Source organism: Acinonyx jubatus, chromosome B3 (genome assembly GCF_027475565.1).
Source record: "Acinonyx jubatus isolate Ajub_Pintada_27869175 chromosome B3, VMU_Ajub_asm_v1.0, whole genome shotgun sequence".
In the NCBI taxonomy this organism is placed as follows: Eukaryota; Metazoa; Chordata; class Mammalia; order Carnivora; family Felidae; genus Acinonyx; species Acinonyx jubatus.
The window spans coordinates 56,425,972-57,002,687 of record NC_069386.1 but is presented as its reverse complement, the minus strand read 5'-3'; the positions used below and the strand labels follow the sequence as shown (position 1 = coordinate 57,002,687).

At 38.8% G+C, this 576,716-nt stretch overlaps 2 long non-coding RNA genes across 3 annotated transcripts; one reads left to right on the top strand and one right to left on the bottom strand.

The window, feature by feature from the left end:
* Positions 1–110,363: 110,363 nt before the first annotated feature.
* On the top strand, positions 110,364–469,073 carry LOC128315953 (uncharacterized). The gene is made up of 8 exons (XR_008299197.1): positions 110,364–110,930; positions 230,629–230,833; positions 231,410–231,799; positions 236,570–236,720; positions 242,758–242,820; positions 244,474–244,571; positions 463,713–463,880; positions 468,951–469,073. It is a non-coding gene; the product is annotated as an uncharacterized LOC128315953 (long non-coding RNA).
* Positions 469,074–471,472: 2,399 nt separating this feature from the next.
* On the bottom strand, positions 471,473–482,765 carry LOC128315952 (uncharacterized). 2 transcript variants are annotated; one of them, XR_008299196.1, is made up of 5 exons: positions 480,369–482,765; positions 479,564–479,640; positions 473,914–474,068; positions 473,706–473,758; positions 471,473–471,623 (listed from the first exon to the last, which is right to left on the bottom strand). It is a non-coding gene; the product is annotated as an uncharacterized LOC128315952 (long non-coding RNA). The 2 variants fall into 2 exon arrangements; XR_008299195.1 differs by having other exon boundaries at positions 479,564–482,765.
* Positions 482,766–576,716: the final 93,951 nt, after the last annotated feature.

Here is a 576,716-nt window from a genome sequence, read left to right as displayed (position 1 = left end):
GAGGGTTCCTCTTAGTGTTCAAGCTGTACCCTCCAGGGTTCAGAGATTTGCTAAGATGCTTTTGGTGGCCGTCACAGGCAAGGTGAGCCTCTGGCTTTTTTTCTTTAATTAGAGCAATGCTACTTTTATCTGTTCTCGGTTCTGTGTGAGACTTAATTTAAATGAAGAGTTCTGTTGCTAAAGAAATTTAAAAAATCACTGTGGTAGTTCCAAACAGTTAAATAATTACAGATTTTATGAGTATATGCAGTCTTTGTAGCTTGAAGTTTTGTTTGATTCAGGCAGAACACTATATGGATGGGTTCAAGGTCATGGTTCTCGGTTTAGCTAACTTACTCCATCCTCTGGGTGTCAAAAAAAAAAAATCTCTGACTCACGGAAACAGATTTGTACAAAGGAGAAGATTTACTTATTGTGGGCCCTCATGTATTATTTTATGTTTAAAAAAGGTATTTATGGGGGGCACCTGGGTGGCTCAGTTGGTTGATTGCCCGACTTCAGCTCAGGTCATGATCTCACTGTCATGAGTTCAAGCCCTGCATTGGGCTTGTTGCTGTCAGCTCGGAGCCTGGAGCCTGCTTTGGATCCTCTGTTCCCCTCTCTCTCTGCATCTCCCCCACTCTCACTCTCTCTCAAAAATAAATAAGCATTAAAAAAAAGATATTTATGGAAGACACCAATGGCACATAGTGCTGCAGCAGTGATACTAAAGCCTGGAATATATGGATTACACATGCTGTTGTCACTCCCCATCCTGTGCTTACAGCAGACATTGCTAATTGATCACAGAGCTAATTGCTGAGAGCCTAGATTTAGTCCTGCAGTTCTTCTCAACACAGTGCTCCAGGCAGCCTCTTCCAACTAACTGGTGTTAGCACATGAAATCAGACCTCTTTTACCATCTTTATGCATATTCAGTAATGATTGGGATTCATTATCTATGTCTTTGAATGCTGGGTTTTAGAGTTGTAATAAGGTTGGTACCTGAGCGGTCAGTACTTCTGGAAGCCCACAGTGGCCATGCTGATTTAAATTTAAATTTGAGGGGCGCCTGGGTGGCTCAGTCGGTTAAGCGTCCGACTTCGGCTCAGGTCATGATCTCACGGTCCGTGAGTTCGAGCCCCGCGTCGGGCTCTGTGCTGACAGCTCAGAGCCTGGAGCCTGTTTCTGATTCTGTGTCTCCCTCTCTCTCTGACCCTCCCCCGTTCATGCTCTGTCTCTCTCTGTCTCAAAAATAAATAAACATTAAAAAAAAATTTTTTTTTAATTTAAATTTGAAATGTGTTCTAGGTAAAGGTCCTGTTGGGTTTAAGTATGTGAAATGAGAATGTATGGGTCAAGATCCTGGCTGGTAACAGGCACATACGCAAAGTGATGACGCTGCAGAGAATTTACTGAAGGGGCTATGACAGACTTCAGGGTGGCATCAAGGAACCTGAGAGGGATGGTGAAGCATCCAGGTACATTCCCAGGTACGAGGGAAAATAAATTCTCGTCTGGCCTGAATGCAAACAGAAGGGACGCTGTTCAAAGATCCTGGGAGGAACTGGAGACCTGGAAGAGGGCCAGGCCTTAAGCTGAGGGGCACAAGTGGGGGAGATGGAGCAGAGAGGCAGCTGGGGGAGCAGACATCCTGACCCTTCTCTCTTTCTGCCATTAAAAAAAAGTTTATTTATTTATTTTGAGAGACAGAGAGAGAGAATGAGCAGGGGAGGGTCAGAGAGGGAGGGAGAGACACAGAATCCTAAGCAGGCTCCAGGCTGTTAGTGCAGAGCCCGATGCGGGGCCTGATCTCACAGACTATGAGATCATGATCTGACCCTAGATCAAGAGTTGGGCGGTTAATTGACTGAGCCACTTATGCGCCCCTCCTTCTGCCATATGATCTTTCAGTGCCTTCTAGTGTGCGAGCCCAATTTACTGAACAGACCCTTTCCATAAATTCTTTGCAGTTTAATGAGAAAGCCAGAGATTGAGGAGCTCAGGTGATGGAGGTCAGGCCCCAGGGTACAGAGAAAGGAGGAGAATGCTTCTGGTGGGTGGGCTGAAGAGTAGTCAGCATGGGGAAGTATCTGCAAGAGTTCCACGAGAGCAGGGACTCGATCTGACATGTTCATTGCTGTATCTCTAACACCTGGAATGGCGGGAATGTGCTGGACACATAGTAAGTACTCAACACTTATCTGTTGAGTGAATGAATAAATATCCTGAATACTGGACATATGGCCTTTTTACCAAAATGCCCAACTCAGAATTTAGGAATTATTGAGGAGTTCTCTGGAAGTGTGAGACATGGTCTTTGTTCACCGGCAAATTGACTTTTAACATATGACTAAAACAATGTGTTTAATTTGATTCTACTCACCTATAAAGAGTTGGTTTGAGGATCCATTGAGGTTGTATATGTTTTACAAAGAACTTCCATTTCTGTTTCAGTTATCTATTACCATATAACAAATCACCTCAGAACTTAGCGACTTAAAACAACTATTTTATTTTGCTCACAATTTTTCAGGTCAGGAATTCCAGAAGGACCGGCTGAGTGCCAGCTGGGTTGCTGGGGGCTAGGAGGATCCATTTCCAAAATGGCTTTACACTCTCATATCTGGTATCCTAGGGGCACTCTTCTTTTTCCATGTGGCTTAATCCTCCAGGGCCTGTCTACAGGTCTTGGGATTCGTAGAGTATGTTGATCTCAGGGTAATAGCACTTTTTAATGGTGGCTGGTCCCCTGAAGGGAAGAAGCAGAAGCTTCTGGAAAAGCTAAGGGCTGTGCCTAGAATGGACACAATCACTTCTGCTATATTTTATTGGTCACAGCAATCACAGGGCCCAGATTCAAGATGTGGGGGACACAGGCTTCCCCTCATGATGGGGGAGTTGCAAGTTCACACAGCAGAAGAGCAGGAGGAATGGAAAATGTTGCCAATTTTAGAAAATACACTCAGTTTATTCAGTTTATTGTTCCAGTTCTTTCTCAGGCCTCTCTCTGGATTTTAGCTACAATTTGCTAAGCACTAAGTGTGTGCTAGGGGCTGTACTCCATACTCCTATGCATTATCTCCATTTGATTCTCAGAGTGACCCATGAGTCGTTTCCGTTTCACAGATGAGGAAGATGAGGTACGGAGAGAACAATGATCTTGCCTAAGATCACTCTGGTATTGCTCAAACTGGCTTTGTTTTAGAAAGGATTTATGATGCTTTAAAATACATATAACACCACAAAATAGAGTAAAATAAGTAGGTTAGAACATTGTGGGTGAGAGAAAGGTAGAATGAAACAAGTGGGAGGTTAGTGTGCACTGGGCCGCCCTCAGAGTCTGGGAACTTGCCTAAGTTAGGCCACACATTTAGCACTGAGACTCCTGGGGGCCGCTGGGGGCTCAGTCAGTTGAGTGTCCAACTCTTGATTTCTGCTCTGGACATGATCTCACGGTTTGTGACTTCCAGCCCTGCATCTGGCTCTGCGCTGACAATGGGAGCCTGCTTGGGATTCTGTCTCTCTCTCTCTCTTCTCTCTGCACCTCGCCCACTCTTGCATACATGCGCTCTCCCTCTCTCCCTCTCTCTCTCTGTCTCTCAATTTAAATAAATAAGCTAAAAAAAAGAGACTTCTAGTAGCCAACACAATGAGGGGAACATGAGCAGTTCATACAAAGAGAGAGGAGCTGGTGTTACTATTTGTATTCTTTTTCTTTTCTTTTCTTTTTTTTAGAGAGAGAGAGAAAGGGAGTGCCTGAGGGAGGTAGGGTTTCTCTCTCACTACTACTCCTGCTGGTGATTCTAAACCAAGTCATAAAATAAATAAAAACATAGGAAAAGAAAGAAAGGAGAGAAAACTTCAGTAAAATAATAAAAGCAGAGTAGAAAGCTAAGAGAACATTAAAATAAGAACATTGAGACTTGGTAAGATAAAGTTGAAAGAAAAAGAGTAAAATAAATATTTCAATAGGAGAATAAGAGCCCAATACAGTAAAAGCTTAAGACTTAAAAATAGTCATGAGAGATAGATTAAATAATGTTTAAGATAAAGTAAATAGAGGAACAGAATCATTGAAAGAAAGTGAGAGGAGAAAAAAAAAAGCCAAAATCAGATTGAATTAAAAAAAAATTAGCAAGCTATGAATAAAAATTAAAAACAAGTAATGATGAGATAAATCCGATGTAAGATAAAAGATACAATAACATAAATCAACAAGGTCAATAAGTGAGAGGGTAAAAACATCAAAGTAAAAGAGATAAAATATTGAGACAATAACAGACTAACAATGGAAAAACATGCTATGAACACAATGTTAAAAAGAAAATTAGATGGGTTTGAAGCTTACCTACAAAATAAGGAATTAAGAATTCTCTCTTGAATATTAATACTTTAACAAAGAGGATTAAGAGAAAAATTTTTAAAAAGGAAATAAAGGATGCTTGAACTGAAAGAGATAGATAATAAAGTAAGACTAAAGGCAAAGAAAATTTAAATTAGCACAAATCAAGACGACAAAATTCTTAGCAGTAATAACAAAGAAAAAAAAAGCTAAAAAGCTATGTAATAAACCCAGAATTTTTGCCTTATAGGCAAATAACTAACAAAAACAGCATCTATCTATTACTAATTCCCATGCTAGGGCTGGGTATCTGTACTGGAGTATCAGCTGTTTTGATAGCTGGGACATTTATGAAGATGAAAAAGGCAGAATAGGTATGAGATGCCCTTTACTTTTTGTCTAGATGTTGCACTCTTGGCCTTCAACCCTTTCTTTTGCAGTCACAACATGGCAGTTGCTCTGTAACTCAGCCAGCTGGGGCTGTGGTGGGGCACAAGCAGTGGCCAGTCCAAACTGTGCAAATATCTTGAGCAGAAACTATATGGGAAAGGAATTCCACAGTGGGTTGGGTGGAGAGAGATGAGGGTACATAGGAGGAGGAATTAAATTAGCTCTACTTAGACATACACATGGCCAACATGTACATGAAAAGGTGTTCAGCATTACTAATCATCAGGGAAATGCAAGTAAAACCACAATGAGATATCACCTCACACCTGTTAGAATGGCTTTTATTAAAAAGACAAGAAACAACAAGTGTTGATGTGGAGAAAAAGGAATGCTCATGCACTGGTGGGAATGCAGACTGGTGCAGCCACTATGGAAAATAGTATGGCAATTCCTCAAAAAGTAAAAAATAGATATACTATATGATCCATCAATTCTACTTCTGACTATATATCTGAAGGAAACAAAATCACTATCTTTTTTAATTTTTTAATTTTTTATCTTAGAGAAAGAGAGCAGGTGAGGGGCAGAGAAAGAGGGAGAGAGAGAATCTTAAGCAGGCTCCTCAGAACCCCACATGGGGCTCAATCTCAGGACTCTGAGATCATGACCCAAGCCGAAATCAAGAGTTGGATGCTTAACCAACTGAGCACTCAGGTGCCCTGAACTCACTATCTTGAAAGGATATATACATCCCGATGTTTATTGTAGCATTATTCACATTAACCAAGATATGAAAGTGGTCTATTGATGGATTAATGGCTAAAGAAGATGTGATATATATGTGTCACATAAAAAAGAATGAGCTCTTTCATACCATAAAAAAAGAATGATTCTTGCCATTTGGGATAATGTGGATGGACCTTGAGGGCATTATGCTAAGTGAAATAATTCAGATAGTGAAAGACAAATACTGTATGAACTAACTTTTTATGTCAAATGTAAAATACCAGACTTGGAGAAACAGAGAGCAGATTGAAAGGGTGAAATGGGTGAAGGTTGTCAAAAAGTACAAACTTCCAGTTATGAGATAAATATGTTCTGGGGATGTAAAATACAGAATGGTGACTATAGTTAATAAGACTGTATTGTATATTTAAGAGTCACCAAGAGAGTAGATTTTAAAAGTTCTCCTCCCAAGAAAAAAATGTTTTAACTGTGTGAGTTGATGGATGTTTACTAAGCTTATTGTGGTGATCATTTTGCAATATATACATATATCAAATAATAATGTTGTACACCTAAAATTAGTACAATGTCAGCTGTTAATTATATCACACTAAAACTGGAACTAACTTTCTTAAAAGTAGCTCTATTCAATGAGATAAGAATTGAGATTATCTTCTAAACGTTAGAGGGTGGGACCAAGGATGAGTAGGGTGAAAATGATTGGGTGCAGCTGGAGGGTGGGGAATAGCCCAGTAACTCAATACTTCACCCCTAGTCAGGGGCCAGCTATGGTTGAACTGTCTGACTCTGCATAACGTTGCTGTGACATTACACTTCCATGCTGATTCTCTTACAGTGTGAGGTCATCCAGGTGTGTGAATAGGCAGGTGGGTGGAAGGCGAAGAGCAGCCAAATCCTGGGGTATTGGTAGAACCCAGGTGAAGTGCTTGAGCCTGGGGACTAAGTAGTCCAGATTGGGTTGGTTGAGAGGAAAACGGGACTGAAATGTTTTCATGAGGGCAGAGAGCAGCCTAATGAGAAAGGGGACTGGGGGTCTTAGGGGAGAGATAGCAGTCAGATGGGACTTTCACACCAACAGCACTTACCTTGATGTTTTGTAGATAAAAGGGGTCCTTGCTCACACAGTGCATGAGGGTGTTTGTTTGAAGGAAAGGGGGAAGAGCACTGGGTGTTTAAAGAGCATGGATGATGTTCACATCTCTGAGGATGATGGAAGGAGATATTGACTACAAAGATGGAAACAAGGTTGGAAAGTCCCTGAGGAAAATTGTTTGGAGAGGATGTGAGTGGAGCTGGTGATGTAGAGTATGGAAGGAGGAATATGTGGATCCTTCCTTCTGGGTCTGAGTTGGAGTAAGTAGGGGAAGCAGTGGTCTTCCTTGGAGTATTGCAAGGGAGGCAAGTGTGCATCAGTTAAAGAGATGAAGTGGCATAGAAGAAAAAGTGGAGGATGAGTGGCAGATGGACTCAAAGAGCCTCTCTTCTGATTGGAACATGGTGGAAGAGAAGAAAAGCCTTGATTCAGTCTAGGAGAGGGAGAGTAGAGTTGCATGGAGCTCAAAGAAGTGTGAAAGAAAAATGTGCAGTTACTTGAGCCTAGGATAGTAATTGTGGGTCACTGGGGCAAAGAGGAGGGCCCTGCTAATGTTGTGGGGAGGAATGCAAATGTGGGAAATGTTGAGAGGAATTTGTTTGTTTGCCATTGGATGAGTTAGTATAGTTTGTCCCATTCCAAGGTTTTAATATGAAGGATTCTACATGCACAGGTAACATAAGCACAGGGCTTTCATTGGTATTTTTAAGGGGGAGGTGTGTTACTAATAGAGTCAGGAAGGTGGTCTATTTAATATCCACTCCCAAGTTTTGATGGGTCAGAAATACGGTTGCAACCAACTATGAAGAGTGAAATGTTAGGACTTGAGAGTAATTGGGAAAGGTACTGATTTGAGACTCAAGGCACCAAAGAGGTTATTATAGATCGTTGCATTGCTAATACTGCTGCTAAAGTACCTTTGATTCCTGGCATATTAGACAATAGATATAAAATACTCCTGTGTGCTTGAAAAAATTTTCTGGGGCAATTGCTGCTGGCTTCTCTTCCGTAGGTAATTACAACACAAATTCTCACACATCTGCTTAGTGGATGGCCTATCAGTGATGCTTAATGATGATGATTTGTTTCTGGTTGGATGTGTTAAATTGTCAGCTATCAAAAATTTTATGTGTGAGACTGCTGGGAATAATGAGATTGCAAGAGCTTTTCTAAAGCATACCCTCCACAGGAACATCTCTGCATCCTGTGCACCTTCCAGCACCTGTTTTTGTGAGGAAGAAAGAATCTGGACCATCAATTTGAATACCAATTAAATGGGTTAAAAATATCTTGGTAAATACATTGATCCTGGGTAATCTGGCCCAACAAAAAGCCTTTGGCTAACAGTACCTGGCGCAGAATTAGTTCTCAATAAATATTAGCTAGCTATTGTTGGTCCAGCCACAGTGATACCAACATTCATTGAAAATGTGCCAGGCACTGCTATAAGCACAGTTCATACATTCATTATCAGAAGGTTCCTTGCTATAAAAGAAAGATAATATGGAAGACTTGGAAATATATTCTAAGCATTACATATAAAGATTAAGGGTAAAAATTAATTATTAAGTGAAATTATATTAGCTTGCCCAAGAAAACATAAAATATGCATCTGGGAGTTAGGTGACAAAAAAAAAAAAAAAAGAGGATGTACAGAATTTAGAGAAATACAAAGGTTATCAAGTTTACCTATACTGAGGGAGGGGAATTCTAGTTTCTAAAAAAAAGTCCTATATGGTATCCCCCACGTTTTGAAAGCTCAGCATCTCAGTGTCAAGCCATCATAGCTTTGAATTGTGTCCGTGAGGATCCATACTTTATCTCAATTTATTTTGTGGCATCCATTAGCAAGATGTGTCCTAAGGTATCAGAAAAGTCTATGAGAGGTTATTTTTGAATAGCAGGGGAAACCTTTAATGGGGTCCTAGTCTCCTTAGCCCTTGGAAGCTCCTGGAAACCGATCCCAAATGTTTCCAGATTAAATGTTTGGTCCTTGAAAGAAGAACAGATGCTCATCTAAGTAGAGAAATTATTGTCTGTCCATTATGGCCTCAAAGTTTAATTCCATAACTTAAACAGACTGCATGGAGTTTTCTTTCCAAGCCACTCAAGAGAACTTAGTAATTAAAAAAGATTTTTTTAATGTTTATTTATTTTTGGGAGAGAGACAGAGCATGTATGGGGGAGGGGCAGAGAGAGAGGGAGACACAGAATCTGAAGCAGGCTCAAGCTCTGAGCTGTTAGCACAGAGCCTGACTTGGGGCTTGAACTTGTGAACCATGACATCATGACCTGAGCTGAAATTACTGCTTAACCGACTGAGCCACGCAGGTGCCCCAAACTTAGTAATTATAACAACAACCATAAATATATTATAATTATAGATACGGTGTTTTAGCATGTATCATGACAGGTACCTTAGATATTCAATCTAATTTAATACTCAAACAACAAATTGCCAGTCATTTCTTTACCACATTTTATCATGAACAAACTGAAACCCAGAAAGTTATTTATCCAAAGGTATACCTGTTAAAAATAAAACTTCTGGTTATTTTATCAGCAAAAGAGGGTCTTATTTGGGAATAGTAGAGAGTTTCAATCTGGGACAAGCAAGGTAGTGACAAAACCATAGGCAAATGCAGAGAACAAAGGAGAGGAACCCTCTATAAAGAAAGTGGGAAACTGGGAAGGGCTATAGTAAATAGAAAGTCCATTGGAGTAAACTGGGGGTTGGAAGTATAGTGGCTTTTTGTTGGCTAAGTTGTGACTGTCTCTCATTGGCTGAGGTATTGGAGTGGTGTGAGAATATCCTTTCTTCCTCTTGCTGAGATCGTAAAGCAGCATCCATGTGCAAAGTCTGTGTCTTCCTGTTGGATTTGTAATTGAGAACAAGTGGGAGAGCATGAGAGCCCCCTCTACCAAACTTCCTGACTCCTAAGGTTGCCCTTTATTAATTTTTGCATTTCTCCCTTTTGATCAAAATCTTCCTTTGAATATTTTTTTTGATGTTTATTTCTTTTTGAGATAGAGAGAAACAGAGTGTGAGCTGGGGAAAGGGCAGAGAGAAAGGGAGACACAGAATCCAAAGGAGGCTCTAGTCTCTGAGCTGTCAGCACAGAGCACGACACGGGGCTCGAACCCACAAACTGCAAGATCATGACCTGAGCCGAAGTCAGACACTTAACCGACTGAGCCAGCCAGGCACTCCCAAAATCTTCCTTTGAAAGCATCACTGATCAATAGTCAGGTTCTTTACATTTAGTGGTTTAGTGGCAGGAAGGACCTTTTCTGGTTGTCATGTTCTATGTCAGAGGGAAAATGCATAGCAGTTGGAAACTACTTCAGGGCACTTTGGAGTAACAAGGAAGGCTAGGAGGGAAAACTCTGAGGCACTTGTCATCTACATCTTCTGGAGGTTGTGAGCATCTACCCAACATCACCCTATTGGGTACATCCTTTTTACAAGAGAATGATAGGCAACAAGTACAGAGACAAAAACATAATAATTCTAAACTGTATGTTGGTTCTAAACCGAGACCCTATGTCTGAAAATAGCCAGCTGAAAATATTTACTGGCACTTATTTGGACTTAGGGAAGAAAGGTTTCTCCCTGTGAAGGCAAACCAGGAGTCATGTATGGAAGTCCTCTCTTAAACTCGGCTATAAAGTGAAATAGTGAAATACTGTAAGAGTGCACTGAATGAAATAACCAAACACATTTGGGAAGATACAGAACAAGGATAAACATGAAGCAATAGTTATTGAATTTTTGCAAGAATAGCAAAACTTCAAAGATGTAGTAAAGAAAAATATTGTTATCTCAAAAGAAATGTTTTTAAAACAAATATTATCAAATAACATAGTCTGTAATGTTGTAAATTCAGAGACCATGAGTTTGGATAAAAGTCCAACATCCGTTAATAGTTTAAATTTTTGAAAAAAATGACTCTTTATGAATATTGAACCTTCTAACTCTTTAGAAAAAGTAAGTGAAAATTGACTTGTTCCAGGATCATAATGACACCTATTCCTGAAAGGTCAAAATCAAAAGAAGAGTTTTCCGCCTTTTGCGAGGGCTTGGGAAATACAGACAGGGGCATTGTTTTCCTACAAAAGAGAGAAGTAGCAACAGTAAGAAAATGGTATACAGGCCTGGTCCAGACATCTTGGGAAAGCTGTCTCATCAGATGTCTTCTGCTTCAATTCCAGGAAATCTTTACTTTCAGAGCACCAGATTGTGTACAGGTCCACTCAGGGTATGGTGCCTTCTTTAGATGTGTCACGTGAATCCAAGAGTCTATTCCATGGAGTTTGATGGCATTTACAGTTCTTGATAAGGGCCTTTCCAGTGAGGTTGAAGAGTCTTGGAGGTGTCTTTTCCAACAGATGAAATCTCCAGGTTGCAAGGTGTGATACTTAAGGTAATTGTCTCCTGGGAATGCACTGTAAAAAGATTGCTCTACCAGAGCATTTATTTTTAATAGAAGCAATTAGGCCTTTATGTTATAGTAGTAAGTCTCCTTTTATTACCTGGAGGTGAGAGGAGGCAGTTTCCAAGTGCACTGGACATTCTATGACTGTCTCAAAGGGTGAGAGCCTGTGAATTCCCAATGGGGTGGAGCTGAGATTTGGAAGGACCAATAGCAATGCTTGAAGCCAAAGTATTTAGAGAGTCTCACAGATTTTTCCAGTTGAGTCTCAATAGTGCCATTACTGCATTTTACTCACCTTGAAGATTGAGGATGATATGCACGATGAAAGTGTTATAAAACTGGCCAAACAGCATAGAGTTTTCAAAGCACCTGACTAGTACAATGGGTTCCCCAATTGCTATGAGGCTCAAAAGGGGTTCCCCAGGTAGGGATAATCTTTTCTAACAGAAGTAGCAGTGCTGGTCTACAAGAGAAAGCTTTGGTCCAGTGAGAAAACATACAGGTCATGACTAAAACAAATTTGTCCATGAGAGGGTGAAGCTGTATGAAATCCATTTGTACAAACTGGTTAACAGGTTTCTCTCAATTATACTTTGGACAGGTGGGACAAGTGAGGTAGGCACCTTTTGCAGCCTTACATACCTTTCCCCACCAATACTGGTTCATGAAGACTATCATTTTGTCAGTAGACCAATGGTTTAATGCATTTATAGTTGTAAGTAGTGGGGATTTTAGAATTTTTGATAGCACTGGCTTGTTATTTGGTCCAAACCAAAGTTCTCTTTCTATCAAACCAAATATTACTAGATTTCCAATAGTGCTTCTCCTTTTCTGGGGCCCATTGTTGGGAATCTCTGGTCAAACTGTCCAAATTGTTATTTGGGAGATCATCCCTTTGGAACCCGACAGAGGATGCCAACAGAGGTTTGTCCATCAGTCTTCTGAGAGCACCAATTTGGCAGAAATATCAGTAAGGTGGTTTCCTATGGCTTCCAGGTAGTCAAGTCTGGAATGTCCAGGAATCTTAATACTAGCTAGAGCTACTGGCAAAAGTATGGCACTTAATAAATTTTGAGCATAGGCGTTTTAAATTTTATCCCCATTGGAGATAAGTAAACCTTGTTGTTTCCATAACATTCCCAAATCATGAGCTACTCCAAAGGCATATACAGACTATCCATATAGATGTTTGGTACAAGCCTGAGTAAGGGCATAGAACTCAGCCTGTTGGGCTGAAGTAGCCAGAGGTAAAGGTACTGTTTCAATAACTTCAGAGGGGGCTGCACTAGCATACCCAGCATGATATTTACTATTTTTATCCTTTAAATAAGAACCATGAGTAAACCATGAGAAATGTGGATTGGTTAGAAGAGTTTCCTGTAAATTGTCACAAGGAGTCAAAATGTGATCTGTCAATCTTAAGCAGTTATGAGGGGTCTCATCTATGAAGAGGGGAAGAATGGTGGGAGGGTTAAGGTTATTGCAGTGAGAAGGAGTTAGGTGAGGAGTGAGCAGAAGATTTCATAGACTGTGAGATAACTGACTATAAAGTATTGAGTGTGATGAGAATTTAGGAGGGCTTTCATTGCATGGAGTACAAGGATGGTTAAAGGGGACCCCATGATTATTTCTTCAGTGGCCTTAAGTAAAAGGATAGTGGCAGGAAGGGCTCTGAGGCAAGGGGGGTATTGCCATACTGGTTGTTGGCTATAATACTCTATGGCTAGATGATGGCTTCCATGTTTTTGGGTGAGCACTCCAAGGGCATTTTCTTCCCTCTCACATACAAAAAGGTGGGGGTGGGTGGGAAGGAAAGTTAATAATTAGAATGTCTAAGGGCAAGGGGCTTTTAGCTTTTCTTAAAAGTCTCAAAGGCTATATCATCCCCCTCTTTCCAAATAATAGGGTTAAGATTTTGTTTTTTAGTAAGCATATAAAGGTTGAGTCATAAGAGAGAAGTTTGGAATCCAATTTTGACAGTAGCCAGTGAGTCCAAGAAAGCCTTGTAACTGGCACTTAGTTCCAGGTTTTGGGAAATTCAGGATGCCGCAAAGCCTACCTGGTTCCAAATCTAGTCTTTGTTCAGAGATCAGGTGCCCTAAATATTGAACCTGAGTGTGAGAAAATTGCAATTTTTCTCTGGAGATTTTATGTCAAGATCAAAAGTTTTAACAGGTGGATGCTATCTTTCTGTGGAGAGGTTTGAGAAGGGGAACAGGGAAGGAAATCATGTACATATTATAACAAAGGAGAGCCTGCAGAAAACTTTGCCATCCAAATCTGCCTTAAGGTTTGTGAAAAGTAAGAAGGACTCTGTATAGCCCTGGGGCATTGCTGTCCAGGTGTATTGCTATTCTTCCCAAGTGAGAGCAAATAGATATTGGCTATCCTTATTAACTAGAGTACTAAAAATTTCCTGCATAAATTAATTACAGTGAAAACTTTGCCTTCAATGGGAATGGATATCAGTAGCATATGGGAGTTAGAAACAACAGAGTGCTAAGGGATAAAAATGGTATTTATTGCTAAGAGGTCCTGGACAAACCTCCATTCATGGCCACTGGGTTTTCTCACAGGTAAAATAGGGGTATATGTTACAGGCATTAGTGTAGGAAATAACAAGGCCCTTCTAGTATGGGCTTGGTGCCCTAAAAGGCTTCTTTATTTATAGGGCATTGATTAATTGGGAAGAGGTTTTGAGAGATCTAGTTGAATCTTGATGGTAGGTATACTGTGAATTCTGCCAACATCATGTGAGGATTTTGCCCATAAAGAGGATGGTAGATGAACCAACAGGAATAAATGATCAGTACCCCCAGACTCAGCTATAATGCCATCAGAATCAGCATAGAAAAGATGCTGAAGGGTCATTTATTTACCCTTGTTGGCGATTTTGGTTACTATTGTCAAATTCTAGAATTGCTTTGCCCTTTTGGGAGCAATTCTGGTATGATATTTTTTTTTCTAAGAAATCTTGGCCCAATAAATGAATAGGGGTAGAGGAACTAAGGAGAATGAGTGTGTATTTCTCAAAGGATGCAGACAAAATAAAATAGGCTTCGGGATAGGAATCTATTGAGGTTTCTTAGAGACTCCCACTCTTTGAACTGTTTTAGTACTCTGACATGGGGGCTGCTTTACAGCATGGGGTTAAACACAGACAGTGTAACTCCAATGTCAGTTAGGACAGAGAGATTCATTCTCAATCTGGAGAGTAGTTTCTCTGAGCCAGTGAAGAGGGAGGATTGGGAAGAGCCTCTGAATTTCCTTGAAGCCCTGTCATTGGCAATTAGGAGGACATTGGAAAGTTGGCTAGAGGTCTGAAAGCATCTGGGGTGCTTAAATTTCTAACAATATTTTTTCCCAAAGTCCTGGTTCATTGTAATAATAGCAGAAACTAAGTATCTGATTTTGTTTGGGGCCCTTCATTTGTTGGAATTGAACACAACATTTTAGCGGTCTTTCCTCTAGGTGACTCATCTAGGGTGCGAGTGAACTGGTTTTAATTAATTAAATTTGGAATAGACATAATTGCCATTTGATCTTGGTCCTTTAAAAAAAATTTAAATCCAAGTTAGTTAACATATAGTGTAATAATAATTTCAGGAATAGAATTTAGTGATTCATCACTTACATATAATATCCAGTGCTCATCCCAACAAGTGTCCTCCTTAATGCCCCTCACCCCTTCAGCCCTTCCCTCAACCCAAAACCCCACCAGCAACCCTCAGTTTGTTCTCTGTATTTAAGAGTCTCTTATGGTTTGTCCCCCTCCCTGTTTTTATATTAGTTTTGCTTCCCTTCCCTTATGTTCATCTGTTTCGTATCTTAAATTCCAACTATGAGTGAAATCATATGATATTTGTTTTTCCCTGACTGACTTATTTTACTTACCATTATACACTCTAGTTCCATCCATGTTGTTGCAAATGGCAAGATTTCATTCGTTGTGATTGTTGAGTAATAATCCATTGTATGCATATACCACATCTTCTTTATCCATTCATCAGTTGGTGGACATTTGGGCTCTTTCCATACTTTGGCTATTGTTGATAGTGCTGCTGTAAACATTGGGGTACAAGTGCCCCTTCAAATCAGCACTCCTGTATCCTTTGGATAGATACCTAGTAGTGCAATTGCTGGGTTGTAGGGTAGTTCTATTTTTACTTTTAACTAAAAGAGAAAGATCCAGGTTCAGCTTATTAATAAACATAGAGTTATTATATGCTACCAGATGGATTCAACATTCAAGGAAGACTAGAATCTTCTTAAAAGACAATTTGGAGTTGATTGTAATAATCATGAACAGATTCATCAGACTCTTGTGTACAAGCCTGAATTTTGTTCCATTCAACAAGCTTAGGAAAAGCTATTATTATTGCTCAGTTGAGATTTCCAGTGAGTTTTCCAGCGTATTGTCAAAAGTTAGGGGTCTGTTTCTCTAAATTACTTTTGGGATGTTCCCTTCTGGCTAGTTTCACCCAGTGTTTGGCCTGGTCCTCACCAGCAAGCATGTGGATTTATTGATATAAACTTGAGAAATCAAGATGGTAAGTTTGAATAACTATGTGAAATTCTTCAGCAAACTTATGGGGGTTCTCAGTCACTTTAAGAAACTCTTTAACTATGCCTCATAATTTAAAAAATGTTTATATGTTTATTTTGAGAGAGAGTGTGCACATGAATTGGGGAGGGGCAGAGAGAAAAGAGAGAGAATCCCAAGCAGGCTCCATGCTCAGAGAGGAGCCCTATGTGGGGTTCAATCCTATGACCCTGGGGTCATGAACCCTTAACTGACTGAGCCACCCAGGCATCCAGGGCTCATAATTTGACCTTAGTCTGAGGAATATAGGAAATTTGAGGTTTATTTAGATCCTCAGAAGATTTGTTTAAAATGTTTATGTTTGAGAGAGAGAGAGAGAGAGTGAGAGGCAGGCAGAGAGAGGAGGACAGAGGATCAGAAGTAGGCTCTGTGCTTACAGAAGTGAGCCCAATGAAGGGCCGGAACTCATGAAGAAAGATATTGACCTGGGTCAAAGTCAGACGCTTAACCGACTGAGCTACCCAGGTGCCCCTAGATCCTCAGAAGATTTAACTTTAAACAAGAAAGTTTATTTTTTTTAATGTTTACTTATTTATTTTGAGAGAGAGTGAGAGAGAGAGAGAGAGAGAGGATGTGTGAATGTGCAAGCATGAGTGAGGAAGGGGCAGAGAAAGAGGGAGAGAGAGAGAGAGAGAGTCCCAATCAGGCTCTGCTATGTCAGTGCAGAGCCCAATGAGGGCTTGATCTCACAAACTGTGAGATCATGACCTGAGCTGAAATCAAGAGTCAGACGCTTAATTGACTGAGCCACCCAGGCACCCCTAAAAAGTCAGGTTTTAATAGATTCGGGAGAGGAAGGAGTAGGGGGAGATTTGGGGGAAAAGGGAAAGCCAGCAAAGAGAATAGAGGAAAATGGTGCCAGAGACGGCCCTGAGCCCAAGGTGGCCACCACATGTCTGAAGATAGAGAAGATGGGGGAGGGGAAAAAGAAGCTTCAGAAGCCATTTTGACTTCTTTCAGTTATTTGCCTCAGCTAATTTAGACATAGTACTTTGCAAAGAGACAAACCTAGAATCCTGAAAACATCTGGAAGTCTCAAGGTACCATTTAAAATAGGCATCCCATTCAGTTTTTTTTTTCCTTTTTTTGTTTCTTTTCAGGGCCATGGATTTCTTTTAATTTTAAGTAAAACAAGTTTGGGGAGATTGAAAGTTCCCCATACTGGCCATTGAAGTTTTGAATTACTTTTGGCTAAGGCAGTCCACTTATTTATAAATGTGTATGCTGAGGGCCCATAGATTTTAAATATAAAACCAGCCAGAGTCCCAGTAGGGAGGTGCACCCTCAAAGCATTTTGATAACCGGGATCCCATTTCTTAGAGATTTTTCAGGAACAGCCTGGTTCCAGAAGCAATCAGACCAAAGGCTAGCACAGTTCTACTACGAATAGCCTGGTTGCCAAGGAATTGGACTGAAGGCAGGCCCAGTTCCAGTAAGAATAGTCCAGTCCACAAAGAAGTCAGACCAAATCAACTGGCATGTTTGCAACGAGAACAGTCCCATCCCAAAAGGGAGCCGGACCAAAGGCCAACACAGTTCAGACTGGCCCAGTTCCAACAAGAACAGTCTGGTTCCAAAAAGGAGTCAGACGGAAGGCTAGCTCAGTTCAATAGAAACAGTCCAGTTCCACACAGGACTCAGACTTGAAGGCCTGCACGTTTCTATCAGCAGCAGTCGGATTCCAAAAAGGTGTTGCACTGAAGGCCAAATGAGTACTCTCACAGAGAAGAACAAAAACCAAGGCCTTGAGACAGATCCTGAAAAAAGCCTGAAGAGCTCAAACACAAAGTGTGGAACTCCAAATCCAGGAGAAAATTCACCCTCAAACCCTAGGGTTGGTGAGAAAGCAGTGAGCCCAACGGGCTCTGTAGGTGCTGGCACCTATTTGCTCACCCGTCTGCATCGTTGGTGGTCTTCCCTGCATCCCTCATACAAGCCACTGAGTGATGTTAACCTTAAAAATAAGACTTCCAGTTATTTTACCAACAAAAATGGGTTTATCTGGGAATAGCAGAGAATTGTAATCCAGGACATGCAAGCTATGACAAAACTGTAGGCAAGTCCATAGAACAAAGGAGAGGGATGCTTTTTTTAAAATGACAGTGGAAACTTGGGAAGGCTGTTAAAAACAAAAAGTCTTGGGGCGCCTGGGTGGCTCAGTTGGTTGAGTGGCCGACTTCGGCTCAGGTCACGATCTCGCAGTCCGTGAGTTCGAGCCCCGCATCAGGCTCTGTGCTGACAGCTCGGAGCCTGGAGCCTGTTTCGGATTCTGTGTCTCCCTCTCTCTGACCCTCCCCCGTTCATGCTCTGTCTCCCTCTGTCTCAAAAATAAATAAACGTTAAAAAAAAAAATTAAAAAAAAAAAGTCTTAGAGCACTTGGGTGGCTCAGTCAGTTAAGCCTATGACTTTGGCTCAGGTCATGATCTCACGGTTCATGAGTTTGAGCTCCGTGTCTGGCTCTGTGCTGACAGCTCAGAGCCTGGAGCCTGCTTTGGAGTCTGTGTCTCCCTCTCTTTCTGCTCCTCCCCTGCTCATGCTCTCTCTCTCTGTCTCTCTGTCTCTGTCTCTGTCTCTCTCTCAAAAATAAATAAACATTAAAAAACATTAAAAAGCCCAAAAAACAAAAAGTCCTTTGGAGTAAAATGGGAGCTGGACGTATAGTGGCGTTTCACTGGTTGAGGTGGCTGAGTTGCTCCATGCAGGGTGAGGGGGCGGGGCATGAAAAAAGGCTTTCTCCTTCCTGCTGGGATAGTAAAGCAGTATCCATGTGCAAAGTCTGTGTTTTCCTGTTGGATTTGCAATTGAGGACAAATGGTACAGCATGAACGCTCCCTCTCTGACTCCACTGTAGTGGGGTTTCCCTTTGTTAATTTTACACATACAAGCTAAATTGTATGGTGTTGATTATATACGATGTATTGGTTTTAAAATATGTGAGAGGTAAGGGAGATTCATTTTCAGAAATATCAAATAAAAGCTGTGCTGTCTAGTTAATAGTAGGTTTACAACCTATTGGAAATATGTATGAACTGCCCCCCTACCCCCAAATGGAGTCTCCAAACCTTTAGACACTTCACTTCCTTGTTCTTCTTCCCCTTTCTGTTTCACTGGCTTATTTGTGTGGCCTTTGCAATGAGCATGCACCAAAGAACAAAGGGAGGAGGGACTAAAAGTCTCTGAATCACCTCATGGAATGTACATTTGTTCCAATCAGACTACTTTTTGCCTTACATGGGCATAGGTGATGTTAGGCTGTAACCTCTGTAGTTCTTAGCCAATGAGGAACCAGGGGAGGGACTTCCATGCTAGGAGATAAATTGTTTGCTGTACCTGCCTTGAGTGTGCCTGTTCATCAGATACCCGCTCTTGCAAGAATGTTGACTAAAGCCTCACTTCACTGTGCTCTGAGTCTTTGTGTCCCTCCTTTGATTGGGTCAATGGCTTATTTATAACAAATAGAACCAATTTCTTTAGAAATCAGCTTTCATTTCAGAATATTCATTAATAATGAGATTGTTCTATACCTACATTTGGAATTGTCCCTAACTGTCATTTGATAAGAGGCCTGATACTTCACAGCACAATTCTTGGGGTTATTGGTAGCCTGGCTCCTGCTACTGTGTGGTCCTACAAGGTATTGAATCACTTAGTGCTTCAGTTTAATGAACAAATTAAAATCATATCCATGCAACAAAACAAAACAAACAAAACAAAACAAACAAAAACCTTCGGCTACTGTGGGAATTTGAATGCACCGACAGCAGTGACCCATTGACCAGGGTGCCAGGGTGCCCTGGGGTGTGTGAAAATAGGACAAATGACTTCTTTTGATCTTGGGTCCTCATTTGGTGTTCGGAGACTGATTTTCAATGGGTAGAGGGAGAGATTTCCTACACAACACCAAGTGATTCTCCAACACTAGCTGGGTGTCCTCTAATTCAATTCAGTTCTGACAGTATTTATCTGGAGATAGCATCAGAATCTCAATCAGAATACAAGACTGCTCCCCCCACCCCCATTTCGGATGCCAGTCACAAGCCCAGGTTGTTACCTGGGCTTCCAACCGGCTGGTTATAAATCAAAGGATCCCAAGACTCTTTCCTCGAGGTTTTATTAATTTGCTAGAGTAGCTCACAGAGCTTAGAGAAACATTTTACTTTCCAGATTACTAGTTTATTACAAAAGGATATATATACTCAGGGATGGCCAGGTGGAAGGGATGCATAAGGCAAGGTATGGGGAAAGGGTGTGGAGACTCCATGCCCTCTCCAGGGCTGCCACTCTCCCAGCATCTCCATGTGTTCACCAACCCAGATGCTCTCCAAACTCTCTTCTTGGGTTTTTATTGAGGCTTGATTACATAGCCATGATTGATTAATTCATTGGCCATCAGCAATTGAGTCAACTTCTAGACCCCCTCCCCTCGGAGTTGGGGAAGGGGGTGGGGTGGAAGGAAGGGGACACTGAAAGTTCAGACCTTCTGTTCCTTAAGTGGAGTCCAAAAGTCACCTCACTGACATAACAAGTGACTGTTGTCACTCTTTTTTTTTTTAATATTTTTTTAATGTTTATTTTTGAGAGAGACAGCACAAGTGGGAGAGGGGCAGAGAGAGAGGGAGACACAGAATTTGAAGCAAGCTCTAGGCTCTGAGCTGTCAGCACAGAGTCCGACGTGGGGCTAGAACCCATGAACTCTGAGATCATGACCCGATCTGAAGTTGGATGCTTAACCAACTGAGCCACCCAAGCTCCCCTATCGCTCTTAATATCTAGGAAATTCCGAGAGTTCTGGAAGCTATGAGCAGGAAACTAGATGAAGAACAAATATATATGAGAGCTATATTTGGGTCATCTGAATGCCCAAATATATATTTCCTTCTTTCTTTAAAAAAAATTTTTTTTCAACGTTTATTTATTTTTCGGACAGAGAGAGACAGAGCATGAACGGGGGAGGGACAGAGAGAAAGGGAGACACAGAATCGGAAACAGGCTCCAGGCTCTGAGCCATCGGCCCAGAGCCTGACGTGGGGCTCGAACTCCCGGACCGCGAGATTGTGACCTGGCTGAAGTCGGACGCTTAACCGACTGTGCCACCCAGGCGCCCCTCCTTCTTTCTTTTAAAAAAAAAAAAAATTATTTTTTTCAAAGTTTATTTATTTATTTATTTAGAGAGAGAGACAGAGTGAGCACACAAGTGGAGGAGGGGCAGAGAGAGAGAGAGAATTCGAGGCAGGCTCTACACTGTCAGCACGGAGCACGGGGCTGGAACTCACAAAACATCAGGTCATGACCTGAGCTGAAATCAAGAGTTGGATGTTCAACCAACTGAGCCACTCAGACACCCCCCAAATATATATTTCTTATAAATTACAATATGGTGCAGGCCCCTAAGGGAGGGGTAGTGAGAATACTCTTAGGAATGGAGTGGACAGAGGCCTTTTTCTTTCTCTTTTTATCTTTTGGTAGGTGAAGAAAGGTTAACTAATGTGCCAGAGGTCATGCAGTTAAGCCATGTCAAAGGCAACACTTGAACTCAGATCTCTTGTCTGACATTTAAAGGGCCTTTTCTTTTCACCACTTTTATGAGGTTAATTCTTTAAGGATGTTACTCAGTCTACACTGAAAAAAAAGAAAATTTTGTCTTTTTTGTGTGTGTGTCTGCTCACTCTACATGTGTCTGTGTATTTTCCCATCACTCTATTATGATGAAGCAGAAATGATCATGGAATATTACAGGGTGAAACAACAGTGTTGTTTCAACAAAAGCAAAAGCCCACCTCCTGTGGAATTGGTCCTGCTAGTGTTCCTGTGCACTATCCAGGGCTGAGTGGGGGCTGCTGTTCATAGAGTGAGGGTGGGAAAGAGTCATCCTAAAGCCTGACCTGAAGACTTCTGTTATACCAAGTCCAATGACACTGGGTTAGGCAGCTTCTGAGCTGGCTTCCAGTGAGCCTCAAGTCCTGGCATTCAGGCCCTTGGGTGATCCCTCCCCTTGAGTGTGGGCTGGACATAACGATTCACTTCTGATGGAATGATGATAGATGAAGAAGGATGATGGTGCAGCACATTTCAGATCAGGTTACAGAAAGTCTCTCTGGCTTCCCTCTTGCTCCCCCTTTTGGCTCTCTCTTGCCTGCTCATTCTGAGGGAAGCCAGATGCCATGCTCTAAGCTGCCCTGTGGAGAGGCCCACTTAGCTAGTAACTAAGGGAGGGAGGCCTCCAGTCAACAGCCAGTGGGGAACTGAGGCCCTCAGTCCAACACCCCTCAGGGAACCGAATCCTGCCATCACCTGTGTGAGTGAGGCTGGAAGTGGTCATCTTCCCATTGTGATTGCAGCCTGTGAGAGACCCTGAGCCAGGGAACCTAAGATTCCTTGACCCCAGAAACCAGGAAATAATAATGTGCATTTTTAAAGAACTGCTAAATATTGGGTGATTTGTTACACAGCAATAGATAATGAATGCACACACACTTGTTCACCTTCACTGAAGTGTAGTTGTTAGAAGGCTGTAGTGGAGTATTCTGTCTTGCCATCCCGTGTTAGTGTTTTTAGAATGTAATGCCTGAAGTTCCGAAACCTCCCACAAAAGTCCACCAGAGTCCTAAGTCAAAGCCAAGCGGCAAGGGTTGTTTATTGCAGGTTCGAACCTGGACCTCTGCGCACTCGTTGCCGGTGATGCTAAGAGGTCCCGATCAGGGTTGGTACAGCGTTTTTATAGACAGAGACAAATAGCACAGGGAAGGTTTCAAATTATGAGGGGCCTGATTAGTTGATTTTAAAGTAAGGACATTTGTTGTTCTCTGATTGGGCGTCCTTTGTCCTTTGGCGGGAAGGCTTTGTCCGTTACTTGTGGAGGGAGGAAAAAGGGGGAAGGGGGAAGGGGGTAGGTGAGGAATGTGCTAAGCAAGCAGGTTTACAGAAGCGAGAAATGCCGGTTAGTTTATGTACAATCACTCATTCCATTACATATCAGACTACATTTAGGAAGTTTTACAACCCATTCTACTACACAGCGGGTTACATTCAGGAAAGGTCTCACAATGCTCGTAGCAAACAGCAAGCAAAACAGACTTCTCAGCAATTGTATTTCTTATCAAAGATCCATAATAAGCAGAAAAGAGAACCTAGCTTTAAACTAAGGCAGGGCTGTCATTTGGATTGTTCCTTTCAAGAACTGTTTGGGGCACCTGGGTGGCTCAGTCGGTTAAGCATCTGACTTCAGCTCAGGTCATGATCTCATGGTACGTGAGTTCGAGCCCCACATTGGGCTCTGTGCTGACAGCTTAGAGCCTGGAGCCTGTTTCAGATTCTGTGTCTTCCTCTCTCTCTGCCCCTGCCCCACTCACACTCTGTCTCTCAAAAATGAATAAATGTTAAAAAAAAAATTTAGCACTGCAAGCTACTGCCTGGTACAAGAATATTCTTTGCCACAGGTGTGAATTAATCTTTGGACAGCTTTACTGCTTCACATTTAGCACTCATGAGATTCTGATAGTCCACAACCTTCACAGCATCAGCCATAGCCTTGTATCACTAGCATTCTGAGGTGATAAAATGTTTACAGACAAGCATCTGAAGCACGTTGAGAATAATGATTTTTTTCCCCAAAGCTTCCAACATTAATAGGTTTCCTTCACCATCAAGCATGGCCTACTTATTTTGCAACCCACAATAAGACTTGGAGCACATGTAAGTTCTATGTGAGATCCCATGAATTTCCACATGGTTTTGGGCTTTTAGGATACTCAGCATCTTCTTCCATTTGAGATCCATTCACTAAGACATTTGGAAGCAATCTGTCCCACACTCTCTCTTCTGCTCTGTTATGTGAAGTGCAGGTTTAGGCAGGGATTATGCACTGTGGCCGGGGGTGGGGGGAGGCTCAGCCTTGGTGACCAGGACTATCTGTAATAGTATTCACATCCAAAGATTGTTTCTAAGGTTAGTGCTAAGGAAATATATGAGCTGTCACCAGAACTTGTTAATTGCTTGTAAGAGTTGGGAATTATGTAACAAAAGGGATATCAAAGCTATTGTCTTTGAGTATATCTGCTAACCAAACATGAGACATCATGGGAAGGGTGAGTAGAAATAGCAAAGACTTGGGAATTAGATGGATTTGAGCTCAAATTTTAGCATCACTGCTTACTAGCATGTGCCCTAGGGCATATATCACTTATTCTTCTGAACCTCAGTTTCATTGTTTATAAAGTGGGAATAATAATACCTGATTTGAAGGATTGTTATGATTTGTTTAATAAGGTAAAACATAAACTGCCTAGTGTATATATGGTACTCAAAAAAAGAATAACTCTTCATGTTACCTGTTGAGGTCCTGCTATGAGTCTCCTAGGGTCAGACAGACAGTATAGAACTCTGGTTCTGCACATGCTGATAGACCAAAGGGAAATAAATAAAACCACCATTACTCATGGGTGCTTGCTGTGGAGGAGTTTGCATCTCTATGTTGTTTTCCTTGTATTTATAGGAAGCAGTTGGGTGTATAGATGTGGAGCGGGGGACCCGCTTTGGACATACTGATTCCAAATCTGGTTTGGGGGTGTGTTTCCAGCTCCCCAGGTGTGTGTGTACCTGGAGGGCCTCTGGCCTCAGAGAAGTGTTTCAACAGCACAAATCTCAGAGCACTGCTTTGGGTTGGATTGCTCAGATACTGTTTCTGTGAGTAAGAGTACACTGAGGTTAGAAAGCCCTTACCAAAGGCTTTCCTCTTTTTTGAGAGAGTGGTAGTATACTTGATTTATTTTTCCAACTACCAATTAAAAGTAATCTTCCTTGCCATTTAAAACCTTTTTATTTTGAAATAGTTTCAAACATACAGAAAAGTTGTAACCCACAGAACAGAAAGTTGCACGAAGAATTCGTGTATATCCTTTGCCCAGATTCTCCCATTGTTAGTATTTTGCCACACTGGCTTTCTCTCTCTCTCTCTTCTCTCTCAAGTCTACTTACCTATATAAAATAATTGTTTTTCTGAACCATTTGATAGTAAGCTGCAGACATGATGCCACTTTACCTCTAAATATTTCAGTGCAGATTTCCTAAGAACAAGGGTACTGTTACATAACTCAGCACAATGATCAAATTTAGAAAATTTAACATTGCAATAATACTGTGGTCTAATACACATCCCATATTCAAACTTCACCAACTGTCCTAGTAACGTCTTTCATGACTATTATTTTCTCTGGTCCAGGCTTTAATACAGGATCACGTATTGCATTTCATTGTCATGTCTTTTTAGTCCTTTAATCTGGGACAGTCCTTCAGCCTTTCTTTGCCTTTTATGACACTGAAATTTTTGAAGAGTACAGGCCAGTTACTTTGTAAAATGTCCTTCAATTTGGATTTGTCTGATGTTTCTTCATAATTAGATTCAGTTATGCATTTTTGGCAGGAATATAATAGAAACCCATCACATCAGGAGGTACTTGATGTCAGATTGTCTCATTATTGGTGATATTAACATTGATCACTTGGTAAGGTGGTGTCTCTCAGAGTTTTCTCCTGTGAAGTTACTCTTTTCCTGTTTGTAATTAATGAATATTTTAAGGAGATACTTCCTTGCCATTTTCTGAGCACTTACTAAATCCAGGCTGTATTAGGTACTTCACATACTATACCTTATCTATTTATTAATTTAATTTAATTTAATTTTTTTCTATACCTCATTTAATCCTTATAAAAAACTATGAAGAATTTTTTTTTAATTTATTGCTTTATCCCCTTCCCCTCCTCTCACGTTTTACAGATGACAAAACTGAGGGCTGTCTAAGGTCATACAACATGGTTGTCTGTGACTCCAAAGTCCATATTTGCACAGACGTATAGTGTGTTCCAGGAATAGTCAAGCAACCAGAAGTCTCATTGCCCAGATGGAGCACAGCGTTCACCCCAGGTAAGCGTGTCTTTAGTAGGAGCTAAAGGTCTGTACCATAGGGGATTGGTTGAAGGAACACAAAATACTTGCTCTAGCTAGCCATTTAGATAAGAATAGACTGGGTTGGTCAGTGGACTCAGGTCTGTCCATACATATTTATAATGCAGAACACTCTATGATTTACAAAATGAAACTGATTCTTTGTGCTGTGCTATGAGGATGTACATATGTCCTGGCCATTCTCCATGATTAGAGGACTTAACAAATCACGACTCAAGTGACAATACCAAGAAGAGGTCTCGCCTGTCATGCTATTATACTTTTTCTTTTTAAAGAGTGGATCTATGACACAGTAGAGTTCAGAACAAAGGAAGTTATCAGGGATAGAAGGGCATTATATAATGATAAAGGGATCAATTCTTTAAGAAGATGTAACAGTCCTTAATGTGTGTGCACCTAACAACAGAGAGTCAAAATATCTGAGGCAAAAACTGATAGAACTATAAGGAAAAATACATAAATCCACTATTATATTTGGAGACTTCAATGCATCTCTATCAGAAATGGACAGATCCAGGGGGCAGGAATCACTAAGGACATAGCTGAACAGTGGCACATCTGTGGAATGGTTCATTAAATAACAGCAGAATACATACTCCTCAAGTTCACCTGGAACATCCATCAAAGTGGACCACATTCTGGGTTATAAGATACAACTTAACAAATATAAATGAGTAGAAATCATACAATATCTGCTGTCAGACACAGTGGCATTAAAATAGTAATAAACAGAAAGATAGCTGAAAAATACTCAAAGATTAAATAACATACTTCTAAAGAACATATGAGTCAAAGAGTAAATCTCAAGAAAATTTAAAAAAATGTTTTGAACTAATCAAAATGAAAACACAACTTATCAGAATTTGTGGGATTAAGTGAAAGCAGTGCTTAGAGAGAAATTTTTAGAATTGAATGCATATTTAGAAAAGAAGAAAAATCTAAAATTAATCATCTAAGCTTTCATCTTAAGAAACTAGGAAAATAAGACTAAATTAAATCCAAATTAAGAAGGGAAGGGAAATAATAAAAAATTAGAGTAGAAATCAAGAAAATTGAAGATAGGAAATCAATAGAGAAAATTAATGAAACCAAAAAGTGGTTCTTTGAAAAGGTCAATAAAATTGATAAGCCCATAGCCAGGCTAACTAAGAAAAAGAGAAAGGATACAAATTACTAATATCAGAAATGAAACAAGGGACATCACTACAGATTCTGTGGATATTAAAAGGATAATAAAGGAATATTATGAACAACTTTATGCTGACAAATTTGATAACCTAGATGAAACAGACCCAATTCCTTGAAAGGCACCCTCTACTAAAACTCACACAAGAAATAGACAATCCAAAAAGGCCTAGATATATTAAGTAAATTGAATCAATGATTAATAAACTTCTAAAACAAAAAACATCAGACCCAGATGGTTCACCGATGAATTCTACCAAACATTTAAGGACAAAATTATAACCAATTCTCTCTAATCTCTTTCAAAATATACAAGCATAGGAAATACTTCCTAAATTATTCTGAGGCCAGCATTACCCTAAAACCAAAACCAGACAAAGACATTACAAGAAAAGGAAACTGTACACCAGTATCTCTCAAGAACATAGGTGCAAATATCCTCAACAAAATACCAAAAAATCAAATTAAACAATGTATAAAAAGAATTGCATACCACAATCAAGTGAGATTTATCCCAGGTATGCAAGGATTGTTCAAAATTTGAAAATCAATTAATGTAATCCATTACATCAACAGGCTAAAGAAGAAAAATCACATAATCACATTGATAGGTGCAGAAAAAGTATTTGACAAAATTTGACACCCATTCATGGTAAGAACTCTTAGTATATGAGGAATAGAGGGGGAACTTCCTCAACTTGATAAAGAAAATCTGCAACAATCTACACTTAACACCATATACTTAGTGAAGAGAAATTCAAAGCTCTCCCTCTAAATTAGGAACAAGGCAAAGATGTTCCCTCTCACCACTCCTTTTTAACATTGTATTGGGAGTCCTAGCTAATGCAGTAAGACCAGGAAAAAAAAAGTATATTGTTGAAAAGAAAGAAATAAAACTGTCTTTGTTTTAAAGTGATATGATTGTTTATATAGAAAATCTAAAAGAATTGACAAGTTGTTGTTGTTTTAATTGTAATGCAAGTGCCTGACTTAAGCTTTTCATGGTTAAGGCATCCACTTCAAAGATGGCTGGCTGCCTTGAATAAACACATTTTGAGCCACAGGACAAAGAGTCAGGCCAACCCCCCCCACTCCCAATTTCACCCTGTATTAGAGACTGTCAGTTGACTTAAATAATTCACCATATGGCCTCCTGTTTTTCCCTTCTCACATATTGGTTCCCACTCCTATGTTTTAAATTCATCGATAAGAAATGAACTTGTAAAACCCTAGGCCCTCACTCTCCACCCTGATAAAAGGACCACCCTAAGTCCACACTCTCTTTCTCTACCCATGATCTCACTGCATGGCCCCAGGTGTGCTGCTTGCTATCCAAGACTTGTGAGTAATAACCTTGTCTTTCAAATTTCCAGATTATTATTGTTGAGTGTCTTGGAATCATAATAAAAACCACAAGGGCCAGTCCAGCCACTACCTTGGTTCTAAAAGGAGGCCTAGGGCTCAGGTGAGTGCCCCCAGACATTTCTAACCAATAGCATTACTAACCATAGGCTGAGACCCACACCAAACCAAACAAAAAAACCTGGGACTAATAAGTGATCCTAGGAAGGTTATCAGATACAAAATTAATATACAAAAGTCAATTGCTTTCCTATATACCAACAATGAATAAGAAGAATTTGAAATTAAACACACAATACCATTTATATTAGCATCTCAAAAATGAAATACTTAGATATAAATCTAACAAAATATGTATGAGATCTATATGAGGAAAATAACCAGACTGATGAAAGATGTCAAAGAAGAATGAAATAATGGAGAGGTAGATAGTTTATGTTGATGGGCAGGAAGACTCAATATTGTGAGAAATCAGTTCTTCCCAACTTGATCTGCAGATTCAATGGAGCCACAATCAAAATCCCAGCAAGTTATTTTGTGAATATTGACAATCTGATTCTAAAGTTTATATAGAGAAGAAAAAGACCCAGGATAGCCAACTCAATATTGAAAGAAAAGAGCAAAGTCCGAGGTTGGCTTCAAGATTTATTATAAAGCTACATTAATCAAGATAGTGGGGTACTGATAAAAGAGTAGACAAATAGATCAATGGAACGAACGGAACAGAGAACCCAGAAATACACTCACATAGATATCATTAACTGATATTTGAAAAAGGAGCAAAGACAATAAAATGGGGCAAAAACTGTCTTCTGAACAAGTGATTCTGGAACAACTGGACATCCACATGCAAAAAAAAATTACTGTAGACACAGACCTTACACTCTTTACCAAAATTAACTCAAAATGAATCATAGACCTACATGTAAACCACAGAATTATTCCTACAAGATAACATAAGAGAAAATATAGATGACCTTGGGTTTGGTAATGACTTTTAGATACAACACCAAGGCATGATCATTGAAAAAATTGATAAGATGGACTTCATTAAAATAAAAAATCTCTCTCTCTGAAAGGCACCATCAGAATGAAAAGCCAAGCCACAGAGTGGTAGAAAACATTTGCAAAAGACTGATCTGATAAAGGATTACTAACCAAAATATACAAAGAACTCTTAACAGTCAACAATAAGAAAATGAACAACCCAGTTAGGAAAAAAACCTGCACAGATACCTCACCAAAGAAGATATGTAGATGGTAAATAAGCATATGAAAAGATGCTCCATATCATATGCCATTAGGGAAATGCAAATTGAAACAATAATGACATGATACCACAAGCCTATTAGAATGGCCAAAATTCAGAACACTGTCAACACCAAATGCTGGCAAAGATGTCAAGCAACAGGTATTCTCATTCATTACTGGTGGGTACGCAGTATGGTATAGTCATTTTGGAAGACAGTTTGGGAGTTTTGTAGAAAACTAAATGTGCTCTTAGTGGATGATCCAGCAATTCTGCTCCTTGGTATTTACCCAAAGGATTTGAAAACTTATGTCCACACAAAACCTGCACATGGATGTGTATAGCAGCTTTATTAACTTGGAAGCAACCAATTTATCCTCAAGTAGGTAAGTGGATAAATTAACTCTGATACATCTAGATGATGGAAAATTATTTAGTTCAAAAAAGCAGTGAGCTAGCAAGGCATGGAAAGACATGGAGGAAACATAACTGAAAGAAGCCAATCTGAAAAGTCTACATACTATACGATTCCAACTATGTGACATTCTTTTTTATTTTTTTTTTCTTTTAGAGACAGAACACGAATGGGGGAGAGGGCAGAGGTGGAAAGAGAGAGAGAGAGAGAGAGAGAGAGAGAGAGAGAGAGAGAATTCCAAGCAGGCTCCACACTCAGAGCAGAGCCTGAGGCAGAACTTGATCCCATGACCCAGGGATCATGATCTGAGCCAAAATCAAGAGTTGGATGCTAAACTGAGTCACCTAGGTGCCCCATGACATTCTAAAAAAGGCAAAACTTGAGTCAGTGAAGAGATCAATGGTTGCTGGGGGTTGTTGAGGAGGATGGGATGAAGAGGTGGAGCACAAAGGATTTTTAGGTCAGGGAAGCTATTCTGTATGATACTATAATGGTGGATACAGGTCATTATACATTTGTCCGAGCCCACAGAATATATAACTCCAAGAATGAATCCTAAGGTAAACTATGCGCTTTGGGTGATGGTAATGTGTCAGTGTAGGTTCATCAACTGTTAAAATGTACCACTCTGGTAGGGGATGTTGATAATGGAGGCATCTCTTGCATTTGTGGGGGTAGAGCTATATGGGAATCTCTACCTGTCATCCATTTTTTCCTTGAACCTAAAACTGCTCTAAAAAATAGTCTATTAAAAAAAGTGGATCCTGATACAGGTCAGTGTTTTTATTTTCCTTAATGACTGTAATTAATTATCTTAAGGTGTCTCACATTAATGACGATGTATATACTTTGGTTTTATTAAATTCAGTGATTATTGTTAAAGGAAGGAGAGAGATGGGAAGGAAAAGGAATAGAGGAAACTGAGAAGGAAAAATTATAAGATACAGAGAGTGTGGGTCTGGAATATGCATGTGTGTGTGTGTGTGTGTGTGTGTGTGTGTGTGTGTGTGTGAATTAGGAGAGTGGCACAGCAAGAAAAACACATATGCTTCTGTGGCTTTTTCTGATAACAACATTTTGCATTTTCAACTACAGGCATAAAAGGGAATGACTCACTCTTTGATTCTTGCCCCAGGGCAGTCTGGGCTGACGAAGGATGCACTGCCTTTGAGAGTAAAAGGTTCTTCCTGATCCCATAAACTGCTTGTCAAGGCCCACATGGGCCCTGAGGTCTGCTCCTTGCCATTGTTTTCAGTTCAGTTTTCAGCCTCAACCATCTGACTCCACCTGCAACCAGCTTCAAGAAGAAGCTGGGAATCAGGCCAGCTGCAGAGAGTGACCCTTAGCCCTCCATGTGACACCCGTATGAAAATGACAGATGAGGACATTGAGGAAAACCACCTTCCTTTTGAAGTCACAACATTTAGTAAGGAAGGGATGAAAAGAAATGGTAATAGTTTCTCTAGGTATCAAATGGTATTCTATAAGTAGGCTGGAAACAAGTTATCCTCATGGAAGAAAGAGGCCGGTGCTGATGTTTAAGTTGTACAGTTTGAGGCTCCTTGTGACACTAGAGAAGGCTGAGTGACAGGATTGCCTTGGGGGATGGCCAGCTTGTCACTTTCTGCAGAGACACGCAATAGTGGAATCAGCCAAAGAATTGGACTAGACACCTTGAGAAAAGTCTCTTCTAACCTGAGCTTCTCGGACAAGATGAAAGAGGAGGGAAAGAAAGCTGAAGCAAGAGAAAAGTAGGGGATGGAGGAAGAGGAAAATGAAAAAGAAAAAGAGAACCCAGTAACAAGGAAGAAGGCTTTACACTCTCAAAACCAGTCTCCTTAAAGTTCTTGACCAAGACATTTATTTTTTTAAAGTTTATTTATTTATTTTGAGAGAGAGAGAGTGGGTGGGGAGGGGCAGGGAGAGGGAGAGAGAGAGGGAGAATCCCATGCAGGCTTCACACAGTCAGCTCAGAGCCCCATGTGGGGCTCACACTCATGAACCACAAGATTTTACTAACATCCCTGATCTGAGCTGAAATCAAGAGTCAGATGCTTAACCGATTGAGTCACCCAGGTGTCCCTTGACCAAGATATTTTACATTAAAGGACAGGATCAGGCAGTTCACCCACTTAAGGAATCATTAAGCTTTGATAGAAAAATCTATGTATAGGTGGATAAATTTAAAAATAGGTAACAGGAACAATTGAGAATGTTGCTGATAAGTTTGGGTTTGTGTCTTAGTAACATATTCATTTATCAAAGTATCTGTCACCCTGAAGAAGTTTTTAGAGATGGGGTAAATTACACCAGCCCGTGTCTTCATCATACCAACCAGGGCATGAGGGGCTGTGCTTGTTTACATGCTTTCCCATGTCCCTACCTGTCTTACTTTGTTCAGGCTGCTAAGAAAGAATACCATAGACTGGGTGGCCATAAATTGGGTAGGAAGTCCAAGATCAAGGCACCAGCAGATTTGGTGTCTGGTGAGGCCTGATTCCTATTTCATAGATGGTGGTGCTATAACCTCACAATGAAGAAGGGGCAAGAAAGCTCTCTGGAGTCTCTTTTAGAAGGGTGGAGCTGTTGTGGCCTAATCACTTCCCAAAGGTTCCATATCCAAATACCATCACATTGGGGATGACATTTCAGCATATGCGTTTTGGTGGGGGACACAAACATTCAGTCCTTGGCATCACCCAGTGTCTCCCAGGTATTCCCTGACTATCTTAGGTTTGGATAACTATGAAAGAGTGCTAGAAATGGTAAATTACTAGGTACATGTGAGGAATGTATTATTGTTCTATCTAATCTTGTTTTATAGCATCAATGACAGGATTATATAAAATCATTTCTGTTCTGCACAGGAAGAAAATGATGTTCAATGACATAAGTGATTCACCTGGAGCCAGGTGAGAGGTGGAAGCAGGTGGTGATCCTAGGTAACCATGGTGGTCCTGTCTATCATTCTTAGTTCTGCTCCATAGGCCCAGTTCAGCGATTTATGTTATGGCTAGATCTCCCTACTGTCTACCACCTTTGAGGGAGGTGTTAAAAAAATACCAGATTGGGCCTGACCCTAGACTAATTCACCTAGAACCCAGGATGGGCACTCAGCCTTGGTTTTTATTAAAAGCTCCTCAGGTGGTTCTTTTTTTTTCAAGTTTATTTATTTTGAGAGAGAGCATGTGCACCAGTGAGCACTTAAGGAGAGGGAGGGGCACAGAGGGAGAGAGAGAGAGAGATTGAGAGAGAGAGAGAGAGAGAATTTCAAGCAGTCTCTGCAGTGAGAGTGTGGAGCCTGACAGGGGGCTTGATCTCACCAATGTGAGATCATGACCTGAGCTGATATCAAGTCAGATGTTTATGTGGCTGAGCCACTCAGGTGCCTCATAAAATCTCCTCAGGTGGTTCGAATGAGTGAGGGTGGAGAGCCTCTGATGTGAACTGTCTTAAATGATTGGACTTTGGTTTTGTCAGGGACAACCATGTAACATTTGAGGGAGCTATGAGGCTGGAGTAGGGGTGCCCTCCTCCTGTGATAGTAATTGGCCCCAGCCAGCTCTGTTCCCCTGTCCCCTACACTGATCACCTTCAGGGGTCAGCAGTTTGATAGAGAGCCAGGCAGTCCCAAGGGGTACATCCCTGGTGACAAGAAACCTGAGAGGGGAGCTGAACCAGTAAAGAGGCTTCATATGGCCATGAACTGGCCGTGCTGCTTGGACAGAGGGCCCTGGTGAGAAAACAGGACTGCTGGGGGAGGCAGAGCTCCAGAGGGAGGCCGGAAAATGGAGGGTATGGAAGAACAGATTTAAGTGGGTAAGCAGGAATAGCCTGGTGGGTAGAGATGGAGAGGTGGTATGGGGCTCAGGGCCCTGGTATTGGTGGCCTGGACTTGTAGTAGTCAAAATTGTGCCACACCCAAGCCAGCCATATAGAACTCAAGGTGAGTCCATTAGGTCAGAGTTAGGAACTCACCCTTGGGGAGGAAGAGCCCCAGCAGTGGGGTCCCAGGAGGAAGATGCAGACAAAGGGATGAATATGCAGGCTTGGAGAAATGGGGGCCCCTGAACTGCCCTCCTGCCAGTGTAGGCTGCATAAAGAGGGTCCTCCCTGCATGCCCAGTTAACCTGCTCCCAGCCATATAGTTACTGGGACCTGGTGCAGAATGAAAATGTGAGGCCTCTTGTTCAAAAAGCAGGAAATAATTATGTTAAAGTACTAAAATACAAAGCTTTTTCTTTTCTCTGATGTCTCTCTCTCACTTGTCATGGTGATTTAATTTAGATTTTAGATATTTTCTGATGATTTTTTTTTTGCCATTTGATGTTTTTTTTTTTAAGTCATGTCAAGTTGAAATTTGAGATTATTAGCACAGATTTTACTGTTCAACTTCATGTTATGCAACGCCAGTTTTAAATGCAAATATAAGAGCATTCAGCTCATGTGTAGAACCACCAAAATTCCACAATTTGTATTTCATGCAAAATACATGCATATGTATTTTGTTCTGTCTGGAACAGTGGGATCACTACACAGAACTAACTCAACTGTTTCTATTTCACTTTTTGGTATGTGCACATTCTACCAACATGCTCTCCCTCTTCCTTACTAAGTAGGAAGAGGAAGGGAACTATGGATTGCCCTATCTTTTCTTTTTCTTTTCTGTCACCATTTTCTCTTTTTCTTTTATGTATCATTTTCAGTGGGAGTTGGACGTTACTGGCAGGAATGCAAGTAACACAAATAAGAAAAGATGTGATAGGGTTCCTTGGTGGTTCCTCTTTCCCGGAGCATCCTTGTCTTCTTTCTGGGTTCAAAGCAAGTTCTGGTGTGAATGAAACATGCGGCCTGTCTGGGCTGTGGGTGGATGCCCCCACATACTCAGTTGTAGACGTAACATGTACCTTGTAGTCACTTTGAGTCTCGCTGGTGCATCATGGGTCCACACAAATTCCGCGTTCACGGAGCATCAGGAATGCTCTGTGCTGATGGGGTGGCAAAGACCCATAGAGGATATGCAGATCAAGCCCAGTGCCTCTGCTCAGGTGCATGCCCCATTGTCCCATTAGGCTTCACTTTCAAAACACAAGTTCAAAGGTAAAACTAAGAATTTCTAGGCAGGGACAGCAGAACATTAAACCAAGTGCAGTGTCTTTCTGTGGGTGGGGCCCTGAGTGACTGCTCAGGTTGTATGTCCAAGCTGGCCCTGCTGGAAAGGACAAGTTGTCCTGTCAGAAGTGCTCCCAAGAGCTGGGAACTGGGGCTGTGGTTTGTAATGAAAAATGATTTCCTTCTGGTTTTATTTTAACTTGGATTTTTAAAATTGAGTAGCTCATTTTTGTTTAGAAACGTTATCACTTCTGTAATTAACCTCACATTACAAGCCAAATCAGCTCCTGCCTAGATTAATTTGAGCAGGGGAGTACAGAGCTGGGTGAGGAGCAGGATTAGCAGCTGGGGAAGTCAGAAATCCCTGAAAAGCTGTCAATCAGGCTTGTTGGATGGAGCAGAGGGAAAAGCTAAATGCCTAGTTATCAGATCTGAGAAGCCTTTGTAAGAATGGACCAGCCCTGGAGGCTGGGAGGCACAGCTGGGTGGGGCAGGTGAGGAGGAGACCAGTCAAAACAGCCCTTGGGGGGGTTTCAGCAGAGGATATCAGGTACCTTGGTGGGTGGCATGGGGGGCCTCAGGAGGGCCATGGCAGGTATTCAGGCTGGTGCATTACAGAGTCTGACCTCACTATTGGCAGTAGGTTTAAAGGATGAGACACTAGTTTCTGGGGAACAAGCAAGGCTGATTCTAGCTCCTGGAGAAGTAGAGAAGAAAGGCAAGGATTCAGGAGTTCTGGGGACAACATGGACATTGATAGATGTAAGGCAGGTTTTTGTTGTAAGAAGTAAGGCAAGAAGAAGGTTGGGGCAGGAGCAGGGGTATATGTGAGTCCCTGAGCTCCAGCGGTCCTTTTATTTCTGTGACTTCAGGGTCGATTCCGGTGCCTGAGGAAGGGCCAAGTGGTCCCAGTTGGGGGTTTGGAAACTGGCAGGACTGAGGAGCCAGAGGAGTTGTTACCTCTGTGTACCATATCAGCTGGAAAGCGCTGGTTTGCTCCCTGATTTATATTTTGTATATTGGATAAAACAACACTTTAATCCGCCTTTCTCCAAAGAGAATGTGGTTGCAAATCATCCTGAAACCATACACCTGTGTTAGTCTGTTAAGCAATTCCGGGCACTCAGAGTTCACCTGATCCTGTGCTGGTCTTTTCCAACCAGGACTCCTAGTGCTTTGAGCATTACACATATGAAACACAAACACATAGACAGAAATTCAGAAGGCAAATTGCTTAAAATCGACAAACTGCGAATCGGTCAATCAGTCTATGGATTGGAATCAGTTAGCTAACATTAAATATTAATTTCCAACCTGCAGCCTGTGACCAATGCTTAGTGTGCTCAATGAAATGCCACACTCCTTAGCTGGCCTGTTACACTTCCAGCAGCTCTGACAGAGGCCAAGGTGTTGTGATTCCCATCACTGGAGGCCAGGGTCACTTCAGGATTCACTGCAGTTTTGGAATGCTCCAAGCTGCAGAAAATTGCACTTCCTCTGAGCCAGGAATCCAAGGGTATCTTGTCACAGGGCACATGGCTGCTGTGTGTGGGTTTGTGGGGATGTGTGATTAGGGAGCCTACATTTCCAGAAACGATTTCATCATTTTCTGACTATAGTTAGTGACTGCATTGCATCTTAATTATTAACATATTGTCCCTTGGCTTCCAAATCACGACTCCTGCATCTGTTTCTAGCTTCTTCCTTTCCATAATCCATGAGTTTTGCAGATCTTTGGGAAACCCAAATAACATCTCTAGTATAGGAAAAGACAAAGGCAGGTGGTTTGAATTCTTTGGCATTTCCCTGAGGTGGACTGTAGATCTGATCTAGTGACTTAGTTCCCCATGTATAATTAATTGGGAGCATGTTCACAGCTCCTACTAAGCTGCCTGATTTACATTGTGTAGCTAGCAGATGCCAGGCTGGCCTGTTAGCCAATCAGAATTCCCGAGGACAGACAAGACAAGGTCACGAATGAAGATTGTGTCTTGACAAGCCTTGAAGGGAAGTGAAAATAACCAGGCTTTGATCTGCACCCATGGTCACTGCCGACTCCAAAAGATGTCATTTTTAGATATTTCCTGTGTTTTCTTTCAGAGTCACAATACGTCAGGCTCAGCTAAATGAAGAACTAAATTAAAACTGTCATTTCAGCTCATAAATAACAGATGTCTAATGCATTTAATTATTTATAGCCTTGAATCTTTCAAAAATGAAAATGACTATACACATTTTTAATGCAGTTCCTGGTAATTTGCCGCCTGACTGATAAGATTTGCCAACAATCCTGGCTTGCAAACATGAAAAATAAAACTGAGACTGACTCGTTTATTTTACAAGACTGCTTCTGTGCTCCCTTGTGGCTTTAACAAAATCTAAATTAAAGTGAAATCTAATCAAAACAAAATGATGTTCATATACTCATATTAATAATTGGGTTTTCTGAGATCATGCGGTAGGTACCTGGTTGCCAGAGACTTTAGCATTGCCTAGAAAATCAGTGCTTTATCCTTTTCCGTAGTCTTTGCCAGAAGGTTGTGACTGCCCTGATCAGGGATTAAGAGAGAAAACTTCACATAGCCCCTAAGCATGCCTCCCAGATCATATTTGCAAACTTGGCAAAGACTTAAGTATGGTTAAAAATGGCTAATGTGGCTTTAGTGACACCAGGAAGTGCCTTTCTTCCCTATTAATCTCCTTTCGTTTGGGTGAAAAATCTTTCCCCATTTTTCCATCAGAACTGGAGTCCATTGAGACTCCAGAATGACTTAAAATGATATGAAGGTATAACTGGCCTATATCAGCTCCTGAGAGTAATTTTTATTAAGAGGAGAGAGGAAACTGTTGAAATATCTCAATTGAGGATTACTTTCTGGGTGGGCAAAGGTAAACATTTGCTTTTGGTCTAGTGCTATAATGAAAAGTGAATTAATTTGGGGGTCCTAAAAGACTAAGTTTTTTTTAAGCTTATTTATCTTGAGAGAGAGAGAGAGCGCGTGCGTGTGCACGCGCATGAGCAAGTGGGGGAAGGGCAGAGAGAGAGAAAGAGAGAGAGAGAGAGAGAGAGAGAGAGAGAGAGAGAGAGAGGGAGGGAGAGACAGAATCTCAAGAAGGCTCCACACTGTCAGCAGAGAACCTGAGGCAGGGCTCCAATTCATGAACAGAGAGATCATGACCTGAGCCGAAATCAAGAGTCAGATGCTTAACTGACTGAGCCATCCAAGTGCCCCCATAAAAGCCTAAGTTTGAATCTCATGTATAATAATTGTAAGCTAATATCCTTGAGTAAGTTATTTAAAATCTCTAGGGCTCAGTTTCTTCATTTCTAAAATCGACATAATAATACCTGCCTCCCAGAGATGTTGTAAATAGTAAATGAGGCGACATATGTGAAATACCTGTACTTAGTAGGTATACTATAAATTTTAGGGATGTTTGTGTCTGGCTGGGAGAAGAGCAGCAGACTTCTCATTAGTGAAAATAATTACATTAGTAGTTCCCAGAGGTTGTTTTCAGCTAGGAGTACCTGCATCCATTGCTCCCCAACATCGTTATTTCACTCATGCAAAACCCCTCACTGACTTCTCAGTTCTGCTCAGTGCTTGCCTTTGTGATTTCCCTGGGTCATTTTACTAGTCATTATTGCTCAGACATGTGCTTTGGAGCAAGGTTGTCAACTCTTCCTGCACAGAAAGACTAACTTGTCCCTACTGTGTCACCGTCATGTGTAACCCCAGTGTGTCACTGGTACATCTCAGAATTCCTGGCAGGTACCCCAGAGGTGGTAGCCATAGCCTGTGTCTCACTTCCAAATGCTGGCAGGGACCATGTGGAGGTCCCAGGAGAATATGGGGATTGGTGAGATGGAGAGATCATGTCTGCCTAAAAATGGGGCAATGGCTTGTCTTTAGCTCAAGACAATTTTCACCATGCATGAATGTGGCCCAGTGTTTCCAGGTCTTTAGACTGGTCAAAGGAAGACAGATACAAGGGTATTTACCTGAAAACTTCCAAGTTTTAATGGTTGCAAGCTACTCATATTAAGCACAAGAAAATAAAGCCTATGAAGATCAATGCTGTGCCATCTAAACAAAGCAGGCCTGTGGCTCTCCAGGTCTGACCTATGGACTTACCGTGTCTCATCGGCCAGCCTCCTTGGTGCCATTTATCTCTCTGAGGTCTTAGACCTCCTGGGAGCAGCCACAATTTCTCCTTTAGTAGCTATAAAGATCTCCTTCTTTCTTTCATGGGGTTCGTGACATTTTGAAATAGCCATTTGGTTGCTGTAGTGATATTCATATCTATTTGTGGCCATAAAAAAATAGCTATTGAACTTAAAAAAATGAAGTGATGTCTTTAACCCTCACTCCATCTGTGACTTTTACACCTCCATCCTCCTCCTGTCCCTGAATCTTACCCCAAGAGCCTCTAGAGGTTAGAGGAGATTAGACATGAGAGAATAATGTTTATAGTGCATGAATCTTGGTGATAAAAAGGCTTGCATTTTAATGGTTTAAATTTTAGCCCTTTTGAGATGACCTAATGTTAAAACAATATGCTGCTTAAGATCTTAAAGAAATGAGGATTGTAGCCCAAATTCCTCCTGGCAGAGATTGTTTCTCAAAGACTGATATTAAAGTTTATTTATTTTGTATTTATTTTGAGAAAGTGAGAGAGAGAGAAAGAGAAAGAATCCCAAGCAGGCTCTACTCTGTAAGCGCAGAGCCTTAAGTGGGGCTCAGACTCATGAATTGTAAGATCATGACCTGAGCTGAAATCAAGGGTCAGATGCTTAACTGCCTGAGCCAGCCAGGGGCCTCAGAAACTGGGATATTATAGGCTTACATCTCTTTCCCCAAAACTTGGGGCAGATAGATTTCAGAATTCAGATTTGTTTGACTTTTGGAAATATATATTATGGAATACTTTCAGTTCCATTTGGGAAAGCACCTAATAATCTCAAACATACCCATATTCTATAGCAAAATATGAATAGTCACACTAAGCAAGGTAAACAAAGACTGCAAATAGCCCCATGTCAGTCAGGTCAGGATATGATGCCAAATGAATTGCAGAAAAGGTCCTGGTTTTGGATGTCAGAATTATGGGTGCGGGACTATACACCTATACAGGAATCATAGTAGACCTGTTGCTGTCCGGTGGCAATCTCCTTAGCATGGCCTCAAGAGAAACCCCGTTTTGATCATTATACTAGTCTATGCCTCCTTATCTTATTGAATCTATAGACTTATATACGGCTATTTTCATTTTCTCTATTTTCTGAATTCCTACAGAGAATATATACTTGTAATTGAAAAATGTATTAATAATTTCGCTTGAAATTTTATAAAGTTGAGGCAGTAGGATGTCCATACCCACTGTGTGTATGTGTGTGTGTGTGTGTGTGTGTGTGTGTGTGTGTGTTGCTGAAAACAATTTCGGTTTTGCTTTTCACCGCTGTAGCATGAAGCTCTGCCGTCTGTGGTTATTTCATTAGGAAGAAGTGGAAGGAAATCCCTCCTTGCTCACCAGCCTTCTCTTCCTCTCTTCACCCCACACTCCCACAGGGATAAACAGGCCTCTGAGCTTCTACAATCTTATTAAGGTAATGGCAGGACACTGGTTTGAAGGGGATGAAAATGTGCCCTCGGGAGAGGAGGAGCAAGTCCTACAAAGATGGATGGGTGTGTGGGTGCTGGACTCGGGCTGACATTATCACTTCTTCTGAGGCAGTGGGATCTCAGAGAAGGACCACTTGGGCTCTAAATGGGTTGATAACTGATCGTGGTGGTGTTTGGAGTCCAGCTTGCTCATTGTGGAGGAAATGGAGGTGGCATCTGCTTAAGCAAAGCTGTACAGACCTGCAGTGTCTGAAGAAGGCTCTACAGCACCACTGAGAGGCAGAGAAAAGCAAGGGCAGGTAAGGCAACTAGAACAGACACCAGGGTCCTCCCTGCCCAGAAAGGAAGTGGGAGGGGCTTGCTTTCTGAGCTGTGTAAGCTCCTGGGGGCCTTGAACCAACCACAGGAGAATGGGGAGCTCTGGAAGGTAATGCTGGACTTGGACTGATCTTGAGAAAAACTAAAATGTGACATTCCTTGTACCTGAATACTGAGACACTGTCTGTAATTATTGTAAGTGAAAAAAACAGGATTATGATATAGAAAACAATCATATCCAGGTTTTAAGAATTTGAGTGTCTCTTGTATTATTCTATAGTGTTATTTGACCTATGTAATAGTGTTATCCAAAAGGAAAAAGAATGAACTGATCAAGGTTCTGACACGGTAGGGAGATACTAGATAACTGTAGGATTGTTGGGAGGCAGATGACAGAAAGGGAAAAAGCCATAGAAACTGGGGATTGCAGGTAACCCCTCTGTAGGTTTACCAGGGGTCAGGCTGTTTCTAGACGAAATCAGAGTTAATCAGTGGTTTCCACCCTAGGACCTTTTGACCTAGAGGTCAGTGCTATTGTACTGTGACTCTATGAACTTTTTTTTTTTTTTTTAATCTCTGAAAGTCAGAGAGAAATCATGCATTGCTCTCTGAAATGGCTGTATATGGGCTGGCAAGAACACATGCCTCTTTGCTTTTGCTTAGAATTCTATTGCTTGAGTGTGGGCCCAGTGAATATCTAACATTGATCAGAAGCCATGTATGGTCCTAAGGTATATCAATAATTAACAGAAAAATGGGAGAAACAAATAGTCATGTTTAGTTTGTTTGGTGATTAAAGCTATTGCCAAAATACATGATTGGGTAGGGGGATTTATAAAAGAAGTCCTTAGGGAAAGGTCGGTATCCCTGTGGACACAGTGTCTCCCATATTCTCTGAGACCAGGTAGCCGATCATTGCGGGTGCCTCACTGTCCTGCTAAATGGCATCTATCCCTATGGGCTATGCTGATGAGTGGCAGCTGACTACCTCCCACTGGAGCTGTTCTTTACATCATTAAATCAAGAGGGAGACTTGTTTTTAGAGGGAGTAGAAGATTTTAATTTTCCTTGTTGATGAACATTTAATCATTCAGGTTCTCATTAAGTGAACTTGGACCAGTCTCCTTGCAGCTTTGTTGACACAGGACTCTTTGAGTCTCTTGACTTTTTTCTTCATCATCTTCATTTACCATCTGCTTCATTATCCTGCTGTCTGTGGGTACTCTGCTCTTCTCCCTCCACGTACGACTTCCGTGGCTCCTGCTCCTGCCACTGTGCCTTCCCACCACCCCCTCCAGCTCTGGTCTGTTGGTGTTTCTCCTTTATGTGGTTGTATTATCACAGACCTTCTGCTACATTTTAGGTACTATGCTGGTACCTGTGCAAAGTTCCCTGCAGAGACTGGTTGCTAAGTAAACGTTTACCTCTTTTTACCTTTCGCACTGACTTCTCATGCAGAATAAATCTTATTTCACCCTTTCTGTGTGAGGCCATGTTATTAGGGCACAGGAAAATCTCATAGCTACCAGTAATGGTGGAGTTGTGTGGGGAAGAACACGCACATATACCCTTGTAGATCTGTTCTAAGAATTCCAAAAGGTACCTGTTCACAGGGGAGTGTGTGGCAGTGTATGGTTGGGATTCTGCGGGGAGTCTAGCTCTCCTGTGGGGATCGTGGAGTCTCCCCCTGGATCCCTTGGTCCAGTGCGTGTAGGGGAGGACTCCCACATGCTGGTGATCTAGAAGTTAGAAAGAGGAAAGGGAAACCCTTCCTCCAAACCTGGGTTTGCACTGCAACCTGTATCATTCTCAGACTACTGCTGTGGCTGTTTAATTGCAGTCCTCACTTGGCTGAAAGAGCCGGCCTTCTTCACTTGTGCCTGACCCTGATTGTAGGGACTGTAGGGTTTGTTAGTGGCTACCCTCAGGACATGTAATGAGGCTAGGGATAGTCTGGCCCAATCCTCCCAAATTGGAGGGGACATAAAAGTACAAGTCCCTTAGATACAAAGGGAGCTGTATTATTTCCTAAGGGCTTCCATTCACATGCCCATGGACCAAGTAGCTTAAAACAGTAGAATGGGTTCTCTCACAGTTGAGGAGGGCGGAAGTCAGAAATCAGGTTGTTGGCAGGGCTGATTCCTTCTGGAGGCTGTGATGGACAAACAGCTCCAGGCTCCCTCCTTGCTTCCGGTGCTTACCCCAATCTTTGGTGTTCTCTGGCTTGTAGATACATCACTTCAATCCCTGCTTCCCTGTTCACACCACCTTCTTCTCTGTGTCTCTGTGTCCTTTCTGGTTCTCATTAGGACATACTCATGTCTCATGGATTCAGGGTGAACTCTAATCCAGTGTGATCCCATCTCCATCCTGACCGTAATTACATCTGCAAAGAGCTTATTTCCATTCTGAGGTCCTTGGTGCTCATAGATTTGGGGGACACTGTTCAACCCACTGTAGTGGTCAACATAGCATCACCCTCCTTTCCTCTGAAAGTCAGTTCCTCATTCACTTGGCAATAATCGCCGTGCTTTATAAGATACCTTACTGTTTGCAAGTGCCTTTACATCTGACATTAATTTATGCCCCTATCTGTGAGACAACTGGAGTGGGCATTACCTTGTCTTTATCTCATCTATAGAGTGTATGCAAGACATGATTTGATCAAGGTCAGTTGCAAAGGCTGGACTGGAACCTATGTGCTGATTCTCAGAAAGCAATACATGATAGTGGAATAATTTGAAAATGGTATTCTTGACCACCTCTCTTCCCTTTTGGGATGTGTTGAAGGGAGGGAGTCTGTGCCTTTTTTTTTTTTTTTAATTTTAATTTTGCCCCTGAAAATCACATTTAGTTGTGGAGTGAGCTCACTGAAGCTTTGACAAAACAGCTGCTATAGAACCTTCTCTTCTCTTGCACTGGTTCATACGCCCCAGGCCTACTCCTACAAAGTGTTGTCATTTGGAGATCCAGGTGTGGCTCAGGGTCCTAATACCACTCATCACCACATCTCTCCAGACCTCCCCTCTCTTGCAAGTCTGCCCATTGGAAGGCAGCAGGCTTTCTAGCATATTGTCCCAGTGAAGGAGTTTACTAATGGGTAAACTGAGGCTGCTAAGACGGAATCTTCTCTCCTTATGGAGATGAGAACTTTTTCAGCTCATTAGATATACTTATTTAATATATATTATAAACAGACCACTTATAAAAGCACAAAAAAGATATCACAAGCTCAGGGAATGTTTGGCTCCTGTGTGCCAAAAAACATTTAGCTCCCAGTTGGTGTTTTAAGCAGGCTTGGAAATGGGACTCAAGGGTGCTGAAGTTTATGTACAGTGTGTTCTTGGACTTTTTTGGGCCTCAGTTTTCTGATCAGTAAAATGGGGATTACAATATCTCTTTTTTCTACTCCATCTGAGACAACATTATCCAAAGATACTTTGCATAAATTAAATTCCATCCAAATAAAACTGTAATAATTATAAAATCCATAACCCATGTGGTTCAGTTCTAGAGAAGCTAGTTTTTTTTTTTTTTCAGGGGGAAAAACATGGTTCACACAACTAAGAGGCTATCCCAGGTCCTTTGCTTGTATGTCTTGAACACCATGAAGAGGACATAAATTGTCATCCCCAGTTTCCTTGTTCTTGCCTCTCCCACCATACCACTTATGCATGATTAGGCAGAAGAGCCTTACAATGGACAGGGTGGTGTTTTCTGTAGAGGACTGGGGCAGTGGAAGGGCAGGGTCACACAAATGGATTAAAATAATAGCCTCTTATACGATAGGATACATGTTACTAGGTTGGAGACCAGAAAATTGCTTTTGGCCGAAAGAGTGGGGGTCACAGCCATAACCTCAGGCCATGTGTACCTGGCCGAATCTCCAGGTGGTAAACAGAAAACCGCTGCTTCTCAGGGTATCAGAGAGGCTGCACATTTTAGTTCTGGTGCAGTTTGCTGGAGCTCCTGGGGCACCTGCTTTCTGTAATGCTGAGAGGAGAAAAAAATCATTTATAGTTACACTTGTAGATTAGTGGTTTCCAGTGGGTGTGAGGAACTTGCCTCCCCACCTGCAGCCCCACTCCCAGACACTTTTGGCATGTCCGGTGACATTTTTGGTTGTCGCAACTGAAAGTGGGTGTGTGTTACTGGTGTCTGGTGAGGAGAGGCCAGGGGTGCTGCTAAACATCTTCTGATGCACAGGACAGCCCCCCAGCAAAGAATTATCTGGCCCCAATGTCAGTAGTGCTGAGGTCGAGACACTTTACTATAGACCTTCCTGGCCACTTCTTGCCACCACGAGCTCTCATTTCCTTACCTCATCTCAGCCGCGTTCTGACCTTGACTTATGCCAATCTCCAGGGAACAATTTCTAGGGAAAGAAATAGGCTATTTCTGGGAGAAATAGATGGGAGCTCGAAATTAAGAAATTCTGATTAAGGGTTGGAGAGAAAAGGGAGGTCAGAGCCGTTTGATTTCCCTGCCATTAAAAACGGGAAGTAGTGTTCATAGAATGGAGAGGGACGCCCAGCACATATGCCACGCGGAACATCACGCACAAATAAAATGCAGGTCGAGCCAAAAAGCAGGGAATTGAACAGGCTGTAAACAAACGGCGTCCGTTTTCAGATGAAAAGAGGATAGTGGGTCCCATCAGCCCCCGAAGCATATCGACTCGGCAAACAGATTTCATGTTGACATTTCCCAGGAATGACAAAGGCAGTAAAATACCAAAAAACAATCTGATTCCAGGGGCAGTGGTACCGCTTCAACAATGCTTTCGCACCAGTGCTGGGTTTCACAAGGCACTGCTGGTGCGCCGCTGCCCTTTCCAAACTTCCATGGAAATGGTTTCCATCATTTTGACATTTCATTTAAAATGAAATATAGGAGATATTAAAAATTCATGTTCATGACAGGTATTATTTGTTTGACTTTGAAATATACAGTGAACACACTGTTAATGAACAGTGAGGGAAGCGTCAGGATTGTGTGCGCGTGCATATTCATGCACCGCTTCCTGACTTCAGAGGAAAACAATTGCAGAATCAAAGAGGGCTGACCTTTTATGGTTCTAAAATCCATGAGCGTGTGGTTATGAATAATTGAATACAGAATAATAAAAATGACCCTTTTTGGGGGTAGTTCAGGTAAAAGCAAAATGCCATGACTTTATCCTAGAAACATGAACCTCAATTATTTCTGAATTTGCATGAATTACATGAATATCTCACTTGAAACGTTACCGGGATGCAATCACATTAATTCATCGACCTGCCAGCATGCCATCTGTGTTTCTCTGTAGTCTTTCCTCCACCCGGAGGACTGTGCAGACCTTGGCCTTGGAGGGAAAATGCTCCCTCCTTTTGAATCCTCTATTCTTCTCCCTTTTAGATTTGCTGAGGAAATTGCTTTTTCCGAAGCTGGGAGACACATTTTCTGCACTGTTCTGGATGAAGGGAAGGAAAGGGACTGTTTTGTGTTAATTGCTATTGGCACAGAGAGGGGAGTGATGGCGGGCTGGGCTGCTGTGAGGGAATTGGAGAAAAGAGTGGGAAGGAGAACCTGGTTCCTCACACAGTAAGAGCAAAGCGGGTAGCCTTCTGTTTTCTTTTATTCAAAAACATGATCACATTTATTATTACTTAAAACGTTAAGGTGTAGAACTGCTACATTCTTAAGAGTTTTCTTTCATGTAAATTTCTGTGAACACATTCCAGTTTTCTCACTGATTTCCTTTATAAATTAAATCAAAGTTTCATTTATTCACAGATTCTTTTAGCAGGACTGCCATCTGCTGGGCACAGAGGAGAGACGGGTTCCGGGCATAAAGACCTTAGAGTCTAGTGGGGTAGAACAATCAGGAAGTAGTAATTGTGAGTGATGGGCAATGCCAATGGGGGTGGGGGAGAATGGCTTACTGCAGATTCACCTGATGGGGGCGGGGTGACCAGCTTGGTCTTGAAGTTCTGAGAGGCTTCCCTGGGGAGCCTTGAGGAGGAGAGGGAGATGGCTAACTAGGGAAAACAACAGGTAGGAAGGCTCTGACGTTGACTAAAGATGCCTTTCTAAGATGATAAGATGATCTCCCAGCTGCCACAGGGTGACAGGAGCAGGGAAACACCGGGAGAAATCAGCTCTTAGGGATTAAACAGATGGTGGGATTCAGGAGGCCTGGAATCTAGGGCTGGTTCTGTCATTTATTAAGAAACAGAGAGGTTGTGATATTTGTCAAAGGTCACACAGTTTTTTAATTTGTAATTTCTCTGTGTGGGGAGTGGGGTGGGGTGGGAGCATGACGCCTTTGGGGTTAGATTTAGGATCTGAAATTATATATATATATATATATATATATATATATATATATATATATTTACATTTATTTATATTTGAAGGACAGAGAGAGACAGAGTGTGAGTGGAGAAGGGGCAGAGAGAGAAGGAGACGTAGAATCTGAAGCAGGCTCCAGGCTCTGAGTTGTCAGCACCGAGCCCCATGCGGGGCTCGAACCCATGAACCGTGACATCGTGACCTGCGCCGAAGTCAGATACTTAACCGACTGAGCCACCCAGGTGCTCCTGAAATTCTATTTTTGAATAATCATTAGTCTTTTATTTTGTGCATGTATGGAAAGGATACCATAAATCAATATTTAATAGCTTTCATGTTAACCTCGCTAAGACTTTCTTTTAAAATTGTACACATCCCATTGGACTATGGCACTAGAATATAAGCTCTAAGAGAAAAAGAACGTTGTCTTTCTTGTCCACCATTGCCTAGGAGAGTTCCTGGCACACAGTGGGTATCTAATGAATAAGGCTGAATGAATAAATAAATGTTATTAAGAATGGACAGCCTAGAGTCAGTTAACGTAATGTGAAAGGCCCAGTTGGGCACAATTTTAGGGACACAGACCAGGCCCTTGGGTCAGATGAGAGAGCTGGGGGAGCTGTGGGACATCGTGTCATGAAGTGTTGATCCCAGCAAAGCTTTCACTTTTTATTCAGATTTTTTAGCAGCAAACATATCCATCTTTTATGTCAGCAAGTTTAACATAATTTAATTGTCAACAAAGTAAAGACTTTCCTGAGTAGGCTCCAAGTGGGAGATGATAAAGAGAAGGAGCAAAAAGCAGGAAGGTGGGTACGACATCTGATTCACTATCAGTATCAATCCTACCAAGGCTCATAGTTCAAAAGAAGTCTAATATCTGTTCCTCTCATCCTGCCCTTGTTTTTTTGCACATTGGACCCTATAGGTTTAGTTAAATACTTCATACACTTTTATCTCTTCTCATACAATTCTTTTCTGTAAATCCAATGAGACTTTAAGACATCAACTTGACTTGACATAATAATATCTTTAAATTCTATAGCATTTAACTCTTTCAAGGATGTTGGCATTAAAATCTTCAAAAAAGAAAATCTGCGCATCTTCTGTAAAAGGAGAGATTTTCTTCATCTTAGAGATCAGGGAGATGACACCAGTGAGAGGAGATCCGTGGGGTCACAAAGTGGTTCAGTCCCAGCTCACTCAAAGCAGGATATTTCAAGGTAGGCTTAATGAAGAGATTACTTTAAAAAGTTTTCACATGGCATAGGGGAAAATTATAAGAGGTAATGCAGAATTGTAGAGCTACAAGCAGTGGGCTGTTAGTCCTTCTAGGTCTAAACAGACCTAGTGATTAGCAGAACCCTGAGGGAGGGATGTGTGGAAGGGGCCATCTGAAAGGAGCTGAGAACTTTGTACAGTCACCCCTTCGTGCCATGGCAGGTGGAAAGCCAGGGGGAACAAACACTTACGTTTCCCTCTCCTCCATCCCACTGATTTGTTGCCAGAGCCCTCTCTGCAGCAAACCCAAGTGGAAGCCAGAGGCAAGGAAGTCCATACTTGTCAACCTCCTGGCACCAGGTAAGTTGGGGGAGGGTGGAGAGTGGTCTGGGAAGCAGAGGATGATGCCTGCCACACCCATCAGTCTCAGGTGGGGTTGGGACTGTACCCCTCTTGTTACTTGTCCACATGCTATGCTTTCCTCTGGAGGGGAGAATCTAAGTTCCTGGCACCTGGCCCCAAACCACCTGTGAGCCCTCTGCTCTTTGATCCCTATATCTTGAGGATTTCTGGTGAGAAAGCAAAACTTTGGGTGGATATATCATTTATCCACGTATTATCCCTGTATATCCTTAACACAGATGATTGAAAGTTGGATGTTTATCTAATACCTGTTTCTTCTGACCATATAATATGAAAATTTGTTTCCTTTCCCCAACTGCAAGGTGATTTTTGATACAGAACAACTGATTATGTACTCTAGCTGCACACATCAGCATGTTGATTATGTGAAATCTCATAAGGAATTATAGTCAATGCCAATCATTGTGTAAGTGAAGGTCAGATTTTACATCTTCTATTGGTGTCATCAGCATTTTTAGGATAAATCTTTGAAGCACACAAATTAATATTGGGATACATGTCAGCACTGAAGGCATCTGTGTGAAATTAAATGCCTGTGGACTATGGAAGAGAGAGTATAGGAGAGAGAGAGAGAGAGAGAGAGAGAGAGAAAAAGAAGAGTCCCCACGCACAGAAATGTTGGTTTAAACTACAAGGATTATGATCAGTCAGCTTTTTAAAAGTGCTAAATGTGGCTCAGATATTCGAGTTAGTCAGAAGTACTGCTTCCAAATCTTAAATTTTTGGTCAGTGAGCAGCTGTGGAGAAAGACTTGTGTGCACATTTGTATGCATGCACACACATGCACACACACATTACTGGAGCTCCATTTAAAATTGTGCCTGGGAGTTCATTTATACAGGCTATATATATAGTCTATAAAAGCGATTCCTCTGGGTTAAGACAGACCTGGGTTCAAATCCTGGCTCCACCACTTACTAGCTATGTAACTTTTCTGAGCCTCAGTTTCCTCCCATATAAAATAGGAATAATAATAATACTATTTACCTCCCAGGGGTTTTCTCAGTTAGCTTTTACCATAATAATGCTGCATAACAAATAAGCACAAAACCTCAGTAGCCTGGAGTATTTATTGCTCATGTGTCTGGAATCATATGGATGTTCCTGAGGCAGTTCTACTGATCTTGGGCTTGATCACTTGTCTGGGTATTGACTGGCCAATTTCAGATGACCTCATCTGGGATGACTGGGGCGATTAGCTGTGCTCCATGTGTCTTTCATCCACCAGCAGGCCAGCTTTGCATAGTGTGCCAGTGATGACAGAGGGCAAGAACAGCAAGCAGAAACACAGAAGGGCTTTTCGAGCCTCTGATTGCTTTATGGTTGCTAATACTCTAGCAGCCAAGGCAAATCACAAGGTTGAGCCTGAAGTCAGAATGAGAGGACACTACAAAGTTACCTGCAAAGAATGTGGAGAGAGAAGAGTTGGGGTCATTAATACAACCAACCTACTGCAGGATAATGAAGTTAAAATGAGATAATACTTGCAAGTACTTAGCTTGTGGTGATCATTTAATAAATGGTAGTAGCCATTATTGTTCCTTCACATTCCCTTATATCACATTTAGCATCTAGTAAGGTGTTATCTTTTAGTTGGCTTTTGTGTGAAATTCTGGCTTTGAAACAGAATGAAGAGATTCAGGTTCAAATTCTGACTACGGAACTTAGTCTTTTATTATTTTTTTACTATATATATATGTATATATATGTGGCATATATATATATATACACACACATATATATATAGTGGCATATATATACATATATATGTGGCATATATATATATGGCATATATATATACATATATATGTGGCATATATATATATGGCATATATATATGGCATATATATATGCTATATATATGCCATATATATATATATATATATATAGAGAGAGAGAGAGAGAGAGAGAGATTGAGAGAGTAGGGGAGAGGGGCAGAGAGGGGAGAGAGACTCCCAAGCAGGCTCCACTCTTAGCACAGAGCCTGATGTGGGGCTTGATTGCCTGACCGTGGGATCATGACCTGAGCCGAAATTAAGAGTTGGTTGCTTAACTGACTGAGCCACCCAGGTGCCCCCAAACTTACTCTTACTACAATCTTGCTGGGTGATGTGGTGGAATGGAGCCTTTGCTGGGAGCCAGGCAGACCCTGGTTAAATACTTTGGCCACTTTTTGTTATTCGATCTTGTATATTTACTTCTACTCAGTCTCCTTAGCTGCAAAATGCAGATAATTTTACTTACCCTGTTGGGTTTTTGTGAAGATTAAATAAGAAAAATATGTTTTATATCTTTCTCAATATTTGTCACACAGTTAGTGTTCAATATGTGGTAGCTATTATTATTTATAAACTTAATAATCTATATTTGCAGAACAATTGGGAAGTGGTGTCCAAAATTCTCTATAGGGATACTAACTGTTAACATACAGGTTATTTTACCATAGTTTTCTATGCATGTATTTCCAAAATTAGAGTTCAATTGCTTGTACTATTTTATAAACCATTTTTTTCACTTAATATAACATGACATCTTTAAACATGAACAAATACAATTTTAATAGATATGTTATATCCACTAGGGAGATATAGTCTAACTTATTGATCCAATACTGTATTGTTGAATCTTTATATTGTTTCCAATTTTTCACCATATCAATAACATTGCAACAAATATCTTTTCATACCATATATCAACTTTAGGTTACACTTTTCGTTAAATTTTTGGAAATAAAATTGCTGGGTTAAAGGATATTCACTTAAACATTTTTTTTATTGTTAAGTATGATAAACATATAGAAATGTATTCAAAATCTAAGTGGACAGCTTAGCTAAGTGGACATCAAAAACATTCGTGGGGGAGTCTGGGTGGCTTACCTGGCTAAACGTCTTGACTTTGGCTCAGGTCATAATCTCATGATTCGTGGGTTCAGGCCCCATGTCAGGCTCTGTGCTGACAGCCTGGAGCCTGCTTCAGAATCTGTGTCTCCGTCTCTCTCTGCCCCTCCCCTGCTTGTGCACTCTCTTTCTCTCTCTCTCTCTTTTTCTCTCTCTGTCTCTCTCAAAAATAAATAAATGAACTTGTAAAAAACAAAAAAATCACTGCTGTAATCACCAGCCAGCTTAAAACACAGAACAGTTCCAGCCCCCAGAAGGCTTCCTCTTATATCCCTTCAATCGTCAACCTTACCTAATCCGCAAAGACAAACACCATCCAGACTTTCAGTAGCATACCTTAGATTTGCCTGTTTTTGAATTTTATATAAATGGATCCATAGGTATGTAGTCTTCTGTCTCAGTGTTTTACAGATTGATATTGTTTGTGAGATTCAACCATATTGTTTAACATAGAGGTAGCTCACTCATTGTCATTGTTGTATGTTATTTCATTGTATAAATACTTAATTTTACTGTTGTTGGACAATTTGGGTCATTATCATTTGGAATCTTAAGAATAATGTTGAAGCTGGGGGCCAAGACAGCAGAGCAGCATGGAAGTTCTCAGCTTCTCTCATCCCTGAAATGCAGCTAGGTCAGCACAAAACCATCTTGCACACCTAGGAAATTGATCTGAGGATTAACACAACAATCTGCATAACTTGAGCCACAGAACTCAGCAGGTAAATGGTGCGGAGAGGTGAACTGGGGGAGAGAGAGAAGCCGTAGAGGGTAGGGAGCTGTTTTTGCAGAGAGAGGAAAGAGAAAGGGGGGGAGAGTGAGGCACATTGGAAGAGTGCTGGAAAAGCACTCCACCTGAAAGTAGCTGGAAAGAAAGAGAAAGAGTAGAAACACTCACAAGGGACTGAATGAAAAATCTGTTCCCCAACACCATTTATGGTTCCCAAACACCATTTAATGCCATTAGGACTCTATAAACAGGGGAGCACAGAGTCAGAAATTCCAGAGCTCAGTGCCTGGTGGTGCTCTAGTGGGGAAGAAGGAGCAGGCAGCGAGGTCCAAGGGGTCTGTGGGCCACATGGGGAGAAGTAGTTCCCCTGCTTGGAGGGCATTTGGTAGAGGCCATATGGCCTCTCCATAGGCAAAGGTCCCAGCAGATGTTGGAGAACAGCCACATTTGCTGGTATTGGAATAAAGATGCCAGATGTGGTGAAACCTGGCACCAACTGTGTGTTGTGATTTCCCATAATCTCTAAACCTTTGCCACTCTGTGATTGCATGAACTTTTTTTGTGGCAAGCCATCACCTAGCTGTAATCTCTGAACCTCTGCTGCACTATGATCACACAAACGTTCTCTGGGGACTTCCCCAGAGTTTCAGAGAGGGTAGAAGCCAGAGGGTTCTCAGAAGTGAGGGGTTTGGAAACACAGCCCCATCTGGGGTAAAATTTGGGAGAGAGGTACTGCCTGGCAGGCTGAAAGCTTGGACATGGGTAGTGTAGAAGTGGGGAATGGACGGAAGCCTGAGACAAAGGAGGGTGCTTGATTGCAGACCGGTGAGAGCACCAAGTTCCTGTGCCAGAAACTAGGAAGCTGGTGATGCCATTTCCACCTCTCCCATGCATGTGCATACACATGCATGTGCATGACACCTATCCACCCCAGTAAGGTAAGTAGGGCCACCTAGTGGAGAATGGAGCCATTACACCAAGCCCTGCCCAACTGCACCCTCCAAGCACATGCCCTAGAGGACCACCACAAGCTTCTGTGCCTACTTAGTGTACGGACTATAGAGTGTTTCATAGTTTGAGCTCTAGGGGAAACTGGATGTAACTTCAACTGGGTTTATTTCTGTTTGGTGGTTCATTTATTCATTTTCTCTTTCTTCCTTTTTTTTTTGCTTTTGTTTAAAAATTTTTTCTCCTTTTATTTTTCTTGGATACAGAAAGAGAAAAATTTCTTTTTATTTCCTTTAAAATTTTTAAAGTTTTTTTCTACTGTTTTTGTAAAATTTTTAATTCTATTTCACTTTCTTTATTTCATTTTATTCTATTTTATTATATACATTTTTAACTTTTAAACTTTTCTTACTTTTGTTTTCTTTTTTTCTTCTCCTTCCCTTTTTTTCTCTATTCTTTCAAGCTTCTTTGAAAAGCCAGACCAAAACACACCTAGGATCTAGCTACTTTATTTCAATTTTTTTGTTGTTTTTAATTTTTTAATTTTAATTTTTAATTTTATTTTATTATTTTTCTTCCCTGAAAATGACAAAATGAGGGAATTCACTCCAAAAGAAAGAACAGGAAGAAATGATAGAGCTTAAACACAGATATAAGCAAGATGTCTGAACTAGAATTTAGAATCACAATAATAAGAATACTAGCTGGAGTTGTAAAAAGCATAGAATCCCTTTCTGTAGAGATAAAAGTAGTAAAATCAAGTCAGGATGAAATAAAAAATGCTATAACTGAGATCCAATCTTGAATGGATTCTATGGTGGCAAGAATGGATGAAGCAGAGCAGCAAATCAGCAATATAGAAGAAAAAATTATGGAGAATAATGAAGTAGGAAAAAAGAGGGAAACTAAGACAAAAGGTCATTATATAAGAATTAGAGAGTTCAGTGACTTATTAAAAAGAATAACATCCAAATCATAGGAGTCCCAGAAGATGAAGAGAGAGAAAAAGGGGTAGAAATTTTATGTGAGCAAATTGTAGCAAAAAACTTTCCCAATCTGGGGAAAGACATACACATCAAAATCCAAGAAGCACAGAGAACTCCCATTAGATTCAACAAAAACTGATCATCACCAAGGCATATCTTAGTCAAATTCACAAAACACTCAGGCAAGGAAAGAAGTATGGAAGCGGTATGGAGAAAAAAAAGTCCTTAACCTCTAAGGGAAGACAGCAGCAGACCTATCTACAGAAACTTGGCAGGCCGGAAAGGAATGGCAGGATATAGTCAACGTGCTGAATTGGAAAAATATGAAGCCAAGAATTCTTTATCCAGCAAGGCTGTCATTCAAAATAGAAGGAGAGAGAGTTTCCTAGACAAAGAAAAACTAAAGGAGTTCATGACCACTAAACGAGTCCTGCAAGAAATTTTAAGGGGGACTCTCTGAGGAGAAAAGATGAAACAAAACAAAAAGACCCAAGGCAACAAAGACTAGAAAGGACCAGAGAACACCACCAGAAACTCCACTCTATAGGCAACACAATGGCATTAAATTCATATCTTTCAGTACTCACCCTAAATGTCAATGGACTAAAAGCTCCATTCAAAAGCCATAGGGTATCAGAATGGATAAGAAACCAAGATCCATCTATATGCTGTTTACAAGAGACCCATTTTAGATCTAAAGACACCTGCAGGTTGAAAGTAAGGGGATGGAGAGCCATCTATCATGCTAATGGTTGTGAAAAGAAAGCTGGAGTAGCCATAGTTATACCAGACAAACTAGATTTTAAAATAAAGACTGTAACAAGAGATGAAGAAGGGCATTATATCATAATTAAGGGGTCTATCCACCAAGAAGACCTAACAATTGTAAACACTTATGCTACAAATGTGGCAGCACCCAAATATATAAATCAATTAATCACAAACATAAAGAAACCCATTGATAATAATACCATAATAGTGGCGGACTTCAACACTCCACTTACAACAATGGGCAGATCATGTAAGTAGAAAATCAGCAAGGAAACAATGGCTTTGAATGACACACTCGACTGGATGGACTTAACAGATATATTCAGAACATTTCATCCTAAAGCAGCAGAATACACATTCTTCTCAAGTGCACATGGAACTTTCTCCAGAATAGATCACATAGTAGGACACAAATCAGCCCTCAACAAGTACAAAAAGATCGAGATCATACCTTGCATATTTTCAGATCACAACGCTATGCAACTTGAAATCAACCACAAGAAAAAATTTGGAAAGACCATGAATACTTGAAGATTAAAGAACATCCTACTAAAGAATGAATGGTTAACTGAAAATTAAAGAGGAAATTAAAAAGTAATGAAAATGATAACACTACAGCCCAAAACCTCTGGGATGCAGCAAAGGCAGTCGGTCATAAGAGGGAAGTATATAGCAATCCAGGCCTTCCTAAAGAAGGAAGAAAGGTATCAGATATTCAACCTAACCTTACACTTTAAAGAGGTCGAAAAAGAACAGCAAATAAAACCCCAAACCAGCAGAAGGCAGAAAATAACAAAGATTAGAGTAGAAGTCAATGATACAGAGATTTAAAAAAAACTGGTAGAACAGATCAATGAAATCATGAGCTGGTTGTTTGAAAGAATTAACAAAATTGGTAAACTCCTAGGCAGAGTGATCAAAAAGAAAAGGGAAAGGGCCCAAACAAATAAAATCATGAATGAAAGAGGAGAGATGACAATCAACACTGCAGAAATACAAACAATAAGAAGAGAATATTATGAGCAATTATATGCCAATAAATTGGGCAATCTGGAAGGAATGGAAAACTTCCGAGAAACATATAAACTACCAAAACTGAAACAGGAAGATATAGAAAATTTGAACAGATCTATAACCAGTAAGAAATTGAAAGAGTAATAAAAAATCTCCCCAAAACAAGAGTCCAGGGCTGGATGGCTTTCCAGGGGAATTCTACCAAAAATTTAAAGAAGAGTTAACACCTGTTCTTTTGAAGTGTTCCAAAAAATAGAAATGGAAGGAAAGCTTCCAAACTCATTCTATGAGACCAGCATTACCTTGATCCCAAAACCAGACCAAGACCCCACTTAAAAGGAGAACTACAGACCAATTTCCCTGATGAACATGGATGCAAAAATTCTGAACAAGATACTAGGCAACCAGATCCAACAATACATTGAAAGAATTATTTACCATGATCAAGTGGAATTTATACCTGGGATGCAAGGCTAGTTAAAGATCTGAAAATCAATGTGATATATCACATGACATGTTAGAATGACTAAAATCAGCAACACAAGAAACACCACGTGTTGGTGAGAATATGGAAGACGAGGAACCCTCTTGTATTGGTGGGAATGCAAACTGGTGCCATACCTTGGAAAACAGTATGGAGGTTACTGTATGGTATTGGCAGAAAAACCGACACATCACATCAATAAAAGAAAGTATAAGAATCATATGATCCTCTCAATAGATTCAGAGAAAACATTTGACAAAATATAGCATCCTTTCTTAATTAAAAGCCCTCAAGAAAGTAGGGATAGAAGATCATAAAAGCAGTATATGAAAGACCCACCACTAATATCATCCTCAAAGGGAAAACTGAGAGCTTTCCTCCTAAGGTTTTCCTTCACATAACAAGGATATCCATTCTCACCATTGTCATTCAACGTAGAGTTGGAAGTCCTGGCCTTAGCAATTAGACAACACAAAGAAATAAAAGACAGCCAAACTGGTGAGGAGGAAGTCAAACTTTCACTCTGTGCAGATGACATGATACTCTATGTGGAAAACCCAAAAGATTCCACCAAAAAACTGCCAGAGCTGATCCATGAATTCAGCAAAGTTTCAGGATATAAAATCAATGGACAAAAATTGGTTGCATTTCTATATACCAATAATGAAGCAGCAGAAAGAGAAATAAAGGAATTGACCTCATTTACAATTGCACTAACAACCATAAAATACCTAGGAATAAACCTAACTAAAGAGGTGAAAAATCTATACATTGAAATGAAAGAAATTGAAGAAGACACAAAAAAATGGAAAATCATTCCATGCTCATAGATTGGAGGAACAAATATTGTTAAAATGTTGATACTACCCAAAGCAATCTACATATTCAATGGAATCACTATCAAAATAACACCAGCATTCTTCACAGTGCTAGAACAAACAATTCTAAAATTTGTATGGAATCAGAAAAACCCTGAATAGCCAAAATAATCCTGAAAAAGAAAACCAAGGATTTCTTGGTTTGAGCTTATGATGAGCTGTGATCGTCAAGACAGTATGGTATTGGCAGAAAAACAGACATATAGATCAATGGAACAGAATAAAGAACCCAGAAATGGACCCATAAACATATGGCCAATTAATCTATGACAAAGCAGGAAAGAATATCCAATGGAATAAAGAGAATCTCTTCAGCAAATGGTGTTGGGAAAATTTGACAGTGATATGCAGAAAAATGAACCTAGACCACTTTCTTACACTGTACACAAAATAAACTCAAAATGGATGAAAGACCTAAACGTGAGACAGGAAGCCATCAAAATCCTAGAGAAGGCAAGCAACAACCTCTTTGTCCTTGGCCTCAGCGACTTCTTACTCAACATGTGTCCAGAGGCAAGGGAAACAAAAGCAAAAATGAACTATTGGGACCTCATCAAGATAAAAATCTGCTGCACGGCTTTGCTTTGCATGGCAAAGGAAACAATCAGCGAAACTAAAAGGCAGCCAACAGAATGGGAGAAGATATTTGCAAATGGCATATTGGATAAAGGGTTGGTATCCCAAATCTATAAAGAACTTATCATACTCAAACACCCAAAATGCAAATAATCCAGTGAAGAAATGGGCAAAAGACATGAATAGACACTTCTCCAAAGAAGACATCCAGATGGCTAACAGACACATGAAAAAATGCTCAACATCACTCATCATCAGGGAAATACAAATCAAAACCACAATGAGATACCACCTCACACCAGTCAAAATGCAAGCAACTACAGATGTTGGCAAGGATGCGGAGAAAGAGGATTTCTTTTGGACTGCTGGTGGGAATGCAAACTGATGCAGCCACTCTGGAAAACAGTATGGAGGTTCCTCAAAAAATCAAAAATAGAACTACCTTATGACCCTACAATTGCACTAATAGGTATTTATCCAAAGGATACAGGTGTGCTGTTTCGAAGGGGCACATGTACCCCAATGTTAATAGCAGTGTTATCGACAATAGCCAAAGTATGGAAAGAGTCCAATGTTCATCAACAGATGAATGGATAAAGAAGATGTGGTGTATATATATACAATGGAGTATTACTCAGCAACCAAAAAGAATGAAATCTTGCCATTTGCAGCTACGTGGATGGAACTAGAGGGTATTATGCTAAGCGAAATTAGTCAGTCAGAGAAAGACAAATCTCATACGACTTCAGTCATGTGAGGACTTCAAGACACAGAACAGATGAACATAAGGGAAGAGAAACAAAAATAATATAAACACAGGGAAGGGGACAAAACATAAGAGACTCTTCAATTTAGAGAACAAACAGGGTTGCTGGAGGGGTTTGGGTGGGGGGATGGGCTAAAAGGAGTAGGGGCATTAAGCAGGATACTTGTTGGGATGAGTACAGGGTGTTATATATACGGGATGAATCACTGGAGTCTACTCCTGAAATTATTATTGTAGTATGTGTTAACTAACTTGGAGATAAATTAAAAAACAGCCTTTGATGAACTAAAAAAAATGAAATAAAAGTGTAATGCAAAAGCCAAAAAAAAAAAAAAAAAGAATAATGTCGCTATTGTCATTAAGTGTATGTGCTCTCTTGGTGTATGTGTGCACGTTTCTGCCAGGTATACACCCAGGAGTAGACTTGCTGGTTTAGAAGGTATGTCTTTAGTAGATAGCACCACACTCTTTGTAGATGGTTATTGTAATTGACATTCTCACTTGCAGTACAGGAGAGTTCCTGTTTGTTCCCCATTCTCTTTAATTTAGTTAATTTTGGGAGGTACATTGGTATTTTATTATGGTTTGATTTTGTATTTCTCCAATAGTAATGAAGTTGACATTGAACACTATTTCTTGTGTTTATTTGAGCTGTCTGGATATTCTCTCTTCAGATGTGCTTGTTCAAATCTCTTGCCCAGTTTTCTTCTGGCTATCTGGATTTAAAAAAATCTGATTTGTAGGAGTTTCTTTTGTATTCTGGAGAGGACCCTTTGTTGAAATGTGTTGCAACATATTTTCCCACACTTTGGTTTGTTTTATATTCTCACAGAGTGTCGTTTCTTGTCTTCAAGTTCTTAATTCAAAGATAGTCAACTGTATCATTCCCATCATCCCTTCTTTTATAATTTGTGTTTTTTGTGTTGTATTTAAGAAAACTTTTACTGGGACACCTGGGCGGCTCAGTCAGTTAAGTATCCAACTTTGGTTCAGGTCATGATCTCATGGTTTGTGGGTTCGAGCCCTGCATTGGGCTCTGTGCTGAAGGCTCAGAGCCTGGAGCCTACTTCAGAATCTGTGTCTCCCTCTCTCTGCCCCTCTCCCTCTCATGCTCTGTCTATGTCTCTCTCAAAAGTAAACAAACATCAAAAAAAATTAAAAAAAAGAAAACTCTTCTTGACTTGGATAACAGAAATCTCTTAGGTTCTCTTTTAAAAGTTTTTCTGTTGCTGCTTGTTTTGTCTTTCACATTTGTGCTTACAGTCTATCTGGGCCTAAATTTTACATAGAATGAGATAGGAGTCGAATGTTATTGTTTTCTTATGGATATCCCATTGTCATCCTTTGGTGACAATATTGTTCCATCCCCATTGCGAGGCAGTGCCAAATTTATTATTTTTTTTTCAAACTTTTTTTTTTTAAGGTAAACTCCATGTCCAACCACAAGGCTTAAGCTCAAGATCAAGATTTGCATATTCTACTGAATGAGCTGGCCAGGTGCCCCAGTACCGTGTTTGTTTTAAATCTGTGTCCCTTTATGTATGTATCTGTTTCTGGGGTTTCTATTCTGTCCCACTGATCTATTTGTCTATAAACTTTAATCTCTAGAGGGTATTAAATTTTTGAAAAGACCTTTGCCACAAGTTGAAGGAGGTTATTTGCTACCTTAAAAAAAGTAATAGTTTCCTTGAAAATATTTTCCTTAGAGAAAAGGAAATTCCGAGAAGTTCCCTAGTTGTCCTGGCTATAAGTGAAATTGCAGAAACAAAGGCAGTCATTTGCCATTCATGTTCTCTTTTTTGTCAGTATCTCTTCCTCCACCCCTGGTCCTCTCAAACATCTCTCTTGTCCACAGGAATCTACCTTCCTTCTTTCTTCTATCACTTCTCCCTCTCTACTGGATCCAGTAGATACTGGATTTTTCCTTCTTTCTTCCTTCTTTCCTTCTTTCTCCCTCTCTACTGGATCCAGAAAACTTTGCAGAGTCAAACAGAAACAATGATAACACAACTCTTTTCAGGCACATTGGCATTTTGAAATGGTCTCCTTTTAACAAGGTGCCTCCAGAACCGATAGGAATGGATCTCTAATGGTAGGATGTTGGAATTCTAAGACAGCCACAGATGGTTGATTTGTTCATCTGTAATGGGGTGAAGCAGGACTGGGAGACATCTTGCTCTACAGTCCAGAGAAGTCACCTAATTAATGTGTGGGATATAGGAACAATTAGTATCAGAAGATATATTTCTCAGGTTTTTTTGAGGGGGGAGCCTTCTTAGTGACCTTTAAATTTTACCAAAAGAGTAATGGTTTATTCAGCTTCCTGAAAAGATTAGCTCTTCTCTTAATTAATTGTTACGCAATTGCAAAATTAGACTGCAGTCTTTCATTTAAAACTCTTTTAAGCAAAAGTGAAAAGACAGAAGGGCCTCAAGGTGGACCTTCCTTCAGCAAAACATTACACATCTCCATCTTGTTTCTTTAATGAAATATTACCTTACGTGCTTCCTCCCTGCCAGTTGTGGCCCCAAGGCAATGCTTCAGTTTTCTATTAAGGAATCTTTCTTATGAAGACCATGTCCTCTTCCTTTATTTTGGTCCTCCCTCCTGACAGGAGTCACCTGACTGAGAGGTAGTGCAAGGCATGTACCATGTTGCCTACCACCCTCCTCCCTCTAGATTCCATGCAGCTGGATCAGACTAGATAAGATTCAGTTCAGTTTGACTCAGCTCTCTTTTTTGAGCACCTACTATATCCTGAGCACTGAGGTACTTACTAGGAATAACAGAGAAGAATCAGATAAAAGCAGGATTCCTGCCCTCCTGATGTTGATATTCCAGTGGAAGCCTGGACATAAAACAAGTAATGACCATTATGAAGGAAGTGTTGGGTGACACCAAAGCCATCCACATATGCACTACATCCAGAAGGGAAGGCAGATGCCAGTCCAGGGCTCTTACTTCACTCTGGCTCAAGTTACCATAAAATTCAGACAACCATGGATCATTTTCTCTGCCTAACCCACAAAATTTAATTATATTTAACAAACATTTTTTGAGCAACTTATTGATAGGAGGCATTGTGATGCATGCTAGGGAAACAGGGCTTGGGGGAGAGGAGGAGGAGTAGACCATGATTCCTGATCTCAAAGGGCTTGGATTTGGGGGTGGGGATGGGTAATAGGACATAAGCACAAAACAATGCAAAATGTACTCTAAGAAAGACAAATGTGACACATTAATGACTGAACTCAGGGGAAGGAGATACAATTTGGGAGGTGGGTAGCATTGTGAAAGGCTCAATAAGGAAGAGATATTTATGGTGATTTTTTATGGGATGTTCTTTTAAGGTTCCCAGACCAGTGCCAACATGGGCAGGGGAGAGGCAGGGGAGGGGCAGGGGAGTTCCCTCACATACAACACCAAGCAATTCTCAGAAGCCGGTAGGGTATCTGAGAATTCAGTTCAATTTTGACACTATCTATTCCAAGATAGCATCAGATTCTACTGGTTAAGGGCTCAGTCATACAAGACTGTCCCCCATCCCCTACCTCAGACACCAACTGCAAGCCTCTGGCTATTACCTGGGCTTCTGACCAACTGGCGATAGATTGGAGGTTACAGTGACCCCCTCCTTAGGTTTGATTAATATGCTAGAGCATCTCACGGGACTCAGTGAAGCACTTAACATTTACCAGTTAAAGGCTACAGTGAGGGATACGAATCAACAGCCACATGAAGAGAAATATAAGGCCAGATTCAGAGAAAGGGTGTGGAGCTTCCAGGTGCACCACTCCCCTCACACCTTCAAGAGTTCACCAACCCTGAAGCTCTCTGAACCCAGTCCTTTTGGTTTTTTATGGAGGCTTCATTACACAGTCATGACTGACTAAGTCAGCCATTGGCTGATTCATCCTCTAGTCCCTGTCTTCAAAGGTAGGAAGTAGGACTGAAAGTTCAGAACCTTGAATCACCTGGTCATTTCTCCCAGCAAGCAGCCCCCATTCTTAAGGTTACTTAAGGGTTTTCCAAAAGTCATGTCATTAACACAACAAAAGACATCTTTTTCACCCTTGTCACAGGAAATTCCAAGGGTTTTTAGGAGCCATGAGCCAGAAACTGTGGAAGAAGATCAAATATGCATGAGAAATATAAATTTTGGTCATTCAGATATCTTATAAATCACAGTATCACAGATGGGAAGGATTTTAACCAGAAGTTACGGGGAAAGGCTTCTGGGTAGAAGGTGTAGCCTGAGAAAAGATGCAGAAGCAGGGGCTGTAGCTATGGGGAATGGGAGGAAAGAAGGGACTGGAAAGGTAGGTGGGAAGGCCACAATATGGAAGGCTTTCTGAGAAAAAGAAGAAAAGAATACACATCTCATTTATTATTATTTTAAAAAATTTTTAATGTTTATTTATTTTTGAGAGAGAGAGACAGAGCAAGAGTAGGGGAAGGGCAGAGAGAGAGGGAGACATAGAATCCGAAGCAGGCTTTAGGCTCTGAGCTGTCAGCACAGAGCCCGACGCAGGGCTGGAACCCGCGAACTGTGAGATCATGACCTGAGCCGAAATCAGATGCTTAACCCACTGAGCCACCCAGGTGCCCCAGAATGCACATCTAATTTGATTGGCAATTGTTATGGAGGGAGAAGGGGCATCGCCAGAGCTCTGTGCCTTTGACACATTTTTCTGGCCATGGCAGGTCAGACAGGTGATGGAAGGGGGGGTGGGGGGGGTGTTGAGATAATCAATTGGAGGTGATTAAAATAGGCTTTACACAAAGGCCTATGAATGTGAGAAGTGAGACAGGGAAACTTAAAGGACCCTGTAAAAAAAAAAGGTGTTTTTGTTTTTGTTTTTTTCCTTTGCTCCTTTTCCAGCTTCTATTCTTGCTAGGACCTGCACCCTCATCCCACTCTACACATGCCTTGTAATGCAAACAGCATATGTCCTCCTTGTAAGGGACAAAGAGGTAATGATGTCTTTGGAGTATTCCAGCACAATAGATAACATCTAAGGGGTGATCAGGCAAGGTGGTCATAAGGTTCTCCAAGACCAGTCACTTCAAGCACCTTGACGCCAGGACCCCTGGTTTTAGGAAGTAAGTGACTTATGAAGGACACTTGGACCCTGTCCTTGTTCTGACCAGTTTCTGGATGCCTAAGAGGACATGTGCACCAGAACACAATTGCTAATAAAAACTTCAGGCCCCAAGCAAAGATGAGACTCATGCTCTTTGTCTTTCAGAGTCTCCTGGATGCTCCATCTGTCTATCTCTGTATATCTTCAATCCCTCTGCCTTCAGTTCCTGCTGGCTCACATTTGATTTTCATCCTGTGTGAAGTTGAGGACCCTCTTCGCTAGTCCTGTGGGACCCCTTCGGGGTCCTCAGTCTGGCCTACCTGCACTGGAAGGAGTCTCAGGGGAGGAACATAAGTGGACAAAGGGGTACAGAATTGAGCTACACTTCTCATATTCTGAGATGATTCTAAGATTTTGAGCCTTGATAGCTGGGAGAAAGATGGTGTCTATATAGTGGGCAGTTATCATTTGTGTGTTTGTTTTTCCTGTATCCACTCCAAGAAGATATATAGGAAGTAGTTTCCTACCTTCCAAAGAGGAAAAGAGGAGGCTAGAAGGGACCAGGCCTCTCATTAGCTCCAGATACCTAGGGGTAGGCACTTGACACAGGTTTAGCCAATTCATCTGTTGGGACGCTGAATCTGGGGAGGTGACATGAGGACCCAGGAGCACACCTCCTATAAAAATAAAAGCACATGGAAATAAAAGCAAAGCCATTAGATGCTCCGGCATCCCCATTGCCCAGTCACGCCGAGGCTCCTCCCCATCTTGACTGTCACCACATGCTTAGGATATGTCCTTGTCTGCCCTCACCTGTTTTCCCTGAGCCAACATTATGTCTTGTATGATCTTACTGTGGGATGCTAAACAATCCTGCCCCATGGCCACCAGCAGCCCAGAGCCAGGGCTGGTCTCTCCCAACTTGAGATGAGTTCAAAGCCTAGGGATGGTGACTATTTTCAGTGTGTGTTCCTTAGCCATGAACACATTTTTAGGGGGAAACGGAACCACTGAATGTGAACTTTAGCTTTCTGGTTGCTGAATAAGTAAGTAAGCAGCCTTGAGAGACAGGATATCTTAAGTACACAGTGCCGATGCATTAAATGTATAGTCATCCATTTCCTACATAAATAAGTGTCCTGGCAGGAGAGCGGGACCATGTGTGCCTGACTCCCATTACTGCCAGGTGGCAGCCAGGAGGGGGGATGGGGAAGGCCTTCTGGAGAGAGCTTGCCGGGTTTCCGGGGTCTAGGTTTTAGTCCCGTCGTTATCACCACATAGAGGTGGAGTCATTATGGTGAGCTCTTTCACTTGCCTCATTTATAGTCGGATCTTTTTGGCAGGCTTTAAAAGTCACATTAGTTGCTTTTACTTCCCAAACATTTCCAGCTGTCCTTAGATCCAATCTAAATGCATTTCCACGGTGCAGCCTGCTGAGCTTCCCTCATCGCACACGAGTATCTGCAAAAGTTGAGAATTCGACACATCCTCCTTCCTTCCTGTCCCTGACTGTATTGAAGAACACCACAGGAAGAGCAGAAGCTTGGGATGCGGTGGACTGGGATAAAAGTACTCTGAGTTCTGGATTTAACTGAGGAGGTTCTTCCATTTCTCTGCCAGGAGGATTAATGAAGGTGATTTCTTTCTTTCTTTAGAACTGGGAAAATTTTGATAATTGCTGCATTGGTTTCAAAATTTGAACCTTTTCTGGTGTGTCAGGGTGACTGGATAAAAATGCCTTAGGAAGCTGATTAAAAATATAGCTTCTGAAGTTTGGATTGGAATCCAGGCCTCTGAAGTTTCAAAAAAGGTTTGTGCTCTAATTCTCATGCACAGTCAGGCTTGGACACCTCCAAGTTCTGAAGTTTACTTCCTGAATCTTGCAAAATTATTGAACCTTATTTGAATGAGCAGTAATTAACCACATCATTTGTTCGCTAATAAGGTTCTTTGCCTATGTCTTTTTTGTATGAGCTTTGTAACTTTGAGGGCAGTGGCTATTCTTAGTTATCTTCATAACCTCAACAACATCCGGTAGGTATTAGTAAGTTATCATTAAATTAAACCAGAAACATTGTGCACATTTATTCTGTTCAAGTGAAGGCGATGGTATGTTAGATTTTACGCTGACAAGAGCTTCATGGGTTACTTACTCTCTTGTTTGTTCTTATTTTCACGGTAGGGCTACTTTTCTCTCTTGCTTTTATCTTGTTTTTTTTTTTTTTTTTTTTTTTTTTTTGCCACTCCACGTTGTAGCTCTTACTGTAGAGAATTGCAGGACAGTGCAAGATTCCAGAAGAAACTCGTCTTGGTGTGATTGGCTCGTTGGTTATCTCAGCCAAGGAGGATTAGGAAACTGTCTCTGGACTCTCGGGCCTAAGTCCTTTTCACTAAGCCAACAATTCCACCTCTCTTCCGTCCTGTGAGTAAGAGAAAGTTTTCTTCTGTTTCCTTCTCAAAACCACAGCCATTCTTCAGGGCCCTCACTTCCCATGGAGATAGTCCTGTGAGCCCTTAGGGTCTTGCATCACAGAATGACAGTAGTTGCAGAGACACAAGCAACAGAAACAAATGCTTTCTCTAAGCTCCTGGTAAACGGATTTACATGCAGCAGCTATGGAACAAACTGAAACAGTAATTGACCCTGCCGACCGCCTGTGATTATTCAAGGTGCAGTAATCTCAAGGGGCCTCATTCATCTCTTTGCTGGAGTCTTAGCTGACTGCAGAATGATTACAGGGAATTCCAGCTAAGACTTAGAAAGATTTGTCACTGGCCGGTGGGTACCACTGGCTTAGGAAAACTCAACATACTTATAATTAGTATAAGCCAGCTACAAGTAACCTCTTGTTAAATGCAAATTATTAGAACATCTATTACCAAATAAAAGTGTTTTTTTTTAATATTAGGGATTCCAGGCACACGAATGTGTGGTGAACTTGAAAAGCTTGATGCCAATTATGTGCTTCACTGAATTAAAATGAATTGATGTTATTAATAAAGACTCAAATGATCTACCCTGCCAGCCCAACCTTTTACCACCTTGCATTTTATTAGAAATGAACTTTTCAATTAAGATCTGTCTTCCCACACTTACCAAATTGAGTTTTCCAGACTTATGATTCAGTCACAGAAGCTTAAGGAACATGGCAGGGGCTCAGGTGGGAGGAGGGGTGGTGGGTCATGCCCAATTTGCATGACAGCTTGCCCGTCTCTAATACTATATTTCAGCTTCTTTCAGAGTAATGTGGTCCCTCGTCTAGGTCCCTGACACTGAATAATTTATTCAATAAAAGAGTGCAATTTAAAGGAAAGTGAATGAAGATGTTTACACTTGGTGGCAGCTCTCTAAAATAATATTTGCAGCGAAAATTGAGATGAACCCGTCTTTATTTTGGTAAGAAGATAGGGATAGATAGGAATAAAAGTGCTTAAAAACCTATTATTATTCTCAACTTAGTTTGTCCTAGGAAGAGTTTTTCCATGCAAATGAGAAAACATTCAATTTGAATTTCTTCCTAGAAGCTAGATTGATTTGCAAATGTTTGGCACATTAATTATTTTATAAGTAAATAGAGATATAATTTAAGGCATGGGTCAGCACTTCTTAAGAGAAAGAATCAGTAGTCTATTTATTTTGATTTGGTGGTCTCTTAAAAAAATTTTTTTAAATATTTATTTACTTTTGAAAGACAGAGAAATGGAGCACGAGTAGGGGAGGGGCAGAGAGAGAGGGAGACACAGAATCTGAAGCAGGCTCCAGGCTCTGAGCTGTCAGCACAGAGCCCGACGCAGGGCTCAAACTCATGGACAGTGTGATCATGACCTAAGCTGAAGTCAGACGCTTAACTGACTGAGCCATCCAGGCACCCCTGATTTGGTGGTCTCTTTAAAGTGACATAATTATTTTGGAGGCTCTTTTCTACCTTCACCTCCTCTTTTCTTTCTTTCTTTTTCTTTTTCTTTCTTTTTTTAGAGAGAGAGACAGAGAGCATCCAGGAAATCTGAATGCTGTCTGGACAATTTTTGGTATATTTTTTTACATGTGATAGACATTGTGGTTATGTTGTTGTTGTTGTTTTTTAATGCTTATTTATTTTTGAGAGAGAAAAACGGAGCATGAGCAGGGGAGGGGCAGAGAGAGAGGGAGACACAGAATCCCAAGCAGGCTCCAGGCTCTGAGCTGTCAGCGCAGAGCCTTGACGCCGGGCTCAAACTCACGAACCATGAGATTGTGAACAGAGCTGAAGTCAGATGCTTAACCAACGGGGCCACCCAGGCTCCCCAACCTCCTCTTTCCTATATTCATGATTCACCTATCTTGCTAGGTTACTCAGAGTTGTAAAGAAGTGCAATGGCGGAGCTGGTTGTTTTCACCAATTTATGTAACCACCTCCCTCTCCCTGGCCAGTATCAACTGGATGAAACTTGTGGTTTTTTTGGGGGGTTGAGATGGATTTCTTTGTTGCCTCTCCTCTTTTTATTATGTGTGCTTTTCATCTCACTACCAGTTTTTCATAAGATCTCTGTTTCTACTCAATGGTGGCTGTGTGGTGCCTGAGTTCTTACTTTGTCTTGTTCACTGCCTTATGCCTGGTGCTGGGAGGGGAGCAGTGCCTGGTACACAGGAGCTGCATATTGGTCCCCTCCTGCTTCAGTTGGTCAGTTTTCTGACCCTCCACTTTCCCGCATGGAGCCTACACCATCCCCTCAGCTGTCGTCCCCCACACAGTCCACACACCCCTCCTCGCTTTTGGGTTCTGCTCACACTGTTCTCCCCACTGAACCTGCTTCCCTCCTTTTCTCTTTCTAACCAAATTCTACCTATCCTTCCCCAGGGAAGATCCATGTCCTCCATGAAGGTTTCCACTGGTCCACAGAGTCCTGGTTTCTGTAGTCTGACTGTGTCTCGCTGTCATGTCTTGTTATAGGGTCTGCCTTAGTTCTTTCAGGGTTTCACGAGAGATGGTATTTGTCCTCATGGATTGAGGTCTAGGTGAGCAGCCTGGGTCCTATGCCTCAAGCTTGTATGACATGTTTGGTCCTTTAAGAACTGGGCATGGCACAGAGGCCTGCACTACGTGTCTAGTACATGCTCACTGCTCACTGTCAGACTTCTTTCCTCACCACTGTGGTGCGTGATGCCTGCCTCACGTGGAATGTGACCTCTGCTTGGTCATGACTTCAGGTCCGTTCAAAACATGGGCGACGTTTCCTACCCCACACTTCCCAAGCTTCCTCTCATCTTTCTGGATAGTTCAGCAAACAGCATCTACAGAGAGGTTGCATTCTTTTTTAAAAAAAAATTTTTTTTTAACGTTTATTTATTTTTGAGACAGAGAGAGACAGAGCATGAACGGGGGAGGGTCAGAGAGAGAGGGAGACACAGAATCCGAAGCAGGCTCCAGGCTCTGAGCCATCAGCCCAGAGCCGGACACGGGGCTCGAACTCACAGACCGCGAGATCGTGACCTGAATCGAAGTCGGACGCTTAACCGACTGAGCCACCCCGGTACCCCCAGAGAGGTTGCATTCTTAATGGTTGGCTTCTTCCTGGTGGCCTGTGTCCTAGTCTCAGCCCAGTTACTTCTTTCTGCATCTGGTTGCTTTTGCTTTTTCCCCTCTCCTTCCAGCCATAATATACCATTAATTTTTTTTAAAGGTACATTTTGAATTTGGTCATAGCCCTTCTGTACATGAGACCAGTCACTCTTTATTAAAAAAAAAAAAGCTTTTATAATTTGTACTTTTCACTGTCAGTCTGACCTTCCCTGCACTTAGTTCAAATTACTGGGCTTTTATTGTATTGAGCTACTCTTTCACCCTTAAATCTCAAAAATGCCTTTTTCTGTCAAATCTTATTTAGGAGGGTTAACTAGGGAATATGACTATATGTAGAATGTTGACACCCAACAGGGTCCTTGAAATAGGTGACCTTGGATATGGGCACTGAGATAATTAGCAAAAGAAAATTGACAGAAACCAACTGCTTCCAAGATAGCACAGGGTCACAATCAAAAGAAGGGCAGTGGAAATTGAACAGAGGATCTGATCAAAGACAAAAGCTTACCAAGGGACTGGATTTTTAAAGAAAGTTTTTAGGGCACCTCTTATTCATTCAATAGTAATTCCACAGCACGTATTGAGCAGCTACTATATTATCTACCCTGTTCCAGGCACTGGTATTATAGAGAAATGAGACAGGGTCAGTGACCTGTTCACAGTTTAGTAGGGTGGGGGTCAGGGCAGTGGCAACAGTAGAACACATAAAAATGCACTGTTTTGGGGAGAAAAGTTGGTAAATTTAGTTTTGGGTTCAAGGCACCTATAGTATATCGAAGTGGGACTGCCAGTAGGAGGTGATTTCTCATAGAGATGTATGTCCAAGCTGACATTGCATGGACAGCTCTTAGTGATCTTGCAGAAGGGATGGCTCTTTGGACCAGCTGAGCTCACAGAGCATAGGAATGACACTGTATTTGTTCTCACAATTGCTCAGCGTGCTATCTTCTCTTTAATAACACTCATGGAAGGGGATGAGGGATTCTGTGAGCTGCTCAGCCCTTGCCCATAACACCTTTCTCTCAGAAGCAGAAATCACAAAGGAGATGCCTTCTTTCTGTAATCAAGGTTATGAAAGCAATTAAAATGTTCCAAGGCTTATTTCTTGCCTTTATAGACTACTTGGTAGGTTGACATCTGAAATGGCCTCCAACCTGATAGCCCTGTTGTACTTGAAAGAAAGGGGAATGTTTGTATTTCTTAGGAAAAGGATGCACACCATTTTTTTTTTTAATTAAAGCTGTTGAGGGGAAAACAGGTTCACCACTTCAGTAAATTTAAAACAATAACTTTTTTCCTCGTTACCAAAATACAAACTCATCACAGAAAGTTCAGACAATACAGATAAGGGAAATGATGCAATGAAAATCCACCATCCTGACATAACCACTGTTGACAACATCTTGGCTTTCTGATGTTTTTTTCTTTTAAATGAACATATTGATATATATCATAAATAGTTGTTCACACTGTGCATACTATTCTGTAATCTGCTTTTTTCATTTAATAATTGTGGTCAGTATGTTTTGTTTTCAGTGTAGAGGTACAAAATAAGTTCACGTTAGTTCTAATATTCTAGTCAAATTAACTGGTGGCTCCAATACACAAGATATCTTACATGTTTCTCTCTTTTCTCACTTTCTTTCTCATCTCAGAGTTTGAGCTCACACGGTAAGTTTCAAAAACCCAAGGGTATTTACTTAACCCTAGGACTCAGTCCTGGTCACTGTCCTGCCACAGAAAAAGACTAGAAAATCTGTCTAGTCAGCTGAATAGTCCCATTCTCTTGGCTGTTGCTGTTCTTTTATTTTTAATTCCAGTAGAGTTAATGTACAGTGTTATATTAGTTTCAGGTGTACAATATAGCGATTCAATAATTCTATGCATTACTCAGTGCTCCTCATGGTAAGCATATTGTTAATCCCCTTCTCCTATTTCACTTATTCCCCTTTCTCCCTCCCCTCTGGTAGCCACCAGTTTGTTCTCTATAATTAAGAATCTGTGTTTTTTTCATTTCTTTTTTTCTTTCCTTGTTTGTTTTGTTTCCTAAATGCCACATATGAGTAAAATCATATGGTGTTTGTCTTTCTCTGACTAATTTATTGTCTATTGCTGCCTTGATGCTGCATGATGTTGCTTCGATGTTGCACTTGACCACTACCAAAGGTCTGTTGGTGATGTGGACATACTTGCCATTGACACTGGTGGTTTGGAAGTCTGGGATAGCTGTTGACCACTGAAGAAAGTGACTTTTGTAATGACGTACATGTTAGCTCAGGAACAATTTTTCAGGCTGTTATTGGAGGGGAAAGGGGAAACTATTTTTTCTACACTATTACATATTACATTCTGCTGGGCTATACTATCTGCCTGGGCTCCTACAAACAATCACACGGTTTCACATTGGGTTCTTTAGAAACAGACACTTAAGGTTGAGTTTGAGATGTAAGATGTTTATTGGGCATCAAGACCTGAGCAAGGGAAGGGGAAGAAGCAGGACTGGGCAGAGGGAGAAACTGAATTGTGGTGTAGGTCTGACAAAGCTTCAGCCAGCCCACTGGGGAGCTCTGGAGTGAGTATTGCCCATCAAAGTTGTCCCGTGTTGGGCTGAAATGGCTGCGCCTTTGTACCCCTGTCTTACTCAGCCACTGGATGTGGGTTGTCTCAGAGAAGGACATGCGGCTCTATATAGCTGAGGCACACCCGAAAGACTCCCTATCCCTGAAATGGGCAGCAAGTCATTCCCTGAAGAGGGATCTGCATGGTGCATCTCTGGTCTACCACAGTCTACAGTCTCCATGGCTCCGCTTCTTCATATATTTTGGGGGAGCAGCTCTGAGGATACCAGTGGGACTCTCTTCATGATTTAAAACTTAGAAGAGGGAGGTTTGTGGGATGAACTACAGTTTCTGTTGCCATAGTTGGTCTTGAGGTTGCAACTGATAATTGTCTCCTTCTTCTACTGTCCATTGTAGATTTCTCTCACCTTCACTGACCAGGTATGCTAGCCTCAGGGGCTTAAGTAGTGGCTTGAACCTGACGCTGAGGGGTCTGGGACCTTGGGCAAAGGTTGTTGTATCTGTTCATTTACAGTCATAATTGGGCAAGGAAGGGCCAAGAGTTACCCAAATGAATTACCTGAATGCCATCCATATTCCTCATTGCCCCTAATTTGTAACAACAGTCTACTTTATTCTCATGATCAGGGATAATTACTCTGATAAGATGGATACTCCTCTTTTTGCCTGCTGGCCCTAAGAAACAAGTAGCCCAAAGAGACCAGGCAGCAGGTTACAGTTCAGTGGGGATTCTGCTAGTTCTCTGGTAGAAGTTTCTTCTCTGGGGACAAGATCTTAATCCTTTTAGAACACAAAGTTGTGGGGACAGGAAACACAAATTTTTAAATTTGGTCATTGGGAGTGATGGTAAATGGAGTTATTTTTATTTTAGTCTCCTGGTTCCCAGACCCACATATTCTTTCTATAGAGTCAGTGTTGTGTAATGATATTTAGTCCAACATCTATACCATGTCCTGGAGGATGGCATCACATTTTGTTAGAGTGTTGCTTCTGAGATCATACTTTCTCTGTGAGTTTCATAGGCTTATCAAACACTCTATCACACCTGGAGCTCTGGGTATTGTGCAATAGGATATGATCAGTGGATTTTGTGATCATGGACCTACTTCAAATCCTAGCACAGAAGAAATATCTTATCATGAAATACCAAGTGACTATGCATCTGGATTTGCCAATCATGACTGGGGTTCTGTCAGACCTACTGAAACATGAGACCAAGTGGGTCTAGCTATCTATTGTAACATGAAAGTGGTACATATGGGAATGAGCATGAGCAAGATCAAGGGATATTTCGGTTCTGCCATGGCCATGTAGCATACCAGGAATTGTTTATCCAATAGCATCTAACTCTCTAGGGCAGGCAGCATGGCCTTGCTGTAGAACCCCAGACCATGGCACCCACCACTGTTTGTTGTTTTTAAAATTTTTTATTGTTTATTATTTTTGAGAGAGAGAGACAGAGAGAGAGACACACACAGAGAGAGAGAGAGAGAGAGAGACAGAGAGCAAGCAGGGAAGGGGAAGAGAGAGAGGGAGACACAGAATCGGAAGCAGGCTCCAGACTCTGAGCACTCAGGACAGAGCCTAATATGAGGCTTGAACTCACAGACTGCGAGATCGTGACCTGAGCTGTAGTCGGCCGGCTGCCCAACTGACTGAGTCACCTGGGCGCCCCCCCCCCCCTGTTTTAACAACACCCCTTCCCGGTTCATATCCCAAGTCTAATCTTACCACTAATCTCTAGTTCAGATGGCATAACCTTGCTTTAGAATCCCAGGGACCTACACTGTTATTCTCTTACTGGAGCATGACACAAACTCCAATAAGAATTTTTTGCCCACAATTTATACCTGTGTTATCATAGGGTCTGCTGGATCATATGGCTTAAGTGGCAGGGCTATTTTACGGCAGCTTAGATCTGCTGAACTCTTTCCTGCTCTGGGCTTCACCCAAACCTGGATACTCTTTGGTCACCAGGTGTATGGATCAGAACAATTGTCCTTATTTCCAATAGAACTTTATGCACTGGTGGAAATATTTGTTATCTGTGTTATCAGTATGGTAGCCACCGGATACATGTGGCTATTGAGCATTCACATATTTGAAATGTGGCTACTATGACTGAGGAATTGAAATTCTAATTTAATTATTTAATTAAATTTAAGCTTAAGTAGCCTTCTGTGGCTAATGGCCACTGTACTGAATATTACAGGTGCAGAATATATTGCTTCCAGAATCCAAAAGGGCTCAGCATGTGTTTTCCTTCCTTCCTTTTGTTTTTTTCTTTTTTCTTTTTCTTTCTTTCTTTCTTTCTTTCTTTCTTTCTTTCTTTCTTTCTTTCTTTCTTGTAAGAAGTAAAAGAAGCAATACTTTATTTTTAAATGAATTATTGAAATGGATGTCTGGTATGGTCCAGGTAGGCCGACCCTAAGATTTTTACTAAAGTGGTGGCCCCAGTTTTTGAGTCACTTTATGAATTTTCATTAGGTCCTTCCACCCTTTGGAATGTATGTATCTTACAAAGTCTAAGTGATGGCTACCTTTTGTGTATCTACTACAATCAGCATGATATTATCAATGTGATGGATCAATATTGTATGGGCTGTTCAGATGAATCAGATATTTTTAGATTATAGTATGACAAAGTACAGACATTTGACATAGTCCTGAGGGAAAACTATAAATAAACAATGTCTATCTCACACAAAGCAAAATGTTTCTGATTCTCTTTTCTTATCCATTCATCAAATCTAATCAATAGCCACATACCATGTACCTGATGGTCTGCTAATTTGCTCTAGCAGATATTGCATCTGACACAGTGGCTCCAGCTGGGCTATTGTTTGGTAGAGCTTGTGGTAGTCTATATCAAGGATTAGCAAACTACAGCCTATGGGCCAAATCTGACCTGCTGCCTATTTTTATAAATAAAGTTTTATTGGAACACATAGCCACACCCACTCACATGTTATTTGTAATTACTTTCACACCACAATGGGAGAGTTGAATTGCTGTAACAGAGACTGTATGGTGCACAAGGCCTAAAATATTTATTATCTGGCCCTTTATAGAAAATGTTTGCTGAGTACTGGTTTACATTCATTCTCCAGGATCCATCTAGTTTCTGTAGGGGCTGGAGAGGTGAATTAAATGGAGATATTATGAGAGCAACTACCACTTGATGCTTTAGATCTTTAAGAATAACACTAATTTCTACCTCCCCTGCCCAGCCCCCCCCCCCCCCCGCCTCTGTATTGGGTAATGCCAATTGCTAACTATAAATTTAGCACTGGGAAAATAACCACCAGGTTTATCTGTGGGTCCAAAGAACCTATTGTAAGCCAGACCCTGGCTATGTTTCAATTTATTACCTGTCTCCCATTTATCCCTACTCTAAAAGGGTCTTTGATAATATTTCAGGTCTTTAGGTATCAGCTTAGGTCCTCAAACACTATATTTCATAGTCCTGCCTGTTTCCCTTTCCCAAGGGTACATTTACCCAAATAAATGGTCATAGGTCCCTTTGGAGGAAGAATCAGAGTAATTATTATAGTGTATACTGCTATGATATTACAGAGTCCTTCCTCCTAGGTATCAGGCAACCTCTTCAGTCAGTGGGTTCTTGACTTGAAAATTGGGTTCAAATCTGGAAACTCCATAAGGGATCATGCTTTTTGTTTAGGAGAAATGTACTCAGTCTCCCAGTCAACTATCCTTGATTTCTTCTGCTGGTGTAAACTTAGTAGGACCCACCTATTTTGCCTGTAGGGATTTGGTGTTCTATTAACCATCTGTATAACTGTCTACAGTTCAGGCTTCTCGACTGCTATGCCAGTCATGTCATTCATTACTATTACTGTAATCATCTGGCTTTAAGCTGCTTATGTCTACCAATTATTCTATGTTGTTTTGGGGCCCCATAATCCCTATTGCTATTAAAGAGCCAAGTCCCATAACAGCCTTGCCTACCATTACCTCTGGTCTACAGAGGAGTGACATAACTGAACATTTCTGTGCTTGGGCCCCTCTCCACCACATTCTTTATATTTTTGGCAGATGGTAAGTCCTCTGGGCCTTTCTATGGAACATAATCATTGAGCAGGCCTTCTGGCCACACATAGTATTTCCATTTCAGCTTGGCCACTTTAATGAGTCTTTTTTTTTAAATATGAAATTTATTGTCAAATTGGTTTCCATACAACACCCAGTGCTCATCCCAATAGGTGCCCTCCTCAATGCCCAGCACCCACCCTCCCCCTCCCATTCCCCCCCCCCCCCCCCCCCCGCCATCAGCCCTCAATTTATTCCTTTTTAAAGAGTTTTTAAGAGTCTCTTATGGTTTGGCTCTTTCCCTCTCTATCTTTTTTTTTCCTTCCCCTACCCCATGGTCTTCTGTTACATTTCTCAGGATCCACATAAGAGTGAAAGCATATGGTATCTGTCTTTCTCTGTATGACTTATTTCACTTAGCATAACACTCTCCAGTTCCATCCACGTTGCTACAAAAGGCCATATTTCATTTTTTCTCATTGCCAAGTAGTACTCCATTGTGTATATAACCCACAATTTCTTTATCCATTCATCAGTTGATGGACATTTAGGGTCTTTCCAAAATTTGGCTATTGTTGAAAGTGCTGCTATAAACATTGGGGTACAAATGCCCCTATGAATCAGCACTCCTGTATCCCTTGGGTAAATTCCTAGCAGTGCTATTGCTGGGTCATAGGGTAGGTCTATTTTTAATTTTTTGAGGAACTTCCCCACTGTTTTCCAGAGTGGCTGCACCAGTTTGCATTCCCACCAACAGTGCAAGAGGGTTCCCATTTCTCCACATCCTCTCCAGCATCTATAGTCTCCTGATTTGTTCATTTTAGCCACTCTGACTGGTGTGAGGTGGTATCTCAGTGTGGTTTTGATTTGTATTTCCCTGATGAGGAGTGACGTTGAGCATCTTTTCATATGCCTGTTGGCCATCTGGATGTCTTCTTTAGAGAAGTGTCTATTCATGTTTTCTGCCCATTTCTTCACTGGATTATTTGTTTTTTGAGTGTGGAGTTTTAGAATAGAATAGAGACTCCAGAATTGGACTCACAAAAGTATGGCCAACTAATCTTTGACAAAGCAAGAAAGAATAATGGAAAAAAGACAGTCTCTTTAACAAATGGTGCTGGGAGAACTGGACAGCAACACGCAGAAGAACGAAACTAGACCACTTTCTTACGCCAAATAAACCTAAAATGGATAAAGGACCTGAATGTGAAACAGGAAACCATCAAAACCCTAGAGGAGAAAGCAGGAAAAAACCTCTCTGACCTCAACCGCAGCAATTTCTTACTTGACACATCTCCAAAGGCAAGGGGATTAAAAGCAAAAATGAACTATTGGGACTTCATGAAGATAAAAAGCTTCTGCACTGCAAAGGAAACAATCAACAAAACAAAAAGGCAACCAACGGAATGGGAAAAGATACTTGCAAATGATATATCACACAAAGGGCTAGTATCCAAAATCTTTAAAGAACTCACCAAACTCCACACCCGAAATTCAATGAGTCTTTAAATCCATTCCTGTACCATTTGCCATGATAATACTGGCATTGCAATTTTGTTCAGGGAGCACTGTCATTTTTCTTTTTTAATGTTCCAGGAGCCATTTTCATGGCAAGCTCACACTGTCTCTTGGGGTCCTGGCCAAGGGTTAAATTCTGTATCTTTGGAGATGACCTTCAAGCTGATGAACACTTTCCTATTTTAAGTTTATGTTCCAGTCATCTTGATTAAACACCCTTAGAATCCAGCCCCATATATACATATATTATCCTGCTGTATGTTGGTACATGGTGTTATATTTGGACTGGGTCTAGAGTCGTTTTGAAGGTATAGTCCGTTTCTTTCCTTATCAGGTCTAGCATATTCCCAGCTGGGTTATGCTGTGATTTAACCTTAGTTATAGGCCTAGTGGAGGGGAGGGTGGGTGAGGCAGATCTTATTGCCTTCTTGGGAAGAGGTCTTTGCATTGTCTTCCAGGATGAGGTAGAAGGGGTAATACTTGGTCTTAATAGGTGATGGGCCACATACGTTGGCTCAGAAAATTCGGAGGAGTCTAAGGAGTCTTCAGGGGCATCCTGCTAGATGACTTCATTGCATGTCATTTCCTAGCTTTTCCCAAGTAGGTAGACCTTACCCTGACCCTGGTATATCAGACCCACCATTGTTGGGTGTTTCACAATTTTTGAAGTTCAGTCACTTGGACCATTAAATTCCAGCCTTGAACATTGGTTTTCTCTTTCATTGCTCTGCAAGAGATAGGGACTTCTTTGTGTTACCAAAGTGGCCCTCTGGCTTTCACACTTGGTTTCCTATTGTTTGTAAATTTTCCTTAGCATCTAGTTTATTTCTGAGAAGCCTCAATGCACCTTGACAATAACTACCAATCTCATTGTTCTTGTAGTTTTTCTTATCTTCCCTAAGTTTCAAATGCCTGATATATTGCACCAATGGATGATAAGAGACAATTTGTATATTCTCTTTCCTTTTGTTAATAAACATATTCTATTAATATCCTAGGTAGTTTTGTAGGTTGGTTTCTCAAGGGTAAGGCCATATCATATTCAGTTTTGTGTAAATATTTTTGAATAAATGCATATTTTGAGTACAGTGCTTTATAAATATCTCTTAAATTTTATCATAGATTACTATCTCTATTACCTATGAGTAGAAGTAGCATAAAATCTATTTTAAAATCCTGTAATACCTTAATTATAAGAATTCTAGCTAATACTAAGAAAGTGCCTACTATGTGCCAGGAACTTGAAGTGTAGTCATTCATTTGGTCCTCATAACAACCCCATGAGGTGGTTACTATTACTCTTCTCATTTTTTTAGATGAGGAATCTGAGTAACAGAGTGGTCATAGTTTCCCCAAACTTGCACCTACTTTTTTTTTTTCTTTTGAGCATGCAAGTTTTATCTATTTATTTATTTATTAGATACATTACTGTACATATATACATGATAGAGTGTATATTAGATATATATAACATTACATATTATATACATTACAAAAATTCACAGAAAAGGAAGGAACTAGAAAGAGAAATAAGAAATTACTAACTTAAAATAATTTTTTTACTGATATATTATTTAAAAAATTTATTTTATTTTATTTTTTAAATTTATATCCAAGTTAGTTAGCATATAGTGCAACAATGATTTCAGGAGTAAAACCCCTTACTAATTTAGCCCATCCCTCCTCCCACAACCCCTCCAGTAGCCCTCTGCTTGTTCTCCATATTTAAGAGTCTCTTATGTTTTGTCCCCCTTCCTGTTTTTATATTATTTTTGCTTCCCTTCCCTTGTGTTCATCTGTTCTGTGTCTTAAAGTCCTCATACGAATGAAGTCATATGATTTTTGTCTTTCTCTGACTAATTTTGCTTAGCATAATACCCTCTAGTTCCATCCACAGAGTTGCAAATGGCAACATTTCATTCTTTTTGATTGCCAAGTAAGATATACCACATCTTCTTTACCCATTCACCCATTGATGGACATTTGGGCACTTTCCATACTTTTGCTGTTGCTTATACTTATAGCGTTGCTATAAACATTGGGGTGCATGTGCCCCTTTGAAACAGCATACCTGTATCCCTTAGATAAATATCTAGTAGTGCAATTGCTGTGTCATAGGGTAGTTCTATTTTTAATTTTTGAGGAACCTCCATAAGTGTTTTCCAGAGTGGCTGCACCAGTTTGCATTCCCACCAACAATGCAAAAGAGATCCTCTTTCTCCACATCCTCACCAACCTCTGTTGTTGTCTGAGTTGTTAATGTCAGCCGTTCTGTCAGATGTGAGGTGGTATCTCGTTGTGGTTTTGATTTGTATTTCCCTGATGATGAGTGATGTTAAGCATTTTTTCCTGTGTCAGTTGGCCATCTGGATGTCTTCTTTGGAGAAGTGTCTATTCGTATCTTTTGCCCATTTCTTCACTGGATGATTTGTTTTTTGGGTGTTGAGTTTGATAAGTTCTTTATAGATTTTGGATACTAACCCTTTATCTGATATGTCATTTGCAAATATCTTCTCCCATTCCGTCAGTTGCCTTTTAGTTTTACTGATTGTTTCCTTTGCTGTGCAGAAGTTTTTATTTTGATGAAGTCCCAATAGTTCATTTTTGCTTTTGTTTCCCTTGCCTCTGGAGATGTGTTGAGTAAGAAGTTGCTGCAGCCAAGATCAAAGAAGTTTTTTTGCCTGCTTTCTCCTAGAAGATTTTGATGGCTTCCTGTCTTACATTTAGGTCTTTCATCCATTTTTAATTTATTTTTGTGTATGGTGTAACAAAGTGGTCTGCATATAGCTGTCCAGTTTTCCCAGCACCACTTGCTGAAGAGACTGTCTTTATTCCATTGGATATTCTTTCCTGCTTTGTCAAAGATTAGTTGGCCATACGTTTGTGGGTCCATTTCTGGGTTCTCTGTTTTGTTCCATTGATCTGAGTGTCTGTTCTTGTGCCAGTACCATACTGTCTTGATGATTACAGCTTTGTAATACAGCTTGGAGTCCGTTGCACCTACTTTTAATTCGACTTTAAACTCAGTTGGTTTGACTCCAGATATATAACACATCTATGCTATATTTTAACTAAAATTGCCCAAGGTTAAAAAAATCTTATTTAGAAAATATGGAGTCTACTGAGAATATTTTCAACTGACATTGTTTTCAAAAAGTCTATATTGTTTGTGAGATTTTTTTGTTAACATCATAAAAGGCAGATTGAAAACAGACTTCACACAATATAGAAAATATACCTGTGAACTTTTGTGTTCAGTGTGGTTATAGATCTATTTAAGCATCCTTTTAGTTGAAGGCACCTCTCTTGTGTCATCGGTTGCTTGACTTAGAGACAGAACGTGATGTTCAGCACCCAAGAGGGATGACAGCCACATCCCTTTCCTTTCATTAAAGCCCAAACCTGCCCTCATTACTTCAGGCCTTCTCTGTGCCAGCTCTTTAACATAATCACAGTATCACTTGATGCCAAGCTGATCTGGGTCCTGCTAACAGGCATTGGGGAATGGTGATTAGGACTTAGTGCATGGCCCTTATTCAAAGAGGACTGACCTAGCTATCACATGCCATAAATACCACCCTGACAGAAGCTTGAAAATTGGTTCTGGTTGATTGTTTTTACATGGTTCTGTGACTCATTGCTTAATTTCTTCCTGATGCTTTTGCCATAAAGGTTCTGTAGCCTATAATTTTTGTAAAAAATACATCTAATTCATGGTGTTAAAAAAGGCTTCAGGTAACTAATCACATTTGTAGGACATCTCAATCCTAGGACAACGTTTGTACTTACTATCCTTTTTTAAAAAACAAGTCTAATAGGTTGGTTTATTTGCTGCTTTTAATCAATATCAAATATATTGAACACCTATCGTGTGAGAGGTACATAAATTTAATCCTATCTCCCTCTCTTCCCCATCTTCCCCTCTACCTCCTGCCAGCTACTATGTACCGTACTCATTTTGTGAGAATCTCTATTAGATTGGTCTCCTGTTTACCATACTGTGGGCAGATATAACACTTCTGGTTTAGATCCCAGAACAGCAATAGTGCTGAAAACATTTCCAATGCTTATGTTTTTTCAACCTGAGGCAGAGTCTCAGCACATGCTCCATCCAGTCCACTGCTTTCAGCTCTTATGTACACCACAAACACTGATAACTTGCATTGAATGCCATTGTGGACAGCCATGTTCCAGCCACTGTCCTTGCCCTCCCAATTCTACCCTCTAAAATTTCACTATCTTAACAAAGATAAGCTCTCTGAAGATAGATTCTCCTTTCACTCTGTCCCCAAGATCCAGAAGACTGCCTGGCATATGTCAAAGGGTCAGTAACTGCTTGTTGATTCAAATATGGTACATCCATGAAAACACACTATTTACTTTTTTCACTCCCTTTCTATGAGGGTCTTGGTTCTTACCATTGTAGATTTATTAGTTGAAACATTGTTTAAGTTAACCACATTTTGTCTGATTACAAAAATAACATGGATTACTTCCAGATATTTTTGGAAAACACAGAAAAAATTAAAAAGAAGTAAATAAGAAAACCTTATAACTTAACACTCTCTCCCTCTTTTTTAAAAATTTGGTATCATAATTTCCAGATGGTTTGGATCCTGTTTTCTGCTTGTCATTATATTGGGAATCTTCCCCCTTACCATGATTTTATATATATAGTCTTGCTTTTTTTGTGGGGGTGGGGGATAAGAGAAATATGTGTCAACTTTATTGTGGTGATGGTTTCTTAGGTGGATGTATATATTGAAAATTGCCAAGTTTTATACTTAAAATATTGTGCAGTTTAGTTGACTTCAACTATGCCTCATTAACATTATAAAAAATGGTATGAGTTGGTCTTTTGAAGCATTCTTTTTTCTTTTGTTTTGTTTTCAATTTATTTTATTTATTTATTTTTTTAAATATGAAATTTATTGTCAGATTGGTTTCCATACAACACCCAGTGCTCATCACAATAGGTGCCCTCCTCAATACTGATCACCCACCCTCCCTCCCCCATCCCACCCCCCATCAATCCTCAGTTTGTTCTCATTTTTTAAGAGTCTCTTATGTTTTGGCTCCCTCCCTCTCTAACCTTTTTTTTTTCCCCTTCCCCTCCCCCATGGTCTTCTGTTAAGTTTGAAACTTAACTGAAGCATTCTTAAATACATAGAGAGGAATAACATCAGAAGTGCTATAGAGGTAACACAATGACTATTATAATAAAAGCCCCCAAGTTATATGTGCAGGACTTTCCTTGTGCAAAATGGCTTTTATGATTTATAAGTAGCCTTCATGGACATGTACCTTCCATGGGTATGCCCCTTCGTAGACATGCTTTGTGGGTGTGTGACCTGTGTCATCACAGAGGATTCTGTGCTTGGTTTAATGCTCTCCTGTCACCATCTTAAAATTCTTTTCCCTCACAGTTTGGGGGCTAGAAGTTACAATCAAGGTGTCAGCAGGTTTGGCTTGAGGCCTCCCTCTGGGCTTGCAGACAGCTGCCTCCTTGCTATATGGCCACGTGATCACTGTGGCTTTTTTATGCTTAGTGTTTGCATAGTATTTTTCCATCTTCTTATTTTAACCTCAGTATCTTTACATTTAAACTTATTCTACCATGGCTGGAAGCAGAAGTTACCTCCCTCTTTCTTTTCTGAACTACTTTGTTCTTTTCTATACATTTCTTTTCTGTTTAATCAGCTAGAGGTCGATTCTGTGGTTTGCTATCAAGAAACTTGGTGGTAAATGGGTGCCTGGGTGGCTCAGTTGGTTAAGCAGCAGGCTTCGGCTCAGGTCATGATCTCACGGTCCATGAGTTTGAGCCCCGCATCGGGCTCTGTGCTGACAGCTCAGAAACTGGAGCCTGTTTCAGATTCTGTGTCTCCCTCTCTCTGACCCTCGCCTGTTCATGCTCTGTCTCTCCCTGTCTCAAAAATAAATAAAACGTTAAAAAAAATTAAAAAAAAAAAAAGAAACTTGGTGGTACAATACTGCCACTGGGAACAGAGTGGAAGCAACCAATCCTCAAAGGAAGTTGAGAGATCCAGGCTTGCTATTTGGGGCAAAAGTTGGTAAAAATCCCTTCATTTTAGATGATGGTCTTGTGGGTTCTCAGGGCATGCAGTGGTGAAAAGAATCCTTTACCTTATTGTCACCTGGAATGAATAGCTGACTGAATACAAAATTTAGAGAAATAAAATGGCTCTTGGGATTGAGGGGAATGAGGGAGTGAAATTAAAAACATTATGGGTGGTCTGACATAGCCAGATCTCACAGGAGGGGAGATAAGGGAGTAAATATCATAGCCTTCCTCTCCAACCTCACTCTGTTGTGTTGAGGCTCTCCGTTTTCCTGATTTGTCACATTTTGAGTAATTTTGGATTGTATCATGCACTTTATGAATGTCATGTTGTAGAGACATGTTGATGTTTTTCATTCCCTCTAATAAGTCATGTTTTTTTCATTCTAGGAAACTTGATTTGATATGAGCTCCAAACTGTTTTCCTGTAGTTCCCAAACTCAGTTCAGTTCTGATCTTTTACTTTTAGGTGAGGTGCTTTGAGCCTGCTCCTTGCTTACATGGTTCAGGAGTAGGCCAGACATGTGGGGAGGCAGAATCTGAGCATTCCCTTTCTGGCTCTTTTCCTTCCAAAATTTTTCCTTTATCCAGTGACTATAGTTACCCTGAACTCAGTACTTTGATTCCCTAGGCCAGAGAATTGCAATTTTCCACCCATGCTTGAAGTGCTGCGTATGTTAATGGAGCCTGCCTTTAGGCTATAAGAGAAGCAGCAAAATGGAGTACTTGTTCCATGTGATGCCCTCTCTCATGCATGACTCCTCGCTGGAATCTACTTTTCTTCACCCTCGTGTGCCTCCATGTAGTTGCTTCTTGTATTTGTGCATTTTTCATAGTATCTATCTGTGGAGAGTTTATTCTATGTGGATTATGTAGAGGGTTTATCCTACATGGAGCAGGATGTTTACTTGGCTATTACTAGAAGCTCAATCCTTGTTTTATTTAAAAAAAAATTTTTTTTAACGTTCATTCATTTTTTGAGGGATGGAGAGAGACAGAACATGAGTGGGGGAGGGACAGAGAGAGAAAGAGAGAGAGAGAGAGAGAGGGAGACACAGAATCTGAAGCAGGCTCCAGTCTCTGAGCTGTCCGCACAGAGCCCCATGCTGGGCTTAAACCCATGGACTGCGAGATCATGACCTGAGCCGAAGTTGGACACTTAACTGACTGAGCTGCCCAGCCGCCCCTCAATCCTTGTTTTAAAGCATCTCTCTGTTTTTTCTCTTCATGTTTCTAGAATGTCCCTCTCCCCACTATTATGGATGCAACAAACCCTTCAAATGTTGTCAGGTTTGCTTGTAAAATCAAGTTCCCTGAATGTTATATGTAGAAAGGGCATTAAAGATTATTTAACGGAACATCTTCATTGCACAGATGAGAAAACTGAGTCTTGAGGAAGCAAGTAATTTACCTACAATGCTGGGGAAGATGAGTGAGGGTGAAGTGCAAGAGATACCTGAGTTTTCTGAGGAGAGACACATCTTCTGAAAACTGAAATGTAAGTCGTGAAACCTGGGGGAAGAAACTTTCTTTGGTGCCTTTCTGCAGCAGTGATAAGGGTATTATAGATTCAGAGGCTTGAAATGAGTAAGAGAAAGAACTTCTTTGGAAATCTTGTCTGAAACTGCCATAAATTTTAGAAACATCCAGTTGGAAAACACATCAAACATGTCTTTTCTTAAGCAAGTTGTCACATTTCATCACCAAGGCTGGTTTTCTATTTCAGTCTCTGTCTCCTGAAGCAGCTGTATTCATCCTGAAGAGAGGCTCAGAGCTTGAGACAGACGATGACATGTGTTGCCTCAAGTGGGAAGCCTTTACCAAAAGGTTTAAAGGTCCTCCTCAGTCTTTGTTGGCTTGTCTGTTTAAATAAGAATATACGGACTTCACCCCCATGTCGTCCTCCTTCCCTCATCTCTGCTTTCTCTCCTACTCCATCACAACTGACCACATTTGGAAAAGATGACCCCAGTCGAATCTTTTACCAGTAGTAGCACTTTATGTCAAAATTGAATCTAGATGCCTTATTTCTCCGGTCACCTTAGTGGATGGGATGGTTAAAATTTCTTAAATTTATGCTTTCTGGGTTTTCATTGTTGCTGTTGTTTAGTTGCCAGAATCATAGAAGTAAGTTAAGGGATTAGGGAAAAAAACTAAAGTCAACTCAAGCAAAAAACTTGGTGGGGGGTGGGGAAAGGTTTGAATATAGTATTAAACACAAGTGCCTAAAAGTAGATTAAGGCATAAAATACTTAGCCCATAAATTACACAAATTTGATGTAATTTGTGGGAGATTGTTTCTTGAGATAGAAAGAAATGTGGATTTTTAAAAAGAGACTTCATTTAAGTGTGGCAACTTTGCATTCGGAGTTATACTTCCCTAGTGGCCTAGGCTAACTCGTGAGGGGTAAGATGCTGTCCCGCTAATGTTCCTGGGACCTGAGAGCCATTTGTTCATCCACAGCTTGCAAGACAAGTAACCCAACAAAAGCACTCAATTCTTTATTAAATGAGTAAAGAGCGGTGGATCTGTAGATCTGGAAGGATACATTTCCTCATATGTAAGCACCACAACACGAGACACTAAGAAGTCTCTTCCTGCTCTGAGGATGAAGGCCCTCTTAGCAACGTGGTGGGATTTTTCAGATTCAGCATTTCAGTTGAATGCGGCATGTTTGGGAGGAATTTACTGTAGGGGCTAGCACCTGGTGGGTGCACCTATGTGTTTGTAGGATGGGTGGGCAGTGGAGCGAATACGTAAGTTACTGTCAAGCTGTAATAGCATCTTGTGATTGCTCTCCAGGGTTGGGGCTGATGCCAGTAGCCCCCCAGGTACAAGTCTTTTATTTGGAGATCAGGAGGTGAGGAAGTAACAATTGGACATAAAATGTTTTTTTTTTTTTTTCTGAAATCAGTTATTAAAAATAAGCTGTTGTCATCCCTGTCTTTCTCACTTTAAATGGAACTGACACTATGACCAAATAATTGGTGGTAATTGTAGGCCTGGTGTCAGACTTAATAAACCACTCAAACCACAAATCCTCTAAAGATATGGTTAGTTCTCTATCACAAGATAGTACTTTCATATCCTTTAACACCTGATTATTGTTGCTTGCATTTTTTCAATATAATATTTCCTGATTTTTTAATAAAAGAGCTGTCATTTCTAATAAAAATTGAAAAAAAAATCATCCAGGGAAATAACACAATTGATGGGTATCCCAGGCTGAAATACACTGAATGTAAGTCCACATCTTCAAAAACTTGCAATATAATGTTGACCCTAAGCTGGACCTTGTGTTGAGATTATAACTTATTGTGTGAAGTAGGATTTCTCATTTCTGAGGTTTCTTACTCCAAAAGGCCTCTTCCCTGGAATGAGTAGTGGATTTGCTTGATCTTGGCGGAGTAGAAGGGGAACACCCTTTCTACTTCTTGGGGAACAGAAACACATTCCTTCTTTTTGGCCCGTGTGATAGAGTGAATTCACAATACACTACACTTTTCTGTGTTAGAACTTTGTACATCCATGACCTTTATCATGTGAGTTTGTAGTCTCCTCCATTAAAGTGGGGAGAGTGTATTTTCCTATTGATGTTGGGACTGGTCACAAAACTTGTGACTTTGCTTTGGCTAATGGAATATCAGTAGAATGGGGCAGTATGTTAGTTTGAAGCCAAGGCCTCAAGAGGCATCATGAACTTCAGCTTATGCTTTTGCACTGATGGTATTGTACCTGAGAAAAACATGCTTCATATAGCCTTTGATCCGAAGAGGATGAGAGACTCATGGAGCAGACCTGACCCTGACTGATCTGCAGTCTGAAGCAGAGCTACTCCAGCTGACCTGTAGTGATCCAGGAAAGTAAATGCTTATTGTTGTAAGGTCTTGGGTTTTGGGGTGGTTTGTTATATAGCATTATTGTGGCAATAGCTGACGGCTACAGATCTCTAGCAAGATATGGAGCGAACCTGTGACCTAAGCGTGGCCAATCATCTGCTTTTGAATGATCCCTTAGAACCTGAAGGAGAGGCGAAAGGTGGGAAGTAGGTTATGTCGTCAGACAGACATTATTACTGGTGGCTGTGACTGAGTTAGGCATCAGACAGGGAATGTCTAGTGTGGTGAACAAAGCTCAACAAGCCATGGTCAGTGTGCTGATGGTGGGTCCTGAGTGAATTACTTTTATGGCAGGGTCCTCACTATAGATCACTACCCTTAGTGTCCAATCTAGTCTTGTTTGCCAGGTTTTCTATGACTCTCACTCAAAATCCTTTGGGTAAATTCCCTTTCTGCTTGGGTTTACAGGGATATGTTGCATATTTTGCAACCAAGAACCCTGACCAGTCTTTCATGGATTGGGAAGGAACTTGTTTTTTCCCATGATTGTATCCCCTTTGCATGGCTTTATACTAGATGTAACACAGTTCTGGATTGTCTCCTATAATCCTCTGCTGCACAGTATAGCAGTGTGGTTCAGAGTTCTCACTTCATACTACGGGGTTTGCTCTCTGTATCTGCAACTGACTGTCTTTAAAAAAAGGTTTTTTTAACGTTTATTCATTTTTGAGAGAGGCAGAGACAGAGCATGAGTGGGGGAGGGGCAGAGAGAGAGGGAGACACAGAATCTGAAGCAGGCTCCAGGCTCTGAGCTGTCAGCACAAAGCCTGACAGGGAGCTCAAACCCACAGAAGTGTGAGATCATGACTGGAGCCGAAGTTGAACGCTTAACCAACTGAGCCACTCAGGCACCCTTGCAATGACTATCTTGTTGGGCAAGCCATTGAACCTTTCTGTGCCTTAAATCCTCATATGAAACTAGTGATAAAGATAATACGACAAACAGTTTGTGTGCAGCTTAAAGGCACTTAAAACAATATCTGCTCCATGAGAAATTGTCAGCAAATGTTAGCTGTAAGTAGTAGTAGGGGAGATGATGATGATGAGATGGTACTGCTGATCATATTAGTATTACTGTGTGACAGAACAATTATCTGTGACACTCATCCTAAGTCACACAGATGTATACGGTAGAGTCGGGATCTACTCTGTTCTCCTCCTGGCTTTCCATAGTTCCAAGGCTTTATGACTTAACATAATACAGTGGTTCTGAACCTTTTGTCCCACAGGGCTCATATGTCTACAGCACTCCAGTGGCCATGTCTAGAGTTTGAAGATGCTCTTCCTGTACTGGGGTGGTGGTATTCAAACCCATGTCCATTTTGGTGACCACTAGTAGTTCCTATCTCACCTCTGTCCCTCTCTATTTAGATCCCTGCATTACCCCGCTCCTACATCCTCATCTGAGAATTTCTGCACAGTGATCTACTGCTTCTGATGGAAGTCATGCTGATGGAAATTTGTGTATTCTATACCCTAGAGGTTGGGTGGGGAGATGACTGACAATGATTATTAGATAATCTAGTTGGTACTACAAGGTGGTGTTTTGATGGTGGTAGTAGAAGGTGTGTCTTGAGCAAGCATCCAGGCAGATGCAGCCATGGAACCAGGAGGGAGCAGAGGAAAGACCTGGAGGGGGCACCAGCATTTTGGGGTGGAAGAATCAGAGAAATCTTCACTTCTTTTCCCTAAGACTTTCCCTGGTTCAAGAACGTTGCCGGTACTAAAGCAATAACAGATATGTAACAGATTTGAAGCTAGCCCCAAACTCCAAGTGTGTGAAATAGCACTTTATATCCTATAATTCACTCTTACTCTGATAGACAATTGATACTCAGCATTCTGAGGGTTCCCCTTTTACACTGCCTCCCATTCCTGGCCTCTGCCTCATGGATTTGCTTCAGTGTTGCAGGTGTTATTCGGTGCCAGGTTTGGGACATAAGGAGATTGGGGAACCTCTAGAGACTGGTCATCTGTCTCTAAGCTGAGACATCCTATGTCTTTGTCCTCAAGATCCTTTCAAGTGTTGGGAAACTGTTGCTTCCTGAATATGCTGAGACTCTGAAAAATCTATGCGAGTCCAGGGTCTGTACGTAGGGTGTCCTGCACCCACAGCACTTTCTTCTCAGGGTGTTGCTTCCTCCTTGGCTGCAATGCCAGGAAGAAGGAGTCTGGATCCCTGCTGATTTAGGACACAGCTCCCTCTTTCCACTCTTCCTGAGTTTCACAGAGTCTTATTCTAGTCTGGGGAAGTCTTTTCCTTCCATGTTTCTCCATTCTTTTATGCTTCTGCTACACCTTTTCGACACCCCGTCTCTGTTCTTCTACTTTCCTTCCTACTTCCTCTAGAAACTCGTGGAATTCTCCAGGGGTAATTTTAGTTTTTGAACCACATATCTTATGTGGGGCATTGAGCAGAGCTCTGCTCCTAGCTTGATTAAAGGGAAGAGGAACTGTGAGGAACTCTCTATACTCATTGATTAATATGTGCAAAGATTTTCTAACAGCATGAGCAAAATTGAATGCAACACTCAGCAGTTTTGCATGAATCAGGTCTATCAGTGCCAGTTAGCTTCTGGGCAAGTCAGTTTGCTATTGTGTGCCTCAGTTTCCTCTTTTGCAAATAGTTCTGCGACTCCCCAAGCTCAAGGCACTGTTATGAGGATGAATAGATTAAGAGATATGAAGTGTTTTGAGGAAAGAAAAAATGCTAGTACAGATATCTGAAATTAGTAAATGAAACTCTCAGGACTCAGATGAATGCTGGAATATTTTGTATGGGCTGTAGTATTTTGATGTTGAATTTGTGGGAAAATGTAATCACTGAGGAGAGGGCGAGGGAAGTGAAGAATGAAACCAGAATCTCATACGAAAAGATAATAATGATGTTTCTCATCTTAGAATCATCTCCAAATTGCCTGTTTTCCTTCCATCAAACAATTGATGGGCAATGAGACTGTGCTTATTTGCAGTTAAAGCTATTGCAATGTTGACAATTAAATGTACATGCGGAACAGAATAATGGAGCAGTCCCATTTTATCACCAGTGTTAGCCATTTTCTCCACAGGGCACAAAGAGCATGTGGGGGAGCTCTGAGCTCTGCGTGATTTGCATGTAAAATGTATACTCTTTGCAGCCTGCAAGTTCCTCAGTGGGGTCAGAAGTTTGCATTGGGTTACAGTGGGTCTGCTGGTCATTGCAATCACTCACTGATAATTACTCAGGAATTGGCTTCACTTCTCTCCTCCTCATTTCTTTGATTCGATGAATGAATTACTGACCTGGAAGAGTCCTTCATGGCTGCTATCAGCCTCAGGGTGAGGGTGTTTTCTGCCTTTATAACCAATGGGTTCAGAGATTTCTCCACCAATGACCTTGAGACGATAGCCTTTCAGTCTAAAGACTAATAATGACCACAAATGCAGCAACAATAATGAAGAGAAAGTATAGCAGGTATTATTGATGCCCTGCCTCTTCCCCTCAGCTTACCTGGGTTCATCAACTGCTGTGGGAGATAGTTGCTTCCTACTTGTAACATCTGTTTCTCTCTTGCTGTGCCTGAAAACTTGATTTGGTGCTGCTCAAACTTGCTTCACCACTGTAGGTCAACCCAGAAATATGTGTGTGTTAGTTTTATTCTCGAACAGTGGGGCATCTCAGTCAGTCGGTCAGTGGCTTGATGCCCCAGTCTCCCATCTTTTTAAACAGTGGTTCTCAAATTGTGGCCCCTGGAGCAGCAAGCAATATCAGCATCATCTGGGAACTTGTTAGAAATGCAAATTCTTGTGCCCCATCCCAGACCTACTGAATGGGAAACTCTGAGAATGGAACCCATCAATCTGTGTTAACAAGCTCTCCAGGAGATTCCTGTGTCCTCAAGTTTGAGAACCACTGCTTTAGTGGGATGATTCTGAGCTGGCTTTCACATTTTCTCAGATGGTGTAGATGGGCTTGAGCCACTAATAAATACGTTACTGACTCTTCTCTCTTCCTTGTCCTACTTTCCCCAACCACTATTTGTACTTCTGAGGATCACCTCCCAAATAAACTACTGCATCCAAACCCTTTTCTCAGGGTCTGTTTTAAGGACTTACAATCTCAGGATGAAAACTGCCATCTGTTGAAGGTCTACCATGTGTTAGGTGCTTTCTATATATAATCTCCTTTAATCCTCATGGATGAGGATGCCAAAGCCCAGAAAAACGAGTTATAGTCTAGAATCATTGCTTGTGTGTGGTAGTCATTATTTGTTTACATCTCTGTCTGTCTGACTACAAAGCCTACAAGTTGAGGATTGCAAAGCCAAACAACTCATACATACACTGGGTTAAGATATTGAGTTGTGGAATCAAATATTTGTGTGTTTAAAAACCAGTCCACCATGTCATAATTATGTAGCCTTGAGGAATCTTCTTCACCTCTCTAAACCTTAGTTTTTTCTTCTGTGCAAAGATAATTATGGTCACTTCATGGTAATGCTCACCATAGCATTCATAGCATTGTTTACACAAGACACCATGGTGACTAAGTATGAATTCATATGATCTTTACAACACCTTGAGACAGGTGTCCTTTTCATCTTCATTTTGAAGAGAAGGAAGGTGAGTAGCCTGCATTTGCTTTCCCAACTCTTTCATGGTATGTCCCTAAAAACATGCAAACAATTCTTGCTAAATACAAATGTTAGTGTATAGAAACCTGTTTTTACATTTCATCAAGAGTATTCTGGGGGTGGGGGTGCCTGGGTGGCTCAATAGTTTGAGTGTCTGACTCTTGATTTCAGCTCAGGTCATGATCTCTCATGGGATCAGGCCCCACGTTGGTCTCCATGCTGAGCATGGAATCTGCTTGAGATTCTCTCTCTCCCTCTGCCCTTCTTTCTCACTCATGATTTCTCTCTCTCTCTCTCTCTCTCTCTCAAATTAAAAAAAAAAGAAAATTCTGGTAAAATGAGCATGACTTTATTGCTACCAGGAGAAAAATCAGTACTTAGGAGCATCATGCAAGTTTAACAGGTAGTAGGCAGGAGCACCCTTAGCACTTTTTTATACCAGCAGAACCATGAGCCCAGGCCAGAGAGATGGGAACTTGGAGCTGGAAGAATCCTTCAAGATAACTTAGTCTAATTGCCTGATTTTATGCATGAGGAAGATGTAGAGGAGGTAAGGAATTTGTCTGAGGTGATATTCCAATTTAATCAGGCTCAGAGCAAGCCCCAGCAAGACTCATGGGAAGGTATACCAGGATAGTACCAGCTTCTTTTTCTGGTTTGTATTTGATCATGAGACCTGCCTCTGCTGTGTTAGTTAACAGCTACAAAAAATCCCAACACATAAAAAAGTAGATCTTTAATTGCTGCAAAACTATGTTTATGACACTCATTCCCACCTCCAAAATCATCCCATTTAGAAGTGCCAAAGAATCCCATCAATGTGAACCTCGGTGCCTCCTGGTACAAACAAGATACCTTGATATCGATACCTTCCCTGGGTGCCCAGAAGTTCTTTCCCTAAAACACAAGTGAGGCTTGTGGCTTCTGGTTACCTTTTCCCAGCCACTCAAGGACTTCATTAGTGCTCCACAATTTCCCCAGATTGAAGAGAAGAAAGTGACCTGAAGCCCAGCAGAACCTGTCTCTCATCATTAACGCTCAGAGACTTTTGAAAGGGTATACAATGCCCAGGTCTGGCTGAGCAGTGTCTGGTTCCCAGAACTGCCACATTGCATATTTATGGGTGATCCCTAGAGTGGTGACGGCAGAGATGTGCTGGTTTCCTTTAGAGACTCACCATGTATCTCCCTTCTTCCAGGAAGGCAGAATCATGGAATAGAGTGGAGCTTGCTGCTACGGGACACAGCAGAGACATAACTTGCCCTTGCCCATCCAAAGTGTCAGTCAAGCTTAATCCAACCCTAATTACCTTCTTCACTCCCTTTTGGGCCTTGAGCAATAAGAAAGTTTCCCAAATCTTCCCAGAGCCAGGTTTAGTAAAGTCGGTTGTCAAAACATAATTAATTTGTTTTAATTATTATATAATAAAACAAGTATTAATTTGTTCTAATAATTACATAATTAAAGGGTATTAGTTGGGACTACACCATTGTAATTACTAATTTAATTATGTGTTGTGAAGTGTTATAAAATAGGCTGATAATGTGAAGACTGCTAAAACATCTATATTTGAACAGTTACTGAAATTTGAAGTATATTTCTACTAAACAAAGAATAAAAAATACAGTATTTCTGTATATTAATCAATATATTAATCAAGTATTATATGTAACATCAGAAGTCTTACTGGAAAGGTAAGGAGCTGTAAGGATGCACTTAGGATAGTAGGTAAGAGGGATGGGCTGATCACAGTATAAAATATTATTAAATGCAAACAAAATAAGAGCCATTTATGGATTTACCTCTTATAAATTTGACCAATCCTTTTTGAATCCATTTCTATTTCCTGCCTGCACCTCCTCCCGGGGGTAATGAATTCCACAAATTTATTACCTGCTGTGTGAAGCAATACTCCCATTAAGCACACTGGGAAACCAGCTCATCCAGCCAGGGAAGGTGAGTGAACTCTCTGCCAGTTATTTCTGCTTATTAAGTGCGGCAGGGCCATTTCTGAGGTGGAGGGATTTTCTGATAAATTGTGCCATTGTGATGCATCATTTTCATAAATTATGTTACTATGCAGATTTAGGAAGCTTGAGCAATTGGTATAATTTTATCTTATGAACACCAATTGTATTTCCATCTTCGAAATGACTGCTAGACAGTGCGGATAAAATTGATGGCATCCATGGCTTATGAGTACGGCTTCATAGTATTCATTTTTTTAACTAAATATATATTTTTTTATTATACCACGCAGTATAATCTCCACTGTTTTTGAGAACTCCTTTAGGCTTGATCTCCACATTCTGTTGCAAAGGAAGTCATTTCCTTTGGCAAGAGATTTATTTTTATTTAATTTTATTATTTAAAAAAAATTTAGTTAATATACAGTGCAATATTGATTTCAGGAGTAGAACTCAGTGATTCATCATTTACATACAATACCCAATGCTCATCCTAAGTACCTTCCTTTGGTACCCATCACCCATCTAATCCATCTCCCAAATCCTTCCCTCCATCAACCCACAGTTTGTTCTCTATCATTAAGAGTCTCTTGTAGTTTGTTTCCCTCTCTTCTCTCTCCCTCCTCTTCCCATATGTTCATCTGTTTTGTTTCTTAAATTCCATATATGAGTGAAATCATACAATATTTGTCTTACCTGATTGATTTCTTTTGCTTAACTTAATACGTTGTCGCTCCATCTACGTTGTTTCAAGTGGCAAGATTTTATTCTTTTCAATGGCTGAGTAACACACACACATCTTCTTTATCCATTCATCAGTGAGCTCTCTCCATAGTTTGATTATTGTTACTAATGCTGCTATAAACATTGGGGTAAGTAACCCCTTCAAATCTGTATTTTTGTATCCTTTGGGTAAATAACTAATAGTGCAGTTGTTGGATCATAGGGTAGTTCTATTTTTAGTTTTTTTGAGGAACCTCCATAGTGTTCTCCAGAAGGCTGTACCAGTTTGCATTCCCACCAACAGTGCAAGATGGTTCCCCTTTCTCTGCATCCTCACCAACACCTGTTGTTTCTTGTGTTGTTAATTTTAGCCATTCTGACAAGTGTGAAGTGGTATCTCATCATGGTTTTCATTTGTATTTCCCCGATGATGAGTGATGTTGAGCATCATTTCAAGTTCTGTTAGCCAACTGGATGTCTTCTTTGAAAAGTGTCAATTCATGTCTTCTGCCCATTTCTTCACTGGATTATTTGTTTTTTGGTGTGTTGAGTTTGATAAGTTGTTTATAGATTTTGGATATTAGCCCTTGATCAGATATGCCATTTGCAAATACGTATTATGTATTTTTGTATTAGTTTCTTTCTGACCCTAGCCTGTATCTTTCTTTTCTTTTTCTTTTCCTTTCTTATCCACTTTGAATCTATGTTACCTTGCTATTTATGAGATGCAATAAACCCTTTTTGAACATGAGGTGAGGATTGACAAAGCAGAAACAGGCAGACATACACAGATGGAGGGAGACAGGGACGTGGAGAAGAGACTAGGAAAAGATGCTGAGGGCCAGAGACAGGGCCAGAGAGGGATGCGGGACGTGAGACTTGAGTAATACAGGGACTTCCCTGTGGTATTTGCACAGTTCCCAACAGTACTCACCTCGTAAATGTAGCATTCTTTGTTGACTATTCCAGTGTTTCATGTTTCAGTAAATCGATCTCTGAGTAATGGCCAACAAGCAATAAAATACATTGATTACTCAACCAAATGACAAAGACTATCGATAGTCCTGTAGAAACAGAATGCATGCCCCATATTCCACAGCATTTTGTTTTCAGGTCAGATTTACTTAGGTCTTGATTTAAAAAAATATTTTATTTTATTCAGCTGTAGCAAATGACATCTCACCTGAAGCTTTGGAACTGCTAACTTTCACAGAGTAGTTATAGTAAGAAAAGGAACTACGGGCAGATAAGATGCAGGCAGGAGGGGGGGTTCTAAAAGGTACGGCCATTTAGATTAAGCTTTTACAATTTCACTTCCCTTTGCCTTTCCTCTTGCTGCTCATTGGAATTTTTTTCCCTGATCCCTTTCTTTCATGGGTTACTCAGCCCTACTACTCAGACTCTTCTCTCTCCTTTAAGATTGCATTGTAAGCCACCCCTCCTTGGGTGCTACAAGAAACTTAGTTCTGTCTATTTTATTCAGAGCCAGCTGGCTCTCTGCACACACTACTAGACTCCAGTTTTGCCCTCTTATACTCAAGGATTCATTAATGTGCAACAAAGCTTATTTTACTGGTCATGAGTCTTGGTTTTAAACAACAGAAAATGACTCTGGCTAATCTAAGCAGAGAAGAGATTTATTGGAAGATCATAGCAACTCTCAGAATCAAAGGAGAGGTTATAGAACCAGCCTCAGAAAATGAGCAGGAGCCAAAGAAAGCTCAAAAGGCAAGGGTCATGCACAGGAACAGTCTGGTTAGGATGCTACTGTGGTACCACTGAAGACGGACAGCCTACTGCTGGTGCCACCTATACAGCATGACAGCCACTCTACCCTTGATTCTATCATTGCAAATAGTGTCCATCTTTGAATCTTGAGGAAGTATTACAAAAATGCAGACCAGACTGGCCTAACCTGGGTCATGAGATTGCTCCACTGGTTAGAGAGTAGGGACAGGGAACAGTCCCTCTTTCCATTGCTGTAGGCCCTGCCTCCTACTAAGGACCGTACCATGCAGATAATTTATCCTATATGGGAAAGATGCACAGATACTGGGGAGCCAAAAAAGGGGTAAATGTCCTTTGGAGCTTTCTATTCTGGTCCTCACCATTTAACATCATTTGGGGGCCCTACAGGATTTGGCAATTACTCTGAAAGATATCAGAAGTCATTGGAAGGTTTAGAAGAAATGAGGGGCATGATATGGTGTGTGTTTAATATAATTATTTGGATTCTGTGTTGAGAATAGATTATAGGGGCACGGGGCAAAAGCAGGGAGACCAGTTGGGTCTTTCCTCAAAATTTGTTTTGGGGGGATGGGCATCCTGTTATTCTGTTGGGATTTCTAATAGCAGCATATTCATCTCTACTCCTACTTTCCTTCCCTAAACTGATTTTTTTCTTAGCATTCAAAAATGATGTGCCACATATAAAAATAGCCATTTTAAACCTGCTTTCATTTAAATTTGATAATTTCCCTGCACTTTGGCTAGCTTTCAGTCTGGCCCTGGGAGCTATTGTCTTAGACAATCAGTTAGGCCTGCCATCTTGGATATTGACCAAATGGGTGAAATAGATCCTTAACATCAAGCTAGCCAAGAAGCAGATCATCCTCTACATGTAAACATGAAAGATGACCATTTTGGAGACATGCAGTCTCCTCCAACCCCATCCTCTCTCTTATATGTTTATGAACTTAGTGTATAGAATTCCTAGCTCAGCAATGGATTTGAGAAACTTCTAGTTCAGACACTTTGAAACAGCCAAAAACTTGTGAATTATTGTCTGCATAATGTTTAACTCAAGGTATACATTTTAACCTTGAGTCCCTTGGCTGGCTTCCCGTCTGCTAGTCTTCATCCATGCATTGACTGAATAAATGGAAATTGACTTGACTTCTCATGCACTCTGTCCTAATCTCCCAGTGCTGGCTCTGCTTCTTCTTCTTATTGTGTTATTCCACTCACTTGCTGAATTTGCCTGGTCTATGGATGGTAAGAAACGTGACCCTCCTAAAAAGATCATTTGCTTTCACATTAGCTTCACCTTCCCTGAGTGCATACATGCAACAAATGTTAATTCTCTTGACTTTTTATCTTGAAAACCATCCTGAGAGAAGTGGACAGGGCGCCGGTAGCTCCTGCTCTGGTTTGACTGGTTTTCTTTTCTTTTCCTTTATTTTTCTGTGACTCTACCTCTCCCCTCCTCTATTTAAGTAAGTATTCTCTTACTTAGGTGGCCCAATCCACGTGTACTTTATTTTTGGTTGGTGTGAACTAAAGAAGTTTGGAAGTGAAACATACAGAGAAGGGAGTTTGGGTATTAGTTATTCGATAAATGTATGCTGGTTTGATTAGATTATTTTTCTTGCACTCGCAATGTTTTTGTAATACTATTCTTAGATGGACCCTACTTTTTTAGTGACAAGAGATTATGAGAGAGAAAACTTTCTGGGAGCAGAGAAATGAAGACATTCAACAATGACTTTAAAACTTCTGTCATGTGTCACTCTGAGCCAGGGAAAGGTAAATGGAGATCATCGACGGGTCCCGCTTTTGCCAGAGTGGGTTTCTAAACGTTCTCACAAAGGGAATTTCATTTACCTTTTTGGGGATACAATTCTTGAGTAAGAGTGTAACATAAAAAGCAGTCATGTCTATGGTCGTCAATATTTACAAAGGAAAATACGGTAAAATTAATCTAATCATTTCAAACAAAATGATATGATTTCTATAAAATATTCATAAATATACTGTATATATTTACAAGAGAAGGGCCCACAAAGAACTACAGAACACATATGACCTATAAAATATGAGTCTATTGTTCTGTAATTGACCTAAAACATATCAGTTAATTCTTTTATGATTATTACAGCTAATACCTATTTTGTTTGCCTTTTTATTATTTAGAAGATTTATAAATATAATTCTGATGACTTACAAATAGTGTTTTCAGGCACATGTATCAAAGGAAAAAAGAAGTTATCTGTGCATCTATCCTGGAGCAAAGTCATTTCTACCAACCCCAGAGCTCTATCCTATGTAGGCTCTCAGTAAATCATTGGTCTGTGTTATGGACAGTAGTGACTGTATGTCTCCCATGGAAAACCATGTTTACAAATAAAGGCCTCTCTCTCTTTCAGGTTACAGTAGGGAGACGATTCGCCTTCTCTTAACCTTTAATGCTTCAGCCAGCTCTGTCCTGTTGCAGAGTCCACTGCATTTTCTCTGCAGATAACACTCTAGACCATTGAATTTTGTATCTCCACTGCCACCCCCTAGTGCCAGCCACTGCCATCTCTATTCGGGACGACTGTAATAACCTCCTAATTATCTTCCTGTTTCTACTCTTGCTTACCCTTCAGTCCATTAGTCAGAGCAATCTTAAAACATGTAGATCAGATAACGTTTAAAACCCTCCAATGGCTTTCCATTTGACATAGAACGAAATTGAAATTTTCTGCTGCAGCCCATCAGCCTCACACAATCTGATCTTCCCTCTCCTCTTCCTGCGCTGTTCTGCGCCTGGCTTACTCTGCTCTGCTCACCAACTCTCATTCAGTGTTAGGATTCACCAAACTCCTTTCCCTTTCAGGGACTCTGTACCCGCTGTTCCTTCTGTCTCCCTGCCAGGAATTTTGTACTCCCAGCTATTTGTGCGGCTGGCTCCTTCCCTTCTTAGCACTTATTACAGCTAGTAATTACTTGGCTTAGTTGTCTGTTTATTTTATATTGTTTGTCTTTGGCTAGACTATAACAATAGTGGATAACTTTTATAGAGTACTTGGTGTGTGACAGACAATGCTGTTTAACATAAATTAACTCGTTCGTTGTAACAACCCTATAAAGTAGGTGCTATATTAGCACCTGTTACAGATGGAGAGACTGAGGCACTGAGAGGTAAAGTATTTTGTTCAAGGTCACACAAGCTAGAAGGTGGTAGGGCCATGATGTAAACTCAGGCGGCACAGCTCCAGCACCCTACCCTTCACCTCTATGTTGCCTCCGTGATGGCATGTCTGTCTTATTGACCATTTGTGCCCCATGAGAGCACAGTGTCTGAGGCATGGTGTAGTGAAGATAGGTGTCATGTTTGGTGTAGGTGAGAATCAGCCATATCTCAGAACCATTGGGGCAGGACAGAGGGAGAGAGGAACCAGACAGATGAGATTCCTCTGTAAAGAGTGCCATAATGTTTGGAAAGGACAAGTGACTAAGTCAGCCTATTGTCCAATACTCAGATTTCTCTCAGATAACAACCCTCATTGATCCTACCTGGGGCCCCATGCAGAGCAGCGGTGGACAAACTAGTGGTAAAAAGATGTTTTACTCACAGGTGTGTAATAAAATTATAGCACAAATTGCATTGTTTTGGGGCATCTTTAATAGAGGAGATAGGCTTTCTCTGCTTACTTCCTTCTCTCCTCCTTTGCCGAGAACCACCATCATGAAGGCTTGAGGGCACCAGTGGTGGTGCCAGAAACGGGTATCTGTGACTGATGGAGACGCTGGTGAGGTCAGGTGGAACAGGGAGCTCTTACAAGCAGAATGAATCATGTGTCAGCAGTTTCTGGGCACTTTTCGCTGTGTGTGCACGATGTGCATATGCACGTGTATTTGCAGAGTCTGAAATCTAACATGAAAAGATGGGGCCTAAATTCACTGGACTTTGATTTAATATTGTTACTATGAATTCATTGGTGCCATGGCTAGTGAGCCCAGGGAAAGCTTGGTAATGTTTTCACTCTACAAAAATTTATTCAACGTCTATTTATTGATTTACCTACTATGTTTTAGGCACCGTGATAGGTACTATTGATACCAAATATCAATGACCCCTTGCCTCAGGGAAACTACAGTGTAGCCTAAAACACAGGGGATATGGATATGTAAATGTAAATAGGGTAGAGGGAAATACAGAGCACGTTGGGATTCCCTAGAAAGCAGCACCTATTTCAGACTGAGGATATTAGGGGAAGGACAGAGAAAATATTCTGAAGGGAGTGACAACTGATCTGAGTCTGGAGATGAGCACAAACCTGAACAAAAAGGAGGAGGGGAAGAGGATCAGAGTAGAGGTGCCGGTGTGTCGAGTCACGGAGGAATGAAAGAGCATGGGAAACCACAGGCACCGAATAGAAGCAGGAGAGTGGGTGCCAAGATGAGAGTGGACAGGGAGGTGGGAGCCAGACCACTGGCACTTTGACGGGTTTGGATTTTGTACTGGGGCAGGGAGATCCACCAGATTATTTTTAGACAGAGAAGTGCTGTTATTAGATCATGGTTTAGAAAGGCCAGTGTGGAGAATGGCTTGGCGGCAACTAAGATGAACATGAGAAGCCAGTGAAGAGGCTGCTGCAGGAACTCAGACGAGAAAGGATGAAGTGTGAACTGAAGCCAACCAGTGGACTAGAGAGGAGGGGAGGGACTCTAGGGAGGTGAGGAGGTAGAATCCACAGGACCCAGTGACTCTTTGGATGTGGGGAAGGTGAAAGGCAATTTTAACACTATTGCTAAGTTTCTCACTTGATTTACTTGGTTGATGGGTGGCTTCATTTACTTAAACCAGAAGTAGAGAATGAGGAATAATTTGTGTGTGTGTGTGTGTGTGTGTGTGTGTGTGTGTGTGTGTGTGTATGTGTGTATCATTCCAATGGAGATATCCAGTGAGGAGGAATATAGAACTGGCAAGTAGTAGGAACTCATTACATATTTGTCAAATGAAATGAAAATGGTAAAGCTTTTGTGGGAGTTGATCGAGTCACCCAACAAGAGTATTCAGCCAAGAGATGAAGACTAAAAGGGGTCCTATTTTAAGGCATAGAGGGGGTAGGATACTGAAAAGGAGACATAAGGAGTGGTCAGAAGGAGGAGAAGCTCCAGGAGAGAGAAGAAAGCTGGAAGCAAATAGAGGAGATCTCAGAGAAGGAGGCATCACTGATGGAGAAAAGTCCAGTAAAGGAAGAACTGGAGAGCTCCTATCTAGTTGACAAATTAGGGGCAGGTTGGCCAGAGAAGTTTCTTACTGAGCTTTAACCCTATGCCAGGCACTGCCTCATGCACCACCCATACAGTCCCACAAAAGTACTTCAGTTAGGGCTCAGTGAGGTGGTGGAGACTGAATCTAGACTGCACTGTGTTCACGAGAGACCAGAGACATGGGTAGAGAGCACACTCTTATGGGTAGTTGGTCTGTGTGGGAAGGAAAGAGATTGAGTGAAAATCAGAGGGATGTCTTAAGGGAGTTTTTCCTGCCTTTCCCTTCCCTCCCCTCTCCCTCCCCTCCCCTTCCTCTCTCCTTCCCTTCCCTTTGCATTCCGGTTCTTTTCATTTCCTTCCCTTGCTTCTTTCTCCCTCTTTCCCTTTCTCCATTTCTCCCTCTCTCCCTCCTTCCTCCCTCCCTCACTTCCTTCATTCCTTCATTCTCAGGGTAAGGTCTCTGAGGAAGTGGGAAAGGCTGGAATGGAAGCTCAGGTGGAAAGACTAGTCCTGAATAAGAGGAGGAACATCTGACAGAGCCAGAGGTGTGGTCAGGAGTGGAGGCAAAGAGGTGGAGATGGGAGAGCAGGAAATGAAAGGAGTTCATTCCTCATATCCCCATTTTTCTCTCTGTGCAGAAGGAGGGGAGATGGTGAGACAAGAGGACTTAGGAAGGGCAATAAAGATTAGAAATCGTGAGTGTGAGAAATGAGAGTGGAACACATAGAGGGATTGCAAAGCACCACGGAGAGTGGAAGGCTTTTGATTTCCTGCTTCCCCACCACACAACAGTGTGCCTGCGTGATTCTCTCTGGTCCTGACGTGCAATGGAAAGGTGGTCAGCAGCACCGAGCCAAACTGGGGGTTCGCTGAATATGTGTTACAGACTCTTCACAGTCTAATCTTGGGTGAAAGTCCCAAAGATGAGTTAACAAAAGTTGCAAGTATACTGCCGGTTCATAGTACTAAAACTTTGCTGGAATAATAGAGAGCACTTCACTCGGTTGGAAATCCATAAAACCCAGCTTCTATGCCATTGCACTCTAAGACAGCCAGATGGTAGGATCCAACACAGATGGCTGGAAATCCAACAAATGAATGAGTGAAAGTATGAGTGGTGAGCTGACTCTTAACTGGGCAGGAAGAATGAAATACAAAGCAATTAAAGGTGTGGAATGTGGGATTTTTATAATTACTTACTATGTATATAAGCTTTCTTTGTGGAGGCACCGGGATTTTTGTTTCCTAAACCCTGAGGTTTCAGTTCTGTAATAAAAAGGATACAATGAGAGAACTAACACAACCAGGGAAATGTTATAGACCCAAGGGCACAGCTGTTGAAGAAGAAAATCCTCCAGCCTTTTGGGTGATAGGGTAGGAATTCATGAAGTAGTAGTAAAGGCTGAGTGCACTCTGTGTTTTTACCCTCCAGCTTGTTGGGGTATCATTGACAAATAAAATTGTAATATGTTTGAAGTGTACAACATGACGATTTGGTATATGTATATGTTGCAAAAAGATTCCCATTACCAGTTAACACATCCATCATCTCATATTATTATCTTTTCTTCCCCTTTGGTGAAAATGCTTAAGATCTACTCTCTAGGGGAAAGTGGGTGATGGGCATTGAGGAGGGCACCTGTTGGGATGAGCACTGGGTGTTGTATGGAAACCAGTTTGATAGTAAATTACATTTAATAATAAGTAAAAAAAGATCTGCTCTCTCAGCAAATTTCAAGTATACAACACCATATTATTGGCTATAGTCACCATGCTGCACATTAGATCTTCAGGGTTTATTTATCTTGTAACTGAAAGTTTGTACCCTTTGACCAACTTCTCCCATCCCCTTACCCCTCAGCTAACAATTCTGCTCCCTATTTCTAGGAGTTTGAGTTTTGTTTTTGTTGTTGTTGTTTTTTTTTAAACAGTCCACACATAAGTGGTACCATACAATATTTGTCTTTTTCTGTCTGACTTACTTTCCTGGCCTAATGCCCTCCAGGTTCATCCATGTTGACAGAAACGGCAGAATTTCTCTCTTTTTTAAAGACTGAGTAATATTCCATTGTGTATATATACCACATTTTAATTCCATTCATCTGTCAATAGACACTTAGGTTGTTTCTATTGGCTATTGTGATTAATGCTGCAATGAAGATAGAAGTGCAGATATCTCTTTGAAATAGTGATTTCACTTCCTTTGGATGTATATTCACAAGTAAGATTGCTGGATCATAGGCTAGTTCTATTTTTAATTTTTTGAGGAACCTCCGAACTGTTTTCCATAGTGGCTGTGCCAATTTACATTCCCACCCACGGTGCACAAGGGTTTCCCTTTCTGTATATCCTTGCCAGAATTTGTTATCTTTTGTCTTCTTGATAATAGACACCCTAGCAGGTGTGAGGTGATATCTCATTGTGGTTTTGATTTGCATTTCAGGGAACTCTGGTTTTGATGCTGCTCTGAGCTGTGTTTTATCACATAGTTTAATGTGGGTGTAAGTTGCCATAGAATTTTAGAGCTGGAAGGAATATATGTGCATTTGCATGCCATTCAGGGTTTGACTCATAGCCCAAAGACAGCTGCATTTGCATTTCATCTCATAAGAGACTGACTGCTAGTCCCTTGTGAAGTTTTCTGTCAATGATTGGTGGAATCTTCTGTGAGCCTGTCTGACCCACCAAGACCCATTGCTTGCTTCGCTGTAAGCGAAAGCCCATTATTCTGCCCTGCCTGAGATGTACAAAAGTCTACTTTCTGTGGAATATAGGCTCACCACAGGTGATTGCACTGCCTCCTCCTCTCTACCTGCACCGAGATTTCTATCTCAGATAAAGGACAAAAGCAGGATTTAGGTATTCTCTCCAGGGGTGTGGATGGGGTGTCAGGAAGTAGTGGCTCCTGTTAAGGACCAAAGGATTCTAGCTGGCTCTACTCCTTCTGCACTCCTCACCAGAGAATTGTACTGAGGATGTCATTTCTCATATAAACTCCAAGAAACTGACACTTGTATCTGACTGCCTAGTAAAATGACTTCTATCAATCATTATCCTTGCCTAATAGCATTACGATGTTAAGAACAAATGGTTCTCGCCAAAGACTTGGGATTTTTAATATAGTTAAGTGTTGGTCTGTGGCCATAGATTCCCTTTCCTCCAGCCGTTCCTCCCACCCCCACCCCCGCTGAAATCTTTAATCTCAGGAGCTAGTCTGAGCTGGAACAATCAACTGCAAGGCGGGGGTGAGGGGGAGGGAAGCACACAATGAACCGCTAGACTGAGTGGCGCTGCACTAGATGGCGCTCTTTCCTCTGAATCCAGGTCGGTTTATTGCATTTGGACAAGGGATGTGTCACTTTCCGGGTAGCAACGTTCAGACGCAAGAGATGAAATGAGGACCTCCCTGCTAATCCATCAAAAGCCAGATGTCACCCCAAGCCTCAGCATATGGGTATTTGAGTTTCAAGCAATGATTAGCTATGTGGGTTGATTAATAAACAAAAGAAAACAAAACAAAACAAAAAAACCAAAAACCTAGCAAGCATTATACATTTTAACGTCAAGCTTCAATTTTAGCCACAGTGAAGGTGCACCTATTTCTTGAAGCATTCTAGATAAAGATGAGATTTCATTGTTGTCTTTTTAAATACAAAATTGTCTTTTAGGTTTCACAGGACTTCTTACTGACTTTCACAGGCCTGGATGTTAGCTCCACAACCTGGCCATGCCCCAGTTGGGAGATTACATTTTACTGAGTTTAAGCAAGTCTCCATATAACCCTGTCTATAAAAATTTTGCTATTTACAAAACCATTTTTCAATACTTGGTTTGAATCTTGCTTCTTCTTCTTCTTCTTTTTTTCAGCTACATCATTTGTTTGTGTCTCTAGCTCTGCTATCAGGCAGGGAGTCTGGGTTAGGGATGATGTCAATCTGGTGGGGAATGAATTGATTAAGAATCCATATTTTCTGTAGACTTTTAGCATTATTAAAAGATTGATGTTTTGCAACATTGTACTCCATGTTCCCTGTAGAAAAATTAGAAAATTTAGTAACTAAAAAGAAAAAGAATCCAAATCACTAAAATGGTAGCACTTTAGTATGTTTACTAATAGACTTTCTCTGTATTTTCTCCCCTTTCTCTTCTTTCCACTTATAATGCATGCACGGCACACGCCTACCAGTGAAGGATGTCAGAATTCTGGCAAGAAGCAGTAGCACGCTGCCTATGTACACTGCCTAGGGGCTATTTACAAGTGGGGCAGGGTTTAGGAAAACATAAAGCACCCTGGGGCTACAGTGAGGACCTCTAGCAAGCCTTTACTTGAAGACCCTGAACTGGGAAGGTTAGTGGGTGGATTGCATCTCTTCTTGCCTTTTGCTTCCAATAGAGTTCCATTAGTGTGAGTCACCAGCAGAGGCTCCAAGGGCTAAGGAGAGTGAAGTTGGTGTGTTTATTCTGGGCATCATCCATGCTAATTTACCAGGGGTTGGCTGCAACCCTTCACTGAAGGCACAGCTACTGTCCTGGACGACCTTGTTCATGCAGCTATTTCTTTTGAGCTCTGGTCACCTCTCCCTCACCTTGCCCTTTCAGACTCCTTCCTCTTCCTAGCAGGTGGGTGTTTCTCTACCCCTTGTTAATTTCCTGAACCTCTTGTTAATTTCCTAAACCCAAGCAGCTCACCTTTGTAAACAGTTGCTTTATTAAACTTTTCTCAATTACCTAGTTTGAGGAAGCTATTTTCTGCCTAGATCCTGATACTTCTATCTTTCATCAATTCTCACAATTTCTCAGCTGCTATATTTTGGTTATGACTTCTACATTATTCTTTAATTTCTCTCCTGGGATTCTAATGAGATGTATTTTTAATCTTCTCATCTCTCTTAACTGCTCTCTCCTATCTTCCATCTCTTTATCTCTTATTGCTGTATTTTGGATGATTTCCGTACATCTGTGTTCTGGTCAGCCTTCTCCAATCTGCTCTTTTACCTGATGAATGTTAGATTTTCACTTCTAGAAGTTCTGTTTGGTCATTTTCAGATCTACTAGTTCTTCTTACACAATGCCTATTCTTTCCTTAAGGTTTCAAGTCTTCTTATTTTATCAGTGGAAACATAATTATTTAACAGTCGCTTACAGGTTGTCATTTTATTGACCACTGAAATCTTCCTGTTTGCAGCGACTGCCGACTCTTCTTCATGGTGACTGCTTTGTAATTTTCCATTTTGAGCTCATTTTCAGTCACAATGTACTTATTTGTGTGTGTGTTTGTGTGCCTTAGAATGTTCTGTATGTTTTAGGGTTTAGAAAGTTTATTTTTAAAGGGCTTTGTGTTTGTTTTTGCTGGAAGGCCTGGGGGTTTCACTTCCATGAGGCCCATTTTTACATTAACTTCTTGGCTGGAGATTCCCATACTGCAGGGGAATTCAGACCCCTACATACACGTGTGGAACAGGCCTGGGGCTGCTGTTTGTAATGGGGGATCTTTCCCCTTATACAGTGTGCAGACCAGCTTTCTTCAACCTTTCCTGAGCCCCTTCCCTGAGCCAGTAAGTGGAGCTTGTATCTCATCCCCCCTCACTGAGGGATAGCTTTTCATGAGTCCTGGCTTCGTGGGAGGTTTGAATTCCTACTCCCTGTGTTGTATATTCTGAGACTAAGCTTCTTTTTTTTTTTTTTGTATGAATATAATTTATTGTTGAATTGGCTCACATACAACATCCAGTGCTCATCCCAACAAGTGCCCTCCTCAATGCCCCTCACCCCCGCATCCACCCTCTGTTTGTTCTCTGTATTTAAGAGTCTCTTGTGGTTTGCCTCCCTCCCTCTCTGTTTGTAACTATTTTTCCCCTTCCCCTCCCCCATAGTCTTCTGTTAAGTTTCTCAAGATCCACATATGAGTGAAAACATATGATATCTGTCCTTCTCTGACTGACTTATTTCACTCAGCATCATTCCTTCCAGTTCCATCCACGTTGCTGCAAATGACATGATTTCATTTTTTCTCGTTGCCAAGTAGTATTATATTGTATATATGAACCACATCTTCTTTATCCAGTCATCAGTTGATGGACATTTAGACTCTTCCCATAATTTGACTATGGTTGAAAGTGCTGCTATAAACATTGGGGTCTACATGCCACTATGCATCAGCACTCCTGTATCCCTTGGGTAAATTCCTAGCAGTGCTATCACTGGGTTATAGGGTAGCTCTATTTTTAGTTTTTTGAGAAACCTCCACACTGTTTTCCAGAGCAGCTGCACCAGTTTGCATTCCCACCAACAGGGCAAGAGGGTTCCTGTTTCTCCACATCCTCACCAGCATTTGTAGTTTCCTGATTTGTTCATTTTAGCCGCTCTGACCGCCACTGAGGTGGTAGCTCAGTGTGGCTTTGATTCGTATTTCCCTGATGATGAGTGATGTTGAGCATCTTTTCATGTGTCTGTTGGCCATCTGGATGTCTTCTTTAGAAAAGTGAGACTAAGCTTCTTGCTTCTTCATGGATATTAACCCCCGGCCCTTACTCACGTGCTTATCACTTGGGTTTTATATTCCTTCTTCGTTTCTGGCTACGGGGGATTTTCCTTTCTTTTGATATCGGGTTGATATTTATTGCTTTTAGTTCTTTACTCGGTCTCTCTATGAACTTTTCATAAGGTAAGGTTCCATGTGTGCTTACCAAAATATCCCTATATATTGTTCTGTGACTTGCTTTTCTACATAATCACATTTTGATGTGGAAAGATGGCTACTCTATGACACTGTTATCTTTAGTGACTGTATGGCAGAAAGAGTCTGCAATGGAGGTTATAAAGGACTGTCTTTAGAATCACATTTCCTGGGTTAATTTATTGTTAAATTATTTACTAGTTCTGGAACTTGAGCAAGTTTTTTGAGCTCTTATACCTCTATTGTCCTATCTAGAAAGTAGAGATAATAATACATCTACTTTGCAGGTTTCTTAGGGAGGTTGTAATGGATTATCACACATTTGGAAGTGTTTCTCTTACAGATCCAGAGGCTGGAAGTCTGAGGTCAAGGTGTAGGCAGGGCCATGGTCCCTCTGGAGGTTCTAGGGGAGAATTTGTTCCTTGTCTCTTCTAGCTTGTGGTGGCTGCAGACATTTCTTGGCCTGTGGCTACATTACTCCAATCTCTGCCTTCATCTTCACTTTGCCTTCTCCATGTGTCCCTCTGGAATTCCCGCTTGTGTCTTATTGTGTAACTTGGTTCCATGTAAATCATACCGGATGCCAGGCTCAGGGGAACAGCTCTTTCCTGCAGCCATTGGTGTGTGTCTCAAGCAGGCACCGGTCCTTGATTCTCTACAACATCATACATTCACTCATTTGTTAATTCCTGTAATACATTTAAAACAGGTTCAGGATTGCTGTGCCAATACCTATGCAAGAAACAAAGGTATTAAAAGAGTTCAGGATCTGTTTGTAGCTCTCATCATCACTCAGTCTTACCCAAGAGCTTACAAATCTTCCTTGACTTATGATGGGACGATGTCCCGACAAACCCGTTGTAAGTTGAAAATATTGTAAGTTGAAAATTCATGGAATGCACCTAACCTGCCAAACATTATAGCTTAGCCTACCTTAAACGTGCTCAAAACACTTATATTAGACTACAGTTGGGCACAATCATCCAGTACAAAGCCTATTCTATAATGAAATGCTGAATCTCATGTAATTGATTGAATACCGTACTGAAAGTGAAAAGCAGACTGGTTGCATGTGTACAGAATGGTTGTACATTTACCCTCGTGATCACGCGGCTGACTGGGAGCTGTGGTTTGTTGGCCCTTCCGTTAAAAAATCGCAGGTGGAAGGATCATTAAGTTTTGGACTGTCTATACAGTCAAATACTATGCTCATAAGTTACTTAGATTAGGTCTTTGTTTTGTTTTTATCTCCTTCACTGTGGTTATAGAATTCACTTGAAATGCAGTTAGTTTATTTGTCTTAGTTTGGTTTTAGGTTGTTCTTTCCTCTTTCCATCCTTGTTGGTTTCTTTTTATTTTTTGAATATGCAGAATATTAACATGCTTCCATAGATAAGAACTATATGGAAAGGTATACTTGGAGAGGTGTCACTTCCTCTTGTATCCCTTCTAAACCCAGTTCTCTTACGTCACAGCTTATGAGTAACCGTTGTTTTTTGTTTTATCTGTCCTATCTTTCTTCTTTGTTTTAAATATACATATAAGTATATACATATGTATTTTCTTATTTCTCTTTCCTACACAAAATATGCTCTTCTGCACTTTGGGATGCTTTTCTCAATGGGAGAGGCAAGGAAGAAAGAATGTGACACCGCCTTCACTATTTTCAGGGGTTTAAAAAAAATTTTTTTTTTTTAATTTAACTTCTGCTTTTTGGCTTCTTCCAATACACTTAAAGGGTGAAGACTGATAATCTGAGCTGGGGTGAATTTTAATGTGCATGAGAATCACCTGGGTGGACGTAGTAGGTCTTGGGTGGGGCTAAGAGTCTGCATTTCTGACAGGCTCCCAGGTGAGACCAAGGCTAGAGGCCACATGGATAATATGTGGGTGTGACTGCATCATGGCAGTTTCCCTTGGCACTCAGTGAACTTCAGACCATAGTTCTTGAAGTGTCTTTCTAGACCCAATACATATACTCGTCTGAACTGCTCTGTTTATTCAGAAAAGGAACTTGTTTCCACACGACTCATGCTTCATTTTGGGGTAGTGGTGACAGTATGCTGGAGGAGATACACCTGAAATGCAATTTCGTATTTTGATGAAGCGTAAAACATCTTTCTTATTTTATCCTCCTGGCCCCCCTTTTCCTTTTATTCTCCTCTATCCAGTGGCTTAATAAACTGCTTATTTTTGGTTTGTTTGTTTTTTACAGAGATTCAAGTCCTTTGGGTAGGGATGCTATCTCCTGAGCAATACACCAACCGTGCTCTCAAAGGATAAAGGTCGGGCATGACCTGTGTCATGGTGGACTAAGACAAAGGGAATGTCGTTTAAACCCATGCATTTAAGGTAGTCTGTATCCTCTAGCCCCCAGTCTTTGGGAATAAATATGGTAGTGTTTTAAAATGGACATTTTTCAGGCATTACACTTCTACCTTCTCATATAGGCACTTGGTTCCTCCTCATTTTGGGGAGTCCTTGGGACCCGTCTCAGTTGTACTCAGGTTCAAGTCTGTTCTTGCTCATCTGTTCCATTTCCTTGCGGTTTGACATCCGCATCCTGTCCCTTGCTTTCCTTTCTCCTGGCCATTCTCATACAAGCCCCACTCTCCTACTTTCTACAAGGAAAACAAAACAGAAAATCATGCATATCAATAAAGACATATCAGGATAAGGTCAGCAGCCCACTAATTCTGCAAAGAGTCAAACTCCAAATGCCAATTTGGCTAATTATACTGTAATTGGCTATCATGACATTGAAGACTTGAGCTTTCGTTTATGCCTAGCTTTAAATTGGGGTAGAGTTGTGTCCAGAAATGTACTGAGCGTGATTATATTTCATTCTAGGAATGAGTGACAACGGTTATTCTGGGCTTATAGCTTCTAATTAGTGAAACTACTTTGGTACTTACCACCTCCCCACAACAAAGAAAAAGCCCAATTTATAAGAGCCAATGCCTTTTTAGTCTGGAATGAGCTTAAGAAGATAACCACCCTGAGTCCCCTGTCACTGCAGGGACTCTTCAGTCCTTACTGGACAATAGTCATAATCTAAAATCTATTACATGTAATTTCAACATCATTTAGCACAGCTGTCAATCTGTCAAAGCAGAGCCCACACACTGAGCTTCCATGGAGACCAAATCGTCTTCCTTCTAAACAGGTCATCTGCACAGTCGGCTGGAGGTCACTCAGACGAGAGCACAGGGGAACTTCAGTCTGCGTTCCTTTGTTCCTGGCTACTTACCTCCTTATAAAAATTTGTAATCAATTTACAGACATATCAGCATAAGCTCCTCCGGCAAGTGCAAATATTTACTTGGGAGAGGAAAGCAAAATAATGTCTGAATCAGGGCTTTCATTTTCTGCTCGACTTTGATGTTACTTTTTTATTGGAAGTCCACAGAGAGTGATAAATTGAATTCCTTTTGTAAAAGTGAGGCATGCTAAAGGTTGGATTAAAATTCAACTCGGTTTGTAAATTAGTTGAGGAGAAAAATGCACCTGTTCACTAATAGAATGTGTATCATCTATACATTGTCTTTTAGGCATCATCTTTAAGAATTTTTTTTTTTTCTTTTTGAGCAGGGTATAGGGGAAAGAATTTTATGTATGTATGTATGACTGAGTTGCTGATTGACAGAGTTCATGGGTGGCTTTTTTGAAGTGAGAGCAATCTAATCCTGGAGCCACAGAACCCCGCATAGATATTATACTAGATCTCAGCTGCCAGTGTGCCACCTTATTTTATTGCCATTTTCTTTTGCTCCTGGCTTTCATTAGCCATTGTTCTTCAAAGAGCTGGACCAAGCTGTAGCATGTTGTGAACACATTTGTTTTCTATCGGCATAACTGAGGACTGATGTTGCAGGTCTGTTAAAGGTTACTTTCAGAGAACTTTGTCATTTAGAAATATATCTGGTGCAACTTTGTGTGCGCTGGAGTTAACTCATACCGCATGGATCTTGGAGGGTAGGTCACCGGGAGGTTAAGTACCTTTGTCAACCCCAAAACCATTTTTCTTTAAGGTGAAGTGATGTGGGAGAATGCCAGGATAAAAAGCTATTTGGGACATCTGGTGAGATTTCATTTTATAACTGTAGGGGGAAAAAAAAAACCCACACAAACGCGTGGGAGTTTTTGGTGCCAAACTGCATCCTTGATTTTAAGCCTCAATGCACGTAATCACTGGTGTACAGAAGATATCAAACAGTTGCCATGGGGCGCCTGGGTGGCTCAAGCAGTTAAACATCTGACTCTTGGTTTTGGCTCAAGTCACGATCTCACGGTTCGTGGGATTGAGCCCCACGTTGGGCTCTGTGCTGACAGTGTGGAGTCCTCTTGGGATTCTCTCTCTCCCTCTCTCTCTCCGCCCCTCCCCTGTTCGTGCTCTCTCTGTCTTTCAAAATAAATAAGTAAACTTGAAAATAATAGTTTCCATGATAGGGAGATATGACCTGTGCTGAGGCTGCGAGCACGGCTGGTGTTGCAGTCTGCCTGGGCATGTCCAGAGCACTGCTGTGATGGGCTGGAAGCTGCTGGCTTTCTTGAGTTTATTTGCATGAGGATATGTATTTTTGTCTGAAGGAGGAAGGAGGGCATTTCGCGTGAGCTGTATTGGTGGTGGTGGTGGAGAGTGGGAAGAGAGAGGACAAGGGAGAGGGGAGAATCAACTCTTGGACTAGAACTGAAGCCAAGGGAGCTACTACCCTCAGGGATTGAGCCTCTGGGTCTGAAGCATCACTTCTGGCAGACTCCTGGCTCAAAGTATGACATGGTGGGGAGAGGCGGAAGGAGCATCTTCACAGGGGCGCCTGGGAGACTCAGTCAGGTAAGCGGCTGACTTTGGCTCAGGCCGTGATCTTGCAGTTTGTGAGTTCAAGCCCTACGTGGGACTCCGTGGGAACATCTCAGAGCCTGGAGCCTGCTTCAGATTCTGTGTCTCCCTCTCTCTCTCTGTCCCTTTCCTGCTCATGCTTTGTCTCTCTCAAAAATAAATAAACATTTTTTAAAAAAGCATCTTCCCATTCTTTTGTTTTAATGTTTATTTATTTTTGAAAGAGAGGCACAATGTGAGTCCAGGAGGGGCAGAGAGGGAAGGAGACACAGAAACCAAAGCAGGCTCCAAACTCTGAGCTGTCAGCACAGAGCCGGACACAGGACTCAAACTCGCGCTGTGAGATCACGGCCTGAGCTGAAGTCGGGCACTTAACCAGTTGAGCCACCCAGGCACTCCTGCATCTTCCCATTTCTGTATGAGCCATGACATGGCTCTGGCACAAGGAAAATGGAAAGAAATGTGTCATTTTGGCACCTGGAGGGTTTGGCAACTTCAGGAACAAGGGAAGTTCCGCTCTCAGTGGGGTCTCATTGTGGCCGTGGGCAGCAGAGGTGGCAGGGAGGAGCTGCTTGGGACAGGATATACGAGAGGGGATCTCAAGCAGGAGGGGAAAACATGGCTGATGCCACATGGTGATGACAGCCGACAGTTGTCTAAGCATGTGTGAAGCACTCTCAGCAGGCCTAGAGAAATAGCTGGGAGAAGCTTGCAAACAGCTGGAGGACTAGAGCTTTCAGAAGCTAGAGCTAGTTAGAAGCTAGAGGGTTAGAGCCATGGAAATTTGGGTGTCTATCGTGACTCTGCACCCACAGCCTGGTGAAGCTTGGGAAAATTCTAGCTATATCAACTGACACTTTCTGTTTGCTAACAACTTGACAATGACTAATGCTAGGATTGGTAAGACTTAGTCTCTACGTGGATAGAAATCACAAAGGGCCACTAAAAATCATCACAACGTGTGTGTCAGATACTTTGTGTGGACCCCGTCATATCCTCTTAGCTCACCTTTCTACTCGAGTTGTTGCTGCTCAGGTGTAACTTGGCTGCACCTCACCTCAGCTGCACCATTTATAGCTTGCTTTCTGGCCTGGGGCACCTCTGCTAACCTCACCTTGGACTCCTGCAAATTTGCTCAGTCGTTCTGACATAGCCACACACCCCAAAGTATGAGGAAGCTAAGATCGCATAGGTAGCCCTTGATCAATGGCTGCGTATGCATATCTTCTCCCATTTCTTGGCCATGGAGGAGACAATTGTGGGGTACTTTCTACATGGCTCTTCAGAGTAGCCCCAGTGGAAGGGGACCCCAGTTGCCCAAGAAGGGACTAGATTGATAATATCCCTTATTTTGACTTTTCCTCCTTCCCTGTTTCATTCTTCTCAGCCCCTCCATACCCACTTCTCTTCCCAGAAGTCCTTGTCTCAGGTTCCACTTTTTGTGGGAACTGAGGCTAAGCCAGGGTGAAAGTCAACTCTCCCTGCACTGGGGATTCCCTTACTTTCCCACCAATGACATATCTGGAAAAAGAGGAGAGTGAAGTGGGGAAGGGAGGCTGTCCAATTTCCAGTCGATAGCAAAAGTCTGTCATTGTCAAACTCACTGAGCATTTAATATTCTTCCACTACAGTCTAGGGACTGTTTTTGTTCAAAAGTCACCAAGACAGGTCCTGCCATTAGCAAGCTTACAGATCATTTGGGGACAGCAAACATGTTCATATCTTACAAAGTAAAAGATGCTAAAGAAAGGATTAGCATGCAGTGAGAGTGTAGAGAAAGGAGCAGTTAATTTTGGTTGGGAGTGGGATGGGCTGGGGTCAGGGAGGCCTCCGCAAAAGAGAAGGCATTTGATCTGGATCTTGAGAGATGAAAAGACTATTGAAGATAGTGAATTGAAGGGTTGGAGGAGCTTAAAAAGAGTCTTACTAAAATGGAATTGGGGTGAGCTTTACTGTCCTCCTGGCTTAAGGGGCAGAGGCCCACAGCCCTCCTTGGCCCTAATTCCTCTCCTTTTTGTTCCCCTAAATAGTGTTTTGATTGCTCTCTCACAACCTGCCTTCTCGGAGGAATCCTGCATTAACTTTTCTCTTTGTGTGTTTTATCATCTTTTCTGTAGGAGAGAGTCGGAGTTCTAGTTGTCTACCTTGCCTGTGCTTGCTATGGAGGCCATATCTCTGGATACTCAGCACTGGAAGGAGGCGTAATGGTTCTGAGGAGTCTGTCTCCTACCAAGAACCAGGATCTGCTTATTCCCATGGGGGTTCTTAGGTGTGACTGCCCATTAGTGCAGGTGAATCAGTGTGTGATTCACAAGATCACTGGATGCAGATGCCATATTCAAGGACAAGCACCTTTACCCTGAGGATGCTGAGGTCACATTTGCAAGTTCACCTTTCCTGTCCTGATTCTGTCTGCATTGCTAATCATGAAATGTTGCTTCTTAGATCATTGAAGGGTGGCGAACAGGGATCTATTAAATATTTCTTTTCTTTTTCCTCTTCCTTATCCTCTTCCTTTTCCTTTCCTTTCCTTTCCTTTCCTTTCCTTTCCTTTCCTTTCCTTTCCTTTCCTTTCCTTTCCTTTCCTTTCTTTTCTTTTCTTTTCTTTTCTTTTCTTTTCTTTTCTTTTCTTTTCTTTTCTTTTCTTTTCTTTGAATGAGGTTCAAAGATGGATTTACATCCTAAAATGTAGAGACCCAGACAGAATTATACAACTTGGCCTCAGAAAGGGCAGGCTGGTGGGAAAGGCAGGTGACTAGCTGGGCAGGACCACAATTTTCTCCTCAGTCAAGATTCTTTGCCAGTAACCTGACTTAGTCACCCCTTGTATGTCTGTACCTCCCCACCTCACTGGAAAACAGGTGACAAAGTTTTGAGTTTTGATTTTCCATCTAGGGAAACTGAATAGTCTTGGACATCTTATCCCATCAAGTTAAATTAGAGATTGTTAATGGTAGGACCTAATTCTGCTCAGCCAGTTGACACTGCTGTGCAGAGAAAGTTCCAGATCATTGGTGGGCAGTTTAAGATAGATGAAGAAGTGGGTATGGCAGGGTATTGTTATCTCCAGTCCATCTCTAGCCACCAGACACATACCCTTTTTCTTAGATGTACAAAGATCCCCTATCTGGCATATTCTACCATATACGTCTACAGATACTCACTTCACTTTCAATATCGAGGCAACCCAAAGACATAGTGTTTAAGAGTTCCAAGGGAAATGGATCTTTTCAAGGTAATACAGTTTGATAGTGTTTATTTATTAAGGGACTATTTATAATAGTATAGGTGAGGAGAACCACCATGGATAGAGCAGGACCCTAGAGCTTATAGCATTGAAGCTGTTATCACCTTTTGTTTTACAGGGAAGGGAAGAGGGAATGGTTTTTGAGACCTAAAAGAAATAAGAATCATGCAGTCAGCTGCCTGAGAGGATCAGTGACTTCAGATTGAAGGACCATAGCTAGCCTGAAGCAACCCTGCAGAGAGACCCAGGGAAATAATGACCTAGCTCTCACTGTTTCCTCATATGTATCTCCTACTGGGGCTCTCCACTGGCCAGACCAGTCAGCGCCAGGGGGCACACAACCCTGTGTATATACTGCATATTGGTCAGCCTCTATACAGTGAGCCAGGTAGAGGAGGGTGAAGAGCAGGTGTGGAGGAGAATTTAGCACAGACACACAACAACTATACCAAAAGATGTCTCAAGAGCAGTGTAAGAGTGTGCACCGATCTCTCCCCCTATAATCTACCATTGCTGTCCATTCCCTCTGGTTTCATTGTGACCCTACCTAGCTGTTATTATTCACTATTCTGCCACCTCTGAATTAAAGTGAGGTGTGACAAGCCCTCATTCATAGCACTCAGAACTAATCAATCACAGCTCTCTTTTTCACTAAGCTTGGGTTTAGCATCAACATCCCTCTTAATATAGTGGTCCTGGAAGCCAACCCCAGTTAAGTGGCATTGATTTGAGAGAAAAAAAATTTGCCATTCCTTGCCTATTCACTATATCTATCACCTATCTATTTAGTAGACAGTAGTAGAGGAAAAAACAAAATATGATTGAGACAATTAAAATGAAATAATATATTTCATTTTCTAAAAAGGGAAAAAGAAAATATAAGAGTAAAAAGACACTTTTGCAGTCCTTTCATACTCTGGCAAGAAATACAAATGGTGACCACAACTCTTGCTTCTAGAATTAGTCATGCAGCCACAATTGGCACTGAAGCTTTTCTTCATTGGTACCGTTGCTAAACTATTATCATTTAACATCTATAGTGTCCTAGACACTGCATTAAAGGCACAATTATCTCACTTAATCCTTATAGCAGTGTTTGTGGGAAGTTACTTGTTTTCTCCACTTTATAGATAAGGAAGCTGAGGCTTAGTAAGGTTAAGGAACTTGTGCCAAATGATGAGTGATCGGTAGAAATGACATTCATACTCAGATTTCTCTGCCCCTAAAGCCCATGCTTTTCACCTTTAGGTAACATGATTTATCCTTCAATGGTTCTCTTGTCTTTGGCAAACCATCTGCTGCCTGGAAAACCAGTGACGTCACCACCCCTCCACCCGTGTCTCCACAGCGTAATAAAAGCTGTTCACTTCTGCCTGCTTCTCCAATAAGAATCAACACTACTGTGTTTATGCCTATAATCCTTGTATCTTTGATGTACTTGAGTGAAGAGCCCAGGGAATCTCATACTGTATCACACTTCTACCAGATCCTGCTCCCACCCAGAAACTTGAGGAATTCTCTAAAGGTGGAAGTGAGGCAGAAGGCTTGTATCATCTCACCCTATAGGATGAAGACTGGCCACAACATAGATCGATATAGTATTACATAAAGAAAACCAAGACTTTCTCTGGTTAGGCTTTATTCAAAAGATATTCAGTGAATTCCATGTGTCAAACACTGTGCTTGATGCTGGGAATATTAAAATGAATAAGGCATTCCTACTGCCTTCAAGGTACTTAAAGACATTGGAATAGTCTGTAGTTCCACAATGCACATTTTCCAATGTCGTTTGCCATTGGACAAGGTTAAGCTCATTCAGGAACACATTCAATACCTTTGGACTCAAGAGACCGGTTTCCCCATTGCCCTTCTCATTGGCATCTTTTGGCTGGCTCTTTTGAACCAGCTGCTCCAGCCACTTCTGTATCAAAGTGTTTAGCTGGATCCTGCTAATGCTGGTCGTGTCCTGCTTGATTGCTATTTTCCTAGTGTGATGGAGTCTTCAACATCTCTTCTGGGCACTTAATACATTGAACGGTATACAGACTGGGGAATCAAGTGTTCTGAGTTTAGATGTCTTTTCTGCTATTTACACTCTGATATTCTGGGCAAGTCATTTCATTCTCTGGGCTTTACACCTTTAGGTCACAATAGCTTCTACAACCTTGCAGTTATCGTAGATACTCATAAATTCTTCTGGAACCATGCTATGTCAGGTGTCTTAGCAACATCTGTTTTCCTTGACAGGAAAGTGTTTTTGTAGTTGCTTTGGCTATTTACAGCTTTATTGCCTCTGGATGGGCCAGCCAATGACAGAGTTTATTGAGACCCTTGTTTCCCCAAGTGTAGTCCATGGAGCAGTGGCATTGACATCACCTGAGAACTTATTAACAATGTAGAAGCTCAGACCCTACCTAGGCCTGCTGAATCAGTCTTCATTTTTAAAAGCTCCCCAGGTGATTGTTCCTTACATTAAAGTTTGAGAAGCACGAAGCCCAGCACACATGGGAATCATATTGATTCCAAGAACAATTAAATCAGAATGGCAGCAGCTGAGTTCTGGGCATTCAGGTGCTCAGGTGAATTTTAGCGTGCTGCTAGAGTTGAGAATCTCTTGAATTGCTTCACACAGAGTGGAAGCCTTTGTGTGTGAAACCAAAGATGGCCTCTGATTCAGCTCGGGAAGGATGAAGACCCAGAAAGCTCTCTGAAGGCAATGCTTGAACTGCATGGAGAACACGTAAGGTCAGCTGGCAGAGAGGAGCTGAGGGGCACTCCTGGTGCACTGATCACAGGGGAGGGAGCTGCAACTTGGAGTGGCTGGAGCATGGGGCTGGGGCTCCTTTGCCATGTTCGGGAGTTTGTACTTCTTCTCAGGACCAGTGGGTAGGGTGGGGTGGGGTGATGGCTGAAAAGATTGTTGTAAGCAAAGAATGATGTAATTAGATTTGCATTTTAGGACGTTTTCTTTCAGCAGATGTGGCAGATTGTTTGAAGGTGGAGGAAAATGAAATCAGAGAGAACACTCTGGGGATTATTTCAAATGAGAAGCAACGTGAGTGTTAGGAAGAATGGAAAGGAAGAAAGAAATTGAGAAATATTTGGTTGGTGGCTAATTTTATGAAAGAATATAATGAGGGAGTGGTTTAGAATGATCCCAAGACTTCTGGTGTGGCGTGGGGGATGGTGGAGAGTTCACCAGGAAAAAATATAGAAAACCAGGAGACAGTACAGTCTTGGGGTGGGAGTAGAGAAAAGTTGAAAGGAAGAGGAGATGACCAAGGCTTTTACAGGTATAAGTTGCCTGTAAGAGGAACTAATGTTCATGTCCAGGAAGTAGTTGGATATCTAGGCTCAGAAGAATGGTGTAGCCTAGTAATGTAGATTTTAGAATTATTAGTAAATAAAACATTAATCAAATATAGCATTTTGTCTATTAGTGATCAGAACTGCCCTCTATTTGTTTCTGACATGCTTATTTACCACTCCAGGGACTCAGCTATTTGTTCTCTTAACCCATTCTTGGTTCTGCTCTGTTTTTCTTAAGGACGCTCCTTAGAATGCTAATAATGTAGTGTTGAAGCCAAAGGCTACCAGGGACGTACCTGGAGTAAAACCAAAAAGTTAAGTTTATTGAGCCTGTGACAGCAAGGGAAAAGGCATTGGCGATGAATTCTTTTATAGGATTTGGGTTTATGTTGGATGATTCAAGGGAGGAATCAAGGGAGCAGGGACGAGTTCTAGAATGGGTGATATCAAGAAGCAGGGGCAATTCATGGCTGAGCATCTTAATACATTTTATCAAAGAGGCTGGTGGATTAAAGGTGGGCTAGGAGTTCTTATTGGAAGAGAAACTGCAGCCTCTCATGTTAATCAGAAGAGAGGATGTTTTGTCATTGTTGAGATTGTGGAGTGGCCTTGTCTCTGTCTTGTTCCAAACACAGCAGCGGTATGGCCTTGTCTGGGTACTGTTTATATTCATTGTTTATGTTCAGTTAAGAACAGCACTGTCTGGCTTCTGGCAGGGCCATTTTTCATGTTTTCCGTAGCTTCCTTGTTTGTAAAATGAGAGAATTGCGTAAGATCAGGGTTTCTAGCTGTGCTTGCCAGTAATCTAGGGTTCTGTGGAAGACCCTTCGTGGCCAACATAGGTGCCTTGGGAAGGCAGAGTGGGCTGGGCTTCTGGCGCTCTGACTTCTCTTTAACAAAACAGTTGTACTTTTTCACCTTTATTTTTGAGGCTTATGTGTTAAACCACATTTTAAACAAAGATTCCTTTGCTAAAGAAGAGCTTGAAAACTGCTAGTCTGAATAAGCTCTAAGGTCTCTCTATATTGCTTCATGGCACAGAGACTAAAACAAATTGTCCCAAATTTATATAGCTAATTAGATTCAGTAACCTAGGTTTAAACCTCAGCTCTGCCACCAATTTCAGGATTTTGCTTATTTGATGTATTTTCTTCCCTACTTTGTTAGGACTCCAGTAGTCCATTCCTAAATATCTAGTTGGACAGACACACTGGACATTTATTTGCATGAGAATCCTAAAAACCTTATGAAAAAGACTGCATTAAAAAAATGAGACCCTTATAAGTTTGGCTCAACAGTGTAGGAGGACAAGAATGAGATTAAGTTAGTAATGGAACTCATTTTTACCATCTAGTGAGGACTGGGGACTCATGGGCTTCATATTATTCCATGATTGATCAAGTGTGTAATAGGACAAATTTGGCACACATTAAACTAGGTTCTTCTTTATTATACGATTCTTTTGGGATAAGTATGCTTCCATTAATTTTATTAGCCTCATATATTTATATTATTAGCTACTTGCTTATTAGATGTTTATTTTCCATTTTATCTCTACTGTGGCAGTGTGGCAGTTGGAGTTTTCCCTTTATCCTATAGGTGCAGTCATAGCACACTTTGTGTGCATATTAGATGTTTGGGATCCTAAAGTTTTATGCTTATAATTCATGTCTTTATATTCATCACCAATTAGACTAGCAATTGATTCAACTCCTAACTTGTCTCAATTTGGACTCCCTTTGAGTTGACAGTGATTTATTAGAATTTACAGTAAGAATGTTGAGTAATTCTGCCTTGTCTAGGGATTTAATAGCTGCTGTTTACTTTCATATTACACTCTTTGCTTCTTTAAATATGAGATCTGGAACTTTGAATGGTTATGTAAATGTAGGGGAACAAGGGACAACTTATAAGGCTAACTCGAATCTGGGGAGCCAACTTATTAATGCTCTGCTCCTAGAATGCCTTCTTTGGTTCTCTGATTGAACCAATTCACCAGAAGGAAGTACCACATGCAGACTGATGAGATTACAAATCAGGAGAAGGTTGCTCAGTCAACAGAGCAAGGAGAGTTGGACATTATTAAGCTATGTTTCTCACTGAGACAGCTTGAGAATCACTTCAATTATAAGAGATGTAAGTTTGTTTTAGGGGTCAGCAAACTATGGCACACGGGCCAAATCTAGCCTGTTGCTTGTTTTGTATGTCATCTGAGCTAAGAATAGTTTTTAGATTTTTAAATAATTGACCTCATTGATAAAAATCAAAAGAAGAATAGCATATCATGAGATATTAAAATTATATAAAACTTAAATTCCAACGTCTGTGAATAAAGTGTTATTAGAACACAGCCACACTCATTCTTTTTCATATCATCTATGGCTTTTTTGTGTTACAGTGACAAAGTTGAGTAGTTGGAAAAGAAACCTTGTGACCTACAAAGCCTAAAGTATCTTCTATCTGGCCCATTGTATACTGGGTCTATAAAAGACCCTTTGCTGACTCTTGGTCTACATGATAGTGTTACACAAAGAAAAGGTTAAGAACTGCTCTTAATAACCTCATTGAATTATGACTGCTGGTGAATACTTACTTATTCTAATTTTTTTGAAGGGGTATTTTTTTTTGGAATCAGCATATTTTGTCTTATAGATAGGCCTTGAGAAGTCTTTAAATCTCCTTCTCCCCACATCTTTTTTGTTTAGAGGCACATTTTCCAATCATGGCATTGATCTTTAGTGTTTTTATGGAGAAGTCATATTCTGTATCCCAGTTATTATTTTTTCTCCATGTTTCTCTTTGTGGATGTTTGCACATTGCCAGATATGTGTATATTAACTTAGCTCATAAGTACAGGGTAGGTAAGTGTGCTTCGGTTTAAAGGTATTGGTGTCCAACTAAGGAATGCATGGAAGACAGATCCCACACAAGAATTCCAGTTCTAAGGGGCAGGAGAGAGAAGATAGAAGTTCTTCATGGAGTCATGGTGACAACTTGTGAGCAAGTGTGAACCAGCAAAACGCTGCTACTTGAAGTTTCAGGGAACTGCTTGGGTTGCAGTTTATATTACACTGGGGATAGAACCTGGAGTAACTGGGTAGAAAATGCCTGTTTTTTCCCACTTCTCAGGTCACTGAAGGATAGAATGAATTAGTCTTTGGTTCAGGGTACATGGGAGAATATCATCTGAGTTCTTGAGGAACAAGTCTAAAGTGTGAATGCTGTTTGTTAGGAGCTACCAAGAGTTCACAAGAAGACAACTAAATTTCCAGATGAGAACCCCTCCCCAGGGACAAAGAATTCTAAATTGAGGGGCCTATTTTGCATTTGCAGGCTCATTCCATCTGTCTTTCCTAATCATGCTTGTTACTTACTGTGAAATATGGGTTGTTATGGTGATGTGCGGACAGAAACCATCTGCCTCGCAGAATCTTAGAAAACTTTATGGCCCCTGTAATGTTGGCAAAAAGAAGGGAGGACAGGATGTGACGTCTGAAAACCGGCTTAGGCCTGTAAACTTTCACTAAAGTTTACGTAAGTCACATTGCACTCTTTATGGCATAACTTTTCACGGTAGTAATCTAGTTCCACCCTCTCATGTCACCTTTAAAAACCCCTAAAGACTCCACCTTATAAGTGAGGGACTTCCATTCCGTATGCCCAATGACTGGTATACTGACACAATTTCATGAGTACCACCTTCTTAAGCCTTCCCCAATCTGGTAATTTTGAACATCTGGTGGTCAAGTGAATGTAGCATCCTGTGTATCATCAGCCTTGTGGTAAATAGACTCTATATTTTCAGTACAGTTGCTGAGGGAATTTATTAGCATTTGCCTCTGCCTTGAGAGGAATACAGATATTCACATTAAATGGTTCACCTTCTCAGAAGAGGAGACCTAAATCAAGAAAGTTGTGGGTGTCTTTGCCTGTTCTCTTCTAGTGGTGTGTGGTAACCACAGGCATGGAGACATTGTGATCCACTGTATGTGGAGTCTGTTTCTTAATTTCCTGGCCATTAACATGGCCCTCTGGTTACTAGAAATTTCTAAGAAAAAAAAAAACAACTATAAAATGAGTTCCTAGAAATAGAATAAGCAGTAGGGCAATGTTTGTTTTCTTGCAGAGATAAAAAAGGACTTACTAAACACAAATACAAAGGGGCGATCATGAAAAATCTGACTTGTTCTAGAATCATGTTTCTCAGCTTCAGCACTATTCACATTTTAGCTCAGATAACTCTTTGTTATGGGGGGCTGAGCATTGTAGGGTGGTGAGCAGCATCCTTGGCCTGTACTCATTAGATGTTGGTAGTACCCCTCCAGTAATGATAATAAAAAGCAGTACCCTTCCAGTCATGATAATAAAAATGTCTCCAGATGTTGTCAAATGTTTCCTATGGGGTAAAAATCACCACTGGTTGGGAACCACTTATTTCTTTGCATGCAAAAGGAAAAAAAAATGCCCTTGCAAAGTCTAATCATGGGGGGCTTATCATATGCCTACATGATGCCTTGTCTTGGAAATGTCAAATTTCAAGGAAACAAAGCAGATAAAGGGACTGGATCTGGTCTATCTCTCTAGTAGGATTCATGGAATTTCTTTCAGAGCAGCACTGCCTCTGCTCCCCTACCTGTCCTTTGTCCCCTCTCTCTTCACTGGCTTCTTCTGTTTATTCTGTTTCTGATCCTGTCTCCCTTCTGTTTGCATGTTCCTTTAGCTTTCCAACTCTTCTTCTGGAATCTATTCTTTTCAGATCCTGCCCCAATTGCTTTCCTTGACAGGTAACAATTTAGCTCCACTAATAACCACATTTCTGCCTTTATGTCAGGCTGCATTATAGGCAGAGGTTGCAGGTCAACTTAGAGAGAAGCTATTCTTAGGTCAGATGCCTACTTCTCATCCACCATCTGTGACCGGGAAGGAAGGGGTCATTTGAAATAAAGCATTTGTGCTAATAAGAGCCATGGTCTGTTGACTCACTCAGAAGAGGGTGTGGGGGCGCCTGGATGGCTGCATCGGTTGAGCTTCCAACTCTTGATTTTGGCTCAGGTCATGATTCCAGGGTCATGGGATTGAGCCCTACATCGTGCTCTGTGCTGAGCATGGAACCTGTTTGGGATTCTTTATCTTTCCCCCCCTGCCCCTCCCCCTCCTCAAAAAAAAAAAAACAACAACAAACAAACATTTTTGAAAAAGGACAGTTAGGTGCTGATGGAGATCTCTAAAGAGAAACTCTAAAAAATTCCATCTATCAGAAAAAGGAAAAAAGACAATCCATAAATATAACTAATCTATATGAGATAAACTGGATAGAAAGTTTAATATTTAACATGGCACTGCTATAAAAACGATTTTACAAATCATTGTGTAAAGAAGGTGATGCACAAAGGGCAAGAACAAAAAGAAAGTCACGAAACAAAAACGATAATGGCCATGGATCTTTGAAAAAATATTCACACAAAGAATAAAAATGAAGGTTATTACAAAGCAAATATAAAGTTAGCCTTTCAAATTAATCAGAAATTGAAAATGATAATCTTTCATCCAACGTTGGTGAAAGATTGACAAAATTGTCTTTCCGGCGCCAAAAGGAAAATGGCTGTTAGTGAAAATCAGTTCAGCAAGTTGTTGGGTATAATCTAGCAATGGAGATCGAAGCACCAAAATTGCTCCCACCTTCTGAGTCAGTATTTTCCTTTTAGGCATTTACCCTAAGTAAATATTCAGAGATATGAAGATGAAATGATCGTCAGAGCATGTTTTATTTTAACAAAATACTGGAATTACCTTAAATATCCAAAAGGGATTGATTAAAGGTATTTTCAGAACGTATGTAATGATATGAGAAATGCTTAAAATATCATGGTTAGTGAAACTAATGGGTTACAAATCCATTTCTTGTAGCAGTTAAGTTTTGCATGCATGTTTAGAGATGCAGACACAGAACCGAAGGTAGGAGGAAAGATTTTAAAAAGTATTTAACGGTGGCTAGCTACGGTTGTTGAGATGAGTGCTTTTTTTTTAATCTTCTTTCAACTTCTCTATGTCTGTTAAACCTTATACAACAGGGGCCCGTTACGTATGTAGTCAAACAAATCTGATGGTAAAAAAATTGCACCCCTTGCAAATGGTAACTTTAAGATGGCTTATAGGCTGTCTTCCAAGAGGCCATCCAAAGTGAGAATTCACTGTAGGCCAGGATGCAGCCTTTCAAAGTTGAGAAATCTATTTTTTTCAACTCACTAAATATAGTAAAATTTCTCAGGGTCAGACTCACATTAACTAAGCTTATAGAAACTGATACCTAAAACCAGTATGCCGGTGAATTAAGTTGGAATAAGAACGAACTGTGGAGAAAACTAGACACCTGTGTTCTCTGGCTAACTAATTTTCTCTCTGTAACTCATTGTGTGGGGAACCAAATTATAAACATTCTATTATCTTGTGTGCATGAGATCAGGGCTAGGGGTGCTATAACATTTGCCTCAAGTGTTCATGGTATGAGGCACCCTGGTACACAGTAGGGGTAGGTATGCCACTAAGACCAGATAAGTTGAGCCCTGCTATGTACATGGAGATTGAACAGGCACTGCTGATTTTTGCCTTGACCTTTTAAAAATCATGGTCACCTTCTTTCTTTAATTTATATGCAGTGATTCAGGCGGGCTTCATATTGACATACACACACACCTGTATACATTTTAAAAATTCAGGTCTCAATTTATTTAATAAAGATACAGAACTTAGCTGAAGGGAGGGGTAACACAGAACCAAGAGCATACACTGTGAATTGACCCAACTGCTCAAGACCTTAGAGCCCCCAGTGAAAGGGTACAAAGTTATCAGTGATGTTGTCCATGTAACGTGGGTCTTGCCAAATCTTAGAGGTTTCTTTTTTTTTTCTTTTTAATGTTATTAAAAAATTGTTTTTTTAACATTTGTTCATTTTTGAGAGGCACAGAGAGAGTGTGTGAGCAGGGAGAGGGACAGAGAGAGAGGGAGACACAGAATCTGAAGCAGGCTCCAGGCTCTGAACTGTCAGCACAGAGCCTGACACAGGGCTCAAACCCACAAACTGTGAGATCATGACCTGAGCTGAAGTCAGATGCTTCACCGACTGAACCACCCAATCACCCCAGACGCTTTGTTTTGTGTCGCAACAGCGTCCCCTTTATACTTGAGGCTTATATAGCACCAATCTGTGTGTGTGTGTGTGTGTGTGTGTGTGTGTGTGTGTGTGTGTACATACAAGCATATTATGTTTAGGTCTCACTATTTATGATATATAACATTTAGAACATGTTCTTAAACAGAAGGCTTTCCTGGCTCATTCACTACTGGCCAAGCCAATCCCTGTGGGAAGTTGAAGCAGGTCTTGCTTAAGTGTCTTCAACTTTCCAGGGCACCAGACCTAATAGGTCAATAAATGTTATGGAATGGAATGAAAACTAGCAACTCAGTTGTGTCTTAGCCTTCTGCTTCCCTGCCCTGCTAAAAATGTTTCTAGGTTGGTCCAATGAGTCTGTTTCCCTCCCTGCCCTGTGAGTGTGGTCCTGTGTGAAGCTCTTAGGTGCCTTATTAGGCAAAAGTTTGGAGAAAAGAGAAAGGGGTAAAAGAAGATGTAGGAGGCTTGGGTTGGAGGGGGAGTTTTGTAAGGAGTTTGGACAGAAAGGGGGAGAGATGTTTTGAAACAGCGATGGTTGAAGGGAAGTGGAACAGGGAAACAGAGGCTTCCTTCATGGTATTCAAGAGATGTAGATAAAACACTTGACTTTTTGTGAAATAACTTTATTGCCTGTTGACTGCATTTGTTTGGAGATGATGCTGTTCTAACAACTAGACCACATGAATCATTGTTTTGTCTTTATTTACATTTTGTTAATTTCTGATTAATATATGTGGACATAGTAAGATTCATACAAAGCAAAATGAAAACTTCTCTCTGACCATGAGTTTGCCAGGTCCCTTTCCTTGATGCAACCATGTTATCAGTCTATTGCTATACTTTCAGAGATATCTAAACATAATGATGCATATGTGTTTAACCCCTTATCTTAAAAAAAAGGTAAAATACTCATTGTTCAGAACCTTACTTTTTAATTTAGAAATACATCTAAAAGTGTTCCATATTAATATATAAGCGTGCCTGCACATATATCTACCTCATTTAAAAATAGTAATCATACCTTTATAAGCATCACAGTCAAATGAATGAAAAGAGCTGTACCATTATTGTAAGCAGTGGCTATGTTTGGATGTGGTTTCTTACTAGAGATTTCTACCAGGTGAATCCTACCTGCTCACCTGCTGTTCTGGGGTCCTCACCATTTCTGCTCATTGTAGGTGAATGCAGTCTGGGCAGGCAGATGTAGTGAGAGAGGCAAGTTATGCTCTGGTTGGTGGAATGACCAGAGAAATGATCAGAGAAATGAAATATGAGAAAGAAAGAGGGGAGGCCTGCCACTGTCCAAGAAGTCTTCACTAGTTTCAAGTTCAGGGGATTTTTACCCAAATCTCATATTGGGTTTCTCCCAGACCACACAACCCGGAGAGTCTCTGGATTATATACAACGCTTCCCTGTCAAGAAGCTCATGGCACATCACACAGTACAAGTTTTGTCTATTCCCTCAGTAACCCTCAGAATTGCTATTTTACTTTCAAGTACCCTACCTTGGACTTGTTCATACACTCTACACATAATAGAGGGCTGAGAAAGCTGTTTTTCATATTCCCCCAAGCAAAGTGAAAATAGTTTTCTCAAGTGTGTCTAAATAACATGGAGATGAAACTCAGTTATCACTGTTCCCAGTCTCCTCACTGGACACTGCCCATTATACAGCTGCTGTTGGAACTTCAAGACTATGACAGTCACATAACAAAACCCAGCAATGTTTCTTTTAATATCCGTGGTTGGACTTGGGCATTCTTTTCAATTATGGTTGGGTGGGGGGAACCAAACTTATAAGACCAGAGAGATGAAACGGATTCCCCATAAGAGACTTTTATTTATTTATTCAGGCTTTTTTCATCTCTTTTCTCAGTCTGGATCTCCCTCCTTCCCACCGCTTCAGCTGAGAAAGTAATTATAGACAACACCAAAGAGCATACAGACTCTTCCAAAGCCAATTCCTGTTACAAATGAGTCTTTAGGAAGTAAAGAGTTTTGCCACAGTTTTAAAAATCTCTGAACCTGGTTGGGATGTCAGGACTAAGTATTTGATCCATAAAAATTTCCTAAACAGCTCCACAGAAATTGTAACCATATGTTTACAACTTTAAAATGCATGTCTGAATTGAGACAAACCTGGCATCTGATGCATATGCCATTGATGCAAATAAAGCATTTTCTCACAAATACAATTTACTTAAATGAGGAAGCGAGTTAGATATGGTGGGGTCTCAATGTTTCATTTTAGCAAATTGCCTCGAAGTGATGCTATGATTTTAAAACACGCTTGCAACTCATTCTGCACCAGGTTTCCACGCGTCGGCTGTCTCCGTGACTGTCACCACTAGGATGACTTTCCCTCCTTGGGCTTGACTGTACTGATTCTGCTGATTTCAAGGAGATGGATATTTTAGGACACACAGAGTCAGACAGTAGCCAGTGGGTTTATTCACCTTTGGTTTCCTATCAAATAACATGTCACATTATCTTTGGATATTATCTGTTCGGTCAGATAATGCCTTGTACACTAGTTCCTCTGAACTCAACGTGGTGTAAGTACTTCTGGAATTTTGATCTGACTTGTATATTGGTGTTCACACTTGGTGTTTTGTCTGTAGCCTATTGCGAGGACCTAAACCCTTGTGGGGTTGGTGACACAGCTATTCCGGCAAAAAGTAGAGGAACATTCTGACCCCACTTATAACCTTCCTTAGGCCTGTCATACATCCTATTGTAATTATCCTTTGCCTTATGCAGGATACCAAGGATTATGTTTTACACTTATTTTTTTTAAGACCTTTCTACCTGTCCATGTAAATTTGAAGCAAGCAGAATTTCTAGTTAAAATACATCCAGAAGAATATTTGCAGGTTTTAGTATTTTCCTTGCTTAGAGTATATAGGTATAATATATATCGTTGCATATTTTGTTATCTCTCTAGATTTTAAATATGTACAGCAACCTGCAGTGCTGTGCTTCAGGACAGGAGCCCCACCTAGTCCTGTGAGAAGGAAACATCATTCCAAGATAGGGCCAAAGATCAGCGAGACCTCAGTCAGGGCTCTCCTCATACACAGGTGAATGCTTTGAAATTCCACCCAGTAATGGTAGGAAGCAAGAAAGCCTTCGGAGATGAATTGAACTGAGTACATAGCAAACATTTCTGGTCTGATTCACATGGAGGTATTTGCTGGGTATAGCATAGTGGTATATATTAGACTATAGTGTATTAATAGAAAATTTGAGGTATAGTAAGGCCACCAGATCAAGAGATGATTGCCATTGAAAATATAATTTAATATGTATTCTAAGAGGAAGGGGCACACCATGTCCCAGGAAGCCACATGGGGAAGCACAGGGGTTGGTCAGGAGGTAGAGGAAGAAAGGAAAATTGTGGGCAAGAGCTTTCATTGTGGTTTCCATGGAAGGACTAGTTGAAGCAGGGTATTGGCTAGTTTGAATACTTTGAGTGGCTCTGGGGCATGGTGGCTGTCCCTAGTGGTCTGGCATTTGTCCATAAGGCAAGTAGGGAAGGTGGATTAGTGGCAGGTAATTAGAGTATGAGAGCCTAATAGAGGAGGCGGTTGTGGGTCTGAGCTCTGTATTGGTTGGTCTGTATTTGAAAAGCATGCTTCTGGGAGGAGGTCTCCTCCTGAGCAAGAGTGGAGGGAGACAGGAAGAAGGCAAGGTGACTCCAACATGTTGTTGTGTTGCCCAGAACAAGACTTGTGTGACGTATGCGTGTAGGGTTAAAGCATGTTAATGCATCAAGTTTACAGAAGCTACAAACATGGTTAATACAAATGTTTAAAATCATGGATTACAGAATCAGACTTGCCTAAGTTTGAATCTTTGCCATTCAACACTGAGAATATTTCATAACTCATTTAACCCTTATAAGTCAAGGGTATGGGTACTGTTATCGGCCCCATTTTATGTATGGAATAACTGAGGGTCAGAGAGAGAAATAGACGAAAATGCTTAGAACAGTTGTTGGTACCTAGTAAGTACCAAACAAGCATTTGCTACTATTATTAGTACCATTGTCATTATTGGTATTTTCTGAGGAACTAAGCCTGTTGTGGTCAACCTGCTCACACATATTCGATGGCTAAAGTTGGTGCTACTGCAATCTGGAAGATTGGGATCACTGAGTCAAGTTAACAATTTATTTTTGGAATGGGATGTCCTACTGTACAACAAAGAACCACCCAACCTTTCTCTGGAGCAAATAAATGGCATGGTGGACAGACCTATTTGGAGCCACCCACATGCAGAGGATGACTGGCTCGCTGGTCCTGGCTTCCTCAGCCCATGATACTAATTCACTGTATGAGGCTCTTCTGAGAGGCTCTTCTCTGTGGCCTTGGCCTGGGGACTGAACGTACTTCCCTTTACCTTGCCCATCCTCCAAAGGCAGGTCTTAACTAAAGGAACAGCAGAGTTTCAAGTCAGGTTTCTAGAGCACAACACAATCTGTTAAACTGTGGACATGAGATGTAATGAATGGAGCTTATGGGCATCCTCAGGGATGTGGTGGGAGGCTAGCTGTGCACTGGGACCAGAATGCTTCAAGCAGGTACAGAATCTAAGTGTAGGGTTTAGGATGTGGATCTTAATTCTGAAGGCTGGACCTAGCCTGTCCTTGGCCTTCATCCTTATCTGGCTCCCCAGGAAGTCTTGAAAGCATTTTTACTCAAGTTCCAAGTTCTAAGGTTCTTTTCCTTGTTTCTGCTGAGACTCACATAGAGAATCTGGGACTACTCAGGAAACGACCTTTCTGAACAACAACTCATGTCTTAACCTTTTTTCCTTCTCCAACCAACCTCTTTGTTACCATTTTTTTTGGTGAGGGGAGGGTGAAGGAAACTTCTGTGTTTCCTGGACATACTGTTTGCTCATCTAACCAAACAAGTATATATCAGCCTGACTGCATGGCCTGTGATACTGCAATTAACTATTGTTCATGTGCACTGTTGGGTTTGATGGAAGGAGAAAGTGGGTGTGGGGGTGGCATTCTCAGCAGAAACAGCTGAAGCCGTTTGGAAAACTTGCATCCCTGTGTTCAAACAGTACAGGCGAAATCCTCCTCTGTGCAAGTGCACAGATAGTGTGAGTGCCCCTGTAGGGACTGCTCTGGGATAACAGTGTTTCAATGTTCTGATTACAAGAAATTCTTGACAATGAATAATCAGGACAATAGATACTGTTTCCAGCAACCTCTGATGTAGTAATCACTCTTCTTGATGAAAATCCCAGATTGTTCTGCAAACCAGTGAGCTGGGTCTGTGGAAGTAGAACATACATTTATTTTGGAGAAACAAAAGCTTAGTGCAGCCAGTAAAACCCCCAGTTTCATTTCTTCCATAGCAGTTGTTTTAAATAAGAGTCCCCCCCCCCCCCCCCCCGCTCCTTGTTCCCTGGGAGTTCTTCAGAAGGCATAAGAAGAAGCATTGAGCCACAAACAGACCCACCACCCTCTCTTTAAGGACAGCAGAAATTGGTCTTTGTACCTACTGTATTAATTTATTCTTGACTTACTGAGGCCATTAGTTTTGGGACTTAATGTATAAAGATTCCTTAGGGCATAGTAAGGATGCTTTCCTGTTTTGCTGAAATAGAAACATTTGAAACCCTTCCCAAGACTTCAGACCAAATCTCTTTTTAGATTTACAAGCCTGGGTTGAAAGTCCAAGTTCTACTTTAGCTAGACTGGATGAATTTCAGTAAATCAGCAAATTTCTCTTGAAGTCCAAATCCTTCAGCATTATTTAACATAAAAAAATTTTTCTAAAGTCGTCATGTTGATTGTAGAAGAATCAGAAATGTCAAGGAACAAAAGAAGGAACTGAAAAGTTATCATAGTTCCACTACTCAGAAAAACCTCTCTTAGAAACTGGAGAGTATGTTTTCATTCTTTTCTTCCTCCTTCCTTTGTTTCCTTTTTCCCTTCCTTCCTTTTGTTTCTCTATCTGTCCATCTATCCATCCACCCACCCACACACCTGCTCACACATTCAGTGGAATTATACTATGCATAGGGTTGTATAATCTGCTTTCTCAACAGTGTTCCTAAATGTCTGTCTTTGTCACCACTGTTGGTTTCCTTTTTGTTGTCTTTAGAAAGGAAGACCTGGACAATCTAGTGTCACTTATCAACCAAGTTTTACATTAGTTTGTAGATGCTTCAGTAATCCTACAGGCCAAACCCAGTGCTTTTTATTTTATCAAAATGAGGTTTAAAGAGATTATTGTGATATATTTTAATAATTTATACATATTCTACCTTTTTGTAAAGTGATACATGTGTTTTGAGGAATATTTGGGAAATACGAAAAAGAAGAAAATACAGAGATAAGCCCGTTTCTTGGTACAATTATACTTCATGTACAGCTGCTTTTTTAATGAACATGTTATAATAAAATAATCAGATAGGGGCACCTGGGTGACTCGGTTGAGCTTCAGACTCTCGGTTTGGGTTCAGGTCATGATCTTGGGGTTTGTGAGTTTGAGCCCTGCGTCAGGCTCTGTGACGACAGTGCAGAGCCTGCTTGGGATTCTCTCTCTCTTTCCCTGCCCCTCCCCTGCTCATGTTCTCTCTCTCTCAAAATAAATAACCTCAAAAAAAATTTCAGATAGTATGATAATGAGAAGTAAGGTTTTCCTACCCTCTCAGGGTAGGAAGACTTTCAGACTTCCTCCATAGGGCAACCACTGGCAAGATGTTTATGGCTACTTCCATATATTTTCCTATTAATTACACATTTTTCAAAGATAATGTTGATGACCTCATGTTACTCCTATGTAGATGATGACAACTTACTTCTAATACTATCTTACTGGTGGACACTTCAGTTGTTTCTAAAGTTTATTGTAGTATATGCTTAAAAATATATGAAGGCTAAATCCTAAGGTCTTTGCAAATCCCAATTCTGCAGGTACCTCCAAGTTGAGAATCAAAGCACAAAAAAGGCTTTGCATTTTTTTTTTTGGTAATCTTATTATGATGGCTTTAACTTGAAAAGGAAAAAGCTTATGAATATATTGGCCTGATAGTGTGTGGTCATTGAACATAATCCAGAGTTGGCAATCAACCTGTCTTTCCTTTTATGTTCAAAAGAAAATAGTTCACTGTGCTTTTTATTCAAATTTCAAAAACAGTGCACTCTATAAATTTTCTCAGGAACCAGGCTACCCTCTGTAGCCTTCAATTCAATATTTGAAATTAGGGCTGAAATGGAAAATTACAGCAATTGCTCCAAAAGTTTCAGGTTACTGTTATTATTTCTGTAAACTGTCCTCAGTTCAGCCAACGTTGGGTCTTGTCTCTATCTTTATTTGAGCTCATAAAATGTGAGATTATAACTTCAGAAATTAAATAGCATTGCTAATACAAAACTACTTTTGGAGGTGGTACACCAATGCTAATTATCATCCTTAAGATAATCCCTCAGACACCAAACATTTTCTGAAATAGCTCTGTTATAATAAGTACATCTGCAAATCATCCTTTTGTGGGCCTGTTTCATGTGTGCACGCATTTCCAGCTGTGTGATAAGATGTAGGGAGTAAGAACAATCATTTCCATTCTTCCTTAAACCTTTCTGGTCACCAGAGAGGATGCAGGTAGTCCTGGTGAATGTAGAATACCTTGTATCTTTGGTATTTTATTGTAGATAAGAGGTGGATTTGTGATTTAGTAACTATTCCTCTAAGATATACAAGGTCATAGTCTGAACCAACATTTTTATTTATATGCTGGCCTTGTCTTAGGTACAGGTGGAACTAAGGGCTCCCACCTAACTCCATTGGAAGCTGCAGGAGCTCTATTACCCATCTCCTCAAACTCCTGAAATTCTACAGTTAGGGATATACTCCTTGGATAAAGGAACTAATCACACAAGTGTCTTTGTTTTTTTTTTAATGGATTTACCGGTCAGGGTGAGACTTAAAATACAGGTCTCAGGGGCACCCGGGTGGCTCAGTCGGTTAAGCGTCTGACTTCAGCTCAGGTCATGATCTCACACTTCATGGGTTCGAGTCCCACGTCGGGCTCTGTGCCGACAGCTCATGGAGCCTGCTTCAGATTCTGTGTCTCCTTCTCTCTCTGCCCCTCCCCACTCTCATGCTCTCTGTCTCTCTCTCAAACAATGAATAAACATTAAAAAAAAAATAAAAAAAAATACAGGTCTCAGAGTGCCCGGGTGACTTAGTTGGTTAAGCGTCTGGCTGCAGCTCAGGTCATGATCTTGCAGTTTATGAGTTCAAGCCCCACATCAGGATCTGTGCTCACAGCTCAGAGCCTGGAGCCTGCTTCAGATTCTGTGTCTCCCTCTCTGTCTGCCCCTCCCCTGCTCATGCTCTCTCTTTGTCTCTCAAAATAATAAATAAACATTAAAAAATTTTAAAAAAATCCCATCTCTTGGGATACAGTTATCTAGATAAGAGAAAACTGCATGGGGTACTACATTAACCTATCGGGCAGTGAAATCTTAGTATAGATAAATTTACAAAGCTTATAACAAATGAGTAATTGATTGGCAGTGACTCAGCCTTGTTTGTGTTGCCTTGAGGATTCTGGGGTGGGAAAGATATCTCAGTGGCGAGGAGCTCTGCACTCCTCTAACAACTTCTGCCATTGGTTTGGAGAGAGGAAGCTGGAGAATTCAGGCTGATGTGGGGCCCTGCAAGGCCCAGATCCTTTGGCAATAGATGAATGGTCTATTTTCTTTTTAGACGTTTATTTATTTTTGAGAGAGAGCACCAACGGGGGAGCGGCAGGAAGAGAGAAGGAGACAGAGGACACTGATAGCAGCGAGCCAACCTGGGGCTCAAACTCACGAACAATGAGATCATGACCTGAGCCGAAGTTGGACACTCAACCGACTAAGGCACCCAGGCACCCAGAGTAGTCTATGTTTTAATAAAAATTGGGATAAAAAGCATGACAAGAAGAATTTCATGCTATTTTTTGGGTACAAGGGGGCATAATTTAGATGTGGACATAATGGAATTTTTAGTATACTTTTATGATCTATGGGATCTACCAAATATTTAAAATGAGGGCTGTCCTAGAAAGGTTATTGATAACCTTGGATGTTGCTTGGTCAGCCATTGGCCCCAGAATTCTTCAAGAACTCTCTGCTTGACCTCTTGCCATCCTGGAATTGGCACCTTCCTTTGTCAGATGGTTTCTAGCTCTGGGTAGAATGGTGAACTAACCTCAAACTTTTATATTTACCCCTTGGGATTATACCTTAAGGAACTTAGTGTGGTGATGGTAGATGCTGATCAGTGACCATCTCCTTTTCCACTTCTCCCGGGTAGAAGACGTTAGACATCTGATCCTCTTTAAAGGAGGGTGGCTGGGGAAAACTAACACAGCCTTCTGCATAGGTATGTAATTGAGTGGTGGTGCTGGCTTTTGATTGTTTTTAGAATGCCTCTAATTTCTAAAAAAATCTTCTGCCCTCTATTAAAAATTCCATCTCTTATGTTATTGAAATTAGCTCCCTCTTCTCATTTATGATGCTCTAGTTTTCCAGATCCTCATGTTACACTCCCCAACTTTTTTGTTTTGGTTTGGCTTATTTTTCAGACCTGAACTTTTTTTTTATTGTCATGGACCTATAGATAGCTTTTACATCTGAGCTGTGTTTTTTGTTATTGCAGTAGAGACCATCTACCCTCCTGGTACTTTATGGCAGTTCAGACTCTGTGCTGCAGGATCAGGAATGGGGAGGCACAGTCTGGTCTGAGAAGATTCTGTTCAACACAGATGATATGTCACTATGTCACTAGGTTTTAACTCTCTTTCTTCAGACGGGAAGGAAGGTCAGTTGAGTTCATTTCACAGCTGTGGTAAGAGGTGGTAAGTTAGTCATTCAGCAAAGGCACAGCTGAAACTATGCCTCATGTGCTTGAACGTGACCCTCTAGGAGCTCAGAGGACTTGGGCTGCCAGAGCCATGTTCTCTAAGGGGCAGGTGTTGTTTAGCGGCGGGGGGGGGGGGGGGGGGGGGGGGGGAGGGTGGTTCCTTGGACTACTAGAGGGTCCATGGAAAGATATCAGGAAGTCCATGAAACACTGAAACAGGAAGGTGGCTGTGTCTTTTTTGGTGGTGGAGCAAGAAATAGAGAGGGTCTTAGGATCAGTTTCACACCTGAGTTTTTTCTGAAGGGCCCTGCTTTACACTTCCTTGATAAAAACACCATGGGAAATCAAGGGGATGGAAGCGTTTTGAGGTCAGGAACATGAATCCCTACATGTCTGTAATTCCACAGTTTCTTCATGCTGGCAGCATGCTGGGGAATGTGTTTTCAGTTCTCCAGGTTGGGAGCTGCAGGTATTCCTGACTGCTTTGTGTGGTCCGTCATGGGTCTCCGCAGAGCTGGCTGTTCCTCTGCTTCCCACAGATCCGGGGGGTGGGGTGGTGGGGAGAAGAGGTCCTGTCTTTTCCTCTGAGGCTGATAACTTCACCTCCTTCCCCTTCCTCTTCCTCAGGTTAGGATCTTTATCCTTTCCCCATCTGCTCCCTGGGTCTGAAATCTCCATCCCTCTCTTACTTCCCAACTTCTTATGTCTTTTTTCCTAGGTCACTGCTGGAGGTATTAGCAGGTGTCAGAATAGTTTGTGTGAACCTCAGGTCTGCCCTCATTGCCAAGTCAATGCCTCCTCTTTCCAGGATCCAAGTTGCAGATATGCCTTAACTCAAGTATAATGTGAAGACAGTATTTCCATAAAGCAAAAAATCACTTGAGAAAGAAGGAATGGAAGGTGAAAAGATACCTCTGCTGGAGTGAGGAAAAGAGGAAGAACAGTGATGAAATATACATGGAAGATGAGGAATTTGCCTGTTTTACTACATTTTTTTAGAGTTGACTTTTCTTAGTAAGTAGTTTCATGCAACAAGTTCATTTGAAATCACACTGCCTTGGTTCAAATTTCAAATTATTACTTACTACTGTATGATTGTGGACGAGTCACGTAACTTCTCTGGCTTTTGGTTTTTCATTGTAAAATGAAGATAGTGATGATATATACTTTCTGGGTGGTCATGAGCATGAGCTGATTCAACAGGACAGTATCTCCAGGTTCCCCAGGCTCTCCAGTACAGGGGGAAATCTGGGGAACAGGAGCATTGGATTGGATCAAGAGGTCTGGGGCTCAGAGAACTGAAGTTTTTTCCAAGGTTATGTGGTGATATAATGGGAATGAAAACTACAAAGTACTGTTCAGGGGCACCTGGGTGGCTCAGTCAGTTAAGCGTCCAACTCAGTCTCAGCTCAGGTCATGATTTCATGGTGTGTGAGTTCGAGCCCTGTATTGGGCTCTGTGCTGACAGTGTGGAGCCTGCTTGGGATTCTCTCTCTCCCTCTCTCTCTGTCCCTCCCCCTCTCATGCTCTCTCTGTCTCTCTCTCTCTCAAAATAAATAAATAAACTTAAAAGAATAAAAGAAAAGAGAACTACAAATTACTGTTCAAGTATTAGAAGGAGTCATTATGTGCTCTGCTGATGGAGGGACCAGAGGACCTGTACATGTCTGTGCATGTGTTCCCGCGTGCTCGTGCAGAAAAGGCATTCACTTTAAGCACACGGGTATTGTTGCTACTACTTTATTTTTGAATCTTGAAGAAAAAGAGTTTGCAAAATAATATTGTTTACAGCAAATATCTACATACATTTTTGTTTCCCGGAGGCAACCACTGTCTGCTTGGTGTTAGTCTGTGTACTTCAAAAAACAGATGCCAACCTGGAATTAGATGTATGGAAGATTTGCTGGGGAAGACACCTATGAGGGACATTGAGGAGGGAGTCAGAGGAGATGAAGAGAGCCCATCAGGTGGCAATGCAGGAAGGAAAGAAGGTCTTAGCTTGTAATATAGTTGCAAAAAAGTTTAGTCCTGGATGATGGGGAGCCTGGATGGTGGGGAGTCTTTGAGACAGTCTTCTGTCAGGAACCATGCATCTCCCAGAAATGCACCTGCCTTCGTATCTCTGCCACATTTAGTCATTGGCTGGGGGTGGGGGTGGGGGATGTGGCCTTGGTGTTAAACAGCAATGGATTTCAGAGCACAGCAGCTGGGATCCATTGGTCAACTGTGCTCCCTGCAGTAGACAATCTCACTGTTATGGCCTCTGCAGGGCTTTGCCTTGTAGTCTTTTTTCCTATGTCTGTGTCACCTCATATATTATTACACACGCGTATTTATGCATGAATATGTATACATATCTATACAGATGTTTGTAGTTATGTGAATGGGATCATACATTTTGTTTTACAACTTGCATTTTTCATTGAATAACAATTTCATATGAATATGATATTAGTGCAAATAGGTCATCTTCATTCTTATTTTCAAAGTTTATTTATTTTGAGAGAGAGAGAGAAGGAGGGGCGGAGACAGGGAGAGAGAATTCTAAGCAGGCTCTGTACTGTCAGCACAGACCCTGATGTAGGACTCAGTCTCACAAACCATGAGGTCATGACCTGAGCTGAAATCAAGAGTTGGGACACTTAACTGACTGAGCTGCCCAGGCACCCCTCTTCATTCTTTTTAATGACTGAGTGGAATTTCATTGTTTGGCTATCCTTAATTTTATTCAGCCAGTCTTCAATTGATTAGCATTTAAGTTCTTTGTAGTTTTTCACTATTGCAAATAAAGCCATAAAACCTACTATCACATGTATATATAGCTTTTTAATGGGATTATTTATTTATTTATTTATTTATTTATTTATTTATTTACAGAGAGTGGGAAGGACAGAGAGAAGGAGGGAGAGAATCCCAAGCAGGGTCCATGCTGTCCGTGAAGAGCCCCATGTGGGGCTCAAACCCACGAACTGTGAGATTATGACTTGAGCTGAAATCCAGAGTTGGACGCTTAACTGACTGAGCCACCCAGGAGCCCCTGGGATAAATTCGTATAATTGAAATTGCTGAGGCAAAGGATATGAAATGTAAACTTTGGTAGCTACTACCAAATTGACATTCAGGACATTACCACTTTGTTCTTCCATGAACAGTATATTATGGTACACCTTCATCCACTGCTATACCAACCCTCCGTATTGTCATTCTTTTAAATTTTGCTGATTTGGTGAGTGAAAAATGAGCATGTAGCCTTTAAATAAGTCAGTTTAAAGGCTCCCTGCCCCCTCCACCCATATCCATGATTCCCATTGGTGGATCTATGTTAGGACCGTCCTCTGTTAGGAGCCTGGGGTTTGACTTAGCTGGGCTTGGAACTCTAAACTCAGAAGCAGAGAAGCAAAGTACATATGGTCTCTTGTACCAGATCTCAATCACAAACCCTGGAAAGTTGTCCAAAATGACACCATTAGAGAATTTTCCGTTTGAAATCTGAGAAACCTGCGAAACTCTGAGCCCTCTATTTAAGTGAAAATACTCTATTTGACCCTCAGATATAATCCGATATCTATGTTTTACAGATGGGAAAACTAAATTCTTTCCTAGAGGGTCCTTCGACCAGGGTCACAGAACTAGTTAATGACAGAGTTCAAGCTAAATCCAAATTTTCTGACTTCAGTCTATCACTCTACACTGTGAGAATACAAATAGCAGTTATTGTATCATAATTACAGCAAGAAATGCTGGTGTTAGCAAACTTCATGAAAATCATCAAGGTACTTAAGTAAAACAGAATAAAAGCTAGAAACACTAAATGTTCAGTACTTGAAGATTCACAATTTATTCATGTTGCCGTGTAGCATGTATTGAATCAAATACTGTGGCTGCAGTAATTTTAAAAATAAAACCGTTGCTATCATGTTTTAGGGAAAATGGCTATGAAGCTTTAGCACTCTGACAAGCAATCTTTATATGTAGTCACTATGTATATATAAATACGTATTAAAAGGAAGGTTGGTGGCATAGTTTAAGTAGTTGTCAGAAGACCTTCATAATTTCCAATTTAACCACATTATGTGGAGTCTAAACAAGTTACTCCAAACTTCTCTCCATGATTCCTCAGAGCTGACTGAGAGCATTCCTTTGATCACATAATTCTTGAATCCTGGGATATAATTTATTTTAATCTGGAAATCTGAATTCTTAGGGAGTAATCAGGGCTCTGAGTACTTTTCTTTTCTTTCTTTCTTTTTTTTTTTTTTTTTTTACCAATCTTGGACTTGGAACCAAAAGGACGAGTACAGTTCTGGTTAAGAAGTACTGAAGATCCCATCCTTTCTTTTGGAGATGCAAGTTCTGGCCTCTCATTTCTGCCATCATAAGAACCTATTAACATTAATCCTTTGCCATGAGTAGGGAGTCTACTTTTTCTTGTGTACATTTTTGCTTTGGATTCATTCTGCACTATCCTGAGGGATTTTAGTCCTTCTTTAGGATCTGTCTTTTGTCAAGCCCTCACTTTTCAACTTTTATATAACTTCTTTTTGGTTCTGAGGTCTGAGAGCCCACTGCTTTTTTTCTTAACCTTTTATTGTAGAAAACACAGATAATAAAAGACACATAAAGCAAATGTATGGCTTCATGAGTTATTATGAGGCAAGCACTCTTACAATATCACCCAGGCTAAGAAACAGAACTTTACCACCCTGCCTGACACTCTCCACAAGCCCTGTTAAAATTTCCATTCTCTCCCTCCCTCCAAAGTGCCATTGACCAGGCTTTTATAGCAATCCCTTCTAACAGGATACTTTAATCTTGCCCATTTTTATTTGCTTAATTTTTAAAAAAATTATAGTGTTTCTCCATCCTTTTATTTTCCTTATAATATATCTGTTGAAGAACCTGGGGGCATTTGACCTGTAGCATTACCCACAGTCTGGATGTCATTGATTCCATGTTTATGGTCCAGTTCCCTGAGCTCCTTCCTCCTGTGAATTTCCTACAAGTTAGTAGCCAATGCAAAGTATCAGATTTATGATCAATGCCTTTGGCAAGACTATGCCTTTAGTCCAGCACAGGCCTCAGATTCCTTCAGCATCTGGCTACAGATACACTGTGCTGTGTGCGCGCCCTGAGGTTGCTGCAGGATTTTTCTCAGAATTCTAGTCTGTTCTCAGCCTCCCCTGGGTCTTGCAGGCCTGTGCGTCTGAGGGGTTTCTCTCTGTGCTCTGGTCCCTTCTTAGAAGGCAGACTGTTAGTGGTTTCTTGAGACGGGGCAGGGCTCAGGGTTTTTTATTTGTTTGCTTGCTTTTGTTTTGTGTGAAAATATTTTACTGTTTTAGAACTCTCCATGGAAATTTGGAAGGGTAAAATGTTCTTTTTGGGAGTCTCTAATCCTGGAAAAGTATCTTTCCTTTTAAATGGTCCTACCCTGGAATTTCACTTATATTCAGGAAGCGTCTGGGTTACATGCCAAGTGATAGACAATATTCTCATCATTTGTTATGGCACATAAAATGGTTTCTTCTATGACCACCGTTTCATGGACTGCTACTTTCTTATTGGGTAAAATATGGAGTATCTGTTTCCTTAACTTTTTGAAAGATGAAATCAATAGTGAGATAACTCACATACTAGATTCTCACAATTCTTTTTGAAAATGCATTTTCAGGGTGCCTGGGTGGCTCAGTTGGTTAAGCCTCTGACTCTTGATTGCAGCTCAGGTCATGATCTCATGGTTCATGAGTTCAAGCTCCTCCCCCCACCCTTGCCCTCCCTCTGCCAAAACATCCAGCTCTGTGCTGACAGCAGGGAGCCTGTTTGGGTTTCTCTCTCTCTGCCCTTCCTCTGCTCCTTCTGTCTCTCAAAATAAATAAACTTTAAAAAAAAAAGTGCATTTTCGATAGTAAATGGAGTCAATTTTTTTGGAAGTTCTGCTTTTAGTAGAAAATGACTTCCAAGGGAGGTGGGCTTTGATGATGTCAGACAGATTGGGCTTAAAATCTTGTCTTACTTTCAGCAATTTAATTACTTTATCTGAATCTCAGTTTTACCATTTGAGAGATGCAGACAATTATATTTATTCAGTTTTTGCAAATATTTATTGAGTGCTTCTTAAGTTGTAGGAATTGTTTTTGGTTCTGGGGATATAGCAATGAGCAAACAAAAACTCAGCCCTCAAGGAGTTTATAGTCTACACTCCCATGGACGGTTTATGAAGATTAAATGAGACCTAATGTCAATTTCCTGGTTCAGAGCATCACATGGTCGATGCTCTATAAATGTCGGCTTCCTTATGCCTCCTTTTAATAGATGCTTCCTATCGCTTCTAAAATTGATACTTTTAATTTGTTTAGCTCTTTGGCATTATTAGTTCAGTAGTCAGTGGTTTCCAAAGCAACAACAGCCGAGGCAGTATAATTAAGACATAAATCAATGTTACATTTTTGTCTGACATGCAGCAGTACTAGCAAGGTCTCTGCTGTGTTTGTTCCCAAATACCTCCCAAATCATCCGGAGAATCCCTGTGAGTGCCCCTACCTGCCTGTCTCCCCTTCATGGCATTCCTGCCACGTGTGGCTCCCGTTCCATGGCTGGGTGTCATGCTTCCCTCCCCTAAGTGCTTCTTACTTGATAGTACCCATACTGGGATGGCAGTAGCATTGCTCTACTTGTGGTCAAACTCAGAGGGTGTGTATAGAATCCCTGCACCTTTCTTAGTTTTTTGGAACTAGGGCATGGGATGGACTGGCTTTATATTCTCAGTTCCCTTCAGTGACCTCAGCTTTTTACTTTGATCGAAATTTCTTTTCTTTTTCCTGAAAGGTACGATGATTGTTTTTTGTTTTGTTTTGTTTTGTTTTTCTTTTTTTGCCCAGAATTCCTTCCCTCTTCTCAGATACATGGCTCCCTTCCTTTGCAAATGCCCATTTCTCTATTCCCGTGATTCTAATCTACATGTGAAGGGGCTACCATGGTTTTACATGTCACAGTTTCCTGAGCCCCAAATGATCTAGGGTGGCTACTGATGTGGGAAACAAAAGCAGAAGGAAATGACAGATAGAACTAAATTTCCTTATAACCTGCAGCCCATTGGCAAATACTAGAGGCAGGCAGAGTAAAAGTTTCTCCAGGAACTCCCTACTGTCTTAATGCTAATGCTTTGCTAGAGGGAAAAACAACCTTAGCTTGACGACAGCTAGGCCTCCACTATCCTAGGAGTCTTCTTTAGCATTTTTCATGTAAGATTTTCATTCTTACTGAAACTTCCCCTGGACTTTTTCTCCCCCAACTCCATAGTATATAACCAGTATCTCCTTATGGTCGTAGGCAGCTCTTCCTGCCCATGGGTCCTGTCCCTGTGCTTTAATAAAATCACCTTTTGGCACCAAAGACGTCTTGAAAAATTCTTTCTTGGCTGTCGGCTCTGGACCTTGCGAACCCCACTGTCACCCCAGTACCTCATCAGCTACCTTTTAAATCACAGCACTGTGTCTACCTGGCCACAGTTACTAGGTCCAAGTGTGGCTATAAAATTCAAGAGTCCAAGATTTTAAATCCTAGGTTTTACCCCAGGAGTTTTTTGAGGTGAAACTGACAAAGAAGATTAAGCCTCCTAACAATAGTGAAGCTGTGGGATTGTTTGGAAGCCTTGCCTTCTCTCATTCAATGCACTGCTTGAAGAGTTAATTGATAGGTATTTCCACCCCCACCATTGCTTGGGTGGCCTTAACCTTTGTCTTAGTCAGTTTGGGCCGCTAACGAATTACCATAGACTGGTTTTTAAAAACAACAGACATTTATTTCCCACAATTCTGGAGACTGGAAGTCCGAGATCAGGGTGCCAACCCGGTCAGGTTTTGGTGAAAGCTCTCTTTGGGGTTGCAGACTATAATTTTCTCATTATTCCCTCACATGGCAGAGAGGGCTAGCTAGCTCTCTGGCCTCTTCCTCTTTTTTATTTTTTAATGCTTATTTATTTATTTTGAGAGAGAGAGAGATGTGTGTACGCATGTTATGGAAGGGCAGAGAGAGAGAGAGAGAGAGGGAGAGAGAGAATCCCAAACAGGTCCCATGCTGTCAGTACAGAGCCCAATGCGGGGCTTGAACTCACGAACGATGAGATTATGGCCTGAGCAGAAATGAAGAGTCAGACGCTTAACTGACCGAGCCACCCAGGTGCCCCTCTCTGGGCTCTTCTTATGGGGGCACTAATTCCATTCATGAGCGTCCACCCTCATGACCCAGTTGTCTTCCCAAGGCCCTACCTCCAAATACCATCACATGGAGATTCAGGCTTTGATTTATGAATTTGGGGGGACACAAATATTCAGTCTATCACAACCCCTGAGGTACAGGTTTTTTTCCAACATGCCTAGGAAGACATTTCTGGATTTATGATTCATTGTAGATATGCAGCCCAGTTTCTTACCACATAGTATTTACTTTTTAGAACATCCTGTGAGAAAATTAGGGGAGATACAATTTCATGCAGTCTCAGTCTCTCTCTCTCTTTCTCTCACTCTCTCTCAGACAATGAGATTAAAAGTGGCAACATGTTTTGTCCAACATCAACTGAAACGGCGGGCCTACTCCGGCCAACTCCATCTTGTTCTGTGTCCTTCACCTTGACCACGCCTCCTCCCCTTGAGTAACCTCCTGCTCACCTGCCTAACAGGACTCGGACCCTTCCCCAACCAATCGGCTGAGGCCACAGCCATTACCTCACCAATTGCCCCTAGGCCCCAATAAAACCTTTGTCCTTTTGAAACTCGCTCTCTCTCCCCGGTATCTCACCGCTGCGTCGGTGCAGGTAGGGGATTGAGTTCGAGCTAGCTCGAATAAAGGCTCTTTTGCTTTTACATCGGACTCGGCTCCCTAGTGGTCTTTGGGGATCACGAATTCTGGGCATAACATCGACATTTGTTGCAAAGCCAAAATTCCTGATGTTCAATGTAATGCCCCCAATTTCGAACCCTAGAGACCACCAAGGAGCCGATACCGATGCAAACGCACGAGGGTTTATTTGCAAGCTCGAGCTTGGGCCCAAGCATACCCGACACAGTGCAGCAGGGACTTGGACCCCTAGGTTAAAAGGTGTAGCAGTTTTATAGGGGCCAGTGGCCAATGAGATTGTAACACACACAGAAACTTGCATAGTCATGCAAGTCCACACGCAGGTGGCCAATTGAATTACAATGTACCCTATAGTAACTGTTTGAACTAGCTTATCACTCTGGTCAGATTTGGCGTGCAAGTTTGGCCGGCAAAAGGCGGGGTTTACATTCTTTGGCGGTTAGGGGTTCCGCATTCCTATATGAGCTGGTTTCCAGTAAAGGTGTGCTCAGAGGCTTGACTAGGGTGGGGGAGTGTCTTAAGCAATAAGTAGGTCATGTGGGGGTTATACATGAGATGGTGGGTGTAGCACAAAATGGAGTTAGTCTTGCTCTGCTTGTCCAGGGGTAGGGGATTTTTGTTAAATTCCTTGGGTCCTACATTCAATGTCCTTTCCCCTATTGTATAAAGACTCTACCACTTTTATAATTTTTGTTAGCAAAATATTCTCCAAATCTGTTGCTTGATATTGACACGAAATTGTATGAAAATGAAAAAAAATCATTCTTTAATATTTTATAATTTATTTATTTACTTACATACTTATTCAATTTAAAACTAAGTTAGTTAACATGTAGTGTAATAATAAATTCAGGAATAGAACTTAGTGATTTATCACTTACATATAACACCCAGTGCTCATCCCAACAAGTGTCCTCCTTAATGCCCCTTACCCCTTTAGCCCTTACACCCACCAAAAACCCTGCCAGCAACCCTTAGTTTGTTCTCTGTATTTAAGAGTCTCTTAATGTTTGTCTCCCTCTCTGTTTTTATATTAGTTTTCTTCCCTTCCGTTATGTTTATCTGTTTTGTATCTTAAATTCCACATGAGTGAAATCTCATGATATTTGTCTTTCTCTGATTGACTTCTTTCACTTAGCATAATACACTCTAGTTCCATCCATGTTGTTGCAAATGGCAAGATTTCATTCTTTTTGATTGGCAAGTAATATTCCATTGCATATATATATACGTATACGTATATATATACACATATATATACGTATATATACATATACGTGTATATATATACATATATATATACACACATATACATATACCACATATTTATTTATTAACAGTCAATGGACATTTGGGCTCTTTCCATATTTTGGCTATTGTCAAAAGCACTGCTATAAACACTGGGGTTCATGTGCCCCTTCAAATCGGCACTCTTGGGGCTTTGGATAAATACCTAGTAGTGCCATTGCTGGGTCATAGGGTAGTTCTATATTCTTATATTTTTGAGGAACCTCCACATTTTTTTCCAGAGTGGCTGCATCAGTTTGCATTCCCACCAGCAGTGCAAAAGAGATCCTCTTTCTCTACATCCTCGCCAACATCTGTCATTGCCTGAGCTGTTGATTTTAGCCATTCTGACAGGTGTGAGGTGGTATCTCATTGTGGTTTAATTTGTATTTCCCTGATGATAAGTGAGCATTTTTCCATGTGTCTGTTAGCCATCTGGATGTCTTCTTTGGAGAAGTGTCTGTTCTTGTCTTTTGCTTATTTCTTCACTGGATTATTTGATTTTGGATGTTGAGTTTGATAAGTTCTTTATTGATTTTGGATACTAACTCTTTATCTGATATGTCATTTGCAAATATCTTCTCCCATTCTGTTGGTTGCCTTTTAGTTTTGCTGATTTTCTCCTTTGCTGTGCAGAAGATTTTTATTTTGATGAGGTCCCAATAGTTCATTTTTGCTTTTGTTTCCCTTACTTCTGGAGACATGTCAAATAAGAAGTTGCTGTGACCGAGGTCAAAGAGGTTGTTGCCTGTTTTCTCCTCGAGGATTTTGATGGCTTCCTGTCTTACATTTACATCTTTCATCCATTTTGAGTTTATTTTTGTGTATGGTGTAATAAAGTGGTCCAGGTTCATTCTTCTGCATGTCACTGTCCAGTTTTTCCAGCACCATTTGCTAAAGAGACTGTCTTTTTTCCATTGGATATTCTTTCCTGTTTTGTCGAAGGTTACTTGGGCAAACGTTTGTGGGCCTATTTCTGGATTCTTTATTCTGTTCTATTGATCTATGTGTCTGTTTTTGTGCCAATACCATACTGTCTTGATGATTACAGCTTTGTAATACATCTCAAAGTCTGGAATTGTGATGCCTCCAATTTTGATTTGCTTTTTCAGGACTGCTTTGGCTATTTGGCATCTTTTCTGGTTCCATACAAATTTTAGGATCATTTGTTCTAGCTCTGTGAAGAACGCTGGTGTTATTTTCACAGGCATTGCATTCAGTATGTAGATTGATTTAGGTAGTATTAACATTTTAACCATATTTGTTCTTCTAATCCATAAGCATGGAATGTTTTTCCATTTTTTGTGTCTTCTTCAATTTCTTTTGTAAGCTTTCTATAGTTTTCAGTGTATAGATTTTTCACCTCTTTGGTTAGGCTTATTACTAGGTATTTTATGGGTTTTGGTGCAGTTGTAAATGGGATCGATTCCTTGAGTTCTCTTTCTGTTGCTTCATTATGGTGTATAGAAATGGAACTGATTTCTCTACATTGATTTTATATCCTGTGACTTTGCTAAATTCATGTTCAACTCAAGCAGTTTTGTGGTGGAGTCTTTTGGGTTTTCCACATACAATATCAGTGAAAGTTTGACTTCCTCCTTGCCTATTTGGATGCCTTTTATTTCTTTGTGTTGTCTGATTGCTGAGGCTAGGCCTTCCAACACTATGTTGAATAACAATGGTGAGAATGGACATCCTTGTTGTGTTCCTCACCTTAGGGGGAAAGCTCTCAGTTTTTCCCCATTGAGGATGATATTAGCGTTGGGTCTTTCATATATGGCTTTTAACATCTTGAAGTATGATCATTCTACCCCTACTTTCTTGAAGGTTTTTATCAAGAAAGGATGCTGTATTTTGTCAAATGTCTCTGTATTTATTGGGAGAATCATGTGGTTCTTGTCCTTTCTTTTATTGATGTGATGTATCACATTGAGTGTTTTGTGGATATTGAACCAGCCCTGCATCCCAGGTATAAATCCCACTTGGTCGTGGTGAACAATTCTTTAATGTATTGTTGCATCTGGTTGACTACTATCTTGTTGAGAATTTTTGCATCCATGTTCATCAGGGAAATTGGTCTGTAGTTCTCCTTTTTAGTGGGGTCTTTGGTTTTGGAATCAAGGTAATCTGGCCTCATAGAATGAGTTTGGAAGTTTTCCTTCCATTTCTACTTTTTGGAACAGCTTCAAAAGAATAGGTGTTAACTCTTCTTTAAATGGTAGAATTAAAACTTGGTAGCATTCCCCTGGAAAGCCATCCAGCCCTGGACTCTTGTTTGTTGGGAGATTTTGGATTACTGCTTCAATTTCTTTACTGGTTATGGATCTTTTCAAATTTTCTGTATCTTTCTGTTTCAGTTTTGGTAGTTTATATGTTTCTAGGAATTTGTCCATTTCTTCCAGATTGCCCAATTTGTTGGCATATAATTGCTCATTATTATTATTATTTGTATTTCTTCTTCTTATTGTTTGTATTTCTGTGGTGTTGGTTGTGATCTCTCCTCTTTCATTTGTGATTGTATTTACTTGGGTCCTTTCCTTTTTCTTTGTGATCAAACTGGCTAGGGGTTTATCAATTTTGTTAATTCTTTTAAGAAACCAGCTCCTGGTATCATTGATCTGATTTACTGGTTTTTTTTTAATTTCTATATCATTGATTTCTACTCTAATCTTTATTATTTCCCTTCTTCTGCTGTTTTTGAGCTGTTTTTGCTATTCTTTTTCCAGTTCTTTTAGGTGTAAGGTTAGGTTGTGTATTTGAGGCCTTTCTTCCTTCTTTAGGAAGGCCTGGATTGCTGTGTACTTACCTCTTATGACCGCCTTTGCTGCACCCTAGAGCTTTTGAGCTATTGTGTTTTTATTTTCATTGGCTTCCATGTACTTTTAAATTTCCTCTTTAATTTCTTGGTTAACCCATTCATTCTTTAGTAGGATGTTCTTTAATTTCCAAGTATTCATGGTCTTTCCAAATTTTTAAAGTGGTTGATTTTGAGTTTCATAGCATTGTGGTCTGAAAATATGCAAGGTATGATCTCAATTTTTGTAGTTGTTGAGGGTTGATTTGTGACCCAGTGTGTGATCTATTCTGGAAAATGTTCCCTGTGCATTTGAGATGAATGTGTATTCTGTTGCTTTAGGATGAAATATTCTGAATATATCTGTTAAGTCTGTCCAGTCCAGTGTGTCATTCAAAGCCATTGTTTCCTTGTTGATTTTCTGCTTACATGATCTGTCCATTGTTGTAAGTGGGGTGTTGAAGTTCCTTACTATTATGGTATCATTATCAATGAGTTTCTTCATGTTTGTGATACTTGATTTATATATTTGGGTATTCTTGTATTGGGGACATAAATGTTTATAATTGTTAGATCTTCTTGGTGGATAGACCCCTTAATTATGTTGTAATATCCTTCTTCATCATCTCTTGTTATAGTCCTTATTTTAAAATCTAGTTTGACTTTTACAAGTATGGCTACTCCAGCTTTCTTTCGATGACCATTAGCATGATAGATGGTTCTCCATCCCCTTACTTTCAATCTGCAGGTGTCTTTAGGTCCAAAATGAGTCTCTTATAAGCAGCATATAGATGGGTCTTGTTTTCTTATAACCATTCTTATAACCTATGTCTTTTGTTTGGAGCGTTTAGTCCATTGATATTTAGAGTGAGTACTGAAAGATATGAATGTAACACCATTGTGTTGCCTGTTGAGTTGATGTTTCTGGTGGTGTTCTCTTGTCCTTTCTAGTCTTTGTTGCTTTTGGTCTTTTTTGCTTTGTTTTGTTTTGTTTTTTCTTTTCTCAACCCAAAGGGTCCCCCTTAAAATTTTTTGCAGGGCTAGTTTAGTGGTCACAAACTCCTTTATTTTTTGTTTGTCTAGGAAACTCTTCCTCTCTCATTCTATTTTGAATGACAGCCTTGCTGGGTAAAGAATTCTTGGCTGCATATTTTTCTGATTCAGCACCTTGAATATATTCTGCCACTCCTTTCTGGCCTGCCGCGTTTCTGTGACTGGTTCTGCTGTGAACTTGATCTGTCTTCCTTATTGATTAAGGACTTTTTTCCCTTGTTGCTTTCATCATTCTTTCCTTGTCTGTGTATTTTATTAATTTGATTATATGCCTTGTTGATGGTTGGTTTTGTTGAAAATAGTGGGGGTTCTCTTAAATCTTGGATTTTGATGTCTGTGTCCTTCCCCAGGTTCGGAAAGTTTTTTTACTATGATTGGCTCACATCAACTGTCTGCCCCTTTCTCTCTGTCTTCATCTTCTGGGACTCCTCTGATTCGGATGTTATTCCTTTTTAATAAGTCACTGAGTTATCTAATTCTTATATCTTGGTCTTTTGCCTTAGTTTTCCTTTTTTTTCCTGCCTCATTATTCTACATAATTTTATCTTCTAAGTCACTAATTCCCTACACTACTTCATTAATCCTTGCCGTCATTGCATTCATTCAAGATTGCATCTTGGTTATAGCATTTTAAATTTTGTTTTACCTACATTTAATTTCTTTTATTTCCACAGAAAGAGATCCCTTGCTTTTTTTCAACCCCAGCTGGTATTCTTATTATCGTGATTCTAAATTCTAGTTTTGACATCTTGCTTATGTCTGTGTTGATTAAGCCTCTGGCTATCATTTCTTCCTGTTATTTTTTTAGGGGTGAATTCCTTCATTAAGTCATTTTGGGGGAAGAAAAAAATAAAAAATACAAAAACTAAAAACAAAACAAAAAGTCAAACAAAGGAAACTAGATCCTAGGTTGTTTTGGTCTGCTTGTTAAAAGAAGGTTGATAGAATAGAGGAAACAGGGAAATAAAAGAAAACAAATGGTAAGGAAAAATTTTAAAATTAAAAAAATTATATAATAAATAGAGTAAATGAAATAAAGATAATAAAATAGAGTTAAAATTAAAAAAACAAAAAATAAAGTAAAAAAAGAAAAATAAAATTTTCTTTCTGTATCCAAGAATGAGGAAGAAATGGAAGAAAGAAAAAAAAAAAGAAAAAAAAAAACAATTTAAGCAAAAACAGAACAATGAACAAATAAGGGAACCAGAAAACATAATGAAACCCAAACAAAGTTACATCCAGATTCCCCTCGAGCTGAAACTATGAAGTCCTCTGTAGTCCATACAGTGAGCAGGTGGTGTGATTTGTGCTCGTCTTCTAGGTGATGTGCTTGGAGAGTTCAGCTCATTGGGGCTTGGTGTAATGGCTCTGTTCTCCACTAGGTGGTGCTGGTTAGCTTCGTGGGGTGGATCGGTGTGGTGTGCACACAGGAGAGGTGGAAATGGCTTCACTCAGCTCCCTAGTCTCTGGCACAGGAACTTCCGGCTCTCATTGACCTGGGATCAAGCACCCTACCTTTGTCTCAAGTCTCCATTCACTCCCTGCTTCTAGTTTGTCCATGTCTAAGCTGTCTGCCTGCCAGGTGGCACCTCGCTCCAAAGTTTTATCTCAAATGGGGTTGTGTTCTCTACACTTCAGAGACCCCTGTGGCTTGGACCTGCACTGACTCTGGGGAGGGTCTCATTGAGCAATGGCTGGTTGCAGGCTTGCTCCAGAAAATGTTCATGTAATCATATAGTGGCAGAGGTTCAGAGATTATGGAAAATCATAACACAGAGCTGGTGCCAGATTTCACCTCACTCTGGCACCTTTGTCCCAATACAAGCAGACATGGCTGCTCTCCAGGGTCTTCTGGGACCTTTGCCTGTGAGAAGGCCATATTGCCTCTACCAAATGCACTCCAAGCAGTGGAACCACTTTTCCCCATGTGGTACATGGGCCCCTCAGACCCTGCTGCCTGCTTTTGGGGATTCTACCTGCTTCCTCACCAGAGCACTGCCAGGCACTGAGCTCTGGAACTTCAGACTCTACACTCCACTGTTCGTAGACTCCTGGTGGTATTGAAACTTTCTCTTTTCTCTCCGTCAGTGGTTTTGGGGAACAGATTTCTTGCTCAGTCTTTTGTGAGGGTTTTTACTCTTTCTTTCTCTCCAGCTACTTTTGGGGGAGTGCTTTTCTTGCACAATCCCAATTTGCCTCCCCCTCCCCCTCTTCTTTTCTTTCTCCTCTCTCCACAAAAATAGCTCCCTACCCTCTGCGGTGTTTCTCTCCCCCAGTTCACCTCTCTGCACTGTGTACCGGCTGAGTTCTGTGGCTCAAGTTATGCAGATTGTTGCATTAATCCTCAGATCAATTTCCTAGGTGTTCAAAATAGTTTGGTGCTGATCTAGCTGTGTTTCAGGGACAAGACAAGCTCAGGGTCTCCATGCTGCATCACCATCTTAACTCTGTCTCCTGTAGCTCATCATTTTTTAAAACATCATCTAAGTACTTCCTTAACGTTTTCTTCCCTTGGCTTGTAGGTTTCCCAACATATATCTTGATTCACTATGCTGCTCCTCATCTGTCTCTCACCAATACCTGGTGATCTCTTGGAGGTTCTGTCTCCTATTTGTGTTTATGTTACTGGTTATTAGTGACTGCATACCTGGGTATATAGGTGCCTGAGGTCTTGAGGTTATTTTTGGATTGCTTTAAGCTTGTGCTTCCTCACATCAGAGGATAATATTTGGGGGGAAAATCCAGGCCTTCCAAATGGTGGAAGAGAGAAAGTATAGAAAGAGGAGTAGGAAGGATGACAAAGAAAACTCCCCTTACCACAGGTATGCTTTTCTTTGCAGAAGGCTGGCTTTGTGTGGTCCTCAGCAGCAGTCACTCCCTTTTCTTACTCTTCTCATTGGCCTATTCTGCTAGGTCTGAAGGTGTTTGTGAAGTCAGATTGCAGATATTGTACCCACATAACCACCTTCCCTTTGTTTCAGGGTCACAGGCACTTACCCCAACCCAAGACAGACTCAGGCTAGTTTAAGCAGACAGAATAGGTCAATAGTGAAGGGGGATATGGTTTTTTAAACTTACAGAATGTCAGGGAGCTCTTCCTTGTCATATTTGAGGGCTTTAGGATCCCTCTTGGGTTCACCGATTTCTACTCTTGCTTTTTTTTGATGTTTATTTATTTTTGAGACAGAGAGAGAGAGAGAGAGAGAGACAGCAAGTGAGCGCACAAGCAGGGGAGGGGCAGAGAGAGAGAGAGGGAGACACAAAATCTGAAGCACGTTCCAGTTCTCTGAGCTGTCAGCATGACGTGTCAGCATGAACCGTGAGATCATGACCTGAACTGAAATTGGACGCTTAACTGACTGAGCCACCCAGGCGCCCCTCTACTATTGCTTTTTTCTGCAACTGTGAACAATATTCTTATACAAGAGTATTTCTGAGTGAAAGAACACTCTGTATAAGAATTGAATTAGTCAGTTTGGGGTTTTAGAATAGGTCCTAAAATCCCTAACTCCCTCATTTCCATATTTCCATGTATGAACTTTTTAAAAAAGTTTATTTATTTAGGTAATCTCTACACTCAATGTGGGGCTAGAACTTACAACCTCAAGGTGAAGAGTTGCATGCTCCTCCAACTGAGCCAGCCAAGTACTCTCTCCATATGTGAACTTAATTATCCTTCCTTTGAATGATAACAGGAGTTAGTGGCTTACTTCTTACAAATAGAAGATGACAGAAATGATGATGTATGATGTATAAAATTGGGACACAAAAGGCATTGTGATTCCCCTTTGTTTTCTTTTTGGATAATCTACTTTGAGGAAAGCCTGTTTGCCTACTCAAGCAGCCCTATGGAAGGAATCATGGCTAAAAACTGAAGCCTCCTGCCAATAGTCATGTGAGTCATCTTGAAGTGGACCGACCAGCCACAGTCAGGCCTTCAGATGGTTGCAGCCCTCACTGACATCTTGGCTGCAATCTCATGAGAGTTCCTGAGCCACACCACCCAGTTAAGCCACCCCTGAATGCCTGACCATACAAATGGCAATCACTACAATAGGAAATGTTTGTTGCTTCAATTCATTTGGGGGAAATTTGTTATGTAGCGATAGATAAACAGATTTTTGGTCATACTTGTTTGGGCTTGATTAGATGCCAATATCCTGGATTTTGAGTTGATGACATAAAAGGATGAGGCTTTTGAGGGATCTTGGGAGGTGAGTCCATTTTGCATATGGGAGGAATGTAAATAATTTCTGACCTGAAGACCACTGTGGAAGTTTTAAATATGTCCATAGTTTTTTTTGAGGCTCCTTTCTTTAAAGGTAGGGCCAAATTCTCCTTCCCCAGCAATAAATAACTAATAACAGTTAAGTGCTTCAGGGGTGGATTTATGGATTTGCAACGTGTGCAGTTGTAGGAGCCCCTTGCTCAGAGGTGCCCTGAACTTGGCTTAATACTCAGTGGTTGCATTTGAAATCCTCAATAATTTTTGAGCAAGGGGACCCACATTCTAATTTTAATTCTAATTGGGACCCATGGATTATGTGGCTATTCCTGAGCTGCTGCTTCTCCTCTGACCTTGAGGTCACTGGTCTTTCTTGATAGTTGGCCTTATTTCTATCCTTGTGAGCTCACTTTTCACAGTCTTGGGAGTATGGGAAATGGATATTCATTTCACTTCACTTCTAGGAAAAACCTGATTTTCTCCTGGTCCCTTGAGCCATCAGCCCAAGTGATTCCACAGTGATTCTATACAGTTCTGAGGTGAAGAAAGTTAGTGAATGTCCATGGTCAGTGTCCTCTGGTCTCAAGTGGTCCTTCCTGAGCTCAGGTGGCACTTCACTTAGCCATTCCTGATTCTCCCCATCTCTTCTCAGCTTGTTCCTTTATGAGGCCACAGAGCATCTGAACACCTGTTGTTTCTTTTTTTTTTTTCTCCAGTTCTTTTACCTCCCTCTTCTCCAGGGATGACACCTTTCTTCACTTTCTTGGAAGAACCGTTCCAAGTTTCTGAACCATATCATTCTTTGATAACATTAAAATTTTGCTTAATTACAGGTAGGTATTATTTGTATTCAGATTGGACACATTCATACATCCATGATATTTTTGGGAGGGCGGGGAAGAAGAAGAGACTTGAGTTCTAGTGGGCTAGCAATTCACTCTTTTTGAGAATGCTCAGAGCTTCCCCACAATGTCAAGAAATGGGGCAGCTCCTGAATTGATATTGTTTTTGGCTCCTGAATAGCTGCTCCATTGACTAATAGCACTCAGGCAGGGATTTGTAGTGTGAATGTTTCCCTCACTCTGGTCTCAGTGTTGTAGAATTTCCTACACATGCTCAGAAATACTGCAAATATCATAAAGCCAGAGCTTAGGCTGTTATTTTATCCTCAGCACTTTTTACTATGACCAATGCAGTTTTACCTGCAAAATGTTAACTTGGGAGCTGTTTGCTACTCAGAGTCTGTTTGGAATACTTGCAGTCATGACTTACTTTTTTGGTTGATCCAACTATAAGCCATCTGATTTCCTCTTTAGAGCAAGGTAGCTAGAAAATAGGACATAACTGCAGAGGTGAGGGTATTGTTTAAACTTGCCTCTCTCTCTTAGGGTTATTCCTAATCTCCTTTGACATGGAGGTGTCAGGACGATATTTGGGTACACGCTAGGAAAAGACTCAGAGGAACTTAGCAGCTTTTGGAGATGAGAGAGAATTGAGGGACCCATTAAACCGTGTAGAATTCATCCAAATTTCCACTAGGGGAAGTCTGGCCTTAATTAGGTCAATATATATTTAGGCCCACATGTAGGATAGAACCTTATTATTTTAGCTAGCATAGTGGCAGACAGAGAGATGCATTTCTCAGATCCCCCTTCAAAACAGGACTTGTTGCTCAGTAGTAAGAAGTGTGGCTCACTGGTATTCTCCTGCTGTTTACCTCTTCAGGTCCACCTCAGCCTGTGAGCAGGGACTCCCCTAATGGACAATCTTGCTTCAAAGGTTCTTACTGGACAAACAAAGAGTTTGTCCAAAATGCATTATGGTCTCCTATCTCCCCTTGCCCAATCCTACTTTTTCCCTTTTCTTTTCATGGGTATTACTCCTCAATCTGCATTCTTAACTCTTGTCTCAGCACCTGCTTCCCAGAGGACCCCACTGACACAGGGGTTCCAGGAGTGCTAGAAGGAAACAGGTGGTAAGATGAGGTTTGGGGCTTGGATCATTGATTGCCTGATTGGCAATGAGAATCCTATCCTAGGTGGTATGTGGGGGGCACAGATTAGTGTCTGGTATAAGATGCTGGCCCAACTGCAAAATCTTTCTCTGGTGAATTGAAAGAATGTTCTAGTGCAATGGTTTAGGAAGTTGAAAAGTACAAGAGAAAACAATTCAGGAAAGTGGAAAATGGAATTGGCTTGTTATTAAGTAGCACTGATGCTTGTTAGAGGGATAATGAGAAGCTGAAGGCAGTTAAAAATTGATAACTAAGGAGATAAGAAGTCCTTTTTGGTAGCTTAAAAAGATGCCATACTCTTCAGCATGGGGAGAGAAGACACATACCAAACTCAGGGTTAAATAGAGTCCAGAGCTTCACACATAACTGGTTATGCAGCTGAAGCAGGTCTGTTATGCCAAAGTCAGGATCCCGGTTGAGAAAACTGTCCTTATCCTAACATATGGCATGGGGGGGGGGGTGGGTAATCTGTTACCTGTATCCCAGATGTTGGCTCTCCAAACTCCTCTGAATTCTTAGAGCTTTCAGAGGTGGTTCCTTTCTCTGTGAAGAGCTAATACCCACTCCTTTCATGTGAGAAGCCATTGCTGGTCATTCTTCTGTCAGGTAAGAGGCTTCTCCCCAGCATCACCAAGATATAGCCCCACCTCTTTTCTTGGATGTTTGGCCTATAACTAGGGTTAAATCACAGCATGTCCCAATTGGGGATGTCCTGGGTCTGATAAGAAAGGAGTGGTATTATACTCTAAAGGGGTTACAAGATCTAGTCAGCATGTGTTGACAGGAGCTAGGGGAGTACCCATGGTACTGCATTTTGAGGGTTCTTGAGGGACCAAACATAACATTGGGTAAGAAGAGTTTATTGGCTTGGAGGCACTTTTTAAAAATGTTTATTGGTTTTAGAGAGAGAGAGGACACATGATCAGAGGAAGGGCCAAGAGAGAGGGGGAGAGAGAGAATCCCAAGCAGTCTCTGTGCTGCCAGCACAGAGCCAGATGTGGGGTTCGATCTCACAAACCATGAGATCATGACTTGAGATGAAATCAAGAGTCAGACACTTAGCTGACTGAGCCACCCAGGTGCCTCTTGGAGGCACTTTCTTGTGACAGATGATATGCCACCTTGGTAAAGACTCCAGGGCAGAGACTCACTGCTAGGATGTCTCCCAGAAGCAAGAGAAAAGGATGGCCCATGCCGAGTAAAGTACAAATGCCAGAATTGATTTTGCAAAAAGCAGAAGAAGGAAACAAAAGTCTCAGGGAAGTGGACTTGCTGGAGTGGAGATGTTATGTGAAGCCAGAGGATCCACCAGAGGATTATGTTCTATGGGAAGGGGCAGAGGACACGCATTGTTTTCTAAGGCTATCAGGAAGGCACTTGTAAAAGGTATACCAGCACCATTAAGTATTTCACTATTTGCAGATCAGACCTGATAGTGAGAGCAGCTTTCACAGAACTTAACTCATTGATAGCAATGAGATTTTGAAGGTGCCATGTTACACATTCAGGAATGGTGCTTAGGCCCATATACTTGGTGACATGAAGGGCTGCCATCTTTGAATGGAGTCCAAAACAAGAAAGACATTGCAACACGTTCAGGTTGCAGCACAAGCAGCCCTGTTTCTTGGGCTATTTGATCTGACAAACTCTTTTAGAGGAAGAATAAAAATGCAGACCCCTGTTTCTGGAGCAAAGCCACAGCACCTTTGGCAAAACAGCTCTTGACATCCCAGTAGTGCCTTCTAAACACGGAAAACTTGGTCACGGGACCGCTAAGTAACTGTAAGTTCACAACTTCCCATCATCTGTAAGGTCTTATTGAGTTACCAAGTCATAAAATCAGGCGTACCCAGCAGCATTCCACTGTAAGTTGGAAGCAGTATGTCTGTGACCTACAACAAGGAAGACCAGAGGGCACAAGCAACCTACATGAGTTAGGTAGCCCAAAGCCCAGTGGTACTCACCAGAGTTGCATCAGCAGCCCTTTCTTGACCACAAATTTGTGGTGTTGAACATATCACATCACCCAGAAGCAGTGGCTTAGTAGAATGTGGGAACAACCTGCTGAAGGTGCAGCTGATGCACAGGTCAGAGGCAACACTCTGGGGCCATGGTGCCATCCTCCAGGGTGGAGCACACACACAATTATTAGAGCCGTCTATGTGGGGCTTGTCTCCCAAAGAAAGAATACATAGATCCAGGAACCAATTAAAGAAGATGGATTGAAATATGTTTTTATAATGATTTATTTAAAAGAAGGAGGCTTATTAAGCAAATCATTGGTTAAAAGGGAAATGTTTATCCAACGACAATGAGGAATATTTCCCTGGTGTCACTAGAGTGTTAAATATATACATGCCTTTTGTTCCCGGATTATTTACATTTTGCATTCAGTTAAGAGAGTGTCTAATGTACCAGAAGTAATGCAAAAGGATTTAAAGTATAGTTTCTGAAAGAAATAAAATTTTATTTCTCAAACTATGTTGTAAAAGTGAGATTTCACTGATACAAGACTACAGCCCTGAGAATTTCTGAATTAGATGGAAAATGAAGACTCTGGGACTCCCTCCCTGGTAACTAACTGCAATCCTGCTCGTGCTTTCTCTCTTCTTCTTCCCTCCACTGCTCACTCAGAAACCCCATCTAAAGACCTGTTCTTATCAAGAAGCTTTCTCTGATTGCTCAGACATGGAAGTGACATGTCTCATGTCTTCATTCTTGGCAAACCTGTTCCACATATCTGGCATTGAGTTAGAAAACATTTTATTTATAAGTTGGAGTATCTCTCTTCTCTTCCAATCAATTTAATTTTTTTTAGTGTTTTTATTTTATTTTTGAGAGAGAGAGAGAAACAGAGCATGAGCGGGGAAGGGGCAGAGAGAAAAGGACACATTGAATCTGAAGCAGGGTCCAGGCTCAGAGCTGTCAGCATGTTATGCCCAGAATTCGTGATCTCCAAAGACCACTAGGGAGCCGAGTCCGAAGCAAAAGCATAAGAGCCTTTATTTGAGCTAGCTCGAGCTCAATCCCCTACCTGCACCGACACAGCGGTGAGATACCGGGGAGAGAGAGCAAGTTTCAAAAGCACAAAGGTTTTGTAGGGGTCTAGGGGCAGTTGGTGAGGTAATGGCTGTGGCCTCAGCTGATTGGCTGGGGAAGGGTCGGAGTCCTGTTACGCAGGTCGCTGGGCATGTTTTGATCAGGAAGTTTGAACCGGTGAGCAGGAGGTTACTCAAGGGGAGGAGGCGTGGTCTGAGGTTTCTGCGATTTTCCCGGAAAAGGGGCCATGTTGGGGACATAGTCACTCAAGGTGGAGGACACAGAACAAGATGGAGTCGGCCAGCGTAGGCCCGCCCTTTCAAGCACAGAGCCTGACGCGGGGTTCAAACTCAAGAACTGTGAGATCATGACCTGAGCTGAAGTTGGATGCTTAACCTACAGAGCCACCCAGGCACCCCCTCAAATCAGTTTTAAGTGCTTCAAAGCCAGGACTGTGTTTCATTTACATATCTATCTATCTATCTATCTATCTATATATCTATCTATCTATCTAGATGCACACACACACACACACGCACACACACACACACACATATATATATATATACATAAATTTTTTAAATGTTTACTTATTTTGAAAAGAGAGAGACAGAGTGTGAGTGGGGGAGTAGTAGGGAGCGAGGGAGTCACAGAATCTGAAGCAGGCTCCAGGCTCTGAGTTGACAGCAGCAAGCCGGACAAAGGGCTTGAACTCAACAAGCCCTGAGATCATGACCTGAGCCGAAATTGGACATTTTACTGACTGAGCCATCCAGGCGCCTCTCATTTATATTTTTGCCACTTTGTATCTGGTCAGTGTCTGAGAGAGAGAAAACACTCAATACACGTAATTTACTTTTCTTGTTTGTAGCACCCATTCATTTGCCTATAACATGGGCCAGAAAGGAGCTTTGTTTTTTAAAGGAAAGATTTCACTTAATCATTATTCAATTGTTTCAAGCCAAGCCTACCTTTGTTAGTATGCAGATGTACAACCTTAGCTAGCTCACTTTACCTCTCTGGCCTTTCGTTCCTCATTTGTAAATTAAGGAAAGTAGGTTATATAATTAAAATCAACTAACATTTACTGAATACTTCCCATGACCCAGGCTCCTGATTAAGTAATTTATATGTACTATTTTATTCACTTCTCATTTTCTAGAAGAGAATTCCCTAGTTAAAAACTTTTTAATTGATTGTCCACAACCATCAGCTAATAAGTAGTAGTGTTGGGCTCAAATCCAGTCCTGAATGACTTCTAAACCCATGCTCCTAACTGCTACACTATGTTGCCTCGGTTTTAAAAGCTGGTAAACTGCTAGAGCTTTTTCCAACTCTAGAATTTCATGAGTCTAGGAGCTCCGAGGTGGACCAAGTGAACATCATCTTTCTGTATGTAGTGGCTTCCTGAACACAGAAAGAAGAGAGCTCTAGAGTTTTATGAACACATCACTTTTGGGTCTTTTTTTTTTTTTTTTTTTGGCCTTTAGGAAACATTAGACAATTGCTACACATAGAAAGGCTAAGTGTTAGCAGAACCGTAAAGAACTAGAATGCCTAAATGTATTATTAGTTTGACTCAGGGTCACACATGGACTCTTTTTTTTTTTTTTTTTTTTTTTGTCAGAGAGAGAGAGAATCCTTTTAAAAAAATATTTATTTTTTTGAGAGAGTGCAAATGGGGAGGGGCAGAGAGGACAGAGGATCCAAAGCAGGCTCTGGGCTGACAGGCTGATAGCAGCCAGCTGATACGAGCTCGAACTCATAAACTGTGAGATTATGAGCTGAGCTGAAGTTGGAGGGACATTCAATTGACTGAGCCACCCAGGTGCCCCCCATTTTTTTTTATTTATTTTGAGAGAGAGAATGAGCAGGGGAAGGGCATAAGGAGAGAGAGAGAGAGAGAGAGAGAGAGAGAGAGAGAGAGAGAGATCGAATCTCCGCATTGTCAGTGCAGGTGAGACATGGGGCTTGAACCCACAAATTGTGAGATTATGACCTGAGCTGAAACCAGGAGCCAGATGTTTAACTGACTGAGCCACCCAGGTGCCCCAAGACAGATAACCTTTTTTTTTTAAATGAATTTTTTAATGTAAAAAAAATTTTTTTAATGTATTTATTTTTGAGACAGAGAGAGAGAGAGAGAGAGGGAGAGAGAATGCAAGCAGGGGAGGGACACAGAGAGAGAGAGAGAGAGAGAGAGAGGGAGACACAGAATGCAAAGCAAGATCCAGGTTCTGACAGCACAGCCTGATGTGGGGCTTGAGCTCACAAACTGGGAGATCATGACCTGAACTGAAGTCAGACGCTTAACCAACTGAGCCACCCAGGTGCTCCAAGAGAGATAGAATCTTAACCAGACTCTGTCTCAGTGCAGAGCCCAAAGTGGGGCTTGATCCCATGACACTAAGCTGAAATTAAGAGCTGGAAGCTCAACTGACTGAGCCATCCAGGCACCTCACACGTGGACTCTTATTTCATTCTATACTGAATTTTCTTTTCTCGTGTAGTAAAAGATTAACCTATGAGTTCTTTCCAGAAACTTCTAGGGCCTTAGCATTATTATTGGGAAATGAATGATCACACACCCTCAAATCTCAGTGGGACAAGTTGGTGTATAAGTAGATACAATAAGTAGTAAAATTATGATATAGAATTAGAGGATAGAAAAGTCATATGGAGATTTGGCCAAGTGGACAAACAATTTTTGTTAGTTCCTTGTTTTACCTAGGTTCCTGAGGAAGCCAATAATCTAATATTACTGGGTAAGTTCATCCCTGTGCCAGGTGCTATGGAGAACACAGAACTCTAAAAAATGGCCTCTGCCTTCAAGTAGCTTATATACTAGCTCAGAGTAAGCGATACCACCTAACAACAGAATGGCTAAAATTAAAAACTCAGGAAACAACAGATGTTGGTAAGGATGCTGAGAAGGGGAACCCTTTGGCACTGTTGGTGGGAATGCAAACTAGTGCAGCCACTCTGGAAAACAATATGGAGGTTGCTCCAAAAGTTAAAAATAGAACTTTCCTATGACTCAGCAATTGTGCTACTAGGTATTTATCCAAAGCATATAAAAATGCTGATTTGAAGGGGCACATGCACCCCAATGTTTATAGCAGTGTTATCAACAATAGCCTAATTATGGAAAGAGCCCAAACGTTCATTGCCTGAAGAATGGATAAAGAAGATGTGATATGTACATACAATGGAATATTACTCAACGTTTAAAAAGAATGAAAACTTGCCATTTGTAACAAACATGGATAGTTTTACTATTTACAAACTATTTACTGTTTACTATTTACATATTTACAAACATGGATGGAGTGTATTATGCTAAGTGAAATAAGTCAGTCAGAGAAAGACAAATATCCTATGATTTCACTCATATGTGGAATTTAAAAAACAAACAGATGAACATAGGCAAAGGGGGGAAAAAAAGAGAGGGAGGTAAACCATAAGAGACTCTTAACTATAGAGAGCAAATTTAGGGTTGATGGGGAGAGGTGGGAGGAATGGGCCAAATGGGTTATGGGCATTAAGGAGGGCACTTTGATAAGCATTGGGTGTTATATGTAAATGATGAATCACTAAATTCTATTCCTGAAACCTACACTACATTTTCTGTTAATTAATATGAATTTTAAAAAATGAATTATATAAATATGCCAGTGAGTAACAGTTTATACTTTTACATGTAATTGTTGAACCACACCTGGGGTACCATATTCAATTATTATCACCACATATGTAGAAATTTAAAAAGACTATCAAATTTCAGTAAAACAGTGAAAATAAGTAAATTATATACTCGACAGCGAGAGTGAGTCCTTCAAACATAGGGTTGAGCAAAGTAAGCAAGACAAAAAATTGTCCATATTATGTGATTGCTTTTATTTAATGTTTATAAGCAGTCCAACTCTCCTATGTTTTTAGAAGTCAGAATAGCTGTTACCTTTGGAGGCATAGTGGATGGGAGATAGTGTATTTGCTACTCATGTTTGTAAAATTTCATAGAGCTGAATTCTTCTGTCTGGTGTACTTTTCTGTATGAATAAATGTTTTGATTAAAAATATTTTCAAAAAAGGGGAAAAGATATGAATACATGAAAAAATTAGTGAACAACATAGCATTATGAATGATTAAGTGCTAAGTTCTATCTAAGGGAATGTGAGGGCTTGAGGCACCCAAGTTAGACATTGGGGCTGCCACACTGGATTCCCTCCTAGGTTCAACAGTCTGCTTAGGGCCATATGATGGTCTTTGTGTGGTGTGACTATAGACTGGAGCAGAGGTGTCACATGACCTCGAAGCAGCCAGTCTACAGGCTAGCCAGCTACCTGTAACATGGCCTAGTACAAACAACAAAGCAACAATAAATCAGTGATGCTGAATCAGACTCTTCTGAGAGCTTGCACCAGGAAATGGCTAGTGGCTGAACTCTTGCAAGCTGAGAGGAGAGTCTTGTGTTCTTTCCTTCTTTCTCCCCTTAGGAGGGATCAAATGAGGGAAGAAATTCTAAGTCAGCAGAGGCTTTGACACTGGAGAGAGAGAGAGACAGAAAGCAGAGGGTGAGGAAGCCAATTGGGAGAGAGACATGGACACGTGGAAAGCTGCTAAGTGATGTTGCTGACAGATCACCTTATATGTACTAATGAAGATCCATGAAATTCTTCTCCCTAGAGTTACCATGGATGCATAATCACCTGCACTAAGATCTGGATTTTGCTTGTTCTCAGACTCCCATGATTGCACATCTTTTCAATGAGCCCAAAATTATTTGAAGTAATTGGAGTGAGTTTCTATTTCTTGGAACCAGATAAACCTAACTAGAACAGTGTAATGGGAGATTGGGGGGTGGGTGGGTAGTGAAAGCTGTACATAGAGAAAGAGATGTTTGATTTATGTAGAAAGGGTCTACAGAGAAGACATGTCTGTTTTGTGATTTTCTTTTTTCTTCTCAAGAAGTTTATGAGCTCCAAAAATTCTGGTGCATTTAGAGTTCCAGTGAATCCAGAATTGCTGCCATTCATTCACACCTGACAATGCAGTGATTGTCCTCTTGTGCAAAAAAGTAGGCTTTTTAGGTTTGAGCTAAAAGTCAGAACTTCCTTCACTTAGATATGGAACATTTTTGTACATTGTGCCTTTAACCCTTAATAGTATGGCTCCAGTTACATCTATTACCAAAGCATCAAAACAATATTTCTGAAAATTGCCATTTTTTAGAGTATCTGAGCTGAAGGACTTTAAAAGTTTTCTACAAGGATTAAAATTTCTGATGTTCAAAGAAACCCATGAGAATGATTATCTTTTTGCAGACGCTCAAGGATAAGTCCCTCCTTAGGTGGGGAATCTCTCATCTAGGTGTAAATAAGCCACAAAGGTAACAAATTTGGCAAGGAATTCTGTAGCACATGCTGAGCCCTGTAGGTCTCATGTTGTCTTGAGTTAAAGGAAGCCCTGTTAACAATTGCTGTCCCCTCTGGTTGACAAAGATGAAAAGCTTAATGATACTGAGGGTGGAGATAGCAGGTTTTATTCCCTCTTGACAGATTATATTCCAAGCAATTTGGGGAAAGGGGGAGGAAGGGAGGTCTGAAATAAAAACAGAGCCCCTTTAATTTTGAAAATGGTGAAAGAAAATGAAAATAGCAAGAGCAAGATCCAATCCCAGTGGCAGAGTTTGTGACGCAAACACTGATGAAATAGACAAGAAATAATGATCACAGGAAAATGTAGGGGTAATGTGGAAGGACCTTTTCTGCTACTACACATCATTTACTTGTAAACCCCCTGCACTCAGCCCAGGTGCTAAGTGTGAACCATACAAAGTCTGGGATTGGAGATGCATGAGGAAATATTTGCCAGCTTTGTTCCTTTTGAACGATTCTCTCCCCTGATCCCACCTGGATGTGGCAGTATCCTCTTTCTTCACAGGGTTTTATCTTGAACCTTCCAGTACCATGTATCTTTCTAGGCCAACCATAGTGTTTGCCATGTTAGTGCAATTAGTATGATGTCATCAATTTAGAAGAGTGCTAATGTTTTATGTGTAATATCAAGATGATGAAGGGCTTGTGGAATATACTCTGACAGAGAATAGGAGAGTTAGTTTGGACAGAACAGTTAAAGTATAATTCTGTCCTTGACTCTCTTTTGGTCTTTTTTATCCTCTGTATTGATGGAGATAGAGAATACATTGCTAGATTCATAGCAGCAGAACAGGTATCTGAGATCATTTTGCTTTGTTCCAATAGAGATGCCATATCTGGAAATAGCATCTTCAGTTGGGGGCCTTCCTATTTAGGCTTATGGTAGGTCCAATGTTGTCTGGTTTTCTCAGGTGCCAAAACCCTTATGGGGGACATGATGGAGAGTACCACCCTTGTTTTCCTTAAGCCTTGGAGGGTGGTACTAAGCTCTGAAATTCCCTTTGGGATACAATATTGTTTGTGAGTTACTATTTCAGCCAAAGCTGGGGCAGTGTTAGAGGCTTCCACTTAGCCTTTCCTAACATGATGGCTCTTATTCCATAAGTTGCACGACAAATGTAAGGATTCTTCTAGGAACTAAGTATATCTATCCAATTATACACTTGGGAACTGAGGAATAACTATAGGACAGATCAGAAGTCCTTTTGAAGCCTCTTTAAAATGGTCTTGGTATAATACTCAATTTATCACCTGGCCTCCATAGGTATTCACTTTACCCAAAGAGTTATTGTGACATTTTGGGTTTCTTAATATTAGTGGCAGCTCAGATCCTGTATCTCACAATCTTCAAAAAAATTGTATATTCTGGACATTCTTTTTCCTGGTGTGTACAGTTACCCTGGTAAATGGCTTTAGATCTTTTGGGGGAAGAATTGGGAAAGCGTTCATTGTATAAACTTATGGTGGGGTACATGGAGACATACAGATTCTCAAGAGGATCTGGCTTCCTCTTCAATCAATGGTTTCTGAATCTAAGAACAAGAAAATAAAAATGTCATGGACCCAAGGAACTAGAACATTTCAGGGAGACTGCTATATATTTACCCACACCAAATTCCTTTACCTCCTGGGCACATAGCTAAATGACTTTTCTCTAGCAGTTTCTTGGGCCATGTGACTGAGTTCTGACCAACAGAATACAGGCAGTGTAATGTATATCACATGTACCTGGAAAGTTTATTCCATAGAAATCTCCCACACGAGTCTCTGTCTTCTCATTTCACTCATCACAGGGAACAGAACAGAGAGATGGGGGGGGGGAACCAAAGACACATTTTGTCTGTTTGATCTTTTCCCCTTTGTGTTTTCTCAAGTATCCAGTGATTCATGCTCTTTAGGTGAGAGATGATTGAAGTTGGAGTAGGAGTCCCGGGTCTGCCTCCTGGTTCTATCTTCTGTCATCCCAGACAAGGCATGCAACCTTGACCATCTTAGTTACTTCATCTGTGAAATGAAGCGCTGGATGAGGTGGTCTCTAAGCCTCTTCTAGTCCTTAGAATTATACGAATGCTGAATATAATCTGAAATCAATTCACAGTAAGGAGCCAATGATGGATTTTGGGGGTTGCCCATCCGAGGAGTCTTTCATTTTAGTAGGTGTGAGAGCCACTTCCTGGCTTGTATTGTCTTGCTGGGGAGGTAGAGCAGTCTTGGTCCTGACCCTAATAAATCCCCTTCCTTTTTCACTTTAAACTCTACTGCCAGATTGATGCTGGCCCTGAAGATTAGTTTGGGGCCTTGATATCCCAGGAAGATTGCAGCAAGGAAACATGCTAAAATGTTCTTAATCTGTATGAGACAGCACAGCAGGCCCTGGAGCTTATGTCCTCCAGAGACTATGATTGAACATTCAAGTAAAGTTGCCATGAATGGAACTTTTATGCTTAACATCTACCGAAATAACATTCTCTTTTCTGATCTTAAAGAAATCCTCTGAAGAACAAATAAAATGTTCACACCAAGGAAGAACACTTTATAATCATAATTATGTTACTCCAAAAGGCTATAATAAACTTTCAGCAAGTGCTTCCTATTTTATTTTCACCGCAAACAATTTATAAGCTGAACTGTCCTCTTGACATGATAATGAAAGAGCAGTCACACATGTCAGCTGGGGCAATTATGTTCTTCAAATGTCTGCTATAAGTATTGTATGATTCCTTCCTGCTGACACCTTATCAACTGTGATGTGCATATTAAAAAGAACACCCAAGAGAGCTAACTTTAAAATTTTGAGTACTTTCAAGAAGTTCCATCTGTATCAAAAAGCTTTGTATCTCACCTTCCAAGCTAGTCTTCTCTTCGTTACCAGATTTTTCTTGGGCCTCACATGGAAAAAGAAAAGAACAAAATCCACACAGGAGAAATGTATTTTGATAATAATCATTAGGCTAGTGATTCAGGGCTTAAAAAATATTCCTGGTTTATTGTCTCAGTGAACAAAAAAATCTGGAGTGAGACAGATATGGGTTCAAGTTTCAGCTCTGTCATTTCCAAGCTTTTTGACTTTGGTCAATAGACAGATTCTTGGAGGTTCACATATAAAAAAGGGAAAGATAAAGACTGTATTGTTCAGATTGCAGGGAGAACTGAGTGAGAGAACAAGTACTAGGGCACTAAGCTTAGGGTCTGTCACATGATCACTGAAATGTTAGCTCCTCTCCTTCTTGTGCTGTGCTTGTGCTTTGGATGTTCCCTAGAGAGGCCCTAATCCCCATGGCATTTCTGTTGAGGAGGAGGAATGGGGGCTCAGAGGGGCTAGAAAGCATTCTGCACCTCAGTCCAGATCCAAAACTCTCAGTCTGCAGGTTGCACACTTTTTCTCTGCTCTTCCTTTCCCATCTCAAGGCCCAAGCCATCCAGCCCAGTTCCTCAGAGCTTTCACTAGCCATCATCAGTGTCGACTGCCCTGAGGTCTCCCCTCCGTCGCTGTCCTCCTCCCAGGGAGCTCCTCTGACTCTTTATGGTACTCTTGTGTCGGTCACCTCCTCAGGTGCCCATGACACTACGTGGTCCAGTACCTCTCTGCTCCTGTCCTCACCCCACTCAGCTTTCTTGTGTCTCTTTTAAGCAGCTACTAGTGCTTCCAGGTTGAAGATGATTCTAGGAATCCTGCATAGGCCTTTCCAGAGCATCAGTATCTGAATGGTCAGGACACTTTATATGTTATGAACAACCTAAATCTCTTTTTTACATCTCAAATCTCATCCCTCTTGTTCAGTTCACTTTTGGCCCCAAATTACATCAGGTACTCAAGCCATCCCCTTTTTACCCTTGATTTATTTAATAGGAAGGAAAGTAAATCCTACACAAAAAGGTTAATCATCTGTCCCTTTGTTCTGAATTCTCTCCAGCCCAGCCACCTCTTTTTTAAAGTTTGGGGAAGAAACTTCACCATCTTCTAAGGCTTTTATTGTATAAAGGAAAATTTGTATCTGGGTTCTTGGTCATCATGCTACTTTTGTTATACCCTGGAATCTATGGAACCTATTACCTTATTTTTCTTTCAAAGTACAGGATTTCTGACAGATATTGAAAATCTTTTCCTATAGTTGGTTAATATCTACTAATGTTACTAGTAACTGTTCATTTTTCGGTACTATTCATTACTAGTAACTATTCATTTTTATTTATGGTGTGTGTGTGTGTGTGTGTGTGTGTGTGTGTGTGTGTGTGTGAAAGAAAAAGAGAAATTTTGAATCGTGTTCATTCACTCATTCATTCATTCATTCATTCACTCTAGAGTCACTTTCTTGTTTCTTAGCTGTGGTAGAAAAGCACCGAGATAACAGATTAGGGGTACTATGTTCTTGTCCTGAACTAAAATCAACTAACTGTGTGATATTGGGTAAGTAGTAACTTAACCTCTTTGAATCTTAGACCCTCCACCTATAAAATGAGAAGGTGGGATTAGATCTATAAAACATTTTCTAACGTTAGTATTTCAAGAGCCTATGCTGCTTTACATTTTATGCCAATATTTCTTTAAATTAACTGACAGGACCATGCATAGGGTACGGAAAATAGGGATAATTGTCTTAGATTTCAAAGTGTGTGTATTCGTGTCCTGCAGTTGTGGGAGATGAGGCAACCAAGTGGACAGTCAGTGGAGGACCAGGAAGTGATACTATAATTGACATACGTTTATCCACAAAATAGGATGTAAGCTTTCCTGCACCCCACCCTTCCCTCCTCCCACCGTCATCTGGAAGTTGGGGCTGAGTGCCTGATAATTTCCTCCTTTCTGCATGGACTGCACATTCCTTCTTTAAATGTTTCCCTTCTTTAAGTTTGTTGTTGACTATGATCTTAACCAGATTTCCGTAGCCTGAGTTATGAAAGAAATAAGTGGAGTTTTTAATTTCACCTTTCCAGGGAAGGAGCTATGATTACTTGTTATAAATTGTGGACTTGACCTTTCGTATTGGCCCAGATTCTGGAGACCAAGACTTGAGTGTGAGCCTTAGCTCTACCAGTTACCAGCCATCTGATTATGGACAACTCATATTTGTCCCTTTCAGGTTTGTACTTTTCCATTTCCCAGTGAAGAAAAGAACGACTTTGCAGTGTCATTGGGGAAGTGCGGAAGGAGGAAGATTATAGATAATTTATGCGTAACTCCTACCAATAGTAGCTGGTCCGTCACTGTGGTGTTCAACTGTGTCAGGAAAGGATGGAAACAGGCGCTAGGCCTTTTTTTCCGCAAACAGTAACTCAGCCAAGTCATACTGGGTTAAGGGCAAGCAAACTCCCTGAGAGTTCTGTGATCCAGACCATGTTCTCCTATTTTGCCTCTGAAAAATCTCCTGAGGCGGAGACTCTGAAGTCTCACTGAGCTCAGGAGAGACTTATCTCTGGCTCTCCCATCCCTGGTGCCCTTGTTTAGATAAACTGCCCTTGTGTTAAATTAATGTGGTATAATTTGTAGCTCCCAAAGCTATTTGATTGCACTTGTTAGCTCTTAATTTTCTGAGTGATTATAAATCGATCATTTGATGATCTGTTCCAGCGTCACCCAGGGTTTGTGACATTAAGCTGACTTATCTATCATTTTCAGGGTCATTCTTCTTTTCTCCTTTCTAATTTGGTAGAAAGCACTGACATTTGCTCTTTTCCAAAACGTGGAGACTTCTCTAATGGAATTTATTTAAAAATACCAAGTAGCAGCTTGACAGTGATGTCACCCATTGATTTAAATTTCCCATCACCACCAGCCCTTGTCCTGTAGTGACCCGGCACATTAGAGGAGCCCCTGTTCTTGCAGATTTGGAGGTCTGTGGCAGGAGATCTTTAACTCTTATTCTCACTGTTTTCTGCCTTTGCTTTCAGAATGTTGGAGCACACGTACAAGACAGTGTAAATACTTTTCCTAAGTGAAAAGACTCAATTAACTTCCTCTGGGTGGGGCCTACAATTTTAAGGTGCATTCTGTATCCCTGCCACCTAAAAGGAAGAGCTGTTGTTGCTCTAATAATTTGATGTGGCGGCTACTTTGATGTGTGCAGTTGTTGCAGTGAATAGTCATTGAGATCAAGCTGGGGAGAAACTCAACCAGCTCTCGTTAATGAAATAATGGCTAGCATTTATCCAATGCTCCCTATAAGCCCGGCACTGTGCTAAGCACTTGAGATCAATTATCTCATTGGCACTGAGAGCATCCTTATGAATTAGATTCTATTATTATTCTTATTTTATGGTGATGAGCCTCAGTTTAGTTCCAGCCCCCACGTCACAGCAGGGTAAACTTGGCCAAGTGCAGAGCAGAGCTCCCAAACTTCACCTAGACGATATGGTCTTTCTGTAATACCAGTGGGTGATAAAAACTTCACAAATGGTCTGAAAAAACATAGATAGAGAATCTGAGTCTTAGCAATTGTAGTCACTTCTAAAGATCACTTATCTAGCCCCTGTTTTAAGGCAAGTTTTGACATCAATGATCTGTTCTAAGCATCCAGATCTTTATTTGTAGAAGCCCTATTGTTAGTTATTGATAAAGGCTTGACCTACAAGGCAGCAAGAGAGAAAAGGTGGGGATAGTTGCAGGTCTTGCATGGGCTTTTTTTTTTCCAATATAAAATTTATTGTCAAACTGGTTTCCATACAACACCCAGTGCTCATCCCAAAAGGTGCCCTCCTCAATACCCATCACCCACCCTCCCCTCCCTCCCACCCCCCATCAACCCTCAGTTTGTTCTCAGTTTTTTTTTTATTTTTAAAAAAAATTTTTTTTCAACGTTTATTTATTTTGGGGACAGAGAGAGACAGAGCATGAACGGGGGAGGGGCAGAGAGAGAGGGAGACACAGAATCGGAAACAGGCTCCAGGCTCCGAGCCATCAGCCCAGAGCCTGACGCGGGGCTCGAAATCACAGACCGTGAGATCGTGACCTGGCTGAAGTTGGACGCTTAACCGACTGCGCCACCCAGGCGCCCCATGTTCTCAGTTTTTAAGAGTCTCTTATGCTTTGGCTCTCTCCCACTCTAACCTCTTTTTTTTTTCCCCTTCCCCTCCCGCATGAGTTTCTGTTAAGTTTCTCAGGATCCACATGAGAGTGAAAACATATGGTATCTGTCTTTCTCTGTATGGCTTATTTCACTTAGCATCACACTCTCCAGTTCCTTGCATGGGCTTTTTTAACTGACAGAAAGCATCTATTAGATATTACTCTGTTCCCATCTTGTGCTGACTCATCATAAAGTCTGTGGTGTATAATGAACACATGGGTTGGCACGTATATAAACATAACAAGTGTCTGAGCAGGGTGTAGAGTAGGGTGAATGGTGTATGGAGGCTGAGTTAACATTTAAATCTGAAATATGAATGTAAGTGTAGAGAAATGGAAGAACGCATAGGGTTAATTTGGTGGGAACAATTCTTTCTCAGCATTTTCAAGTTGGAACAGGAGTTCAGAATGCTTTTTTTGTTTTTAAACACATGTCAGTCACTAGTATAAAACATCTGCAATATACAGATAACACGTAAAACTAAAATAGAACAGATGTATAAAATATAAATATTTTTAATCCCCCCACGTTTTAAGAGAAAGGTTTTTTTTTTTTAATTTTTTTTTAACGTTTATTTATTATTGAGAGACCAAGAGAGGCCGAGCATGAGCATGGAGGGGGCGGGGGGCGAGAGACGGGGAGACACAGAATCCCAAGCAGGCTCCAGGCTCTGAGCTGTCAGCACAGAGCCCCACGCGGGGCTCAAACTCACAAACCGTGAGATCATGACCTGAGCCAAAGTCGGTTGCTCAACCAACTGAGCCACCCAGGCGCCCTGAGAGAGATGGTATTCTTATTAGATGCTTTTCCTAAGTCAACACACAACCTCTTCCTTTGTCCCCTGGAACTGCTGTGAGGCCATTCTTTTCTAACTGATGTCGCTAAGTAGTAAACCCAGTGGTTACTTTTCTCTTGGAATTTCTCCCGCTGTATAATATAACCAACTAATAAATACCAACTCTACCTCCTTTCCCCTAATGCCATTTTGGCGTTTAGGTGTGAAGGGTAGAAAAGGTTTGGCATTGCAGAAGTCGGATATAGTTAATTTATCAGGAATTTCAATGTTTAGGCTGCATAACCTTAACAATTATCAGTAAGAGAAATGAGGGTATGGGTAATAAGGAGACACAGGTCAGTTGTGAAAGTTTTTATAGGTAATCCTTTCGTTTTATGAGGAACTATAGGTAATATATTAATAAATTAGTTTAAATCATTTAAACCCTAATTCCCACAGATTAAGCTGAAAATTAAATTATTTAGTTAATGAATGATGATGAGGTTTTAGAACTCAGAATCCATTACGTTTAGAACCTGGAACTCTTACATTTTAAACAAAAGAGTGCCAGAAAAAATATCAAATTTGGGTTTATAAGTTCAGTATTTTTCCCCCTGGCTCAGGAAAGACTTTAGAATCTGAGAACAGCTAGCAGAAGTTAGCAGGGGACTTGAGACAATCCTGGAGTTTGTATAAGAGACAAGAGTTTAGGGATACAGTCTGTATAGATATAGCTCTTTCTCTAAAGTATCTAAAATTAATGAGACTATTCAGACTTATTGACAGAAATTGAATTCATTCCCTGTCTACCAAACAAGTTTGGTTGTTGTTGTTGTTTTTTTTTTTCTTTTCATGACTTTCTGCTGTCACCTACGCTTGGAACCAAACTCATGTTGTTGACCAGCAATGGGAGGCAAGAGAAAGGCGAGTTGAGGAGGGTGAGAAATATCATTGGCAACAAATCTCAAATATACCCCCTCCTCTCTAATTCCCTTTACCATAACTCCAGTTCAAGATCTTAGGCTACACTTAGTGTTGCCTAATAATGATGATAAATATGATAATAATACAGGCTTCCATTTTTAAGTATTTACTGTGTATCCCATATTAAGTGCTTTCCACATATTCACTAATTTAATGCTCACAACCAATCTCTGCAGTAGGTGATATTTCTATGCCTACTTTACAGATGTGGAAATGGGCTTGGGCTGGTTGAGTAACTTGCTTCTATTCACACAGAAAATGCCAGAGCAGGAACTCCATATCAGGCAGCTGGGCTCCAGAGCCCAAGTCTGTAATCACTAATACTGTGTTGTGTTCCAACTAAATGTCTTGCCTCTTGGCTAGCCTTATGCTGCTGTCAGATTTAATGTTCTTAAAATACTACTTCGAACATTTTATTCCTGTGCTCGAAAGCTTTCTTGGCTTCTTCCCAAACACAGAATAAAGTCCAAACTCTTCAGCCAGGCAGTACACCGTCTGGCTCCAGGCTAACTTGCCGGGACCATCTCCTCTGCTGCTCTCAGTGACCTTGCACTCCTGGCAGGTCTGCCTGCTCGCTGCCTCTCTCAGCCCTGAACTTACTAGGTGCTTCTCTTCTTTTTGGATCTTTGGTTATGCCACTTTCTCTGCCAAGTATTTTCTCCCCTCTCTTCTGTTTTCCAGCTATTCAAAGTCAGTACGAGACTTGCATTCAGCAGAGAGTGACCAAGATGTGATGAGATCCTAAGCCATGCCCAAAGGAGGGAAGACTCAGGGACAAAACCACCGTCTTTAATTAAAAGGCTGCCATGTGGAAGAGGTTTAGAGTAGTTTTGCTCAGCCTGAGGCAGTGACAGCTAAGACTTGTGAATCGAAAGAACTAAATGGTAGACAGCATGTCCTTTCATCTAGGGAGAGTTCTGAGTTTTAAGTTTAAGATCACTAGGGAATAGATTGCTTTCCAACAGTGATCAAATTACATTCTGTGGCCCACTGCTGGTCCACAAAGGTCTTCTTGATGGGTCAAAACAGATCCAAAATTCAAGTCCTTTCTTTACATGGCATGTACTCAGAGGGCACAATTCCATTGGATTTTAGTTTTGTGAGGCACAGAAGGTGTCTGAATTAAGGCTTATATAATTTTGGTGTTCATAAACTAAAATATGTGCACTTAGCAGCTTACTGAGGAGTAGTAATTTAACAAATGGTGTTCAGCAATTGACAGCCTGGCAAAACTATTTTGCATACTTAGAGATTAGGAACTCTCAGGAAAGTCCCAGACATATTTCTTCAAGAATAATTACTGCCTTTCTTTTTCTTTCTTTCTTTCTTTCTTTCTTTCTTTCTTTCTTTCTTTCTTTCTTTCTTTCTTTCTCTTTCTTTCCTTCTTTCTTTCTTTCTTTTCCTTCCTTCCTTCCTTCCTTCCTTCCTTCCTTCCTTCCTTCCTCCCTTCCTCCCTTCCTTCCTCCCTCCCTCCCTCCCTCCCTCCCCCTCTCCCTCCTTCCCTCTCTCTTTTTCTTATTTTCTTTCTTTCTTTCTTTCTTTCTTTCTTTCTTTCTTTCTTTCTTTCTTTCTTTCTCCTTCTTTCCATTTATTTATTCATTTTGAGAGAGAGAAAGAGAGAGAGAAGGGGAGGGGCAGAGAGAGAGGGAGAGAGAATCCCAAGCAGGCTCCATGCTGTCAGCATAGAGCTTAATGTGGGGCTTGATCCCACAAATTGTGAGATCATGACCTGAGTCAAAATCAAAAGTTGAACACTCAACCGAGCCACCCAGGTGCCCCATCCTTGTTTTTTTTTTATGGCTGAATAATATTCCATTGCATATAAGTGTATGTGCATATGCATGTTATAGACATACATATATGCATGTCTATATATCTGTGTCTTTTTATATCTCACAGTTTCTTTATCCATTTATCCATTGATAGATACTGGTTGTTTCCATGCCTTGTCTATTGTAGATAATGCTGTTATGGACATCAGGGTGCAGATATCTTTTTGAGTTAGTGTTTCCATTTACTTTGGATATCATCCAAGAAGTAGAACTGCTTGGAACATGGAAGTCCTATTTTTAATTTTTTGAGGGTCCTCCATAGCTTTCCATAGTGGCTCTACCAATTTATAATCCCACCAACAACACACAAGGGCTCCCTTTTCTCCATATCTATGCCAACATTTGTTATTTCTTCTTTTTGATGATGGTCATTTTAATAGGCATAAGTGATACTATCTTGTTGTTTTCATTTGCATTTACCTAATGACTAGTGATGTTGAACACCTTTTCAAGTGCCTGTTGATCTTTTATATATTTTATGTGAAGATATGTGTATTTAGGTCCTTTGCCCATTTTTAAATTGGGTTGTTTTGTTTTTGTTTTGTTTTTGCTTTTGAATTGTATGAGTTCTTTATATATTTTGGATATTATTAGCCCCTTATCAGATGTATGGTTTGCAAATATTTTTTTCATTCAATAGGTTTTCTTTTTACTTTGTTGTTGGTTTCTTTGGCTATGCAGAAGCTTTTCAGTTTGATGTAGTCTCATTGTTTATTATGTATTTTGTTGCCTGTGCTTTAGGTGTCATATCCAAAAAATTATTACCATATTTATTATTATCATGTTAAGGAGCTTTGTTCCTATGTTTTATTCTAGGTGTTTCATGGTTTCAGGTTTTACATTTAAGTCTTTAATCCATTTTTTAATTAATTTTTGTGAGTGGTATGATATATGGGTCCAGTTTTATTCTTTTACAGGTGAATATTCAATGATCCTAGCACCATTTATTGAAAAGACTGTTTTTTCTCCACCAAGTACTCTTGGTCCCTTTGTCAAATATTAGTTGACCTTATATGTTTGGCTTTATTTCTGGGCTCTTGATTCTGTTCCATTGGTCTCTATGTATGTTTTATGCCACTACCATACTATTTTGATGACTGTAGCTTTATAGTATAGCTTGAAATGAGGAAGTCTGATGTCTCATGCTTTGTACTTTGTCAGGATTACTTTGGATATTCAGGGTCTTTTGTGGTTCCATATGTATTTTAGGAGTCCTTTTATATTTCTGTAAAAAATTCCATTGGAAACTTGATAGGGATTGTATTGAATCTACAGATGGCTTTTGGTAGTATTGATATTCGAACAATATTAATTCTGTCAATCCTTTGGATGCCTTTCCATTTACTTGTGTCTTCTTCATTGATGTCTTGTAAGTTTTCAGAGTAAAGATCTTTTACTTCCTTAGTTGAATTTATTCCTAACTATTTTATTGTTTTTGGTGCCATTGTAAATAGGATCCATTTCTTTATTTCTTTTTCAGAAAATTCATAGTTAGTGTATGGAAGCACTACTGATTTTTGTATGTTAATTTTGTGTCCTGCAACTATACTAAATTCATTGACTGACCTAACAGTTTTTTGATGGAGTCTTTAAAGTTTTTTTATATATAAAATCATATTATCTGCAAATAGAGACAACTTTACTTCTTCCTTTCCAATTCTGATACTTTTTATTTCTTTTACTTAAAGTTAGGAGTTTTAGTATGGTGTTGACTAGGAGTGGTGAGAGTAGGCATCCTTGTCTTGTTCCTGATCTTAGAGGAAAAGCTTTCAACCTTTCACAATTGAGTATGATGTTACCTGTGGGCTTGTCATATATGGTCTTTATTATATTGAGATATGTTCCTTCTATGCCTAATTTGTTAAGAGTTTTTTTTAGTCATGAATGGATGTTGAATTTTGTCAAATACTGTTTCTGCGTCTATTTAGAATATTACGTGATTTTTTTCTTTCATTCTATTAATGTGATGAGTCACATTGATTGATTTGTATATGTTAAACCATCCTGGCCAGGGATAAATCCCACTTGATCATGGTGAATAATCATTTTAATGTGCTGCTGACTTTGTTTGCTAGTATTTTATTCAGAATTTTTGCATTTATATTGGCTGGTATTTTTCTTTTCTAGTAATGTCCTTTTCTGGTTTTAGTATCAAGATATTGCTGGCCTTGTAAAATGAGTTTGGGAAAGTTCCCTCCTCTTCAATCTTTGAAAGAGTTTGATAAAGATTGCTGTTAATTCTTTAAATATTTGGTAAAGTTCACCAGTGAAACCATCTGTTCCTGGACTTTTCATTGGGAGATTTTTGATTACTGATTCAATCTCTTTACTTGTAATTGGTCTATTCAGATTTTTGTTTTTTTCTGATTCAGTCCTGGTAAATTGTAAGTTTCTAAGAAATTTTCCATTTCTTCTAGATTGTCCAGTTTGTGGGCATATAGTTGCCTTTTATGATCCTTTGAATTTCTGTGATATCCATTGTAATATCTCCTTTTTAAATTTATAATCATGTTGAGTTTGTTCCTTCTTCTTTTTTCCTTGGTTAGTCGTGCTAAGGGTTTGTTAATTTTGTTTGCCTTTTTATTTGTTTTTTTTATTTTTAATTAAAAAAAATTTTTAATGTTTATTTACCTTTGAGAGAGAGAGAGAGACAGCATGAGTAGGGGAGGGGCAGAGAGAAAAGGAGACACAGAATCTGAAACAAGCTCCAGGCTCTGAGCTGTCAGCAGAGAGCCCAATGTAGGTCTCGAACCCATGAACCATGAGATCATGACCTGAGCCAAAGTCAGACACTTAACCCACTCAGCTACCCAAACACCCCTTATTTACCTTTTTAAAGAACAAACTCTTTGTTTGGTTAATCTTTTCTACTATTTTCTGTTATTTGTTTTATTTGCTTTGGCTCTAATCTTTATTATTTCCTTTCTTCTGCTGACCTTGGACTCAGTTTGTTCTTCCTTTTCTTGTTCCTTAAAGCTTGGAGTTAGGTTATTTATTTGACATCTTTTTTTGCTTCTTAATGTAGACTTTCATTGTTATGAATTCCCTCGTAGGTCTGCTTTTGCTGCATCCCACAAGTTCTGGTATGTTGTGTTCCCATTTTCATTTATCTGAAGAAACTTACTTCTCCTTTAATTTCTTTTTTGATCCATTGGTTTTTCAGGATGGTGTTAATTTACATGTGTTCAGGAATTTGCCAATTTTCTTCTTGATATTGATTTCTAGTTTCATGCCATTGTGGTCAGAGTAGATACTTGGTATGATTTCAGTCTTCTTGAATTTGCTAAGAGCTGTTTTTGTGGCATAACATATAGTCAATCCTAGAAAATGTTCCATGTGCACTTGAGATGAATGTTGTTTTGGGTAGATTGTTCTGTATATGCCTGTTAGGTCCATTTGGTCTATTGCATTGTTCAAATCCAAATCTACTGTTTCATTATTGATTCTCTAGATTTTAACAATACTATAGACCAAATAATAAATGGGTCAGTACATCAAGAGACATAGCAAACATTTATTCAAACATTGTTGAGTGGAATATTAAAGTCCCCAACTATTATTATATTACCGTTTATTTTTCCTTTTAGCTCTGTTAGTTTTTGCTATATATATTTGGGTGTCCTAATGTTGGGCTTATAAATATTTGTTATATCTTATTAGTGTATTTATCCATTTATTATTATATAATGACCTTTGTCTCCTTTTACCTTTTTAGTTTAAAATCTATTTTATTTTACTTATTTAAAAAAATTTTTTTATGTTTATTTTTGAGAGAGACAGAGAGAGACAGAGCATGAATGGGGGAGGGGCAGAGAGAGAGAGAGGGACACAGAATCTGAAGCAGGCTCCAGGCTCTGAGCTCTCAGCACAGAGCCTAACGCGGGGCTTGAACTCATGAACCACAAGATCATGACCTGAGCCAAAGTTGGACATTTAACCAACTGAGCCACCCAGGTGCTCCCCAAATCTATTTTATTGATATAAGTATAGCTACCTCTGCTTTTGGGGGTTACTATGAACTTGAAATGTCTTTTTCCATTCCTCCACTCTGTCTTTGTGTGTTTTTAAGGCCAAAGGGAGTCTCTTGTAAGCAGCATATTGTTGGATCTTGTTTTTTATCCATTCATCCATTCTATGTCTTAATTGGAGAATGTAATCTGTTTACATCAAAGTAACTATTGATAGGCAAGGACTTACTATTGCCATTTTGTTAATTATTTGCTGATTGTTTCTTAAACTCGTTGTTTCTTGTTTCTTATTCTGATGCCTTTTTTGTGTTTGATGTACTTTGGCAGCATGTTTTCACTTTTTATCATGTTCCTTTGGGTAATTGCCACAGGATTTTTCCTTGTGATTACCATCAGGCTTATATAAAATATCTTACCTAATAAAAATAATACCCTATTTAAAATAGATGACAACTTAATTTCAATAGAATTTGTAAACTTTACACTTTTACTCCCACTCCTACCCACCATTTAGGTTGTTGATGTTAAACTTTATGGTTTTTTTTCTATTGTGTAACTAATAACAGATTGTTGTGATTATGGTTGTTTTTACAGCATTTATTTTTTTAACCTTTAAACTATAATTGTAAGTGAATCATACACCATTATTACCATATTGCAGAATCTAGCTATGAGTATATGTTTACCATTTCCAGTGAGATCTACACTACCTTTTCATGTTTTTATGATGTTACTGTTCTTTTACTTCTGTTTAAAAAATTCCTTTAGCATTTCTTATAAGGTAAGTCTGGTGTTAAATGAAATCCCTCAGCTTTTGATTGTTTAGGAAAGTCTTTATCCCTCCTTTGTACTTAAAGGACAGCATTACTGAGTGTCTGATTCTTGGTTAATAGTTACTTACTTTCAATATTTTGAATATGTCATTCCATTCTTTCCTTGTCTGAAAAGTTTATGTTGAGAAATTCACTGTTAGGCTTATGGGGGTTCCATCGTATGTAACTTTTCTCTTTTCCTTTGCTGCTCTTAAAATTCTTTCTTTGTCTTTGATTTTTGACAATTTAATTATAATGTGTACTGTTGTAGGCTTTTACAGGTTCAGCCTCTTTGAAGGGCTTTGGGCCTCATGGATGGATCTCCATTTCTCTCCCAAGGTTTGGGAAGCTTTCAGCAAATATTGCTCTAAATATTCTTTCTGTCCCTTTCCCTATCTCTTCTCCTTCTGGAATTCCCAGAATTCTAGAATTCCAGGAATAATGCAAAGAATATTTCTTTTCATTTTGTCCCATATTTCCCATAATTGTTTACCGTTTTTCATTCTTTTTCTTTTTGCTCCTCTGACTGGGTTATTTTCAATGTCCTATCCTGTAGGTTGCTGATTCTTCCTCCTGGTCAAGGCTACTTTTGAAACTCTCTATTAAAATTTTAATTTCAGTTCATTGTATTTTCAACTCTAGGATTTCTGGTGTTTTATTTTAAAGGTTGCTATTTCCTTGCCAAACTTCTTTTTTGTCTAATTTTTAAAAACATTATTCATTTTTGAGAGACATAGAGAGACACAGTGTGCATGGGGGAGGGGCAGAGAGAGAGGGAGACACAGAATCTGAAGCAGGCTCCAGGCTCTGAGCTGTCAGCACAGAGCTCGACACAGGGCTTGAACTCATGAGCTGTGAGATCATGATCTGAGCCAAAGTTGGATGTTTAACGGACTGAGCCACCCAGGTGCCCCTCCTTGCCAAACTTCTCATTTTGTTCACACATTGTTTTCCTAATTTCACTTTGTTGTCTGTTTGTTGTAGTTCACAAAACTTCCATAAGAGAATTTTTCTAAATTCTTTGTCTGATAGTTCATAGGAGCGTTATTGGTTTCCTTTGGTGGTACCATATTTACCTGACTTTTTTTGTCATCCTTGATTCTTTATGTTGGTTTCTGTGCATTTGAGTAATTGGACTCCTTTTTCTGACTTTGCAGGCTTGCTTTGGCAGGGACATTCTTCATCAGTCGGCTCAGTTTGGGTTTCTCTGTGTGCTTGCTGGTAATGTTTTGGGCAGGTAAAACCTACTATTATGGTCTATTTTGGGGTGAGGTAACTGTTTGAGCTCTGAGGACAGGAATGGGGGGGGGTGTGCCACTGGCTGAGAACAGTTGGATAGGACCACTGGCTTGGTTCCCTACCCAAGCAAGCCTGTAGGATAGGCTGGCATTTGTCTGGATTATCTAATCAGGCTTATTAAGGAGTCAGGACTATACTATATTTTGTAGTAGATGGGAATATGAATTAGCTTCCTTGCTCTGGCAGGGCAGCGGGACAGACCCAGGACCTGTATAGCTCATTGTTTGGGGATATCAATCAAGCCAAGTGTGCGCTGAATTACCTGATCAAGTGAGGCCACCGGTTTTGCTCTGCAGAGAGGGGAAGCCATGAGCTGTGCTCTCTGTTCAAATGCTACCGTATGTGCGGATGTTGAATGGGCGCTTTAACAACTTCCTGCGTGCTCTGGTTAGGTTCACTGGTCAGAATGGCTAGAGGTTATATTCAGTGATGAGTGGGGCTAGGAAGTAGGTTCCCTACCTGGGTGCAGTGGGAGAAGTCGCTCTAATGCCAGTAAAGCTCTTTGGTCTCTTAACCGAAGCAGACTTACACTCCAAGTTCCCTGACTGAACAGGGCTGCTGGCTTTGTTATGAAAGGTATTGGCTCTGCCTGCCCACCTGCTGGCTCAGGCACCACTGAGCCACACAGCTTCCAGGAGTTGTCACCAGCCCTTCAAGGCAGATGTGGCCAGAAGACACTCTCCACAGCAGGTGGGGCTGTGATTCAGCTCGGTGCCTACATGAGACTGGGAAGGACTGTTCTGGGCTACTCTCAGTTTCCCGAACTGATTCCCTGACTGGAAGGGCTGGGCGCTACCTTCAGTCTTAGCTATGAATTAATCCCCCTGCCTGTGCATAGCATGGGAATGCTCCATGCCCAGTATTGGCTTTGCTTTGGAGGCCATCATCTCTGCCTGCCCACTTTGTGGCTTAAGTACTATTGGGATGCACAGTTTCCAGGAGTTGTTGCCAGTCCTTCTGGTCAGAAGGGGCCAGAAGGCTCTTGCCACAGCAGGTGGGGCTGTGATTCAGCTCCTTCCCTGGGCCTGGTCAAGCCAGGCTTTAGGGCCAGCAAATCAGATTCAAATCAGACAGATCTGTACCTTACTGATTCCCTGGTTAGAGTGCTCCTCTGACTTCGTTCTGCAGATGAGGAAATCTGCTGGTTGGGACAGCTACTTGAACAGCGCAGGTATAAACTTGGTCTGTCATGATCCATGGGCTGGCTGTTACAAGCCCCTCCCTCCTTCTCTATCATGTCAGATTCCCCTGCAATCCCCACCGTGTAGGATCCGAACAGGGGCTTGCACAAAGTGATGCAAGGTCTCCCACAGAGTGACTCACAATGCTGGGGCTAGGGAGAGCTTGTTGTCCTTCTGGGCTTTTTTTCCAATGGAGGAACCAGAGGATGTGGGGAGACTCTCCACCAGTTGCTGCACTGGCCTGGGGGAGGGACATGTGGTCAATATGTAAGTTGCTTCTGTCACCCTTCTAATGAAGTCTGTCTTGGCCTCTGTGGTTCAGGGGAGTGCTTTAGTCCAATATCCGTGTTTTAGAATTCTCTCAGTGGTCTCTTGTTCTCAGATAGTTGTCAGTGCTTCCTGTGAAGGGCTGGGGGTGGGGGAGAAAGGGTGGGGGCAGAGTCAGGAGCAACCTATGTCCCCATCTTGGCGATGTCACTCTCAGGCCTTTAATTTTTAAGAACAGCTAGTGCTTTGACAGTGTAGTTTAAAAAAGGAATGATTATTCAAGCAGATAGCAGCAAGGTATTCCAATAGGACTTCATTTTATACGATTATAGGCTTTCCCTAAAAGAAACAGTAATCTTTGTGATGAACATGGGGAACTATTTCTTCAATACAAATCCAATTTATTTTGGCCAGCTGATTGGTGCTTGCAGCCAGATCATTGAACATGATATTAATTATTCATTAAGCTACTTGAAGGACAGAATTTGCATTCTCATGCAATCAAAATTGATGAGGTTTTGCATTTGTACTATAGGAATATCTTCCAACTCAATGCTAAAATTCAATATAATCTTAATAAAATTTTTTGAAAGAGGCACCAGTAATTTGAACTTTCTCATATCCATAGAACATTTGTTTTATTGGACCCTTATGTCCTATTAAAAGTGTGTTGAAAATATTCTTTTTATATCTAATCATATGGATATGGCTTTAAAAAATCTCAAGAATGGTTCAAATGAAAGGTTATAATCACCGTAATAGAGCTTAAAAATTGTGATATGAAGAACAAAATTGCAACTCATATCTTTATAAAAGACATTTCCTGTAACACATGTTCAGCACTTTGGTTCTCAGATAAGAAAATATTGAGACTGTAACCATTTTTAGTAGAGACACAAGTAGTGTTCCCACAGATTAGAAACACCAAGCACAAAAGAGACTTGTTTTAAATCAGGAATATGTTTGGAGATATTACATGAAACTGTGCTCTTTTTGTTGCATGTAATTGACTTGGTCTGAGATTCTGACTTGTCTGTAGCCTCAGATAGATTCACAGAGGGCAGGCCACTGCCACTCCATTTATCCCACACTCTCAGGGTTGTGTGGAATGCTGTTCTGGCATCTGGCGGGAAGAAAGCACGGGCAGATGTGTTTGGCATTTTTGTGCTTTCCTTGGGAGGCAAGAGTGGCTATTGATACTGACTGATATTTTTCTCTCTCATGTCCTGAAATCTGTAAAGAAGTTTTTGTTTTTGTTTTTTTTTGTTTAATATTTACTTATTTTGGGCAGAACACAAGTGGGGGAGGGGTAGAGAGAGGGGGACAGAGGATCTGAAGTAGGCTCTGCTCTGACAGGCTGACAGCAGTGAGCCTGATTGGGGTTCAGATTCACAAATTAGAGGATCATGACCTGAACTGAAGTTGGACGCTCAACGAACTGAGCCACCAAGGTGCCCCTGTAAAGTAGTTTTAGTTCCAAAGTCTGCACATGCTTTGGAAGGAAATATTCTTAGGAACAGGTGTGTGTGGGGGACTGTGTGTTGGGATGTGTATTAGGGTGTCTCTGTCTACAAGTAACAGAAAGCCTAGACTTCTTCAGACTTAAACAGTAAGGAGAAATATCTCACATAACAAAATCCCAGAGGCAAAGCAGACTTCAGGCATGGTGATCAAGGACTATAGTTCCTTCCATTTTTCTGCTCTGCTACGTTCTAGGTTTGGTTCTCTTGTGGTTGCAAAATGATCACCAGTGGCAATCAGGGTACCTGCTTCCATATTTACAACCAGCAAGGGACTGAGGAAAGTCTTTTCCCCAAGCATGGAATGCATATTCTTCCCTTTGGTATGATTGGCCCATCATAGGCCATATGCCCCATCAGGACCAATAATCATTGTCCAGAAAATGCTGTGTGCAGATTGGATTACATTTATCAGGATTTCAGGAAATGGGGTGGATACATGGAAAACACTGGGGTTCTGTTAGGAAGGATTAAAAAAAAGAGATGGATCTGGGGCACCTGGGTGGCTCAGTCAGTTGAGCATCCAACTTCGGCTTAGGTCATGATCTTGCAGTTTGTGAGTTCGAGCCCCACATCAGGCTCACTGTCAGTGCAGAGCCCCCTTTGGATCCTCTGTCCCTCTCTCTCTGACCCTCCCCAGCTTGTACTCTCTCTCAAAAATAAGTGAAACATTAAAAAAAAAGAAGAGAGAGAGGTGGATCTGGGTACAAAACCAAAGCGTGTTGTACCAAAGAAGAAAAATATTCTTTACTTAAGGAAAGACACTATCTGGAGCACCATTCCTTCAGATTCTTACTTTAGTAGTCTGCCGTCCTATCTCCAGTCCTCATTTCCCCCTCTCAAACTCTAATAAATGCCTATGGTATTTATTACAATACACTGGTATTGCTATTATGGCTTGGTAATGATCTACTTCTGTGTGTTCTATATTTTACAACCCTCTTCAGGTGTATTTACTTCCTCTAAGTTAGAGATAATGGAGAAAAGACTTTTAATACATATTGCCCAGGATTCCTCTAAAAACGTTGTACTAATATGTGTTTGCACCGGCTCCATGTGAGTGTCCATCTTTCCATTCCTTGGATAGCATCAAATTAGAAAATAGATTAAGAAATAATAGTATGTTGTTTTCAATTATATTTTTGAAACTTATCAAATTAGAATTTAAAACACTGCATTTTTACATATTCTCTTAAAAGTTACATTTCATTTATTCTAATGGATTGAGATTTCATATTTTTTGTTTACCATTTGTATATCTCCTTTTTGTGATTGCCTGAGCCTTTTTCCACTTATCAGTTGGGATGAGATTATGTTCTTGACCTATTAATGACGCTATGGGAGATTGATTGCATCAATGGTCCCAAAATTTCACCTTGCCCTATTATCCATTATGCCCTTTGTCCTGTGACTTTGAAGTTCCTCCCGTAAAATTAGAGTCTATTTCCCACCCTATAGAACTTGCTTTGATCAATAAAATGAGGGAGAAATGTGCCCCTTCTGAGCCTAGGCCCCAAATGTCTTTGTATATTTCCACTTTTCCTCCTGTGTGTCTGCCATTATCCTGGGTATATGCCAGGGTTGGCTTGCTGGAGGATGAGAGACATGTGGAAAGGAGAAGAGGCCATTGCAGATCAGCTGACAGTAGCTTATTCCTAGACATGAGCGTGAACTCAGTCAAGATGAGCAGAGCCACCTCACTGATTCCCAGATAACCCCAGACTGTGAGTAATAAATGAATATTACTGTATTCCTCTGAGGCTTTGATTGTTAGGCAGCATTGTTACAATAACAGATAATTATCCTCTTTCACCCATTAAATTACAAATATGTCCTAGATCTTGCTTTTTAATTTTGCTTATGATGTTTTGACTTCTAGAGGTTTATTTATTTAGTTAGTTTTGAGAGAGAGAGAGAGAGAGAGAGAGAGAGAGCGAGCGAGAGCACTAGCATGAGTGGGGAAGGGGCAGAGGAAGATGGAGAGGGAGAATCTTAAGCAGCCTCCAGGCCCAGCGCCCAGAACCCACCAACCATGAGATCACGACCTGCGCTGAAATCAAGAGTTGGGCGCTCAACTGACTGAGACACCCAGACGCCCCCCCCACCCCCCACCCATAGCATTTTCTAAGAACCATAGTACTGGTATGTATGGTGATGTAATTCCTACTTTGCTCAGGATCATTCTGTTTTGTGCTTACTGTCCTTGTGTAACTCGTAATAGTTCCCTCTTTCACTTTTAGAAGTGATCTGGTCTGGATAGTTAATTACACAGTTCCCCTCCTCAAGCTGCACCACAAAGTGGGGACCGCAGTTCCACTGACTGTTGTACCCTTCGATTGCGAACTGAGACAAGGAGAACAGGTGCTTAATACTTAATGGAGCTTTGTTGCCACAGGTGCAGGACTCAGACTGTTCATCAGGAGTGGCAAGATTACCTCTGTGAGCACAAATACCTCACTCCTGTTTACAGAGCTGAGTATGTGGACGGGGAGAGACGTAGTAGAGGAGCACACTTTAATAAGCTTTTGGACCGATCCCTGTGCCGAGTAGCAAAGCCTTCTTTGCTGGGCCATTTGCTTAACTGGAACAGAACAATGTTTGGTCCATCCAGGAGAAGCAACTCAGTGGGTCACTTCAAACCCAAGCAACAAGCAGGTTCATGCTGACCAGGCAGCGAGAAAGAGGATTATACAGAGTGACTCTGAGGGAATATTCCACGCCCTCCCTGTGTTGCTGAAAGGGCTTGAACAGCAACATCAGATAAGGGATGTCATTGCTGTGCATGCCGTGATGACCTCATACTGTATATGTCATCGTCTTTCCCAAAGCCTTCTCCTTAGAGATCACTGGCAGAAGTAAGACTCCTGGAAATTGGCTCATGAAGGGGGCCTTGAATTAGGCTCGGCTGTCCTCCCTTTCTTAAGCTGCTGGCATTTTGTTCTTTAGGGCATGGGGACATTGCGAAAGAGCATATGAGGCTCCTGTGATTTGGTCCTATCATTTCCCCCTAACCATTTCCCAAATTGTGTTCTGCAGACTTCCAGGTCTAAGGGGTGATAAGAGCTGCACGAAGAAAAGGGGAGTAAATTTGGGAAACAGCCTCTGTGTTCTTCCATTTCAACTGGAGGTTCTTTGTGACGTTCTCACAAAGAGAATTTAGTTGTTGTTTTTGTTTGTGTTCTTTCTCTTGCTGGAGAGGAGAGGGAGGCAGCCAAGACAGCAAAAGAGGGCTACTCTGGACACTTACAGTGTTAGTACAGGTAGGATATGGTAAAGGGCTGAAGTAGCAATGGGAAAGAGAAACTAGATGTAAGGAAAACATAGAATTATGCAAGACATGCCCATGGGATGATCACTGTGATGGTGGCAACAGTCAGGAGCAGCAATGTTGTATGAATAGTAGCTAAAATCTGAGACCTCACCATGTGCCATGCACCGTGCTGAGTGAACACAATCTATGCATTATTTCATTTAATCCTCTAAAAGATACTAAGAGGTAATGTATGCATTTTACTGATTAAGACATGGAAGTTTGTAGAGGTGAAGTTTAAATAAGTTAGAGTTAGTAAGTGGTCCATCTTGCTTTGAATCTCTGCAGAGCCCCAGAAATGCTATGGGATTAAGGGGTGAGACTCCAGCCCAGGCAGATTGCCCCAAGGGAGCAGGTGGCTACCTCCTTATAAATCTTATAGGCTCTGATGATGCTAATTTCACTACAGGAGAGGTGGGTTTAGTTCTCCTGTAACTTTGGGGGCACCTGGGGGATAGAACATATAAAATGGGTGGTCTGGACTTGGTTTGTAAACTACCCTTCATACATAGAAGGCAAGAGGAGACTGAAGAAAGAGGCAGACCACTCTAGATTGGTAGGTAGCAGGTTTAATAAGCAAGAGAACTTACCTCGAGTCTTGTCTTGGGTGGCTGCCAGACAAGTAGATCTCTGTACCCACCTGCCAAATATTAAAAGTTTATATAGAGGCCCTAACTGGGTTTGGTCATATACACTGTCCAGATGGTCTCAACACCACATTACTCTTTCAAGGCTAAGTACTTGAGGCAGCTTCTAGTATGGAGGAGGCAAGAGGAATGTACATTCCAAGGACAGGGAAGGACCAGCCTCAGACTGGTTGGGTCCAGCTTGCAGGTTGACCAGTGGGCATGTCCTCTCAATGACCTTCTCTGACACTACACCCCTCATGACCAGCTCTTACAATCTCAGGTCCCCTCCTCCTGTTCTGCAGTGTGTCCTGAGTGGTCAGCCAGGGGTTTTGCTAGCATGGTTGAGGCTCATTTGGCAGCTCTCTGGCTGCATTGAAGGTGGATGCCACAGCAACAATACAGGAACATGCAAGAGAGAATAAATTAAGACAATAATTCCCCAAATCAGTGACAACGTTTTCCACCAAGAGCCCCATGATCTGAATCACTGAGTTATTAAATCTTCTAGGCACTCAGAGCATTCACTTATGTCCTCATGTAATTTAATAAAGATGACACATAGGCAGACTCATCAGGTATGAACACAAAACATTCTGTTTGGATAATGGCAAAGTTGGCTTTTGGGGAGGCAGTAATAATGTCCAAGCCCATCCTGTTTGGTGGACAGCTTTTCTCACTAGAGACATTTCAGTGTTCGGTAAGGACAGGCTATTATTTAGGACTTGCTGGGTGAATTCAGTAGAGGCTTCTTTGTGTGCTATAACATCCTACAGGCCAAAGGAGGGAATTAAGATGGTGGCCAAATGATCATACCAGTGGAAAACAAAATGTGTTCACCTGGCCTTGAGGAGAGGGAGGTTGGCAGATTTAGGGGCTTGGCCTAGTAGTGTATACCATACACGTCGGCTGGGGGAGGCAGCACTGTCAGGCATGAGAAGATGGAGTGGGGATGAGATAAGCCAGACAAGGACCCCTGCCATCTTCCCTCTTTCAATAGTGCATGTTCTGTTCCAGTTATAGTGCACTTTAACCGGTCCAGCCTATAGCAGTACAATGGAATCCCAGTGGAGATGGAGTTGCTCCTCTTACCCAGGGGTGTGGAGTAACCCACCCATTCTGGTCGGATAGCTCATTGTAAATTCCAATGGATGACACCGTTTCCAGGTGCGATGGGGTTTGGTGTTCTCAGCAGCATAGCACATTGATCGATGGTGAGAGTCAGGGCAATGGCTTTTTCCCTTGACTTCCATACCTTTATGGCACTGGGTGTCTCCGCAGGGGTTCTCAGTCTGGCATTTGGGGCAACAGGCCTTACTTGTTGATCATTCAAATGTATTAAAAAGCCTGGGACTCTACTTTAGTCCACCCAGTCGAGGTGTTTTTACTTATCAGTAATATGTTCTGCGGCTTTAATATCTTATTTTTTCTTTCTACCACTGTGTGCAGGCTATAGGAGAGATGGGCCTTCTGTTCAATGGCATGTTCTTTTGCCCAGTCTTGCACATCATGACCTTTGAAATGTGACCCCCAATTACTGTCTAGTTGATAAGGATATCTATACATGGTACTCAGCTCTCTAAACCCTTCGTGGTGGCAGCCTGGTTTGTATGGTGGCAGGGAAAAGTTTAGGTGAAGCCAGAAATAGTGTTTACACAAACCAAGGCATATATAAAACCCTCAGTCAGAGGGAGGGGGATAATATAATCAATTTCCAATCCCTTACCAATTGGGCCACTTTGTACTCAGGTGTGATGGCATATTGCCAAGGATGCTAGGTTGCTTTTGAATTACAGTGACTTGGCTAATGCAGTACCAGCATGTTCTAAGCAATCCAGGTGCAATGGTGGCCATTCTTGCTATGTACCCAGTCTGCTGTATCTACAGAAGGGTCAGTTGTTAGGGCTTATACCTGGGCTAGGGCATCAGCTTCCTGATTGCCAGGGTGTGTCAATGCATTATGAGCAAGGACACAGAAGACAATGAAGACTGTTTCAGCCTCCTGCAGGTGTACCCATAGGTCCCTCCACACATTCTGACTCCACAAGGACCCACTCATGATTATCCACCTCTTGTATTCCTAGTAGATAAGCCATAGGGTTAATCCCCTTAGAATAGCCCAACAGTTAGTACAAAAGGTAAATGGCCTGGGATCATGAGTGATCACCAGCCAAACTGCTCTGAGTTCAGCCTAATGGATGCTGCACTGGCTTCTGTATGACAGGATCGACCTGGAGGAGCACTGTATACGTAGCTAAGAGCTGTTGCTCTAAGGGATGTTTTGGGTTTATGCCCCCTTTTAGAGCTCAGATCTGAATCCTAGGGGTACTTTCTTCTTCTGTTGTTTATGCCGCAGCACCTGACCCATATCTTCCCAAGTCACAAACACATCTAACTCAAATGATAGTCCTTCTTGGGAGATGCCAAGAACTTTAACTTGCCTCACTAGTATTTTTGTCATTCCAAAGGCAGCTTGCTGCTCTAATCCCCATTCCTACACATGCTGTCTTTACCAGGTGGTATAATGGGTGGAGGCACTTGGCTAGGTGAGTCCTCCAATCCCAAATCCCTACAAAGGCTTGCATGTCTCTCACATTCTTAGGGGTTGGATAGGCTCACATCTTGTCAATAACAGTTTCTGGAACAATGTATGTCTTACCCGACCAAATGATCCTCAAAACTTTATGGGGGTGCCTTGGTCCTTTTCCTGTGTGTTTTGTGTGGGAATTTTCTGTGGGTTTACCACCCAACTTCTCCCTCACAGATGTTTCAGCAAAGCCTGCAGAGTGTTTGACAGCTGAGGCAAGTCTTCACATGTTAATGTTATATTATCAGTATAATGGCTCATTTTACTGATGTGGGGGAGAAGAACAGGGACAGGTCTCAGGCTACCATCCCATGACATGTTGTAGGGCCACTCAGGTAGCCTTGGGTAAGCATATGAGAGGTCCATTGTTGCCCCTCCCACGTGAAAGCCAATTGATCTTAGTTATCAGAAACCTGTACTTGTCAGAGTCATTTCCATGAATCTCCTTGAAGATGAAGCACTTTTGCAGGAACCCTTTTGCAAATATCAGAGTAAAACAGTTACTGTCTGTAAATGACAAAAGTCTTAAAAACACCCATAGTTAAAGATCTGATAAAAGTCTATTATAATGCAATTGACAAGGGAATTTGGTTATTTCAGTGACACACATTTAAAATTATAACTGATAACATTATACCAGGACATATCAGATTTTTAGGAATTTCATGCAGATATATCCCAAAGAAAGTTTAGCATTATTTCTTCTTTGACAGTGCTTCCCATGAAATTTATTATGCAAGTAAGCATAACTAGTTCGACATCTTGCTTTCGTAAGGAGAGAGAACACATCTTTTGAGACGTTCCAGGGACACTCTGGAAAAAAAGTTAGTTCAGGGTCAATAAGACTTCATTTAGGATTTGATATATGGAAGTTTCTTAAAAATATCAAAATGTTTAAAACATTTGATTAAATAGGATCATAGGTCAATGTGAAACAATACTTAGTCATCCATTTAATGAAAGTGACAAAGATTTTAAAGGCAAATACAGAAAGTTACATTGTTGTAAAAATCTTACTTCTTTGAATAGAGAAGACTTAGTTTTCTCTAGTAATCAAAGACCTGGTAAGTACAACATGAAGCACAGGAAATTATTTTGATAAAATATAGAACCTTTGTTTTCTAGGCAGATTACTTAACAAGTAAAGAAAAGCCTTTTACAATCCCAAGAACAGGCCAAGAGCTTTTAGTGGATGAAAGTTAAGTTTCAGTTTTATATAAGTACACCTTGATCTTAAAGCTTATTTTTCTTTAGGTCAATTAAATAGAGCCTTTTTGCAAATAAATGTTATAAATAACCTCTAGAGGTAGAAAAATCACATATACATAACACACATCCATAGACATACACAAAATATAGACAGACACAAACAGAGAGCCTACTGCTTTTATTCCAAAACCTTTGCCCTTGATGGGTAATCTTATGGAGGCTGTGAACTAGATTTGGGGCAATGGAGTTTCTGGAGCAGTCCTTATTTTAAAAAGCCTCTTTCCCCCTTTTTTTTCTTATCAGTCTTTGTGGGTAGTGTTTTAGTTATCTCCTGGGGTGTTTATATTTCAAAGACATGATACGATTTACAACTTCAAGGGACAGAGAAAGAATGCAAGTTTTCTCTTAGGAGTTTTAGGGTATATTTCTTTATTATCAGATGTCCAGGATAATTGCTGTTTAAAATTTTCCTTTGCGTTAGGGGTCAGACAGCATGGGGCACTCATGTTTCACAGTCAATCACAACATTCTTGCCTTTGCCTTCCTTACTTTTCTGGGGATTCTGCCTCTTAGCGTCCTAATCAGGCTTTGTCACAAGCCCTCCTAGCTTTACAAAATGGCACACTAGGGTCTCCAAGTTACTATTCTGCTCTTCCACCTGTCTGCCAGCCCTGAAGCAAGTTAGTAAATAATTGCACATCCTTCTCTAACTTCAGCTCTTCTCCCAACTTTCTAACTCAAGCTTTAGCCTCTAGTTGGGTATCAGTGTCTAGCTAAACTGCCCATAGTAGAGGACAACCCACTGTGGCAGCCATTAATTTCACTTCTTTGCCACAGTGTCCTATCTGTAGTTTCTTTTTTTTTTTTAACGTTTATTTATTTTTGAGACAGAGAGAGACACAGCATGAACGGGGGAGGGGCAGAGAGAGAGGGAGACACAGAATCGGAAGCAGGCTCCAGGCTCTGAGCCATCAGCCCAGAGCCCGACGCGGGGCTTGAACTCGTGGACCGCGAGATCGTGACCTGAGCTGAAGTCGGACGCTTAACCGACTGAGCCACCCAGGCGCCCCTATGTGTAGTTTCTTAAGTGCGTTCAAGCAGCCAGTGTTTTCAGGGCATCCTTGTACTCACGTTGCAGTCCACAAGCATCTAACATATGGGCCACTCCCACCCCTGTGTAGAGGTCAAAGGCCAATTTGAGGTGCCTCTTTCCCACCCATTTCTTCGGTCTCTGGGCTGGCCCACCAATTGTTGGTTAGCTAACCGGCCCCTACACACAAAGGGTAAAGAGAGACTGAAGAAAGAGGCAAGCCACTCCAGATTAGAAGGTGGCAGATTTAGTAAGGAAGAACTTATTTACAAGGCTTGTCTGGGGCAGCCGCAAGATTAGCAGATCTCTGTACAAATCTCAAAAGTTCATATAGAGGTCCTAACTGGGTTCGGCCACGTATACTATCCAGACGATCTCAACACCACATAACTATCTCAAGATTCTGTCCTTCGGGGCAGCTTCTAGTACAGGGAAGGCAAGCAGAACACACATTCCAAGAATAGGGAAGGGAGTGAGGAGACTCAGAAGCTTGGGTTCGCCTCACGGGTCAACCAGTGGTCATGTCCTCTCAGTGACCTCCTCCAACACTGGCTGATCTGGAAGCAGCCTGCATGTGACAAGTCTGACAAAGGAGGGTCACCAACTGGGTGCCCTAGGGGCTTTGAATAGCCCTAGTGCCTATAATATTAATTTCCATCCAACATTGACTCAAAGAAAACAGGTGATAAAATCGCTTTCCCCTATCATTTGAAATGGACATCAAAACCCTATTAAAAATCGGAGGATGACTGAAGTCTCTGCACTCGGGAGGAAAAACAGTTTCTTGCTTTTGTAAAATGACTATCAAATATGTCAAGTATTTACTTCCCATTGCAGTTATAATGGTATTCAATATCTCCTGTGGTTGGTTTGGCGGGGGGAGGAATTGAGGCATTTGTATAATTTAAAAAAATAAATTATGATGCCAAATATTCTTCACAACAATTTTTAGTCAGTTTCTGAGCAGGTCTATAGAGGCTGTTAAAATGTGAGATTACAGCAGAAAACCAATTTCAATGTAAGCCTATGGAGATCCCATTACAATATAAAAATGAAATGTTGCCAGTCTGTGTTATACACTACACCCAGAAATAGATAGAAAGCAATACAAAAACCCTCATGCCTATATAATATTTTGGTTCAGACATTCATCCATTGATTGAGCAGATTTCTCCAAAAGGAAGCTGACACAGCGTCCTTACCTCAAATTGTGGTTGTTATCATACCACAGATGATGTTTTATTTAAATGGATTATGCTTTCAGTCACCTGGGAAAATTGCAAAGAAACTGAATTCAAAGTCTTCGGCCATAACTAGACAACTCAAGGATATTAACTGAGAAATTCAGGCGATCAGCATGTTTAGTACACTAGTGATTCTCACCTCCGGCTGTATATGAGAATCACCTGGGAATGTTTAAAAAAAATACCCATGCCTGGGTTCTACCCCAAGAAAGTCTAATTTAATTAGTTTCCTGGTACCATGCAGGCATCAGTATTCTAATGTGCAACACTGATTTACATAAACCCAAAAAGCTGGATTCAGCTATGTTTTACCCACCCAAAAAATTGAAGAAGGAGTCCTGCCAATCAAGAGCAAAAATTGCATGCAAATGGATACAATAGTTTATGCCAACCTCTCTCTCACCCAAGCTGCTATATCACTTTGAAAGTTTGATGGAGGCAATATTGAGGAACGGAGTGGGTTAGAAGTGGGAGGGGAGTATGTAAGGTGTACCTAGGACAGCTTGGGTTTTTGGCTACTTGCATACTGATTTGAACTACTAGTGGGGTAGACATGTAGTAGTCAAGCTAAATTCATTGCCTAACTCTAAATTTTTGGTGGATAACAGCACTCTGGATCTATTTAAATATCCATCCCATCTCCAGCTTTCAAGGAGCAGTAGTGAGCATAAGATCTAACTTTGCCAAATTGGGAGAGACTTATATTCCTTCCCTATCTCCCATAACTGATATTGACAAGCAAACACACAACCTCCAGTAGCAATGGATGCTATATTGAAACAATGAAGGGAAGCAGACTTAGGAGGAAGTTATGACTAGGGGGGCAGAGTGGAACAGGTAAAAAGAACCAGGGCCTTTGATGACATCACTGAGTTGCTGTCCATGGGTACCTGGAACCTGTTTCTGGCCCTGTTAAATCCTACAATTCCTCGCTGTTTAAGCAAGTTTTGTGTATATGATGCATAATTAGGAATGATTTCAGACGGACAGAAAGAAGAGAGTATTCTAGTCAGAACTAGAAATCTCATTCTGACGCTAACTCAAAGATCATAGACCAAAGGAAATATCTCTGAACCTCAGGTTCCCTCTTTGTTAGTGTTAGGGATGTGAACATGATCTATGGTTCTTTCATCATGGTAAGATCTGAGTGTATGCTTATGAATTTTACCCATTAAGTTATATTTGTTACTCAGTGCTTTCTGACGAAACAGTATTATTTTCAAAATACTTAATATATCTCTTCTTTGTAATCTAGCACTTTCAAACTTTCATAGATAGTTCACAAGTGAACTTTCATAGATAGTTCCCAAGTGAACTTTCAAGACATCTTCATTGATATTTCAGTTTCGAATTGTTAGTTTCGGGGGATCAAGGACAATCCAGTCTTTGGTTTCTATTCCATCTTTACATTCTGTCTGGGACTTGGTTCTTTCTCCACAGTAGCCTACTGTCTGGCTGTTGCCTCTTGAAGTGGCATTAGATGGGTAGCCATGATTGTACACGCTCACATCAGGCTCTGGGCTCAGGGTCACGAAATGGATAACATGAGCAGAAAAAAAATTACCTAACAGGGAATGGTGGAGGTGAAGGAAGAATGCTTGGAGTTCTGCTCACTTTCAGCTGTAGAATCTGGAGTCTAATAGAAACGCAATGTCTATCCAGGTATATAACAGTACGCAAGAGGTTTATTAATGTGGGCTTTATAAAGACTTTTGTCACTTTCAGCAAATCCTTGTGAGCTTACATTCTGAAATGAAAATGGTGTATAATACATACCTAGAACAGAATTTGAAGGTGTACTGTGTGTCTTGATGTCCGTCTTCAATTTTCTCTCGTAAAGATCGAAGTTCCACAGCCCATCTGCCGATGGCAAAGATGTTACAACTCATCTCGCCTATACCTTTTTTGGGTATGCAAAATTGCCCCTGTCTGGGGAGGGGGAAACAGACAAACAAAACAAATGACTAAAAAGACCACATAAAAGGAGGGGAAAATAACTGCCTCTTTGGTAAGATATGATCTGGCAAGAGATGACACTGTAATGACTTTTCAAAAGAGTAGTGTAGAAAAAATTTTACCATGCTTTCTTGGCACACAAAATGCATGCTCTCGTGTGTGTGCAGTAAAAACTGAAATAGTGTATTCAGTATACTTCCTCTAGTGCCATCTCACACTTCATTCATAGCTCTGTAAAACTTGGCAGAGGGGAGTGGCTCTGTGAGGTCTGAAGGCATAACTGATACCTCTACCAAGGCAAGTGCAAAGGCGGCTTGGTTTGTGGTCACGTATAATTGTGCTATAGCCCCAATGTAGTTCTAGTTGATAAGGTCTTTAGAAACAAGACCCTTGCCAACACTTCAGTCTGCCTCTCTACAAACATCTGAACCACTGAGAAAACGATCAATCAAAGTCTACAATCTTAAACTTCAGGTTGAAAGAAAAACAAAACTTTTTAAAGAAGATTTCTCTCCGAGCGGATTCTTCTGCAGAGGAGTTGACGGCTCTTGTATTGACAACTTTTCTTCCCCTGTAGGCATATGGTCTTTATGGTAGGGCTGCCCAGTTATTTAAAAACTGCCCAACACAGAGTCTAATCATGTAACAGATGCACAGATGGTGCTGGACTGAACACAGTGGTGGACCCTGAAGTTAACTCCTCTTGTCCTCTGCTGCATTTTAATTTGTTTTGTGACTTATTGACAATGGATTTGATTAGAGTAGAAATCTGCTAGCCAGTTTCCAGGTGTCATGAGCTAGGTGTCTGGTAACCTCATGGGAGTGTGTGTGTGTTGTCAGGTTAGTTTTAGGTTTTAAAAATCTGGTCTTTAATACTTTAGAAAATATGACCCCCCTATGCCAGATAATTGAATAAAATAGTAGCTGATTCTGTGTCAAGAGACTTAGACAATGAGCTTAGACATAGACCTTTGTGCTATAAGAGACCATTAGAAGTAGAAGTAAGTACAAGTATTATTCTCCCCAAGGAACATTGTATCTAGGATTTGAGTATTTCTTATGGGTCTGGATTTTAATAACTGGCTGTGTGGGCAAAGTCAACCAATCTACCTGGCCTCACATTCTTCATCTGTGAAATAAGAAGAGTTGTGCTAAATCAGAGTGCTTTCCTGCCAAAAAGTTTGAAAGCAGTCTTTAGCTGAAATTACCGGGGGAAATAAATTATATGAAAAATATACAACTGGAGCTGTGGTTGAAGTAGAAATGTTTAAGAATCTAGGACCCAGAAATGCAAATGAAACCTTGCTGAGGAGCACTGTAGCTGCTCCTAGTGACTGATAGGGCTAAGGACCATGGTTTCTTCCTGGTCCTGATGATACAGTCTGTAATATAAAATAATGTGATGTGTGGGTGTGCGGACCTCCTCTTCTACAGTGGCAAACCCAGGACATTTGTGAATAAGTGTGCTGCCTATGTAGCGATGGCAAAATAAACCCGGGCTTGCTCCAAACTACATTTTTAGATGGGTCATTTAGTCCTTGGTATTCTGGCACCTTCAAACTATGGAATTCTGATTCTAATCCTCTCAAGTATAGGAGGACACATGAAAAAGATAATCATCTATTCCTCAAGTGGCGACACTCCTGGGGAAAAAAAAATCTCTTATGGTCAGAAGCTGGCATATAGTAGTTTTAAGCAGGGCCCTGAAAGTAATCCTATTTCTGGGTGATTTCATTAACGACTTGCAGTGACTTTGTCGATCCGGAGATGATTTTCTACCAGACTGGGAAGTACTCATCCCTTCAGCATTTATTTAATGTCTGCCATATGCCAGGCATATGCTCAGTGCAAGAGACAAAAACAAACTCTTCGTGTTCAAGGAGGTTAAGGTGTAAAGTGGGAGAGTGCCACCCAAACCAAAAATTCTGACGCAATGTGGTGAGTCCCACTGAGATCTGAATAAGGTGCTGTAGTGAGCAGAGAAGTAAATCAACTAGGCCTCATGGGGGAGGCTTCCTGGAGGAGACGATGCCAGAATAAGCTGAGAAGGAAGCTAAGCGGAGGAAGAGAAGTGTTCTAGGCAGAGGAAACAGCATGTGGGCACAGAGGCAAGAGAGTAAAAAGAGCTGAGGCTCTCCAAGTACTTGGCAGTGGCTAGAGAATCAACCTTGTGTGTGTGTGGGCTGGAAACAAAGTGAGACGGGTGGGCAGCACCTTCCTCACATGCCTCAGTCAGGGGATTAAACTTTATTCCAAAGGTGGGGAATCTCTGATGGGGTGTAAGTAGGAAACAACAACGATTTGTGTATTAGGAGGCTCTTTCTGTCAATACTATAGAAGATCTACTGTGGTGGAATGGTGGGGAGGGAGTGAGGAGGAATGAACCCAGAGGCCAGGGGACCAGTTAGGACACTGGCCCAGGAAAGAAGTGATCAATAGCAAACTGAAGGTTGTGACCTCTAATTATTCTTGAGCCCCCTTTTCATTACTCAGTAAACTTCATTTGGTCAATGGTACATTTATTTTTAAATGTCTGTTGGATTCTATTTGCTAATATTACATCAGAGATTTTTTTGCATTGACACTAATTAGCAAAATTAATTGGGGAGCGGGGCAGTGGGGAAGAGTTGTTCTTTGACCCCAGAAGAGGAAGAAGTTAAACAAATCTATAGTCATGAAAGAAACTAAGAAGGCTCTCAATTTTGATACTTTGCAACTTCTTAGAAACTCTCCATTTCACCTAGGGATTCAACATTATTTTTATAGAATTTTTATAAAGTACTCATAATTCTCTTTAAAGTCTTAAGCATTATGATGTTTCTTCCCCCCTCCCCCCATTCTCATTGTTAATTATCTGTGTTTGCACTTTCTCCTCTTCATTTCGTGTTTAGACTAACTGCTGTTTTATCTCTATTTGTTTTCCACCTAAGAACCACCTTTTGGTTTTATTGTTATTGGTTTATTTAGGTTTACGTTCTCTTTTATCTTACAGTATATCAATTTCCTCTTTTTATCTTAAATAATTTGTTCTTTCTGCTTGCCTTAGGTTTTATTCTTTTTAAGTTACTGAGTTGAATTCTTATTTACGAATGTGTTTAGAACTTCATATTTTCCACAGTGCATAGCTTTAGCTATTGACATGGGTTTTATTAATGTAGTGTTTTCAATATTATTATTTGCTAGATATTCCGCAACTTTGGAGCCAATAAAGAAATCATGACCAGAATTGTGAAAGAATGAGTTATAACATTTCAGGTAGTGAGTTTTATTGGTTACTAATTTCTACTTTAGTTGCATTATAACCTAAGAACATGGCCATTGCTATTATTAGTATTTGTTTTTTAATGCTTTTTTTGTCCCTAATATATGGTCACGTTTTGTAAATGTTTTTAGAAGTACTTGAAAACAAGTATATTCTCATTTTCAGGGTTGGAGTTATAAAAATGTTGATCTGAGGGATTAGACTCCAGATTCTTTATATCATCACACATTTTGAGAATTTGACTTGTTTGCAGCTGCAAGAAATAAATTAAAATCCTTCTCCATTTGGAGCAATCTCCTTAAATTTCCTGTGTTTTACACTTTATGTGTATATGTACACTTATGTTACAATAATTGGAATGTAAAATATAACAGTAGTTATATCTTCATTTGAGATTGAATGTTTTTGTAATGATAAACTGCTCTTTTGTTTTGTTTAATGCTTTTTGCCTTGGAAGTCTGTCTGGCAGACATGATAAATTAATGCAACAAACAAAGAAATGCCAGAATTACTTGTAATATCAATCATTTTACTTTTAACATTCCTGAATGACTAAGATATATAGTCAGTTTTTGTTTATTAAAAACAATTTGAGAATCTTTGAGGAATTTATTATATTTCATATACATATACAACATATTTATTACATATGTAACACATGTTTCAATTCTGTCATCTTGTATTTTCTCTTTCTAATGAGTCTGTTGCTTTTCACCTTTTGCTTTATGGTATGTCTTCTTTATTTTGGTTCTGTTGCTCTCCTACTATTGGTATTTTGAGAGCTTTATAATCAGGTTTTTAGTTCCTCTCGTGGCTACCTTTATGATTGTTAATATTTTTTAAAGTTAGGTCTATTGACTCCTGGCTATGAAATATGGGGAAATCCTTACACAACCCCTACATCACTACCTTGCTTTTTAGTTCCTTTATTTTCACAATGTTAAAGTTTACAACACTTATAGTGAATGTAATAAACTTCTAATGCCTTCAGTGTTCACCACCAGTCCTTAAATACCACAGCTCTCCCATTTCTGGTTCTTTATTTCAGTTCCTCCTTTGGCTGGCTGGAGTTCATTCTCTATCAGTTTTTCCCATTAGGGCCTGTGATTGTTTTATTCTGACTCTGCATAGTTGCAAATGCATGGCTAATGACTGTATTCATGATTGATAATTGGTTAGCTTGAAATTATTGGGGGCATGCTTATTTCTCCCCTGGAAGACATATAGGTATATGTCTAAAGTAGTGTTTCTATTTTCATTATTATTGTATTTACATATACATATAACACACACACACCCACGCCCCCACACCCCCCATATATATATATATATATATATATATATATATATATATATATCCTATGTTCTATTTTCCTTATTGCTCTCTTTCCCAAAGAGCCTTTGATACCACAGATATACTCTATATTTGTTTATGCTTATGGCCTCTGGAGGGCCACAAACTATTATAATATCTAATATTCTTCTCAGTCTCCCTTACCCCCAAGAACCAATTTTTCTCCCCTTGGAGGTGATGTCATCCCTGTTGAGAATACATGTGTCAACCTGATTCCCTGTATGCTCTTGTAGGTGACTTTTTCAATTGAGGAGAGTGGTTTTTTGCACATTTTCTTGGGACACAGTGTGATCTTTGCTACTGGAGATTTAGGGATTGCTCAGTTCTCTGTCAGCTTTTATTATATCTTTGAAAAAATTTGGAGTCTGTTTGTTCCATTCCATTATTAATAACTATCAATTATGTACGTATTAGTTATCTGCTTTCGTCTTCCACACTTCTGATCTTCTCTTTAGCCTCTTCTTTTGTCCCTTTTTCCCCATTTTATTGCCTACTTGTTTCAAAAAGTCCATGTCCTTGTATCAGATGTCTCTACTTTCTTTTTTTGCTGCTTTTAATATTTTACATTTCTGTAGTGGTTTTATGATATCCTCTTTCTGACTTTACCACTGTGCTTTTCCCCAATATGTGTGTTCTTTATTTTTCTTTTGCCTTTTTGATTTCTTTTCTCCTTTTCATATTTCATAACATCTATGCTACTGTCATCCCTCAGACTTTGCGATAATCTGCCGCTTTCCCCCCTCCCTGGGTATGCAGATCACCAGCCAGGAGATCATGTGAATTAGCAGCACAGCTCCATGGCTTATAGGTCTTTTCTGTGGTGATTTTGTATTTATTTATCTTGTTTAGTTAGGTGTAGGAAGCAGGTGCCAATCTGGCTGCTGTTTCTGACGTCTCGTCAACCTTCTCACCGCTGGCTGTTTTCAGTCCAGGAGTCATATCTGGAGAACGTGAACATGGAAACAATACTTCTTCAACCCTGTTCTGTTTCCCAGTGTGTTAACAGCCTCCACGATGGTCTGTGCATGAATTAGCCATGTCCCCATACTCAACCTCCCAGGTAAAGCTTGGCCCCTTGGTCTCTCCGTGGTTTTCTGAAAAATCTGTATTCTGATCAAGACCCAAAGAGGTATAAATGTCTATATACAGCATAATGTATTTATATGAAATTTTTAGAAAAGGCAAACCTATACTCACAGAAAGCCAATCAGTGATTTCCAGAGCCAAAGAAGGGATTAACTGCAAAGAGACACAAAAGAACTTTGGGGGATAATGGAAATATTACATATCACCATGTGGTGATGGTTACACAATTATATACATTTGCCTACACTCACCAAATTGTATCCAGTAATTGTGAAGTTTTTATAAAGCTGATTTTCAAAAATTGAATAAAGATAATAACAAACGTGCAGTATTTATATATTGCTGACACAGTTCCATTTGTTTCACTATATACACTAGATTCTTGACTCTAAGAAAGTTTAACAGCATATGTGAGTATGACGAGATGAAAAAATATAATAAGAGATGTTTTCCTTACTACCTACTGCAGTAGTTCCAAAACAGATATGTGCCAGAATTCCTTGGGGATATTGTCTAATGCAGCTCTTCAGGTCCCACCCCCAGAGGTTCTGATTTAAGGCCAGATATGGGCATAGACGCCTGTGATCTAATGGTATCTCCAGGTGATTATGATGCATGGCAGAGTTTGAAAACCATCAGCCTAGTATATAGACTGACCTTGGAATAAACCGAATTGATATTATGCTCTGGTCTCTTTCAGACACTTCTGAGAATAATATCAGAAACATCATAAACACTTTGAAGCAATAAATTGCCAATTGCATTGGCTAAGTAGCTCTAAAAGGAGGCTCAAGGCTTGGCAAAGTTGCCTCCCAAAAGTGTGAGTCTCCTGATATGCCATTGATCCCCTTCTTGACCTTGGCCAGGCTAAAAGCATCCTGAATCTTCTCATTGGTTATTTGGTAGGATCAACAGTACCTACCTACCTCCTAGAGTTGTTTGTCATCATTGAGCAAGATAATTCATATATACTGCTTAGGACAATGCCTGGTATATAGTATGTACAATGAAACCTGAAAAATTCAGACAACTTTAGTAATTGATGCCCATCCTCCACAGCAAGCTTGCCCAAGTCATTTCATTAACTTTATATGAGACCTCAGATTTCATGCTTTAAAAAAATTTTTTTAAATGTTTATTTACTTTTGAGAGAGAGAGAGAGAGAGAGAGAGCATGAGCAGGGGAGCGGCAGAGATAGAGGGAGACACAGAATTTGAAGCAGGCTCCAGACTCTGAGATGTCAGCACAGAGCCTAACATGGGGCTCGAACTCATGAACTGTGAGATCATGACCTGAGCTGAAGTCGGACACTCAACCAACTGAGCCACCCAGATGCCCCTGATTTCATGTTTTTTTTAAAAAATATTTTGAATGTTTATTTATTTTTGAGAGAGTGAGAGAGATAGAGCATGAGCAGGGGAGAACCAGAGAGAAAAAGAGGAAGACACAGAATCTGAAGCAGGCTCCAGGCTCTGAGCTGTCAGCACAGAGCCCGACAAGGGGCTCGAACTTGTGAACTGCGAGATCATGACCCAAGCCAAAGTTGAATCACCCAGGGGCCCCAGATTTCATGCTTTTTAATTGTTTGGACCATTATACCATTTACACCATTATAGCTGTTGTCACTGTTAATGTCAAGGTTGGTGTTAACATTATCATTGTATCTTACATTTATTATTATATCTCAGTGATTTGATATCAATAAACCATCCTCTTCCTCCTGCCTGGGTTTACCCTTACCACTGACATTATTTTGTGGGATTGAAGGCATTCTTCTCTTAAGTATGCAGACAGATATTTATTTGCCTAGTAAACTGGAACCCTTTAATAGCCACTGTTTACTTAAAAATTTTTTTAATGTTTATTTTTGAGAGAGAATGAGAGAGAGAGACAGAACACGAGCAGGGGAAGGGCAGATAGAGAGGGAGACACAGAATCTGAAGCAGGCTACAGGCTCTGAGCTGTCAGCACAGAGCCCTGCTCAGGGCTCAAACTCACAAGCTGCAAGATCATGACCTGAGCCGAAGTTGGACACTTAACCGACTGAGCCACCCAGGTGCCCCGCACTGTTTACTTTTAACAAGCCATTTGAGATAATTCTACAGATATAAGGCAAAGATAATGTTGAAACTTAGAAAAATATAACCAAGGATCAAACTGTAATAAAAAATGACATTCTATCCTCTCCAACTCTATTATTTAATGACTTAAAATCAACCCAGATGGTTACTTCCAACCACATTTTCTTACTTTTCTAACATCTGCTTTCCAGGGGCTTGGTGGAGAAGGCTATTAGAGCTGGTGTTGATATAGGTGAATGGAGGTGATTTGGGTGGGTAGTGACAGCAGGTGGTTAACGACAAGGAGTCATCAAGGTCTTCCCTCTTATTCTCCACTGCCCTCCCCTGAGCCAATCTTCCTAGGTGGTCAGTCAACACTAGCATTTTCCCAGGTACACAAATCAAGCAGAGCATTGTTACCAATCCTGAATATTTTGTATGCTCCCTTATAGCTGAAGTTTTTACAGTGTAATAATTGATGTTTGGCAAAGTGTTCAATCGTCTATAAAATAGGAAGGTATTTGCTATGTGAGATGACTGAAGCCCATAGAGGTTGTCCTTGGCAGAGATTTTGTCCCTGGAAGTGTTGTCACTTAAACCAGATTTTATGACTCAAAATTCAATGGTTCTTTTCACTCTCCATGACATCCTTCCAATTGAGAGGGAGGCTATGTTAGCACTTCTCAATTAATCGCTTAAAGGGGAGCCAAAATCTTGACCCTCCTCAGCCCTCAAGGTGGCCTGGTAAAAACTTTGCCAAGATGGACTGGTTGGTTCACGCTCGGAGGTGGAGCCACTTCTGGTCTTTACCCCAGTGTGCTATGTGGACTATGATGTGGAAAATGTCAGGAGGCACTACATATATTGTCAGATGAGATATATTAATATTTTTATGTTTTTGCTTTATACTTCAAAAGAGTGGCATTCATACCTTGAACTATTGGGACTAGGAGAATTAAAAAAAACCTTCTTCCCTCTGCCCACAAGTTCTGGTGCTGATGAAACCAGATGTCTTCTGGGCAATCCCAGGGCAAAGGGATTGGTGAGACCAGAGGGGTCACAGGAAGACAGAATTTGTGCATTTTTAATCCCCTGTGTTCTTCCCAGGTATTCCCACAGCACCCCATACTTTAGCATATCACACTAGGTATCACACTGAATCATAACGTTCTCCTTCCTTGTTGATTTGTCCTGCTAGTTTAGAGAGTGGATTATTCACTGTCGTACCCTGACCAGCACAGAGTCTAAACCACTACAGTAGCCTCCTAACTAACCTCTCGACATCTACTCTTGCCTTCCTGTGACTCTTCTTCAAGTTTGTGTAAGATTTAAAAAATGAAAACATAAATCATATAACTGTAACCCCCACCCCCCGCCCTGTTTAAAAGTCCTCACATGGTTGGTTCTGTATCCTTTTTTTAAGTTTATTTATTTATTTTTGGAGAGAGTGCGAGTCAGGGAGGGGCAGAGAGAAAGAGAATCCCAAGCAGGCTCTGTGTGACGTGGGGCTCGATCTTAGGAATAATGAGATTATGACCTGAGCCAAAATCAAGAGTTGGACACTCAACCAACGTAGCTACCCAGGCATCCTGGAAATGTTCTGCATCTTGACTGTCGGGGCAGGGGTGGTGGTGGTGGGGGTGGGGATCATATGACCATAGACTGTTGTCATAATTTGTAAAACTGTACACCTAAGAGGGGTGATTTTTACTCTTTATAAATCATACTTCAATAAGCCTGACTTCAAATTTAAAACATTTAAATCACCGATAACTTTTCCTTGTACTTGAGACAAAAGCCATACTCTTTGCCGTGGCTGGAATGACTATATGAGTTAGGGTTCCACAGAAAACAGGTGACACATTCAAATTAGGAAAAAGTTGTAAATACTTTGTTGAACTCTCCTTAAACGTGTGGGCAGACTATCATGCAGTGACAGGTAGTAAGAGCAGGCACAGTTAGCACCTCAGGCCTGAAAGCAAGGCCACCTGTTACCTGTTAATTACCTGAAGACAGAAAGGCTGTGTGGAGCTGAGACTGGCAGTTAAACACTCAGGCCCCTGTCTTCTCCCATCTGCTGGGACTTCTTGTTGGCTGGACACAAACAGAAGGCAGAAGGTGAGGGAAAGTCGCCTCCACGACACAAAGAGAGGACACTCTTCTTCCTCCAGCATGAAGAGTGGACCTAGAGGGGCAGATGGGAGCTATTCACTAAGTAATGGTAAATAGTCTGCCTCCTCTTTGCCTCTATAACTTCATCTCCAGCTCCCTCCAGGAAGCACCGTGATCCAGTCAGACTGGCCTTCTTTTTGTTTCCACCTTACCACCTGCAGAGTTACCCATCTCTGTCCACAGACAACTGTGCCTCAAGTTCTCTGTCCCTAGAGCTTTGCAAAGTTAGACCACCCTCCTAATCAAAAGTAAAGCCCACTTCTCCCTTCTTAGCGTTTATCATCTCTGAAATCATCTTGGTTACTATTTGCTTACACATTTTTGTCTCTCTCCAATACCTAAACAGTGCCTGGCACAGAGTAAATGCTTCCGTGTTTGAAAGAAGGAAAGAACAGTGAGGGGTGGTTCCTCTACCTTGTGTCCTGGTTTCCATTTGGGACTGGTTAGATGGGTACAGAGATGGGGAGTGTTGAGATCGGGGAAGGAGGACAATGTGGGCAGGGAGGTGTGAGGCCTAAGTGAGTGGAGCCCTCCAGGCATCATGAGAAAGTCAGGGCTAAAATAGATAGCCAGGATGCCCTGAGATCCATGGTGAAAATGTGCTTTTAGCTTCTTCAAAATCAGCAGAAACCACTCTGTACACATGAGAAAGCAGCAGAGCCATGGTCATAAGTAAGGTCTAACCAGTCATGGGTCAAATCACGGGCACTCAGTAAATATCTGTCCAATATTCTGATTCACTGGAGCTTGGAAAGGAAAGAGACATTCTTCCTTTCTAAGGGAAAAAATAAGAGATAATGAAAAAAATAGTCTCTGATTTCTTAGTGGTACATATATGGTTAGCGAGTTGTACTTATAGCAAGTTAGAGGTCTTTTAACCAAGTTGTTTTAAATAAATATCTACACTTTCCAGAAAGCGTTGTTCTTAGATTATCATTATGCCCTATTTCTAAAAAACAATTAATTGAGGCAATTTCTTTGTAATTAAAAAAATGCATTTGCAAAAATATTTCTTCCTGCCTTTTAGCTATTATTTTCTTTTACTATTTTGTCAGCAAAAAACACTGCAAAATTTTTTCTAGCATTTAGTCACTTTTATCCAGAGCTGCTAAATTTCATATACAATAGTTTCCCTCTTTTGCTCCTGAGAAAATCTCATGAATTGCAAAATATGTGAACATTTTACATTAGAATAAAGGTTTCCTCAAATCATTTTGTGTGTATGAACAGTCTTTCATTCTCAGCATTCCTTAGTTTTAAAAGAACTTACTATCCCAAATATTGATTGGGATTTTTCTCCACGTAGTTTAGAAGACAGCAACATTGATTATACTGGGCTTTTCTTATTTTCCACTTTTTCTTTTGTGATGGGCCATCTGGGTATTCTGTGTTTAGTTATGTATGTCTAAACTCTTTGAGGAGGATAGTTTATTTGTCCGACTGCAAATATCTAGAGACTTGATAACAATTTTCTTTCAACAAGCAATTGTCAGGCTCCTGGCTTGGAACATGCCAGCCCAAATCCTCCTGGGTGGCACATGTGGTCAGACACAAAATGACATAACAGATTCTGGGATCTGACTTGGATCTAAAATTTAGCCCCAGTCAACAAAGAGTCTATAGATGAATTTGTGGGGCAGGGTGTCTGGAGCTTAGTGCACAAACTCATATTTTTTTTCACTAATGTATATATATGTGTGAATTTATATATGAAAGTATTACTAGTTAAAGTATATATTATATATATGGTGTGTATGTGTATATGTATGTGTGATGTGTGTGTGTGTGTGTGTGTGTGTGTGTATATATATATATATATATATATATATATATATATATATGGAGAGAGAGAGAGAGGGAGAGAGAGAGATTTACTCTAGGAAGAGGCTGACATGATTTTGGAGGCTAAGACGTCCCATGATTGCAGTCTGCAAGCTGGAGGACTGTGGTGAGAGGGGAAGGGGGTGAGGGTGTAAGTCTCCATCCAAGCCCAAAAGGCCAAGAACCAGAAACACTGGTGTCCAAGTGCAGGAGAAGATGATATTCCAACTCAAAGCAGACAGCAAGTTCGCCCTTCCTCCACATTTTTGTTGTATTCAGGCCTTTAACAGATTGGATGGTGTACACTGGCTTTGGTGAAGGTTATCTTCCTTACTCAGTCTGCTGATTCAAATGCTAATCTTTTCCAGAAACATCCTCACAGACACACCCAGAAATAGTTTTACCAGCTATATGGGCACCACTTAGCCCAGTCAAGTTGACACATAAAATTAACCACACACCTCCACACCTCTGCTGCCACCAAGAAATTCCCATCTTATGTATTCCCTCGGGGTCCATTCATTCATTTTTACCACAAGTACTGTTTTTGAACATCTACTCTGGGTCAGGTGCTACCAGTGCTGAGGATATAGCAGTGAGCAAGATGTTCCCTCCCACAAGGAATTTGCAGGCCTGTGGGATGACAAGCTAACAGGTGTCACAGTAAGGGTAAATACATGGAGGGTCATCCTTCCCAACTGGTTGGGAGAATGGTGGGCAGAGCTGATATGGGGAGTGATATCTAAATGGATACTGGAAGAGTAAACAAAGGCTAAGAGCAGCAGGGGTATGGTGTACATTGGGGGCAGTTCTAGAAAACACGAGGCAAAGGTCTGCAAGCATAGCAGAGTCCAGTGAGTTTGGCCTAGGGAGAGGTGAGAGACAAGGTGTGGCTGGAGAGGAAAGCTGGGGCCACATTATATGGGACCTCTACAAGTCACAGAAAGGATTCGGCAGTGTAGTGTAATGGTTAGGAGGGCAGGCTCTGGCATCCTGAACTTGCACCTGAACCAGGACTACAAAATGGAAACAATTTACCTGTCTCATTGGGGTGTGGTAAGGAGCTACTGAGCTACTCCACAGAGAATGTTGAATACAGTGCCTGACATATACAAAGTATTTGGTAAAGGATAGCTATTATTATCATCGTTATTTCAGTCTGAGTGTCATGGGAGTCATGGAGACATTCCAAGAAGGCAAATAACATAATCAGTTTACATTTGAGAAAGGCTGCTCAAAGGACAGTGTGTTGAATACATTTACAAAGGACAGGCTGAAGGCAGGTAGAACTAACAAGTTGTTGGGTAGGAAACAAATCCCTTCCAAACCTTCATGGCATCTAATGGGTATGTAAGAATGTTGATTGACCATAGCTATTAAACATTTTGTGGGAGAAACACTGTAAGATACTGTCCATCGTTAATACTTATGAGTATTGTATATTAGAGATAAATTTTGATATGAGGCGAGATCAAAGCAAGAGAGCCTGGTGTGTGTAGGGAACCATAGTATGGTGGGGGCATCCAGATGAGCAAGAAGACGTTATGTGTCTGAGAACACTTGGCAGATGGGTGGGGACAGAGGCAGACAGGGTGATAAGAAGTGCTCTAAAGATAAATTCTGCCTACTTCACACTTTTGCCTAGAACCAGTCCTCCTGGGGTTACATCTTGTCAAACTGTACTCTCTTGTGCTGCACTCACAGCTTCTCACACTGATATTTAAAAACGATTTGGGGACTGCCTTAAACAACGCTTCCTTTTATAGGAATCATTCTTTGGAAGCAGGTGTTGATGAGGAGGTTGGAATCAATACCTTGCAGAGGGAGGGTGAGGTGGCAGGATTGGGCTGCTGTCGCCGGCTGGATTATGTACATACAGGCCTAGTAGCCAGGAGGGAAAGTGGGGCCAATCCAGAGCTGGACACATGCTGCCTTTCAGAGGAGAGACCTCTGTCGTCTCTTCCAGCATGGACAGGGTGGGGGAAATAGTAGTTCTTACTAGAGAATGTTCTGAGGAGTCTGGGGAGACAAAATCTTCAAAGGCATCTACACAGAAATCTCCATCTGGTGTGTTAGTCTTGTGTTTTCCTAACCTGGGCCCTGACCTCAGCATAAGATGACTGCCTTGTTGGAGTGTTTACCTTTCTTTGAAAATGAACCACTCTGACGTCTAGATCCTCTGCCCTCCTCCTGCAGGAGTTTAGAACCAAGCTATGCTTTTACTTGCCCCCAGCTATTATCTTTCTGGAGTATGGAAGGCAATAAGCCATAGCCATGCAATCCTATTGTCCCTAGAGCTACTACTCCCCTATAGATCTTGAATACCAGACACACTCGTTACTTCATCCACCACACTTTCAGCAGTACATCATCCCAACTTACCACTGACAAATGTTTGCACAGTTGAACTGCCAGCCGGTACCAGAAGCTGATTGTGCTTCACTTTCTGCCCGTGATGGGGAGCTCAGGGCCATTCAGGACCAACAAACCATCTCCAAGTCCCAATCTTACCGCCAGCTTTCTGGAAACAGGCACTAACTGTCAAAGGTGAGTTCTCCAGAAACAGGCATCTAGATGGAGTTTGGGATGCAGGAGGTTTGTTAAGAGTCAACACCTGTGAAAGGAAGGGTGTGGCGGAAGGAAGCAGTTGTACCACAATGTAGAGCTAGCTTGTCTCCAGAAAGCTGGTGGCGAGTTCAGGAACATGTGTTGTCCACCAGACCTATCTTGTGGACAGGCACAGTAGGGCTTTGTCCCTCCACCTCCCTCAATAACTAAAAGCGGGCTGTCCCAGGAAGGGCAGCAACCTGGCTGTGTAGCTATCTGGAGCTGAGGCAGATCCCAAAGCACCTGATGATGAGAATCCTCTGCCCTCCTCCTGCAGGAGATGAGAGCCAAGCTATGCTTTTACTTCAGAATCTGTCTTGCTGACCATAGTCCCCATAGCCCAATAGCTCAGTAGATGTCCTTCTCTAAAGGAGAGCATGTATCTGTGTCTACCACACTTTTCCTTCCTACCTTCTGAGGATATTTTTGAAGGTTTATTTTACTGCTTTCTGTCCTAGGTTTCTTAACTCTGGGATTTTTTCTCAAAGCATTCCCATTAGACTCAACAAATCGACACAAACATTCACACACACACACACACACACACACTTTGTGTCCCAAAATTGCACGGTATACTGATGGAAATTGCATGTTGCAAAAAAGATTGCATGTTTTGGTCTATGGAAGCTAACTTTTGTGGACTTGCAGGGAAGGAAGGATCTAGAAGAAACATTGGTCACTCCTTTGATTATAAAGGTTGATTCAGCTGTTCTGATTGGTTCACGTGATACTGGTTCCTGCTTCACAGTTTCTCAGACCTCCCTCTAAACAGGGAAAACTTGGGCAAAAAGATGACCTTCCCCTGGGGGAAGAAACAGCCTTCAGTAAAATTTATCAGTATTAGCTAGAGCAACCCCACTAACATTCAGAACTTGGTCTTTGGCCATAACTGAGATTTAAATGACATATAAAGAGCAGGGGTGAGAATGATTAGAATATGACTCTGATCTGATGTTTCTGGGTTTTTCTCTAGCCTATGGAGCCAGTAGCAAGAGGTCTGGCTTCCAGTTCATGCCCTTAGCCAGTACACTGCAATGCAGTCTTGACTGTCTTCATTTGCTAAACTGCTACATGATTTGCCACACACAACCCTCTCCTACCACCCCTATCCCACTTTCTCTTTAAAATATTCACTAAAATTATTCATTTGGATAGAAGAGTATTTTTTTTCTGTTCTTAATTATAAGATACCCAAGTAAAAAAAATCTGTTCTTTTAAAAAGAAAATAAAATGAAGTCACTTTCTATTCATATGGCTCTTGACTACCCCCCGCCATCACCCACAACTCTATTTTGTGGTAGTGCTACTTAAACAGGAAGAATGACCCATGGTGACATAAATGTCAGTATTGATGAGTTATGTTTAAACCTCTTCAACTGTTGCCTTCCACAAAGTAGTCCTATAACCTATAACCTACAGCATTCCGCCACAAAATAAGTCCAGCATGGATGACCCCTATATCTTTCGTGAGAAGAAAATCCCAAAATAAAAGGAGGGAAAAGAAACAAAGGTAATTAATTCTTGCTTTGTTTTAAGAGAACGTCTCAGGCATCAAAGTAGCTTTATAAGATTCTCAGCTCAATCAGGCTTAAAGAGAGAGGCCTGGCCACTCAGCCCATGTGATGCATGGGAAGAGGTCCTGTGGTGAGTCTTCCAAGAGGTGGCTGGGGTAGAAAAATCTCCTATTTTTCTCCTATTTATATTCTTAGAGATTTGCTTATTTTATTTACGTATGAGAAAAATCCAACCTTGGGGTCCAGGGGAGAGACGGAAGGAAACACATTTTGTCCTAATCCTGAGAGTCTACCGCTTCCCAGAGCAACACAAAATGCAGGCAACAAGGGCATGTTGTACACAGATCCAAATGAGCAAGAATCAGGAGTCAGGGCAAAGACAGGGAGATTTTCTCCAGTTCCTTAATCTATTTCTGTTTTAAAATATTCAGTAGCAAGACGCACAGCAAAGTGTCCCTTGCCAGCTAAGCCACAACTCTCTATTAGACGGCCTTACAGGAGTTGATTCTAATTTGCTCAGTGATGCTTAGACCCACACAAGGAAAATAAAGCTAATGTACGCCCCGTGGAAACTTCAGGGAACAAGCGCTACACGTTTATGTACCCAAACTGCAGGTACACAGGGGTATAGCAGGAAGCTCTGAGACCCCAAGCAAGATTGCAGAAAACCTTTTTTTTTTTTTTTGTAAACTATGAAAATAAATAGCCCTCTAACTCCATGCACTAAAGGGGTTTGTGGAGTAGTATTTACACCTGTGGAGAGTGGAAGGCAGCAGCTGAGAGGATCAGATCTTTTCTCTCTCAATCTAACCGGCTTTCCATTATTTTTGCAGTGACCTCATGCAGGCCAGAGACCCCAGTGTGTTTTATTCAAGCTGTATATATAACCCCAGGAAATAGGCAAATCTAATTTTAAAAAACTAAGTTAAAATGGGTAAGTGCCAACCAGCTGCCTTGAGGCCCTCCATTCCATGGGGTGGCCTGGGGCCTACAGCTAGATGGCCTTGGAAAAATCATCTAAACCTTCTGAGCATTCTTCCCCTTCCGTGAAATGAAGGTGGCACCACTTCAGGCAGATACTGTTGTGAGGATCAAACTGGAAGGTACATACAAATATTTTAGAGTTTCAGGATTAAAAATCTGGTAGAGGTTTCAGATGTTCCTTTTTTAGGTGGTATAGCGTGGGTGGGATGTGGAGGGTGGTTTTCAGATATTCCTTCAATGTCTAATCCCTAAAACTTGTATCTGGAGGATAGATATAACTACATCAATATGCTTGCTTTTCCTCTTACTTCTTTCCCACTCTTAATTGTTCCCTTCCATTCTGGAATTCCAAACCTTTTCTAACGCCCGGTGTTTCATTGCTGGTCCTATATGTTCTTATTAGTTAACGCTATGGCATTTGGGCCAATTGCATGGTGTTCTGATTATGATGATGCAGTGAATCAGCCCCAGCTAACTTCAACAAGTTTTGCCTATTGGGTTCTATAGGAAGAAGACTCCTTAATGAAGATAAGTGGGCAGGAAAGTTGGTAGTTAGTGCGGAAGGAAAGGGAAGAAAGCAGATAGGTGGAGAAGTTTAGCTAAAATATAGTTTCAGTAAAGACCTCTGCCAACCTTATAGGGATAAGCCCTATATAGGGATAAGCCCTGTTCTGAGCCCTGTAAGGACAAAAAGTCCTGTAAGGACAAAAAAATCCAGGAAACTTTCATATCCCTGTGAAGATCACTCATTGAATTCAGGCAGCTTTGGGAAGGGTCATCACCTTCAGCCAGGACAATAGGAAGCTGACAGCTGACATCTCTCCCATTAGCAGTCTTATTAGCTGGGGGAATAAATCCTTTCTTTTTTTTCTTTTTTTTTAAGGCAGGGGGAAGGGGCAGAAGGAGAGGGAGAATCTTAAGCAGGCTCCATGCTCAACATGGAGCTCAAGATAGGTTTGACCCTGGGATCGTGACCTGAACTGAAGAGTCCGACGCTCAACTGACTGAGCCAGCCAGGTGCCCCTAAATCTTTTATTTCTGATAGGGGATCTGAGTGATGCTTCTCAATACTCTTCTTCAGAGGCCATTAAGCCACCATGATTATATCCGCCATTCACTGAGGGGGCTGACTTGACTCTTTGTGCTTCTGTATAAGGAAACCCATTACCATACTGTGGAATCAGATTCAGACTTTTAAGCACAAAGTTCAAGCTAAGGGCCCAGAAACAATAAGGCACATGTAAGTCTAGGAGGTTCTCATATTATCAGGAGCAAGCAGAAACTTTGGGAACCATGAGAAAAACTAAGTCAGGAGGACTAAGCAGGCCTTAGAAATCAAGATCAGCAAGAATGCGGGTCTAGATGTAAGTACAGTAGGAAGACCCAGAGCCAGCACTAGTAAGTTCATGAATAGGGCAGAGGCAATTTCTGTGCTCTCACTGTTGGTAATCACCTGAATGTTAGGCATCCCCAGCGTTTCTCTTCCAAAAAGGAGCATAATCTACCTTTGTATTATTGAAAACATATAAGGGGCATGTAGTAACATAATGAGCGATAAATACCTGTTGAACACAGCTTTCTTATGAATCCTTTTATAGTAAAAAAAATAGTTGCTCACCACTGATAATATGTTTTCTTTTATCAAGCTATTAGAACTGAATCAGCCATTGTGATTTCACTCCCCAACCTTGGTTTCTAGGAAGCTTAATTTCAGTGTTGTCACAGAAACCTGGAAGAATTTTTCTTCTCTCTTTTCTCTGTCCCTCTTACCATTATTTCTCTTTTAAACTTCTGTTTTAAACTCTATTTTTATTTGTAGATTAACTTTTTAAATTTTAACTGTCTAAAATCAATTAGTGAACAAACATGACATATTTAATTACTAGTGGCCTGTTCCCTGATCCTAGTCACAACTCTGGGCATGGAATATAAACTATACCAATTTGGGGAGGTGCATAACCATGAGCTTATTTTTTTTTAAGACAAAGAGAGCAAGAGAGCATGAGTGGTGGAGGGAGAGAGAGAATCTTAAGCAGTTTCCACACCCAACATGGATCCCAACATAGAGGTCTTGATCTCATGACCCTGAGATCATGACCTGAGCCAAAATTGAGAGTGAGATGTTTAACTGACTGAGCCATCTAGGTGCCTCTAACCATGAGCTAATAATATCCAAAGATGCAAGATAAAGGTATATTTACTCTTCTCCCTTCCCCAAAAGCCATAGATATAAAAAATAATAAAAACTAAGAATGAAACTAGAAATGGATTACAAGAAAAAAACTGGAAAAAAACAGAAACATCTGAAGGCTAAGTAAACAACATGCTACTAAACAACCAATGAGGCAACAAAGAAATCAGACAAAGGGCTAGTATCCAAAATCTATAAATAACTCACCAAACTCCGCACCCGAAAAACAAATAATCCAGTGAAGAAATGGGCAGAAAACATGAATAGACACTTCTCTAAAGTAGACATCCAGATGGCTAACAGGCACATGAAAAGATGCTCAATGTCACTCCTCATCAGGGAAATACAAATCAAAACCACACTGAGATATAACCTCATGCCAGTCAGAGTGGCTAAAATGAACAAATCAGGAGACTATAGATGCTGGCGAGTGTGTGGAGAAATGGGAACCCTCTTGCACTGCTGGTGGGAATGCAAACTGGTGCAGCCACTCTGGAAAACAGTGTGGAGGTTCCTCAAAAAATTAAAAATAGAGCTACCCTATGACCCAGAAAGCACTGCTAGGAATTTACTCAAGAGATACAGGAGTGCTGATTCATAGGGGCACATGAACCCCAATGTTTACAGCAGCAATTTCAACAATAGCCAAATTATGGAAAGAGCCCAAGTGTCCATCAACTGATGAATGGATAAAGAAGATGTGGTTTATATACACAATGGAGTACTACTTGGCAATGAGAAAGATTGAAATCTGGCCATTTGCTGCACTGTGGATGGAACTGAAGAGTGAATGCTAAGTGAAATAAGTCATACAGAGAAAGACAGATAACATATGTTTTCAGTCTTATGTGGATCCTGAGAAACTTAACAGAAGACCATGGGGGAGGGGAAGGAAAAAAAAGACAGGGAAAGAGCCAAACCATAAGAGACTCTTAAAAACTGAGAATAAAGTGAGGGTTGATGGGGGATGGGAGGGTAGGGGGTGGGTGCTGGGCATTGAGGAGGGCACCTGTTGGGATGAGCACTGGGTGTTGTATGGAAACCAATTTGACAATAAATTTCATATTAACAAAAAAGAAATCAAAGAGGAAATTAAAAAAAAAAACAAATAGAAACAAATGAAAATGAAAATACAGTAGTCCAAAACATAGCAAACACAGTTCTAAGAATTTTGTAGTGACATAGGACTATGTCAAGAAATAAGAAAAATCCAAAGTAAACAATCTAATCTTAGACATCAAGGAAAGGAACCAGAAAAAGAAGAACCAGAAAAAGAAGAACAAAGCTCAAAGTTACTAGAAGGAAGGAAATAATAAATATCAGAGTGGAAATAAGTCAAATAAAGACCAAAATAAAATGATCTAAAAGATAAATGAAACCAACAGCTGGTTCTTTGAAAAGAAAAACAAAATTGATAAACTTTTACCCATACTGATCAAGAAGAGAAAGGGTTCAAATAGATAAATTTAGAAAGAGAGAAGTGAAGTAAGAATCAACATCACAGAAATACAAAATATTATAAGAGACTACTACAAAAAATTACATGGCAACAAACTGGACAGTGTAGAAGAAACAGATAAATTCCTAAAAATATACAGTCTTCCAAAACTGAATTAGGGAGAAATAGAAAATATAAACAGACCAATTACTAGTACCAAATTGAATCAGTAATTAAAAACTTCCAATAAACAAAAGTCCAGGACCAGATGACTTCACAGGTGAATTATACCAAATATTTAAAGAATTAATGCATATTCTTCTTAAACTATTACAAAAAATAAGAGGAAAGAAAGCTTCCAGATTCCTTATATGAATCCAGCATTATCCTGATACCAAAACCAGACACTATAAAAAATTTACAAGCCAATATCCCTGATAAACATAGATGCAAAAATCCTCAGCAAATATAAGCAAATCACATTCAACAATGCATTAAAACGGTCATCCACCACAACCAAGCAGAGAGCCATTCCAGGGACACAAGAATGGTTCAATATCTACAAATCAATAACATGATACATCACATTACCAAAATAATGGATTAAACCCATATGATTATCTCAATAGAGGCAGAAAAAGCATATGGCCAAGTTCAACATCCTTTTATGATAAAACTCTCAACAAAGTATATATAGAGGGAACATATTTCAACATAGTAAGAGCATACATTAAACCAACAGCTAACATTATAGTCAAAGGTAAAAAACTAAGAGCTTTTTCTCTAAGATCAGGAAGAAGACAAGGATGTCCTCCACTTTCACCATTTTTATTCAACATAATACTGGAAGTCCTAGCCACAGCAATCAGACAAGAAAAAGAAAGAAAATGCATCCAAATTGGTAAAGAAGTAAAATGTTCGCTATTTGCAGATGTCATGATACTATCTATCTATAGAAAACCCTGAGACTCCACCAAAATACTCTTAGAACTAATAAATGAAGTCATTAAAGTTGCAAAATACAATATCAATATACAGAAATCTATTGCATTTCCATATACTAATAACAAAGTAGCACAAAGAGAAATTAAGCAAACAATCCCATTTATAATTGCACCAAAAAGAATAAACTACCTAGGAATAAACCTGACCAAAGACATGAAAGACCTGTTCTCTGAAAACTACAAGTTATTAATTAAAGAAATTGAAGATAATACAAACAAATAGAAAGAAATGCCATGCTTGTGGATTGGAAGAATTAATATTTTTTAAACTACAGATTCAATGCAAAATCTATCACACACCAATAGCATTTTCACAGAACTGGAAAAAATAATCCTAAAATGTAAATGTAACCACACACACACACACACACACACACACACACACACACACACTTGAATAGCTAAAGCAATCTTGAAAAAGAAGAACAAAGTTGGAGGTATCAGAATCCCAGATTTCAAGATATACTACAAAGCTATAGTAACCCAAACAATATGGTACAGGCACAAAAATAGACACATAGGTCAACTGAACAGGATAGAGAGCCCAAAACTTTACCCAAATGTATATGGCCAATTAATCTACAATAAAGGAGACAAGAATATAAAATGGGTAAACACACTCTCTTCGATAAATGGTGTCAGGAAAACTGGACAGCTACATGAAAAAGAATGAAGCAGGACTTATTTCTTACAACATACAGAAAAATAAAGTCAAAACAGATTAAAGACCTAAATGTGAGGCTTGAAACCATAAAACTCCTAAAAGAAAACATAGGCAGTACTCTCTTGGACAAGTGTTGGCAAGAACGTGGAGAAAGGGTAGCCATTATGCACTGTTTATGGGATTGTAATTGGTGCAAGCACTTTGGAAATAAGTTTGGAGGTTGCTCAACAAATGTAAAATATATATACCATTTGCAGTAATTCCACTACTATTTACCCAAAGAAAATGATAACACTAATTTGAAAAGATACATGTAACCATTTATTGCAACATTATTTACAATAGCCAAATGTGGAAGCAGCCTAAATATTCATCTCTCTCTCTCTCTCTCTCTCTCTCTCTCTATATATATATATGCACACACACACATATATACATACATACACAATGGGATACTCCACCATAAAAAAGAACGAGATATTGTCATTTGCAACAACATGGATGGATCTAGGGTGTATTATGGAAAGTAACATAGGTCAGACAGAGAAAGATAAATACTGGGGTGCCTGGGTAGCTCAGTTAGTTAAGTGTCTACTCTTGATCTCAGCTCAGGTTTGATCTCGGGGTCATGAGGTCAAGCCCTGTGTTGGACTCCATGCTGGGTTTGAAGCATACTTGAAAAAAAGAAAAAGAAAAAGAAAAAAGTTAAAAAAAGAAAAATACCACATGATTTCACTTATAAGTGGAATCTAAAAAACAAATGAAAAAACAAAGAACAAGAAAAAACAGAACAGACTCATAAATACAGAAAACACACTGGTGGTTGCCAGAGGGGAGGGAAATGGGGATATGGGCAAAATAGGTGAAGGGGAGTAAGAGGTACAAACTTCTAGTTATAACACAGATAAGTCACAGAGATGAAAAGTACAGCATAGGTTACATATTTAATGCGAACTTGTGCAGCCACTCTAGAGAACAGTATGGAGTTTCCTCAAAAAGTTGAAAATAAGACTACCCTATTACCCAGCAATTGTACTACTAGGTATTTATCCAAAGGATACAAAATACTTATTCAAAGGGGCACATGCACCCCAATGTCTATAGCAGCACTATCGATAATACCCAAATTATGTAAAGAGCCCAAATGTTCATCAACTGATGGATGGATAAAAAAGATGTGGTATATACATACAATGGAATATTACTCAGCAATTAAAAAGAATGAAATCTTGCCATTTGCAACAACGTGGATGGAACTAGAGTGTATTATGCTAAATGAAATAAGTCAATCAGAGAAAGACAAATATTATATGACTTCACTCCTATGTGGAATTTAAGAAACACAACAGATTAACATAGGGGGAGGGAAGGAAAAATAAGATAAAAACCTAAATTACAGAAAGTGAAAGCCAATTCACAATAAACTCTGGCCTCTGTCATTTAGCATAGTGCTTTTGAGATTCATCCAGGTCATTCTGTGTATCAGTAATTCTTCCCTTCTTATTGCTGTATTCCATTGTATAGATAATCCCGCAATTTGTTTATCTGTTCACCTGTCAATAGATGTTTCAGTTGTTTCCAGTCTGGCTATTATGAACATGTTTGTGTGAACATATTATTTATTTCTCTCATATAAATATCGAGGAGTGGGATTGTTGGGTGAAATGATGTCTTCCACTTCGTAAGAAACTGCCAAACACTTTCCCAAAGTGGCTATAATATTTCGTATTCCCCTTAGCATAGAATGAGAGTTCCAGTTGAACTGTATCCTCACTGACACTTGGTTTTGTCAGTCCTCTTCATTGTAGCCATTCTGGTTGTGTGTAGGGGTATTTCATTATGATTTTAATTTGCATTTTCCTAACGATTAATGAAATTTGGCATACTTTTATTTGGCATTTTTAACAGCTTTATTGTGGTATAATTGATATAAGAAAAACTGCACATATTAAATGTGTATACTTTGATGAGTTTGGAAATATGCAAACACCTGTGATACCATTACCACAATGAAGGTAATAACATATCCAACATCTCCCTGAGTTTCCTTGTGTCTCTTTTGTTTTTGTTTTTGTTTTTGTTTTTGTTTTGTGTTGTAAGAATACTTAATATGAAATCCACCCTCTTAAACTTTGAAGTGTACAATACTGTTTTGTTAACTACGGGCACTATGTTGTCTTGCACACCTCTGGAATTTATTCATCTAGTGTAACTGAAACTCAGTTTTCGTTTCATATATATTCTTTGGTGGAGCATCTATTCAAATCTTTTGCCCACTTAAGAATTGGATTGTCATTCCTGCGTTGGGCTCTGTGCTCAGTGAGGAGCTTTCTTGGGATTCTGTCCCCTCTTACTCTGTCTTTCCCCCATTCGTGCTCTCTCTCTAAAAAATAAATAAATAAATAAATAAATAAATAAATAAATAAATAAATAAACAAACAAACAAACAAACATTAAAAAATAAAAATTGGATTATCTTCTTACTATTTTGTTCTAAGAACTCTTTAAAGATTCTCCATCAGGTGTTGGCCGACTTTCTCTTAAAGGGCCAGCTAGCAAGTAGTTTATGCTTGTGGGCTACAGTGTCTGGATTCAATTACTTAATTCTGACACTTTAGCTTGGAAGAAGACAAACAGGTAATAAAATGTGACTTAAAAGGACAGGTGGCTGTAATTTTCCCTCCTCTGTTCTAGATACAAGTCCTTTATTACATACATGTTTGGCAAATATTTTCTCCCATCTGTAGCCTTCCTTTTCATTTTGTTAACAGTATCTTTTGAACAATAAAAGTTTTTAACTTTTATGTAGTTAAATGTATCAATGTTTCCTTTTATAGATTGTGCTTTTGTGTCTTATCTAAAGGAATCTTAATTTTTTTTCCTATGGTTTCTTCTATAAGTTTTATAGTTTTAGGTTTTACATTTAGATCTGATCCATTTATTCATATTAAGTTGTTGATAGTTCTGTGTGTATTGTAAGATAATATTATTATAAAGTAATATTATTTTAAGACTAATAATTTTTGTGTATGTTATAAGGCAACAGTCAAGCTTCTCTTTTTTTTGCATATGAATATCCAATTGTTTCAATACTATTTATAAAAAGACTATCCTTCCCACATTGAGTTGCTTTGGCAACTTTGTTAAGAATCATTTGGCCAAAAATGCATGGATATATTTCTTTACGTTTTTACTTTAATTCTAGTTAGTTAACATACTACATTATATTAGTTTCAGGTGTACAATATAGTGATTCAACAATTCCATGTAACACCCAGTGCTCATCACAAGTGTACTCCTTAATCCTCTTTACCTATTTCACCCATACACCCAACCCTCTTCCTATAGTAGCCATTAGTTTGTTCCCAATAATTAAAAGTCTGTTTCTTAGTTTGTCTTTCTCTCTCTCTCTTTTTTCCCTTTGATCCTGTTGTTTCTTAAATTTCACATATGAGTGAAAACATGTAGTATTTGTTGTCCTCTGACTGACTTATTTTGCTTAACATTATATTCTGTAGCTCTATCCAGGTCATTGCAAATGGTAAGATTTCACTCTTTTTTCATGGATAAATAATATTCCTGTGTGTGTGTGTGTGTGTGTGTGTGTGTGTGTGTGTACTGCATCTTTATCCATTTGTCAGTTGATGGACACTTGGGCTGCCTCTGTATCTTGGCTATTGTAAATAATGTTGCTATAAACATAGAGGTGCGTGTATCCCTTTGAATTAGTGTGTTTTTTTTTTTATATTCTTTGGGTAAGTACACAGTAGTGTGATTGCTGGATTGAAGGGTAGATCTATTTTTAACTTTTTGGGGAAAGCCCATATTGTTTTCCAAATGGCTGCACCAGTTTGCCTTCCTAACAATAGCATAGGAGTGATCCTTTTTCTCCACATCACTGTTGACATCTGTTGTTTCTGGTGTTGTTGATTTTAGCCATTCTGAAAAGTGTGAGGTGATATCTCATTGTGGTTTTGATTTGCATTGCCCTGATGGTAAGTGACAATGAACATTTTTTCCTGTGTCAGTTGGCCATCTGGATGTCTTCTTTGCAGAAATGTCTGTTCATGTCTTCTGCCCATTTTTAAGTTGGATTATTCATTTTTTGGATGTTGATTTTTATCTAAAATTCAATTTCTTTAACAGTTATAGGACTACTCAGGTTATTTCTTTCCTGTGGTGTGAGACTTGCTTGGTATTTTTTTACTTTTAGGTCACTAATGTCAATTTCACTTGTCAAATGTATTGTCATAAATGTTTATAATAATCCCTTATTATCTTTTAAATATCTATAGAATCTCTAGCGATGACCCCTCCATAATTGCTGATATTGGTAATTTATGTCATCTCTCTTGTTTTCTTAATTAGTATAACTGACTAACAGTTCATCAATTTTAAAAAATTTAAAGCTTCATTGAATATCTTCATTGTTTTTCTGTTTTCTGTTTTCTGTTTTATTGATTTCTGCTTTTATCCTCATTATTTGCTTTCATCTTATTATTTGGGTTAAATCTACTCTTCTTTTTCTAGTTTATTCAGGTGGAGATATATGTAACTTAGTTTTAGACTTGACTTCTTTTCTAACGGACACATTTATTGCTATAAATTTTCTTCCAAGCTCCATACCACAAACTTTGAGATGCTCTGTTTCCATTTTCATTCAGTTCAAAATATTTTCAAATGTCCCTTGTGATTTCTTTTCCATTCATGCAGTTGTTAAAATGTGTCAGTGTGCACTTACAGCATGGAGCCTGCTTGGGATTCTCTCTCCCGCTTCTTGCCGCTTCCCCTCTCAAAATAAATAAATGAATAACCTTAAAGAAATAAAAAAAGAAAAAGAAAAACAATAGCAGGAGAAGAACGTACACATGTGGTAAAAATAGGAAGTGATATTAAATGTGTGAATTAATTTGAAAATATTAGAGATTTTTAAAGATCTCTTTCTGCTATTATTTCTAGTTTAACTCTTTTTTGGTCATAGCATATGCTTTGTATCATTTAAGTTCTCTTAAAATTGTTGAAACTAGTTTCACGGTGTATGAGATGGCCTATTTTGGTGCACGTCCCATGTATTGTTGAAAAAGATGTATATTTTGCAGTTGATGAGCTGTGAAATAATGTCAGTTTGGCTTAGTTGATTGATAACGATCTTTAAGCACTTTGTACTACCATTGACATTTCTCTCTGTCCTCTCTTGTTCTGTTAATACCGAGGAAGAAATGTTGAAACATCTAGCTGTAATTGTAAATTTGTCTATTCTCCTTTCTGTTCTATAAGTTTTTGCTTCATGTATTTTGAAGCTCTGTTATTGGGTACATATACACTGAGGGTGGTTCTGTACTGCTGTGAACTGATTTGTGTCCTGCCAAAATTCACATGTTGAAATCCTACCCTTCAGTGCCCCTGAATGCGACTATATTTGCAGAGAGGGTTTTTAAAGAGGTAAGTAAATGAAATCATTAGAGTGAGCCCTAATCTAATATGATTGGTTTTCTTATAAGAAGAGAATATTAGGACATAGACATGCTTAGAGACAAGACCATATGAAGGCACAGGGAGGAGGCAGCCATCCACAAGCCAAGAAGAAAGGTCTCAGAAGAAATGAGCCCTGCTGGCACCCAGATCTTAGACTTCTAGCTTCCAAGATTATGATAAAGTACATTTCTGTTGCTTAAGCCATCCAGTCTGTGGTACTTTGTTATGGTAGCCCCGGAAAAATAATGCATTTACTTTTGATGAGTCAACCCCTTTGCCATTTTAAAATGTCCCTCTTTATTTGTGGCAATATTTCTCAAACTAAAATCTACTTTGCCTTAGTATAGCTATTCCTTCTTGTTTTTGATTAGTGCTTTTATTGGACATATCTTTATATTACTTTTAAACCTATTTGTGTCTTTTAAAATTATCTTTCATTTATTTCTCCATTATGCTCATATTTTTATCTATATTTTTGATCATATAGAACACATTTATTATAGCCTTTTCTATACCTTTCTTTAAATGTTGTTTTTTTTTTTTTTTTTTTTTTTTTTTTTTGAGAGAGAGAGAGAGACTGAGCGTGAGCATGGGAGGGGCAGAGAGAGAGGGAGATAAAGAATCAGAAGCAGGCTCCAGGCTCCTAGATGTCAGCACAGAGCCCGATGTGGGGCTCAAACCCATGAACCACGAGATCATGACCCAAGCTGAAGTCGGATGCCTGGCCAACTGAGCCACCCAGGCTCCCCAACCTTTTCTATACCTTTGTGTGCTAGCTCCATTGCCTTAGTCATTTCTTGATCTATTTATATTTATTTTACTTTTTATTTTGGCTGATAATAGGTCAAAATTTTCTGCTGGTTTGCATAATTTATAAATTTTTACTGCATGCCTGACATTGGGATTTTACGTTGTTTATATTTTGGCTGAAATATTTTTTTTTGTTTTTATTCAAATAGTGCTGAATTTTATTATAATATGCAGTTAAATTACTTACAATCAATTGAATTTTTGAATGTTGCTGTCAAGAATTGTTAGGGTGATCAATTGTTAGGTGATCCTTTATTCAAGAATCAATTTAACTCCACTATGGTGGTTGTATTCTCCTACATGATGCACTGGGTTATTGTGATATTTTTTATACTCTGGTTGGTAGGAACATAAACTATTGCTATTTTGAATGGGTTGCAGGAATTGTTCTTCCTACTTTTTTCTTTTGATTATTTCCCTGTTACAGCTGCACTTCTGTACTTAGCCAAAGACTCAGGAGACCTCTCTGCAGGAATCTGAAGCTCTCCTTTTTGTGTGTCCCTCCTTTTTGATTTTCTGCCCCACAAATTCTAGCTGCCGCGGCCTTCTGTACTCCAGGCTCTGTCTTCCCAACTCAAGGAAAAGCGCTGGGCTGTTTGGGTTCTCCCTCTCTGCATGAAGTCCTGAAAACTGCTTCTAAAGTAAACCAGTAAAGATGTAGAGCTCCTCTTACTTGTTTTCCTGCTCTTGGGGATTTCTCTACTGCTGTTTTGTCATTCAATATCTGAAAAACGTGGTTTCATATACTTTGCCCAGGTTTTTAGTAATTTAGGTTGGGGGATAAATCCAGTTCTTATTACTCTACTTGACAACCTTATTTGACTAAGTCTAAAAATTATCTTGTTCAAAGTCAATCCCTTGTTCTTAGAAGGCTTAGCGGTCTAACAACATTCATACAAAGTATTTTCCCCTCTAATTGTATTGTTGTTTGGCTCAATCTCAGCTCTGTAGTATCTTTCTGATGTCTGGTGCCTGGATCTCTTCTCAGCTACAATCTGGAGTATTTCCCATAGGAAATGGTACTGTTCTTTGGCACCTCCAGAAAGTCTCCCATATTTCCAAAGTTCCAAGGAATTGTCTGGCACAGATCTACTAAACTACATATTTACAATTGAAGCACAAATCACCTTACGCGCATGTATTTCCCAAGCAATCCGCTGTTTCCAGTACAAAACATGTAACTTAGACTCTAACCACAATTTGCTATTATCAGCCAGAGATCACTACAGAGAGACGCAGCATATTTTGGGGATCATGTAAACAGATAAAAGACTAGGGAGGGAGGGAGGGAGGGAGGGAGGGAGAGAGAGAGAGAGAGAGACTGACTTTTAGTTTCTCCATAGGGCAAGGCTAATTGGTACCCATTGTCTAGCCTACCTTGAGTTTGTTTCAACTTTTTATTTAAAATTCTAGTTAGTTACATATAGCGTAATATTAATTTCAGGAGTAGAATTTAGTGATTCATCACTTAAGTATAATACCCAGTGCTCATCACATTAAGTGCCCTCTTTAATACCCATCATGCATTTAGCCCCTCCCCCCACCTACCTTCCTCCTGGCAACCCTCAGTTTGTTCTCTCAGTTTGTTTTATGGTTTGCCTTTCTCTATGTTCATCTGTTTTATTTCTTGAATTCTACATATCAGTGAAATCATATGGTATTTGTCTTTCTCTGACTGACTTGTTTTGCTTAGCATAATACACTGTAGCTCCATCCACATTATTGTAAATGGCAAGACTTCATTCTTTTTGATATCTGAGTACTATTCCATTATATTCCACAACTTCTTATCTATCTAATGTGATCGATCTATCTAATGTGATATATATATATACATGTATATATATATACATATACATATATATATGTATATGTATATACATATATATGTATATACATATACATATATATGTATATACATATACATATATATATATATATATATATATACACCACAACTTCTTTATCCATTCATCAGTCAATGGACATTTGGACTCTTTCCATAATTTGGCTATTGTTGATAATGCTACTCTAAACATTGGGATGCATATGTCCCTTAAAATCAATATTTTTATATCCTTTGGGTGAATACCTAGTAGTGCAATTGCTAGATCATAGGGTAGTTCTGTTTTTAACTTTTTGATGAACTTCCATGGTGTTTCTAGAGTGGCTGCACCAAGTTGCATTCCTACCAACAGTGCAACAGTGTTCCCCTTTCTCTGCATCTATTGTTTCCTGTGTTGTTAATTTTAGCCATTCTGACAGGTGTGAGGTTATATCTCAATGTAGTTTTGATTTGTATTTCCCTGATGATGAGCGATGTTGAGCATCTTTTCATGTGTCTGTTGGCCATCTGGATGTCTTTGGAAAAATGTCTATTCATGTCTCCTTCCCATTTCTTAATTGGATTATTTGGTTTTGGGTATTGAATTTGGTAAGTTCTTTATAAATTTCGGATACTAACCCTTTATCACATATGTCATTTGCAAATATCTTCTCCCATTTTGTAGGCTGCCTTTTAATTTCATTGATTGTTTCCTTTGCTGTGCAGAAGCTTTTTATCTTCATGAGGTCCCAATAGTTCATGTTTGTTTTTGTTTCCCTTGCCTTTGGCGATGTGTCTGGTAAGAAGTTGCTATGGCTGAAGTCAAACAGGTTGTAGCCTGTGTTCCCTTCTAGGATTTTGATATTTTCCTGTCTCACATTTAGGTCTTCCATCCATTTTTAGTTTATTTTTGTGTATGGTGTAGGAAAGTGATCCAGTTTCATTCTTTCACATGTTGCTGTCAAATTTTCACAACATCATTTGTTGAAGGCGCTGTCTTTTTTCCATTGGATATTCTTTTCTGCTTTGTCAAAGATTAGTTGACCATAGAGTTGTAGGTTTATTTTTGGGTTTTCAATTCTGTTCCATTGATCTGAGTGTCTGTTTTTGTGCAGGTACCATACTGTCTTGATGATTACAGCTTTGTAATATAGATTGAAGTCTGGAATTGTGATGCCTCCAGCTTTGCTTTTCTTTTTCAAAGTTACTTTGGTACTTGGGGTCTTTTGTGGTTCCATACAAATTTTAGGATTGTTTGTTCTAGCTCTGTGAAAAATACTGGTGATATTTTGCTAGGATTGCATTAAATGTATAGATTGCTGAGTGTAATATAGACATTTTAAAAATATTTGTTCTTCCAATGCATGAGCATGGAATGTTTTTCCATTTGTTTGTATCATCTTCAGTTTCTTTCATCAGTGTTTTATAGTTTTCAAAGTATAAATATTTTATCTCTTTGCTTAGTTTTTTTTCCTAGGTATCTTATGGTCTTTGGTGCAATTGTAAATGGGATTGATTCCTCGAATTATTTTTTCTGCTGCTTCATTTTTGGTTTATAGAAAGGCAACAGATTTCTGTACATTGACTTTGTATCCTGTGGCTTTACTGAATTTGTGTATCAGATCTAGCAATTTCTTTGGTGGAGTCTTTTGGGTTGTCTACATAGAGTATCATATCCTCTGCAAATAGTGAAAGTTTGACTTCTCCCTTGCTGATTTTAATGCCTTTTATTTCTTTTTGTTGTCTGATTGCTGAACTTAAGTCTTATAGTACTATGTAAATAACAATGGTGAGAGTGGATATCCCTGTCTTGTTCCTGACCATTGTAGCCTACTTTGAATCTAAAACTCAAATGTGATAGCTCTTCTGACAAAGGACTCTTACACTGTAATTGTCATGTTTAGTGGGGAGAGGAGCGGGGAGAGAAAAATGTGCATAACTCTGAAACATTCTTGTCCTATTTAATAAAAATCTCTAAGTTTGAGATGGTAAGATCTTTTCCTCCAGGTAATTTATAAGGCTATTTTCTTCCATGTACTGGTCAAATCATATACTTTGAGTTTCAAAAAACAAAACAAAAACAAAAACAAAAAACAGAAACCAAGAGGTCTTCTATCCTTTTGGACCCTGAAATCCTGCTACTTCTTTCCAGAGCCCACAGTCAAATGAGTTCAGGATTATATGTTGTAAAAGATGTTACTGGTGCCCCAGCGTATCCCTTTGGGCCTTATGTTTGTGGCATGTTCCCTGTCTTATAGCCACGTGCCAGGATATGCACCTATTTGCTGGAGCTGTTAAGGTAGCTGGAACCTACTGCTTGTACCTAAGGTAGGCTAGGAGTGCCACAGATTAATGCTCCATAATCAGCCTTTAAGCAATGACTGGAATGGGGTATCTCTGAATTGCCTGTTCTACATAAGTCCTGGAGTTTCCCAGCAGGATGAGGCTCCAGTTACCCACAGTGGTAGCTGGCATGATACCTCCCTTTCCAGTCTTACTTCCCACTTCCCTACAACTGTGTTTTGGATCACCTCCAAAATAAACAACTTGTACTCAGTTCTTTGTCTCAGACTCTTTCTGGGAGAATCCAAATTAAGATACTCCTACTTTCTGACAACCAAGTAACTCTTCACAGATAATAGGAGACTCTAGAAGTAAAATTCACAGCTTTGCATTCCCAGCAGTGCTCGTCTCCAGTCCTCACGGAATATAGGAGAAAGAAGGAAAACAAAAATAGAATAACAAGTGCCCTGCCTTCCAATTTTTTTCATAGTGTCAGGCCCCAAGTGCACTTTCCTAACTGACCTGGGCCTGCCCCAGACTAGAAATGAATTCCCATCAGTATCTAAAACCAGATACTGTTGCTTCAAGTGGGGTCAGATACATAATTGGTGTTATAATCTGTGTTTTAGGAGTGAACCTGCCTTAGCCCTTAAGATGAATCCCCACTGAGATGACTTCTGGAGCCAGTGATGGAGAACATCTTTCAATACCAGAGAGGTTGTTTTTTCTCTCCTCCTGGTACTTTTCCCATGAGAAGTTAAGTGCCCTTTGCAGTTTGATGTTTCTGAGTAAGCCTGTCTCCCATATCCTGCACTGGGCTGCATATACTCACAGGTGTGATTCTGGGAAATGATGTATCTAGGCTCCTGAATCCTCAGATCTTGGCTCAGCTGCTTGATATGACTGCTGCCACTCCAATTAGTCATGAGGTATACGTGCCTTGTGTTCTTTCCAAAGAAAACAACTACCTTATTAGTAGCTAGAGCTTTGACTCACACTCTTAGGCAATATCTTGCTTTGGTGATTTTGTCATAACTAAGAGTGAACTCTGAGGGCTATTGAGGTAGAGGTTTCTGTTGCATCTCCATACCTTCTTGTCTCTGAGATCCCCACCCTAGAAGAATCCTTCCTGTCAAGTGGAAAGAGACTTTAGACCATTATTTTCAGAAACACCACATGAAGAAGTGGGTTCTAAGAGAATGAAACCATCTTTGAAAGGGAGGATAAAAGAGCTCCCTTCATGGAAAACAAGTTTATCTTGGCTCCACAGAAATCTCCACCTCCTGTATCTGATTGCTTCTCTGAGTATTGATTACACGATGTCCTTAGATGCTCCTTGAGAAGGCTGTGAGGTTAGATTGGGCTACCAGACAAGTTGAAAATCAATATTTTTTCTTGTTCCAAATACAGCACGTAAAAGTTGAACCAGTGTTTATAGTATCAAAGAAATACCTAAAAGGAAGAAAGACAAACAGAACACCTGGACTCTTGAGGGCATCTGGAATTAATACGGAATTTGTTCCTGGTCAGTGCATACAGTGTTGTTGCTGTGTTCTAGAAGGCAAGCCTGAGAGAACTGAATTTTAGGATAAATGCATGTACTGATGAATCAGAAATAAGTGAAGAACTAGAAGAGAGATGTAATAGTAAAAAGATCACTGAGAGAAAGAACAATGGGAATTTTATTGCGCAACTGTGTGAGCTACTTCAAAGGATGCTATATTTCAAAGGTCAACTAAGAGGATAAGTAGAGGAATAGAAGAGAAACGAAGGCGACTGGGAGGCATGTTGGAAGAGAGGGTGAGTAGGAAGGAGAGCAATGGGGAATTAATAGGTGCAGTGACTTGTAATTACATGTGAGGGAGATCAACGATGAGTAGTAAAGAAAATAAGTCAGGTGGGGGCACCTGGGTGGCTCAGCCGGTCCAGCCTCTGACTTCGGCTCAGGCGATGATCTCTTGGTTTGTGAGTTCGAGCCCCGAGTCGGGCTCTGTGCTGACAGCTCAGAGCCTGGAGCCTGCTTGGGATTCTGTGTCTCCCTCTCTCTGTGCCTCTCCCGCGCTCACACTCTGTCTCTCTCCAAAATAAAATAAAACATTAAAAAAATTTTAAAAAGAAAGAAAAGTCAGGTAGGAGAGAGAAGAGAGAGAGAGAGAGAGAGAGAGAGAGAGAGAGAGAGAAGGGCTAGCGCAGCAGTCAATGGCCTGTGTGTCATATCTGATCTGCCTGTTTCTGTAAATAAAGTTTATTGGAGCACAAGCTCCTTTGTTTACATATTGTCTACGACTGCCATTGTGCTAAAACAGTAAAGTTCAGTAGTTGTGATAGAGATGATATGTGGCTTGCAAAGCCTAAAATATTTCTTTTTACGTATAACATTGATGACCTCCTGGACCGGGGGAAAGGAAGGTGAAGTAGGAAAAGTCAATTGGTCAATGAAACAGTCACAGATGACCAGTTGCCAAAAAAACGGCTTTAGTGGGTGTTGGTAGTACCCCACCAGATCTCCCAGTTATTGTGAGGGTTGCTAACCATCACAGACGTTCCCTGTGGGAAAGTAACTTTGGCTAATGACTGCAGCAAGTGTGAACAAAGGTTGGCCCTCTTCCCTCAACGTGTGACTGACTCTGTGGTGCAGTTCAAGCCCCAAAGCTTCCCCAGGGATGAGACTGCAGCTGGTCTCCAGCTGAGACTACCTTCTTGCTTCCCTTTGTTGCCCTGCCCTATCCTGCTTCTCTCAAGCCCCTATTCCTAAGAGTACTCCTCCCATAAATCATTTGAACAAGAATCCCTCTCTCGGACCCTGCTCCTACGGAATCCGACTTGGACAGTAATATTTAATGCCAAAGCGTACACGTAGCCAAGTTTTTAATAGAAATAAATGCAAAACACAAAAAGCTGCACTGAATGTTATATTCTCTATAGAAATGTATTTGTAGAAATGGTTGTCAATTACAAAATTGCAGATTACGGTCAGAGGAGCATAGGAAAGCAGTTTACCGCATTACACTCTTGGTCACAAACATGGGATTTGCTTAAGCGTACAGTTGGTGTGCATGTAAGTTTGAGGCCTTTTGCCATCCGTAGAGAAGCTGCTCTGGGCAGGTGTCTCTGAGTAGGCGGGGAGCCTTTCTAACTAGCTCTTGAGTTCAGATCATTCAAAACTTTGTGGCGTGGAACCCATGAAGCCACTTGTGTTCTGACCCAAGCAAAAAAATGCCTTGGGTTCTGAAGCAGCAAAGGGGCGTCTGTCCTGGCATCAAACTATTGAATTTTTGCTATTCCTTTTCATCATCCTGAGAACATTGGGAGATACAATGTATTACACATCCTGTTCATGGCTTCTGCTTGTGGCAATCCAGACCACAGCTTTTCCAGTCTGTGGAATTTCTTTTTATAGGTACGTCCTATGGATAACACCCACTAGTACACACAGCCAAGAGGCAGAAAAGCAGAGAGTTAATACACACCAAGATTTTAGTGGTATTTGTAAAGTAACCATGGGATCCTGGAGGAAGCAGCAGGAACTAGAGTTGAAAACATTTTCTCCAGGGCAGATCAGCCTGAAACGCTTTCTCTTTTACTTGTAACCTGCTTTCAAAATTCTATTAATCCTTCAAGGCTCAGTTCTAAAGGGGTCCTTTCTTCACATTTGCAAAGTTAGCATTACTTGCATGTACACTCATCAACTGTATCTACTTTTCCAGCTAAAATTGGCAACTTGTATTGAGGAACATGTCTAAAAGCTAACAACTAATCACATGCCCAAATCAAGTACTGAACCTCATTTACACATTTAACTACCACGCTTTTGACTAACGGTGAGTGACTCTTAAATGCTATGTAGTAATTTGGAAAATGCCGAGGCAAGAACTGAAACTAACCATGCTGTGAGGCTATTGGGGAGCAGCAGGCTCCTTAGCCAGCTGGTAAACCTCACTGCATCCCAGGGGGATTTGGCTGTCCTACCCCTTAGGTAGAAGTTCTGCTAAAGTCAAACAAACAAACAAACAAACACCATAGTTCTTTGTGAAAAATATCATCCCCAATAAAGCCACCTGCTTGTACTGGTAGAGACAAGGAGAAGTTAGGAGTAGCTCTAAAACTAGAGAGAGCTTCGGTTAGGGTCAGCAAAAATGGAATTTCTCCCACCATCCTTTGCTTTCAAGCCCTTAGCAGATGTTGCAAGTTAATCATATATTCTTTTCTGCTAAGTTTAGTCCCTGCCTCACATTTCTTTTAAGTCTAACTTGTTAGGCAGTCCCCACCAGTACAGCAGAATAGGCACTTAAAGTACTTGTATTATTTTATTTAAGTAATTAATGTATTTATTGAGAGAGAAAGAGAGTGCATGGGGGACAGGCAGAAGGAGAAGGAGTGAATCTTAGGTAGGCTCCACACCCAGTGCAGGGTCCAACAGGGGCTGGAACTCACGACCCTGGGATCATGACCTGAGCCGAAATCAAGAGTCAGATGCTCAACCAACTGAGCCATCCAGGCGCCTCTGCATTTACAGTACTTGTGGTAGGAGTACTGACAACACAGACTCCATCTTTGGCCCTCCATCTTGTTCATGTTTGTACAATCACCTCCCTCAGGGCTCCGTGTTCCAGATTCCTGGGAGGTTAATATATACCCTGACTGGAATAAATGAAGGCTTGTTCTGATCTTCCCTCTGGTGCACAGATGGCACACTTTGGATAACTACCCTTTGACTTCACCACAATGCCCCTCATCCTATAAAAGCTACAGATTAAGGTCTGGAAGAGAACAGTGCTTGGATTGCTGTCTGCCCAATTCTCCTTTGTCAGTAAGTTGCCCTGAAAAGAACTGTTAATGGTGTGGAGTAGTTTGCTTTGTTTTTTGGTCTCAAAGTGCCCTCACAGTCTGGAGGATACGTTATTGTCCCTCCTCCACCTTCTTCTTTTTTTAATGTTTATTTATTCGTGAGAGAGAGAGAGCGAGAGAGAGTATGAATGAGGGAGGGGCAGAGAGCAAGGGAGACACAGAATGTGAAGCAGGCTCCAGGCTCCAAGCTGTCAGCACAGAGCCCGATGCAGGGCCTGAACTCAGGAGCAGTGAGATCATGACCTGAACCGAAGTTGGACACTTAACTGACTGAGCCACCCAGGCGCTTCTGTTCCTCCTCCACCTTATAACCTTACCTTGGTTCAAAGTAATTTTCCTTAAACACCTTTTATCCTTGTTTGCATAACTCAGTTCAAATTTTCTGGCCTTACCATGTTTTTTCCCTTATTGGTACTCATGTTTTGATGGTTCACACTTTGTAATTGATTTTTGTTATTTATAAAACACTACAGCTACTGCTACAGCTTACTTATTAAATTCTGATTGTGGGCACATACAGGTACCTCTGGGTATGTGACCACTTGTAATTAGGCATTACAGACTGCTTTTTGGTTGAATTTTCTGTAGTCCAAGGTAGGTTTCCTTACTGAAGTGCAGCTTTGAATAATTGCTCTCACAGTAGAGTCATGTTTGAAGTGTTTGGTATTACATAAAAGTTTTTGTTGTTCTATGAATATTTGATCATCTTTAGCTTGCTTTTATGAATGTAAAGCCTCAAAATATGTTGCCTTAAAAATTTCTTTTAATGTTTATTTACTTTTGAGAGAGAGAGAGAGAGAGAGAGAGAGAGAGAGAGACAGAGTATGAGGAGGGAGGGTCAGAGAGAGAGGGAGACGCTGAATCTGAAGCAGGCTCCAGGCTCTGAGCTGTCAGTACAGAGCCTGGTGCAGGGCTTGAACCCACTAAGCCACTAACGGTGAGATCATGACCTGAGCCGAAGTTGAATACCCAACCGAGCCACCCAGGAGCCCCAATATGTTGCCTTTTAAAAGTAGTTGTAATACATGACAACTGATGTTGTAAATTTGTTCAAATTAAGCTTAAATAAATGAACTGGGATCTTATTCACATATAAATCAGCACTGAAATTTAGTCTGAGATTTGCAGTTTATTAAGATTCTTCACTCGTGAGGCCCTGGGTGGCTACCTTTCATCTTATGGTATCTGTGATTCTAGACAAGGTCAAGGAAAGCGATGTTTCTTAGTTGAATTCAACACTCTACATTTAATTTCTCCTAATGATTTCTAGATATTATTCTGACTGACGCGAGCAAGTTTATCATATGTACTCTTTTTCCAGAAAGAAAAGTGACTTATAAAATTTCAAGGAATGTTTTGGTTAGGTCTAAAATGGCTCATCAAGTAAGAGGTAAAACTTTACGGAAGCTGAACCAGCCATTTTTCTCAGTGGTTGAGGTCAAACTTAGGAAACTCATGACGGAGTCTCTTTGCAAATGTGTCTTAAAAGTCGAGAGTGCACAGTCATCTTATTGAAGCATCAGGAGTTAAAGGCTTGTCTGTCATTGTTGAACCACACTTTGGTGGAGTAAATAATATGTTAGGGGGTTGTTCGTGTGTTGAGGGATTAGCCAAAGTCTTCAGGCAGATTCCTTCTGGATGGCAAAACCTATTATGTTGCGTATTGAGCACTATGCTAGTTCTTTAACATATGAAATGAAATACAAAAATCATCTCTTTCAGTATTTTGGAAAGTCACCGTGCTAGGTACTACTGATTGGAGTGAAACAAATGTGGCATTTTTGCAGCACATATGACTACTTTGTAATATTTGAGGGCACAAACTTCATTCAAGAGAGACTGATTCAACATGTCTCATGTAACAGGCATTGTGGTAAGTGCAAGAAAAATAGAAGTAAAAGAGACTTTGTGATTATTTGGTCACAGATGCTATGAAGGAGAGGAAACAGTGCTTTGAGTAACAGCTGGATATGACAAGGTTTACGTAATCAGGGAAAGCACTGAGTTGGTATCTGAAAGAAGATGAGTTCACTGGCTGAATAGGGAGAGAATTTCAGGGGGAGTGAGCAGCAAAAACTAAGGTCCAGTGTCAGGAATGTGACTGGAACCAAAGAAGATAGTTGAGGAAATCCAGACAGGCCATTGTCACTGAGTGCAGGGAGCAGAGGAGAGCCGTGTGTCCCAGGCCACGCAGAGCCACCTCAGACATAACAAGTATTTTACTCTCTGTTTTGGGAGTTGCAAGAAGCAATTAAAACCTAAGCAAACCAGGAGAATCTCATTCTGGCAGGATCACTCAGTCTTTCGTATTGAAAGGAGGCGAGAAGGGGGTAGAGTAAATGGAAGAAGGGATGCCTGGGTGGTTCAGTCAGTTAAGCGTCCCACTCTTGATTTCAGCTCAGGTCATGATTTCAGGGTTCATGGGATCGAGTCCTGAGTCGGGCTCTGCACTGACAGTGTGGAGCCTGCTTGGGATCTCTCTCTCTCCCTCTCTCTGCCTCCCTCTCCTCCCCCCATTCACGCCCATGCTTACTCTCTCTCTGAAAATAATAAATAAACAGAAAAAAAGTATATGGAAGCAGAGCTGTAGGGAACTGACTGTGGGAAACCAGGGAAAAGGTTGATGCTAGTTTTGACTAGGATGATTCAAAATATCTGAAATCACCAGCAATCTGTCCTGAGTTAAGGAAAAATTTAGCTCTTGTAAAAAAATGTGATCTGGAAGACAGATGGCCATTTAACTGTCACCAGTACCATACATAGAGAAGTTTGACAGACCAGCACAGAGAGAGTGGGTCCTGGGTTAGCCAACAGAACCCAGAATACTTATTTGGAGGTGTGGTGAGGACAGGTTGTGCAGGTGAACCTTGGCAGCTGGGAGTTATTGGAGGAGCCTCACACCTCACACCTGGTAGTGCTAATTGGCTTGGAATTAGTTAATAAAAGAAAAGATACAGAGAACCCCAGAGAGACAGCCCTATCCCTTCCCTATGTTGCTCAGCATATGCCCTGCCATGTGTCTGATGAATTCATGGAGACCCTTTTTATAAACAGTATAGAGCTGGAAGGGATGTGACAGGTTCTCAAATATAATGGTTTTCAAAATAGGGTCCAGGGACTCCTGATTCTGGGAGGATGGAGAAACACCCCACTTTTCTCTATTTAAAAAAAATTTTTTTTAATGTTTATTTATTTTTGAGAGAGAGAGAGAGAGACAGAGTATGAGCGGGAGAGGGGCAGAGAGAGAGGGAGACACAGAATCCGAAGCAGGACCCAGGCTCTGAGCTGTCAGTACAGAGCCTGAGGCGTGGCTCGAACCCACGGACCGTGAGATCCTGACCTGAGCTGAAGTCGGACGTCCAACCGACTGAGCCACCCAGGTGCCCCGCACTTTTCTCTAGTTTTTATTTTAACTTTTCTCCATTTCTCCCAGTAAGTACAACACCCTGGACATGTCCTATAAAGCAAACTTCCTTGGGTTTTCTTTTAGTTTCACATACAGATTTACAGCTGAAGACACTGGCAATCCAGAAACACCAACAGCCACAGACAAAAACAAAAAACAAACACACCCCACAAAAAGCCTGCTCCTGGATCTGGAAAGGAGCAACCTAGCAAGACAGAAAGCTTGTACATGATAATCATTATTCTCTGGTCAAAATGTGGCCCCTGGACCAGCAGCATCGGGGTCATCTGGGAACTTGCTAAAAATGCAAATCCCTGAGACCCATCCCAGACCTGCTGAGTCAGAAGCTTGGGGGTTGAGCTCAGCAATCATACTTTGACAAGTCCTCCAGGTGATTCTGTTGCACCCTAAAGTTTGAGAACTGCTAACATGGCACCTGATGGTCTCTCTTCAGATGAGAAAACTCAAGGCTGAAGGTTGTTTGGCTTTCCCCAGGCAACAGCTTGTGTGGAGTGTGGCTCTCATTCTAGATTTGCCCAGAGTGCCTCTTCAAGCACTAAAATGTAAGGAGAACTGAGGAAATTTTATTTTACTATTTATTTTTTTAACAGAAAAATTTTAAATATGTTTGAATTAAGGGTTAACAGGTATTAATATGTGTATTATGAAGTATCTGGCACATAGTATGTGCTAGATAAATTTACATTGAATATTGAACAGATTATTAGTTTGATTCAGCTAGTTTTAGAGAAGATGCTGAAAGACAAGATACTTTGTGGAGAATCTCAAACTAGTGTGTGTAAAAGCATCTGCAACATCGGTAAAATCGGTCCCAGTGAGGCTCACTGCTACAGGTTAAGGGCCTTCGGGATGTTCTTTCATATTCTGGCCCGTTTTGTCCCCAGCATACGTGAGACTTTATAAATTCTTGACTTCATACCATGCCAGCGTTTCTCAACTCTGAATTTTGACCTTCTCCTGATGGTGGAGGGAGGAAAGACTGGATTCCTGTAGCTCAAGCACTAAGTCTGTTCTCCAGGTGAGTTAGAACCTGGGTTTTCAACAATAGAGCAGTTTGTAATCATTCCTCCAGTGCATCTTGGTCCCAGCCCCCTGAATGATTACATTTAACATCATTAAAACTTTGCTTTAATTGGACTAGAGCAAAACATAAATGTCTGCTGCTTAGAAAACAAACACTTTAGTATTTTCTTAATGTTTATTTTAACGGATACTTACAATTGTCTGGAGACTAAATAGGGTTATTATATTTATTTTAAAAGTCATAATTGCTAGGATGGGCTGATGGAGGCCAAGTTTGAATTCATAGTGTGTTTTTACAAGTAATAATTTAATAACTCTGTGCAACCCCTTATGTGTGAGGAGAACTCAAGGGGGACTGTAATTATGGTGGTGCAATTAGGCATTTTGACCTTGTAGGCACATGGGGAACCTCAGGCTACCAGTCTGGCTTCTCCTCAACCTCCCATTTTATATTTTGTAAAGCTAGTTGGAAACAGCAACAAAGCTTTGTTTTAAAGATTTTTCAAGCCACTGGTTCAACAGACGAAGAGGCACGGAAACTTGGTAAGTACCTGAAGTCTACAGAAACACCGTCTTCTGATGCTCATTGCCGAAACCAGGATATACACAATGTAGGAGGAGAAGTGGAAACAGTCCCTCAGGAGGAGCAGACTCCAGATGAGACACTCTCCGAGGGGAGCAAGCAGACACAACTCTGGCATCTATCTTATGGAGGATCTTTGATATCAATTTGCAAGCTCACTGTGCTATTCCACTCAGGTCCTAAATCCACAGGAACTGGATGTTGGTTTAGACTCCTGGTTCTCCAAGTGTGGTGTCTGGACCAGCAGCCTCAGCATCCCTGGGGAATGTGTTAGAAATGCAAATTCTTGGGCTCCAGGCCCACGTAATGAGAAACCATGGGGATGGAGCCCAGCAATCTGTGTTTTCTGAAGTCCCCAGGTGATTTTGGTGCAAGCAAGGGTTTGAGGAGTCCTGGAGAGTGACTGAAAAAAAGAGGATGTATCTCTTCAAAGGGATGTGGCATCTCATTGCTGATGTGGAAAATCAGTTCAAAAACTGGTTAGAGTAAATATGTAAAAGGCAAGAAAGAAGTCTTTCAAGAACCAGAGGCAAAACCAATACTCTCGTGCTGGATTTCAAAGGAGAAAATTCAAGGGAATCCAGGAAGCTATGTATCTTAAAGGACCAGAAAGTAAATAGCCACTTGGCTCTCATATAAATATGAAATTAATTCATCTAGTCATTCTTATGTAATCTCTGCCTTCAGTTTCCTCTAGATTGTTTTCAGCTGGCAAATTTTGTACATCTTGTTAGTGAACTTGACAGCGACAGTGGTAGATGCCTCTACCTCTTTAAACCTTTCTTTTTGTTGTGAGTGGGGGATGGTAGGTACGCTTGTGCATCAATTGTGTCTAGATATTTGAGTATAACTGGGGAATCATGCCTACCTGAATTTATTACATGAACGACAAGGAAGCCTCCTGGGAAGGGTGTTCATCTTAAAGGAAGAGAGAATGAGACAATTGACCCAGTAACCAATATTGAGTCACCACTGGCATCCTTCCCTGAAATTACTTAGATTTGTCTTTTGACCACTAAGTTCTGTGGAAGAAAGGTGGGTTGTAAGTAGAAATACACAGTTGCTTCACATCAACAGCTCAGAGATGTTGAGGCAAAGATACCGCTTTGGTGCCAGAGAGCAAAAGTACAACTCAGTCGGGAGACAGAATCTATCCTTGTTCTTGTATAAGAAAAGTGGCTTTGGTTTTAGGGTATTCACAGCTTCAGAAAACACAAGTGTTTTCTGAGTCTCGGCAGAACGTGAGCCAGCTTAGTCTCCTCGGACCCGTGATGGTGCTAATCTCTGGTACCGCCTGGATGAGCTTGGCAGTTGCCCAAGAACACCAGCATCATAAAGAAGAGTACAATAGAGTGGAGAGTTTACATTTCCTTCTGCATTTCCTTGGCTGTATCATCTCCTCATTTTCATTTTTATTTACGGTTGACAGGGAGGGATTCGGTGGAGTACAGGACAAATTTGTACCTTTGTCTCCTCTCTCTCACACTGTAACACCTAGGCCACAGCTCAATATACATAACAGGTGTTCAACTAATTATGCTGATTGAGAGACCCTGGAAAGCAAAGCTTTTAAGAATGATTTGGTGCTTAACAAAAATGGGGCATGCCTGTGAATTATAAACAAGCTGAGTCCATTTACTTAGATTTACTCAGCCGCCCAGAAATCTTGTCTTCCACTCCCAGTGCTGGGAAAGCAGCAGGAAAAGAATCAGAGAATGCTAAAGTTGAGGGGAACGCTTAGGCACACGGTTGTTCTGCTGGGCACCGTCTGTTTCTCGCTTGAGATTTCTGCTTGAGAATCCTGCCAGGACTCCTGGCCACCTTGTGGTGAATGCCAGTGGGTGGCAGAGCTCCTGGACCTCACTGGCCTGCCTTCTCCCACTGCCTTTCTTGGCCCTGGCTGTTCCCCACCCTCCAATCTCAGCCACCTCGGAGCCTCCCCGCCCTCCCGCTGGTGCGGGGATTGTGCTTGGGCAGCTTCTTCAGAAACAGCCATGGCCTTCCTGATGGCAAGCGTGGCCCAATGATGCTTGTGTTCTCTGGTGTTCCCTGTGTTGGCAAAGACCTGGAGGACCGACAGTTGCTGGGCTCTGCTGCACTTGCTCTTGCTACCCCTTGGCTGTCCTGACCCAAGTTTACTTATATCGGATTTAGTCTCCCTGTCAGCCCCACCGTGCTCCCCGATGAGCACATTTCTGGTCCTTCCCTGTTACTCCCCTTTATGAAATGATACTTAGGTCAAAAAAAAAGTGTGCACATACTGAATGCACTAAATAGGATGAAAGCATTGTGTCTCAGCCTAATCATTAGTAATGTTTTTAAGAGTGTGGTCTGTACATCAGAATCGTAGGAGCAAATTAGCAAAGAGGATTTCTGAGCCCTACCTCCAGCTAGTAGATTCCAAATTCTGTAGATCTAAAATGCAATTAAAACAGCAACAATGAAACCTCCTCTAGTTTGAGAGTTGGTGCTTTATAGCGGGTTCCTAATCTTGGCTGTAAATCCAAGGCAAGGTAGGAGGTGAGGGCAAGGGGGTGGGGAGCTTCTCTTAAAAATCAGCACATGGATCATGGATTAAATGAGAATTTCTGAAAGTAGGGATGAGGCATAGTTGTTTTTTTTAAAAGCCTCCAAAGTGAATGTAGACTGTAGCCGGGTTTGAAACCATTCCTTCAGCCTAGATGGCTCAGTATACGCAGTTTCCAAAGTCTGTGATGTGAAAACTGCTTTAGTAAAATTATTGCTCTTTAACCATGTTGCCTAAAACCTTCCTGTCTGTGGGTCATATCAATGTATTCCCTTCTGTGTTTTGCTGTGGAATCATCTTGCCTTTTTATTCTGTTCTTTGTTTTTATTGTTGGCTTTTCTTCTGATCAGTAACAAGAAAAAAGAAGACTGGCTTTGCTAGCTGATGGCCCACAGCTGACATTGGTCTAGCAGGTGTGTTTTCTTTATTTAAAATTTTATTTAAAGTTTTTGTAAAAATTTATGTTAAAACAGTGTTCCTAAAAAGATTTAAGGCAATCATTAAATGTTGAGATATTTTCACATAAAAGTTCAGACTTGTCACCATAAGGGGAAAACCACAAGCTTCATCAGCATTGGAGCCACCTTCCCTGGGGGTGCCCCGCAGCAGCCTCACTGAATATCCTCCCTTGCCATCAGACCCTCTCAGACCCACGTCTGCCTGGCCTTCAGGCATTTATGTTTATGACCTTTAGGAGAAATGGATGGATTTAATGTATTTTATCAACATCTGGGCACCTCCACGGTGTCAGGCACTCCATGGTAAATGTTTTTCTTTTTCTCCCACAAATCTATGAAATATACATTGCCGTCTCTTTAGGGAACTTGGAGACTGGGCTGGGCCGAAGGGTTCCGATTTGTAATCCAAGCCTGTATTCTGCCAAAGCCTCCTCAGATCCTCATGCTTGCAGGAATTGCGGAAACTTTGGCTTGGTTCCATGCCTCTAAGCCGAGAGAGATGGGACTGTTTGGGGGCACCTGTGAAGTATTTTGCATCCCATTAAGTTTTCATCACCTGGATAAAAGGAATTTAGAAATCAGTAAATTGGGGGGGGGGGGGTAGTCTAATTAGTTTCAAGTGTAAAAGCATAAGCTTTTTGGGCAATTTAAGATAGATTTGCAATCCCATCAAGTGGATGTAATCATGTATGTAACGTGAACATTTCAAGGAGAGTTAATAATGACTTTTCAGGCACCTCAGGGAACTGAACGGGAAGAACATTTGTTCAGTGCAGTTAGTTACCTGAGCTATTTTTTGGTAACACAAATTCTTGAGTGTCCCTCTGGTGAAGTGGGGCCTTCTGCCCACAACCCAATAGCAGTTCCTTGAGCTTGTGGTAATGTAGAGTACCACCATTTTAGTGCAGTTTTCAACTGAGGTTGTAAATATCTTGTCTGAGTTAGTTCATTCAATAGGCATTTTATGTTCTTTGGGTGATTTTCAATGACATCTTGGGGCCAGAATTATTCCTTTAGAAATGGAGCTCAAGTTAGGAGGTATTAGTGGAAAAATTATTTTCCCAGACACTTTTCAGTAACCCATCTCTTGCATAATCAAAGCTTGCAGCTGTTTTCTGTCCAGAGTACTTCAGGGACACTGAGAACGGGTTGAAAAGAAGACATGTGGTGATCCGGTCTGTGTCTAGACAACTTTCAATTTCTCCAGTAGATTGTGTGGACTGGCAACTTAGGGGAAGGTGGGAATGGCAAAAAGAAACTGAAAGACATTTAAACAAGTTAATAGTTATTAGGATTGGAAAAACACTTGTAGCTATTTAATGAGATCAGGGTCAATGAGGTTTTGCTTTTGTATTCCTGCAGTGTCTGCTATGGGTTTGGTGGCCATAACTATTAAAATATTGTCAACCTCAGTTCTCGTTGACTCAGGATCCAACTCAGCTTAATCCTAAGGTAGTAGGTCTTCAACACCTATAGCTGATAGACCAGAATCAATCAGATAGATACTTCCCCTAGATATTGCCAGGAGAGGTAATAGGGGACCCAAAATTGAAGGGCACCTTGTACTTTCTTAGTGACATTCTATTCCTTCACTCCCTCTCTACCCAGCACATTGCAGGAACTGCCAAAGTCAGGCCTAAGATGAAGGAAGAATTGGCTATCCCAATTCCCAGTATGCTGCCCGAAACCATTGAAAGGGAGGGCAGGTAAGTGCGTTGTCAGTTTCCTTCATTCCGTTGGTATGGATAGACTCTCCAATGCTGGGAATCATTTCTTTCTAGGGTGGATATAAAACCTGTAGATTCTGTCCCAGACCTTGAGAAGTTAGAGAGATTGGTATCCTCGGGCCCTCAAATGAGGAATTTTAATTCTTGCAGTCTCTTGAAAAGAAGGACCCTGGACTGGAGACAATGCTTCCTTGAATACATCCACAGAGGTGCTCACAGATTTGCCTTTGCTTACAGGCTTACACCACAGGGAAGGATAGTTTCCTTTTGTTAGAGGTTGGCCCAGCGACTGACAGCTCTCAATCAGGCAATAGTCTTGTGATCTCTCAGCTAGGAGGTGGTAAAACATAGTAATAATGAGTTCAATAATTGGCATCATTCAGACCAGTGTTCACATCCCAGCTTAGCCAGTTTCTAGCTGAGTGCTCTGGAGGACAAAGCTCTGAGTCTCCATTTTCTTGTCTGTAAAATGAGACTATATCACTGAGGTGTGAGCACATTTGAAGATTAAATAAGAATGCATTTCGGGGCACCTTGGTGGCTCAGTCGAGGAAGTGTCCAACTCTTGATTTTGGCTCAGGTCATGATCTCGCGGTTCGCGGGATCAAGCCCTGTGTTGGGCTCTGTGCTGACAGCATGGAGCCTGCTTAGGATCCTCTCTCTTTCTCTGTCAAAATATAGAAATAAATAAATATCTAAAAAGAATGTATTTTAAGGGCTATCACAAAGCCTGGCACATGAGTGGTCAAAAAATAGACATTGGTTTTTAATGAGAAAGTTTTCCTAAAGGTAACCTCAATTTGTCATTCATCCGATGTCGAAAGGGTCCCTGAATTTTCAGAAGAACCCCTTTCACAGATCACCATCAATAAGAGTCAGGTATCATCTGCTCTGGGAGAATTCTCATCATCCTGAAGTCCCCCACTTACCAGGGGGTATATGCCTGCCTGTGTTTCAAGTCAGAACACACACTCTCAGCAAGCTACCACCAACAGGTGTCCCTGGCAGCATTTCTAATCCCCTTTAAGAAGGGAAGGGATAATAATTGCTTGGGTCAGTCCTTCTGAAAGTTTGCTGACCCGTGGCCTATACAACACCACATGGTGAGTTTGCCCTAAATACCAGTCACATAGAAGGTGCAAGTACAGCACACACGATTACAGAAATATATACAGTTGCATGCAGTCACAGAAAGATTTAAAATAATACAGAATTCATCTTTGTTGAATTGAACATCATTTATATTCTAATAACACCTTTAAGAACTTTCCACATTGCTGCAGCCTATTGTACACTCTGCTAAGACCGTCCATTCCCTTTTCCACCCCTCTGGTCCTTTTGAGAAAAACTGGAGGGGAAACAGGGAGAAATGAGGCCTGAAGAGGGGAGATTAAAGGTGAAGGGGAGAGGACTGAAAGTTTTTACTTTCAAGTCTGATTTATTGATCTCTGTATCTGGCATAGATAAACTGCAGACATGAAAGAACCTACAGAACATGACACGTTTGGTCCCATAAAGATGTCATTGTGGGTTAACATTAGCAATTACATGTCATTACTGGAGCTTTATTTTGGTCACTCATCCTGTTCTTCTAATATAAAGACAAGTAAGGAATGAACAGCCTGTTCCTTATATTTCTCTTTGTAAAATATCTTTGTTCTTCCATGATTGATTTATAGACCTTTTCTTTTAAGCGATGCGAAGTAGAACTAACATGAACTCTGTGTCAATACAGACGGATTGTCTTTACCATTAACCACAACTTCAAGGAAGTTTATCCTTAAGAGGTTACTGAGCAAAGCTTTGAAAAGTTTCTCAGAATTATGTGAGGAATAGTTTTATAATACAAATGGTTTTTGTACTTGGCAAAGATATTTACCTTATTTTTAACAAAATGTTCCTGCACCTTGACAACTTATTGTCTAATCCTACACAAATATGGCATTAATGAAGACTTTGAAAAAAAAAGACATCACCATCAGCTTCATTATCAAAATAATCAATACTCATTTGCAATTAATGTGATTAAATGCAATATGATGTGTGAACACTGATTGTTTGCTTGACTTGCTGGTATAAGTTTTAGCAGACAATATTGCAGAGTTGTTTATTTTGGGATTGTACTGCATTGCGATGTGTCTAACATGAGTATTTTCTAAATGGAATATTCACAGTTGGGAATTAAATTGTGATTTAGGCAAGTTACATTTTTAAGCCTATTGACTTAATATGAAGAAAATACAAACTTGTGATATTTCTTTTTTTTTAATATGAAATTTATTGTCAAATTGGTTTCCATACAACACCCAGTGCTCATCCCAAAAGGTTCCCTCCTCCATACCCATCACCCACCCTCCCCTCCCTCCCACCCCCCCATCAACCCTCAGTTTGTTCTCAGTTTTTAAGAGTCTCTTATGCTTTGGCTCTCTCCCACTCTAACCTCTTTTTTTTTTTTTCTTCCGCTTCCCCATGGACTTCTGTTAAGTTTCTCAGGATCCACATAAGAGCGAAAACATATAGTATCTGTCTTTCTCTGTATGACTTATTTCACTTAGCATCACACTCTCCAGTTCCATCCACGTTGCTGCAAAAGACCATATTTCATTCTTTCTCATTGCCACGTAGTACTCCATTGTGTATATAAACCACAATTTCTTTATGCATTCATCAGTTGATGGACATTTAGGCTCTTTCCATAATTTGGCTATTGTTGAGAATGCTGCTATAAACATTGAGGTACAAGTGCCCCTGTGCATCAGTACTGCTGTATCCCTTGGGTAAAGTCCTAGCAGTGCTATTGCTGGGTCATAGGGTAGGTCTATTTTTAATTTTCTGAGGAACCTCCACACTGTTTTCCAGAGTGGCTGCACCAGTTTGCATTCCCACCAACAGTGCAAGAGGGTTCCCGATTCTCCACATCCTCCCCAGCATCTGTAGTCTCCTGATTTGTTCATTTTAGCCACTCTGACTGGTGTGAGGTGATATCTGAGTGTGGTTTTGATTTGTATTTCCCTGGTGAGGAGTGACATTGAGCATCTTTTCATGTGTCTGTTGGCCATGTGGATGTCTTCTTTAGAGAAGTGTGTATTCATGTTTTCTTCCCATTTCTTCTCTGGATTATTTGTTTTTCGGGTGTGGAGTTTGGTGAGCTCTTTATAGAATTTGGATACTAGCCCTTTGTCTGATATGTCATTTGCAAATATTTTTTCCCATTCCCTTGGTTGCCTTTTAGTTTTGTTGATTGTTTCCTTTGCTGTGCAGAAGCTTTTTATCTTCATGGGGTCCCAATAGTTCATTTTTGCTTTTAATTCCCTTGCCTTTGGGGATGTGTCAAGTAAGAAATTGCTGTGGCTGAGGTCAGAGAGGTGTTTTCCTGCTTTCTCCTCTAGGGTTTTGATGGTTTCCTGTCTCACATTCAGGTCCTTTATCCATTTTGAGTTTGTTTTTGTGAATGGTGTGAGAAAGTGGTCTAGTTTCAACCTTCTGCATGTTGCTGTCCAGTTCTCCCAGCACCATTTGTTAAAGAGACTGTCTTTTTTCCATGGGATATTCTTTCCTGCTTTGTCAAAGATAAGTTGGCCATACTTTTATGGGTCTAGTTCTGGGGTTTCTATTCTATTCCATTGGTCTATGTGTCTGTTTTTGTGCCAGTACCATGCTGTCTTGATGATTACAGCTTTGTAGTAGAGGCTAAAGTCTGGGATTGTGATGCCTCCTGCTTTGGTCTTCTTCTTCAAAATTACTTTGGCTATTCAGGGCCTTTTATGGTTCCACACAAATTTTAGGATTGCTTGTTCTAGCTTCGAGAAGAATGCTGGTGCAATTTTGATTAGGATTGCATTGAATGTGTAGCTAGCTTTGGGTAGTATTGACATTTTAACAATATTTATTCTTCAATCCATGAGCATGGAATGTTTTTCCATTTCTTTATATCTTCTTCAATTTCCTTCATAAGCTTTCTATATTTGTCAGCATACAGATCTTTTACATCTTTGGTTAGATTTATTCCTAAGTATTTTATGCTTCTTGGTGCAATTGTGAATGGGATCAGTTTCTTTATTTGTCTTTCTGTTGCTTCGTTATTAGTGTATAAGAATGCAACTGATTTCTGTACATTGATTTTGTATCCTGCAACTTTGCTAAATTCATGTATCAGTTCTAGCAGACTTCTAGTGGAGTCTATCGGATTTTCCATGTAGAATATCATGTCATCTGCAAAAAGTGAAAGCTTAACTTCATCTTTGCCAATGTTGATGCCTTTGATTTCCTTTTGTTGTCTGATTGCTGATGCTAGAACTTCCAACACTATGTTAAACAACAGCAGTGAGAGTGAACATCCCTGTTGTGTTCCTGATCTCAGGGAGAAAGCTCTCAGTATTTCCCCATTGAGGATGATGTTAGCTGTGGGCTTTTCATAAATGACTTTTATGATCTTTAAGTATGTTCCTTCTATCCCGACTTTCTCGAGGGTTTTTATTAAAGGATGCTGGATTTTGTTAAATGCTTTTTCTGCATCAACTGACAGGATCATATGGTTCTTATCTTTTCTTTTTTTAATGTGATGTATCACATTGATTGATTTACGAATGTTGAACCAGCCCTGCAGCCCAGGAATGAATCCCACTTGATCATGGTGAATCATTCTTTTTATATGCTGTTGAATTCGATTTTCTAGTATCTTAATGCGAATTTTTGCATCCATATTCATCAGGGATATTGGCCTGTAGTTCTCTTTTTTTACTGGGTCTCTGACTGGTTTAGGAATCAAAGTAATGCTGGCTTCATAGAATGAGTCTGTAAGTTTTCCTTCCCCTTCTAATTTTTGGAGTAGCTTGAGAAGGATAGGTATTATCTCTGCTTTAAATGTCTGGTAGAATTCCCCAGGGAAACCATCTGGTCCTGGACTCTTATTTGTTGGCAGACTTTTGATAACTGATTCAATTTCTTCTCTAGTTATGCCACCCCATATACGTGGCAATGAGAAAGAATGAAATATGGTCTTTTGTAGCAACTCCTGTTTGAGTTTTGGAAGTGTGTGGGTGTTTAGGAATTTGTCCATTTCTTCCAGGTTGTCCAGTTTGTTGGCATATAATTTTTCATAGTATTCCCTGATAATTGCTTGTTTCTCTGAGGGATTGGTTGTAATAATACCATTTTCAATCATGATTTTATCTATTTGGGTCATCTCCCTTTTCTTTTTGAGAAGCCTGGATAGAGGTTTATCAGTTTTGTTTATTTTTTTCAAAAAACCAACTCTTGGCTTCATTGATCTGCTCTACAGTTTTTTTAGATTCTATATTGTTTATTTCTGCTGTGATCTTCATTATTTCTCTTCTTCTGCTGAGTTTGGGGTGTCTTTGCTGTTCTGCGTCTATTTCCTTTAGGTGTGTTGTTAGATTTTGTATTTGGGATTTTTCTTGTTTCTTGAGATAGGCCTGGATTGCAATGTATTTTCCTCTCAGGACTGCCTTTGCTGCATCCCAAAGCGTTTGGATTGTTGTATTTTCATGTTTGTTTGTTTCCATATATTTTTAAATTTCTTCTCTAATTGCTTGGTTGACCAATTCATTCTTTAGTAGGGTGTTCTTTAACCTCCATGCTTTTGGAGATTTTCCAGACTTTTTCTTGTGGTTGATTTCAAGCTTCATCGCATTCTGGTCTGAAAGTATGCATGGTATGATCTCAATTCTTGTGTACTTATGAAGGACTGTTTTGTGACCCAGTATGTGATCTATCTTGGAGAATGTTCCATGTGCACTCAAGAAGAAAGTATATTCTGTTGTTTTGGGATGCAGAGTTCTAAATATATCTGTTAAGTCCATCTGATCCAATGTATCATTCAGGGCCCTTATTTCTTTATTGATCCTGTGTCTAGATGACCTATCCATTATTGTAAGTGGAGTATTAAAGTCCCCTGCAATTACCACATTCTTATCAATAAGTTTGCTTATGTTTGTGATTAGTTATTTTATATATTTGGGGGCTCCTGTATTCGGCGCATAGACATTTATAATTGTTAGCTCTTCCTGATGGATAGGCCCTGTAATTATTATATAATGCCCTTATTCATCTCTTGTTACAGCCTTTAATTTAACGTCCAGTTTCTGTGATATAAGTATGGCTACTCCAGCTTTCTTTTGAGTACTAGTAGCATAATAGATAGTTCTCCATCCCCTCACTTTCAATCTGAAGGTGTCCTCAGGTCTAAAATGAGTCTTTTGTAGACAGCAAGTAGATGGGTCTTTTTTTTTTTTTTATCCATTCTGATACCCTATGTCCTTTGGTTGGATCATTTAGTCCATTTACATTCAGAGTTATTATAGAAAGATATGGGTTTAGAGTCATTGTGATGTCTAGGTTTCATGCTTGTAGTGATGTCTCTGGTACTTTGTTTCACAGGTTCCCCCTTAGGATCTCTTGTAGGGCTGGTTTAGTGGTGATGAATTCCTTCAGTTTTTGTTTGTTTGGGAAGACCTTTATCTCTCCTTCTATTCTAAATGACAGACTTTCTGGATAACGGATTCTTGGCTGCATATTTTTTTTTCTCTTCATCACATTGAAGATTTCCTGCCATTCCTTTCTGGCCAGCCAAGTTTCAGTAGATAGATCCGTCACTAGTCTTATCAGTCTCCCTTTATATGTTACAGCATGTTTATCCCTAGCTGCTTTCAGAATTTTCTCTTTATCCTTGTATTTTGCCAATTTGACTATAATATGTCGTGCAGAAGATCGATTCAAATTACGTCTGAAGGGAGTTCTCTGCCTCTTGGATTTCAATGGCTTTTTCCTTCCCCAGATCAGGGAAGTTCTCAGCTATTATTTCTTCAAGTACACCTTCAGCCCTTTCCCTCTCTCTTCCTCCTCTGGAATCCCAATTATGCATATGTTATTGCATTTTATCACATCACTTAGTTCTCTAATTCTCCCCTCATACTCCTGGATTTTTTATCTTTTTCTCAGCTTCCTCTTTTTCCATAATTTTATCTTCTAATTCCCCTTTCTCTCCTCTGCCTCTTTGAGCTGTGGTCACCTCCGTTTTATTTTGAAGCTCATTTATAGCAATTTTTAGCTCCTCCTGACTGTTTCTTAGTCCCTTGATCTCTGTAGCAATAGATGCTCTCCTGTCCTCTATACTTTTTCAAGCCCAGCGATTAATTTTATGACTATTATTTTAAACTCATTTTCTGTTATATTGCTTAAATCGTTTTCGATCAGTTCATTAGCTGTCACTACTTCCGGACGACACAGAATCTGAAGCAGTGTCCAGACTCTGAGCTGTCAGCCCAGAGCCCAATGTGGGGCTTGAATTCCCCAACTATGAGATCATGATATGAGCCAAAGTTGGACACTTAACAGACTGAGCCACCCAGGTACCCCATATTTTAAAATGTATCTCTTAAAAGTGAATTTCTATAGAATTAGAAAGAGTTGAGCGAAGCAAGGAGAAATAGATGTATGGGGGGGCATTGAAAATTCAAGGTGATTTTTATAAAAAATTGAGTTGCTCTATTCTGGTTCAAATACTAAAGGTTTTCCACTTCCCAGACCCTGCTTTGCAGATGGCAACACCAAATAGTTAGGGTTCCATTTGTGTCCTGGCTAGAGTGAATTATAAGAGGTCCAGGCAGGACTTAGTGAGTTGGAGCTGCTGCACTGAGTCTTGAAAACAGTGTATGTAGTCAGGAAACATCAGAAATAATCACCAAAAAAATGACCCCATAAATCTTAAATACTTCACTGAAAAAACATGTCCAGAAATGATGTTACCATATAGTGTTTCATGTTGAGGAAGCGGAGAATCTGTGGGTTATTCAACTGAGTCCATTTCTTAAGCTCAGCTGGCAAATTGCTCCATAGCCAACTGTACTTTGTCTAAAATAATAGACACTAGGATAACATGGATAAATGGGATGGCACCTTTAATTTACGGTTTTAGTATTTGATTATGATGGCATTATTTTGCTTTATAATAGTGATAGTTCTGGGGAAAAGGTGCTAGAATTTGAAAGAATTAGTACTTAACAAATGCACCTGCCATTTTGTGTGAGATGAATGCTTGGATGTAGGGCGTGACCCTGTGGTTAAAAAGCATCCTATACCGAGTTCCCTGGCACAGACAGGGGCTACAGCAATTTATCTGACTGTTTTTCGAATTAACCAACCTGGAGACCCTCATGCCCACAGATATTGGTAAATGAACAAATTCAAAAAAAGCTTCTCCCTGGTAATTTTTAATCCCTTAAAAAAGTCAAGTAATAACATGGTTTCCACAGAAGCTAACAAATTCAATTATTGTTTCATCAAAAGCCTTTCCAGACTTGCTTGCTAGGACATGTTCCCTTATTATATGCTCTTATAGCAACATGTCTATGCATATATTTCCTTCTGTGATTATTTTATTGATGTCTGTCATACATACCTGTATGCGAGATACATGAAGGCAGGGATCTTGGCTGCTTTTGTATTTTTAATGTCTGTACAAGGCACATTTAATGGATATCTGTTGACCAAATAATAAATGAATCAGTCTGGTCCATCGTCCTGAGGGCTCTCATAGCCTAAATGGATAGACAGAACCCGTGAATTAATGTGACCCAGTAATGCCCACAGGATGACATAAGCATGTGCATAGAATATACTAGTGAAACAATGTACCTCAAGTTCTCAGAAGGTTTATCTCAAGGAGTGAAAACGCTGTGATATTATCTCCTTTAAACTTAACCAGTTATTTAATACATGATTTTGATGTGAGGAAAGAAACATTTCCTTTTTTATTTTTTTTTTTGACCCATCTCCTTAATTATTAGGACTTTTTCATTGTGCAAGTGACAGAAAATCTGGTGTCAAGTTGGCTTTTAAAAAAAGGAAATAGAATCCCATTTTTAATAATATGAATAGTTAGGTATTTCAACTGATCCTTATTCTTAGAACAAATAAAAATCCTACAATAAATAAAAACTATTCTAAAAAGTATTGGAGACATGCTAGATTATTAGAAATTAAAGGTCATTATCAAAGAAGGTGGGAGCCCAGAGAGGTAAATTGAGAATTTAAATCTTATTTTGTTCAAAGAACATTTACTAAGCCTATTTTGGGGGGGGGGCAGTTTTGTTAGGTACAGGAACCAGAAGACAAAACACAGCATGTTTTCAAGATGGGGCACCTGAGGGGAGACCTCTCCCAACAAAGCTGGAACTCAAAAAGCCATTCTTTTTTTTTTTTTTGAGACAGAGCACAAGTTAGGGGGAGCAGAGAGAGAGAGGGAGAGACAGAAGTGGGGCTCACTCAAAGTGGGGCTCATGCTTACCTGAAGTGGGGCTTGAGCTCACCTGGTGTAGGCCTCTAGATCATAAACTGTGACATCATGACTTGAGCCGAAGTCAGATGCTTAATAACTCAGCCACCCAGGTGCCCCCAAAGGCCATTCTTCAGAGGAAGGGTGATCCAGAATTAAATATGCTCTAGATCTCTACCCCCCCAAGGCCCCATAGGAAAGTGTACTTTTGTGCTGAAAAGTTTGAATAATAGATTGGCTCTCAAGTGAATTTTTAGCTTAAGTTTGCATCACTTTGAAGGGTCCAATAAGCATCCCAGAATTGGCAGAGCAAATCCAAATCTTTGAATAAATGTATCTTTATCCTAGGTTCCAAATTTCTACAAAACAATTTCTAAGTTAAATGACAAACTGAAAAAAAAAAAAAAAAGGAGTGAATAGGCAACTATGCACAGAAGAAAAGGAGGAGCCATATTCTAATCCTACAATTTCTCCTGGTGGCAGACTCCAAGACAAATGATTCGAAGGCATGTAGATTATTTAGGAAGTACAAGTCACACTAGCTGGTAAGTGGAGGCATGAGGTAGGGATGGCAGCCAATAAAGCCCAATGTGGGAAATGAGAATTGAAACTAATGAGGAAACTGGGAAATAGTACAAAACACACATCTCAGAACAATCCCATTTAAGAGGTGAGGAAACTCACACTTTTTGCCAGTTCTGGTTGGTCAAACATTGGTCGATGGTTCGGTGGGGGGTGATATTGTGAATTCCTTGGCGCTACTAGCCGGCCACACACATGGGTAGCACAGTCGCCATCATTCTGGGGAAAAGAGCTGTGCTGTGCAGAATAGACAGTAGACAGTGGCTGTTGGGAGTCAGCAGAGTATACCAAAAGGTCCCAGGGATAAGGGCAGGGCGTTGACAGCAATGGCTACAAGAGAAATAACAGAAACAGATCCAGAAAGACTAAATATAAAGACTTATTATCAGGCACTGATTATAAAGCAGTAAAATAAAGACAAATTTGGAAAATCTAGGGATGGTACAGAAACCTATTAAAAGTGGCAAAGAAGTTTTGTAAATAACCAGACAGAATTTCAGGAGACAAAAAAAAAAAAAATATAATAACCTAAATTAAAAAACTCGATGGGGGGTAAATCACACTTCAATAAAGTTGATTAAAAAAAAAACCTCAGTGGAGGAGCTTAATAGTAGATGAAATGCAGGTAAATAGAGCATAAATGAATTGGAGGATAGATAGGTCAAAAGAAATGATCCAGAGTGCAACACAGACAGAAAAAAAGGGGATAATGCAGATAAGACTAAAAAGGTCTAACATCTGATTAGGAGAGGAGCGAGTGAAGATAGCAGTGATAGCTTTCTAGAACTGATGACAGACTCCAATCCAAAGACTCAAATATCCCAAAGAAGCGAAAGCAGGAAAAATAAAAAGAAACTCCTATCTAGACACACAGTGAACCTGCAAAGAACTGAAGACAAACAGTCTTGAAAGTGGTCATAAGAAAAGATTATGTCCGATGAGTGGCAGTTAGTAGACTGATAGCTAGCTCCTTAATGCTAATAATGGAAGCCAGTATTCAGTGGAATGTGATCTTCAGTAAGTTGAAAATATACCTGCCAAAATAAAATTCTACACCTTAAAAAATATTTCAAAAATAAAGATGAAAAAGATACACACACACACACACACACACACACACACATTTAGAGAGTACAAGAAATGGGGGAGAGAGAGAGAAAGAGAGAAAGAGAATATCTTAAGCAGGCTCCACACTCAGTGTGGAACCTGACACAGGGCTCGATTCCATGACTCTGGGATCATGACCTGAGCTGAAATCAAGAGTCAGACCCTCAACCAATTGAGCCATTCAGGCACCCCTGAAATAAATATTTTTAAGTTGAGAATCCATACTTCATTACTATCAGGCCCTGACTAAAGAAAGTTCTGAATGTCAAATGGAAGAAAAATCCCATATTGAGAGTTTGATGTGCAAGCAGTAATTAAAAACAAAAAAGTGGCAAATACATTGGTGCATTTATGATATTAGCTGTATAAAACAATAATGTCTAATAGGGTTAAAAATATATAATCCAAGTACATGACAACAATAATAGAGAAGTGGAGATGGAGTTAAATGGAGCTGAAGTCTTCAAGGAAGTAGGGAGAAGTACAGATTAAACATTAGGGTAGGATATATGTTGGAATTTTTAGGTTACCACTAAAAGAACAGAAAAAAAGGAGAAATAAAATATAATCAACTCAAAAGGTAAAAGATCAAAAACTATATAGGGAAGGTGGGACAGAGTATATAGAACTGGTGAGCATGTATCATGACCTAAGGTTTATAATTAATATAGTTCTGTGCACTTGAAATTTAAGAAGTTAAAAAAATAACAAAACTAATATAAAAATTGGAAAGAAGTAAATAATACTACTAATTAAAGGTAGAAATTATAGAATTAAAAAATAAAAAATAAATAAGATTAAAATATCCATAATCTATTTCTTTATTTCATGACTGATCTTGTTAGAGTTTTTTTACAGAGAAAGCATAAATAACTATTACCAGAAATAACAGGGACATCATTATTGATCCCCCAGTTCTTAAAAGGTTAATGAGAAAAAAGTATGAACAATATTAGGCTGATAGCTTTCATAATTTAGAAAACTGGAAACATTTCGATTAGAAAAGTGAAATTATCAAAATTTACAAAAGTAGTAGAAAGTATGAATAATCATCTAATGTTTAAAGTATCTGAAACAACAAAACCAAAGAAAATCCCAAATGATAGAGACTTTCCAGTGAATTCTGTCTGCCATTCCAGAAGATATACTTCCAACCCAAAACTCTTTCGGAGAATCAGAAAAGATGACCCTATTCCCAATAAATTTTTTTTTAATATATGAAATTTATTGTCAAATTGGTTTCCATACAACACCCAGTGTTCATCCCAAAAGGTGCCCTCCTCGATACCCATCACCCACCCACCTCTCTCTCCCACACCCCATCAACTCTCAGTTCTCAGTTTTTAAGAGTCTCTTAGGCTTTGGCTCTCTCCCACTCTAACCTCTTTTTTTTTTCCCTTCCCCTCCCCCATGGGTTTCTGTTAAGTTTCTCAGGATCCACCTAAGAGTGAAAACATATGGTATCTGTCTTTCTCTGTATGACTTATTTCACTTAGCATCACACTCTCCATTTCCATCCACGTTGCTACAAAGGACCATATTTCATTCTTTCTCGTTGCCACATAGTACTCCATTGTGTATATAAACCACAATTTCTTTATCCATTCATCAGTTGATGGACATTTAGGCTTTTTCCACAATTTGGCTATTGTTGAAAGTGCTGCTATAAACATTGGGGTACAAGTGCCCCTATCCATCAGTAGCACTGCTAGGAATTTACCCAAGGGATACAGGAGTACTAATAAAATTTTTAATGTCATAGTAACATTGCTATAACCTACTAAAGTGTAAAAAAATTGTATTCATGAAGTGCAATGTCGTGAACAAAATATAAGCAAACAGAATTATCTAGCCTTTTGCTGCCATCAAACGCCCAAACTGCCAGCAGCAAAGACCAGTGCTAAGACCCTGATTACAGTGTCATTTGTCCAGGGCATCAACAAGTCACTTGGGAGTAGGTATAACTTGTAAGAGGTGAGAAACCGAAGAGGGATGGTGAATATTACCAGAAATTAGAGTTCTCATCAGGAACTCCTTGGGCTGGGGGGACATGGAGAGTGGGGAATATTAGCAGATCCAGAAGCAGAGGCCTTCAGATAGAGGCTAGAACCATAATGGTATGAGGAAACATAAAGAGAAGGGCTATGCCTGGCGGGAGCTTCAAAGATGGCAGTGCTGCCAGCCACTGCCCTAGAGTCTGGGTGACAAAGCTATTCCATGGTTTCTCCTCTCCAATATTCAATTTTTCCTCCAATCCCTCCTTTTGGTCACATTCAACTGAAAACAAGAGTACAGGAGAATCTGTTAATGTAATACATACATTTATTTCCTTCGAGGTACAGAGTAAGGTGAAAGATGGAGAGTATATCTGAAGGGCAAACAGAAAACATACAGTAGAGAGGAGGAATAGTTATCACAAAAGTTAGGCAAGGAGTTACCTCTGAGGAGTGGGAGAGGTATACAGGTGCCTTCTAATGTGCTGGCAATATTCTGTCTCTTGCCTTGATTGGTGGTTACATTGGTGTTTCTTATGTATGTATGTATGTATGTATGTATGTATGTATGTATGTATGTATGTACTTATTAGGGAGAGCACGCGTTGGGGAGAGGGACAGAGGGAGAGAGAGAGAATCTTAAGCAGGTTCCATGCTCAGCATGGAGGGAGGCTTGATCCATGACCCTGGGATCATGGCCTGAGCCAAAATCAAGAGTCTGATGCTCAATCTACTGAGCCACCCAGGTGCCCCACATTGGTGTTTCCTCTATAATTGTTCTTAGAACCTCACATATACTTTAGGTTCTTTTTGTGTGTGTGTGTGGATGATACAGCTCATAAAAGCACAAAAAAGAAAATTTATGGAGTCACATAACTGAAAAACTCAGAGGTAGGATTAACTTTAAGGGTGTTTCATTCAGAGGTTCAATTGTTACCAGCAGTGCTCTTCTCTGTCATCCCACCTCATACTCAGGATGGCTGCAACAATCTCACCTTTCACCAAACTGATTCTCCCTCCCTCTTTCCCAGAAGCTTCAACAAATATGTCATTAGTTCCTTCTGCATCCCATGCCCATTCCTCAGCCAATCAATATGGCCAAGTGGTGAGGGGAACCACTCCCACGAAAATTTCATTAGCTGAGCCTGGTGATGAAGGACAGGTGAATCCTCCAAAGGAATGAGTTCCATTGCATGGAGAAGAGGGTGAGGCCCATCCTAAGTGATTCAGTTTAATCAGTCCTTTTCTACCCAACTCTGGGTGGGTGGTTGCTCTTGTCTGGCATAATATCTACTGGAACCTGGAGAGAAATAGAAAATGAGGGAAATGACAACTGGAGCTCTCCACGGATTTGCCTTTCTGTTCTGAGTCCTGACAAAGTATCCTTAAATCATACTTATTAGTTGATTCCAGGAAATATTACCAAATAATTGCTTAAGTCATAGGGTAAGTTTCTGTAAGTTGTCTCCCTCTTTTTCTCCCGAGACATCTTAAGAGGTCACTACATCTGTCTCTGAAAGGGATTAGAGATAGAAGATAACTGATAGGCTCACTGTATGAGTGATGGTAATTATCGAATGAGGTATAGATAGCATGGACTCTGCAATTGGTTTACTGCATAGGTAAACAAGAGTTTTAGATATTTTAAACACTTAATTTCTTTTGAACAGAAAAGGTATATGTACCTTTTATGTCTATATCTTAATATATATTTATTAACCTTTGGTTTGAAACATAGTTTGAATAAAGTTTTTAACTATAAATTTAATTGTTGGGTACATTTAATTGAACTCATAGGTATGATGAACACAGAAAGGTAGCTGCTCAGACTCCACTTTGGGGAAGGATTCATTGCCCCAGCTGCCGGGAATGCCATCAGCAAGTTTTCAGCTGTTGGTCCCTTCAGAGAGCCTCAGTTGTAGAAAGGCATCTTTCCCCCAAACCATGCCTTTCTGGGTGGTGGGATGGTTAAATGTATGCATCAACTTGGTTAGATCACTATACTCAGATATTTGGTCAAAATTTATTCCTGATATTTCTGTGAAGGTGTTTTTAGACTAGATTAACATTTAAATTAGAAGACTTTGAGTAAAGCTAATTGCCCTCCATAATGTGGGTGGATATAATCTAAACACCTGAAGGCCTAAATAGAAAAAGGCTGATCTTCCCAGAAGTAGAGCATTCTGCCAGCAAACTGCCTTTGGACTAGAGCCGCAACTCTTCCCTGGGGCTCCGTTCTGCCAGCCCACTCTGCAGATTTTGGACTTTCCAGGCTTCCACAATTTCCTGAGTCAGTTCCTTAAAATTAATCTCTCTCCCTTGCTCTCTGATGGGCTTGTGTTGTAGCTCTGCTTCTGCCCACTCCAGCTTCCTTCCCCTTCCTTCTGTGTTGATCCCAAGGACACGCCCTACTAAACACGCTGAATACTCAACTCCATTAAGGTTTGCTTCTTAGACGATGTAACTTACAACTAAAGTAAAAATGAAATGTATAAGGAAAATATAATTGCCATTATTCCTGAGAAAAATATTCCAAAGTCTAGAAGGAGGATATAAAAGGCAAAACAATTGAAGCCTACACTGGAAAGTCAACTCTGAAGAGAATTCCCTAGTTTGGAAATAGAAAGAAAAAATATGGGAAAACTTCTTATTAAGGTGTTTATCTCTTCTATTTGGGTAGAAAACAATGTTTTCCGTAGCCAGCTACCTCTGAGGTTTGAAGAAGGAGAATTACTTGCACAGAGTTGCACAGCAAGAAACACAGAGAAGCATTAGATGTCCAGTAATATACCAGGGCACGTGTTTATTAGGAGGTGGGATGAGCAGTATCTTGTATCTCTGGCGAAAATGAGAAATATTATACCTCGCTTCCCCTTCCTTTCCCTGCTTTCCCCACTTGCCCAATTCACTGGGGACTGATTAGTGTTGATTAGAGTTCTAGGTTCACACTCTAGTTTGTTACATTTTGTAACCTACACCATGTGCTCTTAAAGGTTAAGTTTCTTCATCCTGCCATTACACCAGTAACTCTCATTAATTACTCAGAAAATAAGCTTAAAGTTGGGACAATTTAATTTAGTTTACATTGGTGGCATTTGAATCCTCAACTAGCCCACACACTTTGGCTATTGTTGAAATAGTTATTTCTTTTATGGAAGCTCAGGTTTCTCTCTTTTGGATTTTCCTGATCTATTGTTCATCTCTGTGGATATATTTCTCTTTGTCCATCTAATGCAGAAATGAAATATAAGGTAACAGGATAATTTGAAAATTTAATGTAATTGGGATCATTGGAGAATTGAACTTGGGTTGTGTTTCTTGCTGCTGTAGACCCAGATAAAAGGAATGGAAACTTTTCCTAGATCCCCTTACCTAGGAAGATACTAAGACTTTATTCCCCAGCTCTATCTTTCCCCTTCTCAACCCACCCCCAACCATGGTAAGCAGAGACCATATCTTAGAAACAGTTTTTTGGGACTTGATTTCTCTTTAAAGAGGCACTGATATTTAGTCTGTGGGTAAAAACGTGAAAATTGTTACCTTCAGTGGATAGGAGTTGTGTTGACTGGAAAGAGGCATGAGGGAACTTTATGGGGTGATGGAAATGTTCTATATTTTAATCTGGGAGATGGCTACATGAGAGTATACGGATGTAAACGTCACTGAGCTATACCCTGAAGATTTGTGTACTTTATGTAAATTCTCTTTCTATATATACATATATAAAATGTGTATATATTCATAGAGTTGCACTACTCGCACTGTCACTATTCCTGAAATAGCCACAAGCCTGGCTCTCCAGAGGCTGGAACTTAGATTTATCCCCTCGCTACTAGTCTGCCCTTGTAGACCTTTATTCTATAAAAGAGTGTCTGAGGACATGCCTTAGAAGTTATAATTACCAGAAAATATTTATCCGTCTGGTAGCAAAGTTAAAAGGAAGATTACTATCAATTCTTCAATATGTGGAAAAGGAAAAGAAAAAAAAAACAAGTAAAATTTCTTCTTTCCAGGTTTACTTCCGATGGTCTAAGACATCCATTGTCAGCTTAGTCACATGAAGGAGCTAGACACTGTTGTTAGCATTTAGGAGAGACGAGGCAGAAATCAATCCGACAAACTGCTTGCACATCTGTTCTTTTTTGTCAATTAATTTTTCCAAGGATATTTCCTTTTTTTTCTCCTCTTTGGCATGAGGCCATTCAGACCAGCCGGAACACCTTTATATACATCAGTGACTTTTGGCTTTTCACTGACACTGTGACCAGTCCCTATTCATAATGGTTTCATTGGATCACTTTGCTGACCTCTAAGATTCTGTCATTATGGAACTCCTCAGTACCTGCACCAGCTTGGTTATATTCTTGATGTTTGAGATCTGTTTCTTCTGGCCAATGGCCAATTTCTTGGACACACCTAGAATTTTCTTATTTATTATTTTTTGTTGTTGCTGAGGGTACTATGCTATCTTTCTCTAAATAGCCAGAGGCTCTCTGGGGCCCTTTGAATCCACACCAATACTGGATAATACCAATACTTCCCTTGCCCTAGTAGGAGTGGGTATGGGTACAGTTTATTAATCTGTAACTTATCTGGGGTGTGTGGTTTTTGGTTTCCAGAAATCTGCCATTTTGTGTGTCAAGAAAAGTTACAGATGAGAAATGGACAATCTCAAGAGAGACCTTTGTTGGACAGCCTCAGACTGTTATGGGTAGCATGCTGTGAGGACAGAGACTCTGACTCTGACATTTGTGTGCAGAAGATTTACTGGGGAATGTGCTGGCCCCTGTAAAGGAGTGAGAAATGCAAAATTTTTAAGAGGGAGAAGTTTAGCAGTGATATGGTTGCAATTCTCAGTCGTTAAAACAAGGAGTTCGGCACCTGGATGGCCTTTCAGAAAAATACTAAACTGGCAAAGAGACTAGGCCTTTGGTACCTCCATGTAGATCAGCTGGGCAGGGAGCATAACCCTGTTCAAAGCAGATTCCTTTAGCTGAGGGAAATTCCACAACAGAACACAGTTGTGAGTCTGTAACAGCAGGTCTATTTCCAGTGGCTGGGGAAATGAGTGCCTTGGTCTTGATCCTTTAGGATGCTTTTTTTTTTTTTTTTTTTTTTTTTTTTTTTTGTGCCACTTGGACCCACTTGCTTTATATAGTAACATCATACCACCTGTGAAAATGTCCTCTGGGATCCTGGTTAGTTTTTTTTTTCCTGGAGAAACTTAAAAAGAAAACCAGGGAGATACACTCCAGTGCCTGCTGCTGTAGCTGATCTTGATAACACAACTGATACCCATCATCTCCCTCTTCTAATACCCCTTCTAGAAACCCCTCATCCTTGGTTAATACCTCTGATGCTCTAGATGGCTTAACTGAAGGGCTACCTAGACCCTAATCCATGGACAGTGAAGATGACTTGGTTATTTGGTGGCTCTGGAAAGAGAAAGATTAGAAAATCAGGCAGAAGTGGTCTGTGGGAGAGACAGGTAAGAGTTGTCATGAAATGTGAAGGTCTTTATGTAACATGTTGGCATCCACCAGAATATTTCAAGCACAGAAGGTTGGTACTTAATAATAACCAAGTGCACAGAATGACTTCACAGTGTCAGCCAGCTTCTGTTGGTGTTGCTTAGGCACTGGAAGTAGCTGTGGTGGAAAGGATGGAGGCTATGTGGTCCTCATAGCATGGGCTCCTGCTTGCCAAGACTTACCTACTTTCTGCTGCCACCAAATGCCCAACCTGCCAGCAGTGAAAACCAGTGCTAAGCCCCTGATATAGTGTATCTATTGAGGGGATCAACCAGTCATTTGGTAGTGAGAATTACCCTGGACCCTTTCTACCATGGAAGGAACAGTGACTCATTGTGTTTGAAATTGGTACATATGCAGGGTGTGTTTTCTTTCTTTTCTTCAGGGTCTCAGTCAGCAACAAGATCTGAGAACAGAGTATTGATGTCAATATTTCCCCAAGAGATATGCTTAACAGCAAATAAGCTGAGCCATGAGCCTATGACTAGGAGATCCATAGTTTCTAATACATACCCCACCACTCAGAAGCTGCTGGCTTGATGAATGAATGAAACAACTTTTTAAGTTGCAGCTGAGGAGCCAGCATGATGAATCCCTTATCAGGACAGAGTGCCATTCGCTAGACTGTGAGATGTACTCTAAATCAGTGACCATTACTTGGCACTGTGTCAGGCAATGGGCCAAAAGGTAGAACCTAAGGAGTCCTTACCAAGGAGTAAAAGTTGGGGTGGCCTTATTTATTATCCTAGTTTCCATTTAGAGAATTTGTATTTCCTATTCCATAACCCTAGGTAGACTCCTCAGGGATGGAGGTCTTTAACAGAGGAGCAGTGGATGAATTTTAGATGAATCAGGGTTCAAGATTTTTGAATGCCTTGACCCAGATTTTCCATGCTTTGGGATTGACTCTTATTCTGATTTTGAGGTAGTAGCCCCTTTTAAAAATTGAGCTAACATTGACATATAATATTGTATTAATTTTAGGTGTACACTTAATGATTTGTTACATAGATAATGAAATGAAATGATTACTCCAGTAAGTTTAATTAATATCCATCGTTGTATCCAAAACAATTGAAATTTTTTTTTCAAGTTTTATTTTAAGACAGAGAAAGAGATAGAGTGCGCATGTATGGGGGAAGGCAGAAAGAAAGGGAGAGAGAGAATCCCAAGTGGGCTCTGTCAGTGCAGAGCCCGGTGCGGGGCCCAAACCCATGGGCCGTGAGAGCGTGACCTGAGCCAAAGTCAGACACTCAACCCACTGAGCCACCCAGGCACCGCAAGATTTATTTTATTAACAATAGAAGACTCATTGGTGTTGAGAATTCAACCCCTCTTGGAGCTCTTCCAGTCTCTTATTATAATTAAGACCTGGGCTCAAACCTCAGTTTTTTATGCTCTGTGCCTGCAGGAGTTAAGAGTCTCTTTTTATGTTATCAAGGAGGGCTTCTGGCGTTCATATTTTGTCTTAAATTGGTGATTAATGATCCCAGCCTGTCCCTGCTTTCTTCAGTGCTTTGGGTGCACCCAGCAACAGCCAACAGATTCCATATCCTTATAATAACTCCTTCCCTTGTACCTCTCAAATGCCTTGTGTGGTGCATCTGACAATGCATTCCATTCTGCTGATAATCCATTCCAGTTCATCACTCATAAATTTTTCAACAATTACACCACTGCAGCAAGTCAGGGGATATTTATACTCCTCTTGGTACCAATACGGGCTCCTCTTAACCAGCTGGTCAGTGAGTGATACAGCTCAAAAGCCATTTGAGAGTCTGCTTTGTAGGATCATCTCCAGTATCAGCTGTTACACATCAGGGTCCCTGGGAAACAGACTCTGGGACACTGATATTTTCATGCAGCATGTTTATTTGGGTGTGCTGTCTTCGTCAATACCTCTTGAGGGAACCATGGACGCAGAACGGGGCCAAGGAAGAAGCTGAACTACAATGTAGTTGTAATAGCCATTTCAGCCAATATCTTGAAGAACTCTAAAACTAGGCCCTTCAGCAATTTCCCAATTTACATAAGGGGCCAGTCTTTTGTACCAGCACATCAACCAGTTGTTGAATGTGGGTTGCCCCTGAGGAGGAAAAGCAATATGTGCAGCTTCCTTCAGTCAAGGGAAATGTCTGGGTGGGGACATAGCTATGAGCCATCAGTAGCCAACGCCCTTTGTGGCTGGGCGAATGAGTGTCTTAGTCCTGAAGGGGGACTTGGGTGACACCATAGCATCTACTACAGGGCTCATTGAAAATTAAGTGGTATTATTCCAGAGACAGAAAGGAATAGTGCTACAAGGTTGAAGAACATCCCCACTCTTTCTGTGATACTGGGCTTCTCAGACTTGGAAAAGGATCATGGTATCACACTACCAAGATCCAAAAGTAGACTTGAGCCTAACCTGAAAACAGTACCTTAGAGGTGGCTGAATCGTAAGTGTTTGGCTACCACATATCTGTAAGCTGTGTATTAAATGTCTTATGAGTCTTAATATCCTCTGTGTATAAGGGGATATTTCCGTAGAGTACAGTTGCCAGCGGAATTGTCTGACTTTGAATGGACCACACTGGACACATTTGACCAGCTGGGTATGCAAGACCCTAGATAAATAAATAGGGCTAGAAAGAGTGGTCTTATCCCATGGTTGTTGGATTACTATTGCTCCTGGAAGTTTCACCTTGTGCTGTTGGGCTCTGTTTTCCATCATCTTTCAGGCTTTTATCTAAATAGAAGTGGATCTAGCTCAAGGATTCCATGTACCAAAATTGGTAGAAAGTACAAAATCCTATACTTGGGGAATCTTTTCATCGGTAATATGCAAAGAAATGTTGTGTTACTTTGAGTGTATAGCGTTAAAATGAATTACCATGATGGTTTCTTTTTCTTTCTTTTTTTTTAATATGAAATTTATTGTCAAATTGGTTTCCATACAACCATGATGGTTTCTATTGTTCAAAATATTTGCTGCTTCTCCACAGGGAAGGATCACATATCCCCACCCACTCCTGTGGTATCAGCATTGGCTATGTGCATTGCATGAAGTGAAATGGCCAGTGAGTAAAAATGACGCGTGTCACTCCTCAACAGAAGCTTTAAAAGCCATTGCATCATCTACCACTTGGCCCCCTTCTTCCTGTGTCATAAGATGAGAAATTCGAGTTAGGGGCTGCTGCATCAGTCTTGGCCTTGACATAAAAATTCATGGAGCAGAGCCACAGCTGACTCATGATGAAAATATAGAGTGAGAAATAAAGCTCTGCTGTTTTTGGACACTGAAATATTTGAGAGGTTGTTTGTTATCACAGCATGATTTAGCCCAAACTGACTGATACAGTTGAATTTCCATAGATTTCATCTTGTGTGTGTTCTGTTTGAACACTTGACACATTCACTTAAAAATGACAAGGTACACCGGATTGTAGTAATTCTCTCTCTGGAAGGAATATTGCTAAAGTACAGTTGGCCATTGTATCTCATTACAATTATCTGGTTGATTTTAGTATTTTGTTTTGCTTTAATTTTTGTGACAACAGCAAAGGTTTGGAGAGGAAAGGAAGGTTGGGAGGGACATAGGGAAGCTGAACTAGTTTAAAAAATCCCTGACTGGGGCTGGGTTTGATGGGTGGGGATAATGGAAGCTCTGTAATTAAAAAGAAATATAAAGTGCTAATTTTGAATTTTCATTTTTGGAAGATATATGTTATTATTTTGAAAGTAGTGCTTTAAGTAGTCTGTTCTGAAATTCTGAAAGGATCTAGGGGAAAACATAAAGCTTTCCTGCATCTAGTTCTACACTTCAGAATGGCACACATTTTGTAGATCTAAACATACACACACACACACACACACACACACACACACACACACACAGAGTCAGTGAACTTAAGCTTTTATTTTCTTGAAGTTCAATTCTTAAAATAGTAACACAAGCAGCCAAAGATATTTTCAGTTACTTTAAAGAAGTTTTTGTTTGTATGCCTAATTTATATTTTTATTTCTTGGGAAGGCATGGGGATTCTTGTTGGTCCATATAACTTAAATTTTATACAAATATTGAAGTATGATTCACCAAAAATCACATATAACTCTATACAACTATTAAAATAATAGCGACTGTTGAAAATATTCTTTTATGTGAGACACTGTGCTAACTATGTATATGCATATAAATCCTATATGTAGCATATACAGGCAATAGCAAGATGGATAGTCTCATCTGGAAAATGACGCTTTGAAGACTATACTCACTGGTTTGTTGAAATAGGAAGTAGTTAAATGAGAATGCGTGTGGAGTGCATGCATAGTGTAGTGTCTGGCACAGAGGAAATAGGAATAAATGACAGCTAATATGCACCCTGACTTAATGCTTCTTCCATCAAAAAAATACAAGTTCTTAGCTTCAATTTTTCTACTTTTACATGGAGAAAATACTAGAGAAAATTGACTAGGGTCGGTGTATTGGGACAAAAACATTTTATGTGTTCTCAGTGTGCCCTGGCTTCCTCCTTTGTCTCCTTTTTGGTGCTGCAGTGACACCTGGCCACCCTTCCACTTTTGGAATTGGATGTGGCAGACAGAATTATAAGATGACCCCAGGGTCCTGCCCCTGAAATACATGCCCTGTATCTATCATACCTTCCTTTTGAGTGTGAGCAGAATCTGTGAATATGATGGAGTATTATTCACATGATTATTTACTTTTAAAAATTATTTTATTTTTTAAGTTGTAGAGAGAGGGGCAGAGGGGGAAGGAGAGGAGGAATCCCAAACAGGCTCCACACTCAGCATGGGACCTGATTTGATGACCCTGGGATCATGACCTGAGCTGAAATCAAGAGTCGATTGATCAACTGACTAAGGCACTCAGGCGCCTTGCCCCCCTCTATGATTAGTTACTAATCCATTAATTTAAGTTAATCAAAAGGAAAATTACTAAATGGGCTTAACATAGGGGAGTCCTTTTGTTTGAAAGTGTTGTTTATTTTGTTAACATGGGATTTGCAATTTGATAGCCACCTACTCTCCAATTTTACTATTGACTTTACAACAAAAAATTGATACATATAGAGCATTTCTTCAATTTGTGGGAGTATATATGTTGAGTAACAAATACTCCAGAAACCATTATATACATAAATTATTTACATATTAATGATATTTACTGTAAATAGAAATATTTAAGAAAAAAAATAAGAAAACTTGAAATCACAGCTTGTGGTTTCTGGTCCACAACCAACCTAGCTTCTCAACAAAGCACATCCATGTAGATACATACATTTTAACTTACATATGCAATTGGTTTATATCAAGCAAAAATGCTGCTCCTCAAAACAGCACCTGTTTTTTATTTTTTTATTTTTTAGAATTGAAGCTGGCCTTTATTTTGGGGTTATAAAAGATGACACATTGTTATTGTAAAAGAAAAGGATTCAAATATTACAGAAAAGTGCAAACATAAAGTAAAAATCATACAACCCAGAAATGACACATTATTAACATTTCAGTGAACAATTTTTTAGACCCTCCTTGCAGCACACAAACTACCTTACAATCACACTTACATTCAATTCTATGTGAAATGAATGGTATAAATGTACTTCCTTATTAAACAACACAACATGAACACCGTGCTGTGTCATTGAATGCTGCTTTATGTCATATTTTTTTAAAAAAATTTTTAACATTTTTTTGTTTATTTTTTTGTTTTGTTTTATTTTCATTTCCATTTGGTTATTTTCTTTTTTTAAAAAATTTACATCCAAGTTAGTTAGCTTATAGTGCAAAAATGATTTCAGGGGTAGATTCCTTAATGCACCTTACCCATTTAGCTCATTCCCCCCCCCCCAACAACCCCTCCAGTAACCCCGTTTCTTTTCCATATTTAAGAGTCTCTAATGTTTTGTCCCTCTCCCTGTGTTTATATTATTTTTGCTGCTCTTTCTTTGTGTTCATCTGTTCTGTCTTAAAGTCCTCATATGAGTGAAGTCATATGATACTTGTCTTTCTCTGACTAATTTTGCTTAGCATAATACCGTCTAGTTCCATCCATGTAGTTGCAAATGGCAAGATTTCATTCTTTTTTATTGCTGAGTACTCCATTGTGTGTGTGTATGTGTGTATACATACATACATACATATATATATACACACACCACATCTTTATCCATTCATCCATCGATGGACATTTAGACTCTTTCCATACTTTGGCTCTTATTGATAGTGCTGCTATAAACATTGTGGTGCATATGCCCCTTTGAAACAGCATACCTGTATCCCTTGGATAAATACCTAGTAGTGCAGTTGCTGGGTCATAGGGTAGTTCTATTTTTAATTTTTTGATGAACCTCCATACTGTTTTCCAGAGTGGCTGCACCAGTTTGCATTTCCACCAGCAGTGCAAAAGAGATCCCCTTTCTCCATATCCTCTCCAACAACTGCTGTTACTTGAGCTGTTAATGTTAGCCATTCTGACAGGTGTAAAGTGATATCTCATTGTGGTTTTGATTTGTATTTCCCCGATGAGTGATGTTGAGCATTTTTTCATGTGTCAGTTGGCCATCTGGATGTCTTCTTTGGAGAAGTGTCTATTCATGTCTTCTGCCCATTTCTTCACTGGATGATTTGTTTTTTGGGTGTGGAGTTTGGTGAGTTCTTTACAGATTTTGGATACTAACCCTTTATCTGATATGTCATTTGCAAATATCTTCTCCCATTCCACAGGTTGCCTTTTAGTTTTGCTGATTGTTTCCTTTGCTGTGCAGAAACTTTTTATCTTGATGAGGTCCCAATAGTTCATTTTTGCTTTTGTTTCCCTTGCCTCTGGACTCGTGTTGAGTAAGAAGTTGCTGTGGCCAAGATCAAAGAGGTTTTTGCCTGCTTTCTCCTCTAGGGTTTTGATGGCTTCCTATCTTACATTGAGGTCTTTCATCCATTTTGAGTTTATTTTTGTGCATGGTTTAAGAAAGTGGTCCAGGTTCATTCTTCTGCATGTCGCTGTCCAGTTTTCCCAGCACCACTTGCTGAAGAGACTGCCTGTATTCCATTGGATATTCTTTCCTGCTTTGTCAAAAATTAGTTGGCCATATATCTGTGGGTCCATTTCTGGGTTCTCTATTGTATTCCATTGATCCGAGTGTCTGTTCTTGTGCCAGCACCATTCTGTCTTGATGATTACAGCTTTGTAATACAGCTTGAAGTCCGGTATTGTGATGCCTTCTGTTTTGGTTTTCTTTTTCAGGATTTCTTTGGTTATTTGGGGTCTTTTCTGGTTCCATACATATTTTAGAATTGTTTTTTCTAGCTTTGTGAATAGTTCTGGTGTTATATTGATAGGGATTGCATTGAATATGTAGATTGCTTTGGGTGGCATTGACATTGTAACAATATTTGTTCTTCCTATCCAGGAGCATGGAATCTTGTTCCATTTTATTGTGACTTGCTCATTTTATTTCATAAGTTTTCTATAGTTTTCAGTGTATAAATTTTTCACCTCTTTGGTTAGACTTATTCCTAGGTATTTTATGGTTTTTGGTGCAATTGTAAATGGGATCGATTCCTTGATTTCTCTTTCTGTTCCTTCATTATTGGTATATAGAAATGCAACTGATTTCTGTGCATTGATTTTATATCCTGCAACTTTGCTGAATTCATGGATCAATTCTAGCAGTTTTTTGTGGACTCTTTTGAGTTTTCCATATAGAGCATAATGTCATCTGCGAAGAGTGAAAGTTTGACCTCCTCCTGGCAGATTTGGATGCCTTTCATTTCTTTGTGTTGTCTGATTGCTGAGGCTAAGACTTCCAATACTACGTTGAATAACAGTGGCGAGAGTGGACATCCCTGTCTTGTTCCTTACCTTAGGGGGAAAGCTCTCAGTTTTTCCCTGTTGAGGATGATATTAGCAGTGGGTCTTTCATATATGGCTTTCATGATCTCAAGGTATGATCTTTCTATCCCTACTTTCTTGAGGGTTTTTATCAAGAATGGATGCTGTATTTTGTCAAATGCTTTCTCTGCATCTATAGAGAGGATCATGTGGTTCTTGTCCTTTCTTTTATTGATGTGATGAATCACATTGATTGTTTTGTGGCTATTGAACCAGTGTTGCATTCCAGGTATAAATCCCACTTGGTTGTAGTGAATAATTTTCTTAATGCATTGTTGGATCCAGTTGGCTAATACCTTGTTGAGGATTTTTGCATCCACATTCATCAGGGAAATTGGTCTATATTTCTCCTTTTTAAAAATTTTTTTTAACGTTTATTTATTTTTGAGACAGAGAAAGACAGAGCATGAATGGGGGGAGGGTCAGAGAGAGAGAGGGAGACACAGAATCTGAAACAGGCTCCAGGCTGTGCGCTGTCAGCACAGAGCCCGACGCCGGGCTCAAACTCACAGACTGCGAGATCACGACCTGAGCCAAAGTCGGATGCTCAACTGACTGAGCCACCCAGGCGTCCCTATTTCTCCTTTTTAGTGGGGTCTTTGTCTGGTTTTGGAATCAAGGTAATTCTGGCTTAATAGAAAGCGTTTGGAAGTTTTCCTTCCATTTCTATTTTTTGGAATAGCTTCAAGATAATAGGTGTTAACTCTTCCTTAAATGTTTGGTAGAATTCCTCTGGAAAGCCATCTGGCCCTGGACTTTTTTGGGAGATTTTTGGGAGACTTTTTGTGAGAGTTTTGATTACTAATTTGATTTCTTTACCGGTTATGGGTCTGTTCAAATTTTCTATTTCTTCCTGTTTCAATTTGGTAGTTTATATGTTTCTAGGAATTTGTTCATTTCTTTCAGATTGCCCATTTTATTGGCATATAATTGCTCATAATATTCTCTTATTGTCTTTATTTCTGCTGTGTTGGTTGTGATCTCTTTCATTCTTGGTTTTATTTATTTGGGTCCTTTTTCTTTTTGATCAAACTGGCTAGTGGTTTATCAATTTTGTTAATTCTTTCAAAGAACCAACTTCTGGTGTCATTGATCTGTCCTACTGTTATTTTATTTATTTATTTATTTTTTGGTTTTGATAGCATTAATTTCTGCCCTAATCTTTATTATTTCCTGTCTTATGCTGGTTTGGGGTTTTATTTTGTGCTCTTTTTTTCCAGCTCTTTAAGGTGTAAGGTTATGTTGTGTATATGAGACCTTTCTTTATTCTTTAGGAAGGCCTGGATTGCTACATATTTTGCTCTTATGACCACCTTTGCTGCGTTCCAGAGGTTTTGGGCTGTGGTGTTATCATTTTCATTGGCTTCCATGGACTTTTTAATTTCCTCTTTAACTTCTTGGTTAGCCCATTCATTCTTTAGTAGGATGGTCTTTAGTCTCCAAATATTTGTTACCTTTCCAAATTTTTTCTTGTGGTTGATTTCAAGTTTCATAGTGTTGTGGTCTGAAAATATGCATGGTATGGTCTCAATCTTTCTGTACTTGTTGAGGGATGATTTATGTCCCGGTATGGGATCTATGCTGGAGAACATTCCATGTGCCCTGGAGAAGAATCTATATTCCCCTGCTTTAGAATGAAATTTTGAATATATCTGTTAAGTCCATCCGGTCCAGTGTGTCATTCAAAGCCATTGTTTCCTTGTTGGTTGTCTAATTAGATGATCTTTCCATTGCTGTAAATGGGATGTTGAAGTTCCCTACTGTTATGGTGTTATTATCAATGAGTTTCTTTATGTTTGTGATTAATTGATTTATATATTTGGGTCCTCCATATCTGGAGCATATATGTTTACACTTGTTACGTCTTCTTGATGGATAGACCCCTTAATTATGATATAATGCCCTTCTGCATCTCTTGATACAGTCTTTATTTTAAAGTCTAGATTGTCTGATGTAAGTATGGCTACTCCAGCTTTCTTTTGTCAACCATTAGCATGATGGATGGTTCTCCATCCCCTTACTTTCAGTCTGAAGGTGTCTGTAGGTCTAAAGTGGGTCTCTTGTAAACTGCATATAGATGGATCTTGTTTTCTTATCCATTTTGTTACCCTATGTCTTTTGACTGGAGCATTGAGTCCATGGACGTTTAGAGTGAGTACTGAAAGATAGGAATTTATTGCCATTATGTTTCTTGCAGAATTGGAGTTTCTGGTGGTGTTCTCTGGCCCTTCCTAGTCTTTGTTGCTTATGGTCTTTATTCAATTTTTTCCCATCTTTTCTCCCCTAAGAGAGTCCCCCTTAAAATTTCTTGCAGGGCTGGTTTAGCGGTCACGAAAATGTTCCGTGATTCTGAATACACTGTTGCTTGTTTGGGCCCAAGGTCCTCCATTTAAACCTCACAGGCTAGCCAAGGCCAGCTGGGCTGTGGAAGCTCTGAACTCCTGCCCTTTTTTCTGGAGGGAAGCTTGTCTTTGGCCAGAGTTTGGACTAATAATTCCAGCACTGAGTGTGGACATGGGGATCAGGAGGAGGAGGAACATGATCTTGTTGAGGTTCAGGCAAACAGGCCCACGCAGCCCCTGCTGTGGTGGGTTTTTTGGACAAAGCCCACCTGAGGGCTTAGTGGGTATGATGGCTATGTGTCTGTCATGTTGATACTGTCACAACAAAACTTGGAAGGAGAAGATTTCTGGTAACACTCTGTTAGCAAGGTATATAGATTCTGAGCACCATGGCCTTCTCTGCTATTCTTAGGGGAACAGCCATCAGTCAGGTGAGGTGCCTTCACAGGTGACCAGGAAAACAATCCTTATAGCTGTTTCCTAAAAGCTCACTTCTCCCAACGCTTCTCTGTGCCCAAACCTGAAAGACAGAAAGCTCTGTATCCCTGTGGTCTGACCTAGTCAGACAAAGTGTTAGGCAGTTAGGTAGGCATGAGTGAAGAGGGGTAAAGCAGATGCTGGCCACATCCTCCAGCATGCATCATGGGTAGGCACATGTGCAAAAGCCAAAATGTTATATAATCATTAGCTGTCAATCACAAATGTCAATCAAAGCCACATTGACATGTACATAAAACAGGCTTAAAGGATGCAGCTAGAGCTCTTTGGTGCCATTGCCAGTCTTACTCTGGCAGTGGCCACTTTCATTCTTGAAAGTGTACTGTACTTGTCTACTCAAACTCTGTCTCCCCATTCTGGCCTTGGGTTTCCAATTCTTTGCTGCATCTGGGACAAGAACTGAGCGACCCGGTAAAAAAGAAATGAGTGAACATTTCCCTCATGTGAGATACTGATCTAACTGGCACTAGCAGCCTGGGTGTGGGGCCAGCCAACTGGCTAGTGATAGTGGAACAGTCTTCAGTAGGGTTTGGCCCGCATGGTGGCAGTGGTGTCTGTTTTCGTGGAAGACTGGAGGCCAGAGTTGTATATATATATATCAGTCAGGCTTTTTGAGGATGCTGACTTGCCTTTCTCAAAAACTAAAGTTTCGAATTTGAGGTATCAGTCCAGTGACAAAGCCTAAAAGCTTGGCAGTGAGCCACAAAAATCAGTTTGATGCATGTCTGAGAGTCCTGGGCTCAGATCTCTTTGCATCTAGCATGACTTAAAGCTGCATCAAGATTAGCGGTGCCTGTTCCGAGGACCCATAGCCATTCAGTCTCTGCATCAGCTCATGGAAATAGTTACCTCTACTTAAATCTCTGCATCAATACTTCTAGTCTGAGGTTTGTTTTCTTGGACTTTCATTTTGCATAGGAGCAGTTAATGACCTCTACAGGGTACAGATTAAGAAGTACCTATGTGGCTACGGCAGGGACCCAGCACCAGGACAGCCCACATGGGCAACGCAGTCTTGGCAGTAGAAATAAAGCACCTGATAAAACAGGTGGGCAGATGGGCAGGCATCTGTCACTGGTCCTGTCCTGAAGATCTAAAGGCATCTTGCCTCAGCACCCAGCCTCACCCACCTGCACGCTCTCATCCAATTCTGTGATCCATCCTCCATTGGCAAACATCATCAGGGGAATCCTTTAAGAGAAGATGGGGCATCAGATCCCTCTTCTGGCCTTAAAGGAGCAGGCTGCCAACCTGTGAGAAGGGCAACTTGGCAAAGACCCAAGAGAGGCCTCTAGGAACTGGAGTAGCCCCACACCAATAACTAGCAAGAAAACAGAGACCTCTGTAAATGGCCACAAAGAAATGAATTCTGTCAATGTGCCAAAGGAGCAGGGAAGCAAATCATTCCCCAGTCAAGCCTTGAGATAAGGATGCAGCTGGCTGACCCCTTGATGTCAGCCTTATAGCACCCTGAGCAGAAGAACCTCAGAAACAAAGATAACCTTGACCCACAGAAGCTGAGATAATGGTGTTTTATGAAACTAGGTTGTATTAATTTATTATTCAGCAATGGAAAACTAATATAAAACTAATATAACACCACAGTGCATGGGATCTAGTCTCCTAAGTGACTGCTGGAATCCGATGACACAACCCAGAAGTACAGAGGAGTTAACTCCCCACGGGGTGAATTTTGACAAATGGGAAATGAAAGATGAGAGGAAGATGAGTATGAATTCCCAAATTCCACCCTCTGTGGCTACTCTAATTTTTGTTTTTAATTTGTAACTTTTCTAAAGAAGCACTAGGTATGTGCCAAGGGACTACACCTGCTGCTTACCTTGCTTTGTCTTTATGCAGCTTGTTGTGAGTAGTAACCATCATGGTAAAGGGATCACATCATGCTTTTCTCATTTCTTTCCTTTTCATCCTCACCAATATGTCTTGTATCTCCCAAATAAGATAATATCACTTTAATCTTTCCCCCAGGTTCTGCTTTCTGAAGGACCTGGGCCAAGTCACATACTTAAGTGGCACATCCAGAATTTGAGTCCAAGTCTGACTCCAAAGCATAATTTCCAGATACTGTATTTCACTTTAAGGAAGTTAAATTTAAAAGTGGAAAATACATATGTCATAGAGAGAGTACACAATTTCTATGCTAATGACATCTCAGGAAGATATGGAATAGGGATTTCAGATTGTCTCATTATCTCAGAGAGAGTTGATCTAACTGTTAGAAGGAATAATTTCTGGCTCTTTCATTAAGTTCAATTCAATAGACATATATTTGGGGACAGGGAACTCTATAGCATAAGTGATACTAGGTTACTTTAATGTTTGTTGTTAGTACCTCTTGGGGCAGAAAGTATGGTAAAGAGTCACTTGCTTTTTTCACAGTGGAGACAGAACTTAAGGCATCCCTTTCTTAGGGATTTTTTTGTTGTTTTGTTTTTGTTTTTGTTTTCTTTAGTTGTAAATACATTTCCTAAGGTTGAAATTGTGCCTTGAACTATTTCCGAGATGTTCTTTTCTTTGAGTGGTGTTCAACGAGCCTGAGGCAGAGTTTGAGGCAAATAAACAGAAACAGTACCCAAGTGCATTTTTAACACTGAGTTCTGTTGGGTAAATGAAAATGCTCCTTTCAGACTAATCTGTTCAGCACATTAGGGCCTAATAGGGTGGGCATCACACTTTGCTGCCTTAATGGTAGGGCCCAGAGCAAAGGTAAGCCCTTATTTCCAGTTTATTTTTCTCCTTCTAAACTCCTGGTTACTTGATGATCATGATCACAAGTTGAGCACGTTGCTTTTAAATATGTGTTCTTAGCTCAGAGAATGCTCTCAGAAATCAACTTTAGGGTTGCCTGGCTGGCTCACTGGGAAGAACATGTGGCTCTTGATCTTGGGGTTGTGAGTTCAAGACCTACACTGGGTGCAGAGATTACTTAAAAATAAAATCTTAAAAAAGAAGAAAGAAAAAAATGTATATCCTTAGGATTCACTTGCAGATTCCTTGGAGATGTCTGTGCTGTCCTGGTTCTTTGAAATTTTAACAGATAATCTGGGTCGAGTCCTTTGGCAGTCACGTTTATACCTTCAGTCACATGTGATTGAATGAGGAGTAAATACCTAACTGAAGCCTGGACAAACATTCTGTCACGAATTTGGAGATGAGATGGAGCGAGGGCTGATGTCCTGACCAGAAGATATGTAACCCTGAGAGCTACAGGGTGGCCATCTTCTCCTGTATGGGACAATGATACTAAAAGGCCAACGTGACTTTATTCTGTGTGGATTCTTTGTTCTTCTTTCCCATTTTTATAGAAATGTGATATGAAGAGAGAATGCCAACAGGGATGATACTAATTTTTCCCTTCTGAATCCACTCTTCACCTTTCTCCTCCCAGGTGTGTTTCCCAGGAGGCTGATCTCCATCATCTGAGTCAAGGGGACTCCCTTATCCTCTGGCTTCTGGGTGGGTTTGGACAGTGTGAGGTATCATTAGGAGATCAAAATGCAGGAAGAGAGGTCAGAGTATTTATTTCCTTGCTTCCTCATTCTCAGGCTGCAGATTTGCAGTGGTTGACTTTCTGTCGCAAGGTCACGGAACTTACAGGATGATTTTTCTTCTCCAGTTGGAGCTACAGATCTTGCTGTGTTTCAGTAAATTCCCCCTCAGGTCCAGCAGTGGGCAGACACCATTACCACTCCAGGTGTAGAGGAGGAGGAAGAGGGAACTTCGTCTTGCCCTCTTGCCTTCTCTTTACTCTGCCTTTGACCTTTTTGTAACTAATCTAATTATGCCTTTTGAAAATGCCTTCTGTTTCCTGCTGGGATCGTGACTGAATGATATATGACCTATGCTCCTGAAGTTCTCCTATTTGGGTTCCTGACTGTGAAACACACCTATGAGCTTACAGTAAACTTGTTTTTTGCTTTAACTGGTTAGATGTGGCTTAAAGCCAAATAGCTTCAGCAGATGAAGATTCCTTGAATTACATGTAATACATGTGATATACAAAAGTGTCTACTTATGTGTGTGTGTATATATATATATATATATATATATATATACACATACATATATACTTACATTATATATATATATATATATATATATATATATATATATATATACTTACATAATACATAGACCTAAGAAATCTTTCAAAATAGGTGAGAAGTTTATCAATAAATGGGTTGTGATTGTATACATGCTACTATGATAAGCAATACATTTGGTTTTTCTCTTTGGTTTTATTGAGTTACAAATGGCACACAACATTGTATTAGTATCAGTTGTATAACATGAGTATTCAATATATGTATGTATTGCCCAGTGATCACCACAATAAGTTTACTTAACCTCTAATACCTCACATAGTTTTTTTTTCTTGTGATGAGAAACTTTAAAATTTATTCCTAGCACCACTTTCAAATATACATTATGCTATTAACTTCAGTCAACATGTTACATGTTATATCCTCAGTACTTAATTATCTTATAACTGGAAATTTGTACCTTTTAACCACATTTACCTATTTCACCCACCCACCCACCCTTCTTCTGACAATCAATCTGTTCTCTGTATCTATGAGTTCAGGGTTTGTTTGTTTTTTTAATTTCATGTAGAAGTAAAATCATATTGTATTTGTCTTTCTCTGTCTGACTTAGTGTAATGCCCTCAAGTTCCATCTAGGTTGTTGCAAATGGCAGAATGATCTTCTTTTTAGTGGCTGAAAAACATTCCTTTGTGCTATATCCATTCATCTGTTGTTGGACCCACGGTTGGTTGTCCCCATGCTTTGGCTTTCATAAATAATGCTACAATCAACATGGGGATGCAAATATATCTTCAGCACAAGGTATATCATCTTTGAAAAAATATCCAGTTCCTCTGCCTATTTTTAAGTATTTGTTATTAAGTTGGATGAGTTCTTTATATACTTTGGATATTAACTGATAATTGGATATGTGATTTATAAATATATTCTCCCACTCCATAGGGTGTCTCTTCATGTTGTAGACGATTCCCTTGGATATTTAGAAGCTTTTTACTTTGATGTAGTCCCACTTGTTTATTTTTGCTTTTGTTGCCTTTACTTTGTTGTCAAATCCAAGAAATCATCCCCAAGACCAATTGTAAGGAGTTTACCCCCTATGTTTCTTCTAGAAGTTTTATGGTTGCAGGTCTTATGTTCAAGTCTTTAATCCATTTTGAATTGCTATTTGTGTAGGGTGTAGAATAGAGGTCTTTTTAATTCTCTTACATGTGGCTGTCAGTTTTCCCAATATCATTTTTGAAGAGCTATCCTGTCCCTGTTGTATATTTATAGCTTCTTTGTCATATTAATTGCCCATATATATATGGGCTCTGCATTTTATTGCACTGACCTGTGTGTCTGTTTTTATGCCAGCACCATGTGTTTTGATTACCATAGTTTTTTAATACAGTTTGAAATCAGGAAGTATGATGCCTTCAGTTTTGCTCTTCCTTCTCAAGATTGCCGTGGCTATATGGGGGTCTGTTAATGGTTCTGTATAAATGTTAGGACTGTTTGTTCTAGTTCTGAGAAAAATGCCATTGGAATTTTTATGGGGATCACAGTGAATCTGTAGTTTTCTTTGGGTAGTGTGGACATTTTAACATGAATTATTCTAATCCATGAACACAGAATATCTTTCCTTTTATTTGTGTCTTCATTTTCTTTCATTAGTATCATAGTTTGCAGTGTACAGATATTTAATCTCCTTGGTTAAATTTATTTGTAGGTATTCTTTTTGATGCAGTTATAAACAGAATTGTTTTAAGTTTTCTTCTAGTCTGTCCTTAGTGTATAGAAAGGCAACTGACTATTATATGTTGATTATATAGCTTGCAACTTTACTGAATTTGTTAATTAGTTCTAACTTTTTGGTGGAGTCTTAAGTCATGTGTGTGTGTGTATGTGTATATCTTTCTATCTATATATCTGAAAATAGACACAGTTGTACTTTTTTTTTAAAATAATTTGTATGACTTCTCTTCCTCCTTCTCCTTCTCCTTCGTCTTCTCCTTCCTCTAGCTAAGACTTCCATTACAATGCTGCATAAAAGTGGTAAGACTGGGCATCCTTGCCTTTTAGCTTTTCACTATTAAGTGTGGTATTAGCTGTGTGGGCTTATCATATGTCTTTTATTATGTTGAGGCACATTACCCCTGTACCTAGTTTGCTGAGATTTTTATCATGCATGAGTCAAATGCTTTTGTCATATATTTTTCTTGCCAAGTATTCAGAGGATCATGTGGTTTTTATCCTTCATTTTGTGAATGTGGTATATCCTATTGACTTGCATATGTTGAACCATCTTTGTGTCCCTGGTGTAATTCCCACTTGATCATGACGTATAATCCTTTAATGTTTGGTGGAATTCAGTTTGCTATCATTTTGTCGAAGACTTCTGCATCTATGTTTATCAGTTATAAGACAAAAGACATTGGTCCGTGTCTTTCTTGTGTGGTCCTGGATTGGCTTTGGTATCAGGATAATGCTGCCCTTGTATAATGAGTTTGGAAATGTTCCCTCTTCTATTTTTTTAGGAAGAGTTTGGGAAGGATTTGTATTCTTTAAATGTTAGCTTGAATTGTTACCAGTGAAGCCATGTATTCCTGGACTTTTGTTTGTTGGGAGGTTTTTTATTACTGATTTAATCCCCTTCCTTATTGGTCTGTTCAAATTTTCTATTTAATTATGATTCAATCTTTGTAGGTTATATACGTTTCTAAGAATTTATCCATTTCTTCTAGGTTGTCCAATTTGGCCTATAATTGCTCATAGTAGTTTCTTATGATCTTTGTATTTGTGTAGTATCAGTTATAATGTCTCTTTCATTTCTGATTTTGTTTTTATTCAAGTCCTCTTTTTTTTCTTGGTTAGTGGCTTTGTGATTCTGTGATTTTTATCTTCCCAAAAAATCAATTATTAATTTCATTACTCTTTTCTATTGTCTTGTTAGTCTCTTTTTCATTTATTTCTGCTTTCATTTTTGTTATTTCTTTTCTTCTTCTAACTTTGGGATTAGTTTGTTCTTTTCCTAGTTCCTTGAAGTGTAAAGTTAGGTTGTTTATTTGAGCTCTTTTTTATTTCTTGATAAAGACATCTATTGCTATCAACTTCCCTCTTAGAACTGTCTTTGATACATGCCATACGTCTTGGGGTGTTGTATTTCCATTGTCACAAGATTTTTTTTGATTTTTTTTTCCTTTGACCCATTGGTTTTTCAGTAGCATATTGTTTAATTTCTACATGTTGGTGAATTTTTCAGTTTTCTTATTGTAATTGATTTCTAGTTTCCTATTACTGTGGTCAGAAAAACTCTTAGTATGATTTCAATCTTAAATTTATTAAGACTTACTTTGTGACATTCTGAAGAACATTTTATATGCACTTGAAGAATGTGCATTCTGCTGCTTTTGGGTAGAATGCTTTGTAAATGTCTATTGAGTCCATCAGATCTATGTGCAGTTTACATCCAGTGTTTCCTTATGGACTTTTTCTGTCTGGATTATGTATCCATTGCTGAAACTGGGGCTTGGAAGTCCTCTATTATTGTATTGCTCTCTATTGTTCTCTTTTGTCTGCTAATATCTGCTTTATATATTTAGGTATTTCTTTGTTGGGTGCATAAATATTTACAAATGTTATGTCCTCTTGTTGGTTTGATCCTTTTATCATTATATACTGCTCTTCCTTTTCTCTTATTGCAGCCATTGTCTTTTTTTATTATTTTTATTTATTATTATTATTTTTTTCAATATATGAAGTTTATTGTCAAATTGGCTTCCATACAACACCCAGTGCTCATCCCAAAAGGTGCCCTCCTCAATACCCATCACCCACGCTCCCCTCCCTCCCACCCCCCATCAACCCTCAATTTGTTCTCAGTTTTTAAGAGTCTCTTATGCTTTGGCTCTCTCCCACTCTAACCTCTTTTTTATTTTTTTTCCTTCCCCTCCCCCATGGGTTTCTGTTAAGTTTCTCAGGATCCACATAAGAGTGAAAACATATGGTATCTGTCTTTCTCTGTATGGTTTATTTCACTTAGCATCACACTCTCCAGTTCCATCCACGTTGCTACAAAGGGCCCTATTTCATTCTTTCTCATTGCCACGTAGTACTCCATTGTGTATATAAACCACAATTTCTTTATCCATTCATCAGTTGATGGACATTTAAGCTCTTTCCATAATTTGGCTATTATTGAGAGTGCAGCCATTGTCTAAAATCCATTTTATTTTATATAAGCATAGCTGTGGTTGATTTTTTTTTTTTTTTTTTGGTTATCATTTGCTTGGGATATCTTTTCCATCATTTCACTATTTTTTTTTCTTTCAGCATGTTGGATATATCATGCCACTCTGTTCTGGTCTGCAAAGTTTCTGCTGAAATTTCTGATTGTCTTATAGGGGTTACCCCTGTATGTATAACAACTTGTTTTTCTTGTGCTGCTTTTAACATTCTCTCCTTCAACTTTCGACGAATTAATTATAATGTGTTTCAGTGTATGTCTGGTTTCCTCTCATTTGGGATTCTCTGGGATTCTTGGATCTGGTTGTCTGTTTCTTTCCCCAGGTTAGGGAAACATTCAGCCATTTTTTCAACTAAATTTTCTGACACTTCCCTCCCTCCTTTCAGCCCCCCTCTTTTTTTCCTGGGATCCTTATCCTCCCAATATGGGTCCACTTGATGGTGTTTTATAAGTCCCTTATGCTATCTTCATTCTGTTCATTCTGTTTTCACTTTGTTCCCCTGCCCTGTCTTCAAGTTGCTTTATCTTTTTTTCCATCTCTTCTAGTCTGTTAGTGAACCCTTTTATGAAATTTCTCCGTTCAGTTATCGTATTCTTTAGTTCTGTGATTTCTCTGTGGTACTTTCTTATATTTTATATTTGTTAAAATTCTTTCTTTGTTTATGTATTGTTCTCTTGATATGAGTGAGCATCTTTATGACCATTATTGTGAACTCTTTATCAGGTAAATCACTTCTCTCTGTTTCATTAAGTTCTGTTTCTGGGGTTTTATTGGTTCTTTGTTTGTTTGAAACCTATTTCTGTTTCTTTCATTTCTTTGCCTCTGTATTGGTTAGTACATTAGATAAAACAGCCATGTCTATCAGTCTTGATGGAGTGATTCCATATAGAAGATGAACCTTATTAATTCTTTCCAGCCCTAGCTCTTGGTTATCTCTCAAATTTTTGTGGTTGCTCAAGCAGCTTTTTTTGTTCTTGTGGCTCCCGGTAATTGAGGTTGTGCCAAGACTATCAGTATCCCCAAAGGGAGGATCTCAGTCAGCACCTAGATGCAGGCTGATTGGAAGCTGGACCATCACAGCAGTTTTTAAAATACGCAAATATACCACTTTCAGGGGAAAAATAGGATACTGCTGACTCTTTCAACTCCCTCTGTGCCAGGCCCCAGAGTCTGGGCAGGGAGCCAAGAACTGCCTCTTTGTTTGTTGCAGTGCCACTGAACCTATGAACACAGTCTGCTGGCCACCAGGGCCAGCCTCTCAAGGGATGTGTCCTCTGGGCAGCAGCTGTCTTTGATACATGCCATATGTTTTAGGATGTTGTATTTCCATTTTTGTCACAAGATTTTTTTTATTTTTTTCCTTTGACCCATTGGTTTGTCAGAAGCTGGGGTGCCAGATGTATGCCCAAGCTCCTTTCATGTGAACACTGCCAACCTGGAATGGGCAGAAAGTGAATGTGAAGATGGCATCTCCCTGGTATCTGAAGAGTATTCCAGTCAGCCTTTAGATGTGTGTCAAACTAGAAGCCAGACCCTCATGCTGCAAGTACCCAAAATATGCAAATTGGTCTCCCTCAGGGGAAGACTCAGGGTTGGGTGCCTCTGAGTGAGCTTTAGGGGAGATAGCCAGTCAAGAGCTGTTTCCTCTTTCCCTTTTTTTACTGCGAGACCCATGAACACAAGCTTCACTAGCCACCAGAGACAGAAGACCAAGGGGATGCAATCTTCAATTGGCATCCACAAAAGGTGGGATGCATGTACACAGGTTTCCTTCAGGGTGACCCTGGTGACCTGGGTCAGGGCAGGGGAACAGTGTGAAGGTGGCACTCACCAGCCTTCTGGGTTTCTGGAAAGGTCTGCAGTTGGCCCCTATACCTGTGTCAAATTGGAAGACTGAGTTTCAGCCTACAGCTTTTAAGGTATACAAGTAAGCCTCTTTTAGGGGAAAGGTGGGTGTTTTAGTGAGCTGTAGTTCTGCTGAGCCCTTGGGGGGGCAGTGAGGAGCCACACTTAGCCACAATGAGTCCTCTTGAGCTTGTTAAGAACTGTTTCTTTGTTTACTATAATGTTGTTAGTGTTGTAGATGCAAGTCCAATTGGCTAGGTGTTTTGGGGGCCTGTCTTTCAGGTGGATGTCTTAAAAATTGAGTTGCTAGATGTTGGGTGCAAACCCTTCACTCAGGGAGAAGCTGGGGGTTGTATTTTATCTGGACTGTACTTTGCTGTGCAGGGGGTGACGTTTATGGGGAGACGGTGTCTCAGCCTTTCAGACCCACTTTTAAGTGTTTTTTTCTTGTTTGTGTGATGTGTAGGATTTGCTCAGCTGGTTTCTGAATTTCTTTCAGAGGGAGTTGTTCGGTATGTAGCTGGGATTTTGTGCATCCATGTGAGTTCAGGAGTCTATGTCATTATTTTAAATTGGACTCTGCATTTTATTTTAAATTTGAATCACATATGTTGTTAACCCACAAATGTAAAGAAGATGCTGAATGGATGATTGTAATACAAGGAAGAGTATGAGAAGAACCAGAGAGGTAAAACAATGCAATGAAATTCAAAGGAAGAAGACAGCTCATTGAGGGTGGGGATGATATGGAGGAAAGGCAGTTACTTCCCATGGAAGTACAATAATATTGGGGCCAGATTAGAGGGTGGGATGATAACCTCCTGGAAATATATTTTGTTCACTAGGCTAGAGAAATATATTTCCCTTTCTAGGTGATGAAGAATCAGTGAAGTTTTGTGTGAGGCTGTGAAAATGAGTTTGATTTGAAGGGAGACATACTGGCTTTGCCTGCTGAATGGTCCAGGTGGCTCCCTCACCCTAGCAAAAAGGGTGACAAGGTCTCCAGCTGATACTGAAGATGGCATGTAGTCTCCTCAGAGACTAATGCTGGGACCTGGATGTTTCTCTTACCAGCAAGGCTATTTTCTCTAACCATGTGGGCTCAGGGTCTTTTAATCTCCATTATTAGGTGATTATTGGTGTGTTCCTGCTTCCTCTTTCTTTACTCCTCTGTAACTAGGACTAGGGAGGGCTTGTTGTCTTCTGGGGCCAAACCCTGGAGTGTCCAGCTATACCACGTACTCCTCTCTGTGGGAGGGTAAGAAATTGCTATCAAATGCATTCTTTTGTTACTTCTAGAACTTTAGGCATCGACAAGTAATCTGCTTTATACCTTTATTGTGTGTCATATGTGGTATTTCCCTCTGTTCCAGACTTGACAATTTTTGTGCTCTAGAAAAATTAATTCGGCCTACCCACTGCTACTTGGTAAGCGGAGAAGTGATATAGGGAGACCAATTAGAGCGCCAATGATAAGGATGGCTATGCAAGTGGTTATGAAGCCCAGAGAGCATCTTAGAAATAAATAGACATGCATTCTCAGGTAGTGCTATAGGATTGGGTAGCTGAATGTGAGAGGACAGAAAATGCCGAGAGTTTGAACCTAGGTTATTAGGATAATGGTAGTGGCAGTCAAATAACGATGGAGGTTAGTTTACAGAGGATGGATGGGGAATGGTAGGGATTTGGAATAGGTTTGGAATATGTCCAAACCTGATGGAGAAATTGATAGTAACACTGAGTGAATGTCTTGGAGGCAGTTGTAAATATGATTCAGCAAAGAAGCCAGAGTTTTTCCTCAAACATATATGAAGTTCTTATTTTAAAGAAGAATTTTATTTAAAAATTTTTAACAAGGAAGCTGAAAGATGTTTAACAGTATTAACTATCTGAAACAGATAATTGTAAAACAAAACAAAATATTTCCCATGCAGCATGGTCCAAAAGAAATGAAGGTTGAGGGAGTGAGTGCTTTTAGACTTCATATTCTCTGCTCTTTGTTTTGCCACGGGAGTGAAAAAGTAGCCACCCAAGTGCACCCAAGTTGGATTTTCGTGTTCCAGTCAGCCTTGTTTTTTGCATGACCTTCTCTTCTCTCTCAAACCCTCTGGTGAATGGGCCTCCAGAGAAATGAATTCATTAAAATATGTGGGTTCATAATGAGATAATAAATAATGCAGCAGATTCACCCCAACTAAAGATACCGCATCCCTGTTAGCTTTGGCCTTTTTTAAAAAATCTTTAGAGAAGAACCTTCTGGGTATTGTTTTGGCAAGATTTAGCAGATGTCTTTCTTACCTGAAGTGCATTTAGAGTAAAAATGACAGTTATTTTAAATTGATTTTTTTTCTTACAGGTATTTCAAGGATATTTCAGCAAATGGTATAACTAAGTTTACCTGGAGGCACTAAGCACGTTAATGGAATTCTACTTATCTCTCAGTAGAAAACAACAAACTTGTCAAATGCTCTCAACTCTGTTTCTTTAAGTTTGCTTGAAATTTGTTTCCTCATCTATGAAACAGAGGAGCTGAGCTACATTTCCCAGGTGTTTTCGTGCTTGAGATTTCTCAGGACAGATTTCTCCGGACAAGTTCAAAGTCACACAGTAAGGGATAGCACCAGCTATTTTCTTCAGCGGAAGGTGGGGGGGGGGGGGGGGGAGGGAGGAACCTGAATATAACAGAAACAGGGCTGGTTTTTGGAATCTGAGACCAGTTTGAATACTGCTTCCAGCACCAGTTGCTAGCTGTAGATAAAACAGTAAAACTTTTGGTTCCATTTTTACAGATAATTAAAGTAAATCACAAATGCCATATATTTTGGCTATTTCAGGGACCTGCATACCATAGCTACCTAGTCAGTTCCCTTCCCACTCTACCAGGAAGCTTCTTTTGGGACAACTTTATGATAATTTTTATGTTGAAACTGGCTTTGAGTCCCCATACTTTAGTTTATAAGCAGAGAATGCCCTCATTGGTCCTTTAGAAACCATGGATGACAGCTTTTTCTGTCATCCCAGCCATCAAATGATTTTTCACAAATTTAAATAGAACATGTATCCTCTTATCACAGCTTCTCCATTAGATGGTAACCTGCTCTGTGGGAGACAATGCTTTAGTCATCTTTGTGTTGTCTGCATTTAGCATAATGACTAGCACATAGTATCAGGGCAGTCATTGTTGATTGAAAGAATGCAACTTCTTTCCTTCTCCCATTTTTTATTGAAGACAGAACCCGACCAACCACCATCTCAAAGTTCTGACCTTTTATTCATTTATGGGTTTTTCATCTTACTGATATTTTCTCTTTTAATAATATATTTAGTATGTCTTACAAATTTCCTTAATTTTTGTGTGAGCCAGGATAAGCATAATAAAAAAGGGAAGATAGTGCGTGCTCTTTGTGAGCAGGAAAATTGGCTTAAGTAAATTTTTCAAAGGATGGCAACAATTTCATTATATTGGAATATAGCCCCAGGTAGTTAGGGGCTGTAGTTTTCCTCCCCCACACAATTGCTACTAGGGATCATGTTAAACTTAAAATCAGTCTCTGGTGTGTGGCTTCTTGCTGATACCATTATGACACAACCTGCAAGTTTGGTAAAGTCCCGTCTCTCTATTCTGCTGGGCATACTGATGATCTTTTTGCATAGAAAAAGTGCTTTTTGCATAGTTCAGGTGAAGCTGACTGGACAATCTTTTGGTAAGGTTTAGTTAATTTACTAAAATTGGATGGCTACCGTTTTAAAATTGAGTCCTAAGTTTAGTGTATGTCTTCTTTGGTCATCTAGAAAGCAGAATAAGGCCAAGGACTTATAGTGGGAAGCCCAGGGAGTTGAGGCCTGGGAAGAAGAGAGCAAAAGACACCAAGCAATGTGATATTATGTGCCACTAATGATAATTTACATAATGAATTAAAGGGACACTTGTCATATGTGTTCACTTGGCAAAAGGGGAATGATCACATTCCTTCACGGGCTGTTGTGAGCATTAATTCTGTTAATCTATGTAATCTGCTTAGAATGCATCACATAGTGAGAACTGGTTAAGTATTAGCTCTTAGCTATTATTATTTGAGACACAAAATGGTCCTTCTTCCAGGGATGCATGATATAGTTCAGGTAAAGTCATATATTACAAATAGCTTGGATTATATCCTATTTCTAAAATAAAGTGTGCATGGAGTTATTCAATAAATATTTATTGAAGGATTACTCTGCTTGAGAAACAATAAGATAATTTATTAACCTGGGACTTCTGGAAGTCAGGTCCTGAGACAAGGATTTAGATATTACAACTTTGAGAGTTACCATCCCAGGGCAGTGAGTGTGAGTGGAGAAGGGAAATCAATCAAGGGAAGATGTGAAGCAATTCAAGTGTTACCTTAGTGCCTATTGCTTCGTTACAAGCTATTGAAGGACATAGTGCATTGCTCAGCGGTGGTATTTACTCACCACGTAGAGCTTCTCAAGGAAAAAAACCATACCTCAGGGGTTTCCAGGGAAGAGAGAAAGGAGAGATCTTTGTCTGCCTTCTCTTGTTTTATTTCCACTGGTCCTTAAGGGACCTTAAGGGACTCTCCTGTCTCACCAGTTTATCAAGCTCTTTAAGGAGTCACATCTACTGTAGTGTTTTATCTACCTCCAGAAGTAGAGAGGAAATCTTGCATGGGTAGGATGCTAAGAGAGAAAAAGAAGGAACCTTCTGTGTCCACAGAGTTGGATACAAATATTTGGTGTTCTTCCTTCAATGACCCCTGGATGGATTTGTATGTACCTTATATCTCACTCTGGTTCAAAAATAACCCACAAGCAACCCAGTGTCTTGAAAGTGTCTGCTTAAGACTGTCACCCCTTTCCCCTACTCCAATCTAGGCCTTCTTTTGGACCCTTTGAAGGAAGAAATGGAATTATTTTTATGAATGGCATGCTCAGAATCGCCTCTTAGCCCAGGTGTCTCCCTCAGTATAATATGCAAAAATTCTATCTGCTCGGTTAAATCCTGAAATGCCTCAGAATAAGGACCATGCATTATCTTTGGATTTCTCAAATCCCTCAGTGACTGGATGGTCATGGATGAAAAAATAAATATTGGTCATGGTGGTTAACCCTTAGCTCCTGCCTGCCACATCTGATACGATTTTCTTCTCATTTGTACCTTTATACTTCAGGGACTGGTTCAGTTGTCACCTTAACCAAACATGGTAAGATTTTTCTGAGAGATCTCATTGCATAAGATATCCCCCATTAAATTTCCCATGGCAATGTATTTGAAAATCTGAATGCATTCTGTGATATTTCCCATTGAAATCTAGTTAAATCTTGCTTTTACTTTATTCAGAAAACGTTGAAAACCTAGGTCAAAGATCTGGGGTTACATAAATGGGAAGATTTGGTCATTGTTTTCAAGGAACTTTTGATTCAAGATAGAATAACTTATAAAATGTAATCTCCACCACAGTTATTATCATGTAATGTTGAAGCTGTAATGGTAACAGAAAGAAGGGAGAGAGGCTTTAGGGTGGTTTTCACAGAAGAAATGGTGCTAGAGTTTAAAAATGAATGAGGGAGCCAAACCATAAGAGACTCTTAAAAACTGAGAACAAACTGAGGGTTGATGGGGGGCGGGAGGGAGGGGAGGAGGGTGAGTGATGGGTATTGAGGAGGGCACCTGTTGGGATGAGCATTGGGTGTTGTATGGAAACCAATTTGACTATAAATTTCATATTGAAAAAATAAAAATGAATGATGAATGAATGGTGTGTCTGTGAGAACAAACACACCAGGCTGGCAGGTAACAGATGTTGAGCAATTGTGAGGGGGCGGAGTGCCTTGCATGTGCTGCTGGGGTGTGTGGATGAAAAAGAACAGTTGTATTCTTGTGAGGCTAGGGCACATTACCTATGGGGGAGAACTGGAGAGATCAGGCTGATTGGGAAAGCTGGGGCTACAGACTGATGGACTGCAGACTGTGCTACAGATATTTTCCTAGGGGCAAAGGGGATTCATGGAAGTGCTATCAATAGAAGAGAGAAAGCAAGCTTCTTGAGGTTTAGGGACTATATTGTAGATAGATTTGTTTCATTCATGACGCCTAGCAGGGCTTCTTATATGTAGCAGGCTCTCCATGGATTTCGGTTAAATGCTGGAGCTCCCCTAGTTCTGGGACACTATATGACAGGCACAGATCTTAGCAGAATTCACAGCCAGACAGTAAACATTTAGAATTCTTTGTTCCTGGGGACAAACTTCTGGAGTATGACCTTGTATTTCATACAACTTTGTTCTTCAAAAATTGCTGCTGTATAATACTTTTTGTCAATTAGTTGGAATTGCATTCAGTTAATGGCATATGTAATTAGCCATCTTATCTTGCTCTGAAGGGCACCTAACAAGAGGTAAAATGAGCTATTTTCAGTGGTTGTAAAACTACTGAGCCACAGAAACAGAGGTTGAGACCCTTTAAGGGCTCAGAGGAAATGGAGCAGAAACTAAAAAATACCATCACAAATGGAAACTACTCCATAAAAAGAGAATTCAGTTCTGAATTTTGGAGATTATGCTTCCATATATGTTAAATTCTCAAGAATTGGTTACTGTTTTTTTCCCTACACTCCCAAGCCCCATTTTCTTTTCCCCATGAAGATAAATATTGAACTAAAGGAGACAATTGCTTAGAGATTTATAAATCTATTGTTTATCTTATCAAATTACAAAAAAATAAGCTGGTTAGTAATTAAAATTTAACACCGAGCTACATAAAATAAGAGTATTAGCAGAAAAGCTAACATTTATTTTGTGCTTACTGTGGGCCAGGTATTGTTTGAAGTTCTCTACATGCATTCTTCTTTAATCCTTGTAACAACTCAATGAATAAAAAAATGGAATAACTGATTCCACATTAGTAAGGAAATAATTATTCTCTCTACCCATGCATGTGTCTCTAGAGCTGTGCTATCCAGTACAGTAGCCACTACCTTCATGTGGCTATTTAAATTTAAATTAAAATAAATTCAGCTGCTAATTCACACTACCCCATTCCCCAGGTGGCTATTGGTTGCCATATTGGATGGCACAAAGTGCATTTCCATTAGAGACATTTCTGCCCATTCTCTTTTAGAGAGACTAGACCATGCTGTCACAGAGCTCAGAGAATTTAGATTTAGAAGAGAACCACATAGTCATCTGGTTTAATAGCTTTATTTCCAGTGAAAAACGATTTGCCAAAGCAGTTAAGGGACTTGCTCAAGATCACACAGTTTATAATGGAGAGAGCCAGGACATGGACCCATGTATCTTTATCCATCACATGCACTGATATAGCCTACCTGCTTGTAATGCACAGCAGAAAGAGGGCAGTGAGGACAGACACACTAATAACCATAACCTTGACCGTAAATGCTTCTGTCAAGAGTGATCTCAGGGGTATGACTAGGAGAGACTTTAACTTCAAAGAGTGCAGTGTGGAGTTTACCACTATCCTTTGCACAGCTGAATGCTAAATCAGGTAAAAGAGGAACATCAGGATGTCCTGTACTATGGGACAGACTGAAAGGTGGCAGATACAGAATTGAACCTATATTCCTTCCTTCAAGGTCCAGGGAAGTCTGAAGGCTTCAGTGACCTCTGCTTTTTTGGCTATGATAACCCTATGTCATTCTTACCATGAACTTTGTTCACTTCTAAGGATGGTTTGTGCCAAAAACTTGGCTGGGGCCTGGATCCTGGGAATATGTTAAAAAGTTTTCTGATTAGTATTTCTATTGTGACTTTCTTTGATTAAGAAAAAAAAAATCAACTAAAAACTTCATTATAAACCATAATTAACATTATTTAAGTCTTTCATACATTCGGTACAAGTTTTATGTCCATATTTTACAGTCTTATCCTTTTTCATTTGTGTCTAATATTTTAAGCCCCTTTAAAAGAATAGATGTTTAGGGGCACCTGAGTGGCTCAGTCGGTTAAGTGTCCGACTTCAGCTCAGGTCACGATCTCACAGTCTGTGAGTTAGAGCCCCGTGTCGGGCTCTGTGCTGACAGCTCAGAGCCTGGAGCCTGCTTCAGATTCTGTGTCTCCCTCTCTCTCTGCCCCCTCCCCACTCATGCTCTGTCTCTCTGTGTCTCAAAAATAAATAAAAACATTAAAAAAAAAGAATAGATGTTTAAAATATTAGAATTTGTTGTCCCTCTTCCACCTTTACTGTAGTTGGAGTTTTTGAAGCTTCTCTACTTAATAACAGTCAATAATTGCTCCAATGCCTAGCTGTCTTTGCCTCAGTCTTTGAAATTCTCAAACATGCTGAGGGCTTCTTACATCAAGGGCTTCTTCTTACATGGGACTCACTGCTCCAAGGCTTCCTCTGAATGCAGGAGCACATTTGTTAGCCCCATATGGAACAAGTTGGGAATGAGCAGATAAGTGCCATCCTCATTCTGCAAGCACGACAATGCTGAGTTATTATTTAGCCTCTAAGGGAAGCCACCATGAGTCACACCATGTGATGATCCCATTTACATGGGTGTGGTCAGAACCTGAGACTTGCTTCTACCCAATGAAAATGACAAATGAGACGGGATAGTTACTCCTGTGATTATGTCATGTAAGACATCATCTCAGCCGACCACAGTGAGAGAATCTCCTGCTGGCCTTGGGGAAGCAAGCTGCCATGTTGTGAAAGGGCTTCAGGGCAAGGAATGGCAGGTCATCTCCAGAAGCTGAGGGCTCCAGTCTTCTATTCACAAGGAACAGAATGCTGGCATCAGCCCCAAGGGGACCACAAGCTCCAGAAAGAAATGCAGCCTGGTTGACATATTGTTTGAAGTCTTGTGAGACCCTGAATAGAGGGTCTAAGTGTCACCGGACCCCAAGTTCAGCTGCCTGTCGCTTGAAAGGCCAATACTTAAGAGATGAGTTTTGATTGGAAAGGAATTTGAGCTTTATTCAGGAAGCTGGCCGCCTGGGGGGAAGGCAGGCTCTTGTCCAAAAGCCAACTGTGAGGTTTCTGCCTGACCCAGGGGTTTTAAAAAGGGGTTTAGTGTTAATCGGTAAAAGGAGTGCAGTGGTCTGCAACATTTGATCACGTGTAGACTCAATGGTGCCAGCCACAAACATTATCGCAGTGCTCAGGGGTTGTGCAGGGTGTGGGGGGGAGGGGCGGACAGGTTCTTGTTTCATGATGTGCAGGAGTACTCTGTTATTTTCGCAAAGGAAGGCAAGGTCTATAGATACACAAAGGGAAGTTGGTAAAATCATCTGTGTGGCCTAAAAAAAGAAAAATATTTTGCTAAAAAATTACCAGGCTAATAAAAAAGCCAAGGTGGCTTCAAACAGACTCGCTGGCCTCTGTGGCCTGGGGAAGTTTTGTCCTCCTGAAAGCCAGTGATCCATCTGCTACATTCAGATGCAGGGACTTAGGTCAGCAAGTAAGAAGTGTGTTAACTTGAAGCAAATTAACTCTTAAGACCAGTTGGAGTGCTCTTACACAGGTGAATTGTCCCCAGACTTATGACCATGGAAAACAGATAGTAAATTTGTGTTGTTTTAAACTCTGTTTGCAGTAATTTGTAACACAGCAATGGAAAGGAATGCAAGATTCTTACACAGCCTCCTGGAGGTGCTCAGTAGGATTGAGCCCCAGTTGCTCTCCGGGGTAACTTGCTTGTTACGGTACTCTTTATAGGTTGCCTTTTATTTTCTTTCTACCTTCCTTATCCTCGTACCGCTGCTGCTTGCAATCTCCTAAATAAAGTATTTGCACTCAAATCCTTTGTTTAGGATCTGCTTCTGGGACAACCCAACCTAAGAGTAGCATTTTGATGCCTTTTATGAACAAGTTCGTTCGTTTTCTTTCTTTCTTTCTTTCTTTCTTTCTTTCTTTCTTTCTTTCTTTCTTTCTTTCTTTCTTTCTTTTTCTTTCTTTCTGCCATTCAGTCATTCATATAATTTATTGTCAAGATGGCTTACATAAAACACCCAGTGCTCATCCCAACAAGTGTCCTCCTCAATGCCCATCATCAACTTTCCCCTCTCCCCCATCCCCCATCAACCCTGTTTGTTCTATGTATTTAAGAGTCTCTTACGGTTTGCCTCCCTCCCTGTCTGTTTGTAACTATTTTTCCCCTTCCCCTCCCCCATGGTCTTAAGTTTCTCAAGATCCACATATGAGTGAAAACATATGATATCTGTCTTTCTCTGACTTATTTCACTTAGCATAATACCCTCCAGTTTCATCCATGTTGCTACAAATGACATGATTTTATTCATTCTTATTGCCAAGTAGTATTCCATTGTGTATATAAACCACATTTTCTTTATCCACTCATCAGTTGGTGGATGTTTAGGCTCTTTCCATAATTTGGCTATTGTTGAAGGTGCTGCTATAAACATTGGGGGTATATGTGCCCCTATGAATCAGCACTCTTGTAACTTTGGATAAATGGATAAATACCTAGTAGTACTATTGCTGGGTGGTAGGGTAATTCTATTTTTAATTTTTTGAGAAATCTCCACACTGTTTTCCAGAGCTGCTGCACCAGTTGCATTCCCACCAACAGTGCAAGAGGGTTCCCATTTCTCCACACCTTTGCCAGCATCAGTTGTTTCCTGAGTTGTTAATTTTAGCCAATCTGACTGGTGTGATGTGATATATCACTGTGGTTTTGATTTGTATTTTCCTGATGATGAGTGACAGAGCATCTTTTCATGTGTCTATTGGCCATCTGGATGTCTTCTTTGGAAAAGTATCTATTCATGTCTTCTGTCCATTTCTTCACTGGATTATTTGCTTTTCGGGTGTTGAGTTTGGAATTTCTTTATAGGTTTTGGATACTAACCCTTTATCTGATATGTCCTTTGCAAATATCTTTTCCCATTCCGTTGGTTGCCTTTTAGTTTTGTTGATTGTTTGCTTTGCAGTGCAGAAGCTTTTTATCTTGATGAGGTCCCAATAGTTCATTTTTGCTTTTAATTCCCTTGCCTTTGGAGATGTGTCGAGCAAGAAATTGCTGTGGCTGAGGTCAAAGAGGTTGTTGCCTGCTTTCTCCTCTAGGGTTTTGATAGTTTCCTGTCTCACGTTTAGATCTTCCATCCATTTTGAGTTTATTTTTGTGTATGGTGTAAGAAAGTGGTCTAGTTTCATTCTTCTGCATGTTGCCATCCAGTTCTCCCAGCACCATTTGCCAGAGAGACTGTCTTTTTTCCATTGGATACTCTTTCCTTCTTTGTCAGATATTAGTTGGACATACATTTGTGGGTCCAATTCTGAGTTCTCTATTCCATTGGTCTACGTGTCTGTTCTTGTACTAATACTATACTGTCTTGATGATTATAGCTTTGTAGTAGAGGCTAACATCTGGGATTATGATGCTTCTCACTTTGGTTTTCTTTTTCAATATTACTTTGGCTATTCGGGGTCTTCTGTGGTTCCACACAAATTTTAGGATTGTTTGTTCTAGCTTTGATTAGAGTGCCAGTGCAATTTTGATCGAGATTGCATTGAATGTGTTGATTGCTTTGGGTAGTATTGGCATTTTAACAATATTTATGCTTCCAATCCATGAGCATGGAAAGTTTTCCCATTTCTTTGTGTCTTCTTCAATTTCTTCATAAGTTTTCTATAGTTTTCAGCATACAGATCTTTTATATCTTTGGTTAGGTTTATTCCTAGGTATTTTATGTTCTTGGTGCAATTGCAAATGGGATTGATTTCTTCATTTCTCTTTCTGTTGCTTCATTATTGGTGTATAGAAATGCAACTGATTTCTGTACATTGATTTTGTACCCTGCGACTATGCTGAATTCATGTATCAGCTCTACCAGCCTTTTGGTGGAGTCTTTTGGGTTTTCCATGTAGAGTATCATGTCGTCTGCGAAAAGTGAAAGTGTGACTTCTTTGCCAGTTTTGATGCTTTTTATTTCATTGTGTTGTCTGATTGCTGATGCTAGGACTTCCAACATGTTAAACATCAGTGGTGAGAGTGGACATCCCTGTCATGTTCCTGCTCTCCCTCTGCCCATTTTTTAAATTGGATTATTTTGTTGTTGGGCTGTATGAATTCTTTATGTATTTTCGATATTAGCCCTTTGAAAATATTTTCTCGCATTTGATAGGTTGCCCTTCCTTCCTTCCTTCCTTCCTTCCTTCCTTCCTTCCTTCCTTCCTTCCTTCCTTCCTTCCTTCCTTCTTTTCAGTTTCTTTTTCAGTATAGGAGCTTCTCCTTTTAATGTAGTATGGTTTGTTGATCTTTTTTTCTTTTGGGGCTTGTGATTTTGGTGTCATATGTAAAATGCCAAGGAGCCTCTTTCCTGTTTTTGTCTAGGAAGTTTATGATATTAAGTCTTATGTTCGAGTCTTTAATCCATTTTGAATTAATCTTTGTGAGCGGTGTAAACAGGTGTCCAGTTTCATTCTTTTACAGGTTTCCCCATACTGTTTGTTGAAGAGACTATCCTTTCTCCATTGAGGGTTCTTGGCTTTCCTGTTAAATATTAGCTGACAGTAAATACAGGGGTTCATTTCTGGGCTCTATGGGTCTTATTTTTATGCTAGTTCCATACTGTGTCAATCACTATAACTATATAGTACTGTTTGAATTCAGGAAGAGTGAGTTCCCTGCTTTGTTTTTCTTTGTTATGATTGCTTTGGCTATTCAGGATGTTTTGTGGTACGATGCAAATTTTAGGATTGCTTTTTACTATTTCTATGAAAAATGTCATTGGAATTTTAGCAGGGATTGTGTTGAATCAATAGATAGCTTTAGAGTAGTATAAACATTTTAACAATATTAATTCTTTTGATCCTTGAACAAAAGATATCTGTGTATTTGTTTCATCTTCAATTTCCTTCATCAAAGTCCTATGGTGGCCATTGTACAGAACTTTCATTTCCTTGGTTAAATTTATTCCTAAGTATTTTATAGTTTTTGATTACATTATGAATAGATTTTTTTTTATTATCATTTTCAGATGTTACATGTTTAACGTATAGGAACAAAACTGATTTCTATATGTTAACTTCATAACCTGTAAGTGTACTGAATTTGTTCAATAGTTTTTTGGTGGACTTTTAGGGTTTTCTCTATATAAGAATTGATCATCTGCAAATAATAATTTTATTTCTTCCTTTCCAACGTGGATTCCTTTTATTTCTTTGTCTTGTCTAATTGCTCTATATAGGACTTCCAGTACTATGTTAAATAAGAGGGATGAGAGTGGGCATCCTTGTCTCATTCTTGATCTAAGAGGAAAAGCTTTCAATTTTTTGCCATTGACTCTAATGTTAGCTGTGGGTTTGTTGTATATGGCCTTTAATATGTTGAGGTATGTTCCTTCTACATCCAATTTGTGAAGTGCTTTTTACCATGAAGAGATGTTGTGTTTTGCCAAATGCTTTTAATACCTCTATTGAGATGATCACATGATTTATACATTTTATTCTATTGTGGGGTATCACATTTATTAATTTGCTTATGTTAAAATATCCTTCTATCTCAGATAAATCCCACTTGGTCATGATGAATAATCCTTTCAATGTGTTGTTGAATTTGGTTTGTTTATTTTGAGAGAGAGCATGTGCATAGTGAGGGAGAGGCAGGGGCAGAAAAGGAGAGCGAGAATCCCAAGCAGGCTCTATGCTGTCAGCGCTGAGCCCAACGTGGGGCTTGATCCTGTGAACTGTGAGATTATGACCTGAGCCAAAATCACGAGTAGGATGCTTAACCAATTGAGCCACCCAGGTGCCCCTTTTCTTTCATTTCTGATTTTATTTAAATCTTTTTTTTCTCTGTTAGCCTAGCTACAGATTTTTCAGTTTTCTTTAAGAGCTGTTTTGGTTTTTTTTTCTAAAAATAATTTCGTTCATTATTTTTCTGATATTTTTCTGGTCTTTATTTTATTTCTGCTCTGATCTTTATTTCTTTCCTTCCAATTTTGGGCTTAGTATCTTTTTCTAGTTCATTGAGGAGTAAATTTGTTATTTTTGAGAATTTTCTATTTTCTTAATATATGTATTTTTCACTATAAACTTCTCTCTCAGAATTATTTTGCAGCATTGCATAGATTTTGGTATGTTGTTTTTTTCGTGTTTTAAGATACATTTTTAAACTTTCCTTTTGATTTGTTTCTTTGACCTATTCGATATTCAGAAGTGTGTTAATTTTCATATATTTGTGGATTTTCCTGCTTTCCTATTGTTGATTTCTAGTGTCATACCATTGTGGTTGGAAAAAATACTTGGTGTTATTTAATTAGGTTAAACTTGCTGAGGCATGTTTTGTGTCATGTCATATATGGTCTATCCTGGAGAATATTCCATATGCTCTTGAGAAGAATTTGTATTTTACTTCTGTTGGAAGGAATACTCTCTAAATGCTAGGTCTATTTGATCTAATATATGTTTCAAGTCCAACATTTTCTTGATTTTGTCTATCTGACTTAACTATCCATTGCTGATAGTAGGTTATTAAAGTCCCATACTATTATTGTATTGTTGATTTCTCCTTTTAGATCTACTAGTATTTCCTTAATGTGTTTAGGCACTCTGATGTTTGGAGTGTATATGTTTATGACTATTATATCTTCTTGATGAATTGACCACTTCATCATTATACATTGATCATCTTTGTCTCTTATTACTGATTTTGCTAAAAATCTATTTTGTCTGATAAGACATATAAGTATAGCTTCCCCTAGTTTCTTTTGGTTTCTTCCTGCCTGGAATATATTTTTCCATTCTTACACTTTGAGGCTATTGTATCCTTAAAGCTAAAGTGAGTTTGCTGTGTGTAGCCTATATTTGGTTTTTCTTTTCTTTTTTTTTTATCCAGCCACTCTGCCTTTTAATTGGTGAATTCAACTCATTTGCAATATTGATATGTAAGGACTTATTTATGCCACCTTTTAACATTTTTTTTGAGAACTAGAGTGAGAAGGGGAGGGGGAGGAGGGAGAGAGAGATTCTTAAGCAAGCTCCACACCCAGTGCTCTAATGAGCATGAGAGCCTGATCTGAGCTGAAATCAAGAGTCATATGCTTAACCAACTGAGCCACCCAGGCACCCCTATTTATGCCACAGTTTTAAATTGTTTTCTGGTTGTTTCTGTTTCTATTGTTTCTTTTTCCCCCTTTTTCTACCTACCTTCCTATATTTGTGATTTTCCATGATCGTATGCTCTTTCCTCTTTCTTTACTTTTTGTAGGTATACTCTAGGGTTTTGCTTTGTGGTTACCATGAGACTTACATAAGACATCTCATACACAAAATAATCCATTTTAGACTGATAGACACTTAACTTTGATTGGCTACAGGCTTCACCCCTTTACTCTCCCTTTTTATATTTTTTATGTTGCCATGTAACTCTTTTTATGTTATGTATTTGTTAATAAATTATAGTAGTGATAATTATTTTAATATTGTTTTACTTTGACTTTTATAGTTAAAGGTTAACACATCATTCTATTATAGAATTAGAGTTGTCTAAGTCTGACTATGTATGTATGTATATTACCAGTGTGTTGTATATTTTTGTATGTTTTCATGTTGTTGCTTAGCTCCAAGAACACCTTTCAGCATTTCTTGCAAGGCAAGTCTCATAGCAATGAATTACCTAAGCTTTTGTTTGTCTAGGAAGGTCTTTATTTCTCTTTCATATTTGAAGGATAAATTTGCTATATACAGTATTCTTGGATGGAAAATTTTCTTTCAGAATTTGAATATGTCATTCCACTCTCTTCTGGCCTATAGGGTTTCTTCTGAGAAATCCGATAACCTAGTGGAGATTCCTTCAAAGGTTATAATCCTCCCTCAATCCCCAATGAATTATAATGATTTATCTTGTACTTTTGACAATTTTATTATAATGTGTCTTAGAGAAGTTTTTTTTTTTTTGCGTTGGGATAGTAGAGTGAGCTATTAGCTTTATGAACTTGAATGTCCAATTTTCTTCTCAGTTTTGTGAAGTTCTAGGCTATTATATTTTCAAATTTTCTTCCCCCTTCTCCTTTTATGGAATTCCAATTATTCTACTATTTGGTTTCTTGATGGCCTCCTATAGGTCATTAGGGTTTTCCCCCCTCTCTTTGCCTTCTCCTTTCTTCTCCTGTAACTGGGCTATTCGAAATTCCTATCCTCTAACTTACTTATTCTGTTTTCCATTTGTGGTACTCTACTGCAGGTGCTTTCTATTGCATTTCTCATTTCATATGTTGATTTTTTTTCAGGTCCAGAATTTCTGCATTTTTTAAAAATGATTTTTATATCTTTGATAAATATATAATTTAGACCTGTTTTTTTTTCACGATTTCATTGATTTTTCTTTGAGTTTTCTCATAGGTCATTGAGTTTCTTAAAAATAGCCAACGTGTATTCTTTATCAGTTAGATTGCAAAATTCCATGCCTTTGAGCTCAGTTAATGGAGAATTATTATTTGTTGATGATGTTTCCTTGATTTTTTTCAATGTTTCCTGAAGTTTTGCATTGCTCCTTTTGCATTTGAAGTAGCAAACACCTCATTAAATCTTTGTTCCTTGCCTTCAGATAGGGTATTCTGCTCATTAATGCTGTTATTATGTGGGTTCTTCTCTGCTTTTGTATGAGTACACCTGATCTCCTCTTCTTGACCTTTTTTGTTGTAAAAATCATAAGCATTTACATCTTTGTTTCTTGCAACTTACCAGGTGAGTGTTTAGTTTATGGTCCATTTTGACTTATATTTGCATGTGGTGTAAGGAAGGTGTCAAATTTTACTGATTTATTTTTGCATGTGGCTTCTAATTGTCTCAGAATTTGTTGAATAGACTATACTTTCCCCAATTAATTATCATAGAATCCTTGTAGAAACTTGATCATAAATATAAGAGTTTAATTTTGTCCTCTCAATTCAGTTCTGTTTTCTCTGTGTCTAATCTTTGTGAGTACCACAGTGTGTTAAGTTTTTAAATTTGGAAGCATGACTCCTCCGACTTCATTCCTGTTTTTCGTAAATGTCTTTGTTATTCAGTGTTTCTTGTATTTCCATGTGAATGTCAGAATGAACTTGTCAATTTCTATTTTTAAAAAAGGCACCTGTAATTTTGATAAGGAGTGTTTTGAATCTGATGATCGAACTAGGGAATAGTGCCATTTCAACAATATTAAATCTTCCACTCAAGGAGTATGGATGTCTTTCTAAATATTGATATCTTTAATTTTTACAATGAAGTTTTATAGTTTTCAGTGTATAAGTATTGCCCTCTTATGTTAATCCTTTCTAGATAATTTATTCTTTTTGATGCTATTGTAAATTAAATTGATGTCTTTATTTTTAGATTATTCAGTACTAGTGCATAGAAACATAGTTGATTATATATTTTGATCTTAGCTCCTATAACCTTTTTGAACTCATTTATTCATTGGCATAGTGTTTTGGTGAATTCCTAAGGTTTCTTTATATACAAAATCATGTCATCAACAAATATAGTTCACTTCTTCCTTTGCAATATGAATTTCTTTTCTTTTCCTTTTTTCTTTTTTTGTCTTACTACCCTCACTAGAATCTCTAGTACAAATCTAAATAAAAGTGGCCAGAACAGATACTCTTGTCTTGTTCTTGATTGTAGAGGCTAAGTATTCACTCTTTCACTACTAAATATGATGTTATCTATGGGTTAAAAAAAAAAAAAGTAGGTATACTTTGTCATAGATTGAATTGTCTTCCAAAAGATATTATAAAGTCCTATCCCCTGGTAGTTGTGACCTTATTTTAAAATAGGGCTTTTGCAGATATAATCAAGTTAAGATGAGGTCATTATGGTGGGCCTTGATCCAGTATGACTGGTCTTATAAGGAGAAAAGACAGACACACACACACAGAGGGAAGATGGTCACGTATGACAAGGGCAGAGACTGGAGCTATATTGCCACAAGCAAATGAGTGGCTGGTGCTACAAGAAGCTGGAACAGGTAAGAAAGAATTCTCCCTTGAGGCTTCACAGGGAGAATAGCCACTGCCCCCCCATCTTTTCCCCGCCACCCTATCCCCTCAACATCATGGTTTCAGACTTCCATTCTCTACTGTAAGAGTAAGTTTTTGTGGTTTTAAGTTCTGTTACTGAAGACTTAAGAAAATATTTTAAATATCAGGTTGAGAAAGTTCACTTTCTTACCTGTAATAGGTCTACTAAAGTTTTCTATTTCTTTTTGAGTCAGTTTTGATAGTGTAAGTTCAAAAAAATTATGTATTTTATCTGAGTTATCTAATTTGTTGGCATAGTTATTTATAATACTACTATAATTTTAAAAGTTAATTTCTTATGTTTCATAGGCCTGTCCTCTCTTCAGTCATGTTTTTATTAATTTGAGTCCTTTTTTTGGTAGCTCTAGCAAATCCTTGTCAATTTATTGATATTTTCCAAGAACTAATTTTAAGCCTCGATTTTCCTCTTGTCATTCTCTATTTCCTGTGTAATGTTTATTTTTTTCCCTTCTTTCCATTTGATTTAGGTTTAGTTTGCTCTTTTTTCCCAGTAACTTATGGTGGAAGATCAGGTTATTGATTTGAAATCTTTCTTGGTAATATATGTATTTATAGCATAAATTTCCCCTATAAGCACTGCTTTAGCTAGCTCCCATATACTTAGATATATTGTATATTCATTTGCATTTTTCTCAAATTCTGATTAAATACAGAAACTTTGCTTTAGTACAGTTTTATTCCTTTGTGCTATTGTCCTATATTATCTGTTTATAATATAAGCTCAACAATAAAGTTTTATTTTTATGTAATCTTATGTATTTTATTTTAATTTTAATTTTATTTTTTAAATTTACATCCAAGTTAGTTAGCATATAGTGCAATAATTACTTCAGAAGTAGATTCCAGTGATTCATCCCCTATGTATAACAACCAGTGCTCATCCCGACAAGGGTCTTCCTTAATTCCCCATACCCATATAGCCCATCTCCCCACACCCAACCCCTTCAGTAACCCTCAGTTTGTTCTCTATATTTAAGAGTCTCTTATTTTTTGTCCCCCTCCTTGTTTTTATATTATTTTTGCTTCCCTTTCCTGATGTTCATCTGTTTTGTATCTTAAATTCCACACATGAGTGAAATCATATGACATTTGTCTTTCTCTAATTTCACTTAGCATAATACCCTCTAGTTCCATCCACATAGTTGCAAATGGAAAGATTTTATTCTTTTTGATTGCCAAGTAATACTACATTGTATGTATGTATGTATATGTGTGTGTATGTATGTGTGTATGTGTATGTGTGTGTATATTTGTGTATGTATGTGTATATACACACACACACACACACACACACACACATCTGTCGATAGACATTTGGGCTCTTTCCATACTACGGCTATTGTTGATAGCACTACTATAAACATTGGGATATGTGTGCCCCTTCAAAACAGTGCACCTGTAAATACCTAGTATTTATCCTGATTATGTCTTCCATTATAGGTTAAGGACTTTTTTTCCTTTGCTGCTTTCATGATTCTTTGTGTGTTTTGCGAATTTGAGTATGATATGCTGTATTTATGGTTGGCTTTTGCTGAATCTAATGGGGGTTCTCTGTGCTTCCTAGATTTTGATGTCTGTGTCTTTCTCCAAATTGGGAATGTTTTCTGCTACAATTTGCTCACATAAACCTTCTATCCCCTTTTCTCTCTCTTCAGCTTCTGAGACCCTTATGATTTGGATGTTATTCCTTTTTCATGAGTCACTGAGTTCTCTAATTCTTATATCATGCTCTCTTGCCTTAGTTTCCCTATATTCTCTATAAGTTTGTCCTCTGTATTGCTGATTTGCTGCTTTGCTTCATCCATCCATGCTGCCATGGCATCTATTTGAGATTGCACCTCAGTTACAACATTTTAAATTTCTTCCTGACTAGATTTTACTTCTTTTATCTCCTCAGAAAGGGATTCGATGCTTTTTTCAACTCCAGCTAGTATTCTTTTTATCATGATTCTAAATTCTGGTTCAGACATCTTGTTGTGTCTGTGCTGATTAAGTTCCTGGCTGTCATTTCTTCCTGTTCTTTCTTTTGGGGTGAATTCCTTTGTTTTGTCATTTTGGATGAAACAAAAAGAATTAGTAAAATTAAAAAATAAGTAAAACTTAAAAACATGAAAAGATAAAATAAAGGATTCTAGGTCTTAGGTGTGTTTTGGTGTGGCTATTGATAGTATAGAGGAAAAAGGGAATGAAAAGAAGTGAAAAAAAGGGGAAAAAGGGGAAACATTTGAAAAGTTTAAGAAATGAATACAATAAAATAGAATAAAATGAAATCTCAAAAGTAAAATAGAATTAAAAAAATTACAAAACATAAACAATTTGGTGGAAAAAAATTTAAAGGTAAATCTTTTTTATAAAAATGGAAAATAAAAATAATTTTTTTCTCTTTCTGTATTCAAGAATAAGAAAAAAAGAAAAGAAAAAAATTGAATACATGGACCAGTGAGCAGAATGAAATATGGTTGCAGTTGCATCCAGCCTCCCCTAGAAGTCAAACTATGAAGTACTTTGTAGTCCATAAACTAAGCAGGCAGAGAGACTTTGGTGTTCCTTTAGAGCATGGTTGGCACAGTTGGATGGGGCTTGGTGTAACAGCTCTATTCTCCATTAGATGGCACTGCTTAATTTACTGGGGTGGATTGTTGTGCTTGTAGGTGTGTATGTGAATGTGCAGGAGGGATGAAAATGGCATTAACCAGGACCCAGTTTCTAGTATCAGAACTCTGTGCTGTGGTTGTGGGGCAGTCAAGCACCCCTCCTTTGTGTCCAGCTTCCATCCACTCCCCATTTCTACACTGTCCTTGACCAAGCCATCAACATACCAGGCAGCACCTTTTTCCCAAGTTTTATCTCAGATGGGGCTGTGTTTCCAAACCCCTCACTTCTGAGGGCCCTGTGGCTTTGACCTGCTTGGACCCTCTTGGGGGGAATCTTGCCCAGCAATGGCCAGGTGCCAGCCTGCCCCCAGGACCATTCACACAATTGTGCTGCTGCAGATGCTCAGAGACTGTGGCCAGGTGCCATCCCACCCCAGAAAAAGTTCACACAATTGTGTAGCAGCAGTGTTTCAGGGATTATGGTAAAACACAACAAACATCTGGCGCCACACTTAACCCTTAACGTCTTTGTCCCAACACCAGTGAATGTGGCTGTTCTCTGGGGTCCAGTGGGACCTTTCCCTGTGGGGAGGCTGCACACTACCAGATGTCCTCTCAGCAGGAAATCACCTCTCCCTGTGTGGGCCAAGGACCCCTGGGACCTCACTGTCTGTTCCTGGGGATTAGCCCTTCCCACCAGAGCTATACCAAGTATTGAGCTGCGGAGTTTCAGACTCCGCACTTCCCTGTTTATATAGAGTCTTAATGATATTTAAACATTCTCCTTTCTCCCTTTCTTGTTAAGTGCTTTATGGGTGTTTCCACTCTTTTCTCTCCAGCTGCTTTGGGGAGTGCTTTTCCTGTACTTTCTCCCCTATCTCCATCCTCTCTGTGTAAGTAAAAACAGCTCCTTGTCCTGCACAGCTTCTGTCTCCCCCAGTTCACCTTTCTGTGCCATGTACCTGCCGAGTTCTGTGGTTCAAGTTGTGAAGATTGCTGTGTTAATCCTTAGATCCTTTCTAATTGTGCAAGATGGTTTGGTGTTGGTCTAGCTGCATTTCAGGGATGAAAGAGGCAAAACAAAAAAACAAAAAAACCCAAAAAAACCTTCCATGCTGCTCTGTCATCTTGGCCCCTCCTCTAACCTTATGTATTTTAAATCAGTGAAAGGCAGAGGAAGACATTTTTATATGGTCCATTATATTTACCTATGCATATACTTCTTCCTATGTTCCTTCTGTCTTCATATGAATTTGAATTGTCATTTGATGTTATTTGCTTTCAGAATGAAGGACTTTCTATTATATTTCTTATAAGACAGGTTTGTTGATAACACATTTTCTCAGGTTTTGTTTATTTAGAAATGTCTTCATTGCACCTTCATTTTTAAATTAATAGACTTTATTTTTAGAGCAATTTTAGGCTTATAGAAATATTGAACAGAAAGTACAAAAAGTTCCTCATGTTTTTTCCCCACCAACAGTTTCCTCCACTTTCAACATATTACATTGATATTGTACATTTTTTACAATTGATAAGTTAGCATTGATACATTGTTTTTAAGTCCATAGATTACATTAGGGGGCACACTTTGTAGTATACAGTTTTATGAGTTTTGCTAAATGCAGAGTCATATGTGCACCATTATAGTAACATACAAAATAATTTTATTGCCCTAAAATCCTCTGTACTATACCTGTTAATCCCTTCTCCCTTAATGCTCCCTGGCAGCGACTATCTTTTTACTGTCTTTATAGTTTTGCCTTTTTCAGAATGTCATGTAGTTGGAAGTGTCTATGTATACATGTAGATTTTTCATACTGGCTTCTCTCACTTAGCAGTATATATTTAAGGCTCTTTCATGCCTCTGCATGGCTTGAAAGCTCATTTCTTTTTATTGCTAAATAATATCCCACTGCATGGATGTCCCAGTTTGTTTATCCATTCACTTACTGAAGGACATCTTGGGTTGCTTTCAAGTTTTGGCAGTTATGAATAAAGCTGCTATAAAAATTTATGTGCAGGTTTTATGTAGAGGTTTTCAGTTTATTTGGGTAAATACCTTAGAGCACAATTGCTGGAATGTATAATAAGACTATTTGTAGTCTTTTCATTGTATAAAAACTGCCAAACTGTCTTCCAAAGTGGTTGTACCAATTTGTAGTCTCATTGTCAGGAAATGAGAATTCCTTTTGCCCCACATCATCACCAGTATTTGGTGTTTTCTGGGTTTTGGAATTTAGCCTTTCTAATAGGTATGCAGTGGTATCTCTTCGTTATTTTAATGTGTAATACCCTAATTACATATAATTTAAAGCATTTTTTTCCATATGTGTATTTTCTGTCTGTGTATCTTCTTTGGTATGGTGTCTGTGTTCTTTTGCCCACTTTTTAATTGGGTTGTTTATTTATTGTTTAATTTTCAAAGTTCTTTGTATATTTTGGATTCAAATCCTTTATCAGAGATGTTTTCAAACATTTTCTCCAAGTCTGTGGCTTGTCTTCTCATTCTCTTAATGATGTGTTAAACAGAGTAGAAGTTTTTAATTTTCATAAGTTCAACTTAATTTTTTTCATGGATTATTCTTTTAGTATTATATTTAAAAACTCATTGTCAAACCAAGGTCACCTAGATTTTCTCTTATATTCTAGAAGATTTGTAGCATTGTGTCTTACATTTAGATCTACTATTTGTATTGAGTTAATATTTGTCAAATATGTAAGGTCAATGTGTAGATTTTTTTTTTTTGCATATGGATGTCCAGTTATTCCATTACTCCTTCCTCATTTGGATTGCCTTTGCTTCTTTTCAAAGATTGATTTGCTATATTTGTGTGGATTTATTTGTGGGTTCTCTATTGTGTTCCACTTATATATTTGCCTATTCTTTTATTAATATCACAGTGTCTTGATTTCTATGACTTTAGAGTAAGTCTTGAAACTGGGTAGTATCAGTCTTCTGAGTTTTTAAGAAAGTATATCAAATTACCATTCTGAGTCTTTTGTGTTTCTGTATAAACTTTAGAATCTTTGGACTTATTTTAAAATTTAGGTACCTCTGGAATATTTGGAAACCTGTGTGAGTACAGGTCTGTTAGGATTATATTTGTCAGAGAAAAATGAGGAAGTCCCTGAGGAAAACTCACTGGGGGTGGAGAATTAAACGACTAAGCTTCAGTCATAGGGCAGGTGGAAGGTGTCCATGATTCAGATTTGATAGTGTGAAACAAAGTCAGAGGAAAGGGAATATCCATGTGAATATGAGTGTATGGAACAATGTGTTCATCAGGTATGAAAAGATACATCACTGCAGGCAATGGGCTTTCTGGGTGGCCCACAGGTAGGAGGTAGGGATGTGCTGCTTAGGAATGTCAGGGCACTATTTCTGTCTCTCTCTCCTCCAGATGAGATATAGACTTACATAGAAGTTAATTTAAGAACTAGTAGATCTTGAGATGCTCAGTTACCTAAGTGTGTAATTCTTGATTTCTGCTCAGGTCATGATCTCATGGCTCCTAAATTCATGTCCCACGTCAGGCTCTGTGGCTGACAGTGCGGAGCCTGCTTGGGATGCTCTATCTCTCCTCTCCCTTCTCTCCCCCTCTCATGCTCTCCACCTCAAAATAAATAAATAATAATAAAAAAGAACTAGTTGATCTTGATGTTGGCTAGCATTCCCTTAATTGGAAGCAACCAGATCATTAATCATTTGTGTTTTCTTCATAGGGTAAAACATCTGTGATTTAGTATACTGTTAAACTTTCTGATCTGGTAAACCATGTCTCACATGCACACTGCTACTTGGCAGCTGTGAGCTGGTTCGTGTTGGGTGTGGACAACTGAATGAAATCCTATGAGCCTAGGGGATAGAGATTTTAAGAGGGGAACTTCCTGGTCGGAATTCCCACATATTTATGGTAACTTTAGTTGGACAGAAAGGGAAAACTGGTGCTTTATTAGGTTGTCTTTGCTGTGGCCATTGCCACTTTGTGATGTGAGGTTGCAGAATCCATACTTACTTCTTGGCGCAATGAAATTAAGGTGTCACCAGCATGAGACATTAACAACAGAGGTGGTGTTGGCATCTTCAGAATTTTAGCACTCATTTGTCTCCTTGGTGGGACGATTGCCAATGTTGTGTTTCTTGGTAAGTTCCAAGGACAGAAGTGAGGCACTCAATGTGGCTTTGTACAGTCCTTTCCACATAAATAATAGTAGTAACTTATAGCTTTAAAAACTATAAAAAAAAAGCAGTTAGGTTTACAGCAAATTAAAAAGGTACAGAGGTTTTCCATATACCGTCTACCTGCACACATGAATAGCCTCCCCCATTATCAGTGTTCCCTACTGGAGTGGTACATCTGTTATAGTTAATGATCCCATGTTGATACATCATAATCGCTCAAAGCCCATAGTTTACCTTAGGGTTTATTCTGGGTCTTTTATATTCTATGGGTTTGGAAAATGTATAATGACATACAGAGTATTTTCACTGTCCTATATATACTCTCTGTTCCACCAGTTCATCTCTCCTCTCCCCCTGCCATGGTAGATTTTTGAAATCTTACTATGTTCTAGCAAACACTTTGCCATATCACTGAGAAGTAGATCTTTTCATTATCTTCATTTCACAAGGGAGAAAACGGAAATAGAGAGGTTGAGAGGCTTCCACATACCTTGATGAGGCCTAGCAAGTGGGGAAAGAAGGAATCTAACTCCCAAGTCAACAGTGTTGACCAAAACCTTGTATTCCCTGTTCAGAGGCTTTTAGAAGGAAGTATGAATGACCCTGGTAGGCAGGAGGAGGACCAGTACTTTGGAAAACTGCTTGGCTATGTAGAGTAATCTCTGTTCTTTTTTTTTATTCCCAGGCTAGAGTGTCCTTGAAAAATGCTGTTCACACTTAGTGTTTTTATGTTTTTTGTTTTTTTTAAATTTTTATTCATGTAGAATATAGCTTTTATAGACAACAGTTCATATTTTTGTTTCAAATTGCTATGCTTTTCATAAGTATTAAAAACCATATTTTCTTTAATCACATATTTATAGATGTTATCTAATATCAAAATTAAATTTACAGAAAAAATTGGGTAATTTCTTTTGCTATGATTCTCACATATACTGAAACAGTTATCCTTATTATATGTTTATATTCTTCATAACATTTCTACTATTTTACTTTACTCACCTTTGAAACAAAGCAATTAAGTTACATTTCTCTACATTTCTTTTTGTCAACAGAGAATCTAAAACTTGCTGTATAGTGTTATAATGACTTGATTTGCATCTTTTCTGAGCAGTGAGAATTACCATTATTTAGCAGAGTAATCATATTTGAAGTGTTTCAGAAAGAAATTTTTCTTCTATACCATCTGCCAAATTTACTTATTAACACTTTTTTTGAACTGATAACTCTACAAATATGTTTCTAGCCCAGATTTTTCTTTTGTGTACTGAAACCTTGAATTAATTACCCACTGAACACTTCTTACTTCAATTATTACTGTGAATGGACACTGTAATGCATTTTCCAGATCCCTGTTTAGGAATAAAATACCTCTTCCTGTAGCTATGAGAGTATTTATAGCTGCCAGCCCTTTTCAGGGATTGCCCTAGCCAAAGAAAGGCACCTCACTCAATCTCATGCTCTTTTCCTGGAGCAGCTTCCTTCCAGTGACTGATAGATATAGAGGTAGAAACACCTGACCATCTCACTCAAATAGGGACAACTCTAAGTGTTATTGTGTCTTAAAAACTCCCTACTCCATTGCTGCCCAACTGCGATGCTAACCAGTTTCTCTCTGCTCAACGCCAATTCTTTTTCTTTCCTTCCTTTCGTGGTGAGTTAATTCCAAAGTCATTCTCTAATAAAACACCTATGTGCTAACTTCTATTTCAGAGTCAAGTTCCCAGGAAACCCAGCTTGAGATACTGACAGCTATCTCAAATTTGGCATGCCTAAATTTAACATGGATTTGGGGAAGAAGATAAGTGCTTTTATTGTATTTCTTAAGCCGGTTAATGGCCCCATCATCCACTCATCATCCCAGTGAGAGATCTGGGATTTGCCCTGGATTCTTCTTCATCACTATGATTTCTTTAGTTATCAATCTGGTTACTCTCTCAAATTCATTTCCAAATACTCCCTCTTCTCTTCATTCCTACTGCCACTGCTATGGCTAAAATCCTCATTATTTCTTGCCTGTTTAGATCAGCAGCCTTATAACTTAAAGATTTATAGCAGATGCTGTCAGTGCCCTGCTGCATTCCTTGACACTCACTATTCCCAGTTTTGCCACAGGCTTGTTAAAGCAAGCACCTGCAACTCTCTGCCTGAGGGCTTTCTTTGGCCCATGGAGATTGCTGAGATTGTGTTGTGGCCAGATAGGGAGTTCTGGGGAGTTAACACTCCCAGAAGCAACTCTGAACCACTGGTGGATGGAAATTGGCGGATAGATACTCTGATAGGAAACTAAGGTGTGTTTCACATGGTCTCCCAGAGGTCACCTGTGGATTAGTTTTCCGTAGTGATAACCTTCATAGTAATGTAAAGTTCAGTAGCATACTTCCTTTTCCTATCGTACTTCTTCACTGTGGATGAATGTTTCTTGGCATCACTTCTTAGGAACTGGCTATAAAGACCTTACCTTGGCTAGAATTCCTCAGTAGGAAACCCTGAGATGAAGGTTTGAGTGCTGGAAGAGTTACCTGAATTAAACACAAATGTGATCATTTAATTGTCCTATTTAAAAATTCCAGTCGCTAAAGGTAAACTCCAAAGTCCTTAGTATTCCATCCCAAACTCTTCATTAGTTATAGCAGGATGTTTGCTGCTCCATTGAGCTAGACAATCAAAATCATGGCCCTCTTGAAACATCCAGTCACGTCTCACTCAGATAGAAGGTAAGGTCTCAAACTGCAAAGCCTACCAGGTTCAGGTTAAATGTAGGATACATCAGATAGCTCTAAGAATAGTTGACACAAAGCTTCATTGAGCCAAGAAGTAGAGTAGCTTCTCTTCTAGACACACAAAAATGTGGGCTTCTCAATAGCACTTCGATGATGTTTTTTTCACCTTTACCTTATTTGAATGGGATTCGAACTAAAATCTCTCATTAGTTTCCCACAATTGAGCATTTCTTCATAATGAAGATTGATGAAATTTTGGACCTCACAGGAAAACTAGTGTAGGAAAACAGACATTACTTCTTATTTATGCCTTTAACTTTGGCACTAGGGTCTAGATGGAAATGAAGCCAAAAGCTTAATTCATTGGATTTGAAAACAAGATGATACCATTAAGTGAATATTTACAGAATACCAACTGTACAGTGTGATGTGAGAAATACAGGAGAGATACTGGGGCTTGAAAGAGAAGGGAAAGTAAGTTTGATGTTTGAATATACTTAAAAATTATGAGTCTTTGCCCAAAGCCTTTTGTTGAACTGTTATTTGATCCTGTGCATAAAGATCTCCACTTTATACATAGGTAGTGATCTTAATTTGAATAACTAGGCCATAGTCACAAACTTAAACACTCTTTCCCCAGGGAAGACTTTATGACTCCATAATCAGTTTTCCAGAGTATCTTAGAGTTCTTTTTCATAGCCATTACAATTTACAGTTGTTCAATTAAGTTCCATCTCCCTCACTGGACTGCAAATTCCAGGAAAGTAGTGACCAAATCTATATTGTTTACTACATATTTTTAGTACCTATTGCATGACACATGTATGTGCCTATAAGTATTTGTTGGATAAATGAATACTCAAATATGGCAGAACAAGGAATTGATATCAGATCTGACTTTTCACCCTCATTTTTTTTACAGTGAGTATTTCAGATTAAAAGACAGAGATAGTACAATACCTATCTACAAAATTGGCACTTAATTACATATCTAGTGGCAATGTAAAAGCGAACAGTCCCTAAGCACTTTGACCAACCATGTTAGGCCTTGTGTTATTAAAAAAATTTTTTTTCATGCTTCATGGGCTGTAGGGCCAGAGGAGATTCTGAGTTAGGAATCCACTTACATGGAAAATTCAGGACTTGGGCTTCTCAGTGATGGACTTTATGCACAAACTAAGTTTATGGATTGCTATCTAAAACCATTTATCTAACCCTTCATTTATTTTTACCTGACTTAGCCTATGCACAGTTTTATTTCTGGCAATTGTTAGGTAGCATTGTGGCTTGGTCTTTAGGTTATTACATTCATGAGTACAAGATGGCTGCTACAATCCCAGATAGAGCATGTGGACAACATCTGGCCAAAAAAAGAAGGAATTTTTTGTTGTTGTTTCTGTTGTTCTTTGATTTTTAATTTGGAAGAGAAACTTTTCCAGAAGCCTTCTGTAAATATTTTTCCTCAGGGAAGTTTGGCCTGGATTGGATCACTTGTTTTAGTGGGAAAAAAGGGATGGCAAAAATACAGATCTTGCATTTTTAATGTCTTCATCCACATTTTTATGGGTTTCTTCCTCTATTAAAAAGCTGGAGCAAAGACAACCCAAGGTGTGTTCCATAAGAGCTTCTACTCAGGGGAATGGACCAAATTAAGTTTTTATTCAAAGGTTTGATTTACTAGTTGGTTTTCATAAGACTTAAAGGGGGATTTGATAACTTAAGTAATTTAGTGATTTAAAAAAAACCTGACCCTGAAAATGTCTGTCTCTAGGTTGCCCTAATTTTTTCCCCTAAAAATTAGTTTAATTTCTCTCCTTTGAGCAGGTGGAGATCCAACAATTGCTGTTTTCTCTAAGATAAAATGCTGGAAAATCATCTAGGGGTTAAATTGAAGCCCCTCCAGTAAAATACTACTTCTCCACCGTCTATATACTTGGGTTCCTGGATTTCCTGAATGCATCATGTACTTCTTACATTGTACTTGTTCCCTAAAGCCTATTAAAAGATTCCCAGCCACCCCCCCCCCCAACCTTCCTGGAAGAAAAGCCCACAGGAGAAGAGCCCATAGGACTGAGTATTGAAGTTTTTCATGATTACCTCTCCCCTCTTCATCTTTGTCTCTTGGCACTTATCACCTCATGACCTGCGTCATTATAGTTATGTTCCTAATTTCCTCACATTCTAGGACCTTGAGGATTCTAAAATAGAGTGTCTTATATAATCTTGGTACTGTTATGACCTAGTACCCAGTGTAAAGTCAGTGCTTAAAGCAGATCCTCCCTCTTCCCTGTAGCCACACTCTGCAATATTATTTACAGACTCTACTTTTGATGGAAGGAATTGCTATTTCTCTGCCACAGTCTGACCCAAACAAAAATGACAATATGTTAATTCTGAACCTAAGCTTCCAGAGGCCTTGTATGATTCTGTTCTCATTTTTCTATCAGATTAGCCTGGGCTTGTTTTCATAGCATAGCAGAAAAGAAGGGGTGGGGGAGCAGGAGAGAGAGAGAGAGATCATGTAGAGAACTCAGATTATCCTAGACAAGCTGATAGCCAGTTGACCCCAAAACAGTGGAAGAGTCAAGCCAAGACTAGCAGAGATGTCTAATCAAGTCATAGATGACCATATGCACATTTGAATCCACCAGAAACCAGAAAAAATACCCATCTAACCTTTAAACACATGAACAACATAAAATACCTTTAAGTTACCATGCTTTGGGATTATTTACATAGCCATGACCTTCAGATATGCCCAAGAATATATTGCATTGAAACCACCTTTCATAATTGAAGAAGAATTTTCATCCTTGGCGAAGAAGGGTCTAATGAGTACTTGGCCCAGATTCTTCATGGTAAAATTACATAGATAGTGAACAAGCTAACACAATATGAGAAACAAGTCAATAGGAAGATAAGCTTTAAAAAGTGAAAGTGTAATCTTCATATTACCTATGGAAAACAAGATGAAAAAGTCCAAGTATAAAATGATTTAATACTAGGTACTTTTCATTCTTTAAAAGATTTTGATGTACCTAGACAGAGGGTACTAATAATAGTCAAAAGTGAAATTTATTTAAAATGCCTTTTAAGCTCTCCTTTATTATGCTAATTAAACTTAATTCATAAATAAAATATCAAGTTGAGATGTAACTGGCAAATGTGTTCTATTAAGGAACACTTAGGTTCATAACTCCTCCCAGTTGGCTGAGTTCTTAATGCTATATGGTTCTCTGCCAGGCTATGGGGTTTATTCTCATGTTAAAGAAACAGGCATTTGCCAAGAATCCTGATTTAACCGTGTCTTCATTCAACTATAAGCAGATCTTCATGGAGTATTCACACTCTGTATGTAGACAGGGATCATCAATAGCCCAGAGCTCCCTAACTCAGAACTCCAGATTTTACTTGACTGGGAAGAGGCGGGGGGGGGGGGGGGGGGGGAGTCAGAATGTTAATCTGAACTAGAAATGCAAAAGATTTTCTTACTCTTCCACATTTGAAACCAGTTAAGGAAGAAAACATTATTCTACTTTAATCAGAATATGATGTAAAAGTTTGCACTGTATTTGTTCTTCTATGCCTAGCAAAATCAGCTTTTGTGTAACTGAATTAAGATGAGCCAAAAAGAAACTCAGTAAAGTGACCAGAAGTTGGTTTTATGCCCAATTCTTCTGCAGAGGCAAGGTAAATGGGAAGAGTCAAATGTGCACAGGGTTGCCCTCCTTTGTTAGGTGGAATTCAAGGAAGAGGCAAATGCTTAAACAGTGGTTCCTACTCAGTGCTCTATCTGTGATTTCAGATAACAAATCTGCTTGGAGAGATGACCTGGGACTTGGAAGTGAATCTAGAAATGCTCACAGTTGGAGGTGATATTACTGTAATATTTCTTTGATATGGTCCCTCAGAGTCTGGCTTTCCACTGAATGCTAGTGAATTAAAATGTAGTCAATATTTACTGAGTATCAGGTGCTTCTGCAGTGTGTATGTGTGTGTGTGTGCGCGCGTGTGTGTGCGTGCATGCTGGGTGAGAGGGGGCAGGGAAGGAAAGGACATTTCTTTATCCCTATTCAAAGTCTACTGTCTTTTTTCAATGGACTTTAAAGACTTTTTAAAAATGTTTATTTTTTTGATAGAGAACATAAGCAGGGGAGGGGCAGAGAGAGAGGGAGACAGAGGATATGAAGCAGGCTCTGTGCTGACAGCAGCGAGCCCAATGGGGGGTTCCAACCCACCACAACCATGAGATCAAGGCCTGAGCTGACGTGGAACACTTAACCGGCTGAGCCACCCAGGTGCTCCTCAGTGGACTTTAAATATTTATTAAGCAGCTCTGGGCCTGTAGGGGGCCACATCTGTCTTTACAATTAGTTAATTGTGCCAGGTCCTGGCCAGCTGGCAGACCCCTGAGAGCACAGGACCAGGGGGATGGGAGTCAGGGGAGGAGGGTGGTAAGGGCCTGAGCTGCCCAGGGTATCTGCCCTGAGAGAGTCGCCATGCTGAAAGCATGGGGACAGGCACCTCAGCTCTGCCAGGGCCTGGTGTCCCAGACTTTCCAGGTATTTGTACATATTTATGATGGGGGCAGGATATGAGATGGGGACTCCTAGGAGGAGCCCAAGCAGAGCTGGGCCCTGGGAAGCTGAGCTGAGGAGTGAGCTGGTGGTCTTCCCTGAGCACATTGGAGACCGGGCCAGTGGCGCAGGCTCTCGACCCACATGGCCTCAGACAATCCCTTGAGCTCCCTTGAGCTGACCCTCCACCCACAGGGGTGCCATGTCCCCCAGCAGTCCAAGCCCCAATGTACGAGGAGAAAAACTGTAAAGCACTATTTTTCACTACTGATTTTCCAATCATTTGACTAGTAGTCTACATCTAAATAAAAGTTTAAAAATGAAAAGAACAAAAACCAAAAACCCAGACATGATGGAAAAAGACTCTGAGAAGGTATGTAACTTGCCCAACAGTAGTAAAGCGAGGATTAAAAATCAGATGCAACTGTCAATTCCATGTTCTTTCCACCACAAGACACTACAGAAGAACTGAAAGAGTAATTTTTGTGACTCTGGTACTGTATCTGTGAGAAAGTACATAAACCTACATATTTATGTAGCTGCTTTTCTGGAACAGATTGCCTCTACCAGAAGTACCATTTCCTGAGGCCAGGCTGCTATGTCTTTGTTGAGCAAAATTGCACCCAATCTCTTTTTATAGGAAAATAATATACTTTCATTAAAAAAAACCCCTTTATATGAGCTTACATTATTAGAGATGCATGGGAGTCAGTGGAGGGAGAAGAGAGAGATTTTTTTTCAACTGCAGCTTTTATGGAGCCTAAATGGTAGAATCCCTTAAGACATAGAAGCAATTGTGTGCAGTCCCGTTGATTTGGGGCATTGTTAAGGTATGTCAGTGGCCTAAGGTATATTAATGATGGAATATGTCATTGGTGAAGGTAAATTTTCCAAGCATAGGGTGCTCTGATTACTTCCTCAGAAGACATTCCTTACGGACAATTCTAGGGCAAAGATGATAAATAATAAACTTTTTGCTTTATGAAGTTTGTGGCAATTTAAAACTGTTTTCATGTATGGCCTCCTTTTAAAAAAATCTCTTTATTGACATATAATTCATATGCCATAAAATTAACCCAATTAAGTGTACATCTCAGTCACTTTAAGTATATTCAGTTATGCAACTATCAGCACAATCTAGTTTTAGAATATTTTTGTCATCCTAAAAGTAAATGCTGTGCCAGATTTTAAAGTGCATTCTTCAGTTGATGAATATTTGAGTTGTTTTTACTTTTAGGCTATTATGAATAATGTTTCTATGAGGATTTGTGCATTATTCTTTTTGTGTGGACTTACGTTTTCACTTCTCTTGGGTATGTACCTTGGAATGAAATTGCTGGCTCATATGGTAACTGTATTTATCATTTTAAGGAACTACCAAACCATTTTCCAAATAGATGCTATATTTTCCACTACCACTAGCAATAAATGAGGGTTGCACTTTCCCCACATCTTCATCAACATTTGTTTTTGTCTTTTTGCTTTTAGCCCTCTTAATTACATGTGAAATCATATCTCATTGTGGTTTTGATTGGCATTTCCCTTGTAACTAACAATGTTAAGCATCTTCTCATGTGCATATTGGCGACTTGTATGTCTTCAGAGAAATGTCTTTTCAAATCCTTGCTCATGTCTAAATTAGCTTATCTATCTTTTTATCACTGAATTGTAAGAATTTTTAATGTATTCTGGATAAAAGATTCTTATCAGATATATAATTTTCAAATGTCTTCTCCCATTCTGTGATTGTCTTCTCACTTTCTTGTTATTGTGTTTGTAGTACAAAAGGCTTATTTTGATAAAGTCTATTTCATATAGGCATACCTCAGAGATATTGTAGGTTTGATTCCAGACCACCCCACTAAAGCAAACATTGTAAAAAAAAAGAGTCAGGTGGAGGCGCCTGGGTGGCTCAGTTGGTTAAGTGTCCAACTTCGGCTCAGGTCATGATCTCGCGGTCTGTGAGTTCGAGCTCTGTGTGGGGCTCTGTGCTGACAGCTCAGAGCCTGGAGCCTGTTTGAGATTCTGTCTCTCTCTCTCTCTCTAACCCTCCCCCGTTCATGCTCTCTCTCTGTCTCAAAAATAAACATTAAAAAAATTTTAAAAGAAAATTCAGGTGAATTTTTTGGTTTCCTGGTACATATAAAAGGTATGTTTACACTATACTGTAGTCAATTAAGGATGCAATAACATTATGTCTAAAAATATGCATATGCCTTCATTAGGAATTGGTTTATTGCTAAAAATAAAAAAAAGCTAACCATTATTGGAGCTTTCAGTGAGTCAATCTTTTTGTTGATGGAAGGTTTGCTTTGATGTTGATGACTTATCACGGTGGTGCTTCTGATGAAAAAGTGATTATAGTGCAGGACATTTTATTTCTAGGGTCCTTGATAAATCTAAGCAAACTCCTTTGAATATGTATATTTTTAAATTTTGTATGAAAATTAGAAATGCTTATTGTGTTCTTCCTTTCCAGTTGTTCAATCACGAACAATGTTACCTATAATCCTGTTTTTAATTTACTTTATTTTATTTTATATTTTGTTTTTTATTCAAGTATAATTAATATAGGATTATATTAGTTTCAGGTGTACAGTATAGTTCAATAATTCTGTACATTACTCAGTACTCATTAAAAGGAGTATACTTATAATCTCACTACCCCACCCACTACTCCCCCCACCCACTACCCCATGGAAACTACCAGTTCTCTATATTTAAGAGTCTGTTTTTTTTTATTTGTCTTTTTGTTTTGTTTTGTTTCTTAACTTTTACATATGAGTGAAAGCATATGATTTTTGTCTTTCTTGGACTGATTTATTTCACTTAGGATTATACCATCTAGATCCATCCATGGTGTTTCGAATGGCAAGATTTAATTCTTTTTTTATGCCTGTGTAATGTTCATTGTGTATATATACCACATATTCTTTATTCATTCATCTATAGATGAACATATGGGTTGCTTCCAAATCTTGGGTATTGTAAACAATGCTGCAATAAACACAGGGGTACATATATCTTTTCAAATTAGTGTTTTTATTATCTTTGGGTAAATACTCAGTAGTGGAATTACTGGATCACATGGTAATTTTTAATATTTTGAGGAATCTCTATACTATATACTGAAGTGGCTGCACTAGTTTGCATTCCCAGCAACAGTGCACAAGGGTTCATTTCTTCCACATCCTTGCTAGCACTTGTTATTTCTTGTCTTTTGGAATTAGCCTTTCTGACAGATGTGAAGTGATATCTTGTGGTCTTGATTTGCATTTCCTTGATGATTAGTGATATTGAGTATCTTTTCATGTGTTTATTGGTCACCTTATGTCTTTAGAAAAGTGTCCATTCATGGGGCGCCTGGGTGGCGCAGTCGGTTAAGCGTCCGACTTCAGCCAGGTCACGATCTCGAGGTCCAGGAGTTCGAGCCCCGCGTCAGGCTCTGGGCTGATGGCCCAGAGCCTGGAGCCTGTTTCCGATTCTGTGTCTCCCTCTCTCTCTGCCCCTCCCCCGTTCATGCTCTGTCTCTCTCTGTCGCAAAAATAAATAAACGTTGAGAAAAGTGTCCATTCAGGTCCTCTGCCCATTTTTTCAATTGGATTATTTGGGGGTTTTTAGTGTTGAGTGGTACCTTCTTTATATGTTTTGGGTATTAACCCCTTAGTGGATATATCATTTGCAAATATCTTATTCTACTTCCTAGGTTGTCTTTATGTGTGTTGGTGGTTTCCTTCACTGTGCAAAGTCTTTCTATTTTATGTATTTTTAAATTTTTTAGTGTTTATTTATTTATTTTGAGAGAGAAAGAGTGCATGTGAGGAGGGAAGAGGTAAAGACAGAGGGAGAGAGAGAATCCCAAGGAAGCTCTGGCTGTCAGCACAGAGTCCAATGCAGGGCTTGAACTCACAAATCATGAGATCATGAACTGAGCTGAAATCAAGGGTCAGATGCTTAACCAACTGAGCCATCCAGGTGCCCCAAAGCTTTCTATTTTAGTTGTAGTACCAATAGTTTATTTTTGTTGTTGTTGTTTCCCTTGCCAAGGAAGACATATTTGAAAAAATACATCCACTGCCCATGTCATAGAAATTAGTGCTAGTATTTTTTTAAGGAATTTTATGGTTTTAACTCTCACATTTAGGTCTTGAACCCGTTTTGAGTTTATTTTTGTGTATGGTATAACAAAGTGGTCCTTTTCCATGTAGCTGTCCAGTTTCCCCAATACCATCTGTTGAAGACACTGTGTTTTCCTCATTTTTTATTCTTGCCTTCTTTGTTGTAGATTAACTAACCATAAAGTGTGGGTTTATTTCTGGGCTTTCTATTCTTTTCTATTGATCTGTGTGTCCATTTTTTTGTGTGTACCAGTACCATACAGTTTTGATCACTACAGCTTTGTAGTATATCGTGAAATCTGGAATTGTGGTACCTCTAGCTTTGTTTTTCTTTCTCAAAATTGCTTTGACTGTTTGAAGTCTTTTGTGGGTCCATACAAATTTTATGGTTTTGTCTTAGTTCTGTGAAAAATTTTGTTGTTACTTTGACAGGGATTGCATCTGGATATTGAGGGTAGGGTCAGTTTGGGTCCTGCATACACGAGTTTTATTGGCAAAAGTATATGTGAAGAATGAAGAGTAGAGGAAACAGAAGTGGAGGAGGGAAGTTTTCAGACTATGCTGTGTGTCTGATATGTATGAAAGGAGAGAGGGAAGGAAGGATACTTGACAAGTATGTGTCTATGTGTGTTTCTATTGAGCAACTCTTGTGCATAATTTAATCAACTATTATAGGATTTTCCTTTTATTCCATCCACTATTCAAATGACTAATTCCACAAAGGCCAGCTTAGTGTAGGTGCAGTTTCTCTGAACTACACCTCTTGACTCCTGTCCTGGGACTCTTGAAGCCACCATATAGGATGCCAATGAGCACCTGTTTGGCACTCCCAGAAGTGCATACCTGTCAGGACAACTTAGAAGTCCAGGAGAGTTGATGTCTGTTGTCCTATTTTGAGCAATGGATGAAAGAGTTGATGTATAAATGGCACCACTTTTGTCCATTGGGTACATAGTTTTGAAAGTTGCATGAGTGTAAGCCTCAACTGCCTGTTGTGGTGGCTAACTAGATAGTATATATTTGTGTTGCCTTTACCCACTTCTTTGTTTTATTTTTCTGTCCTAAAATTCTCCCTGGAATCATATTCCTTTATTAATTTCTGCACTCAGGATCTGCTTTCAAGGCAACCCAGGCCAACTCTTGAGGCAAACACAGCCTCATTTAAAGGTAGTATAGCTTTAATTTTTATGACTATGACTAAGCTATTGGTTCAATCTTTATGGAAGCAGTTGGATATTTAGGAGAATAGAAAAATATCAAACATATTGAGACAAATCTTTTTGTATAAATATTTCTCCATAAGGCAATACCTGATTTACCTTAAGGTTTCTAAATACTCTGGATTTCTTTCTGGGACTTGGTAGGATTGTACTTCTGTGATCTTTTAAATTTGACATGGCTATGATATTGACTTTAGCCAATGAAATGTGAGTGGAAGTGAGAAGGATCAGAAATAAGTTTTATGAGTCAAAGTATGATTTTTCTTCTTTTTCCAAAGTATAATTTCTTGTATTTCTGCCCTCTTGCCATGGTGATTATGAAATATTGAGAATATATATATTTTTATCAACCTGTATCTGAGTGACAATGATGACCGGATCTTGCCTATTGATCTGCATTGGGCATGTAGCATTATCAAGAAATACATGTTAATTCCTGTTAAACCATTGAGTTTTTCGGTTGTTTGCTATGGTTTAAAAGTCAGGATGGGCTAGGTTATTATGAAGTGTATAAAACATACATGTGTACATATACACACATGTAATATGTACCAAGCATTACTCTAAGGACCAAAACAAAACAATTAAAACAATCATGTAGCAGCCAATGAAGCAGCTCAACTGTAAAATGGGAGATCGTCAGAGTGTCTAAGGTTAGAACATGTAATAACTTGCTGAAGATCCCCAGCTAATAAGTATAAAAGCCAGGATTCAAACTTCAGAACCCTGTTTCTAACACCTAAACCAGTGTTTTTCAGTTTGGATGTACTATGTTGGTGATACCTGATAGCCTGTAAAGTAGACCACAGGGAAGTTTTGTAATTTTAATTCTGTAATATATTTCACAGGTTTTACATTTAAGATTATTAATTATAAACCATTATATAAATTACGTAAAATGCATCCTCTTAGCTGCAAATTGAACACAACGCTAAGATGAACAGCATTTAAGAACACTATTATGAGGGACATAAGATATATGTGAAAATAAATGGCAATTTCTCTTTACTGTTATATTTATAATTTGCTAAAATTTGCAATTCTGTAATAGTACAAAAGTAGTTCATAACAAAATGGAAGCAAATAAAGTGATAAAATAGTAACAATTAGTGCAACTCTAATACCTACTGAAGAAAGTGATTGGGCTAGTATGATGATTTTCCATAAGCAACCAAAGAAAGATGAAGAAGAATGTGAATATTGGTTTTATTGGGTGAAACTACCTTACATTCATAAAATTGTTATGAAACCCTTAAACTTTTCCGTGTTTTTTTTTTAATGTTTATTTGTTATTGAGAGACAGAGACAGAACGTGAGAAGGGGAGGGGCAGAGAGAGAGGGAGACACAGAATCCGAAGCAACTCCGGGCTCTGAGCTGTCAGCACAAAGCCTGATGCAGGGCTCAAACTCACAGACTGCGAGATCATGACCTGAGCTGAAGTCAGTTGCTTAACTGACTGAGCCACAGGCACCCCTCCATGGTTTTCTAAGCAAAACAGAATGACCACTCCGCCAAAACTTTTTTTTTCAGGAAAAGCATAAAATAATGCTTTCAGGTACAAAATTGATTGTCACTAAGAAAGAAGAGAGATCAAAACATCAGAACCATCACTCAAAGTTACAATACTTATAGAAAATACAAATACAATACTCACTTTTGCTAAGAAACTTATAAAACCACCCATAAAATTGACAAATAAAACTCATACAGAGAGGACAAGCTATAGGCACAATTTCTTTATTAAAAAGACATTTTGGGCATTGCTTTATATCAATGGCATACAATATGGAAGAGCACTTACTGTCATTGATGTGCTGAAAGATAATTTGCTTTTATAGTTGGACAATACCAATTCCAGCATATATGTAGCACATGAGGAAGAAATGCCAGGCACTGCTTTTTGACTCATTTATCACTAAAAACTCATTTTGTGAACTGTATTATCAAGGAGAAATCTTTTCAATAATAACCAAGTGGGAGAAAAAAAGTGCATTGGAATCAGTATCGTCAGAACACAGTTATGAGTACAACAAAGAGCATTGCTCTATGAAAAAAGTTTCACTTGAATCAGATCCACCCACTATATTCATAGGGAACAGTTGTGGCTCAATGCATGTGTGAAGGATATTCTCCATTAGCTCATCAGAACAGTGCTCTACCTTTTCGAGTCAGGGTCCCAGCTAAAATTCAATGGCACACGTAGAATAATTTGAGGGGCACCTGAGTGGCTCAGTCAGCTGAGCATCTGACTTGATTTCAGCTCAGGTCATGATCCCAGGGTCATGGATCCCATGAGTCCCATGTCAGGTCTGTGCTGAGCATGGAGCCTTCTTAAGATTCTCCCCAGCCTCTGCTCCCTTTCTCAAATTAAAAAAAAATAGGATAATTTGAGGGGAGTTTATTTACAGGTAGGTAACTACAAGGGATACAGCACCAACTGGGCTTAGTAGGAGCCAACTCATTACATTGTCTTTACTCCTTTGCATTGGCCCAATGAGCTTTACATGATAACTACATAAATATTGTTGACACAGAGCTAAGGAATGTGTTCCCCTATCAGACTCCTTTTGTGTAGAGTCTCAAGTCATCTCTGCTTCGCCTGATTCCAGCAATGTCTATGACCAGTAATTTCACACTGACTCTGATCTGCTTTGAACCAACATTACCCCTCCCCAATTTTGTACTGTGAACCTCTTGGTGTCCTGCCTGGATCTTCTGATGTTTGTCATGGGGACCCTGTAAGAGCCCACTAGATATTTACATACCCAGAAGTGTGTGTGGGGGGGCGGGGTGTTAATGTCTTAGGGAGTAATCCTCAGACAAATGAGATATGGAAATCAATGGATTTAGTCTCTTGAGGGAGGCAGTTCTGAGATACACTCCGCACACTCTTCAGAAGGTTCACAATTGTCCACAATCATTGCGCTGTAGGCCCAGACTTCCACACATAAAGTTGGAGTGGTCCTGCTCATGGAGTGAAGGGTTCCAAGCCCAAGTGAGGTGGTCTCAGCATAAATCTATGTTAGGTTGAGTAATTTAATGTATAATGCGACTGCAAGGTGCAGTAGTGTACTAAAGGCTCATTTATCGTCCACATTCCACAAAATCTTCATTTTTATCATCCTTGCATTTTTATCACCATTGCATTTGTTTCAAAAATATTCCTCCACTCAGTGCTGCCAAATCAAAATAGCGGTAGGTATCCTAATTTGTTTTTTGATTTGTGCTCACAAATTCTTAAATGAGCTCTAAAGTTCATTTTGTGGTAAATGACCTGTTTTTGTTTGTTTGCTTTCCTGGTAGTTTTTGTAGAGTTTTGTGTTTATCCTTATACAGTGATGTTTCAGTGTGGACAACTTTCCCATCAAGGTCTTCAGTGGAAAAATCTTTTCTTGTGTTTTTGATGACTTTCTCCTCCTTGGCTTATCTTTTTCTGAAACTCCTCATCCAGAGGAATAATCATAAAGATTTAACACATTTCATGTCTTATGTTTTAGGTATAGATACTGGGAAAAAAATTTTAATATAATTTTATAAGATAATATCTTTGGGGGTGATATTTAAGTAGAAAATAAAATTACTTTCAAATATCGTGTTTTTGAGAGGCCATTTCAGGCATATCTTATTTGAAACACATATGGATATTGTTTGCTTGTTTTTAATTTGATAGTATTTTTTTAAAAACATTTTTTAAGGTTTATTTATTATTGAGAGACAGAGACAGAGCATGAGCATGGGAGGGGCAGAGAGAGGGGGAGACACAGAATCTGAAGCAGGCTCCAGGCTCTGAGCTGTAAGCACAGAGCCCAACACGGGGCTCGAACTCATGAACTGTGAGATCATGACCTGAACCGAAGTCGGTCACTTAACCGCCTGAGCCACCCAGGCACCCTAATTTGATAGTTTTAATTTGTGAGTTTAATCCATTTTTGTTATGATCACTGGTACTTGTAGACATTTCTAACAGTTTTTGTTGTCTTCCCCCCGCCCCCGTCACCTTTTTAGTTTGATAAAATTCTGTTTCTTACCCATCACTATTCTAAATTTTAAACAAATGTTTTAAAGTTATATGTAATAATAATATTTATAATTGTACCGTATATAATGTGCTAGTGCTTTCTCCTTGGGAGAGGACCAATGGTACTGAAATCACTTCTGTCTTTTCTATTACTGTTTTTAAACTGAATTCTGCCTTTCAAATGTTTGTTAGTATTTATATTTAACAATCTTTTAGGTTTTTTGTTCACCATTTGTTTTGCATTCCAGTCTTTCCTGTCTTTTTGCTGTAGCAATAATTTATAGAGCTTACTATCTGCAGATCCTTGTTGAAAAAGCTTTGTTCTTTTGCATCTGAAAATTCCTCTTCCCTTTCTCTTGAGTGGTAATCGAGCTGGGTTAAAAAATCTATACATTTTATATTTCCCTCAGAACTTTGAGGATTTTTGTCTATTTTATCCTGTAATTTATATAGATAGAATGTGTTCTGTCAATCTATGAGAGAGGTAAGACAGAATATATATAAAAAGATAATTAGATGATAATCTGCAGACTAAATAAAGTGAAGTCTATACTTTTTCAAGCTGAGGATTTATTTTTATTTTACTTAGATCTCAGTTAAAATTTATCTGGAACGAAAACAACAACAGCAACAACTCACATCTTCATATTGAAAGTGCGTAGCATTGTTTTTGAATATTACTTCAGTTCTCATCTCTTGGAACTTCTGTTAGACATGCTGGGGCTTCTTCTACATTTCCACTTCTTTCACATGTGTTCTACATTATTTCTGGGCTGCTTTCTGAGTGAATTTCTCAGGATTGATTCTTTGTTCAGCTTTCTTGATCTGGAGTTTATCCTATTTGTGTGACTTTGAGATAAGCTCAAACCTGTTAAAGCCCTTTAAATCTCAGGCAAAATCAATTAATAACAATCTCACTACCCATTACAGAAAAATCTCCCAACTTATGTTGAATTATACTGGTAGGAAATAGATGTAATCAGTATTTATTTTAAATAATGTTTTTACTAGGGTCACCTGGATGGCTCAGTCAAGCGGCCAACTCTTGATCTCAACTCAGGTGTTGATCTCAGGGTCATGAGTTCAGGTCCCGCTTTGGGCTCTGTGCTGGGTATGAAACCTACTTAAAAAATATTTTTACTACAGTTGCTATTTAAAAGTTTTAAAAATATTTATTTATTTTTGAGAGAGAGAGAGACAGAGCATGAGCGGGGGAAGGGGCAGAGAGAAAGAGAGACACAGAATCCCAAGCAGGCCAGGCTCTGAGGTATCCGTGCAGAGCCTAATGTTTACTAACATGTATTTAATCATTGGTCTTTTAATTTCTCTTAGAATTTAAAGGACACTTTTAATCCCATATGAAGGTTTTCATCTCAGGAAAGTCTTACTCATTTATGTTACTTTGCAGCTGCCCTTGTTCTTTCCTTATTATTCCTGAAAATCTGTAATTATAAAAATGGGGAACAAAAATGGGTATCTACTCTTTCACCTCATCTTGACATTTACTTTGACCTATTTCCTCTTCATTCAGCGAGAACTTAAGTGTATTACTCTATATCATGGATTCTATTTTCTGCCATTTGAATGCTATTTGGTTCTCTTTTCAATGCAGATTCAGATTATTGTACATCTTTAGGGGTTTTTTTCTCAATTCTTTTTTTGTTTTTCATCTCACCTATTGAATTTCTTAAAACTTTTTGTTTTAATTCCTTAGAGACCACATTTTCATGCATTTTAGTGAGGATGAAAAGGTATTTTTTCTAAAATAATTTTCTAAGTTTTATATAAAGTATTTTTTTGGAAGTTTGATTCTCTTGAGTTTAGAATGATAATATATATGTGTGTGTATATATATATATATATATATATATATATATATTTTTTTTTTTTTTTTTTACAATATACTTCTACTGGTTAGCAGAAAGCTAATATGAGAACTTTCTTGACTAAAGATGTGTTTAAATGTATTGTGTAGATTGTACTCAGGTCTACTCAAATTCTTCTGTCAAATCTGCAGCTGGAAAGGGAGCAGTTTTGCATAGCTCCCTACCCAGTTATTAGTGTTTCAAGATTTTTATCTCTACTTCGGTTCAGTGATAGAAGTGTCATTTTCTACACTTAGTGCATGGATCTAAGACATTTTATAATCATAGAAATAGCATCTCTAGGAGAATATTGTGGCAAGAGAGGTAAAGAACCCACCTGGTGGCAAATGTTGGGGTAATCATTATAATTGGGTCAATGCTTCCATTTTCTCTTCTATTTTCTTGGAGTTAAAGTTCTTAAATATTTTTAGAAAGATATACTGATGGGGTCCAAGAGGGAATCTCTGTTCTACTTGGAGGTCATGATTTTTGAGGCAAAGAGTTGGGTGCTAAGTAATCTTGCTATATAAACCTTTTATAATCTAGGGACAGACTGTAGAGGAGGGCTTACGCATATAAGTACTTCCATAGTGGTGGGTTCCCTCTCTAAGTAGACTTTGTGTCTTTACAGATTTTTTGGGGGTAGGAGGGAGTTGAGAAGAACTGTCTAAGAGACTGTCAAAAATTACTGCAAACCCTTATTACCGGTCTAAATCCTGCTTATTTTCTATTCTCACTCCCCTATGGAATGTTGCTATTATTGATGAAATTAATACCTCATAAGAGCAATTCTGCTCATTCCGACTTTTTTCCAAAGCCTTTAGTGTTTATGCTTCTGTAGGCAATGGGAAACTACTTAAACTCATGTTCATTTTTTTTAATATTTATTTTTGAGAGAGAAAGAGTGTGAGTGGGAGAGGAGCAGAGAGACAGAGGGACACAGAATTCGAATCAGGCTCCAGGCTCCAAGCTGTTAGCACAGAGCCCCCGAGGTGGGGCTCGAATGTTCGGACTGAAAGATCATGACCTGAGCCAAAGTCAGACACTTAACCAACTGAGCCACCCAGGCACCCTACTTACACTTGTGTTCAATTACTTCTGTAACAGTGGAAGAGTAGTCTAGGGGAATCTCTTCATAGTTGTTTTGTTTTGGAGCTTATGTTCTGGTCCAGGTAGCCTATGCACATTCACAAGTATTAGGCATTTTTACAGTATTCTTACCATTTGATCCACGTAGAATGGCTTCTACTTTATCCAGTGAATTCTTGTTCATCCTTCAATAACCATATCAGATATCATCTTTATTTTAACATAGAATCTGAATGTCACACAGCTGAATGTTAAAGCCCTCATGGCCCTTTGCATCTTTTAAATAATATTTATGCTACCAGTTAATTTTTGAGCAGGGACTGAATCTTTAGTTTTGAATTAGTATGTCTGCATAATACCTAGTGAGCAGTGTCTTATACTCTATAGGGCTTCATAAATACTATTCAGTGTTTTTGGTCTTTGGATCCACTTGCACACTGGGGAGTTCAAAAGTTTTTACTTGTAGTTGTAACCACATAACCCAGTGTCCTGCATCCTGTGTCTAAAGTATGTTCTTTATTTTTAAAAGCATTGCAGCTTCAGAATTATATAGAATTAATTGTTTCTCTTTTGTAGGTTGGTAAATCTACCTAAATATTTTTTTTCAGCAAGTGTAAAACTGATTTTATAGACCTGGAAGGGCTCTGAAAGTAACATTCAAAACTCTGGATCTATATGCAAATATCCAGTGCCCTTCTGGATTATAGCTAAGATACAAATTAAAGTGCCCTTTTTTATACAACTATCAGCAAAAAGAACAGAAATATAAGTAAGTTGTTGAATACAGAATTGAAAATCTTAAAGTTCTGAGTAAGAGACAACAAATGTTGCATAGTTAACTCTCAAAATTAAATAGCCTTCTGCTATCACATATTTCAGGTATAGTTTGACTTCGTAAAACATTATAGAAATTGGTGGCTTGGGGATAATAGTTTATCTGAACCAATCTCATAGAATTAGCCCCATGTGCTTCACATTCATTAGGTTGCCATTTTGTTTTATTGATCATTTCTTTCCTGTGCTGAAGCTTTTTAGTTTGATGTAGTCCCATTCATTTGCTTTTGTCTCCCTTGGCTTTGGAGTCTCATCCAAAAAAATATATTGTCAAGACTGATGTCAAGGAGCTGAGAGGACTGATGTCTATGGTTTCTTCTAGGGTTTTTATGGTTTCAGGTCTTACATTCAAGTATTTAATATGTTCTGAGTTAATTTTTGTGTATGGTGTAAGAAAATGATCCACTTTCTTTTGCATGTTGCTGTTTAGTTTTCACAACACCATTTATTGAAGACACTCTTCCCCCTTGTATGTTCTTACCTCCTTTGTCATACATAATTGAGCATATAAGCATGGGTTTATTTCTGGGGTATTTTGTCCCATTAATCTATGTGTTTCTTTTAATATCAGTGTGATACTGTTTTGGGTGTGATATCTTCAATTGTGTTCTTTCTCAAGATTGTTTTGACCATTCAAGGTCTTTTGTGGTTACATATAAATTTTACAATTACTCTAGTTATGTGAAAAATGCCATTGGAATTTTGATAGGGGTTGCATTGTATCTGTAAATTGCTTTGGGTAGTATAGACATTCTAACAATATTAATTCTTCCAGTCCATGGGCACAGAATATCTTTCCATTTATTTGTGTCATCTTTACTTTTTTCATCAGTCTCTTTATAATTTTCAGTGTGTAGATCTTTCATCTACTTGGTTGAATTTATTCCTGAGTACTTTATTCTTTCTGATGCCATTGCAGATGGAATTGTTTTGTTGAATTACCTTTTCCCATAGTTTGTTATTAGTGTAGAAAAATACAACAGATTTCTGTATGTTGATTACGTCTCCTGAAACTAGCTGAATTCATTTATCTAACAGTTTTTGTGTGGTATCTTTAGGGTTTCTACATATAATATATTATTTGCAAATAGCGAGAGTTTTACTGCTTCTTTCTTACTTGGATATCTTTTATTTCTTTGTCTTGCTTAACTGTTGTGTCTAGGACTTCTACAACTATGGTGAATAAAAGAGGGGATAGTTGGCATCCTTGTCTTTTTCCTGATCTTAGAGGAAAAGCTTTCAGTTTTTGTTTTTGTTTTTGTTTTTACTGTCAAGTACGATCACTGTGATTTGTGGGTTGTTATATACAGCCTTTAGTATGGTGAGGTACATTTCATGTAAACCCACTTTGTTGAGAGTTCATATCATTAATAGATGTTGAATTTTATCAGATCTTTTTTCTGCCTCTATGGAATTGATCATATGATTTTTTTAAAGACATGAAAAAATATTTTTGGTGAAGTATAATTAACGTACAGTATTATATTAGTTTTAGGTGTACAATATAATGATTCAATAATTCTATACACCATTCAGTGCTCATTAAGGTAAATGTACAGTTGATTTCCTTTATTTTTTCGCCCCTCCCCTTACCTATCTCTCCTGTGGCAACCATTAGTTTGTTCTCTGTATTTGAGTCTGGATTTTATTTTATTTTTTTGGTTATCTTTTATTTTGTTTATTCATTTGTTTTGTTTCTTATCTTTCACATATGAGTGAAATCATATGTATTTTTCTTTCTCTGATGACTTCTTTACTTAGCATTATACCCTCTATGTCCATCCATGTTGTTGCAAATGGCAAGATTTTCTTTGTTTTCTTTTTTCCATCATTCCCTCCCTCCCTCCCTCCCTTCCTTCCTTCCTTCCTTCCTTCTTTTCTTTTCTTTCTTTCTTTCTTTCTTTCTTTCTTTCTTTCTTTCTTTCTTTCTTTCTCTCTCTCTCTCTCTCTCTCTCTCTCTCTCTCTTTCTCTCTCTCTCTTTCTCATCACAATAAGTGTACTCTTAAATCCTCATCCCCGATTTACTGTATGCATCCATCCACCTCCCCTCTGGGAAACATCAGTTCTCTATAATTAAGAGTCTATTTCTTGATTCATCTGTCGCTCTTGCTCTCTCTTTAATTTGGTTGTTTTGTTTCCTAAATTCCACATATGAGTGAGATAACATGGTATATTTCTTTCTTGGACTACTTTTGTTTAGAATTATACTTTTTGCTCTATCTATGTTGTTGCAAATGGCAAAATTTTATTCTTTTTATGGCTGAATGATACTCTACTGTGTGTGTGTGTGTGTGTGTGTGTGTGTGTGTGTGTGTGTATTACAACATCTTTATTCATTCATCAATTGATGAACACTTGGGCTGCTTCCATAGTTTGGCTATTATAAACAATTCTAGAATAAGCATAAGTATGCAAGTATCACTTTGAATTAGTGTTTTTGTATTTGGGGGATAAGTACCCAGTAGTGTGATTCCTGGATCGTAGTATAGTTCTATTTTTAACTTTTTGAGGAACTCCATACTATTTTCCACAATGACTGTACCACTTTGTATTCCCACCAACTGTGCAAGAGGGTTTCTTTTTCTCCACATCCTCACCAACACTTATTCTTTCTTACATTTTCTATTTTAGCGATTCTGACAGATGTGAGGTATTATCTCATTGTAGTTTTGATTTGTGTTTCTTTGAGTGATGTTGAACATTCTTCATGTATCTGTTGGCCATCTATGTATCTTCCTGAGAGAAATGGTCTGTTCATGTCTTCTGCCAATTTTTAATTGGATTATAAGTTTTTAAGAGGGCTTTGAATTCTATCAGTTCTTTATATATTTTGGATACTAACTTTTATCAGATATGTCATTTGCAAATATTTTCTCCCATTCAGTAGGTTGCCCTTTAGTTTTCATGGTTGTTTTCTTTGCTTTTGTTTTTCTTTGATTTTATTTGGATGTAGTCCCAGTAGTTTATTTTTGCTTTTGTTTCCCTTGCCTCCAGAGACATGTTGAGTAAGAATTTGCTGTGGCCAAGGTCAGAGAGGTATATATATGTATATATATATATATGTATATATATATATATATATATGTATATATATATATATATATATGTATATATATATATATATGTATATATATATATATATGTATATATATATATGTATATATATATATATATGTATATATATATATATACATACACACACACCATATCTTCTTTATCCATTCATCCATCATTGGACACATGGGCTCTTAACATACTTTGCTATTGTTGATAGTGCTGCTATAAACATTAGGGTGCATGTGTCTCTTTGAAACAGCATACCTGTATCCCTTGGATAAATACCTAGTAGTGCAATTGCTGGGTCGTAGGGTAGTTCTATTTTTAAGTTTTTGAGGAAACTCTATACTGTTTTCCAGAGTGGCTGCACCGGTTTGCATTCCCACCGGCAGCGCAAAAGAGATCCTCTTTCTCCGTATCCTCACCAACATCTGTTTTTGCCTGAGTTGTTAACATTAGCCATTCTGGCAGGTGTGAGGTGGTATCTCATTGTGGTTTTAATTTGTATTTCCCTGATGATGAATGATGTTTAGCCTTTTTTCATGTGTTGGTTGGCCATCTGGATGTCTTCTTTGGAGAAGTGTCTATTCATGTCTTCTGCCCATTTCTCCACTGGGTGATTTGGGGTTTTTTTGGGTGTTGAGTTTGATAAGTTCTTTATAGATTTTGGATACTAAACCTTTATCTGATATGTCGTTTGAAAATATTTTCTCCCATTCCGTCAGTTGCCTTTTAGTTTTGCTGATTGTTTCCTTTGCTGTGCAGAAGCTTTTTATTTTGATGAGGTCCCCATAGTTCATTTTTGCTTTTGTTTCCCTTGCCTCCAGAGACATGTTGAGTAAGAATTTGCTGTGGCCAAGGTCAGAGAGGTTTTTGCCTGCTTTCTCCTTGAGGATTTTGATGGCTTCTTGTCTTACATTTGGGTCTTCCATCCATTTCGAGTTTATTTTTGTTTATGGTGTAACATATGCAGGTCCTCAACCCATTTTTAATTTATTTTTGTGTATGGTGTATGAATATGGTTGTTTCATTTTTTGCATGTAGTTGTCTAGTTTTCTCAGCACCATTTGTTGAAGAGACTGTCTTTATCCCATTTCATGCTCTTGCCACCTTTGTCAAAGATTAAATGACCATATAGTTGTGGATTTATTTCTGGAGTTTCTATTCTGTTCCATTGATCAATGTGTCTGTTTTCCTGCTAGTACCATACTGTTTTGATTACAATTGATTTGTTGTATATCTTGATATCTGGGATTGTGATACCTCCAGTTTTGTTTTTCTTTTTGAAGATTGTTTTGGCTATTGAGGTCTTTTGTAGTTTCATACAAATTGTACGATTCTTTTTTCTGGTTCTGTGAAAGATACTGTTGGTATTTTGATAGGGATTGCTTTAAATCTGTAGGTTTCTTTAGGTAGTATGGACATCTTGACAGTATTTATTCTTCTAACCCATGAGAATGAAATATCTTCCCATTTGCTTGTGTCATTTTGGATTTCATCAGTGTTTTATAGTGTTTGGAGTATAGGTCTTTCACTTCTTTGGTTAAGTTTATTCCTAGATATTATATTATTTTTGGTGCAATGTAAATGGGATTGTCTTCTTGAATTTTCTTTCTGCTATTTAATTATTAGTATATAGAAATGCAACAGATGTCTGTATATTTGTTTTGTATCCAATGACCTTCCTGAAATTTATAAGTTCTGCTAGGTTTTTGGTGGTCTTTAGGGTTTTCTGTATATAGTATTATGTCATCTGCAACTAGTGAAAGTTTTAATTATTCTTTACCAATTTGGATGCCTTTATTTCTCTATGCTATCTAATTGCTGTGGCTAAGATTTCCAGTACTGTGTTGAGTAGAAGTTGTGAGAGCAGACATCCTTATCTTGTTCCTGACCTTGGGGGGAAAGCACTCAGTATTTTTTTCAATTTTTTAAAAAGTTTATTTATTTATTTTGAGAGAGACAGAAACACCATGAATAGGGGAGGGGCAGAGAGAGAGAGAGAGAGAGAGAGAGAGAGAGAGAGAGAGAGAGAGAATCCCAAGCAGGCTCTGCACCAACAGCACAAAGCCCAATGCAAAGCTTGTAATCGTGAAACTATGAGTTGTGACCTGAGCTGAAACCTAGAGTCAAGCACTTAACTGACTAAGCCACCCAGGCACCACAAAAGCACTCGGTTTTTTACCATTGAGTGTGATTTTACCATTGACTGTGGGTTTTTCATATAAAGCCTTTATTATGTTGAGCTGTATTCCCTCTAGACCTACTTTGCAGAGGGTTTTTATCATGAATGGATTTGTACTTTGTCAAATGCTTTTTCTGTATCTATTGAAATGATCATATGGCTTTATCTTTTTTTCTTATTGTTGTGATGTATCACATTGATATTTTTGTGAATATTAAACCACCCTTGCATACTGGGAATAAATCCCACTTCATTGAACTGTATGATTTTTTAAAATATATTGTTAGATTCAGTTTGCTTGTATTTTTGTTGAGGATTTTTGCATATATATTCATGAGAGATATTGGCCTGTAGCTTTCTTTTTTTCCTGGTGTCTTTATCTGGTTTTGGTATCAGGGTGATAGTGGCCTGATTTTGGAAATTTTCCTTCTTGTATTTTTTTTAATAGTTTGAGAATGATGGGTATTAATTATCTTTAAATGTTTGGTTGAATTTGCCTGTAAATCCATCTGGTCCTGGACTTTTGTTTTTTGGAAGGTTCGTTTGTTTGTTTATTTATTTATATTTCTGGTTGGATTTCATTGCTGGTGATTGGTTTGTTCAATATTTCTATTTCTTCCTGCTTTAGTTTTGGTAGGTTATATATTTCTGGGACTTTATCAGTTTCTTCTAAGTTTTCTAATTTGTTGGCATATAGGTTATCATAATATTCTGTTACAATTATTTGTATATTTTTGCTATTGGTTGTTATTTCTGCTTTTTCATTAGTAATTTGAGTCCTCTCTAACTCTCTCTATCTCTCTTTTTAACGAGTCTTGCTAGAGGTTTATCAATTTTGTTGATCTTTTCAAAGAACCAGTTCTTGGTTTTATTCATGGGTTCTATTGTTTTTTAGTTTCTATGTCATTTATTTCTGTCTAATCTTTATTGTTTGATTCCTTCTGCTGGGTTTGGGTTTTGTTTGTTGTTCTTTTTCTAGCTCCTTTTGGTGTAAGGTTAGTTTATTTGAGATTTTTCTTCTTGAGGTAGACCTGTATTGTTATAAACTTCCCTCTTAGAACCATTTTTGTTGTGTCTCAAAGATTTTGGACTGTTTTCATTTTCATTTGTTTTCATGTAATTTTTTATGTCCTCTTTGATTTCTTGGTTGACTCACTTATTGTTTAGTAGCATGTTTTTTAACTTTCATATATTTGTGGTCTTTCCAGATTATTTCTTGTGGTTGATTTCTAGTTTCATCTCATTGGGGTCAGAAAAGACGCATGATATTGATGACATTTAGGGGTGATGGTAGAGTTCATGGGGTTCGGAGCTGACAGCCAAGAAAGAATTATGGAAGACATCTTTGGTGCAAAAATGGTGATTTTGTTAAAGCATTGGGATAGGATCCATGGGCATGAAGAGCTGTGCTGCAAGTTTTGGGGGAGGGTGACCTTTTTATGGAGTTGGGGGAGATAAAGTCAAGAGGGATTTTCCAAGGAGACTTTCATATGCTAAAGACTCACAGATTACCTAGCTATTGTCAAGCTAAGGTTTTGTTTCCCCTAGCAAAGTATTAACATTAAGACAGTAGAGAGTTCCTGGAGAAAGGTTATACTCTGTATTTGCCTCAAGTATTTGTCAGTGGGCTGCAGGTGTTAAGGAAATTTAATTTTATCTGCCATTTCCTTCCTGCCTTTGTTCCCCACATCACTTATGGAGGGGAGGGTGATGTTGGAGGTCCAGAAAACTGAGTCTGTAGGTTTCTGGAGATTCGGCAATTGATATGATTGCCTTTTTCTTGTAATTTATTAAGATATTTGTAAACTGATGGAGACTCTTATCAGTTTAGCCATTTGTTTTTTGTCCTTTTCTTTGTCCTTGGGGAGCCAGGAGTGCCTGAGAAATGTCACACATATCCCACCTGGTGGGAGGGTGGTGAGGTAATGCTACCTTGTGCTTGGCCCTCAGCTTACCTTATGGTCCCTCATCAGTATGACCTCAATCTTTTTGAATTTGGGAGACTTTTTTTGTGACCTAACATGTGATTTCTTCTGGAGAATGTTCTGTGTGCACTTGAAAGCAAAGTACTCTGCCATTTTCGGATGTGTTGTTCTGAATATATCTATTAGATCTATCTCATCTAATGTGTCATTTAAAGCTACTCTTTCATTATTGATTCAGTCTGGATGGTGTAACTGTGTGTTAAAATCTACTACTCTTATAGTACTATCAGTTTCTAACTTCATGTCTTGTTAATAGTTGCTTTATATATTTAGGTGCTTTCATGTTTGGTGCACAAGTATTTACAATTGTTATATTCTCTTGTTGGATTGTTCTGTTTCTCATTATGTAGATTCCTTTTTGTGTCTTGTTAATTTTTGTTTTAAAATCAATTTGGCTGATATGGATATTGCTATCCCATCTTTCCTTTTGCTTCTATTTTCAAGATAAATATTTTTTTCATCCCTTCACTTTCAGTCTGCATGTGTCTTTATGTCTGAGGTGAGTCTCTTGTAGGCAACATATAGATGGGTCTTGCTTGTTTATCAATTCAGTCACCCTATATCTTTTGATTGGGGTATTTAATCCATTTACTTATTTATTGACAGGTGTGTACTTACTGCCATTTTGTTATTTGTCTCTGTTTCTTTCTTCTTGTATTCTTATCCCTTGTGATTTGATCACTTCCTTTAGTGTTATATTTAGATTCCTTTCTCTTTATTTTTTGTTGTCTGTTATAGGCTTTTCATTTGTGGTTACCAGTGGGTATTTTTGTTTTTTAGAATTAAAAAAATTTTTTTAATGTTTATTTATTTTTGAGACAGGGAGAGACAGAGCATGAGCAGGGGAGGGGCAGAGAGAGAGAGACACACACACAGAATCTGAAGCAGGCTCCAGGCTCTGAGCTGTCAGCACAGAGCCCTACGCAGGGCTCAAACTCAGGAACCACGAGATCATGACCTGAGCCGAAGTTGGTAGCTCAACTGACTGAGCCATCCAGGCGCCCCAGTTACCATTAGGTTTTTATACAACGTCTTACACATGTAACAGTCTATAGTAAGTTAATGGTTGCTTAAGATTGACCTATTGTAAAAGCACTAAATTTATGCCTCACCACCCCACATTTTATGTATATGATGTCATGCTTAATATCCTTTTTATTTTGTTAATCCCTTACCTGAATTTTGTAGATATAATAGATTTTACTGCTTTTGTTCTTTAACCTCCATACTGGTTTTATAATTGATTATTACTTTTATTATATATTTATATTTACCTGTGAAATTTTTGCCTTTAATAATTTTCTTACTCCTGATTATATCCCTTTCTTTCCACCCAAAGAATCCCTTTTAACATTTCTTGTTAGGCGGGTTTAGTGGTGGTGAACTCTTTCAACTTTTGTATGTTGGAAAACTATCTCTTCTTTATTCTAAAAGGTAGACTTCCTGTGTATTCTTGGTTTCAAATTTCTTTCATTTAGTACTTTATAGATATCATGTGACTCCCTATTGACCTGTAAAGTTTGTGCTAGAAAATCAGCTGATAGCCTTATGGGGTTTCTCTGGTATGTAACTCTTTTCTCTTGCTGCTTTTATAATTCTGTCTTTATGAATACTTTTTACTTTCTTATTATTATATCTTGATGTGGACCTCCTTCAGTTAATTTTGTTGGGGGTTTTCTGTGCCTCCTAGATCTGAATTTCTGTTTCCTTCCCCATGTTAGGTAAGTTTTCAGCTATTATTTCTCTCTCTCCCTCAAAACTCTCTCTCTCTCTTTCAAGAAGAGAGAAAGAGAGAGAGAGAGAGAGAGCAGGGAGGGGGCAGGGAGAGAGGGAGATAGAGTCTTAAGCAGGATCCATGCCCAGAATGGAGCCTAATGCCAGACTCAATCCCATGACCCTGAGATCATGACCTGAGCTGAAATCAACAGTTGGATGCTTAACTGACTGAGCCACCTGGCAACCCTTCAGCTATTCTTTCTCTCTTTAAATTTATTGAGAGAGAGAGAGAGAGAGAGAGAGCACAGGTGAGGGAGAGGGGCATACAGAGAGAGAGAATATTAAGCAGGCTCCACACTCAGCACAGAGTCCAATGTGAGGTTTGATCTCACCACCCTGGGATCATGACCTGAGCTGAAATCAAGAGGTGGACACTCAACTGACTGAGCCACCCAGACTGACTTAAGATACATTTTCTACACACTTCTCTCTCTTCTCCTTCTGGGATCCCTATTGTGTGATTTTTATTACACTTGATGATATCACTGAGTTACCTTAACTATCATTTTTAATTTGTTTTTAACCTTTGCACTGTTCTGTCTGGTTGTCATTACTCTGTCTTCTGGATCACTGATCCATTCTTCTGCATCTTCTAATCTGCTATTGATTCGCTCTAGTGTATTTTCAATTTCAGTTTTTGAGTTCTTCATCTTTGACTGGTTCTTTTTCATATTTTCTATTCCTTTTTTGAGGCTCTCATTGAGATCTTTCACTCTTTTCTCAAGTCCAGTATCTTTATGACCATTATTTTGAATTATTTATCAGGCTTATTGGTTATCTCTATTTCATTTAGCTTTTTTTACTGTGGTTTTGTCTTGTTCTTTCATTTGGAACATATCCCTCTGTCTGTTAATTTTGTCTCACCCTATATATTTGTTTCTATGAATTGAGAAATTAAGCTGTGTCTCCTGATCTTGAGAGTAGTGACATGAAGAAGAGGTCATGTCATACCTTGTAGCACAGTGTCCTTTCTTCACCAGAACCAGATGTTTCAGGGGTGTCCTCTATGTGGGTTATGTGCACCTTCCTGCTGTGGTTGAGCAGCAGTTGCCTTCAGTCCATTTGGCTACACTGGGCCACTTCTCTGGTTGTGAGGGCACTGGGAAAAGTTTGGTCTTTGTGCTATCAAGGAAACTGTGGCAGCTGTGGGCTTGTAGTTGGGTATTGTCAGTAGTCAGCCCAGATTTCTACCCTCGATTTGTTTGTCAGGGTTGCAGTTGCACCAGACTGCAGGGTGCTCTCTCTGCCTTGTCCTTGGAAGGCTGATGTTGGTGGGTGGGTCTGGCAGTCAGATCAGATGCCTGCCCCTAGTGTTTCTGCTGGGTCTGAAGTTGCATTAGTTGGCAGGGCCTTCTCTCTGTGGTTCTAGCCATAGTTATAAGGTTTGATTGCTGGTACTATGGGTGCAGTGCTGAGTGTGGTTATCTTCCCTTTCCCCAGTTCAGGAGCTCCGTTGAAGTTGTACCAATCACTCCCCTCCCGTTTGCAGGGTGTGTTCGAGCAGGAACCATTGTGGGGGGACTCCTGCCAAGTGGAGTAGGTTGGATAAAGTAGATCTTCAGGAAAACATCAGTGTGTGATGCATAGTGTTAGCAAGGTAGATGGAGAATATTGATGTTAGTTCCAACTAGCATCCTGCTCTCTAGGCTCTGTGGGGCCTTAGAGGCTGTGAATAATGGTTTCTGCCAGCTCTTTTGTTCTTGGAGAAATATTCTAAAGTTCCCTGCCTCTCTAGCACCTGCTCTGATATTAGTAAATAAATGTCCTTAACATATGCCCCAGGTGCTTTTCAAAATGGTGCTTCTATGCTGTATTTGTCTTCTATGCTGGCTCTTTCAGGGCAAGGACTCAGTTTCCTATGCCCTTTGACTCTTACAGAGCTAAGCCTACTGATCTTAAAGTACCCAGAGTTAATCCCTGGTGATTATAAAAACTCATGAAGTTAAGCCCCACTGATCTTGAAACACAAATGTTATGGGTAATTCATCTTCCTGTTGTGGGTTCCTCATGCCTGGGTGTCCAAGAAATCAAGGGAACAATCCCATTTACAAGTGCACCAAAAACTGTAAGATACTTAGGAATAAATCTAACCAAAGAGGTAAAAGATCTGTATGCTGAAAACTATAGAAAGCTTATGAAAGAAATTCAAGAGGACACAAAGAAATGGAAAAACATTCCATGCTCATGGATTGGAATATTTAACAAATATTTAACAAATATTGTTAAAATGTGGATATTACCCAAAGCAATCTGCATCTTCAATGCAATCCCTATCAAAGTAATACCAACATTCTTCACAGAGCTAGAACAAACAATCTAAAATTTGTATGCACCCAGAAAAACCCCTGATAGCCAAAGCAATGTTAAAAAAGAAAACCACGCAGAGGCATCATAATTCCAAACTTCAAGTTGTATTATGAAGCTGTAATCATCAAGACAGTATGGTATTGGCAAAAAAACAGACACATAGATCAATGTAACAGAATACAGAACCCAGAAATGGACCCAAACATGTATGGCCAACTAATCTTCAACAAAGCAGGAAAGAGTATCCAATGGAAAAAAGTCTTTTCAGCAAATGGTGTTGGGAAAACTGGATAGCGACATGTATAAGAATGAACCTAGACCACTTTCTTACATCATACACAAAAATAAACTCAAAATGGATAAAAGCCCCAAATGTAAGACAGGAAGCCATCAGCATCCTATAAGAGAAAACAGGTGGCAACATCTTTGACCTTAGCCTCAGCATCTCTTACTAGACATGTCTCTGGAGACAAGGGGAGCAAAAAGAAAAAATGAACTATTGGGGCCTCATCAAGAGAAAAAGTTTCTGTACAGTGAAGGAAACAATAAAAAAAAAACTAAAAGGCAACTGATAGAATAGGAGAAGATATTTGCAAATGACATATTTGATAAAGGGTTAATATCCAAAATCAATAAAGAACTTACCAAATACTACTCCACCAAATAATCCAGTGAAGAAATGGGCAAAAGACATGAACACTTTTCCAAAGAAGATATTCAGAGATGGCTAACAGTCACATGAAAAGATGTTCAACATCACTCATCCTCAGGGAAATACACATCAAAACCACAATGAGGTATCACCTCACACCTGTAAGAATGGTTAAAATGAAATCGGGATGTTGGCGAGGATGTGGAGAAAGGGGAAAAATTTTGCACTGCTGGTGGGAGTGCAAACTGTTGCAGCCATTCTGGAAAACAGTGTGGAGACTCCTCAAAAAATTAGAAATAGAATTACCCTACAATTCAGCAATCACACTACTAGGTATTTATCTAAAAGACACTAAAATGCTGATTTGAAGGGGCACATGCACCCCAGTATTTATAGCAGCACTATCAATAATAGCCAAATTATGGAAAGAGCCCAAATGTCCATTTACTGAAGAATGGATAAAGAAGATGTGGTATATATACATAATGGAATATTATTCAGCACTCAAAAGAATGAAATCTTGCCATTTGCAACAACATGGATGGTACTAGAGTGTATTATGCTAAGTGAAATAAGTCAGAGAAAGATCAGTATCATATGATTTCATTCATATGTGGAATTTAAGAATCGAAACAGATGAACATAGTAAAAAGGAAGAAAACTAAGATAAAAAGAGGGAGGAAAATCTTAAGAGAGTCTTAAATACGGAGAGCAAATTGAGGGCTGCTGGAGGGGTGTTGGGTGGGGTGCTGGGCTTAGTGGATGATGGGCCTTAAGGAGGGCAATTTTTGGGATGAGCCCTGGATATTATATGTAAGTGACGAATCACTAAATTCTCCTCCTGAAACCATCACTACACTGTATGTTAGCTAGCTTGGATTTAAGTAAATTAAAAAAAATAAAATTAGTTTCATGATGAAGAAGACAAAGTAAAGTCTGTTTTGTCTAAGATGAGTAAAGCTACACCAGCTTTCTTTACATTTCCATTTGCATGGCATATATTTTTCCATCTCATCAAATTCAGTCTCTGTGTGTCCTCAGATCTGAAGTGAGTCACTTGTAGGCAGTATATAGATGTGTCTTGGTTTTTTTAAATCTATTCGACCTCTTTATGTCTTTAGTTTGCGGATGTAGTACATTTACACAAAAAAACTGTTGATAAGCATATACTTATTGTTATGTTGTTAATTGTTTTCTGGCTACTTTTGTAGTTTTTTTCTTGTGTGCTTCTTTCTCTTTTCCCTTGTGGTTTGATGCCTTCCTTTAGTGGTGTGTCTACATTCCTTTCTTATTTTCTTTGTATATTTGCTATGAGTTTTGGCTTTGTGATTACTTTAAGTTTGCATGTGTCAATCTATGTGTATAACAGTCTATTTTAAATTGATAGACTTATATTTGAACACATACCAATTGTCCCTCCCATGGTTTTGTTTTTGATATCACATATTACACTTTAAAATTTTATGTATCCCTTAACTAATTTTTGTAGTCATAATTCTACTACTTTTGTTTTTTAACCTTCATAGTAGTTTTATAAGTGGTTAATCCATTACTTTCTATATATTTGCCTTTTCCAGTGAGATTTTTACTTTCTTACATTTTCTTGTTATAAATTATGATTTCTTTTCAGCTTAAGGAAGTACCTTAGACATTTTTCAAAGGAAATTTTAGCACTGATTAACCCCTTTTGCTTTAGCCTGTTGGAAAATCTCTTTATCTGTTCTTCAATTTTGATAATAATCTTTCTCGGTAGAGTATTTTTGTTGATTTTTTTTTCTTTTCATGCTTTGAATATGTCATGTCCCTCCCTCTACTCTGCAAAATTGCTGCTGACAAATCTTCTGATAGGCTTATGGGGTTTCCTTTGTATGTAGCAATTTCTTTTTCTCTTGGTGCTTTTAGGTTCTTACTTTATGTTTAACTTATGACATTTGAATTTTGATGTGTCTTGGTGTGGATGTCTTTGGATTCATATTATTTGGAATTCTCTGAAGTTCTTAGACCTGGATGTTTCTTTCCTCCCTAGATTAAGGAAATTTTCAGCCATTTTTTCTTTGAATAAATTTTCTGCCTCTCTCTCTCTCTCTCCCTCCCTCCCTCCCGCCCTCCTTCCCTCCCTCTTCTTGGACCCCTTAATATGAAAGTTACTCTGTTTGATATTATCTCAGAGGTACCTGAAGTAATCATCATTGATTTTAATTATTTTTTCTTTTTCCTGCTTTGTCTAGGTGAGTTTCGTTGCTTTGATTCCAAGCCCATTGATCTGTTGTTCTGCTTCATCTAGTCTACTGTTGAACCCCTTTAATGTGTTTTCAATTCAGTTATTGTAGTATTCTTCAGCTCTTGACTTCTCTTTGGTACTTTCTTTTATTTTTTTATCCTTGTTATAGTTCTCACTGAGTTTGTTGAGCTCTTTATAACCTTTACTTTAAGTTCTGTATCAAGTAGATTACTTATGTCCATATTGTTAGAGTCTTTTTCTGAGATTTTATCTTATTCTTTGGTTTGGAACATATTTCTGTTTCCTCATTTTGCCTGACTCTCCATGCTTGTTTCTAGGTATTAGGTGAAACAGTTCTCTCTCTGTCTTGAAGCGATAGTCTTGTATGTATGTTATGAACCTTCTCATTTAGCCTTTCCCTACCTCTTGGCTGTCTCTTGAATATTTGATTGTCTAAACTGCCAGGTTTATTTTTGATTTGTGCCCATTGTTGAGGGTATGCCAAACCTGTCAGTGTTCCAAGGGGAGGAATCTCATTGGCAGCCAATCTCTTAGACAAGAGCTTTTACAGTATGCAAATATACACAATCATATGGGACTGGAATTATTATTCCTGCTGGCTTCCATAGCAGGAGATCTGGGGGTGTCCTCTTGGTAACAATCACAAATATCAATATTCCAGACAAGTATATAACCTCTTTTCTGAGTAGTCTAATGGAGCTGTAGCAAGGTCCAGGGGGTGTACAAGGATAGTGTATTTCTGCTTATATTCCCTTGAAGTACCCCCTTTAGCCTCAGGATATTTGGGAAATGAAGTCTGTCCCTCAGGTCCAAGCTCTGGACTAAGTAAATAGGCTTTTTTCACAGCAAGACTGAAGCTGTGTTCCAGTTTGCTGTCAGTGAAGTGCCCTGGGGTGGTGGCCTTCCAAGAATTGTCTTTCTGATTATTGCATTCCCATGGACCTCAGGAATACCAGCCCCCTTGACCACCAGGGCTAGGTGACCAAGGAATAGCTCCTTTGTGGATTGTATGTTCCTGCTGTATTAGCTAGGTAGCTTCAGAATGAGGGGGTGGGGTACACTCACCAGCTTCAGAAAGGCGGCAGAAATATGTCTTTACTGTGTATGCCTGGGGGCTTCAGGAATGCAGAGGTAGAGTGCCTTGTTTGTGCATGTACACTGGCTTTAGGCTGGGAACAAGAGAATGCCTCCACTGCTTATGGCCACTAGTCCTAGTCAGGAAGTGAAGGAGTGTTGCAACTGCCCCCCTTGCTGACTTTAGTCAGGAAGCAGGAGAATGCTGTGAACATTTGTGCTTGCTTGTCATAGCCAGGGAGTGGGGGAGTACTACAACTGCCTGTACTCTTGGGCTTCAGCAGGGCAGTGAGAAGTGCTGTAACTGCTTACCCCACCTGTCTGAGCCAGGTGGCTGGGTGGTGCTTGCCCACCTGTGCTAGTAGAGTAGGTGGAGAGTGGAAAACTTGTGCCTACCAGCACCTCCATCTCTGGGGAGAGGTTTTTATGTCCCCTGCCTTCCAGCAGATGCTTTTAGATTAGCAAATGCATCTCCTTCACATATTGTCTAGACACTTTTCAAACTGCTGTTATACTGCTGAGTCTTGGGGCAAGTGAGACCACACATGAACCCTTTAAAGGGGGAATCTCACTTTCCAATAGCACTTTGGGTCCCTGGGACATCAACCTCATAAATTTTCTAAGCCAGGTGACTTGGGGGCTTCTCTCAGTGCAGATCCCAGGGGTTGGGTTTCCTCATGTGGGTCACCAAACTTTTGCTCTTTTAGATACACCCGACTGGTGGGATTTCTTCCTATTGTGTCTCACTGCACTGGAGGTGGGGTTTTTAATGAGACTGTCTCTGCCTCTCCTATGTATCTCACTGTTTTCCTTTGTTGTAGAGAAGAAGCTCACCTAGGTTTTGGATCTTTTTCAGAGGAAAATGATTCATATGTAGCAGTAGGTTTGGTGTATCCATGGGGGAAAGCTGAGTTCAGAATCTTTCAATGCTGCCATATTCTGAAAAGTTTCTAGTTTGGGAAATTAAGGCATTGATGTTGCTAACTGAAAAAGAGCTATAAGAAAAGCAGGCTGCTTTCTTTGTTGGTTTCTGAAGAAGCAGTATGAGATGCTCTTCTCCCCACTTGGAACTTTGAGAAAATCACTAGAAAGATGAGACAAAGAAAAGGAAGAGAGCCTGACATTAGGCAGGTTTGGGACCCAGTGCAATATAGCCGTGGGAATTTTGGAATTATTTGATTCTCAATACAGTATACATCTTGATTATAGGAAAATTACTGGCCCTAGAGTTAGAGCAAAGTATGTTTGGGGCCAAAGGCAGTTACATAATTGTGCCACAAAGGAATGGTTGTGAATATCTAGATTGCTGTTGGTTTGGATGAATACCAATGAACTGTAAAAATGAGGAATTTGAATATATGCTCTGAGCTGCTAAAGTTCTTAGTAAGATGTACCGAGAACATCAATATAGACTTGCTAGTGATTTTAGGAGAGATTGATTATAAATCCAAGATTTATAAATCCAAGATTAATGTAGGAAAGGATGACAATCTGGAAATTCATCTCTAAGGTAAGTCCCCTACTCTAAAACTTTTACAGTAATATGGATAAATAGTATAAGATATGGCTGGTCTATCTCAGGAAAAGGGTCATTATAAAAGCACTTCTGTAGTTCCAAACCTGAGCACATCATCAGAGATATGGGCCCAAATACTGGGTCAGCCAGCAGGGAACACTGTTTTATGTGTTTGAAAAACATGAACTATCCATAAAGCAGACCACTCTAAGTTTTACTAAGCCCAAGAAAATAACCCTTTACTTCTGGCCAAGGAAAGATGCTGACTTCAAATAATGAATATTTAAGACCCATTTCCATCAACCTGTACTTAGCCACTTCAGTTTATAAGTACTTACTCACCATCTCAGTGTCATTAAACAGAACAATATTTTAGAATTTTGGCCAAATCTAAAGCATTTAGTCACCCTTACAAACACTTACAAATGTCTGCATATAGTCCTAAGGTTTTCAACTATGTATTAGAGGTTTGAAAAGGATTCACTTTATCAAGTAACCTCTAACATAAATAAGGAGATATATAAATGGGCAACAGATAGAAGAGAGGTAAATTGATTCATACTGAGCAAATGATAGATGGGCTACATTTAATAATTTTTCACTGAAGCCTCTATTAGCAAATTAAGGAGAGACCCTAATGATGTCCTGATTAATCAAACCAAAACAGGAAAGTAGGATGATACTATTCAGGGTAGAGATCAGGACAAAGAAACTGAGAAAATAGCAATATCCAAGACACTCACTAATGCCCTGATGACTGGGGCCAATGAAGATTTGATTTAATACCATGTAAGCCCCAACAGCACACAGAGGGAATCAAGAAGAGTTGGCAGAGATGCATAAGTGCAGGATTCTGAGAAAAGATGGGCAGGTGGAGGCAAAGCAGAAACCTTTGGGTTGTTCACTGTTGTGAGAAAGATGAGACAATGTAAAATCTGTACTAAAGGGAAAACTCTTTAGCATTCAAAGGGTTAAAAGCCACTTGGTAAACAGTGACAGAATCAAGGAAGATTCATTGACTCTGGCCTTTAAAGGGCACATTAGACTTGGATGGTGGCCCCAGAGTTACTTTGGTTAGGACAGGTGGGCCATGGGGATGATGAGAAACCAAGGGCAGAAGAGACTGAGTGACCAGTAAATCTGGATAGTGAATTAGAATTGTCTGTAACATAAGCCGCTTTATTAAATGTGTTAGTTGGGTCCTTTGGACAGAAGAGGCAGAGAAGAAGTTAGAAATGACAAATATGTAATGAGCAGTAATACCCATGAAAGGAAAATGAAGGAGACAGGATTGGCCAGAGGGACCCATGAGACTATGAGCATCTCTGACAAAGTTTCTGCCACCTCCAGAGTGAGCTCCTGAGCAAAGGTTGGCCATTAAATAAGTCCTCTCTTGGGTAGAATTGGCAAGGCTCCTTTATGACATTGTTTCTCAGTTAGTGGCTAGGGTTACCCCTCCTGGGAGAACATGATCTCAGCTCATTATCAGAGACAGATGTGAAGGGGACTGTCAGCCACATTCTGTACGTCCAGGCAGTCCTTTCCTGAAGAGAGATCTGAACAGAACAGGTGCAGTTTACCCCTTGTGCTTCAGGGTTACTTCCTCATATCTATTTGGGGAGCAGCTTATCCAGGGTTCCAGTGAACCATTTACAATAAGAAAAACTTAGAAGGAGTTTGGCAGGACATTCTATAGCTCCTGTTGTTGCAATTGGTGTCAGGGCCACAGCTAGTTCTCATTGTGTCTTTCCTCCAACAACCATCTTAAATTCTCATCACCCTTAGCTATCATCTCTGCTGCAGTTGGTGGTTTGTCTCCTAGTGTAACCAACATTTCATTCTTGAGGTGCCTGTGCCCTTGGTACCCATACTCTTCTCAGGCTAGTGTTGCTATATTACCTCCATTTACTGTCATAATTAGGTAACTGTTATGAACTAAATGTACCCCCCCTAAAATTCATATGTTAAAGCCCTAACCCCTAATGAGATAGTATCTAGGTGTAGGGCCTTTGGAGGTAATGGGGTCATGAAGGTGGGGCCCTCATCATGGAATTAGTGCCCTTATAAAAAGAGATACCAGAAAACTTGCTCTCTCTCCACGATGTGAGGGCACAGAAAGATGGCAGCCATCCACAAGCCAGGAAGAAGGATATCACCAGGAACCTATTGGATCAGCTCCTTGATATTAGACTTACCAGCCTCTAGAACTGGGAGAAGTAAAGTTTGTTGTTTAAGGCACCCAGTTGATAATATTTTGTTGTAGTAGCCCAAACTAAGATAGTAAGGAATACCAAGAAGTGCCCACATGAATCACCTAAGTTCTATACATATTACTCCCTGCCTCTGTTGAGTAAAATAAAGCTCATCTCATTCTGCTTATCAGGATCAATTATTCCTACTTCTCTCTGTGCCATTGGTGACTCCTATTTACTTGCCTGCTTGTCTATTGGCAAAAAAAAAAAAAAAACCTTCCAAAGTGCTCAGCTCTATCTTCTAGTGCAGTGGAATTCTTGCTGAGCAACCTGGGAAGTGTGCATCTTCTGTGGAAAGCAGTCTAACCCTGATAAGCTGAAAACTATGGGGATTAAAAGCACAAAGTGCCCAAGTGGATTATTGGAATAAGTAGAACCATTTCTGTTTTCACCTTTTGGTCCCAGGGCCTATATATACTTCTTATTGCAGATATGATGTCAAAGAGGAGGAGTGTATCCTCTCCAAGTATTGCCTCTGAACTTGTGCTTCAGCTGTATCAAATATTTTCCAAAATATTCAATATTTTACCAGGGCAGCAGCTTTAGGGTTGTTGTAGGATGTGATATGAACAATGGATCTTATGGAAATGGCCCACACCTGCAATCTTCTGTGAAGTATTCCCATTGACTAGATGCTATGTTGTGTGGGATTCTGTGACTATGGATTAGGTGCTGTGTAAATCCCTGGAAACTGATGGTAGCAAGGTTATATGGTTAGGAAGGTCAAATTTTCCTGGAATAGATGTATGTTCCATATAAACACAAATCAATAAGCTTTCTAAGACATCAGTGGCCTACTTTAATCAACTTGTTGCCAAGTGTCCAATTGGTCTCTCAAGGACTAGTACCATATTAAAGGTTAGTTTTAGTTTTCTGTTACTGATAGGTTGGATATCTGGCAGAGGTGATAACAATCTTAGTAAGTAAAAGCCTATGCTAATAGGTCCAAACATAACTTCTTTTTCTGCCACCGCGGTCACTTCATTCACATTCTCATCATGATACCATTGGGTGGCTGCTGACAAAAGCTAGCTATCAACTGGCTGAGTTATTTTGTCTATGTAATTGTGCCTTTTTAAGGATGAATTCTTTCTGGTGGGCATAAATATGTATAAAAATTTAATTCTGTGCCCATTGATATACATCCATCTAAATATCTCTTTTCTAGACTTATTTGATCTTCTGATCTTTTTTCCTACATATATTCTAAAATTGGGCCACTTCACTTTCCACACAAAGTAGATGCCGGGTATTCTCTCTAAAGTTTTGCTCATTGGAAGGATTTTCTACTCTATTTCTACTGTTTTCCTGGGACATTCTTTAGGGAAATACCAAGTTTGTTTTGTTTTGTTTTGCACCCATTCATAAGTCAAGTTCAGAATTTTCCTTCTTTCTTCAGCTTGTTAAACAGCATACCCTTGAAACCATAGATTTGAGCTGTGATGGGTGACACAAGAAGACTGGGCTATCTGCTCATGATATTTGCATGTGTCCTTGGTCCTGCATATGCTTGGTTTTCAATGTGCCAGTTACACATTGCTATATATTAATTATGAAACTATTATGTTTTATGACTTAGATGATTTTGGCAAGATCCAACTCATTAGGAACACTTCTGAATGCACAGGCACTAGGTGTCCCTTGGTAAAACACTGCATTTATATCAAGTTCCAGGAACATGCTATGATATGTTTGGCAAAATATGCTTAATTCTTTCCTTCAGAAGGCTTATCCTTGTTCAAAAAACCCCAGATCCTCTATTATGAAAGTATATGGTTATCTATTGCATGTGAATGCAAACTGTGTCTGGCACTCATTCTTTTTTTTTTTTTTTTAATTAACATGCAGTGTTAGTTTCAGGTATACATTATAATGATTAAACAGTTCTGTATGTTTCTCAGTGCTCATCAAAATAAGTGTACTTTTAATCCCCTTAACCTACTGCCCTCTTTCCCCCAATACCCCTCACCCCTACCCCCGGAAACCACCAGTTCTCTGTATTTAAGAGTCTGCTTTCTTTGTCTTTGTTTATTTGTTTTGTGTCTTAAATTCTACATGAGTGTAATCAAATGGTGTTTGTCTTTCTTTGTCTGAAATATTTGACTTAGCATAATAACATCTATATGCATCCATTTTGTTGAAAATGGCATGATTTCATTTTTTTTTTATGTCTGGGTTACACATACACACAAACACACACACACACACACACACACACACACACACACACATCCACACATCTTTATCCATTCATCTATCAATGGACACTTGGGTTGTTTCTGTTAATTTGGCTATTATAAATAATGCTGCTATAAACATAGGGGTGCATATATATTTTCGAGTTAGCGTTTTCATTTCCTTTAGGTAAATACCCAGTAGTGGAATTATGGATCATAAGGTAATTCTATTTTTATTTTTTTGAGGAACCTGCCATACTGTTTTCCAGGGCTGCACCAGTTTGCATTCCCACCAACAGTGCACAAGGGTTTCTTTTTCTCCACATCCTTGCCAACACTTGTTGTTTCTTGTGTTTTTTATTTTAGCCATTTTGACAGGTGTGAGGTGATATCTCATGTGGTTTTGGTTTTCATTTCCCTGATGGTTAGTGATGTTGAGCAACTTTTCATGTGTCTCTTGGCTACCTGTATGTCTTCTTTGGAGAAATGTCTGTTTCTGTCTTCTGCCCATTTTTAATTGGATTATTTGGTTTCAGTTTCATCAGTTCTTTATATATTTTGGATACTAACCCTTTTTTAGACATGTCATTTGCAAATATCTTCTCCCAGAAAAGAAGTTGCCTTTTAGTTTTGTTGATTGTTTCTTTTTCTGTGCAGAAATCATTTATTTGGATGTAGTCCTAGTTGTTTATTTTTGCTTTTGTTTCCCTTGCCTCAAGAGACATATCTAGAAAAATGTTGCTATGGCAAGTATCAGAAACATTACTGGCTATGGTCTCTTCTAGGTTTTTTTATGGTTTCAGGTCTCATATATCGGCTCTTAATTCATTTTGAGTTCATTTTTTGTGTATGATGTAGGAAATGGTCCAGTTCCTTGATTTGCATGTAGCTGTCCAACACCATTTGTTGAAGAGATTGTCTCTATCCCATTGCATGTTCTTGCCTCCTTTGCTGAAGATTAAGTGACCATGTAATTGTGGATTTGTTTCTGGATTTTCTGTTCTGTTCCATTAATCAATGTGTCTATTTTCCTGCTAGTACCATACTCTTTAAATGACTACATATTTGTAGTATATCTTGACATCTGGGATTGTGATACCTCCAGTTTTGTTCTTTGGCATCTTTGCTCCATGGGCATCTTAATAGTATTTGTTCTCCTAATCCATAAGCATGAAATATCTTTCCATTTGTATTGTTTTGTATTTATTTCATCAGTGTTTTTTAATTTTTGGAGTACAGGTCTTTCACATCGTTGGTTAAGTTTATTCCTAGATACTGTTTTATTTTTGGTCCAAAAAGTGGGGTTGTTTTCTTGAATTTTCTTTTAGCTACTTCATTAGTAGTGTATCGAAATACAACAAATTTCTGCATGTTTGATTTGTATCCAGTGACCTTACTGAATTCATTTGCTAGTTGTAGTAGTTTTTTATTGGCGTAGAGTTTTCCTTTTTTTTTTTTAAATGTTTGTTTACTTTAGACAGAGAGGGAGAGTGGGGGAGGGGCAAAGAGAGATAGGGAGCCAGAGGGTCCAAAGAAAGCTCTGCACTGACAGCAGAGAGTCTGATGCAGGGCTTGAACCACGAACTGTGAGATCATGACCTGAGCTGAAGTCAGAGGCTTAACCGATGGAGCCACCCAGGCACCCCTAGAGTTTTCTCTATATAGTATCATGCCATCTACAAATAGTGCAAGTTTTGCTTCTTCCTTACATGTTTGGTTGTCTTTTATTCATCTTTCTTGTGTAATTAACTGTGACTGTGACTTCCAGTACTGTGTGAGTGAAAGTGGTGACAGTGGACATTCTTGTCTTCTTCCTTAGAGGAAAAGTGCTCAGTTTTTCACTGTTGAGGATGATGTTAACTGTGGGTTGTTGATATATGGCCTTTATTATGTTCAGGTATGTTCCCTCTAAACTTACTTTGTCAAGGGTTTTATCATGAATGGATATTGTACTTTGTGAAATGCTTTTGTTGCATCTATTGAAATGACCATATGGTTTTTATCTTTTCTATTATTGATGTGATATATCATGTTGATTGAAATGTGAATATAGAACCACCTTTGCATCCCAGAAATAAATCCCACTTGATCCTAGTGAATGATTTTTAAAATGAATCGTTGGATTTGGTTTGCTAATATTTTGTTGAGGATATTTGCATCTATGTTCATCAGAGATATTGGCCTTAGTTTCCTTCCTTCCTTCCTTCCTTCCTTCCTTCCTTCCTTCCTTCCTTCCTTCCTTCCTTCCTTCCTTCCTTTCTTTCTTTCTTTTCCATAGTGCCTTTATCTGGTCTTGATATAATGGTACTTCTGACCTCATAGAATACATTTGGAAGCTTTCCTTCCTCTTCAATGTTAGGAATACATTGAGAACGGTAGGTATTAACTCTCTGAATGTTTGGTAGAATTCACCTGTGAAGACATCTATCTGGTCTTGGACTTTTGTTTGCTGGGAATTTTTTGATTACTGATTCAATTTGATTGCTGGTAATCGGTTGTCAAATTTTCTATTTCTTCCAGATTTAGTTTTGGGAGGTTATATATTTCTAGGAATTTATCCATTTATTGTATCTTGCCTAGTTTTTTGGCATATATTTTTTCATAATATTTTCTTATAATCCTTTGTATTTCTGTGGTGTCACCTATTATTTCTCCTCCTTCATTTCTGATTATGTTTGAGTCTTCCCCTTCCTCTGATGAATCTGGCTAAAGGTTAATAATTTTGTTGATCTTTTCAAAGAACTACCTCTGGTTTCATTGATCTGTTCTATTGGTTTTTTACATGCTGTTATTTTTTTTATTATTTCTGCTCTAATCTTTATTTCTTCCTGTCTCCTGGGTTTGGGTTTTGTTTATTCTTCTCTTTCTAGCTTCTTTAGGTGACTAGTGTCTTTAATTTGTTCTGAGTTGTTTTACAGGCTATTTACACTGATGTAGGTGTTATTTAATTGTATCAATGGGAGCAAATTGAGCTTAGGGTTCTCCTATTTTACCATCTTCTTTGTAATTTTGATATTGAGTATCTTCATGTGTCTGTAGGCCGTCTGTATATCTTCTCTGGAAAAATGTCTATTCAGGTCCTCTGCCATTTTTTAAATCAAATATTTCTTTGGTGTTGTGTTGTATAAGTTCTTTATATATTTTGGATATTAATCCATTATCAGATATGTCATCTTCTCCCATTCAGTAGGTTGAATTTTTGTTTTGTTGACAGTTTCCTTCACTGTGCAAAAGATGTTCATTTTGGCATAGTCCCAATAGTGTAATTTTCCTTTTGTTTTCCTTGCAAGTAGAGAGATATCTAAAAAATGTTTCCGCAGCTGATGTAAAAAAAACACTGCCCATGTTTATTCTAGGAATTTTATGGTTTCAAATCTCACATTTAGGTCTTTAATCTATTTTGTGTTTATTGATGTGTATGGTATAAAAAAGTGGTCCAGTTTCATTCTTTTGCATGTTTCTGTCCAGTTTTCCCACTACCATTTGTTGAAGATACTGCCTTTTCCCTGCTTCAACTGCTTCCTTTGTTGTACATTAATGGACTATAAAACATGGGTTTATTGTGGACTCCCTATTCTGTTCCTTTGATCTATGTGTCTATTTTTGTGCCAGTACTCTACAGTTTTGATTACTATAGCTTTGTAGTATATATTGAAATCTGGAATTGTGATACCTTTGGTTTGTTTTTCTTTTTAAAGTTTGTTTTGGCTATTTGATATCTTCCGTGATTCCATACAAATTTTAGGATTGTTTGTACTATTTCTGTGAAAAATGTTGCTGGTATTTTGACAGGAGTTGCATTAAATCTATAGACTTATTTGGTTAGTATGGACATTTTAACAATATTTGTTCTTCCAGTACATGAGACTGGTATATCTTCCCATTTTATCATCTAAATTGTCTTTCATCAATCGTATATAGTTTTGGGAGCACAGGTTTTTTACCTCCTTGGTTAATAAGTTTACTCCTAGGTATTTTATTATTTTTGGTGCAATGCACTTGGGATTGTTTTCTTAATCTCTCTGTGTGCTACTTTGTTATTAGTGTATAGCAATGCAACAGATTTCTGTATATTGATTCTGTATCATGTGACCTTACTAAATTTATCAGTTCTAGTAGTTTTTTCATTGAGTCTTATGGGTTTTCTATGTGTAGTATCATGTTGTCTGAAAATAGTGGAAGTTTTATTTCTTCCTTACCAATTGGAAGCTATTTATTTTTCTTGTCTGATTGCTATGGCTATGACTCCTAGTACTATGTTGAATGAAAGTGGTGAGAGTAGACATCCTTTTCTTTTTCCTGATCTTAAAGGAAAAGCTCTCAGTTTTTCACATGAAGCATGATGTTAGCTGTGGGTTTTTCATATATGGCCTTTATTTTGTTGAGGTATTTTCCCTCTTATCCCTACTTTGTTGAGAATTTTTATCATGAATGGATGTTATACTTTGTGAAATGCTTTTGTTGCATCTATTGAAATGATCATATGGTTTTTATCCTTTCTATTGTTAATGTGATGGATTATGTTGCTTGGTTTGTGAATAATGGTCTTTATTCTTTGTTAGGATAGAAAATAACCCATTTCCAAAGCAATAGCTGACTATCAGGTAACTGCTGTAGCAGTAACACCATGACCAGCATGGAAAATATGATTGAGACTACCAGTTGACTGAACTTGAAGTAGTCTCTAAGATGCATTTATGTCCATTGGAGTCTGTAGGAGGATATAAGGGAATAAAAGAGAGATATGATAGAAACCACCACTCTTTCATCTTTTACATTCTAAATCCTGAAACTAATCCTATCATACCCCCTCCCCCTGAAATGTGATATTATTTTGATTACTATATTGGCCAAGGAGTTGGAAAGAGTTTCAGACACTTCCACGTGGCCTGTGTGAAACAAATACAATAGTGGGAAATGTCAAAGAACAGTGTGAGGGTACATCAACTGTCAAGTATCTCAATTTCAATTATATAGTAGGTAACTAGCAAATGACCACCCAATTGGTCCATGGATCTGGTAGACTCATCATAAGCTGAATTTGCCAGGACTCAATTTATTACTTATCGCCTTTATGCTCCCATTAAAACTGGCGACCATGAAACTACTTCAGGGTTGGATGTCAAAGACACTTTGATGACCACAAGTCATAGATTTTGAGTTGTCAGAGAATTAATTCTACTTTCTCCATTATGCAGTTACTTGAGTAAATGATGTTCAATCCTTGGGAATAGGCTCGGGGAACTATTATAGCATAAACTTGCTGTGATATTTCAGGGTCCTTTGTTCTGTTGACCTGGCTACTACTTTAGTCATAAGGTTATGGATCTGAAAACTGGCCTAAGTCTGAGAATTGGACAAAGGATTTAAAATTTTTATTGGGATAGTCATTCTTAGTTTTCTAATTATCCATTCTTTCTTCCTTCTCATTTTGATTGTGTATTTTTCAAGCAGTATTCTTATTGGGTGTCCATCCATTTTTTCCTGCTGGGAAGTATGTACTACTAACCATCTTTACAACCTTCTGTAGGTCAAGCCTCTTTGGCTATCACTCTGAAGTTGCTTATTGTTGTTATAATTTAAATCTCCTGGGTTCTGGAAGTTAAGTGTGTTGCTAACTAGTCTCTATTGCTTTGGGGCCCTTTCTCCCCCATTGCTGTCCATTTGGCAACCTCTCCTGTCAACCCTGGCTGAAATTCTATGAGTTAGTGTCTCCTCACTAGCACATTCCTGATGGCCTTGGTGAATAGTATGCCTTTTCATTTTTCTCAAGCAACACAATTTTCTGGTGGGTCTTTTGGTCTCGTATGGTAAGTTCATTCCAGCCATGTCCACTCTCCTGAGCCTTCTACTTCTTTTTGTATTGTTTAATTTATTTTATTTTATTGTGTTAAGAACTCTTAACATGATATTTACTCTCTTAACTAATTTTTAAGAACAAAACACAGTATTTTTAATTACAAGCACAATGTTTCCAGTTGGTCCTGGCCTTCTACTTGTTTCCTCCACAATCTGCATGGAAACTCAGATGTTGCAACTTCACTCACTTTGGATCATCATTTTCTCCATATTTGTAGATGACTCTCTAGCAGCCTTTTACACCATTCCCCATGGTTCTTGTAAAGGTATGTATCTCATATCCTGAGAGAGTGCTCCCTGAGTAAATAAACTCTTCTTTATCCTGTCTTATGTTCTAGCCCCGTTGATAAAACTTTCTTAAAATATAGGTCCATTTTTATGTACTTGGCTCAGTCAATATAATTTGGTTAATTCTTACAGCTTCACTGAAGATATTATTCCTTTCCTCCCTTATCAGGCTCAGCTAGGAAAAGGAGGTTACAGTAGTTTCTGAGAGGGCCCTCTGTTGCCTTCTCAGTAACTAGTCTGAAGTATCTTCCTACATGAAGGGATTATTAGCTCTTATTAGGAAGAAAGGGCACATCTGCAAATTCTGAGGTTCGGAGAAGTCTGATGGGTCAAGCTTTTAGGTCCACCCACCAAGCTGTCCTCATACCATGTGTCCTAGGCATTCCCAACAGATCTACTTCTTGTTCAAAATATTCAGTCTTGAAGCTCTGTGATTTTGACTATTAAATCCTGAGTTTGGTCTTCCTTCTGCTCTCTCACTGTACAAGATAAAGCCTCTCTGAAATCTAACAAAGAATACCTTCTGATCCATAACCTTACATTTCAGTGTCCTCACTTTTCATTACCTTTGTGCAGAGCATCAGTGCAATTGATCTCTTCCAATGTCCTAGTATAAAATACTCTTCTTCCTCTTCTTTTTGAGATATGAAAGGTTTTATTATCTACTGAAAATATGAAAAATTAATGTCACACACACTAATTTTCCTTTTGAAATACTGCATAGAATCTTAGCATGCTTTATAATATAAAACTTATTTTATTTTTATTTTTTTAATATTTTATTTATTTTTGACAGAGAGAGAGAGACAGAGCATGAGCGGGGGAGGGGCAGAGAGAGAGGGAGACACAGAATCTGAATCAGGCTCCAGGCTCTGAGCTGTCAGCACAGAGCCTGAGGCAGGGCTCAAACTCACAGACCACGAGATCATGACCTGAGCCAAAGTCGGACGCTCAACTGACTGAGCCACCCAGGTGCCCCTATAAAATTTATTTTTAATAAAAATCGTATGTATTTAAGGTGTAAAACATGACAACATAGCTATATATATCATGGTATATATATTAATCATGATATATATATAATATATAACAATCAAGCTAATTAACATATCATCTCCTCACATAGTTGCCATTCCCACTCACCCTGCACCCTATCCCCAGCCCCTTGTTACCACTGTTCTACTCTCTGCTTCTATGAGTCAGACTTTTAAAACATTTTTCTTTTTTTAGAATCTCTCTCTTTCTCTCCTTCAAAAATAAATAAAAATATTAAAAAATTTTTAGAATCTATATGTAAATGTATGTAAATGTGATCATACAGTATTTTCCTTTTTCTGTCTGGCTTATTTCATCCATGTGGTTTCAAATGACAGGGTTTCCATATTTTTCATGGCTGAGTTTTATTCCATTATATATACCACAGCTTCTTTATCTATACATAGGTTGACATTTAGGTTGCTTTCATATCTTGGTTATTGTGAATAATGCTGCAAAGAACATGGGAGTGAAGTTACCACTTTGAGATAATGATATCATTTTCTGGGGGTATATACCCAGAATTGGGATTGCTGGAGCATGTGGTCGTTCTAATTTTAATTTGGGGGGACCTGCAAACTGTTTTGATATTGGCTGTACCAGTTTACATTCCCATCAACAGTATACAAGTGTTCCCTTTTCTTCACATTCTGGCCACTTTTTATCTTTTGTCTTTTTTATAATAGTCATTTTAACAGGTGTGAGGTGATATTCTATTGTGGTTTTGATTTGTATTCCCTTGATGATTGGTGATATTGAGCTTTTTTTATTTTAACTGTTGGCTATTGTATGTCTTCCTTTGAAAAATGTCTGTTCAGGTCTTTGGCTAAATTTTTAATGCAGGTTGCTTCTTTGCGTTGATTTGTTTGAGTGCCCTATATATTTTGGATATTAACTCCTTGTCAGAAGTATGCTTTGCAAATATGTTTTCCCATTTTGTAGGTTGTCCTTTCACACTGTTGATTTTTTTCCTTTGCTATTTAGAAGATTTTTAGTTTGATGCAATCCCATTTGTCTATTTTTGCTTTTGTTCCTTATGCCTTTGGGGTTATATCCAAAAAAAATCATTGACAGACTAATGTAAACAAAGTTTTCCCTCTGTTTTCTTTTAGCAGTTTTATAGATTCAGGCCCTACATTTAGTCTTTAATTCATTATTAGCTGATTTTTGTATATGGCGTAAGTTCAGTATTGTCTTTGTTTTTTGTTGTTGTTGTTTTTTTTTTTTTGTCTCCATATGTATTTTAGGATTGTTTTTTCTACTGTGAAAAAAGCCTTTGGATTTTTCATAGAGATTGCATTGGATCTGTAGGTTGCTTTTGGATAGTATGGACATTTTAACAATATTAATTCTTCTAATCCATGAGCACAGAATATCTTTCCATTTATTTGTGTTTTCTTCAGTTTCTTTCATCAGTGTTTTATGGTTTTCAGTGTAGAGATCTTTCACCTCCTTGGTTATTATTTTTTGGATGCAATTGTAAATGGGACTGTTTTCTTAATTTTTCCTTTTTGACAGTTCATTATTAGTGCATGAAAATGCAACCAAATTTTGTGTATTAATTTTGGGTTCTGCAACTTTACTGAATTCATTTATTAATTCATTTATTAATTCATGTTATTTATTTTGTTTTTCATGAATTCTTTAAAATTGTCTGTATATAACATTATGTCATCTGCGCATAGAGACAATTTTACTTCTTCCTTTCTTTTTTGGATGTGTTTTGTTTCTATTTCTTGCCTAATGTGTATGAGTTCCAACTGAGTAAAAGTAGTAAAAGTGGGCATTCTTGCCTTGTTCTTCTTCTTAGAGGAAAATCTTTCAGTTTTGCACCATTGAATATGATGTTGGCTGTGGGTTTGTCATATGTGGCTTTCATTATGCTCAAGCATGTTTCTTCTCTGCTCACTTTGTGGAGTTTTTATCACAAATAGATTTTGAATTTTGTCAAAGCTTTCTCTGCATCTGTTGAGATGATCACATGAATTTTGTCCTTTATTTTGTTAATGTGGTGTATCATATTGATTGATTTGCAGATGTTTAACCATCCTTGAATCCCTGGGGTAAATTCCACTTGAAAATAGTATAGGAACTTTTCAGTGTTTTGTTGAATTTAATGTACTATTATTTTGATGAGTATGTTTGTATCTATGTTCGTCAGGGATATTGGCCTGTAATTTTCTTTTCTTGTAACATCCTTGTTTGGCTTTGATATCAGGGTAATGGTAGTCACATAAAATGCATTTGGAAGTGTTCCTGCCTCCTCAGTTTTTTGAAAGAGTTTGAAAAGGATTAGTTTTAATTTTTTTAATGTTTGGTAAAATTTACCAGTGAAACCATCTGGTTTTAAATATGTTTAGATTTTCTATTTATGGTTTACTCTTGGCAAGTTGTATGCCTAGGAATTTATTCATTTCTTTCTAGGTTGTCCATTTATATGTTGACAAATAAATGTTCCTAGTAATCCCTTGATTCATTATATTTCTATAATATCAGTTGTAATGTCTCCTCTTTCATTTCTGATTTTAGTTATTTGAGTTTTATTTTTTCTTAGTCTAGCAAAGGATTTGTCAATTTTGTTTATCTTTTCAAAAAGCCAACTCTTCATTTCATTCATCTTTAAAATTTTTTTCTGGCTCTTATATCATTTATTTCTTTTAAATCTTTGATATTTATTTTATTTCCTACTACATTTGGGCTTAGTATGTTATTCTTTTTCTTTTCCCTTGAGGTATAAAGTTAGGTTGTTTATTTGAGATTTTTCTATTTTCTGAAGTAGGCATTTACTGCTATAAATTTCCCTGTTCGAACTATTTTGGCTGCATTGCATTTGTTTTATGTTGTGTTTCAGTTTTCATTTGTCTCAAGATATTTTTATTTCCCTCTTTTGATCCATTAGTTGCTCAGAAGTGTGTTGTTTAATTTCCCCATATTTATAAATTTTCCAATTTTCTTTCTGTTATTTATTTCTAGTTTCATACCATTGTGTCAGAAAAGATAGTTGATATGACTTCAATTTTCTTAAATTTGTTAAGAATTGTGTGTGGCCTGTATGAACTGTCCTGGAGAATATGTGCTTGAAAAAATATATACTCTGTTGCCATTGGATAGAATATTCTGTATATGTACAAGTAGGTACATTTGGTCTATAGTGTTGTTCAGGTTTGCTGTTCCCTATTGATTTTCTGTTTGGATGATTTATCCATTGTTGAAAGTTGGGTATTAAAGTCCTCTACTAAGTTTTTTTTAGTACTGCAATCTTCTTCTCCCTTTAGTTATGTTAATATTTGCTTTACACACATACACACATATACGCACACACCAAAGCAGGTTGCATATATATTTATAGTTATTATATCTTCTTGGTAAATTGACCCCTTTATCATTATGTTGTGACCTATTTTTTCTTTCAGACATTATTTTAATTTAAAGCCTATTTTGTCTGAGTTTACCACCCCTTCTCTCTTTTGCTTACTGTTTGCATTGAATATCTTTTTTTCCATTCCTTCACTTTCAGCCTATATGACGTTCCTCTTTCTTTTAAATCCTTGCAACTGTTAGTATGTTTCTTTCTACCAGAACACTCTTTCATGTTATTGCCATTGAGTAAAACATTGAATAAAGCATTTGTGCTGCCATCTTGTCCCAGGGAATATCTGGGTCTCACATATCCCTAGACTGCGGTCCTCATTGCCATCTAGCTGGTGTGTGACCCAGTCCCCAAACCCCATTTTACAGTCTGCTTTCTCATAGCACATCTGGCACAACTCTGTCAGTTGGGGTCCCCAGGGAGCAGACACACTGAGGTGGTGTTAAGGAATGCAAAGGTTTATTGGTAAGTAACAAGGAAAAAAAACACAAACAAGGAAGCACAATAGTGTCAGACTGTGGTGCATGTCAGACAAAATCTTTGCCAGGCTAGCAGGGAATTTCAGAGTATCAGAGAAAAGATTGTCCATTAGATGTGAAATGGTTACGTCATTTACATGGTCTGCTGTTTTGGTTGGGTCACCTTGAGAACAGTATGACAGCTCAAAAGTTGAGATGTGAGGGAGTAAACAGGGAAAATGTGAGGTAACCATACTTTTTATAGTTGGGCAAGGAATCCTTTCTTGAAATAGAATGTGAGTTATGCATCTCTATATTTGCCACAATTTCAGGTGCCATGCAACACCTTTAATTACAGAAACCGGATAGGCTGTGATGATGTGACCTGATACTGGGAAAAGCTGCAAACATGATTTGTTTTGTACTTGGATCCAGTGTGCTGTCTATAGAATCAGGAAATCTCTATAAATGGGGAATTTATCTCTTCTATTCTTAAAAGGAGAAATACAAGTTTGTCTGAATGGTAGGAACCTATTTCAAAGTCAAGAGTAGCTGATCCATGTCTATTTGAAGAGATAAGTCTCTAACCAGATTTTTATGGTAGACTTTCCCATTGAACTATGGATTCCACCCAAATAGGCAATTTTACTTTGGAAAAACAACCTCTCTAATGGTAACATCACAAGGCACCTGGGTGGCTCAGTTGGTTGATCGTCCAACTCTTGATTTTGGATTAGGTCATGATCCCAGAGTTATGGGATCAAGCCCCACATCAGCCTCCTCACTGAGCACGGAGCCTGCTTGAGATTCTTTCTCTCTCCCTCTGCCCTTCTTCCCCACTCATGTGTGCATTCTCTCTGTCTCTCAAAGGAAACATCAGAGGGACTGTTGTTTCTAAAAAGCTGAATTGTTGTGTACTATAATAATACAAAACAAAACCCCTGAAAACTTGTCTTTGATGTAGTCATAGGTACATCTTGATACTCTATTCTTTGGAGAATTATGTCCTTCTCAATAAAAGCATTGTCACTTTTCAAGGACCAGTAAAATATTTTTTTTTTTGAGAAACATATTTTCATTTCTGCAAGAGAGGGGGTCTAAGTCTCAGAAAAAACCCTTGGGCAAGATCTTCACATTACATTAGGAAAGACCTTAAGTGAACCAGTCTGGCTTGGAAATGCTTTGTCTGCACTTAGCCAGCATAGTGGAATTATTTAAGATTTAAAAATATTCAGAGAGTTACCTCTGCACATAATTCCCCTTTTATCTTTCAGCTACCACATATTTATCTAGTTCTGAGGGTGGGTTTTACCTTTAGATCATTTACTTGTTGGGGTTACCCCTCACTATTCCAGTGATAGAAGTGGAAACCAAAAGAAGTCAGAAAGTAGCAGCAAATCCAATTGCACATTGGGAACAGCTTGGGATGTGGGTTATGAACAGAGAGGCACAGATTTGTTTTGTTGGCTAATGTTCTTCCAAAGTATCATTATAGGGGCAGAGAAGACAGAACATGGGTGTGTAATTGACACGGATCTCATGTGCCTTCTAAGATTATCTTGGTTTTGCCCATCTCGCAGAACCTCTTCTACCTCAGTTGCTGCTGAGCCTGATCCTGCTTAGGTGTGATTTCACCCTATAAGTTTTCCTAATAGATTCCACATGATGAGCAACTTTCTGAAATCTGTCTTGAAATGATAATAATTAACCTCCTCTCAGGCCTTGTTTTCCTTTCTGCTTTCCATTGAAGCTATCGACCTATGTTGCCCAAAGACTGTCAGGATTTGACTTTTTAAAAATCTAAGCTAAGCTGCTCAAAATTATCTAAGGTAGGTTTTACCAGTCAAATATGAAAGAAGAAGAATACAAATGAGTCAATAAATTGGTGAGAACATTTTGGAACATCACTTTGTAAGACTCAAGTCATATTCCTTGGCTGATAAGACTCAGATGAGAATATGGTTTGGGGCTTGTTGAACAGGGAGAGAAAATAGTGATCAATAGTAGGATAAGGCAGGCAATGAAAATCTGGCTTGTTCCAGCCATTTACCTTAAGGTAGTAGGATTCCCAAAGCTGTGAAAGACTTTCACCCTTCAGATACATGAATTATGTTCTAATTTTTGGTTGGGTACCGGATCACAAGAGGCATATGGACAAGACTTCCCACTTGTAGTAGCTAGCCTCCAGAATATCCCCCAATAACCCTTTCCTCCTGGTGTTTACACCCTTGTGTGGTCAATGCCCTCCCACACTTTGCCAGATCTTTGTGGCCAATTTTATATGGAAAAAGTGATTGTACATTGCCTTTAGATTGAGGTTTAAAGTATGCTGTGCCTTCCTCTTGATTTCTGCCTTTTTCTTCCCTTCCACATTCTCTCTGTTAGATAACTTATTTGGTAGAAGTCAGCTGCCATTTTGTGAGTAGCCTGATGGAAAAATCCACAACTGAGATCTCTTGCTAATATCCAAGTTAATGAGCTTGGAAGAAAATCATTATGTTTCAGTTGTGCTTTTGTTTCACTGAAGTCCTGCTTCAGCTTGACTGCAAACTCATGGGAGATCCTGAGCCAGCACCACCCAGTTAAACCAACCCCTAGATCGTTGACCTCAGAGATAGTACATTTTTATTGTTTTATGCTGATAGATTTTGAAGAAATTTGTTATACTGTAATACATAATTAATACACTGCTTGACCCATTGAACAGATGGCTTCTCTCTCCTTTTCTTTTCTCTGAATATATGCTTCCACCATGGCAGTGGTTTTCCTGTTGAAATCCATTCTGCCAGCCATCTCTGAGCCAAAAATTCCAAATAAATAAAACAGCTGTAGGAAAATTTTCTCAGAGTGGTTGAAGAACTTCCAAACCTCATTGAAAAAACAACTGTTAAATTCATTTGTAGTTTGCCTTTCTGCCAAGTAGTTATGATCCATTTCTGAATATGTGGCTCATGGATACCAAATGAAGGCAGATATGCATTATATTTTCCTCTCTCCCATAGAGATGGAATAAAGGCTTGTGGTAGAAATTGTGACCTCAGTGCAGTCACCATTATTGACCGTTTTTCCTTCTCAATGATTTCTGGTAGCTTGGGTAGTTCTGTGGCATGTGAGTCTTCTTAAAAAGAGACAATTTTGCTGTCTGCCCCATGCAACCACAGATAAGATACAAACACTGAAGAAGAGAGTGACTCTGAAGTTACAGGTTATTTCTACATGATGAGAGATTTAGGGAACATAGTGATTCCATAAAATGAAACAAAGGAGTCCCAGAAGAAGAGTGGGAAAAAGGGGCAGAAAGTATATTTGAACAAATTATAGCTGAGAAATTCCCTAATCTACGGAAGGAAACAGGCATCCAAGTCTAGGAGGCACAGAGAAATCACCTCAAAATCCACAAAAACAAGTCAACACCATGGCATATCATAGTGAAACTTGCAAAATAGAAAGGTAAAAAGAATTCTTAAAGTAGCTAGGTAAAAAATGTCCTTAACCTACAAAGAGAGACACATGAAGTTAGCAGCATAGAGCAGCACGCTTGTCCATTCAAACTTGGCAGGCCAGAAGGAGTGTCAGGAAATATTCAATGTGCTCAATGGAAAAAATATGCAGCCAATAATTCTTTATCCAGCAAGGCTGTCATTCAAAATAGATGGAGAGAGAAAGAGTTTCCCAGACAAACAAAAACTAAGGAGTTCATGACCACTAAATCAGCCCTGCAAAAAAATGTTAAGGTGGACTCTATGAGTGGAGTAAAAATAAAAAAAGAAGACCAAAGCAACAAAAACTACAAAGGACCAGAGAACATAACCAGAAACACCAACTCTACAGGCAACACAATGGCACTACATTCATATCTTTCAATAATAACTCTGATGTAAATGGGCTAAATGCTCCAATCAAAAGACATAGGGTATCAGAATGGATAATAAAAAAAAACCAAGATACATCTATATGCTACCTATAAGAGATTCATTTTAGACCTAAAGATATCGGCAAATTGGAAGTGAGGGGTTGGAGAATCATCTGTTATGCTAATGGACATCAGAAGAAAGCCAGAGTAGACATACTTATATCAGGCAAACTAGATTTTAAAACAAAGACTATAACAAGAGATGAAGAAGCACATTATATCATAATTAAGGTGTCTATCCATCAAGAAGATCTAAGAATTGTAAATATTTATGCCCCCAGCTTGGAACTCTTAAATATATAAATCGATCACAAACATGAAGAAACCTATTGATAATAGTACAATAACAGTAGGAGACTTTAATACCCCACTTATAGCAATGGACTGATCATCTAAGCAGAAAATCAACAAGGAAACAATATGAAACTTGAAGTCCCCACAAGAAAACTTGAAAGCCCTCAAGTACATGGAGGTCAAAGAACTTCCTACTAAAGAATGAATGCGTTAACCAGGAAATTAAAGAAGAAATTAAAAAAAAATACATGGAAGCCAATGTAAATGAAAACACGATGGTCCAAACCCTTTGGGATGCAGCAAAGGCCGTCCTAAGCAGAAAGTATATTGCAATTCAGCCCTATCTCAAGAAGCAAGAAAGGTCCCAAATACACAATTGACCTTCCTCCTAAAGCAACTAGAAAAGGAACAGGAAATAAAGCCTAACGTCAGCAGAATAAGGGAAATAATAAAGATTAGAGCAGAAATAAATGATATAGGAACAATAACAACAACAACAAGAAGAGCAAAAATGCACGGTGGAACAGATCAACAAAACTAAGAGCTGGTTCTTTGATGTTTATTTATTTTTTGAGCATGATCAGGGGAGGGCTAGAGAGAGAGGGAGTCAGATTCTGAAGCAGGCTCCAGGTTCTGAGCTGTCAGCGCAGAGCCCAATGTAGGGCTCAAATTCATGAACCACGAGATCATGAACTGAGCTGAAGTCTGATGCTTAACCAGTTGAGCCACCCAGGCACACCAAGAGCTGGTTCTTTGAAAGAATTAACAAAATTGACAAACTCCTAGCCAGACGTATCAAAAAGAAAAGAGAAAGGACCCAAATAGATACAAGCACAACTGAAAGAGAGATACCATAGAGATACAACACCATAGAGATACAAACAATTAAAAGACAATACTGTGAAAAATTTTATGTCAACAAACTGGGAAATCTGGAAGAAACGGACAAATTCTTAGAAATACACAAACAACCAAAACTGATACAAGAAGAAATAGAGCATTTGAACAGATCCATAACTAGCAAGGAAATTGAATCAATAACCAAAAATTTCCCAACAAACAAGAGTCCTGGGCTGGATGGATTCTGAAGGGAATTCTCCCAGACATCTTATTTTTCTTTTTCCTTTTTCTCTTTTTAAATGTTAATTTATTTTAGGGAGGGAGAGCTTGAGCATGGGAGGGGCAGAGAGAGACAGGGAGAGAGAGAGGATCTGAAGTGGGCTCTGCACTGACAGCAATGAGCCTGATGTGGGGCTCAAACTCATGAAGCATGAGATAATGACCTGAATTTAAATTGGATACTCAACCAATTGAGCCACCCAGGCACCCCCAGACATTTAAAGAAGAGTTAATACCTATTCTCAACTGTTTCAAAAAATAGAAATGGAAGGAAAGCTTCCAAACTCATTCTATGAAGTCAACATTACCTTGATTCCCAAACCAGACAAAAAACCCCACTAAAAAGGAGACATACAGTAGGCCAATATCCCTGATGAATCTGGATGCAAAAATTTTCAACAAGGTACTTTCAACTTGACTTTAACAGTACATTAAAAGAATTATTCACCACAATCAAATGGGATTTATTCCTGGGCTGCAAGAGTGGTTTAATATTTACAAATCAATCAATGTAATCCACGACATTAATCAAAGAAAGGATAAGAACCATATGTACCTCTCAATAGACACAGAAAAAGCATTTGAGAAAATATGGCATCCTTTCTTGATCAAAAAAAACCTCAGAAAAGTAGGGATAGAAGGAACATACCTCAAGATCATAAAGGGCATGCACTAAAGACCCACAGCTAATATCCTCAATGGGGAAAAACTGGGAGTTTCCCCCCTAAGGTCTGGAACATGTCAGGGATATCCACTCTCACCACTGTTGTTCAACATAGTACTGGAAGTCCTAGCCTCAGCAATCAGACAACAAAAAGAAATAAATGGCATCCAGATTGGCAAGGAAGAAGTCAAACTTTGACTCTTTGCATATGATGTGATACTCTACTGGAAAACCTGACTAGAACTGATACATTCAGAACTGATGAATTCAGCAAAGTCACAGGATATAAAATCAATGTACAGAAATTGGTTGCATTTCTATACAACAATAATGAAGCTGCACAAAGAGAAATAAAGGAATAGATTTCATTTACAATTGCATCAAGTCCCATAAGATACCTAGGAATAAACCTAACCAAAAAGATCTGTATACTGAAAACTATAGAAAGTTTATGAAAGAAATGGAAGAAGACACAAAGAAATAGAAAAATATTTCACGTTTATGGATTGGAAGAACAAATATTGTTAAAATGTTGATACTACCCAATGCAATCTACACATTTAATGCAATCCTTATCAAAATAACACCAGCATTCTTCACAGAGCTAAAACAAACAATTCTAAAATTTGTATGGAACCAGAAAAGACCCTGAATAGGCAAATCGATTCTGAAAAAGAAAATTAATGCTGGAAGCATCACAATTACAGACTTCAAGCTGTATTACAAAGCTGTAATCATCAAGACAATAGGGTACTGGCACAAACACAGACACATAGATCAATGGAACAGAATAGAGAACCCAGAAATGGACCCACCAATGAATGGCCAAGTAATCTTCAACAAAGCAGGAAAGAATATTCAATGGAAAAAAGTCTCTTCAGCAAATGGTGCTGGGAAAACTGGACAGCGACCTGCAGAAGAATGAACCTGTACCACTTTATTACACCATACACAAAAAATAAATTCAAAATAGATGAAAGCCCTAAATGTGAGACAGGAAACATTAAAATCCTAGAGGAGAAAACAGGCAGCTACCTCTTTGACCTTGGCCTCGGCAACTTCTTACTAGATATGATTCTGGAGTCAAGGGAAACAAAAGCAAAAATGAACTATTGGGACCTCATCAAGATGAAAAGCTTCTGCACAGCAAAAGGTAACAATCAACAAAACTAAAAGGCAACTGGTATAACGGGAGAAGAGTTTTGCAAATGACATATGTGTTAAAGGGTTAGTATCCAAAATCTATAAAGAACTTATCAAGATCAACACCCCCCCCAAAACACAAATAATCCAGTGAAGAAATGGGCGGAAGACATAAATAGATACTTTTCCAAAGAAGACATCCAGATGTCTAACAGGTTCACAAGAATATGCTCAACATCACTTATCAGAAAATACAAATCAAAACCACAATGAAATATCACCTCACACCTGTCAGAATGGCCAAAATAAACAACTCCGGAGACAACAGATGTTGGCAAGGGTGCAGAGAAAGGGGAACCCTTTTGCCCTGTTGGTGTGAATGCAAACTGGTGTAGCCACTCTGGAAAACAGTATTTAAGTTCCTCAAAAAATTAAAAATAGGACTATCCTATGACCTAGCAGTTGCACTACTAGGTATGTATCCAAATGATACAAAAATGCTGATTCAAAAGGGCACATGCACCTCAGTGTTTATAGGAGTGCTATCAACAATAGCCAAATTATAGAAAGAGCCAAAATGTCTATTGACTAGTGAATGTATAAAGAAGATGTAGTATATATGTAAAATGGAATACTACTCAGCAATCTAAAAGAGGGAAGTCTTGCCATTTGCAACAATGTGGATGGAACTGGAATGTATTACACTGCACGAAATAAGTCAGGCAGAGAAAGGTGAATATCATATGATTTTACTCATGTGGAATTTAAGGAACAATCAGATGAACATAGTGGAAGGGAAGAAAAATGATGTAAAAATAGAGAGGGAGACAAAATACAGAGAACAAATTGAGGGTTGCTCGAAGGGAGGTGGGTGGGATATAAACGAAATGGCTGATGGGCATTAAGGAAGGTACTAGTTGGAATGAACATTGGGTATTATATGTAAGTGATGAATCATTAAATTCTCCTGAAACCAATGCTACATACATGTTAACTAACTTGAATTTAAATTAAAATAAAGTCAGTGGTAACTTCAAAAATGATTTTTCAGAGAAGGGGCAATTATTTCTACATATTCTCCATTTATTTCACAATTTAAAAGCAATATTGAGATATAATTGACCTATAACATTCTGTAATTTAAGGGATGCAACGTTGCTGGTTTGGTACATTTATATATTGCAATATGATTATCACTATAACATTAGCTAATACCACTATCATACCACATAACTATCATTTTTTTTCTAGTGGAAACAGTTAAGATCTAGTCTGTAAGCAATTTTTGAATATTTAGTATTGTACTATTATCTATAATAATTAGACTGCATTAGATCTCCAGGATTTATTTATCTACTGGCTGCTAATGTGTACCGTCAACATCTCCCCAATTCCCTGCACCTCGTCCAGCTCCTAGTAACTGCCACTCTACTTTCCATTTTCTCCCATTCTGTAAGTTGCCTTTTTACTATTTTCATTGTTTCTTTTGTTGTGCAGTGTTTATTAGTTGATGTAGTTCTGCTTGTTGATTTTTGCATTTGTTGTTTGCACTTTTGATGTTATATCTAAAAATCATTACCATGACCGATGTCAATGAGCTTCTTTCCTATGTTCTCTAGAAATTTTATGTTATCTGGTCCTATGTTTAAGTCTTTAATCCATTTTGAGTTATTTTTGTGAGATAGAGGTCCAATTTTTCTGCATGTGGTTATCAACATTTCTCATCACTATTTTCTGAAGAGACTATCCTTTCCCGACTGAATGTTCTTGTCTCCCTTGTCAGCTACTAGTTGAGTATATATTCATGGATTTATTTCTGGCCTCTACGATGTTTTATTGGACTACATGTCTATTTTTATTCCAATACCATACTGTTTTAATTACTATAGATTTGCAGTACAGTTTGAAATTAGGAAATGTGATGCCTCTGGTTTTTCTTTCTAATGATGGAATTGACTATTTAGGATATTTATGGTACCACACACATTTTAGAATTGTTTTTATATCTCTATAAAAAATCCATTAGAATATTAATGGGGATGGCATTGAATACATAAATGGCTTTGTGTAATGTGGACGTTTTAACAATATCCTATTGGTTTGAGTCTTCTTCAGTGTCTTTCATCTAAGTCTTATAGTTTTTATTGTACAGATCTTTCACTTCCCTGACCAAATTTATTTCTGAGTGTTTTATTGTTTTTGATGCTATCATGAGTGGGATAGTTGTATTTCTTTTTCAGAGATTTCATTTTTAATGCATAGAAATGCAACTGATTTCTGTATGTTGATTTTATATAATGCCACCTTACTGAATTCATTCATTAATACCAACAGGTTTTGGTAAATTCATATGCAATTCATATGCAAATAATGACTATTTAACTTCTTCCTTTCCATTTTGGATGTCATTTGTTATCTTTGTCATGTGAGAACACTCTATGTTGAATAAGAGTGGTGAGAGTGGGGACCTTTGTCATGTTCCTTATCTTCGAGGAAAAGCTTTCAGTTTTTGAACTGTTGCGTATAATATTAGCTGTGGGTTGTCATGTATGGTCTTCATTATGTTGAGGTATGTTTCTTCTATACCCAATTTGCTGAGGTGTTTTTTTTTTCAAGTTTTTATTTGAATTCCAGTGTAATATTAGTGTCAGGTGTAGAATTTAGTGATTCAACACTTATATACAATACATGTGCCCATCACAACATGTGCTCTCCTTAATCCCATCACCTGCTTAACCCATCCCACAAACCCCAACTCCCCTCCAGTAACTTTCAGTTTGTTCTCTATACTTAAGAGTCTGTTCCTTGGTTTGCTTCTCTTTTTTTCTCCTTTATGTTTGTTTGTTTTGTTTCTTAAATTACAAATATGAGTGAAATCATATGGTATTTATCTTTCTTAGACTGACTCATTTTGCTTAGCATAATACACTCTAACTCCATCCATGTCATTGCAAATAGCAAGGTTTCATTCTTTTTGATGGCTAATATTCCATTTTTGGCTAATACACACACATAGACACACACATACACATACATACATATACACACATACCACAACTTCTTTATCCATTCATCAGTCAATGGACATTTGGGCTGTTTCCATAATTGTAGATAATGCTGGTATAAACAGCTAGGTGCATGTATCCCTTCAAATCAGTATTTTTGTATCCTTTGGGAAAAATACCTAGTAGCACAATTGCTGGATTTTCAACTCTTTGAGGAAACTCCATACTCTTTTCCAGGGTGGTGGCACCAGTTTGCATTTTCACCAACATGTAACCCCTTTCTCCACATCTCCACCGACACCTGTTATTTCTTGTGCTAATTTTATGCATTCTGACAGATGTGAGATGATATCTTATTGTAGTTTTGATTTGTGTTTCCCTGATGATAAGTGATGTTGAGCATCTTTTCATATGTCTGTTGGTTATTTGCTCTTCTTGGAGAAATGTCTATTCATGTCTTCTCCCATTTTCTAACTGGATTATCTGTTTTTTGGGTGTTGAGTTTGATAAGTTTTTTTATAGACTTTGGATACTAACCCTGTATCAAATATGTCATTTGCAAACATCTCCCATTCCGTAGGTTGCCTTTTAGTTTTGTTGATTTTTTTCCTTCACTGTGCAGAAGCTTTTTATCTTGGTAAAGTCTCAATAATTTATTTTTGCTTTTGTTTCCCTTGCCTTAAGAGACATATCTAGTAAGAAGTTGCTACTACTGATGTAAAGATGTTACTGCCTCTGTCTCTTCTAGGATTTTAAGGGTTTCCTGTCTCACATTTGGGTCTTTCATGCATTTTGAATTTAGTTTTGAGTAAGGTGTAAGAATGTGGTCCAGTTTCATTCTACTGCATGTTGCTGTCCAGTTTTCCCAGCACCATTTGTTGAAAAGACTTTTTTTTTTTCACATTGGATATTCTTTCCTGGTTTTTCGAAGCTTAATTGACAATATAGTTGTGGATTTATTTATGGGTTTTCTGTTCTATTGATCTATATGCTTTTGTGCCAGTACCATACTGTTTTGATCTCTACAGATTTGTAATGTAACTTAAAGTCTGGAATTGTGATGCCTCCAGTTTTGTTTCAGTTTCTTTCATCAATGTCTTACAGTTTTTAGTGTGCAACGTTTTTTTTTGTTTTTTTTTTTTTTTACCTCCTTTGTTAAATTTATTCCTAGGTACATTATTGTTTTTGATGCAGTTGTAAATGGGATTGTTGTCTTAATTTCTCTTCCGGCTACTTCATTATTAATGTATAGAATGGCTAAAATCAAAAACATAAGAAACAAATGTTGGCAAGGATGTGGAGAAAGGGGAACTCTCTTACACTTTTGGTTGGAATGAAAACTGGTGCAGCCGCTCTGGAAAATAGTATGGAGATTTCTCAAAAAGTTAAAAAATAGAACTACTCCATGATCCAACAGTTGCGCTACTAGGTATTTAAGGATTCAAATGGATACCGAACGATACCAAAATACTAATTTGAAGAGATACATGCACCCTGATGTTTCTTGCAGCATTGTCCATAATAGCCAAATTATAGAAAGAGTCCCAAATGTCCACTGACTGATGAATGGATAAAGATGTGTGTGTGTGTGTGTGTGTGTAATGGAATATTAGCCATCAAAAAGGAAGAAATATTCCCATTTACAATGATGTGGATGGAGCTAGAGAGTATTATGCTAAGCGAAATAAATCAGTCAGAAAAAAACAAATGCCATATGATTTCACTCATATGTGGAATTTAAGAATCAAGACAAATGATCATGGGGAAAAAAGAACAAACTGATGGTTACCAGAGGGGAGGTGGGCTGGAGGATGAGTTCAATAGGTGATGGGGATTAAGGAGTGCACTTGTAATGAGCACTGGGTGTTATATGTAAGTACTGATCACTAAATTGTATGCCTAAAATTAATATTACACTGTATGTCAACTAACTGAAGTTTTATTTATATTTTAAAAAGTTTAATGTTCATTTATGTTTGAAGGAGAGAGACAGACAGATAGACAGGGTGTGAGTGGGGGAAGGGCAGAGAGAGAGGAAGACACAGAATCTGAAGCAGACTCAGGATCTGAGCTGTCAGCCCAGAGCCTGTTGTGGGGCTCAAATCCATGAGCCATGATAGCATAACCTGAGCTGAAGCCGGACACTTAAACAACTGAGCCACCCAGGTGCCCCAATTAACAAACTGAAATTTAAATAAAACCTTAAAACAAGAAGTGAAACATATTTTTTATATTGATTTTTTGTTTTGCAACTTTACTGAATTCAGTTCTAACAGTTTTTTTTTTTTTTACATTTATTTATTTTTGAGAGACAAAGACAGAGCACAAGTGGGGGAAGGGCAGAGAGAGAATGAGACACAGAATCCCAAGCAGGCTTCAGGCTCTGAGCTGTCAGCACAGAGCCTGATGCCAGGTTCCAAACCATGAGATCATGACCTGAGCTGAAGTCAGACACCTAACCAGGTGAGCCACGTAGACGCCCTAGTTATAACAGCTTCTTTGTGGAGTCTTTAGGGTTTTCTATAAATAGTATGTCATTTGCAAATAGTGAAAGTTTTACTTCTTTTTTTGTTGTTGTTGTTTTGGATGTCTTTCATTTCTTTTTCTTGCCTAATTTCTGTGGCTAGGACTTCCAATACTATGTGGAATAAATTGGGCATAGTTGGCATCCTTGTACTGTTCCCGACATTAGAGGAAAAACTTTCAGCTTTTCACATTGAGTAGGATATTAGCTATAAAATATTAGTAAGGTATTAGATATTGTCACATATAGTCTTTGTTATATAGAGATACAGTCCCTCTATACCCACTTTGTTGAAAGTTTTCATTAGGAATGGATATTAAATTTTCAAATGCTTTCTTTTGCATCTATTAAGAATATTATATGATTTTTATCTTTCAGTTTGTTAATTGACTTGTAGATGTTGAACCATCCTTGCACCCTAGAATAAATCCAAGTTATTCATGGTGTTTGATACTTTAATGTTGGCTTTTTTTTTTTTTTTTAGTGATTCAATGTCCTTACTAATAATTTTTCCATTTAGATCTTCCTTTTCTTCATGGATCAGTCTGGCTAGAATGTAAATTCCTAGAAATTTATCTATTACATTAGATTATCCAATTTGTTTGTATAATTGTTTATGATACTCTCTTATGATTTTTTTGTATTTCTTTGGTATCATTTGTAAGTTCTCCCTTTTCATTTCTGATTTTATTTGAGCCTTCTTTCTTTTTTTCTTGGTGAGTCTAGATAAATCTTTGCCAATTTTATCTTTTCAAAGAACTATCTCTTAGTTTTATTGATCTTTTCTATTGTTTTCATATTTATTTTGTGTAATTCCATTCTGATTTTTATTATTTCCTTCCTTACATTAAGTTTGGACTTTGTTCTTCTTTTTGTAGTTCCTTTTTTTTTAAGTTTATTTATTTTGAAAGAGAGAGAGAGAATGGGGGAAGGACATAGATAGAGGGAGAATCCTAAGCAGGCTCCACACTATTAGTGCAGAGCCAAGGTGAGGCCTGAACCCACAAACTGTGAAATCATGACCTGAGCTGAAGTTGGATGCTTACCCAACTGAGCCACCCAGGTGCTCCTTTTTCTAGTTCCTTTTAGATGTAAACGTAAGTTTTTGTTTTTTGTTTTTTGGGGTTTTTTTTTTGATATATCTCTTATTTCTTGAGGTAGGCCGTACCACTAAGTTTCCTCTTATAGCCAGTTTTACTGCATCCCATAGATTTTGGTATGTCATATTTCAATTTTTATTTTATCTATAGGTATTTTTATTTCTCCTTTTATTGCTTCATGGCCCAGTAGTTGTTTGGTAACATGAAGCTTAATTTCCACATATTTGTAGTTTTTTCCAGTTTTCTTGTAGTGATTTCTAGTTTCATACTATTGTGGCTGGAAAAGATGATTGGCAGGATTATAATCTTCTTGAATTTATTGAGACCTGTTTTGTGGCCTAACATGGTCTGTCCTGGATAAAGTTCCATGTGAACTTTAGAAGAATGTGTATTTTGTGGTTTTGGATGGAGTGTTTTGTATATATCTATTAAGTCTATCTCGTCTAATATGTTTTTAAGGCTGATGTTTTCTTATTGATTTTCTGTTTGGATGATCTATCCATTATTGTAAGTGAGGTGTTTATATCCCTACTATAATTGTATTACTGTCATCTTTTCCCTTTAAGTCTATTAATCTTTGCTTTATATATATTGGTGCTTCTACGTGGTTCTGTGATTTATAAATATCTTATCTTCTTGATGGATTGACCCATTTTTATCTTTAAATATAGCCTTTCTTTTAAGTTCTATTTTCTCTTATGTGATTATTACTATATCAGCTTTCTTTTTGTTTCCATTTGCATGGAGTATATTTTTCCATTCCTTTTCTTTTGATCATATGTGTTCTTAGATATGAAGTGAGTCACTTGTAGGCAGTATATACATGCATCTTATTTTTTAATCCATTTAATCACTTTGTCTTTTGATGGGAGACTTTTGTCCATTTACTTTTAAAGTAATTATTGATAGATACATACTTACTGCTTTTTTGTTCATTATTTTCTGGCTGTTTTGTGGTTCTTCTCTGTTTCTTATTTACTTTCTTTTGTGGTTTGATGACTTTCTTTAGTGTTATGTTTAGATTCATTTCTCATTTTGTGTGTATCTACTATAAGTCTTTAGTTTGTGGTTACTCTGTGGTATACATATATCAGCTTATGAATATAACAGTTTAGGTTGATAGTGACAAATCTAAACACATTCAAAAACTCTAATTTTTGCTTCCCCTCCCCACCATGTCTCTATGGGAATCTCAGGTGTCCTCTGCCCCTGTAGCTGATGCCCCCAGATCAGCAAATGAACCTCCTTTGCATACAGTTTAGACACTTCCAAACTGCTATTTTTTGTGGGGTCTCATGGCAAGTGGAGCTTCATGTGAGCCCTCCAAGAGGGAATTTTGGTTTTCTACAACATTTTGGAGCCCCTGGACACAAGTCCCATTAGTTTTCCAAGCTGGACATTTCTGAGTTTTGTCTTACGCATGTAGATCCCTAGGGTCAACCTCTTGCTCCTCCTGGAGAAGAGCCTGCCTCATCAGATGTTTTCTCATTGTGTGCTATTGCACCAGGGGTGTTTTGTTTTTGTTTTGTTTTTCAGACCATGTGTCTGCCTTTCCTATTTATCTTGACATGGTCTTTTTATCCTATGTGGCAGAGAGCAGTTTATCTAGTTTTTAGATCTTTTTCAGATGGAAATAATCCATATGTAGTGGTAGATTTGGTGTGTTTATGGGAGGAGACGAGTTTCGGATCTCACTGTGCTTCTTGGACTGCCCTTCCTCTACAAAATTCCCTTTGATATCCTTATCAGCCTCTTTTTTCTTGATCTTTTCCATCCTTGTCCTGAAAGTTTCATCTCAGAGCTCTGGGTGCTGCTTATGAGGAATGGCTTTCTACAGCTTCAACCTGCACCACTGTAGTCATGCACTCACCACTGTCCTCTCTTACGGAAGAGGTCTATGCTGCCCAATAGTTCAGTCCACGCAGTATTGCCTGTGGGGTGTGGGGGTGTTGGTAAAGTAATTCTTATTATCTCCACCCCATCCAACCATCTTCCCCCCTCTACCACTGTGTGCTGCAATCTCCCTTCAAGGAGGCTGGATTTATGTAAGTTTTCTTTCTTCTTTGGTAATATGCCAAGGACAGCACTCTCTAGGTTTTCCTCTGACTGTGGTGAGAGCATTTGGGGCAAGTTCACTTCACTGCACTTGTGCTTCCAAAGAGCAAGCTGAGGTCTGTCCGCCTATTACAAAATGTGCATGTGGGCAAGACTTCTTCCAGAGTGTCGTGGCATATGGTGCTAAATCCTAGAATTCTCACAAATAAACATTTTCTTTCCTGCTGTGGATAGGTTACTAATTTCATGTTGAAAAAGCAGCACAAGGAAGGAAAGCATCTTATGCCACAACCATGCCTATGTCACTTTCTCCAGCTTCTCCATTTAACAGTTCAGTTTGGCCCATTCTAAAGCTTGGAAAGAATGAATAGCACCTCACAGTGTAATACTACAGCTTTAATGTGGAGGATCTACCCATTAAGGCCAGTATATCCAAAATCGTTAACTTACTGACTCCACCTAATGGGATAAATACTGTGCTATCATAGTTGGCTAATATTCTCTATTAGGTACTTATTTCCACAGGCTTTCAAATGCAGTTTTCCCTCACCTTTGAAGGGACGACAAAGTAAATCTATCTATCATTCCATGCGTATGGTACTTCAACAGCCATGCCATTGCACACAGTTTCTATAGGCACGATCCTAACCACATCCAGTTTTCTCCAAGAGCATAGGAACACACTGCATGTACAACAGTCATCCTCATCTGATCCACTTATTTAGGGAATACAGATAATCACAGACAGGAACTCACAAAAGGGAAAGTGACTCACAAATAGTGCAAAGTCTCACCACGTCAGCTAAATTTCTGATAATTATTTAAGCTGAGGACCAGTCCATCACTGAGACTGTCAAGAAACAACTGTCAACTCTGTTAGAATTTACAACTTTGTACTTTAATTAATATTTTAGAGAAAGAGAAAGTGAGCAAGTCGGGGATAGGGGCTTAGAGGGAGAGAGAGAGAGAAACTTAAGCAGGCTCCTGCTTCGTGTGCAGCCTGATGCAGGGCTCAAAACCATGACCCTGGGATCATGACCATGAGCCAGTAACAAGAGTTGGACCCTCAACTGACTGAGCCATCCAGGCACCTCAGGATTTACAACTTTAAAAGAAGCCTAACATCTTCCAGGCTTTTTGGGGGTTCTCAAGGCAATATATCCTTCATTTGTAAATTTTTCTCAAGCCTACCAGTACTAGTTTTCACAAATTGGTTCATCTTAAAAAGGGCCCCATATAACAAAAGGCTCTAGAATCTGTCCAAATTGAAACATATCTGACACTTACCAGGAAACTCGTGTACTGTTGGAGGTATTAGCAACCTCCTCTCATGCTTCCTGTAGTCCCACCCCTGACAGCCATAGTTGCAAGTGGATTTCTGGTGCAAGAAAAATGCTTTCCCTGGCACCATGCTATTCATCATTAAAGTGGCAATTGCTGATCGCACACTGGTCTGTCCCTGAGATGGAGGATGTCACAGGCAATAAGTGCATGACCCTTTGTGCTCAGTTTCCCATTATGTCTTAGGTCATGGAAACTTCACCTCACAAGCTCAGCATGAACATTGAAGCCTCGTGGCTAAAATGATTGTGGCACGTATAGGATATAGCCAAACCTGTGTGCTCCGGCTCATACCATTTGCAAGAGCAAGTAGGCTCCCCTGTTCTTAGCCTCTTGCTAGATGTCATAATATTGGAGGCCCCTTGAATACTTGAATAGTTCCCTTGGGATCAACTGAGTGAATGGCAAAGGGAGTTTACTTAGAGATGACAACATCATCATTACATGTTAGCTCATTTTAGAGCTGCTTGTTTATTCTTTAACTGAGGCATCTCTGATAAAGACCAGGCCCCAAGGGTCATAACATTGGCTACATTTTAGGTTATCATCTTAGCACTGGATGTGTTGGCCAACAGTCAGCCCCATCTGTGAATTTGTACACATTCTTGGGCTATTGCCAGTAGTCAGGCCAACTGTCTGGCCAATGCCAGCAATATTATTTAGTCAAAGTTTCCCACTTTGGGGTAAAAAAAAAACAACAAAAAACTCTGGGAATATCTTGCCTCAAAGATACCCCAAATATATCAAGCTCATGCAAGTCTCTCCACATAGAGCCACAATACAAGTCCTCATCAAGATGGTTCTTATTTTCTTTGGATTTCCACACATTATAGATAGTGACAAAAGAATACATTTTACCTCACAAAATATCCAATGCTAAGATTTTGAATAAGGCAGTAATAGAGCTTCCATATCCTTTACTGACCTCGAGATGTAATACCTCATGGAGTGCTAATAAGGGCTTATTCTATCTCACATTTAATTAAATAAAACAGAACTTTTCAGTTATCAAACATCAGGGTTAAATGTATAAAAGTCTGACTCCATTTATGATGTTTGCTGACAGCTTTCAAACCTCGCTTCTCACTGCCTCACCTCTTACCCCATATCCAGGCAAGTCAGTAAAATTGACCACCCACTCCCTCCTTTGGTGCTGGTAGGAAATTCAAACCACACAAATTTCAACCTGTGGTTGGAAACCCTCACCCTAGCCCCATACTGTAGCTAAAGTATAACCCAAACCGATTTCCCCTTCCTGCTCCATTTCAAGTCATTTTTTGACCCGCTTGGAGATTTGCCTTGGCTCCCCCAGAAAGCCTGATTATGTAAGTCATATAGTTTTCATATCCTCTTGGTATGTGTGTGGTATCATCAGTCCCAACATCCAAGCCAAATTGTGGGTGGCAGTGTGATTCATCCCATCTCCGAGGACTCCCTACAACAGTCCTCAGTCAACAATCTACTTGCTTAAGTCCATCAAGACTTAAAGAAACCCTGAGACCTAGAAAATGTGGCACAAAAGAAGGGGTGGTAAGTCTTTTTCTCCAAATCCTTTGAGATTGTTTTTTGAACCATGTGGTCTAACCCAACAATCCAAGATATCTTTTTGGCAGTGTCCTGATGCTCTGACTTCCCAGTATAGGACCAGAGAAAGTTTCACCAGAAAGTTCAGTAGTCAGCAAACATTATTTAGAGCTGTTTGTAGTATGCCAGTAGAGGCAACTCACACTGTATGAAGCTGTAGAGTTACTAAAGAAGTGGAATGGATAAAATCCTGGGAGGGTTAGATGGTTATGGAAGCCTGTTGAAGATGAATGCATAACTGGCCGACTTATGTAGCTGTCTGAACCTAGCTGTGTTGTTCATCTCTACCATGGTTCATTCAAGGCATTGACTGTGGTCCTCAGGGATTCTTGTCAGAATCATAGCAAGAATGACAGTTGTTATTGTGTCCCCTTGGCCCTCTCACTTGGGCCAAGGGATTACCCAAGATAATAAACACTTCAGTGTCATGTCAGGAAGTAACATAGGATACATTTGTTTTTTATGCCTACTTTGCTTCATATAGTCAGAGCAGTGTGTTGCTGTACCAAGATGGTGCTCTTATCTCCTGCACGGTTTGTATAAAAATTGGCAGAAGCAAAATACACTGACACAAGCACACATCCGAATTTTGTTCCTGCTGCTTCCCCATCTGCAGCAGTAGCTTGTCAAAAGCCTTTAATTTAAGCATCATCCCAGTGTCCTAGAACTTTTGTAGAACATGTATAGTTTAATTAGGAGTTGAAAACAAAGCAATAGTAAGTAATCAAAGAGAAGAGCAGGCTCATCTTCAGGAAATGTCATTTAAAAGACATGGTACCATACTTTTACAGAAACACTGATTCCTCTATCAGGACATATTCAAGAAATTTATGAAGTTTTTCATAAGGAATATCTCATCTGAAATTCCCCCAAGCATTTTTATTTATTTATGTTATTATTTTTTTAATGTTTATTTTTGAGACAGAGAGAGAGAGAGAGAGAGAGCAGGGGAGGGGCAGAGAGGATCCAAAACAGGCTCTGTGCTACAGTAGAGAACCTGATGCAGGGCTCGAACTCACAAACTGTGAGATCATGACCTGAGCCGAAGTTGGATGCTTAACTGACTAAGCCACACAGATGCCCCCAAATTTTTTGTTTTTGTTTTTAATAAACTTATCTATGCCCATTATCGATATAAGGTAAATCTTGGGATAAATTCTTTATATAATTTACAACCTGACCTTAACTAATCAGAATTTTTACTTTAAATATATTTAAGTATTATTGTTAAGGCCGCTCTCTAGGTAGAATTTTTGATTCAGTACTCAGATTCTGTCACTTATTTTACTGCTTTTGTCAAAGTTATTTATTAGCATGATGACATTTAAGATCACTGATCCAATCTGGTGGGTAGCTGCTCTTGTAGCTCCGACATGGCCCATCAGAGAGGTAACAGCTGCTGCACTTGGGGCCTCAGGTATAGGACAAGGGATTTTGTAGTCTGATGGAGCTCCATGCAGCTGGTGTCTGCCACTGATGGGGGCAGATTTGAACATTATATTTTTGGGGAGGATTTGTACACCAATTTCTAACTTTGTGGGTGTACTAAACCCAGTTTTTAGTCCTCCCAGTATTTTTTTGGTTACACCTGCCTTCCAGGTCTTGGCCGTTTGCTCAAATAGGAAGGCTAGGAACCATTGTGCTTAGAAGCCATTTCTGTTCTCTCCTTCCCTAATGCCACTGGCTATCTCATAATGGGACCAAGATTTGGCCCACCCTCCATTGTACCTCCTCAATGAGAGCCACAGTGGTTTAAGCATCTAGAAACAACCCAACCAGATCCATAAAGGCTACGGCTCCTCATATCATTTCTGGACTCCACAACAGCACAGTGCTGGTGGGGTATGAAACCTGGCTTCTACAGTGCCTTTTCAGACTGGCTAAGGAACAACATGTAGGCATGTTCTATTATCACACAATGGGGCAAACTTCACTGGAGGGAGGGAAGGAGTGGTAGTTTTCAATTGTCTTTTTTCTATCTCCAGTTTTTCATTCATAGACTCATTCTGAGGCACAGTGGTTTGTTTCACATGTTCTGTCTGGAAGATTTATCATGGGACCCAAAAACTGGCTCTACTTTAATTTTTTTCTGTTTTTAAGTTTCTTGTACAGAATTTAGTGATTCATCACTTACATACGATGCTGGTGCTCATCACAGGTGCACTCTCAATACCCATCACCTATTTAACCCATCCCCCCACCCACTTCCCCTCCAGTAACCTTTAGTTTATTCTCTATAGTTAAGCATCTGTTTCTTGGTTTGCCTCTCTACCCCCCCACCCTGATGTTCATTTGTTTTGTTCCTTAAATTCCACATATGAGTGAAATCATATGGTATTTGTTTTTATTTGACTGAATTATTTCCTTGGTGTTATACTCTCTAGCTACATCCACACTGTGGCAAATGGCAAGATTTCATCCTTTTTGATGGCTGAGTAATATTCTATTGTATATATGCCACGTCTTCTTTATCCATTCATCAATGGACATCAGTGGACATTTGGGCTCTTTCCATAATTTGGCTATTGCTGATAATGCTTCTGTAAACATCTGGGTGCATGCATCTGTTTGAATCAGTATTTTTGTATCCTTTGGATAAATACCTAGTAGTGCAATTGCTGGATCATAGGGTAGTTCTGTTTTTATCCTGGCTCTACTTTATTATGAAATTTCTGTGAGCTTGGCAACATCCCTCCTTTTATATGCTTTCCTTCCTTTTCTGGCTCACATCACTCTTGCTATGCCAGGATTACAACCTTCCATCTCATGAGAGTTTGAACCAACTCCTATTTCCTCATAGTGGGAGAACAGTTTAAAACCTGTTAATTATGCTTCCAAATGCTAGGTAGAGAGAAATAAGAGGAATTTCAGAATGCATGTCAACCAAGTCATTGCTTAAAATCCTAATAAGGCCCATTTTTATAGCTTGTATAAAAAGCCCTGAGAGTCTTGAATTCTTTGGCCCTCTTCTCTTCTGCCCATGGAGGTTTCTGTTCTTGAGATGCCTTAAGGACACCTGATTAGGATCTGAAATGATTAGTATTTGGTCTCTTTTTCCATCAGACATTGCCAGTGGAGTGGGCCATATCTGACAATTAAGCCAGATTCTAGAAGTTATTCTCTTAGGATGTCAACAAATAATTACTACAGTTTACCATGAACCCAGGGGGACATGAAAGCAAGCTCTATAAATGTGAATCTGATGGTGGCATAAAGGTTGGAGGAAGGTGTTGGAGGATCTCTCTCTTTATTCTATAAGTCTCATCAATTTTTACCCCACTAATAAAACTCAGTAGAGTTTAGTGTTCCAGTCTATCCTGATTCTGCTAACTTCTCACTGTTGAAGCTTTCTTAGAAAGTAAGTCAAAATAATGGGAATCTCCTTCCTGAAATATTATTATTGAATGAGAGATTAGACTACCTTGAGAATTGTATTTGTTCCCCATCAGTTTTCTAGGTTACTGAGTTTCTCTACAGAACGGGAAGATCCTAGAGGGGAATCTGAGGAGGGGAAGGAACAGAACATAAGAGGTAGCAGGAAGAAAGGTATAGCAAATGCCAGCTAGATGAGCACTACAACTTTGTGCCTGGTTATAAGCACAATTTAAATTTATTTATTTTGAGTTGGGACTCAGGCTGAAAGGGCCAAGCATAGTGTAGCACTGGGGATGGCACCCAAATCAACCATGTAAAGCTGATCTTTCTGTGAAGTTGATTAATCTGGCTTGTTTACATCATTTAAATTATTTCCACAGACCAGAAGCAGTTTGTCTTAGAAACCAGCTATGGTTATGGTACTAGCTAGTAAGATGTAAAATGTGTTTAGTAGATACTATGATGTACTACCCAAATCCCCTACAGGAACAAAATATGTATTACCCTAGCTTCTGGGTTTCCAAATGTTAGGTGGAGAAAAATAGTCCTCAGCAGTCAGCCCCCATCGAGATTGCCTTAGCTGAAGACATCTACCTTCCTGAAGGTCATCCCCTCTTCCTGGCATGGTCTGCATCCAATGGCTGAGCAATGTAGAGATTTAAAGGCTTGGATCTCTGTCCAATTTAGGAAGTTTTGCAATATCATGCTAGGTTTAGAAAGCCATACAGTTTTAGCTGAAACTTTCTTGTGATAGGACCACTGATTGACTTCTACCTTTGCCAAAACTGTTCTTTCTTTTCTTTTCTTTTCTTCCCTTTTCTTTTTTTCTTCTCCTTTCTTTCTTTCTTTCTTTCTTTCTTTCTTTCTTTCTTTCTCTTTCTTTCTTTCTTTCTCTCTCTCTCTCTCTCTGTTTCTTTCTTTCTTTCTTTCTTTCTTTCTTTCTTTCTTTCTTTCTTTCTTTCTCTCTTTCTCTCTTTCTCTCTTTCTCTCTTTCTCTCTTTCTCTCTTTCTTTTGACAGGCATTTATCCCAAGAGTACTTTCCAATAGATATGTTCCATGCTAATCTTTGTTTCAGGTTCGATTCCCAGGGAAGCTGATTATAAGGTGACCCATAACTTTGGCACTTAGTTTAGAGGGCTTGGATTCCAGACGTTTTTAGGATTCTGATCTTTTATAAGATACCAGCTCATTCAGAGTGAGTCTGCTTATCCCAGTGAAGTTGGTGGGAGTATGGAATAGCTGTCTTTCCACTATGGCTCTGGTTCCCCTTTGGCTAAGGGAAACAGACCACCTCTCCTTTTGTTGGAATGGAACTGATATATTTCTCAAGTCATTCACTTTCAAATACGTCTCATATAAAACTATTTTCTACTTTAACTTCTAAAGCTAATTTACACCTCTTGACCCACCTGTGATAGTCCCTAAGTTGTAACCAACGCTGAGGCAGGAAGAAAATCAAACTTCATACAAATATAATAAGAAGAGCACAGGTTGAGATCCTTTTGGCCCAAAGCCAGCCTTTATTGGATGAAGTTTGCATGGTGGCAAATATATACAGGGACAACATATAGCTCTCCTAGCATGAATTTCTCCTCCCCTGAGAAAAACTCTAAGGGGTATGGTTATGAATGTTTGAATTAGATTTTGCCCTTGACCCAGATTTTGTGACTGTTGTACATTTAAGCCCAACCCTAAATCTTGACTATTTTCTCTTGGTCAAGCAGAGTTCATCATCTTTGAGGTCCTAATCCATCTGTGGATATTTCACCTCAGGATCATGAGAGCAGGCTAGTGTAATTTCAGTCACTCTTGTGAGGATGAATCAACTTTGAGGTCTGGAAGGTCTTTGACTATATGAGGACCCAGAGCTTTGGGATACACGTTTTTATTAGCTTGTGGGGAGAAGGACTCCTTTTTATTTGAGGGCCTCAAAAAGAGGCAGTGGAAAAGCAGTTTTCATGGAGGAAATGAGGTGGACTTTAATATGGACTAGATGGTCTTTGCCATTTTGGAGGTCTTGGTATGTCTCACCAAGTACTTGAGTTGGAAATAAGATTGTTATCTCTTAAAATATTTATTTCGTATCTCTGTTGATTGAAAAGCACCAGCTAGAGATGTTGATCAATCTGGTAGCAATGAGCATCCCGACTGCCCAAACTATAGTCTGTAAATATTCCAGGTCCATTTTTATGTCCCAGGATGAGTCTAGAAACCTGCCAAGAAGTGGATTCAGCTATTTCTCCAAGGAGCCATATATGCCTTAAGAGGGAGATATACTGACACCCCAGAAAGGAAGGAAGGTGTCTATAGTGGAATCTAGGAGAGCTCTATGCAGGTCCCTTTAGATTACTTGTGCTGTTTCTGTGAGTCCTTCCCCTGGCTTTATGATCTTGTTTTCGATAGCATGTACCTGTGGCTCTCGTTCAGAGAACTGCCATCTGCTAGTGCTCAGAATGCAGACACAGGAAGTCAGAAAGATGGGGGGTTTACTCCCTTGTCTCCCTGAAGGACTCTGCTTTATCATTTGTTCCTCAGTGTTGGCCCTATATTGAAGCAAGAGATCTAAGCTTTCATAGTCCCTGCAGTCATCTGTGTTCCTTGATTTGGCTTCTTCCCTGTCCTTGACCTGCTACCCCACTTCTTTACCGGTTTCTCTTGGGACACTTTCTTAATAAGCCTTGTGCACACAATGTCTCAGGGTTTGCTTCTGGGAAACTCAGGAAAAGTACTGGGTACTTTATGATCAAAAGCACAAAAACATTTTTGACAAAAAGAATTTCTTCACATACATTATGAGATTCAGTAGGTCACATGTCTCTTGGTAACTTAGAAACTTAAACCTATTAGGACAAATACAGAATGGAGACAAATTTACTTCAAAACTATAAGTACTCCTGAGGGTTGTGGTTACCCTAAGCTGACTGTGACTAAACAAAATTCATAATCATAAAAAATAGTAACCCTGGGATCTAAAACAGTGACTCTGGGATCTGTTCAATGAAATCTGATATTAGACTCCATATGAGGTTGTACAATTTAGGATCTCTTTGAAAATATCATATGGTCAATCTGTAGATGTTCCAGAAAAGAAGGAATACAGTTTATTTATTTTCGATGTAAGTTAAGAATAATTGAGATGTTACAGAGTCAGCCACCTTTTTCTTTGTCATGCCTATATTTCTGGATTTGGAGGCAATGCCACACTGTGGAGCCTGAGAACTGGCCTCCTCAGTGGCTGCATAGGGGCAGGCTTACACAGCCTGGAAGAGTGATAGGGCTAGCTCCCGGTAGGATGGACCTATTCTGCGAGGAAGTAGAGAACTGGGCAAATAGAACTCTGTGCAAAGACTATTTAAAAATGCATTTCCTGCACACAAACTTTTCAGACAAATTTGGATCATGTCCGTTAAGACAGCTGGTAAGTCTCCATGGCATACTGTGAGGTGATGGCCAGCACAGTAACCTATCACACTGAGTCTTTGCTTACTTCACTTCTTTTCCCCATTTTTATTGTCCTGGCCTTTCACCTTCCATAAGATGTCATCTGTTAAAGATTAATCTCTGACTCCAGCTCTGCTTTCTCGAGGATGTAGGCTGACATTTATTGATTATTTCCTTAGAGGCAATCAAAAGACACTAAAAAAATGGAATTCTAAGGAAATTGCTAAGAGAAAATGATTGAGTCCAGAGTTTTATACTCAAATTATTTAAGTATGAAGACAATGTGTATCATTTCAGAGATATGACTTAGTTTACCTGCATGTTTCTTAAAATCTGAAGGATGTATATTTTTATTTCTCAGTTTACAGGAACAGTAGTGAAAGAAAAAAAAATCAAACCTATTGTTTAAATATTTGTGGATAATATGGTCGTAGAGGATAATATAATCATTACAAAAGGACTCCTAATATAACAGATCTAAATAATTTAGAAGAAATTATTTAGAAGAAGGAAGAAAAATAATTTAATTAAGAACTTTTAAATAAAATGACAGAGAAACTGAAGTAAATGGATGCAAAAAAGTTTCAGACAAATAAATAAAAACTAGGCAAATATTTTATTTCATTCAATATTAATACTATCACAAGGATATAAATATTAAAGGACGCTTAGAGGTAAATTTGATAATGATGAGAGATATATCTTACCAACACGTCAAAAATGTATGTTGAGAACATGCCAAAATATATGAAGCCAAAACTTTTAGAAATGAAAAATTGACAAAACCAATCATACTATAATTTTAACATCTTTCTTTTAGAAAAATAGATCAAAGTAGACCAAAAATAAATGATTTGAGCAGTTAACTACGCTGGCTTATAAAATTTAACTCAGGAAAGTCAACAATTCCTCTCACTGCTACCCCTCCAAAAAAAGTGGAAATGACAATGTCACATTCTAAGTCTAAGGCAGTAAATTAATAGTTAACAAAGTAGCAAAAAAATATTCCTGGAAATTAATTACTCTTCCACCTAGGCTAATTTTTTTTCTTAAGTCCACTCAGATATTAACAAAATTAAAACATGCTTTTAAAGATGCAGTTAAAGCAGTACTAAGAAGTAACTTTTATAAAATCCTATTCATTTATAAGAAAACAAAACAGATGGAAAATAAGTCAAAAATTTAACTCAATCTAGGGGAAAAATTAACCCAAAGAAAATGAATGTAAGAATTCCTAAAGACGAAAGCAGATGTTTCTAAAGTTGAAGGGACAGGGGAAACAAATACATGACCAATAAAACCATGAAAGCTGCTTCTTTCAAAATATCAGTACAGCTGAATTTTGGTTTATGCAATAATGTTTTTAAACATTTAAAAACATAAATATTACATGGTTCTCGTTTTTCGGTAAACTAACTGAAGAAGTTTATGACCACGGTAAAAAGAAAAGAAAATAAAATATCAGTGAAGACACATTCCTCTGGGAAAGCCAACTTTTTGTCAGTGAGTTTGGAAATATGGATGGAATGCCTAATTCTTAGGATAATGTAAAATTTTTTTTTTTATTTTTTTTTTCAACGTTTATTTATTTTTGGGACAGAGAGAGACAGAGCATGAACGGGGGAGGGGCAGAGAAAGAGAGGGAGACACAGAATCGGAAACAGGCTCCAGGCTCTGAGCCATCAGCCCAGAGCCTGACGCGGGGCTCGAACTCCCGGACCGCGAGATCGTGACCTGGCTGAAGTCGGACGCTTAACCGACTGCGCCACCCAGGCGCCCCTGTAAAAATTTTTTAAATTGACTCAAGAAAATATTAAAAGTCCTTTGCAGAAACACTATTGAGTAATGGGTTAATATCACACTTGGTTCACACCTGCCTGGCAGCTGGATTCTCTTTGGAAACTACAGAGTTAAGGTCAGTGTAGATTCTGTGGTTATTCTTGCACTGTCAGTTTCCCAATCTAGGCCACTACCCTGGACTGGTGGAGAGAGAAGCTTGCAGACAGGCCTTAGTCCTTCATGACTAGAGTGGTAGAAAATTCTGTTGGAAATAGATGGTGTGGCTTTTATATGTCAAGGTGTCCCACACCCCTTAGCTTTTATTCAGGGCAGTCATACACACCTCATGTATGCGAGGGGACAAAGGAAACTATAAGCTCTTGGTCCTCTGAAGTACAAATACTGCATTTCCTGAGATGCATCGCTTTGTAGAGCTAAATAAACACGGTATTCGAGTAAAGCTATTGTGTCTCCTGTGTATTATTGCAGATTAGCATCTGTAATAACCACTGACATTATTGGTTACAATCTGCCTCTAAAAGAGTATGAGGCCTAGATGATTTTAGCTCAATTCTAAAGTAACTTCAAGGAACAGACTTTTTTTTACCCTGTTACTTAAGTAGTTTTTGTGCATAGAGTCAAATGCAACATTTCCCAATTCATTTAATAGGTTTGGCATAATCTTTTTATGTAAACAAGACAAGTTGAGGGTATAAAAGAAAACTGTAGGCCAATTTCATTTTTGATGAGAGAGAAATCCTAAATAACACGAGTAATGCTAAATCCTAAATAATATTAGTAAATTTTACTAATCTTTCAAAATAAAAAATATGCAATCTATTTGATGAGAAGTTGTACTCCTAGGAATTAATTCTATAGAAGTACTTGAACATGTATGTACATGTACATGCATGGGTAACTAATTATAGCATTGTATGACAAAAAGTGAAATTAACCTAAATGCCTATCAACAGGGACATAGTTAAATTAATTACATGATATCCATTTTATGGAGTTTCATAGACTTTCTAAAGAGCTACACAGACTTCTGAGAATTAAATGGGAATGTGTATGTGTGTATGTCTATACATAGACATAGACATAAACATAAACACACATTCATTTATTTGTGTTTAGACCACAATGTGTAGAGTTAAAGGCCCAAGGTTTCATCCAGGCTATGAACTTTGTGAAGGTCTCCTATCTCTTCTATTCCTAAAGTTCTCTAACTCACAATATTTCATGAAAAGCAATGGGGAGTATTCTGTTCACATATTTTTAAACTATAATATACGCTCAAGATGTTAAAGATCAGAATACTCAGAGATAGTAAAAATTATGATTTCAAATGATGGCAATTTTCCAGTATTGCCTTAGATCAAATTAATATCCAGGTAAAAGGAATAGTGCCCATGTCAGTAATACCAAAGAGAACAGTGACTGGCATATTAGGAAGTACTAGAAGGATTAGCCAGTGTATCACGCTGCCTTTATAGATTATCTTCAGATATCACATTAGTTTATTTGCTTTTCACCTTCACCATGTCTTTCTTATTATAAAAGAGTAATGGATGTAAGTCTGGTCTAGATGAGTAATGATATTTTCCAAGACCATTTTCTAAAGTTATCTTTTGTCTGATTGTTGTTTTCTTGGGGCCCAGTAAACCATCTTCTCTTTAAAATGCAATAGGGCAATTTAATTAGTTTCCTAGTAGTACATTGGAGTAATAATGAAAAAACATCAATATTTATAATCTCAAGTTAAACTAGGGTTACTTTGACAAAATAGAATGATAGGATAAACTACCACTCATACAATAGAATACTAAAGTTTTGTGCTGTAAAGAGTCCATTAGTAAAGTCCATTTTTGAGGGGTGGAGCAGTTAGATTGTGACTTCAATTCTAAAAAAGTGTTTTGAAATACCCTCTGTGCTATGGTGGATTTATTAAGCGTAGAAGACATTGCTTGTAACTGGTTACAAGTCTGAGCCTCTGACACTGATTTGATACAACTAGGAAGTGAATGTCAAGTACAAAGTCTTACCCCTTACACTGGCATTTAAAGAATAAAAATGGTTTGTTAAACCTTGAAGGAAACAGGGGCAGGACCAGAAAATTTCAGCATACGATTGATTCTGTGATTGAACAGGCTCAATGTTTAACTTCGTCTTACCGTCATCTGATATGAAATAGCTGAGTGGACAGAGGTCATCTCTTCTAACACTCTGATTTTAAAGAATGGGAAAGAAGAAAGGAGATAAACTTGTTAAAGTAACCTATCTATAGTGAGCTAACACTCAGATCAAGGTTTCCTGATTCCTCTCCTATTTCTCTTTATGCTGGGTGTTAACTACCCCCAGCTCCACTTTAATCACATCTATTATGCGTTGAATTGTATCCCCCCAAAAAAAGATATGTTCACTTGCTTTCTTTCCTTTTTTTAAAAATTTTCTTTAATGTTTATTTATTTTTGAGATAGAGACAGAGACAGAGTGCAAGCTGGGGAGGCGCAGAGAGAGAAGGAGAGACAGAATCTGAAGCAGGTTCCAGGCTCTGAGCTGTCAGCACAGAGCCTGATGCGGGGATGGAACTCACAAAGTGTGAGATCATGACCTGAGCCAAAGTTGGATACTTAACTGACTGAGCCACCAGGTACCCAAGATATGTTCAATGTCTAACCCCTTGTATCTATGTGACCTTATTTGGGAAGAGTTATTGCGGATGTAATTAGTTAAAAGGAGGTCATACTAGAGTGGGGTGGGCCCTTAACACAATATGACTGGTGCCCTTATAAGAAGAAGAAAATTTGGACATGAGCACAGAAGGAAGACAGCCAGTGAAGAAAGAGGCAGAAATTAGAATTATGTTGCCACAAGCCAAGGAATGCGTGATGTTCCCAGAAGCTGGATCAGGCAAGGACGGAAGCCTCCCTTAGAGGCTCCAGAAGGAAGGAGCATGGCTTACCAACACCTTCATGTCAGGCTTATGGCCTCCACAATGGCAAGAGTTAATTTCCGTTGCTTTAAGCTTGTGGTACTTTGTTACAGCAGCCTTAGGAAACTAGTACAACATCTAAAAATTGATTTTTTGTGGCCTTGTATGAAGGTGCCATATACTTGCTATAGCAGTAGCCAGAATTTAGCTCTATAAGAAGCAGATGACACAGAGTTCATGTTGGGTTTATTTGGTTAAAACAGACGGTATGATGCTTAATTAACTGAGCCTCTGAAATCTTCATGTTAGAAACCTTTAGCATCTTAACAATGTGAATGCATACTTTTAAGTGCTTCCATAATGAATTCTAATGGATTATAATAAAATGTAGATACAGCTTGATGCATATACATATTGGCTCAATGTTTGAAAGGTCTGATTACTCCAGATTGTCTGACAATCATGCATTACACTATTATTCACACTCTGAGAGCTGCCAACAAGGAAGTAGCTCTTGTATAATTATCATGACTCTTCTCAGAGTTAAATATCTCCCACTCTATTTTAATAGCAGTGTAACAAAATGACTATGGAAGGTGTACTTATATATGACGGGCCAGGTGGGCTTTGATATAGTGAAGCAAACTGAAGTGTAACCCAACATGTCTGATGAGTGGCTCTAGCACCTGTGTGTTCAGAATAGAATGGGGAAAAGGTAAGACCCTGGCCTCCCCTGTGAGTATATGACTTAACATGGGCAATAAGTTTAACATTAGAATAATTCCTGTTTAATTACAGGGGTGACAAATGCTTCAAAGATAACATAAGTTGGGGTTATATGTAAGTGGGAAAACTTGAGTTATTTGGTGGAGACAGGTAGAAAGGCATCTGAGAAACTGATATAGAGTGTTTATGGAGAATTAGTAGGAAGCTCACAGCTGTCATCCAAACCTTCAGTAAATCCTGAGCTCTGCCTTCAAAGTGTATCTCTAATCCAGCTATGCCGTTGCCTGCATTGCTGTGCTGAATACCCCAATGGCCATTCCAGCATTATCAGCACCTAGACTGTTCCAATATCCTCCTAACTAGTCTCTTGCTTTCATCCCTGTCCCCTTACAGTCTATTCTTATCACAACAACCAGAGTCGTTCTTTAAGAACATGATTCAGATCAGAGTCATCTCTCCAAAAACTCCAGTGACTTCCCAGACTAGAGTCTAGAACCCTTACAGTGGTCAGTGGTCAATAAGTCACTTTTCTGACCTTGTCATCTTCTGTCCTCTGCCTCTTCCACTATGCTCCAGGCACCCTGGCCTCCCTGCTGTACTTTGGATGCCACTGAGAGTCTTTATTCTTGCTGTCTGTTCTCTCTGCCTGGAATGCTCTCACCAGGATAGCTGCTCAGCTTCTTCATGCATTTCATGTCTGTCAGTTGTGACCTTTTTAGCAAGATCTACTCTGATCATCCAGAATAAAACGACAACACCCTCCTTTCCCTTAGTTATTCCCTGCCCCTCACTCCATCTTCTTTCTTTGTACAGAATCTAGTGTCATTTGACAAGCTTTCACTTACTTGGCTGCAGGATGAAAGGGGTGATTGAGAAGATCCTAAACAGGCAATTGTACAGCATGGAAAGGAACTCTACTTGTTGAAGGAATTGAAAGGAGGCCATTGTGAAGAGAGAGCACTGAGCTGAGGGAAAATGGCAAAGGCAAAAGAAGGGTAGGCAGGACCAGGTCAGCTACAGAGGGCAGATTGGGAAAAGGGCCCAAATCCTCCAAGAGAACCAGGTGGCCACTGAAAGTTTTAAATGACAGAGTAATGATATAGGTACATATCACAAAGACCACTTTGTGTGGAGAATGGTTGAGGAATGACAAGTTTGGAGCATCCCACTACAGTGATCTGGATAGGAGATGATGTGTCCTAGATTGGTAAGGTGGGCAAAGGAGTAGAGAGACAGGGTCCGTGGATAGGGTTGGAGACATTTGAAGAAACTGTAAAGACTTCCTCTAAGGGAGAAGAGGTGGCTGGTGCCACCTCTTGCTGAGACCAGGAATCTGGAGACAGAGTAGATTTCTGGGTATTGCCCCTCGAGCCGGTAGAGCAGATCATGAATTCTATTTTAGACATGTTGTCTTTACACCAGAAACTTAGCATGCAGCCTGTACATGGTATGTGAACTTGTGGAAAATATCTTCTAAAGAGATTTGTAAGAAGCAAATAGATAAAAGCCTAGGACTGACCCCTGAGACATCACAACTTGTAACAGAGATCAGTTAGAAAAGAAAAATCCCCAGAAAATGGCCCTCCCCCTTTAGAGATTCATTCTAATCAATTTTTGACAGATGAAGAAACAGATGCCAAGAGCAGTGAGGCCACTTGCTTGATCTCCTGGGTAGTTGGGCAGTGAGTTTAAGTAAACTGTTTCTGAATCAGGGTAGGATAGAAAAAATAAGTCAAAATAAGGAGAGGCTTTTAAAATTGGAGCCAAGTCCTTAGTTCATATTACCACTATCGCTTTAGACGAAGGGTCTTGGATATGTTCCTTTCTTCTTCCATCTGAAATTTATATCTACCCCCATTTAAAAATATCTAGGGAAGATACTTTCATTTATCTCTTTTTCAGAAACCATCCTTCCACCCTTATCACACTACAAAATTCCAATGAGTGAAAAAGCTTCTTTTAATTTTTAAATATCTAATATCTGTCTACTTTTGTTAAATAGCTACTTGTTTATGTGATTTCTCCTTTTCTTAGGGATGTATGAAGCCCATGTATTTGCAACTCTTAACATTTTCTGCATATAATATACTATTGACAGACATGTATTTAAATGGAATACGCAGAATGTGACAGAAGGGCATTTTAAAAAGTTTAATCCTGGAGACTTTTTAATGTGTTCTAGGGGGAGCTGTAATTCTCACTGTTCTGGAAATGAACAGATTCACATCATTAGCATTCTGCTCCTCACAGTAGGGGAAAGTTTTGCAATAAGTTATGCTCATCAGCACTCGCATAGACTGTTATGAACAGGGCTCACTAAGCCCTTGAAATCTGCTGCTACCAACTTTACAAAGCATGCAGAAATCAGTTGAGATGAATATCCAACTGCAAATGTAGATCCCATAAAGGACCCACCAGATCAATGTTGGTAGACCCCCTAAATCTCCTCACAAGAATCTTGTTATCTCTGTTCTCTACGGTTATCACAAGAGTGTAAGTTAGTACTTCAGTACCCTTTACAGAGAGTCTCAGTCCCTTGCTCTTTCCCACAAACAACGTTTTAGTCAAAATGTACTTGAACTCCAATTGCTTGGTGAAAAATAGGTTACGGCTAGTCATGTTTAGCATTCTTCTTTCTTGCCCTTTGGGACAGAATCTGCCTTCAGACTATTTTTCACGCAGAATAAGGATTAGTGCCTCTTTATCAATGTTGTCCATATCCCCACTCAGTATGCTTTATTATCACTGCTAGAAGGTGCTTCTCAAAGACTGAGTTGTAGAGCTGTAAAAAAAAAAAAAAAATCAAGCTCCCCAAAGCCAGGGAAAATTGAAATGTCACTCTTTACAAGGAGTTTTAGGAGGGAGACTAAGCATTTACTTCAATACAGACTATCCATTCTATGGCCTAGTTTAGAAACTTTCAAAATCAATTTTAAATCTTTTCTTTATAGCTCTCACATTCCTTCAGTATCATCCCTTTTTTATTATGAAATTGCCTCACCAGACTACACAGGCTGGGGCAGGCTGGGCTTAGGGAGGATAGGAGAGATACTAGTGATGGATGGCTTGTCCAGGCACCATCCCTCTTGCTTTCCACAGCCCCACACACCAGCCTGGCTGCTGGCCTCAGCGCATGCCCCAGATGCATTAAGCCTGCCTGCTGTTTGGCAGACATTTCCCTTTGTTTGTGCTCCTTGTGCTGCTCTAATAACCCTCCTCAAGGCCAAATTAGATTTATATGGAAGGGGAAGCCAGCCAGAGGCTTCAGAATGACTATGCTAATTAGAAACCAAAATATAAACAGCAACTCCACATGGATGTATTAAATAGGCCAGCTTTCTCCACAGCAAATCAAATTAAGAGAAATCCCATTATCTCACTTAAGGCCTCTGCATTTTTTTTCCTGACCGCCTGTTTTCATGTTTGAAGCGAACGAGGGTATGAAAATATTTCATTATAGGTCTGGTTCTAAACTGTAACCGCTTTCTCCCCTACCCAAAATTACATCGCTACCAAGGCATTATTCACAATTAAACCAAACTCATTTTTAAAAAATCCACTGTAAGTTTAGGTATCACCCTCGAAAGATTTTAGATTTCAGTGCAGCCGCGAATATTTTATTTATCCTCAATGGCGTAGCTTTAGTAACGTTAGTTACCACAACGTATTCTAAACAGCTCTCTGAAAAGCCCATGTATCCTGTGAGAGTTCATGTTTATGAATATCTGCTACAAGAAATGAATATTCCATCCATTAATCTCTAACCTGGTGCAGTCGTACTGAATCTACAAGGGAATGTAAAACAAAAGTAGCCTGTTTCCTTCTTTAAAATGAGGCAGTAGTGGTCAGGAAGTTTTGGGGAAATTAATTTTGGGGGTGCCAAAGAAGCTGGGAAGGTTTTGTAGCTAAAAAGTTGCCGACCTAGTAACAGAGGAGGAATTGGGAATGGAAGGTTTGCTCAGAGGATGGGGTAAGAGAGGGCAGGTCTCTGAGAGTTACCCTTAAATGCTTATACAAAAGGCAGGTATGCCAAAGCTTCATGGGTGGAGAGTCATGGTTCCTTTCTTTCAGCTTTTTATAAAAATAATCTTTTCACTACTCCTAGCATTTCATTAGCACTATATGATAAGCACTCGAAATGTTAGAACAGTGAGCAAGCGGTCAGGCCTTGAGGGAGGAGTAGCATGCTGCATGATAAGCCCCAAGAAAACCAGTAGGATGGAGAGAGTGGGGCTTCGAGGCTGCCAGAAAAACTATAGCGCTCATTGACCGAGGCCTTGGGGGAACAATCATGAAAGTACACTTTCCACCTGACTCCTGGACCAACTGCATCAGGTGCTATCAACTCTCTTCCCGCTCACTGTAAGGACCCTCCATTCCTTTGCCTTTCTTTTGAAAAGGAGTCACCCCCCAATTTACAAGTAGGGGCAAACCAATCTATTGCAACTGGAAAGGAACAGAAGAATTGTGGTAAAGAGAACAGTAGAAAGGGCAAGCAGTCTGGCAGCAGACAAGAATTCTGCCTTTTAGGACTGAGTAATGGACCTCCCTTCACTTCCATCACACATGCCCACCACCCTTTTATGTTTTTCCTATAACTCTCCTCCAGAGCTATTTCTTTTTACATAAATGTCAAGCCTGCTGTTTCTTCTAGGGAGGGCTGAGAAGACTGAGTGGAGGAAAAGAATTTCAGGTTATATCATGATGCATACTATTTATGGAAAATAAGGGTCTCTAAGATAAGAACTCTCCATTCATCTTCTATCTACTCTCCCAGTGAAGGCCATAGCATTAATCTTCTTTGTGTCTTCTTGTGACATGAGCTCTTTTTGACCAAACTTGTGTCAGGCTCCTCTAAGCCCTCTTCTCAACTAGGCCTTGACCTTGGCTCACTACTGTCTTTGGCCTGATACACCCAGTGAAGCAAGAATCCTGCTAAGTCCATTTAGAGAGAAGCCTCCGACTCTTGGTTATCTGATCAACCTCCCTATTTCCTACCATTCCGCAGTGATATCTGATCACCTGGCCTGCCTTCAGCAAGAATCTCATACCCTTGATGTTTCCTCTTGGTAATTTTCCAACCACCAACCCCCCCCAACACAGTTCCTTGGGTGTAAATTCTCACCTATTTATACTGTATTCCAAGTTGGGCCCAATCTCTCTCCCCTTACAGCAGTCTTGAATAAAGTCTTCCTTACCATTTTAGGTGTCAGGATAAGTTTTTTTCTTTAACACTTGTCAAATATAGATGAAGGAATGCCCTCTGTTGATAAAAACATTTGAATAAATGGAGCACCTGCTCAGTATCTTGCTTAAACCAGGTTCTCTCTGTGTGTACATATATATGTAGACACACACATACATACACCACTCAGAAGATTTCCAAAGGAATCTCTAAAGGAATAATGTTAAGTATTTTTCACTAGCCATTATTATCTTCAGGGTAAAAAATATGGTTAGCAAGTGTATGAAGTCTTCTTGCAGAGGCCTTTCTCTCCAAACTCATTACTTGCCACTCAAATGTCTATCTATTCTACCTTTAGGCTAAACATTTAAGACCTGCAAACAGGCCATGGTTTTAAAAGGTCTATATATGTGCTACCCAACATGGGAGCCACTAGCCCAAAATGGCTATTTACATTTAAATAATCATAATCAAATAGGGGTGTCTCCGTGGCTCAGTTAAACTTTGGACTGTTGATTTTAGCTCAGGTCATAATCTCACCCTTTGTGAGATCAAGCCCCATGTCAGGCTCTGTGCTTAAACATGGAGCCTGCTTGGGATTCTTTCTCTCTCTCCTTCTTTCTCTGCCCCCCAAAATAAACATTTTAATAACAATAATAATAATAATAATAATAATAATAATAAATGTTAAAAAGTCCTCAGTCACAGTAGCCACATTTCCCATATTCAGTATCCACATGTGGCTAGTGACTACCATATTTGATAACACAGATAAGATTTCCATTATTCATTATTATTAGAAAATTCTATTGGATAGAGATATTCTAGGCAATTCAGACTTGCTAGAACAAAAGGCATAGATCATTTTCACAGCCAGGCTTTATGGCCTTTTTCTGGCCATAAATCTGAAACTTAAGCAACGAAATTCCATTTCCAAATCTATAGGAAGAAGCAGAGGGAGTGAAGAGAATTTTTCCATAGCATGAGTATAAAGTGACTGGTAAGTTTGGGAAAGCCAGACCTTCGAGAAAGTAAAAATCCTTACCTCTTTGACTTATTATCTGGTGTCCTCTGATATTGCTGGAATTACAGATGTTCATTTTCTAGATCCCTAAGCAGGCTTAGAAGTTAAAAATACCTATGTCTTAGGGTTTGTGGGCATTTGGCTCAGTATATCACTTAAGACAGGGCTTGGTCCATGGTAAGTATTTAAATGGTGGCTATTATTTAATATGAGTCTTGCACCCTTAATTTTGAAAATTTTTGTTGGGATACCAGAAGGGAGATCAAGACAGTATTTTATACAAAATGCTTTTGTTTTAAAACATCATTTTGGCACCACATAAGAATTTGATGTTCGCCATGGAAAAACAGAGGTATATATCTAGCTTTAAAGTAAACCAGGCCTTATCTTAAAATTTGTATCCAAGTTGGATGCAAAGAATAATACATTATGGTCAGAAGGATTTGTGTCAAAAAGAAAAAATCAAGGCATAGCTCAAAATTATTCTTTGAGCTTTAAAAAGGAGGTAACTTAATATCCTTAACATATTAGACACAGAATCATTGAATAAAGTCTCAGTGATGCAATAGATGTTCCTTCTTTCAATTTTATCAGTTTGGAAAATTCATGAGGTTAATAAGTATTAAAAATCTCATTACTGTACCATATCAGATAGGGATGTAGCTCGAGGGTGTAATAAACTAGTTCTATTGTTGAAACTCCATCAAAAAGCAAGACTGAACTTATCCAGCATTATAAAAACCTCTATATCTCTCTGCATACAACTTAATGTAATGAAAAATATTACATATGAGGTTTCTGAAAACTCACAATTCAAATCTTGAAACTCAGTGACTTCGCGTATAAAGTTGTAACAGGTAGCAATTAGGGTTTGAAAGAGAGAAACTATCCGCAAAGTGCAATTGGTCTAGTGATATATATAACGGGCAGTTATAGCAACAGCTATATTTTGCTTTTTTGAAAATCTTGTGTGACTTTGCTCAGACAGTGCTAGTTCCAAGTACTTTGCACGATGTAATTGTTACCCCTCCTTCCTATAGAGGTTATAAGTCAATATCGATAGGGTTTAATAGCTGCCTATTCCCTTTCAGGAAGTAGGGAAGAAGTTTCTGTGGCATTCACCTATATTGACTCTACTAATTGTCCATCCTGTACTTGTCTGCCTCCAACCCTCTCAACTCACTCTGGGAGCCCTATCACTTTAAGCTAGCAATCATCTACACTGTTGCCCTGATCAAATGTCACTCTGTTTTAATACATAACAAGACAAATTACCATTAGAAATTCATTTTGAGGGCCTTAATTATAAAGGAAATTGAATGGGCAAAACTCCTACATGGAAATTTAGCTACTTTTCTGGAAGATGAGATATTTGCTCATCAGCCTTTAGGTTATTCTAAGTATAAGGCAGAGATGGTGGGTAGGAAGATCTAGGACTCCCTACCCGTATCTTTTTGCCTGCTCAAGAACTCTTAGTTTTTCCTGGAGTAGAGAGTGCTCCATCTGTGATCTTCAGGAGGTTAGGCTCTTATCCTGGCTAACAAATCATGATTTGTCTAAACTACTCATGGAGTTGTTTCCTCATATTGCTGTACGTGCAGGAAAAGAGGAGGGCAGGGAACATGACTTAGTTTTGGCAAATGAGCTATAGGGGAACATTGTCCTTTGTATTCAGAAAGAGAAGCCTGGTCTTCAGCAAAGCGATTGGAGGGATAAGCCTTTTGCTGCTTCTTCATTCTTTTTGCCTGGAAGTCAAAGGACATGCATGAGGTCCTCTTGCTGTCATAAATTGAAAAGCTTGTGAACCAAACCTCAAAGTTTTAAAAATGTAGGACTAAAGATCCTGAGACCATGGCATCAATGTTGAGCCTACTTCTAGAATTTGTATTATGTGAGAAAGATAACCAGCTGAGAGGTACTTTAAAATTGAAGTTCTCTGTATGTGTTTGGTTGTTGGCTTGTTTCTTTGTTTTCGCAAAAAGCATTCTCGGGTAATACAGTAGCTGACGAGCATTAGCATTCTCAGGCCACATTTTATTCCCCAGTGCCAGCACAATAATTTTGATCCCGGAATCCTGTGCTACCCACCACGGTTGGGTGTCAGTAGGCAGCAGTCAAACTTTGTTACATCATTGTATTAGTCAGCTTAGGCTGCCATGACAAAATACATGGACTGGGTAGCTTAAACAACATGAGATTTATTTTCCCACAGTTCTGGAGGCTAGAAGTCCAAAATTAGGATGTCAGCATGGTCAGGTTCTGGTGACAGCTCTCTTCCTGGCTTGCAGATAGCCATGATCTTGCTCCGTGTGTGTGTGTGTGTGTGTGTGTGTGTGTGTGTGTGTGTGTGTGTGTGAGAGAGAGAGAGAGAGAGAGAGAGAGACAGACAGACAGACAGACAGACAGAGACAGACAGAGAGAACGTGCTCGATTGCGCTCTGGTACTTCTTTCTTTCTTTCCTTCCTCCCTCCCTCCCTCCCTCCCTCCCTCCCTCCCTCCCTTCCTTCCTTCCTTCCTTCCTTTAAATAAGGGCACTAATCTCATCATGGGAACCCCTCTTTCATGGCCTCATCTAAAACAAAATCTTCTACCAAAAGTCTCATCACCATGGGGCGCCTGGCTGGCTTGGTCGGTTAAGCGTCCGACTTCGGCTCAGGTCATGATCTCACGGTCCGTGAGTTCGAGCCCCGCGTCGGGCTCTGTGCTGACCGCTTCTGAGTGCTTCTGGAGCCTATTTCTGATTCTGTGTCTCCCTCTCTCTCTGACCCTCCCCTGTTCATGCTTTGTCTCTCGCTGTCTCAAAAATAAATAAACGTTAAAAAAATAAAAAGTCTCATCACCATATCTTATTGGGCATTAGGGCTTCCATATATGTGGTTGAGAGGAGCATACTTCAGTCCATAGCAATATGCATCTATACCATTTTTCTTTCTCAGGCTCTCAGAGGTATTCACGAGGTATATATGAAGAAACTCTTCTGTGCACTCTCAAAATGATAAGGCTCCACAGGCTTTTTGGGACTTATGCGATAAGATGGTACCTGCTCATGCTTTTACCAGGTTTGCACTCTCCAGAGCATCATCATACTATGGTGCTTCCTCATGAGTCAGTCACCCATCTTTTTTCTTGGTCTCTTACATGGCCCACTTGTTTCCTTCATTTCTACTCCTCTGACTTGTGTCTAGTCACCTTCTCTAAGAGTAATAGGTACGGGTTTCATGGTGCACAGTAAATGTGAAAACAATGCAACCTTATTATTTTTTTTTTTTTTACAACGGACTTCATGCTATTGAGTTCTCCACTAAATATGAGTCATAAAATATTCTGAACACTCGAAAACTCAAGTCATCAAATTAGTCATTTCAGATTTAAAGAAGGACAAATCCAGGATTTTACATTCCCTCTACTCCTTCTTTGGGGATTCTGACCCTGATGACAAGGATACTGTGAAAAATGAAAAACTTCCTAGCAGTGTTTGGAGACACCACACAGGTGAAGCTGCCTGTGCCCTGGTTTAGTTTGTGGTACCCCTCTGCCTCCTACAGCTCTTTCCTGGGTAACTGCAATGGTATCCTTACTGATCTCACTGACTGGCTTTAACATGTACATACATTGATTCGCTATTCAAACAATACAGAAGGATATAAAAATAGGAATTTCAAGTTTCCTTCCCAGGTTCCAATCCTACTATTGAGAAGCAATGACTTAAAACTAATTCCGTGGTTTGCATCATAACTTTCAAAGCAGACAAAGAATAAAAGAATGAGTGCTTAGACAGGATTTATTGTCTGCTGGGAAAGATGAAGAATTTACCAAGTTTACCCAACCTTTTATCTCTTTTACCAAATCTCTTAATTATAGTTACAGAAAAGATTGTAAATGTCAAAGTTTGATTTAAAAATAAATTAAAACTAAGTCTTCCATGCTCTGGTTTATGGATTCCACTCATAGATAATGAACAACATTTATCATATTATGTAAATGTTCTTTTAAGACCAATTAATCTGAATGGATCCTTACAGAAGTAGACAATCCTAGTTTATTGAAACATAGCTCTTTGAAGGAGACTTTTCCATGTGTTAAGGTCTAATATAGTCTATTAATTTCTTTTTCTATAAGTTTTCTGATTCCTCCTAACTTTCCTTTTCCTCAGACCTACATTTGGAATGTTTCCCTCCATTGCTAGACCCAGAGAACATTGCATATCTTTTTTCCCCTCTAAGCCCTGTCTATACTTTGAGGAAAGTTAAATAAAGAGATTATTCATACAATACCTCATTAGTGTCAGCTGGTTCCTATGAGCACCCTGACTTTTAAGTCTATACACTGCCAAACTATTCATGTGTAAAGGTGTAGATCTAAGATTTCTCTCAAAATTTGATATAATGGATGCAAAACAACCACAAAAACAAACAAACAAACAAAAAAACAATGGATAGATGTTGTTGCCAAAGTATCTGTGGGATTGTTACTTACAAAGGGATTTCTTTTTGAAAGCTGGTATAATTTAGAAATTCTAATGATGATAAAGTTCCCAATGTATGTCTAGGTATGAACCATATTTTGTTCATCCTATTCAGTACTTGGGGAATATTTTCAATCAAAATGTCTTAAAATTAATAAATCATTAATCAAAATAATACATTCATGATGTTAAAAAGTCAGTGCTAAGGGGAATAAGAAAAAACAATGATTCTTTTTTCTCCCTGTATCTCCTCCTCCACTAGTGTTCCCTAGAGGGAACCACTTTCAACTCTTAGTTGCTTTATCTGGAATTTACCTATGCATTGATAATGTGTATTGCCTTTTATTTATTTATCAGTTGGGATATTGTATCTTCTTATGGATGTTGGCAATTTAGTCCAACCTCCTACCTCTGGCCTTAGTCTAACTACTCCCATGGTTTTCCCAAAATAATTATCATAACTTTTGGCTAAACCAGGCTAGAATTTACAAAATTACTGTAGAAATATTGCTCACTGCTGGGGCACCTGGGTGGTTCAGTCAGTTGAATGTCCACCTTTGGCTCAGGTCATGATCTCACAGTTCATGGGTTTGAGCCCCATGTTGGACTCTGTGCTGATAGCTTGGAGCCTGGAGCCTGCTTCGGATTCTGTATCTCCCTCTCTCTCTGCTCCTCCCCCAGTCATGCTCTGTCTGTCTGTCTCTCTCTCTCTTTCAAAAATAAATAAACATTTTTAAAAATTTAAAGAAATATTGCTCTCTGCTGAGCCAGGTAATATACTATAATTAAGATTCTTGGGGCGCCTGGGTGGCTCAGTCGGTTGGGCAGCCCACTTCGACTCGGGTCATGACCTTGCGGTCCATGAGTTCTAGCCCCGCGTCTGGCTCTGTGCTGACAGCTCAGAGCCTGGAGCCTGCTTCACATTCTGTGTCTCCCTCTCTCTGACCCTCCCCTGTTCATGCTCTGTCTCTCCTTGTCTCAAAAATAAATAAACATTAAAAAAAAAATTTTTAAAAAAGATTCTTTTCTCTTACAATGTTTAGTTTTCTATGTATCTGTTTTCTAAGAAGTTCAGGTGAGCTGTTAAATACCAACTAATTTTTCTAAATGCCAAAATACAAATCCATCGGTTCCCTTTATTTCCTACATAACTTTTTCTAGCAGCCTCTGTGGTCTAGCACCAATTGGGATTGATTATGCTCTGGGCATGAATTATTACTCATCTGGGACTTTCTTTCTCTGCCCTCCAATGTTTGAGCTCCCATTTCTGGAATCATCTATCTAGCTGCTGTTGTTGTCATTGTGGATAGCCTTGATTTGATAGAATTCATCCTCCAATAGTATCTGAGAAAAGGTACATGAAAAGTATATATTTAGTTCTATGTCCGAAAATGGCTTTTTCAACGTGGATTTCTCTACTTATACAAACTCCATCAAGTGTAAGGGGATAAAAATATTTTCTTTCCTGTAAGTTTTTTTTAAAGATTTTAAAGATTGTTTATTTTTGAGAGAGACAGCACAAGTGGGGGAGGGGCATAGGGAGAGGGAAAGAGAGAATCCCAAGCAGGCTTCACACTGTCAGCACAGAACCTGATGTGGAGCTTGAACTCATGAAACTGTGAGATCATGATCTGAGCTGAAACTGAGAGTTGGATGCTTAACAGACTGAGCCTCCCAGATGCCCCTTCCTCTGAGTTTTGAAGGCATTGTTGTATTACATCTATTGCCTTCAGGCATCTAGTGTTAATGTTGAGAGTTATGAAGAAATTCTGATTTCTATTCCTTTTTTTGTGTGTGACTAATTTCCTTCCTTTAGAAAATTTTAGGGTCATGCTGTATCTGTTGTTTGGTCATATAACTTTGTCTAGATTTTTTGTATTTTGTAGGCTTTTAAGTGATCTTAAAGGGTAGTTGACTTTGTTCAGCTTTTGCTGTTACTGATATTAGAACTAACATCTTCAGGATGGAATATCAATTTTGTTGTAGAAAAACAATATAATTAACCTGTGTATAGTCAATACCATGCTCGTATTTGAAATAAACATATGGTCTCAACCTCATATACATGTACAAACTTGTGATATGCAAAAGCATGGAGTTTGCAATGTACCCCATATGTAGTATTAAATTTATTATTTTTCCTTAACAATGAGAAACACAATGGTCCATCATGCTCAAATTGAAAAGTATCTTTTTTTATTTCAATTTTTTATTTTAATTCTAATTAGTTAACATATAGTGTCATATTGGTTTCATGAGTAGAATTTAGTGATTCATCACTTACATTTAACATCCAGTGCTCATTACAAGTTCCCTCCTTCAAGTTGGTAAGTGAAAATTTCTCAATGTGGTTAATAATAGAACAATTTTTAGGCCAAAAAATCACATTACATTAATGCTGTGAACTAACATTTTTATTATTTAGTCAGTTTTAAAGTCAATTTGTAAATTTGCTTTTCTTTTATAATTGCATAAGTCATCTTAATTCCAGTATTTGCTAAATTCCTACAATGGGTAGGGCACTGCTTTCTTTATCACTAAATACCAAGTACATAGCCCAAAAATCTTAAGTTTATACTCACTATACTATAAGTGCTGTAGACTGAATGTGTCTTCCCAAAATTTGTATATACAAACCTAATACCCATATGTGAAGATATTCGGAGATGGCATCTTTGAGGGGATATTAGGCTATGAGAATAGAGTCCTAATGAATAGAAGTACTTCCCTTATAAAAGACACTCCATATAATTGCCTTATCCCTTCTCCCTATGAGGACATAGCAAGAGGACAGCCATCTATGAACCAGAAAGTGAGTCCTTACTAAGTACCAAATCTGCCAATGACTTAATCTTGGACTTCCAGCCTCCAGAACTGTGAGAAATAAATTTCTGTTGTTTATAAGTGACTCAGTCTGTGGTATTCTTTTATAGTGGCCTTCATTGACAAGGAGAGTAAGTTTTATAATGAAGGAATTTATTCTTAGCTAAATTCTTACTTTATTATACATACCATTATACATTTAGCATACAAAATGCATACATGGACATATTTACATATATAAATTTAGTTTAACACTGAGTGACTACAAAAATGTGCCCTGTTAATGGGATTCACTGAAGTTGGAGAAGCACTTTCATTTCATACACTTTCACAAATACCTTTTAAAATTTCTTACCTCTTCTCTACTGACTCAGGGAAGAATCTTAAAGATTCACTAACATCCTTGTCTTATTCTAATCACTCTTCTAGGCATCAATTTCTTCATTGATAAGATGAAAGGATGCAAATTTACATCAGAAGAGATAGGACCATGGGTGTGAAAGAAACATGATATTTAAATGCCTCTGATCATTAAATACTCCTTTAATACTTTACTTATAAAGGGACATAAATATCATCATGACTAAATGTCCACTGCAGCTCCCAGGGTTGACGTGGCAATACATATGGTCTTCTGCGTTTGGGGAACACCAGTTCATATAGGAAACAAGCTTGATTTTGTTTCCTACTTCAGCAAGAACAAAGTTATGCATAAGGTCTTGGCTTCTATAGAAAATGGTTACTACCAAGATTGCTTCTATTCTACATATTTGGTTGACCTAATTTCTTATCTATAATTTTCTTACCTATAGATTTAGATTTATAGATTTTCTGACCTACAATTTTCTTACCTATAGATTCAAGAACTAAAGCAAAAGCTTACCTGGTGGCCAAAGAGAACTCCCAGGGCATAATAAGCTTTCAACATAATGCTTTGTCAAAGGAAAACAGACAGGAAAGTGACAAATGCAGATACAAATGCTGTCTGGATGAAACATGGCATGCCTTTCTTAAGATGGAAAAGACGTCTGCTAGTTGCCTATTTGTATATGCTCTCCTTAACTTCAGTGCTCAGAGTAAAAAAAAAACAGATTGGGGACCTTTGGGAAGTGGGGTTCAGACTCTAGGAATCCCTACTGGCTGTCCTATATAGAGTTAATGAGTAATGTGAATGGAGGCAGTGGCCAGCCTCCGTTTCATCTTTCCATTGTCTGCCAGAGTAGCAGGTAATCTATTCTAGGCATCTGCAACTGGAGGCAAAACATGCCAATTATTTTTATTGATCTAAAGCCTTCATAGGTAGGACACCTTGCCAGGGCAGCATATGGAAATTTAGATAAGGAAATGATTGCAGAGACATGGAAAAGGATTCACTATTTGGAAAAGAACATGTAGGCCTTAAAAAAAAAAATGAACAACCACTTGGTATTCCAGAGCTTGAGAGCGCCAAAGACGAATTATGCAGTCGCTGCAATGGAAATTGATTACTAAGCCTTCGATGAGTCACATGCCTTAGGAATTAAGTACTCCAATCTATTATTGTCAGTATCCTGATGGGTCAACCAGGCTGTGAATGGGAATTTGCATTAAATTGATTTGAGTGTTTTTTCTTGAACTAACATCACTCAATCAAGGGACACATTCAGACAGAGCTAGATAAGTCTGACTGAATTTGATTTGGAAAAGCAGAGTAGCAAGGGATTAGCAGGCAGAATTTAAAAGCACCATAAATTTTGGCACTCCAGGCTAGGCTAGGAGAAGCAGGTGAGCAGTTTCTGTGCCACAATTAGGGTGTACAGTCAAAGCAAATTTTTTTTTTTTTTGAGTTCTGTAGCGTGTTGTTTGACATAGTCATGGATTACAAGAATCATCATCAGGTAGTACATTGGACTTCTTGGAGAATTTCATGTCTGAAATTTAAAGATGACTTTAAAAAATTAAAAACAAAAAACAAAAACAGGTTACCTGAGTGGCTCAGTTGGTTAAGCGTCCAACTTTGGCTCAGGTCATGATCTTTGGGTGGGTTTGAGTGCCATGTCAGGCTTGGTGCTGACAGCTTAGAGCCTAGAGCCTGTTTCTGTTCTGTGTCTCCCTCTCTCTCTCTTTACCCCTCCCCTGCTTGCGCTTTGTCTGTCTCTCTCAAAAATGAGTAAACAAGAGACTCTTAAAAACTGAGAACAAACTGAGGGTTGATGGGGGGTGGGAGGGAGGGGAGGGTGGGTGATGGGTACTGAGGAGGGCACCTGTTGGGATGAGCACTGGGTATTGTATGGAAACCAATTTGACAATAAATTTCATATATTGGAAAAAAAATGAGTAAACATTAAAAATAAAATAAAATAAAATAAAATAAAATAAAATAAAATAAAATAAAATAAAATAAAATAAAATAAAATAAAATAAAATAGATAACAAAGTAGGGGTGCCTGGGTGGCTTAGTTGGTTGAGTGTCTGATTCTTGATTTTGACTCAGGTCATGATCCGAGGGTTGTGGTATCCAGCCCTATGTCGGGCTCCACACTCAGTGTGGATTCTGCTTGGGATTCTTTCTGTCTCTGTGTGTGTGTGTGTGTGTCTCCCTCTCTGGCCCTCTCTCTCACTTGCTCATGCACTCTCTCTCAAAAAGAAAAAAAGTAAATAAAAATGACAGAATATTTGCCATCTGACCCAAGATTAAGTCTATATCTAGTTTACATTTGCCATTTAATGATCTTTTGACCTCAGGTAGGTCACTCATTTTACATGTAAAGAAGCTTTTATGTAAACAGGGTAAGTAGACTAGATGACTTCAGGTCTGCTCATGTCTAATGTTATATGATTCCATGAACAGAAAAATATCAAGTACCAAATTTTACTCAGACATATGATGTTCTTTGTGGGCTAGATGCTGGAATGGCACCACACACTCTGTCTTGGCACATAGGTAATGGTTTATGGAAGGCATGAGTCTTCAGGGGCTATGGTGGGTTGGAAAGTTTTGAGATGGATTTGTGATAGGTACTGAGAGTTAGCAATGTCTAACTGTTGAGTGAATAAATACCTACAGCTCAGGAAGGAGCATCTCTTGATGCTTAAAATGATTCTGACTCAGTCACATATTATGAACAAAGTACATAAGTTCCCTTTTTATCTACCATTAGGCATTCATGTACACACGCTAATAAGGATCCAGATATTTGTGTTCAATGGTGGGGACAAGGCATTAAAAACTTATCAGATAGTCTTTTACAGTAGAGAAAAATGTGAATTCTTAGAGAACTTAGAGTATCCTTACATCTTAACCGGTTCCAACTAACTTGGTTCCAACCAAGGGGAAATATTATTCCTTCATTTAAAAACACATCTGACTTTGAAGTGTTGTAGTATTATTCTTAGGTGGTTGAAAAATACTTAGAAGGACCATAATTCATTAATATTCACCTGTACTAACCACTAACCACTAAATTTGGTAAAGATGTGAGGTTACTGGTTTATTGATCAAGCAGGACTTATGGCAGTAATAGCTGACCTCTTATCACTGTTGAGAGTCTTTTCTATTTCCATCTTGTCTGTTCCCAGGGTTGCCATGGTAACATTATCAGAGTGTTCTTACTCTTGATTACTGCTTGCCAGAAGTCTGAGATGTATCTTAGAATGTAAGTGTCTGTGTTGCCACATGCCCCTTCCGTGGCTCTTTCTGCCACTGCAAGGTACAGAAATCTGTAACACTATGTGAATCTTTAATCATGCTGATGTTTATAGGAAATGCATCTTTGATGTTTTAGGCTATATCTTTGCTTAGTTTGGTTAAAATACAGGAAGTACTTCTTAAAGGTTAATATCTTGAAAGTTACTTTGTCACTTGAAATTCACTCTTAAGCAAAAGTTGGTAAAGTTTTGAAGATAAGCCATTTTGCACAAGAAGTGTTCATTGTTTGGATATGTTATTTTGGAAGATAAAGTAATTAATATTTTTGCAGCATTGTGCATTGGCATTGTTCAATCAAACTCCATTCAACTTGAACCATGGGTTCTGTTGAATTTTTGTTTGAACTAGAAATCTAGCTGTTAAAGTTGAAAATAGCGCACCAAAGGTAAAATTATTGTACTATAATGCTCCAGTGAATGTATGGGGTATACTGAGTACAAAATTGTGAAAGTCTGGTAAAATAAGTTGAGAATCCATTTTCAAGGATATAAAAGTTTGGTCAGGAGATGATTTTGTGAGTAGTATTAAATATACACATTATCCTCACATATTAAGCCTATACAAGACACCTGGGAAAATAAATGTAGAGAGAGCCCGATTTGTGTGTGTCCAATACAGAGAAGAGATGACTCTAGATTGTCAATACTCAGTGGGTCTAAGATGCAAGTTTTAGGATGTCCCAGGAGTGTACAGAAGATTAGGAATTGGAATAAAAGCAAATGTGCAGGAATTGGAATAAAAGGAAATAATGCAGGTCCATAAAGTGAAATATGGAAAGGAGAAACCAGCATCTCCACCAAACTTCTATTAAGATTGGGAGAAATTGGCCTGGAAAAGAACTTGGCTAACATTTCATCAGCCACTAGGGGGCCTCAGATGAATGTATGATGTGTATTTAAAGGTCCTTCTCCCTCATTCTGGGCTCCCCCCACCTGACCCCAATCCTCTGACCCTAGAGACAAGATAAACAGCTGGCCAGTGTCTGTACAGATGTCATGGTCTGACTTTCCAGTTGTATCCATAGTGACCTTCAAAGAAGAAAGAGAGAAATAGGTGAGAACACAAGCTCATTTTTGTGGTACCTTCTGCTTATGAGAGACAGTATTTCTGAACAGTAAAACACTGTTGGCTGCTTTTAACTGAGGTGCTGCAATGCGAAAATAAACAAAACTTATAAAAGAATAAATCTCTTGCCATTAACTTTATGGGAAATAAAGATACTCAATCTACAATTCAGCACAAATAAGTCAGTACAATATTATGTTCTAGGTTCTAGAATACATAGTAACTATATCCATATTGTAGGCATTGGGTTAAGTCTGGCATAACTATCATAAAACAGTAACCTATTCAGGGATTTTCTTCCAAGGTGCTTAAGCCTCTGATTACCATGTCCTTCTCAGGCTAGGGTTGTAGTACTTCCATTCATAGTAAAAAATGGGCACCTGAGTCCCATGAAGTGCCCAAGTTGGTTGCTTGTGTTTATGCCTACCCCATTCTAATGATCAAGGTCAGTTTCCCCTGCCAAGATTGTGACTCTTTGCTTGCTAATTCCTATAAACAAGGAGGCCAAAGTGCTAATAAACTAACTGTAGCTTACAGTTTAAGAGGATGCTTACTATGTCCCTGTGAAAGTGTTAGACCTTTGGGCATCAGGACTTTTCCATGCCGTGATTTTTTTCAGGAGATGCAGAGCAAAGAGGCATAAATTAAGACCCTCAGATGAGTCATTGGAAGTTAGGGTAAGTGACTGTGATTAGAACTATTAGTTGGTTGAGCTTTTGGTAGTCTATACTTATCCCCAAAGATCTGTCTGGTTTTTGTAGGGACCAGGTGGAGAATTACATAAAGCTATGATTGTAATCACCATCCTTGTATCCTTGAAGTGTTTAAAAGTAACACTAATATTCACTATCTCCCTCCCCAAAATGTGATATTATTTGTGATACACTGCTTTGGCCATTGGTGGGGCAGTTTTACAAGCTTCAGTTTAGCCTGTGGGATTAAAAGTTTCATAGTGGGAGAGGCCACAACCTCAGTATGGGAATTTTACTTTGTCAAACATGGTAATTCTGATCATACTTTCTGGAAATGGACAAATGATCACCATCTAGATCTTCAGATCAAGCTGACCCATTGTAAATTAGACTTTAAGCCTGGATTTCATTTATTATTTGGCACTAATATGCCTCTACTCTAATGGAGGACCATCATAATGCTTTGAGTTGTCAGGTTTCATTATTAATTTACACCCTTTCCCCAATAATCCTCAAAATATCTGGGAATTCTCTTTTCCCCATGTATAGTTTCCTTGAGTAAGTGGCCAAAATCCTTTGGGGGAAAGGAATCATTACCATATATACTTGTTGTAGCTTTGTAGGGTTCTTCATGCAAGAGACATGACCACTTCTTCAATAAATGGGTTCCAAGTCTGAAAATTGGTTCAGGACCAGAAACTGAACAATTGGTTGTATCCCTTTAGTGGGGTATCATCTCAGGCTCCTTGTCATCCATCTTTGGTTTCCTTTTTGGTACAAATTGAATAATATCCTTGTTGGCTGCCCATCTGTCTTGCTCCTGGGATGCCACATTCCATTAACTATTACCACACTTTTCTGTGGGTTAAGTCCCTTTTATTGTTACTCCAATCTTGCCAGTCACTATGATCATTGTGATGCTTTGGCTTGGCTTTTGTTAATTGAGGTTTTATTATCCTCATTACCATATCTGAGTCAAGTTATATAACAACGTTTCCAAATATCATCACTGATGTGGAGAGTAAAGCTACTACCTAACATTTTAGTGAAGCTTGTGCCCTTCTCAATAGCACATTCCTGCTGGCCTTGGTAAATGGTGTTTCTAATGGGCTTTCTCGTGGAGCATAATCATGTGGCAGGTCTTCCAACTGAATATAGTATAGCTATTCTAGCATGCTTGCTTCCTTAAGCATTTTTTTAATTGAAATTTAGTTGACATACAATGCTATATTAGTTTCAGGTGTACAACATAGTGATCTGTCAATTGTATATATTAGTGCTCACCATAATAAGTGTAGTCACCATCTGTCACTATACAATATTACTACAACATTATGGGCTATATTCTCTATGATGTACTTTTCATCTTTGTGACTTACTTATTTTATAACTGGAAGTTTTTACCTCTTAATCCCCTTTAGCTGTTTCACCCTCACCCCACTCACTTCCCCTTTGACAACCACCAGTTTGTTCTGTATATTTGTGTGTCTTTGCTTGTTAGTTTTGTTTTTTTAGATTGCACATATAAGAAAATCATATGGCATTTGTCTTTCTCTGATTTATTCACTTAGAATAATACCCCCTAAGTCCATCTATGTTGTCACAAATTGCAGGATCTCATTCTTCTTTATGGCTGAGTAACATTTCAGTGTGTGTGTGTGTATACCATATCATCTTTATCCATTCATCTATTGATGGACATGTGGGTTGCTTCCATAATTTGGCTATGGTAAATAATGCTACAGTGAACATAGAGGTGCATATATCTTTTCAAATTAGTGTTTTCATTTTCATTGTTACATACCCAGTAGTGGAATTACTAGATCATATGATAATTATGTTTTAATATTTTAATAATTTTAATATATTTAATATTTGAAAATATTTTTATATTTTTAATATTTTAATAACAAAGCTCCATATTGTTTTCCACAGTGGAAACACCTGCATTTCTACCAAAAGTTCATGAGGGTCCACTTTTCTCCATGTCCTTGCCAGCAAAGGTTATTTCTTATATTTTTGATACTAGCCATTATGAATGGTATGAGGCAGTATTTTATTGTGGTTTTTATTTGTATTTCTCTGATGATTAGTGATGTTGGGCACCTTTTCTTTTTTTTTTTTTTTTTTTTTTTTTTTTAGTTCCTATTTAAATTCCATTTAGTTAATGTAAAGTGTAGTATGAGGTTCAGGTATATAGTATAGTGATTCAACATTTCCATACAATACCCGGTGCTCATCACAGCAAGATCTTGTTCATGTGTCTATTGGTCATCTGTCTGTGTATTCAGGTTCTGTGCTCATTTTTAAAGTGGATTGTTTTTTTGTGTGTGTTTGTATGTGTGTTGAGTTGTATGAGTTCTTTATATATTTTGGATATTAATCCCTTATTAGATATATCATTTGCAAATATCCCCTCCCATTCAGTAGGTTTCCTTTTCATTTTGTTAATGGTTTCTTTTGCTGTGCAAAAACCTTTTATTTTGGTGTGATCATTTTTTTTATAACTTGTTTTTGCCTTTTCCCCTCTTGCCTGAGGAGACAGATCCTTAAATATGTTGTTAAAGCCATTGTCTAAGATATTACTGCCTATGTATTCTTTTAAGAGTTTTATGACTTCAGGTCTCACATTAGGTCTTTCATCCATTTTGAGTTTATTTTATTTTATTTTTTGTATGGAATAAGAAAGTCCAGTTCCATTCTTTTGCATGTAGCTGTCCAGTGTTTCCAGCACTATTTATTGAAGAGTCTATGTTTTCTCCACTATATATTCTTTCCTTCTTTATCATATATAAATTGACCATATAACTATTGATTTATTTCTGGGTTCTCTATTCTTTGCCATTGACCTATGTGCCTATTTCTGTGTTAGTACCACACTGTTTTGGTTTCTGTTGCTTTGTAGTATATCTTGAAAACTGGAATTGTGAGGATTTTAGCTCTGTTCCTCTTATTCAGGATTGCTTTGGCTACTCAAGGTTTTTTGTGGTTCTGTACACATTTTAGGATTATTCTGTGAAAAATGTTCTTGGTGTTTTGATAGGGATTACATTGACTCTGTAGGTTGCTTTGGGTACTACGGACATTTTAACAATCTTGGATGATTTTTATTTGATTTTCTTATCTGATTGCTGTGGCTAGGGCTTGAGTACTATGTTGAATGAAAGTAGTGGGAGTGGATATTCTTGCATTGTTCCTTATCTTAGAGGAGAAGCTTCCAGTTTTTCACCATCAAGTATGATATTAGCTGTGGGTTTTTCATAAATGGTCTTTATTATGTTGAGGTGTGTTTCCTCTAAACCCACTTTGTTGAGAGTTTTTATCATGAATGGATATTGTATTTTGTTGAATGCTTTTTCTGCATCTTTGAAGATGATAATATGGTTTTTATCCTTCCTCTTGTTAATGTGATGTAGTATAATGATTGATTTAATGAATATCAAAACACTCTTGCATCCCTGGAAAAAAATCCCACTTGATTGTGGTGAGCAATTTTTTTAAATGTGTTGTTAATTTGGTTTGCTAATACTTTGTTGTGAATTTTTGCATCTGTGTTCATCAGAGATACTGACCTATTGTTTTCATTATCTTTAGTGTTTTTTTCTGGTTTTGGTATCTGGATAATACTGGCCTTGAAGAATGAATTTAGAAGTTTCCCTCCATCTTCTAGTTTCTGGAATAGTTTCAGAGGATACATAGTAATTCTTCTTTAATTGATTAGTAGAGTTCACCTATGAAGCCTTCTGATCCTGGACTTCTGTTTGTTCATATTTTTTAAATTACTGATTCAACTTTGTTACTGGTAATTGGTCTCTTAAAATTTTCTATTTCTTCTTGATTCACTTTTGGAAGATTGCATGTGTCTAGGAATTTATCCATTTATTTTAGGTTGCTTAATTTGTTGGCATGTAATTTTTCACAATATTCTCTTAAAATTCTTCTATTTTTGTGGTGTGTCTTTTATTTCTCCTTAATTTCTGATTTTATTGATTTGAGTGTCCCTTTTTTCTTGATGAGTTTGGCTAAAGGTTTATTGATTTTGTTTATCTTTTCAAGGAACCAGCTCTTGGTGTCATTTATCTTTTTGTTTTTTGTCTCTAATTTATTTCCTCTCTGATCTTTATTTCATTCCTTCTACTAACTTTGGGCTTTGTTTATTATTTGTTTCCTAGTTCTTTTGGGTGTAAGGTTAGATTGCTTGAGATTTTTCTTGTTTCTTGAGGTTAGCTTGTATTGCTATAAACTTCTTCCTAGAAATGCTTTTACTGCAACCCAAAGATTTTGGATCATTGTTTTCATTTGCCTTTGTCTTCATGTACTTTTTAATTTCCTATTTTATTTCCTTGCTGATCCACTGATTGTTAGTAGCATGTTGTTTAGACTCCTTGTATTTAGGGTTTTTGTTTTGTTTTGTTTTTTGTTTGTTTGTTTTTGCAGTTTTTCTTGTAATTGCTTTCTACTTTCATACCATTGTGGTCAGAAAAGATGATTGATATGATTTTAGTCTTCTTAAACTTATTGAGACTTGTTTTCTAGCCAAATTTGTGAACTATCTTGGAGAAGATTTTATGTGCCCTTGAAATTAATGTGCACTCTGCTATTTTTGGATGGATTGTTCTGTACATATCTGTTAGACCATCTATCTGCTCTAATATTTAATTCAAAACCACCGTTTTCTTCTTGATTTTCTGTCTGTATTACCTATCTGTTGATTTAAGTGGAGTATTAAAGTTCCCTACTATTGTATTAGTACCAACTTCTCCCTTTATGTCTCTGAATATTTTCTTTATACATTTAGGTGCTACTATGATGGGCGCATAGATATTTACAATTATTATATCATTTTGTTGGATTAATCCCTTTATCATTGTCTAATGTCCTTCTTTGTCTCTTGCTATAGTCTTTGTTTTAAAGTTCACTTAATTTGATATAGGTGTTGCTATTCAGGTTTTTTAAAATTTTTTATATTGCTTCCATTTGCGTGGAATATCTTTTCCATCCCTTTACTTTCAGTTGGTATGTGTCTTTAGGTCTGAAGTGAGTCTCATATAGGCAGCATATAGATGGGTCTTGCTTTTTTATTCATTCAGTCACCCTATGACTTTTAATGAAGAATTTAGTCCATTTACATTTAAAGTAATTGATAGGTATTTACTTATTGCTATTTTGTTGTTTTCTGGTTGTTTTTGTGGTTCTCCTCTGTTCCTTTCTTCTTGTTCTCTTTGCTTGTGGTTTGATAGCTTTTTTTTTTTTTTTTGGTGTTATGCTTGGATTCCTTTCTCTTTATTTTTTGTGTATCATAGGTTTTTGATTTGTGGCTACCTTTGAGTTCCTATATACCATTCTATGTGTACAGTGCTCTTGTATCAAGTTGGTAGTTGTGTAAGTTTGAACACATTCTAAAAACACTAAATTTTTACTCCTCCTTCATGTTTTACATATGTGATATCATATTTTACATCTTTAACTCTGTGTATACCTTGGCTAATTTCTGTAGATATAATTAATTTTACTACTTTTGTATTTTAATCTATATACTGGATTTATAAGTAATCTACCTTTATTATATATGTTTGCTTTTACCTGTGAAATTTTTTCCTTTCATAATTTTCTTATTTCTAGTTATGGTTCTTTCTTTTAACTTAAAGAATTCCCTTTAACATTTCTTGTAAGTGTGATTTAGTGGTAAAGTTCTTTAACTTATATTTGGGAAACTACCTCTCCTTCAACTCTTAATGATAACCTCGCTGGGTATTTTTGGCTGTAGGTATTTTCCTTTTAGCACTCTGAATATATAATGCCTCTCCCTTCTGGCCTATATAGCTTCTGCGGGAAGATCAGCTGGTAGCCTTATGGGGTCCCTCTTGTATGTAACAATGTTTTTTTTTCTGCTTTTAAGATTCTTTATCTTAATTTTTGCTATCTTAGTTCTTGTCTTACTATGGGTATCCTTGGGTTAATCTTGTTAGGAGCTCTCTCTGCTTCCTGGATCTGGACATCGGTTTCATTTCCAAGATTATGGTAATTTTCAGGTATTATTTATTAAAATAAGTTTTGTGCCCCCTTCTCTTTTTCTTCTCTTGCTAGGACATGTTATTATGTTTAATGATGTTGCAGAATTTCCTTAACCTATTTTCATTTCTTATTATTCTTTTTTCTATTCACTGTTCAGCTCGGTTGCTTTCCACTACCCTGTCTTCCAGATCACTGGTTCATTTTTTTTTTAATTTTTTTTAACGTTTATTTATTTTTGAGACAGAGAGAGACAGAGCATGAACAGGGGAAAGACAGAGAGAGAGGGAGACACAGAGTCTGAAACAGGCTCCAGGCTCTGAGCTGTCAGCACAGAGCCCGATGCAGGACTCGAACTCACGGACCGTGAGATCATGACCTGAGCCAAAGTCGGACGCTTAACCGACCAAGCCACCCAGGCGCCCCAGATCACTGATTCATTTTTATGCATCCTCTAATCTGCTATTGATTTCCTCCTGTATATTTTTTATTTCAGTTATTGTATTGATTCTTCAGTTCTGACTGGTTCTTTTTATATTTTCTATCTCTGTTGAAGTTCTCACTGAGTTCATCCTCTCTTTTCTCAAGTCTTGTGAGTATTTTTATGATCATCAAAGTTTTCATTGGGTATATTATTGCTGTTTCCTTTAACTCTGTTTTCTCAGTTTTGTCTTGTTCTTTAATTTGGGAAATATTCCTCTGTCTCCCCATTTTGTTTAACTCCATGTTTTTGTTTCTAGGTATTAGGTAGGTCAGCTATATCTTCTGGTCTTGAAAATAATGGCCTTGTGTAGAAGGGGTTCTGGTGCCTATAGTGCAGTTATCCTGGTCACCAGAATCAGGCACTCCACTGGGGTCCTCTGTGTGGGCTGCATGTACCCTTCTGTTGTGGCTGAGCCACAATTGCTGTGGACACACTGGTGTATGGAGATAGCCTTCAGTTCACTTGTCTATAATGACCCACTTTGTCTGCTGTGGGCACGCTGGGCAGGTTTTGTTCCCCATGCTGTTGGGAGGCCTGGCTGCAGCTGCTCTGGGCTCACTGTTGGGTGGGGTTAGTCCTCAGCCTGGTTGTCTGCAATTAACCTCTGCCATAGATGCAGACCAACAAAAGGCAGGACTTACTCCCTGAAAAGCCAGTTCAGAAGCCTGGCTACAGGAACTGTGGGGGTGCTGGTGTGTGGGGTTATCTCCCTCCCTCCCTAGGACAGGAGCCAGTTTGGAGTGATATCAGTTTTGGCCAGGACTGCCCTCCGGGTATGATGAAGCAGGCGCTGCTTTGGAGGGATGGCTGCTGAGGCCAGTGGGTCAGGTGTATCCAGTCTTCAGGGGAATGCCAGAGTGGGGCATGCATTTCTAGTAAGGTAGATGGGGAGTGTTAGAGCTATCTTTGCCAAGCATCTAACTATTTAGGTTGGAGGAAGAAAAATAAAATGGCAACCACCAACACTTTGTTCCTGGAGAAATTTCCTGCAGGTCCCTGCCCCTTCAGTACTCGTTCTGACATTAGTCGATAAATCTCCTTCGCATATACCTTAGGCACTTTTCAAGCTGCTGCTTCTGTGCTCTTTGGCTGAGTCATTTGGTGTGCTGGTCTTTAAGGGAAGACTTGGATTCCTGTCACCCTCTGTCCCTCCCAGAGTTAAGCCCCACTGATTTTCAAAGCCAGACTTTATGAGGATTTGTCTTTCTAGTGCATGTCCCCAGGTCCAGGGGTGCTTGGTGTGGGGTCTAATCCCCTTGCTCCTCTATGCCTGTGATGTTCTTCCCATTTGTGGTTAGTTGCTCAGGGGGCTTGTTTCCTGACTGTGTCTCTGCCCCTTTCTTGATGTGGTGGTTTCTCTATGACTCACTGTGGGAGATCTGGTCTTCCAATCTTCAGGCCATTTTCAGGATAAGTTGTATATAGTTGTTGACCCCATTTGTCTGTGGGATGAGGTGAGCTCAGGATTCTACTTTTGCCGTCTTCCTCCAACAATCACCAGATATTCATTTATTTTTCTGTGCTTCGAAATTGTGTCCCTCTGAATCACCTCTCCCATCAGAGGTGTGTGATAGTAATGAAGGACCCAGTAATGGGGTCTTCATTGTCTGCCAGGCAGCCTGTAGTGATACAGCTCCAAAGTCTCATCTTTGTGTTTCTACTACTGACCCTCTTAGGTTTGGTTCTCTGAAAGCAAACATTCAAATGAAGTTTGGGATACATTATATTTATTGGGAATCAGTACCCGTGAAAGAGAAAGGAAAAAAGCAAGAGTAGATAGAAGAAGAAGTAAAAATGCTATGTAGATCAGAGCTTTAGCTAACTTGGCAGGGAGTTACGGAGCAGCTATTGCCCATATGAGTTGCCACAACCCAGAGTGGAATTGCCATCCTTTATACTTCTCCTTTACTCAGTCCCCAGCTGTGGGCACTCTGTGGATGGGAATGACCTTGGGAAAGTCAGCTCTTTGCTGTTGGGGCAGACTTTGAAGGTTGGGACAGCTGGAAGCTGTTTGCATTATTTACTGTAGTTGGTATATGTGGAAAAGTACACCCCACATTTCAAAGAAAGATTTGGTGCCAGGTTGCAGTCAGCAAGCAACAACATTTTGTGCCAGCAGTATCTTTGAGAAGCTAAGGTCAAGGATCACATAGTAAAAGGCAATGTTGAGGAGAAGGGACTGTCTTCCTAGATGAAATGTGATGGAACATTAAGATCAGTAGATTTAGTGAAAGTAACCAGGTCTAGTTCTGGCTTGACTCTGTCCTATATCTACTACCATTTCCAAGACTCTATGTCCTTCCCATTTATGTTTGAATGATTAGGGGCAAAAATGCCAGCCTGCCCAGACCAGGAACCAGACTCGCAAATGCTCCCTGGTTGTCTCACCTGAAGTGCTCTATAAGAAATAGAAGAACAGTCAGTCTTTGCATGCAAATTGGGAGGAATTGTCCATTGGCAGTACTTTTTCAGCCCTGCAGTCTTACAGGGAGAAAAGAAGTTGGCTTCCGTGCCTTTCTTCTACTTCTCAAACTCTGACATCCAGAACCCTATACGTAGTTGTTTGCTCTTATATTTATGCAAATCTGGCAGGGCTGGAAACCATGCAGCTTTCTTTGATAACAATCAGTTCTAGGGCTATAATACTTCCTGGGGTGTATAATAAGAACTTGTAGCATGGCGTGGGAAACCGTGGTATTTCTACATGAAAATTTATATATTTTATGAAAGAAAAATCTCTGCAAAAGCTTATGTTCCAGATGGTTTCTTTTTCTGCGAAGGCTATATTTATGTTTATCTATACAGCAAATCTATAAAACTATGTACTAAACACTACTTGATTTTTGTAAAAAAGTTTTTTTAAGTTTATATAAATGGTCTCATACTGTGTATCTTCCGGAATGTGCATGCTCCAGTCTCCCTTCTCCCACTTAATTTTTAAAGATCAGTCCATGTTTATATATACAGTATATGTATAGGTATCTGTGTATATTTTTATGTGTATATAAATATATGTATACATATGTGTATGTATATACATAAACGCACAAACATATATCTGTGGAACAGTGTGCTATTATTAAGCAAAGGCCAGTTTATTCATTTTTTAAATTTATATCACATTGATTCCCATTTTTCACTACTATTCGTTTTTATGCAATAGACATCATTGTACATGACTGATACACATGAAATTCTCTAGAGAATATTCCTAGAAGCAACAATGCATATACCCTTTAATCCACAAATTTGGGGGAGAATCTTGGCAATATTTCCTGAGAAGCTGTGTTAATTTATAGTTCTCAGAGCAGTCTATAATAAAGTTTGAAAATTCCAACTCAGTTTTGTCAGTCTGGTGAGGGTCTACCATAAATTTATTGTTAATTTCTCTGATAATCACTGGAGTTGATGACCTTTTGTGGCCATTGGTGATTTTTATTTTCTCTTGTGAATTTTTCTCATTGTTTTTGCCCTTTTTTCTATTGGCTCTTTTCTTATTAATTTCTAGGAATTCTTCAGTTACACTGAATATAAGCCTTTGCTGTTTTTGCTGTAATTATGTTTCCTTGATATATGGCTTGTAAGTTTTACATTTTAAGGTAATTGTATCTGTCACATAACAAAAGCAAATAAACACATTTCATTTCTTTCCTTTGTCTAAGAAATACTCACCTACTGGGAGTTTATCAGAATATTCTCCTATATTTTATTTCAGTGTAAGTTTTCTTTTCACATCCAGATATCATGGAAAACTATTTCTTAAAGAAAATTGTGTCTGTTCTAGGTGGTAGAAATCTGGCATTTTTTGAGTGGTTCTTCTCTAATAATTGGTAACGCCACCTCTCCCAGGTACCATACGTTTAGGCCCTTTTCAGTGCATTATGTTCAGGGCAATTGGTCTGTTTGTCACCATCTCCTGTATTCGTTCCCCACCAACACACATATTCTACAGTCAGATCCATAGAATAGAATTTTTCTTTGTTGGCCAACCTTATTTCTTTGTTTCTAAGTCTTCACAAAGGTCAAAAGAACTACAAAAGCAAATTTACAAGATGCAGAGATTTTAAACACCCTATAGGTTAGATTGTTTACCTATTCATAAATATTTAATTGTGTTTCCAAGGACTGATTTATTAGATTTGATTCAAAATAATATGGTAATGGGGAAGTAAGTGGGGGTATAGATGAAACAAAATTGGCTTTGAGTTAATAAATGAGGCTGCATGATGAGTACATGTGGGTTTATTAAATATAAAGGTAGGCAAAATAGCAAAAGCTCTTTTAAATTTATTGTAGAAAATTTCATTGACTTTTTATTTAATTGCATTGCAGTCAGAGACCATGGTCTGCATATCAATTGTTTGGAAACCAAAAATATCTTAAAATGTGTATGTGTGTGTGTATAATCTCATGACTGTGAGATCATGACCCGAGCTGAAATCAAGAGTCAAGCACTTAACCAACTGAGCAACCCAGGTGCCCCCCACATATGTCTTTTTAAATTAGGGTTTTCATTTTCTTCAGATAAATACCCAGAAGTGGAATTGCTGGATCATATGGTAGTTTTATTTTTAATTATTTTTATATTATTTGATATTATTTGATATGTGTATATATATATATCAAATTTTATAAATATTCTATTTTTTTAGTTGTAGGATTCTTCTAGGTACTTTTAGCAAAATAAGCTTGTTAATGGTTAAATCTTTGTCTCTGCTTAACAATTCATTTATTAATTTGAGAGAATTAGAATAGAGAAATAAGGAAAAATTGAAAAATCTACAATCATAATAAAATCTGCGGTTATACTGAGGTTATGTTCATGGTATATACAAGTTTGTGGTACATTTTCCATCAGTAAAAATGCTTTGTTAGGGTAAACACATCATCCTGATGTTTGACAGCTCAGTCTCATATAAAAATTTTTAAAAATGTTTATTTTTGATACAGAGAGAGAGAGAGAGACAGCGAGCAGGGGAGGAGCAGAGAGAGAGGGAGACACAGAATCCGAAGCAGCTTCAGGCTCTGAGCTGTCAGCACAGAGCCCAACGCGGGGCTCGAACTCACTGACTGCGAGATTGTGACCTGAGCCAAAGTGGGATGCCCAACTGACAGAGCCACCCAGGTGCCCCATTATTTTTTCATGTTTATTTTTGAGAGGAGGGTGGGAGGAACAGAGAGAAGGAGCGAGAATCCCAAACAGGCTCCACTGTCAGTGCAGAGCCTGACACAGGGCTCAGTCCCACGAATTATGAAATCATGACCTGAGCCAAAATTAAGAGTCTCAACTCAACCAACTGAGCCACTTAGGCACCCTAGCCTTATATAAATATTTTGACATTAACAATATTTTATTTAATATTTGATGTTGTATCTCTTCCATTAATTTATTTTCCAACTGTGATCCTAATAAACCAATACTCAATTTTTAAAGAGCCAGTCAAATTAAATTTTTATTTTTCTTTGGCTTCTGTATCTATTTGATATTACTTTTTTTTATTGAAGTAACATTGGTATACAACATTTTATTCATTTCTGGTGTATAGCATAATTCATCTTTGTATATACTACAAAGTGATCATCATAGTAAGTGTAGCTACCATCTGTCATTATACAGTTGACCCCCTTCACTGATTTCAATCGCCTCCAACTCTCAGTAACTACAAATCTGTTCTTATATTTATGAGTTTTGTTTGTTCATTTGAAATGTTTTATTATTCACATTCCATGTATGAGTGAAGTCATAGGATTTGTCTTTCTCTGACTTACTTCACTTATATAATAATGTCAAGTTCCATCTATGTTGTCACAAATGGTAAGAATTCCATCTTTTTTATGGCTTAGTAGTATTCCATTTACATATACACATACCCTACATCTTCCTTATTCATTCTTCTGTCAATGGATACTTAGGTTGTTGCCACATTGTGGCTATTATAAATAATGCTGCAATGAATATAGGAGTGCATATATCTTTTTTTTTTTTTAATGAGAGAGCAAGTGTGAGTGGTGGAGGGGCAGAAGGAGAGGGAGGGAGAATATTATTCAGGCCCCATGCCCAGTGTGGAGCCAGACATGGGTCTCAATCTCATGACCATGAGATCCTGACCTGAGATGAAATCAAGAATCCAGTGCTTAACCAACTGAGCACCCAGGTGCCCACACATATATGTTTTAAATTAACATTTTCATTTTCTTCAGTTAAATACCCAGAAGTGGAATTGCTGGATCATATGGTAGTTTTAATTTTAATTTTGGGGGGCATCTCCATACTGTTTTCCATAGTGGCTATACCAATTTACATTCCCACCACCAGTGCATAATATTTCCCTGATAATTAGTGATGAACATCTTTCCATTTGCCTGTTGGCCATATGTATATCTTTTTTGGAAAAATATTTAGATCTTCTCCCCATTTTTAAATTGAGTTGTTTGAGTTCTTTATATACTTTGGTTATTATCTCCTTATCTTATCGCCTTATGATTTGCAAGTATCTTTTCCCATTTATTAGGTTGCTTTTTCATTTTGTCAATGGTTTCTTATGCTGTTAAGACGTCTTTTTATTATGGTGTAGTCCCAGTTCTTTATTTTTGCTTTTGTTGTCTTTGTGTTTGTTGCTTTTGCTTTCGGAAGCATATCCAAATATTCAATGCCAAGACAGATGTCAGGGAACTTTCTGCCTAACGTTTCCTAAGGAGTTGTATGACTTCAGGTTTTACATTCAAATCTTTAATCTATTTTGAGTTAATTTTTGTGTATGGTGTCAAATAGTAGTATAATTTCCTTCTTTTATGTGTGGCTATCCATTTTTTTCCAGTACTATTTATTGAAGAGACTGTTCTTTGTCTATTGTATATTGTTGGCTCCTTTGTTACATATTAATTGACCATATATGTGTGGGTTTATTTCTGGGTTCTCTATTCTTTTCCATTGATTTATGTGACTGTTTTTAAGCACCATACTGTTTTGATTACTATAGCTTTATAGTATAGTTTGAAACCAGGGAACGTACTACCTACAACTTTGTTGTGTTGTTTTTTTTTTTTTTTTCTAAAATTTCTTAGGTTATATGGAGTCTTTTCTGGTTCTATACAAATTTTAGAATTATTTCTTCTAGTTCTGTGAAAAATGCCATTGGAATTTTGATAGGGATGGCATTGAATCTGTAAGTTGCTTTGGGTATTACAGACATTTTAAAAGTATTACTTCTTCCTTTTTTTTTTTTCAATATATGAAATTTATTGTCAAATTGGTTTCCATACAACACCCAGTGCTCATCCCAAATGGTGCCCTCCTCTCTATTCCACTTTGTTGTAAGTTTTATCATAAATGGATGTCATATTTTGTCAGATGATTTTTCTGCATTCATTTAGATAATCATTTTATTTTTATCCTTCATTTTGTTAATGTGGTGTGTCATGTTGACTGATTTATGGATTTTGAGCCATCTTTGCATCCCTGGAATAAATCCAATTTGATCATGGTGTGTAATTCTTTCAATGTATTATTAGATTCAGCTTGCTAATTTTAGTTGAAAAATTTTGCATCTATGTTCATTAGGAATATTGGCCTGTAATTCTCTTGTTTTGTGCTATCTTTGTCTGTTTTTTTGTATCAAGGTAATAATGATGGCCTCATAAAATGGGTTTGGAAGTTACTTCCTACTGTGCAATCTTTTGAAAGAGTTTGAGAAAGATAGGTATTAAATCTTTGAATGCTTTGTGGAATCTACCTGTGAAGATATCTGGTACTGGACTTTCTTTGGAAGTCAGGGGTGGAGGAAGTTTTTTGATTACCAGTCCAGTCTTCTTATTATAATCATTCTATTCAGGTTTTCCCTTTCTTAATGATTCAGTCTTGAAAGATTATACGTTCCTATAAATTGATCCATTTCTTCTAAGTTGTCCAATTTGTTGGTGCATAATTGTTCACAGTAGTCTTTTCTGATCCTTTGTATTTCTGTGGTCACTTGTAACTCTCCTCTTTCCTTTCTTATTTTATTTAAGTCTTCTCTTACTTTTCCTTGGTGAGTCCAGCTAAAGATTTGTCAGTTTTTTTTTTATCTTTTCAAAGAACCAGGTCTTAGTTTCATTTGATATTTTCTAATTTTTGTCTTTATTTTTATGCTGTTATTTATTATTTCTGTCCTCTACTAACTTTGAGTTATGTTTGTTCTTCTTTTTCTAGTTCATTTAGGTGTAAGATGTCTCTTGTGTCTTAATGTAGGTCTGTATTTTTATGAACTTCCCTCTTAGACCTGCTTTGCTGCATCCCATAAATTTTGAATGTCGTATTTCCATTTTCTTTTGTCTCAATTAATTTTTTTATTTACCATTTGATTTCTTTATTGACCCATTTGTTGTTCAGTAACATGTTGTTTAATATCCACATACATGTGATTTTTTTCCAGTTTTGTTTTTGTAATTGATTTCCAGCCTCTTAGAATTTTGTTTGGAAAAGATGCTTGACATGGATTCCATCTTAAATATATCGAGACTTTACCTAACATGTGATATATTCTGAAGAATGTCCCTTGCAGACTTGAGAAGAATGTATATTTTGCTGATTTGGGATGGAATGTTTGTATATATCTATTAATCCTATTTGGTCTAATATGTCTTTTAAAGCCAATATTTCGCTATTGAGTTTCTATCTGTATGACCTATTCATTGATGTAAATGTGTTGTTAACCTCCACCCCTACGATTATTATTATATTGCTGTCAGTTTTCTCTTTATTTGCTTTATCTATTTAGGTGCTTCTATGTTGGAGGCATATATATTTATCAATGCTATATCCTCTTGTTGGATTGATCCTTTTTTATTATGTAATGCCCTTCTCTGTATTTCATTATGATATGTTTTAAAGTGTTTTGTCTGATGTAACTATACCAACCTTCTTTTCGTTTCCATTTGCATGGAGTATCTTTTTTCCATCCCTTTATTTTCTGTCTGTGTGTGTCCTTAGATTTAAATTGGGTCTCTTGTAGGCAGCTTATAGATGTGCCTTGCTTTTTATCCAGTCAGCCACTCTATGTCTTTGGAGAATTTATTCCATTTACATTTAAAGTAATTATTGATTGGGATGTACCATATGCCATTTTGATAACTGTTTTCCTAATTGTTTTTGTAGTTTCTCTCTGTTTCTTCTTATCTTGCTCTCTTCCCTTGTGGTTTCATGATTTTCTTTAGTTTTATGTTTAGGTTCTTTTCTCATTATCTTTTATGTATATTATATAGGTTCTTGCTTTGTGGTGACCATGGGGTTCAAACAATAGCCTATATATATTACAGTGTATTTTAATTTGATAGCAACTTAAGTTTGGATGCATTCTAAAAACAACATTTTATTCTACCCCTTGTGTGTTTTTGTTTGTTTTTGATGTCATATTCTCCATCTTTTCATTGTGTGTATCCCTTACTTAGTGTAGTTATAGTTTATTTTACTACTTTTGCCTTAAAATCTTCATACTAGGTTTATATGTGGTTAATTCACTACTTTTACTACACATTTGCCTTTACCAGTGAGATTTTTTTTTACTCTCCTGTTTCCTTGTTACTAGTTAGTGCCTTTTCTTTTCAGCTCAAAGAAGTCCCTTTAACGTTTTTATAAGGCTGGTTTATTGGTGATATATACCTTTAAATTTTGCTACTCTTGAAAATTGTTTATCTTGTTTTCAATTGTGAATGATAATCTTGCTGGGTAGGTATTCTTGGTTGTAGGTCTTTTTCCTTTTTTCTTTTGTCTTGATGTTTTAATCATAATATGTCTTGGTGTGTATCTATTTGGATTGGTACATATTATTTGGGACTCTCTGTGCTTCCTGGGTCTGGATGTCTGCTTATCCAGGTTAGAGAAGGTTCAGCCTCTATTTCTCAAATAAGTTTTCTGCCATTTTCTCTCTCCTTTTCCTGGGACTGCTGTAATATGAATATTATTCTGCTCAAAGTTATCTTATGGATCCCTTAAGGTACCTTTACTTTTGAAAATTCTGTTTTCTTCTTGCAGCTCTGTTTGAGTTAGTTCCACTGCTCTGTCTTCCACACCACTGGTCTTTGTTTGTTTGTTTCATGTAGTCTACTGTTGAGCCCCTCAGGTGTATTTTTCAGTTTGAGTACTGTATTCTTCAGTTCTGTAACTTCTGTTTGGTATTTTCTTGTATTTTCTATCTTTGTTGAGGTTCTTATTTATTCTTTTCTTGAGTTTGGTGAGAAACTTTATGATCATTACTTTGAACTCTTTATCAGGTAAATTACTTATCTCCATTTCACTAAAGATTTTTTTCCAGGAGATTTACTTTATTATTTTGTTTGGAACACTTCACTCTGTTTTCTCATTGTTTTGTCTCTTCATATCTTTGTCTATGTATTTAGCATAATAGTTACCTCTCCTATTCTTAAAGGAGTGAACTTTTATAGGTGATGAGCCTTATCATTCAACCTTACACTACCTCTTGGTTGTCTTTTAGACCTTTGTGATTGTCTAAGTAACCTGATTTGTTCTTTAAAGGTCCCAGTTATTGAGGTTGTGCCAAGCTGTCAGTGTTACAAAGGGGAAAATCCCAGTCAGCATTGATTTTCAGGCTAATTGGAAGCCATACCCTCAAGTAACAACTTTTAAACTATGCACATATATACAGTCCTGTGTGACTACTGTTATAACCCTTGCTGGTCTCCAAATCAGGCAATTGGGAGGTCTCCCTTTGGTGACAATTGCAAAGATCAGGGCTCCAGATGAGCATATAAGCTTCTTCACAGGAAATATCAGAAAGCTGTAGTGAAGCAGAGGGAGCATGCAAAGATAGCATCCCCTGGCCAATGTTCCCTGAGCACACCCCTCCGAATGAAACTCCAGGACAAGTAAATAGGCTTTTTTTACAGAAATATTGTGGAGTGTGTTTTAGTTTGCTGTCTGTGCCTTGCCCAGGTGTAGTCTGCCAAGAACAGTTTTTCCAATGTTTACTGTTTCATGGGGTCGAGCAACATATTCCCCACTGGCTACCAGAGCCAGACACTCAAGGAGCATCTCCTCTATCGGCTGTGTACATTTTCTGGCTTCACTGGGGCTGTTGGGAAGCCCATGGCCTGCGTGAGCCTGCCAGGTGCCAAGGGACTATAGGATAGCTCATGGGCAGGGGAGCCGACCAGCTGAAATAGGGCCTTGGGAGAGCATGTAGGTAGGGTGAGCCCACAGGCTAAGTGGGGTCAGCCTGCTGACTTTAGCAGAACTACAGGAAACCTGGGTGGTGGTGCAAGCACTTTGGTGCTAACAAAGTAGAGGGACTGCATTAAAGGCCACCTACCATTGCCTCTGTCCCTGGACAAAGTCCCAGTAGACTTGTGCACCTCAAGAAGTTGCTTTAAAATTAGCCAATGAATCTCTTCCCTGTATCATCTATGTGCTTTTCAAATTACTGCTTTTATGCTAGGTCCTGGTGTAAAGGGGTCTGTGTGTGAGCCCCTTATGATCAGATTTTCCATTTCCCACAGCACTTTGGGCTTCCTGGATATAAGCCTCATTGGTTTCCATTTTGGGGGCTCATGTCTCTGGTGCGGGTCCCAAGTGTCGGGGTGCCTGATGCAGGGCTTATACCCTTCCTCAGGGAGACACTCCATGTTTGTGATATCCCTCCTGATTGTGAGTTGTATGCCAGTGGTGGAGGGTTTTGGTGACACTGCATCTCTGCCTCTCCTATTTTTCTCAATGTAGTCCTTTTATTCTTTGTTATTGAGGAGATGTTCAGATAGTTTTCAGATATTTTTCAGAGGGAACTGGTCCATATGTAGCTGTAGATTTGGTGTTTCTCTGGGAAGAGGTGAGTTCAGAATCTTCCTGTGCTACCATCTTGGATGGCATCTCAGATGATGTGTCTTTTAAAGATATGTTTAATCATTACATTTGATAATTCCACTGTTTTCATTTTTTTCTTAACCTTTTGTCTCCTCTCTTTTTTGACTCCTTGGATTGATTGAATCCTCTATTCCACTTGTCCTTTTTCTGAGTCAGGATTTATTGATTCTATATCTAGTATTTTAGTTTTCACCTTTATGTGTTAACATGAGTATTGACTTAGAGGAAGATTGATCTAAACTTTGTATTGGTCAGGAGGAAGATAAAGATGGAAAGTATTCTAATGCATCTCTTCCTTCACCTTCCATACTATTGCTGATATTTTAGTCGTATATTGTTAGTCTCCTGGTCAAACATCACTAATGCACCATTTCCCATACTCTCAGCCTCCTTTTTCTTTTATCATCTGTACTGTAGCAACTAGCTCTATGTGGACTATGATCAACTTTACACAGATGCAATCTGACAGCATCTTCCCTGTGCCACAAAGCTTTTGCCTTCTACACTAGTACTTCTTGGATCCCTCATATATTCATCCTGGAAGTATAGACAATTAACTCCTTGAAAGACAAAACTTTGCTCATTCCATTGGCTAAATATTTAACCCCTGGCTCTGCTTTCTCCCTTCACCCGCAGAAGGTCCTTATATACATTTTATATGACTTTTTGGGAAAATTTCATAGGCTTGAGAAATCAGTCATGTGTTTATATTGGGTTTTCCTCCTATATTTTCACCCATTCCGGTTCTCTAAGATCATTCTCTACAATAAAGTAGTGTTATATAAGTCCCCTATCTTAGGATATGATACTTAAAGATTAGGTCACTGAGACCTGAGATGGGGACTTTGAGATGGATGATCCTGACAAGTCTAAAACTTTTGGAATGGCAGATGCTGTTGAAGCCCTGCCCCATAATCTCAAGCTCTAAATTCACCTAGAGAAGTGGTGGGCAGTTCCTATGCATACTGATAGTTTATCATTCCAGTACCCGTACCACTCTGCTTCTCTGCCTGAGGGCTTTCTCTAGTGCCTTGGGGGTACCCTAAGTGCATGTGTAAAACATCCCAGAAATGCTGGGGTGAAAGGCCCCTGGGGAAATCTTCAACCAATGAAAAATGATAGTTGGTGGATAAATACTCCAGCTTTTCTTCCCTCTTTGTGGACAATTGCATACTCTATAAGAATCTCTAAAGCAGGAAGGAGCCCTGATTTCTCACAGTGGTGAAAAAGTTAGTCAGTAATGTACTCCTCATTGCATTTTCTCCCCTGTCTGTCTCTTCTCTGTCTCACTTTCCCCACTTCTTTATTAGGAGCAGTTGGTTTATTTGGGAAGTGATCCCAGGAAACACAAGACTTTGCTTCTAATCTATGTTTAGGGAGGTCCAAACTAAGATAACTTAGATTGCTTTGTACCCACCAAGAGGGCAAAGTATCCTCTTCCTCCTTGCCAAAGGAGAGCATACACTTTTAGCCTGAAGAAAAGAGAAGAATCTACTTTTGCCTGAAGACCATGCAAGGACCTTTTGAGGCAGGTGCCTTACATGATGATACTTATTATTCTAAAACACCACTTTATTCCAGGACAATAACCAGGGCCATATCTCCGAACATCTTGAACTTTGGAAGTACCATCCCTGTGTCAGGAGGAAACAGTTCACATGCCAAAGGAATTAGAAGACCTAGCTAATATGTACTTTAGGAGCCAGGAAAGCTCAGGCAGAATAGTATCTTGAGGGAGTTAGATAAAGGAAAGAAAAAATAGAGGCTGAATTAGGGAGAATTTATGGACAAAGGATGTCTTATCCATGACTTGGGAGTCAATGTACTGGCAAGGACAACCGGAAGCCAAACCCAAGAGTCTGTCAGGATGGCTTCCTTAAGATGTTTCCTGTATGCTTTCTGGGTGGATTCCCTTGGATGTCCCATATTGTGATATCAGAGAAGCCTGAGGCAGGAAAGGAGAGTGGCATCATACAATGCAGAAAATTCACAAAAGTGGTAGAAGCCTTCATGAAACTGGTGCTGAGACTGGATACTAAAAGAATTTGAAAGAATCTGAAGTGATGTACAAGAGATGCTCTGTGTAACTGGGAATTTTCTTCCTAGGGTATTTAGTAGAGCTCTCAACCAAGAATTTGGGCTTTTATGTAAGGAATTCCTTTACTTTGTTTTTAAGTAAACTATTTTTTTTACAACAGTTTTAGAAATACAGAAAAAAAGCAGAGATATTACAGAATGTTCCCATTATGTATTGTACCCAGTTTTCCCTGTTATTAATATTTTACATTAGTATGGTACATTTGGTAAAATTATTGAACCAATATTGATATATTATCAATTAAAGTCCATATTTTATTCAGATTTCCTTAGTTTTTACCTAATGTCTGTCTGTCTTCCTTCCTTTTCTTTCTTTCTTTCTTTCTTTCTTTCTTTCTTTCTTTCTTTCTTTTCTTTTCTTTTCTTTTCTTTATTTCTTTTTCTTTTCCTTTCCTTTTTTCTTCCTTCCTCTCTTCCTTCCTTCCTTCCATCCATCCATCCATCCATCCATCCAAAATCCCGTCAAGTACACCACATTGCATTTAGCTGTCATACTTCTTAGGATTCTCTTGGCTATGCCAGTTTATCAGAATTTCCTTGTTTTCTATTACTTTAACAGTTTTGAGGAGTACTGGTCAGATATTTTGTAAAATGGCTGTCAATTGAGAATTGTCAGATGTTTAACTCATGATTAGATTGAGGCTATAGGTTTGGGGGAGGAAGATGACAAAAGTAAAGTGCCATTTTCATCACATCATATAAAGGGTATATACTACCATCATGATTTACCATTGTTGATGTTGGCCTTGATTACCTAGCTGAGATAGTGTTTGTCAGGTGTCTCCACTGTAAAGTTACTATTTTGTCTCCTCTTAGTCTCTGCCTTCAGAAAAACTGAATCTAAGACATTTTTCTATTTAGCTGTCTTGTCATAAAACCTGATACTTTAAATTGTATGTGTTCTAATGAAAAATAATTTATAAACTTGTTCATTTTAGTATAGATATTATGATAGATAAGTAGATAGATAGACAGATAGATATTCTTACAGATAAGATAGTAGAAGCCTGGAAATTTCAGTCAGCCTGTTTAAGAACATAATTCATGAATACAAAGTGGGAAAATAGGAAAATAGTGCTCTGCTTTGGAGTGTAGTGCCTTTTCTTTTACACTACATGAGTAGAGCTACGCCAGGAACTGAAAATACAAGGAAACTGATTTTACTAGACAGTGATAATCAAAAAGTCTCTCTTATAGTCTTATTCTGGCTTTTAAAATGATATCCTAGCTGATTGGAATTGACAGGGGACCAATATTCTAGAACATTCAATTATGCAATTCTCAGAGATTATTTGTTGTCAGATGGTGTAAGACTCTGTTTAGTCTTCAGGAATCTTTGGAATGTCATCACTATGAGTATGCATGGACTAAACTATCCAAAAGTTCTGTTAATCAATATGTATTGATAATCCTCAATAAATCTGCTTTAAGTTATAAACTGCTGACCCTTTAATTTGCAGGATACAAAATTAACGTACACAAATCATTTGCATTCTTATACACTAATGATGAAGCAACAGAAAGACAAAAAAAGAAACTGATCCTATTAATAATTGCACCAAGAATCATAAAATACTTAGGAATAAATCTAACCAAAGATGTAAAAGATCTGTATGCTGAAAACTATAGAAAGCTTATGAAGGAAATTGAAGAAGATATAAAGAAATGGAAAAACATTCCGTGCTCATGGATTGGAAGAATAAATATTGTTAAAATGTCAATACTACCCAAAGCTATGTACACATTCAATGCAATCCCATTCAGAATTGCACCAGCATTCTTCTTGAAGCTAGAACAAGCAATCCCAAAATTTGTATGGAACCACAAGAGACCCAGAATAGCCAAAGTAATATTGAAGAAGACCAAAGCAGGAGGCATCACAATCCCAGACTTTAGCCTCTACTACAAAGCTGTAGTCGTCAAGACAGCATGGTATTGGCACAAAAACAGACACATAGAACAATGGAATAGAATAGAGACTCCAGAATTGGACCCACAGAAGTATGGCCAACTAATCTTTGACAAAGCAGGAAAGAACATCCAATGGAAAAAAAGTCTCTTTAACAAATGGTGCTGGGAGAACTGGACAGCAACATGCAGAAGAATGAAGCTAGACCACTTTCTTACACCATTCACAAAAATAAACTCAAGATGGATGAAGGACCTGAATGTGAGACAGGAAACCATCAAAACCGTAGAGGAGAAAGCAGGAAAAAAACCTCTCTGACCTCAGCTGCAGGAATTTCTTACTTGACACATCTCCAAAGGCAAGGGAATTAGAAGCAAAAATGAACTATCGGGACCTAATGAAGATAAAAAGCTTCGGCACTCCAAAGGAAACAATCAATAAAACTAAAAGGCAACTGACAGAATGGGAAAAGATATTTGCAAATGACATATCGGACAAAGGGCTAGTATCAAAAATCTATAAAGAACTCACCAAACTCCACACCCGAAAAACAAAGAATCCAGTGAAGAAATGGCCAGAAGATATGAATAGATACTTCTCTAAAGAAGACATCCAGATGGCCAACAGGCACATGAGAAGATGCTCAATGTCACTCCTCATCAGGGAAATACAAATCAAAACCACACTCAGATACCACCTCTCGTCAGTCAGGGTGGCTAAAATGAACAAATCAGGAGACTATAGGTGCTGGCGAGGATGTGGAGAAATGGGAACCCTCTTGCACTGTTGGTGGGAATGCAAACTGGTGCAGCCACTCTGGAAAACAGTGTGGAGGTTCCTCAAAAAATTAAAAATAGATCTACCCTATGACCCAGAAATAGCACTGCTAGGAATTTACCTAAGGGATACAGGAGTGCTGATGCATAGGGGCACTTGTACCCCAATGTTTATAGCAGCACTTTCAACAATAGCCAAATTATGGAGAGAGCCTAAATGTCCATCAACTGATGAATGGATAAAAAAAATTGTGGTTTATATACACAATGGAATACTACATGGCAATGAGAAAGAACGAAATATGGCCCTTTGTAGCAACGTGGATGGAACTGGAGAGTGTGATGCTAAGTGAAATAAGCCATATAGAGAAAGACAGATACCATATGTTTTCACTCTTGTGTGGGTCCTGAGAAACTTAACAGAAGACCATGGGGGAGGGGAAGGGGAAAAAAAAGTTAGAGAGGGAGACAGCCAAACCATAAGAGACTCTTAAAAACTGAGAATAAACTGAGGGTTGATGGGGGGGGGGGTGGGAGGGAGGGAAGGGTGGGTGATGGGCATTGAGGAGGGCAACCTGTTGGGATGAGCACTGGATGTTGTATGGAAACCAATTTGACAATAAATTTCATATTAAAAAAGAAAGAAAAATATTTTTCCATGCTATAGGAAATTGTAGAAATGTAACAAACAGAGGCTCAGGTGTTTCTCTTCTGTCAATACTGTAGTAAGTGGTTCTGGGTGCTGATGAAGAGTTGTGTCTAACATACATGGCTTTGTTCCATAGATTATCAAACTACAGCTCTGCAGAAATAGGCCAAGAAATGTGAATAAGCTAATAGCATTCGAAAATCTTCATCATATGGATTGTGCTAACACCAAAGTCTATATTATACCAAAGAATATAATTCTTAGATTTATTTTGTTGTATTTTTAAAGGACTTAACAGAAATTTTAAAAAAAGAGTGATATTCCCTATAGGTTATCATATCTTCTTCTATCCTCATTGTTACTAATGTGGCCATTTTCTCAGGCCTGGACATTATATACTTCTTATGAATCTGTTCCATTCCCGCATTTAACTTATCCCATACTGTGTTCAATTAGCCTTTGTAGGACATTGTTTTATCCAATAAGTATCCCTCTTAAGCCTTTGGTATCATTTTGTTTGGAGGACAGAGGAGATGACTATCTGATCCTAGGTTCTTCCTGTTTCTACTTCATGAGTAGTTATAACCATACAGCTATATTGGTTTCCCAGAATACTCTGAGCATTTTGAGCTTTGCCTTTGCTTGTAGTAGTATTCTACCTGTCTCCCAATGGATTATATACATCTCCTAGAGCCTTGTTAAGAATCTCGCTTTTGAAGATGTTTCTCAAGTGGTCTGCCCTAATCTCCTCATTTTACACTTCAATATTGTTAATAGGTAAGCATGTCCATATTGTTATTTTATTCCCACTACTCTACACTAGTTAGAAAGAAGATATCTTAACTACATTATCATGGTAATCCATAGGGAAGCATATCTCTCTTTGCCAGCTCTCCCCTAATTATGTATAGTTTTAAAGAGGTCAATCTTAAAGGTCAGTGAGTTCCTCAGAAGATGATTATTTTAGATAACTAATCAATTATTTTCTGTTTTGAATAGATAGGTTTGGATCATATTGTTCTTTCTTTGTTTAAAGGTATATATGAATAAAAGGATTATAGTCCCAGCCAAGCTTAAAAGATAATTTCTTTTTAGTTAATAATATTTACAAGTATTTCAGCTTGCATATGGATATGATGCACTTGTCTCATACTACAAGTTCAAATTTTTAGAAACTTGAAAATAAATTTCTCCACAGGTGTACATTAGGCAATGTGGTAGCTACTATGATATACTGCTCGGATCCTCATTCAAGAATGAAGGACTGATTTCCCAAGATGCTCAGAGTGCTGTGGGCATACAGCCTTCAGTTACCAGCCTTCTTTGGGACTTCCTCAGTGTCAGAGAACAACCTTGTCCAAAGTCATGCTTCTTTCTTGGATGGACTGCATCCAATAAATGATTGTCCCAGGAGTATAAAAGTCTGGCCTTCTTTTTCTAGCTGTGGGCATCTCTGAGAGATAATTTTATCTTTAGACCTTCCTACAGTGTTGGGTGAGGTATTCTACCCAGACAGCACTGAAGCTTGACTTCTCCCTCTGCTCAGTTCTGCTTGATTCCCTTTCCTTCTGCAGTTGAGAATCCTGAGAGCATTCTCCAAGAAAACTTTCTGTCTGCTAATAATCTTTATCTCAGTCTGCCTATCGCATATTGAGTTTTCAGAAAGCAAGGAAAGAAGGAAACACAATGAACACAGTTATGTCTCCATTTTGCTTAACTTTGTATCTTCTCTTATAAAAACTAAACCCCTTTTCTCCTCAGAAAAGGGACACAAGGGTAGAAAAGGGCAGCCTAAGCTGAATCTGAACCTTGAAATGCAGTGTAACCTGGAGGCCACTAGGCTAAAGCCTGCAAGATCCAAATAGACATTAGTGCTCACTAAGTATCTGGTTCATAGTGGTAACGTCCATGTTTTTCCCACCTCCCCTATTTAACGATTCTTAAGGGAGAACTATCTCCAGTTTATATTCAACGTAGCCATTTATGAAGTATCTGGATCGTTTTTTTGTTTTGTTTTGTTTTGTTTTGTTTTTAGAGAATTTATATGCTAAGGGTTAGAGATATGTCTACTTAGTGAAAGTCTGAATGGCAGAGAAAAATAGGTCAATCATGCTCCCAGAAATTGATTGCACCAGCAGGCTGTGTGCTTGGAGAGTAAGGGCAGTACAGTAATATTTGAAAGCATGCCCACAGAGTGGGGGCCAGGAGTTTAGATGGGGTTAAGTGCATTCTCTACTTCCCTAACTGTACCATTGTGGATGGTAAAGAGCAGAATTGATCCTTTGTACTTTTGTATGGATGAATGGTTGAATTTGTTCAAAGCTCTTTAAAACATCCCAGCAGGCTTGTACAAACAGAAAAGGAACATGTCAAACTGAACCTGACTTGTACATTGATCCCAAACTAACCTCTGAGGCTCTTGGGGAAGATGAGCTCAGGGGTGAAATGCTTTCCCCACCCCTAACACAACCTCACTTAGGTGACCAGAGTTGAAAATAAATAAAACCTTGTATTAGCACTAGAAGGCAAAGAAAGATACCACAGCATCTAGAGCATTTCTTGAAGTTGTTGACAGTGTGTAACCAATGGGGTGAGATAGAAGTCAAGAGTGGCCCATGACTTGATACTGGGGGTTAATAGCAATGACCAATCAGGGAAAGGGAAGCTCAGTCCTTTTGGTCTAAACCAGTGATGCTTCTTCCTGATGAGTAGGTACCAGGAAGGAGGCAAACTGTGGTTGTCACCTTAGAGTCTGCAAAATTGGATTAAAAAAGCGAGTCACCCCTGGCACAGCAGCTTCAAACAGTGAAAGCCACACAGTCCAAGCCAGTTTATATACTCACTTCCCCCAGGATGAAGTGCTAATGGAAATGTCAACCAAAAAAAATGTTGAGAAGATCAAATGTTGAGAAGATCCAGAATCCTGGAACACGTAAGGGCTTAGTTCTATTTCATGCAAGAAGACTCAGATCACCTGTTATCCAAAATAAGACTTCTCCAAGGCTTTCGTCTTATGCCCCCTTAGCCTTTAAGTTCTTTCTATAGGAACTATTGTCATAAAATAGTTTACCATTTACCACTGATTATGGATTTAGCAGGGAAAAGTTAAAAATCAGATTGGGTGAAAGTAAGGATATGGGAAAAGGGCTATTTCCCTAAAAGACATACAAAATCAATTTGGCTGTTTTGTCTAAGCGACAGATGAGAATTGTGAAACACATAGAGCTCAAATATTTAGGTTACTAACAGTAACTAAAAGTTACAGACTATTCTGGGGTAAAAATTTATCTTTATATCTTATATTAAGGCTTTCTTATATTAAGAAAGCCTGTTTCTTACCTAATTAAATATTGAATGATTTTTTAAAAAAAAATGTATTAGTTTGACAATAAGGCATCACTTATTCAGAAAGTCTCAACTTAATGAAGGACTGCCCAAGTCGGTGAAGTATGACTCCCTAGAGTAGATTAAATCCCCTCTATGTGCTCCCATTGTGATCCAAACATCCTTTTTTTTTTGAATTTTTTTTAACGTTTATTTAGTTTTGAGACAGAGAGAGAGCATGAACAGGGGAGGGTCAGAGAAAGAGGGAGACACAGAATCTGAAACAGGCTCCAGGCTCTGAGCTGTCAGCACAGAGCCCGACGTGGGGCTGAAACCCACAGACCGCGAGATCATGACCTGAGCCGAAGTTGGATGCTTAACCGACTGAGCCACCCAGGCGCCCCATCCAAACATCTTTTAATATCACTCCTATCTCTCACTCTTGTTCCTTATTTATTCCTACTAGGCACAAAAAAACCATTAAGTCAGGGACTATGTAATGTCTCTCTAGAGTCTAGAACATAGATGGCACTTGTTCCACTTTTAAACATTGTTCCTATGATTCTTTTTATTCAAGATTAGACCTCTGAGAGAATATGAACCTTACTTAACAGTTATAAAGAATAAGAAAGATGGTATATAAAATGGGTACATTTATGACAGAAGGAAATGAAGCTGTAAGTTTATATATATAATGTTTATTTATTAGAGACAGAGAGAGAGAGAGAGGGAGCGAGCAAGGGATGGACTGTGAGAGAGGGAGAGAGAGAATCCCAAGCAGGTTCCACACTGTCAGCACAGAGCCCCACAAGAGGCTCAATCTCACGAATTTGAGATTGTGACCTGAGTCGAAATCAGGAGTCAGACATTTAACCAACTGAGCCACCCAGGTGCCCCAAAGCTGTAAGTTTAAAAAAAATCATTTGAAGTAATAAAGAATATAGTGAACACTGAAGGCCATTGTTGAGAAGCTCATTTAGATTGCAAATCAAGAGAAACCATATTAAGTTGGAGATTAATGTGGCCCAAACCTTAAGATAGTGGCATGTTACAAAAGCACACCTCTAATCCAAAAGTAATAGGAAGCAATTCCATTCTTTATAATTACACTTCTCGTGAAAGACCCTAAATGGAAAGCCATGGCCCACAGTAACACTTGCTGAAATCTGCGGCCCATCTTTCAGACACCTTTCCACACTACACAATGTATATACTCTTCTATTCACTGCCAAGAGCTTTTTTTTTCCCTCCTCTCATTCTTTGGTCTTTGGTCCTTTGTCCTTTCTTCTTGGAGAAAAGGCTCATTTAATCCCTAAAAAGAAATAATGAACCTTTCTATAAACTTCCCCTTGTCTTTCCCGTTAGGCAAGAACACTTATAGGATTCTTTCTCTGGGCTGGAAAAAAGAAAAAAAAGGAAGAAGGCTTACTCCCAGGCTGTTAATTTTTATATTATCACAGGTTGAAGTAGGTCTGTTTACTTATTACTTCTGATCCTTTGTTATGTCATCTTCCTGAACATCTTCTCTGCCCCCCATATCTATATTTCACCCAGATAATATCCTCAGTGGTCATTTATATGTAATGTATCTAAGAAGTGGGTAGTTAAGAATCAGGCAAGGGTATTCTTTCAGTCTATAAATAGTTTCAATACTCTTGCCCCCATGGTGCTCTCTCCTGGGTTTCTGTAGCATTGGCACATGGCTTGCAGCTAGGCATGGAATACAACAGCTTTTATATCCAGTTCCAGCAGAGAATGATCAGGACATCGAGAAGAGCTGTTATGGATGCCTAAGCAGGCGATTTGGCCAAACTGAAAGGAAAATCTGTATGTCTATACTCATATCCCCAACAAATAACCAATGCATCTGAGCTGATTTTTGGTCCCATTGTCCTGTAACACTGGGATGGGGACATGTCATTGGTTGACTTTAACTTGGTTCAGAACCTTCCACAAGAAACATCTCTGGATTCCTGCAGAATCAGGCCTTGGTAGATTCTAGAAATCTGAATTCCTAGGCCTTGTCGTTTGTAAACACACTCTGTGTGTAGCACTAATGGATCTGTCGTATATGGACAGTGGGTCTCTCCACATGACCACAGGGTTTATGGCTTTATACATGGGTCACTTGTGTTATATAGTCTCTGGAAAGAATACAGAGGTTTAAACTGGACTGCTGAACTTATGCTAGTAGTCTCAGATAAACAGTTTTTCCCCTCTCTGTGCCAGCATTGGAATGAAAACATGGTTCATCTGCCCCATGACAGCTTCTCTTATTCAGTTGGGTTAGACAAATCAGGAGTCCATGACTCTTTTATTATTATTGCTGTTATCAGGCAAGGACCAGTCTGAATTTGGCCCTATTCCCTCTTATTCTGCTTGCAAGGTCAGTTTCAAGGGGTCCAGGTTTTTTTAAGAAGTTGAATGTTTGGTGACATCGCTACTCATTTGGGCCTTTGAATATTAAGCCATATTCTTGGTATATTTCAGTGTTTTATTGGAGACTGACTTCTACAGTGCTATCAGAATGTCATAACAATTAATTGCATCCTCAAACATGGCTTGGAAGCAAGTTTTTCTTCAAATGCTAGGCAGTCTAGTATAGCAAAAAGCTCATCAGTCTTCAAGTCAAGCCAGACCCAGGTTCATGATCATGGTCTCTACAAGATTCCACATCTCCATGAAATAAGTGAGTTTTAGAATCCTTACTAAAAAATACAGATGCCAGAAAAATAAAAGGTGATGAAGTTATAAAGTACCTAGGAATTACCATGTATTAGTAATAGTGCTAAGCCAGTAATTCTTCTTAGCTCATGTCTTATGACTTTCCAGTTCAAATTGTCATTCAAAGGGCACAGGAACTGCATCCCATTGATGAAACAATTCACTGGTCAACGTCCAGTTCTGTAAACCTAGCGCAAACAAGTTCATGGTGTATTTTTCTCAGTGAGATGCTATCTCAAGATCCTGTACAACCGTATCACAATGCACAGGATTGCATTGACTCAGATCAATTATTACTGCTTCTAAATGCCACTCCAGGTATTAAATGTACTGCTTTATTACAGCTTCCCTAGTTAAAAAGGGCTATTGTGCTATTGGCACATTAAAAGATGACTAAGGGTAGGACATTTATTTCAAGATGTCTGAAACCTTCTTCCCTGTAGAGGAATTGGCATCTACTATCTTGGTGTGTTACCTTACCATTCTATTATGTTGCTTTCTAACTTGGCAAAGAAAATTCAGTGTGGCAAGAGTGAGGTCTGGACCCTCTGTCCTTAATAGAGTGAGCCAGTTGTGTGTGGTCACCAGTGCTTGGTTATCTCTCTGGGTGCCTGGCGGTAGAAGTGACCCCAGACTGTGTGTGGGACCCCAGACTGTGGGGAACCAGCTGGGTCATACCTTATTCCCTTGCTCTCTTAGCGTCTATGAATGATCTCACTGGGGAGACCAAAGAGTGATTTGTGAAGAGCTATAGGAAGCTTTAGCATTCTGAAGAGAGGTATTTTGACATAGTCTGGCATGGTGTGCCAGAACGAATAGGAAAGCCTCATTTCCTCTGTTTGATTATTGATGATTCATCTAGTTCTTCATGGGTCTCATAAGAACAATACCAAACATGGTCATCACCTTCAAATTTAGTCAATGCGTTATTGCTACAGCACAGAAATAGCTTTTCCTGGGATGTTACCACCATTTTCTGTATTTCTGCTATGTTAAAAAAATAGCAACTTTATTAAGGCATAGTTGATGCACAGTATTTAACATAGTAGGAACATATTTAATGCATGTAACATATTTTGATATATGTATATACCTGTGAAACTATCAGCATCATGACAATGACAGTAATGAACATACCTATCACTGTCAAAGGTTTTCTCCTGCCACTTTTTAACCCCTCTCTCCAACTGACTTTGTCTCTATATATTACTTTGCATTTTCTAGAATGGAATCATACAGTATGTACTCTTAAAAAATATGGCCTATGTTATTTAGCATAATTATACTGAGATTCACACATATTGTTGAGTCAATAGTTTATTCCTTTATATTACTGAGAAATTCCACTGTATGGAAATACCACAGTTTGTCTACCCACTCATCTCTTGATGGATATTTGGGTTGTTTCCAAGGTTTGGCTATTATAAATAAAACTGATATGAACATGGGTCAACATATTTTTTTATGGATATATGCTTCCATTTATTTTGCATGAATATCTGGGTATGTAATGGCTATGTTATGTAGTAAGTGTATGTTTAACTTTTTAATGAAACTGCCAAACTATTTACTAATGTGGTTGTACAATTTTACCTTTCTATGGGCACTATATGAAAGAGAAATTTGCTCCATATACTGATCAACACTTGATAATGGCTCAGGACCAAAAGGTCAAAAGAAAGCTGCACCAGCACCCCTCCTGCTTGGACTCAATTCCAAATGTACCATTTTCCATCTTAAAAGGTTGGACAAGCAACGTGACAATCACTGTGACTTAATGGCCATTACATTTCCACCAGGCTGTAGTAGCACACTAGAAACTGTTTCTCAAAGGAGTATAATTCTCCTTTGCAGATTATATTGCCTTGCTTCAGAGCCCCCAGGGGCTTTCCAGAAACTCTACAATGAAACATTTCTCACCATTGACACCATCAGGTCTGCTAAATCATCAGACTGAAAAAGTAAAACTGCTTGTGTCATAGTCTGGACCTGCCAAAGAGTACATTTCTGCTCTAGGCTCCACTTAAAACTGACAGCCTTTTGTGTCACCTAGTTTATAGGCCAGACCAGTGTCTCAGAAGAGAGATTTGCTGTCCCCAGAACACAAAAAGACTGACCAGGCATTGTGCTTCCTTCTTTATAGCAAGGCATTCAAGTTGCAGCATTTGTATTCAACTTGGGAGGTGTCCAGGAACATTCCTATTCACTTAATCTCTAGAAGCTTTGTTAAAATTAACAGATTCTTGAATCTTGGAGGGATTCCTCTCTTGCCTTCCAGAGAACATGGTTCTTATCAAAGCCTTCCATATACTAGCCACCGCATACACATCCTGCCTCATCAGCATGTTTTCATGGATATAATAGGTCAATATTATATTCTTTACATGTCCCAAGATGGAAATGGTCCAGATCTCTTCTGACTACATTATGATAGCAAGGAAGAGTTATGCATAGTTTATAAATGCACTTACTCATCCTTTCTATGTGAATAAAATTTTCCCCAGCACTATTTTTTATATTCTTCCCTCAAATAGGTAGAAAAAATACATCTGCCTAATCAATGGCTATATACAATTTCTCACTAATCTGCTCTTACAAAGATAATACCTCCAACACAGCAAACTTCATTATGGTTTCTACTTGGCTGAATTTACAGTAATTTTTAGGATTCATTTTTGCCATAATATAATGAGGCACCTCATAATCTACCATGGCAATTCAGGCATTTCTACCTTGCTCCACATCAGTCATCATTTTCTCTAGGCTTCCAAGTGCTACTTTAGCAGTGAGTGTGCCCTGATCCCTAGGATGGAGAGCAGAGAAGGTTGTTAAATCCTATGTACCCAAGTCGATGAATTATTGCTTATGCAGTGATATATTTCATTCCTTTTGATCATGAACCCTCAAAATCCAATACTCCACGTACTTCTCTGCTCAGCATATGCTGACTACTTCTTACAGTTTTCTCTGGTTATACTCTTTCTTCCCTGTTGCCCATATATCCCTAGTCACGTTGTAATGGAGCAACCCTAATTGTATGCTTGAGGGAAGTTTCTCATGAGAGCTGCGGCCACCTTGTGTTTGAGAAGATAATACAGTACCTCACCAAGAGTGGGGGTGAAGGTGGGGCTAGCTCTAAAAAGGAGAGTTGCACTAGCTATGGAGGTTCTAAGGGTTTAAGGAATCCTCAAAGCCACAATTTATAGGGAGTATATACCTAGATATGCCTAACTCGTGTCAGATTGGTAGGTTTTCCCGACCAGGGCCGTAGTCTTAAGAGACCTACTTTGACTGAGGGTTCAACTATCTTTGAAGTTCAGCAACCTTAATTTGGTTTATACGTTGGTTATCTCCACTCTGCCACTGCAGAAGATAAGAGCCTCTTAGAAAACTGTAAGAGGGATGGTTTTGCACTCACATTTAGTCTTTAATTGTTTTTTAATCACTCTTATTTTCTGATTTCACTGTAGGGTAGAAAGTCATCTTTGAATATTTATATAGTCAATTCTAAAGATATGAGGGAACAATTCATACACGGACAGAAGCCTCAGTCATAGCAACAACAAGGATGTTCCACCAACCATGATATTTTCCTACATGACTACTGGTGAAATCTTTAGTCATGGGGCTGCTGCCTTATGTCATGGATTATTGATGTCCCACATTCCACTCAATGTGGAGTCATCCTTACCAGTCTGGTAATGAGTGCTCTATTCTCAAAACTCCACCTTTTCTCCTGCTTTCTTAGACCATTCCTACTACAAACTATATTGGTTTTGGTCCTTTGGGAAGCACATACTAAGTAGTTAGAAGTACAAGAAAGTTATGAAAGATAAAGGGGAGAAGAGGAGAAGTAGAGAAAGACTTCTTACCATGATTAAGGTCTCATGCCTGTGAAAGGAAAGGCAAATAAAAAGACTGGGAAAGGGAAAACCTCAAACTATGATATGCTCTGAGAATGCCTTGAAGTTCCTGATTGGGCTGGCAAAGACTATGATTGCCTAGAGAAAAGTTCTCTTGCCATTTGTGACAACACAAATAAGGGTATTAAGCTATATGAAATAAGTCAGAGAGAGAAAGACAAATACCATATGGTTTCACTTAATATGTGGAATATAAACAACAAAAAACAAAGAAACAAACAGACTCTTAAATGCAGAGAAAAACTAGTGGTTACCAGAGGAGGGGCGGGTGGAGGTGGATGGGTGAAATAGATAGAGGGGATTAAGAGGTATAAACTTCCAGTTATAAATAAGTCATGGAGATGTAAAGTACAGCATAGGGACTATTGTAATAACATCGTATGGTGACAGACACTGACAACACTTATCATGGTGAACACTGAGTAATGTATAGAATTGTTGAATCTATATGTTATATACCTGAAACTAATATAACATTGTATGTTAATTATACTACTTTAATAAAAGAATGGCACACACAAAATCATCCATGTGTAAGAAAAAATGTCCCCATTGGGCAGAAATATCTTGAGTTTAGTGCAACTTTCATGGTCAGTCATTGCCTAGGAGCTGTTCAGAAAGAGTGTGAATACTCCAGTGGATTCTAAAGGAACTCCTTGCAACTGATGCAGATTCTTTCTTGAAGTTAGAATGAACATCCATGCTGTCATATGGCCTGATATACTAAACAGTACCAAATCCTAGTGAAATAATGCTAACGTAAGTGTTATTAATTTTAATCCATAAAATTTAAGAGCAACAAAGCCTTTCCCTAGAGCTTAAAGGGATGATTTTTTTATCTACATTCTTAAGTAGATGAATGAATGAGATAGTTACTGATCTTCTGGGCCATTAAATTGATTCTAAAAAAAAAGAAAAAAATTAAAGTACATAATAAAAGTACAAAGAAATGGATATCATGAAGGAAAATAAAAGACTTGGAAGATAGACCTAGGAAACATTAAGAGAAGTTCCAGTTAGGGGTAGGTAGATGTGTATCATTGAATGGAAGAAAGGATAATTTAAATAGAACAAATTTTCCGTGAAACCAAGATTAAACAGAGTCTGAAAATTGAAAGTACTCAATAATTTAACAGGATGGATTGATGAGAAAAGATCTATTTAGGTACATCTTAATAAAAATTTCTGAACTCCAAGAACAAGAGTTCAAAAGGTTCCAAATAGAAAAATCAGGGGCACCTGGGTGACTCAGTTGGTTAAGCATCCGACTTTGGGTCAGGTCATGATCTCAGTTTGTGGGTTCAAGCTCCATGTTGGGCTCCGTGCTGTCAGCTCAGAGCCTAAAGCCTGCTTTGCATTCTGTGTCTCCCTCTCTCTCTGCCCCTCCCCTGCTTGCACTGTTTCTCTCTCTCTCAAAAATAAATAAACATTAAAAATAATAAAAAATAAATAGCAAAAACCAAACAATGAACAAAGAAAAAATAAACATGCGGCAATATTGCAGATGGAATATCACTTTTGCTTAGCTTCTAGGCCGATGGAATATCTTTGCTCATAAGACTATTGGATTCCATTTGTTTTAACTTGAAAACAAAATGGGAAGATATAATGTGAGAATTTTGGCATGTATGGAATTATATTTAAAAAAGCAATATTAGAAATGGAAGAGCTTAATACAAATATAGTAGAATACTGTTCTGTATCTCATAATTGGAAAGATCTAAATTACAGCAAGGACACAACAACTAAATTGATTTTTGTAACTATTCCAAGGATGTGACATAACAATGTTCTTATAATCTGAATACTGTTTCTCATAATTCTTTTTTTTTAGTTTTTATTTAAATTCCGCATAGTTTACATACAGTGTAATATTAGTTTCAGGTGTGTAATTTAGTGATTCACCAACGACATACAACACCAAGTGCTCATCACAACAAACACACTCTTTAATCACCATCACCTATTTAACCCACCCACAGCCACCTTCCCTCTGGTGACCATCAGTTCTCTATAGTTAAGAGTCTATTTCCTGGTTTGCTTCTCTTTTTTTCCCCCATGATCATTTGTTTCTTAAATTCCACATATGAGTGAAATCATGGTGTTTGTTTTTCTCAGACTGACTTACTCAGCACAATACTCTTTAGTTCCATTCACATCATGTCAAATGGCAAGATTTCATTCTTTTTCATGGCTGAGTAATATTCCATTGTGTATATATACCACCTCTTCTTTATTCATCGGTTGATGGACATTAGGTCTCTTTCCATAATTTGGCTATTGTCAATAATGCTGCTATAAACATCTGGGTGCATGTATCCCTTCAAATCAGTAATTTTTTTTTTTTTAGTTTACTTAGTTATTTTGAGAGAGCAAGAGTGAGGGGAGAGGGGAAGGGCTTAGAGAGGGGAGAGAGAAAATCCCTAGCAGGGTCCATGCTGTCAACACGGAGCTTGATGCAGGGCCTGATCTCATCAACTGTGAGATCATGATCTGAACCAAAATCGAGTCAGATTTTTTTTTAATATGAAATTTATTGTCAGATTGGTTTCCATACAACACCCAGTGCTCATCCCAAAAGGTGTCCTCCTCAGTACCCATCACCCACCCTCCACTCCCTCCCACCCCCCATCAACTCTCAGTTAAGAGTCAGATTTTTAACTGACTGAGCTACCCAGGCACCTCCCAAATCAGTATTTTTGTATCCTTTGAGTAACTACCTTGTTGTGTAATTGCTCGATCTTAGTTCTTGTTTCTAAAGGTTGCTTTGGTTATTCAGGGTCTTGTGGTTCTGTTTCTGTGAAAATGCCGTTTGAATTTTGATAGGAATTGCACTGTATCTATAGATGGCTGTAAGTAGTATAAAAAATTTAACAATATTAATTCTATTGCATGACCTTGAAATATCTTTACATTTATTTGTATCTTCTTTAATGTCTTTTGTCAATGTCTTATTGTTTTCGGTGTACAGGTCTTTCATCTCCTCAGTTAAATTTATCCCTAAATATTTCATTCTTTTTGATGCAATTATGAATGAGCTTTTAATTTCTGATTTATTAATTCTTTTGATAGTTTATTGCTAGTATATAGAAATGGAACTGACTTTGTATATTGATTTTTGTGTCCTGCAACATTACTAAATTTATTCTACCAGTGTTTTGGTGAAGTCTTTGGGATTTTTCTATATATAATGTGATCTGCCAGTAGAGACACTGGTACTTCCTTCTTTCTAATTTGGATCCTTTCTATTTCTTTTTTCCTGCCTAATTGCTTTGGCTGGGGTTTATAGTACTATGTTGAATAAGAATGATGAGAGTGGGCATCCTTTTCTTGTTCCTGATCTTAGAGGAGAAGATTTCAGCTTTTTCATCATTGAGAATGATGTTAGCTTTGGGCTTGTCATGTATATTCTTTATTATGTTAAGGTAGATTTCCTCTATATCCAGTTTGTTTAAGGTTTTTGTCAAATTCTTTTACTTTGTGTCAATGAGTTGTTCATGTGATGTTAATCCTTTATTAATGTAGTGTATCACATTGGTTCATTTACAAATGTTGGTATCCTTGGGATCCCACTTGATCATGCTGTATGATCCTTTTAATATAATAGTGAATTTAATTAGTTAATATTTTGTTGAGAATTTTGCCTCTATATTCATCAGGGATATTAGACTATGATTTTCTTTTTTGGTGGCATCCTTATCTGGTTTTGATATCTGGGTAATTCTGACATCTAACATGAGTTTGGAAGTTCTTTCTACTCTTCTATTTTATGGAATAGTTTGAGAAGATTTTGTGTTAATTCTTCTTGAAATGTTTAGTAAGAATTTACTAGTGAATCCATCTGGTCCTGCACTTTTATTGGTTGGGAGGATTTCAATTACTGATTCAACTTTCTTACTAGTCATTGGTGTGTTCAGATTTTGTATTTCTTTATGACTCAGTCTTAATATGTTGGGTGTTTCTAGGAATTTTTCCATTTCTTCTAGGGTATTCAGTTTGTTAATGTATCATGTTCATAATAGTTTGTTATGATCCTTTGTATTTCTTTGGTATCAGTTGTAACATCTCTTTCATTTATGATTGTAATTGTGTCTTTTTCTTAGTGTAGCTAAAAGTTTGTCAATATTGTTTGTCTTTTCAAAAAAATAGCTCTGAGTTTCATTCATCTCTTCTATTGTTTGTCTCTATTTGATATTTATTTCTGCTCTGATGTTTGTTAGTTACTTCCTGCTACTAATTTTGGGCTTAGTTTGTTCTTTTTCTAGTTTCTAGAGGTGTAGATTTAGGGTTTGAGAACTTTTTTGTTCTTTTTTTTTTTTATGTAGGCATTTATTGTTATGAACTTCCCTCTTAGAACTCCTTTTGCTGCATCCCATAAGTTTTGGTATGTGGTGTATTACCATTTTTGTTTGTCTCAGATATTTTTAAAATTTTTCTTTTGTTTATTCTTTGAACCATTGGTTTTTCAGTAACGTGGTCTAATCCCAATTTATTTATGAATTTGGGAGATTCAGATTTTTTTTCTTTCCAAGACTTTATTTAAATTCAAGTTAGTTGACATATACTGTAGTATTGGTTTCAGGAGTAGAATTTAGTAGAAACGCTTAAATATAACACCCAATGCTCATCATAATAAGTACCCTCCTTATTGCCCATCACTCATTTAGCCTACCCCCCAACCTTCCGTTCAGCAACCCTCAGTTTGTTCTCTATTAAAAGTCTCTTATGGTTTGACTCATTCTGTGTTTTTATCTTACTTTATTTTTCCTTCCCTCTTCAATGTTCATCTGTTTTGTTTCTTAAATTCCACATATGAGTGAAATCATATGGTATCTGTCTTTCTCTGACTTATTTCACTTAGCACAACACACTCTAGCTCCATCCACATCATTGCAAATGTCAAGATTTCATTCTTTTTGATGGCTGAGTAATACTCTATTTTATACATGAATGTGTGTACACACACACACCACATCTTCTTTATCCATTTACCAGTTGATGGACATTTGGGTTCTTTACATAATCTGGCTATTGTTGACAGTGTTGCTATATTGGGGTGTATGTTTATGGGAGATTCAAATCTCAATGAAATGGTTTCTAAGGAGCTTCTAGCAACTCTGTGAAGTTGAAGAAGGTCATTCAATTATAGAGGGATATCTGAATACATTTATAATGGCATTTACAAATTTACATTTATAATGGCATTTACAAGGTTATTACTGTGTCACTATATCTAATTAATTACTTTTAGCATGACTTCAAGTTGGGAGAAAGTAGTCAACATTGCAGGATTAATGGGATAAATGTTCATCCAGTTTAAACAAAACCTAACTGGCTCAGTAATACTACCTGTATTCACTTTCCCTTCTATTCTATTTTGTTTTATTTTATTTATTATTTTTTAATATGAAATTTATTGTCAAATTGGTTTCCATACAACACCCAGTGCTCATCCCAACAGGTGCCCTCCTCAATGCCCATCACCCACGACCCTTCTATCCTATTTAATGCCCCTTTACTTTTTCCTGTAACTAAGGTTCTGCCATGAATATGGATATTTATAAAGCAGTTTCCAACTGAAGATTAACTAACGTGTAATCTATCTTCTCTTGAGCCAGTATCAGAGATTCCCTGTCTTTCACTAATTCTTTCTTTTTCATAGACACAAATGGGGTGAAACCATCATTTTAGATCAGGCTTGGATAATATGATCATCTTTACTCATGTTATCACCTTATTTCTACATCTTATGAAAAATTTGGGTGAAGTTGGCCTTAAGAGAAAGTACAACACATTCAGAGCCAGAATGGCATCTGAATTCACAATTAATTTTCAGTCAATTAATTAATATGCTTCCTTTTTTAAACGATTGATCAAACTAGACCAGAGCGATCATTTGTCTGTAGGATAATTTAGAAAAATAGTAGAGACAATGAAGTGAGTCCCTAATAATGTGGTGGACCTCAAATGAGATTACACTAATTTTTCTAAGGAAAAAATCCCCAGGCCTTGCAGATATGACGTAGGTATTAGAACATTTCAGGTATCTGGATTTAGTTCAGAAGAGCTTCTTGGGCTTTAAAATCCCCCTTTACTCCAAATCACAGAGCAGTATGATTATCCCCTATATAGGACCACCTCATTTCTAGGCAAAAACTTTAATTCTGTGGAATAGCTTCCACAAGGCCACTATGAGTATTAGTGCTACATGTACCACCCACCACCCATCTTAAGACATAGAAAGGCTACTGTACAAATAGAGAGGACCTCAGAGAGTTTGCTATCTCCTGTTAGATAGAGTCTCACCCTCTTACCCACAGGAATATTTTCAAAGATTAATCATTTTTATCAAGAGCCCTCCCAAATTAAGCCTGTGGTTTTAGTATGGCTTCCTTTCTTCATGGCTGATTGACACTATGTGGAAAAGTGATGTAGGAAACACTATAAATTTATTCCATAAGATCAAGGAGAACAAGGTCAAAGTCTTTAGCCAGCAGTGAGGTGGCCTTTGATGAGGAGATGTGATGACAGCATCAGGACTGGTCCCATTTGGGAAACAGGACAGATTCTAGTCTGTAAGCAAGTCAAGCAAGTGGGTATTTGCCTAGTTTTCCTTCCATACCTCACACCCTCTTATAGCAGCACCTCCTTTGTTAACTCTTCGGCCTGTCTCATAACCAATTATGGATAAGTGAGATAGGCCATTCTAGGATGCCAAGGGCAAGGTATAGCAACATCAGAGAGCACTGCTGGAGATTTGTGATCCAATGCAATCAAGCTTTTGGTCTAGTGGTATCTTTGTCAGAAACACCTTTATGTCTCAAGCAGCAAGTTGTGAGGAAGAAGATATTTTGAAACATTCTTTTTTTTTAAAGTGTTTATGTATGTATCATAAGAGAGAGAGACAGACAGAGATGGAGGGGAGGGGTAGAGGGAGAGAGAGAATCCTGAGCACGCTCTGTGCTGTCAGCTCAGAGCCCAACATGAAGCTCAATCTCACGAACTGTGAGATCATGACCTGAGCTGAAATCAAAAGTCAGTTGCTTAACCAACTGAGCCAGATCATTTTTTCTGTGTCTATTAAGATGTTAATGTAGTTTTTGTCCTTAATCTTTTAATGCCATGTATTGCAATTTATCCATTTCTCAGATGTTAAATGAACCTTGCATTACTGGAATAAATCCCATTTGGTCATGGTGTATAATTCCTTTTGTACATTTCTATATTCAGTTTGCTAAGAATTTTGTGTTTATATTCATGAGGAGTATCAGTATGTAGTTTGCTTTTCTAGTGATTTTTAATTTTAGTTTTAGTGTCAGTGTAATATTGGACTACTAGAATCAAATGAGAGTGTCTGCTGTGCTTCTGGTTTTTTCAAAAGTTTGATATTAATTTGTTTTTAAATGTTTGGTAAAATTCACCAGTGAAGTCATCTGGGTCTAGGCTTTTCTTTATGGAAAGTTTTTGTTTTATGTAATTCACTTCTTTCTATTCCAGTATAATTAACATACAGTGTTACATTAGCTTCAGGTATACAATATAATGATTCAAAGATTCTATACATTACTCAGTGCTCATCACCATAAGTGTACTCTTATTCCCCTTGACTTAATTCATCCATCTCCCCACTCACATTTCCTCTGGCAACAGCCAACTTGTTCTCTATATTTAACAGTCTGTTTTTTGTTTTTCTCTTTTTTGTTTCTTAAATTGCACATATGAGTGAATCATATGGTATTTGTCTTTCTGACTTATTTCACTTAACATTATATCCTCTAGTCCATCCATGTTGTTGCAAAGTGAAAGACTTCATCCTTTTTTGTGGCTAATATTCCATTGTGTGTGTGTGTGTGTCTTCTTTATCCATTTATCTATTGGTAGACACTTGGATTCCTTCCTTATCTTTGTTATTGTCAATAATGCTACGGTAAACATAGGGTTGCATATATCTTTTCCAATTAGGGTTTTGTTTTCGTTAGGTAAATACCCAATAGTGAAATTACTAGATTGTATGGTAATTCTATTTTTAATTTTTAAAGGAACCTCCATACTGTTTTCCATAGACGACTGTACCAGTATACTGTCCCACCAACAATCCACAAGGATTCCTTTTTTTCTACATCCTCACCAACACTTGTTATTTGCCTTTGATTTTAGCCACTCTGACAAGTGTGAGGTGATATCTCATTGTGGTTTTGATTTTCATTTACCTGATGATTAGTGATTGAGCATCTTTTCATGTGTCTGATGGCCATCTGTATGTCATCTTTGGAAGAATGTCTATCTAGATCCTCTGCCCATTTTTCAACTGGATCATTTGAAGGTGGAGTTTGGTGTTGATATGCAGAAGTTCTTTATATACTTTGCATATTAACCCCTTGTCAAATAAATCCTTTAAAATACCTTCTCGCACTTACTAGGTTGTCTTTTTGTTTTGTTGATGGTTTCCTTCGCTGTGCAAAATCTTTTTAGTTTGGGGTGTTCCAAATAATATTATTTTGCTCACATTTCCCTTACTATAGGAGACACAGAAAGATGTTTCTAGAGCTGATGTCAAAGAGATTACTCCCTATGATTTCTTTTAGGAATATCATGGTTTCAGGTCTCATTAAAGACCTAGAGATCTTTTTTAGGTCTTTAATCCATTTTGAGTTTATTTTTGTGTATGCTGTAAGAAAGTGGTCCAGGTTTTTTCTTTTGCGTATAGCTGTTCTGAACACCATTTGTTGAAGAGACTTGTCTTTTTCCCATTGTGTATTCTTCCTTCCTATATCATAGATTAATTGACCATATAATCATGGGTTTATTTCTGGGTTCTCTGTTCTATTCCATTTGACCTAAGTGTCCATTTTTGTGCCAGTACCATATAGTTTGGGGTATTGTAGTTTTATAGTGTACTTTGAGATCTGGGATTAGGATACCTCCAGTTTGTACCCCCATGTTTATAGCAGCACTCTCAACCATACCCAAATTATGGAAAGAGCCTAAATGTCCATCAACTGATGAATGGATAAAGAAAATTGTGGTTTATATACACAATGGAGTACTACGTGGCAATGAGAAAGAACGAAATATGGCCCTTTGTAGCAACGTGGATGGAACTGGAGAGTGTGATGCTAAGTGAAATAAGCCATACAGAGAAAGACAGATACCATATGTTTTCACTCTTAGGTGGATCCTGAGAAACTTAACAGAAACCCATGGGGGAGGGGAAGGAAAAAAAAAAGAGGTTAGAGTGGGAGAGAGCCAAAGCATAAGAGACTCTTAAAAACTGAGAACAAACTGAGGGTTGATGGGGGGTGGGAGGGAGGGGAGGGTGGGTGATGGGTATTGAGGAGGGCACCTTTTGGGATGAGCACTGGGTGTTGTATGGAAACAAATTTGACAATAAACTTCATATATTGAAAAAAAAAAAGGATACCTCCAGTTTTGTTCTGCTTTTCCAAGATTGCTTTGGCTATTTATGGTCTTTTGTGATTTGATACCATTATTTGTTCTAGTTCTGTGAAAAATGTTGGCATTTTGATAGGGACTGACTAACTCTGTAGATTGTTTTGGGCAGTATAGACATTTTAACAGTATTTGTTCTTCCAATCCATGAGCATGGAATGTCTTACTATTTTTTTGGATCCTCTTCAATTTTTTTCATCAGTGTTTTATAATTTTCAGAGTACAGGTCTTTTACCTCCTCGGTTAGGTTTATTCCTATGTATCTTATTTTTGGTGCGATTTTATTATTTTTTTAATTATTTATTTTGACGGGGAGAGAAGGGGCAGAGAGAAAGGGAAGGAGAGACAATCTCAAGCAGGCTCCATACTGTCAGCCCAGAGCCTGAGTGGGCTCAAACTCACAAACTATGAGATCATGACTTGAGCAGAAATCAAAAGTTGGTCACTTAACTGGCTGAGCCACCCAGGCACCACAATGCAATTTTAAATGGGATTGTTTTCTTAATTTCTCTTTTGATGTGTCATTATTGGTGTATAGAAATGCAACAGATTTCTGTACATTGATGTTGTATCCTGCAACTTTTACTGAATTTGTTTATCAGTTCTAGCAGTTTTGTGGTGGAATCTTTTAGTATCATGTAATCTGCAAATAGTGGACGTTTCACTTTTGCCTTCCCAATTTCTATGCCTTTTCTTTCTGTTGTATTACTGCTGTGGCTAGGACTTGCAGTACTATGTTGAATAAAAGTGGGGAGAGGGACATCTTTGTCTTGTTCCTGACCGTAGAGGAAAAGCACTCAGTTTCTCCCACATTTAAGATGATGTTGGCTGTGGGTTTTTTTCATATATGGCCTTTATTCTGTTGAGGTATGTTGCCTCTAAACTTACTTTGTTGAAGGTCTTTATTATGAATGCATGTTGTACTTTGTCAAATGCTTTTTCTGAGACTACTGAAATGATCATATGGTTCTTATCTTTTTTCTTATTGATGTGATGTATTATGTCGATTGATTTGTAAATATTGAACCATTCTTGCAGCCCAGGATTAAATCCTGCTTGATTGTACTGAATGATTTTTTAAATGTATTTTTGGATTCAGTTTGCTAATATTTTGTTGAGGATTTTTGCATCTGTTTTCATCAAGGATACTGGCCTCTAGTTCTCTTTTTTGGTGGTATCTATCTGGTTTTGGTACCAGGATAATGCTGGCCTCATAGAATGACTTTGGCATTTTCCTTCTTTATCTATGTTTTGGACTAGTTGGAGAATAGATATTAACTCTTCTTTAAATATGTTTTTTTTAATTTTTTAACATTTATTTATTTTTGAGAGAGAGAGTGAGAGCACCGGAGGGGCAGAAAGAGAGGGAGACACAGAATCTGAGGCTCCAGGCTCTGAGCTGTCAGCACAGAGCCCAGTGGGGGCTTGAATTCACAAACTGTAAGATCATGACCTGTGCCGAAGTCAGACGCTTAACCAACTGAGCCACCCAGGTGCCCCTGTTCTTCTTTAAATATTTGGTAGAATTTGCCTGTGCCATCTGGTTCTTTGGGAGGTTTTTGCTTACCAATTCAATTTCTTTGCTGGCTATCATTCTGTTCAAGTTATATATTTCTTCCTGTTTCAATTTTGGTAGTTGATATGTATCTAGGAATTTTTCCATTTCTTCTGGGTTGTCCATTGGGTGGACATACAGTTTTTCATAATATTTTCTTATATTTGTTTATATTTTTGTGGTGTTATTATTTCTCCTCTCTCATATGTGATTTTATTTATTTGAATCCATGGGGTGCCGGGGTGGCTCAGTCTGTTAAACATCTGACTTTGACTCAGGTCATGATCTCATGATTCGTGAGTTCAAGCCCCATGTCAGGCTCTGTGCTGACAACTCAGAGCCTGGAGCCTGCTTCAGATTCTGTGACTCTCACCTGCACATGCTCTGACTCTCTCAATAAACAAACAAACAAACATTAAGATGATACTTTATGTGTTTGAATCTTTTTTTTTTTTCTCCTGGTAAAGTCTAACTACAGGTTTATCAGTTTTATTGAATTTTTTTAAGGAACCAGGCTCCTGGTTACTATTGATTGGTTCTATTCTTTTTAAGTTTGTTTGTTTGTTTGTTTGTTTGTTTGTCTGTTTGTTTTACAGAGAGAGAGAGAGAGAGAGAGAGCGTGCACCCGAGCACACGAGCCAGGGAGGGGCAGAGAGAGAGAGAGGGATAGAGAAGATCCCAAGCAGGCTCTGTGCTGTCAGTGGAGAGCCCAGTGCGGGTCTTGAACTCACGAACTAGAAGATCGTGCCCAGAGCCTAAATCCGGAGTCTGATGCTTAATTGACTGAGCCACCCAGGTATGCCTGGTTCTTTTTTTTAAAGATTCATTTCTGCTCTAATATTTATTATTTCCTTACTTCTGCTAGTTTAGGCTTCATCTGTTGTTCTTTTTCTAGCTCCTTTATATGTAAGGTTAGGTTGTTTGAGATTGTTCTTGCTTCTTGATGTAGACCTGTATGGCTATATACTTCCCCTTTAGCACTGCTTTTACTGCATCCCAAAGGTTTTGGACGATTGTGTTTTCATTTTTGTTTGTTTCCGTGTACTTTTTAATTTCTTTTGTTTTCTGGCAGACTCATTCATTGTCTAGTAGCATGATTTTTAATCTCCATGTATTTGTGGTCTTTCCAGATTTTTGTGGTTGACTTCTAGTTGCATAGTGCTGTGGTCAGAAAAAGATGCATGGTATGACTTCAGTATTCTTGAATTTGTTGAGGCCTGTTTTGTGGCTTAATATGTGATCTATTCAGGAGAATGTTCCATGTGCACTTGGAAAGAATGTGTATTCTGCTGTTTTAGGATGGAATGTTCTGATTATCTGTTAAATTTATCTGGCCCATTGTATTATTCAAAGCCATTGTTTCCTTGTAGATTTTCTGTTTAGATGATCTGTCCATTGATGTGAGTGGGGTGTTAAAGTCCCCTAATATTATTGCATTATTATTGATTAGTTCCTTATGTTTGTTATTAACTGTTTCATGTATTTGGGTTCTCCTATGTTGTATAAATATTTACAATTAGATCTTCTTGTTGGATAGTCGCCATTATTATATAGTAGTCCTTTTTTTGTCTCTTGTTATAGTCTTTTTTTTTTTTTTAAAGTCTAGTTTGTCCTTGGGGCACCTGGGTGGCTCAGTCGGTTGAGCGTCTGACTTTGACTCAGGTCATGATCTTACGGTCTGTGGGTTTGAGCCCTGCGTCGGGCTCTGTGCTGACAGCTCAAAGGCTGGAGCCTGCTTCCAATCCTGTGTCTCCCTCTCTCTCTGCCTCTCCTCCATTCTCCCTTTGTGTCACTCTGTCTCTCAAAAATCAATAAATGTAAAAAAAAATTTTAAAGTCTAGTTGGTCCAATATAAGTCTTGCTAGTCCAGCTTTCTTTTGACATCCATTTGCATGATAGATGATTCTCCATCTCCTCATTGTCAATCTGTAAGTATCTTTAGGCCTAAAGTGAGTCTCTTATAGGCAGTATATAGATGGGTCTTATTTTTTTTTTTTTATCCATTCTGTCACCCGATGTATTTTGATTGGAGCATTCAGTCCATTTACAAAGTAATCATTGATAGATATGTATTTATTGTCATTTTATTACTTGCTTGTGGTTGTTTGTAAAGATTTTCTCTGATCCTTTCTTGTCTTTCATGTTTTGCTGATTTTCTTCAGGAATATATTTGATCTCTTTCTATTCTTTGCATATGTATTAGTGGTTTTTGATGTATGGTTTCCAAGAGGTTTGTATATAACCTCTTTTGCATATAGCAGACTATATTAAATTGACAAGTCATTTATATTTGAACCCATTCTTTACTCCTCCCACACCTTAGGTTTATGTTATTATATCTCATATCTTTTTTTGTGTGTGAGTTCCTTGACTGATGTCTTACACAAATACTCATTTTTACTGCTTTTGTGTTTCACTTTTGGTCTTTCCTTTCCACTCCAAGAGTCCCCTTTGACATTTCTTGCAGAGCTGGTTCCTTTCATTTTTGTCTGGGAAACTCTTTATATATCCTTCTATTCTGAATGATAGCCTTGCTTGATAGAGTATTCTTAGATGTAGATTTTTCCCTTTCAGCCCTTTGAATATATCATGCTACTCCCTTCTGGCTTGAAAAGTTTTGTTGAAAAAATTTACATCTAGCTTTCTGGGTTTTCCCTTGTAACTTACAGACTTCTTTTGTCTTACCGCTTTCAAAACTTTTTGTCACTATTTTTTCCTAATTTAATTATAACATGTCTTGGCATGGGGCTGCTTTTTTTTTATTTTGACAGGAGTTCTCTGTGCCTCCTAGATCTGGATATCTGTTTCCTTCCCCAGATTAGGGAAGATTTCAGCTATTATGTCTTGAGTAAAATTTTCTGCCCCCTTTTCTCTCTTCTTCTAGGTCTCTTATAATACTAATGTTACTATATTTGATGGAGTCACCCATTTCTCTAGGTCTGTTCTTATTTTTCACAATTCTTTTTTCTCTCTGTTTTGTTCAGCTTGATTACCTTCCATTACTCTGTCTTCTGGGTCACTAATTCACTCCTCTACTTCTTCCATCCTGCTGTTCATTCCATCGAGGGTGTTTCTCATTTGTTATTGAGCTCTTTATCTCTGCTTTGTTGTTCCTTATTTCTGTGTTAAGGGTTTCATTCATGTCTTCCACTCTTAAGATGAGTGAGTATCCTTATGATCATTGCTTTAAATTCTCTGTCTCATTGAGATTTCTGGCTGTGGTCTTGTCCTGTTCTTTCATTTGGGATAAATTTCTCCATCTCATTTTGTCTGCCTCTTTGTGTCTGTGTGTTAAGTCAGCTATGTCTTTTGCCTTTAAATTACTGACTTTATGAACAAGAGGTCCTGGAGTCCACTGCAGTATAAAGTTCACCAGAACTTGGCACTACAGCAAAGTACCGTATGTGTGTTGTTTACACCCTGCTGTTGTGTCTGAGTTATTTTCCTTTTAGTTTAGTCATCTGCACTGACTCTCTATTGTGGGCTGTGCTTGCTCTCTGTGGTATTATTGGGACCCAAGCGGGCCAGCTGTGAGTGGGAACTCAGGCTGGGAACACATGGGTGGTGTTAACAAAATTTAGGCTGGCCCTTTAGTCCTACGCTGGATACTCCCAAGCATTGTGGTGGCTAAACACTAGGGCTTCTGGGGGTGCACAGCTGGGCATGGCATATGATGGCTGCAGTGCATACAGGGGTTGGATGTGGTGGCTAGGCACAGTGAGGTGTCTGGGTACCAGTACATAGTGGCAGTTGTGCACCTGCTAGCTGGGCAGGGTGCTAACAAAGTTTTCCCTGAGCCCAGGGCCAAAGCTAGTAGGCTTGGAGTGGGTGATTCTGCAGAAGACATTGTGGGCATGGTGCACTGGTAGCAGGTTAGGTAGCAAGTGTCTGTGTAGCCCTGCCTCCCACAGGTGCCTCTGTGTTTATGCTGGGTGGCTAGAGAGGAAAATAGCACCTTCCATCTCCCTCATTTTTGGAGAACTCCCCCAACACACTAAGAACATTCATCAACCAGGATGAACAGATCTGTCTCCCATTTGACCCCAGTGTTGTGTAAACTGCCCTTTTTATGTTGCCTCTCTGTGAAGGCTGCTGTCTCTTTAAGGGGGGGAGGCGCTAACCCAGGTATCACCTTCTCTCCTGGCTCATCCATTGCTGAGTCAGCTGACTTTTAAAGTTCAGGACTCCAAGTCCTACTGGTTTAAAAAACTCACAGAATACAGCCCCTCTGGTTTTTATTTATTTTTATTTTTACTTAAGTTTTTATTTATTTTGAGAGAGAGAGAAAGAGAAAGAGAGAGAATCCCAAACAGGCTCTGCACTGACAGCGGGGCTCAACTTCATGAAACCTGAGACCACCACCTGAGCCAAAATCAAGAGTAGGATGCTCAACTGACTGAGCCACCAAGTCACCCAGACTTTCTGGTTTTTAAAGCCAAATGTTATGGGTATTATTCTTCCCCATGTGAGAGCCTGTTTTGCCCTTCCTGTGTGCAGCTCCATCTCTCCTGTGGGCAGCCTCCTTTTGCCTTTCTGACCTTCCTAATCTTTTAGATGCTGTTTCTTCACTGTATTTAGCTATGGAGTTTGTTCTGCCAGTCTTCAGATCACTCTGGTTTATTAACTTGGATGTGGATGATGTCTAGTTGTAAACATGGGACAGGGAGAGCTCAGGATCCTCCTATTCTGCCAACTTCCCAAGCTATTTTGAGATTTTTGTAGGTAACATACAGACTGATCTTCCCTTTTTGTTTAAACCCACTTAGCCATGTGTCTTTTGATTGGAGAATTTAGTCCCTATATTTAAAGTAATTACTAATAAACTTATTACTGTTTTGTTAACCATTTTCTTTTTTTGTAATTCCTTCATTCTTCTTCCTTGCTATCATCTTCTTAGTGATCTGATGATTTGATGATTATCCGTACTGGTATGCTTAGATCATTTTATCTTTTTTGTATCTTCTATAGATTTGCCATGTAGTTACCATAAAGCTTGTATTTTTAAAAATCAGTTTAAGGTGATAACTTAAATTAAAATGCATTATAAAGGTCTATATTATTATCCCCACCCCATGTTTTATGTTTCTGATGTACTATTTTTATCTTGTGTATCCATTAACACATTATAGTTATTTTTACTACTTTTGTCTTTAGTTTTCATAGATTTATAAGTGATTGTCATACCCTCATCAATTAGATTACTTCAATTTATATGCACACACACATTTATACCAATGGAATTTATACTTTAATGTTTTCCTTTTACTAGTTAGACCATTTTTGTTTCAGCTTAAAGAATTTTCTTTATCATTTATTGGAAATCCTATCTATTAGTGACAAACTCCTTTAGATTTTGCTGGTCTGAAAAGCCAATTCTCCTTCAATTCTGAAGGACAACTTTGACAGGTAGATTGTTCTCATTGGAAGTTTTTTGTTCTTTATTTCAGCACTTTGAATATATTGTGCTACTTCCTCCTGGATTGCAAAGTTTCTGCAAAAAATCTAATAATCATATAGGTTATGTATGTAATAGGTTGCTTTCTTTTGCTTTTAAGATTCTCATCTTGTTTTTACCTTTTGACAATGAATATGTGCTTTTGTGTGGATTTCTTCAGATTTCTCTCTGGATCTGGGTGATTTTCCTCCTTAAGTTAGGGACATTTTTTAGCCATTATTTTTCATACAAGCTTTCTGCCACTTTTTCCTCTCTCTTCTCTTTTTATGTTGTCCTATAAGTGTCTTAAGGTATGTTCACTCTTTTTCATTACTCTTTGTTGTTCTGATGTATCAATTCCATTGGCTTGTCTTCAAGTTCACTTATTCTTTTTTCTGCTTCATCTAGTCTGTTGTGACTCCCTCTATTGTATTTGTGTGATGATTTATTCTGATTTCAACTCTGTGATTTCTCTTTGTTACTGTCTTATATTTTCTGTCTCATGTTGAAATTCTCACTTTGTTCATGCATTGTTCTCCTGACCTCAGTAACATCATTATGACTGTAATATGTAATTTTTTATCAGGTAAATCATTTATCTCAATTTCACTAAGGACTTTTTAGAGATTTTATCATTTTCCTTTCTGTATTAGCTGGTTTGTTGCATTAGGTAAATGAGCCACCTTCCTACTCTTGAAGTAATGGCCTTCATAGGAGATGAAAGTTTTTGTTTATCCCTGTCCTAGGTTATTATTGCCTCCCAAAACTTTATTATTGTCCAGGCAGCTTTCTTAGGTCTTACACATACTCATAACTGGGAGGTATTAAGAATAATCAGTATCTCAGAGGATAGGGTATTAGTAAATACCTATAGTGTGTTAGCCATGGTGAATCTATGAGAGCCCTTTAAGAACTGCTTCTCCATTTAATATTGCCTTAGTTTCATGGGTGCAAACCCCCATTGGCTTTCAAAGCTCAATGTTTTGGGGGCCAATATTTCAGTTATAGATCTTAAATTTTGAGATATCAGATATGGCGTTCAAATGCCTAACACCTCAGGAAAGAGCTGGAAGTTGAGTTTCCTTCCTATTGTAGGTTGTCACAAAAGAAATGGGGTGTATGGGATTGTGTCTCATCCTCTCCTACCTGTATTGATCTGATATGTAAGTCCCTCAGCCACTTTTTGGGAAACTTGCAGAGAATTATTCTGAATATAGCTATAGATTTAGTGTGTCCATGAGTGGGGGTGAGTTCCTTGAGATCCTTGTGCATTGCTATCTTGAACCAGAAATTAATTCTTATTTTTAAATCTTGCTTCTTAATGGTCATCTCCGTATCAGTATAATTTAGTCATCAGCCAATAACTGATCAGAAGATTATCTTAAATTAATTACCTGTATGTCTTCCAACATGTTACAGGGGATCTACGTGATAAGGCATGTCTTCAACTTTTAGTGTTTTATTTCCTCCTTTCACATAATCTCAAGGTCAGAGGTGAGAAACTTCTCCTTTACCATACAGACCCTGAGGAATAAGCTCAGGCTTTCATAAAAGTTTCTTTGGCTTTTTAGTTTTTGAGACTTTGCTCTCAAATTCCTGGCTAAGCTCTTATTTTCTGCAACTAAAATCACAATCTTAGGCAGGTGCAATATTCCAGCAGATTATATTGTTTTGGTAATGCTCTAGGGTTAGAGACTTTTTTCCCCTGAGATAAAATCAAATTGACACAATACACTTGAAATAGAGATTTCCCAAAGAGCTTTAAGTTGGAACAAAATATTGGTTGTGCTATGGGGATGTTGCATTTAAAGCATCTGCAAAAGAGGTCATTAACTTTGAGGCTGTTGGGTTTTATAGCTACTGCCCAACTGAGGTGGTTAGAGAGGGAAATGAGAATAACCCAAGTTAAAAATTTAAGAAGGTAAAATTAAAAAAGAAATTCACAATTTTACTGAGATTCACAATTTCCTCTGGATAGATGATTTCAGTTCAATATCTTAATTAATTACCAGGGTTCAGAACTGGCTGATTTTAGTTGGTGTGCCAGTTATTTTCATAGTTTTTGTGGGAGAGTTCACCAAAGTTCTCATTCTACCATGCTAGAAGTCAATCTTCAAGTAGCTCTTTGTGCTCTCTTCTAGCACAAGTGACTTACTAGCATAGATGCCTGAAGCAAGTGGATTGGATGAGCTGAAGAAGAGTCCATGTGTCCACCAGGAGCTATAACAAGGATGAGCCAATCCACGTGGCTGGATCCTTTGTTCCTTGAGAACTGGAAAATCAGGGAAATCTCAAAATTCTGTACCATAGTAGGTATTTCAACAACTGATTATCAGGGTTATTTTAGTTTGAGGAGTAAAAGAGAGCACCTCATTAGCTGATTCTATTGGAGTTCTGGGAGCTATCGCCTTTTTCTAACAATGATAGCAATTTTAACTGTGGTAAACAGTTCTCAGATTTGATTATGGCTTTCTGGTTAAAGTGATGGTCTTATCTCTAAGCTTTTCTTTTCTTGGAACTTTGGAATGCCACTCAGCCCAATTACAGTAGTAGCCCAAATGAAAAGGGGGTGTTAAATCCACAAATGATAACTTTTACTAGTGCAAGAGTCAGTGAATAAATTCCCATCTTCCATTCTCTGGAAGGGGTACTCGTGAAGCTATTTTTGGAGGTGGACGCTCTAAAGAGCCCCTCAGACAGAATATATAAGTGCAGAGAGATGACCATGAACTCCTGAGTACTGCCCCCATGTGAAGACAGTAGGCAGAAGAGCCAGGGGAAGCCATGCTTGTGGCTGGACAAGGATGCAGATAGACAATAATGTACGGATGAGGGGTAGGGCAACAATAGTCTGGTGATGACCCATGTAGTACTTTACATAGTATTTCACTTTCCAAAAGTTTCTACCCATTAATAAGTAGACATTAAAGATTTCAGCTTTTAAGGAAAGATAATGGAACTTGGCAAAAAATGTAGTGGATTTGGGGAAGAATTCTGAGTTCACAGGGAGAATTATGTTCATTTTAGGGAGGTTTTCCAGATATGGTTAGATTCTGAGTAACAGGTGTTTAAAGTGGCCACCTGAAAGTCCAAGTTTTGCTGTGGCAAGTAACTGGACACAATGGACCTGTACCTTCCTAGTTTAAATAGGTTACAGATCTGCCCTTTTGCAAAATCCTGCATCATTTTGTGTGTAGAGATTAAGCCAATGATATTACACACTAAAGGAAGCTTGTTATTCTTGTATGCAAATGAATATTAAAGTAGCAGTTAGAAAATAAAAACGTAAGTAAATCAGACCTCATTATCAAAAAAACAAAACCGAACAGGATGCACTTTGACTTAAAAGGCCATTATAAGAGGCACTGAGCAATATTTAACCATGGTGAATTAACTTATGGCTAATAGGATACACCATGGTTGATTGGAATAAGCTTGCCTGGCACTTGAAGCCAAGCAGTTTTGTTCTTCAAAACTAGATAGGTCAGTAGTCCTACTGCTCCTAAAACTGAAGATTCCCAGGGAAGTTGAGCTCTGGTTGGCCACATAGCGACTCTTTATTTATATTCTTTGATGCACAGTCGGTATTGGTTTCATTTCCTCCACATATGTGAGCCTCCAAAATTTAGACAGTATTTCCAAATGGTTGTATGTCATTATAGTATACTTACCAGTAGAGAGAAGAAAAACTTTGTTAAGATAACTTTAAACATTTTTCCCAAATAAAATAGATTTTATAATTTCTATACATCTATAGTGAAGCAGCAGGAAGGGAAATTAAGGAATAAATACCTTTTCAATTGTGCCAAAAACCATAATATAATTAGAAATTAATCTAACCAAAGATGTGAAAAACCTTTACTCAGAAAATTATAAAACACTGATGAAAGGAATTAAAGGGGATATAAGGAAATGGAAAGACAGTCCATGCTAATGGATTGGAGGAACAAACACTGTTAAAATGTCTACATTACCCAAAGCAACATAACACATTTAATGCAATCCCTATCAAAATATCAACAGCTTTCTTGGAGCACCTGGATGGCTCAGTCAGTTAAGTGTGGGACTCTTGATCTTGGATCAGGTCATGGTCTCATGGTTTGTGGGATCAAGCCCTATGCTGACAGCACAGAGCCTGCTTGGGATTCTTGCTCTACCCCTTCCTTGCTCATTGCACTCTCTCTCTCAAAATAAACTAAAAAAAATAGCAACAGCATTTTTCACAGAGTTAGAATAAATAATCATAAAATGTGTATGGAACAACAAAAGACCCTGATGGCCAAGGCAATCTTGAAAAAGAAAAGCAAAGTTGGAGGCATTAAAACTCTAGACTTCAAGTTATATTACAAAGCTATAGTGATCAAAGAAGTAGACACAGATCAATAGAATAGAAAATCAAAAAATGAACTGACAACTATATGGGCAATTAATCTTTTATAAGTTTTATTTTGAGAGAGAGTGAATGCATGTGGGCATGGGAAGTGCGGAGAGAGAGAGAGGGAGAGAGAATGCAGGGCTTTAACTCAGTAATATTCAGATCATAACCTGAGCTGAAATCAAGAGTCAGATGCTTAACCAACTGAGCTACCTATGCACCCCTAATTTTTATTTTTTTTACAACATTAATTATTTTTCAAAGTATATTTATTTTTAAAAGCATTTATTTATTTTGAGAAAGGAAGACTGAGAACAGAGGAGGGGAAGAGGAAGAGAGATACTTCTAAGCAGTCTCCATGCTGTAAGTGCAGAACCTGACCCCAGGCTGGATCTCATGAACTGTGAGATCATGACCTAAACTGTAATCAAGAGTCAGATGCTTAACCAACTGAGCTACTCAGTTTCCCCCACAGGATTTCATTCATTCATTCATTCATTCATGCATTCTTAAGAAAGTGCTTGCTTCTTTTTTTGTTGTTGGGAAAACTGGACAGTAACATTCAAAAGAATAAACCTGGACCACTTTCTTACACCATACACAAAAATAAATTCAAAATGGATGAAAGACCTAAATGTGAGGACTGAAACCCCTAAAATCCTAGAGAGTACACAGGCAGTAACCTCTTTGACATCAGATATAGCTACTTCTTACCGGATAGGTCTCCAGAAGCAAGGAAAACAAAAGCAAAAATCAACTGTTGGGACTTCATCAAAAGAAAAAGCTTCTGCAGAGCAAAGCAAACAATCAACAAAAGTAAATGGCAGTCTACACAATGGGAGAAGATATTTGCAAATGATATAACAGATAAAGGGTTATTATCCAAAATACATAAAGAACTTATAAAACTCAACACCCAAAAAAAACAATCCAGTTAAAAAACAGGCAGAAGACATGAATAAGACATTTCTCCAAAGAAGACATGCAGATGGCCAAAAGACACATGAAAATATGCTCAAAATAACTGATCATCAGGGACATACAAATCAAAACTCCAATGAGGTATCACCTCACACCTGGCAGGAAGGCTAAAATCAACAACACAAGGAACAACAGGTGTTGGTGAGGATGCCAGGAAAGGGGAACATTCCTACACTGTTGGTGGGAATGCAAACTGGTGTACATACATTGTGCAAAACAGTATGCGGGTTCCTCAAAAAGTTAAAAATAGAACTACCCTACAATCTAGCAATTGCACTGCTAGGTACTTACCCAAAGGATACAAAAATACTGATTTAAAGTTCATAGCAGCATTATCAACAGTAGCCAAATTATGGAAAGAGCTCAAATTTCATCAGCTGATGAATGGACAAGGAAGAGGTGGTAAATATACAATAGAATATTTTTCAGCCATTAAGAAGAATGAAATCTTGCCATTTGCAACAACATGCATGGAAATAGAATGTATTATGCTAAGCAAAAATAAATAAATAAATATCCCATGATTCCACTTATATGTGGAATTTAAGCAACAAAAATGATGAAGATTGGGGAAAAAAAAAAAGAGAGGCAACCCAGGAAACACACTCTTAACTATAGAGAACAATCTGAGGGTTATTGGAGAGGGAGTGGGTGGGAGGATGGTTAAATAGGTGATGGGGATTAAACAGGGTACTTGTGATGAACACTGGGTGTTATATGTAAGTGATGAGTTACCAAATTCTACACCCAAAACAAAAAAAGATGTAAGCTTTGCAAATATTTCCCAGTCTGTGGGTTTTTCATTTTATTTATCATTTCTATGACTGTGCAGAAGCTTTTTAGCTTTATGTAGTCCTATTTATTTATATTTGATACTGTTGCTTGTACCTTAATCTAATCTAAGAAATCATGTCCAAGACCCAGGTCAAGGAGATTTTTTCATGTTTTCTTCTAAAAGTTTTGTGGTTTCAGGACTTACATTTAAGTCTTTAATTTTGAGTTAATTTTTGTGAGTGGTTTAAGATAGGGGTCTAATTTCATTATTTTATATATTCAACTTTTCCAGCATCATTTATTGAAGGGACTATTTTCTCTTCATTTAGTATTATTTGGCTCCCTTATTTTTTTTTTTTAACGTTTATTTATTTTTAGACAGAGAGAGACAGAGCATGAACGGGGGAGGGGCAGAGAGAGAGGGAGACACAGAATCAGAAGCAGGCTCCAGGCTCTGAGCCCAGAGCCCGACGCGGGTCTCGAACTCACAGACCGCGAGATCGTGATCTGAGTGAAAGTCGGACGCTTAACGGACTGAGCCACCCAGGCGCCCCTTGGCTCCCTTGTTAAATATTAGTTGAGCATATATATACATGGGTTTATGGGCTCTCAATTCTGTTGCTCTTAATTGGTCTCTTTTTATGCCACTAACGTACTGTTTTGATTACTAAAGCTTTATAACTTGAAATCAGGAAGTGTATGGCATCCTGCTTTCTTTCTCAGGACTGCTTTGACTATTCCAGATCTTTTATGGTCTCATAAAGTTTAGGTTTTTTTTTTTCTACTTTAGTTAAAAAAATACATTGGAATCTTGATAGGGATTTCATTAAATCTATAGATGGCTTTGGATAGTATGGACATTTTAATATTTTCCAGTCCATGAACATGAGATACCTCTCCATTTATTTGTGTCATTCTCAGTTTTTTAAAATCAGCATCTTGTAGCAGAGCTCTTTCACCTCCTTGGTTAGATTTATTAGCATTTTGTTGTTATTTGATGCTATTGTAAGTGGGATTGATTTCTTTTTCAGATAATTTGTTAATGTATAGACATGTAACTGATTTTTGTATGTTATTTTTGTATACTGTAAATTTCATTTGTTGATAGGATCTAAAAATTTGGGGCTAATATTTTTAGGATTTTCTATATGTAACATTAGTCCATCTGTAAATACAGACAATTTTACTTCTACATTCCAATTCTTATGTCTTTTTTTTTTTTTCTGATTGCTTTGATTTGTTCTTCCAGTACTACGTTAAACAGGAGTAGAAGTAAACATTTATTCCTGATACAGGAAAAACTTTTAACTTTTCACCACTGAGTATGATGTTAGCTGTGGGCTTGTCAGATATGGCATTTCCTACATTGAGGTATGTTCCTTCTATACTTAATTTATTAACAATTTTGATGATGTTGAATTTTATAAAAGGCTGTTTTTCATCTCGAGGTGATCACAGGATTTTCTATTAGTGTGCTGTATCACATTGGTTTATTTGCATCCTTGTCAGATAACTGTCACTTGAACATGGTGAATTATGCTTTTAATGTTTTGACTTCAGTTTGTTAGTTTTGATAATTTTTAAAATCTACCTTTATCAGGGCTATTGACCTGTCATATTTGTTTCCCTTGAACTACCCTTGTCTTTGGCATCAGCCTAATGGTATCCATTCCTTCAATCATAGTGTGTGTCTTTAAGGCAAAAAAATATATATCTTGTACACATTGTATTGTTGAATAAAAAAAGCTCTCCTATACAAAGGAATTATTCACAGGTAAGGAGTTATTGCCATTTTGTAAATTTTTTTCTGGCTCTTTGTAGATTGTTTCTTGTCTCTTATTCTGCTTTTGTGTGTGTGTTTTGATGTCTTTTGTTAGTATGCTTTGACTTCTTTATCATGTTCTTCTGTGTGATTACTACAGGGTTTTTCCTTGTTACCATGAAGCTTACATAAAATCTAAATACCCTATTTTAACCAATAATAACCTAACTTTGACAGCATTCCGAAACTTTAAACTATTACTTCTCTTCCCCTCACACTTTCCATTATTGATATTATAGTTTGCATAATTTTATATTTCTTGTCCATAATATATTAACAAAATAACCATAACTAAAATAATTAACTTTTAGTGTAGAGTAGTAAGTGAACTTCCTTCTGATTGTTTGCACTACCTTCTTATGCTTTCATGATGTTAATTAGCATCTTTTTCTCTCAACTCAGAGAACTGCCTTCATTTCTTGTAGGGCATGTCTGATCCTAAGGAATTCCCTCTGCTTTTGTTTGCTCAGGAAACCCATTATTGCTTATTTATTTCTGAAGGAAGGTTTTTACAGTTATAGAATTCTTGGTTGACAGGCTTTTTTCTCTCAGTAGTTTGAATATGTCAGTACCTTCTCTCTCCTAGTCTGGAAAGTTTCTATTGAGAAATCTGCCTGGGCCTTATGGATGTGGATATTCATTTCTCTTTCCATTTTTGGCAAGAGTCCAGCTATTGTTTTAAATTCACTTTTTGTCCTTTTTATCTTCTATTTCTGGAATTCCTATGAGATGGATTTGTTTCCTTTGATTGTGTCTCATAGTCTTGTTAGCTTTCATCCCCTTTTCCATTTTTTCTTTTTGTTCTTCTGACTGAATAATTTCAAATGTCCTATATTCTATCTCACTAATTCTAGCTTCTGTAAGGTTGAGTCTGATGTTGAAACTCTATCAAATTCTTCAGTTCAGCAATTGTATTTTTCAGCTCTAAGGTTTCTGGTGTTTTTTTATTTGTTGATCTTCTCATTTTGCTTATGTATTACTTTCCTAATTTCCTGTAGTTGTCTGTGTTTTTTGTATAGTTCACTAAACGTAAGAGGATTATTTTGAATTCTTTGATAGTTTATAGTTATTGGGGTTTGTTTTCTTTGGTAGTGTAATGTTTACCTGATTATTTTGTGACCCATTATTCCTAATGTAGGTATATGAATATTTGAATAAGCAATCTTCTTTTCCATAGTTTACACATTCACTTTGGAAGAGGCAGTCCTTTATCCATCCTCTTGGCTTAGAGTTCTGGATGTGTCAGTTGGTAACATCCTTGGGCAAGATTAGCCTTGCTCTCAGGGTCTGAGAACACTTGAATTGGATTCCTGGCTTTTTTCACTGTCCAAATGAGATTCTAGACCAGGCTCCTTGATTGCCTGGTTCTCTGGTCAGGCTTCTTGGGTGGTGGAGACTAGGTACTATATTCAGCTGCATGTGGGGCTATAAATTTACTTTCCTGTGCTGGCATGGCATCAAGGTTTATACTTCTCATTGTTTGGGGACCTGACTCAGGAAAGTATGCATTCAATAATACCCTGTCCAGATGGAAAAAGCCATCAGCTGTGTTCTCTGTAGGTCAGTGCCACTGTAGGTTAGGCTATGTAGCTTCTTATATGCTGTGGTTAAGTAATCTGGTTGTACAAGGTGAAGGCACTGGGTGTTCACTCTGGTCTCTCTTTTCCCACCGGAGGAACCATAGGTTCAGGGGAGAGCTCTTGGTGTGCTGGGTCTGGGGGAGGGGCAAGGCAGCTAGTATATAGCTGCTCCTCTTACTTTTCCAATGTGGTCATCTTCAGGACTGTGGTGTTCTAAGATTTTCTAGTGGTGTTTGTCCATTAATAGTTGTTCATTTGTGAATAAAACATATGTCCCCAGGTTTTAGAGACAAAAGAAATTTGAAAAAATTAACTAAGATCATGATGTAGTTATAGAAGAGCTAAACAAAGAAGGAATACACATAAATTATTCAGAATTATCCTGGGGTGCCTGGGTGGCACAGTGTGTTATGTGTCCAATTTTGGCTTACGTCGTGATTTCATGGTTCATGAGTTTGAGCTCCACGTAAGGCTCTCTGCTGTCAGTCCAGAGCCTGCTTTGGATCTCTTGTCTCCCTCTCTGAAAAACGAATAAACATTAAAAAAAGAATTATTTAATTGCTGGGCTGGAAATATGGTTCCATTGATTTTTTTCATAAATAAGAAACAAATTCTGTGAGCTATTCATTTAACATAAATATAAGTGGATGTTTATATACTGCCCACAAATTAAATCACTTCTGTCTTCTCAAAGGGCAACAACAGATTCCCATTTCTCAGTCATTCCCACCTCTAAATGCAACTCCTGTTTGGACTATTTGGATTGCTGTAGCCACTGTGTGATTGATGACCCACAGACTGTAATCCTATTTGCAACAGGAAGAAAAATGTCTCGCCTGAGTTTAACAAGTACGGGCATTGTAGGCTAACCTGAGGACCCCTGCCTATTCTTACACCACTGTGGCTTTACTGGGCCCAGCATCACGCTTGTAGGAGATTCCAATACAAGTTATCTGTGGCTTGGAAGTCATCTTTTTAAATATCAATCCCATACTTTTAATGTTCCAGATTATTTACACTATGTAAAGTGACAGTTAACTGGGAATTACACGTGATCCAATCCTTACTGTGACTGCAATGCATTCAGGCAATATTTTTTCACATGAACATTTTGTTGCATCCGTTTTTGACCATTTCTGCCTGTCTTCATTCACTTGCTCTTATACTTTTTAGTCTAGTATGTAACCACCCTGAGGATTCCTTTGTTCCCTTAAAGCGATTTTCTCACCTTCCCTAGAGTTTTGTAATATCTTCCCAAGCTAGAAGAGACAGGGATACCACAGGGAGAAAAATGCCTGAAAACTGTTCTATTATGGCAGTTCACTTACTCTTTCGTTTTCTATATTCAATGACTGCTGTATAGCTGCATCGGCTTTTCCAGTTCAGTCCTTTGTTCTTCAGTGGAGTCAGGCTCTATTTGTTTAGCAGACAAGGAAAACCATGAATAGGAATATACAGAACTTCAGATGTATATATTACAGAGACATCCAAAGAAATATTTTCATTTAGAACTATCTTATTTCAAAAAGTCTAATATACTTTGCAATCTTCAATAAGAAATTACTGGCACTCCTCCATGATTACCTCTAGATCAGATTTCCTATGCAATGCAGATCATTTACCTGGGTACATGTGGTTTTCATGCTGAAGGGCTAAACGTTCACCCTCTAATCACAAACAAGTGGCCCCGTATCAATATTAAATGTTTCACCATATCCAGCTATTTGCCTATGTATTCTGAATGTTTTTCTGCAGAAAATGATGTTTCTGTACTTTGATGAAGTTACAGAGAGAAGTTGAATGTACACAATGTCCTAGGCACCTCGGTGAAAACGTAAGTTTTCTAATGAAATATATGGTATAGAATCAATGTCCATGGTAGATTCCAAAGGCCCATGGGTCAGTAGATCACAGATTTACAGTAGCAATGATTAAATCTGATAATGTTTAAGGTTCCAGTTCAAAAGCTCCTGAATATACCTCAACAGCTACTTACAGAACAATTCCCTCTGAAAGTAATTCAGAAGCTAGCTGAGCAACTCCTACACATTGGGTGAACAAGGAAAACAAAACACATCCACATGTGTAGGAGAAGCAGAGACACATGCTTATCACAAACCCCATCTCTGGCATGACAACACATAATCTTGAGGTAATTCACAACTCTCAGCTTCACCCTGAGGAGTAAAGGGTTTGGATCCCACATCTGGTTCTCCAATTTTTAAAATTGTCATTTGAGACATGGGTTGCCCAAACATCAAGCTATGATGGCTCCTGTGACTGAAAAGACAGTCATGGTAAGCCTTCATGAGTCCTTCAAGAACAAACATCACCATCACCCAGCACAAAGGCAGCACACTGATATGTGCCTAGCCTTTCTACAAAGGAGTCCTATTTGTTTGTCTTAAAAGCTTCAGCCTCAGGAGCAGGCTTCTAGGTTCACACATATTTAGGGGCCAACAGCAATACTTTTCAGAGACCAGGGAGGTCAGCAGGCATCACCTTTGTGCTCTCCCTCTGTCTTGCTCCAGTATCTATTAAAAAAGAGCTTGTGTACATGTTGGCTGCCTCAGTTTTTGTGGCTTCCACCAGTGGGACATACCTTGTTAGCCTAGATCTGGTGGCCAGTAGGTTTTACATTCACACGTCACAGGACTGTAAGAAACAAAAAAAAAACAGGCCTTAATTAGGCATACCCATGGGCACAGTGTAGTAGCAACAAACAGAGATTCCCAGTCTTTCCATGAAAGCAGCCTATTGCTTATCTCAAATTGGATGACTGTCTCTCAGGTTTCAGCCTTTAACACAACCTTAAGGGATGAATGCAGTGCTCTCCAGAGATGTTGGATGCTAGCAGGTGTCTATTCACACTCTTCCTCTGGATGGCTGCAGGAACCTCAGGAAAGGAGCTTGTGCACACACCTGGCACCCCAGCTTTTGGGGCTTCCATACAGAGGTCACATCTCTTGATAGGCATTAAGAAAAAAGAAGAAAAAAGAATATGTTTCAAATGAGAAGAATAAAGTCTCCAAAAAGTAAACTTTAATGGAGATAAATGAACCTGATAAAGAATTGAAAATAATAGTACAAAGATGTTCACCAATGTCAAATGAGTTACTGCTTGTGTTCTCTTCTAGGACTTTTATGGTTTCAAGTCTCACATTTAGGTCTTTAATCAATTTTGAATTTATTTTTGTGAATACTATAAGAAAGTGGTCACAATTTAGGAACTTCTTTGTAGATATGTCTCCTGTGGCAAGGGAAATAAAAGCAACTGTTGTGATTACATAAAAATAAAAAGCCTCTGCACAGTGAAGTAAACAAAACTAAAAGGCAATCTATGGAATGGGAGGATATATTTGCAAATGACATATCTGATAGAAGACTAGTATCCAAACTATATAAAGAGCTTATTCAACTCAACACCCAAAGCACAATCCAATTAAAAAATGAGCAGAAGACATGGACATTTCTTAAAGGAAGACATCTAGATGACCAACAGACACATGAAAAAATGTTCATTAGGAAAATAAATGCAAATCAAAAATCAGTAACACAAGAAACAATAGGTGCACTGTTGGTTGGAAATGCAAACTAGTGTAGTCACTGTGGAAACCAATATGGAGGCTCATCAAAAAGTTGAAAATAGAACTACCCTACAATCCATCAACTGCACTACTAGGGATTCACCCAAAGGATACAAAAATACTGATTTAGAAAGGCACATGCACCCCAATGTTTATAGCAGCGTTATCAATAGCCAAATTATGGAAAGAGCCCAAGTGTCCATTGACTGACCGACATACATATATATACACACACACACACAAATGGAATATTGGTGATCAAAAAAATGAAATCTTGCCATTTGCAACACGTGGATGTAACTAGAGTGTATTCTGCTAAGTGAAATAAGTCTGTCAGAGAAAGATGAATGTATGATTTCACTCATGTAGAATTTAAGAAGCAAAACAGAGGAACATGGGGTGGGGGAGAGAAGCAAACCAGAAAACAGACTCTTAACTAGAGAGAAAAAACTGAGGGTTATTGGACAGGAGGTTAGTGGGGGGATGGATTAAATAAATGATGGGTATTAAGGGGGGCACATGTGATGTGCAAAGGCAGTTCTAAGAGAGAAATTCATAGCAATGAATGTAAATGATCTCAAACAACCAAACTTTTACGAACTATAAAAGAAGAAACTAAACTCAAAGTTAGTAAAAGGAGGTAAATAAAAATAAGGGTGGAAATAAATGAACGAGACTAAAGAGACAATTTAAAAACCCCACTCTTGGTTTCATTGGTATTTTTTATTTTTAATTTCTTAAATGTTTATTTATTTTGAGAGAGAATAAAAGAGCACAAGCAGGGAAGAGGGGCAGAGAGAGAAGGAGAAAGAATCCTAAGCAGGATCCACTCTGTAAGTGCAGAGCCAGACATAGGGCTTGTTCTCACTTATGAACTGTGAAATCATGACCCGAGCTGGAATTAAGAGTCATATGCCTAACTGATTGAGCCACCCAGATACCCTAATTGTTATTTAAAAACAAAAAGATAAACAAAATGAACATTTAGTTATACTCACAGAGAGAAAACAGAAGACAAAACAAAGGCACACAAAAACAAAGGATCATGAGAGAATACTATGAACAATTATACACCAACAAATTGAACACCCTAGAGAAATTTATGAAATCCTAGGAACATACAACCTGCCAAGACAGAGTCAAAGAAATAAAAAGTCTGAACAGACTACTATTAAAGAGACTGAATCAGTAGTCAAAAATCTTCCAACAAAGTCCAGGACCAGATGGCTTCACTGGTGAAATCTGGCTAACATTAAAAAATTTACTACCAATCCTTCTTAAGCCCCTCCAAAAAATAAGATGAGTTTGGAAGATTTCCTTCCTCTTTTATGTGACCAGCATCACCTTGATATCCTAACTAATCACACTACCAGAAAAACAAAACAAAACAAACCTCCAATCCAATATCCCTGATGAACATGGATACAAAAAATCTCAACAAAATATTAGCAAACTGATTTCAGTAGCACATTAAAGGTATCATACACCCTAATTAAGTGGGATTTATTCCAAGAAGCAAGGATGCTTAAACCTCTACAAATCAATCAACATGATACTCCATTAACAGAATGAAGGATTAATGTTGCATGACCATCTCAAAAGATGCATAAAAAGCATTTTACAAAATTCAACATTCATCCATGATAAAAATTCGCAACATAATAAAGACTATATATGGCATTCCCACAGCTAATGTTATATTCAATGGTGAAAAGCTGAAAGTTTGTCTCAAAGATCAGGAGCAAGACAAAAATGCTCATTCTTGCCACTCTTATGCAATATAGTACTAAATGTCTTAGCCAGATCAACTTGGGATAGGAGGTGAAGGCATCTGAATTGAGAAGGGAGCACGATTGTCTGTATTCACAATTGATAAAACCCTCATGATCCACTAAAAACTAGTAGAACTGATAAATCCAGTTAAGTTTTATTTTATTTTTTTTTAATTTTTGAAAAAGAGAGCATGAGCAGGGGGAAGGGCAGAGCGAGACTCCCAAGCAGGCTCCATGTTGTCAGCACAGAGCTTGATGCAAGTCTCAGTCTCACGAACCATGAGATTAGGACTTGAGCTGAAACCAAGAGTTGGATTCTTAATTAACTGAGCTACCCAGACACTCCCCATTAAGGTTTAGTATACAAAATGAATATTTAAAAAAAAAATCTACACACTAATAACCTATGAGAAATAAAAAATGAGAAAATAATCCCATTCATATTTGCATCAAATAGAATAAAATCATTAGGAATAAATTTTACCAAGGTTAGACTTGAACATTGAAAACTATAAGACACTTATGAAAAGAATTGAACACACAAATAAAGAGAAAAACATTCCATGCTCATGAGTTGGAAGAATTGATATTGTTAAAATGTCTCTTCTACCCAAAGCAAAATACAAATTCAGTACAATCCCTATCAAATTTCCAATGAAATAATCCTAAAATTTGTAGGACCACAAAACACCCAAAGAGTCAAAGAAATTTTGAAAAACAACAAATCTGGAGGCCTCACACTTCCTGATTTCAAATTATAAGCTATAGTAATCAAAACAGTGTGGTATGGCCATAGAAACAGACACATAGAGCATAGAATGTTTTTCCATTTCTTTGTGTCTTCTTCAGTTTCCTTCATAAGCTTTCTAAAGTTTTCAGCATACAAATCTTTTACATCTTTGGTTAGGTTTATTCGTAGGTATTTTATGGTTCTTGGTGCAATTGTCAATGGGATCAGTTTCTTTATTTCTCTGTTGCTTATTGGTGTATAAAAATGCAACCGATTGCTGTACACTGATTTTGTACCCTGCAACTTTGCTGAATTCATGCATCAGTTCTAGCAGACTGTTGGTGGAGTCTGTTGGGTCTTCCACATAGAGTATCATGTGGTCTGCGAATTGTGTTTTTTGTTCAGATTATAAAATTTTAAGCTATTATAGGGAAATTGGAAAACACTAAATGGTTTAAAGAAGAAATAAAAAATGTATGTGTAATTCTACCATTAAAAATTTAAAAACAAGGTGGGGGGGCATGCCTGGGTGGCTCAGTTGGTTAAGCTTCTGACTGATCTGATGATCACTCTGTTCCCAAGTTCAAGCTCCTTGTCAGTCTCTGTGCTGAGACCGCAGAGCCTGGAGCCTGCATCAGATCCTGTGTCTCCCTCTAGCTCTGCCCCTCCCCCACTTGTGCTCTCTGTCCCAAAAATAAATATTAATTTTTTTAATCAAAAAAAGAAAGAAATGGTGTTGAGGCACCTGGGTGGCTCGGTCAATTGAACATCTGACTCTTGATTTCACTTCAGGTCATGATCTCATGGTTTGTGAGGGCAAGCCCTGAGTCAGGCTCTGGGCTGACAGTACAGAGCACACTGAGATTCTCTCTCTTCCCCTCCCCTCCTCATGTGTTCACATGTGTGCGTGTGCGTGCGCTCTCTCTCTCTCTCTCAAAATAAACAAACATTAAAAAAATGGTGTTGGGGGATGCCTGGGTGGCTCAACTGGTTAAACAGTCATGAGATTGAGTCCTGTGTTGGGCTCCATGCTGGGTGTGGAGCCTCTTAAGATTCTCTCTTCCTCTCCCTCTGCCCCTCCTCCCTCTCAAAAACAAAAACAAACAAAAACTCAAAATACAACAAAAAAGAAATGGTGCTAGAAAAACTGGGTACACACAGACAAAAGAACCTGGACCACTATCTTACACCATACACAATAATGAACTCACAATAGATTTGACTTGACATTAATGCTTGAAACCATAAACTTCTAGAAGAAAACATGACCAGACAAATCAGACCATGATGTTTTGCATATGACCACAAGAGCAAAGATACAAGTGGAACTACATCAAACTGAAAAGCCTCTGCACAATAAAGAAACCATCAATGACAAAAAAGGCAGCCTACCACATGGGAGAAGCATTTGTAACCAGGTAGCAAATAAGGGGTTTATATCTAAAATATATAAGAAACTCATATACATCTCAACAGCAAGAACACCACAAATAGATTAGAAAAATGTCTATTTACTTCTTCTGCCCATTTAAACAATTTTTTTTTAGATATTTGCTTATTTTTGAGAGAGAGACAGAGCACAAGCGGGGGGAGGGCAGAGAGAAAAGGAGACATGGAATCTGAAGCAGGCTCTAGGCTCTGAGCTGTTGGCAAAGCCTCATGAAGGGCTTGATCTCACGAACTGTGAGATCATGACCTGAGCTGAAGTTGGACACTTAACTGACTGAGCCACCCAGGTGCCCCCCTCTGCCCATTTTTAAAGAACCCATATAGATGGCCAACAGTCAATATGTGATCTCACTTATATGTGGAATCTAAAAAGCATAAAAACAGGAGCACCTAGGTGGCTCAGTCAGTTAAGCAACTGACTTAGGCTCAGGTCATGATCTCACATTCATGAGTTAGAGCCCCACATTGGGCTCTCTGCTGTCAGCATGAAGCCCGCTTGGGATCCTTTGTCTCCCTCTCTCTGCCCTCCCCAGTTTGTGCTCTCTCTCTCAAAAATAAATAAACATTAAAAAAAACATAAAAGCTAGCATCATAGATACCCAGGAACAGATTGATGGTTGCCAGTGGTAGGTGAAGGGAGTCAAAACATACATACTTCCAGTTTTTAGATACTTAAGTCCTGGGTTATAATGTACAGCATGGTGATTATATTTAACAATACTTTGTTATATATTTGAAATTAGTTAAAGGCATTGATATCAAAAGTTCTCATAAGAAAACAATTTGTAACTTTATGTTGTGGTGAATGTTAACTTATTGTAGTAATTTATATATATAAGTCATTATGTTGTACACCTACCAATACAATATTATATGTCAAGATATCTCAATAAAAAAAAACTGATAATTTTCTCAGACTTACTTTAACGTCCAGTGAGTGTCCCAACACCATCATACATGAACTCCTTTATATGCATTCTGCTCTGGTATTTTCTGGTTCTGAAATGGAAGTTGAATATTTCATTTTGCCCTCTTTGATTCCTCATTATCTGCCCTAGGTTTTGCTACCTAATTTGGTAAATGTCTTGATAAATTATCTCATTGTATATGAATATCTGGAGGACTTAATACACAGATTCATATCAACACTTTAGGATGCCTTAACAATGAAGCTCTACTGACCTTCATTAAATTCCATATACTAGGATAAAATTCTATTACATATATTCCCTAGAAATCAGAGAACAGTCTTAAAGTACTGGAATCTATTTATATTCAAGTTGTTCTACATGAAGCATAGCGTCATAGTTTAAGAAAAAATTTTAAGACCAAAATAATTATTAAAAATACATTTTCCACGTAACCAGATTGACCTCATTGATACCTTCCCATTTCTGAACTCACCACAGTTACTGACCACTAAGAGGTTCAAAAAGGGAAATAGTCTCAAGGTTGACAAGCTAGAAGAACCTTCAAGTAACAGTTCTTATGGAATATTGAAAGATGTCCTACACTGGAGTTAGAAGTCTTCTTTAGGCCATAGCTATTCTGCCATTATTTTGAGAAGTATAACAGTTCTAAATTATCCCAAATGTATTGGGGATCTGAGATGGCAGCTTGGTTTTCAGTAAGAGAGCCTAGGTGGCTTTTCATGGAACTGTGTTTTCAGAGAAAACACGCTTTCAGTTAAATTTTTTTGAGGAGTAGTATTAGGAAAGCCTCTTTACCCCAGCGAAAGTCCGTAAGTCACCTCTTGGAACAATGTCTTCCTCCTGAGGAAAGAAATAACTTTGATTTTCAGTATTTCTGTCTACCATACGAGAGAGACTGCCTTTAACTTCCTATTTCCATGATCACCCAATCTGTTTTATTCATTCCTTTTATACACATGGAATGGTCCTATATTGCTCATTTCTAAGACATACCTTCAATACTTGCTGGTAACAGGGGAACATAGTCGGCTGAATAGCCCATTACAAAAGTTTGGATATATTGTGGCATTCATGCCAAGGGTTACTGTCAGCCAATGAGTGTTCACAGTGGAAATATTTAAGCTGGGCAATCTCTGCATAACCTGAGTTGAGATTCCTTTAACTTCAGAGTTCCCTGGTGGTGACTGGCTTGATAATGCACTATTAGCTTCCTTTCCTTTCCTGTCTCATCTCACTATACTGGTATTTCCTGAAGATCACTACCCAAATAAACTACCTGTATCTGTGTCCTTGTCTCACTATCTGCTGCTGCTGAGGAAGGGTAAGCTAAGACAGCAGGCAACTGGAACCTGTTTGCCGCACTTTGGTATTGCCATGCCTTAATGTATGGATAACAGAAATACTATAGAAAGAACTTACCCGGCTTGGGATCAATATCCATTTCCATTTTTATATGTGAATATCCTGGTTCTATGAAAGTTCGTGTAAATAAAAAGCTAATAGAAGTGTCCAATGTAGTCATCATTTCTGTCTTATTCAGTATTTGGGGCCCTTCCAGTTACAGGAGCCAGGAGCCAGAGGTTGACCACTCTTGGCAAAGCTCAACATCAGAATTTCTCTTGCACAGTGACTGACTTAGGAAGCCAAAATCAGCCATTGGTCACCTGCATCTGAACAATTGCTTATTCTGCCACCTCTATGTAATTCAGACTCAGGTATTTAAATAAAATAAGTGTCCAGGTTTTTTTACATTTGATTTCCTGGCTTACTGGGTTTTGGTATAGGACTAAAAACTACTATGTTTTCCTATTGCATGGTGTGTATACCATGAGCAGCATTTCTACATTGCTGTCCTGGACCTTTGTGCTTTATGCTGAGGACTATTGGCTGTTTTTTTTAATAGTGTCTTTGTCTGGTTTTGGTGTTGGGGTAATGCTGGCCTCGTAGAAGATATTTAGTAGCTCTCCTTCCTCTTCCTTTTTTTTTTTTTTTTTTTTTTTTGGAATAGGTTGAGAAGAGTAGGTATTAACTCTTTCTTAAATGTTTGATAGAATTCACCTGTGAAGTCATTTGGTCCTGGGTTTTTGTTTGCTGGGAGTTTTTTGATTACCAATTAAATTTAATTAGTAGTAACAAGTCTGTTCAAATTTTCTTTTTCTTTCTGATTCAGTTTTGGAAGATTGTTTCTAGGATTTTTTCCATTTATCCATATGTTGGTATTTAATATACCCTTATAATTACTTGTTTTCAGTGATGTCAATTTTTCTTCTCTTTTCTTTTTGTTTTATTTATTTGAATCCTCTCTTTTTTCTTGATTAGTCTGGCCAAGATTTCTGATGGACATAGATGCAAAAATCTTCAATAAAACATTAGTAAACCAAATTCAACAATACATTAGAAAAACCATGCACCATAATCAAATGGGATTTGTTCCAGGAATCCAAGGGTGGGTCAATATTCACAAATCAGGCTCATAACATCACATAAATGAAGGATAAAAACCACATGATCACCTCAATAGATGTAGAAAAAGCATTTGACAAAGTGTAGCATTCATCCATGATAAAAACTCTCAACAAAATATATTATCTCTGTTAAACATAACTCATCATAATAAATACCTTATCTGAAAAACCCACAGCTATGATCATACTCAATGGTGATAAAGAGTTTTTCCTCTAGGATCAGGAACAAGATAAGGATGTCCACTCTCACCACTTTTATTCAACATGCTACTGGAAGTCCTAGCCATAGCAATCAGAAAAGAAAAATAAAAGGCATCCAAATTGGTAAAAAAAATAAACTTTCACTATATGCAGATGACATATACAGAAATCTTTGAATATTCCATCAAAAACTGACTAGAACTGATAAATGAGTTCAGTAAAGTCACAGGATACAAAATTAATAAATAGAAATATGTTTTATTTCTATACACTAATGAAGTTGCAGAAATAGAAATTAAGAAAACCCCATTTACAATTGTACCAAAAGAAAAAAATACCTAGAAACATACTTAACCAAGGAGGTAGAAGACCTGTACTCTAAAAACGATAAAACATTGATGAAAGAAATTGAAGATAACACAAATGGCAGGATAGTCCACATACCCGAAATGGAAGAACCAATACTGGTGAAATGTTCATACTACCCAAAGCAATCTACAGATTTATTGCAACCCCTATCAAAATACCAACAACATTGGTATAGTGATTAAAACAGTATGTTACTGGCACAAAATAGACATATAAATCAATAGAAGAGAAGAGAGAGCCCAGAAATAAACCCACAATTCTATGATCATTTAATCTTCCACAAAGCAGGAAAGAATATCCAGTGGGAAAAAGAGTCTCCTCAAAAAATGGTGTTGGGAAAACTGGACAGCTACATGCAAAAGAATAAATTGTACCACTTTCTTACAACATACATAAATATACTTAGAGGTGAGAACTGAAACCATTAAGCTCCTAGAAGAAAACTTAGGTAGTGATTTATCAGCTATATAAATATTTTTTTAGCTATGTCCCCTCAGCAAGGATAACAAAGGCAAAGTGAAACAATTGGACTACATCAAAATAAAAAGCTTTTGCGCATTGAAGGAAACCATCAACAAACAAAAAACCTACTAAATGGGAGAAGATATTTGCAAATGATATATCTGATAAGGTGTTAATATCCAAAATATATGAAGAATGTATACAACACCAAAAAAAAATGTTGTTTGAATCCTCTCTTTTTTCTTGATGAGTCTGGCCAAGATTAAAAAATAATTAAAAAATGGGCAGAGGACCTGAATGCATATCTTTCCAAAGACATGCAGATAGCCACAGACCCATGAAAAGATGCTCAACATCACTAATAATAAAGGAAATAAATCAAAACCACAATGAGATATCACCTCAAACCTTTCAGAATGGCTAAAATAAAAAAAAAATACAAGAAATAAATAACAAGAGGTGAGTATGTGGGGGGTGGGGGGGGGGAAGGAGTCCTCCTACACTGTTGGTGGGAATGTAAATTGGTACAGCCAGTATGGAAAATAGTATGGAGGTTTCTCAAAAAATTAAAACTAGGATTACCATATTATCCAGTAATTCTACCACTGGGTATTTACCCAAAGGAAAAAGAAACCAATTCAGAAAGATATATACACTCCTATGTTCGGTGTAGCATTATTTGCAACAGCCAAGATATGGCTATTCATATTAAAAGATGAATTAATAAAGAAGATGTTGTATACATACACAATTAAATATAACCCAGCCATAAAAAAGGAGGATATTTTGCCATTTGCAACAACATGGTTGGACCTAGAGGGCATAATGCTAAGTAAAATATGCCAGGCAGAGAAAGAAAAATACCATACGATTTCACCCATACATAGAATTTAATAAACAAATGAACAAAGGGAAAAACAGAGACAAAAAAAGACTCTTCATTTATCATGATAAGTACTGAGTAATGTATAGAACTGTTAAATCATCATATTGTACACTTCACACTAATATAACACTGTTAATTATACTTCAATAAAAAGGAAAGGAACTAACCTAAGTAACTCTGGAAAAAAAATGTTTTGACTGGGAATGTAAAAACAAAGAAATAAAAATTATATAAAACAGTGAAAAAAAATCTCAAGACAATTCAGATAACTTCAGTTAAGCTACCTAGTAATAGATTTTATCTCTTATTTTATAAAAATAAACTCAAACTCTACTTCTGTGGAGAGTGAAGACCACAGATAGAAATTAATGTTGAAGTCCAAATAGAGATCTTGTTTTAAGCAGAATATTCTGGTATTCAGCTACGAAGCACACATTTTCCTTGCCTTTTTATATTCCTCCCCATCTGCCAGAGATGGGACTATCCCTCTGATGTTGTTCCATTGGGTTCCTTGAAAGAGCTCTGATTATACTGGGGTCATGCATTTTTTAAAATAACTGTCCTGTACAGTATGGCAACTAAGACCCAGAATTCATACTACATATCCAAAATCTCCAGGCCTCTTTCCCACCGAAGTCAACATTATTCCAAATGATAGATACAATTCTGCCAAAGCTAGATTTTTAAATTTACATTCATCTTCTCGAGCATTGCAGGATCTGGCTTATCCTTCTATTGCACACCTTCTCCATATTGAGTGGACTCCACATTTCCTTGGCTCTGAAACTGCTTTCACCATACCACAAACCTAAAGCATACAAACTTTTTTATCCCCTATTCTGATGCACTGGAATCACAGATTAAGAAGAAGAAAGAAGAGGGGCGCCTGGGTGGCTCAGTCGGTTGAGCGTCCGGCTTCGGCTCAGGTCATGATCTCACAGTCTGTGAGTTCGAGCCCCACGTCGGGCTCTGTGCTGACAGCTCAGAGCCTGGAGCCTGCTTCGGATTCTGTGTCTCCCTCTCTCTCTGCCCCTCCCCCACTCATGCTCTGTCTCAGAAATAAACATCAAAAAAATAAAAAAAAAAAAAAGAAGAAAGAAGAAAGAGAAGAAAGTTAAGAAGAGACATTGATGACATTCAGTAGAATAAGGAAATGTTGGGACACATTCCTAATAGATAATATTCATGCTTTTAGAGTCCCAGTAACTTACCATTGCAATATCTGTGGCACTTCAAAAACCACATGTCAGAGCAGAAGTAAACCATGGATGCTGGGTTCACAGATAAACTGTTCTAATCACAACACTTTCCAGTGAGGCCTAGGCCAGTGTGCAGTTTTATGCATGTATTCATGGGGCAGGGAGCATCTATTCTATTACTAGGATCACTAAAAAAAAGCAAACAAACAAATCATAAGTATCAAACTCCAATGGACAGGAGAGTTTTGGATTCTTCTCTTGACTCTGGTATAGGGCCACTTTAGTCCTGTTGGGAGGAGTATATTACAGTCTATTAGAGTATTAAAGAGCTCATTTAGAAGGGCTTTGGAATAGGCTTCCTTGTAATAAGAAATTCTAAGTGATAAGGTACATCCTCAATGCATTAATGTGGCTCTGGGAGAAGGATGATCTATTATCTGTAGAAGATTTCTAACAGAGGGGACAGGTGTCAAATATGAATTCAAGAAGAAGCTTTCTCCTTCAGGCAGATTATATGAATCAGAAGCATAACAGTTTGACCCCTGCTTGAAGAAGAAAAAAAAAAACACATCAGCTCAGATAAATCTATCACTAAAAGACATTAATGCCACTTGATCTAGAAAAAAAATAAAGGTGTCACATTCTTTGATGTCTTTGTAATGTACCAACTTGGCTAGGTTGAAGTACATTTCCCACAATTCACCTTGTGTGTTTCTAGTTAGGGTGAGCCACAAAGGAGAATCTTGGAATATTTGGAGGGCTGAAGGGAAGCAGCAGCCATTGTGCAATTGACACATATTGTTACTGATCTGCTGACCTTTCTCTGTGGCATAAAGCAGCTGCTGAGCCTGCAACTGCTTTATGAGCTCCGAATAATCCACAGCTCATACAGGTTGCCTATTTCTGGACCAGGAACTATGAGAAAATTACAGCCTCCTGGTCTAGTGTGTGTCTGTGTAGATATCAAGTTAAGTGGGAACATTATTTGGCAGGAGTTTTTTGTCTGTAGGACTAGACGTAGAGTTTTCCTTTTCAGATTCCTTGTAGGAACAGAAAACATTTGAGTGGAGAACACACTAAATGAATAGAACTCTAAGGGATATTACAGAAAAATTAAAAATAATTGAACTAAAGCTACGTACAGCTTGGAAGTGAAAACAAATCCCTAACAATTATATAGCATATCACTTGTTTTTAACATTAAAACTATCAAAACTAAATATTCCTTAGGTACGTGTCATACAACTAAGAGAAAGGACAGATGAAGACCATAATATTATTTATGAAGGGAAAAGGCAGGAATATAGGAATTGGCAAGAATACTTGTATATGTATATGTATATGTATATGTATATGTATATGTATATGTATATGTAAGAGTTACATATTACAATAAATATATAATTTATTGGAAATACCCTGGTTTGGGGATTGCTAATTTTGTACTTATGTATGAGAGTAACATCCAGTATTTTAAAGATGAAGAGTCTCAGGCTTGTTCTCACTACCATCCAAACAGGTCAACCATCTTATCTCCCAGAACTACCATTAGCTTTGACTTGTCAACAATGAGCACATATAACATATAACAACAATGAGCACATATAACATTATTGCCCAACAATAAGCAGTCCAATTCTTCTTTTACCGAGATTTTTTGGGAGCCTTTCTCTGTCTTTTGATTGTTTCCTTGGTGCATGTTGCTGACCAGCATTTAATAATTTGAGCACCTGTCAAGCCTCTGGCCTCCAGTGTTGCCACTATGCTTTGTAAGTACTGAACAGCCTCCAATGGTATGAACAGAGGGCTCACTGTATACTTGAACATAACAGTGGTAGAGCTGAGAAGTATTTGCACTGGTCTTAAAAATGACACTTAATGACTTACATTAAATCACTTAGTGACAGTTTTAGCTTCATTCAAAACAAATGTGTGTCCTCTCAGGAATATAATAAGGCTTCGTGGAGATGCTGTCAGCCATGGAGCAAGTCACTGAACTCAGCAGATGGGGCAGTGTCTATTCCTTACACTAGGAGCTCCAGGCACTGATCTGTACCACAAAGGGCCACAAATACCTTGATTCAATGACCTTCAAACCAGAAAAATTCAGATGAGTTCATCCGAGATTAAACAGGTTTACCCCAAATTATAGTCCCGCTTCATCTCAAAATTTAAAACGGATCTTAAAACAAACATGGACACACAACGTATAAAAAAAACTTACGTGATGTAGCAAAAGCAGTTCTGAGAGTAAAGTTTATAGCAATAATGGACTATCAATAAACAAGAAATATCTCAAATAAACAATGTAACTCTATGTATAAAGGAACCCGAAAAAACAAACAACCCAAAGTTATATGAAAAAGGAATTCATGTAGATTAGAGCAGAAATAAATACAAAACAAGACAATAGAAAAAGTAACAAACGTTCCAGTTAGTTCTTTGAAAAGATAAAATTGACAAGCCTTTAGCTAGACTAACTAAGGAAAAAGGAGAAGATCCAAATCAATAAAATTATACATTAAAAAGGAGAGATTACAAATGATATAAAAGAAATGAAAAATAATAAAAGGCTACTATGAAAAAAAACCTATATACAGAACATCAGGACAAGTGAGGAGAAATGGAAACATTCTTAAAATATACAACCTACTAAGACTGAATTAGGAAGAAATAGAAAGAACAGACTATTACTAGTAAGGAGATAGAATCAGTAAACAAAAAGTCCCCCAAAAGGAAGCCCAGGACCAGATGGCTTCAGAGGTGAATTTTACCAAATATTTGCCAAATATTTTACCAAATGCCTATCCTTCTGAAACTCTTCCTCCAAAATAAAGGAGAGGTGGGGAGGTGGTAAAAATGCAGTGCTTTTAGAATGTGTTTCAGCTTTAGTGATCATCAACTTGAAATAGACTACTATATGCATAGGGTTTTATATACGAACCTCATGGTAACCACCAAACAAAAACCTATGTAGATATGCAATCACAGGAACAATAAAATAAAGAGAAAGGAACCCAAACACAACACTAAAGAAAGTCATCAAATTGCAAGGGAAGAGAGCAAGAGAAGAAAGGGAACAGAGAACTACAGAAACAACCAGAAAAAAAATAATAAGTACATATCTATCAATAATTACTTTAATTATAAATGGATTAAATGCTCCAATTAAGGACATGTTAATGGCTAAAAAAAACAAGACCTTGTCTATAACACGCTCACTTCAGACCTAAAGAAAGACACATACAGACTGAAAGTGAAGAGATGGAAAAAGATATTCCACACAAATGGAAATAACAAGAAGCTAAGGTAGTAATGCTTAGATCATACACAAGAGATTTTAAAACAGACTACAACAAGAGGCAAAGAAGGGCATTATAGGATGATAGAGGGATCAATCCAACAGGATACAACAATTGTATCTATTAACCCAAGATTGAAGCACCTAAAAATATTAAGCAAATATTTACAGACATAAAGGAAAAAATTGGGAGTAATACAGTAATAGTAGGGTATTTAATATCTATTTACATTAATAGATAAATCATCTTGACAGAAATTTAACAAGGAAACCATAGCCTTAAATGATACATTAGACCAGATGGGATAAACAGATATATACAGAGCAATTCATTCCAAAAACACATCAGAATGTACATTCTTTTCAAGTGCACATGGAACATTCTCGAGGACAGATCACATATTAGGCCGCAAAACAAGTGTGGGAAGATGGCAGAGCAAGTGGACCTTAAGCTCACCTTATCCCTTTGATACAACTAAACAACACTCATATCAGTGTAAATAACCCAGAAAGCGACCCAAAGACTGGCAGAACAAACTCTACAACTATATGTAGAGAAGAGGCCACACCAAGGAGGGTAGAAAGGGCAGAGATGCAGTGGGGAGCTAAACAGACCTGTGGGGCTATCTGCAGGAGGGAGACATCCGTAGGTGTGGTGAGGGGAGAAAAATAGATTATCACACTGGGGAGCCTACATGGGGAAGATGAAACCCCCTAACATTTGACATTGAAAACCAATGGCAAATTGGGCAATATCAATGGGGCAGAATTTCATTAGTTCTTATAACCAGTGGTACTTAAAATCTGGAATTTTAAAAATCAGGTGGCTCAGGTCTGGGAGCGTGGGGAGAGTGAGAAGAAAATGGGCGTCCCATCCTTAGAGAGACAGCATAACAAACAGCCCATGGAGATACAGCACAGAGAAAGCCGTTTGAAAAATACCAAGGTCGTACAGGAGGTAGAATTGTTTACTCATCTCAGGGTGTGTCCTGGAGGATGCAGACTGTTGGGGGAGTCCTCTAGGAACAAAGGAGCTGACAGGTGTCCTTTCCCTCCCTAGCCACCGAGCATAAACACAAGGCCATCTGTGGGAACCAGCACAGCTGGTGACGTCTACCACCTAACTTGCTTACGCCACCACATCACCTCCCTGTGCTTCAGCAGATCTAGCCTCTCCAGCCAGGCTTGCCTCAGTCTTAGCCCTGAACGTTCCCTCCCACAAAGGACCAGCATCAGGCAAACCTTGCTAACACCACTACCCCCCCCACCTGACACTTTTCAGATCCACTCTCTCCAGCCACACCAGCCTTGGTCCCAGTGGCAGCACGTTACCTCCCCCAGAGGATCAGTGTGTAAATCTTGCAAATGCTACATATCCAGCCTGTGAGCACATTGCAGCTCCACACATCCCCAATATGTTCTTGGCCAGAGCCCACCCAAAGCAGTACCACAGGCCTGGTAGTGTGTAAGCAGCCGCGACCGGCCAGCATCTCTCCAAAGACACTCCTGCCCCAAGGAGAGGGAAAGATAAACACACACACCAGTTAGATTGCAGCCCCAGCAGGGGGATCGGGGCATACAACTGGTCTGACTGCAGGCCCAACCCACCAAAAAGAGCTTCTCAGAGGACAACACAGGGAAAGTGCCCTGAGGTTTTGTGCTACTCCATCTCACGAACACCACTTCTGACTCAATGCAAGCCCAAGGCGGCTCCAGATAGGTCTAACACCAAAGCTGCCAAACACTGCCCTCCACAGGCAAAGAGAACCACTGCAGATGACTGCACTAAAGGAAAAAGTGGCTCAGCCCCAATAGCAGGGTACAATGCCACACATGTAGGACACACTGCTGAAGCGCCAGGTTCTGGTGAATAGGGGACACCGTACTGTAGGGTACTACAGGACATCCTCTTAAGGCCACTCACTCCTTTCAAGACCAGTAGTTGTAGCTGATTTTCCTAACACAGAGAAACAGGCACAGATAGTTAGACAAAATGAGGAAACAGAGGAATAGGTCCCAAATAAAAGAACAGGACAAAATCACAGAAAGAGACCTAAGTGAAATGGAGACAATATGCCTGATGGAGAATTTAAAATAATGATCATACTTTCCATAATTTGGCTATTGTTGATAATGCTTCTATAAACCTTGGAGTATATGTATTCTTTCAAATCAGGTTTGTATACTTTGTGTAACTACGTGTAGTGCAATTGCTGGATCATAGGTAGTTCTATTTGTAACTTTTTTTTTATTTTTTATTTTTTAAAATTTACATCCAAATGAGTTAGCATATAGTGCAACAATGATTTCAGGAGTAGATTCCTTAATGCACCTTACCCATTTAGCCCATCCCCCCCCCTCCAGTAACCCTCTGTTTGTTCTCCATATTTATGAGTCTCTTCTGTCTTGTCCCCCTCCCTGTTTTTATATTATTTTTGTTTCCCTTCCCTATGTTCATCTGTTTTGTCTCTTAAAGTCCTCATATGAGTGAAGTCATATGATTTTTGTCCTTCTCTGACTAATTTCACTTAGTGTAATACCCTCCAGTTCCATCCACGTAGTTGCAAATGGCAAGATTTCATTCTTTTTGATTGCCAAGTAATACTCCATTGTATATATATACCACATCTTCTTTATCCATTCATCCATCGATGGACATTTGGGCTCTTTCCATAGTTTGGCTAGCTATTACACTAGTAGGCATTTATCCACGGGATACAGGTGTGCTGTTTCGAAGGGATACATGCACCCCCCATTTTTATAGCAGCACTATCAACAATAGTCTATTTGTAACTTTTTGAGGAAGCTCCATGCTCTTTTCCAGAGGGACTGCTCCAGTTTGCCTTCCTGCCAACACTGTAACAGGGTTCCCCTTTCTCCACATGCTCACCAACACCTGTTGCTTCCTGCCACCATTCTGACTGGTGTGAGGTGACAGTTCACTGTAGTGTTTTTTTTTTCTTCTTTCCAAGATTTTATTTAAATCCAAGTTAGCTAACATTTAATGTAGTATTTAGTTTGTTGTAAATACTATTTTGTCCAATATCAGTATTGCCACCTCAGCTTTCTTTTCACACCCGTTTGCACGATAAGTGCTTCTCCATCTCTCCACTTTCAACCTGTGTGTGCCTTTAGGTGTGAAATGAGTCTCTTGGCAGCATATAGATGGGTCTTGTTTTGTTTTTATACATTCCATCACCCTGTGTCTTTTGATTGGAGCATGTAGTCCACATACAAAGTAATTATTGATAGGTATGTATTTATTGCCATCTTGTTACTTGTTTTATGTTTGTTTTTGTCGTTCTTCTCCGTTTCTTCGTCCCTTGCTCTCTCCTCTCACATTTAGTTGGCTTTCTTTAGTGATATACTTGGATTCCTGTTATTATTATTTTTTTTGCACATCTATTACTGGTATGTGATTTGCGGTTACCATTAGGTTTGTATACAGCATCTTCTGCTTATAGCAGTCTATATTAAGTCGATAGTCACTTAGGTTTGCACTCATTCTTCATTCCTCTTTCCCTAACATTTTAAGTACATGTTGTCATGCCTTACATCCTTTCATTTTGTGAGTCCCTTGACTGATTTCTACAGATGTACTTATTGTTTCTGCTTTTGTGTTTCCTACGTTTCTTACTTTTATGGTCTTTCCTTTCCACTTAGAGTCTCCCTTAACATTGATTGTAGGACTGGCTTAGTGGTCATAAATTCATTTAACTTTTGTTTATCTGGGCAACTCTTTCTCTCTCCTTCTATTCTGAATAAGAGCTATGCTGGATAGAGTGTTATTGGTGGCAGATTTTTTCCTTTTACACTTTGAATATATCATGGCACTCTCTTCTGGTCTGCAAAATTTCTGCTGAAAAATCAGCTGACAGCCTTATGGGGTTTCCGTTGTATCTAAGTGTTTTATTTTGCTGTTTTTAAAATTCTCCTTCTCACACTATTCTTTGCCATTTTAATTACTATGCGTCTTGTTATGGACTTTCTTGGTTTGATTTTGTTGGGGCATCTCTGTGCCTCCCTGATTGGGATTTCTGTTTTCTTCCTCCAGTTATTATTTCTTCAAATAAATTTTCTGCCCCATTTTCTCTCTCTTCTCCTACTGAGATCCCTACAGTATGAATGTTAGTATGCTTGATGGTATCACTGAGTTGCCTAAGTCGATTCTTATTATGTATAATTTTTTTTCTCTCATCTGCTCAGTTTGATTCCTATCTATTACTCTCCTCCGGGTGCTGATTCATTCTTTTGTTCGCTCTAGGCTACAATTTATTACAACTAGTATATTTTAATTTCATTTATTGTATTCTTTGTCTCTGATTGGTTCTTTTTTTTTCTCTTTGTTAAGGGTCTCATTGATGTCCTCCACTCTTTTCTCAAGTCCAGTGATTATCTTTAAGATCATTACTTTTTTCCAAGTTTTTATTTAAATTCTAGCTAGTTAACATGCAGTACAATATTAGTTTCAGTTGTAGAATTAAGTGATTCATCACTTACATATAACAGTCAGTGCTCATCACAACACATGCCCCCCTTAATACCCTTCACCTATTTAACCCATTCCCTGCCCATCTCCCCTCTAGTACACATCAGTTTGTTCTCTATAGTCTGTTTGCTGGTTTGCCTCTCCCTTTTCCCCCTCTGTGTTCATTTGTTTCTTTTTTTTTCAAGTTTTTATTAAATTCCAGTTAGTTATCACACAGTGTAATGTTTGTGTCAGGTTTATAATTTAGTGATTCACCACTTACATACAACACCCAGTGCACATCACAAAATGTGTCCTCCTTAATCCCCATCACGTATTCAACCCACCTTCCCACCTCTAGTAATCCTCTAGTAATCCCCTCTAGTAATCCTCCGTTTGTTCTCCATAGTTAAGAGTCTGTTTCTTGGCTTGCCTCTCTCTTTTTCCCTATATTTATTTGTTTTGTTTTTTTAATTCTACATATGAGTGAAATCATATGGTAATTTCTCTTTCTCTGACTGATTTATTTTGCTTACCATAATACTTTCTAGCTCCATCCGCATTGTTGCAAATGGCAAGATTTCATTTTTTGTAAATGGCTGAGTAATTTTCCTGTGTGTGTGTGTGTGTGTGTGTGTGTGTGTGTGTGAGAGAGAGAGAGAGAGAGAGAGAGAGAGAGAGAGAGATCTTTATTATCCATTCATCAGTCAATGGACATTTAAGCTATACTCTGAAAACTATAAAAACACTGATGAAAGAAATTGAAGAGGGCACAAAAAAGGTAAAGACATTCCATGCTCATGGATTAATAGAAAAATATTGTTAAAATGTCTATATTACCCAAAGTAATCTACACATTCAATGCAATACCTCTCAAAATACCCCACAGTATTTTCCACATAGCTAGAATAAATAATCCTAAAATTTGTATGGAACAACAAAAGACCCAGATAGCCAAACAATCTTGAAAAAGAAAAGCAAAGCTTGAAGCATCACAATCCCAGATTTCAAATTACAGTACAAAGCTGTAGTGATCGGGACAGTTTGGTACTAGCACAAAAACAGACACATAGATCAATGGAACAGAATAGAAAACCAAGAAATGAACCCACAACTATCTGTGCAATTAATCTTTGACAAAGCAGGAAATCCCAATATCCCATGGAAAAAAAGTCTCTTTAGCAAACGGTGTTAGGAAAACCGAACAGCAACATGCAAAAGAATGAAACTAGACTACTTTCTTACACCATACACAAAACTAAATTCAAAATGGATGAAAGACCTAAATGTGAGACCTGAAACAATTAAAATCCTAGAGGAGAACACAGACAGTAACCTCTTTGACATCAGCCATCACAACTTCTTACTAAATATGTATCCTGAGGCAAGGAGGAAAAAAGCAAAAATAAACTTTTGGGACTTGATCAAAACAAAAATCTTTTGCACAGTGAAGGAAGCAATCAACTAAATTAAAATGCAGCCTACAAAATGGGAGATGTTTGCAAATGACATATCCAATGAAGGGTCACTATCCAAAATATATAAAGAACTTATAAAACTCATTACACAAAAAACAAATACTCCAATTAAAAAATGGGCTGAAGACAGGAATACATGTTTTTCAAAAGCAGATATCCAGATGAACAACAACAGACATATAAAAGGGCCCAAATGTCCATCAAATGATGAGTGGATAAAGAAGATATGTGTGTCTGTATGTATGTGCATACATACACACATACACACACATATATACACACACATACATACACACATACATGGAATATTGTTCAACCATCAAAAATAATGAAATATTGCTATTTTCAATGACATGGATGGAACTAGAGTGTATCATGCTAAACAAAATAAATCAGTCAGAGAAAGACAAATACCATATGATTTCACTCATATGTGGAATTTAAAAAACAAAACAGATGAACATAGGGGAAGGGAAGGAAAAATAAGATAGAGAGGGAGGCAAACCATAAGAGACTCTTAAATACAAAGGGCAAACGAAGGGTTGCTGGAGGGGAGTTGGGTGGGGGATGGGCTAAATGGGTGATGGGCATTAAATTCTACCCTGAAACCAATATTACACTATGTGTTGACTAACTTGAAGTTAAATAAAATCTTGGAAGGTATTTAAATGAAAAAAAAGAAAGAAATGAAAGAGGAAAAATAACACCGCAGAAATAGAAATGATTGTAAGAGAGTATATTGGAAAATTATATGCCAACAAATTAGACAATTTAGAAGAAATGGATAAATTCCTAGAAATATATAACCTACCCAATCTGAAGCAGAAATAGAAAATTGCTGATTACCAGCAATGGAATTAAATCAGTAATCAAAAAACTCCCCCTAAAAAAGTCCAGGACTAGGTAGCTTCACAGGGGAGTTCTACCAAACATGTAAAAAAAATTAGTACATATTCTTTTTAAAATATTCCAAAAAAAGGAGAGGAAGACAATTTTTCAAATTCACTCTATGAGTCCAGCATTACACTGATAGTAAAACCAGATGAAAACACTACAAAAAGCAGAGCACTCCAGGCCAATATCTCTGATGAACATAGATGCAAAAATTCTCAAAAAAAAAAAAATACTAGCAAACCAAATCCAACAATACATTAAAAAAAATTATTCACCATGATTAAGTGGGATTTATTCTCAGGATACAAGGGTGGTTCAATATTTGCATGTGAATCAAGATGATAAAACACATCAATAAGACAAAGGATAAAAACAATATGATCATTTCCATAGACGCAGAAAAAGTATTTGACAAAGTACAACATCCATTCATGATAAAAACCCTCAAGAAAGTAGGTTTAGAGGGAACATGCCTCAGCATAATAAAAGCCATATATGAAAAATCCATAGCTGATGTCATCCTCAATGGGGAAAACCTGAGAGCTTTCCTCCATAGCCAAGAACAAGACAGGGATGTCCACTCTCACCACTCCTATTCAACAGAATACTTGAAGTCCTAGCCATAGCAATCACACAACAAAAAGAAATAAAAGGCATCCACATCACTAAGGAAGAAGTCAAATTTTGCTGTTGGCAAATGACAGGATACTATGTATAGAAAACCTGAAAAACTCCACCAAAAAAAAAATTCTAGAACTGATAATTCAGTAAAACCACAAGATATGAAATCAGTGTACAGAAATCTGTTGCATTTCTATACACCAACAATGAAGCAGCAGAAAGAGAAATTAAGGAATCTATTCCAGTTACAATTTCACCAAAAACCTTAAGATACCTAGGAATAAACCTAACCAAAGAGGTGAAAGACTTGTATTCTGAAAACTATGAAACACTGATGAAAGAAACTGAAGGAGACACAAACAAATGGAAAGATATTCCATGATTATGGATTAGAAGAATAAATATTTTTAAAATGCCTATACTACCCAAAGCAATCTACACATTTAATACAATACCTCTCAAAACACCAACAACATTTTTTTCACAGAGCTAGAATAAACAATCCTAAAATTTGTATGGAACCGCAAAAAACCCTGAATATCCAAAGCAACCTTGAAACAGAAAAGCAAACTGAAGGCATAATTCCAGACAACAAGTTATATTAGCTGTGGTGAGCAAAACAGTATGGTACTGGCACAAAAATAGACACACATGTGAATAGAACGGAATAGAAAGCCCAAAAATGAACCCACAACTATATGGCCATTTAATCTTCAACAAATCAGGAAAGAATATCCAGTGGAAAAAGGTTTCTTCAAAAAATGGTGTTGGGAAAACTGGACAGCAACATGCAAAAGAATGAAACTGGACTTTCTTACACCATATGCAAAACTAAATTCAAAATTGATTAAAGGCCTAAACTCATACTTGAAACCATTAAAATCCTAGAGGAGAATACAGGCAGTAACTTCTTTGACATCAACAGTAGCAACTTTTTTCTAGATATGTCTCCTGAGTTAAAAGAAACAAAAGCAAAAATGAAATTATCTTTGGATTGTTAAAATGATTACAAGAAGAAAATTATAAGAATATACAGTGTTGTATGTGGCAAACAGATGTCTTTAGTCAGTATTAGATTTAATCTCGTAGAATCAGTAATTTGAGGTGCCTTAGGCATATCCACATTGGGGCTGGCATGTGAGAGGTACTCATGTTAGAACTGAATTTCCAGAAATTACTTCACCCAGAATGTTACCTCCTCCCCTCAAAAAGAATGATACTATCATTCAAGGATGGGGAGCAAGAGAGAATCTGCACGTGTGTGTTTGTATGAATGCTCATTTATCTCTTGGCTAATCAGTTCTATACAGATGGCATAGACATTGGCTCAAATGCTGACCAGCATTCAAGTTCCATATACCTACTCTGGATGAGTTTATCATATTATAAATTTCTCTCAAAGCTAGAGATCTATGTAATCCATAATATAGTGTCATGTAACAGGAAAAATCATTAACCAGTCTTTCTGTTCACTATTTTATGATACCTGCTGATCAGATATAAAAGGAAAAGACTTTTATTGCAAAATAATCAGAGGTACCCTATATATCTACTACCAGGATGACAGCCAAATTAGCATACAACACCTTCCTCTCCATCCAAATTAGTTTCTTCACTGCAAATAGACTTAACTTTTAAAATATACCATTTCCTTCCACCATGCTACCTCCACTATGGCTACTGACCAGTGGCCAAGATATGACAACATATGGAGTGAGCTAAAAAATAAGCTTCAGGGGGCACCTGAGTGGCTCAGTTGGCTAAGCATCTTACTCTTGATTTCAGCTTAGTTCATGATCTCATGGTTTGTGAGTTCGACCTCCACATTGGTTTTTACATATGATGTGAGGTAGGGATCCAACTTCATTCTTTTGCATGAGTTGTCTCAGCACCCTTTGTTAAGGACATTTTTTTCCCCATTGAAGAGTCTGGCACAATTGTCAAAAATCAATTGACCTTGGATGTATGAATTTATTTCTGGACTCTAAATTTTATTCCATTTATGTCTATGTCTATTCTTATGCCAATATGAGCCTTGATTACTATAGCTTAGTAGTAAGGTTTGACATCACAAAGTGTGAATCCTCCAAAATGTTTTTAATTTTTCAAGGTTTTTTTTTTAAATTTAAGATCCTTTGCAATTCCATAAGAAGGATATGCTTTTCCATTTGTGCAATATTTGCTCACTGAGATTTTGAAATGGATTGTATTAAATATACAGATTAGTTAGGGTAGTACTGTTGTTGTAGCAACATTAAGTTTTGCAATCTATAAACATGGGGTATCTATCTCTTTTGGTCTTTTAAAATTAGTTTTACAATGCTTTGTTTTCAGTGTACAGGTCTGGTTCCTCTTTGGTTAAATCTATTTTTATCTATTGTATTCTTTTTGATGCTATATTACCTTTGATACTATTATAAATAAGACTGTTTCCTTTATTGCAAATTTGGATAGTTCCTTGCTAGTGCATAAAAATACAACTGGTTTTTGTGTGTTGATCTCGTATCTGTAACTTCACTAAATTTGTTTATTAAGTCTACTAGTTTTGGAGGGATGCTTTAGGATTGTCTATATATAGTCTGTGAATAAAGATAGCTTTGCTTCTTCCTTTCTAATTTGGATGCCTTTTATATGTGTTTCTTGCCTAAATGTTCTGAACAGAGACAACTCCCAGTACACTTATGAAAAGAAGTAACAAAATTGGGCATCCTTGTCTTATTCCTGATCTCATGGGAAAAGCTTTCAGTCTTTCACAACTGAGTATAATAATGTTATTAATTTATAACGTTATTAAATTAATAAGTTATTAAGTTATATAAATGCCCTTCAAAAATGTTGAAAAAGTTTCCATATATTCTCAGTTTGTTGAGCATTTTATCATGAAGGGGTGTTAGATTTTGTTAAGTGCTTTGTCTACATCAATTAAGATGATAACATATGGTTTCCCCCACTGCTTTGATTTTCATACATTGAGACATTCTTATAATCCCAGGAATAATGCGACTTGGTCCTGATGTATAATCCTTTTAATATGCAACTATATTTGGCTTGCTAGTATTTTATTGATAATATTTACATTTATATTTATAAGAGATATTGGGCTATAGGGTTTTTTTTCTTTAGGATGTCTTTATCTGACTTTAGTATCAGATTATGCTGGCTTCATAGAATAAGTAGTCTCTTCTGTTATAATTAGTGGAAAAGTTTAAAAAAGATTGGTGATAATTTTTAAATGTTTGGCAGAATTCACCAGTGACAAATATAAATTTCACTCTGAATACTTCTTTAGTAACACCTCTTAAAGTTTGGTACATTGTGGTAATTCTTTTTCATTTGTTTCAAAATATTTTCTAATTTCACTTGTGATATCTTCATTAATCCATTGATTATTCAGGAGACTGTTGTTTAATTTCCACATATATGTAAAATTTCCCATTTTCTGCTAGAGATTTCTAGTTTTTCATTCCACTGAAGTCAAAGAAGATACTTTTTATTATTTAAGTATTTAAATATTAGAGTGATGTCAGCAAGATAGTGGAAAAGGCGGCTGTAGCTGTTGTCTAAAACAAAAACATCAATTGAACAATCATTTATAGATGAAAATACCTTCATGAGAGCTCTGGAATCCAGATGAGAGGTTATGGCACCCTAGTGGAGCACAGAAATGAGATATATGCATTGAAAAGTTTAAGAAGAACACTCACATTTCCAACATCACCTATCCCCTAAGCCAGAACAGCATAGCACGAGAGACCTCCCCCCAGTCCACAAGTTCTCCCATGGTGGCAAGAGTAAAGTGAACATCTGACTTCCTAAGCCTTTCAGGGTCTAATTGAGAGGACTGCTTCTGTCATGCCTCATTCAGAGCACTTAAGAAACTGACTAGATAACCTGAAGGCAGCCATAAAAGGGGAAAGGTGATGGGGGCTCTGAACAATTAGCATATGCATCTCAACAGCTGACCTTTGATCCCCTGGCAGCAAATCCACATGCCTATGGACCCTGGCACTGGTTTCACGTGCCCACAGACCCTGGCACCAGGAATGTCCGCTTATGGACACTAGTACTTGGTCTGCTCAGACAGGGCCCCCTGTGGACCCTGCCAGCCAGTCCACCTGAGGACTCTACCAACCAGCCAGCACAGAATTTCTGGCTTAGCTAACCAATGAAGAGCTCTCCTTGAGAAAGCCAGTCTGTAGAGACTGGAAGATGTGACTGCTTATTCAAATATGCAGATAACAGTGTAAGGCTACAGGATCAGGAAGGATTAGGAAAATATGATTCCACCAAAGGAACAAAAAAACCTCTAAAAAGTTACCCTAAAGAAATGTGAATCTATGAAATGCCTGACAAAGATTAAAAAATAATTATTTTTTAAAAATTCATTGAGTTATGAGAGAATATAGGTAAGCAACTAAGTCAAATCAAGGAGTCAATGGAACAAAACGTAAGTTTAAAAAAGATATAGAAACCATAAAAAGAATCAAACAGAAATTCTATACCTGAAGAACACAATGACTGATCTAAAAATATGCAAAACAAACAAGGAAACAAACAAGAGAGAGCGTCAACAACAAACTCAACCAAGCAGAAAAATGAATCAGCAAACTTGAATACACGTTCTTTGAAATTATCCAGCCAGGAAAACAAAAAGATAAAAGAATGAAAAGAGTGGAGAAAGCCTGCATAACTTCTGGAATACCATTAAGTATTAGGAGACCAATGAAGTGAGAGACAGAAAGCGGTAGAAATCTTATTCTAAAAAATAATAACCGAAGGATTCCCAATTCTGGGGAGCAAAATAGACATATAGATTTGTAAAGCCTAAAAAATCAGAACAGATAGAACCTAAAGAGGTCTTCATTGAGATGCATTATAATTGTCAAAAGGCAAAGACAGAATTTTAAAGCATAAAGAAAAACATAACTCATCACATACAAGCCCTCCCATTACACATAAGCAGATTTCTCAGAAGAAACCTTGTAGGCCAAGAAAGACTAGAATTATATATTCAAAGTGCTCAACAACAACAAGAACACTGACAACCAAGAATACTATACTTGTAAAAGCTGTCCTTTAGAAATGAAAGAGATACTCCCAAGACAAAGACTGAGGGAGTTCCTAATCACTAGACCTGCCTTGCAAAAGTGCTAAATGGAGTTTTTCAAGTTGAAACAAAAGGATGCTAAACAACAACACAAAAGCATATGAAAATATAAATGTCACCAGTAAGGATAAAAATGTAGACAAATACAGAATAATATAATGCAGTAATGATGGCACTTTTAACCCTAGTTTTAAAAGATTTTTTTAATTATAAGAATAACTAAAACCACAAAATTTATTATAGGTACATAATCTAAAAAGAAGTAAATTATGACATTAATAAGAAAAAAAGAGTGTGTGGGGGGGAAATAAAAGTGTAAAGTTCTTGTTTGTAACTGATGTTAAGTTGTTCTTAGTTTAAAAGAGACTATTGGATCTGTAAGAAGTTTTAAGTAAGTCTCGTGATAACCACAAAAGAAAAAACACAGTTGGTACATAAAGATAAATGCAGAAGATCAAAGTATATCACTTCAAAAATAATTGTCAAATCATACAAAAATATAGCAAGAGAAGAAGAGAGGAACAAATGAACTGCAAAACAGACAAAACAAAAATGGCAATTGCAAATCCTTACTTGTCAACAATTACTTTACACGTAAGTACATTAAACTCACCAATCAAATGGCATAGACTGGATAAATGAATTTAAAAGAACCAAATGTATATTATCTACAAATGACACACTTTAGATTTTAGGACAATTTGAAAGGGGTAGGAAAAGATATTTTATGCAAATGGTGACTGAGAGAGAACAAGAATAGCTATATTTATATCAGACAAAAACAGACTTTAAATAGATAACTATTATAAGAGAAAAAGAGGGTCATTACACAATGATAAAAGTGCCAATTCACCAGGAAGATACAACAATTATATATACCCCTAGCCTTGGAGTACCTACCACATTGACAGGGCTGAAGGGAAAAATAAAATGATAGCATAAGACTTCAATACCCTATTTTGAATAACCCAAATAGAAAATCAAAAAGAAAACCACAGACTTGAACAATACTACAGACCAAACGGACCTAATAGGCATATACAGCACATTCCACCTAACAGCAGCAGAATACATATTTTTCTCAAGTGTACATGGAACATTCTTTAGAATAGATCACATGCTAGGTCACAGAACAAATCTTAATAAATTTAAGAAGACTGGAATCATCCCGAGTATCTCATCCAACCACACAGAATAAAACTATAACCCAGTAACAGAAGGAAAACAGAAAACTTAACAAATACATGGAAATTAAACACATTCTTTCTAGGTCCAAGAAGAAATCATAAGGAAAAATTTACAAATATATATCTTGAGACCAAGGAAAATGAAAACATAACAAAACTTATGTATGTAGTTAAAGCATGAGTAAAAGGGAAGTTTATAGAAATAAATGCCAACATTAAAATGAAAGATCTCAAACAAACAATCTAAATTTACACCTCAATAAATCAGTATAAGAACAAACTAAGTCTAATATTAGAAGAAACTAATAAAGATTACAGCAGAAATAAGCTGGATAAAGATTACAGCAGAAATAAATTGAATTCTAGAAAAGTAGAAAAACTTATGAAATTAAGAGGTTTTTTTTAAACAAAGTTGATATATCTTTAACTAGATTAAGAAAAAATGAGAAGAGTCCAATAAAATCAGGAATGGAAAAGGAGACATTACAACCAATGCCATGTATATAAATTTTAAAAATTCATGAGAGAATATTGTGAATAATTATGTACTGACAAGTTGTCAATTCTAGAAAACTATAACGTAAGAATGAACAAAAATAATAGAAAACCTGAAGAGACCAATAACAAGTATATTGAGTCAGCAATCAAAAACTCCCAAAAAAGAAAGCCCAGGACCAAATGGCTTTACTCATGAATTCTACCAAATACGTAAAAAGAATTAAAATTAATATTCTTTAAATTTTTCCAAACAGAAGAGGAAACGCTTCCAAGTTCATTTTATGTAGCCAGTATGACCATGATACCCACCAAAAGACACCACAAGAAAAGAAAACTACAGGCCAATTTCCTTGATAAACTTGGATGCAAAAATCCTAAACCAAATATTAGCAAACCAAATTCAACAGCAAATTAAAAGGATTATGCACCAGAATCAAGTGGGACTTATCCCTGGGATGCATGAATAATTCAATATACACAAATTAATGTTCTAAACTACATTAACAAAATGAAGGGTAGAAATTACATGATCATCTTAATAGATGTAGAAAAGCATTTCACAAAAGTAAACATCCTTTCATGACAAAAATTCTCAACAAGTTAGGTATGGAAACAACTAACTTCAACACAATAAAGTACATGTATGACGAGCCCACAGCTAACAGTATAGCCTATGATGAAGAACTGAAAACTTTTGTTTACATTTAAATTTCAGTCCATTAACATATAGTATAATATTAGTTTCAGGTGTACAATTTAGTGATTCAACACTTACATACAACACCTGGTGCTCATCCCAAGTGTACTCCTTAATCTCCATCACCTATTTAACACATCCCCCCAACCATTTTACTTAAGATATAAAAAAGGCAAGGATGCACACTTTCACCACTTGTATTTAACATAGCACTGGAAGTCTTAGAGAAATTAGGCAAGGAAAAGGAATTTAAAAGCATCTAAATTGTAGAGGAAAAATTATCTATTGGCAGCTGACAAAATCTTATATGTAGAAAACCTAAAGACTCCACAAGTAATCTTGCTAGAATAAATGAATTCAGTAAAGTTGCAGAATACAAAATCAACATAAGAAAATAGTTGTATTTCTATATATTAACAAAATTATTTGAAAAGGAAATTCCATTCACAACAGCATCAATCAATCCATCCATCCATCCAAACTAACACTTAGGAATAAACTTAACCTATGATGTGAAAAACTTCTGTGCTTAAAACTATAAAATACTGATAAAGGAAATGAAAGCAGACATAAGTGGAAATAAATTCCATGTTCATGTATTAGAACAATATTGTTAAAATGTCCATACTATGCAAAGCAATCTACAGACTCAATGCAATCTCCATCAAAATTCCGATTGCATTTTTTTTATAGAAATGGCAAAACAGTCCTAAAGTTCATATAGAACTACAAAAGACCCTGAATAGCCTAAATAATTTTGATCAAGAACAATAAAGCTGTATGCATTACATTTCGAGCTTTTAAATTTTATTATAGAGTTCCTATAATAAAAACAATATGGTACTAGCATAAACACAGACATATATACCAATGGAACAGAAAAGGGAGCCCAGAAATAAACCCACACACATACTGTCAATTGATTTTGACAAGAGTGCTATGATACTCTGACCTCTAAGAAATATGTATTTGGTCTTCATCCCAATTTCTGGCACAGAGTTCCCCAAACCCTTGGAATTTCTAGTGTTGACTGTGATAAAAGTGTCTTTCTTATGTTAATGAGATGATTTTTGAAAAGCACCTAAGGAAGGAGGCTGATGGATGGTGGAGCAAAACGTGATTAGAGGGTTGGAACTTTCAGCCTCCCCCCCACTAGCCTTGACCTCCAGGGAATAGAGACAGGCTGGAGATGGATTTCAATCACCAATGGTCAATGATATATAATGAGCTATGGCTATTTAATGAAGCCTTTAGAAAAATCCAGAAGGATGGGGTTCAGAGAGTTTCCAGGTTAGTGAAAACACAGAAGTGCTGGAAGTGAGGTGTGCTTGGAGAGGGCATAGAAACTCCTTTCCTCATACCTTGCCCTATGCATCTCTTCCATCTGGCTTTTCCTGACTTACATCCCTTTATAATAAACTGGGGATCTAGTAAGTAAGTCATTCTGTGAGTCACTCTAGCAAATACATCAAACCTGAGGAGGAGGTCAGTGAGAACTTTTGTTTTATAGCCAGTTGGTCAGAAATACAGGTAATAACCTGTACGTGCAACTTGTGTCTGAAGTGGGGAGGGGGACGGCCCTGTAGGACCGAACGCTATTATCTCATGCTATCTCTGGGTAGATACTGTAAAAATTGAGTTGAATTATTGGACACCCTACTGCCTAAGAGTTGCTTGGTATTGTGGGAAGCCACACTATGACCAATACACATGCATTGGAAGTGGGTCCAGAAACCCAAAAGAGGTGCCAAGAATACAAATGGGGGAAAGGACAATCTCTTCAATACATGGTGATGAGAAAATTGGATATCCAATGCAAAAGAATGAAGGTAGGCCTTTACCTTCCTCCATACACAAAAATCAACCCAAAATGGATTAAAAACTTCAATGTAAGACCTGAAACCAGAGAATTCTGAAAACTGGGAAACAGCTTGGCACTGGTCTTTGCAATGATTTTTTTTTTTTTGATATGACACCAAAAGCCCAGGCAACAAAAGCAAAAATAAACAAGTGCCATTACTTTAAAACTGATAAACGGCAAAGAAAAACAACAGATGAAAAGGTAACCTATAGAATGAGAGAAAAATATTCACAGACCATATATTTGATAAAGGTTAGCACCCAAAATATATAAGGAAATCCTACAACTCATTAGCCAAGAATATCTCATTTTGAAATGGGCAAAAGATCTCAAAAGATGTTTCTCCAAGGGAGACAAACAAATGTCCAACAGGTATATGAAATGGCACTCTCCATTGTTAATCATCAGGGAAATATAAATCAAAATGATGAGATATCACTTCCTACCTGTTAAGATGGCTGTTAAAACAACAGAAGTTAAGGGCTGGTGAGGATGAGAAAAGGGAACCTTAGTACATTCATTGTGGGAATGTAAGTTGGTGCAGCCACTATGCAAAACATTATGGAGCTTCTTCAAAAAATTAAAACTAAACTGTCATATTAACCAGTAACCTCTCTCCTGGGTATATAGGCAAAGGAACTTAAATCAGGATTTTGAAGACATATGTGCACTCCCATGATTATTGTAGCATCATTTACAATAGGTAAGACACAGAAAAAAACTAAATGTTCATTGACAAATGAATGGATAAAAAATATATGTTATGTTCATGCAATGCAGTGTTATTCAGCCTTTAAGAATATAGAATTCTACCTTTTTCAAAGCATGAATAAACCTGGAGGACATTATGCTAAGTGTATAGTAGGCCAGACATGGAAAGACATGACACCACTTATGTAAGGAATCTAAAATAATTAAACTCTTAGGAGCAGAGAATCGAAATGTGGTTTCCAGGGGATTGAGGGATGGGGAAATAAATATTAGTCATAAGGTACAAAGTTTCAGTTATACAAGAATCATAAGTCCTAGAGATCTACTGCATAGCATAGAGAATGTAGTTAACAATACTGTATTGTGTACTTAAATTTTTTCTAAGAAGTTAGATTTTATGTTTTATTGCAAAATAATAAGAAAAAAAGAAGGCTGGAAGAAACTTTTTGATGTGATGGATATGTTATGGAAGCAAGTATAGTGATGGTTTCACAGGTGTATACTTATCTCCAAACTCGCCAAGTTATATACATTAATCATGCACAGCTTTTGATATGTCAGTCATACCTGAATAAGGCTTAAATCCATTGGAACTAGTTTTGTGGCCTAACGTATATGGCCCTTTGAAGTTCTTTAATTAGAAGAAGGCTGGTTTCTTAAACAGGGGAGGGATAATTTCCCTAGCAAAGAAGTTTTAGGGGGATTTAGGGAAGCCAAAGCACTCAGCCTACTCTGTCTAACCAAATGATCACATATCAAACCTCAAGATTCCTATTCCAACCATTTCCTTGTTATTGATTTGACAAAGTTATGTGACTCTCTATTCAATATAATTGGGTATTGTGTGTGATGCTCAACCATGTTTTCCCTGAGGCTACATAAGACAATGGATTCCATTATAGGCTCTAGAGAAACTTTCTAAGAGTTTTCACCTGCACTTTCAGTTAAAATTAAGCCTCATGCCTATTGTTTTTTAACAAATTTTCCAAAACATTTAGAATCTTCATACTTACAATTATCCCATTGTAATCAACTGGTTATAGTAATTTCTAACTCATTTTCTCAACATTTCATCACATACGCTTATGAATAATGCTTTCAGGAATTGTGATGCCACTGAATGCTGCACATCACCAGGGTCCCATTGTCTTCCTGGAAGGTTATCTATGCCTCATTAAACTGAGCAACGCAATCCCAATATCCCAGTTGAAGGTGTATTTGCTAAAGCCATTTCTGGTATTGAACTCTAGACCAGTAAAAATTTTAAGTTGGAAATAGAAGGCAGTCTCTGAAGAGATTCTGAAGAAAACTTATAGAGAGGGCTACAAGACAACGTATCTAATTGAATCAAAAAAGAATGTTGAGATACCCACAGGTGAGCAAGTTCAGGAAAAAATTATCCCTAGAACTGTATATACCAGAGTAATGTCATCCAATCTTGCTGAGAGCTGGAGGCATAAAGGAGAGACTTGTTAACCCACTCAGACTGTTGAAGCCTAATACTAATTAATGGGCTTGAGATGATGGATTGAAGGTAAATCAGTTTTTGAGGACAAGTATTACTGTGCAAAGGACCTATCCATGAAAGTATGTACATCGGCAGGACATTTACAGCTTCATCTGATGTGGAAAAGATTCAAGAGAAATGGGGGCTCTTTGGTTTGTTTACTTAAATACCACATGCCACCTCTCATGTTTCTATTGTTTCCATCTTTGTGGGCTGCCTTGAACATAAAAAAACTGTCTCTTGTGTATCCAGTCCCTTTTGTAGCTCCATCGTGCTTACTAGGAAATTCTGAAACTGCTTTTGGCCAAGTTGACTATGGAGCAGGAGACAAAAAAAATATGTAGTCCATGTAGCTCAACACACCCTGAGTTTATAGTTGGATCATAAGAGCATATTTTTCTTTTAAAAAACTTTTAAGTTAGCAATAAACAGCAAACTCCACAATCCTTATTACAATCACCTTTGTTTTTCAAGTGATAGGTTTGTTGTTGTTTTCTATGTTTTCGTATATCTCCCTTATCCACTATCAATGAGAATCTAAGTATTAAAATGCCATAACTTAACAAGAATTTTTATGGACCCATTTCTCTAGGCAATGAGGTCTTTATCAGTGACTATAAAGTGATCCAAAGTATGAATCCATTCCTGATGGTCTGCTTTCTAGTACAACTTCTGGTATCAATTGCTTTAGTATGGGTAACTTTCAAAAGTATGGACTAAAACAAGGACTTACATACAATTATTTTATTTGAGAGGTGACATAAGTATGGAGTATTGAGCGACCAGAAAGTGTTGAGGAACAGCCAATGTAAAAATATTTTTTTAAGATGATCACTAGGAGCAATGAAGGGTTTGACTCAACCAGGATCTTCTGAGAATCATACAGGATACCCTCATGCATAGTTTCAATGTCGAAGGCCAGGACATCAATCCACTGGTTCCCATCACTAAGTTGTTAATAGTTTTCCCCAAGGACGTTAACTGTGCACTTCTGTTATAATTATGTGGGTATCCAACAAGGTTGCCTGACATTACAAGGCCCAGGTAAATGCACGGTGGATGCTGATGTTATGTGCTCTCAGCAAGATAGGAGTGTGAATTTCCATGGACTGTCCACCACCCCTGAAATCAAATGAGACAGCCAAGAGGAATCAGGCTTATCTGCAAAGATAGATACCTGAGCAGACAAAGCCAATATGAATGATGAAGTGATGAAGGAATTTCTCACATCTGTTAAAAGCCTAGAAATATCATGCACATATCTGTAAGGGGGATTTTTCCTCCAAGGCCTCTTAAAAGCAATGTTGTCTTTGAATCTATGGATGAATCTTTTTATGCTGATGTAGTTTAAGCTGGGGGATAAGGGATGTCATGCATGACGCAGAGGCTCCAATCTATTAAGATGAGTAAGTGAAATATGTTTAAACAGGTCTTAATTTACTAAATGTAAACATTTAATTAAAGTGCTATTTATTTTGCTCATAGGGTGGTTGCAGGATTGAGAAAAATCAATTCACAGCTGTACACTGGCAGTGAGAACTAGAAATGATAGCCAAGCTTGTTTTCTAATGACCTTTGTCTTTAAAGCGGTCAGTTATCTCTGACTATATTATCTCACCTAGCAACAAAAGCTCAAATATGTATTTAAGCCCCTTCATGAATTATAGTAAAGATCAAAATCCTCCAGGATGAAGGGTCTGGGCTAGGGATTGGAACAGGTTGTTTCATAAATAAGTTTACCTTTGACTAGTCAATAGGAAGCTTTTCGATTATTTCTGTAGTTGAACTCCAGTAATAACAAATCATCTCCTAAACCTTGCTTATGGTACTTGCTTGACTGGAGTACTGTATGCAAGAGGTGATATGTAAGAAGTGACTACCATTCTTTCCTATATTTGATATCACAAACATTTGGAGAGATAATCTTTGTCTTGTCATCTATTTTTTCTTAACCTCAAAAGACTTAAAGTTTCAAGGTACTTAATGTAAATACTCTTATTGGAAAATCTTCAAACCAAGTTTTTGGTTCTGCAACTAACCCAGATCTTGGGCCACTTGCTTAAGCTGCTTCACTACATCCCATTTGCTTTCATTCAACTAATCTAGAAGGTGCTGATTTTTGAGACGTTCAAATAAAGACACAGTGTATATCACCTGGGAGTTAGTAAAAATAATATAGTTTGAAGTAATTTGATATTACTCCAGAAAGCTTTACCTGAGGGGTTCCTGGGTGACTCTGTTGGTTAAGCATCCAAGTTTGGCTCAGGTCATGATCCCACAGCTCATGAGTTTGAGCCCCGCATCGGACTCAGTACTGACAGCTCAGAGCCTGGAGCCTGTTTTGGATCTGTGTCTCCGTCTCTGTCTCTGTCTCTCTCTCAAAAATAAATAAACATTAAAAATTTTAAAAAGAAAAAAAAAGAAAGCTTTACCTGAGCTGGAGTGGGGAGTGGCTTTGTTCAAGCTAAAGAACTATATCCTGCCATCTGATTCACATCGGCTGTATAGGAAGCTCTTGGCTTTTGTTCCCTGGCAGAGTAGACAGACTGACCCTGAGTTCTGTCATCTAAGAAGGATACATCTAGAAGTCCTCTGTGAGTTTCTTGATGAGATAAGGATTCTCTTCTCATGAGATTTCAGGAGAGGTAGGAAGTTCATTCCACACCTATTTTATGTGAGCCAACTCAGGCTGGGAGAATGAAATAAGACCAGCCAAAGTATTGCACTAGCCTGTCTTGGAGTCTGAAAAAGAGCTTGACTCTTCCCACCCCAGTGGAGCCCCTGGTGCCTTAGTTTTTAAATGGTCTCCTGTCTCAGTCAGGATTTGATCAGAGAAGCAGAGTTGCTATAAGTGATATAGAAGAAGCTATTTATTCTAAGGATTAGATCTTGTACAACTGTAGGAGCTCTTGAAGAATTCTATACTAATATGTTGTCTCTTCAGCTGGTGTTGACCCAGAAGATACTCTATGTCAGTTGATCTGGATGTTGTGACCAAAAAGTAAATGTAAAGTGGGAGATGGTGAGGAAAAACTAACCACATCATTTTCTCACCACTTTCAACCACAACGAAAGGTTTTTGTTGTTGTTGTGTTTGTTGTTGTTGTTGTTTGTGTGCAGACCTACACATGAGCCTAGCCCATGAGTTGGTATCTCATGAGCCTGGAAAATCCTCAGGCTATCATGCAGCCCCACAAAATAAGCAAGCAGATCAATAATGATGAGTACAAACTCCCACAGGGTCTTTACTACATTAAAATGGTTGTTGGTTTAATTCTTCCTCCTACAGCTCATGTAAGATTATTTTGTGATCAGCTATAACCCAGAATTATAATGCATAAGCTATATGTAATGAAGGTCAATCTAGTATTCATAGGGCTGTGACCCTACTTCTCTTTGTGCTGCTAGAGGTCACTTGTTTCCTTTCAAAACTTTTTTTTTTCTTGTCAGTGGTTCTTTTTTACTTTTTAATTTTTTTAATGTTTTATTTATTTTTGAGAGAGACACAGACAGAGTGCAAGCAGGGGAGGGGTAGAGAGAGAGGGAGAGAGACATAGAATCCAAAGCAGGCTCCAGGCTCTGAGCTGTCAGCACAGAGCCTGACGTGGGACTCGAACTCATGAGCAGTGACATCATGACCTGAGCTGAAGTCAGACGCTTAACCGACTGAGCTACCCAGCACCAATTTCTGGTCAGTGGTTCTAATGCAACAGAGGAAGATGTGAATGGAGAGAATGAAGTGTGTAGATAAAGTGAAGATTGGTTGAGGGAGTATAAAACATGCAGTGAAGGAAGGGAGCTTCATTAGCTCAATATTGTCATTCTTCTGAGCATTCTATCATGAAAATTATCACTCTGTTTGGGAGAGAGATGTCATGGAAGGATGAAACAGGTATTGGAATGTCTCAATGAACAAATGTGATTCTGGTTAAATCTATTCCAGCCATTTGGAAGAGAAAGGGAGGTTTTTGAACCCCAGTACATCCTCACTTGATTTAGGCAAGTAGAAGGATAGTTGTGGTTACTTTGTTCCGAAGTCTGGAAAAAAAGACCAATGGAGGAAAAAAATCAAAGATGTTTATGCATAATGGCAAATGATATTTTTAATACTTGTCAACAAAATACTTTCAATTTCTCTATTTAGAAGTAATTCAATTTTAATTATTAAGCATTGCTCTGTCAGTCATATTAAGGAATTATTTACACACATTATTAGCTTAACTACTCATCCTTGCAAAAACAGTTATCTTCTGCATATGAGAAGAAGCTAAGTTCTGAACATCAGCAAGATGGCAGAATAGAGGCTTCCAACTCTCATACCCGCACAGAAACACCGATTTTAACAACCTCCTATGGATGATATCTTTATGAGAATGAAAACATTCATCTGAGAGGTCCCAGCACCCTGGTAGAGAAAAAATTCTAATAAATGCATTGAAGAGGGTAAGAAGAAAGTTTCACTTTACCCATGTCATCCCTCTTTCATGGTGACACAGCTCAGTGCCATGAGAGACTCATTTTGCCCAGTGAGCATTGGGATTTTCAAGCCTTGTGGGATGCTACCCAAGGAGCCCACTTCTGTTTTGCCCCTAGAACACTGAGGGGATTGGCACAGCTGAGTAATCTGAGACCAGCTAGGAAGAAGGAAAGGGGCTGGGGACACATAGAAACTAGAATAACCCAAGCATATGGACCTCAACAACTGGCCAAAAATCTCATTAACAAGCTTGTGGACTCCACTGAGAAACCCACTCCTGACTCCATATGATACCTCACCTGTCGACACCCCCCTCACTGACTAGTAAACACATACCCAAGACTCCATACACTGTCTATCCTGTTGCTGGCACCTTGCACTCTCCTACATATGGTGTCTGGAAGTCTCTTCAAATTGTGCTTATGATCCTTCACAGATGGCACGTGCAAGCCTTGCAGACAGCAGATGGATATCCAGCAGCTAGCTTATATCAATACTAGATTGGGAGAAGGCACACAGTCTTAAACACTTCAAGGTAGTACCTTAGGAGAAATAAACAGGGTGCTCTAGGAACCTGGCTTGGATTTGTGGGATTAAGAGAAGGCACATAATCCGAAAACTTCTTCTCTATAAGGGAATAAGAGAGTGGAGTGGGAACATCCATAGAAGAGATCTGAGACCCTCCCAGATTCTGCAGCCAGGTTGACAGGTAAAGGTGTTTCTTTCCCAAAGTCAGATCATTGGAGATTATTCAGTCAGAAAACAAAAAGAAAAAAAAAACAGGAAAAGGTGAAGAAACCCTAGAGGACTTTTGGGGCAATGCAAATGAATCAATACATATTAATGAAGTTCTAGAAGTTGCAGAGAAAGAGAAAGGGGCAGAAAGCTTATCTGAAGATATAATGACAGAAAATGTGCTAAATACGGGGGGGGGGGGGGAATTAACATCTAGACCCATGAGGTCAAACAAAACAAAACAGGGGCACATGGGTGGCTCAGTCTGTTGGACATCGGAATCTTGATTTTGGCTCAGGTCATCACTTCATAGTTTTTGAGACTGAGTCCCATGTTGGGTTCTGCACAGACAGCATGGAGCCTTCTTGGCATTCACTCTCTCCCTCACTCCCTCTTTCTCTCCCTCCCTAGCCCTCTAAACAACCAACCAACCAACCAACCAAACATTTAAAAAATACTGAACATAAAGAGGTCTTCACTAAGACATGCTTTATTCAAACTGTCAAAAGTCAACTACAGCAGTGTCAGGATGGTCTAAGGCACCAAACTCAACGTATAAAGAACTTATCAAACTCAACACCCAAAACACAAATAATCCAGTGAAGAGATGGGCAGAAGACATGAATAGACACTTTTACAAAGAATATATCTAGATGGCTAACAAACACATGTAAAGATGTTCAACATCACTCACCATCAGGGAAATACAGATCAAAACGACAATGAGATACTACTTCACACCTGTCAGAATGGTTAAAATTAACAACTCAGGAAACATCAGATGTTGGCAAGGATGTGGAGAAAAGGGAACCCTCTTGCACTGTTTGTGGGAATGCAAACTGGTACAGCCATTCTGGAAAACAGTGTGGAATTTCCTCAGAACATTAAAAATAGAACTACTCTATGACTTGGCAATTGCATTGCTAGGTTTATCCAAAGGATACAAAAAATGCTGAATGAAGGGGAATAGGCACCCTAATGTTTTTTTATTATGAAATTTATTGTCAAATTGGTTTCTATACAACACCCAGTGCTCATCCCAACAGGTGCCCTCCTCAATGCCCATCACCTACTTTCCCCTCTCCCCAACCCCCATCAGCCCTCAGTTTATTCTCAGTTTTTAAGTTTCTTATGGTTTGTCCCCTTCCCTAACTTTTTTTCCCCCTTCCCTTCCCCCATGGTCTTAAGTTTCTCAGGATCCACATAAGAGTGAAAACATATGGCACCTGTCTTTCTCTGTAGGACTTATTTCACTTAGAATAACACTCTCCAGTTCCATCCACGTTGCTACAAAAGGCCAGATTTCATTCTTTCTCATTGCCAAGTAGCATTCCATTGTATATATAAACCACAATTTCTTTATCCATTCATCAGCTGATGTACCTTTAGGCTCTTTCCATAATTTGGCTATGGTTGAGAGTGCTGCTATAAACATTGGGGTACAAGTGCCCCTATGCACCAGTACTCCTGTATCCCTTGGGTAAATTCCTAGCAGTGCTATTGCTGGGTCATAGGGTAGGTCTATTTTTAATTTTCTGAGGAACCTCCACACTGTTTTCCAGAGTGGCTGCACCAGTTTGCATTCCCACCAACAGTGCAAGAGGGTTCCTGTTTCCCCACATCCTCTTCAGCATTTATAGTCTCCTGATTTGTTCATTTTAGCTACTCTGACTGGCGTGAGGTGATATCTCAGTATGGTTATGATTTGTATTTCCCTGATGAGAGGTGACATTGAGCATTTTTTCATGTGCCTCTTGGCCATCTGGATGTCTTCTTTAGAGAAGTGTCTATTCTCTTATGCCCATTTCTTCACTGGATTGTTTTTCAGGTGTGGAGTTTGGTGAGTTCTTCATAGATATTGTATACTACTAGCCCTTTGTCCAATATGTCATTTGCAAATATCTTTTCCCATTCCGTTGGTTGTCTTTTAGTTTTGTTGATTGTTTCATTTGCTGTGCAGAAGCATTTTATCTTCATGAGGTCCCACTAATTCATTTTTGCTTTTAATTCCCTTGCCTTTGGAGATGTGTCAAGTAAGAAATTGCTGTGGCTGGGGTCAGAGAGGTCTTTTCCTGCTTTCTCCTCTAGGGTTTTGATGGTTTCCTGTCTCACATTCAGGTCCTTCATCCATTTTGAGTTTATTTTTGTGAATGGTGTAAGAAAGTGGTCTAGCTTCATTCTTCTGCATGTTGCTGTCCAGTTCTCCCAGCACCATTTGTTAAAGAGATTGTCTTTTTTCCATTGGATATTCTTTCCTGCTTTGTCAAAGATTAGTTAGCCATACTTTTGTGGGTCCAATTCTGGAGTCTCTATTCTATTCCATTGGTCTGTGTGTCTGTTTTTGTGCCAATACCATGCTGTCTTGATTATTACAGCTTTGTAGTGGAGGCTAAAATCCAGGATTATGATGCCTCCTGCTTTGGTCTTCTTCTTCGATATTACTTTAGCTATTCAGGGTCTTTTGTGGTTCCATACACATTTTAGGATTGCTTGTTCTAGCTTCAAGAAGAATGCTGGTGCAATTTTTATTGGAATTGCATTGAATGTGTAGATGGCTTTGGCTAGTACTGACATTTTAACAATATTTATTCTTCCAATCCATGAGCACGGAATGTTTTCCCATTTCTCTGTATCTTCTTCAATTTCCTTCATAAGCTTTCTATAGTTTTCAGCACACAGATCTTTTACATCTTTGGTTAGGTTTATTCCTAGGTATTTTATGCTTCTTGGTGCAATTGTGAACGGGATCAGTTTCTTTGCCTTTCTGTTGCTTCATTATTAGTGTATAAGAATGCAACTGATTTCTGTACATTAATTTTGCATCCTGCGACTTTGCTGAACTCATGTATCAGTTCTAGCAGACTTTTGGTTGAGTCTATCGGATTTTCCATGTATAGTATGTCAACTGCAAAAAGTGAAAGCTTGACTTCATCTTTGCCAATTTTGATGCCTTTGATTTCCTTTTGTTGTCTGATTGCTGATGCTAGAACTTCCAACACTATGTTAAACAATGGCAGTGAGAGTGGACATCCCTGTCATGTTCCTGATCTCAGGGGGAAAGCTCTCAGTTTTTCCCCATTGAGGATGATATTAGCTGTGGGCTTTTAACATAGGGCTTTTATGATGTTTAGGTATGTTCCTTCTATCCTTTCTTGAGGGTTTTTATTAAGAAAGGATGCTGGATTTTGTCAAATGCTTTTTCTGCATTGATTGACAGGATCATATGGTTCTTATCTTTTCTTTTATTAACGTGATGTATCACATGGATTGATTTGTGAATAATGAACCAGCCCTGCAGACCAGGAATGAATCCCACTTGATCATGGTGAATAATTCTTTTTATATGCAGTTGAATTCAATTTGCTAGTATCTTATTGAGAATTTTTGCATCCATATTCATCAGGGATATTGGCCTGTAGTTCTCTTTTTTTCCTGGGTCTCTGTCTGGTTTGGGAATCAAAATAATGCTGGCTTCACAGAATGAGTCTGGAAGTTTTCCTTCCCTTGCTATTTTTTGGAACAGCTTGAGAAGGATAGGTATTATCTCTGCTTTAAATGTCTGGTAGAATTCCCCAGGGAAGCCATCTGGTCCTGGACTCTTGTTTGTTGGGAGATTTTTGATAACCGATTCAATTTCTTTGCTGGTTATGGGTCTGTTCAAATTTTCTATTTCTGACCTACCACCACACCCAGAGCTGGCTCCCCTTCTTCCCAGGTGCTCAAACAGGGAGCCAGCCCCAGTCTGAAGAAAGCCCTGCAGTTAGAGATCGGATCCCTCTCAGTCTCAGTCTGAGGTCTTTCTCCTGTCCAGATAGGGTCCTGCTCTTCCCTAGCTGTTCTTTCTCTTCCCTTTGTCTCTCCGAAGAAGGGGGTCCCTCCCCTCCATGCCCACATGGCCTTTTTTTTTTTATCTCCCCCAGTTCGCAGTTACCCACCTGTCTTTTTTCCAGACTTCCTCTTTTCTTCTTGGTAAGTTCAGTCTCTTTTCCTCCCAGGCTCTGGTGTTCAAAGTCCTTTGGCTTCTACACTTCTTTGTTTGAGTAACGTGGGACATATGGATCCTCCTACTTCTCTGCCATCACCCTAATGTTTATAGCAGAACTATCAACAATAGCCAAACTATGGATAGAGCCCAAATGTCCATCAACTGATGAATAACTAAATAAGATGTGATACATGTATACAATGGAATACTACTCAGCAATCAAAAAAGAATGAAATCTTGCCATTTGCAACAACATGGATGGAAGTACCACGTATTGTGCTAAGCAAAATAAGTCAGTCAGAGAAAGACAAATACCACATGATTTCACTAATATGTGGAATTTAAGAAACACAACTAATGAATGCAGGGGAAGGGAAGGAAAAATAAGATAAAAAACAGAGATGGAGGCAAACCATAAGAGACTCATAAATACAGAGAACAAACTGAGGGTTGCTATAGGGGAGGTGGGTAGCAGATGCACTAAATGAGTGATGGGCACTACGGAGGGCACTTGTTGGGATGAGCACTGGGTGTTATATGCAAGTGATGAATCACTAAATTCTATTCATGAAACCAATATTATACTATATGTTAACTTGAATTTAAATAAATAAATTTTTAAAAATATAGAGAGAATTTTGACAATAGCAAGAGAAATGTGACTTGTCACATACAAGGGAACCCCCATGAGATTATCAGTGGATTTCTCAGCAGTAACTTTCCAAGACAAGAGGAATGACATATTAAGAGTTGGGGGGAAAAACCTGTCAACCAAGATACTACGCTTAGCAAAGCTGTCCTCAGAAGTGAGGCAAAATTAAAAAATTCCCAAACAAAATTTGAGGGAGTTCATCACTAGTAACATGCCCTACAAGACGTGCTAAATGGCATTCAAGTTGAAATGAACAAATGCTAATTAGGAACATAAATACATATGAAAGTATAAATCTCACTTTAAAGGTAAGGATATAATCAAATCCATAATACTCTGAATATTATAATGGTGGTACATAAATCAGTTTTAACTCTAAATAAAGTGACAACAGTATTAAAAACTACTATAGCTATAATAATTTGTTAAAATATGCACAATATAAAAAGATATAAAATGTGACATCAATAACAAATTGTGTTTGTGGAGTGCAAAAGCATAGTTTTATATGCAATTAATGTAGTTTTTAGTAAAACTAACTTATGACTATGAGATATTTTGTGTAAGCCTCATCTATTCATAAAGGAAAAATCTATAGTGATACACAAAAAAGGTAGAAAGAAATGAATCAAACTATACCCCTAGGGAAAAAAATCATCAAATCACAAAGGAAGACATCAAGAGAGGAAGAAAGGAACAAGGAACTACAAAAACAGTCTGAAAATAATAAAGAAAATGGCAATAATAGAACTTACCTATAAATAACTACTTTAAGTGGAAACAGATAAAATTGCCAATCAAAAGACATAGGCTGAATGGATAAGAAAAATGAGATGTAGCCATATACTGTCTATAAGACTTTTTTTCTTTTCTCGTTTTTAGTAAAGTATAATTAACATACACTGTCATATTAGCTTCATGTGTACAGCATGATTCATAGTGCTCACCTTGATAAGTGTAATCACTATCTGTCACCAAACAACATTATTACAATCTTATTAACTATATTCCCTATGCTGTACTTTTTACGTCTGTGATTTATTTATTTTGTAGCTGGAAGTTTGTACCTCTTAACCCCCTTTATCTATTTCATCTATTTCCCCACCCACCTCCCCTCTAGCAAGCACCAGAATGATTAGGATCAAAAAGACAAGAAATAACATGTGTAGGTAAGGATATGGAGAAAAAGGAAAAGTCCTGCCCTGTTGGTAGGAATGCTAATTGGTGCAGCTACTACGGAAAACAATATGGAGGTTCCTCAAAAAATTAAAAATAGAAATATCATATGATTCAATAATTCTACTACTCAATATTTACCCAAAGAAAATGAAAACACTAATTTGAAAACATATATGCATCCCTATGTATAATGCAGCACTATTTACAATAACCAAGATGTGCAAGCTGAAAATTCAAGTAGTAGCAATAGATGAATGGGTAAAGAAGATGTAAGGAAAAAATATATAGCTTATATATACATACATATATGTATGTGTACACATTCATACATATCACACAATAGAATATTACTTAACCATAAAAAAAAGAGATCTGGCCATTTGCAACAACATAGATGGACCTAAAGAGTATAATGCTAAGTTAAATAAGTTAGACAGAGAAAGACAAATACCTTTTGATTTCACTTGTATGTAGAATTTAAAACATAAAAAAAGAGACAAACTAAACAGATTCTTAGATTTAAAGATTCTTAGACCTTAGATTTATTTATTTTTTTCAATAGATGAACTTTATTGTCAAATTGGTTTCCATACAACACCCAGTGCTCATCCCAAAAGGTGCCTTCCTTAATAACCATCACCCACCCTCCCCTCCCTCCCACCCCCCATCAACCATCAGTTTGTTCTCAGTGTTTAAGAGTCTCTTATGCTTTGGTTCTCTTCCACTCTAACCTCTTTTTTTTTCCTTCCCCTCCCCCATGGGGTTCTGTTAAGTTTCTCAGGATCCACATAAGAGTGAAACCATGTGGTACCTGTCTTTCTCCGTATGGCTTATTTCACTTAGAATAACACTCTCCAGTTCCATCCCTGTTGCTACAAAGGGCCATATTTCATTCTTTCTCATTGCCACGTTGTACTCCATTGTGTATATAAACCACAATTTCTTTATCCATTCATCAGTTGATGGACATTCAGGCTCTTTCCATAATTTGGCTATGGTTGAGAGTGCTGCTATAAACATTGGGGTACAAGTGCCCCTATGCACCAGTACTCCTGTATCCCTTGGGTAAATTCCCAGCAGTGCTATTGCTGGGTCATAGGGTAGGTCTATTTTTAATTTTTTGAGGAATCTCCACACTGTTTTCCAGAGTGGCTGCACCAATTTGCATTCCCACCAACAGTGCAAGAGGGTTCCCATTTCTCCACATCCTCTCCAGCATCTATAGTCTCCTGATTTGTTCATTTTGGCCACTCTGACTGGCGTGAGGTGATATCTGAGTGTGGTTATGATTTGTATTTCCCTGACGAGGAGTGACGTTGAGCATCTTTTCATGTGCCTGTTGGCCATCCGGATGTCTTCTTTAGGAATTGTCTATTCATGTTTTCTGCCCATTTCTTCACTGGGTTATTTGTTTTTCAGGTGTGGAGTTTGGTGAGCTCTTTATAGATTTTGGATACTAGCCCTTTGTCCAATATGTCATTTGCAAATATCTTTTCCCATTCCATTGGTTGCCTTTTAGTTTTGTTGGTTGTTTCCTTTGCTGTGCAGAAGCTTTTTATCTTCATAAGGTCTTAGACCTTAGATTTAAAGACACATATAGGCTTAAAGTGAAGGGATGGAAGGAGATACTCCATTTAAATGGAAACCCAAAGAGAACAGGGATGGCTATATTTATATCAAAAAACACAAAGACAAAAACTATAACAAGGGACTATGAGGCCATTATATAGTAATAAAAGGGTCAATGTGTCAAGAGGACATAACTATTGTAAATATGTATGTACTACATACTGGAACACCTAAATATATAAAGAAAACATTAACAGAACTCAAGAGTAAAACACCAATACAAGAAGAGCAGGAGCTTTAATACCCAACTTTCAGGGGCGCCTGAGTGGCTCTGTTGGTTGGGCGTCCAACTTCAGCTCAGATCATGATCTCACAGTTCATGAGTTCGAGCCTCACGTCAGGCTCTGTGCTGACAGCTCATAGCCTGGAGCCTGCTTCAGATTCTGTGTCTCCCTCTCTCTCTGCCCCTCCCCTGCTCACGCTCTGTCTCTGTCTCTCTCTCAAAAATAAATAAACATTAAAAAAAAATTTTAATACCCCACTTTCAACAATGGATAAGTCATCCAAACAGAAAATCAATAGTGAAACAGTGGACTTAGAACAAATGGAGCTTACAAACATCTTTAGAGCATTCCACTCACAGCAAAAAACACATTCTTTTCAGGTACACATGGGACATCTTCCAGGATAGATCTTATGTTACACCACAAAAAAAGACAACAAATTTAAGAAGACTGAAATTGTATCAAGCATCTTTTCCAACCACAATGGTATGGAACTAAAAGTCAATTACAAGAAGAAAATTGGAAAATTCACAAATCTGTGGATATTAATGAACTTCTTACTGAAGAAACAATATGTCAAAGAAATCAGAAAGAAAATCAAGAAAGATCTTGAAGCAAATGAAAACTGAAGTGCAATATATAAAAACTTATGGGGTACAGTAAAAGCAGTTCTAAGATGTTTATAGTGATAAATGCCTATATTAACAAAAACTATTTCAAATAAACAACCTAACTTTACACTTCGTAGGACTAGAAACAAACAAACAAACAAACAAAAAACCCAACTAAGCCCAAAGTTAATAGAAGAAAATAAAAGACTAAGAGTTTTTTTTAAAGATAAGCAACACTGACAAACCTTTAACTACACCAAAAAAAAAAAAATACAGAAGACTAAAATGAATAAAGTAAGTCAGAAATGGAAGACGAGACATTACAATTGATAACACAGAGATACTAAGAATCATAAAAATTACTATGAACAATTATATACTAACAAATTTGATAACCTAAAGGAAATGGACATACATTTCCTAAAAGGAAATACACAGTCTATCAAGACTGACTCATGAAGAAAGAGAAAAGTTGAACAGACCAATAATGAGTGCAGAGATTGAATAAGTATTTGAAACTTCCACAAAAGCCCAGAACCAGAAGGTTTCATTGGTGAATTCTAGCCAACATTTAAACAACACTTAACATCAATGTTTTTCCAACTCTTCCAAAAAAATTGAAGCAAAGGGAACACTCTTAAACTCAGTTTACAAGGGTGGTACAAAGCCAGACAAGGACTACTAGAAAAGAAAATTACAAACCAACATCCCTGAACATAGATGCAAAAAAATCCTCAACAAAATACAAGGAAATTAAATTCAAGTGCACATTAAAAGTATCATACACCATGACCAACTAGGAATTTACCCCTGGGATGCATGAATAGTTAAAAATGTAACTATCAATAAATACGATAATGATATTAACAAAATGAAGGATAAAAATCACATGATCACCTCAGTAGATGTAGAAAAAGCATTTTACAAAATTCAACATCATTTCATGATAAATTTTAGGTATATAAAGAAGTTACTTCAATGTAATAACATCCATGTATGACCAATAACATCATACTCATAGTGAAGGGCTGAAAGCTTTTCCTTTAAGATCAGGAACAAGATAAGGGTGCCCACTCCACCAACTCCTAGTCCACAAAGTACTAGAAGTCCTAGCCGGAGCATTTAGGCAAGAAAAAGATGTAAAAGGCATCTAAGGTGGAAAGGAAAAAGTAAAGTTAGCTCTGTTTTAATATGACATGATCTTATATATAGAACCCTAGAGACTCCAAAAAACAAAACAAAAAAAACTGCTGGAATAAATAAATTCAGTAAAGTTGAAGATATAAAATCAACGTATAAAATCTGTTGAATTTCTATACACTAACAACTATCTGGAAAAGAAATTGCGAAGATAATTCCTTTTATATTAGCATCAAGTAGAATAAATACTTAGGGCTAAATTTAACCAAGGAGGTTAAAGATCTGTACACTAAACTATAAAACATTGATGAGCCTGGACCATCTTTTCATACCATACACAAAAATAAACTCAAGTGGATTAAAGGTCTAAATGTGAGACCTGAAACCATAAAAATCCTAGAAGGAAACACATGCAGTAATTTCTCTGATGTTGGCCTTAGCAACAATTTTTTAGAGAAGTCTTCTCAAGCAAGGGAAACAAAAGCAAAAATAAACTGTTGGGACTACATCAAAAATAAAAAGCTTTTTCACAGCAAAGGAAACCATTAACAAAATGGAAAGGCAACTTAATGTAATGGGAGAATATATTTGCAGATGATCCATCTGATAAGGGGGTAATATAAAAAAATATAAGGAACTTATACAATTCAATACCAAAAAAAATCCAATTAAGAAATTGGCAGAGGACCTGAATAGACATTTTCCAAAAACACACAGAAGACCAACAGGCACATGAAAAGATGCTCAACTTCACTAATCATCAGGAAAATGCAAATCAAAGCCACAAGTAGATTATCACCTTACACCTGTTAAAATGGCTAAAATAAAAAACAGAATAACAATGTTGGGGAAGATGTGGAGAAAAAGGAACATTCATACACTGTTGATAGGAATGTAAATTGGTACAGTGACTATTGAAAACAGTATGGAGGTTCCTCAAAAATTAAAAATAGAAATGCCATATGATCCAACATGGGTATGATCCACTATTGGGTATTTATCCAAAGAAAATGAAAACACTAATTCAAAAAGATGTATGCATCCCTATATTTATTGCAGCATTATTTACCATAGCCAAGATATGGAAGCTACCTAAGTGTCCATCAGTAGACAAATGGATAAGGATGATGTGGTATATATAAAGAATGGAGTATTACACAGCCATAAAAAGATGAGATTGTGCCATTTGAGATGACATGGATGAATTTAGAAGGCATTCTGTTAAGTGAAGTCAGGCTGAAAAAGACAAGTGCCATATTATTTCACTCATAAGGAGAATCTAAAAAAAAAATAACAAAAGCAGAATTGGACTTATAAATACAAAAAACTGGTAGTTGCCAGAAGGGAGGCAGGTTGGGGGTTGGCCAAAATGGGTGAAGGGTAGTGGGAGATATCTGCTTCCAGTTACAGAATAAGTCACAGGAATAAAAAGCACAGCATAAGAAATATAGCCAATGATACTGTAATAGTGATGTATGATGACAGATGGTAGCTAAACTTGAGGTGAGCATAGCATAAGGCATAAAATTGTCAAATCACTGTGTTGCACATCTGAAACTAATGTAACATTGTGCGCCAACTGTACTTGAATAAAAGCATTGATGGAAGAAATTGAAGATTACACAAATGCAAAGATATCCTGTGTAATGGACTGGAAGAATTATTATTGTTAAAATGTCGATACTACCCAAAGCAAGCTACAGATTCAATGTAATCCCTGCCAGAAATTCAAATATCAGTTTGCATTGAAATAGAAAATAATCCTAAAATTCATATGCAGTCATAAAAGACCTCTGGTAGTCAAAATAATTTTGAGGAAGAAGAACAAATCTGGAGGCATCACATTTCCTGATTTCAAATTTTCTTACAAAGCTATAGACATCAAAACATATGGTACTGGATAACGACAGTCATGTAAAACAGTGGAAAAGAATAGAGAGCTCAGACATAAACCCATGCATATATGGTCATCTAATCTTTAATCAGGGGACCAAAAATATGAATTGGGGAAAGGATTGTCTATTCATTTAGTGGCGCTGAGAAAACTGGATCTCCACGTGCATAGAATGAAAGTGTGCACAGAATGAAACTGGATCTCCAAGTGCATAGATGATAGTATCTTACATCATACACAAAAATCAACTCAAAGCAATCCAAGACTTAAACATAAGACCTGCAACAATTAAAGTCCTGGAGAAAACATAGGGAAAAAGTTCACTGACATTGCTGTTAGTAATGAATTTTTGGATACAACCCCCAAAACCCAGGGAACAAAAGCAAAAATAAGTGGGATTATATAAAATTAAAAAGCTTCTAAACAGCAAAAGAAACAATTAACAAATGAAAAGATGGCATATGGAATGTGATAAAATAGTTGTAAATCATGTATAAGGGGTTAATATCCTTTATTGGATTCTCTTACTTGGTCCACTATTTCCTGGCCCTAAACCCACCAGGACCAGGTACCAGAAGCTGGACAGACAGACAGCTGGACAGCTCTTAACCCCAGAGTCCACTGAAATTGTTCACACTAGCCAATCTTAAAACTGTTTACCCTGCCTTTTTCCTATTCCCTGGTAACTATAATAAAGTCTCTAACTCCAGTAAAAGCTGGAAAAAACAAACAGGATTATATCAAACAAAAGCTTTTGCACAGTGAAGGAAATCATCAACAAAATGAAAAGGTGATCTACTGAATGGGAGAAAAGATATTTATAGCCTATAAAAGTTAAAAGTATATTAACTTACACACTATAAAAAAATAAGTCAATTTAAAAATGGACAGAGGACTTGGGGCCCTTGGGTGGCTCAGTCGGCTAAGGGTCCAACTTCAGTGCAGTTCAGGATCTCATGGTTCATGAATTTGAGCCCTGCATTAGATTCTCTGCTGTCAGCGCAGAGCCTTCTTCAGATCCTCTGTCCTCCTCTTCTCTACCCCTCCCCGTGCACGCTCATGCTTGCTCTCTCAAAAATAAATAAACATGTGGCACCTGGGTGGTTTAATCAGTTAAATGACCAATTTCGGCTCAGGCCACGATTTGGCAGTTTGTGAGTTCGAGCCCCGCGTCAGGCTCTGTGCTGACAGCTCAGAGCCCGGAGCCTGCTTTGGATTCTGTGTCTCCCTCCCTCTCTGCCCCTCCTCTGCTCACATTCTGTCTCTCTCTCTCTCTCAAAAATAAATAAAGTTTAAAAAATTAAAAAAAAAACATTAAAAGAAAATTTTTAAGTGGACAGAGGAATTAAATAGACATTTCTCCAGAGAAGACATAAAGATGGCCAATGGGCATATGAAAAGATGTTCAATGTTACTAATTATCAGTAAAACACAAGTCAAAACCACAATGAGATTTCATTTCCCACCTGTCAGAATGGCTATTACCAAAAAGACAAAAAGATAAGTGAACACCAGCGTTGGTGAGAATGTGGAGAAAGGGGAACCCTCATACGCCATTGGTGGGTATATAAATTGGTGCAGCCATTATAGAAAACAGTATGGAAGGTTTCAAAAAATTAAAAATAGAACTACCATACGATCTAGCAATTCCACTTCTGGGTATTATCCTAAAACAATGAAAACACCAATATGAAGAGATATATGCACTGTATGTTCATGAGAGCATTATTTAAGATAACCAAGATATAGAAGCAACCAAACCATCTATCAAGAGATGAATGGATAAAAAGATGTGGTGTGTATGTGTGTGTGTGTGTGTGTATGTGTATGTGTGTATTATACATAATGCACACATTATATACATAATGAAATATTACCCAGCCATAAAAAATAATGAAATCTTACCATTTGCAATGACATGATTAAATCTAGGAGATATTATACTAAGTGAAATAAGCCATACAGAGAAAGACTAATACCATATGATTTCATGTATATGTGGGATCTAAAAATCAAAACAAAACAGAGACTCATAGATACAGGAAACAAACTCTTGGTTACCAGAAGGGAAGTGGGTTGGGGATTGGCTGGCAAAATAGGTAAAGGGGGTTAAGAGGTACAAACTTCCAGTTATAAAATAAATACGCCATGGTGATGTAACATACAGCATAGGGAACATTGTCAATAAATATCGTAATACTTTAACAGCTCAGAGCCTGGAGCCTGCTTCAGATTCTGTGTATTCCTCTCTTTCTGCCCCTCCCCCACTCATGTGTGCTCTGTCTCTCAAAAATAAATAAATGTAAAAAAATTAGAAAAAATAACAACTTTAATTAAACTTTAATTAAATTTGGGGAGAGGATCAGATATGAGAGGTTTGTTTCACTTGGTAATGGGTGCTAACATTGATGCTGTTGCTGCTGCCCCAGAGCAGGATGTATGGTGTCTTCTCAGTCTTTTGTTTCTCCTAGAGCAAACTCATGCCCAGGGGCATGTGGCTGGAGCTCTTTTTCATGACTTCTCATGTAGCTTCTTCATCTACTTCTCTGTCTTCACCCAACCTGAGCCAGTCCCACGGAAGTCATGAGACAACTGCTAGAAAACCTCCTTGGATGTGAGCTTCGGGTCCACTTTGTGCACATACTTGATATTAATATGCAACCTGGGTGAAACATCAGTGCCCTTCCCACTGACCATACCTGTCATGGATGATCATCTTATCCTTGAAGTAGTATAAAGCTGAGGGTAGGAGCTCGTTGGACACCTTCACCTTGGCTACTCTCTGCACCATGGTCTCTAGTGGCCCTTTCTTCTGACACAAGAGCAAGAAGGTCGCCAGCTTTCTATTTGTGATGGGCTCCTCATCCAGGATCATAGTAGGAGGTAAACGCAACCTGCTGCTGCTTCAGTTCATCCAGGTGGACTGTACTTCAGCCAACATTCTCCTCCCCACTGGACTCAGAGAAGATATTGGCCTATGGTTCCTCATATGGTTCAAAGTCCACAAGCTCCGTCTTGCTGCTCCTGGTCAGCTCCTAATTGGGGTTTCCCAACAGGTTTCAGCATTTCAGAGTGTTGATAAACACGGCATTCTTTCACTCAAGGACCTCATTTTTCTGTCAGGCTACTGGCAAAGCTCCAGTTTCTACATGTTCTCCACTACTTTGTTGTCACTATCTTGCAGCTCTTGCAGCTACCCCAGCTTATGACCTCTCTTCAGCTGCTTTTGCAGTGCTATCTGTGTTTGAGGTCTTCTAGCACCTATGAGGACCCCAATAGCAGAGATCCACATTCTGTCCTCTTAATCAATGACCTCCATGTTCTCAGTGTGGACCTGAGGCATTGGCTACTTTTTCTCCTCTCCCTGGGGATACCTACTCAGCCTTGGCCAACCTATGTACATGATGACGGCCTTGCAGCCTAGAACAAAAGTCCCTGTCTCCAATCTAGTTAAGGAACAGAAAGTCATTACCCTGAAAAACCACCTCCTACTTCTCCTTACACTTTTTCTTTTCTCTCCACTTTATCTTATTAAAGGTAACTACCTCAATGGGAGTGATGTGTTCAGAGGTGAGCTGGGACCCTACCTGGCTCAGTAAATGAGCCTAAAACTATGGTTTGACTGGATCTCTTACAGTTCTCATTACCAGTGGCTATGAGATTTCCCCTGGTCTCAAGGGCAAGAGTGTGGTCCTTGTTCTTAAACTCCCCCTCAGTGCTTTTGAATAGCGTATAGAGGGATTTTACTCTAACAAATCATATCAATTCTCTTTCTCTATAGGGGGCTTCCTTTCCTGCTGCTACAAGGTGTATCTGCTCCATTTCCACCAAGTTCATATTCACCAGCACAGTGTCTTCCTCCTATAGAGCATCTTTGTCCTTCTCATGGAGTATCCTTCTTGGAAGAAATTGATGATGTGCTTCATGAGGAGGCTGTGGAGGTGACTCCAAGGACTGTATAGGTCATGCTGCCTCTGCCCAACCTTGTCCCCCACCAAAGTGCCAACACCAAATTCTTGTTCTATGTCCTCCAGTAGAATGGCCCTTTTCTCTGCTGAGTACATCTCCACCTGAAGCTGCTGGCTCTGCTCAGTCCATCAAGCAGACTTCTGTAGTTTCGTTTTCTTCCCTAACTTTTGGTTCAGCAGGCACTTTTCACTGCAGATGCCAGTTTCTCCACTTGGCACAAAGCCTTGAGGTTGAAAATGTAGGCTGCAACCGGCCCCTCCCTGGTGCCTGCCTCCTGATTGAAGGCATTGATTTCCAAAGGTATAAACCTCAACTTTTCCCTGTTTCATGGACTCTACCATGCTGAGTGATGGAGCATCTCTTGGGTTGAGTTTGGAACTGGCAGGAGCAGGGATTACAATAAGGGCTGTCATGCCTTTCCTGGTTCAGCACATCTCCCCGATGGGCCCTGTCTGCTACACTCCCACATAGGCGTGCAGGCCAGGAAGGAGCTGAGGCCCATGCTATTGCCTAAAACTTACATAATAAAAATAAACATAAAAATATATTTAAAAATTTCAAATAATCTTACGCAAAAAAAAAAAAATCCTTGAATTCCAGGGTTAAAGAGGCAGAAGAGACAAAAATCACAAGATCTGCTCTGTGAAATGCTCCACAGACTGCCATGACCATGTCCACAGAGTGGGTATAGCAGTACCTCAAGACCTCATTTCATCCCAAGGCTGTGGCTGAGGCTGAATCTTTACATCTACCCACAAAACATTTGATGTTGTTAGCTTTGGAAACAGTGACTAGTTGTTCAGGCCTCAAAGCATTGAGAGGGGTGTTTAAAGACTGTGCCTTGATTTCACAATCAAATTGACAAGAAGAGGTGTATAACCCCAGACTTGAGTTCAGTGTCCCCCTTTTTTATTTTCTTAATTTTTTTTTAACGTTTATTTATTTTTGAGACAGAGAGAAAGCGGGGGCAGGGCAGAGAGAGAGGGAGACACAGAATCGGAAGCAGGCTCCAAGCTCTGAGCCATCAGCCCAGAGCCCGACGCGGGGCTCGAACTCACGGACCGCGAGATCGTGACCCGAGCTGAAGTCGGACACTCAACCGACTGAGCCACCCGGGCGCCCCCGTGTCCCCCTTTTTTAAAGAAAAAATAGGACTATACGATTACGTGCATTCCTAAAGAAAACCATTTTGGGGGCTCAGACAAGGGCTGATTGTAAGCACCTACTTTCCAATCTTGTTTGGGAAAGATGACTTTGCCACATCTGTGATCTTAAGGCAATCATCAGGTAATAAAATATCTTTTCCTAATTTTATCACTTTTCCAGTTTAGGGGCACAGGGATCTCACACATCACAAACCCCAGACACTCTCAGTTATATAAGAGTAAAACTGCTGAGAAATCAATGAGTCTAGCTTTAGCCTCAGCGGTGCTATTACTACCATGTCCAAAAACTAATCTAAAACTCCTAGCAGGGCCTCAGAACTGCTTAGCAGAAAATGTAAAAGGAATAGCCACACTTTTAAGGGATTAATGATATGTTTTTTTTCACCTAAGGTAAAGCCTGGTTATGCCGTTTTACAAAGAAATGTTCCAAGTTCAATGGAGCTGGGTGTAAGCAAAATGGCCCCTTTGAATTTCAAAATGCCTCTATTAAAATTCATGACTTCATTGAATATGTGGCTCAGGAACACGATAGAACTGAGTTCTGAAATTAGCTTCTCACCTAGCACCCATAGGATTGTGGAAGCACAGCTACAAAGTACTTTGTTTTGTTTGTTTTAAAATCACACTTAGATCATTAACTGCCTGAAGGTGCCTTGGTGGTGTCAAGGAAGAGGGAGGGGAGAATATGACTATTTCTGGAGTGACAGATTTCCTCCCGTATGAAGCGTCTGATTGGTCACTGGAGCCCAGAAAGGGTGAGGCTAGCCTCCCGCTTGCTTAGGGGCTGGTAGTGAAGACATTTTAGAGACAGTCATCACCCATAGGTGCAGGCACAGAGCTGCAGTTACAGTAAGCCTTGTTGTTATTATTATTGCTAATTAAGTCAATGGATATTTGATGACACTTACATAACAATAAAAAGGGAATCCTGAAAGTTAGAACATCATTAAGAAATTCGTAACAGGCCTTAATACAAGTATATGATGTCAGTTTTATGTGCTGAAGCAAGAGAATGAATAATTATTTTGTTCAAGCAGCCAAAAAATAGCAAGAAATAAAAACATGAATTCTGTTGGATTGGCAGTTTGCCCACAGTTCCTCATTTGTCAAGAAGTTTGCATCAAGTTTCAGAAGCTTTTGTGCCGATTTCAAACAAGGTGTGAGATTTTGGCAGGCCACTTAACTCTTTCTAGGCAAAAAGAATAATGTTTAGTAATACCAAACTGTCCTAAGAAGTAAAAAAAAAAAAATCTGAAACCATAGGCCCTTACATATGCCCTGCACAGGAAATACAGATGTGGATTCATATTGCTGAGAACCTTGTAAAATTAGTAGCAAATTAATGCCAAGATTTATGCTCAGACAGAAATCAAAATGGATTACTGGCAAAAGATACATTATCAATGGTAAATTAGGTGAATAAGTAACACTTGGCATGAATATCTTTAGAGTGAGACAAAAATCACTGAGGTTCAGAGTACCAATTAGCTGGCAACAACATCATCTTTGTGGAGACGATATCAGTGGGAACTTCAGTTTATTACTGAAAGCCCATGACATATAAAAAGAGTTGTACCTTTTTTTCTGTACAAGTTATGGCACTGTGACCCACAACATAGACTTGAATAGGGATTGGGTTTATAGGGTGTATAGGAATCGGTAGTGGGTTTTAGCCAGGTCTCAGCATGCTACAATGTTGATGAGCAAGAGGTTTACATCTGCCTGCCAGTCCTCATTATCATACTCACAGAGGACAGTTGTTGGCCAGTAATGCCTCCTAATCTTGATCCATTGTTAAATTTTTTTAAAAGTTGGAAATTGATCTATTGAATGTGCCTTGAAATATGATATACAGTAAGTCATATGGTGAGAACCAGATGGTCTGAACCGAATTTGCACACTGTCCAAGGGAAAAGCTATGCAGCAAAGCTCCTGAAATGATTTTTTAAAAAATGAGATGTGATCAACACTAATTCATAATACTAAATATTAGAAAAGTGATTTATTTCCAGTTGAAATCTCAGTGGTAATCATCACATAAGTCCAAGGTTACTATTTCGAGGTCAAAAACATGATATTAATTTCATAAGATCAGACTTTCCTAAGTGACTGAGTTGTGGGTAAAAGTTGCTTTATCACTAAGACTTTAATACCTTATTTTAAAACGTAACTGACATTTGGCATATTTAAAAGAAATATCAAGTACTGTTAGAAAATACAGAGCTTCACGAGACCAGAGAATGATTCAAAACTCTATTCACCACTATCTCTCTTGCTGAAATAGAAAACTTCCAGGTTAAGAGTGATATGTCCATCAAGAATGTCTAAATGGGTACTGAAAATGTTAAGGGAGGACTCAGTGGCTCTACACTGAGATTAAGGAACAGTTATTATAGCATGTCCATGACTGGTAAGGACAAAATAGCATTCATCTGTTCCAGAGAATTTTCTTCAGAAAGAAAAGTACGTGTCAAGAGAACCTTCCAGTGACTAATGGAATAAGACTTTGTGGAATTACATTATTTGCAAAGTGTAATTTACCTGGACCATAATTTCTTTGGCACGGTTCTGGAGGAGCAGAGCTCTTTATCCATAGCATGTTTTTTTGATTCATTTGATGAATGAGAATTCTACTGCGCCTTGGCAGAGCATGAAGGGCACAGTTACACAGCAAAAGTTAAGCCTCAGGGAACGGAAGCCCTGAGTTAGTCATTGCTCTTCCAGATGAAGACAGGACTGAGAAAAATCCAGTGGAAAGACTCCTAGTTGCATAAGGCAGTCAGAAGAGGTTCACCATCCAGGTAAGGAGGGTCTGGTTTTGTTTCAGTGGATGGAAAGATCTGCTGAGACCAACCATTAGCACTCAGGCAGTGGTCGATACTGGGGATTGCGGTGCTCTGCAAAAACTGGGGGAAGCAGTTGATCCTCTATTAAATACACCATTCTAAATGCCTGAGAATGGTGTCTGATTTTAGGTATTTGGGGCGAGGATAGATGTTAGAACAGAGGAATGTACAGTCATGGACAACTCTGGCAGACAGTGACAAGTTCACATAGACACCTCTATCCAGGAGCGGTTGCTTACATGACAGTCAAGAATCCAAGTAATGTCCACAGTGAAAAAAACATTTCATTTACTAGACTTAGGCAGATCCATCTGGTGACCAACACACCTCACATACTGCCGAAGTATTTCTGTGTGGAGAAGGAGAGGAAAGATCAGTACAGGGATTTCTAGACTTCCTTCATTCAGATGAAGGGACAGTTTCTGTATGATATGCCTTCCTGGTCAACCAGGGAGGGGGACAAAACATAAGAGACTCATAAATATGGAGAACAAACAGAGGGTTCCTGGAGGGGTTGTGGGAGGGGGGACGCGCTAAATGGTAAGGGGCACTAAGGAATCTACTCCTGAAATCATGGTTGCACGACCTAACTAATTTGGATATAAATTAAAAAAATAATAAAATAAAAAATAAAAAAAATAAAAATAAAATTCTAATACCACAGCTAATCACACAAAAGGGGATACACAATTAGAAAACCATTTGGCAGCACACTGTTAAACATGTTGAGGGTGTTGTATCTGGACGAAGTGGGCAGGGAAGACAACACGGGCCTTTTCCATTCTTTGTGCCACTCAAGTTTTAGTGTGAGAACTCTGTTTTTTTAACTGATGTTTTAGGATAGGCAATGGATGGAGAGCTGGACATCTACAGAATCCACAGAAGCTCAAGAGTAAACCTCAAATTCCTTATCTATTTTCTCTCCTGGTAGTCCACAGCAAGAGTTTAAGTGACAAGTGGATATATTTCTGGGAACTTTCAGCTATGAATATAATTCTGTTGCATTACTGAGGTCTTCTGAAGAAGCATAAGACAGATGAATGGAAGATTATACCTTATATTGCCATCAACCAGTTTTTATCAATGTTGGTTTACGTTATAGAGATAAACAGGCCCATAGATGTCATATTAAACCAATGCCCATTGAAGAGTTTGTGGAATGAGATTTTGATCCAGACTTGATTCCTACTTAAAAAAAAAATCCATGCTACAGATTGAATGTTTACATGCCCCTCAAATTTATATGTTGAGACCTAATCCCCAGTGTGATGATATTGGGAATTGGGGCCCCTAGGAGGTGATTAGGTCTTGAGGGCGGAGCCCTCATGAAGGAGATTAGTGCCCTTATAAGAGAGACCCCAGAGAATTCCCTTGTCTCTTCTGCTGTGTAAGAACACAGCAAGAAGACAGCCATCTATGAACCAGGACGCAGGTCTACACCGGACACCAAACTTGGTGATGCCTTGATCTTAGACTTCTCAGCCTCCAGAACTCTAAGAAGTAAGTGTTCGTTTTTTAAGCCATAAAATCTGTGGTTGCTTTTTATAGCAATCCAAATAGGCGAAGACAATGTATAGGGTAGTTTTTTTAAAGTACTTTAAATGGCACCCAAAAAGGGCTATTTTAAAACCCTAAGGAGTACGAGATCAGCCTTTATGTCTTCCTTGGTGCTCTTAGGACACCAAGCCTGTTATATACATTATAAATCATAACTTCAAAGGTAGGGAGGATAAGGAAATTGCTTCTGAAAGAGGGGAGGCTGGAGAGGCAAGAAGGTGGAAGGTAAAAGAACTGTCCAGACATTGAGGAGCAAGGCAAGCGCAGGGGACATTTATTCATTAGCTGGTGTTCATTGTTGTGAGACTTAATATTCCTCTGGCTGTTTCTCTTTCCCCACCCTATCTTCACTTTTGCAGGGTAAAATATTCTATTAGACCACATACAGACTGCTGTGGAAAAGTACATCTGGGTATCAGAGACTAACTGAGTGGTATCATTTGCTCCAGAAGGCTCAAGTAAAGATATGTGGAAGAATGTATGACCTTTGTATTAAGAATTAGGCCGGCGTGAGCCTTTCATCTTAAGAGTTCTTTAACAAGGAATAGAATCAAAATTATTGTTTGGGAAGACTATATGTTCAAGTCTAGATTGTATGGTTAACAGAATTAACAGTAGTGACACATTTGCCTTTCAACAATTCAGGTATGAATTACTGGAGAAATAATTAGTAGACAGAAATGGATGAAATGAAATCAAACACTGTTTTCACTTGGTCTTCCCCCACAGCAATATAAGCAAAAGGCAGGGAAATTAACTCCAGTGACTGCTTCCTAAAACATAATCTTCAGCCCTCAAGAAGGCACTGGGGCTAGGATGTCCTCGTCCTGAGGGGGGAATTCTAAAAAGAGTGAGGACGGAGAAGGACGCAGAGAATTACAGAAGGAAAACTAGGATTAGCGAGGTAGAACCACACTCATGTGGGCTCCACCCCATCCACTTCTATCACTATTGCCTTAGTCCCCTCTGTCCTATCACGGAAACATGAGGATAAAATGCTTGTGGGGGACAGAAAATCTGCTTCAAATCAAGAAGTTTCTTATAGAAAACAAAATTATACTAAACATTACCTAACAATGGCCCTGAGAGACTAAAATGAAGAACGCTGTTCTAACATTGATAAATAGTGCTTTGCTTTTAAAGTTTCTGGTTAATCATTCCATTTACTCTCCACCACACGATACCCTTAGCTCAAGAATTCTGTCAGCCAGTCTCTATCTATAGTATCAGAACTCCCGAACAGAGACAAATCATATTTCATGCTCAAGCTTCAGGGAAATATAAAACATGTTATTGATAAAGTCTTGTGGTCAGTTCAGTCACCAAGAACTTTTTTCTCCAAAAGAGAAATCACAGGAGGGTAAAACATAGCAATCATGTAAGAGCCCATACCATGTTAATGAGAAACTAGGATCCTTTATTGTTGGACACTTGAAGAGTCAATGTGTCCCATTCTTAACTTCTTTCAATCAGTATGTATTTTCCTTGTATTAAGCGGTTCATCTTATTAATTCTCATAATACAGTATCTAGAATGATGCTCAGGGCAACCACAGATATTCTTACTGAAAGGGTTCCTTTCAAAGCCCCCTCCCCAGCCAAGCTTAGACAAAACTCACAGGTATATGTATTTTGCCCTAACTCTTTGTTTTTCTAAGTCATGGTGCCCCCCATTCTCAGAAAATAGACCACAACTACAAAACATGCTCTCCTTTAGCTGGGCTACAACCCACATCCCAGAGGAGCCCTGGATAGAGCCCCTCAAGAAACCTGCCACCTCTCTGGCCAAGAATTGACCCCTCCTCCCCATACTCTGCATGGGCACAGCTGCAATCATCTCACATCTTTAAGGAAAAAAAAAACCCGAATCCTTAAAAGGCCAGCACAACAGAAGCTCAGGGTTGACCTATCTCTTGATGTCTGGTTCCTCTTCTCCTTTGGAGAGTGAATAAACTCTGTCCTGCTAGTTGCCATACTCTTTTTGCAATTATGTACCACCTGCATCACTGGTCACCCTAACACTGAGTGTCTAAAACAATGTTCTGAAAACTATTTGGGAGTCTTAAAAACTGTGAGAGCATACATGCATGAGCTTGTGTTAACCTACATGTTTTCTATGACTTACAACATATTCTGAAGGTTATCTATTTGAGATCAAGAAAAGAATGTTTCCTGGGGACCTCAGTTCCTACTCATGTGGTAAGAGACAGATATCATCGATATGAAGAACCACTGGTCTTTGGCCTGTTGGTAATAGGAGATACATGTCATGACAAATGAAAAGGTGGTCAAGGCCAGGAAGAAACAAGGCTGAGGCCCCGCTCACACTGTGTTTCCATTTCTGAGTATTGGAAAAAAGGCTCAGGGAACTCCCTTAAAAAAAAAAAAAAAAGCTAACAATGGCTTAAAAATGGCCATTTCTTCTCACTTCAACATAGCTCTGTACCACAATAAGCTACCTATGAAATTCTATTTCATAAGAAAATTTTAGAAGAAATAATACAAGCTCTTTTTTTGTAAGCAGAGTTACTAGACTTGGGATAAGGATCTTTCCTAGAAAAAAGCAGCCAATGAATCATTAGTCCCCTGCAAGTTTTCCATATTCATAAAGCCCAACTTTTAGGAAAAGCTTGAACTCTGTAAAGAACCACCAGGGAAAACACTTATCTCTAAGCTAAGTTAGAAGCTTGAGAATGCCACACCTACCTCAGGCTTGGACAAATCCCCTTCAAGCCTTTCTTTAAAGAGTCCTTAAAATCACCCACCTACCTCCTCTCTCCTGAGTCTAGAGTAGCTGGCACCTCTAGATCATCTGTCTTAAGATCTCTTCACACAGGTGACTCAGGAAGAGTTATTCCTTAGGTATTCCCTTGGCAGAGGTTCTTGTTACCTGAGGTCATTTCCTCTATCCCTTCCTCCTTAACAAATTCCTCTACTCTCTAGCTTGTGCCTAACGCAGGCTGTTCTCCCACACTTGAGATCTACTTCATCGTTTTGGGCAGCACCCTGTTTTACAACAGCTTTTACTCCCGTCACTGGCTTCCGGCCCAGGCAAGGCTAGACTCCAGGGTCTATTCCATCTGTGCTCTTATTTAACTTCCGATGCCTGGCTCCCTCCGCAGTGAAGTTGCTTTCCACCTCCTCTCCTGAAATTCTTGCTTTCTCTCCTTTGCCACCCTCTAACAAAATAGCTTCTTCACAGCAGACCTTTATTATCTCCCAAGACTCTGCTGTTTCTTCACTTTCTTGATGTTCTTTCCTATAATTGCCTGTCATTTCCCCAAAACCACCCCCAACCGTCAGCTAAATCCACACTGGTTGCATTTTCTTCCTCCCAGGATATAAACCCCAGCTCCCACTTCTTTCATCATCACTCTCTGCAGCTAGTCTTGCAGCTAGTTTTCTTGCTCTTCTACAAAACAAAACAAAACGCTAAAGCCAGCCCCCCTGCAACCTGCCTTTTATGATGTAAACCTATCCGCACATCCTTTGTAGTCATGTGACCTTCTTCCCACAGGTAAGTTGCTCCTCCTGCAAAGATTCTCCTTTGAGTGGTCTGGGGTGGAGCACAGGCGATCATAATTTTTAAAGCTCCTCAGGTGATTGTGATTTGCAGCCAAGCTTAAGAACCACTGCCGGTACCTGTTTTACACGTAAGCTAGCTGTGCTCAAGTTCTTTTCATCCAGACAATCTTAACAAACTACAAAGAAAGATCAGACTATAGCTGCCTTTGCAGTTAGGTTTTAGATTGATCCTTGCATCAAATATGAGATATCTCTGTCCCCCACCAGTTTCTTAAAAGTTATTGACTTCTCTCCTCACGCGGCCAAGATGTACTTCTCAAGGTAATTGACTCCACAGCTGAAGAAAATGTTCCCAATTCTCCAAGCTGATGATTACTTACTCCATTTTCCTTGTTCATCATTGTGATGGACAAAAGCCTTTGCCTTCAATTCAAATAGAAACATCCCTTTTTTAATCTAAGCCTGTTGCTTTTATGTTGGCCCCCTGTGGACACGAAGAGGCCAATAAGCTTTCCCTTTGTAAAATTGCTCATGCTATTGAGAACATGAATCAAGTCATACTTCAGCCTTTTGTTTCTCTAGTTAAATAGTTCCAAGTTAATTAACATAATTAAAGAATATAAAAGCTGGAAGGAACCATAGGGATCTTCTAGTCTAATTATTTTCAAACTTTATTTTTAAGCAGTGGTAACATTATTAAATGAAATCTTAATCCTAATGTATGAAAACTGAGACAAGCAGAGTTGCTTCAGGTGAAATATTCTGGGAAACCCTCCATGCAGGGGTAACTGATTAGGTGGCTACAAGGAACTTAGGTACTTTGCAAAATGAAGGTTGAAAATCTGTGTGTGTGTGTGTGTGTGTGTGTGTGTGTGTGTGGTCCCGCATCTCAACTTTACGGATAAGGAAGGCAAAGTTCCAAAACTTTACGTGGATTTTTAAGTTTCCAGTAATAGACATACTACTCTGGAGTAGCACTATTCAAAGTACTTAACAATGTAATGGAAATGTGCTTAATGGAAACACTAGGAGGTTTGTTTTTGAATTTGACTTTTAATAAACAACAGTCTTTCCTTATTGAGCAACTGATGATAGGCACAGACCTAGATTTTTTTTCCCCACTAACCAAAAATTACCAAATACAGAACGTCTAATATCAGAGAATATAAATAAAGATCAAATGCAAAAGATCTTTGAGTCTCTGTTCATGAAGCACTCCCAAGAGGCCTTCCCTCCCTCCTCATGTCACCTTGGTGAAGCAGCTATACACTCCTAAAGGATTTCATCCTACTTTTGGATTCTGAACGGTGTATCCAGAAAGAAAGAAACACTACTTCTTCTATAGTCAGATGCTGTTCTGTGACTTTGCTGAAAAATAAAAATTTAACTATCAAGACATTCTTCCAGCCTCTGCATCTTGACTTTTCAGGGAACAAGTGTACCTCAGGATTCTATTGCTAGGAAAATAAAGAGCCTGGATATGCCAGATACAGAAAAGGGTTTCTAAATACTTGAATTAATTATTTTCTTCTCCTTTCCCATTAAATTTCTTTCAATGGATGCACATTTTTAAACATTCATGTTTTATGTGTGTTTTCAAAAATTTTTTTAACGTTTATTTATTTTCGAGACAGAGAGAGAGCATGAACAGGGGAGGGTCAGAGCAAGAGGGAGACAGAATCTGAAGCAGGCTCCAGGCTTTGAGCTGTCAGCACAGAGCCAGATGTGGGGCTCAAGCTCACGGATCGCGAAATCATGACCTGAGCCAAAGTCAGACGCTCAACCGACTGAGCCACCCAGGCGCCCCATGTGTGTTTTCATTCTTACCTTCCCTCCCCCTAGAGTTTCCTCCAGTTCATAGAGGCTAAACAAGCATGCAGTACCCAGAGATTCAGGTAATATGTTGGGGTGATAACCAACCTCAGGAAAATTAACTATATGGTCAGGGCCAGATGAAGACATAGGAGTATTCTGGAAAATAATTTGAAATTTTATCAAACAAATATTCCTTGCAATTTTGAACAGACTTGATTGAGAGAAGAGGCCAAGTGCATAGAAGGAAAGGGGGAAAGGATGGTGTTCCTGGTAGATTTCAGTCTTTCGCCTATTATCTTGAGTAATTTTGCTTTAAGTAGGCACAATCCATTCAGTGAAATAGCAGCTTTATGGATCAGTGGACCTGCTAGTCCCATTCTTTTGATGGAAGGTGAGTGGCTATCTACCAACTGCTTGGACATACCCTCTGTGAAGTCTTTACCCCTGCCCCTCAGCCTAAGAAATTTATCAAATTACTCCTTCTAAGAATATGTAGAGAGATCTATTAGTGACATTAATGCCCTTTATGAATTGACCATATGTGTTTGACTGAACTGTCTTAATCTACTTCTTGTTAGGCACACTAGAAGACCCCCTAGAGCCACAGATTTGTAACTCTGTCTCTATTATCCATGGAGTTAAGACTCCTCACTCTGTCACGGTATTGGAATAGTGTTGTATGGTGACAGAGGGTGAGCATAGCATGAAGTACAGAGAAGTTGAATCACTATGTTGCACGCCTGAAAATAATGTAGCATTGTGTGTCAACTATACTCAAATAAAAAAAAATATAGTAAACAATAAAAGATTCATTACTCTGCCTACTCCTCAGAACATCTTCATAGCCTACCTCTTATAGGAGGATTTCCTTTAGCATAGCACTGTCCAGATGCCAGGTAATGTCTTAAAAATCTTTACACCTATTATCCCATTTATTGTCTTATAACAGTACTATGAAATGCATAAAATAGTACCATTTTACAAATATGGAAACTGAAGCTTCAAGAAATTAAGTAGCCCCTCTGAGGTGAAACAGTAGTGGATGGCGGAAATGTGACTTAAGACAGAAACATTCGAGAATCTACAAGTGTATACAGTTCTCTGTACTGATTCCCTATAATACTTTCTGAAAATCCCCCTTATTTTCTCCTAAAAGTTTTCTATAAAACTTCCTGGTAATATTTCCATATGCCTTCCCTCTAATCAACAATATCCTTTTTTTTTCCTTAATTCCGACTCTCCATATGCTCTATAAAACGTGTCAATCAACACATGAATACATCGGTAGCACATTGCGTACTTTCAACTGTACCTTCACTATACATCATAGGAGAGAAAGAGGTTGAAGCCTTGAAACTTTCCTTCTGTTCTTTCACCTCAGTTTCCTATGTGTTTTCCTGTATATGTATTTTTAGATCCAAGTGGACAATTTTCTATTTGCAACTATTGGATTAAAGGTTTTTCAAAAATACTTTCCCCAAGATTAATATCAAGAAAATGAGTGTCTCTTAAGAATATTTGCAAATTTGATGGACACATTATTGAAAGTCCTTTCCAAGTCACTGACAAAGACATTGATTCACCCTGATCCTAGTAGACCACTTTGTGATACTACCCCTGAGATCAGTCTTAAGCTTTTAGGTACCCTGAATGGAAACCAACTATCCACTAGTACTGGAATGAGGACTGTATATAGCAAACCGTCCTATGATAATGTCATGAAATTTATGTACAAGTTTATATACATAAGGGTACATAAAACTTGTAAATTTTTAATGTGGTCTGCAAATATCTCAATAAAGGAAATTCAATTGTCAGTGGCATGATTTGTTTATCACACTGCCAAATGACTGCCACCAATGATCTTTCAATCTTCTTGGGGATAGGGCACTTTGTGGTAAGTTGTAGTAGTCTCTTTCCAAGTTTTAATATTAAATTGACCAGTTCTTAACTTTCCAGATTAAACACATAGAAATTCGCCTATGATTTCTAGGAGCCTGCAGATTTACTTGTTAGTTTTCCCAGTACCTGCAGGTACGTGATGTCAGATACTGTTGATTTACATACGTTTGTTTAGGAAGTTTCTCTAGATAGATGATAGATAGATAGATAGATAGATAGATAGATAGATAATTTAGCATGACATTTTTTTTTCTCCCACCAAACCTTAGGCCTATTAGCTAACAATCCATGTCTGAGGGAATAAGGATTAGAAAAGAAGAAATAAAACTTTTTTCTTTTGTTAAAACAGATTGTGATAGATACCTTCCATTATCATTTTTGGAACTTCATTCCACTTACTCCATTATGCTCTATACTCCAGGAGACTGACCTGAATGGGTTGCATGATTGTCTTTATTTTCTGGCCTTTATTTGAATTTGGCCAGTAGTAGACACTAGTAGAATATTGGCAGATGAAAGGAGAGAAAGTTTGGGATGTGCATTTCCCTGGTTCCCTCTTTTCGTCCCTATAACAAAGGGCAGGAATCCTGACAGGTTGCACTCCCTTTATTTCTCGAGGTTCAGGTAACCATTCTCATACTTTTCTCCTTCAGGCGTAGATGGTAGTCACTCCATTAGTTACTAACTCTGGTTTTTATGTCACAAGTTATTGCTTTCCCTAAATGCTGCCTACTTTGTAAATAGTCATCATTTTGTTAAGTTCTCCTCAATTATCCAGGATTAAGGTGCCATCCACTTACTACGGGGACCTTGAGTAATGCACAAATGACATGATCATATACTTAGAAAATCCACTGAGAGAGAACTTAGTAAGCTTGTTGTCATACGTTTGGTATGCAAAAAATAAGTTGTATTTATATACCAAAGTCAGAAATAGAAAATGACAGTGTTTAAAAGATACAATTTGCAAAAAAATATAAATTCATTTAATGTATCTCAGAATAAACCTAACAAAAATTTTCTAAGACTTTATGAAAAAAGAAAAATCTTTGTTAAATTTTAGAAAGTCTAAATATGTGCAGATATATTACGTTCATGGATTGGCTAGACATAATGTGATGGTTTTAAAGTTATCCCTTCAAAATATAGAAACTAACTCCCATCTTCTTGAGTGTGGGCTGGATTTAGTGACTTGCTTTTAAGACATACAAAGTGGTAAAAGTGATAGTGTGTCACTGAATCATAAAAGGCATTGTGGATTCCCCCTTACTCTTTCTCTTGATCACTTTGAAGGAAACCAGCAGTCGTGTAGGCACTGAAGCTACCCTATGTATAGGCCTACACAGAAATGGAGGCCTCTGACTAATGTGTTTGTGAATGAGCCAGTACTTCAGCTGCAGCAAGTCTTCAGATGACTAAAATCCTGGATGACACTCTGGACTGAAAACTCATGAGTGACCCTGCACTAGAACCACTCAGCTCAGCTGCTTTCAAATAAATTCCTAACCTTTAAAACTTATGTGAGATAATACATAATTGTGGTTGATGTTTTAAGCTACTACACTTTGGGGTAATTTGTTACACAGTGATACACTGATAACTAATACATCCAACATCATAAACGTGTCAGTTATTCCCAAATCAATCTCTAGACTAAGTACCATCCTAGTAAAAACTTCAATATATGTTTTGTATAACCTTACAAACTTACTGTAAAATTTTTATGTAAATATGAATATTCACTTTTTTCCTAAATAAGAGAGATGAGATGAATGACCCTAAAAGATAAGCATGCTTAATATTGGTTCAGGGATAGATAAATACATCAGTGGAATAATTATCACAGAAAAATACTTAATTTTAAATAGATACTTATCTATAACAGTGGTAGTACTATTGGTCCAACGAGAGAGTGTGTGTTTGTAATAAATGGCAAGGAGCCTGGTTATGGTGCATATAGAAACAAAGCCCAAAACAGTAAAACAAAAATGGATCCACTCTTGGTTTGAGTTTCTGCAAAAGCAGAGAATGAGACAGAGTTTGGGTACAAGTAGTTTATTTGAGAGATGAATCTCAGGAAGCAGAGTCAGAAATTGGGCAAGTAAGGCAGGGAATATATAAAAGCAAATAAAGGGTATGCTTATGAATCGATCACTTTGATGGACAAGGAGGACTCAATCCTGCTGGTAAACCCCTGAGACACTGCATAGAAGACACCTTGGAATTTAAAGAATGAAGAAGCTGGAGTATTTATTGACCAACTCCTATCTCTCATTGGTTGAATCGTTGATCCTATAGCCAGGTTATGGTTGTTGATTGCTTGAAACAAACCATTCTAAAAACTAGTTGCACTGAAAAAAACAAAACACTTTATGATGCTCATGAGTTCTGTTTGCAGGAATATGTACAGAACAAGTTAGAAGATGGCTTGTCTCTGCTCCACAATACCAGGGTACTTAACTAAGAAGACTCAAATGACTGGAAGTGACTCAAACATAAGGAAGTAGAATCATCTGGAAGCTTCTTCCATGTGGCACTTGATCTGGGATGAATCAAAGGGTGACATCACCGGAAGCTAGCAACTAGAACACCTACTTGGGGTCTCACTGTATGGCTTGAGCTTCCTCATATACTAGAAATCTAAAGGGAGCTATCTTTCCTATATTGCAACTTAGGCTCCAATATGAGCAAAAGGTTAGAATCTCCATGGCAAATTCTAGCCTAGCCTGAGAAGTCATGTTGCATCACTTCTACTTCAGGAAAGTCACCAAAGGCAGCCCAGATACAAGGGAGGAGGAGGAGACCCTGCCCCTTGATGCAAGGATGAACAAGAAGAGTTGGTGAGAAGGATCCCAAAAACATTATAGACCATCATTTGTATCACTCAGCACTCCTTATGTTCTATTTTACCTTTAGGTATTAGCCTGTGATGATTTCAAAAAAAATCCTAATACAGGAGGCTAGTACAGTTCTACTTGTTCAGTTAATGCTGAGGATGAAATTAATATTCATATCTCCTCTTCCTCTACCCTCATCAAGAATTTATACTCTCATAAGTTGCTTTCCCAGTGAAGTGCAACAGATATTTATCCCTGTAAGGCCTGCACCTCTAGTTACCTTATCTTTGTCATGCCATTTACTATTATCACCAGGCACGCAAAGACCAAGAGGCACATCACAGAATCCTCAGAGTGCCAGACATATTTCTCTCTGTCCCTAATATAAAGCAGCAATCCTAGTTCCTCATTTACATTCACTGGCCAGTAGCCAGTAGCATAACTCCTTTTTTGGTTTTGCCTGTTGGTACCCTGGCAAGAAGAGCCCACAGTGATCAGATGGAAGTCGTTGTTTTAGGTCAGACATAATACTTACTACAACCCTGGTAGAAATGTTACACCTTTGGTAACCAGAACTTTTAATCTTGCAGAGTCTAAAGCTGTGGCCATGGAAATGACAAATTGACTGTTGGGTTATGTGGAGTGATGGTTAGGGAGATGAATCCTATTTCTCTCCCATGGTTTCTAGAGCTATATAATCCAAATATTTGGGACATAGGAAATAAAGTGGCCATTGGTTTATCATATATACTGCATTGTGAAAGACAACACTGTAAGTTTACAGTGTCATCTCTAAGCTAGTACCTTAACTGAGTATTAAAAGGCCACTCTAAAACTTAGGCCTGTAGCTTCCATGTGATATGTTATATGATAGATATATGTATCTATCATAGTGGACAGATAAGACTTCCTGAGATAGTATATTTATTGTTCCATCTCATTTGATATAAAATGGGTCCTTTTCCTGAAACAATCTCAATATTAGTAAATTAGAAATTATGTGAGGTTCTTAGATAGTTTTGCTGGCAGAGGTAGTCTGAGCAGGGGATACAAACTTATCTGTAATGTGTATAAATCCAATTAGGATAAGCCGCTGCACCTTCCAGAGTGGAAAGGGTCAAGTATAAACAACTCTTCACCATGTGGCTAGTTCTTAAAAGATGGCACCATATTGAGAGTTGAGAACAGGTCTTACTGCTTGCAGGTTACACATTCAGCAGTGATAATTTCTAGATTAGCCTTGGTGAGGAGTCCATACTGATGAATCCATGCATTACCCTTATTCTTACACCTCAACTACTCCATTCATACTTCCATCATGTAAGCACTGAGGTGCATGGCCAAAGATAGAGGTTGGCTGATCTTTACTGGATGGATCACTCTTTCCACCTGATTGTTTAGTACCTCCCCTCATTATCTGGTTGCCATTAACTTAAAAAGATATCCTCATACTTTGTGTTTACTGCCTTTGGTTTTTTCACTTCCTTATTCCCTAGAATATTATGGTGACCTGATCTAATCTTGCTTCTTCTAGACCCTGACTGTTTGGTTAAGTCATTTTTTTTTTTCTGCCCAAGAGTTCATGCAGACTTTCTGTTCAAGAGCTCTCTGTCCATATAGGACTTTCTGTCCAAGAGTCCTTAGCTCTTACAGTTTATCCTTTCACATAAAATGAAAACCAAATCTAGTACCTTAGTCTCTGCCCATAAAAGGCAGGTCAGGCCTTCAGACCATGATTCAAGTCTGACATCTGTTTTAAAAAAGGGAAACAAAGGAGGATTAGGAAGGAAAACAGTCAGACTACAATACACTTCTAAGAACGTTTTTACCAGTCTTATAAAAGTTTTGAGCCAGTTACCCATTACAACTTGACTAGATGTCAGCTCACATGCCATAGGAATTAGCCAGCATTTATACCTCCATAGTGCTCAGTTACTGACTAGAAACAACCTTGAGGAAACACAGTATTGGCATAAATGCAGCGGCGGTTCCAAGAGGTGGCAGCTGAGACTTTCATGTAATTTTTCTCCCTGTAGCCAGTTCCCATAAGGGAGCTGTGAATGGTGCATTCACATTGCTGTCACAAGATCTCAAATCTTCACTAATTTCCCTAACTATTTTGGGAATTACCTCCTATGTTCTGGCTTGGCATACATGTGCCTCACCAAGCCATCTAGGGTACATGCAACTTTCATGCTCACCAGGCTTAATTTTAATATGCTGTCATAAATATAATGGACAAGTATAATGACCTATATGTATTGAGATGATCTAGGTTCCCTTTTAGTATATTGAGGCAGATAGAAGCAGGGCTAACAGAACCAAGGAGCAAGGCAGTGAAAATATATTGCCATCTATCCCAGGTGAGTACAAACTGTTTTGGTTCTCCTTCCTGATTGATATTTAAAAGAACACATTAAGGGTGTTCTGGCCTAGGCTGGCAACCTAGGAAGACACTGAACTCACCTCCTCCACAGGATATACCAAATTACATCTCTTTATAAAGCAATTCCTCCTGAAGAAGAAATGGCAGCCAACTGAACAGCTTCTTTACAACAAAAGATAGAAAGAATGGTAAAAGAGAAGAGCAAGAGAGATGGGGACATGGTAACAAAGGGAACCCCATTCCTGATGCTGTAAACTGCAGTGGGAAAGGATAATACTGAGTGACCAGGAGTAGATCCTTCTGGATTTGGAGAAAGACAAGGAGCCATCATTTAAACGAGCAACTAGTATATAAAACAGCTAGCCCTAGAACCCTGCCAAACAGTAGAGAAATAGCTGAAACTCCCTCTGGGTGGGAGGGATATAGTTTATGCTCCTCCTACATCATGGAATCATAGGCTTGTGTACTTTCTGGGCCCTAACCTAGGATCTTATCCCATGCCAGTCCCACCCATCCCACCAAGGCATCATAGGGTGATGCACACCACTGGGATATACCTGGCTATTGTGTATTGCAGCTCCAGACTGTGTGCTAAGGTGGCATAAGTGCAAAACATTCCAGAACACTCCAGGCCCACATCACTTCAGCTTCAGATGACTTGCTAGGGCACACCTAGCACAGAGCACTACAGAACCTCCCAACTGACATTCAGATCCAGCCACCCTACCAGGGTGTACCCTGCATGGAGTTCCCCAGGAACTTCAGCCTGTGCCTGTATCAATTCCAGGTATCCCAAAGCACCCCCTGCATGGAGCACCCTGGAACAAACGCCTCACATGGGCCTCTGCTCCAGTAACCTGGCCAAAGCACTCCCTGTGCTGAGTACTGTGGGATACTTTGGTTGGCACCCAATTCAGCTTTAGCTGTCACACCAGGTTATCCTCTGCGTGAAAAGCCCCAGGACAATCTAGCTTGCAACCACCTCAGTTTCTGGCTGATCTTTTAGGGCACCCCCCCATACACACAGTGCCCTGAAACACCCCCAGCTTGCTTTCATTTCAGCTTCAGCAGTTCTGCTGGAGTGCCCTCAGTTCATAGAACATTAACACACCCCAGTCCACACCAACTTCAGATTTAATTGTTCTGTTAGGGCATCTACTGTGCATAAAGCTCTGAGACCACACTAGCCACAGCTGCAGCCAGCCAGCAAATGTCACCAAGCACACACAGTCTACATAGGGAATGACCATACATAGGGAATAAGACCGTGACTTCAAGGTTAAAGGAAGTAACTTTTCACCTAATCCATAGGAAAACAGAAAGAAATATATATATGATATATATATATATATATATGATATATATATATATGATATGTTATAACATACATATAACAAAGGTTACCTAAAGAAACAAACAAAAAAGCTAGAACTAGAAAAAGAACAAAGCCCAAGGTGAAAAGGAAGGAAGTGATAAAGATCAGATCAGAAATAAATGACATCGAGGCTGAAAAAGAAAAAAAAAAAGACGAAAAAAGTCAATGACACCAAATTATGTATCTTTGAAAAGATAAAATTGATAAACTTTTAGCTAGGCTCATTAGTAAAAAAAAAAAAAGAGATAAAGAACCCAAATAAGTAAAACTAGACATAAAAGAGAAGAAACTGACACAACAGAAATAAGAGAATTCTATGAAAAATTATATGCCCAAAAATGAACAATGTAGAAGAAATTGATATATATCTAGAAACATACAATATTCCAAAACTGAATCAGGATTAACATAAAATCTGAACAGACTGATAACTAGTAATGAAATTAAATTGGTAATGAAAAAATACCAAAAAATTAAGTCCAGGACCAGATGGATTCATAGGTGGATTCCACCAAACATTTAAAGAAGAGTGAATACCTATTCTCCTCAAACTGCTCCAAAAAGTAGAAGAGGAATGAAAGCTTCCAAATATATTCTAAAAGGCCAGCATTACTCTGATACCAAAACCAGACAAAGACACTACAAAAAAGGAAAACTACCAGCCAATATATCTGGGGAACACAAATGCAAAAATTCTCAACAAAATATTAGCAAATCACATTCAACAATACATTAAAAGAATCGTTCACAACAATGAAGTGGGATTTATTTTATAAACAGGATTTATTTTATAAAAGGAAGATTCAATATTCACCAGTCAGTATGGTGCACCACCAAAAAAAGGATAAAAATTAGATGATCGTCTCAATAGATAAAGAAAAAACATTTGATGAAATTCAACATCCATTCTTTATATATATATAAAAAAAAACTAAACAATGTGGGTTTAGAAGGAACATACTTCAACATAATAAAGGCCATATATGAAAAACTGCAGGGGCGCCTGGGTGGCGCAGTCGGTTAAGCGTCCGACTTCAGCCAGGTCATGATCTTGCGGTCCGTGAGTTCGAGCCCCGCGTCAGGCTCTGGGCTGATGGCTCGGAGCCTGGAGCCTGTTTCCGATTCTGTGTCTCCCTCTCTCTCTGCCCCTCCCCCATTCATGCTCTGTCTCGCTCTGTCCCAAAAATAAATAAAAAACGTTGAAAAAAAATGAAAAAAAAAACTGCAGCTAACATCATACTCAGAAGGTGAAAAACTGAGAGCTTGTCCTTTAAGATGGAGAACAACACAAGGATATCCCTTCTTGCTGCTTCTATCACATTGTACTGGAACTCCTAGCCACAGTAATCAAACAAGAAAAGAAAATAAGAGGCATCATATTAACAAAGAAGAAATTAAAATGTCATTATTTGAAGATTACATGATGCTATACATAAAAAGTCCTAAATACGCCACAAAAAAAAAACACAGGAAGTAATAAATGAATTCAGTAAAGTCACAGGATACAAAATTAATACCCATAAATCAGTAGCATTTATATACACTAATAATGATGTACAGAAAGGGAAATTAAGAGCACAATTCCAATTACAATTGCACAAACAGAATAAAATACCTAGGTATAAACCTAACCAAGGACATAAAAGATGCGTACTCTTAAAACTATAAACATTAATGAGAGAAATTGAAGATGGCACAAACATATGAGAAGATATTCCATGCTCGTGGATTGAGAGAACCAATATCGTTTAAACGCACACACTACCCAAAACAATCTATAGATTTAATGTTATCTCTATCAAAATGCCAACAACATTTTAACATAACTGGAACAAATAATCCTAAAATTTGTATGGAACCACAAAAGACCCCTGCATAGACAAAGAAATATTGAAAAAGAAGAGCAAAGCTGGATGTATCATGATCCTAGGTTTCAAGTTATATTACAAAGCTGTAGTAATCAATAGTATGATCCTGGTACAAAGACAGACACACAGATAAGTAGAACAGAATAGAGAGCCCAGAAATCAATCCACACATATATGATCAATCTATGACAAAGGAAGCAAGAATGTACCATGGGATGAAGACAGTCTCTTCAACAAATGATGCTGGAAATACTGGAAAGCTAATGAAGGAATGAAACTAGACCACTTCCTAACACCGTACACAATAAACTCAAAGTGGATTGAAATAATAAATAAGACCTGAACCCATAAAATTTCTAGAAGAAAACACAGACAGTAACTTCTCTGACATTGGCCATAGTATGTTTTTATTTTATTTTATTTTATTTTATTTTATTTATTTATTTTTTAAAGATAGGTCTCCTAAGGCAAGAGAAACAAAAGTGAAAATAAACTATTGGGACTACTTCAAAATAAAAAGATTTTGTACCGTACAAGAAACCGACAAAACAAAAAGGCAACATACTAAATGGAAGGAGATATTTGCAAATGATATATCCAATAAGGGGTTAATATTTCAAATATATAAAGAACTTCTAGAACCCAACACCAAACAAACACTCCAACTGAAAAATGGGCAGAGGATCTGAATAGACACTTTTCCAAAGAAGTCATACAGATGGCCAACAGACACATAAAAAGATACTCAATATCTTTTGATTGCAGGGAAATGCAAATCAAAACCACAATGAAATATTACCTCACACTTGTCAGAATGGCCAAAATTAAAAACAGAATAATAAGTGCTGATGAAGATGTGGAGAAAAAGGAACTTTTGTATACTGTTGATGTGAATGCAAATTGTTACAGCCACTATGGGAAACAGTATGGAGGTTCCTCAAAAAAATAAATAAATAAAAATACAAATATCATATGATCCAGTAATTCCACTACTGAGTATTTACCTAAAGAAAATGAGAACACTAATTTGAAAGATATATGCACCCCTATGTTTATTGTAGCATTATTTACAACAGCCAAGATATGGAAGCAACCTAAGTGTTCACTGATTGGCAAATGGATAAGAAAGATGTAGTGTGTGCATGTGCGCAAACACACACACACACACACACACACACACACACACACTGGAATATTACTCAGCTTTAAAAACAGATGAGATCATGCCACTTACTACATCATACCTAGACAGTATTATGGTAAGTGAAATGTCAGAGAAAGACAAATACCATTTGATTCCATTTATATGTGGGATCTAAAAAACAAAAGAAATGAATACACCAACAAAAAGCAGGATCAGACTTATAAACGTAGCAAACTGATGGTTGCCAGAGGGGAGGGAAGTGGTAAGATGGGCAAAACAGGTAAAGGGGAGGGGGAGATACAGGATTCCAGTTACAGAATGAATAAGTCATGGGAATAAAAGCCGCAGCTTTGGGAATATAGTCAACGGTGTTGTAGTAACATTGAATGATGACAGATGGTAGCTACATTTGTGGTGATCATAATACATATAGAAGTTGAATCACTATGCTGCCCCCTGAAACTAACGTAACATTGTGTGTCAAATATACTCAAATAAAAAATAAAAATTAAAAAAAACACTTTAGGAATATTATTCAGCCCTAAAAAAGAATGAAATCTTGCTATTTGCAACAACATGGATGGATCAATAGAGTATAATGGTAAGTGAAATAAGTCAGAGAAAGACAAGTACCATATGATTTCAGTCATATGTAGGAATTTAAGAAACAAAACAAATGAACGAAGGGGGGAAAAAAGAGACAACCAAAAAACAGAATCTTATCTATAGAGAATAAACTGGTGGCTACAAAAGGATGATGGGTAGAAGGATGAGAGAAATAGGTGAAGGGAATTAAAAGTATGCTTACCTTAGGGATACCTGGGTGGCTCAGTCAGTTTTAAGCCTCCTAGCTTCAGCTCAGGTCATTATCTCATGGTTTGTGAGTTTGAGCTCCACAATGGACTCTCTCCTATCTGTGCAGAGCCCACTTAGAAACCTCTGCCTCCCTGTCTCTCTGTCCCTCCCCCGATCGTACACGTGTGCTCACTCTCTCTCAAAAACAAATAAACATTAAAAAAAAAAAGAGTACACTTATCCTGATGAGCACTGAGTAATGGTATAGAATTATTGAATCACCATACTGTACACCTGAAACTAATTTAACTGTACGTTAACTGTACCGGAATTATTTTTTTAAATAAAGAACACTTTAAGGAAATCAATAGCTACTACAAATAAGAAGCTTGTTTATCTGCTCTAGTAAAGATACTATCTTCAGCACCATATCTATCATTGGGGCTCCCATTTGTTAAGTTTACTGTAGTCTATCACCATCTGCCATATCCATCTGGTTTTTTTGCAGGGCCATGCTAGTGAATTAAACAGAGAAATGTTGGAGACTGTCATCCTTATATCCTTTAAATCTTCAATTTTCTGTAATTCCATCTGGGGTTTGCTTAAAATATTGCTTACAATTTAGCATCTTGGCTAGGGGAATGAAGTTTCAACTGCTTCAATTTGGCCTTTTCTGTTCTAAGTCTCTTAATCCAGAGGTTGGAAAATGAAAATGAGATTTTTATTAGCTCCCTGGTATCTTTGTTTTACTGTGGAACAGAGAAGTAAACAAAGAGTAGTCTGTATACCCATTAGACCTACTGTGAGATACTGAGATGTACTTGGTCCAGAACTCCATTTACCACATGGTCTCTATTCTGCCCCACTCTAACTGGGAAAGGGTTGGCATTTTAGACCCTTGTTATCCCTGTCACCTCATACTCTGTATTCAATAGCCCACAGAAGATCTGGGTATTCCTATTTCACCATGTATAGTTATGTGAGTTAATGGATGTAGGCCCCTTTGAAGAAGTTTGGGAGGAATATTTGGTACATATTTACTATAGGTATGTAGGGTCCTCCTTAGAAGTATCTGGTCTTTCAACTGATGGACTTGCAACTGGCTAAAGTCTGGACATTGAGTGAGAGTTTATGATTTTACTTTGCATCGACTGACATTGCCCTGCTTTTGATATTTAAATGTTTTTGTTAACAAAAGTAAAAGTTTACATAAGAAATACTTTCATTGGCTTCCTATATGTTTCTTTTTGTGAATGCCATGTTGTCTTAGGCATAATGAAGATCCCAGGGAATCAGGGCCACTGGTTGACATTTTTTTCATGTTGACTATTATGTAATAATCTCCACTATTCTTTTGATTATTGAGTGCAACTATTTGGACTCTGATATTCTGGAATTACAATATCCCAATTGACACTAGGGAGTCCAGTTCAGTAATGGTGTCTTTGGGGCACCTCGGTGGTTCGGTCAGTAGAGCACCTGACTTCGGCTCAGGTCATGATCTCATGGTTCCTGAGATTGAGACCTGGGTCTGCTCTGTGCTGACAGCTCAGAGCCTGGAGCCTGCTTCTGATTCTGTGTCTCCCCCTGTCTCTGCCCCTTCACTGCTTGTGCTCTCTCAAAAATAATTAAGTTAAAAAATATATAATGGTGTCTTCTATCATCTACTCTGGCCTATAAAGGACAGACAGTCCCTCCCTCACTTGTCTATTTCTTATTGCTTCAGTAAATAAAGTATATTCTGGGCCTTCCCTGGACACATAGTCAACTGATAATTTTCTGGTTTTATATAAAAAAATATCCGTTTTATTTATTTATTTGTTTCTTTGTTTATTGGGAGTGTGAGAATGTGGGGAGAGGGCAGAGAGAGAGGGAGAGGGAGAATCCTAAACAAACTCCATGCCCAGTGTGGAGCCTGACATGGGCCTCAATCTCACAACGATAAGATCATGACCTGAGCTGAAATCAAGAGTCAGATGCTTAACCAACTGGGCCACCTAGGCACCCTAAAAAATCCATTTTAGTAGGCATATCTCTCTCAGTTTTCCAACTCCTTCCTCCTGTCTCTGACAAGGCAATTCAAGCACCCACACTTCATCTACTATTGGCCAAAGTTTCCCACGTTTTTGGCCTCAAGATCCATTTACACTTTGAACAACCCATGAGAATCCTAAAGAGCTTTTGTTGGAGGTGCTTCAAGATGACATCATCAGAAGATCCTAAACTCACTTCCTCTCATGGACACAGCTACACATGAAATATGAAATGTGAAATCTACAGCAACATATGAAATAACTGTCTCTAAAAAAAACCGCAGAAAACTAGCTAAATAGCAACTCCACAATAAAGGATAAAAAGGCCAGGTCAAGATGGGTAGGAGTGTAGAGATGCCATCTCACTAAAAACCCCGCCCCTGGTGTGGTGACCCACAACTGAAAAAGGTACCACTAATTCAGAAGTCTCCCTGAGAAGTTAGGGATTTGGGCCCCATGTAAGGTGCCTCAACCCTTCAGACATGCATCAGAGAGAGACAAGCCCCCAAACATCCAACTTTGAAAAACAAAGGCTTATGTCCAGAAGAACCATTGGGCTGTAGGGGATGGAAATTCACACTTAAAGGGCTTGAATGCAGACCCACTTACCCAAGGACCCAATACAAAAGCAACAGTTTTAAAAGTGCCCAAACCATGCATGAAGGAGATACATTTGCTAATCTTTTTAAAAAAATATTTATTTAAATTCAAGTTAGTTAACCTACAGTGTAGTATTGGTTTCAGGAGTAGAACCCAGTGATTCATCACTTACATATAACATCAGTGCTTATTCCAAAAAGTGCCCTCCTTAATGTCCACCACCCATTTAGCCCATCTCCTACCCATCTCCCCTCCATCAACCCTCAATTTTTTCTCTATAGTTAAAAGTGTCTTATGGTTTGCCTGTCTGTTTTTATCTTATATTTCCTTCCCTTCGCCTATGTTCATCTGTTTTGCTTTTTAAATTCCACATACAAGTGAAATCATATGGGATTTGTCTTTCTCTGACTTATTTTGCTTGGCATGATATATTCTAGTTCCATCATGTTGCAAATGGCAAGATTTCATTCTTTTTGATTGCTGAGTAGTATTCCAGTGTGTGTGTGTGTGTGTGTGTGTGTGTGTGTGTGTGTGTGTGTATCACATCTTCTTTATCCATTCATCAGTCGATAGACATTTGTGCTCTTTCCATAATTTAGTTACTGTTATTTGTGCTCTTTCCTTAATTTAGTTATTGCTGATAATGCTACTATAAACATTGGGGGGCATGTGCCCCTTCAAATTAGCTAATCTTAAAGTGTCTGTCAAAGGGAAGGAGTCTGCTAGGACTTTTTCTGGGGATGAAGGCACTGGCAGGTGCCATTTTTGCATTCTACCTCTATCGTGCTAGCATTGGCAGGCACCATTTTTGCACTCTCCTGCTAACATGCTAGCACTGGCAGGGGTGCTGTCTCTGTACTGCCCCTGTGGACCCATCAGACTGGGGGAGCTGAGCACCTGGATCCTACAGATCTTCCAGAGCTGGGCAGTCAAGTGCCCCATCCCTATGCTACCCTTGAAGTCCTGACAGAGATGGTGAGTGCCTGCAGCCACACAGGGGACAACCCTTGAGTGTCTGGATCCACTGGCCATGGATGAATATGTTTCTGGCCCTTCAAGTTTGAAACAACTGGAGAGAGTTCTTGGCAGCCTACTACCCCTAGCATACTACACAGGTAAAAGACCCCCCCCCCCGAGACTTTCTGTGAAAAGGCATATTTACTTGTCCTAGAGCTTCAGCCTGAGGGACATACTTCAGGATTACCACACATTTAGAAGCTATGAAAGTGCTCTCAGGGAACATAGGCTGGGGGATGCCATTACTGTGCTCTTGACTCAAAACAGCTTGCTGGTATCTCCCCAAAAGGAGATATATACTCATATACTCATATGGAGCCCTAATTCTTGTAACTATTGCCAAAGGATACCTCCAGATTACCTGGTTTAGAGACCAACAAGGTTTTTGATGGAAGTCCCACAGGACTGTATATATTCGCATACCTTAAAAGCTGCTGCCTGACGATCTAGCTTCCCATCAGCCTCGAAATTGGGGGTCCCTCTAGGACACTCACAGTACTTGTCAGGCTGTCAACAACTGGGAACCTATCAAGAATAATTCATGCTGCTTAGGCAATTCCAAAGGCTTGAGAGATAACCAACAACTAGGGCCATGTTGAATGATAAATTTCATTTCCTATATAAGGACACTTCTTCAAGATTGGAAAGACAGCTGTTTCACTTAATGCATAGAAACAAATAGAGAATCAAGCAAAATGAGGAGACAGAGGAATATGTTCCAAAAGAAGGAATAAGGTAAAATCCCAGAATAAAATGTTAATGAAATAGAGATAAGTAATTTATCTGAGAAAGAATTCAAAGTAATGACCAAAAGGATGCTAATTTAATTTGGGAGAAGAATGGATGAATACAGTGAGAATTTTAACCAAGAGATAGAAAATATCAGAAATGACCGAACACAAGTCATAGAGTTTAAGAACCCAATAACTGAACTCAAAAATATACTAGATGAGTTCCACAGTAGCTGGATGCAGAAAAAAATAATAATCAGTGATCTCAAAAATAAGGCAATAGAATTCATCCAAACAGAGCAGCAAAAAAAATTTTTTTAAGAATTTTAAAAAGTGAAGATAGTGTAACAGACCCACCAGACAACATCAAGTGGAGTGACATTCACATTACAGGGGTCTGACAGAAAAAGAAAGAGACAGAAAACTTATTTGAGGAAATGATGGCTAAAAACTTTTCTAACCTGGGGAAACAGGTAGCCAGATTCAGGAAGCCCAGAGAATTTCAAACAAGATGAACTGAAAGAGATCCCACACCAAGATATATTGTACTTAAAATGCCAAGAGTGAAAGAGAGAATCGTAAAAGCAGTGAGAGAAAAACAGCTTGTTATATACACAAGAACCCCCATAAGACTATCATATTTCTCCGCGGAAACTTTGCAGGCCAGATAGGAGTGGCATGATATACTCAAAGTGCTGAGGGGAAAAACTTCCAACCCAGAATACTCTGCCAGGCAAAGTTATCATTAGAATTGGAGGAGTGATAAAGAACTTACCAGCAAACAAGCTAAACTGGCCCTACAAGAAATACTAAAGGGACTCCTTTTAGCTGAAAAGACACTGACTGGTCAGAAGAAAGCATTTTAGAATTAAAATCTCACTAGTAAAGGTAAATATATAGTAAAGGTAATAGATTAACCACTTATAAAGCTAGTATGAGAATAAGGAGGGTAGAAGATGACAAAGTAGGAGGCTCCTGAGCTCACCTTTTCCTACAGACATACCAAGGAAACTAAATGTATTGCAACTCATTCTGAAAATGACCTGGAGACTGGCATGACATATCTTTCACAGCTAGTCATAGATATGAAGGATATGAAGGATAGAGACATGATCAGGATCAAAACCTCTGGCATTCTTACCCACAAATGAGACATCATAAGCACATAGAGCAAAGGGATCAGACCTCACACTGGGCACCCCTGACCCTAGGGATCTGCACTGAAAGGTGAATCCCTATAACATCTAACTTTGAAAATCAGTGGGGCTTAACTCTAGGAAAGTAGAGAGCTATAGGAAACTGAGTGGCTGCCCTTAAAGAGCCAGCACGCTAAATAACTTGGCCTGTGACCCAGCATAGAAGCAGCAGTTTGAAAAGCACCTGGGATATGAAAGAGATTTAAGGACTAATTTTAGGATGTGTGTTGGATAGGCAGGGATATGCAGGAGCTCTCTGGGAACAAAAGTGCTAGTGAGCACCATTTTTCTTCCCTCCCCCAACTTAGATAGCCAGAGGCTTTCTAAAGCCAGTTGACACTCTACATCTACCTTGCTAGCACTGTGAGCTCTGCACCAATGTTTCCCCGTGGACCAACACTATCCAATCCTCCTGTCCAGCAGGCACCCCTCCAAAGAGGGGACTGTGTTCCCCTCAAATGTGACTTATTTCCTGGGGAAAGGGGAGCACACCCTGACCACCAGCACTTCTGCAGCAGTAACAATGGCTCATTGCAGACAGTGGGGCTGAGTTCTAGTCCTTCCCACCAGTGAGCCCATGTGGCTCTGTTAAGATCTTGGGGAGAAAACCCTGCCTGCCAGTGCACTCACAGTAGCAGTAACCAGGCCTCATAGCTAGTTTCACAAAAGAATGACAAAATTACAGAAAAAGACCTAAAGATAACAGAGATAAGAAACATGCCCAATAAAGAGTACAAAGTAGTGGTCGTAAAGATACTCACTAGACTTGAGAAAAGCATGTATGAACTCAGTGAGAACTTCAACAAACAGAAAATATTTGAAAGAACCAATCAGAGCTGAAGAATACAGTAAGTGAAATGAAAAATACACTAGAGGGAATGAATCAACAGCAGACTAGAAGATGCAGAAGAACAGATCAGTCATCTAGACAACATGGTAGTGGAAAGCAACTCAAGCTGAACAACAAAAAGAAAAAAAATAAAAAATGAAAATTGGGACCTTTATGACATCATCAAGTGTAATAACATTCATACTATAGGGATCCTAGACGAAGAGACAAAGGGCCAGAAAACTTATTTGAGGCTATAATAGCTGAAAACTTCCTAACCTTGGGAAACAGACAGCTAGGTCAAGGAAGCACAGAGAGGCCTTAACAATATGAACCCAAGGAGGTACACATCAAGACACATTTGATTAAAATGACAAAAATTAAAGATAAAGAGAGAATCTTAAGAGCAAGAGAAAAGGAAACATTACATAGAAGGGAAGCCCCATAAGGCTATCAGCTGATTTTTCAGCAGAAACTCTGCAGGTCAGATGGGAGTGAGATATATATTCAAAGTGCTGAAAAGGAATAGCCTACAGCCAAGAGTATGCTACCCAGCAAGATTGTCATTTAGATTTGAAGGACAGATAACGAGTTTTGTAGACAAACAAAAGTTAAAGGAATTCATTACCACTAAACCAGCCTTAGAAGAAATGTTAAAGGAACTCCTTAAATGGAAAGAAATGCCATAATCAGAAGCAAAAAAAATAACAGAAGGAAAAATTTTTACTGGTAAAAGTTACCACATAGGAAAAGTAGGAGATCAGTCACTTACAAAGTTGGTAAGGAAGTTAAAACACAAAAGTAGTAAAATCAATTATATCTAGAGAAATTAGTGAAGGGATAGACAAGATGTAAAACATGACATCGTATACATAGAATACGGAGTAAAGAGTAAAAATTTAGTGATTTAACGCATTAGAACTTAAGCAACCATCAACTTGATAATGAATGCTATACACATAGGATATTATAAATGAACCCCATGGTAAATGCAAGCCAAAACTCAGTAAAAGATACACAAAAAATAAAGAGAAAGAAATCTAAGCATAACACTAAAAAAAAAGCCATCAGACCAGAAGGGAAGAGAGCATGAGAAGAAGGAAAAGGGAACTATAGAAACAACTAGAAAACAACAAAAATGGTAATAAGTATACACCTGTCAATAATTAGTTTAAATGTAAGCAGACTAAATGCTCCAATCAAAAGGCATACAGAAGCTAAACAAGAAGACCCATTTATATCCTGTCTACAAAAGACACACTTCAGATGAAAGAACACACACATAGACTGAAGGTGAAGGAATGGAAATAGAGGTTTTATAAAACAGAAACCCAAAGAAAGGTATCTATACTCATATCAGAGAAAATAAACTTTATACCAAATACTGTGATAAAAGACAGACATTATGCAATGATAAAGGGGGTAATTCATCAACAAGACATAATATTTATAAATATATATGCACTCAGCATCAGAGCACTTAAGTATATGAAGCAAATATTAACAAATCTAAAGGTCGAAATTTATATGAATACAATAATAGGGGAATTTAATATACTTTTACAACAATGGAAAGATCATTCAGACAGAAAATAAGAAAACACTGGCCTTAAGTGACACACTAGATTGTATGGACTTAATAGATATATGTATAACATTCCATCCAAAAATAGCAGAATATACTTTTTTTCATGTGCATATGGAATATTCTCCAGGATAGATCAATCATGTTAAACAACAAGTCTCAATAAATTTAAGATTGAAATCATATCAAGCATCTTTTCTGACCACAATGGTATGAAACTAGAAAATTTTTTTAATGAAATTTATTGTCAGATTGGTTTCCATACAGCACCCATTGCTCATCCCAACAGGTGCCCTCCTCAATGCCCATCACCCACACTCCCCTCCCTCCCACCCCCCATCAACCCTCAGTTTATTCTGTTTTTAAGAGTCTCTTATGATTTGCCTCCTTCCCTCTCTGTAACTTTTTTTTTCTCCCTTCCCCTCCCCCATGGTCTTCTGTTAAGTTTCTCAGGATCCACATAAGAGTGAAAACATATGGTATCTGTCTTTCTCTGTAGGACTTATTTCACTTAGCATAACATTCTCCAGTTCCATCCACGTTGCTTCAAAAGGCCATATTTCATTCTTTCTCATTGCCAGGTAGTATTCCATTGTATATATAAACCACAACTTATTTATCCATTCATCAGTTGATGGACATTTAGGCTCTCTCCATAATTTGGCTATTGTTGTAAGTGCTGCTATAAAACACTGGGGTACAAGTGCCCCTATGCATCAGCACTCCTGTATCCCTTGGGTAAATTCCTAGCAGTGCTATTTCTGGGTCATAGGATAGATCTATTTTTAATTTTTTGAGGAAACTCCACACTGTTTTAGAAATTAACTACAAAAAGAAAATTGAAAAAAAATCACAAATATGTGGACACAAACAAAATGCTACTGAATTAGTCAATGAAGAAATCAAAGTGGAAAGGGGAAAAAATGAGACAAATAATAATGGAAATACAATATATAAAATATGTTGGATCAGCAAAGGCAGTTACAAAGGGGGAAGCTTATAGTGATATAGGCCTATCTCAAGAAATAAGAAAAATACCAAATAAACAATCTAACTGCACCAAAAGGAACTTGGAAAAGAAGTACAAATAAAGCCCAAAGTTAATAGAAAAAGGGAATAATAAAGATTAGTGTGGAAATAAATGAAACAGAGACTAAAAAGAAAAGATCAGTGAAACTAATAACTTCTTCCTTGAAAATAATAAAATTTACAAAATGTTAGACTCACTAAGAAAAAATGAAAAGGCTCATATAAATAAAATCAGAAACAGAGGAGAAGTTACAATACCAAAAAAAAAAAAAAAATACAAATGACCAGAAGAGACTGCTATGAACAATTTCACCAACAAACTGGACACTTGGAAATAATGAATAAATTCATGGAAACATACAATCTTCCAAGAATAAATCATAAATAAGACATCTGAATAGACCAATTCATAGTAAGGAGATTGAATCATAATTTAAAAATTGACAACAAACTAAGTTCCAGGACCAGACAGCTTTACCGAAGAAGTCTACCAAACATTCAAAGATTTAATACATATCCTTTGCAAACTCTTCCAAAAAACTGAAGGGAAGCACAACTCATTGTGCACATGCTCCCAAACTCATTTTATAAGGACAGCATTACCCTGATACCAAAACTGAACAAAGCTACCACTAAAAAATGAAAGAAGGGAAATTATAGGCCAATAACTTTCATAAACATAGATACAAAAATTCTCACCAAAATATTAGCAAACTGAATTCAACAATACAGTAAAAGGATCATACATCATGATCAAGTGGGATTTATTCCAGGGATTCAAGGATGGTTCAGTATCCACAAACCAATCAACATGATATACCATATTAAGAAAATGAAAGATAAAAACCATATCATCTCAGCAAGTACAGAAAAAATGATTTGATAAAATTCAACATTCTTTTATGATTAAAAACTCTCAACAAAGTGAGTATAGAGGGAATGTACCTTAATATAATAAAGGCCTTATCTCATAGCAAAAATCATAGCCCATGACAAAAAGCTGTAAAGCTTCTCCTTTAAGATCAGGAACAAGACAAAGACGCCTACTGTTGCTTTTTTTTTCTTTTTTTAAACATTTATTCATTTTTGAGAGAGAGAGAGAGACAGCGAGAGAGAGAAAGAGAGAGAGCATGTGTGTGTGCGCTCTCATGAGTCGGGGAGGGTCAGAGACAGAGGGAGACAGAATGGGAAGTAGGATCCAGGCTCTGAGCTGTCAGCACAGAGCCCAAGGACATGGGGCTCAAACTCATGAACCATGAGGTCACAACCTGGGCCAAAGTCAGATGCTCAACCAACTGAGCCACACAGGCGCCCCTGTTGCTTACTTTTATTTGACATAATATTAGAAATCCTAGCCAGAGAAATTGGACAGAAACACATAGAAATTGGAAAGGTAGAAGTATAATTGTCACTGTTTTTGCATGACATGATTTTATATATAGAAAATTCTAAAGACTTTTCCAAAAATTAGAATAAACAAATTCATTAAAGTTGCAGTGTACAAAATCAATACATAAAAATCTGTTGCATTTTTATACTCTAATCTATCAGAAAGAGAAATTAAGAAAACAACCCTATTTACAATTGCAACAAAATTAATAAAATACCTAGGAATAAATTTCACCAATGAAAGACTTATACGCTGAAAACTAAGATAATGATGAAAGAAATTCAAGAAGACACAAATAAATGGAAAGATATTCTGTACTCTTTAATTGGAAGAATATGGTTAGGATGTCCAAATTCCCCAAAGCAATCTAAAGATTCAATGGCAGCCCTATCAAAATTCCAATGACATTTTCACATAATTAGAACAATTCTAATATTTTTATGGAACCACAAAGATCCTGGAGAGCAAACCAATCTTGGGAAAGAACAAAGCATGATTCAAACTACGTTACAAAGCTATAGTAATGAAATCAGTATGGCACTGGCATAAACACACACACACACACACACACACACACACACACACACACGAACAGGATAGAGAGCCCAGAAATAAATCCACACGTATATAGTCAATCAATTTATGGCAAAGGGGCCAAGAATATACAATGGGTAAAGGACAGTCTCTTTAATAAGCAATGTTGAGAAAGCTGGAATGCCACATGGAAAACAGTAAAACTAGATTGCTATCTTAAGACATACACAAAAATTATCTCAAATTATATTAAAGACTGGAATGTAAAACCAGAAACCATAAAACTCCTAGAAGAAAACATAGGTCCTTGACATTAGTTTTGGTGATAATATTTTCGATCTGACTCCACTAGCAATGTCAACAAAAGCAAAAACAAGCAAGTGGGATTGCAACAAACTGATAAAGTTCTGCACAGCAAAGGAAACCATCAACAAAATAAGAGCAACCTGCTGAATGGGAGAAGATATTTTCAAATCATATACCTGATAAGGGGTTAATATCTACAATATATAAAGAACTTGTGCAACTCTGTAACAAACTGCCCAAGTAAAAAATAGGCAGGTGAGGGGCACCTGAGTGGCTCAGTTGGTTAAGCGTCTGACTTTGGCTCAGGTCATGATCTCGTGGTTTGTGATTTTTAGCCCCGCGTTGGGCTCTGGGCTGACAGCTCAGAGCCTGAAGCCTGCTTCAGATTCTGTGTCTCCTTCTGCCTGCCCCTCTGGTGCTTGCACTCTGTCTCTTGCACTGTCTCAAAAACAAATAAACATTTAAAAATTTTTTTAAAAAATAGGTGATCTGAATTTTGTTTCTCCAAAGACCTCCAGATGGCCAGAAGGCACATGAGAAGATCTTCAACATCACAAATGCAAATCAAAACCACAGTATCACTTCACTCCTGTCAGAATGGCTGGTATCAAAATGACAAGAAATAATAAGTGTTGACAGGGATCTGGAGGAAAGATAACCCTCATGCACTGTTCACGGGAATGCAGATTAGTGCAGCCACTATGGAAAACAGTATGGAGGCTCTCAGAAATTAAAAATACTACTACTGCACAGTATAGAAATTCCACATCTGGGTATTTGTCTGAAGAAAATAAAAAAACTAACTCAAAAAGATATATGCACCCCTATGTTCATCTCAGCATTATTTACAATAGCCAAGACGAGGAAACAACCTAAGCATTCACTGATGAATGAATGGATAAAGAAAAAGTGGTATATATGTACAATGGAATAGTACTCCCAGAGAATGAAATATTGCCATTTGCAACAAAACATAAATGGATCTTGAGGGTATTAATGCTAAGAGAAGTCAGTCATACAGAGAAAGACAAATACTGTTTGATTTCATTTAAATGTACAATCGAAAAAACAAAAGAAAACAAAACTCACAGATAACAGATTGATGGTTGTTGGTATGGGTGTGGTGGTATGAAATGGGTAGATAGGTAAAGGGGACCAAAAGGTACAGACTTCCAGTTTTCAAATAAGTCATGCGGATATGACGTATACACAGTGACTCTGGCCAATAACACTGCATTGCAAATTTGAAAAATACCAAGAAATGAATCTTAAAAGTTCCCATTACAAGAAAAATAAACTGTGTATGGTGAGAAATAAGTAGATTTATTGTGTAGATTTTTGTAATATATACACGATGTCAAAGCATTATGTTATACACTGAAACTAATATTGTATGTCATTATACTTTAAAATTTTTAAAAATAAAGAGCTTTTGCTTATGTGGGTTTTATCTACCTATATCATATTAGACATTAAACTGGGATATTCTAAAATGTGAACATGTTATTTAAAAATAAAAATGAACACATTATAGATTAATATACATAATATTTTATGAAAAATAATATTTTTAAAAAGTGAGAATAATGGCATTATTTTACATTTTGCAAGTCTTTTTGATATCAGACTCAATACAAGATAGGTAGATTTTCTGCTTTTGGATTCAATCTGTAGTAATGTGTTATTTGGGTTGAAGTATGTGCAGAACATCCTGCTTTACAAAATAAACAGTTTCAAAAAGGAGGAATAATTTAACAGCATTTTCAGACACTTGTGAATATTCTTTAATACTTCACTAAAATGTGAGAAGTAGTTTCTTAAAGCATAGCTGTCATGTGAAATCTGAAGTAATTTCCATGAACTCTTCCTCCTCTGCTACATTAAAATCTGTTGGCTTACTGTGCACTTTAAATAAATCTTTTAGCTATGATCTTGAATCATGCATTAACCATTTAGAAAATATTAGTGCACTGAATTAAACAGCTCTTCTAAATGTTGATTCATTTCATTATACAATACTAACAATGACACATTCTATAAATTCTCTTTCTGTGATTTCATTAGTGTATAAAAATGCCATCAATTTGTATCTTCCACTTTACTGAATTCATTTATTACTTCTAGTAGGTTTTTTTTTGATGTGGAATCTTTAGGATTTTCTATGCATAGCATCATGCCTGTGAATAGTGACAGTTTAGTTGTTTATCATTTTGGATGCCTCTTATTTCCTTTTTCTTGTCTGATTGCTGTGGCTAAAGACTTCTTGTACTATGTTGAATAAAAGTGGCAAGAGTGGACATTGTCGTCTTGTTCCTAAATATAGAGGGAAAGCTCTGTTTTTCACCATTAAGGATGATGACCAAAATATATAAAGAGCCAATACAATTCAACACCAAAAAACAACCCGATTAAAAACATGGGCAGAGGGGAGGGAGGGAAGATGGCAGCTTAGGAGGACACTGGGCTCACCGCACATCCTGCTGATCACTTAGATTCCACCTACACCTGCCTAACCCACAAAACCACCAGAAGACTAGCAGAACGGAGTCTCCGGAGCCAAGCACAGACAAGAGGCCCACAGAAGAGGGTAGGAAGGGCGGAGAGGCGGTGCGGCGCTGCACAGACTGGCGGGAGGGAGCCGGGGCAGAGGGGCAGCCTGCCGGCCAAGCAGAGCCCCCGAGTCTGGCTTACAAAAGCGGAGGGGGCAGACGGAGTGTGTTCCGACAGCAAGCAGGACTTAGCATCTGGGAGGTCATAAGTTAACAGCTCTGCTCGGAAAGTGGGAAGGCTGGAGGACAAAGGGAGGGAGAGTTGCTGAGCCCCCGATGACAGAGCTCAGTTTGTTGGGGAACAAAGGCGCTCCCAGTGCCATCTCCCTCGCCCATCCCCCAGCCAAAATCCCAAAGGGAACCAGTTCCTGCCAGGGAACTTGCTTGCTCCACCAAACTCCCAACGCTATGCTTCTGTGGAGCCACCCCTCTGGCAGCGGGTCTGACAGACAGTAGCCCAGACAAGCCACCCCACCCCACAGTGAATCCTGCCCCTAGGAGAGGGAAAGAGAAGGCACACACCAGTCTGACTGTGGCCCCAGCGGTGGGCTGGGGGCAGACATCAGGTCTGACTGTGGCCCCGCCCACCAACTCCAGTTATACACCACAGCACAGGGGAAGTGCCCTGCAGGTCCCCACCACTCCAGAGACTATCCAAAATGACCAAATGGAAGAATTCCCCTCAAAAGAATCTCCAGGAAATAACAACTGCTAATGAACTGATCAAAAAGGATTTAAATAATATAACAGAAAGTGAATTTAGAATAATAGTCATAAAGTTAATCGCTGGTCTTGAAAACAGTATAGAGGACAGCAGAGAATCTCTTGCTACAGAGATCAAGGGACTAAGGAACAGTCAGGAGGAGCTGAAAAACGCTTTAAACGACATGCAAAATAAAATGGAAACCACGACGACTCGGATTGAAGAGGCAGAGGAGAGAATAGGTGAACTAAAAGATAAAGTTATGGAAAAAGAGGAAGCTGAGAAAAAGAGAAATCAAAAAATCCAGGAGTATGAGGGGAAAATTAGAGAACTAAGTGATACACTAAAAAGAAATAATATATGCATAATTGGTATCCCAGAGGAGGAAGAGAGAGGGGAAGGTGCTGAAGGTGTACTTGAAGAAATAATAGCTGAGAACTTCCCTGAACTGGGGAAGGAAAAGGGCATTGAAATCCAAGAGGCACAGAGAACTCCCTTCAGACGTAACTTGAATCGATCTTCTGCACAACATATCATAGTGAAACTGGCAAAATACAAGGATAAAGAGAAAATTCTGAAAGCAGCAAGGGATAAACGTGCCCTAACTTATAAAGGGAGACCTGTAAGATTTGTGACGGATCTCTCTACTGAAACTTGTCAGGCCAGAAAGGAATGGCAGGAGATCTTTAATGTGATGAACAGAAAAAATATGCAGCCGAGAATCCTTTATCCAGCAAGTCTGTCATTTAGAATAGAAGGAGAGATAAAGGTCTTCCCAAACAAACAAAAACTGAAGGAATTTGTCACCACTAAACCAGCCCTACAAGAGATCCTAAGGGGAATCCTGTGAGACAAAGTACCAGAGACATCGCTACGAGCATAAAACATACAGACATCACAATGACTCTAAAGCCGTATCTTTCTATAATAACACTGCATGTAAATGGATTAAATGCACCAACGAAAAGACATAGGGTATCAGAATGGGTAAAAAAAAAACAAGACCCATCTATTTGCTGTCTACAAGAGACTCATTTTAGATCTGAGGACACCTTTAGATTGAGAGTGAGGGGATGGAGAACTATTTATCATGCTACTGGAAGTCAAAAGAAAGCTGGAGTAGCCATACTTATATCAGACAAACTAGACTTTAAATTAAAGGTTGTGACAAGAGATGAAGAAGGGCATTATATAATAATTACAGAGTCTATCCATCAGGAAGAGCTAACAATTATAAATGTCTATGCACCGAATATGGGAACCCCCAATATATAAAACAATTACTCATAAACATAAGCAACCTTATTGATAAGAATGTGGTAATTGCAGGGGACTTTAACACTCCACTTACAGAAATGGATAGATCATCTAGACACACGGTCAATAAAGAAACAAGGGCCCTGAATGACACATTGGATCAGATGGACTGGACAGATCTATTTAGAACTCTGCATTCCAAAGCAACAGAATATACTTTCTTCTCGAGTGCACATGGAACCTTCTCCAAGATAGATCATATACTGGGTCCCAAAACAGCCCTTCCTAAGTATACAAGAATTGAAATCATACCATGCATACTTTCAGACCACAATGCTATGAAGCTTGAAATCAACCACAGGAAAAAGTCTGGAAAACCTCCAAAAGCAGGGAGGTTAAAGAACACCCTACTAAAGAATGAGTGGGTCAACCAGGCAATTAGAGAAGAAATTTAAAAATATATGGAAACAAACGAAAATGAAAATACAACAATCCAAAAGCTTTGGGACACAGCGAAGGCAGTCCTGAGAGGAAAATACATTGCAATCCAGGCCTATCTCAAGAAACAAGAAAAATCCCAAACACAAAATCTAACAGCACACCTAAAGGAAATAGAAGCAGAACAGCAAAGGCAGCCTAAACCCAGCAGAAGAAGAGAAATAATAAAGATCAGAGCAGAAATAACAATATAGAATCTAAAAAAACTATAGAGCAGATCAACCAAGAGTTGGTTTTTTGAAAAAATAAACAAAACTGACAAACCTCTAGCCAGGCTTTTCAAAAAGAAAAGGGAGATGACCCAAATAGATAAAATCATGAATGAAAATGGAATTATTACAACCAATCCCTCAGAGATAAAAACAATTATCAGGGAATACTATGAAAAATTATATGCCAACAAAGTGGACAACCTGGAAGAAATGGACAATTTCGTAAACACCCACACACTTCCAAAACTCAAACAGGAGGAAATAGAAAGCTTGAACAGACCCATAACCAGCGAAGAAATTGAATCGGTTATCAAAAATCTCTCAACAAATAAGAGTCCAGGACCTGATGGCTTCCCAGGGGAGTTCTACCAAACGTTTAAAGCAGAGATAATATCTATCCTTCTCAAGCTATTCCAAAAAATAGAAAGGGAAGGAAAACTTCCAGGCTCATTCTATGAAGCCAGCATTACTTTGATTCCTAAACCAGACAGAGACCCAGTGGAAAAAGAGAACTACAGGCCAATATCCCTGATGAATATGGATGCGAAAGTTCTCAATAAGATACTAGCAAATCGAATTCAACAGCATATAGAAAGAATTATTCACCATGATCAAGTGGGATCCATTCCAGGGATGCAGGGCTGGTTCAACATTCACAAATCAATCAACGTGATACATCACATTAATACAAGAAAAGATAAGAACCATATGATCCTGTCAATCGATGCAGAAAAGGCCTTTGACAAAATCCAGCACCCTTTCTTAATAAAAACCCTCGAGAAAGTCGGGATAGAAGGAACATACTTAATGATCATAAAAGCCATTTATGAAAAGCCCACAGCTAACATCATCCTCAATGGGGAAAAACTGAGAGCTTTTTCCCTGAGATCAGGAACATGATAGGGATGCCCACTCGCACCGCTGTTGTTTAACATAGTGTTGGAAGTTCTAGCATCAGCAATCAGACAACAAAAGGAAATCAAAGGCATCAACATTGGCAAAGATGAAGTCAAGCTTTCGCTTTTTGCAGATGACATGATATTCTACATGGAAAATCCGATAGACTCCACCCAAAGTCTGCTAGAACTGATACATGAATTCAGCAAAGTTGCAGGATACAAAATCAATGTACAGAAATCAGTTGCATTCTTATACACTAATAATGAAGCAACAGAAAGACAAATATAGAAACTGATCCCATTCACAACTGCACCAAGAAGCATAAAATGCCTAGGAATAAATCTAACCAAAGATGTAAAGGATCTGTATGCTGAAAACTATAGAAGGCTTATGAAGGTAATTGAAGAAGAAATAAAGAAATGGAAAGACATTCCCTGCTCATGGATTGGAAGAATAAATATTGTCAAAATGTCAATACTACCCAAAGCTATCTACACATTCAATGCAATCCCAATCAAAATTGCACCAGCATTCTTCTTGAAACTAGAACAAGCAATCCTAAAATTCATATGGAACCACAAAAGGCCCCGAATAGCCAAAGTAATTTTGAAGAAGAAGACCAAAGCAGGAGGCATCACAATCCCAGACTTTAGCCTCTACTACAAAGCTGTAATCATCAAGACAGCATGGTATTGGCACAAAAACAGACACATAGACCAATGGAATCGAATAGAAGCCCCAGAACTAGACCCACAAACGTATGGCCAACTCATCTTTGACAAAGCAGGAAAGAACATCCAATGGAAAAAAGACAAATGGTGCTGGGAGAACTGGACAGCAACATGCAGAAGGTTGAAACTAGACCACTTTCTCACACCATTCACAAAAATAAACTCAAAATGGATAAAGGACCTGAATGTGAGACAGGAAACCATCAAAACCCTTGAGGAGAAAGCAGGAAAAGAACTCCCTGACCTCAGCCATAGCAATCTCTTACTCGACACATCCCCAAAGGCAAGGGAATTAAAAGCAAAAATGAATTACTGGGACCTTATGAAGATAAAAAGCTTCTGCACAGCAAAGGAAACAACCAACAAAACTAAAAGGCAACCAATGGAATGGGAAAAGATATTTGCAAATGACATATCGGACAAAGGGCTAGTATCCAAAATCTATAAAGAGCTCACCAAATTCCACACCCGAAAAACAAATAACCCAGTGAAGACATGGGCAGAAAAGATGAATAGACACTTCTCTAAAGAAGACATCCGGATGGCCAACAGTCACATGAAAAGATGCTCAATGTCACTCCTTATCAGGGAAATACAAATCAAAACCACACTCAGATATCACCTCACGCCAGTCAGAGTGGCCAAAATGAACAAATCAGGAGACTATAGATGCTGGAGAGGATGTGGAGAAACGGGAACCCTCTTGCAGTGTTGGTGGGAATGCAAACTGGTGCAGCCACTCTAGAAAACAGTGTGGAGTTTCCTCAGAAAATTAAAAAAAAACCTACCCTATGACCCAGCAATAGCACTGCTAGGAATTTACCCAAGGGATACAGGAGTACTGGTGCATAGGGGCACTTGTACCCCAATGTTTATAGCAGCACTCTCAACCATAGCCAAATTATGGAAAGAGCCTAAATGTCCATCAACTGATGAATGGATAAAGAAAGTGTGGTTTATATACACAGTGGAGTACTACACGGCAATGAGAAAGAACGAAATGTGGCCCTTTGTAGCAACGTGCATGGAACTGGAGAGTGTGATGCTTAGTAAAATAAGCCATACAGAGAAAGACAGATACCATACGTTTTCGCTCTTATGTGGATCCTGAGAAACTTAACAGAAACCCATGGGGGAGGGGAAGGAAAAAAAAAAGAGGTTAGAGTGGAAGAGAGCCAAAGCATAAGAGACTCTTAAAAACTGAGAACAAACTGAGGGTTGATGGGGGGTGGGAGGGAGGGGAGGGTGGGTGATGGGTATTGAGGAGGGCACCTTTTGCGATGAGCACTGGGTGTTGTATGGAAACCAATTTGACAATAAATTTCATATATTGAAAAAAAATAAAAAAATAATAATAAAAATTAAAATTAAAAAAAAAACATGGGCAGAGAACCTGAATCGATATTTTCCAAAGGCATACAGATGGCCAAGAGACACATGAAAAGATGTTCAACATCACTAATCATCAGGAAAGTGCAAATCAAAACATCTCACAATGAGATTACCTCATGTATGTTAGAATGGCTAAAATCAAGGAAACAAGAAGCAACAAGTGTTGGTGAGGATGTGGAGAAAAAGGAACACTTGTGCACTATTGGTGGCAATGCAAACTGGTACAGCTACTGTGAAAGGCAGTATGGAAGTTCATCAAAAAATTAAAAACATAAATACCATATGATCCAATAATTCCACTGAGTAAAAAACAAAAACACTAACTCAAAAGGATATATGCACCCGTATGTTTATTGCAGAATTATTTACAATAGCCAAGATATGGAGCCAACCCTAGGGTCCACCAAAAAAATGAATTGATAAGGAAAATGTGGTATATATACACAATGGAATGTTACACAGCCATAAAGGATGAGATCATGCCATTTCATAAGTCAGAGAAAGACAAATACCATATAATTCCACCCATGAATGGAATCTCAAAAAAAAAATAACAAAAAAGCAGTTTCAGCACTATAAATATAGAACAAACTGATGGTTGCTAGAGAGAAAAAGAGTGGAGGGTTAAACAAAAGGGGTGAAGGGGAGAGGGAAATACATGCCTCCAGTTACAGATTAAGTAATGGGTATAAAAAGCAGAGCATAAGGAATACAGTTAATGATATTGTAATAGCAATATAATGGGACAGATAGTAACTACACTTGTGGGGAACATAGCATAATGTAAACATTTGTCAATATGTTTACATAATGTATACACCTGAAACTAATGGAACATTGTGTCAACTATACAGAATTTTTTTAAAAAGTCACATTCTTTTATAAAATTACCAATCTAATCAAAGTCTTTAGATTTTTAGGAAGTGGTCAAGCTCAATGTGTAATATACAAATTTTCCACAATTCTAATTTTTACCTAAAATTTTAAATTTCATTGCTGGAAATAAATACTGTCAAGGTTTTTTCCCTTCCAACAGTAGGCTTACCTTGTTAATTTTTGAAAATATGACTACCAAATAACCAACTCTGAATAACCTCATTTGCCTGTCAGTTGTTATTTCAAGACAAAATGCTGTTTCCTGAAAGAGTCTTGCTCAGCTTTCAAGTGAAATAATTGCGTAAGTACTTTTCATTGATATAATGATCACACTTTGGCATGCAGAAGCTTTGTGCATACTTCCTATTTTGTCACAAAGAATATTAAAAAGACATGTACTCAAGTATCAATTTTTTTTAAATTAATAATTTTGACTGCTTCATCAAGAGCATCTTGTGGAAAACTGACTTTAAAAATTGGCAGTGGAGACTATTAATACAGTTTAGTGCAACTACCTTGACTTTTTACTAAGGCACCAGCAATTTGATAAACCATTGCTTTGGCACTATCAGTGGAAATGTCAACAAAACAGAATATGCAAAAATAATCTTATTAGTAGGAAGATAATTTGAGCTTGTGGACTCCATGAAATGGTCTCAGGATCCCTACAGATGTGTAGACCACACTCTGACAGTTGCTGCTGTGGAAGTATGATTTCCAAGCTGTGGTCTGCTCTCCTACCATTTTATCAGGACTGGTTCCAAGCACCTTAATGCATAATCAGTGAGGTGAGACATTGCTGTTACTGTAGGATATTATATTTTATTTAGTTGTTTTGTATGGAGAACAAACTCATTTTGTAAATCATCTTGTTTTCATGGTTTCTGAGCCAGGTAAACCTGATATACTCTTACAAAGAGGTGGGGGGGGGATTCTTTGGGTGCCCCACAGGGGTTAGAGTAAACTAAGAGCTCAAGGTTTTCAACTATCTCTATTCCAGACTTCTTAGGCCCATCTCTTCTTTATCAGAACACTGTTTTAGCAGAAGAGACATATCATGGCTATTATTTCAGCTTCTTAACATCTGTCATCTGTACAACCAAATATTAATCCTGATTTTTATGTAGGAGATGAAGGTCTCTATTTTTTAAATAGCTTTCTTTCACAACATTCCTAATAGTCAAGTGACATGAACCTGTTTCTCTTTTTTCATGCTTCCGACATAGTCAACCAAACAGCCAATTTACTGTCCTGATTATCATTACCCTCATATATTTCGAATGTTGCAACTATGTATAGGCCAGTATTTCCTCTTCCGCTTGTGATTCTTTCCAATAAACCATAGGTGAGAATCTCAATGTGATGCTGCAGCATTCCAGTAATGGAGACATTTCGCCATTTGACTAGCAGATGATCTCATTCTGGAATCTCATCCTGAGAGTCTGCTTCCTAGCACAGTTTGGGTTATGGACAAAACCAACCGGACCTAAAATTTGGGGAAAAGTATTTATTTGGAAAGTGATCTCAGGAAGTGAGTGGAAAGATGCAATAGGGAAGGGGACAAAGACAATAGAGTATGTACTAATAAGTAGTTATCACTGTTTGCAGCTAGGGTTCAAGTCTTGTGAACTCCTTGGGAGGCTGTGTGAAATATACCTCACAATTGTCCATTGTAGGGGTGAGGAAGTTACTTTTGTACTCATTCTTTCCCCTCATTGGTTGAAGATCATTCCTGTGGACTGGCAATGTCTCTTACAGCCAGCCCTCTATAGGGGCCACCTACTCCAGCAAACGGAGCAGTTGAAGCCTCAAGGAAACTGGCCCCACAAAACCCCTCCTGACAACACGATGCTTGGGGTATGAAGCCAAGTGTAGGATTCTTCTTCACTGAAGCTATGAGTGAACTCTGAGTTGGGTGAAAAAATAAGGATGAGTTCCGATTATACCTATCACAGATCCCTACCTCACATTCACACAAAAATCAAATCCAGGAATATTAAAGGCTTAAATGTGAAAGGAAAAACTATAAAGATTTTATTTTTTTTAAATTAATGTTTTTATTTATTTTTGAGACAGAGAGAGACAGAACATGAGCAGGAGAGGGGCAGAGAGAGAGGGAGACACAGAATCTGAAGCAGGCTCCAGGCTCTGAGCTATCAGCACAGAGCCTGACTAGGGGCTCAGACTCACAGACTGTGAGATCATGACCTGAGCCGAGGTCTGACGCCCAACTGACTGAGCCATCCAGGCGCCCCAAAACCCTAAAGCTTTTAGAAGACAACGTTGAACTTTTTAGATCTTGTAGGTGTTAAATATTTCTTTAAAAAAATACAAAAATATAAATCATGAATAAAAAGTTCAATAATTTCTCCTTACTAAAAGACACCCTCAAGAGAGTACTTTAAAAATGCTACAAACTTGAAGATATCTGCAACAGATATAAACAAAAAAATAGTGTATGGTACATGTAAATACTGTGAATCCAAAAGAAAACCCAATAGAAAAATGGGAGGAAAATCAATAAGCAGAACCTTCAAAGACTGAGAAATCAAAATGATCCATAAACATTTGAAAATACTCAATTTCCTTAACCAGAGGAAAGAAAATTAAAGCCACAAAATTAGCAAAAATAAAACTGTCAGAATGTATCAGGTATTGACAAAAACGCAGAACTTTCATTAGCTTTTAAAGGGAGTGTAAATTGTATAATTCCTGTGAAATGTGAATTGGCATTTCATAGCAGAGTTGAACATGTGTATTTCTTATTATCTATCAATACCACTTATAGATATACACCCGAAGAAACTTCTGCACAACGATGTCACAAGGATATAGCTTTTTTAAAAAAAAAGAAACACTACAAAACCAGAAATAAAACAGCTCTTGTCAGAGAGACTGAGTCTTGCTACTGTTTCTTACTAGTTGGGTGATTTGGACAATTTCTTAACCTCCCTAAACCTCAATTCTCTCATCAGTAAAATGAAAACAATACTAGCTCCTAACTCATAGGCTTGTTATTACAATTAAATAATGCATGTAATGTCCTTACAAATGTGCTTTTTTGTTACTTGCTCAATAAATGTTAATAAAATGAATAATTCTTACTTTCATTAGAGTCTCAGAAAAGGACTATTTAAAAAAGAGGGTTATTGTACCTTTTTAATTCCTCAGAGATTGTTAAATAGCATTTGGTTTTATTTATTTTTAGTTATTTGGACTTAATAATAGAACCTACCCCATGGGGTTGATGACAGAATTAAGTGAGATAAAACAGATAATACACTTACAAAGGCTTCTGTGCTTGATGGTGAAGGCACGACATGGGTGACCACTATTATTTTTTTCCTATTTTATATTAATCTCCTTGGTTTTAAACACTATGACATTTGAGCATTAGCCTAATATGTTTCTTATTCTTTTTCTTGGCTTTTCTCTTCACATATTTAAGTATTTTTATATTAAAACACCAAACTTCTAACCATTGGATTTTATTTGGTTCTTAGATGTCTTTTCCAATAGGTTTTTCCCCTTTTTATTAATCTGGACCCAGTTTAGATTTCCTAAAATTCATTTATTTTTAATTGCATTGAATTTTCTTCTCCTTCATGATCTTGAATATCATCATATTTTGATCATTTCCTCCCAAGTTTCTATATTGAACCTTTCTTAAAACTTTGCTGTTTAACTTATCTGTATGGTTTGTAAATCTAGAGAGGCCTCATCTGTGACTCAGGTCGGAAACCTGAGCTCAGTACTGAAAAATCAGGCAGTGCAAAATAACACAAAACAAAAATAAATAAAATAAAGATTTTTGAAGTTGTTATGTGAAAATGACTTGCAAGAATCACAACTCAATCATAAAAAACACTCAATCATGTAACTATGGCATGGGTTTTACCTTCCCAATAGCAACCAAAATCCACTTAGATATTAATATAAGGTGGTAGAAACTCTCAGTACAATTAATGTGCACAGCAATGAAATACTTTGACACTCAATTCCCTGCAACATATCCTATTCTACATGGAGTTGAGGTGCTCTCTATCCTTGCCACTCAAAGTGAGGGCCAAGGGCCAGTAACATTAGCATTTTCTGGGAGTTAGCTAGATTCATAAAGTCTCAAATATCGTTCCTTGAATGTTCAATCAGTATCACCATTTTAACAAGGATCCCCAGGTTGTTTCTATGCATAATGGTATTTGGGAAGCTCAGAACTACAGACAGTCTGATCTGTTCATGCAAGGCACCTTCTTCCTCTAACTAGATAAATGGTTAGGTTCCCTAAAACATCGTATATGTAGGAAAAGAGGCAGTGATAGCTACCATTAAATGAAATGTTAAGTAGATGCCATTACATGGATTAGTGCATGTGTCTAAGTCTGTTTCTTAGCAATTTATTTATGGCATTTCATGCCACAAGTGTTGGCCACGTATGAGTGTGTGATTTTTTTTTTACAGCTGCCTCACTGGAATATTTTGATAAAATATTACTTTTACTATAATATTATTGAAACAATAGAACATATTTTAATTTACTCACTCAGTGGACAAGCATTTAATGACAACATGTTTTGTCCTCTACTAGAAGCTGGGGACAAAAAGGTGAACAAAACATAAGACTCAGTTTCAAGAAACTCACCATTTAATAAGGAATGGACATAGACGGACACTTTTAATGAAGTGAAATAAATGCTTTGATAGAACACGCCCACAGTCATTGGAGGCATCAGTGAAGGGCAGCTCTTCTAGATTAAGAGGAAGGTGGGAGGGTGGAAAGGTAATGACCAAGTTTTCTTAACAGATGAGTATACTAATTGCTTGGAGAGGAGAAAGGAAAAGAACATTCCTTGGAGTTGAGATGGCATAAGCAGATATTCAGAAAGTAACAGTTGGAATTTCAATGGGGACTTTCCAGTACAGATGCTACTGAAGCATACTGTGCAAGACAAAAAGTAGAGACAGATGGAGCTGGAGAGGGAGCCAGGGCATTTCAAGTCTGTGTGAAATATCTTGTAGTTTATCTTCTAGGGTGATATTAAAAGGTTTTTAAACAAGGAAGAGCCCAGTCAGATTATCATTATTGGTGGAATCACTCTGGCTGTAGAGTGGAGGAAGAAAGAAGGATGTGGGAAGATAAAATCCAAGGTAAAGAG